This window comes from Scyliorhinus torazame, chromosome 6 (assembly GCF_047496885.1).
Source record: "Scyliorhinus torazame isolate Kashiwa2021f chromosome 6, sScyTor2.1, whole genome shotgun sequence".
NCBI lineage: Eukaryota > Metazoa > Chordata > Chondrichthyes > Carcharhiniformes > Scyliorhinidae > Scyliorhinus > Scyliorhinus torazame.
In genome coordinates this window covers 101,859,790-102,354,354 of record NC_092712.1, presented here as the reverse complement: position 1 = coordinate 102,354,354, position 494,565 = coordinate 101,859,790, and the positions used below count along the sequence as shown (strand labels likewise).

The 494,565-nt window shown below is 49.1% G+C and overlaps 3 protein-coding genes and 1 long non-coding RNA gene across 4 annotated transcripts; 2 read left to right on the top strand and 2 right to left on the bottom strand.

Moving 5' to 3' along the window:
* The first annotated feature begins 39,651 nt into the window (after positions 1-39,651).
* Positions 39,652-107,779, top strand: LOC140424922 (vimentin-like). The gene is made up of 9 exons (XM_072508586.1): positions 39,652-40,208; positions 59,059-59,119; positions 66,887-66,982; positions 81,943-82,104; positions 88,227-88,352; positions 100,928-101,148; positions 101,883-101,929; positions 104,523-104,611; positions 104,733-107,779. The coding sequence occupies exons 1-9, from the start codon at positions 39,733-39,735 to the stop codon at positions 104,802-104,804; spliced, it is 1,350 nt and encodes a 449-aa protein (XP_072364687.1). The 5' UTR covers positions 39,652-39,732; the 3' UTR covers positions 104,805-107,779.
* Positions 107,780-153,521: 45,742 nt separating this feature from the next.
* Positions 153,522-168,218, top strand: LOC140424921 (type III intermediate filament-like). The gene is made up of 9 exons (XM_072508585.1): positions 153,522-154,128; positions 155,147-155,207; positions 160,124-160,219; positions 160,363-160,524; positions 161,259-161,384; positions 164,345-164,565; positions 166,273-166,316; positions 167,618-167,703; positions 167,805-168,218. Exons 1-9 carry the CDS (start codon positions 153,608-153,610, stop codon positions 167,838-167,840), a joined length of 1,353 nt encoding a protein of 450 aa, XP_072364686.1. The 5' UTR covers positions 153,522-153,607; the 3' UTR covers positions 167,841-168,218.
* A 27,871-nt stretch (positions 168,219-196,089) lies between these two features.
* On the bottom strand, positions 196,090-261,481 carry LOC140425727 (uncharacterized). Its single transcript, XR_011947954.1, has 3 exons — positions 261,301-261,481; positions 243,027-243,190; positions 196,090-197,551 (listed from the first exon to the last, which is right to left on the bottom strand). It is a non-coding gene; the product is annotated as an uncharacterized lncRNA (long non-coding RNA).
* Positions 261,482-270,056: 8,575 nt separating this feature from the next.
* hacd1 (3-hydroxyacyl-CoA dehydratase 1) lies at positions 270,057-450,017 on the bottom strand. The gene is made up of 7 exons (XM_072508583.1): positions 449,817-450,017; positions 383,870-383,987; positions 383,739-383,757; positions 383,569-383,657; positions 369,503-369,624; positions 293,519-293,697; positions 270,057-276,243 (listed from the first exon to the last, which is right to left on the bottom strand). The coding sequence occupies exons 1-7, from the start codon at positions 449,927-449,929 to the stop codon at positions 276,161-276,163; spliced, it is 723 nt and encodes a 240-aa protein (XP_072364684.1). The 5' UTR covers positions 449,930-450,017; the 3' UTR covers positions 270,057-276,160.
* Positions 450,018-494,565: the final 44,548 nt, after the last annotated feature.

The window sequence follows — 494,565 nt, the reverse complement described above, 5'->3', positions numbered from 1 at the left end:
CACCTGTGTAGCCCCTTTCAGTGATCTGTGGACCTGTACTCCTAGATCTCTTTGACTTTCAATACTCTTGAGGGTTCTACCATTCACTGTATATTCCCTACCTGCATTAGCCCTTCCAAAATGCATTACCTCACATTTGTCCAGGTTAAACTCCATCTGCCATCTCTCCGCCCAAGTCTCCAGACAATCTAAATCCTGCTGTATCCTCAGACAGTCCTCATCGCTATCCGCAATTCCACCAACCTTTGTGTCGTCTGCAAACTTACTAATCAGACCAGTTACATTTTCCTCCAAATCATTTATATATACTACAAAGAGCAAAGGTCCCAGCACTGATCCCTGTGGAACACCACTGGTCACAGCCCTCCAATTAGAAAAGCATCCCTCCATTGCTACCCTCTGCCTTCTATGGCCTAGCCAGTTCTGTATCCACCTTGCCAGTTCACCCCTGATCCCGTGTGACTTCACCTTTTGTACTAGTCTACCATGAGGGACCTTGTCAAAGGCCTTACTGAAGTCCATATAGACAACATCTACTGCCCTACCTGCATCAATCATCTTAGTGACCTCCTCGAAAAACTCGATCAAGTTAGTGAGACACGACCTCCCCTTCACAAAACCGTGCTGCCTCTCACTAATACGTCCATTTGCTTCCAAATGGGAGTAGATCCTGTCTCGAAGAATTCTCTCCAGTAATTTCCCTACCACTGAAGTAAGGCTCACCGGCCTGTAGTTCCCGGGATTATCCCTGCCACCCTTCTTAAACAGAGGAACAACATTGGCTATTCTCCAGTCCTCCGGGACATCCCCTGAAGACAGCGAGGATCCAAAGATTTCTGTCAAGGCCTCAGCAATTTCCTCTCCAGCCTCCTTCAGTATTCTGGGGTAGATCCCATCAGGCCCTGGGGACTTATCTACCTTAATATTTTTTAAGACACCCAACACCTCGTCTTTTTGGATCACAATGTGACCCAGGCTATCTACACCCCCTTCTCCAGACTCAACATCTACCAATTCCTTCTCTTTGGTGAATACTGATGCAAAGTATTCATTTAGTACCTCGCCCATTTCCTCTGGCTCCACACATAGATTCCCTTGCCTATCCTTCAGTGGGCCAACCCTTTCCCTGGCTACCCTCTTGCTTTTTATGTAAGTGTAAAAAGCCTTGGGATTTTCCTTAACCCTATTTGCCAATGACTTTTCATGACCCCTTCTAGCCCTCCTGACTCCCTGCTTAAGTTCCTTCCTACTTTCCTTATATGCCACACAGGCTTCGTCTGTTCCCAGCCTTTTAGCCCTGACAAATGCCTCCTTTTTCTTTTTGACGAGGCCTACAATATCATTCGTCATCCAAGGTTCCCGAAAATTGCCGTATTTGTCTTTCTTCCTCACAGGAACATGCCTGTCCTGTATTCCTATCAACTGACACTTGAAAGCCTCCCACATGTCAGATGTTGATTTGCCCTCAAACATCCGCCCCCAATCTATGCTCTTCAGTTCCCGCCTAATATTGTTATAATTAGCCTTCCCCCAATTTAGCACATTCATCCTCGGACCACTCTTATCCTTGTCCACCAGTACTTTAAAACTTACTGAATTGTGGTCACTGTTACCGAAATGCTCCCCTACTGAAACATCTACCACCTGGCCGGGCTCATTCCCCAATACCAGGTCCAGTACCGCCTCTTCCCTAGTTGGACTGTTTACATATTGTTTTAAGAAGCCCTCCTGGATGCTCCTTACAAACTCTGCCCCGTCTAAGCCCCTGGCACTAAGTGAGTCCCAGTCAATATTGGGGAAGTTGAAGTCTCCCATCACCACAACCCTGTTGTTTTTACTCTTTTCCAAAATCTGTCTACCTATCTGCTCCTCTATCTCCCGCTGGCTGTTGGGAGGCCTGTAGTATACCCCCAACATTGTGACTGCACCCTTCTTAGTCGGATAGTCGGAGGCTTTTCCCCAGGGTAGAGGGGTCAATTACTAGGGGGCATAGGTTTAAGGGGCAAGGTTTAGAGTAGATGTACGAGGCAAGTTTTTTACGCAGAGGGTAGTGGGTGCCTGGAACTCGCTACCAGAGGAGGTGGTGGAAGCAGGGACGATAGTGACATTTAAGGGACATCTTGACAAATATATGAATAGGATGGGAATAGAGGGATACGGACCCAGGAAGTGTAGGAGATTGTAGTTTAGTCGGGCATCATGGTCGGCACGGGCTTGGAGGGCCGAAGGGCCTGTTCCTGTGCTGTACATTTCTTTGTTCTTTGTTCTTTGTAGTCGCTAGATCCACATCCACAGCGACAGGGGATCCTCATTCATGAGTGATGAGCTGCGTCAGTTCCTGCTCAGCAGGGGTATCGCCTCCAGCAGGATGACCAGCTATAACCCCCCAGGAAAACGGGCAGGCAGAGAGGGAGAACGGGACGGTCTGGAGGGCCGTCCAGCTGGCCCTACGGTCCAGAAATCTCCCGGCCTCCCACTGGCAGGAGGTCCTCCCCGATGCACTGCACTCCATTTGGTCGCTCCTATGCACTGCGACTAACGACACACCCCATGAACGTCTCTTCGCCTTTCCCAGGAACTCCACATCCGGGTTGTCGCTCCCGACTTGGCTCGCAGCTCCAGGACCCGTACTCCTCCGTAAGCACGTACAACTCCACAAGGCGGACCCATTGGTTGAAAGGGTGCAGTTACTCCACGCTAACCCCCAGTATGCCTACGTAGCGTACCCCGACGGCCGCCAGGATACTGTCTCCCTCAGGGACCTGGCACCAGCAGGTTCCCCTCACACCCACCCCTCTGGCCCGGGGCCATCCACCCCTCCCCCGGTGCACCCAGCAGCACCTCCCCTAGGACCATCAGTCCTCCCCCTGCCCACGCCCGAGGATGAGGAGGATTTCGGCACGCTCCCGGAGTCACCGAAGACCAGACCGGCACCGGAATCGCCGCCACCACTGCGTCGCTCCCAACGTCAGATCAAGGCCCCGGACCGGATAAACCTGTAATTGGTTCGGGACTGTTAAAGCACCATGTACGGGACTCCAAAAAATGTTTTGCCTCTGTATATTAAAACTTGTTCTGTATATAGTTCTCCGCCATCCCCGCCGGACTCAATTTTAACAGGGTGTGAATGTGGTAATCACCACTGTTGTATATATTAGGAGATGTGTGGTAAGGCCCTGTACTACAGGTACGGGGGTAGTCCCTGCCTGCTGGCTCTGCCCAGTAGGCAGAGTATAAATATGTGTGCTCCCAGTACAGCAGCCATTTCACCAGCTGCTGTAGGAGGCCACACATCTCAGTGTAATAAAGCCTCAGTTGTATTCAACTCTCATTGTGCAATTGATCATGCATCACCCTCCCCTCCACTGACCGCAACACGTACTTTCTGAACGTGGTCGATGAGTACTCCCGATTCCCTTTCGCCATCCCATGCCCCGATATGACTTCTGCTACGGTCATTAAAGCCCTCCACAGCATCTTCACACCGTTCGGTTTCCCCACCTACGTCCACAGCGATCAGGGATCCTCTTTTATGAGTGATGAGCTGCGTCAGTTCCTGCTCAGCAAGGGCATCGCCTCGAGCAGGATGACCAGCTACAACCCCCAGGGAAACGGACAGGTGGAGAAGGAGAACGGGACGGTCTGGAAGGCCATCCTGCTGGCCCTGTGGTCTAAAAATCTCCCGGTCTCCCGCTGGTAGGAGGTCCTCCCGACGTGCTCCACTCCATCCGATCGCTCCTCTACACCGTGACCAACGAGACCCCTCATGAACGTCTCCTTGCCTTCCCCAGGAAGTCCACCTCCGGAGTCTCGTTCCCAACATGGCTGACAGTTCCTGGACCCGTCCTCCTTCGCAAGCATGTGCAGACCCATAAGTCAGACCCTTTGGTCGAAAGGGTCCACCTCTTACACGCGAACCCGCAGTACGCCTACGTGGCACACCCTGACGGGCGCCAGGACACAGTCTCCCTCCGGGACCTGGCACCCGCTGGATCCCCACCCACGGCCCCTGACCTGACACCGCCTCCCCCGGTTGCCTCATTCACCCCTGCGCCACTCCCCCTCATCCCAGCACACGTCACCACAGCCCCCGCCCAGGAGGAAATGTTTTCAGTATTGAATGTAAACTCTGATGTGCTCCTGTTTGAGGGTTTGTTACGTCTTCTGGGTGTTAAAAGAACAGCGTACAGATTACTTAGTGTTGTATTCTTTGGGGGTTGTATTTGATTTGATGGTTGCTAAGATGTTCACTGTATGTTTTAAAAAGGTTAACTTGAGTTCACAGAATAAACATTGTTTTGCTTTAAAAAATACTTTTTATTTCTGCTGTACCACACCTGTAGAGTGGGTTGTGTGCTCCCCATACCACAATCTATTAAAAGTTGTGGGTCAGGTGAACTCCATAATACACTTTGGGATTCTCTAAACCCTGGCCCAGAACAATATTAACAGACAATGTTGGGAGAGAGTTGCTATGGGAATTCTCAACATTGATTCTGGACCCCATGAAGTTTCATGACACCAGGACAAACATAGCAAGGAAACCTGCTTCTAATTATCACGTACCATCCTCCCTCAGCTGATTAATCAATACTCCTCCATGATGAACAGCAATTGGAAGAATCATTGAAGGTGATATGGACACAGTATGTACTCTGAGAGTACACCAAATGTTGCTCAATATCGCTGCTACTGACTGTGCTGGTCTAGTTCTAAAGGACGTAGTTGCTAAACTGGGTGGTGAGGTAACCAACAAGAGGGAAAACCCTACTTAACATCATCCACACCAATCTACTGCAACTGTCCATTCCAGTATTGGTAAGAATGACCAACGCCAAGTTCTTCAGGAGGCAAGCCCTGTCTTCAAATTGAGGATACCCTCCATCGTGTTGTGTGACACGACCATCGTACTAAATGGGATAAATTTCAAACCGATCTTAAAATTTGGCATCCATTAGACATTGTGGCCATCAGCAGCAGCAGATTTATATATTATCACAATCTGTAATCTCATTCCCCCATTCTACCATTACCAGAAAACTGGGGGGATCAACCCTAGTTCAATGAAGAGTGCAGGAGGACAGGCCAAGAGCAACACCAGCCATATCTAAAAATTAGGTGTTAACCTGTTCAAGCTACAACACAAGATTACTTGCATGCCAAACAGTGAAAGCAACATGTGGTAGACATAGCCAAGCAATTCAGCAAACAAAGAACAAAGAAAGGTACCGCACAGGAACAGGCCCTTCGGCCCGCCAAGCCCGTGCCGACCATGCTGCCTGACTAAACTACAATCTTCTACACTTCCTGGGTCCGTATCCCTCTATTCCCATCCTATTCATGTATTTGTCAAGATGCCCCTTAAATGTCACTATCATCCCTGCTTCCTCCACCTCCTCCGCCAGCGAGTTCCAGGCACCCACTGCCCTCTGTGTAAAACACTTGCCTCATACATCTACTCTAAACCTTGCCCCTTGCACCTTAAACCTAAGCCCCCTAGTAATTGACCCCTCTACCCTGGGGAAAGGCCTCTGACTATCCACTCTGTCTATGCCCCTCATAATTTTGTAGACCTCCATCAGGTCGCCCCTCAACCTCCATCGTTCCAGTGAGAACAAACCGAGTTTATTTAACCGCTCCTCATAGCTAATGCCCTCCATACCAGGCAACATCCTGATAAATCTCTTCTGCACCCTCTCTAAAGCCTCCACATCCTTCTGGTAGTGTGGCGACCAGAATTGAACACTACTCCAAGTATGGCCTAACTAAGGTTCTATACAGCTGCAACATGACTTGCCAATTCTTATACTCAATGCCCTGGCCAATGAAGGCAAGCATGCCGTATGCCTTCTTGACTACCTTCTCCACCTGTGTTGCCCCTTTCAGTGACCTGTGGACCTGTACACCTAGATCTCTCTGACTTTCAATACTCTTGAGGGTTCTACCATTCACTGTATATTCCCTACCTGCATTAGGCCTTCCAAAATGCATTACCTCACATTTGTCCGGATTAAACTCCATCTGCCATCTCTCCGCCCAAGTCTCCAAACGATCTAGATCCTGCTGTATCCTCTGACAGCCCTCATCGCTATCCGCAATTCCACCAACCTTTGTGTCGTCTGCAAACTTACTAATCAGACCAGTTACATTTTCCTCCAAATCATTTATATATACTACGAACAGCAAAGGTCCCAGCACTGATCCCTGTGGAACACCACTGGTCACAGCCCTCCAATTAGAAATGCACCCTTCCATTGCTACTCTCTGCCTTCTATGACCTAGCCAGTTCTGTATCCACCTTGCCAGCTCACCCCTGATCCCGTGTGACTTCACCTTTTGTACCAGTCTACCATGAGGGACCTTGTCAAAGGCCTTACTGAAGTCCATATCGACAATATCCACTGCCCTACCTGCATCAATTATCTTTGTGACCTCTTCGAAAAACTCTATCAAGTTAGTGAGACATGACCTGCCCTTCACAAAACCATGCTGCCTCTCACTAATATGTCCATTTGCTTCCAAATGGGAGTAGATCCTGTCTCGAAGAAAAAAAAAATGAAAATCGCTTATTGTCACAAGTTGGCTTCAAATGAAGTTACTGTGAAAAGCCCCTAGTCGCCACATTCCGGCGCCTGTTCGAGGAGGTTGGTACAGGGATTTAACCCGCGCTGCTGGCCTGCCTTGGTCTGTTTTAACAGCCAGCTATTTAGCCCACTTTGCTAAACCAGCCCCTAAATTCCACAACAAACTGACCAGACTTAAGCTCTGCAGTCCTACCACATCCAGCCATCCAGCCATTAATGGTGGTGGACAATTAAACAACTTACTGGAGGAGGAGACTCCCCTCAGAAACCACCTTAAATGATGGGCGAGGTCAGCACATTAGTGCAAAATACAAGACTGAAGCATTTACAACAATCTTCAGCCAAAGGTGTTAAGTGGGTCGATCCAGCTCAGTTTCCTCCAGAGGTCCCCACTTCTGCCAGGCTTCAGGCAATTCATTTCATCCACGTGATATAAGGAAATGGCTGTTGACACTGGTTACTGCAAAGGCTATGGGCCCTGCCAACATTTTGGCAATGGTACTGAAAATATGTGCTCCAGATCTAGCTGCTTCCCTAGCCATGCTGTTCCAGTACAGTTAAAATACTGGCATCTACCTAGCAATGTGGAAACTGCCTAAGCATGTACTGTCCACGTCAACAGTGCTATGAAGTGGCACCTAGCCAGAAACAATCTGCTCCTTGAACCACAAGTTGAGTTCTGCCAAGGCCACTTAGCTCTGACCTCATTACAACCTTAGTCCAAACAGCAACAAAAGAACTGAATGCCAGAGGTGAGATGAGAGTGACTGCCCTTGACATCAAAGCAGCATGTGACCAAGTATGGCATCAAGGAGCTCTAGAAAAAAATCTAGAGTCAACAGGAATTGAGGGGAAACCTCGCTGGTTGGTCATACCTAGCACAAAGGAAGAGGGTTGTGGTTGTTGGAGGTTAATCATCTTGATACCAGGACATTATTGTAGGAGGCCCTCAGGGTATTGCCCTAAACCTAACCATCTTTAGCTGATTCATTAATGACCTTCCCTCCATAATAAGGTCAGAAGTGAGAATGTTCTCCGATGATCACACAATGGTCAGCACCATTTGCAACTCCTCAGATTCTGAAGCAGCCCACTTGATCGGCACCCATCCATCACTTCCAATACTGTGTATCTGTGGTGGAGGGAGTGGATATTGGAGGTGATGGATGGGGTGCCGATCAAGTTTCTCCTGCAGAATGTTTGAGGTGAGGGACGCTGTCAGTGTCCTTGCTGATTTCAGCTGTGGGAAGTGCACCCATCTCCAGCTCCTCAGAAACCGCGTTAGGGAACTGGAGCTGGAGTTGGATGAACTTTGGATCATTCGGGAGGCAGAGGTGGTCATAGATAGAAGCTTCAAGGACTCCGAAGAATAAAGTTAGATGGGTGACGGTGAGAGGGGCTGGGAGGAAGCAGTCAGTACAGGGATCCCCTGTGGTCATTCCCCTTGGTAACAAGTATACCACTTTGGATACTGTTGGGGGGGGTGGCGGGACTTACCAGGGGTAAGACTCTCTGGCACAGAGTCTGTCCCTGTTGCTCAGAAGGGAAGGGGGGAGAGGAGTAGAGCATTAGTCATTGGAGACTCCATAGTTAGGGGGATAGATAGGAGATTCTGTGGGAACGAGAGAGATTCGTGGTTGGTGTGTTGCCTCCCAGGTGCCAGGGTGCGTGATGTCTCGGATCGTGTTTTGGGGATTCTTAAGGGGGAGGGGGAGCAGCCCCAAGTCGTGGTCCACATAGGTACCAACGACATAGGTAGGAAAAGGGATAGGGATGTAAGGCAGGAATTCAGGGAGCTAGGGTGGAAACTTAGATCTAGGACAAACAGAGTTATTATCTCTGGGTTGTTACCCGTGCCACGTGATAGCGCGACGAGGAATAGGGAGAGAGGGGAGTTGAACACGTGGCTACAGGGATGGTGCTGGAGGGAGGGTTTCAGATTTCTGGATAATTGGGGCTCATTCTGGGGTCGGTGGGGCCTCTAAAAACGGGATGGTCTACACGTGGACCAGAGGGGTACCAATATCCTGGGGGGGGGGGAAATTTGCTAATGCTCTTCGGGAGGGTTTAAACTAGTTCAGCAGGGGCTTGGGAACCTGAATTGTAGCTCCAGTATACAGGAGGTTGAGAGTAATGAGGTCATGAGTAAGGTTTCAAAGTTGCAGGAGTGTACCGGCAGGCAGCAAGGTGGTTTAAAGTGTCTCTTCTTCAATGCCAGGAGCAGCCGGAATAAGGTGGGTGAACTTGCAGCATGGGTTGGTACCTGGGACTTCGATGTTGTGGCCATTTTGGAGGGCAGCACGGTAGCATAGTGGTTAGCACAATTGCTTCACAGCTCCAGGGTCCCAGGTTCGATTCCCGGCTGGGTCACTGTCTGTGCGGAGTCTGCACGTTCTCCCCGTGTCTGCGTGGGTTTCCTCCGGGTGCTCCGGTTTCCTCCCACAGTCCAAAGATGTGCGGGCTAGGTGGATTGGCCATGCTAAATTGTCCTTAGTGTCCAAAAAATGTTAAGTGGGGGTTATTGGGTTACGGGCATAGGGTAGATACGTGGACTTCAGTAGGGTGCTCTTTGTAAGGGCCGGTGCAGACTCGATGGGCCAAACGGCCTCCTTCTGCACTGTAAATTCTATGACTCTATGACATGGATAGAGCAGGGACAAGAATGGTTGTTGCAGGTGCGGGGTTTAGATATTTCAGTAAGCTCAGGGAAGGTGGAAAAAGAGGGGGAGGGGTGGCATTGTTAGTCAAAGACAGTATTACGGTGGCAGAAAGGACGTTTGATGAGGACTCGTCTACTGAGGTAGTATGGGCTGAGGTTAGAAACAGGAAAGGAGACGTCACCCTGTTAGGGGTTTTCGAAAGGTCTCCGAAAAGTTCCAGAGATGTAGAGGAAAGGATTGCAAAGATGATTCTGGATAGGAGCGAAAGCAACAGGGTAGTTGTCATGGGGGACTTTAACTTTCCAAATATTGACTGGAAACACTATAGTTCGAGTACTTTAGATGGGTTCGTTCTTGTCCAATGTGTGCAGGAGGTTTCCTGACACAGTATGTAGATAGGCACTAGCTTTTGGAGCGCTGCTCCTTCCTCAGGTGAATGAAGAGGTCTGTCCACAGACCTCTTCATTCACCTGAGGAAGGAGCAGCGCTCCGAAAGCTAGTGACATCGAAACAAACCTGTTGGACTTTAACCTGGTGTTGTAAGACTTCGTACTGTGCTCACCCCAGTCCAACGCCGGCATCTCCACATCATATTGAGTCCAAGGTTAAGGACCGCCCCAAAGAGCGCAAAATTCCAGGGGGATAAAAGAGAGCGCAGCCACGTGTTCTGTCTCTCTTGAGTCCGGCCTGTGCCAACCCAATTGCAGCAGGAACTGCCAGCTAAGTTTGATCGCTACCAGACGGATGAGCCCAGCAGAGACAGAGCCACTTTCTTCGAACCAGCCAAGTGAAATCCAGATAAAGGCCTTTATCCATTTGTACAGCGCCGGTCGCCCTGAAGTTAAGTATCGGTTATGTAGCTGATAGGTGTAGTTTAACTCGTAGTAGATATTGTGTTTGCATGTTGAGATAACTTTTGTGTATGTAAATAAACCATCTTTTGAACTAACGAACTGGTTGTGTGGTCATTTGATCGATATAAGGGAAGGCTTGTGGTTCACCAAGATAAATAAATAGAGCAACAAGAGTAACTTGGTTGTTGACATCTCAGTACCTAACTAAGCATTTGTGTTGTTACGACTACCTGTTTGATGCAAGTGTAAGTTGCTTCTTGTTCTGTGCCCCAATACCACAGAACACCCTTTGCTTTGAGTTTGCTTAGAAATTCACATTCAGATGACAATGTGGCTAGGTAGTTAACAAATCCTACAAATCACTGAACTGCCTTCATACCCATTAGTTGCTGTATCTCTGCTACAGCTTGTACCTTGTCAGGATCAGAGCAAAGTCCTTTCACTGTCAGCATATGACCTATGTACTTGAGTTCAGACATCTTCAGTTGCAATTCAGTTTCAGGTTTATTGAGTTAACTCTGTCTCGAAGTATCACCAGTTCCTGATCAAGGTCTGCAATGGCTTTTTCCATCGTGTTTCCACATCCATAAATTAGGATAAAGTCCACGATTCCTTCCACTCCTGGAAAGTCATTGACAATCTCATGTTGTCTGCATTGGTACTCTTACAGAACAGTAAAAATGGCAAACAGCATGTGAAGGCACCCAAATCGTGCCCCGAACATAGTCAAACATTCACATCAAGAGTAGTAAAGACCTTTGTCTAGTCAAATTGAGGCAGCATTTCTTCAATGGTTGGCACAGTGTAGTCAAATCTCTTCAAAGCTTTACTGAGGCCTTTGGACATATGCACACTCTTAGCTTCTCAAGTTTTTCATTGCTACCATGCTACTAACCCAGTCTAGAAATTATTACTTTCTTGATTATGCCCACTTTTTCAAACTTCTCTCTCTTGTCTTTCAGACTGGAACTGAGGGCAGCTGGAACTCTCTTCCAAAGATGTTGAGTTGGCTTCATACTCTCATCGACTTCAATATGATATTCATCAGGAAGACCTTTGAAAATGTCTTTGTAATTTGTTAGGATCTTGGTGTCATGTGAAAAGCTGCAAAACTCTTCCGGTTACTAGTCCAATCTTTTGACTGGTATCAGCTGAGATGATGGGTGTTTGCTATCTGAAACTGCATATCTTTTTTCTTTCTGTTGTATTAAACTCTCAACAGAGTTTGTCCTCTTGGGTGAGTATTTGAGCCTCAACTTCATCTTCCATGGCATCATTTTCACGTCAGCGCCTTGAGCAACTTCCTACAGGATTGTGGAGTCCATGATCATAGAATAATAGAATCCCTACAGTGCAGAAGGAGGCCATTCGGCCCATTGAATCTGCACCAATCCTCTGAAAGAACATTTCACCTGGGCCCATCCCCCACCCTATCCTGTAACCCCAGCTAGCCGCAATTTATCATGGCCAATCAACTTAACCTGCATATCTTTGGACTGTGGGAGGAAACCAGAGCACCTGGAGGAAACCCAAATAGACACAGGAATAATGTGCAAACTCCACACAGACAGTCACCCAAGGTCGGAATCAAACCAGGGTCCCTGGTGCTGTGAGGTAGCAGTGCTAACCACTGTGCCACCGTGCCACCCACCTCAGGAGATAAGTTCAATTAAGCACATCATTTTCAGACGTGGGGATGATGTTGTATGTAGCACCAATATGTATCTGATCCTTTACCTTAACGCGATTCTCTCCTTCTGCAGTTCTCCTGCCGGAGCCGAATTGCACCAGTTTTACGATCCCCTTGTGGTCGTAAAGCGGGATGCAATTCAGTGTTCCACGCCATGCAAATTTATTCATCACATGGAATATGAGAGATTCCCAGGGAATCCTACTACCGTGCTGCCATCTTGAGCTGGCGGCCCAATAGCCGCGGTCCCACAGCCAGCCACTCCACCCCCCCCCATGCCGCAAATCGTCCCTGACCCCCGCGCCGTAAATCGGCCCAACCCCCACATCACAGCAGCGGCCTAAGTGGTACATCCCCACTGTTTGTTAACATTAACCACCTCAAAGAGAGATAAGTGCAGTGAAATCACACACTTGAGTGATTGGAATTCACTTGGTGCTTGGAATACAATGTACCAGGTAGCCATGTACAAGAGCAACATGGACATTGCAGCGGCAGCCCAGAGCTTGGCCCAGTCACAACGGGTCATGGCTGCGGGCGTCAAGGGTATTAGCTTGGCACTGGCTGACCTGAGCCAGTCCCAGAGATATCTGGAATGGTCCATGAGAGATGTGGGCACAGTCCCAGATGGAGGTGGCACAGTCCCTGTGCTCCATAGCCGCGAGCATGGAGACCCTAATTGAGACAAGAGAGGGCCTCCAGGGCTAGCAGCGCCAGGTGGCGGGAGTACCCCGGAGTTCGCTCTGGCTGCACCCCCATCTGAAGGAGTAGCTCGGGGGCATCAGACACACCAAGGGAGAAGGCAGTGCTGGGGCCCGTTCCGGTGACCCCTGCAGGGGAGGTGCCGAACACCACAGCTCTGAATCTCCCCACCTGCCCAAGCACATCCTATGGGAAAAGGGCAAACAGGGGGCACCATGCCACCTGTGACACTCTGAAGACTGCTGAGCATACAGGGGCCTGGTCTTTCCAGAGAATGCCCACCAAAGGGGACCCAAGGTGAAGGGCGAGATACTCAGCAGGTCGCCTCCACTTCCAAAATACGGCGAGGCAGTGGTGTAGTAGCGTGATCGCTGGACTAGTAATCGGAGACCCAAAGTCCTGCTCTAGGGACCAGGGTTCAAATCCCATTATGACAGATGGTGAAATTGGAATTCAATTGAAAAAAGTCCGCAATTAAAAATCTAAAGATTTCCATGAAACCACTGGTGATTGTAGTAAAAATCCATGTGGTTCAGTGATGTCCTTTCGGGAAGGAAATCTGTTGTTCTTATCTGGTCTAGCCTCCATGTGACTCCAGAGACGCAGCAATGTGGTTGCCTCAGGGATGGGCAATAAATTCTGACCCAGCCAGAGACACCCACATCCCATGAACGGATAAAAAAAATAATTGCCCGTACCCAATCCTGCATCCTCCGCAACCCCCTCCATCCCGCCATCACCGCCCCCTGAACCCCACCACCAGTTCCTGTCCCCAACCAGGCCAGCTTCAGGGTTCGATGGGACCGTGAGATGGAAAAGCCAGCATGCATGCAGGGATTGCCCAGGCAGACAGTGGAATGTGCTACCGAGTAGCAGAGCTCATCGCAGAACGACGGGTCATCGTCAACTCCATCCCATGGACCAGACCCGCTGATACTGCCAAAGCATACTGTAGTGAAACAGGTGGAAACACAGAGGAGGGTACAGGTGCAGGGCAGTGTGCGGGGGTGGGGCGTGACATTTGAGCAGCCGGTGGACAGGCCCTCTAGTCGGTGAACCTGGAGGTGTTCAGATTGTCCCGTGAGCGCCAGCCCTGGAACAATGGTCTGTGGCTGCCCGGGCCCATGTCCAGCCCATTCTCCGTATCCTCCATGTCGGTCGAGGACAGGTGTTCCTTCTCCTCCAGCATGTCGTCCCTCTGCTGCTCGATGTCATGGCAGCAGGCCACCTCGGTGTGGAAGACCCTCAGAGGACTTATGCTGGAGGGCCCCTCCAGAGCTGTCCAGGCAGCTCAACCTCATCTTCAGAGGCCGATGCACCACTCGATCACGCTCCTGGGCATGGACATCGTTGTAGCAGTTCTCCTCATTGGTCTGTGGGCTCTGGATAGGAGTCACCAGCACGACTGCAGTGGATAACCCCTGTCGTCTAGAAGTCAACATCGCACCCGGAGGAGCACGTTGAATGTGTCGGGCACCGTCAAGTGTGCCAGGATGAAGATGGCATGCACACTGTACAGGTATCGGGCCCAGGCGTGCATGACGTGCAGCTGGTGGAATCCCTTTTGGTTCATGAAGCGTATGCCCTCATGCGGCGTTGCTATTAGGATATGCATCCCGTCGATCAGCCCTGGACCTGTGGCAGCCAGGCAGATGCCACCCACTCCTGGCTTGATACCAAACTCCATTCTGTGCAGGGGGTAAAGGGCAGACATGTTAGCATGGTGAGTATTTCCCTGCCCAACTAGGTCTAACGGGCTGCACGGTGGCCCTGGCTTGCACTGCAGCCGTCGACCCTGCATATCCCCACCCCTCCCCATTCCCAACCTCAGTTGTTTCCCCTGATAGTTTGCCCTCAGCACTGCACCTCTGGCCCCATCGGTGCCTGGCACGGGGGGGTAACCTCTGACCCCACCACCCATCCATGCTGGCAGAGTACCAATGCTTGGCACTACCCATGCCAGCGGTAATCTCTGCGGCCCCTTCCTGCACCCACCTGTGGATTCTACTGTGTGTGTACTCCTTGGGGGGGCTGCATGAAACCCGCCAACAGGGTGGCGCCAGGTTGTTGGGGGGGGGGGGGGGGGGGGGGGCGGGGTGGAAACAGTGCAACACTAATCGGCTGCATATTTGGTGGCATGCATGTGGGAAGGGCCCACAGACAGGGGCTGGGCACCTGTTGGGACCGTAGCTGCGGTGATGTGGGTCCTTTGAGCAGCGCACCAGTTATGTCTATTCATCTGGGGGAAGGATGGATGCGGGCAGGGCTGCGGTGGGCAGGCAGGGATTAGTGACAGCTGGTGGTCCTGCAGGGTAGGCTAGCTGAGGGTGTCACTTGCACCCTACGAGGGGCAGTGTGCCAGGTTGTGTACACGCGCCCCCTGGTTGAGGCATGTTCTGTGGCTCCCCTGTTGCTCTTGCTGTGGGGCAATGCCTCGGATGGGTGCACTGAGGTGTGCCAACACCTAGAGGACCAGGGGTGCGCTGAGATATACCCATCCCGTTGATGGGTCAGCTGGGGTCTGTGCTCTCCTAGAAGGGGTGGCCTGCAAGGGGGGGGGGAGCAGTGCCCATATGGCCGGTGGCACTCTGCACATCTATGGGACACCATGGTTTGTCAATGGGGTACGCAGCCAAATGGCTGCCTTGTAAACTGCGGCAATGGCAGTCCATGCCTGGACACCCTGGTCCCGGGTGTCAGCCCGACCCCATGTCCATCTCCTCATCACCCCCCGCCACCTCCCACAGCAGCTATGCTAGACGCCACCCCTCCGTCCAGTGGCACTTTTGGTAACTTGGTTTACCTCCTCTCTCTCCCTCATCGGCCAAGATTCCTGTTTCCTGATTTTAAATACCACAAGTGAACCACACAATCGTCACTTCTGCCTGGCAGAGGCGGAGTATCACGGGAGGCCGGAGAATACTGGGTCGGGCCCGTTAGTGATATGCTAATAGCTGTTACTGTACAATTAGCATGACCACGCTGGTGCGCAGCATGGAATGCATTCACGGCACATTCGAGGCACCGGAGCATGAAGTTCTCTTGGGCGCCCGGCCCCGACCTTGATTTTCAGCTGATGCGCAATTCTGCACCCAACCACTTGTGATCCCAGTATTGCTGGATGAGAATCCCGCCCATATTGTTCACAATACACATTAGTAGAGGGTTCAAAGTGGGTCTTCAAAATCGCCAGAATTTCACAAGTCTAGCATTTCTGTTCCTGAGTGAGATCCAGGGTACAATTCCCGTACCAGCCTCCCCGAACAGGCGCCGGAATGTGGTGACTAGGGGCTTTTCACAGTAACTTCATTTGAAGCCGACTTGTGACAATAAGCAATTTTCATTTTCATTTCATTTCAATAAGCTTGTAGCACAATTTCCTTTACACTGATAACGGAGTTGCTATTCTTACTTGTTCAGATTTCTTCAGTTATAACTCTATGGCAATCTCATCATCCAGCCATTGAAACTCAAAGAATATTGAATTCCCTCCCAAATGTTCTTTCATTACTATAGGAGCAAGTATTGGAATAGCCCAAACCATAATGACTCACCCAGCAGTCGATGTCCTGTACTGGGTTTCAGATTGAAGTTTTAATTATTTCCTGCTGTTTTCCACTGCTGTTAGTTATCTTACAGCTGTCAAAATCCACTCAACCCCAGCTGCACACTTCTGACACCATGGCCGGGGTTTTCCACTCCTGTTTGCGTCGGGCAGGTTTGGTAACGAGAGCAGAAAATATCGCAAGAAGGCCAAAGTCACATTTCACATATATTGGATTGGATTGGTTTATTGCCACCTGTACCGAGATACAGTGCAAAGTATTGTTCTGCGTGCAACTCAAACAGATAATTCCGTACATGAAAATAAAATACATAATAGGGCAATCATAAAGTACACAATGTAAATACATAGACACAGGCATCGAGTGAAGCATACAGGAGTGTAGTACTACTCAGTATTGAAGATGTGAGAATAGATCAGATCAGTCCATGATCGATCATTTAAGTGTCTGGTAACAGCGGGGAAGAAGCTGTTTTTGAATCTGTTAGTGCGTGTTCTCAGACTTTTGTATCTCCTGCCGATAGAAGTAGGTGGAAGAGTGAGTAAGCCGGGTGGGAGGGATCTTTGATTATGCTGCCCGCTTTCCCAAGGCAGCGGGAGGTGTAGACTGAGTCAATGGATGGGAGGTGGGTTTGTATGATCGACTGGGCGATGTTCACAACTCTCTGAAGTTTCTTCCGGTCTTGGGGTGAGCATTTGTCATACCAGACTGTGATGCAGCCAAATGAAAAATGAAAATGAAATAGGATGCTTTCTATGGTGCACCTGTAAAAGCTGGTAAGAGCAATGTGGACATGCTGAATTTCCTTAGTTTCCTGAGGGAGTATAGGCACTGTTGTGCTTTCTTGGTCGTGGCATCGACATAGGTGGACCAGGTCAGATTGTTGATGATGTGCACACTTAGGAATTTGAAGCTGTCAACCAGCTCCACCTCGGCACCATTGATGCAGACAGGGGTGTGTACAGTACTTTGTTTCCTGAAGTCAATGACCAGCTCTTTAGTTTTGCTGACATTGAGGAAGGGATTGTTGTCTTTACACCATTCCACTAGATTCTCTATCTCCCTCCTATATTCTGACTCATCGTTGTTCGAGATCTGGCCCACTATGGTCGTGTCGTCAGCAAACACGTAGATGGAATTGGAGCCAAATTTTGCCATGCAGTCTTGTGTGTATCAAGAGTATAGTAGGGGGCTAAGTACACAGCTTTGCGGGGCCCCGGTATTGAGGACTATTGTGGAGGACGTGTTGTTGTTTATCCTTACTGATTGTGGTCGGTGGGTCAGGAAGTCGAGGATACAGTTGCAGAGGAAGGAGCCAAGTCCTAGATTTTGGAGCTTTGGTATGAGCTTGCTGGGATTATGGTATTGAAGGCGGAGCTGTAATCACTAAATAGGAGTCCTTTTCATCGCGATACTCCAGGAATGATTGCAGAACCAGGGAGATGGCGTCTGCTGTGGACCAGTTGCGGCGGTAAGCGAATTGCAGTGGATCTAGGTATTCTGGGATGATGGAGTTGATGTGCCTCATAACCAACCTCTCAAAGAACTTCATTACAATCGATGTCAGGGCCACCGGACGATAGTCATTGAGGCACGTTGCCTGGTTCTTCTTTGGCACCAATATGATGGTGGTCTTCTTGAAGCAGGTGGGGACCTCAGAATGGAGAAGGGAGAGGTTAAAGATGTCCACCAACACATCTGCCAGCTGTGCCATGCAAGATCTGAGTGCACGACCAGGGACCCCATCTGGGCCCGTCGCCTTCCGAAGGTTCACTTTCAAGAAGGCCGATCTGACTTTGAAAGCTGTGATGGTGGGTATGGGTGTGTCCGGGGCTGCTGGGGGAGTCAACAGCGATTTGATGGGTTTTCTGCTTTAACCAAGCATAGAATGCATTGAGTTCATCAGGGAGGGGTTCGCTGCTGCTGGAGATTCTGATTGGCTTTGCTTTGTAGCCCGTTATGCTGTTTAAGCCTTGCCACAACCGACGAGTCTGTAACGCTAGTCTCTGACTCTAGCTTGGATTGATATTGTCTCTTGGAATCCCGGATGACTTTGCGGAGGTCATACCTGGATTTCTTGTGCAGGTCAGGGTCGCCTGACTTGAACGCCTCAGACCTGGTCTTTAGTCGGGCGTCAATCTCCCGATCAAACCATAGTTTCCGGTTGCGGAACATACGTACTACTTTCTTTGGCACACAGTCATCTACACATTTGCTAATAAAGTCTGTGACGGTGGTGGAATAACATTTAGGTTGGTCACTGAATTTTGAAATATGGACCAGTCCACTGATTCCATGCAATCACGTAGTAGCTGTTCCGTTGCCTCGGATCAGCACTGCACGATCGGATTCTCCCGCTTCAGTTTCTGCTTGTATACCAGGAGAAGGAGCACCGTCTTATGGTCCGATTTTATGAAGTACAGTCTGGGCATGGAACGATAGGCTCCTTGATTTTTCTGTAGCAGTGGTCGAGAGTGTTGTCACCCCTGGTGGGGCAAGAGATGTGTTTGTGGAATTTTGGCAGAACACTCTTGAGGTTGGCCTTGTTGAAGTCTCTGGCCACAATGAATAAGGCCTCAGAGTATTCTGTTTCATTGCGATTTATAACGGTGTACAATTCATCCAGCGCCTTCTTCACTTCTGCCTGGGGTGGGATGTTGACCGCTGTGATTACAGCTGAAGTGAACTCACGTGGAAGGTAGTACGGGCGCCATTTCAAGGTCAGGCATTCCAAGTCCGGGGAGCAGTAGGTCGCATAGTACAGAAGTAGGCCATTCGGCCCATTGAGTCTGCCCCGACCCTCTGAAAGAGCACCCTACCTAGGCCGACTCCCCTATCCTATTCCCCTAAGGGGGTTCACAGTCAAGTCTGAACAGCTGCGTTTTGAAGGATACCTTCTGCTGCCGTGCATTGGGAAGGCCTCACCGAGGGAAGGGAGGCCTGCAGCCTGTGCTTCTTGAGAGGGCCTCACAGATAGAAGGGAAGTCTATGGCCTGGGCTTCTTGAAAAGGCTGCACAGAGGGAAGGGAGGTCTGCGACCCAGCCTTCATGGAAAGGCTGTGCAGAGTGACATAAATTTAAGGTGAAAGGTGGAAGATATAGGAGGGATATCAGAGGTAGGTTCTTTACCCAGAGAGTAGTGGGGGCATGGAATGCACTGCCTGTGGAAGTAGTTGAGTCGGAAACATTAGGGACCTTCAAGCAGCTATTGGATAGGTATATGGATTACGGTAAAATGATATAGTGTAGATTTTTTTGTTCTTAAGGGCAGCACGGTAGCATTGTGGATAGCACAATTGCTTCACAGCTCCAGGGTCCCAGGTTCGATTCCGGCTTGGGTCACTGTCTGTGCGGAGTCTGCACATCCTCCCCGTGTCTGCGTGGGTTTCCTCCGGGTGCTCCAGTTTCCTCCCACAGTCCAAAGATGTGCAGGTTAGGTAGATTGGCCATGATAAATTGCCCTTAGTGTCCAAAATTGCCCTTGGTGTTGGGTGGAGGTGTTGAGTTTGGGTAGGGTGCTCTTTCCAAGAGCTGGTGCAGACTCAAAGGGCCGAATGGCCTCCTTCTGCACTGTAAATTCAATGATAATCTATGATTAATCTAGGACAAAGGTTCAGCACAACATCGTGGGCCAAAGGGCCTGTTCTGTGCTGTATTTTCTATGTTCTATGTTGAATCTCTGCTGTCGGATAAAAGGTTGATTCCTGAATTCACCCTATACACATGTGAGAAAAAGGAATACTCACTTCCTCCTGGATTCTTGAAGCAACACTGGTCCACCATTCTATCTTTTCCTGGCCCATCCAAGATGGCCCCTTTCTCCGCCCCTGACCATGTTTCTTCTCCAACCTCGCCTCATTGCATCACCCTCCCTTTCCCCCACCCTCCCCCTTCCCCCTCCCCCCATACGGCCACCTCTTTCGGCCTTCTCCCCCACCTCATTTCCGTTCACCAGCATTACCTGCCAGCGTGGCAACTCCTGCCCAAAGGCTCCTCCTACTGATCCCCCTCCCCTGCCCTCACCTTTCTGTTTTGTGAAGAAGGCTCCCCGCTGACCTCCCGCTCCCCCACCCAAACAAAGACTCATCTCGAACCACAGGTCACCTTCCCCAAGAACAAACAAAAAGAAAAAACACAGTTCCAGGCATCAGGAGGGGGGATGGGGACAGTCGTCCCCTCACAAACTTTTCACCCCTGCTACCCTTTGTCAACCCAACAGTAAAAAGAAGAAAAAACCCTCCACATAAGAAGAAAAGAAAAAAAAAACTCCCTCAACCCCCACTCTACCCGTGTTCTCAACTATTTCAATGTGTCAGCACCTCTGACTCCCAAAATTGTTCACTTCTCCCCCAGTTTATGCTCCTTGATAAAGTAATTGGCCGCTTCTGGGGTCTCAGAATAGTATTTCTGGCCTTCATAGGTCACCCATAGTTTTGCCAAACCTGATCCACTGTCGATATAACACCGTCTTGGCCCTGTTGAACCCCGCGCGCCATTTTGCCAGCTCAGCTCCAATGTCCTGGTATATTTGGATCTTTTCCCCCTCCCATTCACAGTTGCGCTTCTCCCTGACCCACCTCTGAATCTTCTCCTTCTCCACAAACTTGTGGAGCCTCACGTTCACCACCCGCGGTGACTCCCCTGCTCTCGGCTTCTGCCTCAGAGATCTGTGCGTTCTGTCCACCTCAAGGGTCTTATCCAGCACCCTCTCTGCCACCTGCCCCGCCAGCATCCTCGAAACGTACCCCTCGTGGCACTTGCACCTTCCACTCCTTCAGGCAGGCCCACTCCTTCAGGCAGGACACAGATCCTGCCTTCTCAATCTATTTCCCTGCTGCTCCACCTTTGCTTTCAACGTCTTGCAAAGGTCTCCTAAGAGCCCCACCTCCGTCTCCGATGAGACCACCCGATCACTGTGGTCCGACATTACCCTCTCAATCTCTCGGACCTGCAACAGCTGTGCCTCTAAGCATTTATCCACCCTCCCCATTGATCCCTTCAGGAGCGCTACACTCCCTTCAATGGCCTTCAAGGGACAATACTGCATCACCTTCCTCTGCTGGTGGAACTCTTCCTTGGTAAAGGCCATCAACTGTTCCATCTGGGGCTTTGCTACTTGCACTGACCCTTCTCCCTCTGCCATTCTTGCACTAGCTGCTGCGCCACAGGTCTCTTCCAACTCCTTGGCCAAGTCCTTCACCTACTTCTGCCGGGTTTGACAACCAGCAGACATACCACTCCCAGGGAGAACGTCTCCTCCGACCTTCAGTTACACTTTTCCGCGAAGTTGCACCTGATTTGGGGTAAAAAGAGCTCTTTTCTACGCCTTCAAGTAGGAGCTGCCCTGTGTGCAACTACTCACACCATGGTCGCCACCGGAAGTCCCGGTTTTGCAATTTATTTCGACATTGCTGGCTGGTCCGGATGGTGTTGACTATCTCTGCCACCTGCGGCCAAGCCTGGTGAATGACGGTGGCTGACAGCCTCATTCCCACCCCAGGGTACAGGTTCCACTTCGATGAATCTAGAGAACGCGCATCTTGCTGTCATAGAACTCCACTGATGCTGCCCTGGCGTCAATATTTAATCACAGGAACGGAGAATCCAGCTGCATTTTCTTCAATGTGAATATTGCCACATGACATGCCCCTCAGAAAGATCCAAGTGATGCACTTCAGAGTCAGCCTCCCCAAATTCCAAACCATTAAAATCTCCAGGATTTCCCAAATTTTGAAAACCAGTAACTGCATCAGATTATTTCAGATGACTGCGAGCCAAAGACTGAAGTGGTTAATTTAAGCACAGCAGAAGTGATAGCTATTCACAACATATTTCCTCCGGCACATGGGGCGCGATTCTCCGCTCCCGCGACTAAGTGCCCACGCTGTCGTGAACGCCGTAGAGTTTCACGACGGCGCAAAACGGCCCTGATCGCAATCGATTCAGGGCCCGAAAATGGGCTAGGAGCGGGTCCGCGAGGAACTCGGGGGGCGTGGTGCAAAAGCAGCGGCATAAGCGCGCAACACCCGAATGACGCAGCGCTGCGCCATAAATGGCGCGATCCGCGCACGGAAGGACCCAGGAGGAGGAAAAGGAGGAGAAATGGCTGAGCCCCGACGAGCCGCACCGAGGTTCCGGGACACCCTCCTCGATGAGGTTGAAAACCGAAGGGCCACCCTCTGCCCAAGACGTGGGCATCGCCAGCCGTCCAGCACGGTGAGACGCGGTTGGCGTGAAGTTGGCACCGCTGCGAGTGCTGTGGGCCACACCCCCCGGTCCTGGGAGCAGTGTCGGGCTGCCAGGGTAAGTGCCATGAGGGTGCCCCCGGGTCACAACCAACCCCCCCCCCCCCCCCGGCATGAGGGGGGGAAGTGGGGGGGGGGGGGGTTTCAGGGTGCACAACGTTGTACTCGACCCAGATGAGCACCGATACCCCCCCTGGAGAGATGCCATGGCGTGTCTCCAACTGTCTCCCCACCCAGCATTAATATAACCTATATCTGCACGCCCTGATGATACCCGCCTAATTGTGATGCTTTATCCAACCCCCCCCCCCACCCCACCCCCCAGGACAAGACAGCCCACAACCAACGTGAGCATATGAGAACCGGAGGGGGTTCTCCTGTGCTGCACCCCCTAAACGTTCACGAGCAGAGGGCCCTGGACCTCGCTGGGGGATCCGCCACCCGGGAGGTCGCGACATGCCAGGTCGGAGGCGCAGAAGCAAGTGAGACAACCCTGCAGGTCCTCACCCCCCTCCCAAACCCGCCATCGCCCCCCTCACACTCTGACCGCTGCACCCTCGATCCCCTCCCCCCTCATACTGGCCACTGCACCCTCGATCCCCTCCCCCCTCACACTCTGGCCACTGCACCCTCAATCCCCTCCCCCCTCACACTCATGCCACTGCGCCCTCGATCCCCTCCCCCCTCACACTCTGGCCACTGCACCCCCGATCCCCTTCCCCCTCACACACTGCCCCCACCACCACCATACACCCGGCCCAGCGCGAGTAACAAACCCCGGATCGTTGTGTTCCCCAGGGCCAGCCGCCGAACGTCCAGGGTCGTCTCGGCCAAGACACAGCCGACCATCTGCAACCTCAACCGCACCCAGGCACGCACGCCAGAGGGTGGCAGTCGGTCTTACAGGAGGGCCATCCTCTCAGTATGGGACGCTGGACGGGGACGCACATACGACGGACAGAGACAATACTGAGGGGCACAGGACGGACAGTGATGAGAGTGATGGCCGTACATTGCCCGAAGGTAGGGCCATGAGCCACGACAGTGACGGGGACAGTGGACGATGACGCACAGAGAACGGCCACACAGTCCACGGAGTCACCTGGAGGGCAACATGACATGGGCCGCATGCACCTTGCGCCGGGCCATGAGGGGGACCAGTACACACCAGACTTCCTAACGGACGATGACCTTGAGCTAGCGGCACTGCTGTCTCCCACACCATCCACCATCACAGAGACACTCACCTCGGTTGGGTAGATAAGTGATGAGGCTCCCTGGTCACGGTCTGGTGCGCACCACACAGTCGAGCCGGTACAGCAGGTGGAGTTTGGAGCAGCCGAGGGGCTGGACGGTCGGAGGGCAGCCCAGGCCCAGCAACCAGCTGCCGCCCAGATGGTTCCCGGGTTCCTGGATGTTCTTGACCCACCCGGACAACCGATGCATATGGATACCCAGGGACTGAATAACGGGATGAGGGCCATCTTCCAGGACCTGCACACGCAGTTGGAGGAGTCCATTCGCATCCAGGAGTAGGGAGTGGTGCCGCACATCGCAGCCACCCAGGCTGACACCACACGGGTGGCGTCCGCGGTGGAGGCACTGGGTGAAACGGTTTCAGCCATTGGTCAGGTTCTGCAAGGCGTTGGGCTTCGCGTGCACGCGTCATCCATGGCCCAGGAGAGGGCTGCCCTCTCACAGGCAGCCATGCGCCAGAGCCAACACAACATTGCCGCCGTGCTCCGGGCCCTGGCCGAGTCTCACCAGGCCATGGTCCGGTCCCAGCAGGCGATGGCACAGTCCCAGCAGTCAGTCGCGGAGAGCATAGACCGCCTGGCGCATGTGATGGATGGCGTAGCACACTCACAGGTTGAGATAGCACAGTCCCTGGCAGGAATGTCGCACTCCCTGGGCTCCGTCTCTGCGAACAGTGGTGCACCTCCATCCCACAGTGAGGCCCGGGGGCCACCGGGCTCCCCGAGGGAGGAGGAGGTTCTGGGGCCCATCCCGGTACCTCCAGCAAGGGACGTCCCGGGACACTCGGCCTCCCCCCGTTCCGTCCCTGGCGCATCTGGTGGGCAGCGGGCAGGACAGGGTGGCACCACGCCATCCAGCACGCCCGCCGAGCAGCCTGGCCCATCGAAGCCGGGCCGCCACAGGAAACGCGTGCCGACGGGGAGCCATGTCGCAGGGCGTGATTCTCAGCAGTCCGCCTCCACTCCTGCTATACCATCTGGGAATACACCTAGACGTAGTGGTAGGGCCAGTAAGGCAAAGAAGTTAGGCACATAATAAGTTGGCACGGGTGCAGGGCACAGTTTAGTTGCAGGGGCTAGGGCATCTGTATGTGAATGTCACAATTAAACTCACTGTTGCACGTAACTTGTAAGACTCTGTGCTATGTCCGATGTCAGGGGGCTCGTGAGGGTGACCGAGTGGCGCTGTGGTTAACGAGCGGTTCAACGCCGGTGCCGGATGTGCTGTCCCTTTCCCCCCCGCCTCCCAAAATCAGACACCGTAGTCCTCGGCACTCTGACGCCAGCTACCCCACACGGGCACGTGATGAAATGTCCCTTACGAAGGCTATGACTACCGGAGTGCATGGTTCAGCTATAGCCATGAGTCAGACCTTGGCTGGCGAATCTGAGCTCACAGCTCATCGCAGAGCGGGCTGTCATCATTCAACATGGCACTGATCACACCCGCTTACACAATCATCAATGCTGTGCAATCCCGTAGTGCCGCAGTGGTAAAGTGATGTGGAATTGGTGCCGTGAACGTGATGCGGGGGTGCGTGAACCGTGCGGCCACCAACGCGTTGCGTGCCCGCTGTCCACGGCGGTGCCGTCGGGCAGCCTCCTGGACATAACCAGCACCCGGGCAGTGTCTGTGTCCTGCGCCCTTCCCCCCACCGTGATGCACGCCATCCTCCTCCTCTCCTCCTCGTCCTCTTCCTCCTCCCCTTCATTTGCGTTAGCTCCGGTGCCGCCTGGTCCTCCCTCCGACTCCTCCACCAGGGCATCTCCCCTCTGCATGGCAATGTTGTGCAGCGCACAGCAGACCACAACTATGCGACCGACCCTGTCGGGCCGGTACTGCAGGACCCCTCCGGAACGGTCCAGGCATCTGAATCGCATCTTCAGCAGGCCGAAGCACCGCTCCACCGCACCCATGGTTGCTCCATGGGCCTCGTTGTATAGGCTCTCCACGTTGGTCTGAGGCCTCCGTATTGGCGTCATTAGCCATGACCTCAACGGATAGCCCCTGTCGCCCAGCAACCAGCCCCTCAGCCGGGGGTGGGGCATCCATCGAACATTGCGGCGATGAACGACTCTGCCAGAATGTAGGCGTCGTGCACACTCCCGGGGTACCTTGCGCACACGTGCATGATCCTCATGTGGGGATCGCAGACCACCTGAATGTTCATGGAGTATGCGCCCTTCCTGTTCATGAACACTTCCCTGTTGTCTGCAAGTGGGCGCATGGGGACGTGCACACCATTGATTACACCCTGGACCATCGGTGTCCCGGCCACCTTGGCGAATCCACGTGCCCGTGCTTTCTGCTGTGCTCGGTCCTCGGGGAATTTAATGTACCTGTCCACGATGGCGTACAAGGCTTCGGTCATTGCCCTGATGCACCTGTGGACCGATGCCGGTGAGATCCCGGATAGGTCCCCGCTCGGCGCCTGGAAGGAACCGGTAACGTAAATGTTTAGGGCCACCGTCACCTTGGTGGAGACCAGTATGGCGTGTTCTCCTCCCGTTCCGCGTGGTGCGAGGTGTGCCACGAGGTGGCATATACGTGCAACCGTCTCCCTGCTGAACTGTAGTCTCCTCCTGCATATAATGTCCGGTAGGGCCTCGAACGACATTCTGTCACGGTACACCCTCGGCCTTGCTGGACGCCTGTGGTGCCCTGGCACCACCATCAATGGCTCCTCCTCCTCCTCCTGCCCCCAAAGCACTTCGATATCAGTGCCCGCTTCCTGTGCATTCCTCACCGTCGGGGGGTCATGTTCCCCTCGGCATCCCCCTGGACATTCCGGGCCTGAGCGCCTGAGGCCTACGCGGCGACGACGGGCCACTCCGCGGCCATCCCCTCTGTTGCAGCAGCAGCCGCTGCATCTGCAGCCACTGTGGGCTGTCGCAGTCTACGCTGCCGGATGGCCACCTGCAGAGCTGCGGCTCTAACCAGGGCAGTGAACATCGCTGTCTGGTTGGCATACATGGTGACCTGCAGGAGGGTGAACATCGCTGTCTGGTTGGCATACATGGTGACCTGCAGGAGGGTGGTGGGGGACAGAGAAACGACATGTTACACGGAGGTTCTTCCACATCTCACCAGCCGGGTTGCATGGGATACCTGTGTGCCCCGGTGGCCTGGTCGCGCTGCAGATACGCAGCCAGCCTAACACCTGGTCACTGTCTGCGTCCAATGATCAGTTCACACCGTCCTCCTCACCAGTGTGCCACTCGCCTGTGCCCATCAGCCACACACCAACCTGCGGCCGTGTCCTCGTCACCGTCCTGCCATATCAGGGCGGCTGACATGTGACGACACCCTCCACACTCTCCCTCACCCCCTCCCACCTCCACTCCCTCCCTCACCCCCCCTCCCACCCTCACCCCCCTCCCACCTCCACTCCCTCACCCCCCCTCCCACCTCCACTCCCTCACCCCCCCCCCCACCTCCACTCCCTCACCCCCCCTCCCACCTCCACTCCCTCACCCCCCCTCCCACCTCCACTCCCTCCCTCACCCCCCCCTCCCACCTCCACTCCCTCCCTCACCCCCCTACCACCTCCACTCCCTCCCTCACCTGCCTCCCATCTCCACTCCCTCCCTCACCCCCCTCCCACCTCCACTCCCTCCCTCACCCCCCCTCCCACCTTCACTCCCTCCCTCACCCCCCCTACCACCTCCAATCCCTCCCTCACCCCCCCCACCTCCACTCCCTCCCTCACCCCCCTACCACCTCCACTCCCTCCCTCACCCCCTCCCACCTCCACACTCTCCCTCGCCCCCCTCCCACCTCCACACCCTCCCTCTCACCTCCACTCCCTCCCTCACCCCCCTCCCACCTCCACTCCCTCCCTCACCCCCCCTACCACCTCCACTCCCTCCCTCACCTGCCTCCCATCTCCACTCCCTCCCTCACCCCCCTCCCACCTCCACTCCCTCCCTCACCCCCCCTCCCACCTTCACTCCCTCCCTCACCCCCCTACCACCTCCAATCCCTCCCTCACCCCCCCACCTCCACTCCCTCCCTCACCCCCCCTACCACCTCCACTCCCTCCCTCACCCCCTCCCACCTCCACACTCTCCCTCGCCCCCCTCCCACCTCCACACCCTCCCTCTCACCTCCACTCCCTCCCTCACCCCCCTCCCACCTCCACTCCCTCCCTCCCTCCTCCCACCTCCACACCCTCCCTCCCCCTCCCACTTCCACATTCTACCCCCCCCCCCCCCCCCCGTTGGCCGCAGCATTCTCGGGGAAGCCGACCCGGTCTGCAGGAGCTCCGGGACAGTCCGCTCACCTCCCCACTGTTCAGCGTCAGCCAGTCATTTACCAGGTGTGAACGGCGACAGCGTGAACTGGGGTCACGCCGTCGGGACTTCGGCCCATCCGGGCTGGAGAATAGCGGGGGTAGCGGAGAATCGCCATTTTGGGTGTCTCGGGCGATTCTCCGGCCTGCGCCGTGCAGAACTCGACGGGGCCGATCTCGCCGCTTTGGTGAATCGCGGGAGGGCGTCGGACCGGCGTCGCGTGGAAAAATGGCGCGCCAGGCGATTCTCCCAACCGGCGTCGGAGCGGAGAATTGCGCCCATGATGTGGGACAATGACTAAAGCTGCTTCTATCACATGCAGTGTTCCACAAATTGTTTGAACCAGAACAGATACAACATGTTGACTGAATAGCTGGGCTCATGTGTACTTAAGTAGATCTTCGGGAGTGTAGACTCAGATTGTGATAATGATTCAGTTGGAGCAAGTTTTTAGATATTGGCCATTAATCATAGAATTTACAGTGCTGAAGGAGGCCATTCGGCCCATCGAGTCTGCACCGGCTCTTTGAAAGAGCACCCTACTCAAGGTCAACACCTCCACCCTATCCCCATAACCCAGTGACCCCACCCAACATTAAGGGCAATTGTGGTTACTAAGGGCAATTTATCATGGCCAATCCACCTAACCTGCACATCTTTGGACTGTGGGAGGAAACCGGAGCACCCGGAGGAAACCCACGCACACACGGGGAGGATGTGCAGACTCCGCACAGACAGTGACCCAAGCTGGAATCGAACCTGGGACCCTGGAGCTGTGAAGCAATTGTGCTACCCACAATGCTACCGTGCTGCCCGAACGGTTAAGGTTTGGAACAGACGATTTGTCATGCAACATAAAGAATTTGCAAAGTTATCGCAATCCTGCTGCTTTGACCCTGCAGATGTTTTCACAAACTTAAGTGAAGCGATCTTTGAGTATTCTCATTTAGCCTGTTGACAAGTAGAAATTGACCTAATAAAGAAAAAAACCTAATTGCACTGAACAAAATTATCACAGCTAATTTGCAAAAATACACTGGAAACTATATCAGAAAGGCAAGAGGGAAGTGTGTGCATACTGCAATATGGCGTAATGTGGTTATCAGGGTTGAATAGTTGTCAGTGTTTGTGAGCTGTCAGCAGTGGCTTCTAATATACAAGAGTGCAAAGTGTTTGTGATGAGGCAAAGTATATGAATTTTAGGATTGCGTACTGGGTGATAGAGATTGTTGGTGGATGGATGACGGGATGTCATGGATCAAGCACTGCACGAGGCTTGTGGTGCAGTTCGTAGGATTTGCCACGACACCGTTTGAAGATTAACACTTGACAACTCATATCAGACTGTTGAAATTCTTTGTGCACTGCACCCATGTTCTTTGAGAAATACCCCTTGACCTATAGTACTTATTGATGCGACCATCAATTCACGCGAGACAGAGAGTTGAAGTGAACAGTGGCTTTAATCGACTAGAACAGTGCCTGCCTGCAACTGCTCTGCTAGTGAGAGCAGCCTACAGGGCTGCTGCTCTTTATACCTCCCCTCAAGGGGCGGAGCCAGGGGCGGAGCCAACAAGGGCACCAACCTGATACATTCTATGTAATATCGTTCAATGGTCCATAGGTGGAGCCCACATGGCTACAGTGTGATACAGTGTAATACATGGTGAATGGTTAATACAATACGTTCACCACATTCACCCCCTGTTAAAAAATTGACTTCCGGCGGGGGTGAAGGGTTCACAGGTTCAGTCTGGCGCACTGATCGTGCGCTGTGATCGCCTGAGCTCTGGTATCGCAGCTGGCCCGGGTGTCCAACTCATTCGTGCAGGCATGGGTGGTGAAGTCGTGGCACAGACGTGGACTCCGGGAGCGTGTCTTCTGGAGCTTTGTTCCTGTGGGTCGGTGAAGGGGGAGGGAGGACAGAAGGGGGTGCGGGTGCTATGTAGGGGCGAGGGCGCTGGTCGATGTAGGTTGGGGGGGGGTAGGTTGGGGTGGCGGTGGTAGTGGAACCTGCGGGTGCCAGGACCTGGAGGGAAACTGTATCCTGTCGGCCGTCGGGGTGTTCTACGTATGCGTTCTGGGGGTTCGTGTGAAGGAGCTGGACCCTCTTGACCAGGGAGTCGGACTTATGGCTCCTGACGTGTTTGCAGAGTAGGACGGGCCCCGGTGTCTTCAGCCAGGACGGAAGCGAGACCCCGGAGGTGGATTTCCTGGGGAAAACAAATAGGCGGTCATGAGGGGTCTCGTTCGTGGCTGTGCAAAGGTGTGACCTAATGGAGTGGGGCGCGTCGGGGAGGACCTCCTGCCAGTGAGAAACAGGGAGATTCCTAGACTGTAGGGCCAGGAGGACGGCCTTCCATACCGTCGCGTTCTCCCTCTCCACCTGCCCGTTTCCCTGGGGGTTATAACTGGTAGTCCTGCTCGAGGCAATGCCCTTACCGAGCAGGTACTGACGCAGTTCGTCGCTCATAAATGAGGAGCCCCAGTCACTGTGGACGTACGTGGGGAAACCGAACAAGGTGAAGACACTATGTAGGGCCTTAATGACGGTGGCCGCGGTCATGTCGGGGCAGAGGATTGCAAAGGGGAAGCGGGACAACTCGTCGATGACGTTGAGGAACTATGTGTTGCGGTTGGTAGAGGGGAGGGGCCCTTTGAAGTCGACACTGAGGCGCTCAAAGGGCCAGGATGCCTTCACCAGGTGGGCCTTATCCGGTCGATAAAAGTGCGGCTTACACTCCGCACAGATTTGGCAGTCCCTGGTCATGGCCCTTATCTTCTCGGTGGAGTAGGGCAGGTTGCGGCCCTTGATGTAGTAGTGGAGAAGCCGGATGAACCCCGGGTGGCAGAGGTCATCGTGGATGGCCCGGAGTCGGTCGTCTTGCGCGCTGGCGAACATGCCGCGGGACTGGGCATCTAGGGGCTCGTTGAGCTTCCCAGGACGATACATTATATCGTAATTATAGGTGAAGAGTTCGATCCTCCACCTCAAGATCTTATCGTTCTTGATCTTGCCCCGCTGTATGTTATCAAACATGAAGGCTACCGATCGTTGGTCGGTGACGAGGGTAAACCTCCTACCAGCAGGGTAGTGCCTCCAGTGGCGCATAGCTTCCACGATGGCTAAGGCTTCTTTTTCGACTGAGGAGTGTTGAATTTCGTAGGCATTGGGGGTACGGGAAAGAAATGATACTGGCCTGCCCGCCTGGTTAAGGATGGCGGCGAGGGCGACTTCTGACGCGTCACTCTCCACCTGGAAGGGGACTGACTCGTCCACCGCGTGCATCGCGGCTTTGGCAATATCTGCCTTGATGCGGCTGAAGGCCTGGCGGGCCTCAGCCACCAGTGGGAAGATGGTGGCCTTGATTAGTGGGCGGGCTTTGTCCGCATAGTTGGGGACCCACTGGGCGTAGTAGGAAAAGAACCCGAGGCACCTTTTCAAGGCCTTGGGCAGTGGGGGAGGGGGAGGTGCAGGAGGGGGCACATATGGTCGGGGTCGGGTCCTAGAACTCCGTTTTCCACAACATAGCCGAGGATGGTTAGTCTGGTTGTGTGGAAAACGCATTTCTCCTTGTTATAAGTGAGGTTGAGGGCTTGGCCGGTTTGGAGAAATTTCTGGAGGTTGGCGTCTTGGTCCTGCTGATCATGGCTGCAGATGGTGACGTTGTCCAAGTACGGAAATGTGGCCCGCAGCCCATACTGGTCCACCATTCGGTCCATCGTTCTTTGGACACCGAAACCCCGTTTGTGACGCCAAAGGGGACCCGGAGGAAGTGGAAGAGGCGGCCGTCTGCCCCAAAGGCCGTGTAGTGGCGGTCCTCCGGGTGGATTGGGAGCTGGTGGTATGCAGACTTAAGATCAACCGTGGAGAACACCCGGTAGTGCGCGATCTGATTAACCATGTCTGCTATCCGGGGAAGGGGGTACGCATCGAGGTGAGTGTACCAGTTTATGGTTTGGCTGTAGTCTACAACCATCCGGTTCTTTTCCCCGGTTCTGACGACCACCACCTGGGCTCTCCGGGGGCTATTGCTGGCCTCGATGATCCCTTCACGCAAGAATCGCTGGACCTCAGACCTGATTAAAGTCCTGTCCTGGATGCTGTACAGCCTGCTTCTGGTGGCTACTGGCTTCCAGTCGGCGGTGAGATTTGCGAAGAGTGGGGGAGGGTCGACCTTCAGGGTCGCGAGGCTACAAACGGTGAGTGGGGGTAGGGGCCTTCAGGGTTAGGCTCCAGAGGTTGCACTGGAAGTCCAGTCCTAACAGGAGAGGAGCGCAGAAGTCGGGGAGTACATATAGTTTAGAATTGGCGTACTCAGCGCCCTGTATTGCAAGGTTTGCAGCGGTGTACCCCCGGATCTGCACTGAGTCCGATCCAGAAGCGAGGGAGATCGTTTGAAGTGGAGGGAAGATTTGGAGCGAGCAGCGCCTTACCGTGTCTGGGTGAATGAAGCTCTCTGAGCTGCCGGAGTCGAACAAGCGAGGCGTTTCGTGTCCATTGACCCGGACGGTCATCATGGAGCTCCGGAGGTGTTTTGGTCGTGACTGGTCGAGGGTGACCGCGCCGAGTTGCGGGTAGCCGGCTTGGTCGGAGGTGATGGGGTGGTCCCAAGATGGCTGCCCCCGTCGGTCGCACGTGTCGGGCGGCGAGGAAGATGGCATCCAAGATGGCGGCCCCCATGAGTGGCACGTGGCGGGTCGCGTGGGGGACGGTGGCCAAGATGGCGGCCCCCGTGAGTCGCACATGTTGTGCGGGCTTGATAATGACTGCCCCCATGGACAACACGAGGCAGATGACGCGTCCGGAGGGGGTGGAGCTGGCAGGCACGCAGCCACACTGCGGGGTCTGCGGGCCTGTGAGTCTGAGAGTCGGGCCTGCAACTTGGAGGATTTGGCCTGGCCAGGCAAACTATGGCGAAGTGTCCCTTTTTGCCGCAGTCGCTGCAGTTCGCGTTCCGAGCCGGGCAGCGCTGCCTGGGGTGCTGTTGCTGGCCGCAGAAATAGCAGGATAGCCCCCCCGGGTTGGGCGGGCAGCCACACCGCACAGGCCTGGGGTACTCTCTGGTCAGGGGCCCACGAGGGGTTTGCGTGATCAGATGGGAACGCGTTGAGGCTTTGGAACGCTACTTCTAGGGAGGTGGCTAGTTTCATTGTCTCTTCTAGGTCGAGGGCACCTTTCTCGAGCAGGCGCTGTCTCACATAGTTGGACCTGACTCCAGCCACGTAGGCGTCCCGGGCGGCGAGTTCCATGTGTTGAGAGGCCGTAACGGCCTGGTAGTTGCAACTTCGCGCGAGGACTTTGAGGTCGCGTAGGTACTCCTCCAGCGATTCCCCGGTGAGTTGGCGGCGAGTGGTGAGGAGATGCCGCTCGTACACCTCGTTCACCGGCCTTACGTATACGCGCTTCAGCATCGCGAGGGCGTCCGCGTATGTGGAGGCTTCCTCGAGTTGAACAGAGATTCAATGGCTCACCTGGACTTGGAGGAGGTTCAGCCTCCGATCGTCGGTGACGGAAGGCGAGGAGGAGGCGGCGAGGTAGGCCTCGAAACAGCGGAGCCAGTGCGAAAAAATCCCTTTGGCCTCCGCCGCCTGTGGGTCGAGTTCCAGTCGATCAGGTTTGAGGGCTGATTCCATTGTGGTGTTGTAGTCGATTAAATTCACGCGAGACAGAGAGTTGAAGTGAACAGTGGCTTTAATCGACTAGAACAGTGCCTGCCTGCAACTGCTCTGCTAGTGAGAGCCGCCTACAGGGCTGCTGCTCTTTATACCTTCCCTCAAGAGGCGGAGCCAGGGGCGGAGCCCACAAGGGCACCAACCTGATACATTCTATGTAACATCGTACAATGGTCCATAGGTGGAGCCCACATGGGCAACAGTGTGATACAGTGTAATACATGGTGAATGGTTAATACAATACGTTCACCACTCTTATTGCCACTGTTTCCTGCACATGTTTCAGCAGGGCCTCTTGCCTGACCACATCCTAACCCCCACCCCCCAACAGCATCTCTCCACCTTCCCCTGAGGATACAGGATAGCTCTCTTTCTTTCAATCTTTTGCACCAAGACTTTCAGTGCATTTCCTGAAAATCTTGCTGCACACTTCCTTGAATCCTGAAAATCTCAGAGACCAGTTCGACATCTGAAAAAACTCCATCAGTTTTTGCTGCCCCAATCCCCCTCCCTCTTAAGAGGTGCAGGTTGCCCAGGTTCAATTCCGGCCTCGGGTGATTGTCTGTGTGGAGTTTGCACTTTCTCCCCGTGACTGCGAGGGTTTCCTGCAGGTGATCCGGTTTCCTCCCACAGTCCAAAGATGTGCAGGTTAGGTGGATTGGCCATGCTAAATTGTCTTTAGTGTCCAAAAAGATTAGGTTGGGTTATGGGGATAAGGTGGAGGTGTGGGCTTAAGTTTAAGTAGGCTGCTTGAGGTACCCTCAATAACGAAGCTTAGAGATTAAACTTAAAGAAGGCTTTATTAGACTAAGAACTATGTTAGAGCTGAGACAAGTGCTGACTGCTACACAGCCCATGAGGCAGCCCTTTACAATATGGCTCACAGATGGGCGGAGCCAGAGGCGGAGTCCCCAGGGTTCCAAGCCCGGTCTTAAAGGAGACATCACCTTACACGATGATAAGGCAGTAACTGTTCATCACATTCACCCCCTGTTTAAAAAGAGTCCGGCGGGGGTGAAGTGCCATCATAGGTCCATCCGTCTCGGTGGCCGGATCGTCCTCAGCGACCTCCTCAATTTGGGCGGTGGTGCGGCGGGCACGGACGTCCCGGTTGAGGGCACATCCGGGAGCACAGCGGTCGGAGCTTCGGTCCGGGTCGGGGCAGGGGGACTAGGCAGGGCCGGGGGTAGCGGTGCCGACGGGGTGTGTAAAGGGGGGTGTGTGTGGTAGGTGCTCACCAACGGGGGGTTGGGCCAGAAGGGGGTGTGTTTTAAGGGGCGCCGGGTCCTGCAGGGGCGCGGTGCTGGAAGGGGCGTCTGTGGTGGGGGATCCCGGAGGGAAACCGTATCTTGCCTGCCGTCGGAGTACTCAATGTAGGCGTAACTGGAGTTGGCGTAGAGCAGCCGAACCCTTTCGACCAGGGGGTCCGTTTTATGGCTCCACGTGTGCTTCCGGAGAAAAACAGGTCCCGGAGCCATCAGCCAGGGTGGAAGCGAGACCCCGGAGGTAGACTTCCTGGGGAAGACAAACAATCGGTTGTGAGGGGTCTCATTTGTGGCCGTGCAGAGGAGTGACCTAATGGAGTGTGGGGCATCGGGTAGGACCTGCCAGCGGGTGGTTGGGAGACTTCTCGACTGCAGGGCCAGAAGGACAGCCTTCCACACTGTCACGTTCTCCCTCTCCACCTGCCCGTTTCCCCGCGGGTTTTAACTGGTCGTTCTGCTCGAGGAGATGCCTTTGCTGAGCAGATACTGACACAGTTCATCATCGTTCATGAACAATGTACCCCGGATATAAGCGGGGAAACCAAACAGGGTGAAGATGCCGTGCAGTGCCTTAATCACAGTGGCTGAGGTCATGTCGGGGCAGGGAATGGCGAATAGGAAACGGGAGAACTCATCGATCATGGTGAGGAAATAGGCATAACGATTTGTGGACGTGAGGGGCCCCTTGAAGTCCATGCTCAGTCGCTCAAAGGGACCCGAGGCCTTCACGAGTCGAACCTTGTCTGGCCAATAGAAGTGTGGTTTGCACTCCGCACAGACTTGGCAGGCCCTGACCATGGCCTTGACCTCCTTGGTTGAGTAAGGTAGGTTGCGGGACTTGATAAAATGGATGAGCCGGGTAACCCCCGGGTGACAGAGGTCATTGTGGATGGCTTGCAGCCGGTCCTCCTGCGCGTTGGCGCATGTGCCGCGGGACAGGGCATCTGGGGGCTCGTTGAGCTCCCCTGGACGATACTTGATATCGTACGAGTAGGTGGAGAGTTCGATCCTCCACCTCAAAATGTTATCGTTTTTTATTTTGTCCCGTTGCGTGTTATCGAACATATAGGCGACTGACCGTTGGTCGGTGACGAGGGTAAACCTCCTACCGGTGAGGTAGTGTCTCCAGCGCTGCACAGCCTCCACAATGGCTTGTGTCTCCTTTTCGACTGCAGAGTGTCGAACCTCGGAGGCGGTGTGGGTTCGGGAGAAGAACGCTACTGGTCTGCCTTCCTGATTGAGGGTAGCAGCCAGGGCGATGTCTGATGCATCGCTCTCTACCTGGAAAGGGATGGTTTCGTCCACCGCGTGCATAGCGGCCTTGATGATGTCGGCCTTGATGCGGTTGAAGGCCAATTGAGCCTCAGCCGAGAGGGGAAAAATGGTGGTCTTTAGAAGTGGGCGGGCTTTGTCCGCATACTTGGGGACCCACTGGGCGTAATAGGAGAAAAGCCCCAAGCACCGTTTGAGGGCCTTGAGGCTGCGGGGGAGAGGGAGTTCCTTAAGGGGGCGCATGCGGTCGGGGTCGGGACCTAGGACCCCGTCTTCCACGACATAGCCGAGGATGGCCAGCCGGGTGGTGTAGAAAACGCATTTGCCCTCGTTATAGGTCAGGTTAAGGGCTCGGGCGGTTAGAGAGACTTTTTGAAGTTAGCGTCATGGTCCTGCTGGTCATGGCAGCAGATGGTGACATTGTCCAAGTACGGGTATGTAGCCCGCAAACCGTACTGGTCCACCATTTGGTCCATCGCCCTTTGAAAGACGGAGACCCCATTTGTGACACCGACGGGGACCCTGAGGAAGTGGAATAGTCTGCCGGCTGCTTCAAAGGCAGTATAGGGGCAGTCTTTTGGTCGGATGGGGAGCTGGTGGTAGGCGGATTTGAGGTCGACCGTGGAAAAGACTCGGTATTGGGTGATCCGATTTACCATTTCCGCGATGCGAGGAAGGGGGTACGCATCAAGTTGCGTGAATCTGTTTATGGTCTGGCTATAATCCACGACCATCCGTATCTTCTCCCCGGACCGGACTACCACCACTTGCGCTCTCCAAGGGCTGTTGCTAGCCTCGATGAGCCCCTCTCCCAGTAAACGCTGGACCTCTGACTTGATAAAAGCCATATCTTGGGCACTGTAGCGCCGGCTCCTGGTGGCGATGGACTTACAGTCGGGAGTGAGGTACGCGAATAGCGAGGGGGGTGCGACTTTCAGTGTCGCAAGGCAGCATACCGTGAGGGGGGGCAAGGGTCCGCCGAACTTCAGTGTCAGGCTCCGGTGGCTGCACTGGAAATCCAGTCCGAGCAGTAGGGGGGCACAGAGGTGAGGGAGGATATAAAATTTGAAACGGGTGTATTTGGCGCCCTGGATCGAGAGATCCGCCATACAGTGCCCCTTGATTTGCACCGAGTGGGACCCAGATGCGAGGGCTATGGTTTAGGATGCGGGATGGGTGCGTAGGGAGCAGCGCCTTACCGTTTCAGGGTGGATAAAGCTCTACGTGCTCCCGGAGTCGAAGAGGCATGCAGTGTCTCGCCCGTTGACCTGGACCTGCATCATGGAGTTCTGCAGGTGTTTTGGCCGAGTTTGGTCGAGGGTGATCGCACCCACTCGCGGGTAGCCCGAGTCCTCAGCCGAGTCAGGCTCGTAAAATGGCCGCCGCCGTCGGTCGCACGTGTCGGGTCGAGAAGATGGCCGCCGACAAGATGGCCGCTCCCATGATTTGCACGAGGCTGATGACGCGTCAGAAGGGGGCGTGTCGGGTCGGTGCGCAGCAGCATTGCGAGGCCTGCGGGCCAGAGAGCCTGATTTTCGGGCCGGCTGTTCTTTGTTTTTCTGGCCCCTGGGTCTGGCCAGGCAGACCCTCGAAAAATGCCCTTTCATCCCGCAGTCGCTGCAGATCGCGGAACGGGCTGGGCAGCGTGGGCGTGGGTGCTGGCCCTGTCCGCAGAAGTAGCATGGTGTGCCCCCATAGTGAGCGGGGCGCCGAGTGGCGCAGGCCTGTAATACGGCTGAGTCGGAGGAAGTCTGGGGGGGGCTCGCAGAGTCCGCTCGGTACGTACCCAAGTTATGTCGGGCCACCTCCAGCGAGGAGGCGAGCGTTAGCGTGTCCTGGAGGTCATTTGCCCCGTTTCCGAGCAGCCGCTGCCGGATGTAAGCCGAGCGGATGCCGGACACGAAAGCGTCTCTGATGTGCAGGTTCATATGGACTTCCCCTGTCACATCCTGATGGTCACAGTCCCTGGCAAGCACGGTGAGTTTCTCAACAAACTCGACCAGCGATTCTCCCGAGCGCTGCCGGCAGGTAGAGAGCAGATGCTCCGCTTGCGGAGTAACTTGATTGCTTGATCATAAGTCGTCGCCTTTTCGAGCATGGCGGAGATTCTGTGACTCACCCAGGCGTGGAGTAGACGCAGCTTGCGTGGCCCCAGGATGGGAGTCTCTGCGGAGTCCAGGTAGGCCTCGAAGCACCGCAGCCAGTATTAAAAAATTTCCTTCGCCTCCGGAGTCCGTGCTTTCAGATTGAGCTTCTCTGGTTTTAGGCCTGCGTCCATCCTGAATCTAGTTTAGTCTAATAAATTGAGGTACCCTCAATAACGAAGCTTAGAGATTAAACTGTGAAGAAGGCTTTATTAGACTGAGAACTATGTTAGAGCTGAGACAAGTGCTGACTACTACACAGCCCATGAGGCTGCCCTTTATATATGGCTCACAGATGGGCGGAGCCAGAGGCGGAGTCCCCAGGGTTCCAAGCCCGGTCTTAAAGGGGACATCACCTTACATGATGATAAGGCAGTAACCGTTCATCACACTGCTGTTTCCAAGGGCCGGTGTAGACTCAATGGGTCGAATGGTCTCCTTCTGCACTGTATGGATCCTATGATTAAAGTAAGGCTCGCCACTCACAATATCAGGCCTCCCGCAGAAGTGTGCAGCCAATGAAAAGCATAGAAAAGAGCAAGCGGCACAAATTAAACATGGTGCCTGTAACACAAGAAAAGGGCATGAGTTAACCCCCCATCTTTTTTTGAGGGTAATCCCATTTCTCCCCCCTCCCACTGGTGTCAACGACTCAGAAAAGAGCTCAGTAAATTTATTGAGTAACTGTCAAAGAGGCTTCTAGCTGTTTCTACTCAACTACCTCAAATAAGCCTGAATGTAAAGGCACTGTGTTGACCACAGCCTCCATCACTGTCAGTCAAGAACTACTAACATAATGCAATCAGTACAGAAGTAGATTATTTAAACTGCACAAACTATAGACTTTTCTTTGAGGATATCAGTCTATTCTTTCCATCAAATAGCATCTAAAGGGCAATTCAATGTCCAGTAGTGACAACATGATCTGGGAACAGTTTGGCCCTGAAGTGCACCTGTAGATGAAATTGGTGTTAGGAGCAAAAATGACAATAAAATGTCCACTTTTGCTCCGAATTGCATTATCTTTTCAGGTACAATTTGGAGCAGGGCAGTGGAGATCAACAATACTGGTTCTAAGTAGTGACTAAAATTTATTTTTGTTGATGAGCAAATTATTTTGAACATAACTTTTTAACAGATTTGTTTTCTGTGTGTAAATAATTTGAATGGAAATGACTGACTTGTGAAATCTTGTACAGGAAGGCCGATAATAACTGAGGTGGAAGTTAGGCAACAAGTAACGAACTTTTGTTCCACCTCACAAAATTGAATATTCAACATACCAACGGGCATTCCAGCCCCAGCCACAACGATTGTCCAAATAAGCTCTGATTGATGGTTGCTCACAGCCAATTTCAATTTCTGATTGGTTAGTTCCACGTCAGTCACATATCAGCTGTCACCTCATACCGGAAACCATTTTTGGAGAAGTGTGTCACCTCACTGAAAAATATCAAGCAATTCTTGTGTCACTGAGTTGAAGCTTGTGTTCTGGAAGAACCGTTGCAAAGATTATATATATAAAATGGCTTCATACCGCAAATTGACTATACGGTCAAAATCAAGTTCACAATCTGCCCTTTTCTCACCAACTCATCGCTCCTTCACAAAATCAATGTCCAACTCGACACCATCAAGTTGGTTGAACAGGAGTGCTCCTGGAAAAATGTCTGCTGGTGATGACCCGTTAGACTTTTCCCTACTGGACGCTGTAAGCGACGAATTCAAAATCAGCCGCACAGATGAGAAAGAAAAACTGATTGACTTGAACAATCGCTTTGTCAACTACATCGAGAAGGTGAGGTCTGTGGAGCAACAAAACAAGATGCTTAATGCTGAACTGCAAGAATTGAAGGGTAAAGGCAACTCCAAAATTGGCTCCATCTATGAACAGGAGCTGAAGAAACTGCGCCAAGAGGTGGATCAGATCTCTAAGGATAAAGCCAAAATTGAAGTTGAACGAGACAATTTGTTGGATGATGTCCACACACTCAAAGCCAAGTATGATTTTTTTTCCTTTCCCTTTCTAATTTAAGTGTGTGCGCACGCGTCTGTGAGCATGTATGTCTGTGTGTGTATGGGGATGGAGTGATGGAGAGGATCGGGTGAGGTGGAAACTAGTTTCTCTCCATTTCAAACGGGTAGAAAAGAATGACATTTTATTAATGATTATAATTTCTTGTAATTTTCAAATATTTCATACACTTAACAATCTATTTATTCTTTCCTGCTGAAAAGACTCTCATACAGTTCGAAAACAAACAACAAACAGATTCTGAGGCTCATTTTGTTGCCCTCTCCCAACCAGACTAAATTTTAAAAGCCTGCAAAATAAATACATCACAGTTGTCCCATTAAGCTGACATTGTGATAACTTTAAAAGTCCACTGGAAGCAGAATGTTTTGACAGGTTCAAAATAATCTTGTTCAATATTCTATTAATGAACATGAATACAATTATAGTGGCTATTCCAGAGTTATTTCATTGTTATCTTTCTCCGGCATATAATATGAAAACAGCTTCTTGAATTAGATTTGTCTGGCAATCTACTTGCTGTAAGTTTTCTTCTTCTTAAATTCTCTGCCACAGCATCACGACCTCCACCACGGGTAGATCAAAGGGGCAAGCTCCCTATCCCAGCCAGCCAGAATGGGGATCAAATCCCATGCTGTTGAAACTAATCTAATGCGCCCCGGCCATCCAGCCAAGTAGGCAACTCAAGGTTGTGGCCTGGAGTCATGCATAGTGATGCTGAAGTTTTCAATTTTGATCCATCACACAGCTAACCTAGAGGAATCTTTCCCACTCTAACTGCCTACATTACGGTGTGTTAGAAGATTTAACACGTTGTACTCAACCAGTTTGGCCACGTTATCAATGCAGCTTCTTTGGCTATCATGACCTGGAATGGGACCTGAACCCAGAGCTTAGGTTCATAGGCAAGGGTGCCTGCCACAAGGTCTCCCTTAGTTTTAAACTTTAATCTACGGGCAGCAAAACATTTTCCTGAGAAAAGTAAAAATAAATCCAAAATAGTGACTATTCAGTCCCCTTGACCAATATATTGCTGGAATAAAAATCATAAATGTTGTATATCCAGTGACTGAATCACACCACCACATTAAAGCCATGACATTGGGTCTATAACACCTTGTGTGGTGGCCCAGCTGCAAAGGCCATTTTTAAATTCATATTTTGAAAAGTTTGGATTTCCTCCGGATGCTCCGGTTTCTCCCACGGTCCAAAGATTAGGTTAGGTGGATTGACCATGCTAAATTGCCCCATCATGTTCAAAAATGTGCAGGTCAGGTGGGGTTACAGGGAGTGGGGGGGGAGCGTCCTAGGTAGAGTACTCTTTCAGAGGGTTGGTGCAGCCCCGATGAGCCAAATGCCGTCCTTCTGCACTGTAGGAATTCTCTGGTTCTATTCTATTCTACTCTATGTCTGTGTGGGTTTTCCTCTGGATGCTCCGGTTTCCTCCCACTGTCCAAAGAATGATTCCTGGAATGAAAAGCTTGTCATATAAGGAACGGTCGAGGACTCTGCGTCTGTACTCGTTGGAGTTTAAAAGGATGAGGGGGGATCTTATTGAAGCTTACTGGATATTGCGTGGCCTGGATAGAGTGGGTGTGGAGAGGATGTTTCCACCTGTTGGAAAAACTAGAACCAGAGGGCACAACCTCAAACTGAAGGAACGATCCTTTAAAACAGCGATGAAGAGAAATTTCTTCAGCCAGAGGGTGGTGAATCTGTGGAACTCTTTGCCGCAGAAGGCTGTGGAGGCCAAATCACTGAGTGTCTTTAAGACGGAGATAGATAGGTTCATGAACAATAAGGGGATCAGGGGTTATTGGGAAAAGGCAGGAGAATGGGGATGAGAAAAACCTCAGTCATGATTGAATGGCGGAGCAGACTCGATGGGCCAAGTGGCCTAATTCTGCGCCTATGTCCTATGGTCTTTATGTGCAGGTTAGGCCATGCTGAATTGCTCCTAGGTGTCCAAAGGTTAGGTGAGGTTAGGGGATGGGGCAGGGGAATGGGCCTAGGTAGGATGCTCTTTCAGAGGGTCAGTGTAGATTCGATGGGCCAAACGGCCTCCAACTGCAGTGTAGGGATTCTATGATTCAATAAAGTTGCTTCCTTTTGTCGTCTCTTGCATTTCCAGAGCGCTGGAATAAGAATTACCAGAAATAAGTTGCCAGAGAACCCCCAGTTTCGGAAGATGTTATTGGCAGATGTGAGGCCAAAGGAGGAACTCATGTTTCCCATCCTTGCTAGAAGAGAGATTTAGGATGCTGTCGAGGCAACACTGCAACTCTCCAGTTGGGAAATCTATTATTTGGAAATGTCAGTTGTCCAGAAATTATTGATCAACTCATGGCAACATTTTAGCATAGCCTTTTGGGAGCAGAAACATGGAAGATGCAATACTTGGATAAATTAAATAATTTCTATTACTGCTTCGTAATGTTTTGTCATTGTTTTATGGTTCAGGAAAACATTTATATACCTAAGATGTTTTCCGGTTCCATTCTTATCGTTAGCCATTATAATGTCATTCAATAATCCAGAAAATTCTGAAACCCAGAAATAACTTGACTCAAACATTCTGGACTGAAGAGGTTACATTGGTAAAGAAGCATCACTCACCAGCCCCCCACACTCCCACGGTTTCAATACAGTGTAGAAAATCCTTCAATCGTGTTACTAGAATAGTAAGAGAGAGCATTTCATTTCATTTAGCTCACTCTGCAGAACACACGGCAGCAGTTCTACACTCCCGTTCTGAGCAAACTGAATACTATGTTCCCTCCATCAGTTACTTCACAAGTCAGCAAAAGGAGCAGAATAAATGTTTCCCTTAAATATATATTTCATATATCACTGTTTCCCCCTCCTCCTTACCAACCCGTTATAGGGTAAAACCAGTAAATGTGCTCTGAACAATAAGGTCATAACTTTCTGCAGCAAAGAAAACTGTTGCAGTATAAATTTCACAATGTTTTACCCAGAAAGATCTTTGCACAACATTGCTTTCGGAACTGAACTTTAAGAAGACAATGGTGATTGCACGATATCCACGGTGCAATCCAGGCCACGTGCAACTCACGAGGATGCATAGAATGAGGGAAGCCATTTATCTAATCCTTCCACAACTATGAGAATGAAGACAAAACTGTAATGATATGTACATTGACTAGGATGTAAAGAGTTAACAAGTTAATGATAATGCTTCTTACCACTAATGGGAATCACAGAACAGTCATATATATATCATGTGACTTCTGGGATTCTGGGAGAAGATGGTGAGGCATGAGAGAGCACAGTTGGGTATTTGAGAAGTTCTGTTTGTTAGAGATAGCATAGTTTAACATAGTAACCTTTTACTTTAGGAATGTGAACGAATCTTAGTTAGTAGTGTAATTAACTTTATAGTTTTGTTCATTAACAAAGCTTTGTGTTCTTTATTCAACACTACGTATCCAAGCCACCCAGGAAAAGCAAAATAAAGAACACAACAAAAACCTCACAGGTTATCCAGTAAAAGTATATGGGCGGGATTCTTTTGTAAAGGCCCCGAAGAATCCAGCACGAGTTTTAAGGATACAAAATAATAAAGTTTATTTACTATAACAATATATACATAGTAGTAGCAGTAACTTCCCTTGCTACCTTCTCCTTCCTCCTGGTTCCTGGACTGGCCAGCTTATTTATAGTAGGAGTTTCTCCGCCCCCCTCATTGGGGAAGTTCATACTCCCATAGGATTGTGGGATAATCATTAGTCCCCAGCCAATCGTCAGTAGGCAGGTTATAACATCCCTCCCCCCCAAAGTCCAAGGAATCCACCGTAGGCCCTGGCGAAGGAAGGCGTCGAACTCGTTTGGCCGCAGGCCGGACGCCATTTGCACGCGGCGCTGGATCAGGCGGCGTATAACGAGACGGAGACCGGCGCTTCCGTGATGAACGGTGTGGTTGTACATCCACGGCCTGTGGACCCGAGGATTCCCCCTCTGATTCATCCTGTGTCTCCATCTCGGAGTCAGAGTCTGCTGCCTCCGTCATGTCAGCGTCTCTGTCCCCATTCGGTCCCGTCATTACCTGCGCAGGCTTTGAGTGAGGCACCAGTGGAAGATTTGGAGGACTACCTTCCCTTGTTTCTGGTCTTTGCCGCTGTTGAACTGAGCTCCGGGGGCGGGGAATCTTTTGCGGGGATGATCTTCTGGACCGGACGTGGTCTACATGTTTTCGCTGGAGACGACCCTGGGCTTGCACTTGGTACAATATAGGGCCCGTTTGGCGAAAGATTACCCCAGGAACCCATTGGGCACCACCAGCAAAATTCCGCACGAATACTGGGTCACCGGGCGCAAACTGCCGAATCGGACGATGCTGAGACAATCCCGGTCCCTGCCGTTCTTGTGTGCGGCGTACTTTTGCGCCAATGTCCGGGAAGACCATACTAAGGCGGGTGCGAAGTCTCCGGCCCAATAGGAGTTCTGCGGGAGCTACCCCAGTCACTGTATGGGGGGTGGTCCTGTACGTAAACAAAAACCGAGCCAGTCTCGTGTCCATTGATCCGGAAGACTGCTTCTTTAGGCCTCTTTTGAATGTTTGCACTGCACGCTCTGCCAACCCATTTGAAGCCGGGTGGTAAGGGGCAGTGCGGATATGGCGGATGCCGTTCATCTTTGTAAACCTCGCAAACTCCTCACTCGTGAATGGAGTGCCATTATCCGTGACCAGCACCTCGGGGAGGCCATGCATGCTAAATGATAAACGCATTTTTTCAATTGTTGCGCAGGACGTTGTCCCCTGCATCTTATGCACCTCCAGCCATTTGGACTGGGCGTCAATTAGTAGGAGGAACATGGATCCCTGAAAAGGGCCTGCGAAATCTGCATGTAAGCGTGCCCAAGGCCGCCCTGGCCATTCCCAGTGATGTTGGGGTGCGGCCGGCGGAAGCTTCTGATGCTCCTGGCAAATGGAGCAGTTTTGGGCCACCTTCTCAATGTCGGTGTCGAGGCCTGGCCACCAGACATAACTCCGGGCCAACATTTTCATCTTGGTCACGCCCGGATGCCCATTGTGCAAGTCTGATAATATCAGCTACTGGCCTTTTTCCGGGACAACCACACGCGTCCCCCACAAGAGGATGCCGTCTTCCACGCTGAACTCTGACAGCTTGGAGGAAAATGCCCGTAACTCGCCTGGGAGCTGTCTATGCTGCCCACCATACAGGACTATGTGCCGAACCTTTGACAGGACTGGCTCCATCTGGGTCCACTCACGGATCTGTGATGCCGTGACAGGCAAGGTGTCGATAAAATTTAGGGTTGCGACCACCTCACCGGTCGTGGGGGTCGACATGGGGCCGGTCGATAAAGGCAATCGGCTCAGTGCGTCGGCATTTGCTATCTGCGTACCTGGTTTGTGCTCCAGAGAATACTCATATGCAGCAAGCAACAAAGCCCAGCGCTGGATCCGTGCAGAAGCAATGGGCGGTATCGGCTTATCCTCTCTGAAGAGTCCCAGCAGGGGCTTATGATCAGTCACGATAGTGAAATGGCGGCCGTACACATACTGGTGGAAGCGTTTGACCGCGAAAACCACTGCCAGGCCCTCCTTCTCGATCTGCGCGTACTTCTTCTCCGCTGCAGTCAATGTGCGGGAGGCGAAAGCTATCGGTCGCTCGGCCCCGTTCTCCATCTTGTGGGACAGGACAGCCCCAATACCATACGGGGATGCATCACATGTGACGAGCAAAGGCTTTCCCGGATCATAGTGGGTTAGTAACCCAGACGACGACAATTGTTGCTTTACCCGCCGGAAAGCGGTTTCTTGCGGCTGACCCCAAACCCAGGTGTGATTTTTATTTGGCAGCAGGTGTAAGGGGGCCAGCGTAGTTGCCAGATTGGGGAGGAACTTCCCGTAATAGTTTACGAGACCGAGAAAAGAACGAAGATGCGAAGTGTCAGTCGGGGTGGGTGCATGTTGAATTGCACGCACCTTCTCTGCGACGGGGTGCAGACCCTCGCGGTCCACCCGATAACCTAGGTAGACTACTTCTTTTGCCTGAAATACGCACTTTGTGTGACGTAAACGGACTCCAGCCTCCGAAAAGCATTTAAGGACAGCCTCCAGATTTTCCAAATGCTCTTGCTCCGACGTCCCTGTAATCAACACGTCATCTAGGTAGACAGCCACACGTGGTAAACCTCTCAAAATGCCCTCCATAACACGTTGAAAAATTGCGCAGGCAGAGGATACTCCAAAGGGCAACCATGTATATTCATACAGGCCCCGGCGTGTGTTAATTGTTACATATGGTCGGGAGGCAGGGTCCAGCTCCAACTGCAGGTAGGCGTGACTCATATCTAATTTTGTGAATGAGAGTCCGCCTGCAAGTTTCGCGTAGAGATCCTCTATGCGAGGCATTGGGTATCGGTCGAGTCGGGAAACTGTATTCACTGTAAGTTTATAGTCGCCACACAAGCGAACTGTGGCATCTGGCTTCATTACTGGCACAATTGGTGCTGCCCAGTCAGCAAAACGGACAGGCCTGATAATACCCAAACTCTCCAAACGAGTGAGCTCCCCTTCTACCTTCTCGAGCAAAGCGTAAGGCACTGGGCGCGCCCGGAAATAGCGCGATGTGGCTCCTGGTTCAACTTGGATACGGGCTACGGCCCCTTTGATTTTCCCCAGACCAGGCTGGAATACCTCTGGGTATCGTCCTAGCACCTCAGTCAACCCTCCAGAAACTGTTTGGAGGATGTGCTGCCATTGCAACCGCAAATGGCGCAACCAGTCCCGACCCAACAGGCTGGGCCCATGGCCACGCACTACGATAAGTGGGAAACGCCCCTCCTGGCGTCCATAGACAACAGGGGTCATTGTAGTTCCTGCAATGTCCAGTGGTTCCCCCGTGTAGGTGGCCAACCTGGCCTGTGAGTCAGTTAGTGTAAGGGTCTGTATACCCTGCTTGATGCGGTCGAATGTCCTCTGGGCGATCACGGAGACCGCTGCGCCAGTATCCAACTCCATCTCCAGCGGGTGGCCATTGATCCATACTGTCACCTTAATGGGGGCCACACGGGGAGCTGCCACACAATGCAGCTGCAGGCAGCCGTCCTCCATCTCCACGTCCTCAGGAGTGGTCGCCGCAGGTTCATCCACATGGAAGGTACGGCCTCTGGGCTGGTCCCAGTTACGGCCCCTGGGCTGGTCCCAGTTTCGGTCGGAACGACGGCGCCTCTGGCGTCCCCAGGACCGCCGTCCGCGACGGGGTCGGCGCCTACAAGTCTGACACGGACATGGCTCCTCATCCATTGGCTCTGGAGAAGGCTCCCTTCGGGGAGGAATGTCCGATGGTCACTGGCGTCGGTCTGGTCGTTGCCTCGCCCAAGGTACCGCAGGAGTGCGGGGGGACGTTTTTGGGCGGAAAGGGTTTCGCCCCAAGGCATGCACTTCCATTCCCTGTAGCTCCTGTACTCCTCGCTCTGCGCTCTCTCGGGACAAGACTATTTGTATTGCCTGTTGAAATGTCAATGTTGGCTCTGCTAACAACTTTCTCTGGGTGGCCGCATTGTTAATACCGCAAACCAAACGGTCGCGTAACATTTCTGACAAGGTCTCACCATAGTCACAGTATTCCGCAATCCCGCGTAGCCTGGATAAAAAATCGGCAAGGGATTCTCCAGGGGTCCTCTCAGCGGTATTAAACCGGTAACGCTGGACTATCGTGGACGGGGTTGGGTTAAAGTGTTGCCCCACTATATTCACAAGTTCGTCAAACGTTTTGGTGTCCGGCGCAGCTGGGTACGTAAGGCTCCTAATCACCCCAAACGTATGCGGCCCGCAGGCGGTGAGCAATATGATCACCTGGCTCTCGTTTTCAGTGATATTGTTTGCCCGGAAATAGTAACGCATCCGTTGCGTGTACTGGTTCCAGCTTTCCAGCGCAGCATCAAAAACATCCAAACGTCCGTACAGAGGCATGGTATAATAGAAAACAACTTCCAACCTGTATCCAACAAAAATCCAGGGAGGTAGCTTCAGCAGTGTAGACAGCTATTCACTTTTACCTTCGTCGCCAGTTTTGTAAAGGCCCCGGAGAATCCAGCACGAGTTTTAAGGATACAAAATAATAAAGTTTATTTACTATAACAATATATACATACTAGTAGCAGTAACTTCCCTTGCTACCTTCTCCTTCCTCCTGGTTCCTGGACTGGCCAGCTTATTTATAGTAGGAGTTTCTCCGCCCCCCTCATTGGGGAAGTTCATACTCCCATAGGATTGTGGGATAATCATTAGTCCCCAGCCAATCGTCAGTAGGCAGGTTATAACAGATTCTCTGACCCCCCGCTGGGTCGGAGATTCGTCGGAGGGCGGCGTGAATCCCGCTCCTGCCGGCTGCCGAATTCTCTGGCGCCGGGGATTTGGCGGGGGCAGGAATTGTGCTGCGCCGGTCAGCGGCCGCTGGAAGCGGCGCCCCCCGGCAATTCTCCGGCCCGCGATGGGCCGAGTGGCCGCCCGTTTCCGTCCGGTCCCGCAGGCGTACATTAGAGTAGGTATTTACCAGTGGGACCTGAGTCCGTTGGCCTCCGGGGTCCTCGTGGGGGCACGGGAGGATCTGGCCCTGAGGGGTGCCCCCACGGTGGCCTGGCCCGCGGTCGGGGCCCACCGATCCGCAGGCGGGCCTCTGCCGTGGGGGCACTCTATTCCCCCACGTCGGCTGCTGTGGTCCTCCGCGATGGCCGACGCGGAGATGGACCCCCCCCCTGCACATGCGCTGGGATGATGCCAGCACATGCTGGCACTCCCACGCATGCGCCAACTCGCACCAGTGGCAGAGGCCCTTGCGCGCCGGTTGGCCTGGCGCCAAGCCCCTTCCGCGCCGGCCGCACGGCGCAAACCACTCCGACCCCGGCCTAGTCCCTGAAGGTGCGGAGGATTCGTCACCTTCGGGGCAGCCCGACACCTGAGTGGCTCACGCCACTCCTTCGCGATGGAGTTGCCCACCCCGCTAATTCCCGCAGAATCCCACCCTACATCTCCAAACCAGAGTTTTAGTCTGTGTCAATTTTTAGAGATACACGTTTAATACCTTCCATTAAACACAATACATATACAAGTAACAGATTCCATTCTCTCTCCTCAAGTAGAAATCAGGGGCGTCATTCTCTGACCCCCCGCCGGGTTGGAGAATCGTCGGGGGCTGCCGTGAATCCCGCCCCCGACGGTTGCCGAAGTCTCCGGTACCGGAGATTGGGCGGGGGCGGGAATCGGGCCGCGCCGGTTGGCGGGCCCCCCCGCTGGGTTCTCCGGCCCGGATGGGCCGAAGTCCCGCCGATAAATTGCCTGTCCCGCCGGCGTGGATTAAACCACCTTTTGAACGGCGGGACAAGGCGGCGTGGGCGGGCTCCAGGGTCCTGGAGGGGGTGCGGGGCGATCTGGCCCCGGGGGGTGCCCCCACGGTGGCCTGGCCCGCGATCGGGGCCCACCGATCCGCGGGCGGGCCTGTGCCGTGGCGGCACTCTTTCCCTTCCGCCTCCGCCACGGTCTCCACCATGGTGGAGGTGGAAGCGACTCCCTCCACTGCGCATGCGTGGGAAACTGTCAGCGGCCGCTGATGCTCCCGCGCATGCGCCGCCCGGGGATGTCATTTCCGCGCCAGCTGGCGGGGCAACAAAGGCTGTTTCCGCCAGCTGGCGGGGCGGAAATTCCTCCGGCGTCGGCCTAGCCCCTCAATGTTGGGGCGCGGCCCCCAAAGATGCGGAGCATTCCGCACCTTTGGGGCGGCATGATGCCCGTCTGTTGGTGCCGTTTTGGGCGCCAGTCGGCGGACATCGCGCCGTTTCGGGAGAACTTCGCCCCAGAGTTGCAAATCCAACCAAAATTTCAAATCAAGTATTTCCATTTCTATATGAAGCATTCTGTTCTGACACATGCTCTCTTTTCGGGCACCTGCCAATTTATTTGTACTTGCATTTCTTTTTGTAAAACAACCAGAAAGTTGATAACTTGCATCCACCCATTTAATTTTAAAGTTTTCTTTTGTCTCCAGCATTTGTTTCAAGCCAGCAAGGTTAATAAATAATCTCTTCTCACTCACTCTTTTTGTAGAGTGCATATCATTCCACAATAAATGATTGTCTACATTACATTCAATGGGTACATAATCTTCAGTATGTCCATAAACAATATGTCACTTGAAAATTTTGAGAAATAAAATCCTTTATCCACAAGAGTCAGTCTTTCAGCAACCAAAAAGCTTTTAATAACCTTTTTTATTTTCTTAGCTTCCCAAGTTAAAGGACAACATTTTCACCCATCAGAACTATTATGAAACCAGCTGCACTAGAATAACCATTAGAAAGATTAGCATGTGAAGCATTGCTAAAAATGCCTAATTTAATGTTCTTTGGGTCACCTCAGAAAGGGAACTTAATAAGCATTTCGCCAATTTTCATTGTTTCAATTTTTATTTTCCCTTCAAAATCCCTCAGCCTTAAGGTGTTTCAACATAAGGGGCAGCACGGTAGCACAGTGGTTAGCTCAGTTGCTTCACAGCTGCAGGGTCCCAGTTTCGATTCCCGGTTTGAGTCACTGTCTGTGCGGAGTCTGCACATCCTCCCCGTGTGTGCGTGGGTTTCCTCCGGGTACTCTGGTTTCCTCCCACAGTCCAAAGATGTGCAGGGTAGGTGGATTGGCTATGCTAAAATTGCCCTTAGCGACCAAAGAAAAAAGGTTTGGTGGGGTTACGGGGACAGGTTGAAGGTGTGGGCTTAGGATGCTCTTTCCAAGGGCCGGTGCAGACTCGCTGGGCCAAATGGCCTCCTTCTGCACTGTGAATTCTATAATATTTAACTCCAACGCATCAAAGCCAGCATTTAATCTGGGGTGAGTGCCCTACCAATTCAATTGATCAATTCATTTCACATTTGCTCTGTCCATTCCTTAAATATAGCATCATCTTTCTGTTAGGACCTGGGATGGGAGTAACACTCGCTGAATAAAATTGTTATTTTAAAGCTCTGTCTAAAATCTAAACCAATTTATTTAAAAGCCTGACTCCCAATTTTAAATTCTATCCATTCTTATTAATAGTACATTCTCATATTCTCTGTCGCAATCCATAAGAAAGTATCCTCATACATCATGAAAATGCCTCCAGGTTTTCCTTTAAGGTGAAATATTACTTCCAGTTCTGGGTGTCGTACTTTACGAAGGATGTGATGGCACTGGAGAGATTGTAGAGGAGATACATGGGAATGGTACCACAGATCATAGAATCATAGAAATCTTTCAGTGCAGAAGGAGGCTGTTTGGCCCATCGAATCTGCAGCGACCCTCGGAATGAGCATCCTGTGTTGATATGCCTGTGCACAGTTTTGTAGATAGTTAATGATGCGACCTCCAACCAGCTGGAGGCGCCAGACATCCTTCATGTGACTTGAGATACCTGCCAGTTGGTAGTAGGACGTAAGAGAGGATAATCGCCGTTAGTGTAGTTCCAGTAGAATTCATAGAATTCACCCGGTGACCTTTGTCTGTATTATAGATTTTGTCTTATCTTTCCACATGTTCATCAATAACTAATCGTTCTAGATCACAGAACAACACACATCACACCTAGACCCACGCTCTCACCCTATCCCCTTAACCCCACCTAACCTTTTTGGACATTAAGAGGAAATATAGCATTGCCAATCCGCCTAACCTGCACATCTCTGCACTATGGGAGGAAACCGGAGCACCCGGAGGAAACCCACGCAGATGTGGGGAGAAAATACAAACTGTGCACAGACCCGCTGCAGGATTCACTGTCAGCAGGATCTTCCGCCCCACTGGCAGCACACCCACATTTCCTGATGGCGTCGGGTGGCCCACAATGGGAAACTGCATTGATCGGCTACAGGAACAGAGAATCCCGCTGCCAGCGGGGGGGGGGCAGCGCCCCGCCGGAAAACGGGGCTGGCGGGATGGAGAATCCCACCCCCAAGGTCTGAATTGAACCCAAGTCCCTGGCGCTGTGAGGCAGCAGTGCTAAGGAACTGAGGAACTTCAGTTATGAAGATAGTTTGGAGAAGTTAGGACTCTTTTCTGTGGAGAAAAGAAGATAAAGAGGCGACTTGATAGATCACGGGGCATCTGGACAGATTGATAAGGAGAAACTGTTCCCTCTCATGATAGGATAAGAATGATTGGCCACACATTCAAAATAATTGGCAAAAGAAGTAAAAGCAATATCAGAAAAACATTTTCACGCAGCAAGTGGTTAAGATTTGGAATGCGCTGCCAGAGAGTGTGATGGAGACAGGTTCAACCAAAGCATTCAAAAGGGGAATAAACTGTCATCTGAAAAATAAGATTGTGCAGAGTTACAGTAGAAGACAAGGGAATGGCACTCTGGGAATTGTTCATTCGGATTGGTGCCGACACGATGAAACGAATGGCTTCCTTCTGCGCTATAACAATCCTGTGATTCTGTGATACCAATAAAATATTGTGGAATCTGCCTTTAGTTGAATACAACCCATTTTCAGCAAAGCAGATCTTACCAAAAAATGTCACAGCCTGGAAGCATTGTTCAGATAATGGACACATGGTTTTGTTTCCATAGTTATCCTTCTGCATCTGCTACCTCCTGGGGTAATTTCATAAATACTTCCCTTTGAAAAATATTGCCCTGAGGAAATTCACCTTTGATTTTGAATGAGGTCAAATGATTTTTAAGTTTGTTTTTATAGCTGTGGGAGAATCACTCTGACACTTGTATCACTCAGTCGCACTTCAAAACCCTTAAAACGTGTCTTGCTTTAACCTTATAAGTCTCACCTGCAAGGCCATTATCATTACAAATCCAGCTATGTGACAAAGTAGGATACCCCTTGTGGTATTATCAGGTATTGCAGTACCCGAGAGGCTGAAGTTCCATTGGTTAAACCTGGGGGTTTACCATTGGCTGTATAGTATGTAGCTCCGCCCTGATAGGTGGGGTATAAGAACCGGTGCCGTCCCAGCAGCCCTCATTCTGTACCTGAGCTGCTGGGGAACAGTTCTCGTCTATTAAAGCCTTCAGTTGTGCCACAACCTCGTTTTAGTGGAATTGATCGTGCAATTTAATAGACCACAACTTAAGTAGAAAGGATGGATCTCCGAATCAAGCCGAAGTGTCTGCAACTCAGTCCCCACGCGGCGAACTCAGCGGCGATTTTCAAGCACTGGCTGGCGTGTTTCAAAAGCTACCTTGAGACAGCTGGAGGCACATCCTCGGGGAGCAGAAACTGCATCTCCTGCACTCAAGGGTAAGCCCTGGGATCTACACCCTCATCGAGGAGGTGGAAGACTTTGATGCAGCAATCGAACTTTTAAAAGGACATTATATCCGCCCAGTAAATCAGGTCTACGCACGTCACCTGCTTGCAACGCGACACAAAGACCCGGGGAATCGTTGGAGGAGTTCTACCACGCGCTACTGGTGCTGGGCAGAAGCTGTGGCTGCCCGCAAGTTTCGGGGAGCGAGCACACGGAACTCCTAGTCCGGGATGCCTCCGTAGCAGGTATGAGCTCTTCAGACATCCGCCAGCGTCTTTTAAAGAAAGACACCCTGAGACTTAGAGAGGCACGAGCCCTGGCAGGGTCCATGGACGTTGTCTCAAGGAATGCACAATCCTATGTGCCCGACCGTGCGGCGGCCCCCTGGGCAGCGTGGAATCCCGCAGCGGCAGCCCCACAGACCTTCCCCGTGTCCCCGCAGGCCTGCGCGGTAAGGCGGCCCGCCAACTCCGATGGGCCCCGCTGTTTCTTCTGCGGGCAGGCAAAGCACCAGCGCTGCCCGGCCCGCACATCCACCTGCAAAGGGTGCGGCAAGAAGGGCCATTTTGTGGGGGTCTGCCAGGCACGAGCGGTGGCCGCGGTCTCCAGCGATGACTCCAGACTGCCACAGCGAACTTCTCCTCGGGCCCCAGGCGGCCAGAAGTCACCGCCACCCCCGTATCCTGAGGCCACATGCGGCCCACGGGCGCCGCCATCTTGTTCCCCAGACACTGCGCTGGATGGATGGGCGCCGCCATTTTGTCCATCTCCGACCACCATGTGCGACCCATGAGAGACGCCATCTTGGATGGGGCCCCAGGACCCCAACCCGGCCGACAACACACTGCCTGACCAAAATTCACAACTACTGCGTCTGGCCTCGGTGACTCTGGACCAAACTCGACCTCGAACATTCTCAACGGCAACGACGACGGTCTTCATCAACGGCCACGAGATCGACTCTGAGAGCACGGAGAGCTTTATACGCCCCGACACGGTAAGGCGCTGTTCACTTTTTACCCACCCTGTAAATCAAAGAATCTCCCTGGCTTCCGGTTCCTACTCAGTGGAGATAAAAGGTTTCTGTCTAGCAAACCTCACAGTCCAAGGAAGGAAATTCAACAATTTCCGCCTTTATGTCCTTCCGCACCTCTGCGCGGCTACACTCCTGGGGTTGGACTTCCAATGTAACCTGCGAAGTCTGACCTTCCAATTTGGCGGCCCTATACCCCCCCTTACTGTCTGCGGCCTCGCGACCCTCACGGTCGACCCGCCTTCCCTGTTTGCGAACCTCACCCCGGATTGCAAACCCGTCGCCACCAGGAGCAGACGGTACAGTGCCCAGGACCGGACATTCATTAGGTCGGAGGTCCAAAGGCTACTGAGGTAAAGGGTCATTGAAGCTAGCAACAGTCCCTGGAGAGCCCAAGTAGTGGTGGTAAAGACCGGGGAGAAACATAGGATGGTCATTGACTACAGTCAGACCATCAACAGGTTTACGCAGCTGGACGCGTACCCTCTCCCCCGCATATCTGACCTGGAAAACAGGATCGCGCATTATAAGATCTTCTCCACGGTGGATCTCAAGTCCGCCTACCACCAGCTACCCCTCCGCACTAGTGACCGCAAATACACTGCCTTCGAGGCAGATGGGCGGCTCTATCACTTTTTAAGGGTTCCCTTCGGTGTCACGAACGGGGTCTCGATCTTCCAATGCGAGATGGACCGAATGGTTGACCGATATGGCTTACGCGCAACATATCTCGATAACGTCATCACCTGCGGCCATGACCAGCAGGACCACGACACCAACCTCCGAAAATTTCTCCAGACCGCTAAAATCCTTAACTTAACGTTCAATAAGGATAAATGCGTGTTTAGCACCAACCGTCTAGCCATTCTCGGCTACATAGTCCGAAATGGAGTTATAGGCTCCGACCCTGAACGCATGCTCCCCCTCATGGTGTTCCCCCTCCCTCACTGCCCCAAGACCCTGAAGCGCTGCCTCGGGTTTTTTAGCTACTATGCCCAGTGGGTCCCTAACTACGCAGACAAAGCCTGACCCCTAATCCAGTCCACAACTTTCCCCCTGTCGATAGAGGCCTGCCAGGCCTTCAGCCGCATCAAAGCAGACATTGCAAAGGCCACGATGCACACCATCGACGAGTCCCTCCCCTTCCAGGTCGAGAATGATGCGTCCGACATAGTTCTGGCGGCCACTCTCAACCAAGCGGGCAGACCCGTGGCCTTCTTCTCACGTACCCTCCATGCTTCCGAAATCCGCCACTCCTCAGTCGAAAAGGAGGCCCAAGCCATAGTAGAGGCTGTGCGACACTGGAGGCATTACCTGGCCGGCAGGAGATTCACTCTCCTCACTGACCAACAGTCGGTGGCATTCATGTTCGATAATGCACAGCGGGGCAAGATAAAAAACAACAAGATCTTGTGGTGGAGGATAGAACTCTCCACCTACATCTACGATGCTGGATGCCCTCCACTCCATCCGGTCACTGCTCTGTACGACCACCAATCAGACACCTCACGAACGTCTCCTTGTCTTCCCCAGGAAGTCCTCCGGGACCTTGCTCCCGACCTGGCTAGCAACACCCGGACCCATCCTGCTCCGAAAACATGTGCGGGCGCACAAGTCGGACCCGTTGGTCGAGAGGGTCCATCTGCTGCATGCTAGCCCCCAGTACGCCTACGTGGCGTTCCCTGACGGCTGACAAGATACGGTCTCCCTACGGGTCCTGGCGCCGCTGGAACCCCATGCGCACCCCAACCACCACCCCCACCCCCCCCTCCACAGCACCTCACAGGAGGGTCAGTCCTCCCACCGCCCCTGCTTGGGCCCTCCCGCCCACCGACACCCCCTACAGGCGCCCCCCTCCCAGGTCAACCGTTTTCCCCTCCAGCGCCGTATAGGGGTGACGAAGCTGCCATGGAGGCCGAAGCCACGCTCTCGGAGTCGCAGACGCCCGGACCCCCACCGGAATCACCACCGAGGCTCAGACGATCCCAGAGGACGACCAGGGCACCCGACCGACTGATTGCTTCATTTTAACCGATCTCTATCTGTAAATAATAAACACTGACTGTATATATCTGCCATGACTGTAAATATCCTCTAAACACTGTAAGGAGGTATCACGGTACCTCCATATCTAATCATACCATGTTGAATACAGTTGTAGCCGCTGGCCACCACCCCCGCCGGACTCCTTTTTAACAGGGGGTGAATGTGGTATTATCAGGTATTACAATACCCGAGAGGATGAAGTTCCATTGGTTAAACCTGGGGGTTTACCATTGGCTGTATAGTATGTAGCTCTGCCCTTATAGGTGGGGTATAAGAACCGGTGCCATCCCAGCAGCCCTCATTCTGTATCTGAGCTGCTGGGGAACAGTTCTAGTCTATTAAAGCCCTCAGTTGTGCCACAACCTCGTTTTAGTGGTTATTGATCGTGCATCACCCCTTATCTCATAACTCAGAATAAATTCAAAACTCTATCTGACTAACTGGTTCCCTTGTTTTTTCCAGTTTTATAAATTTGTCCTCAAGTTTATTGGCAGCCACCAAAACTTCATGATCATGAGGATTTAGGAGGCCCTGGGTGGTCCGGCTCTGGGCAAGATGGTACCCTGGAAACCTTGATGCCACCCAGGCACTGTGGTACCGCCAGCCTGGCACCCTGGCAGTGCCGCTGCACACCCTGGCACCCTGGATGCCACCCTGACACTGCCAGTCTGGCAGAGGCACTGCCACTGTGCATTTAGATCTGTTATGTGTCCGTTCTGCAGCCTCTATGCATTGTCTAATCTATTCAAGCCATAACCTGACTAGCATTTTTATATCATTCTGAGTAGCTTTTCCTGCACATCCCTCCATTCACTAGGTCCCTCTAGAATATATATCACCTGAGTACCCATTCTAGCTATTTCGCCTTTGGATGTCATAGCTTTGTCCTGTGTGTTATGATCACTTGCATCACCATTATCCTGCTCTCAATCTATGCATTTAGGGGTCGCCCATATAAGAAAGAGATGAGAAGGAATTTATTCTTTCAGAGGGTAGTAAATCTGTAGAATTCTTTACCACAGAGGTCTTTGGAGGCGGAATCATTAAGTATGTCATTAAGGGATGGCATGGTGGCACAGTGGTTAGAACTACTGCCTCACAGCCCCAGGGACCCGGGTTTAATTCCGGCCTCGGGTGACTATCTGTGTGGAGTTTGCACTTTCTCCATTGTCTGCGTGGGTTTTCTCTGGGTGCTCCGGTTTCCTCCCACAGTCCAAAGATGTGCAGATTAGGTGGATTGGTGTTGCTAAATTGCCCCTTAATGTCCAAAAGGTTAGGTCGGGTTACTGGGTTACGGGGATAGGATGGAGGCGTGGGCTTAAATAGGGTGCTCTTTCTGAGGGCTGGTGCAGACTCAAAGGGCCGAATGGCCTCCTTCTGCACTGTAAATTCTATGATTCTGTGTTCAAGGCTGAGTTTGACAGAATTTTAATCAGCAAGAGAATCAAGGGTTATGGGGATAAAGCGAGAAAGTGGAATTGTAGATCAACATATCAAATCAGTCATGATCTCTGAATGGTGGAGCTGACTCAATGGCCGAAATACCTACTTCTGCTCCTCCATCTTATGGTAGTATGGTCTCTCATATTCTGTTGTGGAAGCTGTCATGATACCCAGATCAGCATATCATGGTGCAATCACACACACACTGATGGACACACTGATGGACAGGCAGTTGGACCAACCAGCACACACATAACATCGCAGACAATCACCAGTGAGAGCACACTCACTATAAAACAGGGAACACCACAGTTCCCGCTCATTCTACCAGGAGATAGCTCAGAGCACAGAGCTCACAGCGCGTCACTCAGACATAGACCATGTGTTGAGTGCCTCACTAAGATAGTGTTAGGGCTGGGTCCACAGGTTAGCTGGTGAAACACGTACCCAAGCCAGCCGTTAGTTGTTACCATTGATTAGACAATAAAACAGAGTTGTACCATCTACAGCCGTGTTGGATCATTTGTGCATTAGAACACCCAACACGACAAAAGCCCTTCACCACAAAACATATGAGTAATTGTGAGACTGCTTACAATCAGAGATTATATTATTATTTCTGATTAATTGTGAGGAATGAATTTTAACAGTTTCATTGCCATGATTCATCATGATCTCTTACCTTATCATGGATTTCCCAAATCTATGACCCTCTCTAATATAATACACCAAATCTGCTGAATTAAATTCTGTCCCAGGTGGTTTTATGCGACAACTCGGAGAAATTTGCGGAAAAAATGTAAAACCTGAATATGCACAAAAAAAACCAACCAGGCACGCCATGAGGTGCCTGGCTCCAGGAAAATCTGGATTATTAATGCTCAATGAAACTCAACATTTAACAGCAGACACCCGGACTGATGGAACCTGCAGACAGTCTGGTCGTAGTTGTCATGACAATGTTCTGTGATTTTTAACTCATCATCTGAACTGTTCTTTCCAGGTTGAGGAGTGAATTACAACAACGGGAGGAAGCTGAAAGCAATTTGACAGATTTCAGAGAGGTAAAAATAATTAGGAATTGGAAAGACTTATAGTTGATAAAAAATAAATTGTCAAAATTATGAATTTTGTTGGATTTCCTTCTCGGATCTTTGTAAGTTAATATGTATAACACGTTTGCTATTTTAACAGTCATTAAACAGATTAATGACTGAAATAAAGCACAACAAATAAAATATACACGCAAACACATTAGAAAGTGTTGAAGACATACTTTGCAAAGGAAGTAAGCAGTGAAGTACATTTAAAATGTTGTAATATAGGAAACACAGCAGCCACTTTGTGCTCAGTAAACTTCCACAAACCAAACATCAATGTGATAATGACCAGATCATCTGTTTTTGGTACTTTGGATTGGGGTAAATATTAGCCAGGACATTGGGCACTCCTGCTTTCTTTCAAAATAGTGCAATTGGATTTTTAAAAAACTATTATTCATAGAATGTGGGTGTCGCTGGCAAGGCCAGTGGACGTAGGGAGTGTTAGAACCATTCAGCCTCCTTACTACAAGTCGTATCGTGCCCAGACGATATCCAGACCAGTGACAGAGACGACCGGGACGCCTTCCGTGTTGCGGTCATTGATGGGAACCGGATGTCTCCAGCCAGGACCCACCAGCCGTTGCAAGTGAACACTGTCAATCCGGGTGATGAATGGTGTGCAACCCTAACGGTCAACCGATCACCGATAACATTCCGTCTGGACACTGGCGCCTCCGCCAACCTCATAGCATGGTCAGCCTTCTACGCCATGAAGATCAGACCACCAATTCGGCCATCCCGTTGCAAGATGGTCGACTACAATGGGAACGTTATCCCGGCTATGGGAACCTGCCAGCTCCAGGTGACATACAACACACACACGGCCACACTCTCATTCGAGATAGTCGGATCATCAAAGGACTCCCTGCTAGGTGCACAGGTATGCAAGGTTCGCCACTTCGTGCAACGAGTCCACGCTCTGTGTCCAGAAGGCACATCTGACTTCCTGGATGCAGAATTCAGGGCACAGCTCCAATCGCTCCTCGCCCACAACCAGGAGGCATTCGAGGGCATGGGAACACTGCCCTACACCTACAGAATTTGGCTCAAACCGGACGCCACCCCGGTCATTCACGCACCTCGCAGGGTCCCAGCGCCACTCAAAGACCGCCTCAAGCAGCAGCTGCAGGATCTCCAGGACCAAGGGGTGCTATCCCGGGTCACGTAGCCCACGCCATGGGTCAGCTCCATGGTGTGTGTTAAGAAGCCCTCCGGCAAGCTCCGGATCTGCATTGATCCATAAGACCTCAGCAACAACATAATGAGGGAACACTACCCCATACCCAAACGGGAAGAGATCACGAGCGAAATGGCCCGGGCTAAAATCTTCACAGAACTGGGTGCCTCGAAGGGTTTTTGGCAGATCCAACTGGATCAGTCCAGCCGAAAGCTGTGCACCTTCAACATCCCTTTCGGCAGGTTCTGCTATCATAGAATGCCATTTGGCATCATCTCGGCATCCAAGGTCTTTCACAGGATCATGGAGCAAATGATGGAGGGCATCGAAGGGGTGCGCGTCTACGTGGACGATGTCATCATCTGGCCCACCACACCACAGGAGCACATCAATTGTCTCCAGCGCGTCTTTGCGCGCATACGGGAAAACGACCTGCGCCTCAACCGAGCCAGGTGTTCTTTCGGCCAAACCGAGCTGAAGTTCCTGGGGGACCACATTTCCTGGTCAGGGGTCCGTCCGGATGCAGACAAGGTGAGCGCCATCACCGCCATGCCGCAGCCGGCAGACAAGAAAGAAGTGCTACGCTTCCTAGGCATGGTCAACTTCCTGGGGAAGTTCATTCCCAACCTTGCCTCCCACACGACGGCTCTGTGCCAACTCGTCAAGAAGTCCACGGAGTTCCAGTGGCTGCCCACACACCAGTAGGAATGGGAGGAGCTCAAAATTAAGCTCACCACAGCCCCGGTATTGGCGTTTTTCGACACATCTCGTGACACTAAAATTTTGACTGATGCCAGCCAGTCCGGCACTGGGGCGGTGCTCCTGCAGCGGGATGACACTGCGTCATGGGCCCCGGTCGCCTATGCCTCGCAGGCCATGACCCCCACAGAACAGCGCTACGCGCAGATCGAAAAGGAGTGCCTGGGTTTGCTGACCAGAATAGGCAAGTTCCATGACTACGTGTATGGTCTCCCCCAGTTTACCGTTGAGACTGACCATCGACCCCTTGTCAGCATCATAAATAAGGACCTGAACGAGATGACCCCTCACCTCCAGCGCATCCTACTTAAACTCAGGATGTATGACTTCCAACTGGTCTACACCCCGGGTAAGGACCTTATCATTGTGGATGCCCTATCCAGAGCAGTGAGCACACCGCCCTATTCGGAGGGGTTCGTCTGTCAGGTCGAAGCACAGGTGGCCTTCACATCGGCAAATCTGCCAGCTGACGACTCCAGTCTGGCCCGTATTCACCGGGAAACTGCGGCTGACCCCCTTCTACAACGGGTGATGCGCCACATGACGGGTGGTTGGCTCAAAGGACAGTGACCGCAGTTCTGCAATGTCCGAGATGACTTGGCCGTCATTGATGGTGTCCTCCTAAAGCTGGACCGGATTGTGATTCCGCAGAGCAAGCACAAGCTAGTCCTCGACCAACTACACGAGGCCATCTGGGGGTCGAGAAGTGCAGACGGAGGGCCCGAGAGGCGGTATACTGACCGGGCATCAGTGATGACATTGCCAATATGGTGCTCAACTGCCCCACCTGCCAAAGGTTCCAACCGGCGCAGCCTCCTGACACGCTTCAGCCCCATGGGCGAAGGTGGGTGTGGACCTTTTTCACGCACGTGGCATGGACTATGTAATCATCATTAATTACTTTTCCAACTATCCAGAGGTCATACGCCTGCACGATTTAACACCATCCGCTGTCATAAGGGCATGCAAAGACACCTTCGCTCGCCACGGCATTCCGATGACTGTCATGTCGGACAATGGGCCCTGTTTTGCCAGCCAGGAATGGTCATCCTTTGCTGCTTCGTATGGCTTCACACACGTGACGTCCAGCCCTCTGCACCCCCAGTCCAATGGAAAGGCAGAGAAGGGCGTTCACATCGTCAAGCGGCTCCTCTGCAAGGCTGCTGTTGCCGGATCGGATTTCTGCCTCGCCCTGCTGGCCTTTCGCTCGGCCCCACTAGCCACTGGCCTCTCACCAGCCCAGCTGTTGATGGGTCGCGCCCTCAGGACCACTGTGCCATCCATTCTGGTACCCACAACCAACCATACTCCGGTACTACACAGAATGCAACAGCAGCGCGTTCGCCAGAAGATGGCATATGACACACGGGCAACTGATCTTCCCGCCCTGGCCCCTGGAGACGAAGTCCGCATCCACCTACCAGAAGGTGGCTGGTCAGCACCTGCCGAAGTTCTCCGACACGTTGCTCCCCGCTCATTCCTGGTTCGCATGCCTGAATGCTCCATTCGTAGGCGCAATCGCCGAGCTCTTCGCCTACTTCCATGCTCGCTACGGGAACTTACACCGACACCGCGCCCTCCTGTTGTTCCTAATATCGACTTCGTGGAGTTGCCTGCCACCATGCCCCTTCCATCGTCACCCGTGGCCAGGCCCATTCCTCAGCCGGTGGATCCAGACCCACCCTTGAGGCGGTCAACCCGAATTCGTCACCCACCTACTAGACTGGACTTATGAGCCTATTTGCACATTGAACTCATAATACCATTGTGTTAATATGTTTCTGTTCTTCCTTGTCGTTACAGGAGTTCATTTTTGTCGTTCAACATTTCCCCGTTCTTTGTTTATGGTACAACCTCGTTGCTATGTTGCACCCGACATCGCCCCTTGTATATAGTTTAGCCCCATGTACATGCTGTAGATATTGCACACACACACATTCAGTTGCGCTCAGTACACATCTCTATTTATAACCACATAGGCACATGTTCTTGTACAAAAGGGGGGATGTCATGATATTCAGGTAAACATCATAGCACTTACATACTGATGGACAGATCAACGGACCAATCAACACACACAACACCACAGCCAATCACAGGCAAGAGCATACACAGTACAAAACAGGGAACACGACACTTCCTGAGCATTCCAGCAGGAGACAGCTCAGGGCACAGAGCTCATAGCAAGCCACTCAGACATCCACCATGTGCTGAGTGCCACTACAAGATAGTATTAGGAATAGGTCCACAAATTCTAGGGTTATGATCGAACCTCAGTAACCAGTTTACCACTGTAAATAAATGTTGGCAATAAAACTGAGTTGTACCATTCGAAACCGTGTTGGTTCGTCTGTGTAGCAGAGTACCCAACACATCAACCAGGACACGTTTCCTCTAATCTCCCTTGTGCTGATGTAACCTGAATTCTCTCTGTTTGTTCGTGTGTGTATTTTGGAGCTGTACTGGACCCGAGCACATTACTTTTAGCTCTCTCTTCAGCTATTCTCTCCTGCCTCAAACCATCTTGTCACCCAGTCATTCCACCTTTCTTTTCTATGCTCTTGGATGCTTTGCCTCCTCAATACCTACCGTTCCATCACTACTCTCCTGTCTTCCTCACACTTGCTTCCTCTCCAGGTTTAAATCTCCCTGGGGTAAGACTACCATTACGTCTGTGCCTCTCTCCCTGTCTCTGAGGGGCTCTTTGAGATAAGCTGTCGCTATCTCCTGACATGCAGCATTCCAATTGCCCCATCCTCCTCTCTTGTACTTTCCACCCAGCATGCCTGCTGATGAGTTAAAAGGGCCCTGGCATCACGTGGGTGAGCTATGCCATTCTGATGTTGGCCCCCTCAACCTCATTGTTTAACACCTCTCCTCAGTTAAAATCAAAGTATAGAATTGATTGAAACTATCTGATGTGCTGCCTTTGCCACAACATTCACTATCCTAATCTTGAAGTAAATAGAAATGGAAATTCGGACAGTCGGGCTGCTGATCCATGATCACCAAATTTAATTGATTGGCACAAATATGACAAGACAGGGTGACAGGATGGGGGCAAGGGTAGAGGGAGTAACTGATGAGATAGAACTGATATGCTTGGGTCCAATATACTCAAAAATACACCAACAAATGAACATTTTAGTGATGTAGTATGTCTGCACAGCCTTCCTGTTTTTCTCCCGACATCCATTGGTGACATGTTTTATTAAATGGTTATAACTGAACAGAGACATTTCCTAACTAAATGTAAATGAATGTAGTGGTAATCTGTGCTGGCCCTCTATCGAGCTCCAATGCTCCACATCCCCTCACAACAGTATAAATCTGACCCTATTTCCAGTTCTTCCCAGCTTTGACAGAGTCATCCAGACTCGAAAGGTTAGCTCCCTTCTCTCTCCACAGGTGCTGTCAGACCTGCTGAAATTGTCCAGTATTTTATGTTTTTGTTTCAGATTCCAGCATCTGCAGTAATTTGCTTTTATAAATTAGTGTACTTGAGACAGGGAGGGGGAGGTGGGACTGTCACAAAGGATTTTCTTAAACTGCAAGATATTCAAGCTTCATTTGTTTCTCTTATGCTTATCAGAGAATCATAGAAACATAGAAACTAGGAGCAGGAGGAGGCCATTCGGCCCATCGAGCGTGCTCCACCATTTATTATGATCATGGCTGACCATCCAACTTAATAGCCTAATCCCACGTTCCCCCCATGTTCTATGATCCCCTTTGCCCCAAGTGCTATATCTAACTGCTTCTTGAAAACATACAATGTTTTGGCCTCAACTACTTCCTGTGCAAATGAATTCCACAGGCTCACCACTCTCTGGGTGAAGGAATTTCTCCTCAGCTCTGTCCTAAATGGTCTACCGCGTATCCTCAGACTGTGACCGCTGGTCTGGACACTCCCACCATTGGAAACATCCTTCTCATAAGACCATAAAGCCATAGGACGTAGAAGCAGAATTAGGCCACTCAGCCCATCGAGCCTGCTCCACCATTGAATCATGGCTGATTATTTTCTCATTCCCATTCTCCTGCCTTATCCCCATAATTCCTGATCCCCTTACTAACAAGAACCTATCGATCGCTGTCTTAAAGGGGCTGGTTTAGCACAGTGGTCTAAACAGCTGGCTTGTAATGCAGAATAAGGCAGCAGCACGGGTTCAATTCCCATATCGGCCTCCCCAAACAGGCGCCGGAATATGGCGACTAGGAGCTTTTCACAGTAACTTCATTGAAGCCTACTTGTGACAATAAACGGTTATTATTATTAAAGACACTCAGTTATTTGGCCTCCACAGCCTTCTGCGGCAAAGAGTTTCATAGATTCACCGCCCTCTGGCTAAAGAAATTCCTCCTCATCTCTGTTTTAAAGGATCGGCCCTTTAGTCTGACATTGTGTTCTCTGCTTCTAGTTTTTCCGACAAGTGGAAACATCCACTCCACGTCCACTGTATCCAGGCCTCGCAGTGTCCTGTAAGTTTCAATAAGAGTCCCTCATCCTTCTAAATTCCAATGAGTACAGACCCAGAGTCCTCAACCATTCCTCATACGACAAGCTCTTCATTCCAGGGATCATTCTTGTGAAACTCCTCTGGACCCTTTCCAAGGCCAGCACATCCTTCCTTAGATACAGGGCCCAAAATTGCTCACAATACTCCAAATGGGGTCTGACCAGAGCCTTATACAGCCTCAGAATTACATTCCTGCTCTTACATTCTAGCCCTCTCGACAAGAATGCTAACATTGCATTGGTCTTCCTAACTGCCGACTGAACCTACACATTAACCTTAAGAGAATCTTGAACAAGGACTCCCAAGTCCCTTCGTGCTTCTGATTTCCTAAGCATTTCCCCATTTAGGGGCTGGTTTAGCACAGTGGGCTTAACAGCTGGCTTGTAATGCAGAACAAGACCAGCAGCGCGGGTTCAATTCTGTACCGGCCTCTCCGAACAGGTGCTGGATTGTGGCGACTAGGGGCTTTTCACAGTAACTTCATTGAAGCCTACTTGTGACAATAAGCGATTATTTTTTTTTTAGATTTATTTTCTAAGGGGCCAATCCTCTATCCAAGCCAGGATGTTATCCCCAACACCATGAGCTCTTAACTTATTTATCAGCCTCCTATGCGGCACCTTGTCAAAGGCCTTCTGGAAATCTAAATAAATCATGTCCACTGGTTTTCCTTTGTCTAACTTACTTGTTACCTCCTCAAAGAACTCTAACAGACTTGTCAGACATGACCTCCCCTTGACGAAGCTGTGCTGACTCAGTCCTATTTTAACATGCACTTCCAAGTACTCCGCGATCTCATCTTTAATAATGGACTCTAAAATCTTACCAATTACTGAAGTCAGACTAACGGCCTATAATTTACCGTCATCTGCTTCCTTCCCTTCTTAAACAGCATCTTAAACTTGCATCTACCTTGGCTAGTCCTGTTAGAATTTTATAGGTTTCTATGAGATTCCCCTTCATTCTTCTGAATTCCAGCGAATACAATCCTAACCAAATCAATCTCTCCTCATAAGTCCACCCTGCCATCATGTTACTTTGTATTTTCCTGTTTCAAACTCTCTCCATAAAGGGTATGAACGGCCAGTGATACCACCAGGTATTTGAGGGATTTGAGATGGGACGATCTGAGGTAACTTTGCCCAACTTCAAGGAAGCTGTATAAGGTTTAAAGTTGTTCTGTGCACTTCTGCAATGGCTTTATGAATAAATTCATGAATATTTTACTCAACCTCTTTTGAAATTATTTTTTGTACAATTCTCTTTCTACAGGATGTGGATGAAGCGACGCTGGCATGTGCAGATCTGCAACGTAAAATTGACGCATTGCAGGATGAAATTATCTTCTTAAAGAAACTTCATGAAGAAGTAAGGATGCATCATTTCAAGTTCCAACAATTCATACACTTGTAATATCATTTAAATACTTTTTAACCGTCTTAGAAACTGGTCGTCAGAGTTGTGTAGGGGACTGAGAGGGTTTTCCACTGTATCTTGGATTTGAAGCCTTTATTTATACAACAGAACTAATTCTATTGGTCTTGTAATGTGGATTAGCTGTCAAATCTGAGCTGTTTACACACTGAGTGGACACAGCAAGAATGAAATCACCTCATACATAGGAGGTGGTATTTAATGGGATAAGAGTGGGAAACGACATGGGCTGGAAGTGGGCCCAAGAAGGGTGATGGCTGACCATGGGGGGGGGGCCTTACCCCCCAACTAGGCTGGTCACCTGGAATGTCCGGGGGCTAAATGGGCCGGTGAAGAGGGCTCGTGTGTTTGCACACCTGAGGAGACTGAAGGCGGAAGTGGTGATGCTGCAGGAGACACATCTTAAAGTGGTGGATCAGGTCAGGTTGAGGAAAGGCTGGGTTAGTCAGGTTTTTCACTCGGGGCTTGACTCAAAGACAAGGGGGGCTGCGATTTTGATCAACAAGCGTGTGGCGTTTGAGGCAGGGAGGATAGTCTCGGATGGGGGAGGTAGATTTATCATCGTTAGTGGCAGGCTGCAGGGGATGAAGGTAGTGCTGGTCAACGTATATGTGCCAAATTGGGACGATGGGGATTTTATAAAGAGGGTACTGGGGAAGATTCCGGACCTGGATTCGCACAGGCTGAGTATGGGTGGGGATTTCAACACGGTTATTGATCCAGGCCTGAACCGGTCCTGTCCGAGAACGGGCAAGGTGCCAGCAATGGCAAAGGAGCTGAAAGGGTTCATGGAGCAGATGGGGGGGGGGGGTGGATCCGTGGAGATTTAGGCAGCCGAGAGGCAAGGAATTTTCTTTCTTCTCCCACTTACACAAGGTGTATTCCCGGATAGATTTCTTTGTTGTGGGCAGGGCCCTGTTGGCGGGGGTGGTGGACACGGGCTATTCGGCGATTACGATCTCGGACCATGCTCCGCACTGGACCTGCAGGTCAGTATGAATAGCAAGCAGCACCCGCAATGGAGATTGAATGTGGGGCTGTTGGCGGACGAAACAGCCTTCGAGAGATTGAGGAAGTGCATGCTGATTTACCTGCAGGTAAACGACACGGGGGAGGTCTCAGCAGCGGTGGTCTGGTAATCGCTGAAGGCAGTGGTGAGAAGGGAGCTGATCTCAATCCGGGTTCACAGGGACAGGCCAAAAAGGGCAGAAACGGACCCTCTGGTAAGAGAGATCCTACGAGTGGATAGGAGATATGCAGAGGCTCCAGAGGCAGGGCTATTGAGGGAACGCCGGAGTCTGCAGGCGGACTTTGGTTTGTTAATGACAGGTAGGGCAGTGGAGCAGCTCAGGAAGGTGAAGGGAGCGATCTACGAGCACAGGGAAAAGGCCAGTAGGATGCTTGCACAGCAGCTCAGAAAGAGGGAGGCAGTTGGCAAAATAGGGAAAGTGGTTCACGGGGATGGGAACTTAGTTGGGGACTCGGAGGGGGTGAGCAAGACCTTTCAGGACTTTTATAGTAGGTTGTATAGATCGGAACCCCCTGGGGAGGCTGGAGGGGATGAGGCAGTTCTTCGATGGGCTGACTTTCCCGAATGTAGATGGAGAGCTGGTAGAAGGGCTGGGGGCCCCGGCCGTCTGGAGGAGATAGTGGAGGGCTTGAAGCTCATGCAATCGGGGAAGGCCCCGGGGCTGGACGGGTACCCAGTCGAGTTCTATAAAAGGTTCTCCAGAATATTGGGGCCGGCACTGCTGAAAGTCTTTAACGAGGCCAAGGAAAGAGGGGTTTTACTCCAGGCGATGTCACAGGCCATGATCTCGCTTATTTTGAAAAGGGACAAAGACCCGGAGCTGTGCGGTTCTTACAGGCCGATATCCTTGATAAACGTGGATGCCAAACTCCTGGGCAAGATTCTGGCTTCTATGATTGAGGAGTGTGTACCGGACGTTATAGGAGAGGACCAGACAGGGTTTGTTAAGGGTAGGCAGCTGGGGGCCAATGTAAGAAGGTTGCTAAATGTGATTATGATGCCCCCGGAAGGCAGGAAAGCTGACGTGGTGGTTACGATGGACGCGGAGAAAGCATTCGACTGGGTCGAGTGGGATTACTTATGGGCGGTGCTGGAGTAGTTCGCGTTTGGGAAGGGCTTTGTTGACTGGGTTAGGTTGCTGTACCGGGCTCCAGTAGCTAGGTACGGACAAATAGGACGCCGCCAGAATATTTCAGACTAGACTGGGGGACGAGACAGGGATGTCCCCTCTCCCCACTGCTGTTTGCGCTGGCGATAGAGCCGCTGGCAATTGCTCTGAGGGCCTCAAGGGAATGGAAGGGGCTGGTTCGGGGGAGTGGAGCACAGAGTCTCGTTGTATGCGGATGACTTACTGCTGTATGTCTCAGACCCAATGGAGGGGATGGGGGAAATTATGGGAATCCTAGGGGAATTCGGCCGGTTTTCGGGTTACGAGCTTAATATGGGGAAGAGCGAGTTGTTTGTGGTTCAGGCGAGAGGTCAGGAGAGGCGACTGGGGGAACTGCCGTTTAGAGTGGTAGGGGACAGTTTTAGGTACTTGGGTATTCAGGTGGCGAGGGATTGGGACAGGCTACACAAATTGAACCTGGCCCGGTTGGTGGACCAGATGAAGGAGGATTTCCGGAGATGGGATGCACTCCCGTTGTCTTTGGCGGGTAGGGTGCAGTCGGTAAAAATGACGGTCCTCCCGAGGTTTCTCTTCGTTTTCCAGTGCCTCCCCATCTTCATCCCGCGGTCCTTTTTTAAGCGGATCAATAAGATTATTGCGGGCTTTGTGTGGGGGGGGTAAGCCCCCGCGGGTGAAGAGGGCAATGCTCGAGCGGAATTGGGGAGACGGTGGACTGGCGCTGCCGAATTTTAGTAATTATTACTGGGCAGCTAACATAGCCATGGTGAGGAGGTGGCTGGTGGGGGAGGAGCCGGCATGGGTGCGCATGGAGGCGGCCTCGTGTAAGGGCACAAGTTTAGGGGCACTGGTGACGCCGCCCCTGCCGTTCCCGCCGGCGCGGTACTCCACCAGTCCAGTGGTGGTGGCAGCCCTGAGAGTCTGGGGGCAGTGGAGGAGGCATGTGGGAGCAGAGGGGACACGGTGTGGTCCCCAACCTGCGACAATCAAAGGTTTGCCCCGGGGAGGATGGATGGGGGGTTCCGTATTTTGCGGAGAGCGGGGATAGAGAGGATGGGGGACTTGTTCTTGGAAGGTAGCTTCCCGAGTATGAGGGTGCTGGAAGAGAAGTTTGCATTGGCTGGTGGGAATGATCTCCGATATTTACAGGTACGGGACTTTTTGTGGAGGCAGGTACCAACCTTCCCATTCCTGCCGTTAAGGGGAATTCAGGACAGGGTGGTCTCTAGAGGATGGATAGGGGAGGGGAGCATCTCGGACATATATAGAGAGTTTATGGGTTCGGAGGAGACGCAAACCGAGGAGCTGAAGCGTAAGTGGGTGGAGGAGCTGGGGGGAGAGATGGCGGAGGGTCTTTGGGCGGACGCACTCGGAAGGGTCAATGCTAACGCAACATGTGCTAGGCTCAGCCTGATCCAGTTTAAGGTTGTTCACCGGGCTCACATGACAGTGGCCCAGATGAGCAGATTCTTTGGGGTGGAGGACAGGTGTGCGAAGTGTGCGGGGGGGCCAGCGAACCATGTCCACATGTTCTGGGCATGTCCAAAACTGAGAGGATTTTGGAAGGGGTTTGCTGACGTCATGTCCAAGGTATTAAATACGAGGGTGGCAATGTGTCCGGAGGTGGCGCAGGACCCGCAGGAGGAGAAAGAAGCAGATGTTCTGGCCTTTGCTTCCCTGGTAGCCCGGAGGCGGATATTGCTGGCGTGGAGGGACTCAAAGCCCCTGAAATCGGAGCCCTGGCTTTCGGACATGGCTGGCTTCCTCTGCCTGGAGAAAATTAAGTTCGCCACGAGAGGGTCTCAGCTGGGGTTCGCCCAGAGGTGGCAACCATTTGTCGACTTCCTCGCAGAGAACTAATCGTCAGCAGAAAGGTGGGGGGGAAGGGGGGCTAGGCTAGTGTAGGATAGGGGGGTAAGTAATGGCAAGACCTGCGGGAGAGGGTGGTGGAATTTGCACTATGTATATATTTCTCTTGTTATTTATATTATTGATTTTGTTGCTGTTAAAATGTCAAAGAAAATACCTCAACAAAATGTTTATTAAAAAAAAAGAATGGGAAATGAGACAAGGTTGAGAAATAAATAAGATAGGAGACAAAATCTCAGTTTCCCGACATTGGGTTGAATGTGGGAAATTCATTCGGTGGTGTGTCACCAGCAAAGTTGCCATCACACTGCCAAACTGAATCTCCCAGACCCGCCGCGGTGGAGGTTTTAAATAACAGGGAAACCCATTGGCAGCAGTGGGACCAGAAATTCCGCTCACCGGCAAATGGCGAGCCACCTCTGCCGCAACACAACACGCTGCAGGTGGATGGGGTGGGGTGGGGGGGGGCCTAGTGGTGAGGAAAATCCTGCCTGCCCCATGATTCAACATGCCTACCTGCAGAGTCTCCTCCAGGCCATCAGGGTGCGTAAGAGGCGCTCTTTACTGGCTACAACAGCAGAGACCCTCCAGCCTGACCAAAGTCTGGATGGGTACCGCAGAGAGCTAAGCAACTGTGAGGTCCGTACAAGAATCTGAATGGAGTGGAGGCTACAGGGTATCAAACTCAGCAGCCTATCTCCATCAAACTCAGCAGCCTACCACAGTAGCACAGTGGTTAGCACAGTTGCGTCACAGCTCCAGGGTCCCAGATTCGATTCTCGGTTTGGGTCTCTGTCTGTGAGGAGTCTGCACGTTCTCCCCGTGCCTGGGTGGGTTTCTTCCGGGTGCTCTGGTTTCCTCCCACAGTCCAATGATGTGCCGGTTAGGTGGATTGACCATGCTAAATTGCCCTTAGTATCCAAAAATGATTAGGTGCGGTTACTGGGTTACGGGGATAGTTTGGTTTCCTTAGGGTCACACAACTTCTGATATCATTACAATGTTGGTCGAAACATGGACAAAAGAGCTGGGGCGAAATTCTCCGTAATCGGCGCGATGTCCGCCGACCGGCGCCAAAAACGGCGCAAATCAGTCCGGCATCGCGCCGCCCCAAAAGTGCGGAATCCTCCACATCTTGAGCGGCCGAGCCCTAACCTTGAGGGGCTAGGCCCGCGCCGTACTGATTTCCGCCGCGCCAGCTGGCGGGGCACCAAAGGCCTTTCCCGGGTGGTCCATGCGCGGGAGCGTCAGCGGCCGGCCGCTCACGGCATCCCCGCGCATGTGCAGTGGAGGGGGTCTCTTCCGCCTCCGCCATGGTGGAGACCATGGTGAAGGCGGAAGGAAAAGAGTGCCCCCATGGCACAGACCCGCCCGCGGATCGGTGGGCCCTGATCGCGGGCCAGGCCACCGTGGGGGCACCCCCCCGGGGCCAGATCGCCCCGCGCTCCCCCAGGACCCCGGAGCCCGCCCGCGCCGCCTTGTCCCGCCGGTAAGAGAGGTGGTTTAATCCACGCCGGCAGCACAGGCATTCCAGCAGTGGGACTTCGCCCCATCCGGACCGGAGAATCGCCGGGGGGCCAACCGGCGCGGCGCGATTCCCGCCCCCGCCGAATCTCCGGTGCTGGAGAATTCAGCAACCGGCGGGGGCGGGATTCACGCCAGCCCCCGGCGATTCTCCGACCCGGCGGGGGGGTCGCAGAATCCCGCCCTTGAACTCAAGAGGTGAAGTGAAAATGACTGCCCTTGACATGAAGGCAGCATCTGACCAAGTGTGGCATCAAGGAGCTTGAGCAAAATTGAAGTCAATAGGAATGAGAGGGAAAATTCTCCAGTGGCTGGAGTCACGCATAGCACAAAGGAAAATGGCTACAGTTGTTGTAGGATGATATTTTCAGTCCCGGGGCAACACTGCAGGAGTTGCTCAGGGCAGTGTCCTGGACCCAACCATGTTCAGTTACTTTGTCAATGACTTTCCTGTCATTATAACGTCAGATGTGGGGATATTCGTTGATGATTGCACAATGTTCAGCACCATTTGTGATTCCTCAGATAATGAAGCAGTCCATCTCCAAATGCAACAAGACCTCTACAATATCCAGGCTTGGGCTGATAAATGGCAAGTAACATTCATGCCTCACAAGTGCAAGCAATGACCATCTCCAACAAGAGAGAATCAAACTATCTCACCTTGACATTTAATGGCATTACTATCACTGAATCTCCCATTATCAACATCTTGAGGGTTACCATTGACCAGAAACTGAACTGAACTAGCCACATAAATACTGTGGCTACAAGAGGAGGTCAGAGGCTGGGAATTCTGCTGAGAGCAACTCATCTCCTGATTCTCCAAAGCCTTTCCACCATCTACAAGGCACAAGTCAGGAGTGTGATGAAATACTCTCATCTTGCCTGAATGAGTGCAGTTCCAACAACCCTAGAAACACAACACAAAGAAGGAATAAGCAGCCCTCTTGATTGGCACCTCATCCACGACCTTCAACATTCACTCTCTCCACCACCGATGCCTAGTGCCAACAATGTGTGCCACCTACAAGATGCACTGTAGCAATTCACCAAGGCTCCTGCAACAGCACCTTCCAAACCTGTGACCGTTATCACATAGAAGGACAAAGTCAGCAGATGCATGAGAAGTTCCCATCCAAGTCACAAACCATCCCGACTTGAAAATATATCGCCGTTTGTTAAGTAATGGGTTAAGAGACATTGCAATTAGTTGTCTCATTTATGCTAAGTATCCATTAATTGACACTGATATGTAAAGGGGCTTCAGGTGGCTTCTGTCAGGTGGTGTGTTGTTAAGAGTTTTGTGCAGAGGCTGTGGAAGTGAAATAAATGGTGTTTGGTGAAAAGGAACAAGAACTTTAGACTCTTCATTTCACAGCAACTAAAACGTCTAACAATGGTAGCAGAAGATGGTTGCTGTGCAAATGTGAAGGTTTGAAAGATACAACTTTTCCTGATCAAACCAAGAAGTGAGTGAGAAGGAAAAAAAAAAAAGATACATGGCTGAACCCAGGATAAAGATGGCTGGATATGACTATCCTCCCTTATTTTCTGAAAGGGAATTGTACGACCAATGGAGAAGTGCATGTAGTTATGTGGACTAAGGTAACTGCTTTGGGAAAGAGAAAACAAGGTATGGCATTGGCTCTTTCTCTACCATATGGCAGTAAAATCCGAAACAAAATGCTTTCTGAGCTGGAATTGGAAGAGTTAGACTCAGAAGAAGGTCTGGAGACTTTATTACATTATATGGATAAGATTTATAAGAAAGATGACTTGTTAAGTGCGTATGAAGCATGGTCGGATTTTGATAAGTTCCGGAAAATGGAGGATATCTCCATGGAAGACTATATAATGGAATTTGGCAGACTATATAAAAGGCTGCAGAAACACAATCTGGAATTTCCACAGTCTGTGTTGGCCTTTAAATTACTTGACTGTGCTAGAGTGAGTAACATGGATAGGCTCCTGGTTTTGACAGGAGTTCAGTTTACTGATAAGGATACCTTATTCGAAGAGATGACAAAATCTTGACAAAAGTTTCTGGGGAAACATTCGATTCCGATGGCTCTGATGACCCAAATAGGTCAGCCTGCAATAAGGCAGAATATGCAAACAGGATGGCGAAATCATATGGCTACGAACATGGCTCAAGACTATAGACGGAAACCGAGACAAGGAAATTATGAAGACAGAAACCCAGTTAGAACCTACAATAGGAAGATGAACCCCAGAAATGCACGGGGCATTATAAATCGATGTTTTCGATGTGACTCTCAATACCATTATGCTTTCAACTGTCCAACTCGTTATGATAGAGTGTTTGAAGCGACACATGACACGGAAGAGTCAGAAGAGGAAAAAGATAGTGACCAGAAAAAAGGCATTGTCCTATTAACAAGCAGTTTCACGCCGGTAATGAGGGTGTTGGTTGCAGAATCCTTCAACTGTGCTGTATTGGACTGTGGCTGCACATCTACTGTGTGTGGAATTGACTGGTTAAAATGTTACCTGGACTCTTTGAATGCTGAAAATCGTAACAAGGTTAAGGAATTTGAAAGTTCCACAAGTTTCAGGTTTGGGGATGATAATACTCTGAAGTCGCTGAAAAGAGTGGTGATCCCTTGCAATATTGCCGGAGTGAATCATTTCATTAGCACGGATGTTGTATCAAGTGAGATACCTTTGCTTCTGAGCAGACCATCGATGAAGAAAGCACACATGAAACTGGATATGGAACAGGATAAGGCAACAGTTTTGGAAAGACGGTGGACTTACAATTTACACAGTCGGGACACTATTGTATTCCATTACTGACAAATAATTTTTCAAGTAGAGTGGTTAAGGATGTGTTAATGGCAGTTGAAAATGGGACTTTAGCTGATAAAAAGCTTGTGGTATTAAAACTGCATAGGCAATTTCCACATCTGTCTCCTCGGAGGCTGAAAAATTTATTAAAGGATGCAGGGGTGAGGGATGACGATTATACTAAACTGATAGAACAGGTTAGTGACCGCTGTGAAGTTTGTAGGAAATACAGAAGGACACCAGCACGACCGATAGTAACCCAACCTTTGGCCAGGGATTTTAACGACATTGTGGCCATGGACCTGAAGATCTGGGATAAAGCAAATAATATATTTATTTTGCATTTTGTAGATTTAACAACCAAATTTAGTCAATCAACGATTGTACGAAGTAAAGACAAGAGAGTAATTCTGGATCAAATCGTGGAAAAATGGATAGGGGCAGGAATGGGTCCACCGGCAAAATTCCTTACGGACAATGGGGGAGAATTTGCTAAAGTTGAGTTTAGGGCTATGTGTGAAAACATGAATATCAGAGTTATGAATACGGCTGCAGAAAGCCCATTTAGTAATGGTATCTGTGAAAGAAATCATGCTGTCATCGATGACATGCTTTGGAAAATTTTGGCAGATCGACCAAATTGCAGGCTAAATTCAGCTTTAGCATGGGCAGTACATGCAAAGAATTCATTGCAGATGGTTGGGGGCTATAGTCCTTATCAATTAGTGTTTGGTAGAAATCCTAAAATTCCGTCCATTTTGGATGACCAGCCTCCAGCTTGGGAGGGGACTACAATTAGCTCTGGTTTTGCTGAACATTTAAATGCATTACATAGCAGTAGAAAAGCTGTTTTGGAAGCAGAAGTCTCTGAAAGAATTTGCAGAGCTTTAAGACATAACGTACGGCCATCAGATGCCGTTTTTCAGCAAGGAGACATGGTATACTGTAAGAGAGACAATTCTAATGAATGGAAAGGCCCAGGGAAGATCATAGGCATAGATGACAAAACAATTATTTTGCAACATGGTAATCAAACTATTAGGGTCCATTCATCAAGGATAATGGATACAGATTACAAATGTTCAAATTTAGACAGAGCAGACAGAAATGACGAGGAACCAGAGTCATCTGGTACGCATGTGTTACAGAACTATGAAGACCAATTAACTGATATAGATATAGGTTTCTGTGGAGGAACACAACACTTCTGGTGAATTAAAACAGGCCATTTTTCCGAAAGGGCAATTGCCAAAAGTTGGTACAAAAGTGACACTTGAAGGGTCTAGTCAATGGAAGGATGCAACTGTTATTAGTGGAGCAGGGAAGGCCACTGGAAAGTATAAACATTGGTTGAATGTACAGCATTCAGGAGAAGGAGTCAAGACAATGGATTGGGAAAACGAAGTTCAAAAATGGAGGGCACAGAAACGCAGTGCCAGTTCAGATAGTACATCGGATAGTGAACAGGTCCGCAGGAAAAGGTCGAGAACTATTGAAAGGACATCCCACAGCAGAAGGGAAGGATCAAGCAGTAGCAGTACAGAACGAGATACCAGGCGGGAGAGGAGACGTAGTTTGTCAAGATCTCGGAACATGAGTAAGACTACGAATATTAATAGGAGCAGAAGCCCACATGCACGTGAGATTTTGGTGGCTTCAAATAAATTAGATGAAAAAGTTATTAAAGAAGCTAAACAGCAAGAATTGCATAGTTGGAGTGAATTTGGCGTATACACGGAAGTACTGGATAGGGGACAAAGAGCTCTATCCTACAGATGGATTTGCACGGAAAAGGTTCTTCCGGATGGAACTTATAAGGCAAAGGCCAGGCTCATGGCAAGGGGATTTGAAGAAAACTTAGAAGATCAGGATTTAAGGGTAGATTCACCTACAGCAGGAAAGGTTATTTTAAGGATCTTCTTGGCTCTATTAGCTACAAAGGCATGGGAATGAAAATCTATAGATATAAAAGCTGCCTTTTTGCAGGGGCATCAGCTCCAGAGAGACATTTTTCTCCGTCCTCCTGTAGAAGCAGCTAACACAGAAGAACTCTGGAAGTTGAACAAATGTGTATATGGATTAAATGATGCATCTCGAGTCTGGTATTTTTCGGTAAGGTCAGTTTTGTTAAAGTTAGGCTGTTGCCAGTTGAAAGCAGATCCTGCAATGTTTTACTGGCACTGTAAAGGAAATCTTTCTGGCATTTTTATGATGCATGTCGATGATTTTGTGTGGGGTGGGACTAGTGATTTTGAAGCTATTGTAATCTCTGGTTTGAGGAAAGAATTCTGGGTTGGAAGTCAGGCTTCCGGTGCATTTAAATATATTGGACTGGAAATTGGACAGACTAAGTTAGGGGCAACTTTATGTCAGCAATCTTATTTGGAAAGCATCACCCCAATAGCAATTAGTCGTGGCCGAGTTTCACAAAAAGACGCAATGGTTTCAAAGATAGAAAAAGAGCAACTGCAAAGTTTAATTGGGCAACTGAACTGGTTAGGTAGACAGACTAGACCGGACGTGAGTTTTGATGTCTTAGAGTTGAGTACAAAAATGAATGATCCCAAAGTGGAAGACATAATAAGAGCAAATAAAGCGTTGGCCAAACTAAAAATGCACGAGTGTGTTTTGAAGTTCCCGGTTTTAGGTGACCTTAAGCACTTGAAACTCAGAGTTTATAGTGATGCGTCCTATGCAAATTTATGTGATGGGGTTTCAAGCGCAGGAGATTTTATAATTTTCCTTTTGGGGAACAATGGTAAATGTTGCCCACTTGTGTGGGAAACAAAGAAAATAAGGAGAGTGGTAAAAAGCACTTTGGCTGCTGAGACGTTAAGCCTTGTAGAGGCGGTGGATATGGCTTTTTATATAAGTATGATATTGACAGAAATTTTGGGATTAAGGGATTTGGGTAATATACCTATTGACTGCCACATTGACAATAGAACCCTGTGGGAAAATGTGCATTCTACAAAAAGTGTCAATGAAAAGAGGTTACGGATAGACATCGCAAGTTTGAAGCAGATGTTGGACAGAGGGGAAATAACAAAAATTTAATGGGTCGACAGGAGCTATCAACTGTCAGACTGTTTTACGAAAAGAGGGGCGAGGTCACAGAAACTTTTGGATATTGTTAATGAAGGGTGCTTGTTTCTGTGACTGTTTTTTTTCTTTCTCGTCCAAACAAAAAAAAGGGGGAACATCACATGTGTGTTTTTGAGTTTCTTGAAATTTTGTTTTCTCCTCATAATTTTTTTTCTCCAAGGAAGGGGAGACTGTTAAGTAATGGGTTAAGAGACATTGCAATTAGTTGTCTCATTTATGTTAAGTATCCATTAATTGACACTGATAAGTAAAGGGGCTTCAGGTGGCCTCTGTCAGGTGGTGTGTGTTTAAGAATTTTGTGCAGAGGCTGTGGAAGTGAAATAAATGGTGTTTGGTGAAAAGGAACAAGAACTTTAGACTCTTAATTTCACAGCAACTAAAACGTCTAACACCGTTCCTTCACTATCTCTGGGTTATAATCCTGAACTTCCTCCCTAACAACACTGTGGGTGCCCATTACCATGTGGACTACAGCAGTCCAAGAAGGCAACTCACCACTACCATATCAAGGGCAATTAGGGATGGGCAACAAATGCTGGCCTAGCCAGCAACACCCAGATCCCATGTGCGAATAAGAAAAAATATCAGGGCCATGGAGAAACATGCCAGATTGTCAGAAGCAACCTTATTTTCAGTCATTTTTTCCCAAGAATGAGGCACCTAAATGAGCATCAGTATTTCATCTGCAAACCTTTTCCAGCTCTAAATGTGTGCCCACCTCTGCCAGTCTCCATCTGAAGCTACTTCACTACCCACGCCCTCTAGCCACTAGAGGACCAAGGGGAGCAGACCTTGATCACACATAATGAACAGAGATGTCTGGCCTCGAGGGTACAGGCTTTGGTTCAGACTGGCACATATTGACTGAAGCTATTATAAGCCATCGTTTTGTTCTTTGCACAAAGTGACATAGCAATGAGTGCAGAAGTAGCATATCATTTCTTGTGCTCGTATGTAACCTTGGACAAACTCCTTGGCATGTCATTTATGGGAAAACCACCAGATGCAACACATTCCTTCATGTCGCATTGCCTTGAGAATACAAAGTTAGCATCCAAAGAACAAAGAACAGACTGGTACAGAAGGTGAAGTCACATGGGATCAGAGGTGAGCTGGCAACGTGGATACAGAACTGGCTCGGGCATAGAAGACAGAGGGTAGCAGTGGAAGGGTGCTTTTCTGAATGGAGGGCTGTGACTACTGGTGTTCCACAGGGATCAGTGCTGCGACCTTTGCTGTTTGTAGTGTATAAAAATTATTTGGAGGAGAATGTAACTGGTCTTATTAGTAAATTTGTGGTCGACACAAAGGTTGGTGGAATTGCAGATAGCGATGAGCACTGTCAGAGGATACAGCAGGATTTAGATTGTTTGGAGACTTGGGCGGATAAATGACAGATGGGGTTTAATCCAGATAAATGTGAGATAATGCATTTTGGAAGGTCTAATAAAGGTGGGATTTATTCAGTAAATGGCAGAACCCTTAAGTGTATTGACAGGCAGAGAAACTGAAGATGGCTTTTTCTAAACGTGACAAATAACCTACATTTGGTAATTATCTGCTGGATTTAGCTCACAGAGTTATGTAATATTGGATGTTGTTTGGGAACAAAGGAGTGTCTCAGAGTTCAGGAAACGTATGTAGTTGGGAACCAATGGGTAACTTCATGTAATACCGTGTGTGTATAGCCATCAGTGTAATTAAGTGTTGTAATGTATTCTTGTCTTGTTTTTTTCTTTTAAGTTAATAAATATTATTTATTAATTGATCGCACAACTGGACTATTCCTCCCTTGTTCAAATATTTTTTCTCACAGTATACCAAATTGAAAATAAACACCACTAAGAACCTGGATTCTGAGTTTCCCTTCTGGGTTTTAGGATACCCTTGCATTTAACTTCAGCAGGGATCTTATTATGTCTCAACACCCAGACCAGGATTATGCCCTCATAATGTCTTAATAATGTGTTTATGCTGCTGTACCATGGTGAAACCCCACTGTCAGCAGCTGATAAAGAGGCAGGATGTGAGTGAGGTGCCAGGCTGCACACAATCACCTTGGCAGATGTCCTCTGGTGGTATGAGGCCTTGAAGACTTCAACCAACTGAGGGTCTCCTGCATGGATTCAGGGCACCTTCCTCATCCTCACCTATTGGAGACTCTGTGGCCACAGACAGAGGGATTTGTAGAGACCGCTCACCATGGGAGTGCCCTGAGGAGACACTGTGGGGTGGCAACACCTTCCACTCCATTGCATTAGCACCTCCCTGCATCCCTGAAGAGAAGGAGGTCCAGGTATCTTGATCCCCTCTCGCCAAGCCACTGCTCTACTGAGCCCAAGAGCAGAACGATGGATTGCATGTCCTCACACATATGGCTCCTAAGATAGACCCAGCTCTTCTGGGCTGTTGCATGTGAGCGCATGGAGGAAGCCATGAGAGTACATGCTGGAACCATGGCAGAACTCAAGGCTTGCATGGACTCGTCCACCATCCACACAGGGCTCCACATAGTATCTGGCAGCTCCGCCAGATTTTCCATAGCCTGTCTCTGTATCTCCAGCAGGCTTCTTTTGCCTGAGACCACAGGCCAGCCATTAGTCGGGACCTGATTTCCAACAGCCGTCCCGCTGTTAGGGACCTCGGCTTCCACAGCCTCCCTTAACTGCTGGATGTGTTTATAAATTGACCATCAGCATGGACCCCCAATTCTATACAGGAACCCTCTCAAATATGTGTAAATGTAACTGTGCTAGTGGAGGATGAGAGAAAAGCAGATGAAGGTGCATCTTCTCATTGTTGTTGGTCTTCACCAGAGGTGGATATGTTGATTTCCACTCTGGGCATTGGCCTTCCTTGCCTCTGGCGGTAATCTGCAATGATGAACAGCTGGAAAGGGATTAAGGAGAAGTTCAGTGTATTAGGATACCGCAGTTTCACATGTATCTCTCTTTACAAGCTCGCAGGTGATGACAACCCTGTAAATTAAATGGGTTTTAAACTATTGGAAAGGGTATGTACTCTATTTTGAAATTACAAGGACTCTAAGTGCAGTACATTTGAGCAGGCAATTTATTTCCTAGTTGGAATCAATATATAACACAAAATTTCCCAGGTACAACTCCAACTACTATTAAATTGTCAATTTAATTCAACTAGATGGCTAGTTCGGGAAAAATAAAGATACTCCACTTTATCTTGGAGCTGGGCTTAAATTGCTTTATTGAGGCAGTATAAAGCAGTTTTATCCTCCATTTAACTCAAAATATATGTCACCTACTTGATGCCAAAAAGCAGTGGGAAAGTAAGCATTCTTTTCCATTCAGGATTTGTAGCACTTAACTCCTTGAACACAAAATTTCACAAGAAATAAACATTAAATGTCGGAGTTTGAATAAATGGTGACCTGAATTTATCTTATTTCTGCAGGAAATTCGCAACCTGGAGTCTCAAGAACAAAATCAACAGGCCAAGATTGAAATGGATGTGGCTAGGCCTGACCTTTCTTCAGCCCTGCAAGAGGCTCGTTCCCAGTTTGATAAGCTTGCCTCCAGGAACATTTCTGAAACTGAGACTTGGTACAAGTCCAAGGTATGTTTACTGATTTGTTCATTTGTTGCTTAGCACTTCTTCACTCAGTGCAGCTCCCCATGAAGAGGATGTGGTGGTCTGCACAATGTACTATCAGTGTCTTTCCCTTGCTCAGCATTTAGACAGCCAGCAACATAGTCTCTGCTTGGACCAACATTATAGTTATGTAAATGAGGATTCAGCTCCCAATTAAATTGTTACTTGCCTCAACCGGAACGGGCACTGGCAGGTCACAAATCATGATCTCTACGCCCAAAATTAGATTAAGATCAATTTTTATTTTTTGGCTTCAATACACCATTCTCTATTGGGAAACTGTTGGGTGTGCGGGCAGAACAATCACCATTGCGGTTCTGCAACCTGGCTGACTGAAGAATCCCCACTGAGACATGCAGAATTTTAAACCAGGAAGTATAAATTATATTTAAATCTTGTGTAGAAGCGAAATAAAGAGAGGCAAAGAAAAATGGGATTAAAAGACAGATAAAAGAGATGAATAGAATAATTAAATAAAACTTCTGTTTTTCTTAATATCGCTTTCACTGATTAAATTCTGATGGAATAAGGCTCCACACTTATAAATATAAATTTTAGTGCAGCCACGGTGTGAGTGGTAGCACATTTTGCAGCTCCCGCTGCAAAAAAGGTTTTTTCAGTCCTTTTCCCCGGTTGCTGGGTGGATGTTTTGGAGAAAAAAGGTGCAGAGGTGGTGGAGGAACGCTATACTCCACTAGTGAGGTCGGTGGATGGATCTGAGGGCCAGAAGTGGTCGAGATGAAAAGAGCTGCAAGAACAAAATACTCTTTGTGCGACATAGGGGAAGATGGCAGAGGGTAAAGGGTTGACCCTACCAGCTCAATGGTCGAAGGAACAGTTGATGGACTTCAAACAAAAAGTTCAGCCAACAGAGGAAGGAGGCTCACGAGGACCTGGAGGTGGTAGACCCACAGAAAGCGGGGATCGACCGTGTGGAGCTGAGGCTGGAGACCTAGAGCCAGGTGATCTAGACGGTGGAGGAGGCGGTGGGGGAGCACGAGGAGCAGCATACCTAATTGGCGGCCGAAATTGGGATGTTGAGGGAGACCCAGAAGCGGCTCAAGGAGAAAGTAGAGGATTTGGAGAACTGCTACCGGAAGCAGAATCTGAGAATAGTGGGGATGCCAGTGGGCATCGAGGAAGCAGATGCAGGTTCTTATGTGGCCAAGATGTTGAAGCAGCTAATGGGGGAGGGGGCTTTTGACCGGCCCCTGGAAGTCGACCGGGAGCATAGGGCGCTGATGAGGAAACCGCAGGTGAACGAGCCGTCGAGGGTGATGGTGGTGAGGCAACACCAGTTTTTGGATACAGAGAAGATCTTGTGGTGGGCCAGGCAGGTGAAGAGGTGTACCTGGGAAGGTAATGAGCTCCGGGGTATACCAGGAACTGGGTGCGGAACTGGGAAAGAGGAGAGCGGGTTTCAATCCAGTCAAGGCTGTCTTCTTTCAGAAGGGGGTGAGGTTCACGATGCTGTACCCGGCCTGCTTATGGATGACCCACAACGGCCAAGATCATTATTTTGGAACACCGGAGGAGGCGACGGAGTTTTTGAGAGATAATCAATTGGCAGGAGATGGAGGACACTGAGCTTTGGAGGAACTGTGAGTGGTGTTGGTTCTCTCTGCCCTTCTTTTTGTTGTATTGCTTTATGTTATTTTTTGGGTGATGGTCAGGGAAGAACCTCTCTTCTCTTAAGGGCCGTTTAGCTTTTTATGGGGTTCTTTGGTGGGAGGCCGGAGGACGGTGGAGGGTGAATACGCCTTTTTTCTTCTTTTCATTGTTATTGTTGTTTGCACTATGGCAGTGTGCAAGCGGGAAGGAGGGGAATCAGTGAGGAGTAGGATGCTTGGTGCCATGGGTGGGGGCTTCCAGGTTAGCTGGGCGAGCTAGTTCATGGGAGCGCAGTGGGGGAGGATCAGGTGGTTCGAGCTTTAGAGGGGGAAGGGATTGTTGTTTTGTTTGGGAGGGGACTGCTGACAGGGGTGGGCTGTTGATGTGCAATAGGGAGGGAGTTGGTGACGGTGGACATCCGAGGGCGGGCCTGGCAGGTTGCGGGACACGGACCAGGGCTGGACCAGGGAGGGTTATGGTTGATTAGCAGGGGAGGAGGGCGGCGTGCACCCCGACCAGCTGGTCACATGGAATGTGAGAGGGCCGAATGGGTCAAACAGTCGCGCATGTTTGCACACCTGAGGAGCTTAAAGGTGGACGTGGCATTTCAAGGCAACGCACTTGAAGATTGGGGGCCAGACTAGGCTGAGGAAAGGGTGGGTTAGACAGGTTTTTCACTCGGGGTGGGATATGAAGATGAGGGGAGTGGAGGTGCTAATAAATAAGTGGGCTGCATTTGAGGTGGGGAATATTGTGGCGGATCCAGGGGGAAGGTCCGTGATGGTGAGCGGGAAATTGGAGTGGATGCCAGCCAGTGGTCTGGTGAACTTGTATGCCCCAAATTGGAACGATGTCAAATTCATGAGGTGGGTGTTGGAGAATATCCCGGACCTGGACCCGGACCTGCCTCACGGCGCAGTGGAGCCAGGTTCAATCCCGGCCCCGGGTCACTGTCCGTGTGGAGTTTGCACATTTTCCCCTTGCCTGCGTGGGTCTCACCCCCACAACCCAAAAGATATGCAAGGTAGGTTGATTGGTCACGCTAAATTGCCTCTTAATTGGAAAAAAAAAGAATTGCGTACTCTAAATTTATTTTTAAAGACCGAGCCGAGATTGGATCGGTCGAGTCCGCAATCGGGGAGGGTGTCGGCGGTGGCGAAGGAGCTAAAGTGGTTCATGGAGCGCGGAGCGCATGGAGGGGGGGGTGAATCCGTGGAGTGTTTGGGAGGTCGAGGGCGAATTTCTTTTACATTTTTTACTTCTTCCATGTGCAGAGGGTGTACTTGCAGATCTACTACTTTGTGGCAGGGGGAGGGTCGACGTTGGGTATTCAGCGATTATGGTCTCTGACTACGCGCCAAACTGGGTGGACTTGCAAGTGGAATGGTGGGGAGCCCAGTGCCTGCATTGTAGATTCAACGTTAGCAGACAAGGAGGTGTGCGAGCGGGTGAGAGCTGCCATTCAGGGGTATGTGGAGCTGAATGACATGGGTGGGATTTCAGCCACCACGCTATGGGAGGTGCTTAAAGCAGTGATCAGGGGGGAGTTTATATTGGTCCGGGCGCATAGGGATAGGACGGAGCGAGCAGAGATGGCTAGGCTGGTGGAGGAGATCTGTGGGTTGATAGGTGGTACTCGGTTTGTTGAAGGAGCGGCAGAAGCTCCAGCTGGAGTTCAAGGTCGGCATCCACGGGAAGGCAGTGAGGCAGTTATGGAGGGCCAGGAGGGCAGCGTATGAATATGGGGAGAAGGCGAGCAGGATGCTGGACCACCAATTTATGAAGTAGGAGGTGGCAAGGGAGATTGGAAAGGTGAAGGATGGGAGGGGAAGGGCAGTCTTTGACCCGGTGGGGGTGAATGGGGTGTTTGAGGAATTTTATAAGAGGCTATATGAATTTGCTTCCCCGGAAGGGGGAGAGGATATGCGCCTATTCCGAGAGGGGTTCCCTAAGGTTCCCTAAGTTCCCTAAGGTGGAGGAGGATCTGGGATAAGTGCTGGGGCACCCATTGGACTGGTGGAGGTGATGGAGGGCATGGGGGCGATGCAGGCAGGGAAGGCCCAGGGCCCAGATGGGTTCTCGGTGGAATTTCGCCAGAGATCTGGAGCCCTTGCTGGTCAAGGCATACAATGAGGCGAGGGTGAAGGGGGAACTTCCCCCGATGTTATCGCAGGCTTCGATATCCTTAATTTTGAAGAAGGATAATCCCACCACCCGATGTCACTACTAAATGTGGATGCCAAGCTGTTGGCCTCACGGATTGAGGATTGTGTGCTGGGGGTGATAGAGGAGGACCAGATGGGGTTTGTAAAGGGGAGACATCTGTTGGCAAATGTTAGCCGCTTATTGAATGTGATTACGATGCCCCTGATGGGACAGGAGGCAGCTAGGATGCGGAGAAGGCCTTTGGTCAGGTCGGGTAGAATGGGAATATCAGTGGGAAGTACTGGGATGGTTTGGGTTCGGGCAGGAGTTTGTGGATTGGGTCTGATTGTTGTACAAGACGCCGGTAGCAAGTGTTAGGACGAATCGGGTGAGATCGGGGTATTTTGGATTGAATCGTGGGACAAGGCAGGATTACCTACTCTCCCCGTTGCTTTTGGCCTTGGCGATAGAGCCATTGGCAATGGCGCTTAGAGCGTCAAGGAGTTGGAAAGGGATAGTGCGGGGGGGGGGGGGGGGGTGAAGCATAGAGTTTCACTGTATGCAGATGACCTGTTGCTTTACATTTCGGACCCATTTGGAGGTATCGGGGGGGGATCATGAGCATTTGGAGGAATTCGGCCGGTTTCCGAGGTATAAGTGAAACATGGGGAAGACTGAGGCCTTCCAGTTCCAAGCAAGGGGACAGGAGGGGAGGTTGGGCGAGGTACCGTTTAAAGTGGTGTGGTGAACTTTAGATACTTAGGCATCCAGGTGGCGTGGGGGTGGGAAAAATTGCACAAATTGAATCTGGCACGGTTGATAGAGCAGATGAAGGGGGATTTTATGAGATGGGACGTGCTCCCGCTGTCACTGGTGGGGCGGATGCAGACCGTGAAAACGCCGATGCTTCCGAGGTTTCTATGTGTTTTTCCAAAACCTTCTGATTTTTATCCCAAAAGCCTTTTTTAGGAAAATTAATGCCCTGATTTTGGGGTTTGTGTGGGCGGGGAAATCCCCACGGGTAAAGAAAATGCTGCTGGAATGGGGACGTGAGGAGTGGGGGAGGTGGCTGGCCTTGCCAAATTTAATGAACTATTATTGGGCAGCGAATATAACAAATAAGTGTTAGTGGGAGAGAGGTCGGTGCATGAGCAGATGGAGACAGCCGCTTGTAAGGACACTAGTTTAGGGGCACTGTTGATGGCACCTCTGCCGTTCTCGCCGACCAGGTGCTCCACAAGCCCGGTGATGGAGGCGGCCCTGAGGGTGTGGGGACAGTGGTGGCAGCACCTGAGGTCGGAGGCTCCCTCAGTTTGGGTAGCAATTTGTGGGAATCATAGATTTCCACCAGGGTGGGGTTGGGGGCGGGGGAGGGGGTTCCGGGGATGGCGGCGGGCGGGGATCAAATGTTTTGGGGACCTATTTGTGAGGGCAGCTTCTCGAGCCGAGAAGAATTGGAAGAGGAGTATGAGCAGCCCAGCAAGAATGGGTTTTGGTACCCTCAGGTACGGGATTATGTTAGAAAGCAGCTAGTGTCTTTTCCCGGGGCTGTAGGACAAGGTGGTCGAAAGCAGGAGTTGGCGAGGGTAGGGTGATTTATGGGGAATTAATGGATTGGGAGGGAACCCCAATAGAAGAAGTTAAACAGAAGTGGAGAGGAGCTAGGGAGGGAATTGGAGGCTGGGTTATGGGAGGAGGTTCTGACGAGAGTGAATGCATCCTCTTCATCTACTGGGCTTAGCCTTGTTCAATTCAAAATGGTTCATCGGACGCATATGACGGTGGCCAGAATGAGCAGGTTTTTTGAGGGGGTGGGGGACAGGTCTGGGCGGTGCCCGAGTGGTCCCGCAAACCATGTCCTCATGTTTTGGGCTTGTCCAAAGCTGGTGGGATTCTGGCGAGGATTCGCTGACATTATGTCCGAGGTACTGAAGGTGAAGGTTGCCCCGAATCCAGAAGTGGCGATTTTCAGAGTGTCGGAAGACCCAGGAGTCCAGGGGGCGAGAGAGGCTGGAGTCTTGGCCTTTGCCTCCCTGGAGACGGACGTTGCTGCAGTGGAGGGACAGAGCGACATGGGGGGGGGGGGGGGGGGGGGGGGGCAGAAGCAAGTGGTGTGGGTGAGTGTACTCACGGAATTCCTTAAGTTGAAAACATCAAGTTCCCCTTGAGAGAGCCTGTAGGGTGGGGTTTGCCCAGAGATGGAAGCCGTTTATTGACTTCTTCAAGGATAATTAAGACGTCATGGAAAACTATCCAGTCAGGAAATTAAAGAAAGGGCGTTGTTTAGATATTGTGATAAGTTGCAATTGCTAACATTGTACATTGCACAGATTTCAGACCTTTCTCAAAATATTGCTCGCAACAATGAAGCCCTTCGCCTGGCAAAACAAGAAGCGAACGATAACCGCAGGGAGGCCCAGACACTCAAGTGTGAAGTTGAAGCACTTAAAGGCGCGGTAAGTTGTCTGAGTGTGAGTAATTTGTGCATCCAAATGTTGTTTTGCTTATTATGTGCGTTAGCAAAAAATAGACTCCCATATGCAGAGATACAGAGGGGGCAATTCTCCGAGCCCCGCGCCGGGCCGGAGAATCGCCGCAACTGCGCCACAGACACCCCGACGCCGGCGCGCGATTCTCCGAGGTGTGGAGAATCAGCGCCATTTGTGCCGGCGTGTTTGGCACGGTGCCGGCCGCGGGCCGCTGGAATCGGCGGAGCCACCGCTTCTCCGGCCGGGATGGGCCGAGTGGCCACACCGATACAACAGAGTCCCACCGGCGCCGTTCACCCCTGGTTGCTGCCGGCGGGAACTCTGCACGACCGGTCGGGGGACGGCCTGTGGGGGGGGGGCTCCTTCACTGAGGGGTGCCTCCGATGGGGTCTGGCCCGCGATCGGGGCCCACCGATCGGCGGATGCGCGGGTTGGTGCTGTTGCTCTCTTTGGTTGGCTCTTAATTTGGCTCTGTTTAATTACGTTTGCCCAAGAGTCGCCAGGTATCTTTTGACACCGCCACAAGATTCAGAACCGAATACTGATCAATGACTCGATACACCAGTTAGTTAGTTCAAAAGCAATGCTCATTTATTTACACACAGTCAAATCTACTCATGCATAAACTCTACAAACTAAACTACCACTATTACTAAAGCCTATACTTAGCTTCGGGTGCCCATTCAGTCAGAGGAACAATGGCCGTTGCTCGGTTCTGAGGCTGCTGGGTTGAGCTGTTTACAGGGTAGCAACTAGGAGCGTCTATCTCGTAGCGTGCGTTGGCTTGGAACTTACTTGGTCTGTTGTAGCTGCTAGGCTGGTCTCTCTCTTCGATGAGAGCCAAAGCCAAAGGAGGAAGATTCTCCCTTGGGGAATATCTTTTATACTAAAAAGGGCTTTGAATGCTTTTGGACAGGCCTTGAACTTGGCCTCAACTAATTGGGTCTTTCCCAATCAGTCGTATCGATCTTCCTCCAATAGGGGGTGGTTCCCTGATCGCTGGGCGTGTCCTGGTGACTGTTAGTCTGCTTTGTCTTAGCCTCTTCTGGCGCCAGGGCGTCTGCCTTAACATTGTGTATCGAAATGTTTGCCTTTTGTCCCCGGAGATGGCTCATTAGTATGTAGATTGCTTGACAGTTTCTGTCCTGTCTGAGAGTTTAAGGTTCTAATCAACAGACAGAGCTGGCACCTGCTTGTTTCTTAGCATTGTCCAATTTTCCCTGCATTCTTTGCAAGTGTCCATTTTGTAATCGGGACGTGGCCATTCCAGATGGCTACACTCCCTCCTTGTGATCCTCAATGCGAAGCGTGAAGGATCACACTACTATGTCGTCTTCATCCTCTGACCACCAGGCACCCATACTTAGGCTCTACGCTGTCCTATCCTATGCAACACAATTTTACCTAAACCATCTTAAATACATTCATTATCATGAAAACTCTACCAGGCGCAATGACATTAATACATGCATTACAGAAAAATAAAAAAAACTGGAACCTCTAACTATTCTCAATAAGCTATCCTCATTCAAACAATCCAAAAATACAAACAATCCAAAAATAATTTATACATCTTAAACTGTACAAAATAGCAGCACACAAATTTCTCTGGCCTGGAAATCAGTCACAGAGGTTTACATCTCTTTATTCCATAGAATACATAAAGAAAATGGATGCTCTTTAATCCGTCCCAATGGGTTCGGGGGTCTGGTGAAATCCAAAAAAATACCCCTGTATACCGGGGTGCGAGAGCGATATGCTCTGTTTCGCCATTTCCTAACTCTAAACATTTGCACGACACTGCAAAGTATCGCCAGCACTAGGAGTGCTTCGACTACATATGAGAGTGAGTACCAGGTGATAAACGTATCACACCAGGTCAGGGTATTGCTAGCTGTTGCAGGGCTAGTTATCTCGGGGTTCCGTGTATTGCAGGGGTGGGAATCATTTACGGTTTGTGTGGTAAGGGTCAGGGGGGTAGCGTCCGGGTGCAACTGAAGGGATCCCGCTAAGATCCATGTGAACACGAAGGCTGTCTTCATCTTTGTCGGACTTCTTTGTCTTCTTCTGGGGTTCCTGGGTTCCTGGAGTTCTGTGAACACAAGCATAATTTCTGTTATTATCTTGCTTAAGATCTCGTATGTCTGTCTGTCCTTTATTGCCAATTTCCCTTTATAATTGGTCACCATCTGTGACTCCCTCATTTAAAAAAAAATCAAATATTTGGAACAGACATCTAAGAAAAATACTGCCGTACTGCGAGCCATCTCGCAGCCTGTGTGATTTACCATCCCAGTGTTTGAGGATGTAAATAGCATAGGGAAGCAACCTGAGGGTTGCCAAAACCAAACAAAAGAATTTCAAACGTAATGAGCCAAAATGGGGTGCGTATGGGCCGCGACGGGTAAGAAATGGGTGGAATCCTCGGGTAGGACAGTGATCAATGCCGTATGTGCTCTACCCGAGCGTAGCTTACCAGAGGGGGGTCCTCAGGCAGGGCGGGGACCAATGCCGTTTCTACATTGCCTGAGCAACCGGCAAGAATGGGTAAGAATGTGGTCGTCGTGGGGGGCTGCCTCTCGAATTAGGAGAGCAACAATGAGTCGTGTTCTGTCGACAAACTAGTTCCTCTGAACTATTGTCTGGGGACAAACTTATACCTTTAACAAGTTTCTGGGGACAAACTAGTTCCTCTGAACTATTGTCTGAGAACAAACTTGTTCCATTAACAGCCGGGGGGCGTTAAAGGAGTGGTGACGTTGGGCCGTAAAAACTTTCGAGTTTACAAACAACACTTAACGTTAACACTAACGAACAAACAAACAACAAACATGGTGCAGGTTAAATCAGAAAGGACACCGTATCTCTCCATCGGTTCCTTTTTTCTCCATCATCTGGACACCTCACCGCTCAGTAGCGAACAGGGTCGCAAAGGGATTTGTTTGGTGGGAGTCAGACTCTAAGTCATCATCTTCTCCCGGCTGCCAAACTCTTGTCTGTAGTAACCGTGCTAAAGCTGCTTGGGGCGAATTGGGGTCCATCTCATCATTCCGGATGAGCCTGAACGAATTGTCTCGGTGCCAGAATCGTGCGTCGAGGTTGGAGCTACTATGCTGCAATCCGTAATCGTTGGGCGGTGGGTCTGGGTCAGGGGCTTTGATATAAGTGATCTCAAATGGGTCAGTAGAATCATGCTCAGATTCGCTGGGAGTGGGGCCTGGTGCAGGGGTATAGTCGTAACGTGGTGTGCTGTGGCTATCGTCATCGTGATCGATATCACTGTCGCTGTCGCTGCTGGTTGAAGGAAGGGAGAGGCGAAGTCATGCCCCTGGGGGCGGAGTTGAAGTTGTGTCGGAGGACGAGCTGGAGTAGTTGGGGGAGGGTAGGAATACATCATCTGTGGGCGGGGCGTGATCATCTGCTGCTGCGAGCAGGATGTGGTGTGTGTGGTTATTCTGCGAGCCATAAGCCTTGAGCTGGTTTATATGAAACCACGCAGACTAACCATTGGGATAGGTTATTTTGTATATTGAGGGGCTGACTTTGTCCGAAATGGAGTACGGTCCGGAAAATTTTGGGGAAAGGAATGAACTGGGGTTGTAAAGGGAAAGCATAACTTGTTGCCCGACTGTAAACTCAGTGGCGTGTACTGTTTTGTCGAAACAAGCCTTGCTCTGTTTCTTCCTGGTTCAAAGTCTCACTGCTGCTGTGAGTTGGGCTACCTTTATGTTCTGTACCAGTTGTTTAACCGCATTTTCATGTGTGAGGGCGGTGACTGCGGGGCTGGCCAAATCCAGTCCTAATAAATACTCAGTGTCTTTCATGGGGCGTCCGGTCATGAGAGTGTGGGGCATGTATCCTGTGGACGTAGATACCGTGTTTCTTAAAAACATTAAAGCAAATGGGAGTACTGAATCCCACATGCTGTTATTTTGCTGTACCATTTTCCTGAGGGTGGCTTTCAATGTCCTATTCATTCCTTCTACAATACCACTTGACTGGGGGTGGGATGCGATATGGAACTTTTGTCTAATGCCGAAAATTGTGAGGACGTTTTTCATTACACGTCCGGTGAAATGGGAGCCTTGATCGGACTCTATACTGCGTGGGAGGCCCCATCTTGTAACGATGTGGTGTGTTAATATTTTAGCCGTTGTCTTGGCCGTATTAGTTTGTGATGGAAATGCTTCCACCCATTTTGTGAAGGTATCTATGACCACCAACACATACTTGTAACCATTTCTGCATGGGGGTAGGGGTCCTATATAATCTATCTGGAGATTTGTCCAGGGTCTATTAACAGGGTGGGTATGACTAAGTTAAGCCTTTTTCGCATATCTGTCCGGATTGTTCTGGGCACAGATTAAGCAATTCTCAATGTATTGCGTCACATCGGTTTTTAAAACAGGCCACCAGCAAAGCGGTCTGAGGTGGGCTAGGGTGGGTTCAATTCCTTAGTGTCCATGATTGTCGTGGAACTGACAAATGATCTGGTTCCTGTCCTGGCTGGGAACTATATAAATGCCATCCTTTAAAATCACACCGTCGTGTATGGTGATTGCGTTTCTGTATTTATCATACGGGGCTGGGAAGGTTCCCTTTAAAACTTCCCTGAGTTTCTCGTCCTCTTTCTGGGCCTTCGCTAAATCCTGAATATTGGTCTGTGAGACCTGAACTGCGTGTCATGAGGTGCTTTCGGGGGGGTTCCAAAAATAACCATGCTTGGAGCCTGCCTTCGCTAGGGCGTCTGCTTTAACATTACCGGGGGGGGGAAGAACAGTGATGGCTGCGAACCTTAATTATCCCGTATTTCCTATACTTCGCTGTCTCTAAGAAATGGCGGAGTAATGGGGCTGAGGGTAGGGGTTTACCATCCGCGGAAACAAATCATCTTGTTTCCCAGAGTGGTAGGAACTCTTTCAAACAATTACTGACATACAAGCTGTCCGAATAGATGTCGGCTGGGGTCGGGAACGAGTCTGGGTGGTCTACAATATATGCAATCACTGACAGCTCTGCTGCCTGCGAGCCTAAGTGTCCTGGCAACTTTAAGGAAATTTCATCTAGGGCGCGTCCCTGCGCGTCCTCTACATATATACTGCAACCGGTAATTCTCTCTCCGTTTAATACTGTGGATGAGCCATCCACATAAATCCTCAGGGGTACGCTCGTGTCTGTGGGCTGGGATCTCTGGGGTGCACTACCTGTTTTCCTGGGGGGTGTTTTGGGAATAAATGGGCCTGTGTTCTGTTTCGTGGTGATGATCTCACACTCATGAGGGGTGCCTGCATACTGCAAATTATCGGCAAGGAAGGTGTGGGTCTTGGTTTGTTTTACTGTGATGTCCTGTCCCTGCAAAAGAAGGGTCCAGCGGGCTGCGCAGATTTGGCTGACTGTGCCATCTTTAAGTCGGCCGTCTAACAATAGCTGTGTCGGGGTGTGTTCTGTGAGGATGGTGATGGGTTTGAGTCCTGTAATGTATGCGAAGTATTGCACTGCCCAAAAAACTGCGAGCAGGTGCCTTTCACAGGCAGGAAATCCTTGCTCTATGGGGTCTAACATGCGTGAGGCATATGCTATGGGGCGTAATTGGTCATGGCGTTCCTGGAGGAGCACGGCCGAAAGGGTTCGGTCGGTGCTTGCTACTTTGATAGCATACGGGGAAAGTGGATCTGGGACCTGTAGTGCGGGGGCTGTGCTGAGTGATCTTTTTAAAGCATCTATGGCATCTGTATGCTGTGGAAGCCATTCCCAAGGTGCCTGCTTCTTGAGAAGTTCGGAAAGGGGCGCTGCTTTAGTGGCAAAACTGTCAATATGGTTTCGGCAGTAACCAACCAGTCCTAAAAATGACCGGAGGGCTGAGACATTGTGGGGAAGGGGCAATTTGACGATTGAGTCAATTCTCTTGTGCTCGATCTCGCGCTTAACATGAGTGATCACTGTTCCTAAGTAGATCATTTTTTCTTGCAAAATCTGGGCCTTCTTGGGGTTGACTTTACAACCAATTTATTTTAGGAGTTCTAGGAGTTCGGCGAGAAGCGAAATGTGCTCTCCCTCTGTGTCTGTCTGTAGTAACAAGTCGTTTACATACTGGACCAGACAATCGGGGCGGGAAAATGTTGCTAATCCATTTGCCAGCTGTCGGTGGAAAATGAAGGGGGAGTTGTGGAAGCCTTGTGAAAGGCACGTCCACGTGTACTGTTGCCTTTGGAATGTAAAGGCGAATTTGTACTGGCACACTTTAGCCAATGGAATAGACCAAAAACCATTACTAATGTCCAAAACTGAAAAAAGATTTGACTGGAGTCTCTGTTTGAGCATGGTCTCGGGACTCATGGCTATGGTGGGGGCTGCTGCTGGGGTTACTTTGTTCAATTCCCGGTAATCAATGGTCAGTCGCCATGATCCATCCGGTTTCCTGACGGGCCAAATCGGTGCTTGTCTGTGGAGGCGACTGATCTGAGTACGCCTTGATCCAACAAACTTTCTATTATTTTGGAGATTTCTCCCTCTGCTTCCTGGGGAAATCTGTACTGCTTCTGGGGTTTAGGGTCGGGACCTGTAATGTTCACAAAGCCAGCCAAATTGCCACAGTCATGCTTGAGCTGTGCAAATGCTGCTTTATGTTCCTTCAGGACTGCCCTAACCTATTTGTCTGCACTAATGGCGCGAGGGTCGAACCAGAAGTCTCCTACTGAGCTAATCCTATTTACGTATTCTCCTACTGTGAGCGTGGCGGGGGCTCGTGCTGCCTTTGCCATTTTCCAAACACACTTGTTCACTGGGTCAAAAGAAAGGTTATAGGAGCTCATGAAATCGATCCCAAGGATATGTTCTGCTGTCTGGGACAGATCAACTAAAACTACGGGGTGCTTTTTGTGATGTTCCCTATCTGTATTGCTATAGGGGCTGTGATGTGTCCCTGTTGTAAATGACCTGTAAAACCGCTGAGTGTGATGGTGTCTGGTGTGGGCCACGTGTCTCGCTGGAATATCGTGGAGGAATTGAGTGTGGTGCGGGACCCTCCTGTGTCCCAAATAAATTCTACGGGTTGTCCCCGGACTTTGCCTGCTACTACCGGTCTACCGGACTTGTCCCAAAGGGTGTCGCAGACCCAAGTTGGGGAGCCCGAACACCGTCAGTCGGTGCCATTCAAGTCTGCATTCTCTGAACAGGCGCTAATGCTATGGATCGGCTTTGTCCTATTCCTGTTTAGGGTGCCTGTCTGTTGGTTTCCCTGCTTCTTCTGGGGCGTGTTGCAGTCTCGTGCAAAGTGTCCTAGCTGTCCACAGTTGTAACATTCCTGAGCTTTGGGCTGGGGTGGGCTGTTCCTGCCCTCATTTACCCATGCGGGGTTCTGGTGTGCTTTAACTGGGTTCATTTCTGCCTGCTCTTCATCGGGTGTTGAAAATGCGGTTTTGCCTGCAATTGATTGCTCCCAAGTGTGGGACAATCTCTTCAAAACCCATTTTTCATTGTGGGCCTCGTCTGAGGGGTCATAATTTGCGCAACCTTTTCGTCCTGCTTCTGTGGCGTGGAAGACTAGAATTCAAGTCCATTTGGCCATATTATCTGGGGACAAATGGGCGCGGGCTAACTCTCCAAAAACTGCGGTAAAGTGAATCCACAAACATCCAGCAAACGCTGTGGGGTGCTCTGTCTTCTTTTGCCTGCACTTATTTAGGCCTTCTACGGGGTCTCCTCCGTTAAAGCCGATCGCATCAAGGATCGCTGTGTGCATCTCTTGGAGTGTGCCTCCTCCTACATTCTGTGGGTCGGGAAGGGCTGCTACGACTGAAGGGTCGAGGCTTAAAACTGTGAGCTTCACTTGCTCCTTTTCGTCCAGGCCGTACGTGGTAGCCTGGTGTTTGACTTTTGCGAAAAATTGATGGGGGTCTGAAGTGGGAAGGAACGGTGTAATTTTTCCACACGCATCCCGTAATTGGGTCACGGTTAACGGGGTTGTATATAGGAAATCTGCTTCCCCTTCTCCTGCGGCCCTGCGGTGTGTGGTTACAGGATTCATGGGGGTGTGTTCTGCCTGTTTGGTTGGGGTTGGGGTGCTTTCCTTTGCTGGGGTTTTTCCTGCGTACATGTCCCATGTACGTATCTATGGGCAGTCTCATTTAATTCCTGCCAGTCGGGGCCGTTTTCTTGATCTAACTGGGGTCCAAATGTACTTTGAAATCCATTTTGAACAGAAAGCAGAGATTGCAAATCTGCAATTTGCTTCCGGCATTTTGCGTGATCTACGGAGCTCTGCCTTTGTTCCGTTGTGGAAGTATGGAGTGTTCGTAGGGCTGCTTTTAAATCATTGAATTGCTTCTGCAATTTCTCCACTTGCTGTTCTGTCTCTTGTCTTACCAAGACCGCACGTTGCGTGTCCTGGTCGGCCTTATCATACTGCGTCTGGAAACTGTTCAAATGCGCGAGACAAGACTGATGTGCCCTCTTGGCATCATCCACCTCTCTGTCCCTTGCTGCTAACTGCTCTTTTAAATCTCGATTCTCCTTCTCTACCTCACTCACGTCTACCTCACTGGTTCTGTCTCTCTCCTCTATCTCTCCACGGAGCATCCTAACGACCTCCTCTGTGCCTCTCAATTGTGCCAAACAGGACATGATTGCCATCGGCTTGCGAGCTATCCCTAAGCTCTTCTTGTGGATCTCTGACAGGTTCTCCCACCAAGTATGTCCTATACTCCCAGGTCCTGTTTCCTCATTATTGCAGAATTCACTCCAAAGGGGCCATCCTTTCCCTTTGAGATATTTCCTGATCTCATCTTCCCAAACGGTACACTGTCCTACTCTACTGGTCACTGCGACCTCAAATTCCTGGGGGTTCATAAGGCGTTCCATTGCCTTCATAGCCATTTTCTCTATCTAGGTTCTCTACTGAATTTGGAACAGGGGGTGATAAAGTGGTGATGTAAACACGGGTACGGCTTACACTACTTTCCGGCCTACAAAACTCCCGACAGTTTTACGCAACAAAATCTCTCAGGTTTACCTTATATCCCTGTTAGTATGCATGCATTAACACACTTCCGAATCTGAGAGGCTTGATCAGTACTGTTTTGACGCTTGTGGTTTTTCTGTTTCCAAGTGGATTCTCAATTCAAATTTTGGGTTCTCTCGGAGTGGTTAGGCCACTTCTAAATTGAGTCCCTTCAGAGTCGCCAGGTTTCAAATGATCAACTATGTCTGCTTTCCTTGCTCCTATGGGTAAGTTTAACTGCAGCTTATCTGCAAACTCCATTTGCTGACTCTTGTTTACTTGTTGTAAACCAGTTAGGGTTACATCTTCCATTTTTAGAAAAATCTTAGCAAATTATAATGCCATTTCTGATTCTATTCCCTTCCAATATACCTCACAGGAGCTCCAATTCCTATGCCCAGTACATCGATACCTCCACGTACTCACATATTTTAAAGAATTCTCAGATCTCACCTTATAACGATAAATTGTAGACCGAGTTTTACTCTTCGCAATTCAGTAACTTGGTGTCCATGTTTCAAAGTATCCTGCCAAATTTTTGTTAATCAAAGTCCAGTAACTCATCCTCCACATTTCAAAATACCCCAGACAAGCCCCCACTTCTGTTATGATCCTAACTGATGTTACTACTGGGCAGTCAGGTCCCAGAGCAGAACCACGACTCGATAGATCATAACTTTTATTTTTTATTCAGAGATGTCGATGAACAGAGTCAAGGGGCTGGATTCTCCGAAAATTAGACTATGTCCCTATTGTGTTATGCTGCTTCGTGTAGCATAAGCTGCTTCCTTGATGTATGCTTTCACAAAGGAAGCTCCAGACTATGAAAAGAGTTCAATTTGTTCATTGAACTATTAACACAGTTCTTAAATGAGTTCAACTCTCTGCTAATCTAGCTGTAGTAACTCAGTCTATCTTTACCAGCTTGCTCTAAGCCACGTGCTGCGTGTAATGCTGTTGATCAACCCTGATGTGCTCTCTAGATGTCTGTCTCTGGAAAGAGGCAGAGCATGTGTGCCCTGTCCTTTTATATGGGTTGTGAAATGCCCCCTTGTGGTAATGCCACCTCTGGGTGTCCTGATTACCCATTGGTTGTGTCCTGTTGTAATGACCCATTGGTTGTATGTCTGCATGTCATGACATCTCTGGTGCTCCCTCGAGTGGTTACTTAGTTGTAGTGTATTTACATTAACCCCTTGTGTATATACAGTGATGCATATCACCAGTCTCCATGCCGGCGAAGAAACGTTGGAGTTTTACTCCTGAAATTCCTGGAAAAAATTTAAACAAATTCTTAGCCTTGCTGGGGGCTAGTAGGGACCCGTAGTGAACCTCACAGCTGTTACTGCAGATATGGGCCCCCGCACGTCCGGGTCAGATATCGCGCATCTGCACGGCGGTGACCTCCAGCGGCCGCGCCGTGCTCCATGGCGGATTCGGACTGCGGAGCCAGACCGAAGAAAGAGACTGCCGATCGGCCACGTGCCCGAGCCTCAACCCCCGCACATTTAATCCCCGGCCGCCTATAAGGCCCCCCAGTCTTCGATCTGCCCGCCCCCGACAAAGGCGACCGTTGACTGAGTCCACAGCCGCCATGCGAGCATCCCGACCAGCAGTAGGTGGTTAGTTCCACGCCGTCGGGAACTTGGCCAGTCGGAAGCAGAGGATGTCGTTGCGGGACTCTGGCAATGGGCCCCCAGCGGCACGGCGCACTCCACGGTGACGCCGATTTTCGGTGCCCGGAAAATCGCCGGACCGGCGCCGGGCCCGATTACGGTGTCAAACTGGATTCTCCACCCCGGCACCGGCCGTGATTACAGCGTCGGGCTGTGGAGAATCCAGCCCAGGACTGCCAATTAATATTTAACAAAATAATAAAACATTTATTAAACATGAAAAGATTGACCATAATACAATACTCCTTCACCTCACCTGTATCTTCACAGGCATACACAGATTTCCAAGGATAACACAAGTTACAAAATATGTCTTATACTATAATGTTCTCAGTAAGTACACAGTCCCTGTAAACCCTGCCTTTGAGTACCCTTCACTGCCTCACTTGCAGTCGCACTTTACTGTCCCTGACCTCTGACCAATTTAGGAAATCTTGTTCTAAGGAGTGTGACTGCCTCGTGGTATAAAAAGTTAACTTTCCCCCTCCCTGATGTGCCACAGTAGCACAGTGGTTAGCATTGTCGCTTCACAGCTCAAGGGTCCCAGGTTCGATTCCTGGCTTGGGTCACCGTCTGTGCAGAGTCTACACGTTCTCCTCGAGTCTGCGTGGGTTTCCTCCGGGAACTCTGGTTTCCTCCCACAGTCCAAAGGCATGCAGGTTAGGTGGATTGGCCATGTTAAATTGCCCTTAATGTCCAAAGGGGTTGGGTGGGGTTTCTGGGTTACAGGTATGGGGCGGAGTTGTGGGGTGCTCTTTCCAAGGGCCGGTGCAGGCTTGATGGGCCGAATGGCCTTCTTCTGCACTGTAAATTCTATGTTCAATGAGTCCACTTGCCAACCAATCAGCATTCTCTTTTTGTAGAGTATAAATATATTGCTTTCCCTGACATTGGTATTTTCTTGTGAATTGTCCTAATGAATGCAAAATAAGAATCTTTGACAAAGAAATGTCTCTCTTTTCAGAAATTCTCAAGTGCTGGACTACAAAATGACTAAGTTACATTTATTATGATGCTGCTATCGCAAAATTCTGATACAATGAGGTTTTATTCAGTCACAATTTGCCAGTAGCTCTTTTCACATTCTGAGGGTTGACTACACTTCATGTGCTCCCACAGCAATACAATATCCAGCTTAATTCTATTCACTAGATTATTAACTTCCAATTTAATCACAAGACATCTGGGGCGGGATTCTCCGACCCCCCCGTCAGGTCGGAGAATCGCCGGGGGCTGGCGTGAATCCCGCTCTGCCATGTCCCGAAGTCTCTGCCACCAGAGATTCGGCGGGGGCGACAATCGCGCCGCGCTAATCGGCGGGCCCACCCCCGCCGATTCTCCGGCCCGCGATGGGCCGAAGTCCCGCTGCTGGAATGCCTGTCCCGCCAGCGTGGATTAAACCACCTTTTGAACGGCGGGACAAGGCGGCGCGGGTGGGCTCCGGGGTCCTGGGGGGGGCCCAGCCGGGTAGGGGAGAATCCCGCCCCAGGTTTCTACTCTAGTTTTATTGATCGGTACGCATGCTGTAATTTGTACTAGAATTTTCAATTAATCTAATTGAATTGTGTTGTGGGTACAAGGGTGGCTTTGGGAGTGAGGTGGGGAATCAAATGCCGACCTGATTTGGAAGAAATTAACAGTGAACTGGCTACTGTACGAGTGCTCTGTGATAAAACAATAGGTACTGCAATTTATGCAGTGAAAAGTAATTGATGTAAACTCACTTTAATGCATGTACAAAATCTGCATGGAGTGATTTGGAATCAGAAAAAGGATGGTTCCCACCTACAGTGCACACACATGAATAAAATAAATGTGATCACAAGGAAAATGTAAGAAAATAAATGCCTACGTTATCCTTGAAACAGAAAGACTTTCTTGAGCGTCAGAAGGGTGAAATGGAGGATCGGTTTAACAAGGAAGCAGCCAAATTCCAGGAAACTGTCACTCAATGTGAGAATGACATCCAAAATCTGACTGAACAGATGAGCTACCGTTTGTCTGAATATCAGAATCTACTGAAAATTAAAATGGCTTTGGATGCTGAGATTGCAACATACAGGAAATTGCTGGAGAGTGAGGAAAACAGGTAAGATGTTTCTGTAAATGCCGTGTAATGTTATTGAAAGTATTTGGCAATATAGGGCTGATTTATCAGCTCAGCAACCAAGTAATTATTTCTGAGACAACCTATTGCATGACTTCTATGCATGAGAATTGTCATACGTAGACTACATTGTTCAGCACTGTAAGTGGAAATACCTTTCTATAAGTTAGGAGTGTAACACTGCCAACAATCTGTTCTGCTGTATTTTCATAATACCTAATGTCAGTCATGAGGGGATATTTTTCACGTTAATCTAATGCCAGTTTTGAAACCGTGCTCTGCTAATAATTGATTTGTAGACATTTTGTTAACTGTTTAGATTACTGGGCACTGTGTTGCATCTCACTTGAGCTCGAAGGAAGTTCAATAAGAAACCAGAATACTGGGAGTGAAAATGCACTTTGATGGTAGCACAAAGTATCGGGTAATGCGTTTAATGTGCCACCGATTCACTGTGCTTACCAACAGATTTCCCCCCATTGCCTATTTAAAATAGTGGCAAGGGCAAAACCACTGACTTTTTGTCACCATGGGGTTTAATTGTTGAATGTAGAAATGCACGGCTATATGTATCTTATGATATCAAGCTATCTAAAAAGGTTTCACACAATTAATTACAATGGAATGTAGTTACATATGTTGACATGAATAATTTAAAATTTAAGGTGAAAGGCGTAAACCAAACTGCTACATTAACCAAGTTCTTTTTTTTGTAGGTTTTCCACGCATTATTCTCCAACTTCTGCCCCTTTACACCTGCAAGGTAGGTTGTTTGTTGCTTTCGTAAAATTTGAATAAGAACATGTTACATTCCATTTTGTTGGCATAGGTAGAGCTAATATTGTATAAATTAAAATAGATAACATAAGAACATAAGAACTAGGAGCAGGAGTAGGCCACCTGGCCCCTCGAGCCTGCTCCGCCATTCAATGAGATCATAGCGGACCTTTGTGGACTCAGCTCCACTCTCCGGCCCGTACACCATATCCCCGAATCCCTTTATTCTTTAGAAAGGTATCTATCTTTTTCTTTAAAATGTTTAAAGAAGGAGCCTCAACTGCTTCACTCGGCAAGGAATTCCAGAGATTCACAACCCTTTGGGTGAAGAAGTTCCTCCGAAACTCGGTCCTAAATCTACTTCCCCTTATTTTGAGGCTATGCACCCTAGTTCTGCTTTTCCCGACCAGTGGAAACAATCTGCCCGCATCTATCTTATCTATTCCCTCATAATTTTATATGTTTCAATAAGATCCCCCCGCATCCTTCTAAACTCCAATGAGTACAGTCCCAGTCTATTCAACCTCTCGTCATAATCTAATCCCCTCAACTCTGGGATCAACCTAGTGAATCTCCTCTGCACTCCCTCCAGTGCCAATATGTCCTTTCTCAGGTAAGGAGACCAAAACTGAACACAATACTCCAGATGTGGCCTCACCAACACCTTATACAATTGCAGCATAACCTCCCTAGTCTTGAACTCCATCCCTCTAGCAATGAAAGACAAAACTCGATTAGCCTTCTTAATCACCTGTTGCACCTGCACACCAACTTTTTGCGACTCGTGCACCAGCACACCCAGGTCCCTCTGCACAGCAGCATGTTTTAACATCTTACCGTTTAAATAATAATCCATTCTGCTGGTATTCCTCCCAAAATGGATAGCCTCACACTTGGCAACATTGAATTCCATCTGCCAGACCCTAGCCCATTCACCTAACCTATCCAAATCCTTCTGCAGACTTCCGGTATCCTCTGCACTTTTTGCTTTACCACTCATCTTAGTGTCGTCTGCAAACTTTGCCACATTGCACGTGGTCCCCAACTCCAAATCATCAATGTAAATTGTGAACAACTGCAGGCCCAACACTGATCCTTGAGGGACCCCACTAGTTACAGGTTGCCAACCAGAGAAACACCCATTTATCCCCACTCTCTGCTTTCTGTTAGTTAACCAATCCTCTACCCATGCTACAACTTTATCCTCAATGCCATGCATCTTTAGTTTGTGCAGCAACCTTTTGTGTGGCACCTTGTCAAAAGCTTTCTGGAAATCCAGATATACCACATCCATTGGCTCCCCGTTATCTACTGCACTGGTAACATCCTCAAAAAATTCTACCAAATTAGTCAGACACGACCTACCCTTTGTGAACCCATGCTGCGTCTGCCCAATGGGACAATTTCCCTCCAGGTGCCCCGCTATTTCCTTCTTAATGATAGATTCCAGCATTTTCCCTACAACCGAAGTTAAACTTACCGGCCTATATTTACCCGCTTTCTGCCGACCTCCTTTTTTAAACAGTGGTGTCACGTTTGCTACTTTCCAATCCTCTGGGACCACCCCAGAGTCTAGTGAATTTTGATAAATTATCACTAGTGCGTTTACAATTTCCCTAGCCATCTCTTTTAACACTCTGGGATGCATCCCATCAGGGCCAGGAGACTTGTCTACCTTTAGCCCCATGAGCTTGCCCAATACTGCCTCCTTAGTGATTACAATCATCTCAAGGTCCTCACCTATCATATCTTTATTTCCATCAGTCACTGGCATGTTATTTGTGTCTTCCACTGTGAAGACTGACCCAAAAAACCTGTTCAGCTCCTCAGCCATTTCCCAGTCTCCTTTTATTAAATCTCCCTTCTCATCTTCCAAAGGACCAATATTTACCTTCGCCACTCTTTTTTGCCTTATATATTTGTCGAAGCTTTTACTATCTGCTTTTATGTTCTGAGCAAGTTTACTTTCATAGTCTACCTTACTCTTCTTTATAGCTTTTTTAGAAGCTTTCTGTTGTCCCCTAAAGACTTCCCAGTCCTCTAGTCTTTATAACTATGAGTCTGCAGCCGCCACGCGATGGTCCCGGGTGGTGTGAGCACACGTGGGCAGCGGATCATCGCGGAGTTGGCAGCAGGCAATGGCCTGAGGTGGTGGATAATCGGCGTGGCATACTCCTAGAGTATGCCGCATTTCATGGGATGGAGAATCCAAATAATGGCACCGCTCCCGATACGGGCATCAAAACGGATTCTCTGCCCCGGCGCAGAATGCGATTTCGGCAGCGGGGAGCGGAGAATCCAGCCCCCTATATTTCTATTCTCTGTTTTCTTTGTAGCATCCAATGTATGATATTTTCATTTGAAAATCATTTGTTCCACTACTGTCCAAAAAATCTTCCCCATTAAACATTTTTTAAAATGGCTACAGCATGCGAATCAATCCAATACACTGAGAGTTTATTTTGATAGAAATAGCTAATCTGTTCAGCAAAAAAGAATTTTTTAAGTCATTAAAAGTTCAATCCAGATCTGAACATTTCACATTAAGACCATATGTAATTTTCTTCCTTGACTTCCAGAAACAGAATTTGAATTTGACGATCAACCTGAAGTTCATTCCCCCAGAAGGACATTGCGCTTGAAAACGATTGAGATGAAAGATGGCGAGGTTAGTTGGCGCCTGATAATGATTCTCTATAATGGAACAATTTCAAATGAATATTCATCATGTGGGTTTAAATGAAATATTTTAAAAATGCATATATTTCTTCTTTCTTTTCCATTCACAGGTAGTCAGTGAAGCTTCACACCAGTATGAACTGCAGCCAGCCAGTGAACTGACTGAATTGACTGAAGATTAAACTTAGTTAAATATGTCAATAAGAAATGCAATTTTCTCTTTATGAAGAACAAGCAAAGAACAAAGAAAAGTACAGCACAGGAACAGGCCCTTCGGCCCTCCAAGCCTGTGCGACCATGCTGCCTGTCTAAACTAAAATCTTCTGCACTTCCGTAGTCCGTACCCCTCTATTCCCATACTATTCATGTATTTGTCAAGGTGCCCCTTAAACGTCACTATCGTCCCTGCTTCCACCACCTCCTCCGGCAGCGAGTTCCAGGCACCCACTACCCTCTGTGTAAAAAAAAGTGCCTTGTACATCTTCTCTAAACGTTGCCCCTCGTACCTTAAACCTATGTCCCCTAGTAATTGACCCCTCTACCCTGGGGAAAAGCCTCTGACTATCCACTCTGTCTATGCCCCTCATAATTTTGTAGACCTCTATCAGGTCGTCTCTCAACCTCCGTCATTCCAGTGAGAACAAACTGGGTTTATTCAACCTCTCCTCATAGCTAATGCCCTCCATACCAGGCAACATTCTGGTAAATATCTTCTGCACCCTCTCTAAAGCCTCCACATCCTTCTGGTAGTGTGGCGACCAGAATTGAACACTATACTCCAAGTATGGCCTAACTAAGGTTCTACACTGCTGCAACATGACTTGCCAATTTTTATACTCAATTCCCCGGCCAATGAAGGCAAGCATGCCGTATGCCTTCTTGACTACCTTCTCCACCTGTGTTGCCCCTTTCAGTGACCTGTGGACCTGTACACCTAGATCTCTCTGACTGTCAATACTCTTGAGGGTTCTACCATTCACTATATATTCCCTACCTGCATTAGACCTTCCAAAATGCATTCTCTCACATTTGTCCGGATTAAACTCCATCTGCCATTTCTCTGCCCAAGTCTCCAAACGATCTAAATCCTGCTGAATCCTCTGATAGTCCTCATTGCTATCCGCAATTCCACCAACCTTTGTGTCGTCTGCAAACTTACTAATCAGACCAGTTACATTTTCCTCCAAATCATTTCTATATATTACGAACAGCAAAGGTCCCGGCACTGATCTCTGCGGAACACCACTAGTCACAGCCCTCCAATCACAAAAGCACCCTTCCATTGCTACTCTCTGCCTTCTATGACCTAGCCAGTTCTGTATCCATCTTGCCAGCTCACCCATGATCCCGTGTGACTTCACCTTTTGTACCAGTCTGCCATGAAGGACCTTGTCAAAGGCCTTACTTAAGTCCATATAGACAGCATCCACTGCCCTACCTGCATCAATCATCTTTGTGGCCTCCTCGAAAAACTCTATCAAGTTAGTGAGACACGACCTCCCCTTCACAAAACCGTGCTGCCTCTCGCTAATACGTCCATTTGCTTCCAAATGGGAGTAGATCTTATCTCGAAGAATTCTCTCCAGTAATTTCCCTACCACTGACGTAAGGCTCACCAGCCTGTAGTTCCCTGGATTATCCTTGCTACCCTTTTTAAACAGAGGAACAACATTGGCTATTCTCCAGTCCTCCGGGCCATCACCTGAAGACAGTGAGGATCCAAAGATTTCTGTCAAGGCCTCAGCAATTTCCTCTCTAGTCTCCTTCAGTATTCTGGGGTAGATCCCATCAGGCCCTGGGGACGTATCTACCTGAATATTTTTCAAGACGCCCAACACCTCGTCTTTTTGGATCTCAATGTGACCCAGGCTATCTACGCACCCTTCTCCAGACTCAACATCCATCAATTCCTTCTCTTTGGTGAATAGTTATGGAAAGTATTCATTTGGTACCTCGCCCATTTCTTCTGGCTCCACACATAGATTCCCTCGCCTGTCCTTCAGTGGGCCCACCCTTTCCCTGGCTACCCTCTTGCTTTTTATGTACATGTAAAAAGCCTTGGGATTTTCCTTAACCCTATTTGCCAATGACTTTTCGTGACCCCTTCTAGCCCTCCTGACTCCTTGCTTAAGTTCCTTCCTACTTTCCTTATATTCCACACAGGCTTCGTCTGTTCCCAGCCTTCTAGTACTGACAAATGCCTCATTTTTCTTTTTGACGAGGCCTACAATATCTCTCATTATCCAAGGTCCCTTCTTCCGCACAGGAACATGCCGGTCCTGAATTCCTTTCAACTGACATTTGAAAGCCTCCGACATGTCAGATGTTGATTTACCCTCAAACATCCGCCCCCAATCTAGGTTCTTCAGTTCCTGCCTAATATTGTTATCATTAGCCTTCCCCCAATTTAGCACACTCACCCTAGGACCACTCTTATCCTTGTCCACCAGCACTTTAAAACTTACTGAATTGTGGTCACTATTCCCGAAATGCTCCCCTACTGAAACTTCTACCACCTGGCTGGGCTCATTCCCCAATACCAGGTCCAGTATAGCCCCTTCCCTGGTTGAACTATCTACATATTGTTTTAAGAAGCCCTCCTGGATGCTCCTTACAAACTCTGCCTTGTCCAAGCCCCTAGCACTAAGTGAGTCCCAGTCAATATTGGGGAAGTTAAAGTCTCCCATCACAACAACCCTGTTGCTTTTACTCCTTTCCAAAATCTGTCTACCTATCTGCTCCTCTATCACCCGCTGGCTGTTGGGTGGCCTGTAGTAAACCCCCAACATTGTATCTGCACCCTTCTTATTCCTGATCTCTACCCATATAGCCTCGCTGCCCTCTGAAGTGTCCTCCCGCAGTACAGCTGTGATTCCGCACCTTCGGGGCAGCCCGACGCTGGAGTGGTTCACGCCACTCCTCGGCGCTGGAGTGCCCAGCCCCGCCGGTTCGCGGAGAATCCCGCCCTATGGCTTTCTGGATTTATTTAAAGTGCTACATAGTGGGGAAGTATCAAATCATTTGAAAAAATTGTAATACTTTTTTTAAAGTACACAATTACAATATATTTAGTCAAACTTGAATTACAAGTGCTTCACCTTAACTATTAATTGTGAACTGCCGTCATTGCTTAAATAAAACTCACTGCTTAAGTAAAGCTAGGGGGAAAGAAATCAGTATTTGTCATCCTGAATACTTCAATAATATTTAAGTAAAATTTAAAGGGCCAGTATTGTTCACTTTTTATGGAATTTAGTTGTTTCCGGTAATAACACCATATTTCTGAAGTAAACAGCTGAAAAATATACAGAACCAAGAACTAAGCAGCAAATTTTTAAAGATATTTTGACATGACAAAGACATTCATGATCTTTTGTTGTAAGCCACTGCATCATTCTGAAGTTGTTGGTCAACTTTCACCAGTTTTCCAGGTTGGCAAATGTGTGGTAAGGACAATTGCATGCAGTTCCTGGCGCCCAATTATAGGATGCATATTTAAAGAAATACCTGTTTGCATTTCAAACATTGTAGAGGGTTTGGGAGATTAATGTTTGCAGTTCATAGAGATTTTTTGGCTTCTTCTGGGAATTGCAATCATTTTAGAGGACAAAAGAACCAAGCTTCAGATGCAGGGGGACCAGATAAAAAGAGGTATGCTTGTGGGAATCTTTACCCTTCCAAGAATGTACAGGCCCAGGAAACACTTACCTAAGGAGCAGTAAATAAAGAAGTTGGTCTTTTCTTGGAAGGTGATCACAGAGTTGTGCTGTTTGCTGCTACAAGAACTTCATCACAACTTGCACCTAATTGCCTGTTGCATTCAAGGTCACTGCAGCACTCCAACTACTGCCATCCTACAACTAGAGATGTTGGTGACAATAGGCAATCTGAAGCTCATAAAAACATAAGAAGACCATGAGAAAAGGAACAGGAGTAGGCCATTCAGCCCCTCTATACGGACTGATCCAATATTCCTCACGTCCGCTGCCCTTTCCCCGTAACCCTTGATTCCCTTACTGATCAAGAATCTATCTCAGCCTTAAATATGCAGAAGGACTCTGCCCCCACAGCTCTCTGCGGCAAGGAGTTCCAAAGATTCAGAACCTTCTGAGAGAAGAAATTCCTCCTCATCTCAGCCCTAAATTGACAGCCTTTATTCTGAGACTATGCCCTCTGGTCCTAGACTTGCCCATGAGGGGAAACATTCTCTCAGCATTTACCCTGTCAAAGCCCCTTAAGAATCATATATGTTTCAATGTAATCATCTCTCATTCTTCTAAATTCAAATGACTAGAGTCCCAACCTGTTTAACCTTTGCTTACAAGACAATCCCTCTGTGATGAACGGTTACTGCCTTGTCATCATGTAAGGTGATGTCCCCTTTAAGACCGGGCTTGGAACCCTGGGGACTCTGCCTCTGGCTCCGCCCATCTGTGAGCCATATATAAGGGGCTGCCTTGTGGGCTGTGCAGCAGTTAGCACATGTCTCAGCTCTAGCATAGTTCTTCGTCTATTTAAGCCTTCTTTACCGTTTACACTCTAAGCGTCATTATTGAGGGTACCTCAATTTAATAGACTAAACTAGATCAGGATGGACACAGGCCTAAATCCAGAGAAACTCAATCTGGAAGCACGGACACCGGAGGCAAAGGAAATTTTTTAATACTGGCTGCGGTGCTTCGAGGTCTACCTGGACTCCGCAGAGATTCCCATCCTGGGGCAACGCAAGCTGAGCCTACTCCACGCCCAGGTGAGTCACAGAATCTCCGCCACGCTCGAAAAGCGACGACTTATGAAGAGGCGGTCGAGTTACTCCGCAAGTAGTTTGTCAAACCCATCAATGAGGTACATGCCAGGCATCTGCTCTCTACCTGCCGGCAGCGCTCGGGGCAATCGCTAGACGAATTCGTCGAGAAACTCACCGCGCTTGCTCGGGACTGTGACCATCAGGATGTGACAGGGGAAGTCCATATGAACCTGCACATCAGAGACGCTTTCGTGTCCGGCATCCGCTCGACCTACATCCGGCAGCGGCTGCTCGAAAACGGGGCAAAAGACCTCCAGGACACGCTAACGATCGTCTTCTCGCTGGAGGTGGCCCGACATAACTTGGGGACGTACACCACGGACTCTGCGAGCCCCCCACGGACTTCCTCAGACTCAGCCGTATATCAGGCCTGCGCCACGCGGTGACCCGCTCATCATGGGGGCACACCATGCTACTTCTGCGGGCAGGGCCAGCACCCACGCCCACGCTGCCCAGCCCGCTCCGCGATCTGCAGTGACTGCGGGAAGAAGGGGCATTTTGCGAGGGTCTGCCTGGCCAGACCCAGGGGCCAGAAAAACAAAGAACAGCCGGCCCGAAAATCAGGCTCTCAGGCCCGCAGGCCTCGCAATGCGGCTGCGCACAGACCCGACACGCCCCCTTCTGACGCGTCATCAGCCTCGTGCGAATCATGGGAGCGGCCATCTTCTCGACCCGACACGTGCGACCGACGGCGGCGGCCATTTTACGAGTCCGACTCGGCTGAGGACTCGGACTACCCGCAAGTGGGTGCGATCACCCTCGACCAAACTCGGCCAAAACACCTGCAGAACTCTATGATGCAGGTCCGGGTCAACGGGCACGAAACTGCATGCCTCTTCGACGCCGGGAGCAGTGAGAGCTTTATCCATCCTGAAACGGTAAGGCGCTGCTCCCTGTGCACCCGTCCCACATCCCAAACCATAGCCCTCGCATCTGGGTCCCACTCGGTACAAATCAAGGGGTACTGTATTGCGGATCTCTCGATCCAGGGCGCCAAATACACCCGTTTCAAATTTTATATCCTCCCTCACCTCTGTGCACCCCTGCTGCTCGGACTGGATTTCCAGTGCAGCCACTGAAGCCTGACACTGAAGTTCGGCGGACCCTTGCCCCCCCCACGGTATGCAGCCTTGCGACACTGAAAGTTGCACCCCCCTTGCTATTCGCGAACCTCACTCCCGACTGTGAGCCAGTCGCCACCAGGAGCCGGCGCTACAGTGCCCAAGATATGACTTTTATCAAGTCAGATGTCCAGCGTTTACTGGGAGAGGGGGTCATCGAGGCTAGCAACAGCCCTTGGAGAGCACAAGTGGTGGTAGTCCGGTCCGGGGAGAAGAAACGGATGGTCGTGTATTATAGCCAGACCATAAACCGATTCACGCAGCTTGATGCGTACCCCCTTCCTCGCATCGCGGAAATGGTAAATCGGATCGCCCAAAACCGAGTCTTTTCCACGGTCGACCTCAAATCTGCCTACCACCAGCTCCCCATCCGACCAAAAGACCGCCCCTATACTGCCTTCGAAGCAGACGGCTGGCTCTTCCACTTCCTCAGGGTCCCCTTCGGTGTCACAAATGGGGTCTCTGTCTTTCAAAGGGCGATGGACCAAATGGTGGACCAGTACGGTTTGCGGGCTACATACCCGTAATTCGACAATGTCACCATCTGCGGCCATGACCAGCAGGACCATGGCGCTAACCTCGAAAAGTTCCTCCAGACCGCCCGAGACCTTAACCTGACCTATAACGAGGAAAAATGCGTTTTCCACACCACCCGGCTAGCCATCCTCAGCTATGTCGTGGAAGACGGGGTCCTAGGTCCCGACCCCGACACATGCGCCCCCTTAAGGAACTCCCTCTCCCCCGCAGCCTCAAGGCCCTCAAACGGTGCTTGGGGCTTTTCTCTTACTACGCCCAGTGGGTCCCCAAGTATGCGGACAAAGCCCACCCACTCATAAAGATCACCATTTTTCCCCTCTCGGCTGAGGCTCAATTGGTCTTCAACCGCATCAAGGCCGACATCATCAAGACCGCTATGCACGCGGTGGACGAAACCATTCCTTTCGAGGTAGAGAGCGATGCATCAGACATCGCCCTGGCTGCTACCCTCAATCAGGCAGGCAGACCAGTAGCGTTCTTCTCCCGAACCCACACCGCCTCCGAGGTTCGACACTCTGCAGTCGAAAAGGAGACACAAGCCATTGTGGAAGCTGTGCGGCGCAGGAGACACTACCTCGCCGGTAGGAGGTTTACCCTCGTCACCGACCAACGGTCAGTCGCCTATATGTTCGATAACACTCAACGGGGCAAAATAAAAAATGATAAAATTTTGAGGTGGAGGATTGAACTCTCCACCTACACGTACGATATCAAGTATCGTCCAGGGGTGCTCAACGGGAGCCCCCAGATGCCCTGTCCCACGGCACATATGCCAACGCGCAGGACGAATAGCCTGCATGCCATCCACAATGACCTCTGCCACCCGGGGGTTACCCGGCTCGTCCGTTTTATCAAGTCCCGCAACCTACCTTACTCAACCAAGGAGGTCAAGGCCATGGTCAGGGTCTGCCAGATCTGTGCGGAGTGCAAACCGCACTTCTACCGGCCAGACAAGGTTCGGCTCGTGAAGGCCTCGGGTCCCTTTGAGCGACTGAGCGTGGACTTCAAGTCCCTCTCGTCCACCAATCGTTATGCCTATTTCCTCACCGTTATCAATGAGTTCTCCCGTTTCCCATTCGCCATTCCCTGCCCCGACATGACCTCAGCCACCGTGATTAAGGCACTGCACAGCATCTTCATCCTGTTCGGTTTCCCCGCTTATATCCACAGCGACCGGGGTACATCGTTCATGAGCGATGAACTGCGCCAGTATCTGCACAGCAAAAGCATCGCCTCGAGCAGAACGACCAGTTATAACCCGCGGGGAAATGGGCAAGCGGAGAGGGAGAACGCAACAGTGTGGAAGGCTGTCCTTCTGGCCCTGCGGTCGAGAAGTCTCCCAACCACCCGCTGGCAGGAGGTCCTACCCGATGCCCTACACTCCATTAGGTCACTCCTCTGCACGGCCACGAATGAGACCCCTCACAACCGATTGTTTGTCTTCCCTAGGAAGTCTACCTCCGGGGTCTCGCTTCCAACTTGGCTGATGGCTCCGGGACCTGTTCTTCTCCGGAGGCACACGAGGAGTCATAAAACGGACCCCATGGTTGAAAAGGTCCGACTGCTCCATGCCAACCCCAGTTACGCCTACGTTGAGTACCCCGACGGCAGGCAAGATACGGTTTCACTCTGGGATCTGGCACCCGCCGGATCCCCCACTACAGACGCCCCTTCCTGCGCCGCTCCCCTGCAGGACCCGTCGCCCCCTACAACACACCCCCTTCCGGTTGGTGAGCACCTACCGTGCGCCCCTCCCCCCCTTTACACACCCAGCCGGTGCCGGCACCGCTACCCCCGGACCTGCCTAGGCTCCCTGCCCCGACCCGGACCGAAGCTCCGACGGCGGTGCTCCCGGATGTACCCTCAACCGGGACGTCCGTGCCTGCCGCACCATCGCCCGAACTGAGGAAGTCAATGAGGACGATCCGGCCACCGAGACGGATGGACCTATGATGGCACTTCACCCCCGCCGGACTCTTTTTTGAACGGGGGTGAATGTGATGAACGGTTACTGCCTTGTCATCTTGTAAGGTGATGTCCCCTTTAAGACCGGGCTTGGAACCCTGGGGACTCCGCCTCTGGCTCCGCCCATCTATGAGCCATATATAAGGGGCTGCCTTGTGGGCTGTGCAGCAGTTAGCACATGTCTCAGCTCCAGCATAGTTCTTAGTCTATTAAAGCCTTCTTTACCGTTTACACTCTAAGCGTCATTATTGAGGGTACCTCACCCTCCCTATCGGGGATCATCCCAGTGAACCTCCTCTGAACCGCTGCCAATTAAATAATATATTAGGAATGAAATTAAATCAATAGCACTAAACGACATAGGGTCAGATGATGTGGAGTCTGTGTGGGTAGAGTTGAGGAACCACAAAGGCAAAAAAAACATAATGGGAGTTATGTACAGGCCTCCTAACTGTGGTCAGGACCAGGGGCACAAAATGCACCACCAAATAGAAAGTGCATGTCAGAAAGGCAAGGTCACAGTGATCATGGGGGACTTTAGTATGCAGGTGGACTGGGTAAATAATACTGCCAGTGGACCCAAGGAAAGGGAATTCATTGAATGTTTACAGGAGGGCTTTTTGGAACAGCTTGTGATGGAGCCCACGAGGGAACAGGCCATTCTGGACTTAGTGTCATGTAATGAGCCATACTTGATTAAAGATCTTAAAGTAAGGGAGCACTTAGGAGGCAGTGATCATAATATGGTAGAATTCAATCTCCAATATGAGAGAAAGAAGGTAGAATCAGATGTAAAGGTGTTACAGTTAAATAAAGGTAACTACAGGGGCATGAGGGAGGAACTGACGAAAATCGACTGGGAGCAGAGCCTAGTGGGAAAGACAGTAGAACAGCAATGGCAGGAGTTTCTGGGAGTAATTGAGGACACAGTACAGAGGTTCATCCCAAAGAAAAGAAAGGTTATCAGAGGGGGGATTAGGCAGCCATGGCTGACAAAGGAAGTTAGGGAATGCATCAAAGCAAAAGAGAAAGCCTATAATGTGGCAAAGAGTAGTGGGAAGTCAGAAGATTGGGAAGGCTACAAAAACAAACAGAGGATAAGAAAGAGAGAGATAAGGAAAGAGAGGATGAAAAATGAAGGTAGGCTAGCCAGTAACATTAGGAATGATAGTAAAAGTTTCTTTAAATACATTAAAAACAAACGGGAGGCAAAAGTTGACATTGGGCCGCTCCAAAATGACGCTGGTAATTTTGTGATGGGAGACAAGGAAATAGCTGAGGAACTAAATAAGTACTTTGCGTCAGTCTTCACAGTAGAAGACATGAGTAATATCCCAACAATTCCGGAGAGTCAGGGGGCAGAGTTGAATATGGTAGCCATCACAAAGGAGAAAGTGCTAGAGAAACTAAGAGGTCTTAAAATTGATAAATCTCCGGGCCCAGATGGGCTACATCCTAGAGTTCTAAAGGAGATAGCTGAAGAAATAGTGGAGGCATTAGTTATGATCTTTCAAAAGTCACTGGAGTCAGGGAAAGTCCCAGAGGATTGGAAAATCGCTGTTGTAACCCCCCTGTTCAAGAAGGGAACAAGGAAAAAGATGGAAAATTATAGGCCAATTAGCCTAACCTCGGTTGTTGGCAAGATTCTAGAATCCATTGTTAAGGATGAGATTTCTAAATTCTTGGAAGTGCAGGGTCGGATTAGGACAAGTCAGCATGGATTTAGTAAGGGGAGGTCGTGCCTGACAAACCTGTTAGAGTTCTTTGAAGGGATAACAAATAGGTTAGACCAAGGAGAGCCAATGGATGTTATCTATCTTGACTTCCAAAAGGCCTTTGATAAGGTGCCTCACGGGAGACTGCTGAGTAAAATAAAGGCCCATGGTATTCGAGGCAAGGTACTAACATGGATTGACGATTGGCTGTCAGGCAGAAGGCAGAGAGTTGGGATAAAAGGTTCTTTTTCGGAATGGCATCTTGTGACGAGTGGTGTCCTGCAGGGTTCAGTGTTGGGGCCACAGCTGTTCTCTTTATCTATTAACGATCTAGATGACGGGACTGAGGGCATTCTGGCTAAATTTGCCGATGATACAAAGATAGGTGGAGGGGCAGGTAGTATGGAGGAGGTGGGGAGGCTGCAGAAAGATTTAGACAGTTTAGGAGAGTGGTCCAATAAATGGCTGATGAAATTCAACGTGGGCAAGTGCGAGGTCTTGCACTTTGGAAAAAAGAATAGAGGCGTGGACTATTTTCTAAACGGTGACAAAATTCATAATGCTGAAGCGCAAAGGGACTTGGGAGTCCTAGTCCAGGATTCTCTAAAGGTAAACTTGCAGGTTGAGTCCGTAATTAAGAAAGCAAATGCAATGTTGTCATTCATCTCAAGAGGCTTGGAATATAAAAGCAGGGATGTACTTCTGAAGCTTTATAAAGCATTAGTTAGGCCCCCTTTAGAATATTGTGAGCAATTTTGGGCCCCACACCTCAGGAAGGACATACTGGCACTGGAGCGGGTCCAGCAGAGATTCACACGGATGATCCCAGGAATGGTAGGTCTAACATACGATGAACGTCTGAGGATCCTGGGATTATATTCATTGGAGTTTAGGAGGTTGAGGGGAGATCTAATAGAAACTTACAAGATAATGAATGGCTTAGATAGGGTGGATGTAGGGAAGTTGTTTCCATTAGCAGGGGAGACTAGGTCCCGGGGGCACAGCCTTAGAATAAAAGGGAGTCACTTTAGAACAGAGATGAGGAGAAATGTCTTCAGCCAGAGAGTGGTGGGTCTGTGGAATTCATTGCCACAGAGGGCGGTGGAGGCCGGGACGTTGAGTGTCTTTAAGACAGAAGTTGATAAATTCTTGATTTCTCGAGGAATTAAGGGCTGTGGAGAGAGAGCGGGTAAATGGAGTTGAAATCAGCCATGATTGAATGGTGGAGTGGACTCGATAGGCCGAATGCCCTTACTTCCGCTCCTATGTCTTATGGTCTTATGGTCTATATTTCCTTAAATAAGGTGACCAAAACTGCTCACAGTACTCCAGATGTGGGGCGCGATTCTCCGACCCCCCACCGGGTCGGAGAATCGCCGGGGGCTGGCGTGAATCCCTCCCCCGCCATGTCCCGAATTCTCCGCCACCGGAGAATCGGCAGGGGCGGGAATCACGCCGGTCGGCGGAAATCGCGCTGGTCGGCGGGCCCACCCCCGGCGATTCTCCGGTCCGCGATGGGCCGCTGTCAACCCACGCCAGCCGGTGTGGATGGAACCACCTTTCGAACGGCGGGACAAGGTGGCGCGGGCGGACTCCGGGGTCCTGGGGGGGGGTGGGCGCGGGGCGATCTGGCCCCGGGGGGGGTGCCCCCACAGTGGCTTGGCCCGCGATCAGGGCCCACTGATCCGCGGGCGGGCCTGTGCCGTGGGGGCACTCTTTTCCTTCCACCTTCGCCATGGTCTTCACTATGGCGGAGGCGGAAGAGATCCCCTCCACTGCGCATGCGCGGGGATGCCGTGAGCGGCCGCTGACGCTCCCGCGCATGCATCACCCGGCGAAGTCATTTCCGTGCCAGCTGGCGGGCGCCAAAGGCCTTTCCCGCCAGCCGGCAGGGCGGAAATCAGTCCGGCTACGGGCCTAGCCCCTCAAGGTGAGGGCTCGGCCCCTCAAGATGCGGAGAATTCCGCACCTTTGGGGCGGCGCGATGCCGGACTGATTCACGCCGTTTTTGGCGCCGGTCGACGGACATCACGCCGATTGCGGAGAATTCCACCCCTTGTCTCACCAGTACCTTGTACAGTAGCTTGCTTTAAGTAAATGACTGATGTCACCTCCATCTCTTTTCCCCATGAACAGCCAGAAGCAGTACGACGGGTCTTTGGAGTTAGTGAAAATTGCAGGCTTCTTCCAAGAGCAGAATCTAATTTATGAATAACGATAGGGCTTCCATCCCATTAATGTGGCAACTCATGTGTGATCACCAGCAGAGCATCATTCAGGTCTGTTGCCAATATCTGACAGCTGTCATGACACATTTCTTTTGATGCAAGCCTCAATTCCTCAATATTTGACCTTGCAAAGAATGGCTGATATCTTGGGGTTAGGTGCTATCACCTGCATATTTGGCTCATGGTTATTGATGGTTAAACAGTGTTATACATAGATACACAGAAGATAGGAGCAGGAGGAGGCCTTTTGACCCTTCGAGCCTGCTCCGCCGTTCATCACGATCATGGCTGATCATCCAACTCAATAGCCTAATTTTGCTTTCTCCCTATAGCCTTTGACCCCATTCTCCCCAAGTGCTATATCCAGCCGCCTCTTGAATATATTCAAAGTTTTATCATCAACTACTTCCTGTGGTAATGAATTCCACAGGCTCACCACTCTTTGTGTGAAGAAATGTCTCCTTATATCTGTCCGAAACGGTTTACCCTGAATCCTCAGACTTTGACCCCTGGTTCTGGACACACCCATCATTGGTAACATCTTCCCTGCATCTACCCTGCCTAGTCCCATTAAAAGTTTATAACTCTCTATGAGATCCCCCCTCATTCTTCTGAACTCCAGTGAGAACAATCCCAACCTAGTCAATCTCCCCTCATATGACAGTCCCGCCATCCCTGGAATCAGTCTGGTAAACCTTCGCTGCACTCCCTCGAGAGCAAGAACATCCTTCCTCAGAGAAGGAGACCAAAACTGCACACAATGCTCCTGGTGTGGCTTCACCAAGGCCCTGTATAATTGCAGCAACACATCCCTGCTTCTATACTCGAAGCCTCTCGCAATGAAGGCCAACATACTATTAGCCTTCTTTACCGCCTGCTGCACCTGCATGCTTACCTTCAATGACTGGTGCATAAGGACACCCAGGTCCCGCTGCACACGCCCCTCTCCCAATTTACAACCATTCAGGTAGTAATCTGCCTTCCTGTTTTTGCTTCCAAAGTGAATAACCTCACACTAATCCAAATTATACTGCATCTGCTATTGCTTTGCCCACCTGCCCAGATCATGCTGTAGGATCCCTGCATCCTCGTCACAATTCACCCTCCCATCTAACTTAATAATAATAATCGCTAATTGTCACAAGTAGGTTTCAATGAAGTTACTGTGAAAAGCCCCTAGTCGCCACATTCCGGCCTGTTCGGGGAGGCCGGTACGGGAATTGACCGTGCTGCTGCCTTGTTCTGCATTACAAACCAGCTATTTAGCCCAGTGTGCTAAACCAGCCCCTTCTTGGTATCATCTGCAAACTTTGAGATGTTACATTTTGTTCCCTCATCCAAATCATTAATATATATTGTGAGAAGGGCAGCACGGTGGCACACTGGTTAGTGCTGCTGCCTCACGGCGCTGAGCTCCCAGGTTCGATCCTGGCTCTGGGTCACTGTCCGTGTGGAGTTTGCACATTCTCCCCGTGTTTGCATGGGTTTCGCCCCCACAACCCAAAAGATGTGCATGGTAGGTGAATTGAATTGGAAAAAATGAATTGGGTTCTCTAAATCTATAAAAAATATATATATATTGTGAGAGGTTCATTAGACAACTCGAGCCCTCATCGAGGAGACCAACTGAGCCCTCAAATAATGACATTGCTGCCTCGATAGCTAAACCTCCTCTGTAGCAACTCATTGAAGAGCTGTTCAACTGATATTATCAGTCATTTCTAATATCAGTTCCAGCCTTTCAATCCTCCAAGAACTGCATCTATTCAATGACCAACATCAATATTCATGTCACCTGATATTGCAGTGTCAAATACACAACAGGAGAAGTTTGCACATAAAGATTTCAAAAAGGTTTCAACATTTTATTGGGAGTTACAAATGTCTATACACATTGTCACACAAAAGTGTCTGTCTTATGTGATCTGTAGTGCTCCAAGAGATGATGCCACAGTGCCTTTAGTATGGAAGGTGTAAAGTTGCTGCAACTCAGATGAGGACTTTTGACATGCTGATGGCTGATAACACCCAGGGGCTGGGCCCTAGCACCGGGCTCATATCGGCAAACAGAGGGTGGGTGTGTGCACCAGGGAGGGAACCAGCACCCGGTCCAGGCAATGTTACGTGCAGATACCTGGGGCACATCATCTAGGTTCCGGTGAGCAGGGGCCCTTGCTGCAGCCGGGGATGCATGGGCAGGGCATGTCGGATGGGGGGGTAAAGGAGCCCAGGACGTCCATGTCTGGGAGATGGGACATGGGATTGGTGCTGTGCGAAAGGAAGTGCCAGAGGCGTCATATTGGTCGGTCAACAGATTTTAATGCTGTCATAAGTGTCCCCAACTGACCCACTCTCCCAATGGTGTCGCCCCATTCACACCACCCCTCCCAGACCCTACCCTCATCCTTTCCCCCACCCTCCCTTACCCTCATCCCACCCCCCCCTCCCTTACCCTCATCCCCCCCCCCCCCCCCCCGTGATCCTCACGTGATCATCAGTGATCCTCGATGTGCTTATCCTTCCGTGGTCTACCGCAGCATCTGGGTGTGGCCCCAGGATACACATCAGAGGTGGAGGCAGCCTGCTGCTTACTACATCCCGAAGCCTTTGATGCACCTGGCAAGTATCCTCTGGGGTTCTGTGGTCAGAGGGCCATGGCGCACTTGCCGGCGGCACATGCCCTGTTCTGGGCGCTGGCTATGAGACACACCGTTGTCAGGGGGGTGGAACTCGGGGGAGCTGGTGGCCACTTTTGCCACTCGGTAGGATAGCTCCAGGTTGACATTAAGCACCGTCTCCTACTGATAGTGCCCTGGGGTTCACGTCGGGACAGAGAGGCAGCTGGAACGAGCCCCGGCTGCCCCTGCATCATCTGCCAGACCGGTCCACCTCCCCTATGTCTGCAGCATTGAGTCAACACCCTTGGCGATGCTCCGATTGCTGTCTTACCTGGGCGTTCCTGCCTCCACCTGATCCACAGCAGCAACTGTGTGGTGCTCATCAGAATATGCTCCAGAGGCCTGACCACTAATGTTGCCCACCGAGGTATGTATCTCTGCGCTGGTGGAGGGTGAGGATGACAGCTGTGCCACAATAACGGTGGCATTCTCGGGGATTTCCTCCGAGGTGTTCTCTTGGGAGGCAGGAGGAGAAGGGAGCACCACAGATGGGCCGGCGCCATCGGTTGCAGGTCACGTGGGAGAACGGACATGTGGTTATTGGGAGGGATGGATCAGTCTGTATGGCATTGACAACTCACATTTGACAGGTCATCTGAGTGGGGGCCGGCGAATCATCTCTGCGCCTTGCGCCGACCTCTACTGCGGTCAGTGCTCTGTCCTCCGCCACCCCAGTCACCTCTAAGGCCTATTCTTCATGGGGGATGAGGACTGTGATGTCCGGCACCCCACCGCCCGTCCGGGTCTTCTCCAGTCAGCTGTGGGCCAACTTCTGATGCGGGGACACAGAGGGGGCATCATTAGCCACATGTGTGATTCAACGTGGGGGGCGGGGGGCCTCTGGGGAGGGGGCTTTGGGAGATGGGCCGTACGGGAGGGATGGGGAGTATGGGGGAAGGGGGGGGGCAGCGTTTTTGAGGGTTCGGTGCAAACTCATCCGAGTGGCCCGATCGAGGTCATCGACCTTGCAACACTGGGTGCCAGTCCTCCTGGTCACACTCCCCGAGCTGTCGGCCACTGCTGCCTCCTCCCTGGCAGCACTGGCTGCCCCTCGGGGAAACTGGCATCCCGTCTGGCCTCCAACGCTTCCAGTAGTTTACCCAGGTCAGCATCACCGAATCGTGGGGCTGATCATCTCGACAACATAGCTGCAAGCTGAGTGGGGTTGGCTGTTCTAGATGGGTTTAAATGCTGCTCTCCCTTGTTAGCGAGGGGCTGGCAAGCACAGTGCCGGTGAATCAACCAACGGGACTGTGATTTGCGGCGAGAAGCCTGTGGGGTTCGTTAAGTGGACCAATTAATGTTTTGTCATGGTGACGACCTCGCTGGGACGAGCGTCGGGAAGCTCGCAGCAGTTCCGCTCGCTACCACACTGAGAAACGTGTCCATTAAATCGCACCCAATATGTTATTTTCAGGAACTTGCTCTGTGCAGCTTGGCTGCTGCAATTCCCACCTTACAACAGCAAAGGGCATTGGGATGTCTCGGGTTGTGAAATGTGCTTTGTAACTGCACGCATCCCATTCTTCTCTTATTGGCCTGTCCAACTATCTCTCTTGCTGGACGATGTTACAGGGAAATCGAAAGAAGGAGGAGCTGCTTCCTTGCTGCAAGAGCGCATCAATCGGAGAATTGGCATCTTCTTACCTAGATTATCCTGCTTGTTGCCCCAGTTATGCATTAACAATTAACCACCCTTAAAAATGCCCCATTCTTTCATAACGGCAGCCTGTCTTTAAATGATGGCAGACCCACTTTCCAAAGGGCAAGCTTGCTACAAGCAGCATAACTGATGGCTACAGCAGGCCACATCAATGTGTTTAATCCTTGACCACCAAAATCAATCAATGCCCTGTTGTATCCTGGGCAACAACCAGGATAATCTAGGTAAGAAGCTGATGCCCTGCTCAGAACCGGCCTGGTTTCCACCACATATCAACAGTCAACCTGTCAGTTATCCACTCCAATGTAGCTATCCTGGTGCTCTCCCACTCTCCCAGTTCCAACTGACACTCTTCCCTTTACTCAGAGTTCAAGCGAGAGATGAAAGAGAAACAACAGCCCAAAATATATGCCTATATAAACATGCAAGAACGTTCCTACATAAGGAGCAGCCTTGCACTAAATTGTACACTTGATACCAGTCACGCAGGAAATGATATGAAAATTGTAAAGAGGTGTGTTACTGCAGTATTCGAGTTTTCGGGCAGGATGCTTCAACTTTAAATATTTGGTTTTCACATTCCACTATCTTGAGTTCTTATCTTATTAATGAATCAATGGTTCTTTAAATTAGGAACTGTGTTTGAACTCAGAGCCACAAAAGAGAAACTCTGATCCTTTGGAGCAGAGCATCAACTTTCAGTTCCTGTTGCAGATATTTGTTTTGCTATTTTGCCATTTTTTTCCTCCACCTCCTATCTGCCTTCTTCCTTTCCTGAAGGCATTGACACATGCAAGCAGCAGGGTGCAGTTACAGGACGACTAGGAGGCCTTCGGCCTGTTCCTTTGTGAACTCAAATGTGTGAGACCAGCTATCTGAGTAATGGGGAGGGCTGATATAGCTTGTTCCATTGTTATTCAATATTAACGCAGGGGTACTTTCCAGGCATCATTGCAAAGCAAAATCGTGGATTTTCGATTTCCTAGTCATGGGGATTTGAAGCCATTTGGAATGCTCTACTACTAATACATTACAAACACAGTCCAAAGATGTGAAGGCTAGGTGGATTGGCCATGCTACATTGTCCCTTAGTGTCTAAAAGGTTAGGTAGGGTGACTGGGTTACAGGGATAGGGAGGAGGCGTGGGCTTAAATAGGGTGCTCTTTCTAAGGTGCAGACTCGATGGGCCGAATAGCTTCCATCTGCACTGAAGGGGTCTCTGGATTCTTTGAAATGAGTTTGTATTTTTTTCCAATTGAGCTTCTCAGCATAAGTACATGAAACATTTGATGTTGTACCCAGGCCTCTCCAGACTTGCGTTTTAGATTGTGCTGTTCTCAACTAGGGCAGTGATGTGACATTGCAATTTGCCTCAATAACACTGAGCTGGAAGGGAGAAAAAAAATATAAATATTTATGCTCCGAATCATCATCCACTGACCCTGGATGGAATGTGTTTGAGTGGAATTGTCAAATCAGAATAAGGCTGGGAATTCATTTATTAACTCTGTAGACTGGAGTGATCAAGGATCAGAAGGCATAGAATCTCTGTGATTAGAGTTGAGGAATCTCAAAGGTAAAAAGACCCTGATGGGAGTTATGTACAGGCCCCCTAGCAGTAGTCAGGAGGTGGGGCAGAAAATAAATCAGGAGATAGAAAAGGCATGTAAAAAAGGCAATATTACAATAATCATGGGGGTCTTCAATATGCAGGTGGACTGGGAAAATCAGGTTGGTGGTGAATCCCAAGAAAAGGAATTTGAGAATGTCTAAGAGATGTGACAGAACCTACTAGGGAACAGCCAATTCTGGGTTTACTGATGTGTAATGAGGCAGTCTTGATTAGGGAATATGAAGGAACCCTTAAGGAGCAGTGACCACAATATGATAGAATTTACCCTGCAGTTTGAGAGGGAGAAGCTGCAATCAGATGTAATGGCATTACAATTAAATAAGTGTAACTACAAAGACATGAGGGAGAAGCTGGCCAGAGTTGATTGGAATAGGAGCCTTGCAGGGAAGACAGGGGTTTGGGGGGATTATTCGGGAGGCACAACAGAAATTCATCCCAAGGAGGAATAAACATGCTAAGGGGAGGACAAGGCATCCATGGCTGACGAGGGAAGTCAAGGACAACATAAAAGCTAAAGAAAGCGCATACAAAGTGGCGAGTATTAGTGGGAAGCCAGAGGATTGGGGAGCCTTTAAAAGTGAGCAGAGGAAACTAAAAAAGCAAAAGGGGGAGAAGATGAAGTATGAGTACAAGCTGGCTAGTAATATAAAGAAAGATAGGAAGAGTTTTCTTCAATATATAAAAGGTTAGAGAGAGGCAAAAATAGACATTGGACAACTGCAAAATGTGGCTGGAGAAGTAATAATAGGATACAAAGAAATGGCAGATGAACTGAATAGTTACTTTTCACCAGTTGTCACGGTGGAAGACACCAGTGGGATGCTAGACCTCCAGGAGAATCAGGGGCAGAGGTGACTGCAGTGACCATCACGAAGGAGAAGGTTCTGGGGAAACTGAAAGGTCTGAAGGTGGATAAATCACCTGGACCGGATGGACTACACCCCAGGGTTCTAAAAGAGATAGCTGAGGATATTGTAAAGACATTGGTGATGATCTTTCAGGAATCACTGGAGGCAGGAAGGGTCCCAAAGGACTGGAAAGTGGCTAATGTAACACCACTGTTTAACATAAGAACATAAGAACTAGGAACAGGAGTAGGCCATCTGGCCCCTCGAGCCTGCTCCGCCATTTAATGAGATCATGGCTGATCTTTGTGGACTCAGCTCCACTCTCCAGCCCTTACACCATATCCCCGAATCCCTTTATTCTTTAGAAAGGCATCTATCTTTTTCTTAAAAACGTTTAAAGAAGGAGCCTCAACTGCTTCACTGGGCAAGGAATTCCAGAGATTCACACCCCTTTGGGTGAAGAAGTTCCTCCTACACGCCATCCTAAATCTACCTCCCCTTATTTTGAGGCCAATGCCCCCTAGTTCTGCTTTCCCCGACCAGTGGAAACAACCTGCCCGCATCTATCCTATCTATTCCCTTCATAATTTTATATGTCTCAATAAGATCCCCCCCCCCCCACATCCTTCTAAACACCAATGAGTACAGTCCCAGTCTATTCAACCTCTCGTCATAATCTAATCCCCTCAACTCTGGGATCAACCTACTGAATCTCCTCTGCACTCCCTCCAGTGCCAATATATCCTTTCTCAGATAAGGAGACCAAAACTGAACACAATACTCCAGATGCGGCCTCACCAACACCCTATACAATTGCAGCATAACCTCACTAGTCTTGAACTCAATCCCTCTAGCAATGAAAGACAAAACTCGATTAGCCTTCTTAATCACCTGTTGCACCTGCATACCAACTTTTTGCGACTCGTGCACCAGCACACCCAGGTCCCTCTGCACAGCAGCACGACTTAACATCTTACCGTTTAAATAATAATCCATTCTGCTGTTATTCCTCCCAAAATGGATAGCCTCACACTTGGTAACATTGAATTCCATCTGCCAGACCCTGGCCCATTCACCTAACCTATCCAAATCCTTCTGCAGACTTCCGGTATCCTCTGCACGTTTTGCTTTACCACTCATCTTAGTGTCGTCTGCAAACTTTGACACATTGCACTTGGTCCCCAACTCCAAATCGTCTATGTAAATTGTGAACAACTGCGGGCCCAACACTGATCCTTGAGGAACCCCACTAGTTACAGGTTGCCAACCAGAGAAACACCCATTTATCCCCACTCTCTGCTTTCTGTTAGTTAACCAATCCTCTACCCATGCTACAACTTTACCCTCAATGCCATGCATCTTTAATTCATGCAGCAGCCTTTTGTGTGGCACCTTGTCAAAAGCTTTCTGGAAATCCAGACATACCACATCCATTGGCTCCCCGTTATCTACTGCACTGGTAACGTCCTCAAAAAATTCTACCAAATTAGTCAGACACGACCTACCCTTTGTGAACCCATGCTGCGTCTGCCCAATGGGACAATTTCCCTCCAGGTACCCCGCTATTTCCTCCTTCATGATAGATTCCAGCATTTTCCCTACAACCGAAGTTAAGCTTACCGGCCTATAATTACCCGCTTTCTGCCGACCTCCTTTTTTAAACAGTGGTGTCACGTTTGCTACTTTCCAATCCTCTGGGACCACCCCAGAGTCTAGTGAATTTTGATAAATTAGCACTAGTGCGTTTACAATTTCCCTAGCCATCTCTTTTAACACTCTGGGATGCATCCCATCAGGGCCAGGAGACTTGTCTACCTTTAGCCCCATTGGCTTGCCCAATACTGCCTCCTTAGTGATTACAATCATCTCAAGGTCCTCACCTATCATATCTTTATTTCCATCAGTCACTGGCATGTTATTTGTGTCCTCCACTGTGAAGACTGACCCAAAAAACCTGTTCAGCTCCTCAGCCATTTCCCCGTCTCCTATTATTAAATCTCCCTCCTCATCTTCCAAAGGACCAATATTTACCTTAGCCACTCTTTTTTGTCTTATATATTTGTAGAAGCTTTTACTATCTGCTTTTATGTTCTGAGCCAGTTTACTTTCATAGTCTACCTTACTCTTCTTTATGGCTTTTTTAGTAGCTTTCTGTTGTCCCCTAAAGACTTCCCAGTCCTCTAGTCTCCCACTAATTTTTGCCACTTTGTATGTTTTTTCCTTCAATTTGATACTCTCCCTCACCTCCTTAGATATCCACGGTCGATTTTTTCCCTTTCTACTGTCTTTCTTTTTTGTCGGTATGAACCTTTTCTGAACACTGTGAAAGATTGCTCGGAAGGTTCTCCACTGTTCCTCAACTGCTTCACCATGAAGTCTTTGCTTCCAGCCTACCTTAGCTAGTTCGTCTCTCATCCCATTGTAATCGCCTTTGTTTAAGCACAAAACACTAGTGTTTGATTTTACCTTGTCATCCTCCAACTGTATTTTAAATTCCACCATATTGTGGTCGCTCCTTCCAAGAGGATCCCGAACTATGAGATCATTAATCAATCCTGCCTCATTACACAGGACCAGATCTAGGACCGCTTGTTCCCTTGTAGGTTCCATTACATACTGTTCCAGCAAATTATCCCGGGCACATTCCATAAACTCCTCCTCAAGGCTGCCTTTACCAACCTGGTTAAACCAATCGATATGCAGATTAAAATCTCCCATGATAACCGCTGTACCATTTCTACATGCATCCGTTATTTCTTTGCTTATTGCCTGCCCTACCATCCTGTTACTATTTGGTGACCTATAGACTACTCCTATCAGTGACCTTTTCGCCTTACTATTCCTGATTTCCACCCAAATTGATTCAACCTTGTCCTCCATAGCACCAATATCATCCCTTGCTATTGCCCGGATGCCATCCTTAAACAACAAAGCTACACCACCGCCCTTACCGTCCATTCTATCCTTTCGTATAGTCTGATACCCTTGGATATTTAACTCCCAGTCGTGACCATCTTTTAACCATGTTTCAGTAATGGCCACTAAATCATAGTCATTCACGATGATTTGCGCCATCAACTCATTTACCTTATTTCGTATACTACGAGCATTCAGGTAAAGTACATTTATGCTGTTTTTTATGTCTCTGTTATGAATCCTAACACCTTGATCAGTAACTTTTCGCAATTTATTTTTCCTCTTACCCTTTCTCCTAATTTTCCTTGTCTTTGAACCCATATCTCTACATAATAACCTGTCACGTAACCTGCTGCCTTGATCTCTATTAACCATTATACTGTCCATAGCTTTACATTTCCCTTCCCCCCAACTTGCTAGTTTAAAGTCCTTGTGACCAACCTATTTATCCTATTCGCTAGAACACTGGTCCCAGAATGGTTCAGGTGAAGACCGTCCCAACGGTACAGGTCCCTCCTGCCCCAGTACTGATGCCAATGCCCCATGAAATGGAATCCCTCTTTCCCGCACCACTCCTTTAGCCACGTGTTAACTTCTCTAATTTTCTCAACCCTATGCCAATTGGCACGTGGCTCGGGTAGTAATCCAGAGATTATATAACCCTGGAGGACCTGTTCTTTAATTTAGTCCCTAGTGTTTGATAATCCCCAAACAGGTCCTCATTCCTAGAGTTAGCTATGTTGTTAGTCCCAACGTGGACCACAACAACTGGATCCTCCCCCTCCCTCTCCAAAATCCTTTCAAGCCGATCAGAGATGTCCCTCACCCTGGCACCGGGCAGGCAACATACCATGCGGGACTCTCGATCTGGCTTACAAAGGATGCCATCAATCCCCCTAATTATAGAATCCCCTACAACTACCACTTGTCTTTTTGCTCCCCTCTTGAATGGCTTCCTGTACCACGGTGCAGTGGTCAGTCAACGCATCCTCCCTACAGCCCTCTTCCTCATCCACACAGGAAGCAAGTACGTCATACCTGTTGGACAAGGTCAAGGGCTGAGGCTCCTCAACTCCTAAACTCAGGATCCCCCTACCTGCCTCCCTTGCAGTCACACCACTCTGTCCCTGACCACTGTCCGAATTAACAGTACTTATTCTACCGGGTGTGACTGCATCCTGAAACAAAGCGTCCAGGTAATTTTCCCCCTCCCTGATGTGCCGCAGTGTGTGCAGCTCGGTCTCCAGCTCATCAATTCTGAGCCGAAGTTCCTCGAGCAGCCAACACTTGCTGCAGATGTGGTCACTGACGGTCTCAATGGGATCCACCAGTTCCATTATCATACAGCAACAGCACATCACCTGTCCAGCCATATTCAACTAGTTAATTAATTTAAATATTTTTTTATTTTTAATTTTCTTTATAGAACCTCAAGGATAAACCCGAACACAGTCCTCTCTCGCCACTCACCCGAACTCCGTCACTCACCTAAACGCAGATGCGCTCTGTTCCAATCAGCACTCAGTCACTCACCTAAACTCAGATGCACTCTGTTCCAATCAGCATTCCGTGACTAAAGGCACTCCTGCCACACCTTTTGTGCACTCACCTCTCCCAGCACTGTCCCGGCTCTCTCCTCCCACGCTTTTTAAATCTCCCGGCTCTCTCCTCCGGTGCTGTTTTCGCTGTCCCGGCTCTCTCCTCCCGCGCTTTTTAAATCTCCCGGCCCTCTCCTCCGGCGCTGTTTTCGCTTTAAGAAGTGAGGGAGGCAGAAGACGGGAAATTATAGGCCGGTTAGCCTGACTTCGGTCATTGGTAAGATTTTAGAGTCCATTATTAAAGACGAGATCGCGGAGTACTTGGAAGTGCATGATAAAATAGGACAGAGTCAGCACGGCTTCGTCAAGGGGAGGTCACGTCTGACAAATCTGTTAGAGTTCTTTGAGGAAGTAACAAGGACGTTAGACAAAGGAGAACCAGTGGACATGATTTAGTTAGATTTCCAGAAGGCCTTTGACAAGGTGCCGCTTAGGAGACTGTTAAATAAGTTAAGAGCTCATGGTGTTCAGGGTAAGATCATGGCATGGATAGAGGATTGGCTGACGAGCAGAAGGCAGAGAGTGGGGATAAAGGGGTCTTTTTCAGGATGGCAGTCGGTGACTAGTGGTGTACCTTAGGGGTCGATGCTGGAACCACATCTTTTCACAATATACATTAATGATCTGGAGGAAGAAACTGAAGGCACTGTTGCTAAGTTTGCAGATGATACAAAGATCTGTCGAGGGGCAGGTAGCATTGAGGAAGCAGACGGGCTTCAGAAGGACTTCTGCTTCCACAATGGACAGGCTAGGGGAGTGGGCAAAGAAGTGGCAGATGGGATACAATGTGGAAAAGTGTGAGGTTATGCACTTTGAAAGGAGAAATGGAGGGATAGGCTATTTTCTAAATGGGAAGATGCCTAGGAAATCAGAAGCACAAAGGGACTTGGAAGTGCTTGTTCACAATTCTCTTAAGGTTAACGTGCAGGTCAGTCGGCAGTTAGGAAGACAAATGCAATGTTAGCATTCATGTCGAGAGGGCTAGAATACAAGACAAGGGATGTACTTCTGAGGCTAATTAAGGCTCCATTTGGAGTATTGTGAGCGGTTTTAGGCCCCGTATCTAAGGAAAGATGTGCTGGCTTGGAAAGGGTCCAGAGGAGGTTCACAAGAATGATCCCTGGAATGAAGAGCTTGTCGTATGAGGAACGGTTGATTACTCTGGGTCTGTACTCGTTGGAGTTTAGAAGGATGAGGGGGGATCTTATTGAAACTTACAGGATACTGTGTGGCCTGGATAGAGTGGATGTGGAGAGAATGTTCCCACTTGTTGGAAAAACAAGAAGCAAAGGACACAATCTCAGACTAAAGGGACAATCCTTTGAAACAGAGATGAGGCCGGTTTAGCACAGGGCTAAATCGCTGGCTTTGAAAGCAGACCAAGGCAGGCCAGCAGCACGGTTCAATTCCCGTACCAGCCTCCCCGAACAGGCGCCGGAATGGGGCGACTAGGGGCTTTTCACAGTAACTCCATTTGAAGCCTACTTGTGACAATAAGCGATTTTCATTTCATTTCAGGAGGAATTTCTTCAGCCAGAGGGTGGTGAATATGTGGAACTCTTTGCCGCAGAAGGCTGTGGAGGCCAAATCACTGAGTGTCTTTAAAACACAGATAGATAGGTTTTAGATCAATAAGGGGATCAGGGGTTATGAGGAGAAGGCAGGAGAATGGGGATGAGAAAAATATCAGCCATGATTGAATGGCGGAGCAGACTCGATGGGCCGAGTGGCCTAATTCTGCTCCTATGTCTTATGGTCTTATGGTCTAAGAAGAAATATGATATTATCTTAGCAAAATTAGACAGACACTATGAATCGCAAATAAATGAAACCTTTAAGCGTTATATTTTCCGAAAAAGTGTCAAAAAGGCAGGTGAAGCGATTGACTGTTTCATAACTGACCTCAGGCTCAAGGCTCAGACCTGTAATTTTTCTCTAATAACAGACTCCCAGCTGCGTGTTCAGATAGTATTCAGTATAAAAGATGACAAGCTGCGTGAGAAATTGCTCCGGCAACAAAAATTAACCCTAGAAGAAGCTATCAGTATGTGTCCTGCGAGTGAACTTGCTAAGAGTCGGAACTCCGAAATGTTAATTCGAGAAAGTGGCGCAAAAACAAACAACATAGCTAATGCCATTGAAGCTGTGGCTCCAGACGTCGGCCATTTTGTGAATGACGTGACCAGCATCGTGACATGCGACATGACGCCCACCCGGTGACAAAATTCCCAGTCTTCGGGAAAGTGTGTACAAAGTGTCGCAAGCAGAATCACTTTGCTGCGCAGTGTCGCACAGTTACGAAAACACCTCCGTTTACTAAAAAAGGTTTAGTGAATGAAAAGAAAACTGTTCAGAGTGTTCGTAAAGATAATAGTGCACAACAAGTGAGCAATTGTTCCAGACATGTTAAACCTGGATGTTTTCAAGAAGCATCTAGATAGAGCACGTGGGGGAAGTGATGATCAAAGGATATGGGGGAAAGGCAGGATTAGACACCTGAGTTGGATGATCAGCCATGTTCATAATGAATGGCAGAGCAAGTTTGAAGGGCCAAATGACTCCTCCTGCTCCTATTTTCTATGTCTGTATGAGAGGAGGCTTGAGGCTATCTGGATTCTGGGACGGCACAGGTTTTCGCAGAGGCGAGGTAGGATGGGCAGCGGATGATCAGCGTTGAAAATCGCACCGCCTTCTTCCTGATGATTTGTTGCACTCCTACCAGCAGGGCAGCGATTGAAGCACCTGAGACTTCTACATCGACTTGCTGCCCATTTACATGGCCCCCAACCATCAGTCCCCCCTCACCAAGCACCCCCCCCCCCCCCCCCCCCCACACACACACACACACACACTCTCTCTCCCTCTTCCAGTTCATCAAGACACTGTAGCCCTGCCCTCATCAGAAACTTGCACCCACCACTTGGCGTGAAAAATTTCTATCCTCACAATCCCTCCCTGTCCCGGACTCGGTGGCTGCAACAGGTATTAGCAATGGGCGATGTGGTCCTGGGCCACCCAGGGAGACTAATTGAGGTGCCTTCATGAGGTGAGCTTTATGCCTTCCTGCCAGAACAGTGGGAACTGCTTGTGTGGTGGAGATGTTCATACTGTGCAGGCTTGTGGTTTTATGTTAAGATACTTAAGTGAGGGCACATCCTAAAGATGAGAGTCTTTGAGAGATGTGTGCCTTTGCTGGGAGCTTTGCAGCAATGATATACTGAGTCAGGGTTTAATACAAAGGCTATGTCAGAAATCTGTTCAATGCTCCTGGGCAGGTCCAGGATTCATACACTCAAACTGTGTGGGATACACATGGGGCTAGGTTTTCCTGCGGAGCCACGGGAAACCGCCGCAGCCTTAGGAGTGGGTTAGCTGATAATCCCACCAGTGAAGCTTTTACTCTGGCAGGGGCTCTGTGCCAAAGAGTGTTTCAACAGCCACTGGTGCATGTGCTATTTGTTTAAACGTAACTCTGCTAATTCCCTGCTTTCTCTGCTGTGAAGCTGTGCATTTAAGGAGTCCAGTGAGGTGCCCCAGTACCTGGTGGTCCTGAGATTCAGCATGGCCATGCCTATCTCTTTGATCAGAGTTTCCAGATGTGCGGGGTGAATGAGCAGGAGCAGGAACAGGAGACGGAACAGGAGAGCTGGGGGCTTTCCAGTGAAAGTGACAGCACTCTACAGTTCAAATGGTCAAGAGCCTGAAAGCAACATGTGAGGAATGAGTTGCTGGTTTTCACAGCTACATTAGGAGCTTCAACCACTGAACCCCGATCCTGATTGCTCCCCTCCTACCCCCCCTTACCCTGCCCTCATATTGTCAGCACGGGTCATTGTCGAGGGCAGGGGGTGATGATAACCCGCAGAGAACTGAGCGCAGGGGGGGGGGCAAGGAGGGATCCAGGATGGGGCATGGGATTGTTGGTCGGCCCACATTGCAGAAGAAAGTGCCAGAGGTGTCCTACTGGTTGTGGTGAAGGTTTTTTAATGTCTCTCACATAATAGTGAGACATCTGAGACTGGGGCATGTCCACCACTGCCCCACTCTCCTGATGGTGCCGCCCCACTCTTCCCACCACCCCCTCACCCTCCCCCACCTCTCCCCTGACGCACATTCTCCCTTAGCACCCTACCTACTCCCTTTCCTCCCTCCCCCCCGTGCCCTCTCAGTGATCCTCAGCGTGCTTATCCTTCTGTGCTCTACTGCTGCGTCTAGGTGTCTCTCCAGGATGCACATCAGAGGTGAAGGCGGCCAGCTGCTTACCTCATCCCATGGCCTTCTATGCCCCTGGCAGGCATCCTCTGGGTCTCTGGGGCTGGAGGCCCCCGCCGCAGTTGCTGGCGGCACATGCACAGCCGTGCCACCCTGTCATGTGTGCTGGCTGTGGGACACATCATTGTCAGAGGGGTGGTATTCGGGGGAGCTGGTGACCACCCTCGCTACTCCATAGGATGGGTCTGGGGTCACACACAGCACCCCCTCCTTCCGGTCAGTGCCCATAAGGCCCCTGAGGTTCAGCTCGGGGCAGAGCAGCTGCTGGTTCGAGCCCTGGCTGCTCCGCGTCATCTGACTCTGCCAGCCCTCGTGGCTCCCCCATGTCTACAGCATGGTTTTAACGCATTTGCAATGCTCCTCAGTGACTGGGGCTCTCTGCAGAACCCCAGCAATGCCCACCTGCAACTGGGACAAGCTCCGCAGCTCCTCGGCTATGCCCATCTGAGACTGGGACATGTCCTGTAACGCCGCATCAAGGCCGCCTATCACGTCCCTCAGCGAGTCAGACATTCTGTCGAGGCCCTCAACCATGGCCGTCACTGACTGAGCCACGCCTTGGACACCTCCACTCATGCTGCTGACGTTGTGCTCCAGGGCTTTCCACTGCGTTCGCCATCTTGCAGTTTTGGCCTCGGTGCTACGAATTGCCGCCGCTGTCTCCTGCGTTGTTAGCCTCTGAGACTCTTACAATCAGCTATGGACCTGGTGGAGGGTCGCTGTCATCCCCCTTTGAATATCACTGCTGATGTGTTGGGTGTTCTAGATCATAAACAGGTCACCAACACTGGAAGTGGTGCAACTCTATTTTATTATAAGGTTAACTATATTAACATACTTGAACTGTGAGTAAATGCAATACCAGCTTTAACTGTTGACCCTTGCCTAGTCCTAACCAGTTGATGCACTCAGCACATGGTGAATGTCTGTGTTGCAGGCTGTGAGCTCTGTGCTCCGAGCTAGCTGCAACTAGAATGAGCGGGAACTCTCCTGTCCCCTGTCTTTATAGTGCGTGTGCTCTCACTGGTGATTGGCTGCGGTGTTGTGTATGCTGATTGGTCCCACTGCATGTCCATCAGTGTGTGTGTGTGTGTCTGCACCATGATACACCATGTGTGTGTGTGTCTGCACCATAATACAGAATAATATTATGTATTAATAACACATATTAAGTGTTCTTAATATACTGGTGTATATTAAGAACACCCCCCCTTTTATATAAAGGACATGTGCCTGCGTGACAATAAATATTGTGTAATGAATGTACCTGACTATGTGTGTGCGTGTTATTTACATGACTATGTACATGAGGCTAATCTATTTACACGGGAAGGTGCCTTGTGCAGAGAAACAGGGTGTCACACCAACAACGAAATGAACATTATATACAAACTACTGGAACGCTGAAACAGGATAACAGAACAGATCAAAGACTCCAACATCGTAAAACTCATAAGTCAAGTCTCTGAGTTGGGCGATGAATTCTGGTTGACCGCCTCAAGGGTGGGTCAGGAGCCACCGGCTGAGGAACGGGCTGGGCCACGGCAGAGTGAGGAGGATGCAGAGTATTCGGAATCTCCACATAGTCCAGGTTGGGGACAACAGGAGGGCGTGGCACCGGTGGAGGAACACGTAGCGAGGGTGGAACGAGACGAAGGGCACGCCGATTGCGGCAGCGAATGGAACCATCTGGCAGACGAACCAGGAGCGGGGAGACACCTGCCGAAGAACCACAGCAGTTGCAGACCAGCCACCCTCCGGAAGATGGATGCGGACATTGTCATCCGGCGCCAGAGCAGGGAGATCAGTCGCCCGAGCGTCATGCGAGCGCACGAGACTGTTGCATCCGCTGAAGGACTGGAACGTGGTTGAGGTCTGGGACATGAATGGACGGCACCGTGGTCCTGAGGGAGCGACCCATGAGCAGCTGGGCTGGCAACAGGCCCGTGGAGAGTGGGGCCGAACAATAGGCCAGCAAGGCGAGGTAGAAGTCGGATCCTGCATCGGCAGCCTTGCAGAGGAGCCGTTTGACTATGTGGACGCCCTTTTCCGCTTTGTCATTGAATTAGGGGTGCAGGGGACGTGATATCACATGCACAAAGTTGTACCTGCTGGCAAAGTTGGACCATTCCTGGCTCGCGAAGCAGGGGCCATTGTCCGACATCACAGTGAGTGGGATGCTGTGATTAGCAAACGTCTCCTTGCAGGCATGGATGACCACCGATGATGTGATGTTGTGCAGGCGTACGACCTCCGGGTAGTTCGAAAAATAGTCTACAATCAGAACATAGTCCCTGCCGAGCGCATGGAACAGGTCAACGCCTACCTTAGACCAAGGGGACGTGACCAACTCATGGGGCTGTAGGGTCTCACGTGGTTGGGCTGGCTGGAACCGCTGACAGGTGGGGCAGTTGAGCACTGTGTTGGCGATGTCCTCATTGATGCCGGGCCAGTGCACAGCCTTTCGGGCCCTCCGTCGGCACTTCTCCACGCCAAGATGGCCCTCGTGTAGCTGTTCCAAAACGAGCTGGCGCATGCTGTGCGGGATCACGATGCGGTCCCGCTTCAGGAGGACACCATCGACTACTGCCAGATCGTCTCTGATATTGTAGAACTGCGGGCATTGGCCCTTGAGCCACCCGTCCGTCATGTGGCGCATGATATGCTGTAGTAGGGGGTCAGCCGCAGTCTCGCGGCAAATGTGGATAAGGCGTTCATTGTGGCCGGCAGATTGGAGGCCGTGAAGGCCACATGGGCGTCAACCTGGCAGACGAACCCCTCTGGGTCACACGGGATGTTGACTGCCCTGGACAGAGCGTCGGCTATGATCATGTCCTTGCCCGGGGTGTATAGGAGCTGGAAATCATACCGCCGGAGTTTAAGCAGAATGCGCTGGAGGCGAGGGGTCATATCATTCAGGTCTTTTTGTATAATGTTGACCAGCAGGCGATGGTCGGTCTCAACAGTGAATTGGGGGAGGCCGTACACGTAATCATGAAATTTGTCACCCCCAGTCAACAGGCCCAGGCACTCCTTTTCGATCTGCGCGTAGCGCTGTTCCGTGGGGGTCATGGCGCGTGACGCATATGCAACGGAGGCCCATGATGAGGCCTCATCGCGTTGCAGGAGCACTGCCCCAATGCTGGATTGGCTGGCATCCGTTGAGATTTTTGTTTCCTTCGTGGGATCAAAAAATGCCAATACCGGGGCCGTGGTAAGCTTGGTCTTAAGCTCCGCCCATTCGCGCTCATGGGCGGGAAGCCTTTGGAAGTCTGTCGTCTTCCTTACCAGGTTCCGGAGAGCTGTGGTATGGGAGGCGAGGTGGGGATGAACTTCCCCAGGAAGATGACCATGCCCAAAAATCGGAGGACCGCCTTCTTATCCGCTGGCTTCTGCATGGCCGTGATGGCTGCCACCTTGTCCGCATCCGGCCGCACACCCAACCGGGAGATGTGGTCCCCTAGGAACTGGAGATGTGGTCCCCTAGGAACTTGAGATCCGTCTGGCCGAAGGAACATTTGGCTCTGTTGAGGCGAAGGCCTTGGTCCTGTATTCGTTTAAAAACGCGCTGGAGGCGACTGATATGCATCCTGATGATGTCGTCAACATAGACGCGCACACCCTCAATGCCCTCCATCATTTGCTCCATGATCCGGTGGAATACTTCTGATGCCGATATAATCCCAAACGGCATCCAGTATCTGCCAAACGGGGTATTAAAGGTACACAGCTTTCTGCTGGACCTGTCTAGTTGAATTTGCCAGAATCCTTTTGAGGCGTCAAGTTTGGTGAAGATGTTGGCCCGAGCCATCTCGCACGTGATCTCCTCGCGCTTGGGGATAGGGTAATGCTCCCTCATAATGTTGCGATTCAGATCCTTTGGGTCAATGCAGATCCGGAGCTCGCCGGAGGGCTTCTTTACGCACACCATGGAACTGACCCAGTCGGTTGGTTCCGTCACTCTGGAGAGCACTCCTTGGTCCTGGAGGTCCTGCAGCTGCTACTTGAGGCGATCCTTGAGGGGTGCTGGGACTCTGCGAGGTGCATGAACCACAGGCGTGGCACCTTGTTTGAGCAGGATTTTGTAAGTGTATGGAAGCGTGCCCATGCCTTCGAAAACGTCACGGTGCTGGTCGATGATGGCATTGAGTTGCGCCCTGAAGTCCGCATCCTGGAAGGCAGACATGTCCTCTGGAGAGAGAGAGTGTATTCGTTGAACGAGGTTTAGGAGTTTGCATGCCAGTGCGCCTAGCACAGAGTCCTTCGAGGAGACCACGATCTCGAAGGGAAGGATGGCTTTTCGCGAGTTGTGCGTCACTTCGAGTTGGCATGAACCGGTATCAGAAATGACGTTGCCATTGTAGTCCACTAGTTGGCAGGTCGACGGAAGAATGGTTGGTTTAACCCCAAGGGTCTGAAAGTCTGACCACGCTAGGAGATTAGCGGAAGCACCATTGTCCAGGCGGAATCGTACCTGGGATCGGTTGACCGTCAGGGTGGCACACCACTCGTCGTCTGGATCAATGCTGTGCACCAACAGCGGCTGGTGGTTTTGATTCGGGGACAGCCTGTTCTTTGTTACAACAGCAACTCAAAAAGGCTCCCTCGGGTCCTCGGTGTCACTGGTCTGCGGGAAGTCGGAAACGGACTTGGTTTGGGGGTAGGTAACTGCTTGTTGCAGGGTTCTTCAGAGGTTTATTTCATTTCCTAGTTCAATCTGAGGCATTGTGCTGTCATTCCAGGTGAAGGAAGGTTGTTTTACAGCTTTGAAAGATTTTTTCTTTGATTTGGGACGTTTCCCCTTTAAATGGGCGTGGTCCGGGACCTCTGATGTCATGACACGCGTGACAGATCATAGAATTTACAGTGCAGAAGGAGGCCATTCGGCCTATCGAGTCTGCACCGGCTCTTGGAAAGAGCACCCGACCCAAGGTCCATACCTCCACCCTATCCCCATAACCCAGTAACCCCACCCAACACTAAGGCCAATTTTGGACACTAAGGGCAATTTATCATGGCCAATCCACCTAACCTGCACATTTTTGGACTGTGGGAGGAAACCGGAGCACCCGGAGGAAACCCACGCACACACGGGGAGGATGTGAAGACTCCACACAGACAGTGACCCAAGCCGGAATAGAACCTGGGACCCTGGAGCTGTGAAGCAATTGTGCTATCCACAATGCTACCGTGCTGCCCATAGGAGCATAGGGCCCATAGGACGTGGCACATAGGAGGCGTTTGCACATGCGCAGATCGCGGTTCCTTTACTGATGGCCGTTTTCGTCATTGCGCATGCGCGGCGTTGCGCAACTGCGCGAGTGCAGTCCCTTTAGCAAGATGGCTGCCGACCAAAATCGTTCTCTGCTCCGGGATTTCGGCTTTAAGCTGAGTACTGGCACTTCTCTTCCCTTTTCTTGCTTGTTGGAGTGTGTTTTCCTCACAGTATTTGCCGAATTTGTCCAGGACTGCCTGGATGTCGCTCCTGTGTGCCCCTTGGAGAACTTGAATTTTTAAAAGATTTCTTCTGCTCTGGCACCGGCGATGGTGAGGAGAAGCTCTGTTTTTTCAGGATCGGCCACTTCTTCTAGTTCGGCTGCCAGCAGGAAGATTTCAAACTTTTGCCGGAATGCCCGTCAGTTTTCGCGGAGATCGCCGTGGCACTGGAGCTGCTGCGGAACCCGGATTTTGAACATCTTGCCTGGGTATCGTTGCTGGTTGTCACTGTACGCTGAGGTGCCGGCGATGCGGAGCTGTTCTCCATACTTCAGGATGCCGGAATGCTGATTAGTTGCAGGTGGGTCTCAGAAGTGCTAGTATGCAACTTCCGGTTGCGGCTATGCGGAGCTAAGCCGCACGATTCGGCAGCTCCCGCTACTACGGACTTTCGGGCTCATTGGAGGAGCCCCAACGGAATTTTTTTGACGACAACCCGTGGGGAAGTGAAGAAAGAGGTCCCCCTCCAACTTTTATGGACCGGACCAGAAGTGCAACGGCCAAAAAAGTGGCATTGGAGCAGCGGGAGAAGCGAGGGAAAAAAAATCAAAATGGCGGCGGCCGGGGACAAAGCGGAGTGCGGGCCGGAGCTGCAGGAATTCATCAAGCGCTGCTTCGAGGAGCTGCGCAAGGAGATGCTGGCGCCTATGCTGGCGGTAATTGAAGGACTAGGGATAACCCAGAAGGCCCACGAGGTGAAGATCCAGGAGAAAAGAGTTAGTGAGAATGAGGACGAGCTCTTGGGCCTGGCGGTGAGAGTGGAGCAGCACGTGGTGCTACACAAGAAGTGGGCGGGAAGACTCGAAGACCTGGAGAACAGGTCGAGGAGAAAGAATCTGCGGATCCTGGGTCTCCCAGAAGGAGTGGAGGGGGCCGATGCCGCGGCATACGCGGGCACGATGATCGGGGCGATGATGGGCGCGGAGGCCCCTTCGAGGTCGCTGGAGCTGGACGGGGAAAACCGGGTGCTGGAGAGGAAGACCAAGGCAAATGAGCTGCCAAGGGCGATGGTGGTGAGATTTCACCGGTTCACGGACAGAGAGTGGGTCCTGAAATGGGCCAAGAAGGAGCGGAGCAACAAGTGGGACAATGCAGAGATCCGAATATACCCGGACTGGAGCACGGAGGTTGCAAAGCGGAGAGCGGGTTTCAATCGGGGAAAGCGGTGCTGCATCGGAAAGGACTGAAATTTGGAATGCTGCAGCCAGCGCGACTGTGGGTTACATACAAGGACCAACACTATTACTTCGAAACGCCTGAAGAGGCGTGGACCTTTGTACAAGCTGAAAAGTTCGACTCTAACTGAGGTTTGTGAGGGAGGGGGGGATGTTTGAGGGTTGATGTGTGATGGTTGTTGTATATAGGGGGTCAATCACGCGCAGGAAATGTTATATGGGCTGGGGGAGAGAGACAAGGCCGCGACAGGAGCTGCGCCAGAGGGGGCGGGGCAGGCTTTGGAAAGCGCGGGGTTTTTCCCTCGCGCGGGAAGAAAGGCGGGAAGGGGAACGAAGGAACGTACATTGATTGGGAGACTCCCACACGGGGGGGGGGGGGGTCAAAGGGACGGCGGGGGAAGCCGGGGTCAGCTGACTTATGGGAGTGATATGGGGGGAGCAAAAAAGCTAGACAGGGGTCTAGCGGGGGGGGGGGGGGGGGGGGGGGGAGGGGGGGGAAGGGGGGGGGGGAGAAAAAGGGTTGCTGCTGCACTGGCCGAAAGGGAATGGGACACAGAAGAGGTGGTCGGGACGGAGGTCCCCCGACTGGGGGACTGGAGGGTGAGGGAGACGCGGACACGGGACTGGCCCAGAAAAGGAGATGGCTAGTCGGTTGCGGGGGGGGGGGGGGGGGGGTGAGAGCCCCTCCAATCCGGCTGATAACGTGGAACGTGAGGGGCCTAAATGGGCCGGTGAAGAGGGCTCGAGTGTTCGCGCACTTGGAGGAACTGAAAGCAGACGTGGCTATGCTCCAAGAGATACACCTGAAGGTGGCGGACCAGGTCAGGTTAAGAAGGGGATGGGTAGGAGAGGTATTTCACTCGGGACTGGACGCGAAGAATAGAGGGGTGGCAATATTGGTGGGAAAGCATGTGTCATTTGAGGCCAAGACTATGTTAGTGGATAATGGAGGGAGATATGTGATGGTGAGCAGTAGGTTGTAAGGGACGTGGGTGGTGTTGGTAAATGTATACGCCCCGAACTGGGATGATGCTGGATTCATGAAGCGCATGTTGGGGCGCATTCCGGACCTGGAGGTAGGAGGCCTGATAATGGGAGGGGACTATAATACAGTGCTGGACCCAGCACTGGGCCGCTCCAGATCAAGGACTGGAAAGAGGCCGGCGGCGGCCAAGGTGCTTAGGGGGTTTATGGATCAGATGGGGGGAGTGGACCCATGGAGGTTTGCAAGACCGCAGGCCAGGGAATTTTCTTTCTTCTCCCATGTGCACAAAGCCTACTCCCGGATAGATTTTTTTGTTCTGGGCAGGGCGCTCATCCCGAGGGTGGAGTATTCGGCCATAGCCGTTTCGGACCATGCCCCGCACTGGGTGGAAATGGGGCTGGGAGAGGAGAGGGACCAACGCCCGCTGTGGCGGCTGGATGTGGGACTGCTGGCAGATGAGGTGGTGTGTGGGAAGGTGAGGGGGCGTATCGAAAGGTACTTGGAGGCCAACGACAACGGGGAGGTGCGAGTGGGGGTGGTATGGGAGGCGTTGAAGGCGGTGATCAGGGGAGAGCTAATCTCCATCAGGGCTCATAGGGAGAAGACAGAGGGCATGGAAAGGGAGAGGTTAGTGGGGGAGATTTTGAGAGTGGACAGGAGATACGCAGAGGCCCAGGAGGAAAGATTACTTGGGGAAAGACGACGGCTCCAGATGGAGTTTGACCTGTTGACCACAGGGAAGGCGGAGGCACAGTGGAGAAAGGCGCAGGGGGCGACCTACGAGTATGGGGAAAAAGCTCGTCGGATGCTGGCACACCAGCTCCGTAAGAGGACGGCAGCGAGGGAAATAGGGGGAATCAAAGATGGAAGGGGAGCCACGGTTCGGAGTGTGACGAAAATAAACAAGGTATTCAAGGCCTTCTATGAAGAGCTGTACAGATCCCAGCCCCCAGCGGGGCAAGAGGGGATGAGACGATTCCTAGACCAACTGAGATTCCCGAGGGTGGAGGAGCAAGAGGTGGCTGGTTTGGGGGCAACAATTGGGTTGGAGGAGCTGAGCAAGGGTTTGGGGAGCATGCAGGCAGGGAAGGCCCCGGGACCGGATGGATTCCCGGTGGAGTTCTACAGGAAGTACGTAGACCTGTTGGCCCCGCTACTGGTGAGGACCTTTAATGAGGCAAGAGAGGAGGGGACCCTGCCCCCGACAATGTCGGAAGCAACAATTTCTTTGATCCTAAAGCGGGACAAGGACCCACTGCAATGTGGATCGTACAGGCCGATTTCGCTCCTCAATGTGGACGCTAAGTTGTTGGCAAAAGTGCTGGCCACGAGGATTGAGGACTGTGTCCCGGGAGTGATCCTTGAGGACCAGACGGGATTCGTAAAGTGCAGGCAATTAAACACTAATGTTTAATTAGTCTTACGTTTAATCACGTCTTAAACGTGATAATGATGCCATCGGAGGAGGGAGAGGCAGAGATAGAGGCAGCTATGGATGCGGAAAAGGCCTTTGACCGAGTAGAGTGGGAGTACCTCTTTGAGGTGCTGCGTAGGTTTGGGTTCGGGGGATGGTTTATCAGCTGGGTTAAGCTCCTTTACAGAGCCCCGGTGGCGAGTGTAGTGACGAACCGGCGGAGGTCGGAGTACTTTCGGCTGTACCGAGGAACGAGGCAGGGGTGCCCCCTGTCCCCCCTGTTGTTTGCATTGGCGATCGAACCCTTGGCCATGTCATTGAGGGAGTCTAATAAATGGAGGGGGGTGGTCTGAGGGGGAGAAGAGCATCGGGTGTCGCTATATGCGGATGACCTGTTGCTGTACGTGGCGGATCCAATGGAGGGGCTGGTGGAGGTCATGCAGACTCTAAGGGAGTTTGGGGAGTTTTCGGGCTATCAGCTCAATGTAGGGAAGAGTGAGCTCTTTGTATTACAGGCAGGGGACCAAGAAAGAGGGATAGGGGACCTACCGCTGAGGAGGGCAGCGGGGGTTTTTCGGTATCTGGGGATCCAGATAGCCAGGAGTTGGGGGGCCCTACATAAACTGAATCTGACGAGGTTGGTGGACCAAATGGAGGAGGACTTCAAAAGATGGGACATGTTACCGCTCTCGCTGGCAGGTAGAGTGCAGTCGGTCAAATGGTGGTCCTTCCAAGGTTTCTGTTTGTGTTTCAGTGCCTTCCCATCGTGATCACCAAGGGCTTATTTAAGAGAGTAGGTAGGAGTATTATGGGGTTTGTGTGGGCGAATAAGACCCCGAGGGTAAGGAGAGGGTTCCTGGAACGCAGTAGGGACCGAGGAGGGTTGGCGCTGCCAAACCTAGGGAGCTACTACTGGGCAGCAAATGTGGCGATGATCCGCAAGTGGGTTATGGAGGGAGAGGGGGCGGCATGGAAGAGGATGGAGATGGCGTCCTGTAAAGGGACGAGCCTGGGGGCGTTGGTGACGGCACCGCTGCCATTCTCGCCGTCAAAGTATACCATGAGCCCAGTGGTGGCGGCAACGTGAAGGATCTGGGGCCAGTGGAGACGGCACAGGGGTGCAGTGGGAGCCTCGGTGTGGTCCCCGATCAGGGGTAACCACCGGTTTGTCCCGGGGAAGATGGACGGGGGGTTCCAGGGCTGGCATCGGGCGGGGATTAGAAGAATGGGGGACCTGTTCATTGATGGGACATTTGCGAGCCTAGGGGCACTGGAGGAGAAGTTTGAGTTACCCCCGGGAAATGCTTTTAGATATGCAGGTGAGGGATTTTGTGAGGCGGCAGGTTAGGGAATTCCCGTTGCTCCCGGCACAAGAAATTCAAGACAGGGTGATCTCGGGTGTATGGGTCAGGGAGGGCAAGGTGTCGGCAATACACCAGGAGATGAAAGAAGAGGGGGAAGCGCTAGTAGAAGAGTTGAAGGGTAAATGGGAGGAGGAGCTGGGGGAGGAGATCGAGGAAGGTCTGTGGGCTGATGCCCTAGGTAGGGTTAATTCCTCCTCCTCATGTGCCAGGCTCAGCCTGATTCAATTTAAGGTGGTTCACAGAGCTCACTTGACGGGGGCGAGGTTGAGTAGGTTCTTTGGGGTAGAGGACAGATGTGGAAGGTGCTCAGGGAGCCCGGCGAACCATGTCCATATGTTTTGGTCATGCCCGGCACTGGAGGGGTTCTGGAGAGGAGTGGCGGGAGCAATATCTCAGGTGGTGAAAGTCCGGGTCAAGCCAAGCTGGGGGCTAACAATATTTGGAGTAGTGGACGAGCCAGTAGTGCAGGAGGCGAAAGAGGCTGGCATTCTGTCCTTTGTGTCCCTAGTAGCCCGGCGAAGCATCTTGCTAATGTGGAAGGAGGCGAAGGCCCCTAGTGTGGAGGCCTGGATAAATGACATGGCTGGGTTCATAAAGCTGGAGAGGATTAAGTTTGCCTTGAGAGGCTCTGCGCAGGGGTTCTACAGGCGGTGTCAACCGTTCCTAGACTATCTCGCGGAGCGTTAGAGGAAGGTCGGTCAGCAGCAGCAGCAACCCGGGGGGGGGGGCGTCTTGGGAGGGGGGCGAGAATGGGGGATTGCTTGGGGGGGGATGGATGAGCAAGAGATAACATGAAGGGTGGGGGAAACTGGCACGTGCGGGAGAGAGCCAGTGTATAAAACTATGTAAATATACCATTTTGCCATGTATATATCTTGCTCAGTGCGGTTTCTTGTCATTTTGTTACGGGGGGGGGGGGGGGGGGTTATTGTTTGTAAGGGGAAAACATTGTGTTGTTAAAAAACTTTAATAAATATATATATTTTTTTTAAAGAAGTGCTAGTATGCAACCACTCCTTGTACCATGATATGTTGGGTGTTCTGGATCACAAACAGGGTCACCAACACTGGAAGTGGTGCAACTCTATTTTATTATAAAGTTAACTATATTAACATACATGAACTGTGGGGAAATGCAATACCAGCTTTAACTGTTGACCCTTGCCTAGTCCTAACCAGTTGATGCACTCAGCACATGGTGAATGTCTGTGTTGCAGGCTGAGCTCTGTGCTCCAAGCTGGCTGCTACTAGAATGAGCGGGAACTCTCCTGTCCCCTGTCTTTATCGTGCGTGTGCTCTCGCTGGTGATTGGCTGCGGTGTTGTGTATGCTGATTGGTCCCACTGCATGTCCATCAGTGTGTGTGTGTGTGTGTGTGTGTGTCTGCACCATGATACACTGGTGTATATTATGACAACGGCCGCGTCCTATCGTCCGTATCAGCTCCGGGTAACCCTGTTCCAGGTGCTCAGCATCAGACTGGGACCCAGATCCTACAGACCTCCAATTGCTGTCTTTCCTGGGTGTTCCTGCTTTCACTGATGTACATCATCAACTATGTGGTTCTCACCAGATTGTGTCCTAGATGCCTGACCACTACTGTTGCCCACCGAGATGCGTGTCGCTGCACTGGTGGAGGGTGGGAATGACAGCTGTTACGCATCGACGGTGGCATCCTCGGAGCTCTCCTCGTGGTTCACCGTGGGGGAGCGGGCCTTGGGGTGGGGGGGATGGTTTGCATGGGGGCGACGGCGTGGGCAGCATGGGCACAGCACGGTGCTGGGTGGGCCATGCCAGGAGGGATGGTGGGTCCAGTGCCAACTCACCCGTGTGGCCCGGTATAGGTCGTTGACCTTCTTGTGGTACTGGGTGCCGGTCCTCCTGGTCACGCTGCCCAAGCTGACGGCTGCGGCCACTTCCTCCCAGGTGGCACTAGCTGCCCTATGGCTGACCCTCAGGGACCCTTGGGGGGACGGGACATCCCTTCTGGCCTCGACTGCCTGTAGGAGCCTCCCCAAGTCTGCATCCCCGAAGCGTGGGACTGGTCATTGGTTCCATGGCTGCGAGCTGAGTGTGGTTGGCTGTGCAGGAGCAGTTTAAGTGCTGCTCTACCTTGTTAGCAGGGGGTCCTGGAGTGTGGGGGTGTCCTGTGCAGGGCGTTTAAAATACTTACACTGAATTTAGAAGTAGTTTTATTTCTTCTAATTCTTTCCAAGAATCTATTGGTGTAAAACTGGCAGAATCCTCCGAAGTTAGTGATTTAAATCATTTTGATGGAAAGGTCCCAATGCGATACAGTTGTCCTGGGGGAGTTATCCCTCTGGACAATTGCTGAGCAAAACCCATATCCGGCAACCTCCAAGAGGGATTCCCCAGCGCATCTCTTTGTGGTACCCCCCCAAAATCTGGTGCTTGGGGCCAGGAAGCTAGGAGCCCATATGGGTGATCATTTCGGACAGTAATGAGGAGAAATTTATGGAGGAATTTCTGTTCATCCTGCACTGGATGGCAAGCAATCTGACCATAAGACCATAAGACATAGGAGCAGAATTAATCCACTTGGCCTATCGGGTCTGCTCTGCCATTCAACCATGGCTGATATTTTTCTCATCCCCATTCTCCTGCCTTCTCCCATAACCTCTGATTCCCTTATTACTCAAGAACCTATCTATCTGTCTTACACTCTGTGGTTTGGCCTCCACAGCCTTCTGCGGCAAAATTCCACAGATACACCACCTTCTGGCTATAGACACTCCTCCTCATTTCTGTTTTAAAGGATCATCCCTTTAGTCTGAGATTGTGTCCTCTGGTTCTAGTTTTTCCTACAAGTGGAAACATCCTCTCCACGTCCACTCTATCCAGGCCTGGCAGTATCCTGTAAGTTTCAATAAGATCCCCCCTCATCCTTCAAAATTCCAACGAGTACAGACCCAGAGTCCTCAACCGTTCCTCATACGACAAGCTCTTAATTCCAGGGATCATTCTTGTGAACCTCCTCTGGACCCTTTCCAAGGCCAGCACATCTTTCCTTAGATACAGGGCCCCAAACTGCTCACAATACTCCAAATGGGGTCTGACCAGAGTCTTATATAGCCTCAGAAGTACATCCCTGGTCTTGAATTCTAGCCCTCTTGACATGAATGCTAACATTGCATTTGCCTTCCGAACTGTCAACTGAACCGGCGCGTTAATCTTAAGAGAATCGTGAACAAGTCCCTTTGTGCTTCTGATTTCCTAAGCATTTCCCCATTTAGAAAATAATCTACGCCTCCATTTCTCTTTCTAACCTCACACTTTTCCACATTGTATTTCATCTGCCACTTCATTGCCCACTCTCCTAGCCTGTCCAAATCCTTCTGCAGCCCCCTTGCTTCCTCAATACTACCTGTCCCTCGACAGATCTTTGTATTTTGACAATTTAGAGGCAGCGCAGATTGAAAAACCTGACAATCTCAAGCTGCAATTGGCTTTCGGGGAAATAATGTGTGACATCCACTTGGTAATTCTTCCTTCGCAGACATCATGTCTGTCATAATATACACATCAGTATATGATGGTGCAGAGACACACACTGACTAACACACTGCAAGACCAATCAACACACACAACACAGCAGCCAATCACCAGTTAGGGCACGGTCACTATAAAGACAGAGGGCACTAGTTTTCCCGCTCATTCGGGATGCAGCCTCTGAGACAGACAGAGCCCACAGTCAGTCGCACAAACATCCACCATGTGCTAGCAGTATAGGCTGGTCAGGTTAGGCATAGGTCTTCAGTCAATCTAACATAGTGTCAACCCACAGTGAAAGTATGTTTAACAGCTTAGTTAATTAAAATAGAGTTGTACTATTACAAGTGTTGGTAGCCTGTCTATGTTACTGCTAAGGTAAATGCAGTCTCCACAGATCAAGAGTACCCAACACATCATGGTACCAGTATGTGATGTTAGAGTTTAATAGACCTACCTCCAAGTGATCTGCCTTCGACCAGCAATCAGCTATCTGGTAGTATGGACAGCGTCCGCCCTCCCCCGCCGCTCCACATCACCGGCAATCTCGGTGCATACTGAAAAGTCTTTAAACAACAATTCCAGCTATACCTCGAAGCTACAGACCTGGAAGCTGCTTCAGACGCCAGGAAGATTGCTCTCTTCCTTTCCAAGGCCGGGGACCATGCCATCCATATCTTCAACTCTCTCACTTTCGCTGAAGGTGAAGACAAGTCCAAGTTCAAGACAGTCCTGCTCAAATTCGGCCGTCACTGTGACATTGAGGTAAATGAAAGTTTTGAGCGCGATGTCTTTCAACAACGTCTGCAGGGTAAGGATGAACCTTTTCAATCTTTCCTCACCCACCTTTGCATCCTCGCGCAGTCCTGCAATTACGGCTCCACCTCCGACTCGATGATCCGTGACCAGATCGTTTTTGGTGTGCAATCGGACCCCCTACGCCAGCAGTTCCTCAAGGTTAAACAGCTCACCCTTGCGATAGCCATCGAGACCTGCATTCTGCATGAACACGCCACTAACCGATACTCGCACATTCAAGCGGCTGAAACGCGCGGCAAGGTCCCCACGAGGCAGAGCAGGTGCAAGCCATTAAACAACTCCAGGGCCTAAGCCTGGGTGAGGGTGGCCATTTTGTGCGCTTTTCGCGGGCTCCCGCGCATGTGCGCACTGACCGAGAGGACGCGAGGCCGAAGACCACACTGCGCAGGCACGCACTTCGTACGACCGCACTGCTCATGCGCGGTGGCGTACCGAACGTTCTGACATCACGACGTGCGCCAACTGTGGCTCCGCCCACTTAAAGCGGCAATGTCCTGCAAAATCCTGACGCTGTCTCCAATGTGGCAAGCTTGGCCACCATGCAGCCCTATGCAGGTCTGCTCAAACTACTACCTCTCGTCGCTCCAACCAGCCACACAGGGATGTCCGAACCATCCAGCCACCGGTCACCAATTCCGACTTGATTTCGGATCTTGACACCGAGGACCCAAAAGCACCATTTCGGGTGGGCACCATCACCAAACACAAGATGCTCCAGAAGACAAAAGCCAAGTCTCTCGCAATATTCAGTCTTGATCCAGATGACGAGTGGTGTGCACCCTCACGGTCAACCGATTCCACATCCGATTCCGCCTGGACACCGGCACTTCAGCCAACCTCATCGTCTGACCTCGAAAGCCTCCATGTCAAGTCTACCATTCTGCCATCCGCCTGCCAGCTTCTGGACTATAATGGTAATGCCATTGCTGCCAGTGGCTCTTGCCAGCTTGAGGTGTCGCACCGGTCATTAAAGGCTAACCTGCCATTCAAAATAGTGGGATCCACCAAAACCTCCCTGCTTGGTGCTCAGGCGTGCAAACTTCTAAACCTTGTCCAAAGGGTTCACTCCCTGTCACCCGCTGAAGCTTCCGCATCTCAGGACGCTGACTTTCAGACACAGCTGAACGCCATCATCACCCGATACCACGGTGTATTTGAGGGCATGGGCACACTCCCATAAACTTATAAAATCTTGTTCAAACCAAATGCCACGCCTGTGGTGCACGCACCTCACAGGGTACCAGCACCCCTCAAGGACCGCCTCAAGCAACAGCTGCAGGACCTCCAGGACCAGGGCGTAATTTCGAAAGTTACAGAACCGACTGACTGGGTCAGCTCTATGGTGTGCGTGAAAAAACCATGCGGCGAATTACGCATATGTATTGATCTCAAGGACCTCAATTGCAATATTATGAGAGAACACTATCCCATCCCAAAGCGCGAAGAACTCACCTGCGAGATGGCTCGCGCCAAATTTTTCACCAAGCTAGGCGCATCCAAGGGGTTCTGGCAGATCCAACTCGATGCACCCAGTCGGAAGCTTTGCACCTTTTAACACCCCATTTGGCCGATATTGCTACAACCGGATGTGGTTTGGCATCATCTCTGCATCGGAAGTGTTCCACAGAATAATGGAGCAGATGATGGAAGGTATCGAAGGGGTTTGCATATATGTGGACGACATCATCGTCTGGTCTACCACCCCGCAGGAGCACATTGATCGCCTCCAACTCATCTTCCGACGAATCCATGAGCATAGCCTCCGCCTCAACAGGGCTAAATGCTCCTTTGGTCAAACAGAAATTAAATTCCTCGGAGACCACATTTCATAGTTTGGCGTGAAGCCGAATGCTGACAAGGATCTGCCATTAAGACCATGAAGACACCGGAGGACAAGAAGGCGGTCCTCCACTTCCTGGGCATGGTCAATTTCCTGGGGAAATTCATCCCTAACCTCGCCTCCCACACCGCGGCTCTCAGGAACCTGGTTAAGAAGACAACCGAGTTCCAATGGCTCCCCGCCCACGAACAAGAATGGCGGGAACTCAGGGCGAAGCTGACTAAGGCCCCGGTGTTGGCATTTTTCGATCCGGCCAAAGAAACAAAGATCTCTATGGATGCCAGTCAGTCTGGCATTGTCAACGTGACGACGCCTCCTCATGGGCTCGTCGCATACGCGTCACGTGCAGTGACGCCCACCGAACAACGCTATGCGCAAATTGAAAAAGAGTGCCTGGGCCTTCTTACCGGAGTCGTCAAATTCCATGACAATGTCTATGGTCTCCCAAAGTTCACAGTCGAGACAGACCACTGGTCAATATCATTCAAAAAGACCTTAACGACATGACGCCACGCCTGCAGCGCATTCTCCTTAAACTCAGGCGTTCCGACTTCAAACTCGTCTACACCCCGGGTAAGGAGCTCATCATCACCGATGCACTCTCCCGATCTGTCACCACACCCTGAGACCCAGCGGGCTTCATGTGCCAAATTGATGCTCAGGTGGCATTCACCGCATCCAATCTGCCCGCCACGGACGAACGATTCATCCAGATTCGTCGTGAGACGGCCAACGATCCCCTGCTCCAACGTGTCATGTGCCACCTGACAGACGGGTGGCTCAAGGGCCAATGCCCTCAATTCTATAACATTCAAGATGACCTGGCGGTGGTAGATGGAATTCTACTAAAGCTGGACAGGATCGTCATTCCGCACATCATGCGGAACCGCATCCTTGAGCAGCTCCATGAGGGCCACCTGGGAGTGGAGAAATGCCGCCGACAGGCCCGTGAGGCAGTGTACTGGCCTGGAATCAATGACGACATTGCCAACGTCATTCTTAACTGCCCAACATGCCAGCGTTTCCAGTCTGCTCAGCCAAGGTAGACCTTGCAACCCCATGAGTTGGTCACGTCCCCCGGACCAAAGCGGGCATCGACCTGTTCCATGCACTTGGCCGGGACTACGTCCTCATAGTGGACTATTTCTCAAACTACCCGGAGGTAGTTAGGCTACACGACCTCACCTCAACTGCGGTCATCCGTGCGTGGAAGGAAACCTTCGCTCGCCATGGCATCCCGCTCACGGTCATGTCCGACAATGGCATGTGTTTTGCCAGTCAGGAGTTGTCTAATTTTGCCAAACGATACAACTTCACACATGTCACGTCCAGTCCCCATTACCCCAATCCAATGGCAAAGCTAAAAAGGGGGTGCACATTGCCAAACGACTCCTGTGCAAGGCGGCCGATGCAGGATCCGATTTTTACCTCGCCCTGCTTGCTTACAGATCTGCTCCATTGTCCACCGGCCTGTCACCGGCTCAACTGTTGATGAATCGCACGCTGCAGACGACGGTGCTGGCCATTCATGTCCCTGACTTTCCGGTCCTTCATCAAATGCAGTTGCCTCGGGCCCAACACAAATCGGCGTACGACGCCTGCGCCACGGATATCCCTGCTCTGGCTCCTGATGGCGAGGTCCGTGTCCAACTTCCTGATGGTGGTTGGTCCGCCACCGCTGTGGTGCTCAGACAAGTGGCCCCCATGTCATTTTTGGTTCGTCTACAAGACGGCACTCTTCTTCGCCGAAATAGGCGGGCACTACGACTCCTTCCTCGCTCGCCACCAGATCATCGTGTACTGCCTCGCTGTCACGACGAACCCGTCACAGACTTTGCAGATCTCCCTTTCGCTCTGCCACCCTCTGAGTCTGACACAGTCCCGCCCATTCCAGAACAGGCGGCCCCTGACCCACCCTTGAGGTGGTCAACCAGAATTCATCGCCCACCTCAGAGACTGAATTTATGAACTGCCTGAATTCATGGACTCTTTGAACTCATGAACTGATTGTTTTGTTACCCTGTTTGATTAACTCACTGGTTTGTACATACTGTTGTTCTAGTTATATTTTGTGTTACATACTGTCCATCTGCACTAGACATCTTCCTATGTAAATATCTTACAGTTTCTGTACATAATCCTGTAAATATGCTCGCATGTGCCACACATAGTTAGGAACATTCGCATACTACATTATTTATTGCCACAAGCACATTTTGTTTAGAAAAGGGGAGATGTCATAATATACACATCAGTATATGATGGTGCAGAGTCACACACTGACTGAGACACTGCAAGACCAATCAACACACACAACACAGCAGCCAATCACCAGTTAGGGCATGGTAGCATTGTGGATAGCACAATCGCTTCACAGCTCCAGGGTCCCAGGTTCGATTCCGGCTTGGGTCACTGTCTGTGCGGAGTCTGCACATCCTCCCCGTGTGTGCGTGGGTTTCCTCCGGGTGCTCCGGTTTCCTCCCACAGTCCAAAGATGTGCAGGTTAGGTGGATTGGCCATGATAAATTGCCCTTAATGTCCAAAATTGCCCTTAGTGTTGGGTGGGATTACTGGGTTATGGGGATAGGGTGGAGGTTAGTCAATCTAACATAGTGTCGACCCACAGTGCAAGTATGTTTAACAGCTCTTAGTTAAATAAAATAGAGTTGTACTATTTTACAAGTGTTGGTAGCCTGTCTATGTTACTGCTAAAGTTAACGCAGTCTCCACAGATCCAGAGTACCCAACACATCAATGTCCATGAAACAGTGTGTACTGGGAGGTGGATGTGTAACTAGTGAACACAGATTTAAGTTTATTGACAAAAAGGTGGGGGTGGGGGGTGAATTCTTGTTACCAAGCAAGCGGTTATGATCTGGAATGCAGTTGGGGGTGGGGGTGGATGCAGGGCTGTGAGGGAAAAGCGAAGGAGTAAAGCTAGTAGGATAACTATCAAAGTATCTTCATAGGCATGGTGGCCTCGCGGTCTGTAAGATTCATTGAGCTTGGCAAGATTTTTTTAAGCTCACGAGAGGGAATATTAAAGGAGTTCCGCCTATTTTAATAAGGGTCTTACGTGAATCATTCCTGTGGCCGCCGCTGTGTCAGAAACGCCCACCCTTCCCCGATTCAAGTATTTTCATACCCAGGATACAAAAGTCGTTTGGAATTAATTCGGACTCAAGCCAAGTGAAGCGGCTTTGAGAGCAAATGGCCCCAGCATTTACCGCCAGTTTCCAAGCGAATTCACTTCATTGGTTAAAGAAAGAAGCATTTCGGGCTCAGTCCACTGCAATGTTAGCCCTCAGACAAATAGTGAGGGCGTTTTCCAATGGGCTGGTGGGTCTTTTTTCCCCCAAACTGTGGAAACTTAACATTTGGAACGTAAAACGACATCTAAACGCATGGAAATGACCATTGACTGTACGTTGGAAGATTCCGGCCGAGCTTTTCATTTAAAAATTTGCTTTGAGGTTTTACGGTTCTCAAGATGCCGAAAAGTTACCCAGGGTGGAGGCCTGTCAGAAATACCCCCCCCCCCCCCCCCCGACAGCTTGGAATGGTTCTGCACTGTGAGACTAACTCCCCAACTTTTATAACATGCACCCTCAAACATTCTGACATTTCGTAGAAAGTTTGTAAAATGCATATGCAATGATGTAGCGCGGGTGTAACAACGGCAGCTCTGTTTCCCCCCCCCTGTGTGTAACTCTGGATGAAACGAGGATTTCTGGAACGATCAATCTGTGCTTTGCCTTGGTGATAAAGGGGAATACTGCTCTCCTGGCGCTGTTCCACTGACCTCTGGCGTAATTATCACAGTTCCTCGGAATTCGTTTGTTTTTTGTGTCGCTTGGCGAGCTACCCCTCCCCTCCCCCCTCCTGATCATTTATGAAAACGATTTAAGATGTCGTTCTGGTCACTGCTTCAATGGCAGCGTTCAACTTAACTGTAGGAATAGAAAGATTCGTGTTCGATTGATTGAATGTGTGCAGTGAAGCAGTCCTGTGTGAGGATTAACGGACCCCTGTGCCATTCTAACGGCAGATTCGCTCCATCTTTAGGGAGTGGTTGGGTGGAGTGGTGTGGGAGGGGGCGGGTTGCAAATGTCTCGTCTAAAGCCATATGCATCACTTCAACTACCCGCCTCCGAGATGCACTCATTGTGTAGAAGTTGTGAGCGATGGTCCCAGTGTGCTGTGACCAGATGCCGGTTGGTCCCAGGCACTGTCAATCTCAGCATTTGCCTCATGTACCCCCTCCCCTCCCCCCAGGGGAGCAGTCGGAAAGCTCCCTATAAATATCAGACATCTGTTGGTAATCCCTCCCTTGCAGCCGAGAAGTTGGTGCTGGTACTAGAAGGTTAAGGACGCAGAGTGTCTTCAACTCAAGGATTACAAAATGTCCGTTTCAACTAGTACCTACCGCAGGATGTTTGCAGAGACCCCATTCCAGCGAGCATCGAGCTCTCGCTCTTACGCGACCCGCCAACAACCCCGTGTTGTGAGTTCTGTCTCCAGGACCAGCTACTCGCAGCCGCCCATGATCAAGCGCCGGTCTGTGCGCTCCAACAGGAGCAGCGCTCCAGGGCTAGCCCTGGGCAACAGCCTCAACTTCTCCCTGGTGGATTCCATGAACTCGGAATTCAAGGTGAACCGCAGCAACGAGAAAGCCGAGATGATTGAGCTGAATGACCGTCTGGCCAACTTCCTGGATAAGGTGAGGGGGCTGGAGCAGCAGAACAAGGTGCTGCTGCTGGAGTTGGAGCAGCTGAAGGGGAAGCCCAGGTCGCGGATCGGGGATCTGTACGAACAGGAGCTGAGAGAGCTGCGTCTGCAGATCGACCAGAACAACAACGACAAATCCCGCATGGAGGTGGAAAGGGATAACCTGGCGGACGATCTCCAGAAGCTGAGAGAAAAGTGAGTGTGTCCGGTTTTACTGTCTGTCGCGGTAGCTTCCCTTGTTTTCAGAGGTGGGAATTATTTAGATTGGTTTCAAAAGTTGTCCTGTTTCACACATGGGGGGGGGGGGAATTAACCAGAGTTTCTAAAAGTTATCCCAAGTTACCCCAATAAACCCTGAAATGCAGAACTGTGTTCCTCTGGGCGGGGGGGGGGGCTTTGTAAAATGCTGCAAATTCTCATCCGGCTTGGCAGCATCAATAGAGAGAGAAGCCGCCTTCCCCCCATCAGATAATCCATCCGCACAACAGCATTTCGTTTTAATCGGAGCTTTAACTTTGCGAGAAAAAAAAGTCTTGAGAACGCGTAAAATAGTTAAATCCGCTCTTAATTCTTCAAACGCCGGGGGGAGGGGGGGTGGGCGGGATAAAGAACTATCTTGGTGTCGTTTTCGTGCATTAGCTCCTGAAGAAATCATCCCCACTCTGTCCCAGCCGCTTTTCAAATGATTTCCATTTCCCCATTTGGGTGGGAATACCTGAGCTGTCACACCTCAGATTGGATTCGTGAAATTCTACTTACTCCCAAGTGTAAATGCAGTTTGAATTCAAAGTCAAGAATTGCCCAGACAAGGGGCAACAAAGCGGAGCAGCATCCAGTGTGACTGCTTTGTATCAAATTGAGTTGGGGCGGTGACACCCAATCTGTGGACTCCACCACTCGTTCAAATACACTGTTAAGACCAGATAGTAACTCCGCCCTTAACATCTGCATCTGCTCAAGCAGTATCTAGAATTTTATCCCAGTATTTCAGTAAGGTTTTAAACATTTAACCAAAACCTTTGCAGAAGAATCGATTTCAGCAACTTCAATACATTCAGCTGGAAAGAAAAAGTGAGAATATAGGTCATTGTGGAGAGGGAGAAGAGCATGGTTAAAACTCCAATCTCTTAACAGTGAAAGTTCAGGCAGGATTGAAACGCCACCCTTTGAGCTGGTGTGGAAGTGACTGATATCTCAATACCGTTATTTGCAGATTGCAAGATGAAATTCTTCAGCGGGAGGAAGCCGAAAACAACCTGGCAGCTTTCAGACAGGTACAAAAAGGAAGACACTGATTTCTGTGATGGGGAGGACACGTGTCGGTAGCCAATACCCCTGAGACTAGAGAGCAACCATGGTATAGAGAGAGACACGCCCAATCTTGTAAATTATTGAGTAGGGAAAAGGTCTTCAAATGGTTCTCTTAGGACCGTCCCTTCGTTTGAACCAAACTTCCGTTATTCTAACTGTCCCAGTTTGGAGTGTGCGGGAAATGCATAAGTGGAGTATCTTTCTGCAAAACTTGTCAGATTTCTGAATTTATAGCAAAACCAAGACAGTGGTTTCTGGTGCATGATACCTTCTAGCAATACCCTATGAGGGTAAAATCAATAAAACATAAAAAGACATTACAAAATTTAAATGATATTTCAATGATTTACATTAATTGAATATTTCTTAGTTATATCAAGGATAACCGAAGATCCTTTCCCAGGTCTCTGCTTCTGATTGTCTGCTTTTCATCCTTCGCTCATTGTTCTGCAGTCAATCACTTGTAAAGATATCCCCCCCCCCTCCCCCCATACATGAAGTCCTACAAGGGCAATTTTAACCTAACCCGCCTTCGGGAGGGGAGTGGGGGCTGATTTTATTCTCCAGTGACGTGTTGGATGGGTCGGGTGCAAGCTGGCACTGCACTTTAGGTTAAAATGACCCCAGTTGTATGAGCAGTTTGTTTCGCAGGGGTAGTGAAGAGGGTGAGATACAGTGCTGGGCTCGGAATCTGTCCTTACTGGATGAACACATAGGTGCACTTTCCAAGGAATAGGTACCAAGAGTGGGAACCCTGGCTGATTTTTCACTTTTCCCAATTCATGAGATCCAGATGCCTGTAAAAATGTTCCCAGTGTCCCAGGCAGTATGAGTTAATTCCACAAAGAGCAAGAATCAAAGAGTTGATATAGCTGCATAATACATGGTGATTGCACTCCCTGAGTCAGCAGGGATTTTGCTGATGACATTCCAGAGCCACCCTCTGGAAAACACAAAGAACAACCAGGGGTGACGTGACCAGTAATTTTTTTCTCCGTTCCTGAGGAAGTGCCTGGCCTCTGCTCACTTTGAAGTTCAGTCTGGACAGAATTATTGAGCAGCCACTGCCAAATGTCAGCGCTGAACTATTTCATTTTTATCTTTTGGCTTTGTTAATTAAAGAACACATTATTTTCAAAGTAACTCACTGGTTTGATTCTTTCAGAGGCCCACAACCACACTTCTTCCATTCAGGGTGTGGCACTCTGGGGCAACCCCTTTCATTAAACATTTTTTTTTCCTCTGAGAAACATCTTATTGCCTTCATTAGCTCTCCCTGTAGTGGATAGAAGTGATGAAGTCAGTGCCTTCAGGCTCAGTCTAATTCATGACCATGTAAAAGGGACAGTGGTAATAATGGTGACACCAAGGGAGCAGCTGTTATTCCCCATTAATATAAAGTGAGCTCCAACAGGGATTTGTCTTGAAACGCTGTGGCAATGAACACAGCCCCTGCCAGTAAAATAACTAAATGAATAAAAACCTTTGTGCAGCTGGAATGCAGTGGATTTAGGGTAGTTGCGGTAGATTAAAATAGTTGCAGGAGCAATATTGATATCCTAGTGTCGAGGAACCAAGAAAGCAAAGATTTGATTATTTGTTGGCTAATAGAAAATAAATTCAAGTTATTGAATAAAGGACTAGACAATTTGTTGTCCAATGGTGCTATCAGCATAACAGAATTCTCAAATACAGTGAAAACTGCTTCATTGATCTATTTCCCTTTAATATTCCTATCCTGAAGGCAATAACTCATTGACTAATAATAACTAATATCTGTAACTAACATATTTCTCACATTTGTGCACTTAATTGTGAGCTCTTTCAGGATATAAACAATACAAATTAAATACAAAAGATAAGCTAATTTAATACGATTCTGTTTGTTACACACAAATTTATTGCAGTAATCTTGTCTTTCATTTTTCCTCTACCAAAGGCAACTACTAATGAGGTGCTAAGAATATTTTCAGTCTCCCTGCATTCTTAATATGGGCGGCATGGTGGCACAGTGGGTAGAACTGCTGCCTCACAGTGCCAGGGACCTGGCTTCAATTCCAGCCTTGGGTGACTGTGTGGAATTTGCATATCCCCCTCCTTGACTGCGTGGATTTCCTCTGGGTGCTCCGGTTTCCTCCCACAGTCCAAAGATGTGCAGGTTAGGTGGATTGGCCATGTTAAATTGCCCCTCGGTATCCAAAGATGTGCAGGTTAGGTGGATTGCCATTTTAAATTTCCCCTCAGTGTCCAAAGATGTGTAGGTAAGGTTAAGGGGTTATTGGGATAAGGCAGGGGAGTGGGCCTGGGTAGAGTGCTCTTTTAGAGGGTTGGTGCAGACTCAATGGGCCGAATGGCCTTCTGCACTGTAGGGATTTTATGATTGATCCTCTGCCGTTTTCTAGATTGAAATTCCTGTTGGAGCCAAGCATTTGAAAAGGCATTCTTTCAGTTTTCTGTTTACAAGTTATCAGGAACTTAATTTGGATGCATTTTTATAAAAGACACAGTTAAGTTGATAGTTAAATGAACACAAAATTCCTGGTACAGATGATTGAGTAATATTGCCCCCAAAGCACTTCACAGGAAATGGCAAAGAAAGCAAATGGCAAACAGCAGAGCTGCTGTTTCATAATTGACCCAGTGTTAATAAAATCCAGCATCCTGTAGCAGAAAAATCAAACTCACTCACTATTGAACAAGCATAGCTGCCGTGTTTAATTAGAGAACTTGGAAATTCTTTCCTTTATATTGCACTGCACTGAAGTTACCACATCAAAGCTCAGGTTGTAATTAATGTCATCAACTGTTTGATCACAAAACTTAATTGCTAGTTTAAATAACTGCATTCATCTTCAAGCCTAATCCCCTTCATCTTGAGGGCCACTGCATTTTCAGCATGAATTATTGTATAGCAGTCTGGAACGACAGAATGGAACATTTAACTTCCAGCATTTTTATTTTAAAAGATACTTATAAAGAGAAATAGCATTTCTTTGAAAGAAAATATTTTGAATCTCATTTCAAACTTTTTGGAGAATGAATTTTTGATCAGCAGACTATCAAAATCAATTAAGAAGACACAAAAAAAATTCGAATTTGAACAATGACATTTTGTTTGAATGGTGATCTCATAATCTCCAATGGTTAATGACAACCGTCATTCTAAAGCAGCAGAATTGTACAATCACATGAATGACTGCGACTGACCCAAAATAGCTCAGAAGTCTATATTTCTTTTCTTGCATGCTGACTGTGATTCTTTGTAACTTTCTTTAAACTATGCATGTAAAGCTGATTTACGTCGAATTCGGGTTTAATTACAATTTCCATGGGGAAGCAAATTCCAACATGAACTGGTTGGGCTGAATGGCATGTTTCTGTTTGTAATGTCTATGTATTTCTATTTAAGATTCACCAGAAGAGGGGTGGTGCAACATCAAATAGAGTTTGTGCCAAACTTACAAATGTCTGGACTTATTGAGAGTTGTGCCTGTCAAATTTTGGAATAATTAAAATGGTGGAAAAAATATGTTTGACAATTTTTTAGCAATTGTTTAAAATGCTTGTTTTCTCTAATTGATCCTTTACATTTTATGTACTTTATTTTGGAGATGTTCAATAATAATAAATTAATAATCTTTATTCTCACAAGTAGGCTTACATTAACACAGCAATGAAGTTATTGTGAAAAGCCCTAGTCGCCACATTCTGGCAGCTGTTCATGTACACAGAGGGAGAATTCAGAATGTCCAAATTACCTAACAGCACGTCTTTCGGGACTTGTGGAAGGAAACCGGAGCGCCTGGAGGAAACCCAAGCTGACACGGGGAGAATGTGGAGACTCCACACAAACAGTGACCCAAGCCAGGAATCGAACCTCGGACCCTGGAGCTGTGAAGCAAAAGTGCTACCGTGCTGCCCATATGTTTAAGCTATTCAAGAATCAGTTTCCATTGACGGTTGAGCAATGATACGAGTTTAAATTATTGAATCCAGGTTTTTGTATTGTTAGACACAATTCAATTTGAAGGGTTTCCTCCGGGTGCTCCATTTTCCTCCCACTGTCCAAAGATGTGCAGGTTAGGTGGACCAGCCATGCGTAATTGCCCCTTAGTGTCCAAAAGGTTACTGGGATAGGGTGGAGGCGTGGGGTTAAGTAGAGTATTCTTTCCAAGGGCTGGTGCAAATTTAATGGGGTGAATGGCCTTTTGCACTGTAAATCTATGATTCTATGAAAATAAGTGGCATAATGTTACTGGATCATAATTAAATAACCAGTTGTTTCAAAATCAATGTTTGCTCTAACTCCCTATCAGATACTTTTACACATGACTTAATGGTGCCTTATAATACTTTAACCTACAAAAGGTTTCTTCACTTCTTTTAGTGGCAACGGTAAATAGAAATGGATTAACATAGCAATTTATATAGTATCTGTGCAATCACGGCATGGTGGCACAGTGGTTAGCACTGTTGCTTCACAGCGCCAGGGTCCCAGGTTTGATTCCCGCTTGGGTCACTGTCTCTGTGGAGTCTGCACGTTCTCCCCGTATCTGTGTTGGTTTTCTCTGGGTGCTCCGGTTTCCTTCCACAAGCCCCAAAAGACGTGCTTGTTAGGTAAATTGGATTTTCTGAATTCATCCTCAGAGTACCCGAACAGGTGCCACAGTGTGGCGAATAGGGGATTTTCACAGTAACTTCATTGCAGTGTTAACGTAAGCCTACTTGTGACAATAATAAAGATTATTATTAAAAGTAACTAATAATTATGAATGCAATTCAGTATTGAGATACGGTTTTATAAGATATTGCAATAGCACAGAATAATTGCTTTAACTAACTTTGTTCTGGATTTTATTTTTCTGTTGGTTTCTAAAAGGATGTGGATGATGCCTGCCTGGCACGTTTAGATCTGGAACGTAAAGTTGAGTCACTGCAGGAAGAAATCATGTTCTTAAAGAAACTTCATGAAGAGGTGGGCTTGTACTGTTTTTTATAATTTAGAATACCTATTTCGGTAACATTAAAAAAAAAATGTTATGCTAGTTAAAGATATCTCGAATGTACTATTTTGGATAAACATTAACTTGTCTTTTTTCTTTTCCTTTCTTTCCTCAGGAAGTTCGTGAACTGCAGGCTCAAATCCAAGATTCACAGATCAAGGTTGAGATGGATGTGGCCAGACCTGACCTTACTTCAGCACTCCATGAAGTTCGTTCTCAGTTTGATAAGCTTGCTGCCAGGAACATTGCTGAAACTGAGGAATGGTACAAGTCCAAGGTACGTTTTCTGATCTGCATTTCTTAGCGGCCATGATAAAAAAAATGGAGGCCAAACCACCTATTAACCAACTTCTAAACCTGCAGCTTTATACAGAGCAGCATCCCTCTCCCAGCGCCCATTCGCACACCTTCACATTTTCTGTAAAAAATGAGTCTTTACCCATTTTCATACTTACTCCCACACAGGAATATATAATTATCACACTACTAGCCTTACAAACACCTAGTTCTATTCCTGTATCTCCCAGCTATGCTTATCCAATAATTACACTAATTCCCAACTTCAAATTGCAACTTCCAAATTATCATTCCAGTTCAATTAATTTCTATACTCCTAAACACTTTTATACTTTGGGACATCTCAAATTACTACTGTTATATACATTACAATTTAATCAACAGACTGACAACATCCTTATCCATACTGCTTACACCCAAACTATACCAGTTTATACTTCCCAACTTAATACCTAATATAACCAGTGGAATTACCTCACCCAACACTTTTCCCATTCATCACTCCAGTGGTCACTTCAACCATATTACTAACTCCACAGTCAGTCTCACTGTCACATCTGCATTTTCCTTCAGCGACTCCCACAGCAGTCAGGGCAATGTGCATTGATCCTTTTTATACAAAACAAAGATCTAAATAAATTTTGTTGAGTAAGGTCAGTCAGTACTCTAGTGTTATAGTAAGATTCACTCATAGAGGTTTTTGTATTGAAACAGTTGGCTGATGTGAGTGATTCTGTTTCTCGCAACAATGATTCTCTTCGCACGGCAAAACAAGAGAATGGTGAATACCGCAGGCAAATCCAGACACTGACCTGCGACATCGATGCACTTAAGGGAACAGTAAGTACTCTAAATATGAATGAAATGTAGCCTTCAACAAAATAAATTTGGCTATAGAACTGGACGATGTGTTTACCAACAATAACAGTGCACCTTTATCAATTCCTTTAATGTAAAAAAGAGCCAATCTGTTTAACAGCAGCATCACAAATAAAAGTTGCCACTGAGCCACATAAAGTGATACCAGGACAGGTGACCAAATTCTTGATCAAAGAGGCAGGTTTTAAGGAGAGTCTTAAAGGAGGAGAGAGCGATGAACTGGTTTAAGTTCAGAATTCCAGAAATTAGGGCCTGGTCAGCTGAAGATATGGCTGCCATTGATAGACCACTTAAAATTGGAGATGCACAAGAGCCCAGAATTGAGAGCACAAATCACAAGCGGGTAGTAGAATTAGAGGAGGTTACAGAATTATGACAGAGGTAAAAGTAGTGAGTCTTGATGACGGGTGGGCATGTGGTTGAAAGCACCGGTCAGGAGCAAATAGGGACTGGAAGTTACGAATAAACTGCTTCAGCTGAAGACAGTAGCCAGGGAAGGGGACGGAATTGGTGGCTAGGGAACAAATTTTGGGGTAGAGACTGAAGACAGTGGTTTCGATTTTTTGAGCATTTAATTGGCGGAAAAGTCTAGCAAGCTGCATAACTAATCAATTTCATTGGAAGAACCAAAAGTGGTAATGCTGAGGTAAGGTTGAATGTTGTCAAAGTACACGGATAACATTGAAAAAGCTAAGGAAGTAATTTTTAAAAAAGGGTCGACAGGTCTTCATAGATTTGCACTCCAACATTTTTAACAAATAAGTAGCAACATTCACCAATTTCAATAGAACTATTAATGTAAAACAAGTCATGATCAAATTGTATAGTGCTCTGTTCAGTTGACACCATGAGAATTGTGTCCTGTTCTAGTAATACTAAGACAAAGGGAAGAATTTCAAGCGCAGTGGAGCTACAAGAATTATTTCCTGTCTTAAAGGGCTGAATTATGGTGAAAGGTTGGAGAAATTTGGAAATTTCAGTCTTGAAAGGTTGTGGCTGAGTGCTGATTTTAATGTTTAAGTATAATTTTTAAAAATAAATTTAGAGTACCCAATTTTTTTTTCCCAATTAAGGGGCAATTTAGCATGGCCAATCCACCATTGCATGTCTTTTTGGGTTGTGGGGGTGAGACCCATGCATTCACGGGGAGAGTGTTTATGTATGATGTACTATAGCTCAGACAGTAAACGGTAAGGAAGTGGTCAATCTGAAAAAAATAAGTTAAATTGTAAGGGAAGGGAGGAGGTCACTAGTGAAAGAAAACATTGGCGCTGATTAACATATAGAAATGGCTCACAAATAGAGTAGTGAAGCATTTAAGAACCAATTTGACACAGCAGTTAGAAGGGTCCAGGGTTTGACCTTCCCTGGGTACCTACCATGGAAAGTTCAAAATACTGTCCTCTTTGCCCTGTTTCTAAGTCCTGTTTACTACTCAGGTCTGCTGTGGTAAGCATCCTAATACAAGGTTTAAGGGCAACTTTCCAAACAGCACCTCTTGGTCATTAATAATATTACATTTGTATGTCACCTTTTACAACCTCAGGATAGCTCAAAATGTCCCACAGCAATTAAATCCCTTTTAAAGTGCAGATATTATTGCAGTTTTAGTGCCTCAAACAATATTGAAATAAATGATCAGATCACCAGGGATGTTTTTTTGGTGTTGATTGAGGGATAAGTGTTGACCAGAATATCAGGAAAATATCCCAGTTGTTCTTTGAATAGACTGTGAAACATGGCCTGCAGGGCCAGGAATGTCCTTTCCCATCTCATTTGCATTAAGATGCTGGTTCCGAATTTATTACCAGCTGAGTACATCACGCGACAGTAGAAGGAGGTACATGAACCTATTGCTTCTTCACTCATTTTTAGTATTGCCTGGCTAATTATTTATCTCTGATGCTACAGAGAGGAATATCAAAGCAAGTACTTCATCAAACTCAAATACACCAATAGGCTTATTGGCCCAGAAGGCTTGGCAAATTGTATTTTCGTTGATATCAGCAGAAAGTTTTATCAAGTATTTTGGGGTTTGTCTTTTTCCTAATATTTGAGCCACCCCAGATACATTGATAGATGTGTTTTAATATACCATGCTATCTTTATCTGCTTTAGCTCTACTCATCAGTTTTCTTTTTAACCCTACATTATTTTAAATTTGCTTTATAATATCCATATTTAAATTTATTGTATGTTAAACTTTTGAAAACATTTGTGTCTTACTTAACTTTTGAAATTTCTGGCGGCACGGTGACACAGTGGTTAGCATTCTGCCTCACTGCGCCGAGGTCCTAGGTTCGATCCCGGCTCTGGGTCACTGTTCGTGTGGAGTTTGCACATTCTCCCTGTGTTTGTGTGGGTTTCGCCCCCGTAATCCAAAGATGTGCAGAGTAGGTGGATTGGCCATGCTAAATCGCCCCTTAATTGAAAAAAATGAATTGGGTACTCTAAATGTATAAAATAAAAAAGTAAAACCTTTTGAATCTTCATCTATATTAACACTTGCTGGATGGGAGCTGCAGATCATATGAAGCTACCAACAAATTCTCAAGACAATAACTAAAAAAGCCATCTTAATTCTTTAATGTAATTATTATTGTGAATGCCCCGAACATCCAAGGAAAGTTTTCAATTACAATGAATGACTGAAGCTGAAGCATTACAACTATCATTTTATGTCTTGACAAAAATCCCAACTTGCATTCCAAGTGCTCTCATCAATTCTGAAATTAAGCAGCATGTTAATAAAACTTACTCATGGTTCATGAATGCATATTGACCTGGAATGGTTTTGAAACCATTGAAACAGAGGCGATGTAATGACTCTTTCTCACATCAGCACAATTTGAGAAAAAAGGCATGAAGTAGGGGACTGAAGGAAGAAAATGAAAATAACCTAAATATTTCTGTTAAAACAGAATGAATCTCTTGAGCGTCAGATGCAAGAAATGGAGGAACGTTATATTTTGGAAGCAAATAATGCCCAAGATACCATTAGCCACCTTGAAGATAACATTGGTAACTTGAAGGATGAGATGGCTCATCACTTGCAAGAATACCAAGAGTTACTGACCGTAAAGATGGCTCTAGATATTGAGATTGCAACCTACAGGAAATTGCTGGAGGGTGAGGAAAGCAGGTAAGGCATTTGTGTAAGTTAGGAAAAAATATAGGGCGAGATTCTCCGACCCCCCGCCGGGTCGGAGAATCGCCGGGGGCTGGCGTGAATCCCGCCCCCGCCGGTTGCCGAAGTCTTCGGCACCGGATATTCGGCGGGGGCGGGAATCACGCCGGTTGGCGGGCCCCCTCGCTCGATTCTCTGGCCTGGATGGGCCAAAGTCCCGCCGCTAAAATGCCTGTCCCGCCGGCGTAAATTAAACCACCTACCTTACCGGCGGGACAGGCATTTTAGCGGCGGGACTTTGGCCCATCGGTGGGCCCCGATCGCGGGCCAGGCCACCGTGGGGGCACCCCCCCGGGGCCAGATCGCCCCGCACCCCCCCAGGACCCCGGAGCCCGCCCGCGCCGCCCTGTCCCGCCGGCGTAAATTAAACCACCTACCTTACCGGCGGGACAGGGCGGCGCGGGCGGGCTCCGGGGTCCTGGGGGGGTGCGGGGCGATCTGGCCCCGGGGGGTGCCCCCACGGTGGCCTGGCCCACGATCGGGGCCCACCGATCCGCGGGCGGGCCTGTGCCGTGGGGGCACTCTTTCTCTTCCGCCTTCGCCACGGTCTCCACCATGGCGGACGCAGAAGAGACTCCCTCCACTGTGCATGCGTGGGAAGCTGTCAGCGGCTGCTGACGCTCCCGCGCATGCGCCGCCCGGAGATGTCATTTCCGCGCCAGCTGGCGGGGAACCAAAGGCCTTTTCCGCCAGCTGGCGGGGCGGAAATTCATCCGGCGCCGACCTAGCCCCTCAATGTTGGGGCTTGGCCCCCAAAGATGCGGAGCATTCCGCACCTTTGGGGCGGCGCGATGCCCGTCTGATTTGCGCCATTTTGGGCGCCAGTCGGTGGACATCGCGCAGTTTCCGGAGAATTTCGCCTTTAGTTTTCAAATGAAAAATAGTTAATTATAAAATGCTCAGTTTGAAGATTGATACAAACACTTATTCAGTAGCTCCAAAAATTTAGGCTTTTTTGTGTGAATACACTAACATAAGCAACAGGAATTAAACAAGTGCCTTCACAAAACAAAATTGTTTCTTATTGTGCAGAAAATACATTTGAAGTTATTGTGCTTTGAACGTACATTATTCATATGTGTGCAGAAGACTGACAGACTGATTACCACTAAAGTAGGAAAAGCGATCCTTCTTTAAATTTCTACAATTAGACCTGAGTCTGACTTATAAAGCTACTCTGTGAATGTGTAATTTTAGGTTTTAACTTGTCCAGATACAGACTAGATTAGAAGATCCATCAACATCTTCTCAGGAGAACTGTAGATGATTGATACATGTTGCTTTGCAAACAGTGTCCATATCCTGGGAACAAATAAAGGAAAAAGGCCACCTTTTAAGGTGTCCCATGCAAATAGAGCAACAAGCCGCGTTGCCGCCTTCGGTGAAATAAATGGCCAAAACTGATGATAGTCATTGATCTTTAAATTATTGTGACTATGGAGATGTGTTGCTGATGGCAGTCATCAGATTTCCACAGCTGAATCTCATCTTTTGTCCCATCTGGAAGATCCTTTTGGGAGAATGGAATAAATTTACACAAAGTAGTGGAGGCAGAAGCTATTGAGTGATTCAACAGGAAGTGGCTGTGGTAATAATAGAATGACATGGAAGGATGATCCTGTTGTTTCATTTCTGTAATTATATATTTCTTTTCTTTGTCAGGATTTCTATGCCTGTGGCATCATTTGGTTCTCTAAGCCTTTCTGGTAAGTTATTTGTATTATTACCAGATGAAAATGGATGAGTAATGTTTGCACTTTAAAAAAAACAGTTTATAAAAAGCACCTGTTTTGAGACATTTCCCACTATAAAGGACCTTTTTCTTTACTTCATGCCATGCATTATTTGCAGGATGATATCGGTAAGTCTGCCGTTCTTCGGTTATATTGTTCCTCCACAGACAATTGAGCGAAGAAAATTCTTTACCGGCATAAGGCCGACTCAACATTATAACACAAAATACAAGCTCCTATGCTTATTCTTTTTAACCGTACAGTAACACCTGAGCTGGTTCTGGTGAAAAGTTTCAGGGATTCAATTTGTATTTTTGCATGCTGAGGCACTTTATTGTCCAAAACATTTGACTGAATATTTGGCTTATAAAGAAATCATTAAGAATTGATACTATTGTTTGAGATGCAGGTTTGGATTTCCTCCTTGTTCACAGGACAGTAGTGGATTGGGACTTCTGCCTGTGACTTTATCATTGCTACAATCCCAATTTATTTTTCTTGGTTGGCGTGCCAGCTCACACTGACATTCCTACCACCAAGAGAGGGAGACCATCACTGCTTTAAAGACACCAAAGCCAAGAACAAACCTCTCCCTACCCAGAAAATAAGATTCCAGCAGGGATCAAACAGGAGCAATTTTCCAATCTGAAGACAAGAAGGCGGCTAATTGTCACACCCTACCACTGTCCTGGCTAAGATCAGTGAACTCAGTGAAGGCCTACGGTCAATAAGCCAAGGATTTCACTGACTCGCATAGCTGAGCTGTTCATTGGACAGATTGCATGGAATGGCAACAAACTAAATAGGCACTGCAGGAATGTGGATGCTGTCGCTCAATATGTTCCAATCTGAGAGCAAACCTATAGATATATGTCTAGCATTTTATAATGGAACCAGCATGAGTTCCATAAAGGGACAGCATAATTAGTAGCAAATGCAATGACCCAATAGCGTCTTTATATTCCAACGTGATTCTGGCAATGGATTTGGATTTGTTTTATTGTCACGTGTGCCTATGTACAGTGAAAGGTATTGTTCTGCGTACAGTCCAGACAGATCATTCCGTACCTGTTTTATAAATGTCATAGAGCAGCATTATTGTTAAAATTGTGGAGAAGTCTAATTTCCTGCATATTCAAATGCAGATTCGTAACATTGGAGGTTTTAGTTATAAAGACAAGTAGAAAGAGAAAAGACATTTCTCAGTCTTTGCTTTGTTGATATTTTGACTGAAACCAAGCATTATTAATTAATTATTTTTATTTTCTTTACAGATGCCATGTATGAGCAGCAACCAACTGACATTCATTTGTCAAGGAAGAATGTTTTAATTAAAACAATTGAAAGCAGAGGCGGAGATGTTAGTGTTTAAGTTCACACGTAAAACTATTTAAAGAATACAGATACCTTGTTCAACTTACAAACACTAACATATGTGAAATACTTTCTTTTCATTTGCAGATAATCAGCGAAACTACCCAGAGAATTGAAGACTGAGCCTACTCTTCAGCCTGAGAATGCTCTTTCATACTCGTGGAAGCTGATGATCTTTAAGAAAAAATGCTTGACAAGAATGTTGCTCCTCCTTTTAATTACCACAAAGAAAGCTGTTGGCTTTGAAGTGCCTTTCTGTTTCTAATTGAAGAGTGTCAGGTTCAATAAAGTTGTAAGCTTTGTAGGAAAGCAAATGGTTTACAGAAGGATTATAATCACACTCTGTTTACAGAAAGAGTCACTAGTTTACAATGACACAGTAATAAATAGCAATACTTCATTCACCAGTTTTGAATCTTTATTCACAGGTTCAGAATCTCAATTGCTTTATTTCCCTCCAGCAAGTATGTGTAAGCAAGCTGTAATAAAACTTTGACCAAATCCTCTGTTTGTTGCCTGATTTCTTATTCAACAGTTTTGGTCAAAAGTTTCAGCATCACCCCAATAACCTGTTGCTAGGGGCTGGTTCGAATAATGTCCCACTAAGAAGCATATATAATGTCAAGAACTGTTTGAAATTAAGTTTTGTGATGTCCCTGGAGACTTTTCATTAGAGAGCTGTACAAGGCAAGGGCTCTGCTCAGTTTAGAGCATCCTTATATGGAAGGAGATAAAATATTTAATTCCAACAAATTCCAGGTCAATCCGAAGGGTGGTCAAGCATAGACATGCACATTCCTGAATGCAGCTAGCCTGCTTGTGGGTAGTGGCCAGCATTGCTGTGCAAGAAAAATAAGTAAATTAGACTTCAAACAGTACTATACAATTCATAGAATCTAAAGTGCAGAAGGAAGCCATTCGGCCCATCAAGTCTGCACCAACCCTTCGAAAGACCATCCTACCTAGGCCCAATCTTCCATGTCCTATTCCTGCAACCTCACTCTAAGGAGCAATTAAGTGAGGCCAATTCACCTAACCTGCACATTTTTGGACTGGGAGCATCCACAGACATGCAGACATAGTGAGAACGTACAAACTCCACACAATCATCCAAGGCCGGAATGGAACCGGGTCTCTGGCACTGTGAGGCAGCAGTGCTAACCACTGTGCTACCTTGTCAAAAGTGAAATACTGCTGTGCTGGAAATTTGAAGTAAAACCAGAAAATGATTGAAATATTTAGTAGGTCAGTGGAGAGAAATTCAACAGTGACTGAGGGTGAATCAATGAAACATGCGCAGCATGAGACTGAACTCCCTGCCATGTGTTCCTGGTGGGGAATGTTGCACCTGAAGCATGCAAGTCTAGAGTCATATTTGAAAGGTTCTGATCTCTGAATTAAATCTCTTTCATTGCTCCTGTTTACATATTTTGTCCAACTCCTTAGATACCGAACTGTTTCATCACATTCAACTGCCCTCATAGTTTGGCATCGTCTGTGAGTTTGACCAGTTTGTGATGAGTTGTTGAATATGGATATAAATATAAATTACAGAAGATGAGTAATTAAGGATAGTAATGAAATGGGTGAACCACAGATAAAAAAAATAGAAGACAATGGCATAGGAACAGATGTTCCATAGCAACGAAAGCAAGCAATATTTTCATTGATTAGATTGGCTCATTTCAACTTCCTATCCGCTGGTAGAATCATTGACTACAGTGCAGAAGGAGACCATCCAGCCAATCAAATCTGCACTGACCCTCTGAAACAACACACCCAGCCCGTCCTATCCCCATAACCTAATCTGCATACCCCTGGACACTAAGGGGCAATTTAGCATGGCCAATCCACATCTTTGGACTGTGGGAAGAAACCGGAGCATTGGAGGACACCCACGCAACAGACACGGGGAATACGTACAGACTCCACAGACATTCACCCAAGGCCAGAATTGAACCCGGGTTCCTGGTGCTGTGAGGCAGCAGTACTAACCACTGTAACAGTGTGGTTGCTAACTGAATATTTCTTAGTACGTGTCAGTATTCTGGAACTTGATGACTGGACAACATCTGTTAAGCATCTAATATTTTTGGTTATGCCCGTATAAGGATAAATAAGAAAATTATTCATAACTGAACACATGGCATAACCAGTGATTTTAAAAAATATTTTGGGGGCATATTTCTCCTTGATATCTCTGATTTTAAACCCGTACTTGCTTTTTTTGCTCATATTAGCAAGAAAAGAGCAATATATTAAGGGCGGAATCTTGCCAGAATTTGGCAGTCAGGCTCAGACAGAAAATTGCAATAGAACTCTCCAGCTGCACAGACTAGTTTTCTCACGGAATCTCCAGTCTCTTGGCAAAAAAACAAAGACTTGACCTGTCACTCTGGTGGAGCGGGACCTCATCGAGCCAGCAATCAGCTCCAGACAGATTGGGACATCATCTCTAAAGGGTGCCCCAGCCATTGCTGCAGCAGAATGGCCCCCGGCCCACATCACAGAGGTCTCAGGGGCTCTCAGCAAACACCTCCAACATTCATCGCTGGCAAACCCAACCCCCCCTGCCCAACATTCACCTCCGGCAAATCCCCTCCTCAATTTCCGCTCTTCCCCCTGCCCATGAGGCTCCCACTATGGCCCCCCATGTTGGCAGTACCAGATTAGCATTACCAACCTTTGCCAGGGGCAGTGTCAGGTCACTGATCAGGCATGAAATGTAATAAAATGAAGTTCATTCACTTTATAAGGTGTGAATTTCGTGGGTGAGGGGAGGGGAAAATTGGGAAACACGACCTCTCCAGCAAGTGCGGGCTCAAGATTCCACCTTAAGATTTGAAATAACATACAATTCTAAGTGAAATGAGTATTTTTCTATGATCTGCAATGTCTGTGCATAATGTAATTAGGCATTCAAGTTTCACATTTTAATAAACATGTTAATACTTTCAATTGCTATAGCCAGCTAACAATTGAGATGATCATTTTCTTGTTAAGTTCTGCAGAAAGAAAAGTGAACTTACCTCTTTTTTTTAACAATCTTTACACAAATGCATTCTGTTTTTGAAAATAGCTCTCAGTTACATCTGGTTTACAGATGGCATTTTAACTTCCAGACATACCAACTCCTAATTCAAGCCACATTTTAGACAAGAAAACAAGCTCACTAAATTCCATGAGATGATTAAGATACCTACGTGAGTTTAGAAGCACAGGGGATCTAATTTGAACAGTCCCAGAAAATGAGCATGGGTTTCACATTGTGCAAAAATGATCATGGGTTTCACATTGTGCTCTCATTCAGCATGAGTCAGGCAGCATGCATGCTTCTTGTTAATGATAATGTCACTGGACTAGTAATCCAGAGGCCCAGGCTAATGTGGGACATGGGGACAAAAACCATCCAAGCAGCTGGTGGAATTTAAATTCAATTTGTGATGAATGTAAGAAATTGTCATATTTTATATATTTTTTGCAGTAATGTTATTACAACCTGTGTTAAGATGCATACAGAATATGTGTGCTAAAGATGTGATTAAGGTATAAAAGTGAAGTAATCATTAATTTGCAAGTTAAGTGTTCTGCTAATAGATCTTGAGAACCATTTACTTGTTTACAGACAGCTAGCTTATGGAATATCGTTGATGTTTGAGAGACCCCTGAGGTGTAGATAATTTATCAGGCGCATTGTGTTTGGTCCTGGATAAACACGTCATGGGACATCTTGTAAGAAGAGAAAAAAGAATGCCTTATGCTTTGGGTACAGATGATGTAGTTAATCAGAGGAGCCAGGTCTGTTTGAAAAGACAGTTGGTCCCAGAACTCTCATCTGAACAGAGGTGATTCAGTTTGGTCCTGAAAGGTTCTCTCCAAAGATGCTGTACAGAGAAAAGCAAGTAGTAACCTAGTTGTTAACTTTATTCATGAGTGATATTTTAAATACATCGGTTCACTTCATTGGAATATACTGATAGTTTTAGGTCGCGATCTTCCGGCCTTGTTACACTCACGCTCAAACAGACTGAGGCTGGTAAATAGCGGGAGAGGCCAAAAACGGGAACCGTGCCAGGCGGCAAAAGGTTTGCGATGTAACTGGCCCGCTCCCATAGACGGAATCGGAATCTCGCCGGAGCGTGGTGAGAAACCTATTATCACCACTTAAGCCGCATTTCCATACAATTAATGAGATCCACCTGTCATCCAACGGCCTCCCATCATTCACTGGCCTCCCCAGCTAGTGGTCACGCTGGCGCCGATCAGTACTCCTTTTGAAAAAAGTGAACCTGGCGGAAGGGCTTCCGTGGGGAGCTGAGTAGGGGAGTAGCCATCTTTGTTCACAGGCAAAGAGCACGGGGGCACTGGATCTGTCACCCCAGTGCTCTGCAGGGTGTGGGGGGACCCTCTGTAGGGGTGGGCCGCCATGGGAGGGTGGGGTGGGGGGGCGCTGGGCGGAGCAACTGGGGGGCAAATTGCTCGTGGCACCACCATGCCAACCCCTGGATCCCAACCCCATTCCAGTGGCAACCCTTGTCCCTGCCCGTCTGCTACACCCATAACCCCCACCGACTGCTGAGGCCTCAGGCTGTGAGGCTGAAGGCTATCGCTAATAAGGAATTGGCAATCATGGTTAAGTGAGCAGTTGACACATGTCAAGTGGATTCCCATGGGCAGGCGGGCCATGTAGCAGGTGAGATATTACCTGGCATTTCGATCGCACCTTGATGCCTGGACACTGTGTGGGAGGCAACACCACACACGCAGCAGCCAATATCTGAACACCCAAGGGATAGGACATAGCTCCCCGGACATGACCATGGCCGGAGGATGGGTGGGGGCCACAAGGAGGGGGGGGATGCCTGGAGAGATAGGCAAAGGATCCGAGGATCAGCCAATATTGCGGAAGGATGTGACAGACATCATTTTGGTTGTGCAAAAAGATGTTAAATGTGCTGTAAAAACCCCATTCCCGATAGTGCCACCTTCCCACAACGTCCTACCTAACCCCTCCCTCCGACCCTGGTGCCCTCAGGGATGTGCAGCGTGCTTTGCCCACCTAGCTCTACCACTACGCCTAGGTAAGTCCCCAGGATGCACATCTGAGATGGAGGCAGCCAGCTGCTTACCTCTTCCCGTGGCCTTCAATGCCCCTGGTGGGCAGCCTCTGGGGGCTCTGGGGCTGGAGGGTCCCGGCTCACTTTTCGACGGCACATGCACAGCCATGACGCCCTGTCCCATGTGCTGGCTGCGAGATGGGCCCGGATTGGCACGCACCCCCTCTTCCCGGTCGGTGCCCATAGGGCGCAGGGGTTCACCTTGGGATAGAGCCCACCTGCCCCAGTGTCATCTGGCTCTGCCAGCCCTGGTGGCTAACTATAGTCCGCAGCATAGTGTTGACACCCTCGGCGCTGCTCCTCAGTGACTGGGACACATCCCCCAGTGACCGGGACATGCTCTGCAGTGCCTCAGCCATGCCCACCTTCGATTGGGACAAGCTCCGCAATGCCTCGGCCATTCCCATCTGAGAGCGGGACATGTCCCGCAGAACCTCATCAAGGTCGGCCTGGTACTGGGTGACATCTCCCAGTGAGGCAGACATTCTGCCGAGACCCTCAGCCATGGCCGTCATTGACTGCGTGACGCCTTGGTCACCTTCACTCATGGTGCTGATGTTATGCACCAGGCTCTCACTGCCACCCTAGCAGTGTTGGCCTCGGTGCCACTCATTGCCGGCACCATCTCCTGCACACGTAGCCTCTAGGACTCCTCCAATTGGCGATGGATCTGCTGGAGAGACGTTGACATCTCCCTCTGAACGTCTAAGTTGGTCCCTATCGTCCCATCAGCCCCGGGTAATTCTGTTCCACAGGCTCAACATCAGGCTGGGGCCCAGCTGGATCCTGGGATCCAGCAGACCTCCAACTGGGAGTTCCTGCTTCCATCAGATGTACATTGTGGTGGTATGTATTAGGGGTATTAAGGTATCCTGTGATGCCAAGAGGCTATTGGTGGATAGACACTGGGTCCCGATTGGATCAGCCGCCTGCTGGCTCCACCCAGTAAGGCGGAGTATAAGAGCCCGGGTTCTACCAGCAGCCGCATTCTGTAACTATGCTGCTGGGGAACAAGTCTGCGTAATAAAGCCATCGTTCGACTCCTTCTCATCTCGTCTCGTGAGTGATTGATGGTGCTACATACATCAGCTGCAGTTCGGTGCTCACCAGATTGTGCCCCAGAAGCCTGGCCACTACATGTCCCACCAAGGTGTGTGTATTTGCACTGGTGAAGGGTGCGGATGACAACTGTGCTGTGACTATAACAGTTGCATCCTCGGAGCTCTCCTCTGAGGTGTTCTCCTCGGAGTCAGGCCACCTGGGATGGACCGGCGCCATCAGCTGGAGGACCTGCGGGAGAATGGACATGTGGTCAGTGGACGGGACGGGTCAGTCAGTAAGGCAATCACTACTCACGTAGGGTGGAGCCTGGTGGTTCCTCAGCCTGTCCTCACCCATCCCGGTCACCTCCAGGCCCCATTCCTCGAAGGAGGTGAGGATTCTCAAGTTTGGCAGCCCACCGCCAGTCTGGGCCCTCTTCTGCCGATTATGGGAGGTTTTCCTGAGGGGACACAGAGAGGGCCTCTTTAGCCACATGTGTGGTTCACAGCTGTGGGTGGTGGGGTGTGAAGGGTGGTTTGGGGTGAAGAGAGGCTTGAAGCAGTGGGCGGAGGGAGTACTGAAGGGAGGGCGATGGAGGGATGGGGTCGCCTGGGGGGATATTCCCTTGGGGGGGGGGGGGTTAGGACATTGGTGTCTACTTACTCGTGCTGCCCGGTGTAGGCTATTGACCTTCTTCTGTCACTGGAGGCCAGTCCTACTGGTTACACTGCCCAAGCTGAATGCTGCCGCCACCTTGACCCAGGCAGCACTGGCTGCCTTGTGGCTCACCCTCCGGGACCCTCGGGGCAACAGGACATTTCCTCCTGGCTTCTAGGAGGCTTCCCAGCTCTGTATTCCCTAATCTTGGGGCCGGTCTCCTGGGAGCCATTGTTGCGAGCTGGTTGGGTTTGGCCGAGCAAGTGCAGCTTAAGTGCGGATCAACGTTGTTAACGGGGACTGGCGAGCACGGTCCCGGCGAATCAGCAGGAAGCCTGTGAGGCCTCGTTAAGTGGACCAATTGACGTTGAATTGCGTTGTTGGCCTCGCCGGGCCGAATGCCGGGAAGCTCACGGCAATTCCCGCTTGCTACAGCACTTGGAAGTTTTTCTGGAAGATCGTGCCCATGGTTTTCTCTTTCACTGAAGAACTGTTGTAACTGTTAATTGTAAAGCTATTTCTTTTGTGCTAATCTTGATAATTTTGTGTTTAAATTAAAGTTCGTTTTAACATAAAAGACACCTGTGGGTCAGCATTATCACTCCTGTAACAAAAAGGCGCAATTTAGCATGGCTAACGTAAAAGTTTTGATTTTAAGAACCCCAAGAACTGCAATCTGGCTGGGACAGGTGGAAGAGAAGCAAGACACTGACGATAAAGAAACATCATCACCAACATCACACTCGCAGTCACCTGCTTAGATTCTGCCACTGCACATCATTTAGAGGATAGATTCTAGGTGGGATTTGCATGCGGTGAGAGATTGGGCACAAGTGTCCTGTAACAAGGGCAGGGGTTGCACAGTTGCACAGGGGTTCCAGCTTGCTGCAGTGGGGGCAGGACAAGGTCACATACAAGTTGTGCCAGAGGACTTAGAAGAGGACTTCATGGTTCTATATGTCTTCATCTTTGCAGTATTCAACTGGGAAACACATTGAATTCCACTCAGGATTAAGATTGTCACCTCTTGTCAAATTTCAGGACTTAAAATGAGAGTTTAGAACAGGTTAGAACACTATGGGGTTATAGCCTGAGCTCTAATGTTGACATCGCAGCTGTTCCTGTCCCGACTGCTCTGAGTTAAAACCCCCTGCTGTCGTTTTCAACTTCTTCTATGGCCTTGGCTCAGTCTATCTTTGCAATCTTCTACATTTTGTATTCCCTCTTAAAGAATCATTGGATGCTGATATTATGTTCCCCTCCATCCCTTTGCCCACATGTACACCAGCAACCTGCCATTTCTGGCTGAAACCTCAGCTATATGGTGCAAACCAGAGAGAAAGGCTGATAGAATGAGTAGCTTGGGCATTAGCAGGTGTGCCAGAAAGTCTGCTTGTAACGTCAAGCATCATGAAGGAGTCCAGAATTATCTTTGCCAAGTGCTGACTTCCGGTGGCATCATGTGAGAGCAAGTCGCGCGAAAGGTGGCTCCCACCAGGCTCTTCGTTTTTTTATTACTTTCGCCTGTTTTTCAGGGGATTTTTGTGTTCAAACCCAGCTGGCCGAACTAGATAATGGTTATTCGATAGAATTATGTCGAAAGTCTCGATGAAAAAGCCCACTGGAAAGAAAATCCAGGCTGTTAGCCCGACGAGGGAATCTGAAGGAGAGAAGATGGCGGACGCGGCCACGCCCATGACGCTCGCTGTGGTGATGGTGCAGGAACTAGAAAGGTTTGGGAAGCGGATGGACAGGCAGTTTGAGCGGCAAAGGAAAGGAATGAAAGAGTTGTCCGCTTTCGAGGAGGCTTTGAGCCTGATCCGAGAACAGCTGGGTAAGACTTTAAAGGCTGTGAAAGAGAAGGCGAGATGTTGAAAGGCGTGGAAGAGGCCTTGTCACAGCATGCGGGGCGTTTGCCTCGTATTGGATTTGGTGCTTGGCAATGAACCAGGCCAGGTGTCAGATGGCTCGGTGGGAGAGCATTTCGGTGTCAGTGACCACAACCCCTTGACTTTTACCATAGTCATGGAGAGGAATAGGAACAGACAGTACGGGAAGGTATTTCATTGGGAGAGGGGAAATTATACTGCTATTAGACTGGAGCTGAGGAGCTTAAATTGATATGTTGTTCTCAGGGAAATGTACAACAGTAATGTGGGGGTCTTTTAAGGAGCACTTACTGCGAGTGCTGGATAGTTTTGTCCCACTGAGACGAAGGAATGGTAAGGTGAAGGAGCCTTGGATGACAAGAGAAGTGGAGCTTCTAGTCAAGAGGCAGAAGGAAGCTTACGTAAGGTTGAGGAAGCAAGGATCTGGCATGACTCTAGAGGGTTCTAGAGATTTTCATTTCATTTTCATTTCATTTCAATAAGCTTGTAGCACAATTTCCTTTACACTGATAACGGAGTTGCTATTCTTACTTGTTCAGATTTCTTCAGTTATAAGTCTGTGGCAATCTCATCATTCAGCCATTGAAACTCAAAGAATATTGAGTGCCCAATGGGGCTGTTTAGCACAGGGCTAAATCGCTGGCTTTGAAAGCAGACCAAGGCAGGCCAGCAACACGGTTCAATTCCCATAACAGCCTCCCCGAACAGGCGCCGGAATGTGGCGACTAGGGGCTTTTCACAGTAACTTCATTTGAAGCCTACTTGTGACAATAAGCGATTTTCATTTCATTTCAAGGTAGCCAGGAAGGAACTCAAAAATGTACTTAGGAGAGCTAGAAGGGGGCATGAAAAAGCCCTGGCGGGAAGGATGAGTGAAAACCCCAAGACGTTCTACACTTATGTGATAAATAAGAGGATGATCAGAGTGAGAGTAGGGCTGATCAGGGATAGTTGAGGGAACTTGTGCCTAGTGTCTGAGGAGGTAGGGGAGGCCCAAAATGAATATTTTGTTTCAGTCTTCACTAGAGAGAGAGACCTTGTTGCTCATGAGAACATAGTGAACCAGGTTAATAGACTCAAGCAGGTTGATATTAAGAAGGAGGAGGTGCTGGAAATTTTGAAAAGCATCAGGATAGATAAGTCCCCTGGGCCTGACGGGATATATCTAAGGTTGCTACGGGAAGAGAGAGAGGAGATTGTTGCACCATTGGCGATGATCTTTGCGCTCTCACTCTCCACTGGAGTAGCACCGGATGATTGGAGGGAGGCAAATGTTGTTCCCCTGTTCAAAAAAGGGAATAGGGAAATCCCTGGGAATCACAGAACAGTCAGTTTTACATCTGTGGTGAGCAAACTACTGGAAAGGATTCTGAGAGATAGGGGGCGGGATATATTTCCAAGTTAGGGTGGTGAGTGACTTGGAGGGGAACCTCCAGGTGGTGGCTCATCTGCTGCTATTGTCCTTCTACATGGTGGTTGTGGGTTTGGAAAGTGCTCTGTGAGGAACCTTGGTGAGTTACTGCAGTGCATCTTGTAAATAGCACACATAGCTGCCATTGTTCAACGGTGGTGGAGGGCTTCAATGTTTGTGGAAGGAGGAGCAGTCAAGCGGGCTGCTTTGTCCTGGATAGTGTTGAGCTTCTTGAGTGTTGTTGGAGCTGCACTTATCCAAACAAGTGGAGAGTATTCCATTACACTCCTGACTTGTGCCTTGTAGATGGTGGACAGGCTTTGGGGGGTCAGGAGGTGAGTTACTCACCATCGGATTCCTAGCCTTTGATTCCCTGGTAGCCACAGTATTAATATGGCTAGTCCAGTTCAACCTCTGATCAATGGTAACTCCCAGGATGTTCATCTTCCAAGATTCTGTCAAACAGCTCCAATAGGTTCAAGGGCAGCTAATGTAACCTTACTATTTAAAAAGGAGCATAGAAAGAAAACAGGGAATTAAGGACCATTCAGTCTGACTTCGGTGGATTTATGGCAGAGCACTTGTAAAACGGTGGCAGGAACAGGCAGAGTCAGCATGGATTTATGAAAGGGAAATCATGCTTAACAAATATACTGGAATTCTTTGAGGATGTAATGGGTAGAGTTGACAAGGGGAACAAGTGGTTTATCTGGACTTTCAGAAAGCTTTCGACAAGGTCCCGCATTAGAGATTAGCATGTAAAATTAAAGCACATGGGATTTGGGGTAATGTATTGAAATAGATAGAAAACTGATTGACAGGAAGGAAACAAAGGACTGGATTCTCTGTTTGGGAGACAGTCGGTGGGAATCTCTGTCCCATCGCACATGTTTTTTGGTGCGGTGAGGCCCCGCCAGCAGCGGGATCCTCCCTTTCCATAGGCAACCAATGGGGTTTCCCATTGTGGGCACCCCCACGCCTTCAGGAAATCCATGGGCATGGGTGCACTGCCTGCGAAAAGGTGGATCAGGCCAACGGAGAATCCAGCTAATGTTCTCGCGCTGGAACAGAATTGCACCAGTATTGAAAGCCCTTTGGGATTGAAAAGCAGAATGCAATTCAGTGTTCCGTGCCATGCGCATTTATGCATGGCGTGGAATATGAGGGATTCCCAGAAAACCTTGAGCAGATGGCCCAATAACGAGGTCCTGCAGTCCACACCCACCCCCGCCACAAATCAGCCCAAATTCCTCCCCCCCACCCACCGCCAAATGGCACAGCAGCCCCCACCCCTGGATTGCATGGGTGCATCCCTTACCTCCAAGTAAGGGGGTGGCCCAACAGGCCCCCTCCTCACGGATCCCTGTAATAGGGGAAATCACTCTGGGACCCCTCTAATAGGGGGACACCCTACATGGACCCCTGTAATAGGGGGACCCCCTCCAGGAACTCCTGAAAGACAGAGAACCCCACAGGGACCCCTGCAATAGGGGCACTCCCCACAGCGACCCCCTGCCTAAATTACCCCTCCCCCACATACAGACCCACCCACACTAAGACCCCCACCCCCCCATAAAAGGGACCCCTGTCTGGAAGCTAGAGAGCAGCCAGACATGGGCAGTGGGAAGCATTATAGCTGTAATACTTACCTTGCAGCTCCACATGTCCATTCCTTGAAGGAGAGCAGTTGTGGCTGTGTCTGACTCCCACAGATCCATTAACATAAAGCCATCCATAGCTTTCTGAGTAGTGGTCTGTAATTGACAGCTTCTACAAACCATCTGCAGTTTTGATCCATTCATAAATCTTCACAGTTCAGTGGCCTAAGTGGTGAAACCCCAATGTTTGTTAACATTGACCACATCAAAGAGAGCTAAGTGCAATGAAATCACACATTTGAGTAATTCAAATGCACTTAGTGCTTGGAATACACTTACCTCTCTTTGATATGGTCTCTACAAGCATGGCGTTGGTGTGGAGGACCTCACAGCGGGCCAGGGGGGCAAAACATTGCTGGTAAAGACCAGAGAATCCCGGGAGGCCGCAGCATAGTGTGGGCCCGCTAAATAGATGCAAATGGGTCATTAAAACTCATTTGCCTTTATTTCCATTCTTCTGCTGACATGCAGCATGGGCATCGTTCCCGCTGCCAGCGGGGTGTTGGAGCTTGGATTCGGGACGGCGCCCGCCGCTGATCTTGATTTTGCCCAATGCCCAATTCTCCACAGTCGTGACGTCATGGCGTGCGTTGCACCACTGCGCATGCGCAGTTCGGACTTGCGCGAGCGTGCCTGCGCATCACGTCCCTCAGTGTTGCCGTAGGTTTTGGTGTGCACAAGTGCGGGAGGCCTCAAAAAGCGCGCGAAACGGCCGTCCGTGCCGATTCGATCGCCTGAAATTGGGCATAGCGGCTAGTCGCGTTCTCATGCAGGACACAGGCTTCGATTGCAGAGGCTAAGGTTAGGCCTTTTATTTTTGAAAGCTGCTGGCGTAGGGTGCCCAAGTCGACCCCAAAAACGATCTGGTCCCGGATCATGGACTCTGAGGTGGTGTCGTAACCGCAGGACTGCGCGAGTATGCGGAGATGCGTCAGGAATGACTGAAAGAGCTCATCCTTACCTTGCAGGCGCTGCTGGAAGATATACCTCTCAAAGCTCTCGTTGACCTCGACGTTGAAGTGTTGGTCGAGCTTGAGGAATACCGTCTTGTATTTAGATTTGTCCTCGCCTTCCGCGAACACCAGGGAGTTGTAGACATGGATGGTGTGCTGACCTGCGGTGGTGAGGAGGATGGCGATCTTTCTTTTGTCCGAGGCGCTCTTTTTCTCGTTGGCTTCCAGAAAGAGTTTGAAACGCTGTTTGAACAACGTCCAATTTACGCCAAGGTTCCCAGCGACTTGCAACGGCTGCTGACGGTGTGTTGACGGTGTCCATGGCGCAGGATGGCAGATTTGTGGGTAGGTATTAATTCACTTCTGGTACCATGAAGTGTTGGGTACTCTGAGACACAGACGAACCAACACGGTTGTGAATGGTACAACGCAGTTTTATTTCATTTAACTATTGACATAGTAAACCCTGGTACTCAGCACATGGTGACAGTCAGAGTGGCTGGCAATGAGGTCTCTGCCCTGAGCCGTCTCCTGCTGGACTCCCCAGGAAATGTCGTGTTCCTTGTTTTGTACTGTGTATGCTCTTGTCTGTGATTGGCTGTCATGTTGTGTGTGCTAATTGGTCCGTTGATCTGTCCATCATTATGTATGTATGTATGTGCTGTGATGTTCACTTGAATATCATGACACCCATGATGCCTGCCCTGCCTCAAATCTATAGATTCTTTAATGTTTTTTTGAAAAAAAATGGAGAGAAAAGATGCAGAGCAAGGCAGAGGACTGGAAAACAGAATTAAACAGATGAACAATATGCAAGCATACAACATGGTTATATGATTTGTAATTGCTCATCCATTATCTTCCCTCCATTAAAGTGAATGGTTTGAGCGGGCATGGGGGAAGCACAATTGCAGACTTGTGGATATTTTTCTGTTCCCGACTCTCATACATATTCAGTGTTACCATGAGTTTGGAGTATATTGTGACTAGTTTAAGCATCAAACCTCACAGTGGTGGAGGATAAGGAAAGGGAAAATGGCATTCATGCACTGGGCTAACAGGGACATTTCTTTGTTATTTGAATTCTGAGGCTGGGATGGAGGAAAGATATTGCACCATAATTCTCTCGCAGAGACAAACACATTCTTGTGATTGGCTTACTGTTCGTGCCCAAATATTCTGCTAAAATGGTCAGAGCATACTTGCTGAATTCTTTGCCCTTGCTTGAGCGTCGCCAATGGAATTAGGATTTTCAGATTAAAGTTTTCTGCAGTGATTTATTTAATTTTTTCAACCATGGCACACTGGATGGAAAAGCTGGCATAATTTCTCAGTCGAACAACAGTCTTTCACTTTTATAGCTTTAGGGATGATTGCATGAGAGCCTCTTGTAATGTTGCCAGGTACAAACCTTCTGACAAACAACACCTCTACCACTGTGCAGGAATGTGGGCTGCAAAGAATTCATGACTATTTTACAGGATTGACCAAAATAGTAAAAGTGTTGCCATGATACCAGGGAAAAGCTTTAAACAGAAACCTGTAGATTCCTCATTGCTTCAGCTGTAGTCATAAAAATACCCTTATTTATTTTTGTTTCCCAAAGCGGGTACGATTGGCGCAGTATATTGCGGTGTCATTGGGTTTTCCTCAGCTTTTGTTTCCATGGGGTATTGAAGGTAATAGCCCCATTTTGTTTATTTTGCCTGTGAATCTTTTTCCAAGGTACCTTCTCCCAAGCCACAGCTAACCTCCACCGTAGTCGAATTCTAGGAGATGCCCCAGGGTGCTCGCGGATACCTATCTCTACAAACTTTCTCTTCCTGCCACTGAGATGTACCATAACACCTTTCGCTTCACCACAGGTTTGATGTGCAACTCCTGAGAGAGTGCCCCGAACCTTTGTGAACTTGCACCACCCTAATGTGCAAAAGGACTGGGGGATGGCGGGGGGGGGGGGGGGGGGGGTTCTCAAGAATAAGAGGGTCAATAAAGAGTCGCCAATACTTGAGAAATGGAAGAACCTGGTTCCAAAGGTTTTACCAAATTTTATGACAACAAAATATAAGAACTTAATAAAAAAAAGTAGCTGAAGTCAGCCATTTGGCTCACCAAGCCAGCCCCACCGTTCAACAAGATCCTGGCTAATTTTTTAGCGCAATTCCACCTTCCTGAAGTATCCTTATATCCCATAATTTACTTATCACTCAAAATTTTATTGACCTCTATCTTGAATCTGCACCCACAGATTTCTCGGGTAGAGATTTACAAAGATTCACACCCTCTGAGTGAACAAATATCTCCACATCTCAGTCCAAAATAGATGACTCTTTATTCTGAGACCGTGACGCCAAGTTCTAGATTCTCCAACCAGGGGGAAACATTTCTCAGCATCTACCCTGTCAAACCCTAAAGAAGTTTCTATGTTTCTATTAGATCACCTCTCACTTTTTGAACTCCAGAGAAAACTGGCCTAATCTGTGAATAATCATGCTTCAGACACGATGATGTAGGCTTCATAGCCTTGGGTATTTTCAAAGGAAGCCTTTATTAACAACTCATAACTATGTACATATATACAGTAGGGGGTATAGTCTCAACTTTGTGGATTACCTTAAAATTATCTGTGCGGTGCTGGAGTTTGGACTTGCACAATGTCCCTGTCTGATGCAGTGGAAGCATAAGGGAGTACATACAGGACATTGAGCTTTCCTGTTGTTATAACCTGCCTACTTACCATTGGCTGGGGACTAATGACGATCCCACAATCCTGTGGGAGTATGAGCTTCCCCAATGAGGGGGGCAGAGAAACCACTAGTAAACTCCTAGTATAAATAAAGCTGGCCAGTTCAGGAACCAGCAGGAAGGAGTATGTAGCAAGGGAAGTTACTGCTACTGTTATGTATACATGTTATAGTAAATAAATGTTATTACTTTGTATCCTTAAAACTCGTGCTGGATTCTTCGTGGCCCTTACAAAACTGGCGACGAAGGTTAAAGTGAATAGCTGTCTACACTGCTGAAGCCACCTCCCTGGATTTTTGTTGGATACAGGTTGAAAGTTGTTTTCTATTATACCATGCCTCTGTACGGACGTTTGGATGTTTTTGATGCTGCGCTGGAACCAGTACACACAACGGATGCGTTACTATTCCCGGGCAAACAATATCACCGAAAATGAGCGCCAGGTGGTCATATTGCTCACCGCCTGCGGCCCGCATACGTTTGGGGTGATTAGGAGCCTTACGTACCCAGCTGCGCCGGACACCAAAACGTTTGATGAACTTGTGAATATAGTGGGGCAACATTTTAACCCAACCCGGTCCACGATAGTCCAGCGTTACCGGTTTAATACCGTTGAGAGGACCCCTGGAGAATCCCTTGCCGATTTTCTATCCAGGCTACGCAGGATTGCGGAGTACTGTGACTATGGTGAGACCTTGTCAGAAATGTTACGCGACCGTTTGGTTTGCGGTATTAACATTGCGGCCACCCAGAGAAAGTTGTTAGTGGAGCCAACATTGACTTTTCAACAGGCCATTCAAATAGTATTGTCCCAAGAGAGCGCAGAGCGAGGAGTACAGGAGCTACAGGGAATGGAAGTGCATGCCTTGGGGCGCAACCCCTTCCGTCCGAAAACGTCCCCCCGCACTCCTGCGGTACCTTGGGCGAGGCAACGTCCGGACCGACGCCGGTGGCCGTCGGACATTCCTCCCCGAAGGGAGCCTTCTCCAGAGCCAATGGATGAGGAGCCATGTCCGTGTCAGACTTGTAGGCGCCGACCCCGTCGCGGACGGCGGTCCTGGGGGCGCCAGAGGCGCCGTTGTTCCGACCGAAACTGGGACCAGCCCAGGGGCCGTAACTGGGACCAGCCCAGAGGCCGTACCTTCCATGTGGATGAACCTGCGGCGACTACTCCTGAGGATGTGGAGACGGAGGACGACTGCCTGCAGCTGCATTGTTTGGCAGCTCCCCGTGTGGCCCCCATTAAGGTGACAGTACGGGTCAATGGCCACCCGCTTGAGATGGAGTTGGATACTGGCGCAGTGGTCTCCGTGATCGCCCAGAGGACATTCGACTGCATCAAGCAGGGTATACAGACCCTTACATTAACCGACTCACAGGCCAGGTTGGCCACCTACACGGGGGAACCACTGGACATTGCAGGAACTACAATGACCCCTGTTGTCTATGGACGCCAGGAGGGGCGTTTCCCACTTATCGTGGTGCGTGGCCATGGGCCCAGCCTGTTGGGTCGGGACTGGTTGCGCCATTTGCGGTTTCTGAAGGGTTGACTGAGGTGCTAGGACGATACCCAGATGTATTCCAGCCTGGTTTGGGGAAAATAAAAGGGGCTGTAGCCCATATCCAAGTTGAACCAGGAGCCACGCCGCACTATTTCCGGGCGCGCCCAGTGCCTTACGCCTTGCTCGAGAAGATAGAAGGGGAGCTCACTCGTTTGGAGAGTTTGGGTATTATCAGGCCCATCCGTTTTGCTGACTGGGCAGCACCAATTGTACCTGTAGTGAAGCCAGATGCCACAGTTCGCTTGTGTGGCGACTATAAACTTACAGTGAACACGGTTTCCCGACTAGACCGATATCCAATGCCTCGCATAGAGGATCTCTACGCGAAACTTGCAGGTGGACTCTCGTTCATAAAATTAGATATGAGTCACGCCTACCTGCAGTTGGAGCTGGACCCTGCCTCCCGACCATATGTAATGATTAATACACACTGGGGCCTGTATGAATATACACGGTTGCCCGTTGGAGTATCCTCTGCCTGCGCAATTTTTCAACGTGTTATGGAGGGCATTTTGAGAGGTTTACCACGTGTGGCTGTCTACCTAGATGACGTTTTGATTACAGGGACGTCGGAGCAGGAACATTTGGAAAATCTGGAGGCTGTCCTTAGACGCCTTTCGGAGGCTGGAGTCCGTTTACGTCGCACAAAGTGCGTATTTCAGGCAAAGTAAGTAGTCTACCTAGGTTATCGGGTGGACCGCGAAGGTCTGCACCCCGTCGCAGAGAAGGTGCATGCAATTCAACATGCCCCCGCCCCGACTGACACTTCGCATCTTCGTTCTTTTCTCGGTCTCGTAAACTATTACGGGAAGTTCCTCCCCAATCTGGCAACTACGCTGGCCCCTTTGCACCTTCTGCTAAAGAAAAATCACACTTGGGTTTGGGGTCAGCCGCAAGAAACCGCTTTCCAGCGGGTAAAGCAACAATTGTCGTCGTCTGGGTTACTAACCCACTATGATCCTGGAAAGCCTTTGCTCGTCACATGTGATGCATCCCCGTATGGTATTGGGGCCGTCCTGTCCCACAAGATGGAGAACGGGGCCGAGCGACCGATAGCTTTTGCCTCCCGCACATTGACTGCAGCGGAGAAAAAGTACGCGCAGATCGAGAAGGAGGGCCTGGCAGTGGTTTTTGCGGTGAAACGCTTCCACCAGTACGTGTACGGCCGCCATTTCACTATCGTGACTGATCATAAGCCCCTGCTGGGACTTTTCAGAGAGGATAAGCCAATACCGCCCATTGCTTCTGCACGGATCCAGCGCTGGGCTTTGTTGCTTGCTGCATACGAGTATTCTCTGGAGCACAAACCAGGTACGCAGATAGCAAATGCCGACGCACTGAGCCGATTGCCTTTATCGACCGGCCCCATGTCAACCCCCACGACCGATGAGGTGGTTGCAACCCTAAATTTTATGGACACCTTGCCTGTCACGGCATCACAGATCCGTGAGTGGACCCAGACGGAGCCAGTCCTGTCAAAGGTTCGGCACATAGTCCTGTATGGTGGGCAGCATAGACAGCTCCCAGGCGAGTTTCGGGCATTTTCCTCCAAGCTGTCAGAATTCAGCGTGGAAGACGGCATCCTCTTGTGGGGGACGCGTGTGATTGTCCCGGAAAAAGGCCAGGAGCTGATACTAACAGACTTGCACAATGGGCATCCAGGCGTGACCAAAATGAAAATGTTGGCCCGGAGTTATGTCTGGTGGCCAGGCCTCGACACCGACATTGAGAAGGTGGCCCAAAGCTGCTCCATTTGCCAGGAGCATCAGAAGCTTCCGCCGGCCGCACCCCTACATCACTGGGAATGGCCAGGGCGGCCTTGGGCACGCTTGCATGCAGATTTCGCAGGCCCTTTTCAAGGGTCCATGTTCCTTCTACTAATTGACGCCCAGTCCAAATGGCTAGAGGTGCATAAGATGCAGGGGACAACGTCCTGCGCAACAAATGAAAAGATGCGTTTATCGTTTAGTACGCATGGCCTCCCCGAGGTGCTGGTCACGGATAGCGGCACACCATTCACGAGTGAAGAGTTTGCGAGGTTCACTAAGATGAACGGCATCCGCCATATCTGCACTGCCCCATACCACCCGGCTTCAAATGGGTTGGCAGAGCGCGCAGTGCAGACATTCAAAAGAGGCCTAAAGAAGCAGTCTTCCGGATCAATGGACACGAGACTGGCTCGCTTTTTGTTTACGTACAGGACCACCCCCCATGCAGTGACTGGGGTAGCTCCCGCAGAACTCCTAATGGGCCGGAGACTTCGCACCCGCCTTAGTATGGTTTTCCCGGACATTGGCGCAAAAGTACGCCGCACACAAGAACGGCAGGGACAGGGACTTTCTCAGCATCGGCCGATTCGGCAGTTTGCGCCCGGTGACCCAGTGTTCGTTCGGAATTTTGCTGGTGGTGCCCAATGGGTTCCTGGTGTAATCTTTCGCCAAACGGGTCCTATATCTTACCAAGTGCAAGCCCAGGGTCGTCTCCAGCGAAAACATGTAGACCACGTTCGGTCCAGAAGACCATCCCCTCAAAAGATTCCCCGCCCCCGGAGCTCATTTCAACAGCCGCAGAGACCAGAGACAAGGGAAGGTAGTCCTCACAATCTTCCACTGGTGCCTCACTCGAAGCCTGCGCAGGTCGTTACGGGACCGAATGGAGATAGAGACGCTGACATGACGGAGGCAGCAGACTCTGACTCCGAGATGGAGACACAGGACGCATCAGAGGGGGAATCCTCGGGTCCACGGGCCGTGGATGTACAACCGTTGCGCCGTTCATCACGGAAGGGCCGGTCTCCGTCTCGTTACATGCCGCCTGATCCAGCGCCGCGTGCAAATGGTGTCCGGCATGCGGCCAAACAAGTCCGATGCCCTCCTTCGCCAGGGTCTTCGGTGGATTCCTTGGACTTTGGGGGGGAGGGATGTTATAACCTGCCTACTTACCATTGGCTGAGGACTAATGACGATCCCACAATCCTGTGGGAGTTTGACCTTCCCCAATGAGGGGGGCGGAGAAACCACTAGTAAACTCCTAGTATAAATAAAGCTGGCCAGTTCAGGAACCAGCAGGAAGGAGTATGTAGCAAGGGAAGTTACTGCTACTGTTAGGTATATATGTTATAGTAAATAAATGTTATTACTTTGTATCCTTAAAACCCGTGCTGGATTCTTCGTGGCCCTTACAAAACCTGTGAGGTTGTTTCTCACTGCAGCGCTGGCAAGGTCGCTCTGCTGGGCAGTTTCAGGTTTGCTGCTCTTAACTTGGATGGTCCCTGCATTTTTGTGACTTAATATGGTGGATTGAGGGTTGGTTTCTGCCCTGTGAAGGTATGTCCGCTCCCCCCTCCCACCTCAGGATGGTGTTGTATTGCTCACGAACCACAAACAGCCTAAGTAATAATCATAATAATCTTTATTAGTGTCACAAGTAGGCTTACATTAACACTGCAATGAAGATACTGTGAAAATCCCCTGGAACATAGAACATACAGTGCAGAAGGAGGCCATTCAGCCCATCGAGTCTGCACCGACCCACTTAAGCCCTCACTTCCACCCTATCTCTGTAACCCAATAACCCCTCCTAACCTTTTTGGACATTAAGGGCAATTTAGCATGGCCAATCCACCTAACCTGCACGTCTTTGGACTGTGGGAGGAAACTGGAGCACCCGAAGGAAACCCACGCAGACACGGGGAGAACGTGGAGACTCCGCACAGACATGGACCCAGCGGGGAATCGAACCTGGGACCCTGGCGCTGTGAAGCCACAGTGCTATCCACTTATGCTACCGTGCTGCCCTAGTTGCCACACTCCGGCGCCTGTTTGGGTACACAGAGGGAGAATTCAGAATGTCCAATTCACTTAACAAGCACGTCGTTCGGGACTTTGTGGGAGGAAACCGGAGCACGCAGAGGAAACCCACGCAGACAAGGGGAGAACGTGCAGACTCCACACAGACAGTGATCCAAGCCGGGAATCAAATCCGGGTCCCTGGCGCTGTGAAGCATCAGTGCTAACCACTGTGCTACCATGCCACCCTCTGGCCGGATTGTTTTGTCTAGGGTAAGACAGCCTCTAGATTGCAGGTCTGCAGAATTTTTTCTGAACAACGTTGTTTCTTAAATACCTTCTCCGAAGACTCCAATTCTGTGAGTAGTCGGGGCCATGGGAGCCATTTCGTCAGGCTTTTCAAAAAGGAAGCTGTACTGTTCTGCCTGAAGAAGAAGGGACCACATTGGCGGTGTCGGTTGTCCGGCTGCCGACTTCATTCATTCAGGGATATTATGTTACTAGTCAAGACTTTTTGAAAAGATCCAAGGGCTTGCTGTTTCCAAACTTGGATGGTTGCGATGTACCCAGATGGACTAAATGAATTATTAATCTTATTCTTTGCTGGGCTCATGAGCCACATGTTGAATCTCAGGATCTGAGATCAAGCTTAGTTACTGTCATGATATGCAGATACTGATATACAGACAGGCACAGACAGGCAGCTAATGAACACAGAGAACAGGACATGACCAATGAGCAGGCAGGACACTCAGGGGTGGTATCTCACTATAAAAGGCATGAGGCACTCACACTCCGCCTCTTCCCACTGATGAACATCTACAGAGTGAGTCAGGGTGTATGTACAGTATCACACCTCCAGCATGTGGCCAAGAGCTAGTTTGGTTCAGTCAGACAGAGTAACCATACTTAGGTTAGCGGAGAGTCAAACTCATAGAGAACTGTGCTAACTGTGCTCCTGGTTCAATAGATTAGATTGAACTAACTCTAAGGTCTGGAGTATCTTTTGATTAAAGCTGCATCCAGTTGCAGCCTGTGTTATCCCAGAGTACATAAGACATCATACCACCAGGAGACTGCTTAATCTAGGTGGTTTACCTCAGTCCGTTCTGTGATGACCAGTGAATGTATCCCGGCACCATGGAGAAGATTCAGGCTCCCCACTAACTCAGGACCTCCGGCAATCTCAGTGCCAACTGGCGGACAGTCAAGCAAAAGTTACTGCTGTACATCGAAGCTTCAGACCTCGTGGGTGCATCTGATGCAAGGAAGATCACGCTTCTCCTCTCAACAGCGGGTGATCAAGCCATCGAACTCTTCAACTCGTTTAACTTCACCGAAGGCCAGGGCAAGACAAAGTTTCAGACCATCCTGGACAAGTTTGACAGTCACTGTGAAGTGGACACCAATGAAATCTTCGAGCGCTACATATTCAAACAGCGTCTACAAGGTAAAGATGAATCTTTCAACTCCTTCTTAACTAACCTCCGCCTGCTAGCGCTGTCCTGCAACTTTGGTGATATTGCTGACTCCATGATCAGAGACCAAATCGTTTTTGGGGTTAATTAGATATCACGTATAGAGAGGTGATCACACCGCAGGCTCAGGCTCCGCAGGCAGGAAGGGAATGGGAGACCAACAGACAGAGCAAGAGATCGAGGCAGGTAGTGCAGGAATCTCCTGTGGTCATTCCCCTGCAGAACAGATATACCGCTTTGGATACTGTTGAGGGGAATGGCCTCTCAGGGGAAAACAGCAACAGCCAAACTTGTGGCACCACGGTTGGTTCTGCTGCAGAGGGGAGGGGTGATAAGTGTGACAGTGCAAGAGTTATAGGGGATTCAATTGTAAGGGGAATAGACAGGCATTTCTGTGGCTGCAAACGCGACTCCAGGATGGTATGTTGCCTCCCTGGTGCTAGGGTCAAGGATGTCTTGGAGCGGGTACAGGACATTCTGGAGGGGGAGGGTGAACAGCTAGTTGTCGTGGTTCACATTGGTACAAACGACATAGGTAAAAAAAGGGATGAGGTCCTAAAAGCAGAATACAGGGAGGTAGGAAGGAAGTTAAGAAATCGGACCTCGAAGGTAGTGATCTCAGGATTACTACCGGTGCCATGTGCTAGTCAGAGTAGAAATGACAGGATATATAGGATGAATACGTGGCTGAAGGAATGGTGTCAGGGGAGAGTTTCAGATTCCTGGGGCACTGGGACCGGTTCTGGGGAAGGTGGGACCTGTACAAACTGGACGGGTTACACCAGGGTAGGACTGGAACTGATGTCCTAGGGGGGAGCTATTTGCTCGAGCAGCTGGGGAGTGTTTGAACTAATGTGGCAGGGGGATGGGAAACGATGCAGGAAGTTGGAAGGCAGTAAAACAAGGGCAGAAACAAAAGGCAGTAAGGGGGAAAGTGTAAGGCAAAGAAGCCATGGACAAAAATCAAAAAGGGCGACAGTACAAGGTACAGTGACTGAGGGGAGCTCAGTGAATAGACCCAGTAATACTAAAAGGAATAAAACGGGAAGTAAAAACATAAATGGAAAGCAACGCGGCAGGTTGTTACATGAAGATATGGGTTCAACGACAAGGAAAATTAGGAGAAACGTTAAGAGGAAAAATAACTGAGGAGAGGTTACTGATCAAGGTGTTAAGATTCAAAACAGGGGTATAAAAGCCAACATAAGTGTATGTAACCTGAATGCTCGTAGTATTCGGAATAAGGTAAATAAGTTGATGGGGCAAATCATCGTGAATGACTGTGATTTAATGGCCATTACTGAAACATGGTTAAAGGATGGTCACGACTGGGAGTTAAATATCCAAGGGTATCAAACTAATTGGAAGAACAGAGTGGATGGTAAAGGAGGTGGTGTAGCTCTGTTATTTAAGGATGACATCCGGGCAATAGTAAGGGATGACATCAGTGCTATGGAGGATAAGGTTGAATCCATTTGGGTGGAAATCAGGAATAGTAAGGCGAAAAAGTCACTGATAGGAGTAGTCTATAGGCCACCAAATAGTAACATTATGGTGGGGCAGGCAATAAACAAAGAAATAACTGATGCATGTAGAAATGGTACTGCAGTTATCATGGGAGATGTTAATCTACATGTCGATTGGTTTAACCAGGTCAGTCAAGGCAGCCTTGAGGAGGAGTTTATAGAATGTATCCGCGATAGTTTCCTAGAACAGTATGTAATGGAACCTACAGGGAACAAACGGTCCAAGATCTGGTCCTGTGTAATGAGACAGGATTGATTAATGATCTCATAGTTAGGGATCCTCTCGGAAGGAGCGATCATAATATGGTGGAATTTAAAATAAAGATGGAGGGTGAGAAGGTAAAATCAAACACTAGTATTTTGTGCTTAAACAAAGGAGATTACAATGAGATGAGAGAAGAGCTAGCTAAGGTAGACTGGGAGCAAAGACTTTATGGTGAAACAGTTGAGGAACAGTGGAGAACCTTCCAAGTGAATTCTCACAGTGCTCAGCAAAGGTTTATACCGACAAAAAGGAAGGACGGTAGAAAGAGGGAAAATCTACCATGGATATCTAAGGAAATAAGGGAGAGTATAAAATTGAAGGAATACAAAGTGGCAAAGATTAGTGGGAGACTAGAGGACTGGGAAATCTTTAGGGGGCAACAGAAAGCTACTAAAAAAGCTATAAAGAAGAGTATGATAGATTATGAGAGTAAACTTGCTCAGCATATAAAAACAGACAGTAAAAGTTTCTACAAATATATAAAACAAAAAAGAGACGCTAAGGTAAATATTGGTCCTTTAGAGGATGAGAAGGGAGATTTAATAATGGGAGATGAGGAAATGGCTGAGGAACTGAACAGGTTTTTTGTGTCGGTCTTCACAGTGGAAGACACAAATAACATGCCAGTGACTGATGGAAATGAGGCTATGACAGCTGAGCACCTTGAGATGATTGTTATCACTAAGGAAGTAGTGATGGGCAAGCTAATGGGGCTAAAGGTAGACAAGTCTCCTGGCCCTGATGGAATGCATCCCAGAGTGCTAAAAGAGATGGCTAGGGAAATTGCAAATGCACGAGTGATAATTTACCAATATTCACTAGACTCTGGGGTGGTCCCGGCGGATTGGAAATTAGTAAATGTGACACCACTGTTTAAAATAGTAGGTAGGCAGAATGCGGGTAATTATAGGCCAGTTAGCTTAACTTCGGTAGTAGGGAAGATGCTGCAATTTATCATCAAGGAAGAAATAGCGAGGCATCTGGATGGAAATTGGCCCATTGGGCAGACGCAGCATGGGTTCATAAAGGGCAGGTCATGCCTAACTAATTTAGTGGAATTTTTTGAGGGCATTACCAGTGCTGTAGATAATGGGGAGCCAATGGATGTGGTATATCTGGATTTCCAGAAAGCTTTTGACAAGGTGCCACACAAAAGATTGCTGCATAAGATAAAGATGCATCGCGTTAAGGGTAAAGTAGTAGCATGGATAGAGGATAGGGTAATTAATAGAAAGCAAAGAGTGGGGATTAATGGGTGTTTCTCTGGTTGGCAATCAGTAGCTAGTGGTGTCCCTCAGGGTTCAGTGTTGGGCCCACAATTGTTCACAATTTACATAGATGATTTTGAGTTGGGGACCAAGTGCAATGTGTCCAAGTTTGCAGACGACACTAAGATGAGTGGTAAAGCAAAAAGTGCAGAGGATACCGGAAGTCTGCAGAGAGATTTGGATAGGTTAAGTGACTGGGCTAGGGTCTGGCAGATGGAATACAATGCTGCCAAATGTGAGGTTATCCATTTTTGTAGGAAAAGGGATTATTAATTAAATGATAAAATATTAAAACATGCCGCTGTGCAGAGACCTGGGTGTGCTAGTGCATGAGTCACAAACGTTAGTTTACAGGTGATTAATAAGGCAAATGGAATTTTGTCCGTCATTGCTAGAGGGATGGAGTTTAAGACTAGGGAGGTTATGCTGCAATTGTATAAGGTGTTAGTGAGGCCACACCTGGAGTAATGTGTTCAGTTTTGGTCTCCTTACCTGAGAAAGGACGTACTGGCGCTGGAGGGTGTGCAGAGGAGATTCACTAGGTTAATCCCAGAGCTGAAGGGGTTGGATTACGAGGAGAGGTTGAGTAGACTGGGACTGTACTCATTGGAATTTAGAAGGATGCGGGGGGGGGATCTTATAGAAACGTATAAAATTATGAAGGGAATAGATAGGATAGATGCGGGCAGGTTGTTTCCACTGGCGGGTGAAAGCAGAACTAGGGGGCATAGCCTCAAAATAAGGGGAAGTAGATTTAGGATTGAGTTTAGGAGGAACTTGTTCACCCAAAGGGTTGTGAATCTATGGAATTTCTTGCCAGTGAAGCAGTTGAGGCTCCTTCTTTAAATGTTTTTAAGATAAAGATAGATAGTTTTTTGAAGAATAAGGGGATTCAGGGTTATGGTGTTCGGGCCGGAAAGTGGAGCTGAGTCCAAAAAAGATTCTGATCCTGGCAGCACAACGGAAGCAGAGGAAGAATTCCTGGACTCCGCCTACCGAGTGGGCATCATTACCAAATGTGAATATGTCACATCCAACTCATCACAAAATCAATCCATCCTCGTTGTGGATTCTGCAGACGAATGGCGAGCGGTGATGCAGGTCAACCACTGCTCCATCAAGTTTAAGCTGGACACAGGTGCTTCTGCCAACCTCCTCTCACAGGCAGATTTCAAACGCATCAAGAAGCCCCCCAAGGTCCTTCCAGCAGCCTGCAGGCTCCTGGACTACAACGGAAATGCCATCGCGGCACTGGGATCCTGCCATCTACTCATCTCCAACTGGAGCACCCATGCACGGTTACGTTTTGAAACTGTCAAGCCAGACAGGGCATCCTTACTTGGTGCACATGCCTGCAAGCAGCTGAACCTCGTGCAACAGGTTTACACAACGTCATCCTCCAATGTAGATCTTCAGCCCGGCATTGACGACATCCTCGCTCAGTATCCGGAAGTGTTCGACGGGATGGGCACGCTGCCATATCGATACAAGATTCTGCTATGACCTGATGCCAAGCCAGTGGTCCACGCACCACGCCGTGTCCCGGCTCCGCTGAGGGAGCGCCTGAAGGCACAGCTCAAGGATCCTCAGCAACAGGGCATCATTTCCAAGGTAACCGAACCGACTGACTGGGTGACCTCGATGGTATGTGTTAGAAAGACTTCAGGAACTTGCGCATCTGCATTGATCCCAAGGATCTCAATAAGAATATAATGCGTGAACACTACCCCATCCTGAAGCGGGAGGAACTCACCAGTGAGATGGCACACGCAGGATTTTTCATCAAGTTAGATGCGTCACATGGATTTTGGCAAATCCAGCTGGATGAATCCAGCAGAAGGCTCTGCACCTTCAACACACCGTTTGGCAGATACTGCTATAATCGCATGCCGTTTGGCATTTTCTCGGCATCGGAGATCTTCCATCGTATCATGGAGCACCACCGAAACAAGGTATGCGCAAATAGAGAAGGAATGCCTGGGTCTTCTCACTGTCATTCTCAAATTTCACGACTATGTCTACGGCCTGCCGACATTCACTGTCGAGACGGATCATTGGCCTCTGGTCCACATTATCCACAAGGACCTGAACGACATGACGCCTCGGTTGCAGCGCATCCTCCTCAAACTCAGAAGGTACAACTTTGACTTAGTGTACTCACCTGGCAAGGAGCTCATCATCGCTGATGCATAGTCCCGCTCCATCACATTGCCTAGTGAACCGCTGGAAATCATCCTGTAGATTGAATCACAGGTGCAGCTGTGTGCTAGCACCCTCCCGGCATCTGATGAGAAGGTGGTTCGTATCCGCGAGGAGACAGCCAAAGACCCGCTCTTGCAGCGTGTCGTGCACCTCCTCGCCAATGGCTGGCAGAAAGGGCAGTGCCCTCAATTTTACAATGTAAAAGACGACCTGACGGTGATTGATGGTATCCTCCTCGAGCTGGACCGGATTGTCATTCCACTCAGTCTCCAGAACCTGGTGCTCCGCCAAATCCAAGAGGGACACCTGGGCGTCAAGTGCAGACGCAGAGCCAGGCAGGCTGTCTACTGGTTCGGTATTAGCCAGGTCATCTCGAACATGGTCCTCAACAATGCGATCTGTCAACGCTTCCAGCCGGCGCAGAGCAATGATACGCTCCAGCAGCATGAAATCGAGACCTCCCCGTGGTACAAGGTTGGCACCGACCTCTTTCGTGCGAATGGTCGTGACTACGTGTTGATTATTGACTATTTCACCAACTACCCTGAAGTCGTGAAGCTCTCAGACCTCACATCTCGGACCGTCATCAAGGCCTGTAAGGAGACGTTCTCCAGGCATGGTATCCCACTCACTGTCATGAGTGACAATGGCACGTGCTTCAACAGACATGAGTGGTCTATGTTTTGTTGCTAACTTTTGGTTGGTTCAATTGGCTGTTTTATAACCTTTGCTCTAGAGTCGCCAGGTATCTTTATGATACCGCCACAAGGTTCAAGTTCAAGTAATGATCAATAACTCAACACACCAATTAGTAAGATTCAAATCAAAGCACATTTATTATACACAGTAAATCACTACTCATGCATAAACTCTACTTTCTAGGCTATTTCTATCACTAACAGGCCTATACTTAGCTTCGGACTGGCCAACCAGGTCAGGGGAACAAATGGCCTTTCGTTCAGGTCCTGAGTCTGCGGGATTGAAAGCTGGTATGGACTGGTAGCTAGGAGTGCATATCTCGTAGCGAGCGTTGACTTGAGACTTACTTGCTTGGACAGTTCACTCTCAGGGGTTGTTTCGCGTTGCTGAGTGACCTTGTCAAGAAGGACGATTTGAACTTGGGGGCTTTACTTTATAGTCCCCAGGGGCTTCCTGCCCTTCGGGGCAGACCCCATACCTGGTTTCAAGTGATTGGACTTCGTTCCAATCACTTGGTTCAATTTCTCCAATACTGGAGCTGTTCCCTGATCGTTGGGCGGTCTTTAAGTGTCCGTTAACCTCTTTTGTGTTGGCTCCTGCTGGCGCCGAGGAATCTGGCTTGGCCTTGTTTACCTTAAAATGTTTCGATTGTTCCCGGGGATCGCTCATTACTATGTAGATGGCTGCTACATTACTATGCAGGTGGCTGCTTGTATCGATGCTGTTTGGGTTTCTGCAGAGTCTAATACACCGTAACTTTGCACCTGCTAGTTTTTGCCTGTGTTGGCTGAATTTCCCTTCAGCCTTTACGGTTCTCCATTTTAAGTCGGGAAGTGGCCAACTCAGGTGGCTACACTTCCTCCTTGTGATCCTAACGCGAAGCGTGAAGGATCACATAACTGCGTTGTCTTCATTCCCTGACCCGGCGAGCACTCTTCTATGGCCTCTACATTGACCATAACTATACAAGAAAATTTTTAACTAACATGCTAAGTGGCGCTATGTCAAAACAGGGACATGCATTACAAAATAAGAAAAATGGTACCTCTAACTGTCCTCAATAAAATACACTCACTCAAATATTCAATCATACTAACTTCCTTAATGATACAAACAAAATCATAGCAGCATTATTCACATTTTGCCTGGCTTGGCAGTCAAGCTCAGGATTGTAAAATCGCTCATGAAACACATTTTTTTATTTACAAAAAGAACGCAAACGAATGTCCTTTATTATAGATCGCGGGGGTCGGGGGTCTGGTCATAACCGAAAATAGGGGATCTTATCCTATATACTGGTGTGCGAGCACGGTAGGCTCTCCTTCGCCATTTCCTCAGGCGAAGTACCAGGTTATAAACCTGTCACACCAAGATGGTGTGGTGTCGCTTGTGACTGGGCTCTGGGTGCTTTGGGGAAGTGAATCATCAACAGCTGGGGGAGTTGGGGTCAGGGGGTTCGCGTTCGCGTGCAACCAAATGTTTATTAGGGTGATGAGCAACACGGAGGATGTCCTCATTGTTCTTCTTCTTTCTCTTCTCTTCTTTTCTCTTCTCTTTTCTGGAGCTTCTGGAGTTCTGTGGGATCAAGCATAGTGTCTGTTACTATCTTGGTTTAATATCTCGTCTGTTAGTATATCTGTCCTTCAGTGCCAATTCTCCCTTTACAATTTGTTACCATGTGTGACTCCCTCATTTAAAAAAGAAAAATGCTGAAACAGTGCGAGTCGTCTCGCAGACTGTGCGATTTACCATCCAAATGTTTGAGGATGTAAATAGCATAGGGTTGGCAACCTAAGGGTCACTTGAAACAAAACTTTTTGAACCAAAAGTTGCCGAAATGAGGTGCGTATGGGCCGCGACGGGTAAGATTTGGATGGAATCCCCGGGTAGGACGGCGACCAATGCCATGTGTGTTCTACCCGAGCGTAGCTGACCAGAGGGGGGGGTTCCCAGGCAGGGCGGGTCCCAATGCCGTTTCTCCACTGCCGGAGCAACCAAAAAATGTAGTCATCATGGGGGGTTGCCGTATTGGTTCTTCCTTCGAACCAGAAGGGCAGATATGAACGGGGGTCTGGCAAGCTCGCAGAGATTTCTGCTGATGAGCGTTCTGACAAGTTCTCAGAAGCTTCGGCCGAAAAATAAGGCGTGGGGCCGTGGAAAAAATTTCCGATCTTACAAACAACATTTAACAATACCACTACAAACAACATTAAACATGCTGCAGGTTCCATCAGAAAGGACGCCGTTTTCTCCCAAGCGGTTCCTTTTTAAAACATCATCTGGACACCTCAGTTATCGGTTGCGAACAGGGTCGCAAAGGGGTTCTCGCTTTGGGAGTCAGACTCAAAGTCGTCATCTTCTCCCGGATGCCAAACTCTCGCGTGTATAAGGGCGGATAGGGCTGCATGGTGCGATTTGGGGTCCATCTCGCCGTTCCGGATGAGTCTGTATGAGTTGTCGCGGTGCCAAAAGGTGGTGTCTAGTTCTGTTGGGACGGAATTGGGGTCGTAATCGTAGGTCGGTAGTCGGTGTTGGGGTTTGTTTAGGAAAGTGATCATGAAGGGATCACTCGAATCGTGGTCAGATTTGCTGGGTGTGGGTCCTGTTGCATGGGGATAGTAGGGAGGCGTGCTGTGGCTATTGTCAGTGTCACAGTCGCTGTCGCTACTGCTGCAGTCGGTGGGCGTTCCGGGGTGGAGTCTAGAGTTTGGGGGTGGAGGGGGGGTTGAGTCCCTGGCTGGGCTGGACGTGTTGGGGGAGGGTAGGGTTACGTTGGCTGTGGGCGGGGCGTGGTCTGCTGCGTCGAGCATGACGTGATGTGCGTGGTCCGACTGTGGTCCATATGCCTTAAGCTGGTTAATATGGAACCACGCAGTCTTTCTGTTGGGGAACTTTATTTTGTACACTGAGGGGCTTACTTTGTCCGCAATGGAGTACGGACCCGAATATTTAGGTGACAGGAATGTGCTGGGGTTGTATATGGAGAGCATGACTTGCTGTCCTACACTGAACTCAGTCGCATGTACTGTCTTATCGAAACAGGCCTTGCTCTGTTTCTTTCATGTGCTAATCGTACCACGGCTGCTAGCTGAGCCGTTTTAACATTCTCTACCAGTTGTTCTACTGCTTTCTCGTGTGTGAGGGCCGTCACTTCGAGGCTGGTCAAATCTAATCCCAATAAAAATTCTGTGCCTTTCATGGGGCGTCCGGTCATGAGGGTGTGTGGGGTGTAACCTGTAGATGTTGAAACCGTATTTCGCAAAAACATCAGCGCAAAAGGGAGGACTGAATCCAAAGTGTTGTTGTTTTGCTGTACCATTTTTTGGAGGGTAGCTTTTAGGGTCCGATTCATGCGCTCCACGATACCGCTTGACTGGGGGTGGTATGCGATGTGGAATTTTTGGGTAATGCCAAATGTCGTGAGGACGTTCTTCATGACACGTCCCGTAAAATGGGAACCTTGGTCGGATTCAATGCTGCGGGGGAGTCCCCATCTCGTAAAGGTGTGGTGAGTTAAGATCTTGGCTGTGGTCTTTGCCGTGTTCGTTCTGGATGGGAATGTCTCTACCCATTTTGTAAACGTATCACAGCGAGTACATACTTATAACCATTCCTGCAAGGGGGCAATGGTCTTATAAAATCAATCTAGAGGTTAGTCCAGGGGCCATTAATGGGGCGGGTGTGACTAAGTTGAGCTTTCTTGACGTATCTGTCTGGATTGTTCTGGGCACAGATAAGGCAATTCTCAACGTAGTGCGTTACGTCTTCTTTTAAACTGGGCCACCAAGAGAGCTGCCTGAGGTGGGCTAAAGTGGGATCAATTCCCTGATGTCCATGACCGTCATGGAACAAACAAATGAGCTGATTTCTGTCCTGTTCAGGAACCACATAAAGGGTGTCTTTTAACACCACACCGTCATGTGTGGTCAGAGCATTTTAAAATCTATCATAGGGTACTGGGAATCTTCCTTTTAAAATCTCCCTGAGATTGCTATCCTGCTTCTGGGCCTGCACTAAATCCCCGATATTAGTCTGCGAGACCTGAACTGCATTCACTGGTGCGCTCTCGGGGGGTGTCCAAAAATATCCGTGCCTGGAACCTGCTTTTGCCAGTGCGTCGGCTTTTACATTTCCAGTGGCGGAGGAACGATGGTGACTACGAACTTTAACGATTCCAAAAGTCCTGTCCTGTGCTTTTTCTAAAATGTGACGGAGCAATGGGGCTGAATGGAGGGGTTTTCCGTCTGCGGAAACAAATCCTCTCGTTTTCCACTGGGGTAGGAACTCTGTAAGGCTGTTGCAGACAAAAAGGCTGTCCGAGTATATGTCTGCTGGGCTGGGGAAGGAATCTGGGTGTTCTACAATATACGCCACGGCTGCTAGTTCTGCCGCCTGCATGCCTCAGTGTCCTGGAAGTTTTATTGCGATTTCTTCTATTGCGCGTCCTCGACATAAATGCCGCATCCTGTTATGCGCTTCCCTTCTAATATTGTGGAAGGTCCATCCACATATATTCTTGTGGGTTCGCACGTGTCTGTGTGCTTGGGGCTCTGGGTTGGACTACCTATCTTTCTGGGGGGTGTTTTCGCAATAAAGGGGCCTGTGTTGTGGTGCGGTGAGATGATTTCACATTCGTGGGAAGTGCCTGGGTATTGTAGGTTATCTGCTAAGAAAGTGTGGGTCTTGGTCCTTTTAACAGTGATGTCCCATCCCTGCAAAAGAAGGGTCCATCTGGCTGCTCTTATTTGACTGACTGTACCGTCCTTAAGTCGTCCATCCAGTAATAGTTGGGTGGGGGTGTGTTCCGTCAGGATTGTGATGGGGTTCAGTCCGGTTATGTATGAAAAATATTGTACTGCCCTAAAAGCTGCGAGCAGGTGCCTTTCACAGGCTGAAAATCCCTGCTCCACAGCATCTAAAACTCTGGAGGCGTAAGCCACGGGCCTTAACTGTTCATGCCGTTCCTGGAGGAACATGGCCGAAAGCGTGCGGTCTGTGCTTGCTACCTCTATCGCATAGGGGGAAAGTGGGTCTGGAACTTGTAGTGCGGGGGCTGCTATGAGTGCTCTTTTCAAAAAGTCCACAGCCTCCGTATGCTGTGGAAGCCATTCCCAGGGGGCTCCTTTCTTTAGGAGGTCTGAGAGGGGTGCTGCTTTGCTGGCGAAACCGTCAATGTGGTTTCAGCAGTAGCCAACCAGTCCTAAAAACGATCGGAGGGCTGAAATATTCTGGGGAAGGGGCAATTTGGCAATCGAGTCAATCCTTTGTTGCTCGATCTCGCGTTTACCATGTGTGATAATTGTATCCAAATATATCACCTTGTTTTCCAAAATCTGAGCCTTTTTGAGGTTTACTTTACAACCAATTTTCTGTAGGAGTTCCAGGAGTTCGGCCAGAAGCTCGATGTGCTCTTCCTTGGTGTCTGTCTGCAGTAATAGGTCGTTCACGTACTGGACCAGACTTTGGGGCGAGAAATTTTGACAAACCATTTGCCAACTGTCGGTGAAAAATGGAGGGGGAGTTGTGGAATCCTTCTGGAAAGCATGTCCACGTGTACTGCTGATTTTTAAAAGTGAAGGCAAATTTGTACAGGCACGCTTTTGCCAATGGAATGGACCAGAATCCATTACTGACGTCCAAAACCGTAAAGTATTGTGAGTTGAGTCCCTGTTTGAGCATGGTCTCGGGACTTGTGGCTACCGTGGGGGCTGCTGTGGGGATGACTTTGTTGAGTTCCCGGTAATCGATGATCAGTCGCCATGATCCATCGGGCTTTCTCACTGGCCAAATCGGGCATTATTAGTGGAGGCTACTGATCTGAGTACGCCCTGCTCTAATAAGCTGTTGATCACTTTTGCGATTTCTCCCTCTGCCTCTTGGGGAAATCCGCATTGCTTTTGGGGTCTAGGGTCAGGTCCTGTGATTTGAACGGAACCAGTCATCCGGCCACAGTCGTGTTTGTGGGTCGCGAATGCTGTCCTGTGCTTCTGTAAAACTGTCCTAACCTGCTTGTCCGTGCTAATCGTGGTGGGGTCAAAACAAAATTTGCCTATTGCGCTAATCTTGTTTGCATATTCTCCTATGGTGAGCGTTGCGGGGGCTCTTGCGGATTTTGCCATTTTCCAGGCACATTGGTTGACTGGATCGAAGGACAGATTGTGGGAATTCATAAAATCTATGCCTAAAATGTGTTCTGCTGTGTGGGGTAGATTGACTAAAACTATGGGGTGCCTGTTGGTGATGTGGCCGATTTGAATGGGTATAGGGGCTGTGATGTGTCCCTGCTATGAGTGGCCTGTAAAGCCGCTGAGGGTGATGGTGGCTGTAGTGGCCACGTGTCCTTTTGAAACATGGCGGAGGAATTGATTGTGGTGTGGGACCCTCCTGTGTCCCAGAGAAACTCGATCGGCTGTCCCCGTATTTTTGCTGCAACTATTGGTCGGCCGGACCTATCCCAAAGGGTGTCGCAGACCCAACTGGGGGAGCCCGAACACCATCAGTCCGTTCTGTTCAGGTCCGTCTGATCTGAACGGGTGCTAACGCTATGTATTGGCTTTATCATGTTCTTATTTAGAGTGCCTGTCTGCTGGGCTCTTTGTGGCTTTTGTGGGGCATTGCATTCTCTTGCCTAATTGTCCACAGTTGTAACACTCCTGTGGCTTTTGTGGGGGGCTGTTCCTGCCTTCATTTACCCATGCGGGGTTCTGGTGTGCCTTAACTGTGTGTATATCTGCTTCTGCCTGCTGTTCTTCGGGATTTTTATTCGTGGGTTTGTTTTGAACAGATTGCTCCCAGGTGCGGGACAATCTTTTTACAACCCATTTCTCATTATGAGCCTCCTCTGAGGGATCATAATTGGCACAAGCCTTTTGTCCTGTCTCTGTGGCATGGGAGATAAGGGTGCGGGTCCATTTGGCCATGTTGTCTGGGGACAAATGGGCGCGGTCTATGTCTCCGAAAACTGCTGCGAAATGGATCCACACGCGTCCAGCAAAAGCTGTGGGGTGCTTGGTTGTCTTTTGCCTGCACTTATTGAGGCCTTCAAGGGGTCACCCCTGTTATACCCGATCGTGTCTAGGATCGCGGTATGCATTTCTGCAAGGGTGCGTCCTCCTACATTCTGTGGGTCGGGAAGGGCTGCTACGACCGAAGGGTCTAAACTCAAAACTGTGAGCTTTACTTGCTCTCGCTCATCCAGGCCGTACATGGTAACCTGCTGTTTTACTCTGGCAAAGAAGTGGTGGGGGTCTGTGGTGGGGAGGAACGGTTTGATTTTATCGCACGCGTCCCGTAATTGGGTCACTGTTAAGGGGGTGGTGTACAGAAATTCCGTGTCGTCCGATGTGGCTGTGCGGTGGGTGGTGACTGGGTTCATTGGGGCCTGAACTATCTGCTCTGTGGGGGGTTGTGCCGCTTTTCTCTTCTGGGGCTTTCCCTGCGCACATGTTCCCTGAACATATCTCTGCGCTGTCTCACTCAATTCTTCCCAATCAGGGCCGTCTTCCTCATCTAACTGTGATCCAAAGGTTTCCTGGAATCCTTTTTGAACTGAAAGCAGAGATTGCAGTTCTGCAATCTGCTTCCGGCACCTCGCGTGGTCGAATGAGCTTTGTCATTGCTCCGTGGTGGCAGTATGGAGTGCTCTTAACACTGCCTTCAGGTCACTACACTGCCTCTGCAATGCCTCTACCTGCTTCTCGGTTTCCTCTTGTACCAGGACTGCACGTTGCGTGTCCTGATAGGCCTTTTCGTACTGGGATTGGAAGCTGCTTACGTGCGCCAGACAAGACTGGTGTGCCCACTTGGCATCATCCACCTCTCCGTCCTTTGCTGCTAACTTCCTCCTTAACTCTACGTTCTCTTTCTCTACGTCACTGACACGACCTTGTTCATTCGATGTATGCCTTCTATCTCTTTTCGGAGTGTCCTAGTGACCTCCTCTGTGCCTCGCAATTGTGCCAAACAGGACACGATTGCCATCGGCTTGCGAGCTTTTCCTAAGCTCTTGTTGTGAATCTCGCTCAGGTTCTCCCACCAAGTATGTCCTATACTTCCAGGACCTGTTTCCTCATTTTCACAGAATTCGCTCCAAATGGGCCATCCTTTCCCTTTGAGGTACTTTCTGATTTCTTCTTCCCAAACGGGACACTGTCCTACTCTACTGCTGCTGGTCGCTGTGACCACAAATTCTTCGGGGTTTATGAGGCGTTGCATTGCCTGCATTGTCATCTTTCCTCTCTAAATGCTTCTCTTAAAATTTGGAACAAGGGGTATTAAGGCGGTGCTGTAATTACAGGTACGGCTTTCGCTATTTTCCGAAATACAAACTCCCGACACTTTTGTCGCAACAAAAATCTATCAGTTTACCTTATCACCGTTAGTTACGCATGCATTATCACACTTTCGAATTATGAGGATTGATCAGAGCTGCTTGAACACTTGTGGTTTTTCTGTTCCCAATTGGATTTCTAATTCAAAATTTGGGTTCTCCCGGAGTGGTTAAGCCACTTCTAGATCGGGTCCCGGCGGAGTCGCCGGTAATATGTTGCTAACTTTTGGTTGGTTCAATTGGCTGTTTTATAACCTTTGCTCTAGAGTCGCCAGGTATCTTTATGATACCGCCACAAGGTTCAAGTTCAAGTAATGATCAATAACTCAACACACCAATTAGTAAGATTCAAATCAAAGCACATTTATTATACACAGTAAATCACTACTCATGCATAAACTCTACTTTCTAGGCTATTTCTATCACTAACAGGCCTATACTTAGCTTCAGACTGGCCCACCAGGTCAGGGGAACAAATGGCCTTTCGTTCAGGTCCTGAGTCTGCGGGATTCAAAGCTGGTATGGACTGGTAGCTAGGAGTGCATATCTCATTGCGAGCGTTGACTTGAGACTTACTTGCTTGGAGGCCACAGGACAGTTCACTCTCAGTGGTTGCTTCGCGTTGCTGAGTGACCCTGTCAAGAAGGACGATTTGAACTTGGGGGCTTTACTTTATAGACCCCAGGGGCTTCCCGCCCTTTGGGGCGGACCCCGTACCTGGTTTCAAGTGATTGGACTTTGTTCTCCAATATTGGAGCTGTTCCCTGATCGTTGGGCGGTCTTTAAGTGTCCGTTAACTTCTTTTGTGTTGGCTCCTGCTGGTGCCGAGGAGTCTGGCTTGGCCTTGTTTACCTTAAAATGTTTCGATTGTTCCCGGGGATTGCTCATTACTATGTAGATGGCTGCTACATTACTATGCAGATGGCTGCTTGTATCGATGCTGTTTGGGTTTCTGCAGAGTCTAATACACAGTAACTTTGCACCTGCTAGTTTTTGCCTGTGTTGGCTGAATTTCCCTTCAGCCTTTACGGTTCTCCATTTTAAGTCGGGAAGTGGCCAACTCAGGTGGCTACAGTTTGCCAAGTTATACCATTTCAAGCATGTAACTTCCAGCCCACACTATCCGCAGTCCAATGGGAAGGTTGAAAAAGGGGTGCACATTGTGAAACAGCTCATCAGCAGGCCGCGGATTCTGCTTCTGACATCTACCTCACGCTGCTTGCGTACAGGGCGACCCCACTGTCCACTGGCATTGTAGCCACCTAAATTGGCCAACTCCCAATTTAAAATGGCGAACGGCAAAGGCTGATGGGAAAGTCAGCCAACATAGACAGAAACCAGCAGCTGCAGGTTTGCTGTGTATTTACCTCTGCAAAGGCCAGACAACATCGATACCAGCGACCATCAGCATAACAAAGTAGCAGCCATCTGCATACTGATGAGCAATCCCCGGGAACAATAAGTAACATTTTGGACACACAAAGCAAAGCCAGACTCCCCGGCGCCAGCAGGAGCCAACACAAAGGAGGTGAATGAGCACCTCAAGACCGCCCATCGATCAGGGAACCGCTCCAATATTGGAGAAAATCGAACCAAGCAATTGGGACAAAGTCCAATCATTTGGGTCCAGGTACAGGGTCTGCCCCAAAAGGCAGGAAGTCCCTGAGGACTATAAGAGTTGAGCCCCAAGTTCAAATTGCTCTCTCTTCACTCTCTTCTTCCTGCCCGGGTCACTCAGCAACACGAACCAACATTGACCGTGACCGGTGCAGTGATCATCGACTGACGTAAGTCTTAATTCAACGCTCGCTATGAGATAGGCGCTCCTAGCTACCAATCCGTACCAACTTCGAATCCCGCAGACTCAGAACCCGAACGAAAGGCCATTTGTTCCCTTGACCTGGTGGGCCAGTCCGAAGTTAAGTATAGGCCTGTTAGTTGTAGAAGTAGGTTAGACGTAGGATTTGTACATGAGTAGCGATTACTGTGTATAATAAATGTGCTTTGATTTAAATCTTACTAATCGGTGTATTGGGTTATTGATCATTACTCGGACTTGAACCTCGTGGTGGTATCATAAAGATACCTGGCGACTCGAGAGCAAAGGTAATAAAACAGAGCAATTGAACCAAGGAGAAAACCAGCAACAGCATGTTGCCGGCTCAACTCCTGATGAACAGGGACCCGCGGGCGACACTTCCAGCCATACACTTGCCCAACCTGGATCACCTCCTGGTGCTGCAGAAGGTGCAGCAGCTCGGAAACCAGCAAAAGCAGGGCTATGATGCTCATGCCACCAATTTGCCCATGTTATCCCCGGCAGACACTGTCAGGATCAAGATACCGGTTTGTGGCTGGTCTGCTCCAGCTGTCGTTGTTCGACAGGCTGCGCCCCGCTCGTATGTTGTATGTATGGCTGATGGTTCTGTTGTGCGATGAAACAGACGGGCACTGCGCAATGTTGCCTGCCCGCAACCGCTTTCTTCTCCGTTTCCGTCTGTTGTTTTGCCAACTCTTGATACCTTGAACTACGAGGCCACCAGTCAGGCTTCCATCCCGTCTGTCAAGGCGCCTTCGTCCCCACCACCACCTCTCCAGCGGTCGACAAGGATCAGACGAAAGCCCCAGAGACTGGACTTATGAACATTTGTTTTATTTGCTATGTTCTGTTTTCTCACATTAGACAGCTGTCTTCACATGTAAATACATTCACATATGCTGCCGCTTGTAAATATGTCAATATATGCCACCACATGTAAGTACGTTCCCATTTGCCAACAAAACATTTTTAAAAAGGGGAGATGTCATGATATGCAGACATGCAGATAATGATATACAGACAGGCACAGACAGGCAGCTATTGAACACAGAGAACAGGACATGACCAATGAGCAGGCAGGACACTCAGGGGTGGTATCTCACTATAAAACGCACGAGGGACTCACACTCGGCCTCTTTCCACTGATGAACATCCACAGAGTGAGTCAGGTGTATGTACAGTATCACACCTCCAGCACGTGACTAAGAGCTTGTCTGGTTCAGTCAGACAAAGTAACCACACTTAGGTTAGCAAAGAGTCGAGCTCAGAGAGCTGTGCTAACTGTGCTACTGGTTCAATAAATCAGATTGAACTGACTTCAAGGTCTGGAGCATCTTTTGGTTAAAGCTGCATCCAGCTGCAGCCTGTGTTATCCCAGAATACATAACACATCAGTTACGGGCTGTTTTCAAGCAGCACTTCTGACTGAACAATTTAAAAGGGGTTTCTCAGGACCGGCTGACCTGGAATTTAAAAATATTATCTAACCCTTGCAAGCATGTAAGCTCTGTTTGTTGAAGTTGGACTGCCAAAGAGGATGCAGTGGAGTCCAGTATTTGAATAAAACTTCTACTTTCTGTAGAAGGATCACTTAGACTCAATGCTTTAAGACTCCACAGTTCTCTCCACAGATGCTGCCAGGTCTGCTGAGTTTATTCAACATTTTCTGTTTTTATTTCAGACTTCCAGCATCTGTCGTATTTTGCTTTTATTTACCTTTCTTGTTTGCTTCCAGGCTGTTCTCTGGAGCTTTTTACGTTTTTTCTCCTGGTGAATTTTCTCAGCATCTGTAGCTTTCGTTGGAAGTTAGGTCCAGTGCAGAATCCATTGAAGGTGTCCTTTTTCCTAGTTTTTTGGTTTTGTTGTGAGGATTAGGGTTTTGATCCTAATGTGGCCACTGTGAACAATCCTGCTTTGAATACCATGAAGTAGGCTTTGTAGTTTTGAATATATTAACAGCAACTTTATTAACAACACATAACTATATGCTGTCCAGGTATGGGGCTGGATTCTCCGTCTAGGTCTTTACCCAATTCTGCCCACCTCCAGATTAACTCTGGTTCTGGGTCATGTGCCTCCTAACATCACTGTGTGGGTGGTAGTGTACTTTTTGTCCCACATTAACCTGTTATGTAACCAGACCCTACTACTAAGTCTACACAATCTCTCCTCATAGATCAGTTCCCGCATCCCAGAAACTAGTCTAGTGAAGGTTCATAGCACTCCCTACAGTACTCCAGGTGTGGCCTCACCAATGCCCTGTATAATTGCAGTAAGGCTTTTTTACTTTTGTGTTCCTTTGTAAGAAAACTGTTTATTTGTGACACAACACAAGAGGGAGCACTTGCTGCACAGTGTGTCAGCTGGCTGCATTAAAATGAACACGATGGTTTGACACAGGCTAACAATAAAGTTCAAGTTGCTAAATTTTTGCTGTGAACAGTCCTTGCCCAATTGCAAGTCTGTGTATCTAGTCTCATCCTATCATTTAGAAACTGTTCTGCCTTTGAAACATGCTTCTGATGATTTAGTAAGTGATAAAAATAAAGTGAAATTGAAATGAGTCAAACTCAGATGACACAAAATTTCAGTTCTGTCGAAGATGTCAACCATTCCCGCCAGCAGAATTTCAAATCCCATATAATTATAACAGTCCAAAGATGCGCAGGTTAGATGGGGTTACAGGTTTATGGGGATAGGATCGGGGGAGTGGGCCTAGGTAAAGTGCTCTTTCAGAGGGTTCTTGCAGATTCGGGCCGAATGTCCTACTTCTGCATTGTTGGAAATGTCATGTGATAAAGCATAATTCTGCACTGGCAATTCCAGATTAGCCAAACTTGTCTAAACATGTAGTTTGATGGGCCGAATGGCCTCCTTTTGCACTGTAGGGATTTAATAGATTCTGGGAAAGACTTTATCAAAGTTTTACTGTTTTACTGTATTTTCATTTGGCATTTGAATCTGTTGTTTTTGATGTAGACCATGTTTGTAGGCATATTGGGTTACATAAGAGATACGTTCATATGTGAATGGAGCCTCCTCGGCATTACGTAGCTCTGTTTAACACAAATTCGTGAGCAGGACCCTGTGATCAATACATCTGGAGTTCACTGTATATTACGAGGAAATTTCAGGAAATTAAATTCCAACATCCAATGAATTCAGAGACTTAGATAATGGATCATAATAGTTTTTTTAAAAATAATCTTTATTGTCACAAGTAAGCTTACACTAACACTGCAATGAAGTTACTGTGAAAAGCCCCTCGTCGCCACATTCCGGCGCCTGTTCGGGTACACAGAGGGAGAATTCACCTAACAGTACATCTTTCGGGACTTGTGGGAGGAAAACCGGAGCACCCAGAGGAAACCCACAGAGTCACAGGGAGAACATGCAGACTACACACAGACAGTGACCCAACCCGGGAATCGGACCTGGGACCCTGGCACTGTGAAGCAACAGCGCTAACCACTGTGCTACTATACTGCCCAGTTTTTAGTAAAAATGAATTTTACTGATGATTTCCAGTAAAATATTTAAGAAAAAAACCGTTAGCTCATGTAGGATCTGGAATGTTGACCCTGGAAGTAAGAGTCCTCTTAAGTACAGCACAGAATAGGCCCTTCGGCCCTCGATGTTGTGCCGATTATCTACACACTGAGCCACCCAGGCTCTGTAGCAACACCTTACACAAAACCTTAACACATTGAGGGGACAAAAAGGCATTTAAACAATGAAAATTTACCCATTGGGTGCGATTCTCCGGAAAGATTTCTCAGTGTTGTAGCGAGCGGGAGTTGCTGCAAGTTTCCCAGCGCTCGGCCCAGTGAGGACGGCAACACTATTCAACGTTAATTGGTCCACTTAACGAGGCCTCACTGGCTTCTAGCCGCCAATGAGGGCTCGCCAGCTGATTCGCCGGGACCAAACCCGCCAGCTCCCCGCTCACAAGGTCAAGCAGCACTTAAATAGCACTTACTCAGCCAACTCACAACAACGGCGCCGAGGAGACCAGCCCCAAGATTCGAGGACGCTAGCCTGGGGAGGCTGCTAGACGTACTACAGGCCAGGATGGATGTCCTGTTCCCCCAAGGGTCCAGGAGGTTTAGCCATAAGGCAGCCAGTGCTGCCTGCGATGAGGTGGCGGCAGCAGTCAGCTCGGGGAGTGGGACCAGGAGGACTGACCTCCAGTGCAGGAAGAAGGTCAACGATCTACACCGGGCATCACGAATGAGTAGATACCAAGGCACCCGCGCCCCTCCCCCCGCCCCGCGCGAGACATTTCTGCCTCCACGGGAGGGTCTACCCCCTCCCCCTTCAACCCCATCAACCTTTCCTCCATCCCTCCCCCTTTATCACCCCCAACCCCTCCTCCTACCCCACTGGGAACAATGCATGTGGCTGATGATGCCCTCTCTGTGTCTCCTCATGAAAAGCTCTCCCTCAATCACCAGGAGAGGGCCCAGACTGCCGGGGGTGTGCCAGACATCAGAATCCTCGCCTCCTTTGAGGAGCGGCCCTGGAGGTGACTGGGGGGCCGAAGACAGAGCAGTCACCAGCATGGAGGCTGGCGGATGCCGCAGAGGTGAGGACCCACCAGGCCTCACTCCAAGGACTTGTCAAATGTGAGTTGTTATTGCCTTACTGACTGACCCATCCCTCCCACTGACCATATGTCCATTACCACGCAGGCCCACCAGCCGACGGCATGGGCCCATCCCAGATGGAACCTCCTCCAGCCTCCCAGGAGACCACCTCAGAGAACTCCGAGTTTGCCACAATAGTCGTGGCACAGCTGTTATCCCCTCCACCAGAGCACATACAAGCACCTCAGTGGGAAATGTGGTCAGGTTTCTGGGCACAATCTGGTGAGCACCACATTGCTGCTGATATACATCAAGTGAAGGCAGGAACCCCCAGGTGAGGCAGCAGTTGGAGGTCTGCTGGATCCCAGGACCCAGCTGGGTCCCAGCCTGATGCCAAGCCTCAGGCACAGAGTTATCCGGAGCTGATGGAGACGTTAGGGAGTACCTGGGACATTCAGAGAGAGATGTCAGCAACACTCCAGCAGATCCATAGCTGTTTGGATGAGTCCCAGAGGCCACAGGCGCAGGAAATGTCACCGGCAATGAGTGGCACCGAGGCCAACACTTCTAGGGTGGCGGCCGCAGTGGAGAGCCTGGTGCATGACGCTGGTAGCATGAGTAAAGGTATCCAAGGCGTCGCGCAGCTGCTGTAGGGCATGGCTGAGGATCTCACAGAATGTCCGTCTCACTGGGGGATGTCACCCAGTACCAGGCTGACCTTGATGAGGTTCTGCGGGATATGTCCCGCTCTCAGATGGGAATGGCCGAGGTGTTGCGGAGCTTGTCCCAGTCGCAGGTGGGCATTGCCGAGGCACTGCAGAGCATGTCCCAGTCACTAAGGAGCTTCACCGAGGGCATCAATACGATGGTCCGGACCATGAGGAACAGCCAGGATTGTCAGAGCCAGATGATACAGGGGCAGCAGTGGCTCAAACCAGCTACCCCTCAATCCCAAGGTGAACCCCAGGGCCCTATGGGTTCTGACTGGGAGGAGGGGGCGCTGAGTCGCAACCTGGACCCGTCCCATGGAGTGGGGATGGGGGCCATCAGCTACCCCGAGTTTCATCCCTCTGATGAGGCCATGTCTCGCAGCCAGCACACTTTACAGGGCGTGTGCCGCTAACAAGTGAGCCGGGGCCTTTCCAGAGGATGCCCGCCAGGGGCATCGAAGGCCACGGGATGAGGTGGGCAGCTGGCTGCCTCCATCTCAGATGTGCATCCTGGGGGCACACCCAGACTAGTGGTAGAGTTAGGATCATCGATGATCACTGAGGGCACCGGGGAAGGAGATACAGGGCGGGGGTAGGGGGGGGGGGTAGGTAGGGGTTGAGGCTGCTGGTGGGGGCAGCATCATCGGGAGGATGGAGAATTGTAAAACACAATAAACACCTTTGTGCACAACGAGTATGATGCCTATGTCACTTTCTTCCGCAATGCGGGCGGACCTCCGAACCATTGGCCCATCTCTCCAGGCATCTCCCCCTCCCCATGGCATCCACCCACTCTCCGGTCATGGAATTGTCCATGGAGCTGTGTCCCATCCCCTGGGTGTTTGGATATTGGCTGCTGCGTGGGTGGTGTTGCCTCCCGCATTGTAGCCGATCTGCCAGGTGCACGTTTTTCAAAAGGAGTACTAATCGGCGCCAGTGTGATCACTTGCTCCGGAGGCCATTGGATATGGGCTGGCTCTCATTAACTGTCTGGAAATGGGACTTAAGTGGTGATAATTGGTTTTTCGCTATGCTACGGTGGGATCCCGATTTTGCTTACGGGAGCGGCCTGGTTGCATCACAAACTGTTTGGCGCCTGGCGCGGTTCTTGATTTTGGCCTCTCCCGCTATTCACCAGTCTCGTTTCGCTTGAGTGACAGCGCAACGAGGCTGGAGAATCACGCCCATTATTTTGTTTATTTTTATGGTCTGATTTATGATGGATTGTGGGAAGTTAATAGGTGCTTTGCATGGAGGATGTAACCCTCTGGAGACGCAACCGATAGTTATTATTCCCGAGGTGCCTTTTTAGGCCCAGGGTGAAGTGACGGTGTGGTATGAAGTGTCACTTCACTTTCAGTTCCTGATTAAACTTTCTCTAATTCAGGGCAATCTCTCAGGGGTTGGGCAAAAATTCCATACTACCGCCAACGAGAGAGGGATCTGGAACGGTTGCGCACATGGTGACAGACACCGTTTGCGTTGAGTTCCTGAGGCCTTTCCAACTCATACCTCGAGTTACAATTCATATCACATTATTAAAAGACTCAGGGATGAGCCATTGTCCTCTGATGACTCAGAGTAAAATTTTGCTGAGTAATATTTATGATGGAAACTTCCGATATAAACATTTATCATGGAATCTGTCCAGTTGTTTCACATCATCTGGGCGGCACGATGGCACAGTGGTTAACCTTGCTGCCGCAGAGCACCAAGACCAGGGTTCAATTCCAACTGTCGGGGACTGTGTGAAGTTTGCACATTCTCTCCGTGTCTGCATGGGTTTCCTCCGGGTGCTCCGTTTCCTCCCACTGTCAAAAGATGTGTAGGTCAGGTGGATTGGCTATGCTAAAATTGCCCCTTAATGTCATAAGATGTGTAGGTTAAATGGGGTTACAAGGATAGGGCAGGGGAATAGTAGTGTGCTCTTTCAGAGGGTCGGTGCAGACTCAATGGGCCAAATGACCTCCTTCTGCACTGTAGGGATTCTATGTTCTAAATATTTTCAGGCTCAAGGCACTAGATGGCAACGTGGAGCAACCCTTCCATCTTCATCAGCTCAACGTGCTCTGCATGGATCATCACACAGCCATCTCTCACTTTTCGACTCATGCTTTATCTGCTGCAATTAAGTGTAAGCTGTCATTCCCGTGGCCTCGCTCTTTTTCACCAGTGCTGTTTTTCTTCTTTGCCAAGTTTCGGCTCCAGCTGTTGCTTTTTTCTAAATCTGTTGGCTCAGAAATGTTACTCAACAGTTTTACTAAATAGATCAGGTGGAGAATCAGGCACCCGGTCCAAACTGAGGAATGTGCCCGATGCCGAATTTGGTGCCATGTGTGGTAATACCAGGTATTGCGGTACCTGAGAGGTGGATGACCATTGGTTAGACCCAGGAGTCTACCATTGGCTGATGTACATAGCTCCGCCCTGAGAGGCGGAGTATAAGAACCAATGTTGTCCCAGCAGCCTTCACTTTCTGTATCGAAGCTGCTGGGGAAGAGTTCTAGCAGATTAAAGCCTATTAATTATGACTCACCTTGACTTGAGAGTAATTGATTGCGCATCAATTTAATCTGCTGCAACTTCAGTTGAAAGGATGGATCTCCGTATCAAACCGGAGTGCCTTCAGGTCAGCCCCCACACGGACAACTCTGCTGCTATTTTCAAACATTGGCTGGCGTGCTTTAAGGGCTACCTCGACATGGCCGCCGACGCCCCCACGGAAGGACAAAAGCTGCATCTCCTGCGCTCACGGGTCAGCCCTGGGATCTACCCTCTTATCAAGGAGGCGGCAAATTATGCTGCCGCGATCGAGCGGCTAGAAGGACATTATATCCGCCCTGTGAACCAGGTCTACGCTCGTCACCTGCTGGCGACTAGGAGGCAAAGCCCTGAGGAAACGTTGGAAGACTTCTACTGGGCGCTGCTGGTGCTGGGCCGAAACTGTGGCTGCCCGCCAGTTTTGGGGAACGAGCACACGGAACTTTTGATGAGGGATGCTTTCGTGGCAGGTATGACCTCCCCCGATATCCGCCGAAGGCTCCTAGAAATGGACACTCTGGGACTTGCAGAGGCACGGGTCCTGGCGGGGTCCATGGACGTTGCATATAAAAACGCGCTGTCCTTTGCTCCCGATCACGCGGCGGCCCCCTGGGCTGCGTGGCACTCCGTAGCGGCAGCCCCTCAGACCTATCCCCTGACCTCGCAAGCCTGCGCGGCGAGACATCCCGCTAACGCCGCCGGTCACCGCTGTTTCTTCTGCGGGCTGGTGAATCATCCCCGCCCGCGCTGCCCGGCCCGCACCGCCACCTGCAAAGGGTGCGGCAAGAAGAGCCACTATGTGGGGGTCTGCCAGGCCCGCGCCGTGGCCGCGGTCTCCAGCGACTATCGGCAACCCCCCTTTCAGGCCCCGACCGCCCAGCGCTCACCGCCACCCCCCTATCCTAAGACCACATGCGACCCGCGGGCGCGGCCATTTTTCCCCCGGCCACCACGCTGGACGGCTGGGCGCCGCCATTTTGTCCCTCGCCGCCGCCATCTTCTTCATCCCCGGACACCATGTGCGACCCATGGGTGACGCCATCTTGGATGGGGCCCCAGGCCCCCAGCACAGCCGACTACATGCTGCCCGACCAGAACTCTCCATTACTGCAGCTGGCCTCGGTGACTCTGGACCAGAGTCAGCCCCGGACGCTGGCGAAAGCTACAATGACGATCTCCATCAACGGCCACAAGACGTCGTGCCTGATCGACTCTGGGAGCACGGAAAGCTTTGTTCACCCTGGCACGGTAAGGCGCTGTTCTCTTGTCACCCATCCCGTAAATCAAAGGATCTCCCTGGCCTCCGGGTCACACGCGGTGGAGATAAAGGGGTTCTACCTAGCGAACCTCACTGTCCAAGTCAGGGAATTCCACAATTTCCGCCTGTACGTCCTGCTGCACCTCTGCGCAGCCACCTTCCTTGGATTTCCAGTGCCATCTGCAAAGCCTGACTTTTAAATTCGGCGGCCCTATACACCCCCTTATTGTCTGCGGCCTCGCAACCCTTAAGGTCGACCCGCCTTCCCTGTTTGCGAACCACACCCCGGATTTCAAACCCGTCGCCACCAGGAACAGACAGTACAGTGCCCAGGACCGGACCTTTATCAGCTCGGAGGTCCAGAGGCTGCTGAGCGAAGGGGTCATCGAAGCGAGCAACAGTCCCTGAAGAGCTCAAGTAATGGTGGTAAAGACCGGGGAGAAACATAGGATGGTCATTGACTACAGCCAGACCATCAACAGATTTACGCAGCTGGATGTGTACCCTCTCCCCCGTATAGCCGACCTGGTGAACAGGATCGCGCAATACAAGGTTTTCTCCACGGTGGATCTCAAGTCTGCCTACCACCAGCTACCCCTCCGTAATGGTGACCGCCAGTACACTGCCTTCGAAGCAGACGGGCGGCTCTATCACTTTTTAAGGGTTCCCTTCGGTGTCATGAACGGGGTCTCGGTCTTCCAACGAGAGATGGACCGAATGGTTGACCGGTACGGCTTACACGCAACGTTCCCGTATCTGGATAACGTCACCATCTGCAGCCATGACCAGCAGGACCACACCAACCTCCGCAAATTTCTCCAGACCGCGAAAATCCTTAATCTGACATACAATAAGGATAAATGCGTGTTTAGCACCGACCGTCTAGCCATTCTAGGCTACGTAGTGCAAAGTGGAGTCATCGGCCCCAACCTTGAGCGCATGCGCCCCCTCATGGAGTTCCCCCTCCCTCACTGCCCCAAGGCCCTAAAGCGCTGCCTCGGGTTCTTCAGCTATTATGCACAGTGGGTCCCCAATTACGCAGACAAAGCCCAACCCCTGATGCAGTCCACAAACTTCCCCCTGTCGACGGAGGCCCGCCAGGCCTTCAGCCGCATCAAAGCAGACATTGCAAAAGCCACGATGCGCGCCATCGACGAGTCCCTCCTCTTCCAGGTCGAGAGTGATGCGTCCGACGTAGCTCTGGCGGCCACCCTCAACCAAGCGGGCAGGCCTGTGGCTTTCTTCTCCCGTACTCTCCATGCTTCCGAAATTCGCCACTCCTCGCTCGAAAAGGCCATAGTAGAAGCTGTGCGACACTGGAGGCATTACCTGGCTGGCAGGAGATTCACTCTCCTCACGGACCAACGGTCGGTTGCCTTCATGTTCAATAATGCGCAGCGGGGCAAGATTAAGAACGACAAGATCTTGCGGTGGAGGATAGAACTCTCCACCTACAATTACGAGATCTTGTACTGCCCGGGGAAGCTGAATGAGCCTTCTGATGCCCTGCCCCGCGGCACTTGTGCCACAGCACAAGTGGACCGCCTCCGATCCCTCCATGAGGACCTCTGCCACCCGGGGGTCACTCGTTTCTTTCATTTTATCAAGACCCACAACCTGCCCTACTCCATCAAGGAGGTCAGGACCGTCGCCAGGGACTGCCAAATCTGCGCGGAGTGCAACCCGCACTTCTACCGGCCAGAGAAGGCGCACCTGATAAAGGCATCCTGTCCCTTTGAACGCCTCAGCAAGGATTTGAAAGGCCCCCTCCCCTCCACCGACCGCAACACGTACTTCCTTAACGTGATTGACAAGTACTCCCGGTTCCCATTCGCCATCCCTTGCCCAGACATGACCACAACCACCGTCATCAAGGCCCTCCAGGGTATCTTTACACTGTTCGGTTTCCCCGCATACAGTGATTGGGGGGTCGTCCTTTATGAGTGACGAACTGCATCAATTCCTGCTCAGCAGGGGCATCGCCTCGAGCAGCACAAGTTACAACCCCCGGGGAAACGGGCAGGTAGAGAGGGAGAACGGAACGGTCTGGAAGACCGTCCTGCTGGCCCTACGGTCCAGGAATCTCCCAGTCTCCCACTGGCAGGAAGTCCTCCTGGTGGCCCTCCACTTCATCCGGTCACTGCTCTGTACAACCACGAACCAGACACCTCACGAACATCTCCTTATTTTCCACAGGAAGTCCTCCTCCGGGACCTTGTTTCCAATCTGGCTAGCGACACCCGGACCCATCCTACTTCAGAAACATGTGAGGGCGCACAAGTCGGACCCGTTGGTCGAGAGGGTCCACCTGCACGCCAACCCCCAGTACGCCTACGTAGCATTCCCTGACGGCCGCCAAGATATGGTCTCGCTTCGGGACCTGGCGCCCGCCGGAGCCCCACACGCACCCGCACCATTGCCCCCACCCCCACCCTCCCCACAGCACCTAACTGGAGGGTCAGTACTTCCACCGCCCCTGCCTAGGCCCGAACACACACCGACGCCCCCTACAGATGCCTTCCCCCCCTGTCCAGGTGACGAAGCTGCCTGGGAGGACGACATCACATTCCCGGAGTCGCAACCGCCGGGACCCCCATCAGAATCACCGCCGAAGCCCAGACGTTCCAGAAGGACGACCAGGCCACCCGATCGACTGATTGCTGCACTATGAACACTTTGTTATTACCCTCGACATCACGGTACCTCCATACCTGGTCATACCATGCGAAAGGCGGCTATTAACGCTGGCCATCACGCCGCCGGGCTCCTTTTTAACAGGGGGTGAATGTGGTAATACCAGGTATTGCGGTACCTGAGAGGTGGATGACCATTGGTTAGACCCAGGAATCTACCATTGGCTGATGTACTTAGCTCCGCCCTGAGAGGCGGAGTATAAGAATGGATGCTGTCCCAGCAGCCTTCACTTTCTGTATCGAAGCTGCTGGGGAAGCATTCCAGCAGATTAAAGCCTATTAGTTATGACTCACCTTGTCTTGAGAGTAATTGATTGTGCATCAACATGCTCTGGTCCCCCGCTTGCAGTGACAACGAGGTTCGCTCCGCGCACGGCAGTGGCATTCAAAACCAGCATTTGCATTCATATAATAATCTTTATTGTTACAAGTAGGCATACATTACCACTGCAATGAAGTTACTGTGAAAATCCCGTAGTCGCCACATTCTGGCACCTGTTACGTTTGCACTGGGAGGATGGTTGTGCGGGGGTGGGGGAGCGGAATCAGCAGGGGGTAGGATGCTAGGTGCCATGGGCGGGGGCTACCAGGCTAGCTGGGTGGGCTAGCTCACGGAAGTGCAGTGGTGGTGAGAAGGTGGATAGTGGGTGGATGGGAGTTGGGGTTGTTATTTTGTGTTGCTGGAGGGGGGTGAACTGCTGACAGTGGAGAGGTTTCTAAAAGGTGGTATGGGGAGGGTCGATGATGATGGGCGCCTGAGGGTGGGTCTGAGGAGGTGCAGGACGCAAGCTGGAGGCAGGCCCTGGGGGAGTTATGGTTGATCGGTGGGGAGGGGTGAGTGGGGGGGTGGTGCTCCCAGACCAGGCTGATCACATGGAACGTGAGAGGGTTGAATGGCCCAGTCAAGAGTGCCCATGTGTTCATGCATTTGAAAACCTTGAAGGCGGACGGGGCGATGATACAGGAGATACACCTGAGGGTGGTAAATCAGACTAGGCCGAGGAAAGGGTTGGTAGAGCAGATATTCCATTTGGGGCTCAATTCTAAAACAAGGGGGGTGGCGATTCTGATTAAGAAGCGGATTGTGTTTGAAGTGGGAAGTATAGTGACTTTGGGGGAGGCATGTTATGGTGAGTGGGAAATTGGAGAGGATGCCGGTGGTGCTGGTGAACATTTATGCTTCGTACTGGGAAGGTGTAAAGTCCATGAGGCGGGTGTTGGGGAAGATCCCTGATCTGGACTCACATCGGCTGATTATGGGGGGCGGGGGGGATTTTAATACGGTTATAGGTCCAAGGCTGGATCGGTCGAGCTCGAGGTCAGGGAGGGTGTCGGCGGCAGCGAAGGAGCTAAAGGGGTTATGGAACACATGGAGGGGTGAGTCCGTGGAGGTTTGAGAGGCCGAGAGCGAAAGAATACTCATTCTTCTCCCATTTGCACAAGGTGTACTCCCGAATTGCCTTTGTTTTAGATAAGACATTGCTGGCTGGGCTGGTGTCGTTGAGTACTCGGTGATAGTGGCGTCTGATCACGCCCCACACTGGGTGGACTTGCGAGTGAGTAATGGGGGGGGGGGGGGGGGGGGGGGGGGGGCAGCGTCCGCAATGGACGTTCGATGTAGCGTTGTTGGCGGAGGAAGAGATGTGTGAGCGGTTGAGGGAGGGTATGTGGAGATAAATGACACAGGGGAGGTTTCGGCAGCCACGGTATGGGAGGCGTTGAAGGCAGTGGTGAGCGGGGAATTCATATCGATACGGGCATACAGGGAGAAAGCGGAGTGGGCAGAGATGGATAGGCCAGTGGAGGAGATCCTGCAGGTAGACAGAAGGTACTCAGATGCCCCAGAGACGGGGCACCTGAAGGAGCGGCAGAAGCTGCATTTGGAGTTTGGGTTGCTATCTACTGGGAAGGCAGTGCGGCAGCTGAGAAGGGCAAGAGGGGCGGTGTACGAATATAGGGAGAAGGCAAGCAGGATGCTAGCACACCAGTTGAGAAAGCAGGAGGTGGCGAGGGAGATGGGGAAAGTGAAGGACAAGGGGTGATTACGGTCCTGGACCCGGTGGGGGTGTTTGGGGTGTGTTTAGGGGTTTCTACAGCAGGTTATACGAGTCGTAGACCCCAACCGGGGTGGAGGGGATGAGACGGTTTCTGGAGGGATTGAACTCCTAAGGGTGGAAGAAGAGCTGGTGGAATTGGTGGAGGGACTGGAGACGTCACTGGCGGAGAGGGTGCAGACGGTGAAGATGACGGTTCTCCCAATGTTTTTGTTCATATTTCAGAGCCTTCCAATTTTTATCCCCAAGGCTTTCTTCAAGAGGGTGAATGAGGTGATTTCTGGGTTTGTGTGCGTCGTTAAAAGGTCAAGAAGGTGCTGCTGGTGCGAGGTCGAGGTGGGGGAGGAGCTGGCCCTTCCGAACTTTATAAATTTTTATTGGGCAGCGAGTATTGCGATGGTCAGGAAGTGGGTAGTGGGGGAGGGGTCGGTGTGGGAGCGGGTGAAGGCGGCCTCATGTAAGGGCACTAGTTTGGGGGCACATTTTTTTTAATAAACATTTTATTGAGGTATTTCTTTGGCGTTTCAACAACAAAATCAACAATAAACATAACAAGAAAAATATAAACATAGTGCAAATTCCACCTCCCACAGGTCTTGCCATTACTTACCCCCCTAACCTACGCTAACCTAACACCCTCCCCCCCTCCTTTCTGCTGACGATTAGTTCTCTGCGAGGCAGTCGACGAATGGTTGCCACCTCCGGGCGAACCCCAGCAGAGACCCTCTCATTGCAAACTTAATTTTCTCCAGGCAGAGGAAGCCAGCCATGTCCAAAAGCCAGGTCTCCGATTTCGGGGCCTTTGAGTCCCTCCATGTTAGTAATGTGCGCTTCCGAGCTACCAGGGAAGCAAAGGCCAGAACATCCGCCTCTCCCTCCTCCTGGATTCCCGGATTCTGCGACACCCCAAAAATCGCCACATGGCGTCGGCAAATCATTGCCAAAACCCCCTCCGTTTTGGACATGCCCAGAACATGTGGACATGGTTCGCTGGCCCCCCTGCGCACTTCACACATCTGTCCTCCACCCCAAAGAATCTGTTCATCCGGGCCACTATCATGTGAGTTCGGTGAACGACCTTAAATTGGATAAGGCTGAGCCTGGCACATGTTGCGGTAGTATTGACCCTTCCTAACGCGTCCGCCCAAAGGCCCTCCTCTATCTCCCCCCCCCCCCCCCCCCCCCCAGCTCCTCCTCCCAGTTTCGCTTCAGCTCCTCGGTTTACGTCTCCTCCGAACCCATAAGCTCTCAATATATGTTCGAGATGCTCCCCTCTCCTATCCATCCTCTAGAGACCACCCTATCCTGAATCCCCCTTAGCGGCAGGAGTGGGAAGGTTGGTACCTGCTTCCGCAAAAAGTCCCATACCTGTAAATATCGGAAGTCATTTCCCCCAGCCAATGCAAACTTCTCCTCCAGCGCCCTCATACTCGGGAAGCTACTTTCCAAGAACAAGTCCCCCATCCTCTCAATCCTCGCTCTCCGCCAAATTCGGAACCCCCGTTCATCCTCCCCAGGGCAAACCGATGGTTGTCGCAGATTGCGGACCACACTCTGCTCCCACATGCCTCCTCCACTGCCCCCAGACTCTCAGGGCCGCCAACACAACTGGACTGGTGGAGTACCGCGCCGGCGGGAACGGCAGGGCGGTCAGCAATGCCCCTAAACTTGTGCCCTTACACGAAGCCACCTCCATGCACACCCACGACGGCTCACCCCCCACCAGCCACCTCCGAACCATGGCCATGTTAGCCGCCCAGTAGTAATTACTGAAATTTGGCAGCGCCAGCCCACCATCCCCCAAATTCCGCTCGAGCATTGCCCTCTTCACCCGCAGGGACTTGCCCCCCCACACAAAGCCCTCAATAATCTTATTGATCCGCTTAAAAAAGGACCGTGGGATGAAGATGGGGAGGCACTGGAAAACAAAAAGGAACCTCGGGAGGACCGTCATTTTTACCGACTGCACCCTACCCGCCAGAGACAACGGGAGTGCATCACATCACCGGAAATCCTCCTTCATCTGGTCCACCAACCGGGCCAGGTTCAATTTGTGTAGCCTGTCCCAATCCCTCGCCACCTGAATACCCAAGTACCTAAAACTGTTCCCTACCACTCTAAATGGAAGTTCCCCCAGTCGCCTCTCCTGACTGCCCTGAGGGTGTGGGGACAGTGGCGGAAGCATTATGGGGGTGGATGGGGCGTTGGTGTGGGCACCAATTTGTGGCAACCACCAGTTTGCGCCGGGGGGGGCTGGAATCAAACGGTCTGGGGATTTATTTATAGATTGGGGCTTTCCCTTTTTGGAGGAATTGGAGGAGTTCGAGCTGCCTGATGGGAATGGGTTCCGCTACTTGCAGGCGAGGGGATTTGTGCGGAGGCAGGTTTCGACCTTTCCGCACCTTCAGCCCCAGGGGATACAGGACAAGGTAGAGTTGAAAACGGGAGTGGTGGGGGAGGGAAAGGTATCGGAAATCTATAAGGAGCTCATGGAGGGGGAGGGAGTCCCAACAGGGGAAGTGAAGCGAAAGTGGAAGAACTGGGTACGGAGTTGGAGGTTGGGTTATGGGAGGATGTCCTGGGGCGAGTCAATGCATCCTCGTTGTGTGCCAGGCTCAGCCTGATACAATTTAAGGTGGTCCTCAGGGCGCACATGACTAAAGAAAAAAGGGACAGCACAGTAGCACAGTGGTTATCACAGTTGTTTCCCAGCTCCAGGTTTCCAGATTTGTTTCTCGGCTTGGGTCACTGTCTGTGCGGAGTCTGCACGTTCTCCCCATGTCTGCGTGGGTTTCCTCGGTACTCTGGTTTCCTCCCACAATCCAAATATGTGCAGGTTAGGTGGATTGGCCATGCTAAATTGCCCTTCGTGTCCAAAAAGGTGGGGTGGGGTGGGGTTACTGGGTTACGGGGATAGGGTGGAAGTGTGGGCTTGGGTAGGTTGCCCTTTCCACGGGCGGGTGCAGAGTCGATGGGCCGAATGGCCTCCTTCTGCACTGTAAATTCTATGATTCTATGACTGGCCCGGATGAGCAGGTTCTTTGACGGGGTGGAGGATGGGTGTGGGCGGTGGGCCCGCGAACCATGTCCATATGTTTTGGGCATGTCCGAGGCTTAGGGGATTTTGGCAGGGCTTTGCCGACGTCATGTCGGCGGTATTGAAGGTATGGGTGGTTCAGAGTCCAGAGGTAGCGATTTTTGCTGTGTCGGAAGACCCGGGAGTCCGGGGGACGAGAGAGGTTGACGTTATTACCGTGGAGGGACTTGGAACCCCCCGAAATAAGGGGTTAGTGACTTGGCCGGGTTTCTCAGGCTTGAGAAGGTCAAGTTCGTCCTGAGAGGATCAATGTTAGGGTTTGTTTGGGGGTGGCAGCCGTTTAACGACTTCTTCGGGGAAAATTAAACTGTTAGCAGTGGGGCGGGGGGGGTGGAACTAGTCCCATTACAGCACTCTTTCCACATAGCTTGCACCTTTCTCCATTTCAAATATTGATTCCCTGCCTGAAAGCAGTCATCTCTGCATTAATCACTCCCTGACTTCCAACAAAAGATATTTGGGTAGGATTGTCTGACCCCTCCCACCAGCTGGATCCTCCAGTCCCACCAAAGTCAAAAGAGGTTTGAATGGCGGGCTCGCGGGGCACCACCGCGAGGGTACTAACCACAGTGCAACCTTAAATTCCCAACCTTTCTCTGAAACACATTCCTTACTCTGTGAACTCATATGCTGGTGACATTATCAGAGTAGTAAAGAGGCCCAAAGCTGATGATTTCAGGGTACAGGTTCAAATTCCACCACAGCTAGTGGAATTTAAATTAATTAATCTGGAAGTAAAAGCTCATTTCAGTAATAACCATGAAACTATCAGATTGTTGGGAAACCCCCATCTTCACTAATATCCTTTCAGTAAAGGATGGCTGCCATCCTTACCTGGTTTGGCCTACATGTGACAAAATCTGAATGCACTGAATACATCCAACACTATGGGTCCTGGTAACATCTTGCCAATATTCCCAAAGAATTGAGTTCCAGAACTAGCCGCATCTCTTGCAAAGCTGTTCCAATACAGCTACAGCACTTGTATCTACGTGACAATGTGGAAAGATTCCCCAATATAGAGTCGTCAAGTCATACAGCACAGAAAAGGCCCTTCCACCCATCGAGTCTGCACCAGTCAAAAACAACCACCTAACTATTCTAATCCCATTTCCCAGCACTTGGCCCATGGCCTGGTATGCCTTGTGATCGCAAGTGCACATCTAAATGCTTCTTAAATGTTATGAGGTTCTCTGCCTCCACCACCCTTTCAGGTAGTGAGCTCCAGACACCCACCACCCTCTGGATCAAAAGGTTTTTCCTCACATCCCCTCTAATCCTCCTGCCCCTTACCTTAAATCGATGCACCCTGGTCATTGATCCCTCCCACCATAGGGAACAGTTTCTTCCTGTCTACTCCATCTAAGCCCCTCATAATTTTATACATCTCAATCATGTCCCCCCTCAATCTCCTCTGCTCCAAGGAAAACAATCCAAGTCTATCCAATCTCTTTTCATAACTAAAACTCACCAGCCCAGGCAACATCCTGGTAAATCTCCTCTGCACCCTTTCCAGTGCTATCACATCACTCGTTTAATGAGGATTACAGAACTGCACAAAATATTCTAGCTGTGGCCTAACCAACGTTTTGTACAGTTCGAGCGTAACCTCCATCCTCTTAAACTCTATGCCTCGGTTAATAAAGGCAAATATACCATTTGCCTTCTTAACTACTATACCTACTGTTGCTAATTGTGTTTCTCTTTATTTGGCTCTGAATATGGTCGCCTTCTGTAATTCTAATTACGTTTTGCTCTAGTCGCCAGGTATCTTTCGATACCGCCACAAGGTTCAAACCGAATACTGATCAAAGACTCGATACAACAGTTAGTTAGTTCAAAGTCAAATGCTTATTTATTTACACAACAGTTAAATATAATCCTGCACAAATACTACAGACAAAACTATCACTACTGCTAAAGCCTATACTTAGCTTCGGGCGCCCACTCAGTCAGAGGAACAATGGCCGTTGTTCGGGTCTGAGGCTGCTGGGGTCGAAGTGGTGAAGGGGAATAGCTAAGATCATCTGTCTGGTACTGTGCATTGACCTTGGACTTACTTGTTCTGGTGCAGCTTTTGGGCAGGCCTCTCCTCGGTGAGAGCCGGAGCCAAGAGAACGATTCCCTCTTGGGGGATCCTTCTCATACCCAAAAGGGGCTTTGCGCGCTTTTGGGCGGGCCTTTAACTTGGCCCCAATTAATTGGGCCATTTCTCAATCGTTCCTCTTGATTTTCCTCCAATAAAGGGGTGGGTGCCCTGATGGCTGGGTGTGTCTTAGGTGGCCGTTGGCCTGCTTTGTTCTAGTCTCCTCTGGCGCCAGGGTGTCTGCCTTGGTATCGTTTACTTAAATGTTACTCTTTTGTCCCCGGAGATGGCTCATTAGTATGGTAATGGCTTTGCAGTTTTGGTCTTGTCTGGGAGCTGCGGCTCCAATCAACAGACAAACCCTGCACCTGCTTGCTTTCTCAGTATTGTCCATTTTCCCTGCATTCTTTGCAAAGTGTCCATTTTGTAATCGGGACGTGGCTATCCCAGATGGCTACACTCCCTCTTGTGATCCTCAACGCGAAGCGTGAAGGATCACATTACCGCGTTGTTTTCGTTCTCTGACCAAGCGGGGCACCCGTAAGCACTTCACGGGCTCTACACTGCCCTATCCTACGAAACGCAATTTTTAACGAAAATCATTTTACTTACATACATCAGTATAAAACTCTACGGGGCGCTATGATATTCAGGTATGCATTACAAAATAAAAAAACTGGAACCTCTAACTATCCTCAATAAACTATCCTCAATCAAACAATCAAAAATAATTCTACAACACTTTAAATGTACAAATAGCAGCAACACAAGATTCTCTGGTTTGGCAGTCACGCACAGAGGTTTACATTTCTTTATTGAACAAAATACACATAAAGAGAAGCGGATGCACTTTAATTCACTTGAGGGGTTGGGGGGTTTGGTGAAGTCCGAAAATAGGGGACCTAAGCGTGTATACCGGGGTGCGAGAGCGGTAGGCTCTCCTTCGCCATTTTCTGAGTCTAAGTGTCTGCACGACACTGCAGAGTATCGCCAGTACTAAGAGTGATTCTACTATGTACGATAGTGAATACCAGGTTATGAACTTGTCACACCAGGTCGGGGTGTCGGTAACTGTCTCGGGGTTAACTATCTCGGGGTATAGTGTATGGTAGGGATGGGAATCATTCACGGCCTGTGTGGTAGGGGTCAGGGGAGTAGCATCCGCGTGCAACTGAAGGGATCCAGCTAAGATCCAGGTAAACTTGAAGGTTGTCTTCATCTTTCCGTCTTTCTGTCTTCTTTTTCTTCCTCTGGGGTTCCTGAGGTTCCGGGGTTCTATGGACACAAGCATAATATCTGTTATTATCTTGCTTAAGATCTCGTATGTCTGTCTGTCTGTCCTTTGTTGCCAATTACCCATTATGATTGGTGACCATCTGTGATTCCCTCATTTTTTTTAATTTTTTTTTAAACCAAATATTTGGACAAGACATCCGAGAAAAATACTGACACAGTGCGAGCCGTCTCGCAGCCTGTGCGATCTACCATCCTAGTGTTTGAGGATGCAAATAGCATACGGAAGCAACCTAAGGGTTGCCAAAAACAAACAAAAAAGTTTTGTACTAAAAGTGCCAAAATGGGGTGCGTATGGGCCGCGGTGGGTAATAAATGGGTGGATTCCCCGGGTAGGACGGTGATCAGTGCCGTTTCTCCACTGCCTGAGCGACCGGCAAGAATGGGTAAGAATGTGGTCGTCGTGGGGGGCTGCCTCTCGTGATCGAATCAGGAGATTAGCAATGAGTGGTGTCTGCCGACAAACTAGTTCCTCTGAACGGTTGTCTGTGGACAAACTTGTTCCATTAACAGCCATTGGGCGTCAAAAGGGTGGTGGCGTGGGGCCGTGAAAAACTTTCAAATTCACAAACAACAAACATGTGCATTAAACGAACAAACATACAACAAACATGGTGCAGGTTCCATCAGAAAGGACACCGTATCTCTCCATCGGTTCCTTTTTTCCATCATGTGGACACCTCATTGATCAGTAGTGAACAGGGTCGTAAAGGGATTTGTTTGGTGGGATTCAGACTCTATGTCATCATCTTCTCCCGGCTGCCATACTATTGACTGGAGTAGTTTGGCTAAAGCTGCTTGGGGCAAATTGGGGTCCATCTCATCATTCCGGATGAACCTGAACGAATTGTCGCGGTGCCAGAATCGTGTGTCGAGGTTGGAGCTACTAGGTTTTAATCCATAATCGTCGGGTGGTGGGTCTGGGTCAGGGGCTTTGATGTATGTGATTTTGAAGGGGTCACTGGAATCATGCTCGGATTCGCTGGGAGTGTGGCCTGGTGCAGCGGTATAATCATAATGTGGTGTGCTGTGGCTGTCATCATTGCTGTCGCTATCACTGTCGCTGTCGCTGCTGGTTGAAGGGAGAGGCGGAGTCGTGCCTCTGGGGGTGGAGTTGAAGATGTGTCTGAGGACGGGCTGGGCTCGCTGGGGGAGGGTAGGAATATGTCATCTGTGGACGGGGTGTGCTCTGCTGCTGCGAGCAAGATGTGGTGTGCATGGTTGTTCTGCGAGCCATTAGCATTGAGCTTTTGTGAAACCACGCAGACTTGCCATTGGGATATGTGATCTTGTATACCGAGGGGCTTATTTTGTCTGAAATGGAGTACGGTCCGGAAAATTTGGGGGAAAGAAATGAACTGGGGTTGTACAGGGACAGCATCACTTGCTGCCCTACTACAAACTCGGTGGCGTGTACCTTTTTATCGAAACAAGCCTTGCTTTGTTACCTCCTGGTCCCATGTTTCACAGTTGCTGCGAGTTGGGCTGCCTTTATGTTCTCTATTAACTGCTGTACAGCATTTTCATGTGTGAGGGCGGTGACTGCAGGGCTGGCCAAATTCAGTCCTAATAAATACTCTGTCCATTTCATGGCACGTCCGGTCATGAGGGAGTGGGGGGTGTATCCTGTGGACAAGGATACCGCGTTTCTTAAGAACATTAAAGCAAATGGGAGAACTGAATCCCAGGTGCTGTTGGTCTGTTGTACCATTTTCCTGAGAGTGGCTTTTAAAGTCCTATTCATCCTCTCTACAATGCCGCTTGACTGGGGGTGGTAGGCTATGTGAAACTTTTGCCTGATTCTGAAAATTGCGAGGATGTTTTTCATTACTCGTCCTGTAAAATGGGAGCCTTGATCGGATTCTATACTGCGCGGGAGGCCCCATCTTGTAAAGATCTGCTGTGTTAGGATTTTAGCTGTTATCTTGGCCGTATTCGTTCTCGATGGAAAAGCTTCCACCCATTTTGTGAAGGTGTCGATGACCACCAACACATACTTATAACCATTTCTGCAGGGGGGTAGGGATCCCGTGTAATCTATCTGCAAATTCGTCCATGGGCCATTAACGGGGCGGGTGTGACTAAAGCTGAGCCTTTCTTGCATATCTGCCCGAATTGTTCTGGGCACAGATCAAGCAATTTTCAATGTAGTGAGAACGTTGGCTTTTAAATCAGGCCACCAGCAGAGAGGTCTGAGGTGGGTTAGGGTGGGTTCAATGCCTTGGTGTCCATGATTGTCATGGAACTGAAAAATAATCTGGTTCCTGTCCTGGCTGGGAACTACATAAATGCCTTCTTTCAAGATCACACCGTTGTGTGTGGTGATTGCATTTTTAAACTTGTCATATGGGGCTGGGAAGGTTCCTTTTAAAACTTCCCTGAGTTTTTCATCTTCCTTCTGGGCCTTTGCTAGATCCTGAATGTTGGTCCGTGAGACCTAAACCGCGTGTACTGGGGTGCTCTCGGGGGGGGGGGGGGGGGTTCCAAAAGTAACCATGCCTGGAATCTGCCTTCGCTAGGTCGTCTGCTTTAACGTTACCGGGGGGGGGGGGGAAGAACGGTGATGACTGCGAACCTTAATGATACCATATTTCCTATCTTTAGCTGTCTCTAGGATCTGCCGGAGTAATGGGGCTGAGGGTAGGGGCTTTCCGTCCATGGAAACAAATCCTCTAGTTTCCCACTGGGGTAGGAATTCCGTTAAACTATTACAGACATATAAACTGTCCGAATATATGTCTGCCGGGTCGGAAACGAGACAGGGTGGTCTACATTGTAAGCTATGGCTGCCAGTTCTGCTGCCTGCGAGCCTAGATGTCCTGGCAACTTTAATGAAATCTCATCTAGGGCGCGTCCCTGCGCGTCCTCTACATAAATGCCGCAACCGGGTGATTCTCTTTCTATTCAAAACTGTGGAGGAGCCATCCACATAAATTTTCAGGGGTGCGCACGTGTCTGTGGGCTGGGGTCTCTGGGGTGTATTTGCTGCTTTCCTGGGGGCTGACTTAGGTATAAATGGGCCTGTGTTATGTTTTGTGGTGATGATCTCACACTCATGTTGGGTACCTGCATATTGCAAATTATCGGCTGGGAAAGTGTGGGTCTTGGTTCTTTTAACTGTGATGTCCCATCCCTGTAAAAGAAGGGTCCAACGGGCTGCGCGGATTTGGCTGACTGTGCCATCTTTAAGTCGACCGTCTAATAATAGCTGTGTTGGGGGTGTGTTTAGTGAGAATGGTGATGGGGTTGAGTCCTGTAATGTAGGCGAAGTACTGGACTGCCCAAAAAACTGCGAGCAGGTGCCTTTCGCAGGCAGAAAATCCTTGCTCGACAGGGTCTAACACGCGTGAGGCGTATGCCACGGGGCGTAATTGGTCATGGCGTTCCTGGAGCAGCCCTGCCGAAAGGGTTCGGTCGGTGCTTACAACTTCAATTGCGTACGGGGAAAGTGGATCTGGGACCTGTAATGCGGGGGCTGTGCTGGGGGCTCTCTTTAAAGCACCCACAGCATCCGTGTGCTGTGGAAGCCATTCCCAAGGTGCCTGCTTCTTGAGAAGTTCGGATAGGGGCGCTGCTTTTGTGGCGAAACCGTCAATGTGGTTTCGGCAGTAGCCAACCAGTCCTAAAAATGACCGGAGGGCTGTTACGTTATGGGGAAGGGGCATTTTGACGATCGAGTCAATTCTCTTTTGCTCGATCTCACTTTTACCATGTGTGATTACTGTACCCTAGTAAATCACTTTTTCCTGTAAAATCTAGGCCTTCTTGGGGTTGACTTTACATCCAATTTCTTTTAGGAGTGCTAGGAGTTCGGCGAGAAGCGAAATGTGCTCTCCCTTTGTGTCTGTCTGTAGTAGTAAGTCATCTACATACTGGACCAGAGAATCGGGTCGGGAAAATTTTGCGAGTCCATTTGCCACCTGTCGGTGGAAAATGGAGTGGGAGTTGTGGAAGCCTTGTGGAAGGCACGTCCACGTGGATTGTTGTCCCTGGAATGTAAAGGCGAATTTATATTGGCACGCTTTATCCAATGGAATGGACCAAAAGCCATTGCTAATGTCCAAAACCGAAAAAAAAATCACTGGAGTACCTGTTTGAGCATGGTCTCGGGACCCGTGGCTACGGTGGGGGCTGCTACTGGGGTTACTTTGTTCAGTTCCCGGTAATAAATGGTTAGTTGCCATGATCCATCGGGTTTCCTGACGGGCCAAATTGGTGCGTTATTTGTAGAGGCTACTGATCAGAGTATGACTTGATCAAGCAGACTCTCTATTACTTTGGAGATTTCTCCCTCTGCTTCTTGGGGAAAACCATACTGCTTTTGGCGTCTGGGGTCGGGACCTGTAAAGCTCACCAAGCCAGCTATCTTGCCACAGTCATGCTTGTGCTGTGCAAATGCTGCTTTGTGTTGCTGCAGGACTTCCCTAATCTGTCTGTCCTGACTAATGGCTCGAGGTTCGAACCAGAAGTCTCCTATTGAGCTAATCCTGCTTTCATAGTCTCCAACTGTGAGCGTGGTGGGGGCTCGTGCTGCCTTTGCCATTTTCCATACACATTTATTAACTGGATCAAAAGAGAGGTTGTGGGAGCTCATAAAATCGATTCCTAGGATGTGTTCAGCTGTCTGGGGTAGATCGACCAAAACTACGGGGTGTTTAGTTGTAATGTTCCCTATTTGTATCGCTACAGGGGCTGTGATGTGTCCTTGTTGTAAATTACCTGTAAAGCCACTGAGTGTGATGGTGTCTGTTGTGGGCCATGTGTCTCGCTGGAACATCGTGGAGGAATTGAGTGTGGTGCGGGACCCTACTGTGTCCCAAAGAAATTCTACGGGGTGTCCCTGGACTTTGCCTGCTACGACCGGTCTACCGGACTTGTCCCAAAGGGTGTTGCAGACCCAAGTTGGGGAGCCCGAACACCGTCAGTCGGTGCCGTTCATATCTATGTTCTCTGAACAGGCGCTAACGCTATGGATTAGCTTTGCCCTATTCTTATTTAGGGTGCCTGTCTGTTGGTTTCTCTGCTGCTTTTGGGGCACTTGACACTCTCGTGCAAAGTGTCCTAATTGTCCACAGTTGTAACATTCCTGGGATTTTGGCTGTTGTGGTGGGCTGTTCCTGCCCGCATTTACCCATGCGGGATTCTGGTGCGCTTTAACTGGATTCATGTCTGCCTGCTCTTCCTCGAGTTTTGCAAATGCAGTTTTGCCTTGGACGGATTGTTCCCAAGTGCGGGACAATCTTTTCAAAACCCATTTCTCGTTGTGGGCCTCGTCTGAGGGGTTATAATTTGCGCAAGCTCTCTGTCCTGCCTCTGTCGCATGAGAGACTAGGATTCGAGTCCATTTGGCCATATTATCTGCGGACAAATGGGCGCGGGCCAATTCTCCGAATACCGCTGTAAAATGTATCCACAAGTGTCCAGCAAACGCTGTGGGGTGCTCGGTTTTCTTTTGCCTACACTTGTTTAGGCCTTCTACGGGGTCTCCTCTGTTATAGCCAATCGCATCTAGGATCGCTGTGTGCATCTCTTGGAGTGTGCCGCCTCCTACATTCTGTGGGTCGGGAAGGGCTGCCATGACTGAAGGGTCTAGGCTTAAAACTGTGAGCTTCACTTATTCCTTTTCGTCCAGGCCGTACATGGTAGCCTGCTGTTTAACTCTAGCGAAAAACTGGTGGGGGTCTGATGTGGAAAGGAACGGTGTAATCTTTCCACACGCATCCCGTAATTGAGTCACGGTTAACAGGGTTGTGTATAGGAAATCTGCGTTTCCTTCTGCTGCGGCCCTGCGGTGTGTGGTTACAGGGTTCATAGGGGTGTGTTCTGCCTGTTCAGTCGGGGTTGGGGTGCTTTTCTCTTTTGGGGGTTTTCCTGTGTACATGTTCCATGTACGTATCTGTGGGCAGTCTCATTTAACACCTGCCAATCGGGGCCGTTTTCCTGGTCTAACTGGGGTCCAAACGTACTTTGAAACCCGTTCTGGACAGAAAGCAGAGATTGCACATCTGCAATTTGCTTCCGGCACTTTGCGTGATCTACTTAGCTCTGCCTTTGTTCCGTCGTGGAAGTGTGGAGTGCTCGTAGGGCTGCTTTTAAATCATTGCACAGTTTCTGCAATTGCTCTACCTGTTGCTCGGTTTCTTGTCCTACCAAGACCGCACGTTGCGTGTCCTGGTAGGCCTTATCATATTGGGTCTGAAAACTACTCAAATGGGCGAGACAAGACTGGTGTGCCCTCTTGGTATCATCCACCTCTCTGTCCCTCGCTGCTAACTGTTCTCTCAATTCTATATTCTCCTTCTCAAACTCGCTCACATCTCCCTCACTATTTCTGTCTCTCTCCTCTATCTCTCTACGGAGGGTCCTAACGATCTCCTCTGTGCCTCGCAATTGTGACAAGCAGGACACGATTGCCATCGGCTTGCGAGCTTTCCCTCAGCTCTTCTTGTGGATCTCGCTCAGGTTCTCCCACCAAGTAGGTCCTATACTCCCGGGACCTGTTTCATCATTCGCGCAGAATTCGCTCCAAAGGGGCCACCTTTCTCTTTGAGGTACTTTCTGATTTCCTCTTCCCATACGGGCCACTCTACTGGTTGCTGCGACCTCGAATTCCTGGGGGTTCATAAGGCATTCCATTGCCTTCATTGCCATTTTCTCTATCTGGGTCCTCTACTGAATTTGGAACGGGGGGTGATAAAGTGGTGATGTAAACACGGGTACGGCTTACGCTAATTTTGAGCCTACAAAACTCCCGACAGTTTTACGCAACAAAATCTCTCAGGTTTACCTTATATCCCTGTTAGTATGCATGCATTAACACACTTCCTAATCTTGGAGGTTTGATCAGTATTGTTCTCACACTTGTGGTTTTTCTGTTTCCAATTGGGCTTCTAATTCAAATTTGGGTTCTCTCGGGGTGGTTCGGCCACTTCTAAGTCGAATCCCATTAGAGTCACCAGTAAATGTTGCTAATTGTGTTTCTCTTTATTTGGCTCTGAAGATGGCGGTCAATATGGTCACCTTCCTTAATTCTAATTACGTTTGCTCTAGAGTCGCCAGGTATCTCTCGATACCGCCACAAGGTTCAAAACGGAATACTGATCAAAGACTCAATACACCCAGTTAGTTAGTTCAAAGTCAAATGCTTATTTATTGACACACAGTTAAATATAATCCTGCACAAATACTACAGACTAAACAATCACTACTGCTAAAGCCTATACTTAGCTTTGGGCGCCCACTCAGTCAGAGGAACAATGGCCGTTGTTCGGTTCGGAGGCTGCTGGGGTCGAAGTGGTGAAGGGGAACAGCTAAGATCATCTGTCTGGTAGCGTGCGTTGACCTTGGACTTACTTGTTCTGGTGCAGCTTTTGTAGGCCTCTCCTTGGTGAGAGCCGGAGCCAAGAGAGCGATTCTCTCTTGGGGGATCCTTCTTATACCCAAAGGGGGCATTGTCCGCTTTTGGGCGGGCCTTGAACTTGGCCCTAATTAATTGGGCCGTTTCTCAATCGTTCCTATTGATTTTCCTGTAATAAAGGGGTGGGTGCCCTGATGGTTGGGCGTGTCCTAGGTGGCCATTGGTCTCCTCTGGCGCCGGGGTGCCTGCCTTGGTATCGTTTACTTAAATGTTATTCTTTTGTCCCCGGAGATAGCTCATTAGTATGGTAATGGATTTGCAGTTTTGGTCTTGTCTGGGAGCTGCGGCTCCAATCAACAGACAAACCCTGCACCTGCTTGCTTTCTCAGTATTGTCCATTTTCCCTGCATTCTTTGCAAAGGGTCCATTTTGTACTCGGGACATAGCCATCCCAGATGGCTACACCACCTGCTCTGTAACCTTAAGGGACCAGTGTACATGCACACCAAGGTCCCTCTGATCCTTGGTGCTTCCCGTTTACAATGTATTCCGTTGCCTTGTTTGTCCTGCCTAAGTGCATCACCTCACACTTATCCAGATTGAATTTCATTTGCCATTGATCAGCCCATCAGGTCAGCTCATCTATCATCTGCAAACGTATTGGTCAACCCTCCTACATTCATATTTAAATCATTTATATAAACCACAAACAACAAGGGCACAAACACTGATCCCTGCGGGAATGCATTGGACACAGGCTTCCAGTCAGAAAAACACCCCTCGACCATCACCCTCTGCTTCTTGCCACTCAGCCAATTCTGGATCCAATTTACCAAATTTCCTTGGATCCTGTGGCTCTTACCTTCGCTATCAGTCTCCCATGTGGGACCTTATCAAAAGCCTTGCTGAAGGACAAGTAGACAACATCAAATGCATTTCCTTCATCTAGACACCTGGTCACCTCTTCGAAAAATTCACATAAGTTGGTCAGATATGATCTCCCCTTAACAAAACCATGCTGACTGTTGTTGATTAACCCCTGCCTCTCCAAACACAGATTAACTCTGTTACTCAGAATTGTTTCCAATCGTTTCCCCACCACTGAGGTTAGACTGACCGGCCTGTAGTTTCAGAAAACACAGAACAAATCCAATTCGGCCAATTACTGTCCTGTTAGTCTACTCTCAATCAACAAAGTGATGGAAGGTGTCATAAACAGCACTACCAAGTGGTGCTTATATACCAATAACCTGCTCATCAATGTTCGATTTCAGCAGCGCCAGAGCTACTCAACTCCAGACTCATTGTAGCCTTGGTCTAAACTTGGCCAAAGAGATGAATTAAGAGGTGAGGTGAGAGTGGTCTCAAGCCAGCATTTGACTTGCCTGTGGGATCAAGGAGCCCCAATAAACTTGGAATCAGAAGGAATCATCCCACTGTTTGGAGTCATACCTAGCTCAAAGGAAGAATGAAATGAAATGAAAATCGCTAATTGTCACAAGTAGGCTTCAATGAAGTTACATTGAATTACATACTGTGAAAAGCCCCTAGTCGCCACATTCCGGCACCTGTTCGGGGAGGCTGTTACGGGAATTGAACCGTGCTGCTGGCCTTTCAAAGCCAGCGATTTAGCCCTGTGCTAAACAGATGTTAGAGGTCAGATATCTCAGCCCCATGATATCACTGCAAGTGTTTCTATGGGTAGTGTCCGAAGTCGAAGCACCTTCAGCTGCTTCAACAATGACCTTCCCTCCAGCATAAGATCAAATGCGGGGATCTTCGCTGATAGTTGCTGTGCTCAGTACCATCTGCAAATCCTGCGATACTGAATCAATACTTAACCACTTGCAACAAGACCCGGGCAACACTCAAGCTTGGGCTGATAAACAGCAAATAACATTTGATGCACACAAGTGTCAGGCACTGGCCATCTCCAACAAGAGATAATCTAACCATTTCCCCTTGAGATTTAATGGCATTACCTTCGCTGAATCCCCCACTATCATCATCCTGGGGACTAATATTGACCAGGAACTGAACTAGACCAGCCATATAAATACTGTGGCTACAAGAGCAGGTCAGAGGCTGAAAATTCTGCAGTGAACCTCCTGACTTCCCAAAGTTTGTCCAAAAGACACAAGTCAGGAGTGTTTTGGAATACTCTCCACTTGTTTGAATGAGTGTGGCTCCAACAACACTCAAGAAGCCTGCCTGATCAGCACCTCATCCAACACCACCAGGGGGGCACAGTAGCACCACAGTGGTTAGCACAGTTGCTTCACAGCTCCAGTGTCCCAGGTTCGATTCCCGGCTTGGGTCACTGTCTGTGCGGAGTCTGCACGTTCTCCCCGTGTCTGCGTGGGTTTCCTCCCAAAGTCCAAAGATGTGCAGGTTAGGTGGATTAGCCATTCTAAATTGCTCTTAGTGTCCAAAAAGGTTAGGTGGGGTTACTGGGTTACAGGGATAGGGTGGCGGTGTGGATTTAGGTAGGGTGCTCTTTCCAAGGGCCAGTGCAGACTCGATAGGCCGAATGGCCTCCTTCTGCACTGTAAATTCTATGATAAAGCATTTATTCCTTTCATCACTGACACACAGTGGCAGCAGTGTGTACCATCTACAGGACTCACCACAGCCACTTACCAAGGCTCCTTTGACTGCATCTTCCAAATTTGCGACCTGAACCACATATAAGTATAAGGGCAGAAGATACCTGGGAACACCACCACCTGCAAGTTCCCCACCATGCCACTCACCACCCTGACTTGGAAATATATCGCCCGTTCCTTCCTTGGGTCAAAATCCTGGAACTCCTCCCGATCAGCACTCTATATGTACCCATACCTCATGGACTGCAGTGGTTCAAAAAGGCAGCTCACCACCACCTTCTCAATGGAAACAAATGCTGGTCTCACCAGCGATGCCTGCATCCTATAAAATAATTTTTAAAAATCACAAGAATATATAGCACAAGCGGCCATTTGGACCAACATTTCTAATGTTGCCGTTTCTGCTCCACAGCAGCCTCTTCACATAAGAACATAAGAACTAGGAGCAGGAGTAGGCTATCTGGCCCCTCGGGCCTGCTCCGCCATTCAATGAGATCATGGCTGATCTTTGTGGACTCAGCTCCACTCTCCGGCCCGTACACCATATCCCCAAATCCCTTTATTCTTTAGAAAGGCATCTATCTTTTTCTTAAAAACGTTTAAAGAAGGAGCCTCAACTGCTTCAGTGGGCAAGGAATTCCAGAGATTCACAACCCTTTGGGTGAAGAAGTTCCTCCTACACTCCGTCCTTAATCTACCTCCCCTTATTTTGAGGCTATGCCCCCTAGTTCTGCTTTCACCGACCAGTGGAAACAATCTGCCCGCATCTATCCTATCTATTCCCTTCATAATTTTATATGTCTCAATAAGATCCCCCCGCATCCTTCTAAACTCCAATGAGTACAGTCCCAGTCTACTCAACCTCTCGTCATAATCCAACCCCTTCAGCTCTGGGATTAACCTAGTGAATCTCCTCTGCACTCCCTCCAGAGCCAGTACGTCCTTTCTCAAGTAAGGAGACCAAAACTGAACACAATACTCCAGGTGTGGCCTCACCAACACCCTAGACAATTGCAGCATAACCTCACTAGTCTTAAACTCCATCCCTCAAGCAATGAAAGACAAAACTGTCACTGTCTGTGCGGAGTTTGCACGTTCTCCCCGTGTCCGCGTGGGTTTCCTCCGGGTGCTCCGGTTTCCTCCCACAGTCCAAAGACGTGCAGGTTAGGTGGATTGGCCATGATAAATTACCCGTAGTGTCCATAAGAGTTGGGAGGGGTTATTGGGTTGCGGGGATAAGGTGGAAGTGAGGGATTAATGTGGGTCGGTGCAGACTCGATAGGCCGAATGGCCTCCTTCTGCACTGTATGTTCTATGTAATCTATGTAATCTATGTAAAACTCGATTAGCCTTCTTAATCACCTGTTGCACCTGCACACCAACCACCTCACCAGTCCACGTGCTGTAGGTGCAGCTACAATGCTGTTAGGGAGGGAGTGCCAGGATTCTGACCCAACAAACACAGTCCGTCAGCTCCCTTGCCCAAGAGATGCCAGAAGCTACTGTCGGTGCCTCACTGGAACAGTCAGTGGTTTAAAAATCCAGACAGGTCCCGGTCCTTCCAAACGGCGCCAGCAGGGGGAGAACGCGTGCACGAATCAGTTTGCCGGCTGAGGGCGCTTGCTCGCCAATCTCCGTCAAAAGCACGCGCACGGACACATTCCCTTGGTGAAAGTTCAGCAGCCGGCGATGAGAGCGCGCATGCGGGGAACCGCAACACTTCTTCCCCCCGCCCCCCCCCCAGCAGTGAGTGCGCATGCGTAAACCCTCGGCGCCCCTCAGCAGTGAGTGCGCGCATGCGGAAACCCTCAACGCCCCCAGCAGTGAGAGCGCGCATGCGGAAATCCTCAGACACGGAACGGCCGCCGGCAATCGGAGTGAGCATGCGGAAAGCTTCGTAGAAATGGACCGACCGGCGCCAGGGGGCGTGCGCCTCAACCGCCACCCGAGGTGAGCTGTACAAATCTGAATGAGATTTTAAAAATTTCGTGTTTTGCGAAAAAAGAGCACCCCACACACTCTGCCCAATGTACTCCGCATCCTCTATTCTAGATTTTCACCAATGAGCAGGAAGCTCTGGCCGAGTGGCCTGTGCCAGTCTCTGATCCACAGCAGGTTCCACTCTTCATCTCATCACATCAACCTCTATTGGTGTCTCTCATCAGTTCATCCAGCTCCCTCCCAAACAACTTTCCACAGTCTCTGGCTAAAGAGTGAATTCTTGGATTTATTGGTCACTATCTAATATGTATAGCCTCTCAAAATGGTTTCTCCTCAAAGTGCAAACACCTTCACTGCGTCCACTCTATCACACCATTCCATAATTTTAAAGGCCTCTATTCGGCCACCTAGCAGCTTCTCGGTTTAACAAAGAAATGTACAGCACAGGAACAGGCCCTTCGGCCCTCCAAGCCCGTGCCGACCATGCTGCCCGACTAAACTACAATCTTCTACACTTCCTGGGTCCGTATCCCTCTATTCCCATCCTATTCATATATTTGTCAAGATGCCCCTTAAATGTCACTATCATCCCTGCTTCCTCCACCTCCTCCGCCAGCGAGTTCCAGGCACCCACTGCCCTCTGTGTAAAACACTTGCCTCATACATCTACTCTAAACCTTGCCCCTTGCACCTTAAACCTAAGCCCCCTAGTAATTGACCCCTCTACCCTGGGGAAAGGCCTCTGACTATCCACTCTGTCTATGCCCCTCATAATTTTGTAGGCCGCTATCAGGTCGCCCCTCAACCTCCTTCGTTCCAGTGAGAACAAACCGAGTTTATTCAATCGCTCCTCATAGCTAATGCCCTCCATACCAGGCAACATTCTGGTAAATCTCTTCTGCACCCTCTCTAAAGCCTCCACATCCTTCTGGTAGTGTGGCGACCAGAATTGAACACTATACTCCAAGTGTGGCCTAACTAAGGTTCTATACAGCTGCAACATGACTTGCCAATTCTTATAATCAATGCCCCGGCCAATGAAGGCAAGCATGCCGTATGCCTTCTTGACTACCTTCTCCACCTGTGTTGCCCCTTTCAGTGACCTGTGGACCTGTACTCCTAGATCTCTCCGACTTTCAATACTCTTGAGGGTTCTACCATTCACTGTATATTCCCTACCTGCATTAGACCTTCCAAAATGCATTACCTCACATTTGTCCGGATTAAACTCCATCTGCCATCTCTCTGCCCAAGTCTCCAAACAATCTAAATCCTGCTGTATCCTCTGACAGTCCTCATCGCTATCCGCAATTCCACCAACCTTTGTGTCGTCTGCAAACTTACTAATCAGACCAGTTACATTTTCCTCCAAATCATTTATATATACTACAAAGAGCAAAGGTCCCAGCACTGATCCCTGTGGAACACCACTGGTCACAGCCCTCCAATTAGAAAAGCATCCTTCCATTGCTCCTCTCTGCCTTCTATGACCTAGCCAGTTCTGTATCCACCTTGCCAGCTCACCCCTGATCCCGTGTGACTTCACCTTTTGTACTAGTCTACCATGAGGGACCTTGTCAAAGGCCTTACTGAAGTCCATATAGACAACATCCACTGCCCTACCTGCATCAATCATCTTTGTGACCTCCTCGAAAAACTCTATCAAGTTAGTGAGACACGACCTCCCCTTCACAAAACCATCCTGCCTCTCACTAATACGTCCATTTGCTTCCAAATGGGAGTAGATCCTGTCTCGAAAAATTCTCTCCAGTAATTTCCCTACCACTGAAGTAAGGCTCACCGGCCTGCAGTTCCCTGGATTATCCTTGCTACCCTTCTTAAACAGAGGAACAACATTGGCTATTCTCCAGTCCTTCGGGACATCATCTGAAGACAGTGAGGATCCAAAGATTTCTGTCAAGGCCCCAGCAATTTCCTCTCCAGCCGCCTTCAGTATTCTGGGGTAGATCCCATCAGGCCCTGGGGACTTATCTACCTTAAATTTTTAAAGACGCCCAACACCTCGTCTTTTTGGATCTCAATGTGACCCAGGCTATCTACACCCCCTTCTCCAGACTCAACATCTACCAATTCCTTCTCTTTGGTGAATACTGATGCAAAGTATTCATTTAGTACCTCGCCCATTTCCTCTGGCTCCACACATAGATTCCCTTGCCTATCCTTCAGTGGGCCAACCCTTTCCCTGGCTACCCTCTTGCTTTTTATGTACGTGTAAAAAGCCTTGGGATTTTCCTTAACCCTATTTGCCAATGACTTTTCGTGACCCCTTCTAGCCCTCCTGACTCCTTGCTTAAGTTCCTTCCTACTTTCCTTATATTCCACACAGGCTTAGTCTGTTCCCAGCCTTTTAGCCCTGACAAATGCCTCCTTTTTCTTTTTAACGAGGCCCACAATATCTCTCGTTATCCAAGGTTCCCGAAAATTGCCGTATTTATCCTTCTTCCTCACAGGAACATGCCGGTCCTGAATTCCTTTCAACTGACACTTGAAAGCCTCCCACATGTCAGATGTTGATTTGCCCTCAAACATCCGCCCCCAATCTATGTTCTTCAGTTCCCGCCTAATATTGTTATAATTGGCCTTCCCCCAATTTAGCACATTCATCCTAGGACCACTCTTATCCTTGTCCACCAGCACTTTAAAACTTACTGAATTGTGGTCACTGTTCCCGAAATGCTCCCCTACTGAAACTTCTACCACCTGGCCGGGCTCATTCCCCAATACCAGGTCCAGTACCGCCCCTTCCCTAGTTGGACTGTCTACATATTGTTTTAAGAAGCCCTCCTGGATGCTCCTTACAAACTCCTCCCCGTCTAAGCCCCTGGCACTAAGTGAGTCCCAGTCAATATTGGGGAAGTTGAAGTCTCCCATCACCACAACCCTGTTGTTTTTACTCTTTTCCAAAATCTGTCTACCTATCTGCTCCTTTATCTCCCACTGGCTGTTGGGAGGCCTGTAGTAAACCCACAACATTGTGACTGCACCCTTCTTATTCCTGATCTCTACCCATATAGCCTCACTGCCCTCGGAGGTGTCCTCCCGCAGTACAGCGGTGATATTCTCCCTAACCAGTAGCGCAACTCCGCCACCCCTTTTACATCCCCCTCTATCCCGCTTGAAACATCTTAATCCTGGAACGTTTAGCTGCCAATCCTGCCCTTCCCTCAACCAGGTCTCTGTAATGGCAACAACATCATAGTTCCAAGTACTAATCCAAGCTCTAAGTTCATCTGCCTTACCCGTAATACTTCTTGCATTAAAACATATACACTTCAGGCCACCAGACCCGCTGTGTTCAGCAACTTCTCCCTGTCTGCTCTGCCTCAGAGCCCCACTGTCCCTATTCCCTAGTTCTCCCTCAATGCTCTCACCTTCTGAACTATTGCTCCCATGCCCACCCCCCTGCCATACTAGTTTAAACCCTCCCGTGTGACACTAGCAAACCTCGCGGCCAGGATATTTATGCCTCTCCAGTTTAGATTCAACCCGTCCTTATATAGGTCACACCTGCCCTGGAAGAGCACCCAGTGGTCCAGATAACGGAAACCCTCCCTCCTACACCAGCTGTTTAGCCACGTGTTTAGCTGCTCTATCTTCCTATTTCTAGCCTCACTGGCACGTGGCACAGGGAGTAATCCAGAGATTACAACCCTAGAGGTCCTGTCTTTTAACTTTCTGCCTAGCTCCCTGAACTCCTGCTGCAGGACCTCATGCCTCTTCCTGCCTATGTCGTTAGTACCAATATGTACAACGACCTCTGCCTGTTTGCCCTCCCCCTTCAGGATGCCCTCTACCCGTTCGGAGACATCCTGGACCCTGGCACCAGGGAGGCAACATACCATCCTGGAGTATTTCACGTCCACAGAAGCGCCTATCTGTGCCCCTGACTATATATAGAGTCCCCTATTACTATTGCTCTTTTGCGCTTTGACCCTCCCTTCTGAACATCAGAGCCAGCCGTGGTGCCACTGCTCTGGCTGCTGCTGTTTTCCCCTGATAGGCTATCCCCCCCGACAGCGTCCAAAGGGGTATACCTGTTCGAGAGGGGGACAACCACAGGGGATTCCTGCACTGACTGCCTGCCCTTTCTGGTGGTCACCCATTTCTCTGCCTGCACCTTGGGTGTGACCACATTTATATAACTGCGATCTATGACGCTTTCCGCCACCTGCATGCTCCTAAGTGCATCCAATTGCTGCTCCAACCGAACCATGCGGTCTGTGAGGAGCTCCAGTTGGGTGCACTTTCTGCAGATGAAGCCATCTGGGACACTGGAAGCCTCCTGGACCTGCCACATCTCACAGTCAGAGCACTGCACCCCTCTAACTGACATTGCGTCAATTAATTAGTAAATTAAAATTAAAAGTTTAACATTTTTTTTTAAAGTTACCGTTAACTATCTGTTTCCTAGCACAAGATTTCGAATATAAATGTGAAAGCTAAATATAGTACTCTCCGATCTCTGGCTTAGATACCCCTCTAAATTATAATTAAGTAATTATGTTTAATTAGTTACCAAGGCTTAATTTTTTTAATTTAGTGTAGATTCCCAACCAGCCACTCAGGTCACAGCTTTTCTGTGATGTCACTTCAGTTTCTCCCCCCCACACACAGAATTTGAAAAAGGTATAAAAGTAAAAATGAGTAAAAATGACTTACCTTCCTACCTTCTGAGGGTCTTCGATGTTCTCAGGTTCTCTCCCTGACAGAGACTGCTCCTCCTCCCCCGAACGGCTCCCGAAACTAGGCCGCGATCTTTTTAAATCTCAGGGAATCTTTCTGCCAATACAGAAAGCCACGTCTCAGATGAAGTGTTGGGTACTCTGCAACACAGACGAACCAACACGGTTGCGAATGGTACAACTCAGTTTTATTTCAAACATCTATTTACAGTTGTATACTGTTTACTGAGGTTCGATCATAACACTTGAATCTGTGGACCAACTCCTAATTCTATCTTGTAGTGGCACTCAGCACATGGTGGATGTCTAAGTGGCTTGCTATGAGCTCTGTGCCCTGAGCTGTCTCGTCCTCGAGTGCCCAGGAAGTGTCGTATTCCCTGTTTTGTACTGTGTATGCTCTTGCCTGTGATTGGCTGTCGTGTTGTGTGTGTGTTGATTGGTCCGTTGATCTGTCCATCAGTATGTATGTATGTGCTATGATGTTCACCTGGATATCATGACATCCCTCCTTTTTTACAAGAACATGTGCCTATGTGGTCATAAATAGAGATGTGTACTGAGTGTAGCTAAATGTGTGAGTGTGCAATATCTACAGCATGTACATGGGGCTAAACTATATACAAGGGGCGATGTCGGGTGCGACATAACAACGAGGTTGTACCATGAACAAAGAACAGGGAAATGTAGAACAACAGAACAAATTCCTGTAACGATAAGAACAGAAACATATTAACACAGCGGTAGTATGAGTTCAATGTACAAACAGCTCATAAGTCCAGCCTAGTAGGTGGGTGACAAATTCGGGTTGACCGCCTCAAGGGTGGGTCTGGAATCACCAGCTGAGGAATGGGCCTGGCCACGGGCGACGATGGAAGGGGCATGGTGGCAGGCAGCTCCACAAAGTCGATGTCAGGAACAACAGGAGGGTGCGGTGTCGGTGTAAGTTCCCCTAGCGAGCGTGGAAGTAGGCGAAGAGCCCGGCGATTGCACCTACGAATGGATCCATCAGGCATGCGAACCAGGAACGAGCGGGGAGCCACGCGTCGGAGAACTTCGGCACGTGCTGACCAGCCACCTTCTGGTAGGTGGATGCGGACTTCGTCTCCAGGGGCCAGGGCAGGAAGATCAGTTGCCAGTGTGTCATATGCCCTCTTCTGGCGAACGCGGTGCTGTTGCATTCTGTGTAGTGTCGGAGCATGGTTGGTTGTGGGTACCAGAATGGAAGGCACAGTGGTCCTGAGGGCGCGACCCATTAACAGCTGGGCTGGTGAGAGGCCAGTGGCTAGTGGGGCCGAGCGATAGGCCAGCAGGGCTAGGCAGAAATCCGATCCGGCAGCAACAGCCTTGCAGAGGAGCCGCTTGACGATGTGAACGCCCTTCTCCGCCTTTCCATTGGACTGGGGATGCAGAGGGCTGGACGTCACGTGTGTGAAGCCATACGAGGCAGCAAAGGATGACCATTCCTGGCTGCCGAAACAGGGCCCATTGTCCTACATGACAGTCATCGGAATGCCGTGGCGAGCTAGGTGTCTTTGCAGGCCCTTATGACAGCGGACGATGTCAAATCGTGCAGACGTATGACCTCTGGATAGTTGGAAAAGTAGTTAACGACGACTACATAGTCCCTGCCGAGCGCGTGAAAGAGGTCCACACCCACCTTCGCCCAGGGGGACGTCACCAGCTCATGGGGCAGAAGCGTTTCAGGAGGTTGCGCCGGTTGAAACCTTTGGCAGGTGGGGCAGTTGAGCACCATATTGGCAATGTCATCACTGATGCCCGGCCAGTATACCGCCTCTCAGGCCCTCAGTCTGCACTTCTCGACCCCCAGATGGCCTTCGTGTAGTTGGTCGAGGACCAGCTTGTGCATGCTGTGCGGAATCACAATCCGGTCCAGTTTTAGAAGGACACCATCAATGATGGCCAAGTCGTCTCGGACATTGTAGAACTGCGGTCACTACCCTTTGAGCCACCCTCCCGTCATGTGGCGCATCCCCCGTTGTAGAAGGGGGTCAACCGCAGTCTTTCGGCAAATACGGGCCAGACTGGAGTCGTCAGCTGGCAGATTTGCCGATGTGAAAGCCACCTGCGCCTCGACCTGACAGACGAACCCCTCCGAATCTGGCGGTGTGCTCACTGCTCTAGATAGGGCATCCGCAATGATAAGGTCCTTACCCGGGGTGTAGACCAGTTGGAAGTCATACCTCCCAAGTTTAAGTAGGATGCGCTGGGGGCGAGGGGTCATCTCGTTCAGGTCCTTATTAATGATTCTTACCAGGGGGCGATGGTCAGTCTCAACGGTAAACCAGGGGAGACCATACACGTAATCATGGAACTTGTCTATCCCGGTTAGCAAGCCCAGGCACTCCTTTTCGATCTGCGCGTAGCGCTGTTCTGTGGGGGTCATGGCCCGCGAGGCATAGACGACCGGGGCCCATGATGCAGTGTCATCCCGCTGTAGGAGCACCGCCCCAATGCCGCACTGGCTGGCCTCAGTCGAAATGTTGGTGTCACGCGATGTGTCGAAAAACGCCAATACCGGTGCTGTGGTGAGCTTAAGTTTGAGCTCCTCCCATTCCTGCTGGTGTGTGGGCAGCCACTGGAACTCCGTGGACTTCTTGACGAGGTGGCGCAGAGCCGTCATATGGGAGGCAAGGTTGGGAATGAACTTCGCCAGGAGGTTTACCATGCCTAGGAAGCGTAGCACTGCTTTCTTGTCTGCTGGCTGCGGCATGGCTGTAATGGCGCTCACCTTGTCTGCATCCGGACGGACCCCTGACCGGGAAATGTGGTTCCCCAGGCTCAGTTTGGCCGAAAGAACACTTGGCTCGGTTGAGGCACAGGCCGTTTTCGCGTATGCGCGCAAAGACGCGCTGGAGACGACTGATGTGCTCCTGTGGCGTGGTGGACCAGATGATGACGTCGTCCACGTAGACGCGCACCCCTTCGATGCCTTCCATCATCTGCTCCATGATCCTGTGATAGACCTCGGATGCTGAGATGATGCCAAATGGCATTCTGGTGTAGCAGAACCTGCCGAAAGGGGTGTTGAAGGTGCACAGCGTTCGGCTGGACGGATCCAATTGGATCTACCAAAAACCCTTCGAGGCATCCAGTTTTGTGAAGATTTTAGCCCGAGCCATTTCGCTCGTCATCTCTTCCCGTTTGGGTATGGGGTAGTGTTCCCTCATTATGTTGTTGTTGAGGTCTTTTGGATCAATGCAGATCCGGAGCTCGCCGGAGAGCTTCTTAACACACACCATGGAGCTGACCCATGGCGTGGGCTCCGTGACCCGGGATAGGACCCCTTGGTCCTGGAGATCCTGCAGCTGCTGCTTGAGGCGGTCTTTGAGTGGCGCTGGGACCCTGCGAGGTGCGTGAATGACCGGGTTGGTGTCCGGTTTGAGCCGAATTCTGCAGGTGTAGGGCAGCGTTCCCATGCCCTCGAATGCCTCCTGGTTGTGGGCGAGGAGCGATTGGAGCTGTGCACTGAACTCTGCATCCGGGAAGTCGGATGTGCCTTCTGGAGACACAGTGTGGACTCGTTGCACGAGGTGGAGAGCCTTGCATGCCTGTGCACCTAACAGGGAGTCCTTCGATGATCCGCCTGTCTCGAATGAGAGTGTGGCCGTATGTGTGTTGTGTGTCACCTGGAGCTGGCAGGATCCCTAGCCGGGATAACGTTCCCGTTGTAGTCGACCATCTTGCAACGGGACGGCTGAATCAGTGGTCTGACCTTCATGGCGTAGAAGGCTGACCATGCTGTGAGGTTGGCGGAGGCGCCAGTGTCCAGACGGAACGTTATTGGTGATCGGTTGATCATTAGGGTGGCACACCATTCATCACTCGGATTGACAATGTTGACTTGCATCGGCTGGTGGGTCCTTGCTGGAGACATTCGGTTCCCATCAATGACCGCAACACTGAAGGCGTCCCGGTCGTCTGTGTCATTGGTCTGGATATCGTCTGGGCACAACTCGTAGTAAGGAGGCTGAATGGTCTGCACGTCCCTGCGAGGTTGTCGGAATTGTGGAATATTGGCAGGTTGAGCTGCTTGACAGCAGGCAGCGTAGTGGCCCACCTTGCCACATCGGAAGCATTGTCGGGTTCTTGCGGGACATTGCCGCTTTAAATGTGTGGCTCCACAGTTGCCGCACGTCGTGCCGTCATGGCGTTCGTTGCGCCACCGTGTATGCGCAGTTCGGTCTTGCGTCAAGCGCGCCTGCGCATCACGCTCCTCAGTGTTGCCCTCGTTTTTGGCGCGCACAAGCATAGGAGGCCTCGAAAAGCGCGCGAAATGGCCGCCCTCGTCCGGGCCGTGGGCCAGGAGGAACTCGATCGCCTGGACCCGTTCGGCCTCGTAGGACGCCTGCCTCGCCGATCCGGCCACGTAGGATCCCTGCCGCGCCGATTCGGCAGCCTGAAACTGGGTATAGCAGCTAGTCGCATTTTCGTGCAGGACACAGGCTTCGATTGCGGAGGTTAAGGTGAGGCCTTTTGTTTTTAAGAGCTGCTGACGTAGGGTGCCCGAGGTGACCCCAAAAACGATCTGGTCCCGAATCATGGAATCGGAGGTGGTGTCGTAACCGCAGGACTGCGCGAGGATACGGAGATGCGTAAGGAATGACTGAAAGGGCTCATCCTTACCTTGCAGGCGTGCTGGAAGAGATACCTCTCGAAGCTCTCGTTGACCTCGACGTCGAAGTGTTGGTCGAGATTGAGAAGGACCGTCTTGTATTTGGTCTTGTCTTCACCTTCCGCAAACACCAGGGAGTTGTAGACATGGATGGCGTGTTGACCTGCCGTGGTGAGGAGGATGGCGATCTTTCTGGTGTCCGAGGCGCTCTCCTTTTCATTGGCTTCCAGAAAGAGCTGGAAGCGCTGTTTGAAGAGCTTCCAATTAACGCCGAGCTTTCCAGCAACTTGCAGCGGCTGCGGTGTGTTACGGTGTCCATGGCGCAGGATGGCAGATTCCGGAGGATTTGTAGGCAGGTACCACAGTTACTCCTGGTACTATGAAGGGTTGGGTACTCTGCTACACAGACGAACCAACACGGTTGCGAATGGTACAACTCCGTTTTATTTCAAACATCTATTTACAGAGGTTCGATCATAACACTTGAATCTGTGGACCCACTCCTAATTCTATCTTGTAGTGGCACTCAGTACATGGTGGATGTCTGAGTGGCTTGCTATGAGCTCTGTGCCCTGAGCTGTCTCATCCTCGAGTGCCCAGAAGTGTCGTGTTCCCTGTTTTGTACTGTGTATGCTCTTGCCTGTCGTGTTGTGTGTGTGTTGATTGGTCCGTTGATCTGTCCATCAGTATGTATGTATGTATGTGCTATGATGTTCACCTGGATATCATGACATCAGACAGACGGGCTACATTCCAAAACCTTGCTTCCAACTCATTGCACATCATAACCATGTCATCCAGTCTGACATTTCACTCAATGCAGAGGGAGAACCACCATAAACGCAATGAATCTGGTCATACTCTAGGTCACAGAATTTACAGTGCAGAAGGAGATCATTTGGCCCATCGAGTCTGCACCAGCCCCTGGACAGGGCAGCCTACCTAAGCCCACACCTCCACGCTATCCCCCCACTTCCACCCTATCCCGACCTTACCTTTTTTGGACACTAAAGGCAATTTAGCATGGCCAATCCACCTAACCAGCACATGGTTGGACTGTAGGAGGAAACCGGAGCACCCGGAGGAAACCCACGCAGACACGGGGAGAACGTGCAAACTCCACAGAGACAGTGCCCCAAGCCGGGAATCGAACCTGGGACCGTGGTGCTGTGAAGCCATTATACTAATCACTATGCTACCGTGCTGCCCAGCTAATAGTATGTCTAAGGCATACAGCTAGTTCCTTTGATTACGCTTGAATGCAATGAATGAGTGAAGTGACAGAATTTTAGTGAAGTGAGACATCAAGCCTTTATGTGCAACGTAAAGGACCCCTCCCACCCGGCTTACTCACTCTTCCAACTTTTTCCATTGGGCAGGAGATACAGAAGTCTGAGAACACGCACAGACACAAAAACAGCTTCTTCCCCGCTGTTACCAGACTCCTAAACGACCCTCTGATGGACTGACCTCATTAACACTACATCCCTGTATGCTTCATCCGATGCCAGTGCTTGTGTTGACCGATTATGTATTTTCTTTTATTTCCTTTTCATGTACTTAATGATCTGTTGAGCTGCTCGCAGAAAAATACTTTTCACTGTACCTCGGTACACGTGACAATAAACAAATCCAATCCAACAGTAAAGCAAGTGTTCTTATGTGAGGTATTCATGTTTCAGATCATTCAACCATTCATACAGAAGCAGGAAATTTGCGTTAGAAGTGGAGGCCATCCAGTCCATCATGCCTGGGTCATCTTAAAAAGAGCTATCCAGCCTAATCCCACTTTCCAGCTCTTGGGCTGTAGGTTACAGCAGTGCAAAATGTTACAGACAGGAGTGGGATTAATTTAAATGGCACTGATTTCTCCTCTCAGCACCCATCCATAAACAGAAAGGTGTTTTTCATTTTTGATTGCCCCTTTTAAAAGTGGTGGCATATTTTTCCCAACCCTTAAGTTTTGGAGTAATCCAATCCCCTATTAATAACCCCACAGCAAACACGAGAAGGGTTGGTTCATTGTGCATACAGACAAAACATGGGAAAGGGTTTTGCAATGTTTTTCCCTTTTTGCATTCATAGAATTTACAGTGCAGAAGGAGGCCATTTGGCCCATCGGGTCTGCACCAGCCCTTGAAAGAGCACCCTACTTAAGCCCATGCCTCCACCCCATCTCCGTAACCCAGCAACACCTAACCTTTTGGACACTCAGGGGCTTTTTTGCATGGCCAATCCACCTAACCTGCACAATATAGGAGGGATACGGGAAAGAAAGGGGCTCAAGGCAAAGATCATGATAAAAATAAGAATTATGCATTCACACAAGTCCAAATCCATGTGAAGTCAATGTCCAATTAAGGTTCTTTCAGATAGCTTTGTTTGATACAATTCTTGGTCCTAGAAACTCGGTTGCAGGTTGTGTCCATTGAAGATGGAGCAACGTATTCTTGGATCCTGGAAATTAGCTCACTCTGTATGCAAAATATAGAGGGCGGGATTTTCCGTTGGCTGATGCCGGAATCGTGAAAAGCGATTGGACGGTGTATCGGTTCCAATGGCTGGTTTAGCACACTGGGCTAAATAGCTGGTTTTTAAAGCAGATCAAGGCAGGCCAGCAGCACGGTTCAATTCCCGAACCAGCCTCCCCGAACAGGTGCCGGAATGTGGCGACTAGGGGCTTTTCACAGTAACTTCATTTGACGCCTACTTGTCACAATAAGCGATTTTCATTTCATTTCCAAATCGCAATTCTCCGTCGCTTTGCAGCGGCATCAATGCGTTCTGCATGTACAGTAAACACCTTTGGCCTATCATTAGCGACTCTGACCCAGAATTCCCCAGGGCATCCGCGATTCGCCATCTCCAATGGGCGAATTCCTGATGGCGAGGTTCACTTGTGCTTTTAAAAATCATGAAACCAGTGTTGTGGCTGATGAGGGAGAGAGGGGGTAGGATTCAGAGAGACTCGATCGTGGACTTCCGGGCCAGACCCAGGTAGGGTACTCTTTCAGAGGGTCGGTTCATACTTGATGGACTGAATGTCCTCCTTCTGCACTGTAGGAATTCTATGGTTCTACTCCATGGTTCTAGGAAACCTATGCAGACACAAGGAGAATGTACACACACCACACAGTCACCCAAGGTCCAAATTGAACATGGGTCTCTGGAGGCAGCAGTGCTAACTCAATTTTTAAAATTCATTTTAATGGGATGTGGGCATCGCTGGTTAGGCATTTATTGCCCATCCCCCATTTCCCTTCAGAAGGTGGTGGTGTTTCCTTCTTGAACCGCTGCAGTCCTTGAGGTGTAGGTACACCCACTGTTGTTAGGGAAGGAGTTCCAGAATGTTGCCCCAGCGACCGTGAAGGAACGGCAAAATATTTCCAACTCAGTGTGGTGAATGACTTGGAGGAGAATCTTCACGTGGTGGGGTTCCCAGGTATTTGCGGCTCTTGACCTTCTAGATAGTAGTGGTCATGGATTTGGAAGGTGCTGTCTAAGGAACCTTGAGGAGTTAGAACATAGAACATTACAGCGCAGTACAGGCCCTTCGGCCCTCGATGTTGCGCCGACCTGTGAAACCACTCTAAAGCCCATCTACACTATTCCCTTATCGTCCATATGTCTATCCAATGACCATTTGAATGCCCTTAATGTTGGCGAGTCCACTACTGTTGCAGGCAGGGCATTCCACACCCTTACTACTCTGAGTAAAGAACCTACCTCTGACATCTGTCCTATATCTATCTCCCCTCAATTTAAAGCTATGTCCCCTCGTGCTAGACATCACCATCCGAGGAAAAAGGCTCTCACTGTCCACCCTATCTAATCCTCTGATCATCTTGTATGCCTCAATTAAGTCACCTCTTAACCTTCTTCTCTCTAACGAAAACAGCCTCAAGTCCCTCAGCCTTTCCTCATAAGATCTTCCCTCCATACCAGGCAACATTCTGGTAAATCTCCTCTGCACCCTTTCCAATGCTTCCACATCCTTCCTATCATGCGGCGTCCAGAATTGCACGCAATATTCCAAATGCGGCCGCACCAGAGTTTTGTACAGCTGCAACATGACCTCATGGCTCCAAAACTCAATCCCTCTACCAATAAAAGCTAACACACCGTACGCCTTCTTAACAACCCTCTCAACCTGGGTGGCAACTTTCAGGGATCTATGTACATGGACACCAAGATCTCTCTGCTCATCCACACTGCCAAGAATCTTACCATTAGCCCAGTACTCGGTTTCCTGTTATTCCTTCCAAAATGAATCACCTCACACTTTTCAGCATTAAACTCCATTTGCCACCTCTCAGCCCAGCGCTGCAGCTTATCTATGTCCCTCTGTAACTTGTAACATCCTTCCGCACTGTCCACAACTCCACCGACTTTAGTGTCACCTGCAAATTTACTCACCCATCCTTCTACGCCCTCCTCCAGGTCATTTATAAAAATGACAAACAGCAGGGGCCCGAAAACAGATCCTTGTGGTACACCACTAGTAACTGGACTCCAGTCTGAACACTTCCCATTAATCCCCACCCTTTGTCTTCTTCCAGGTAGCCAATTTGCTAAATCACCCTGAATCCCATGCCTCCGTATTTTCTGCAATAGCCTACCGTGAGGAACCTTATCAAACGCTTTACTGAAATCCATATACACCACATCAACTGCTTTACCCTCATCCACCTGTTTGGTCACCTCTCAAAGAACTCAATAAGGTTTGTGAGGCACGACCTACCCTTCACAAAACCGTGTTGACTATCTCTAATCAAATTATTCCTTTCCAGATGATTATACATCCTATCTCTTATAAACCTTTCCAAGATTTTTCCCACAACAGAAGTAAGGCTCACTGGTCTATAGTTACCAGGGTTGTCTCTACTCCCCTTCTTGAACAAGGGGACAACAATTGCTATCCTCCAGCCTTCTAGCACTATTCCTGTAGACAAAGATGACTTAAAGATCAAAGCCAAAGGCTCAGCAATCTCTTCCCTAGCTTCCCAGAGAATCCTAGAATAAATCCCATCCGGCGCAGGGGACTTATCTATTTTCACACTTTCCAGAATTGCTAACACCTCCTCCTTATGAACCTCACGCCCCTCTAGTCTAGTAGCCTGTATCTCAGTATTCTCCTCGACAACATTGTCCTTTACCTGTGTGAATACGGACGAAAAATATTCATTTAACACCTCTCCTATTTCCTCGGACTCCATGCACAACTTCCCTTGACTGGCCCTACTCTTACCCTCGTCATTCTTTTATTCCTGACATATCTATAGAAAGCTTTAGGGTTATCCTTGATCCTACCTGCCAAAGACTTCTCATGTCCCCTCCTGGCTCCTCTTAGCTCACTCTTTAGGTCCTTCCTAGCTAACTTGTAACTCTCGAGCGCCCTAACTGAACCTTCATGTCTCATCTTTACATAAGCCTCCTTCTTCCTCTTAACAAGTGTTTCGACTGCTTTAGTAAACCATGGTTCCCTCGCTCGACCACATCCTCCCTGCCTGACAGGTACATACTTATCAAGGACACGCAGTAGCTGTTCCTTGAACAAGCTCCATATTTCCATTGTGCCCATCCCCTGCAGTTTTCCTCTCCATCCAATGCATCCCAAGTCTTGCCTCATCGCATCATAATTGCCTTTCCCCCAGATATAACTCTTGCCTTGCGGTATATACCTATCCCTTTCCATCACTAAAGTAAACATAATCAAATTGTGGTCACTATCACCAAAGTGCTCACCTACCTCCAAATCTAACACCTGTCCTGGTTCATTACCCAGTACCAAATCCAATATGGCCTCGCCTCTCGTTGGCCTATCTACATACTGCGTCAGGAAACCCTCCTGCACACATTGGACAAAATCGGACCCATCTAAAGTACTCGAACTATAGAGTTTCTAGTCAATATTTGCAAAGTTAAAGTCCCCGATAACAACTACCTGTTACTTTCGCTCCTATCCAGAATCATCTTTGCAATCCTTTCCTCTACATCCCTGGAATTTTTCGGAGGCCTATAGAAAACCCCTAACAGGGTGACCTCACCTTTCCTGTTTCTAACTTCAGCCCATACTACCTCAGTAGACGAGTCCTCATCAAACGTTCTTTCTGCCACCATAATACTGTCCTTGACTAACAATGCCACCCCTCCCCCTCTTTTACCACTTTCCCTGAGTTTACTGAAATATCTAAACCCCGGTACCTGCAACAACCATTCCTGTCCCTGCTCTATCCATGTCTCCGAGATGGCCACAACATCGAAGACCCAGGTACCAACCCATGCCGCAAGTTCACCCACCTTATTCCGGATGCTCCTGCAGTGTATCTTGTAAATGGCACACACAGCTGCCACTGTTCATCGGTGGTGGAGGGTTTGAATATTTGTGATGGGGGAGCAATCAAGCTGCTTTGTCCTGGATGGTGTTGAGCTTCTTGAGTGTTGTTTGAGCTGAACTCATATAGGCAAGTGGAGAGTATTCCATTACACTCCTGACTTGTGCCTTGTAGATGGTGGACAGGTTTTTTTTTTTGGGGGGGGGGGGGGGGGGGGGGGGCGGGTGTCAGGAGGTGAGTTACTCGCTGCCGGATTCCTAACCTTTGACCTGCCCTGGTAGCCGTATTAATGTGGCTAGTCCAGTTCAGTTTCTGATCGATGGGATCCCCCAGGATGTTGATTGTGGGGGATTCAGCAATGGTAATACCACCAAATGCCACGGGGCGGTGGTTAGATCCTCTCTTGTAGGAGATGGTCATTGCCTGGCACTTGTGTGGCCAAATGTAACTTGCCACACATCATTCCAATCCTGGATATTGTGCAGATCTTAAATGCATCATCTGAGGAGTCACAAATGGTACTCAACATTGTGCAGTTATCTGCAAACATCCCCACTCCTGACCTTATAATGGAAGAGGTCATTGATGAAGCAGCTGAAGATGGTTGGGATCAGGGGTGAGCTGGCAAGGTGGATACAGAACTGGCTAGGCCATAGAAGGCAGAGAGTAGCAATGGAAGGATGCTTTTCTCATTGGAGGGCTGTGACCAGTGGTGTTCCACAGGGATCAGTGCTGGGACCTTTGCTCTTTGTAGTATATATAAATGATTTGGAGGAAAATGTAACTGGTCTGATTAGTAAGTTTGCAGACGACACAAAGGTTGGTGGAATTGCGGATAGCGATGAGGACTGTCAGAGGATACAGCAGGATTTAGATTGTTTGGAGACTTGGGCAGAGAGATGGCAGATGGAGTTTAATCCGGACAAATGTGAGGTAATGTATTTTGGAAGGTCTAATGCAGGTAGGGAATATACAGTGAATGGTAGAACCCTCAAGAGTATTGAAAGTCAAAGAGATCTAGGTGTACAGGTCCACAGGTCATTGAAAGGGGCAACACAGGTGGAGAAGGTAGTCAAGAAGGCATACGGCATGCTTGCCTTCACTGGCCGGGGCATTGAGTATAAGAATTGGCAAGTCATGTTGCAGCTGTATAGAACCTTAGTTAGGCCACACTTGGAGTATAGTGTTCAATTCTGGTCGCCACACTACCAGAAGGATGTGGAGGCTTTAGAGAGGGTGCAGAAGAGATTTACCAGAATGTTGCCTGGTATGGAGGGCATTAGCTATGAGGAGCGGTTGAATAAACTCGGTTTGTTCTCACTGGAACGAAGGAGGTTGAGGGGAGACCTGATAGAGGTATACAAAATTATGAGGGGCATAGACAGAGTGGATAGTCAGAGGCCTTTCCCCAGGGTAGAGGGGTCAATTACTAGGGGGCTTAGGTTTAAGGTGCAAGGGGCAAGGTTTAGAGTAGATGTATGAGGCAAGTGTTTTACACAGAGGGCAGTGGGTGCCTGGAACTCGCTGGCGGAGGAGGTGGAGGAAGCAGGGATGATAGTGACATTTAAGGGGCATCTTGACAAATACATGAATAGGATGGGAATAGAGGGATACGGACCCAGGAAGTGTAGAAGATTGTAGTTTAGTCGGGCAGCATGGTCGGCACGGGCTTGGAGGGCCGAAGGGCCTGTTCCTGTGCTGTACATTTCTTTGTTCTTTGTTCTTTGACACTACCGTGAGGAACTCCTGCAGTGATGTCCTGGAGCTGAAATAATTGACCGCCAACCACCACAACCATCTTCATTTGTGCCAGGTATGACTCCAAGCAGTGGAGAGTTTCCCCCCCCCCCAATTCCTATTGACTCCAGTTTAGCAGGGGTTCCTTGATGCCATACTCGGTTAATGTCAAGGGCACTCACTCTCACCTCATCTCTGGCGTTCATGTTTGAACCATTGAATGTCAAGGTATGCCATATTCATTTATCGGTCTGCCTGATATTAGGAGGTGATTTTAAATTGAATTGCATCTTGGACCCTAGGATAGATGGACCCAGCTGCAAGTCAATGGGTAGATCGGGGATGGCAAAGCAGCTGGGGATATTTATGTATCAGTTGCAGGGGGAGGGGGTGGGACACGTGGGATTTTGACATCCAGGAAAGAGTAGGTATTCCTTCTTCACCCATGTACATCAGGTATACTCTATTGATTTCTTTGTGGTGGGGAAGTCAGTGCTCTTGGGGGGCCGTGGGATTGTAAGACGCAGGGATAGTAATTTCGGACCATGCACCTCATTATGTGGATGTAAGGTTTGAAAGGGGTTGGGCGCAGAGACCAGGGTGGAGGTTTTATTCAGCGCTCCTGGCAGATAAAAAGTTCTACGAGGACTTGTTGTGGCAGCCATAGTGAGTGGTCTCACATTTGGTGGGTCCTGTTCGAGATTGTGTTTGGTTCTTTTCACCTGATACAGGAGGTGTTTGCTGGTGCAAAGTGCATGAACAGGGAGGTAGAAATTCTCCTCTGGTAGGGCCTATTTATGGCTTATTGAACGAGGAGTGTAACGACCAAGGGGTAGCAATCTGGCCGGGAGTACATTCAAAGTACGACAGAGGGAAAGATGGCAGATAGCTCTGGGCGTCGTTGCCTGTCCAGTGGCCTACCGAGCAGTTGGTGGATTTTCTGAATGTCAAGTTCCGACAGCAGAGTACCTGGCTAAGGTGGCGGAACATTTTATCAGGGCCGCTATTGAGAGAGTGCAACAAAGGCTGGAGGCGTAGAGTTCAGCGCTCCAGAGGGCAGAGGAGTCGGTGGTGGATCTTGAGGACTGGTTGGCCTCGTTGGGGGCAGCGATGGTGCTTGTGGCAGAGGGCCAGAAGCAGCTGAGGGAGAAGGTGGAGGACCTGGAGAATCGTTCCAGGAGGCAGAATCTCTGGATTGTGGGGCTGCCTAAAGGAATTGAGAGGGAATGCAGGCCACAAAGTATGCAGTGAATATGAATAAGACATTGGCGGGGGAGGGTTTATTTGACCGTCTCCAGAGATGGATTGAGGAGGAGGTCGAAGGCTGGGGAGCAGCAGAGGGCGATGGTAGTGTGGTTGCATCATTTTCTGCACAAAGAGCAGATTCTGCAGTGGGCGGAGAGGAGTGTACCTGGGAAGGAAACATGGTATTATCCACCAAGACACGGGTGTGGAGTTGGCCAAGTGGCAGGCAGGGTTCAATCGAGTCAAAGTAACCCTTTACAAGAAAGGAGGGAAGTTCGGGGTGTTATATCCTTCTCATCTGTTGGTCACACACCAGAATCAGGAATTCTATTTTGATACAGCGGAGGAAGCGAGTAAATTTGTGAGACCATGGACTAAGGGACTTGAGAGGACATTGAACTTTGGAGATGTCAGTTTGGGGAATGTGGGTGTGTTTGCTGGGCGGATTGTTGTATTTACTGTGATTGGGTGTGGATTGGGTAAGTGTGTTTAACTTTTCTTGGGGAACAGCGGGTGAGGGATGGTAGAGGGGGGAAGGGGGGTATGCAGCTACCTCGTGTGGGGGCCACTATGCTAGTAGGTAGGCAAGTTAACGGGAGTAAAGGAGGGCCGATCTGTGAAGGGAGGGGGGGAGATGCTGACCTGGGTAGAGTTGGTGTGGCCCAGTTGGTTAAGGAGAGATGGCAGCAGACATCTTGGGGAGGCCCCAAGGTTGAGCAAGATGTGGACCTGGAGGAGCTGGTTAAAGAGTTGATCAATAAGAGGGTGGCCTTTTAGGTGGGGAGTATAAGACACCCCTGGTAGATTTTTCGAAAAAAAAGCATTTTATTCTAAATTTTCAACATTTTAACAATTTATAACAGTAACAAAACCCACCACCCACCCAAACCTCCAGTCCCTCCCTGCTCCCTCAACAGGGAACAGTAACCAACTCTCCAAAATGCAAAATGAACAAACTGCAACTTTTGTGGAACTCACCCCCCCCCCCCCCAAAATCAAATTTCATCTTCCCCAGGGCTAAAAGCCCCAGCCGGTTCCACCCCCATGCCGAGGCACAGGGTGGAGAAGCTGACCTCCATCTCTACAAGATTCACCTACGAGCAATCAGAGGCAAAGTCTAAGAAATCTGCCCCCGTCTGCAGTTCCAGCCGGTCCGATACCCCAAATATGGCTTCCAGGGGACCGGTCTCCACATCAACATGCAAACTCCGAGATGGTGCTGGAAACCATCCTTCAAAACCTTTCCAGTTTTGGGCAGGACCAAAACAGATGTACATGGTTCACAGGATCCCTCTCAACTCTCAGAGACATCCTCCAGCCCTTCAAACAGCTAGCTGGCTCACCCTTGAGTTTGTCAAGTGTGCCCTGTACACCACCTTCAGCTGGATCAACCCCAGCCTCGCTCACAAAGTCAATACATTCATCTTCCATCACACCTCACACCACAATCCCTCCTCGAGCGCCACCCCCAGCTCATCCTCCCATTTAGCCTTAATCCCCTCCATGGACATTTTATCCACAAAGTCCTCCCATAAATCGGCAAGATAGTCCCCCTCTCCAACCGCCCCTTCCCCCTCCACCGCTGACAGCACTCCCTCCAGCAACATAGAGGTAGGCACTATCGGGAAGATTCGAAAGACTATCCTTGCAAAGTTCTGCACCTGCTCGTACGGGAAACTCCCCACGCGCCAACCCAAACTTCTCATTCAGCTCTTCCAGAAAACCGCCCTCCCAGAAACAGATCCTTCATCTTCTTAATGCCCTTCTCCTCTTATCCCTGGAACCTTACATCCATCCTCCCCGGCGCAAACCCATGATTTCCCCTGATCAGCATGTGCCCCAACCCAGTCCCCAACCTAAAATGCTGCCAAAACTGCCTCCACATCTTCAGCGTGGCCACCACCAGTGAACTCACCGAATGCTTCCCTGGAGCCATCGGGAGTGGTGGCATTGCCAGCGCCCGCAACCTGACCTCCTGCATGAACCCACAAAGCCCCCACCTCCCTATTCCATCCCTTCTCTGTATTTGCCACCCAATAATAGTACATCATTTTTGGGAGGCCCAACACACCCAACTGCCATCCCGTTACCCTGGCCACCTTTCCCGCCCAGACAAATGAAGAGGTCAGCCTATCCACCCCCTTGAAAAATCCCTTCGGCAAAAAGACTGGCAGGGACTGAAACAAAAAGAAGAATCACGGTAAAATATTCATTTTCACTGCCTGTACCCGGCCCGCCAACTACTGCGAAGATTATCTCACCTCAACAAATCAGCCTTCACCCTCCCCACCAAGCTCAAGAAATTCCTGACCAATCCTGGGCCACCAGCATCTCCGATACCTAAAGTGAGATGCTGCCTGACAGAATGGCAGCCTCATCCCCCCCATTCCAGCTCCCGCCTCAGGAGAGGAAACCACAAAGTACTCAATTTTCCCTAAATTCAGCTTTTACCCAGAGAACGTCCCAAATCTTTGAAGCAAGCTCATTACGACCCCCACCAAGGAGCCCAGCTCCACATATTCCTCAATTACCTTCCCTACCTTATCACAGAAAATCAGGTCTGCCAACAAACCTACATCCATCCTCCACCCCAGCTTCTGGGCCGCCGATTTCTCCAGTACCACATCCATCCAATGCAGAGCATGATGCAAGATCACAATTCCTGAATACTGTACCCTCTTAACGCCAGCATACGGCGCCTTCCCCACCACGGAAAAGTCAATCCTAGAGAACACCTTGTGCACCGGGGGAAAAAAACGACTACTCCCGGTCCCTCGGGTATAAACATATCCATGGTCAACCCCTCCATCTCCTCATGAGACTGACCAATGCCTTTACTCCCCCCGACGGGGTCAGCAAATGAGGCTGGGATTTGTCCACCCTCGGCTCCAGCATTTGTGTTCCAATTCCCCACCAAAATCAGCTCATGGGTGTTCAAATTCGGAATAGCAACCAACGTTCTCTTCACAAAACCCATATTATCCCAATTGGCGGTATATACGCTTACCAGCATCACCAGCCTCCTCTCCAATGCATATGTCACTATCACATACCTGCCCCCCTGATGCACCATCTTCTCTATCTGGAACCTCCATTTTGCCCACGAAGATCGCCATCCCCCAAGCCCTATTATCAAATCCTGAATGAAACACCTGGCTCAGCCGACCCTTCACAAACCTCATCTGGTCCTTCACCCTCAGATGGGTATCTTGCAACTGACCACATCGGATTTTAAATATTTCAAATGCACAAAAATTCAAGCTCTCTTCATCTGTCCCCCTAACCCCATCAAATTCCGCGTCACCATTCTGACCGGGGGTTTCTCACACCACCCGCTCCTCCTATCCTCAGGCCCCACCCATCCATCCAGAACTGCCCCATCCTTTTGTTACCGTCGACCCCTCTCCCAGAATAACCCAGCCACTTCCTCTTGCAAACACTTCACCCAGTATCGATCCCCTCCCCCCACCATTCACACCTCCCAGGCTCCAGCGGCCACAGCCCTCCCCACCACACTCCCGTTCACTAGCCAATCTTTGTTTGCTAGCGCGGTGACCCCGCCAGAGTCCCCCCTCCTCCTCCCCGCCCCATCCTCAATAACCCGGCTCCTCATGCCCAAAACCCACATTCCCTGAACAAAGAAAAAAACGCATCCATAAAAAGAAACACGAACACATGTAAACTACCCCCCATTAAGAGGGAAAAAAAAATCCAAGGAAAAAACTCAAAAAGAAAGCATTCCCAGTACACACTAACGAAATCCAGATCCCATCTCTCATCTCAGTTCCATTCCTCAGCCTTAATGATAGCATCCGCCGCCGCAAGTCCTTTGAATTGTGGATCACTCTCAGCTTCGCAGGGTAGGCCACTCTGAACCTCACTGCGCTGCTGTTCAATGCAGCCTTCACCCATCCAAAGACTGCCTCGACCTGTTCTCCAGGTCTTCCACCTTGGCTCTGAGCCCTTTATCGACCGCCGCCGCTCTCCATAGCGCCTCGCCCATCGAGGGGAACTGGTCGCTATTTTGCGACAATGCCTCCTCCACCTCATCTTCTCCCCTTACTCCCGCACCTCAGCCGACGCCTTTGTCAATGCAACCTTTATTGGGGCAAGTGCCTCCTCCACCCACTCTAAGCTAAGCCGTCATTTCCCTCCAAAGCACCTCTTAAGTGTTTGTCAAATAGCCTTTCAAACTTCACTGACACCACCTCGGTCAAAATTTCAACCGTGATGGGATCAGCTCCACTCAACGAACCAACCCCAGCCATCTTTCCTCCTTCTGGACTCAAAGCAATGCTCACCAGCAGACATTTGCTCGCCTCCTTCTTTCCAAGACCGTTCTTCTGGGACTTCGACATTCCACCAACTCCTTATGACTTCCAACACCAGCTCATCCAAAAAGTACCCCCGAGATCTTGCATAACAACCTCCCAAAAAAACCAAAGATTCTAGCAGGAGCACCAAATGTGCGACCTCCACGTACATGTCATCACCGGAAGTCCCACTGGGGGTAGATTTGTTGGGGGGTGTGCAAGGATGTTTTGACTGTGGATGTATATATTTGAAAATGCCTCCAATGTTTTTTTTTTAAAAAAAGTTCTGTGAGAAGGTGGCATTAGCGATAACAAACTATGTGGAGCTTAATCAGAACGGGGAGGTTTCCTCCTCCAGATTCTGGGAGGCATTGAAGGCTGTGGCAGGGGGTGTCATTTCTTATAAGGCCCACAGGGATAAAGTTGGAGAGGCAGAGGTTAGTGGATGCTATTGTAGAGGTGGATCAGCAGGATCTGGTGGGCCCCGACTAGGGAGCTCTTGGATGAAAGGAAGAAACTGCAGGAACAGTTTGACCTATTGACAACACGGAAGGCAGTGGGTCAGATTAGTGGCTCAATGGGGGTTTAGTACGAGTATGGGGAGAAGGCTAGTCTGCTGCGAGCCCATCATTTGAGGCGGCAGGCGGCTGCACAGGAAATTGCGCAGGTGAGGGAGAGTCAGGAGGCGGGTTGGTGACAATGCCAGAAAGAATCAATGAGCCATTTGAGGCCTTCTAGTGGGGACTGTAAAAATCTAAGCCCAGGCGGGGTGGGTAGGATGTGGATATGGGGCATTTTTGGGATGGGTTGGTGTTTCCAGAGATGGAGAATGGGAAGATACATGGTTTGGAGCTGCCAGTGGGATTGCAGGACATAATGGAGTGTGTGGGGTTGATGCAATCGGGAAAGGCATCAGGTCTGGATTGCTTTCCAGTACAATTTTATAAACAGTTTTTGACAGAAACATAGAAAATAGGTGCAGGAGTAGGCCATTTGGCCCTTCGCGTCTGCACCACCATTCAATATGATCATGGGTGATCATGCAAATTCAGTATCCCACTCTCGCTTTCTCTCCATACCACTTGGTCCCTTTATCTGCAAGGGCCACCACGTCCAGCTCCCTCTTTAATATATAGAACATAGAACAATACAGCGCAGTACAGGCCCTTCGGCCCACGACGTTGCACCGAAACAAAAGCCATCTAACCTACACTATGCCATTATCATCCATATGTTTATCCAATAAACTTTTAAATGCCCTCAATGTTGGCGCGTTCACTACTGTAGCAGGTAGGGCATTCCACGGCCTCACTACTCTTTGCGTAAAGAACCTACCTCTGACCTCTGTCCTATATCTATTACCCCTCAGTTTAAAGTTATGTCCCCTCGTGCCAGCCATATCCATCCGCGGGAGAAGGCTCTCACTGTCCACCCTATCCAACCCCCTGATCATTTTGTATGCCTCTATTAAGTCTCCTCTTAACCTTCTTCTCTCCAACGAAAACAACCTCAAGTCCATCAGCCTTTCCTCATAAGATTTTCCCTCCATACCAGGCAACATCCTGGTAAATCTCCTCTGCACCCGCTCCAAAGCCTCCACGTCCTTCCTATAATGCGGTGACCAGAACTGTACGCAATACTCCAAATGCGGCCGTACCAGAGTTCTGTACAGCTGCAACATGACCTCCCGACTCCGGAACTCAATCCCTCTACCAATAAAGGCCAACACTCCATAGGCCTTCTTCACAACCCTATCAACCTGGGTGGCAACTTTCAGGGATCTATGTACATGGACACCTAGATCTCTCTGCTCATCCACACTTTCAAGAACTTTACCATTAGCCAAATATTCCGCATTCCTGTTATTCCTTCCAAAGTGAATCACCTCACACTTCTCTACATTAAACTCCATTTGCCACCTCTCAGCCCAGCTCTGCAGCTTATCTATATCCCTCTGTAACCTGCTACATCCTTCCACACTATCGACAACACCACCGACTTTAGTATCGTCTGCAAATTTACTCACCCACCCTTCTGCGCCTTCCTCTAGGTCATTGATAAAAATGACAAACAGCAACGGCCCCAGAACAGATCCTTGTGGTACTCCACTTGTGACTGTACTCCATTCTGAACATTTCCCATCAACCACCACCCTCTGTCTTCTTTCAGCTAGCCAATTTCTGATCCACATCTCTAAATCACCCTCAATCCCCAGCCTCCGTATTTTTTGCAATAGCCTACCGTGGGGAACCTTATCAAACGCTTTGCTGAAATCCATATACACCACATCAACTGCTCTACCCTCAGCTACCTGTTCAGTCACCTTCTCAAAGAACTCAATAAGGTTTGTGAGGCATGACCTACCCTTCACAAAGCCATGCTGACTATCCCTGATCATATTATTCCTATCTAGATGATTATAAATCTTGTCTCTTATAATCCCCTCCAAGACTTTACCCACTACAGACGTGAGGCTCACCGGTCTATAGTTGCCGGGGTTGTCTCTGCTCCCCTTTTTGAACAAAGGGACCACATTTGCTGTCCTCCAGTCCTCTGGCACTATTCCTGTAGCCAATGATGACATAAAAATCAAAGCCAAAGGTCCAGCAATCTCTTCCCTGGCCTCCCAGAGAATCCTAGGATAAATCCCATCAGGTCCCGGGGACTTATCTATTTTCAGCCTGTCCAGAATTGCCAACACCTCTTCCCTACGTACCTCAATGCCATCTATTCTATTAGCCTGGGGCTCAGCATTCTCCTCCACAACATTATCTTTTTCCTGAGTGAATACTGACGAAAAATATTCATTTAGTATCTCGCCTATCTCTTCAGACTCCACACACAATTTCCCATCCCTGTCCTTGACTGGTCCTACTCTTTCCCTAGTCATTCGCTTATTCCTGACATACCTATAGAAAGCTTTTGGGTTTTCCTTGATCCTTCCTGCCAAATACTTCTCATGTCCCCTCCTTGCTCGTCTTAGCTCTCTCTTTAGATCCTTCCTCGCTACCTTGTAACTATCCATCGCCCCAACCGAAACTTCACACTTCATCTTCACATAGGCCTCCTTCTTCCTCTTAACAAGAGATTCCACTTCCCTGGTAAACCACGGTTCCCTCGCTCGACGCCTTCCTCCCTGTCTGACCGGTACATACTTATCAAGAACACGCAGTAGCTGATCCTTGAACAAGCCCCACTTATCCAGTGTGCCCAACACTTGCAGCCTACTTCTCCACCTTATCCCCCCCCAAGTCACGTCTAATGGCATCATAATTGCCCTTCCCCCAGCTATAACAATTGCCCTGCGGTGTATACTTATCCCTTTCCATCATTAACGTAAACGTCACCGAATTGTGGTCACTGTCCCCAAAGTGCTCTCCTACCTCCAAATCCAACACCTGGCCTGGTTCATTACCCAAAACCAAATCCAACGTGGCCTCGCCTCTTGTTGGCCTGTCAACATATTGTTTCAGGAAACCCACCTGCACATCCTGTACAAAAAACGACCCATCTATTGTACTCGAACTATATCTTTTCCAGTCAATATTTGGAAAGTTAAAGTCTCCCATAATAACTACCCTGTTACTTTCGCTCTTATCCAGAATCATCTTCGCCATCCTTTCCTCTACATCCCTAGAACTATTAGGAGCCCTATAAAAAACTCCCAACAGGGTGACCTCTCCTTTCCTGTTTCTAACTTCAGCCCATACTACCTCGGAAGAAGAGTCCCCATCCAGCATCCTCTCCGCCACCGTAATACTGCTCTTGACTAGCAGCGCCACACCTCCCCCTCTTTTGCCTCCTTCTCGGAGCTTACTAAAACACCTAAACCCCGGAACCTGCAACATCCATTCTTGTCCCTGCTCTATCCATGTCTCCGAAATGGCCACAACATCGAAGTCCCAGGTACCAACCCATGCTGCCAGTTCCCCTACCTTGTTTCGTATACTCCTGGCATTGAAGTAGACACACTTCAAACCACCTACCTGAACACTGGCCCCCTCCTGCGACGTCAAATCTGTGCTCCTGACCTCTATACTCTCATTCTCCCTTACCCTAAAACTACAATCCAGGTTCCCATGCCCCTGCTGCATTAGTTTAAACCCCCCCAAAGAGCACTAACAAATCTCCCCCCCAGGATATTTGTGCCCCTCAGGTTCAGATGTAGACCATCCTGTCTGTAGAGGTCCCACCTTCCCCAGAAAGAGCCCCAGTTATCCAAAAATCTGAATCCCTCCCGCCTGCACCATCCCTGTAGCCACGTGTTTAAATGCTCTCTCTCCCTATTCCTCATCTCACTATCACGTGGCACGGGCAACAACCCAGAGATAACAACTCTGTTTGTTCTAGTTCTGAGCTTCCATCCTAGCTCCCTGAAAGCCTGCCTGACATCCTTGTCCCCTTTCCTACCTATGTCGTTAGTGCCAATGTGGACCACGACTTGGGGCTGCTCCCCCTCCCCCCTAAGGACCCGGAAAACACGATCCGAGACATCAGGTACCCTTGCACCTGGGAGGCAACATACCAAACGTGAGTCTCTCACGCTCCCACAAAATCTCCTATCTGTGCCCCTGACTATAGAGTCCCCAATTACTAATGCTCTGCTCCTCTCCCCCCTTCCCTTCTGAGCAACAGGGACAGACTCCATGCCAGAGGCCCGTACCCCATGGCTTACCCCTGGTAAGTCGTCCCCCCCACAAGTATCCAAAGCAGTATACTTGTTTCTCAGGGGAACGACCGCAGGGGATCCCTGCACTGACTGCTTTTTCCCAGTCCCTCTTACAGTTACCCACCTATCTCCAATCTTTGGTGTAACTAATTCCCTGAAGCTGCTATCTATGACCCCTTCTGCCTCCCGAATGATCCGAAGTTCTTCCAACTCCAGCTCCAGTTCCCTAACTCGGTCTTGGAGGAGCTGGAGATGGCAGCACTTCCTGCAGGTAAAATCAGCAGGGACACTAACTGCATCCCTCACCTCAAACATCCTGCAGGAGGAACATTGCACTCCCTTCCCTGCCATTCCTCTAACTTTCTACCAAGATCTGGCTTTTAATAAAATTAAATTTTTATAAAAAATAATAATATAATAAAATATGGTACTTACCTCAGACCAATGGGTTTTATTATTAGGTTAGAGGAGGAGGGTGGGTGGGAGACACTACACGTGTAGTGTCTCGGGTTTCCTCTCCACCAGAATTTATTGGTGAGGGTCTTCCCAGACGTCCGCGGGTCGACTTCCTGTTCCTGCCTAAAAAACTAATTTAAAAAAAAAGAAAAATTCTCAGCTCCTGCTGAAATTGACTAACCAGCCAGCTCCACTCCCGCCGAAATCGACTGGCCTGCCCCTGCAAAGACAAGTGCTTTTAAAGGTTGACTTACCTCCCAGCAACCTCCTTCCGCAATGCTCCCGCTGAAACTGACTCACCAGCTGTTCTCACGCCGAAATCGACTGGCCTGCCCCTGCAAAGACAAGTGCTTTTAAAGGTTGACTTACCTCCCAGCAACCTCCTTCCGCAATGCTCCCGCTGAAACTGACTCACCAGCTGTTCTCACGCCGAAATCCAACGAACTGGCCCCAACAGCTTTCTGTGGTGGAGAATTCGACAAGTTCACAACTGTCTGAGAAGAAGTGGTTGATTCTCATCTCAGTCCTGAATGGCTTATCCCTTATTCTTAGGCTGTGACCTCTAGTTCTGGACATCCCTAACATCAGGAACATTCTTCCCGCATCTAGCATGTCCAGTCCCATCAGGATTTTAAATATTTCTATGAGATCCCCTTCATTCTTCTAAACTCCAGTGAGTACATGTCCAATCGATCCAGTCTTTCTTCATACCTCAGTCCTGCCATTCTAGAAATTAGTCTGGTGAACCTTCACTGGACACCCTCAATAGCAGGAATTTCCTTCCTCAAATCAGGATACCAAAGCTGCACACAATACTCAAGGTGTGGCCTCATCGAGGCCCTGTAAAACTGCAGCAAGACATCCCTACTCCTATTCTCAAATCCTCTTACTATGAAGACCAGCATGCCATTAGCTTTCCTCACCGCCTACTGTAGCTGCATGCCAACCTTCAGTGACTATTCCACCATGACACCCAGGTCTCGTTGCACTTCCCCTTTTCCCAAACTGCCCTTTTTCCTAAACTGCCACCATTTCGGATAGTAATCGGTCTTCCTGTTTTTGCCACCAAAGTGAATAACCTCACATTTACCTATATTATATTGCATTTGCCAAGTATTTGCCCACTTAGCCAGCCTGTCCAAGTCACCCTGCAGCCTCTTTGCATCTTCCTCACAGCACACACTACAACCCAGCTTAGTGTTGTCTATAGATTTGGAGATATTGCATGCAATTCCTTCATCTAAATCATTAATATGTATTGTGAACAGCTGGGGTCCTAGCACTGAACCCAGTTACCCACTGCCTGCCACTCTGAAAAGAACCCGTTTATTCCCACTCTCCAGTGTTGGCACCCATTTCCTGGATATGTGGGCGCGGGGGAGTTGCCATCCACACTTGCGCAAGCTTCTACTTCTTTGATCTTGGAGACGGATGAGGACCCAACAGAGTGTGGGTCTTACAGGCCCATCTCCCTGCTGAATACAGATGTAAAGGTATTGGCTGAGGTGTTGGAGAGGCGGTTGGAAGTGTGTGTGGTCTCGGAGGCCCAGATGGGATCTGTTAAGGGATGGCAGTTGTCAAGTAACTTCAAGAGGCTGTTGAATGTGGTAATGACCCCATCAAGGGGTAGAGCGGCAGAGGTAATCATATCAATGGATGGTAAGAAGGCCTTTGACCGGGTTGAATGGAGGTACCTGTTCGAGATCTTAAGCAGGCTGGTGTTTGGACCGACATTTGTTTCACAAATGCGGTTGCTGCATGCATCCCTCATGACGAGTATGAGGATGAACGTGATGAATTTGGGGTAGTTTAGGTTATGTAGGGGAAGGCAGGGATGCCCACTGTCCCCATTGTTGTTTGCATCAGCTATTGAGCCCCTGAAGATTGCGCTGTGGGCTTCAAGATAGTGGAAGGGCATTGTGAGGGGAGGTAAGGAGCATAGGGTGTCTCTGTATGCGGATGATTTATTGTTATACGTTTCTAACCTGCTGGAGTGCATGGAGACAACTGGGGAAGTTCGGTGCAGGGTATAAACTATGTGGTGAAAAGTGAGGTATTACTGGTGAATGCCTAGGGGAGTGTAAATCTGGGACCCAAGCTGGTCAGAATAAGGTTTCGGTAATCTGGGTATTCAATGCATGAATCTGGCCAGTTTGGTAGAGGGGGTCAAAGAGGATTTGAGGTGGGATGCCCTGCCTACCGGAGCATGCAGTCCATGAAGATTAATATTTTGCCGAGGTTTTTATTTGTTTTTCAGTCCCTTCTAATATTCGTTCCCAAGGTGTTTTTCCCAGAGGGTGGATGAATTAATTTCAGAATTTGTTTGGGCAGGCAAGGCACCTAGCATTTAGAAAACCTTTTTGCAGAGTGGGCAGCATTTATGGTTGGTTTGTGGAGACAGAAGGCACCAGTGGAAGGGAGAAGGCGGAAATAGAAGGAACTGGGGATTGCACTTGGGTGGGAGCCTGGAGTGAAATTATGCACCGGATAAATTCAACCCCGTCATGTGGTTGGGTGAGCCTTACACAGTTCAAGGTGGTGCATAGAGTTCATATGACTCGGGCCTGTATGAGTGGATTTTTCGGGCCTGTACGAGTGGATTTTTCCCGGAAGTGGAGGATGTATTCGAGAGATGTAGAAGGGGGCCACTGAACCACAAAGTTGGGGGGTTTCTGGGCAGTGATTTTCAAGACACTGTCAGAAATAGTGGAAGTAAAATGAAAATCGCTTGTCACAAGTAGGCTTCAAATTAAGTTACTGTGAAAAGCCCCTAGTCGCCACATTCCGGCACCTGTTTGGGGAGGCTGGTACGGGAATTGAACCCGCGCTGCTGGCCTTGTTCTGCTTTACAAACCAGCTGTTTAGCCCATTGTGCTAAACCAGCCCCCGAGGATGTTGCTGTACCCTCTGGTGGCGATTTTTGATGTTTTAAATCTGCTGGAGCTGCTGGAAGGGAGGGGGGTCCGATATCGTGGCCTTCACCTCACTGATTGCCAGGCGGCGAAACATACGGATTTGGTGGGCGGCAGCGTCACTGGGTGTCTATAATAACTGGGGGTCTATAATAATATTTAATAGTGTCACAAGTAGGCTTACATTAACACTGCAATGAAAGTGCTGTCTCGGCATGGCTCGGGGATTTGTACCATTTTTTTTTTTAATTGTAGAAGATCAAGTTCACTCTCAGTGGGTTGGAAGAGGGGTTCTATGTAAGATCGGGGGTAGCTTGGGGAGGAAAAGGGGAAAATTGACAAACTCTTTGAATCATGTTTATTTTTGGTTGTGTGTGTACGCTACTGATAGCATTGGAATAAAATATGTATGAATTTATGTTCATGTTTTGTATTTTTATTGTTCCTCTATTTTCCAATCCTGCCCTCTGTAACTAAATCACTTCCATAGAAATTAAGTGTATTACTTTTTCTAAGTTACAAAGCCAGGGCTCAGAGTGTGGTCAGGGGCGAACCCCTAATCCAGTTCCTTGCCTGCTCCAAAAACCAATTCAAATTCAAATTGAATCCCACAATGGTCCCCACAAGGGAGACATACCAGATCTGAGCCAAAAGGCTACTACACTTGATCTTAGCCAGAAATAAAGAAACAAGTAGGAAATTAAACATTTGCTTCAAAACAGGTGCATATTTATATCTTCCATTAATATGGATTAGACAGCCCCAACAGTACCATTAATTTTAACCAAACAATTGTACAACAATTGTTTCATTGATAATATATTTTACTATTGAAATCCTTTACATCATTACCAAATTAATTTAACTATGTATTTTTCACTTGTCACAACTACCAACCAGCAGGCACTATATTTAATCTCTAAATTCATATTTAGGTCTGATTATAACCTAACAAAAATGAACATAATTCCAAGGGTCACATTAATACACAGCACTTTCACATGATTGTAAGAGTCACATTTTCCTAGATTCATACAACTGTACTTAATTACAGGGTTGAGAACTATTCAATTTACTTTCAAATTACTGTAATTGCATTGGTTGAAACCAAGTTAAATACACAACATACAACCTCTTAATTATATATTTTTAAACACTTTTTGCTACTATTGTTAATAAATATACATGCACTTAAAAGGGAACAAAAAAGTGTCACGCTACTTCAGTTACAATAACATTTCTGGATTGTATTGCTTTATACAAGATTATATTGAATACTATATGTCAGACCTCACTTAGAGCAATATTCATTTCTTGAAAATTAATGAACATTTCAGGCATGACTTTCTTTTTTGAAATGTGTGTCCTTTCGTGATCAGTTAAGAACATGTATGCTTTTAAATGTTAAGCAATCTGGTGAATTAAAGCATCCACCTTGAAATGTTACTCTTTAACTCAGTCCAAACTGTTCACTTGTCCTTTGTAATTTAGGTCTTCAGATCTCTGTTGTAGCTATTTTAAGCGCTTAGAGTGGACAAGTATCAACTCTATTCAGTTTATATTGCACATTTTACAAAAGGTGATAACCTCAGTTTAGCTGCATAAGTTAGAAATATAGAATTTTATCAAAATCATTTACTTAATTAGCACCCATATGCAAATGATAAAATAACCTCCTAGAAACACAATTATAAAGTAAACCCTACTAAAATAAAAATTGTAAAAACCTTTCAGGCCCTATTTTGTTTACACCAATAACGATTTAAAAACATCTTTTCAAAGGGACCTTTCAAGATATGCACCAACAGTGATGAGGGAAAAAAAACCATTTCAAATCAATCTCAGAAATTGCAAACAAGTGCCATCATAGAATATAAAGAAAAAGGTAAAACACAATAAATTGAGCATGTTAGAATTTGTTAAATTGTTATGTATATATTGAACAATAGTGATTCATCTCGAGTTGAAACTATATAAGAGTCAATTTTAACCTCATTCATCAGGATTGGTGGGCACTTAAACAAGAACAGGTTACTTACCTGCTCAGATGCCTATTATTTGTGGCGTTTTGTGCTGCGAACTTGCAGAATTCTGCAGGTATATGAAGTACCACCTAAGGTGGATGCCACAAATTTTTACAAGTTGAGATCCTATAGCAGGAGTATGCGGAGTCTTTAGTAATTCTAGTAAAGCTAGAACTTTCCTTTCTGCAGCCAGGAGGTGTTCCCCAGGCCCAACATAGAAAATTACAACATCCCTCACTGCCACTTACCTGGCCAAGTCTTAAGACTTCTCGATCTTCACAGCCAGCAGCTGCTCTAGATTTGTGAGAAACGGATTAGCCCATTTAATAAGCCCGAGCAGTTAAAGTCATTGGTACCTCCTGCTGCCTCTGACTGGCAGGAAGCAACTCGCCATAGCAGTTTCCTACTAAAAATTCACTTCAAATTAAAATTTGCCCCAATGTCTAATAAGCTATATCAACCTTCCTGGGAGCGATTTTCCAACTGTCAATCATTGATTTCTCAGTTATGGTAGTAGAGACCCGGCTTATGCAAATTTTTAGCCTGTCTCAAAGGGAACAAATAGAGGCCGTGCCTGCAATGCCATGATCCTCAGTGTTTTTTTAAAAAAACGTATGCCTATCTATTATTAATGGCAGGCTGCTTAACTGTGCAAAGAGGGATCCTTTTTACAATTTTCAGGTACAAATGGGCACAACCAGTGTCACGCACACTTAGCCCATTTGGAACAGACTTAAAACCGTAGAATTCCAGGGCGGCATGTGGCACAGTGGTTAGCACTGGGAATGCGGCACTGAGGACCCGAGTTCGAATCCCGGCCCTGGGTCACTGTCTGTGTGGAGTTTGCACATTCTCCCCATGTCTGCGTGGGTTTCACCCCCACAACCCAAAGATGTGCAGGTTAGGTGGATTGGCCATGCAAAATTGCCCCTTAACAGGAAAAAAAAAAATAATTGGGTACTCTAAATTTTTTTTTTTTTTTTTTTTAAACGTTGAATTCCTACAAGAGGTCATTCAGTCCATCGAATCTACACCGACCCTCTGTAAAAGCACTCTACCTAGGCCCACTCCCCCGCCCTAAACCTCCGTAACCCCATCTAACCTGCACATCTTTGGACGCTAAGGGGCAATTTAGCATGGCTAATCCACCTAACCTACACATCTTTGGACTGTGGGAGGATACCAGAGCATCCGCAGGAACCCACGCAGACATGGGGAGATAGTGCAAACTCCACACAGACAAAGACCCAAGGTGGGAATTGAACATGCGTACCTGATGCTTTGAGGCAGCAGTACTAACCACTGCGTCACCGTGCTGTCCACTTTGAGTGGCTTAGCCAATGGTCCTTAAATGGATCACTGATAACCGCTTGAGAAAGGACCCTGACAAACAACTTGGTAGAAAGTCTTTGTGAGGCAGAGAAGAGCAAGAGTGCTCCTTCCAGCTTCAATAAATGCTCTAGGGCATTCCAGCATTTGCTTTGGGATTGGCTCATTCCCCAGGGGTTTTGGCCAAGGCTGGTATCATGACTGATACAGGCTTGGACAGCCAAAGGGCCTGTTCCTGTGCTGTATTGTTCTTTGTCTCCCACAACCTGCAACAAGCTGCAGCAGGGCACCCAGTTGGCCTGTCGGTTCACTGGCAGCATTTAAGCTTCTGGCAATGGCATGGCCACTTCACCAATTATGCATCGGTTTCAGGCAAAAGTTGAAAATCTCCGTCAATAAAATTAAATTCTATTTCATAAGATGCTGATATTTTTCCTGATGATTTGTGAATCCTACAATTCCATCTGCTTTTCTGTGACCATTGTAAATTGGTGACTTTGTTTAGCTCTCTTTTATGATTAACTTGCAGCATTGGACAGAGTGTAAAGAGGGTTACAAGAATGGTTCCAGGGTGAGAAACTGGAAGTTAGATTGCAGAGATTGGGACTATTCACCCTGGAGAGAAGACGAAGAGGAGATTTGATCGACATGTTCAAATTCATGCGGGAGTTGGACAGAGTAGATCAGTAGAAACCGTTCCTGGGATCAGGATCAAGAATAAGATGGCCCAGATTTAACATATGCAAAAGAAGCAAATGTGATGTGAAAAATAATTTTTCACAAAATGTGGTTCAGGTCTGAAATGCACTGCCTGGTAGTGTGGTGGAGGCAGGTTCAATCAAGGCATTCAAGATAGCATTAGATGATTATTTGAATAGAAACTCTGTGCTAGAGAATGAGGAAAAGGCAGGGGAACAACACTAAGTCGAGATGCTGGTTTGGAGAACCGGTGGACACACAATGGGACGAATGTCCTCCTTCTCACCCGTACAAATTCTGTGATTACATTGTGCTTGGGACATTGTGATTTGGGGTGTTTGTGAAAGGTAAACACAAGTCCTTTTTTCTTTCAATATGTAATCTTTGGCTGAGTTGAGGATAGGGCAGCAAACTATGCTGCAAGCTTACTGTATAAAATTAGGCAGTTAAAAAAAAATGCACTCCTTATTAGTAAATAAAGTTGCCATTGTCCTAGGTGACCATAGGCTGCTTTCCCCCTTGGAAGAGCTGACTGATGGTGATTTAACCGGAGGATCACCATACCTCAGGTGAGGGGCAAGGTCGAGAACCTTCATGAATAACCTCAGCTGGTACGGGAATTGAACCCGCCCTGTTGACCTTGCTCTGCATCACAAACCAGCCAACTGACCCCCACTTACTCCTTTTAATGCAATCATGACAATTATTTTATATGATTATATTTCACTAACTTAAGTTTAGGGTTTGTTTCTTACTTGCACAGTAATAAGTCTTACAACACCAGGTTAAAGTCCAACAGGTTTGGACTTTAATCTGGTGTTGTAAGACTTCTTACTGTGCTCACCCCAGTCCAACGCCGGCATCTCCACATTATTTCTTACTTGCCACATACTATTTTAACTTGCCACTTTTGAGGAAATTGATTGGACATCTTGGAAAAAACAGGATTGCATGAAATTGCCACATAAAATATGGTCAGATAAAAAGGCAGAAGGTAGATGAAAATAGTTAATGTGATTCTTTATATGTTGAAAGGATGACCTAGGTGGCCTGAACAAATTTTATTTGTAACTATTTTATGATGCTAGATTCAAATTTAGAAGCATTGCCAAAAAATAAAATATCTTTAAAATAGTTCAGTGCTTTAAAACGGAAGACACATAAATGTTTAATCATTGTTACCACAGCATTCGCTTCAGGATTTCAAAATAGTGACAATATTTTGAACTTTCATAGCTGGTCTTATTTAGAAAATAAACTATGAGAAGTACAGACAATCCAAGGCAGTGTCGATGTAATGTATCTAATTTGAATTGTTTGAGAAAATTAACCAATTTATACTGACATTTCAAAATTTAATCTATATGAAATTTAGAACATTTTCAATTGAAACACTAGTTCAAACTCTGCTGCAAAACCTGGATAAATCTCAACTCAAGTGGAATAAAATCCATCATGCATCGGAAAATTCACTTTGCCATCATTGACTATTCCAAAGTTAGTGGCAAATGAGTAATGTGAACATGGCACACTTACAATGGCAGTGCCACCTCTAACTGCAACACAAGTTCAAAGAGGTAGCCATGTTTTGGGCCCTTTGTGGACTGAGTGTTCCTATATCCACACCATATAAACCAGCAAAGCCATCTCATATTGCTGGCCTTTACAAAGCTTATCACCATCTAATTGGTAAGTTGATTAAATGTTGCAAACATGCATAAGTATTTTAAAATGGATGTAGCTCCTGTAGAAAATGCCTCAAGATATAAAAGAGCCATTTCAGTAGCTCCAGAACTACAGCTGCTATACCAGAATTGTCTCAGAAAGCATTCTGCAACATAAATTTTGTAATTGGATGCCTGTTAAATGACAAAACTGTTTGTCTGTGTTTAGTGATTACTTACAGGCAGCTGTCCATTACCGGTCACATACATGCATAAAGCATCATCAGCCTTGCTCCACACTGTGATCGTAATGAAAAGGATGCAGCCCTCATCTTCACACTAGGATGCCAGCCAAAGTTATAGTATCAGGGTCATTCAATCTGAATACTACTGTGAAAGGGATAAAACGGTTACTCTTGTACTACAAGAACCACAGAATTGATGAATTAGTCTGCAGTCAGCTTCAAGTCTTAGTAACTAATTAAAACTGTAAATACAAAATTACGGGATAGGTTGAGTTTCACTAAATAATCCATACATAACTTCATTATTTTTATGCATAGCTGTTTATTTTGGTTCCATGATTCTTGAAACTCAGAATCATTGAAAGGTCAAACGGAGGTTTTGGTTGTTCAGTCTTCATTCCCTTTTACACAGAAATTCAGATTCCATTTGGATTACATTGATCGGAAATGAATTTCAAAATTTAGCATTTACGTTAGGTAGGTAATTTGCGTAAATGTGTCAAGGGCAATAATTAACCCCAAAGCATGCAAAGCAGGAACAAGTCATAGATGTGTCACGATGACATAAAAATGATCAATTCATCACATTGGACAATAATTCAAATCCATTCCAGGCTGTTTAATTTAGACACACATTTGAAGCAAGCTTTGAATCAATCTGGAATGGCGATGCAGATCATTCATTTTAGTTCCAAATTGACTGAAGTTCAAGAAATTCATAACATTTGCACAATGTTATTGATTCAGATCAATTAACAATTCAGATTGAATCTTAATTTACAGCATTGGTGTAAATGGGGTTTAAACGGTGTGTTGATCCTGAGAGAAGCACCATTGTTTCATGACTGGTCTAATCCTCTTTTTCCTTGATCACCTCTCCATGAAGCACCTTTCTCCTTTGACGAAGCATGTGGAAATACAGTTGTGGAAAAACTGGATTGCAAATACATTGAGGAAAGAGAGAAATAAGCATTAGAGTCACAGAGTACAAAATAATTTTATATGTGTGTATGTTTATATATACACATACATAAACACACACACACCTCCTGCATTCCCAAATTTACAAGATAACTTTCATCTTCATTTTGACATTTTGCAATTTAAATTTTTACCAGTGTGCGAGACCCATTACACACTTTCACAATATTGTACAAACTTTTGGCGGTTAGTGAACTTGGTTGAACCTTAATTAAGTAGAGTAACAGACTTCCAAATGGAGGTAGAAGAATAAGTTAGTATAAGAAAATTCTACAAATATTTAGAAAAAAACCTGTTCGAAGACAGTGGGAGTAGGTTGCTGCAGCTATTTTTCCTGTCCACCAGCCTGCACTGTCAGATGGTGTGGTAAACCACTGCATTGTATTGTACTATTACATGCCTGGGCTTGTCTCTGCTGGGTCAGAACCACTGTAGTATATAATCTGTATATTGTGGTAAACTGCCACTGTATTATATGTAATGTGGTAAACTACTGCCTGCTGGCTCCGCCTCCCCCGGGCTTGGTATAAAGGTGGCTAGGCTCCGCCACTGCCCCAGTTCGGGATCCGAGGCCAGGAGGCTTTCGGTTTAGTTTACTGAAGCCTCAGTTACATTCACCACTCGTCGTGTGTTCATTGATGGCATATCAATTTAATAAACTAAACATCTAAGATTAATTCGTCACTCAAGCCTAATCGCCTGGAGCTGGAGCCACAGGCAGCCAACGCCTCTGCAACATTCGAGCACTGGCTAAGCTGCTTCGAAGCATACCTCGGATCCTTCACCGAACACTTCACCGACCTCCAAAAGAAGCAGATCCTCCACGCATGGGTGAGCCCGCAAGTCTTTCTTCTCATCAGGGACGTCCCCTCGTATACGGAGGCGATAATGCTGCTGAAGGGACACTATGTAAAGTCTGTTACCGAAGTGTAAGCTAGGCACCTTCTTGCCACGAGACGACAACGCCCTGGGGAATCACCAGCAGAATTCCTGCGTGCCTTGCGGGTACTCTGCCAGAACGGTGACTGCCAGGCGGTATCGGCTACCCAATACGCGGAGCTGTTGGTCAGGGACGCTTATGTCGCAGGCATGAAATCAAACTATATCCGCCAGCGATTGCTAGAAGGGGGTACACTCGGCCTCCCAGAGACAGTGCAGTTCTAAACTCACTGGAGGCGGCCTTCCAGAACATGGAGGCCTACACCTCCGACCGTGCGGCGCCCTCGTTGGCCTCTTGGGCGCCGCCATCACCCGAATCGAATGCGGCGCAAGCCTGTGATGCGCAGCAGCCCGCTAACGCCGGAAGCCCGAAGTGCCACTTTTGCAGCCAGGGTAAGCATCCCAGACACGCTGCCCGGCACGGAACGCGACTTGCAACGGGTGTGGGAAGAAGGGCCACTTTGCGAAAGCCTACCAGGCCCGACCTCTCCCGAAAACCCCTAGGCCCACAGTTGACTTGAAGTCCGCATACCACCAGCTCCCTATCCACCCAGAGGGCCGCCAGTACACTGCCTTTGAGACAGATGGCCGCCTCTACCACTTCCTCAGGGTTCCCTTTGGCATCAGCAGTGGGATCTCGGTCTTCCAACGAGAAATACCGAATGGTTGACCAGTACAGGCTGAGGGCCACATTCCTGTACTTAGCTAATGTCACCATCAGCGGCCATGACCAGCAGGACCATGACGAAAACCTCTGGCACTTCCTCCACACCGCTAAACTCCTGAACCTCACCTATAAGAAGGAAAAATGCATTTTCTGCACAACCCGCCTAGCCATCCTTGGCTACGTTGTAGAAAACTGAGTCCTAGGACCCGACCACATGCGCCCCCTCCTGGAACTCCCCCTCCCCCACTGCCCCAAGGCCCTGAAGAGATGCCTGGGGTTCTTCTCTTACTATGCCCAGTGGATCCCCAATCATGCGGACAAGGCCCGTCCACTTATTAAATCCACCGTTTTTCCCCTGGCGGCTGAGGCCCGCCTGGCCTTCCACCGCATCAAGGCAGATATTGCCAAAGCCGCGATGCACGCTGTGGACGAGTCCATTCCGTTCCAGGTGTAAAGCGAAGTGTCGGACTTTGCTCTGGCCGCTACCCTCAATCAGGCGGGTAGGCCCGTGGCTTTCTTCTCCTGTACCCTCCATGCCTCAGAAATTCGACACTCCTCCGTCGAAAAGGAAGCCCAAGCCACTGTAGAAGCTGTGCGACATTGGAGGCATTACCTGGCCGGCAGGCGATTCACTCTCCTCACTGACCAACAGTCGGTTGCGTCATGTTTAACAATGCACAGTGGGGCAAAATCAAGAACGACAAGATTCTGAGGTGGTGAATCGAGCTCTCCACCTACAACTACGATATCTTGTATCGACCTGGGAAGCTCAATGAGCCCCAGATGCCCTATCCCGCAGTACATGTGCCAGCACACAAGTAGACCAATTCCGGGCCCTCCACACTGACCTGTCACTCGGGATCACCTGTATTTTTCACTTAATCAAGGCTCGCAACCTGCCTTACTCCATCGAGGAGGTCAGGACTGCTAGGTCTGCGCGGAGTGCAAACCGCACTTCTATCGGCCAGACAGAGCGCACTTGATAAAGGCCTCTCGCCCCTTTGAGCACCTCAGCATCGATTTCAAAGGGCCCCTCCCCTCCACTAACCGTAACGTGTACTTCCTCAACATGGTTGACGACTACTCAAGATTCCCCTTTGCCATCCTATGCCCTGACATGACCTCTGCCAAGTGATCAAGGCCCTGCACAGTCTTTTCACCTTGTTCAGGTTCCCCACCTACATCCATAGCGATCGGGGTTCCTCCTTCATGAGCGACGAGTTGCGTCAGTTCCTGCTCAGCAAGGGCATTGCCTCCAGCAGGACGACCAGCTACAACCCCCGGGGCAACGGACAGGTGGAGGGGGAGAACATGACGGTCAGGAAGGCAGTCCTCCTGGCACTACGGTCTTGATGTCTCCCAGTCTCCCGCTGGCAGGAGGTCCTCTCCGATGCGCTCCACTCCATCTGGTCGCTCCTGTGCACTGCCACCAACGAGACCAGTCACGAGCGTATGTTTGCCTTACCCAGGAAGTCCACCTCTGGGATCTCGCTCCTGTCCTGGCTGACAGTCCCAGGGCCCGTCCTCCGGAAGCATGCGAGGAGCCATAAAGCAGATCCCCTCGTGAAGAAGGTCATGCTCCTCCATGCTAATCCACAATATGCCTACGTGGCACATCATGACGGGCGATAGGACACAGTCTCCCTCCAGGATTTGGCACCTGCAGGTTCCCCAGCGACCATCACCACCACCCCCGACCCTACACCGCCGCCCCCCCCCCCCCCCCCACCGACTCAACTAATGGGTGAAGAAGAGGACGACACGCTCCCGGACGCGCAGGTCTCGACACCGGTGCTCACACCACAGCTGGGACTGAGGCGATCACGGCGGAAGGTCAAGGCCCCTGACAAACTTGATCTTTAAGTCCACTTCACCTCCGCTGGACTCTTTTTTTAAACAGGGTGTGAATGTGGTAAACCACTGTATTGTATTGTACTGTTACATGCCTGGGCTTGTCCCTGCTGGGTCCGAACCACTGTAGGATATAATCTGTGTATTGTGGTAAACAGCCACTGTATTGTATGCAATGTGGTAAACTACTGCCTGCTCGCTCCGCCTCCCCTGGGCTCGGTATAAAGGTGGCTAGGCTCCGCCACTGCCCCAGTTCGGGGTCAGAGGTCAGGAGGCTTTCGGTTTAGTTTATTAAAGCCTCAGTTATGTTCACCACTCGTCGTGTGTTCGTTGATAGCATATCAGATGGGTAGGGTTATAATTGCCCCTTTTTAAAATCTGTTTTAACCAAGTCAGGTTACCTAGCAGATAGGGCCATAGCTCAAATTGGCTGCTTGCAGTGCACAAGACAATTGGAGTTGTTTTTAAAAAGAATAGATAACTGATACATCTTACAGGAATTTCTAAAATGAATTGAAATATTTTAATCCAACATGGATCTCGACACCAAATTTCAGATTTGTATTCAATTGTGTGTCATGTAATTCACACGTTATCCATGTTTCTTCCCATTAGCTATACAAGAAATAAAGGTCAGTGTCAACTATGTTGGGCCTAAACTCAAAAGATTAAGTTAATCAGGGCAGGTACCATTAACCAAGAGCATCTCTTTAGCTAATACTTAAATATAAAATTGACACCTGTATTCGTATTCCCAGAGGAATTAACTCTCAATTAAAAGGCAGAATTTTCTGATAATCAGAGTGTCGGTCTCAGCAAGAAAACGGGGGAGAATCCCACCGTGACTGATGGCAGGAAAACCCGCCATATATTCAGCCTCTTTAACAATGTTTTTTTTCTACCTGTTTCACACTGTGCTCATGGCAGCTTGCCTCGGATTCACTTGCCCTGCGAAAACGTATCTTTGTAATCAGTGGGGCCCTCCTTTTAGATGCCTCCCCAACACTCTCTGGCACATATTACAAGTCCAGTCCAATAGATGTCTACCAGGAAGGCAGTACCACATTTAATGGAGGGAGCCCTCACCAAACCTCTGGATGTTGTTAAGCAGAGGCATGGCATCCTCTCCTCGCGATCACGCAGATGTCCAGCAAGCAAGGTCACCACCATGCCTGGGAGTCTGTGGCCATGATAGGGAGTGTCAGATGATGAATTACCTTTGTGTAACCAGGGCAAGTTTTCCTCCTCCTGTCTCCCATTGCACCCCTTAACACCCCCCCCCCCATCACGCCTCCACGGTGACCTCTCTTCCAGTCACCTCACAGGGACCCAACATTTGTCATGCAACCCCCCCCCCATTTCCTCTCCCCCCCCCCCCCCCCCCCCCTCCCCCCCAAATCTTTCTCCTCCTTGCAGGTATGGTCATTCCAGAACTGCTGGATCTACAAATGCAGAGTTGTGAATATCAGGAATGGGGTGACAGCATCCCTCTTCAGACTGCAAGACCGACTGGAGGAGTTCCATTGCCTATTGTCTGAGGAGATGGTGCCGTCATTCCTGCGCAAAACTGCTAGTGTGGCAACTGCAGAAGAGACCTTAGTGCAGGATGTGCACTCCATGGCAGGGGATATCTGCTCCATGGTTCAGCTCATGACCTCCATGGAGAAGGGCTTCAACTGCATGGTGTAGGCCACAGTGGGAATCCACGAATGTCAATGCCAGATAACGCAGGGTTCTGGATCTAACTTCAGCTGACCCTCTATCCCATGAAGGAGCCCCCGGGCACTCAAAGGGACGATGATTGACAGGAGTACAGCCCAGGGCCTTCCGCGCAGGAAACGCTGGAGATGTTCAGTCCATCTGATAACCCCTACCTTCAGCCTCGGACACAGAGTAGGGCAGCACTGCAACACCTGTGCAGCCCGAACGTAGGCCCAGCCCCTCACCGCCCAGGATCCCAGGGGACACCCGCCAAGGTAATCTCAGGCTACAGGGCATGGAAGTCATCAGACCACCTTATCCTCAACTGTGGATCCTGGGGATACACCCAGACCTAGAGGGAACAAAGAACAAAGAAATGTACAGCACAGGAAAAGGCCCTTCGGCCCTCCAAGCCCGTGCCGACCATGCTGCCCGACTAAACTACAATCTTCTACACTTCCTGGGTCCGTATCCCTCTGTTCCCATCCTATTCATGTATTTGTCAAGATGCCCCTTAAATGTCACTATCGTCCCTGCTTCCACCACCTCCTCCGGTAGCGAATTCCAGGCACCCACTACCCTCTGCGTAAAAAAACTTGCCTCGTACATCTACTCTAAACCTTGCCCCTCTCACCTTAAACCTATGCCCCCTAGTAATTGACCCCTCTACCCTGGGGAAAAGCCTCTGACTATCCACTCTGTCTATGCCCCTCATAATTTTGTAGACCTCTATCAGGTCGCCCCTCAACCTCCGTCGTTCCAGTGAGAACAAACCGAGTTTATTCAACCGCTCCTCATAGCTAATGCCCTCCATACCAGGCAACATTCTGGTAAATCTCTTCTGCACCCTCTCTAAAGCCTCCACATCCTTCTGGTAGTGTGGCGACCATAATTGAACACTATATTCCAAGTGTGGCCTAACTAAGGTTCTATACAGCTGCAACATGACTTGCCAATTCTTATATTCAATTCCCCGGCCAATGAAGGCAAACATGCCGTATGCCTTCTTGACTACCTTCTCCACCTGTGTTGCCCCTTTCAGTGACCTGTGGACATGTACACCTAGATCTCTCTGACTTTCAATACTCTTGAGGGTTCTACCATTCACTGTATATTCCCTACCTGCATTAGACCTTCCAAAATGCATTACCTCACATTTGTCCGGATTAAACTCCATCTGCCATATCTCCGCCCAAGTCTCCAAACAATCTAAATCCTGCTGTATCCTCTGACAGTCCTCATCGCTATCTGCAATTCCACCAAACATTGTGTCGTCTGCAAACTTACTAATCAGACCAGTTACATTTTCCTCCAAATCATTTATATATACTACAAAGAGCAAAGGTCCCAGCACTGATCCCTGTGGAACACCACTGGTCACAGCCCTCCAATTAGAAAAGCATCCTTCCATTGCTCCTCTCTACCTTCTATGACCTAGCCAGTTCTGTATCCACCTTGCCAGCTCACCCCTGATCCCGTGTGACTTCACCTTTTGTACTAGTCTACCATGAGGGACCTTGTCAAAGGCCTTACTGAAGTCCATATAGACAACATCCACTGCCCTACCTGCAGCAATCATCTTTGTGACCCCCTCGAAAAACTCCATCAAGTTAGTGAGACACGACCTCCCCTTCACAAAACCATGCTGCCTCTCACTAATAGGTCCATTTGCTTCCAAATGGGAGTAGATCCTGTCTCGAAGAATTCTGTCCAGTAATTTCCCTACCACTGATGTAAGGCTCACCGGCCTGTAGTTCCCTGGATTATCCTTGCTACCCTTCTTAAACAGAGGAACAACATTGGCTATTCTCCAGTCCTCCGGGACATCACCTGAAGACAGTGAGGATCCAAAGATTTCTGTCAAGGCCTCAGCAATTTCCTCTCCAGACTCCTTCAGTATTCTGGGGTAGATCCCATCAGGCCCTGGGGACTTATCTACCTTAAATTTTTAAAGACGCCCAACACCTCGTCGTTTTGGATCTCAATGTGACCCAGGCTATCTACACACCCTTCTCCAGACTCAACATCTACCAATTCCTTCTCTTTGGTGAATACTGATGCAAAGTATTCATTTAGTACCTTGTCCATTTCCTCTGACTCCACACATAGATTTCCTTGCCTATCCTTCAGTGGGCCAACCCTTTCCCTGGCTACCCTCTTGCTTTTTATGTACGTGTAAAAAGCCTTGGGATTTTCCTTAACCCTATTTGCCAATGACTTTTCATGATCCCTTCTAGCCCTCCTGACTCCTTGCTTAAGTTCCTTCCTACTTTCCTTATATTCCACACAGGCTTTGTCTGTTCCCAGCCTTTTCGCCCTGACAAATGCCTCCTTTTTCTTTTTGACGAGGCCTACAATATCTCTCGTTATCCAAGGTTCCCGAAAATTGCCGTATTTATCCTTCTTCCTCACAGGAACATGCCGGTCCTGAATTCCTTTCAACTGACACTTGAAAGCCTCCCACATGTCAGATGTTGATTTGCCCTCAAACATCCGCCCCCAATCTATGTTCTTCAGTTCCCGCCTAATATTGTTATAATTAGCCTTCCCCCAATTTAGCACATTCAACCTAGGATCACTCTTTTCCTTGACCACCAGCACTTTAAAACTTACTGAATTGTGGTCACTGTTCCTGAAATGCTCCCCTACTGAAACTTCTACCACCTGGCCGGGCTCATTCCCCAATACCAGGTCCAGTACCGCCCCTTCCCTAGTTGGACTGTCTACATATTGTTTTCAGAAGCCCTCCTGGATGCTCCTTACAAACTCTGCCCCGTCTAAGCCCCTGGCACTAAGTGAGTCCCAGTCAATATTGGGGAAGTTGAAGTCTCCTAAGGTGAAGAGTAAGAAATGAGAGGCACCCGGTGGGCATGGATGAACCGAGGCACTAATAGAGTTAAGTCACCAGAGTAATAGCGCACTTGTCATGTCATGGTGCCATGCTCCACAAACCCCTGCGCAAACCCGACGCTTCCTCCCTGTGCAGTGCGAGAATGGCAGCATCGTGTTTCTCCCACCTCCCACAGTGACGACGTAGTAAAGCCGGGCCGCTCTTGCACAGCCCCCCCACGACCCCTATTCATGGAACATTCACCTCCCCCATCAATGCTTAGACCTCTCATTTCTGCCAGCACTCTAAAGTTATGAGGATGCCAAGAGTTAAAAACATCTCAAGAATCTATCCACCTCATCAGGTGGAGAAAAAGACTGGGACCCCGACCTTCGAGGAGGCAGTAGCAGCTGATATGTGTCATTCAGCCTCTCCGGTCCCCCAGATCAGCCCGTTCAGTGGCAGGTCGCATTCAGCTCTCGGTCAGGCAGGAATCAGACATTTTGCAGAGAATAAGAGGAGCATCGCTCTGTCCTCACTCCGTCATCATCATTCTTCTGTAGTGTATGCTTTAGTACCTTACCCATTAATATAGCCACCATCACGATGACCACCACCAGGCACCATGTAGTGAGAGGATGTGAAACCCCCTGGTTGGAGGGGACTTCACACCCTGCTTCTGATCATCCTCAATCCGAGAGGCAATGAGGGCATCCCTAACCCTTAACCCTGCGCTATACTGCTAGCCCTGGCCATTGCCTGACATCCTTCATTGTGGGTTGCCCCTCACTGCCCTCCTCCTCATCCGAGGAGATGGGCGCTCCTCCATTTCCTCCTGGGCCAGCTGATCACTGCTGCAGTGCCAGGTTGTGCAGAACGCAGCACAGCACAATGATGCGGGACACTCTCAGGGGGATGTATTAGACGGGTCCCCCGACTGGTCAAGGCACTGAGTGTATCAGTCCCCCGACTGGTCAAGGCACTGGAACCGCAGTTTGAGCAGTCCAATCACCTGTTCCACAAGTGCATACGTTGACCTATGAGCCTCGTTGTAGCGATGGGTGTTTGTCTCTCCATACTGGAGTCATCAGCCACCTTCTGCGTGGTTACCCTTTGTCCCCGAAGAGCCATCACTCCAGCTGCTGCTCTCCCTCAAAAATAGCTGGGATCTGCAAGTAAACCAATATGTAACTGTCATGGACGCTTTCCAGGAAATGGGAATGCTACTTAATGCACATCGCCTGGTCAGTCAATCTGGACATTGAGGGAATGGTATCTCTTGTGGTTCACAAACGGTGCCCCATCCTACCATGGGGAACACAGAGCCACATGGGTATAGTCGATGACATCCTGCAAATGGGGCATGTCTGCTATGTGGGCGAAGCTCATGGCCCTCCCGGTCCCAAAGAGTGTATCTGTGACCTCCCTTATGCACTTGTGTCCAGCAGACTGGGAGATGCCACACAGGTCACCTGTGCAGTCCTGAAACAAGCTGCTGACATAGAGATTCAGAGCAGCAGTGACTTTTAGGGCCACAGGCAATAGGTGGCCTCCCAGTCTATGTGGTGCCTCTTGTATCAGTCTTCTGTGGCACTAGACCAAACATTTGGAGGTATGAGGTGTTGTACTGGGTTTGATAGCAGCCGTATAAATTTTGGACCTGGGTTCAAGCCAATCCCAAACTAATGGGATAAACGTTTGTAGACTGTAAGGATTCAATGTGTCTCCTCCGATGCTCCGCCATCTGTGGCCCTGCTCCCGGCAGAACAGCGGGCCATGCCTTTCTCTCTTCTGTAGGGTGCTAGTCCTGAGCGCACGCAGTGCCATATCAATGTTGCTGCTGCCCGATAGCAGTCAAAAGATTTGCCGGCTCGATTGGATCCATAATTCTCCCAAATCAAAAACGGAAAGCAAGAGAACATTTAAAGTGAGCAATGAGAAGTCCTGACCATGCCCTGGCCACAGCCCTCTCAGGATCCGGGACATTCACCCTTGTGCATCCCCGATGTGAGCACCTTTCCAATGAACCTCATTCTCCATGTCAGACAATATCCACTTCCCTACAGTTGCCCCTCTCAAACCCATCTGAATAAAGCGCTTCGTCCTTTTGAGAGCCTCAAAAAGGTGCATGACTCCCCCAAGGGTGAGTAGTGAGGGAAGTTGAGTGTATTCAATGGACCTATATTCTAACCTCACGGAGGAACAAATGAGGCACTGCCACGGTCATCTCAACGGCATGACTGAAGCCTTCACATAAACGCTTTGCATTGGGGGCCACTTCTGTATTACCTCTCTGTTATGAAGACATGAGTATTAGCCTTGGAGTTCAATGCTTGGGGGCTAGGCTTCCAGAAGGTTTCATTATTAGGTGCCAACCAGTGACATTGCAAAGCTGACCAAATTGGCATAAGTGTTTCATCAAGGAAGGGTGAGAGAGCTGATGAGGAAACTGGCTTCCACTTGAGACATGCGAAACACAACTGATGCATGTGTAGACTGCAATTTGCAGTCAACTTCATCCTTAGAGGGCACCCTTATTCCCCCAGCCCTCATGGCCTGCAGATTAAACAAGCCTCCAACTTGAACAGCAAGCCACCCATAAACAATCCCTCAGCCTGGCCTCAGTGACCAGTAGCCTTGATCTTTCAGACAGCTCATGCCCTCAGACTTCAAAGTTCAGTCTGAGTGTGGGGGTTCATTCTGACTCGACTCATCCTCCCCCAGATGAGGATCTTCAGCCCTTATGAGTGTCATAATATACACCAGTATATCATGGTGCAGACACACACTGATGGACACACAGTGGAACCAATCAACACACACAACACCACAGCCAATCACCAGTTCGAGCACACGCACTATGAAGACAGGGGGCATCAGAGTTCCTGCGCATTCGAGCTGCAGCTAGCTAGGAGGACAGAGCTCACAGCCTGCAGCACACACATTCACCATGTGCTGAGTGCATCAACTGGGTAGGACAAGGCAAAGGTCTTTAGTTCAAGCTAGTATCGTGTTAACCCACAGTCAGAGTATGTTAAACAGTTAATGATTCAATAAAATTGTGTTGCACTATTTCAAGTGTTGGTGACCTGAATGTGTTCTACGGATCCAGAACACCCAACACATCATGATACCAGGAGTTGAGGGATATTAGCACTTCTTAGACCAACCTGCAAGTGATCTGCCTTCCGCCAGCATTCCGTCATCCTGCAACATAGATCATAGAATTTACAGTGCAGAAGGAGGCCATTCGGCCCATCGAGTCTGCACCGGCTCTTGGAAAGAGCACCTCACCTCAGCCCATACCTCCAGCCTTTCCCCGTAACCCACTAACTCCACCTAGCCTAAGGGCAATTTAGCATGGACAATATCAGCCCGCCGCCGCCGCTCCGCATCGCCGGCAACCTAGGGGCCAACTGGAAGATATTCAAACAGCGCTTCCAGCTCTTCCTTGAGGACACAGACTGGGAGGACGCCTCGGATACCAGGAAGATTGCTCTCCTCCTCTCCACGGCCGGAGACCATGCCATCCACATTTTCAATTCTCTCACCTTTGCGGATGATGAAGATAAAACAAAGTTCAAGACGGTCCTCCTCAAGTTTGACACTCACTGCAGCGTGGAGGTGAATGAAAGTTGTTTTGAGCGCTACGTGTTCCAACGGCGTTTGCAGGGTAAGTATGAACCTTTCCAATCCTTTGTCACGCACCTCCGCATCCTTGCGCAGTTTTGCAGCTACGGGCCCACCTCCGACTCCATGACACGCGACCGGATCGTTTTCGGTGTTCAGTCGGACCCCCTACGACAGCAGCTCCTCAAAGTAAAGCAGCTCACCCTAGCGACAGCCATTGAGACCTGTGTCTTACACAAAAACGCCATGAGTTGGTATCCCCACATCTAAGCGGCTGGAAATGCTCGGCAAGGTCCCCACGAGGCAGAACAGGTCCAAGTGATTGAGCAACTCCAGGGCCTCAGCCTGGATGAGGGCGGCCATTCCGCACGCTTTTCGCGGACTCCCACGCTTGTGCGCACCAAACGAGGGGACGGCGACGTCAGAGAACGTAATGCGCAGGCGCGCACCACGCACGACCGCACATGCGCGGTGGCGCAGCGAACGTGCTGATGCTACGACGTGCGGCAACTGTGTCTCCGCCCATTTAAAACAGCAATGCCCTGCCAAATCTCGACAATGCCTACGATGTGGCAGACTTGGCCACTATGCTGCCTTCTGCCGAGCAGCTCAGCTTGCCAATTCATATCGCTTCAGCCAGCCTCGCAGGAATGTCCGGGCAATTCAACCCATGGTCACCGAGTCCGATGCGGACCTCCCACACAGCTGAGACATCGAGGACCCGAAGGCGCCTTTTCGAGTCGGTGTCGTGACAAAAAACAGGCTGTCCCCGAAGCAAAGACACCAGCTGCGGTCGGTATATAGCATTGATCCAGACGATGAGTGGTATGCCACACCTCACGGTCAACCGGTCCCAAATTCGATTCTGCCTGGACACTGGTGCCTCCGCCAATCTTATCGCGAGGTCTGACTTCCAAAGCCTTCATAGCAAACCAGCCATCCTTCCATCCGCCTGCCAGCTATTGGATTATAATGGCAATGTCATTGCTGCTAGCGGCTCGTGCCAAGTTGAAGTGACGCACAGGTCACGCAAAGTCATCCTTCCTTTTGAAATTGTGGGCTCCTCGAAAGCCTCCCTGCTTGGCGCGCAGGCATGCAAGCTGTTGAACCTAGTTCAGAGAGTTCACTCTCTCTCTCCTGATGACATGTCTGCCTTTCAGGGCACTGACTTCAGGGCGCAACTCGATGCCATCACCGACCAGCACGACGACGTCTTTGAAGGCATGGGCACGCTCCCATATACCTACAAGATCTTATTGAAACAGAATGCCACGACTGTGGTGCACGCACCTCGCAGGATCCCAGCACCCCTTAAGGACCGCCTCAAGCAGCAGCTTCAGGACCTCCAGGACCAAGGAGTGATCTTCAGAGTCACGGAACCAACCGACTGGGTCAGTTCCATGGTATGTGTAAAAAAGCCTTCCGGCGAATTGAGAATTTGCATTGATCCCAAGGATCTGAATCGCAATATCATGAGGGAGCATTATCCAATTCCCAAGCGCGAAGAGATCACATGCGAGATGGCTCGCGCCAAGCTCTTCACCAAACTCAATGCCTCAAAAGGATTCTGGCAAATCCAGCAGGAAACTGTGTACATTCAATACCCCCTTTGGCAGATATTGTTACAACATGATGCCGTTTGGGATCATATCTGCTTCAGAAGTGTTCCATAGGATCATGGAACAAATGATGGAAGGCATTGAAGTTGTTCGCGTCTATGTCGACGACAGAATAATTTGGTCCACCAACCCGCAGGAGCATGCCAGTCTCCTCCAGCGCGTGTTCAAACGCATACGTGAGCAGGGCCTACGCCTCAACAGGGCCAAATGCTCTTTTGGTCAGAAGGAACTAAGTTCCTCGGGGGCCACATCTCCCAGTTGGGTGTGCGGCCGGAAGCGGACAAGGTGGCTGCTATCACAGCCATGAAATCGCCAGAGGACAAGAAGGCGGTCCTCCGATTTCTGGGCATGGTCAACTTTTTAGGGAAGTTCATCCCCAACCTCGCATCTCATACCACGGCTCTCAGGAACCTGGTCAGGAAGACTATAGACTTCCAATGGCTCCCTGACCACGAGCGCGAATGGAGAGAACTCAAAACCAAACTCACCATGGCCTCAGTCTTAGGTTTCTTTGATCCAGCAAAAGAGACCAAAATTTCGACCGATGCCAGTCAATCCGGCATTGGGGCAGTGCTCCTGCAACACGATGAGGCCACATCCTGGGCCCCCGTTGCATATGCGTCATGCGCCATGACCCCCCCAGAACAGCGCTACACACAGATAGAAAAGGAGTGCCTGGGCCTTCTGACCGGTGTGGTTAAGTTTCACGATTATGTGTACGGACTTCCTCAATTCACCGTTGAGACCGACCATCGCCCACTGGTCAATATAATACAGAAAGACTTGAACAACATGACGCCTCGCCTCCAGCGTATTCTTCTCAAGCTCCGGCGATATGCCTTCCAGCTGGTATACACCCCAGGCAAAGACCTCATCATTGCTGATGCTCTCTCCAGGGCAGTCAACACTCCATGTGACCCAGCGGGATTTGTCTGCCAGGTTGAGCCCATGTGGCATTCGCGGCCTCCAATCTACCTGCCATGGATGAACGCCTCGTCCAAATTCGCCGCGAGTCGGCGGCTGACCCCTTGCTACAGCGTGTCATGCGCCACCTAGCGGACGGGTGGCTCAAGGGCTAATGCCCTCAGTTCTATAACGTCAGAGATGATCTGGCGGTAGTAGACGGGGTTTTTCTGAAACTGGACCGCATTGTCATCCCGCATAGCATGCGCCAGCTCGTCCTGGAACAGCTACACAAGGGCCATCTTGGCGTGGAAAAATGCCGTCGACGGGCCAGAGAGGCAGTGTACTGGCCCGGCATTAATGACGACATAGCCAATACAGTGCTCAACTGCCCCACTTGTCAGCAATTCCAGCCGGCCCAACCATGTGAGACCCTGCAGCCCCAGGAGTTGTTCACGTCACCTTGGACCAAGGTGGGCATCGACCTGTTCCACATGCTGGGTAGAGACTATGTCCTGATTGTGGACTACTTTTCAAATTACCCGGAGGTGATATGGTTGCACGACATCACAGCGTCTGCAGTCGTCCGTGCCTGTAAGGACACCTTTGCTCGACACGGCATCCCACTCACGGTGATGTCGGACAATGGCCCCTGCTTCGCAAGCCAGGAATGGTCCAACTTTGCCAGGCGGTACAATTTTGCACGTGACATCCAGTCCCCTATACCCCCAATCCAACGGCAAAGCGGAGAAGGGCGTCCACATAGTCAAAACGGCTCCTCTGCAAGGCTGCCGATGCTGGGTCCGATTTCTACCTCGCCTTGCTGGCCTATCGCTCTGCCCCACTATCCACTGGCCTGTCGCCAGCCCAGCTGCTCATGGGTCGCACCCGGAGGACGACGGTGCCGTCCATTCATGTCCCAGACCTCGACCACGTTCCGGTCCTTCGACGCATTCAGCTGTCTCGTGCACAGCATAAGGCGGCTCATGACTCCCGTGCAGCTGATCTCCCTGCTCTGGCTCCAGATGACAACGTCCGCATTCATCTTCCAGATGGTGGCTGGTCTGCAACCGCTGTGGTCCTTCGGCAGGTGGCCCCCCGCTCGTTCCTGGTTCGCCTACCGAATGGCTCCATTCTGCGCCGCAATCAACGTGCCCTTTGTCTCATTCTGCGCTCGCTACGTGATCCTCCACTGTCGCCTTGCCTTCCTGCTGAACCTGCCATGGACTATGCAGAGATCCTGGTCACTCTGCATCCTCCTCACTCTGACGCAGTCCAGCCCGCTCCTCAGCCGGCAGCTCCCGACCCACCCTTGAGGCGGTCAACCAGAATTCGTCGTCCACCTGTGAACTTTGTGGACTTATGGACTTTCTGATTTGTTCTGTTCTTCCGTTTAATCGTTTACGTGGTTTGTATATACTGTTCATCTCGTCATTCTTGTGACAATGTTTTTCTGCACCAGGCACCTTCCCATGTAAATAGCTTAGTTCTCATGTACATAGTCCTGTAAATATTTCGCACACACGTAGTAAGGGACATTCTCACCATACACTATTTATTGCCACACAGGTACATTTTTTATAAAAGTGGGGGGGGGGGGTGGGGGGATGTCATAATATACACCAGTATATCATGGTGCAGACACACACTGATGGGCACAGTGGGACCAATCATCAACTCACACAACACCGCAGCCAATCACCAGTTAGAGCACACACACTATAAAGCCAGGGGGCATCAGAGTTCCTGCTCATTCGAGCTACAGCTAGCTAGGAGGACAGAGCTCACAGCCTGCAGCACAGACATTCACCATGTGCTGAGTGCATCGACTGGTTAGGACAAGGCAAAGGTCTTTAGTTAAAGCTAGTATCATGTTGACCCACAGTCAGAGTATGTTAAACAGTTAATGATTCAATAGAATAGTGTTGCACTATTTCAAGTGTTGGTGACCTTTATGTGTTCCACGGATCCAGAACACCCAACACATCAATGAGGATGGAACCACCCCAAGACAAGCCCCCCACTCTGCCCATGCAACCTGGAATCTCATGGGACCCCACCCAGCAATCTCATAATCGTTCCCTTTGCTGATCCTGTGGACTTATCCGTTCGCACGTTCTTTCCAACTGCCATTCTAGAAGAGAAATTCCTCAGCAGTGATATTGTCACATGCCCAGCAAGGAGGAAACAGGAAGTGATGCCTGCATACCAGCCGCCAAACCCCTTTAAACTTAAGAGTCTCACAGCCAAGAAGGGCCACTAAGGCCCACGAACGAGTCAGCCCCAGCGCCCCCCCACCCTTGAGATGCAGAGATTGAACCCCCCCCCCCCGGTTGCATTTTTCTAGGTCCCCCGTGTCCTCTCCGATGGCCCGTCTACAATTGGCACTCTGTCTACAATTGGCGGGGGGGGGGGATGATGGTGACCTGAGCACTAACCTTCGAAATTCCCTACAAGAGGTGAGGTCGCCAGGTTCTAGTTTTTGAACAGCTTTTGTAAATCGCACCGGTGTGATGTCGCTCCAGCAACCAATGAGTATTCTTTGAAGGGAGGGGGTGGGGGTGATAAATGAGGTTCCCACCTTCCGTGGCAGGAATCTCATTATGTCACCAGTGAGGGACCTGGGAAATCAGGAAACGTGATCTCACTGGCGAGAATAATGTTTCCCGATTCTTGCCGAAATTGTGCTCACGTCACCATTCTCGCTGACATCTAACATGGGCTGAAAAATCGGCCCCAAAACGTTCGTGTTTAGCTGCAAACATTTGCCACTGTAAATAACTTAGAATTTCACACAATATCAATTGCATTAAAACAAGGATTTAAAGTATTTTTCATGTGTTCTTGCCTGTGGTTTTTTGCAGGTTCTACCTGGGTTTTAACCATCTCTATATACGTTAGAATGAATGCACTTATCTACATTACCTTCACATAAGATCTAAAAATGTGCCAGCCAAGTAAAGATAAACTGATTGAGTACACACATGCACAAACAGATAAGGTGTGAGCATTTACATATAATATTTCTACAAGCATGGTGCTGAATTTATTTCATTTAAAATTAACAAGTCTTTAAAAGGTACTTACGTGGTATATATGCTATCATTACAATGATAAGACAAGTGTAGTAGTCAAATGAGACATTGTACTTGTTCGGAAGTCTCAGAGAATACATGCCAGACTTCTTTACAAAAGGCAGTGCACCATAAATTGTAAGGAGTTCACCAACAACACCAATTGGGTACAAGATGATAAAGAAGTTGTATCTGCAAACAGGAATAAAAATGTATTACAAATTATCAATAATGTTAAATACACTAGACAAAGATTACTGTCAGGGATGAAAAAACCCTCAAACATTCCATGTCTCCATATTCTTCAAATAAGAACTATTACAAAGCTTAACCAGAAATACTTTCAGCAATTTTCCTTGTCAGGTTGAGAGATACATATACTTGGAATAGGCATGTTCAGCCTAATTATAGATTATTGAATTACATAATAATTTAAGTTAGAAACGGAGGTCCAGGTATACATCATTAAAAGTTAGCTTGCAAGAACTGGGTCTTGTGTACTGGGTTCGATAGCAGCCTTATAAATTGGGATCTGGGTTCAAACCAATCCCAAACAAATGGGCTAAAAGTTTGTATGCTGTAAGGATCCAATGTGAATGAGTTTCAATCGTCACAGTCTACATCCCAGCAGGTATGCACTTATGGCACAAAAGAAAAATGAGCACTAATTAACAATGTTGATAAGGCTGGCCTAGGAATGGTCAGGGCAGAATATAGAAAATAAATGCCAGGACATTCTAAGGTTCGAACTCACCACATTATTGGAACAATGTAGGAGCAACTTTACCATGTATGTAGCCATGTAATGATTGACTCAAGTGTGATTGATGCTACATTGAGTGCCTGAAATAAAATTGTTCTATTCCAAAGCACTCGTGTCCCTCACCTTGGAAACCACAAAAATAGCTGCCTGCAGGTGGAGAATGTCCAAAAAAACAGGAGTTGGACTTTAAGGTGCTAAGAATATATAAGGCAGGAATTATTACTGGAGAATACTGTCTATCCTCATAACTGACTAGTAAAGCTGAGGCTGTTCTCCCCAGATAAGGTTGAAAGGAAGTTTGATAAGAGGTGTTAATTGTCATGATGGGTCTGGAAAAAGTACAGAGAGTAACTGTTCTGGTTGGCAGGAGGGTTGAGAACCAGAGAACATTGATTTAAGGTGATCGGAAAAAGGAATCAGAGGAATGAGGAAAAACCTTTTTTGATAGTGAGTGGTGAAGAATACATTGCCTGAAACACACTGTATTGGAGGCAGATTCACAGGTGGCATTCAAAAGGGAATTGAACTGTTATCTACAGAAAAGAAAATGTGCAAGACTGAAGGGAAAAGACAGGGAAATGGGACTAGCTGATGAGCTTGATAATCAGCATGGACATGGTGGGCTGAAATGACCCCTTTTTTGTTCTAACCATTTCATGATTTTAGTCAATCCTCACTTGGTATGTCCAGTATACACGAAACAGGACAAATACCGTCCCATCAGTCTACTCCCGACCCTCTGTAAAGTATTCAGAGGGGCCATCAATAGAGCTATCAAGTGGTACTTACTCAGCAATAACCTGCTCACTGAGGTTTGTGTTCCGTCAGGGTCACTCAGCTCCTGATCTCATTACAGCCTCGGTTCAATAATGAATAAAAGAGCTGAACGCCAGATTAGCGGGGAGAATGATTGTCCTTGACATTAAAGGCAGCATTTGATAGAGTATGCCATCAAGGAACTATAGCAAAACTGGGAGTCAATGGAAATCAGGGAGAAACTCCTATGCTGGTTGTAGTCACACTGGGCACATAGGAGAAAGATGGTTGTGGTGGTTGGAGGTCAATCATCTCAGTTCCAAGCAATCACTGCAGGAGTTCCTCAAGATAGCACCCTAAGCCCAACCTTCTTTCATGATAAGGTCAGAATTGGGATGTTCGCTGATGACTGCACAATGTTCAGCATCATTTGCAACTCCTCAGATACTACACAGCAACCCATGTTCAAATATAGCAAGACCTGGACAATATTCAGGTAATGACCACCTCCAACAAGAGAGGATATAATCATCGCCTTTTGACATTCAATGGCATTACCATCGCAGAATCCCCCACAGCGTGGTAGTTACAATTGACCAGGAACTGAACTGGACTAGCCATATAAATACTGTGGCTACAAGAGCAGGTTAGAGGCTAGGAATCCTGTGGCGAGCAACACACCTCCCAACTCCCTAAAGCCTGTCCACCATCTAGAAGGTGCAATGTAGAAGCATGAAGGAATACTCTCTACTTGCCTGAATGAGTGCAGCTCCATCAACACTCAAAAAGCTTGACACCATCCAGGACAAAGGAGCCTGCTTGATTGGTACCGCATCCACAAACATTCATCTTTCCATACTTAAGCAACACCTTCCAAACCAATAGCTATGATCATCTACTGGGGGGAGCAAATGTATGAGGGGCCGAGGACCTGGACTTGAGAGTCGGGGCAGGTGCGAGTGTCTGCTTGTCACCCAGTCTCAGGTTTCTCACCCACTCCTTCCATCATACCCCAACATGCACCAAATCATACCCACCCGCCCATATACACTGACCATCTGGCATGGTGGTTATTTGTATTACTTACTCTTTTTTAAAAAACTTAACAGAATATTGCCATGAGATTGCTCAACAATTGTTTCCTTCATCTTTCCGAAATTTGACAATCGGCCCTTGATGAGACAAATATGCAAATTTACACCCCCTCCCCGCCCCAGGTATAAAGGTTGGACAAGCCTGCTCTAAAAGGAACAATTCACCGAGTCCTACTCCCCACCTCTTCACTGTACAGTCTTCCTTTTCAGATAATAATCCAATTCACTCCAGGATGCCTCAATCGTAACCCATCTTCAATATATTCTTAGGCAGTGTATTCCAGATCTTAGTTACTTGTATGAAAGGATTTGCTTCCTTTGAAAATTGCCTCAAATCTGTGCCCACTTGTTCTTGATCCTTCCACCAATGAAACATTTTTTCCTTACGTACTCTGTCCAGACCTCTCATGATTCGGAACAGATCGATCAAATCTTCTCCCAATCTTCTTTTTAAAAAGAAATATATTTATTCAAATTTTTCAACAAACCCCCCCCGCCCCAACAAAAAGAAAGAAACAAGAACACAACAACCAAAAATTATACAAAAATTATACATTGGATTTCCCCCATATACGATAACCCCCCATATGACATTTAAAAGCACCAATAGGGAAGCCCCCCCCAAAAGACCACTCCTCCCCCCCCCACACCCAAACGCCCCCCCCCCCTCCCTCCACCCCCTCTCTCTCTTCCCCCTTCCCCCCCCCCCCGCCCCCGCCCCTGGGCTGCTGCTGCTGCTGACCTCCTCCTAACGCTCCGCGAGATAGTCTAGGAACAGTTGCCACCGCCTGAGGAACCCCTGCACAGACCCTCGCAAGGCAAACTTTATCCTCTCCAGCTTGATGAACCCTGCCATGTCATTGATCCAAGCTTCCACACTAGGGGGCTTCGCATCTTTCCATAATAACAAAATCCTCTGCCGGGCTACCAGGGACGCAAAGGCCAGAATACCGGCCTCTTTCGCCTCCTGCACTCCCGGCTCGTCCGTTACCCCAAATAGTGCCAATCCCCAGCTCGGCTTGACCCGGGCTTTCACCACCTTGGACATAGTCCTCGCAAAACCCCTCCAAAACCCATCCAGTGTCGGGCACGACCAGAACATATGGACGTGATTTGCCGGGCTTCCCGAGCACCTCCCACATCTGTCCTCCACCCCAAAGAACCTACTCAGCCTCGCCCCTGTCATATGTGCTCTGTGAGTAACTTTGAACTGTATTAGGCTAAGCCTGGCGCAAGAGGAGGAAGAATTAACCCTACTCAGAGCATCGGCCCACAGACCCTCATCTATCTCCTCCCCCAGCTCCTCCTCCCACTTGCCCTTTAACTCCTCCACCGAGGCCTCCTCCTCTTCCTTTAGCTCTTGGTAAATCGCCGAAACTTTGCCTTCTCCAACCCATACACCCGAAATCACCCTGTCCTGAATCCCGTGTGCCGGGAGCAGTGGGAATTCTCTCACCTGCCGCCTCACAAACGCCCTCACTTGCATGTACCTGAAAGCGTTTCCCGGGGGTAACCCAAACTTCTCCAGCGCCCCTAGGCTCGCAAACGTCCCATCGATGAACAGGTCCCCCATTCTTCTAATCCCTGCCCGATGCCAGCTCCGAAACCCCCCATCCATCCTTCCCGGGACGAACCGATGATTCTCCCGAATCGGGGTCCAAACCGAGACTCCCACCTCGCTCCCGTGTCGCCTCCACTGCCCCCAGATCTTCAGCATCGCCGCCACCACCGGACTCGTGGTGTACCTTGTCGGCGAGAGCAGCAGCGGTGCCGTCGCCAGCGCCCTCAGGCTCGTGCCCACACAGGACGCCATCTCTAACCTCTTCCATGCCACCCCGTCTCCCTCCATTACCCACTTACGGATCATCGCCACATTGGCTGCCCAATAATAGCCGCACATATTCGGCAGCGCCAGCCCCCCCTGTCCCTGCTACGCTCCAGAAACACTCTCTTCACCCTCGGGGTCTTATTCGCCCACACAAAACCCATGATGCTCCTACTTACCCGTTTGAAAAAGGCCTTGGGGATCATAATGGGAAGGCACTGGAACACAAAGAGAAACTTCGGGAGGACCGTCATTTTGACTGACTGCACCCTACCCGCTAGTGAGAGTGGCAGCATGTCCCATCTTTTAAAATCCTCCTCCATCTGCTCCACCAACCGCGTCAAATTGAGCTCGTGCAGAGCCCCCCCAACTCCTAGCTACTTGGTACCGAAAGCTCCTTTCCGCCCTCTTCAGCGGCAGCTCATCTATCCCCCTTCCCTGGTCCCCTGAATGCACCACAAAGAGCTCACTCTTCCCTACGTTGTGTTTCATAGAATTTACAGTGCAGAAGGAGGCCATTCGGCCCATCGAGTCTGCACTGGCTCTTGGAAAGAGCACCCCACCCAAGGTCCACACCTCCACCTTATCCCCATAACCCAGTAACCTCACCCAACACGAAGGGCAATTTTAGACACTATGGGCAATTGAGCACGGCCAATCCACCTAACCCGCACATCTTTGGACTGTGGGAGGAAACCGGAGCATCCGGAGGAAACCCACGCACACACGGGGAGGATGTGCAGACTCCGCACAGACAGTGACCCAAACCGGGAATCGAACCTGGGACCCTGGAGCTGTGAAGCAATTGTACTATCTAAAATGCTACCGTGCTGCCCACGAAGGAGGTGGTGGCTGGTTTGGGGGCACCGATTGGACTTATACCTTATACCCTGAAAAGTCCCCAAACTCTCTTCGGATCCGCATGACCTCTGCCATCCCCTCCACTGGATCCGCCACATACAGCAACAGGTCGTCAGCATACAGCACCCGGTGTTCCTCTCCCCCCCGGACCAGTACCCTCCATTTCCTGGACTCCCTTAGTGCCATGGCCAGAGGCTCAATTGCCAGTGCAAACAACAAGGGGGACAGGGGGCACCCCTGCCTCGTCCCCCGGTACAGCCGAAAGTACTCCGACCTCCGCTGATTCGTAGCCACACTTGCCACTGGGGCTCTATATAGCAGCCTGACCCAGCTGATGAACCCCTCCCCGAACCCAAATCTCCGCAACACTTCCCAAAGATACTCCCACTCCACCCGGTAAAAGGCCTTCTCCGCCTCCATAGCTGCCACTACCTCCGCTTACCCCTCCACCGAGGGCATCATAATCACATTGAGGAACCTCCGCACATTTGTATTTAATTGCCTATCCTTCACAAATCCCGTCTGGTCCTCATGAATCACCCCCGGGACACAGTCCTCAATTCTCGTAGCCAACACCTTTGCCAGCAACTTAGCATCAATATTGAGGAGCGAGATCGGTCTAAACGACCCACATTGCAGTGGATCCTTGTCCCGCTTCAGGATCAAAGAAATCAGCGCCCTCGACATTGTCGGGGGCAAGGTCCCCCCCTTTCTCGCCTTATTGAAAGTCCTCACTAGCAACGGGCCCAGCAGGTCCACGTATTTCCTGTAGAATTCAACCAGGAACCCATCCGGCCCCAGGGCCTTCCCCGCTGCATGCTCCCCAATCCTTTAACCAGCTCCTCCAGCCCAATCGGTGCCCCCAAACCAGCCACCTCCTCCTCCTCCACCCTCGGGAACCTCAGCTGATCTAAAAATAGTCGCATCCCCTCCTCCCCCGCTGGGGGCTCAGACCTGTACAGATCCCCATAGAAGTCCCTAATTACCTGGTTTGTTCTCACCGCACTCCGCACCGTATTCCCCCCTCTATCCTTAACTCCACGAATCTCCCTCGCTGCCTCCCTCTTACGAAGCTGGTGTGCCAGCATCCGACTCACCTTCTCCCCATACTCATACGTCACCCCCTGCGCTTTCCTCCACTGTGCCTCTGCTTTCCCTGTGGTCTACAGGTCGAACTCCGTCTGGAGGTTCCATCGCTCCGAGTAGCCCCTCCTCGGGGGCTTCTGCATACCTCCTGTCCACTCTTAAAATCTCCCCCACCAACCTCTCCCTCCCCTCTCTTCTCCCTGTGGGCCCTAATGGAGATTAGCTCACCCCTGACCACCGCCTTCAGCGCCTCCCAGACTACCCCCACCTGCACCTCCCCATTGTCGTTGGCCTCCAAATATCTTTCGATGCACCCCCGCACCCGCCCGCACACCTCCTCATCTGCCAATAGTCCCACATCAAGGCGCCACAGCGGGCGCTGGTCCCTCTCCTCTCCTAACTCCAGCTCCACCCAGTGCGGGGCGTGGTCTGAAATGGCAACGGCCGAATACTCCGTTTCCTCCACTTTCGGGATTAGCGCCCTACTCAAAATGAAAAAAATCTATCCGGGAGTAGGCTCTATGGACGTGGGAAAAGAAAGAAAATTCCCTGGCCAGCGGCCTGACAACCTCCATGGATCCACTCCCCCCATCTGGTCCATAAACCCCGAGCACCTTGGCCGCAGCCGGCCTCTTACCCGTCCTGGACCTAGACCGGTCCAGTGCTGGTCCAGCACCGTGTTGAAGTCCCCCCACATTATCAAAGTTCCTACCTCCAGATCCGGAATCCAACCCAGCATGCGTTTCATAAATCCGGCATCATCCAAATTCGGGGCATATACGTTCACCAGTACCACCCGCACCGTCTGCAACCTACCGCTCACCATCACATATCGACCTCCATTATCCACTACAATATTCATTGCCTCAAACGACACCCGCTTCCCCACCAGTATTGCAACCCCTCTGTTCTTCGCATCCAGCCCTGAATGAAAGACCTGCCCTGCCCTACCCATCCATTTCTCAGCCTATCCTGATCTGCCACCTTCAGATGTGTCTCCTGGAGCATAACCACGTCTGCCTTCAGTCCCTTCAAGTGCGCGAACACCCGGGCCCTCCTGACCAGCCCGTTCAGGCCCCTCACATTCCAGGTTATCAGCCGGATTGGGGGGCTACTCGCCCCCGCCCCCCTGCCGACTAGCCATCTCCTTTTCTAGGTGAGCCACGTGCCCACGCCTTCCGCACCCTCCAGTCCCCCAGGCGGCGGCCCCCCGCCCCGACTACCTCTCCTACTTCCAGCTCCCATTTGGCCAATGCAGCAGCAACCCTGTTCTCCCTACCCCCCCCCCCCCCCCCCGCTAGATCCACATCTAGCCATTGTGCTCCTCCCATGACACTCCCGGAAGTCAGCTGACTCCTGCTGACCCCGGCCTCTCCCGCCATTCAATCGAACCCCCAGTGTGAGAATCCCCCCCATCCCTTGGCAGTCAGTGTGCGCTCCTCTCCAGCACCGCCCTTTCCCTCCCTCCTCCCCCCCCCCCCCGGCCCCACCCCCATCCTTCCCTACCGCGGGAAAAAGCCCGCGCTTTCCTGAGCCGGCCCCGCCCCTCTGGCGCAGCTCCTTTTTGCGGCCTTACCCCAACTCCCCATCCCCGTGCCTCCACTCCTCCTCTTCCTCTGTGGGGCCCTGCCCCTCCAACACCGACACCCACACTCTCCCACAGCCCCCACATCAAATCCATTCACCCATCCCCACCCAGCACTCAAACTCAGAGAACATTCCCCAAATGCAATAAACAGTAAACATCCCACCACAACCAACCCTCAATTTGAGTCCAACTTTTCAGTTTGTATAAAGTTCCATGCCTCATCGGGCGTTTCAAAATAGTGGTGCCGATCTTGGAACGTGACCCACAATCGCGCTGGCTGCAGCATCCCGAACTTCACCCCCTTAGCCCGGTTAAAACCAGCCCTCTTCTTAGCCACCTCCGCACTCCAGTCCTGGCAAATTCAGATCTCCGTGTTCTCCCACCTGCTGCTCCGCTCTTTTTTGGCCCATCTCAGGACACACTCTCTGTCCATAAAGCGGTGGAACCTCACCACTACAGCCCTTGGCAGCTCATTGGCTTTGGGTCTCCTTGCCAGGACCCGATGAGGCCCATCTAGCTCCAGGGGCCTCGGGAAAGCTCCCGCGCCCATCAGCGAATTGAGCATCGTGCTCATATATGCCCCGGCATCGGGCCCCTCCACTCCTTCAGGGAGACCCAGAATCCGAAGATTCTTCCTCCTCGACCTATTCTCCAGGTCCTCGAATTTTTCCACCCACCTCTTGTGCAGCGCCTCGTGCACCTCCACCTTCACCGCCAGGCCCAAGATCTCATCCTCGTTCTCCGAGGCTTTTTGCCGCACCTCCCGGATCGCCGCCCCTTGGGCCTTCTGGGTCTCCACAAGCTTCTCAATCACCGCCTTCATTGGCGCCAGCATTTCTGTCTTCAGCTCTTCAAAGCAGCGTTTAAGAAACTCCTGCTGCTCCTGCGACCACTGCGCCCATGCTGCTTGGTCTCCACCCGCCGCCATCTTGCTTTTCCTCCCTCGCACTTTTCGCTGCCCCAAGATCACTTTTTTAACTGCTCCACTCCTGGTCCAATCCATATAATGTCAGGGGGACCTTCCCACACTGGAAGCCATCGAACAATTGCCGTTGGGGCCCCTCTAGAGAGCCCAAAAGTCCGTTCCCGGCAGGAGCTGCTGAACGTGCGACCTACCTCGTCATAGCCGCACCCGGAAGTCTCTCCCAATCTTCTACCCTCTTAAAAACAACAATCCCAACTTCTCCAGTTTTTGTGAGGGAGGACCCTCACACCTGGAACTATTCTTGTGAATCTTTTCTGCACTCTCTCCAAAGCCTTCACAACCTTCCTAGTGTGAGACACCCAAAGGACAGATAAGTGCCAGATGAGTTGTAATGCTTTAGTGATTAATTTTGGTGGGAAAAATACTCCAGTTGAGGCCAACGCAGTGTTTTATACAGGTTTAACACAACGTCCTTGCTTTTGTACTTTTATGTCCCTATTAATGAAGCTTAGGATGCTGTATGTTTTATCAACTGCACGCTCAACCTTTCCTGCCACTGTCAATGATTTATACACAGATACAACCAGGTTCCTCTGCTCCTGCTTCCCCTTTAGAATTGGACCCTTTAGATGGCAGCACATGGGACAGTGGTTAGCACTGGACTACAGTGCTGAGGACACGGGTGCGAATCCCAGCCCTGGGTCTCTGTCCATGTGGAGTTTGTACATTCTCCCTGTGTCTGCGTGGGTTTCACCCCACAACCCAAAGATGTGTACGTTAGGTGGATTGGCCACGCTAAATTGCCCCATAATTGGGAAAAAAAATAATTGGATACTCTAAATTTATTTAAAAAAAGAATTGTACTCTTTATTATATGTCTCGCCACATTTGTCGCTCCAAAATTAATCACTAAAGCATTAAAATTCATCTGGCACTTGTCTGTCCTTTCCACCGACCTCCCGAGGTCCTTTTGATCTTCTGCACTTACTTTCTCGCCAGTCACAATATTTCCGTTTTGTGTCATCCACTAATCTTGAAACAGCTCATCATACAACAATTTCAAATGAATACAGAACCACAGAGAATGGATTAGTTATTTTACTTCTTGAACTTTTAAGTTTTCAATTGTGCAAATTTAGAATAGCATTATTTATAGATATATCCAACAAACATTAATGATGAAATTTCATTTAAAAACAGGACCATAAGACATAGGAGCAGAATTAGGCCATTGGGCCCATCAAGTCTGCTCCGCCATTCAATCATGGCTAATATTTTTCTCATGCCCATTGTCCTGCCTTCTCCCCATATTAATCAAGAACCTATCTATCTCTGCCGTAAAGATACTCAGTGAGTTAGCCTCCACAGCCTTTTGCAGCAATGAGTTCCACAGATTCACCACCCTCTGGCTGAAGAAATTCCTCTTCATCACTGTTTTACAGGATTGTCCTTTAGTCTGAGATTGTGTCCTCTGCTTCTAGTTTTTCCTACCAGTGGAAACATCCTCACCACGTCCTCTTATTTAGGTCTCAGTATCCTGTAAGTTTCAATAAGATCCCCCCTCATTTTTCTAAATTCCAATGAGTACAGACCCAGAGTCCTCAACCATTCCTCATATGACAAGCTCTTCATTCCAGAGATCATTCTTGTGAACCTCCTCTGCACCCTTTCCAAGGCCAGCACATCTTTCCTTCGATATGGGGCCCAAAACTGCTCACAACACTCCAAAAGGAATCCGATCAGAGCCTTATACAGTCTCAGAAGTACATCCCTGCTCTTGTATTCTCGCCCTCTCGACAAGAATGCCAACATTGCAATTGCCTTCATAACTGCCGACTGAACCTGCACGTTAACTTGAAGTCCCTATGTGCTTCTGATTTCCTAAGCCTTTTCCCATTTTAGAAAACAGTCTATGCCTCCATTCTTTCTACCAAAGTTCATAGTCTCACACTTTTTCACACTGCATTTCATCTGGCACTTCTTTGCCCATTCTCTGAGCCTGTCCAAGTCCTTCTACAGTCTCCCCCCCCCCCCCCCCCCCCCTCAATACTACCTGTCCCTCTGCATATCTTGGTATCATCTCCAAACTTCGCAACAGTGCCCTCAAGTTCCTTTTTCCAGATCGCTAATGTATATTGTGAAACGTTGTGGTCCCAGCACCGACCCATGAGGCATACCACTAGTCATCGGCTGCCATGCTGAAAAAGACACCTTTATCCCACTCTCTGCCTCCTGCCAGTCAGCCAATCCTCTATCCATGCCAGTATCTTACCCTTAACACCATGGGCTGTTAACTATTCAGCAGTCTCCTATACGGCACCCTGTCAAAGGCTTTCTGGAAATCTAAATAGATCACGTCCACTGGTTCTCCTTTGTCTAACTTTCTTGTTCCCTCTTCAAAGAATTGTAACAGATTTGTCAGACATGACCTACCCTTGACAAAGCCGTGTTGACTGACGTCAGTCCTATTTTATCATGCACTTCCAAGTACTCTGCAATCTCATCTTTAATAATATACTCTAAAATCTTACCAATGACCGAAGTTAGGCTAACTGGCCTATACTTTCCTTTCTTGTACCTCTTTCCTATCTTAAATAGGGGTGTTACATTATCTGTTTTCCAGTCCTTTGGGACGCTCTCTGCCTCCAGTAATTCCTGAAAGATCACCACCAATGCCTCCACAATCTTTTCAGCTATCTCCTTTAGAATCCTGGAGTAGAGTCCATCTGGTCCAAGTGATTTATCCACCTTCAGACTTTTCAGTTTCTCCCGAACCTTCTCCTTCGCGATGGCCATTACACTCATCTGTGCCCCCTGATTCTCCTGAAGTTCTGGTAAGCCACTGGTGTCTTCCACCATGAAGGCTGATGCAAAGTAACTATTCAGTTCCTCTGCCATTTCTTTGTTTCCTATTACTACTTCTCCAGCCTAATTTTCCAGTGGTCCAATGTCTATTCTTGTCTTTCTCTTATCTTTTATATATTGAAAAATAGTCTTGCTATCTTCTTTTATATTACTAGCTAGCATATCATCTTCTCCCCCTTATTGGTTTTTTAGCTATGTTCTGCTTTTCAAGGCTTTCCAATCCTTTGGTTTCCCACTAATCCTCACTACCTTGTATGCTTTTTCTTTTATCCTGTCTTTGACTTCCCTCGTCAGCCACGGATGCCTCGTCCTCCCCTTAGCAGGTTTCCTCCTCCTTGGGATGAATTTCTGTTGTGCCTCCCAAATAACCCCCAAAACTCCTGTCATCGCTGTTCCACTGTCTTCCCTGCTGGGCTCCCCTTCCAATCAACTTTGGCCAGCTCCTCCCTCATGTCTTAGTAGTTACCGTTATTCAATTGTAATACCGTTACACCCGATTCCAGCTTCTTCTATCATATGATGGTCACTGCCCCCAAGGGTTCCTTCACCTTAAGTTTCCTAATCAAGTCTGCCTCATTAAACATCACCAAATCCAGAATTGCCTGTTCACTAGTGGGCTCTGTCACAAGCTTCTCCAAAAATACATGTCTTAAGACATTCCACAAATTCCTTTTCTTGGGATCCACTATCAACCTGATTTTCCCAGTCCACCTGCATATTGAAGACCCTGTGATTAATGTAATATTGCCTTTCTTATATACCTTTTCGATCTCCTGATTTATTTTCTGCCCTACATCCTGACGACTGTTAGGGGCCTGTACATCACTCCCAACAGGATCTTTTTTCCTTTGCGATTCCTCAACTCTACTGACACAGATTATATGCCTTCTGATCCTGTATCGCTTCTTGCTATTAATTCATTCCATACTAACAATGCAACCCTCCCCACTCTGTCTATCTGTCTTTCCTTTCGATTGGACACATACCCTTGGATATTTCTATCCCTGTCCTGATCCCCTTGCAGCCACGTCTCTGTGACATCGTACCGGCCAACTTCAATGTGAACAACAAGCTCATTTACCTCGTTTCGTATACTGCGTGCATTTAGGTACAACAGCTGCAATCCTCCTCATATTTGTCCCTGTTTTTGTTCTGCCTGTAATTAGTTCCTGCCACCTTCTATACTCTGTTCTATTGAGTGTTCTGGAAGCTTTACTAAACTCTCCTGAGCTCTCGGCCCCTTTAACTTGGTTAAAGTCCTTGTCATTAACCGGCACTTTTCCTTTAACTTTAATTTTCTAATTCTCCGTACAACTGAATCCTACCACCTCCACCTCTCTCTCTCTTCCCCCCCACCCCCCCCCCCCCCCCCACCCCCCCCCACCCACCCGCCACTACTTAGTTTAAAGCCCCATCTACAGCCCTAGTTACGCGATTAGGCAGCAAGATTCAGATGAAGACCATCCCATCGGAACAGGTCCCCATTCCCCAGTACTGGTGTCAATGTCCCATGAATTCAAACCCATTTCTCCCACACCATCTTTGAGCCACACATTACCTCTTTAATCTTATTGACCCTGTGGCAATTGGCTTGTGGCTCAGGTAGCAATCCAGAGATTACTACCTTTTTGGTTCTACTTTTTAAATTTAGCTCCTAGCTGTTCATACTCCCATAGCAGAACCTCTGTCCTTGTTCTGCCTATGTCACTGGTACCTACATGGACCACAGCAACTGGACCTTTACCCTCCTACTCCAAGTTCCTCTGCAGCCCAGAGGAGATATAACGAACCCGAGCACCAGGCAGGCAACATAACCTTGGGGATTCTTGATCCTGGTCACAGAGAACAGTGTCAATGTTCCTAACTATATTGTCCCCAAAATCCCTCAGTGGGGTTAACTCTACAGAAGGTAAAATCTTGAAAAGAAAAATGATTCCACTGAATATTTCATTTCCCGACTGATGTTAAGCCATTTTACAACTACCAACCTATCTCAGAATAATCAACGAAAGTGCCTTGAATATTAGGCACTTTATTAAAAGTTAATAAATACTGCATTTCGTTTCCAGTGGCATTTGCAAGCGGGTCAGCCGCATGGAGAAGATCTCCCGCCGGCGGCCACCGTCTATGGCGCATTTTATTGCTCCCCCCCCACCCCCCCCAACCGATTTTCGTCGGCCTTTGGGGCCATCCCGGGCGTCAAGCCAGGGCGGTTTGAGAACCGGCGAGGAACCTCACGCGAATGTCGGGCGGCTGAAGCAGAGGCGTCGGGCCCAGGGCGCGTGGCGTTTGGAGCGGAGCCGAACTAAGGACGAGGCGGCAGGCCCGAAGCCAGGGCGTGACGTAGTGGAGATGTTCCACATCGGGTGGCTCCTGCCTAGAATGTCTTTTTGTTTTTAAGAAGTCTGAAGTCCGGTCCCAGGGGAATTTTTGAGGAATACCAAAAAGGAAAAGAAAACATTTTTTTAGAAATCAAAAAAAAAAAAAATTTTTTTTTGAGAAATTTATTTAAAAAAAAGAAAATAAGTCGTTAAAGGATGCGGAAAGCAGCGGCAAAGAGAGGAAACGCGGGCTCGCCGCCGAATGAGAAGATCAGCAAAAGCGCTGACAAGATGGTGGGTGCCGGACCACATGGTGGAGCCGCACTGCTTACGGTGGAAAAGATGACCGAGGTGATGGCTGTGGAGCTGGAAAAGCAGTTTGAGAGGCACATGGAAGCATTGAGGAAGGAGATGGCGGTCACATTTAAGTCATGGAGGAGGCAATCGCCCCGGTGAGGATAGCTGTGGCAAAGATATTGGCCGAGGTGAGAGAGCAGGGCGAGAAGATGAAGGAAGTGGAGGAGGCCGTGTCGCAGCACAGCAGCCAGCTCACCTCGATGGGGGATGAGCTGTGAAGGCTGGTGGAAGTCAACAGAGGACTCCGAGCAAAGCTCGAGGACTTGGGAGAACCGCTCGAGGTGGCACAATCTGAGAATTGTGGGCTTGCCCGAAGTGACAGAGGGCTCAAGGCCAACAGACTACTTTGTTAAGATGCTGTAGGAATGGGGAGCCAGAGGTGAGTGATAGGCCACAGAATTCCCAGAATCTGACCTGTTTTTTATAACCACAGTATTTAAAAAAATTAATTGAGGGAATGTGGGCTTTGCTGGCTAGACCAGCATTTATTGCCCATCCCTAGTTGACCTGGAGATGGTGGTGACAAGCCACCTTCTTGAACTGCTGCAGTCCATCTGGCATTGGTACACTCAGTGCTGTGAGAGGAGTGGGGGTGGGGGGGGGGGGGGGTTCCTAGATTTTGACAGAGCGAAACTGAAGGAAAGGTGATATATTTCCAAATCAGGATGGTGAATCCAGGTGGTGGCGTTCCCATGTGTCTGCTGCCCTTGTCCTTCTAGGTGGAGAGAGCTTGTGACCCCAAATTCATGTTGCATGACCAGGGACCATATCCATCTTCCTTTTTGCTGGAATGGATTCCAACCAATGGAGAGTTTCTCTCCCTATTCACATTAACTTGGGCACCATGATGTCACTAGGTCAAATGTTGTCTCAATGCCAAGGTCAGTCACTCTCCCTCATGAGATCAGCTCTTGTATCCAGATTTCGGCCAAGGAACCAGTGACCTTTACAGATCCTGAATCGAGTATAGGCGAGCAGTTTGTTGCTGAGTAAGTACCACTTGATAGCACTGTTGAAACCACCTTCCATTACTTTGCTGATGACCGATAGTGGATTGGTAGGGTGTTAAGTTTGATTGATTTATCCTGCGTTTTTGTAGACAGGACATACCTGGGCATTTTTCCAAATTACTGGATAGATGCCTATGCTGTAATGGTACTGAAACAGCTTGGCTAAAAACAGTTAGTACTGGAGCAAAATTATTCAGTACAACAGTTAAATATTGTTGGAGCCTATAGTCTTTGCTGTGTCCAGTGAGCTCAGCAATGACTTGATTTAAAAATTCTCATCCTTGTTCTCAAATCCCTCCATGGACTTCTCCCTCCCTATCGGTGCCATCTCCTCCAGCGCCACAATCCTCCGAGAAAACCCCTTTCTACAATTTATGGCCTCTTGGATCATCCCCAATTTTCATTACTCTACCATGGGTGGCCATGCCTTTAGTTACATAGGGAATACCCTCCCTCTATTTCACTTTTCCCTTTGAGACACTCAACTGAAAAAGGTACAATGTGTACACATTATTTGTGTGTGCAAAGAACAGGACCCTGTTGCTCGAAAGCTAGCAGTTTCAAGCTGCTACTATGCAGTCGCAACACAAGTGGCATTCACCATTAGGATTCTGCCATCAAGCTAAAAAGACGTTCTGCCTATCACCCAAATGAATAATGTGGAATATGAATTTCAGTACCAGTGTGATGCCAGGTATGTAGGCCATATGTCCCAAAGACTGGAGGATTGTATCAAACAGCATGTCCCTTCTGCTGTTCATAACGGGTAAGGTACAGACCATAACCAACCACCCTGTGCTTGCAAAATTCAAAACACAGCACACAAAATTGGATGTGATTCTGCAATTGAACAACATTGACTAAATAACCTTCAAGTGTGCTAAAAAGTACACTGACAACCAATTTAAGTTACATATATGAATACACAAGACCCTGTTCTGAGCAGACAGAAAGTGCCCGTTTCAGCTAAACAAAATAAGTGAAAGCCATTTGCTGGTTCATTCCTCAGGGAAATGCCTTGACAAATCAGAGTCAAGCTTCCTGGTTTAAATTTTCAAACAATGCTTGGCAATTAGCTGTCAGTCACCATTAACTGGTGCATTCTCCATGGTAACACCTCGACCCAAGTCTACTTGCCAAACAGTACCCTCTCCTCATACAGCATAAAGCTTTTGGTATTCTGGATTGTCCTGATGAGTGCAAGATGAAAAGCTTTGATTTTTTTCTCAACAATATTTACGACACTTTAATCTACCTCTTTGACCAAACGTTTGGTTATCTGACTCAATATCTCCTTTTGTGGTTTGGTATTGTATTTAGTGCCATAATGTTCCTTTGAAGCACCTTGGAACTTTTCAGTATTTTAAAAGGGATTGTACAAGTTGGTGTTTTTGTTAATTGGGGTTATACATACAGCAGCATAACAAGCAGATATTGTACCTCACTTTTCTAGACAGTTATTTAATTGGCACTCAAGCTGTTTGTGTCAGTTTTTTGGGAAAATAATAGATGTGCGGCTGGATTCTCCGCCGGCGGGATGCTCCGTTTTGCCAGCAGCCCGGGGGTTTCCCGATGGCGTGGGCTGCCCCACAATGGGAACCCCCATTGACCGGCCAGCGTAACGGAGCATCCCGCTGGTGGGGTGAAACTGAAATGTGGCGCAGCGGGATGGAGAATCCAGCCCAAGGTTTTTTAAAAAAGAAACCTAACCATAGGAGTATAAATAGACCACTTGGAAAAGAGAGGCTTTTATTAGGTAGATGGGGAGCAAATCAGCTGAGGCATTAGTGGAGTACAGAAAGTGCATGGTGGAGCTTGAGAAAACAATTAGGATAGCAAAGAGGAGATATGGAAAATCCCAAGATATTCTCTAAGTATATTAATGAAGAGGATATCAGGGAAAGAGTAGGGCCCATTTAAGACCAAGGGGATAATCTGTGGGTGAAGCCAGAGGACATTGAACGAATGCTTCACTCAGTCTTCACCCGAGAGAATGAGTATGTAGGCATGGAACTCAGGCAGAGACAATGTGGTTTTTTTGTGCAATTGACACAAGGAGCGACAAGTTATTGGAGGTGTTGGTAGGCTTAATAAGTGGACAAATTTCCAGGTCCAGATGAATTGGTAGTTAGCACTGTTGCTTCACACCACCAGGCTCTCAGATTTGATTCCCAGTTTGGGTCACTGTCTGAGCAGAGGCTGCACGCCCTCCCTGTATCTGCGTGGGTTTTCTCCGGGTGCTCCAGTTTCCTCCCACTTGTCCTGAAAGACGTGCATGTTAGGTGAATTGGACACTCTGAATTCTCCCTCAGTGTACCCAAACAGACACTGTGTGGCGACTCGGGGCTTTTCACATTAACCTCATTGCAGTGTTAATGTAAGCCTACTTGTGACACTAATAAAGATTATACAGATTATTAATCGTGTCCCAGGTTCCTGTGGGAGGTGAGGGATGAGATTGCAGGGACTCGGACCTAAACTCTGACCTCTCTGGGCATGGGGGAGGTGCCAAAAGAGAACAGCTACTATGGCTCCACTATTTAAGAAGGATTGTAGAAATAAGCCAGGGAACTACAGACCAGTGAGTCTCATGTCAGTGATAGGAAAACTATTGTAAAAAATTCTGAAGGAGAGAATTTCATCTCCACTTGGACGCAAGGTTTGATCAGGGATAGTCAGCATGGCTTTATCATAGAAAGGTCAGGCTTTATCATAGGGAGATCATGCTTAACAAATTTGATTGAATTTTTTGAGGAGGTGACCAGGTGTGTAGATGAGGGTAGTGTAGTTATTGTAGTTTATGTGGATTTCAGCAAAGTCTTTGACAAGATCCCACATGGTAGACTGAAAGACTCCCTACAGTGCAGAAGGAGACCATTCAACCCACCAGGTCTGCACTGACCCTTGGAAAGAGCACCCTACTTTAGCCCACGCTTCCACCCTATCCTAGTAACCCTACCTAACCTATTGGACACTGAGGTGCAATTTATCATGGCCAATCCACCTAACCTGCACATCTTTTTTTATAAATGTTTTTTATTGGGTTTTTGAACAATGTATATTTGCTGTTATATACACAGGATATGAGAGAGAGAGAGAGAGAGAGAGAGAGAAGGGCACACACACACAACTCACAAAGGGAGAAAAAAAAAGTAACAACACGAGCGAAATACAAAATCAAATAAACTGGTAGGTTTTATGCACCCGCTCAACAGCACAACTCTGTACACTTGGCAACATTATTTACACACATAAGTAGGCATCTGTTTGTGCGGGGGGGGGGGTGGAGATATACATTTGGGTGCCGGAGACAATTACGGAGGGCAATACTCGAATGGGTCTGGTGCTGGTATTGTCCCTTGCTTCTCCCAGACTGATTTTGTGCCGTTGTCGTCTTGTCCTCACTTGCGCTTCAGCCGGCCCTCCCGTCTTCCGCCTGTATTCTCCTTTTTCTCTGTTCCTGTGGATGCCAAGTCTGTTAACGTTTCCCTGCCTGCCCCCCCCCCCCCACCCCCCCCCACTCCCCCACCACCACCTCTCCGCTACGACGACTGTAAAGATCAACAGGCACGAGACGAGCTGCCTCTTTGACTCCGGGAGCACAGAGTTTCATCCACCTTGCTACGGTAAGACGCTGCTCCCTCCCGGTCTCTTCCCTCTCTTCCCCCCCCCCCCCCCCCCCCCCCGTGATTCGCCTTTCCTTCCTCTTAGATTTAGCTGTTTCCCGGTGTGGTAAACACCACTGGTAACACACTACGCGTATTACGGTACTGCCACTGTACTACAGGTAACACGGTAAATCGCAGCCTGCTGGCTCCTCCCACCAGGCGATGTATAAAGGTGTATGCTCTCCTGCGCTGCTCCCATTCTGGTTCCAGCTGCAGGAGGCTCAACATCTGGTGCAATAAAGCCTCTATCGTTACCATTTTTGTCTCGTGGTCATTGATGGTACATCAATATATTGCACAAGATGTTTAGAGATGAACGTCGTAATCAAGCCTGATCGCCTGGAGCTGAACCCTCACGCAGCCGACGCCACGTCCACCTTCGAGCACTGGCTAGCGTGCTTTGAAGGATACCTCGGAGCAGCCACTTAAGCACTCTCAGACCCGCAGAAGCTCCAGATCCTCTACTCATGGGTGAGCCCACAAGTTTTTCCCCTCATCCAGGACGCGCCCACCTACACAGAAGCAATGACGCTACTAAAAGGACAGTACATCAAGGCTGTGAATCAGGTGTACGCCAGGCACCTCCTGGCCACGAGACGGCAGCTCCCGGAGTAGTCTCAGGACGATTTATTGCGGGCTTTACGGATACTCGGTAGGAACTGTAATTGCTAGGCAGTGTCGGCAGTCCAACACACCAAACTACTAATCAGAGACGCTTATGTCACGGGCATTAAGTCTAATTACGTTCGCCAGCGGTTATTGGAAGGGGGTATGCTCGACCTTCGAGACTGTGCAGCTTGCCAACTCCCTAGAAGTGGCCTCCCGCAATCTGGAGGCCTACACGTCCGACCGCGCGGCACCCTCGTGGGCATTGTGGGCCCCATCTGCTGACTCGGGTACACCTCCAAAGCATTCCTCTGAAATTCGTCAGTCCCCTGCCCCCCCTCACCGTCTGTTGCCTCACGACCCCTAAGGTCGATCCGCCCTCACTTTTTGCAAACCTCACCCCGGACTGTAAGCCCGTCGCCACGAGGAGCAGACGGTACAGCGCACAGGACAGGACCTTCATCAGGTCGGAATTCCAACGGCTTCTGCGAGAGGGGGGTCATTGAGGTCAGTAACAGCCTCTGGAGAGCTCAAGTGATGGTAGTTAAGACTGGGGAGAAACACAGGATGGTCATCGACTACAATCAGACCATCAACCGGCACACGCAGCTCGACGCGTACCCCCTCCCATGCATATCTGACATGGTCAATCAGATTGCGCAGTATCGAGTCTTCTCCACAGTTGACTTGAAGTCCGCCTACCACCAGCTCTCCATCCGCCCGGAGGACCGCCAATACACTGCCTTCGAAGCAGATGGCCAACTCTACCACTTCCTTAAGAGTTCCCTTTGGCATCACCAATGGGTTCTCGGTCTTCCAGCCAGAGATGGACCGAATGGTTGACCAGTACGGCTGCGGGCCACGTTCCCGTACCTAGAAAATGTCACCATCTGCTGGCACGACCAGCAGGACCACGACACAAACCTCCAAAAATTCCTCCATACCGCCGAACTCCTTAACCTCACCTACAATAAGGAGAAATGCGTTTTTCGCCCCAACCGCTGAGCCATCCTTGGCTACGTTGTGGAAAATGGAGTCCTAGGCCCCTCTTGGAACTCCCCCACTGCCGCATCTCCCCAGATGGGGTCATTATCACGTTTAGCAGGCGCCTAATGCTCGAAGTAAGCTGTATACCTTTGACAAAGCCCATCTGGTCCTCTGCGACCACCTCTGGTACACAGTCTTCTCGTCTTTTGGCTAGAATCTTGGCCAGTATTTTGGCATCTGCGTTCAGCAGTGAAATGGGTATGACCCACATTCCGTTGGGTCTTTATCTTTCTTGGGTTATCAGCGAGATTGAGGCCTGTGCTAGCGTAGGTTGCAATGTGCCCCTAGCCAGTGAGTCTGTGAACATCTCCCGCAGGTGCGGGGCCAGTGCTGTCGCAAATTTTTTGTAGAAGTCCGCCGGGAACCTGTCTGGTCCTGGCGCCTTCCTCGCCTGCATGGAGCTAATGCTGTCCATGATCTCTCCCAGTGCCAGTGGTGCTTCCAGGCCCCGTTTTCTGCCCTCCTCCATGACTGGCATGTCCAGTCCATCAAGGAAACGTTTCATCCTGGACTCTCCCTTGGACGCTCTGAGGTGTACAGCCCTTGGTAAAAGGCCCTGAAGGCTTTGTTGATCTTTTCTGGTTCTGTTTCTAATGTGCCTCTAGTATCCCTGATTTGTGCAATTTCTCTGGTGGCTGCCTGCTTTCTCTGCTGGTGTGCCAGCAGGTGGCTGGCTTTGTCTCCGTATAGGGTCCCACGTGCCTGGCGGAGTTGGTGCATTGCTTTCCTGGTGAAGAGCAGATCAAAGTTCCTTTGTAACTCTTTCCTCTCCGCCAGGAGCTCTACGGTCGGGGCCTCCGAGTATTTACGGTCTACCTCCAGTATGGAGTCGACCAGCTGCTGCCTAGCCGCCCTTTTCTCCCTATCTCTTCGCGCTTTGAAAGCGATGATTTCCCCTCTCAGTATGGCCTTTAGCGCTTCCCAGAACGTGGATGATGAGACCTCCCAGTTCTCGTTGTTCTCCGTGTACTCTGCTACGGCCCGCGATATCTTTTCGTTGAAGGTCTTGTCAGCTAGTAGGCCAATGACCAACTTCCATGTGGGACATTGGGCCATGCCCGTTTCCAGCCTCACGTCCATGTAGTGTGGAGCGTGGTCTGATAGCACAATTGCGGGGTATTCCACTTTGTCTATCCCCGGAAGCACCGTTTTCCCCACCGCAAAGAAGTCAATTCTGGTGTATACGTTGTGTACTGGGGAGAAGAAGGAAAACTCCTTCTCCCCTAGGTGGGTGAACCTCCAGGGGTCCATCACCCCCATCTGTTCCATAAAGTGACCGAGTTCCTTTGCCATGCTTTAGGTGTTCCCCGTTTTGGGGTTTGATCAGTCAGTCGTTGGGTCCTGTACACAGTTGAAGTCCCCACCCCCCCCATTAGCCGGTGCGTCGTGATGTCAGGGATTTCTGCCATGGTCGTTTGTGATGAAGCTCGTGTACGCGCCCAACTGGGACGACATGTTAACTAGTCCTTCCGGTGCCCCATCCAGGGCCCCACTGACCATGACGTACCGCCTCCCTGGGTCCGTAACCGTCTTTGTCGCCCTAAACATCGTCCATTTGCTGATCAGTATTGCCACCCCCATGGCCCTCGTCCCGTAACAGGAATGGTAGGTCAGTCCCACCCAGCCTTTCTTACCCACAGTCGGTCCTGCTCTCTCAGGTGCGTCTCTTGGAGGAAGATTATGTCTGCCTTCATATTTCTTAGGTGGGTGAGGACTTTGGATCTTTTCACTGGGCTGTTGAGTCCCCTTACATTCCAGGTGACTATCCTGGTGGAGGGCTTCTGTCCCTTCGCTCCTGTGGGATTAACCTCGCTGGCTTTGAAAGCAGACCAAGGCAGGCCAACAGCACGGTTCAATTCCCGTAACAGCCTCCCCGAACAGGTGCCGGAATGTGGCGACTAGGGGCTTTTCACAGTAACTTCATTTGAAGCCTACTTGTGACAATGTGATTTTCCATATTTACCTGGTGGACGTGCCCCTGCCCTCCGGGGTTCCCCTTTGTTAGGGGGCCGTCCAGGATGGCCGCTGTCACTGCTCTCTCCATGCGGTCGGGCCACTGCGCTCCGGGGTTTCCCTTCGTCCAGACACTGTACTGGGTGGATGCTTGCAGCGATTCCTTGTTCCAAGCCCTTGGTTGTGGCACTTTGTAGCCCTATTGCTGTTCCTTTCTGATGCGACCATCAATTCACTCGAGACGGGAGTAGAAGTAAACTGTGGCTTTAATCAACTTCGAACAGTGCCTGCCTGCGACTGTTCCAATACTGAGAACCACCTACAGGTCGACTGCTCTTTATACCTCCCTACAAGGGGAGGAGCCATGGGCAGAGCCCATACAGGCCCCAACATATTCCTCTATGGATAATGCCATACAATGGCCCACAGGAGGAGTCCACAAGGGCAACAGCACAGCACAAGTACAATGGTTGATTATTGGCGTAATACATTCACCACACTTTTCTAGCCTGGTTTGTCCATCCGTCCCGGTGTTCTCTCCCCCCCCCCCCTCCCCCGTATATCCCTTTGTCCCTCTTTCCCCTGTTCCTATCCCAGTTTGCTCTCCCGCCTCTGTTGAGTGGTCCCCCCTCCCTCTGCCTGGCACTTCCCCCCCCTGTTGGGGGCGTTCTGTGTCCCTGTTTCCTTGCATGTCCCCGGTGCTAGCTTTCTTGCTAGTGCGGTGACCCCCCTCTCGGGAGTTACTGTCTCGCTTCTCCCTTGCCCAGCCTCTGCGTTTTTCTGCCCGCTCTTCCCCCATCCTACCTGTGCTCCCCTCGCTTGCTCGCACTTCTCCACTACTCTCGTTCCCTCCTGCTGGGGCCTGGTCTCCCACCTGTGGCGGTCCCTCGGGTAATGGTTTGTTTTTTGTTCAGGGTGCGCTCGCCATGGTGGGGGTGGAGGGGCCTGGCGTTGCCTCACCCCTCCCCCCCCCCCCCCCAGTGTGTTGTTGCCCCTTGCCAGGGGCCCCGTATTTCTACCCTCGCTGTTGGTTTTCCAGCCCACGTCCCTCGATAAAACTGGTTTGCTTCAGCGAGGGCTGTGAAGAAATACTCTCTTTCTTGGTATGTGACCCAGAGTTTTGATGGGTACAGCATACCAAAATGCACATTGTTCTTGTGAAGAGCTGCTTTCGCTCTACTGAATTCGGCCCATCTCCTGGTGAGGTCTGCCCCACTGTCCTCGTAAACTCTAATGAAGTGTCCTTCCCATTTGCAAGTTTTGTTTTGCCTGGCCCAGCGCAGGATTCTTTCCCTGTCTTGGTACCGGTGCAGTTTAGCTATAATTGCCCTCGGGTGGTCCCCTGCCGTGGGCTTTGGGCACAGCGACCGGTGCGCTCTGTCCATTTCTGGTGGGTTGGGGAAAGTTTCCCTCCCCACTAAGTTGCCCAGCATCTCGGCCGTGGGGTTTCTACCCTCGATTCCCTCTTGAAGGCCCACTCTCCTGACATTTTGTCTTCTTGAGCGGTTTTCCTGATCGTCCAGCCTGCCTTTCAGGCTCTCCTGCATTGTGCTTAGTCTCGCCACCTCTTTCTCCAGGGCCGTGATCCGGTCGCTCATGCCTCTTGGATTTCCAGTTTCTCCTCTAGAGCTTCCAGTTTCTTCTCTGCTCTGCCCAGGGCGAGCTGCACCTCCTCCAGGGCCTTGGCCATTGCTGTCTGTCTTGCGGCCTCTATGTCTGCTCTGGTCCCTGCCTTGTTTTCCTGCTGATATTCCCTCTGCGCCTCGGCAAAGGCTGCCTTCCAGTTCAAGTTCCCCTCTGGCCCGGGGGGGGGGGAATTACTCCTGTCTGCTCAGTTCTTTTTGTTGCGGCGAGGCTTCCGTTCCCCCGCTTCGGGCGCCGATTAGCTCGTCTGAACGGGCTCGCATATTGCCCCGTTTGCTTTTGGTGCCCTTTCTCCCTCTGCTTTTGCTCCCTTCTGGCACTTTTTTTTCCTCTTTTCTTTTCCCCCCTCCCTCTTTTTTCCCTCCTTTCCCTTTTTTTTCCCCCCTCCTTTTTTTTTCTTCCCCACTTCTCTCCTTTAACACTTCTTTCCCCCCCCCTTTTAAAAAGACTCTTTTCAGGTAAGATTGGTTTTTTAAAGTGGAAATAAAGAAGAAATTTTCTCTCCCTTTAAAAGTTTTCTTTTCAAAGTTTTTTTTTGAAAAAGGGGAAGTTCTTCTTTTTCTCCTCCTCACTCACCCAGGGTCGAGAAAGAGAGGCTTCTGGTTGGGCCGGGCGTCCCTCTTTGTTCCGCCGCCTACCTCGTGGTGGTTGCGCCGGTTTGGGGGGGGGGGGGGGGGGGGGCGGTCCTTGCTGCTAGCTCGGTCCCCGCTTTGGGTCGGGCCGCCGCTCGGCCTGCCCCGCATTTTGCTGCCCCGCATTCTGTTGCCACGCGCCCTGCTGCCGTGCGTGGGGGTGGGGGCTGTTCGCAGGTGTTTCCTTCTGGCTCGGTCCCCGCTTCGGTGCCACTTCTCCTCGGCCATCCACGTTCTGCTGTGAAGGGGGGGGGCTCGTTCGGGCCGGCTCACAGGCCTGCGCTCCGAGGCGCTAGCTCGGTTCGGCAGGGTACGACTCTCCCCGGCTGCTTCCAAGTCTCCGGCTCCTCTCACACACCGTTCCTCCCATGGACCACAGCTTACCGGTTCTGTCCCTTGCGACCTCTTCTCTTTTCCCCTGCTCGTACCTCCGAGTGAGCGCTGCGTGGGTCCTTTTTTTTGTTTTCTCCTCTCTGTTTTTTTTGTGCGCGCAAAAATTAAAACCCACAAGGATTAAGAAGGAACCCCCCCCCCCCCCCCCGGACAAAACAAGCAAAAAACAAGAAAGAAAACCCCTGAGAAACTAGTTCTGCAGCTGGAGCTGCCCAGTGCACATCTTCCCCCTACAGAGCCCTCAATCTGCACATCTTCGTACTGAGAGAGGAAACCAGAGCACCCAGAGGAAACCCACACAGATACGGGGAGAAAGTGCAAACTCCACACAGTCACCCAAGAGCGGAATTGAACCCTGGTCCCTGGAGTTCTGAGGCAGCAGTGTTAACCACTGTGCATTTATCAACCAGGGCCTAGACTACAAAATCAGGGAGGTCATGTTCGAATTGTATTGAACTTTGCTGAGGCCACACCTGTACTGTGTGCATTTCTGGTTGCCCCATGATAGGAAGGATGCAATTGCACTAGAGGGGGTGCAGGGGAGGCTCATCAGGATGTTGCCTGGAATGGAACATTTAAGTTGTGAAGGGAGGTTGAATAGGGTGGGTTGTTTTCGTTGGAGCAGAGAAGACGGGGGGGGGGGGGTGACCTGATCGAGGTTTACAAGATTATGGAGGGGCATGGACTGGGTGGATAGAGAGCAGCTGTTCCCCTTAGTTGAAGGGTCAATCACAAGGGAACAGGTTCAAGGTGAGGGGCAGGAGGTTTATGGGGGATTTGAGGGAAAACTTTCTAACCCAGAGGTGGTGACAGTATGGAACCCACTGCGTGGGAGTATGGAAGAGGTGTGTTGCCTCCTTTAAGAAGTAGATGGATGAGCACTCGGCATATCACAATATTCAAGGCTATGGACAAAGTCCTGGTAAATAGGTAGGTAGGTCAGGTATTTTTCACGTGTTGGTGCAGACTCGATGGGCCAAAGGCCCTGCACTGTGTGATTCTGAGAGATATCTGAAAAGTGCAACATAATTGCAAGTCTTTCTTTTCATCTTGGAAGTACAGTAACTTTACGATATTTAATGCATGTCGATGGTATGGCTTACAGCAAACTAATGTTTCCCAAAGTCAGTGCAATTGGAGCAGCAACTTTTGAATTTTGGCATAGAAATACTATCCTATTTGTCTGCAGTTGCTGTACCATTTATACATAATGGTAAACCCCATTAGCATCAGTTATTTTGACTCAATAAAACTTAGTCAAAATACCATATTTCTCGGTCTCATAATGGAATTCTTACAAATTGTTTATATATTTTTTAATGTTATTTTCCACTTTGTTAAGTAAACTTAATGAAATTAATTCCAAATTGCATGTTTATTAAAAAAAATAACTAACATCTATATTTGAACTTCAGTGATTCAATAAAAACATTAACTCACTTTTCTATTCCTAGTATAAAATACACTGAACAACTGAACAATCTTGAAATATAAAGGCTTTATTGTAGTTTGTCGCTTATTCCATTCTGATATGCTTTTACCAAAAAAACAATTTATCATTTGCACACAATTCAATCCAGACTACTGTCATCTCCGTATTTTTCCCTTACTTGGCCATCGTTTTTGCACATTTACACTAGTGAAATACTTGACCACTCTTTGAAATCCTCCTTCTCAATCCATGCTTTTTAAATCTTCCCTTTCCTGTTCCCCTTCATCCTATGGACATTTACAGACTCTTCCATCTGCCAATCCATAAATCCTTCTACTTTTCCATCCCTGTCCTTGACCACTCTTGTTCTCTCATTCAAAGTGGGACAAAAAGATGGTGGTGACCCATCTATTCATGTACCTAGCATTAATGCAGTTTATCCCCTTCATTTGCTGCCACTGCAAAGCCAAGAGAGAGTAGCAAAAATGGGCAGAGGGAATGAGGCTGGATCCGAGAGGCATAAATCGGGAGAAGTGGGGAGGAAATCACAAGACCCAGGTGTTGCTACACAATGATGTAATGTCATACCCGACAAGTAGAATTTTACCAGTGATATTTCTTCATGAAGTGTTCCAAAACTAAAATTCCATAATGCAAACTACTTTTTTAAAATATTAACATGCAATCAGAATACATTTTCTATTGAATTATAATGTTATATATTAATTAAAACTCGAAAGCATGCTAAACAATTATGTTAAACAATATTTTAAAGGTTTCATCCAAGATAAAACATGCAGATATAATCATTTACACAGAATGACTGTGAAAGGCTGGTGCAACAGTAATACTTCAGACTACCTCAGAGAATCTGAAGAAATGTATGAAGTGCATTCCATGACCAAAACAGATGGTCTTTAAAACGGCAGCAGCTGAACATGAAGCTGTTTCAAGAGCAAGAGCTGCTGTTTCAACAGCCAATTACCAGAACCCAACATGCTGCAAGCTTACTCAGCTCCACGTTACTTTCATTCTTTGCACGTGCAAATTCATTACAAATAAAATTACTGTACCAGAATTACACATTAAATCTTTAGATATGGGAAATTACTGTGTTACTTCATAATTTTGTTGGTTCTGCTTAGCTTCGCTAAATATGTCCCAACCATTCTGCACACATGGCACACAAATGTCTTTGGTGAGGAATGTAACAGTCACTGCCAGAAATTATATACAGTGAAACGTTTATCTGAGGGTGGCATACAATCATTTAACTGAATTACAATTCAGGAATCACTTAAAATAGCAATCTTAAAACAGCTGGCTGAAAAAATAATATGCCAAACCTATCTTAATTGGAAAAAGATTTAATTATTCTAAAATACATGCGAGTTTAACACAGTTCATCTCTAATGTATGCATTTACACCAATCTATCTCCATCTAAACTTTTAGCCATCTCTATAAAATTCCAAAAGGACTATTAAAATTCTTGTAGATCAGGGGCTAGATAATCCTCCCCGCCACTTCTGCCCCGACCCGCCGGTGGGATTCTCCGTTATGCAGGCCGGTCAATGGGGTTTCCCCATTGTGGGGCAGTCCCACGCCATCGGGAAACTCTCGGGCGCCGGCAAAACGGTGAATCCCGCCCCAGATAGGAAATGTTATATGTTACAAGGACTGCTACTTGGCCACAGCCGAGTTTTGACCTCTGCCTTCCTTTTGTATCTCCCACTTGAACTTAATGCCTTTATTGAACACCACACCAAGCCATCATATTATCAATGAACACATCAGTTCTGCATACCATCTAAAATTTTGTTCGTTCAGTATTAGTGCTTTTTTCCACCTTCTCTTAATCAGGTCAATTGCTTCTGTTCCATAAACTTTTCCCCTTTTATCCCAACTTCATTCTCTTTGTCCTGTACCTATCTAAATGTCTCATTATGCTCTACATCGCTTTGATGATTTTAAGCTCTCTAAATTCTAATTATATCCTCTTTCTCGCTCTACCTCCCTCTTGAGAGTGCTCTTGAGATTCTCTACTTTCTTCCAGAGTGTCATTCTGCTCTAATTGTCCAGTCCCCTTCTTCCACCAACCTCAGCTTGGCTTAACTTATTTTCCTACTTAATAAGTATTCATTTAACTTTGCACACTATTTCCTGATTAAAAGCATTCATGGGATCCCATGCTTCAGACATGCATGCTTTTGTGAACCATTGTTTGTTCCAGTCCTGCTTTGGCCTTTGATTTCTACTTGTTACATTGGTGATAGTGTCTTGTTACTTCAATCTGGAGTTCATTGATGCTTTCTTCTAGTAAACTATAGTCCTTTCAGTCCTTTTCTCCATATTTCTAGTATAGACCCTGATAACTCAACATTGACATCTGACCATCTGTGATAGAATTTTTCTAATTAGGATTTTCCTCAAGTGTTTAAAAAGTCGTGATAGAATTCATCCAAGATCCTGTTACATCTCTTACATCTTCCCTCTCCTTCATAAAAAAAACCAGTAAAACAATGACAGTATCAGAACAGTCCAACCAGGGTCAAAGCTGAGGCATACACTTGAAAGGGGTGGGGGTAGTAAATGAAAAATTATTTATCAACACAATACCATAGTGTGTTTGGTCAATTTATGGAATATACGCGAAGGATATAATGAAAGCAGTTCGTATTAACTCATCCAAAAATGAATTAGAAATATCTCTTTCAGAAAATAAAATGTTGGGATACGTAGAAGTGTAATTTGAGACATGACAGGTGGTAAGTATAGCATGCAAAGGAAATAAAAAAGACTGTGGACCTATGGTGCAAGAAATTGGGTTGTTTACCACCTGTTTTATAGGCACGGGATGTGGGGCGGGATTCTCCACTCCCGCGCCGAAGTGCCCACGCCGTCGGAACGCCGTTGAGGTTCACGACGGCGCGAAACGGCCACTATGCCGACCGATTCAGGGCCCGATAATGGGCTAGGAGCTGGGCCGCGTCATTTACACGTGCCAGGCCTTGGCGACACCGCATAACTGGCGTCACCCATGCATGCGCGGGTTGGCCGGCACCAACCCGCGCATGCGTGGTTGCCGTCCACCCCGCAAGAAGATGTCAGATGGATCTTGCGGGGCTGCGGAAGAAAGGAGGTCCTCCTTCAGAAAGGCCGGCCCGGTGACCGGTCGGCACCGATCGCGGGCCAGACCCCATTTGAGGCCCCCCCCCCCCCCCCCCCCCCCCCGGGCAGGCCACCCCCCCAGCGTTCCTGCGCTGTTCCCGCCGGCAGGGACCAGGTGTGGACGGCGCCGGGGGGAACCCGCCGTTTTGGCCTGGCCGCTTGGCCCATACGGGACTGAGAATAGCAGGGGTGCCGGAGAATCGCCATTTTGGGTGTCTCGGGCGATTCTCCGGCCTGCGCCGCGTGGCCGTTCTCGCCGCTTGTTAGAATCGCGGGAGGGCGTCGGACCGGCGTTGCAGGAAAATTCGGCGACCCAGGCGATTCTCCCAACCGGCGCGGGAGTGGAGAATCCTCCCCGTGATTTTAAAGCTCCAAAATGAAGTCCACAACATACTGATATGCTGGATGGGTGAATCTCGGCAGCAACATATGTCAGAGATATGTAAAGCAGGTAGCACATCAATTAAGAAAGTAGAATACTGATTTTATGTCAACTGTGCCATTTGAGCTAAACACTTTAGCTAATGCCCTTTCTTAACCTTACACAGCTGAACATGCATTCAGTGGCAGGAAGGGTTGGATTGGATTTGTTTGTCACATGTACCGAGGTACAGTGAAAAGTATTTTTCTGCGTGCGGCTCAAACAGATCATTTAGTACATGAAAAGAAAATACGTGATAGGGCAACACGAGGATAACAAATTTAAATACATTGACACAGGCACCAGGTGAAGCATAGTGTGTAGTATTAATCAGATCAGTCCACAAGAAGGTTGCTTAGGAGTAGAAAGGGTCCATCAACTACTTACAGGTTAATTGCTAGCTAATTTCTTCTGGCTGCAACTATTATTCGATAAGTGTTTGATGCTACTTGTAGTTATTTCAAGTTGCAAAAATCTGGGAGGTGATCATAGATTTTACAGTGTATAAGGAGGCCATTCAGCCCAACGAGTCAGCAACAGTCTTGCGAAAGAGCACCCGACGCAAGCCCACATTTCCACCCTATTCCCGTAACCCAGGAACCCAACCTAACCTTTAGGACACTAAGGGAAAATTTAGCATGGCCAATCCAGTATCCTACCGTGCGCCCCCCCCCCCCCGCAACTCCTCCCCATACGTTGGCACTGAGGGGAGGGCACCCTGTTCCTCCAACACAAAAGTAGGTTTTATACTTTTTGGCCGCGTATATATTTTTTACTGTTTTAATAAAAAGATATGGCCAATCCACCGAACCTGTACATTTTTGGACTGTGGGAGGAAACCGGAGCACCCGGAGGAAACCCATGCAGACACGGAGAAAGTCACACAGTTACCCAAGGCCAGAATTGAATCCAGCTCCCTGGAGCTGTGAGACAGCAGTGCTGCCCCAGGTGCTGATGAATTTTTTGCTAACTTCAAGACTTCTGCACAAAGCAATTACACTCAGATATGGATGCAGTCATGGACATTTCCCTTTGAACATGGTGCTGGTTTAGCTCACTGGGCTAAATCACTGGCTTTTAAAGCAGACCAAGGCAGGCCAGCAGCACGGTTCAATTCCCGTACCAGCCTCCCCGAACAGGCGCCGGAATGTGGTGACTAGGGGCTTTTCACTAACTTCATTTGAAGCCTACTTGTGACAATAAGCGATTTTCATTCATTTAATTTCATGTGTGACTTGCAGAATGACGAGACCATGCACAGTTGGGCAAGCTGCAGGAAGAAGAGAGGAGGAGGATAATGACAGGGAAGAGAAGCAGTCTCAGCAAGAGGCCATATTTTCCCATGATGTTCTGGCAGCAATTCTCCTATTTGAACCTCAGGAACATCTATGCTTCAGTTAAGATTTATCATTTGAAAGCTACCACCAGCTGCGGCCACACCTGCAACCACAGAACAGGGCAAGGACTACACTGTTACTGACAGGGAAGGTGACCGCGGTGATGAGGTTTTATGCATCTGGCTTCTTTCACACAGGAACTGGAGATACTTACAATATTTTGCAGTTTGCCATCCACTACTGCATAGGTTTGTTTGGGGTGGGGAGGGGACAAATCACAGGCACTTTGATTTTTTTACTGATTCTTTAATGTGATTCTTTTGTCAGACAAGCAGGAAAGCTAGTACATAAGTTTGCTAGGAGTGTAGTTTGCAGACATCCATGCGGTGCAGGATGCCACACATGCATTGCTTTGCAGGTGCTGGATATCATCTCTTATCCTATATTGAAAGTGAGGGGGAGTCAATTCCCTCAAATCCAGCTAATGGGTGATGATAGGAGCACACCAAGGAGACCAATGTCTGCTGTGCTGACAGCAGCCTTGGCATTACCACAGCAAACCAAAGGAAGGACTTCTGGGTTACAAGGATATCCACTGACGACATGATTGACAGATCCTATATATAAGTATGTTTATACAACATGCTCAGCACGTATACAATGAAAGTCATCATTCCACTCAAAATTTGACAGACCATTGATATGCTGAAAGAATACCTCCGCTACCTAGCAGCCATGTAGTGCTCAGCAGAGTAGTTGCCAAATGTTTATGGAGGTCGACTGCATGCTGCACAACCATGTCATAATACCAGGACAAACCTTGCCATCAGCTAAACAGTGATGACCTGAGGAGGACAAGGAGATGGCGGAATATTTTCTTGTTGGGCTGTTCATGAATAATTCAGCGTGATACCAGTAACCCCAACTTAATTTTCCATTCACCAACAGTTCAACACCTCATCTTCCTTCTTATCACTGACCAGAGTTTTCACCAGGCCAGAATTTTTTTAAAAAGTCACCTCAAAATAAATATTAAACCAAATTTATAAACTGCAACATGGCTGGTGAAGAGGTGACTGCCGATTGCCTTGGAGGAGGACTTCGAAGCCCCAGAAGGCCAGTGCTCAGATTGCACCATCTCGGCTTGGGAACAACAGTCTCAGCAGGCTGGATCGCCGACGAGCAAAAGCAAGGGCACTGACTGAATGGCAGGAGCGGGAGGCTGAATGGTGTCTTTGTGATAGCGGACTAGAGATTCTTGCACCATGGAGCCACTATCATTTCCCAGTGGTAGGTGTCTCAGCAGTTGCAGTAACCTGTTGGGAGGTCAAATTGCTGGATTGCTATGACATCCGGTGAGCCCCATACAATTCAGTTATTATGACGGCTGTCTGAACTTGCATGTTAGAAAGCCAACCTTGCAGGACAGCAGTCTCGAATTTGCACTGCAGCACAGAAACTGATGGCTGCTGTTTGTACTGTAATGCAAGCTACAACATCAATCATCAGACAACACATCATAGTTAGGTTGATTATGTATGTGAATGGAGATATGGCAGAGAGCTTTGCTTAGAGCTTGTGACCCATCCGGCAGTGCAGGATGCCACACGTGTTGCTTTGCGGGTGGTGGATATCAACTCTATCCTATATTGGAAGTAAGGGGGACCCAATTCCGTCAAGTCCAGCTAGTGGGGGACGATTGGAGCACACCAAGGAGACCAATGTCTGCTGTGCTGACAGCAGCCTTGGCATTACCACAGCAAACCAAAGGAAGGACTTCTGGGTTACAAGGATATCTACTGACAACATGATTGACATATCCTATCTCTGGTCACAAGCTCTAAGCTAAGCCCTCTGCCAAGTTGGTGCTGGAGTGCTCATGCTTCTTGGCATTGAACACAGGCTTTCCGGCAGAATTCCCAATGTACCAAGCGTGCATAGCGCTTCTCTAAGCTGCCCCGTCAAATTCCTCCTCCTGTGTCCTCAGTATTGGAACGCACGTGTAAAATCGTTGCCTGGGGAAACTTTCTCTACCTCCAAGGATAACAGGTTAGTAGGTGCATGGCAACACCACCACCTTAAGAGTTCCCCTTCAAGGCCACCTTTACCCTCTGCTTTGGCTGCTGGACACTCAGGCAGTGTCTCACCATGTGCAGATCCCACCAGTATGCTACCCATCATGATATGCAGACATGCAGATAATGATATATAGACAGGCAGCTAATGAACACAGAGAACAGGACATGACCAATGAGCAGGCAGGACACTCAGGGTGGTATCTCACTATAAAAGGCACGAGGCACTCACACTCCACCTCTTTCCACTGATGAACATCCACAGAGTGAGTCAGGGTGTATGTACAGTATCACACCTCCAGCACGTGGCTAAGAGCAAGTCCGGTTCAGTCAGAGCAACCACACTTGGGTTAGCAGAGAGTCGAACTCAGAGAACTGTGCTACTGGTTCAATAAATCAGACTGAACTAACTTCAAGGTCTGGAGTATCTTTTTGTTAAAGCTGCATCCAGTTGAGCCTGTGTTATCCCAGAGTACATAACACGACATGCTACCGGAAGACTGCTTAATCTAGATGGTTTACCTCAGTCCGTTCCGTGACGACCAGCAAATGTATCTCGGCACCATGGAGAAAATTCAGGCTCCTCACCAGCTCAGGACCTCCAGCAATCTCAGTGCCAACTGGCGGACATTCAAGCAAAAGTTTCTGCTGCACATCGAAGCTTCAGACCTCGTGGGTGCATCTGATGCAAGGAAGATCGCGCTTCTCCCCTCAACAGCGGGTGATCAAGCCATCGAACTCTTCAACTCTTTTCACTTCACCAAAGGCCAGGACAAGACAAAGTTTCAGACCATCCTGGACAAGTTTGACAGTAACTGTGAAGTGGACATCAATGAAATCTTTGAGCGCTACATATTCAAACAGCGTCTACAAGGTAAAGATGAATGTTTCAACTCATTCTTAACTAACCTCCGCCTGCTAGCGCTGTCCTGCAACTTTGATGATATTGCTGACTCCATGATCAGAGACCAAATTGTTTTTGGAGTTCACGCTGATCCTCAGAGAGCAGCTACTGAAAATCAAGCATATTACCCTGTCAGTCGCGATTGAAGCATGCAGTGCATGAGCACGCCAAAAATTGCTATGCCCAGTACAAATCGACTGAAAATTAGGAACTTGCCTCCCACGAGGCAGTGTGTGTGCAGACCATCTCCCGGATGCAGCGCCTCAGCATTGATGAAAGCGGCCATTTCGCGCACTTTCCCCGGGGCCCCACTCAGGCGCGATGCGAACGGGATAACGAAGCGGCCAACACACGCACTGCGCATGTGCAACAACGTGCGGAGCGTCAGGACGCTGACGTCATGACGTGCTCGAACTGCGGCAAGGCCCACTTAAAGAAACACTGCCCTGCAAGAGGCAGGCGATGTTTGAACTGCGGGAAGCCTGGACACTATGCAGCCTTGTGCAGGTCTGCACCACCAGTCAGGGGCCAGCGCTCCCAATTCCCACGACGGCGCGTTCAGAGTGTGCAACAACAATTACAGGATTCTGATCCGGGCAGCACAATGGACCCGGAGGAAGAATGCCTGGACTCCGCCTACTGTGTGGGCATCATTACCAAATGTGAATGTGCCACATCCAACTCATCACAAAGTCAATCCATCCTCGCTGTGGATTCTGCGGACGAATGGCGTGCGGTGATGCAAGTCAATCACTGCTCCATCAAGTTTAAGCTGGACACAGGTGCTTCTGCCAACCTCCTCTGACAGGCAGATTTAAAACGCATCAAGAAGCCCCCCCCAAAGGTCCTTCCAGCAGCCTGCAGGGTCCTGGACTACAACGGAAATGCCATCACGGACTGGGGTCCTGCCGTCTCCAACCGGAGCACCCATGCTCGGTTAAGTTTTGAAATTGTCAAGCCAGACAGGGCCACAACTACATCCTCCAATGTAGATCTTCAGTCCGGCATTGACGACATCCTCGCTCAGTATCCGGATGTGTTTGACGGGTTGGGCACGCTGCCATATCGATACAAGATTCTGCTACGACCTGATGCCAAGCCAGTGGTCCACGCATCACGCCAGGTCCCGGCTCCGCTGAGGGAGCGCCTGAAGGCACGGCTCAAGGATCTCCAGCAACAGGGCATCATTTCCAAGTTAACCAAACCGACTGACTGGGTCAGCTCGATGGTATGCGTTAAAAAGCCTTCAGGAGACCTGGGCCTCTGCATTGATCCCAAGGATCGCAATAAGAATATAATGCGTGAACACTACCCCATCCCGAAGCGGGAAGAACTCACAGTGAGATGGCACACGCACGTTTTTTCACCAAGTTAGATGCGTCACATGGATTTTGGCAAATCCAGCTGGATGAGTCCAGCAGAAGGCTCTGCACCTTCAACACACCGTTTGGCAGATACTGCTATAATCGCATGCCATTTGGCATTTTCTCAGCATCGGAGATCTTCCATCGCACCATAGAGCAGATGATGGAGGGCATTGAATGGTTGTGTGTACGTGGACGACATCATCATATGGTCCATGACCCCTGAAGAGCATGTTTCCCGTCTCCAGCAGGTATTCCGCCGTGTCCATGCCAATGGCCTGAAGCTGAACAGGTCCAAATGTTGCTTTGGCATGTCGACACACAAGTTACTAGGTGACAAGATCTCTCAGCAGGGCGTGTGCCCGGACACAGACAAGGTCAAAGCCATGAAGGTCCCTGAAGACAAGGCGGAGGTGTTGCGCTCCCTGGGCATGGTCAATTTTCTGAGCAAGTTCATCCCACACCACGGCCCTACGAAACCTGGTGAAAAAGTCCACTGCCTTGGAGTGGAAGGCAGCACATCAGGCAGAGTGGTTGGAGCTGAAAGCCAAGCTCACCACTGCACCAGTCTTCGCATTTTGCGATCCAGACAGGGAGACAAAGATCTCGACAGATGCAAGCCAGGATGGCATCAGTGCAGTGCTGCTTCAACGCGATGACACCGGTAGCCTACGCATCGAGGGCCATGACGCCCACCGAAACAAGGTATGCGCAAATAGAGAAGGAATGCCTGGGTCTTCTCACTGGTATTCTCAGGTTTCATGACTATGTCTACGGCCTGCCGACATTCACTGTCGAGACGGATCATAGGCCTCTGGTCCACATTATCCAAATGGACCTGAACGACATGACGCCTCGTTTGCAGCACATCCTCCTCAAACTCAGAAGATACGACTTTGACTTGGTGTACTCGCCTGTCAAGGAGCACATCATCGCTGATGCATTGTCCCGCTCCATCACATTGTCTAGTGAACCGCTGGAAATCATCCTGTAGATTGAATCACAGGTGCAGCTGTGTGCTAGCACCCTCCCGGCGTCTGATGAGAAGGTGGTTCGTATCCGCGAGGAGACAGCCAAAGACCCCCTCTTGCAGCGTGTCATGCACCACCTCGCCAATGGCTGGCAGAAAGGGCAGTGCCCTCAATTTTACAATGTAAAGGACGACCTGACGGTGATTGATGGTATCCTCCTCAAGCTGGACCGGATTGTCATTCCACTCAGTCTCCAGAGCTTGGTGCTCCGCGAAACCCATGAGGGACACCTGGGCGTCGAGAAGTGCAGACGTAGAGCCAGGCAGGCGGTCTACTATTAGCCAGCACTTCTCGAACATGGTCCTCAACTGTGTGACCTGTCAACGCTTCCAGCCAGCAGAGCAAGGAAACGCTCCAGCAGCATGAAATTGAGATCTCCCCGTGGTCCAAGGTTGGCATCGACCTCTTTTGTGCGAATGGTCGTGACTACGTGTTGATTATTGACTATTTCTCCAATTACCCTGAAGTTGTGAAGCTCTCAGACCTCACATCTCGGACCGTCATCAAGGCCTGTAAGGAGACATTCTCCAGGCATGGTATCCCACTCACTGTCATGAGTGACAATGGCCCGTGCTTCAACAGCCACGAGTGATCTATGTTTGCCAAGTCTTACCATTTCAAACATGTCACTTCCAGCCCACACTATCCGCAGTCCAATGGGAAGGTTGAATCCGCAGTCCAATGGGAAAGTTGAAAAAGGGGTGCATATTGTGCAACAGCTCATCGGCAAGGCCGCAGATTCTGCTTCTGACATCTACCTCGCGCTGCTTGCGTACAGGGCGACCCCACTGACCGCTGGCATGTCGTCAGCTCAACTACTGATGAACAGGGACCTGCGGACGACACTTCCAGCCATACACTTGCCCAACCTGGATCACCTCCCGGTGCTGCAGAAGATGCAGCAGCTCCGAAACCAGCAAAAGCAGGGCTAGAATGCTCATGCCACCGATTTGCCTGTGTTATCCCCGGCAGACACGGTCAGGATCAAGATACCGGACGGTGGCTGGTCTGCTCCAGCTGTCATTGTTCGACAGGCTGCGCCCCACTCGTATGTTGTACGTATGGCTGATGGTTCTGTTGTGTGACGAAACAGACGGGCACTGCGCAAAGTTGCCTGCCCGCAACTGCTTTTCTCTCCGTTTCCGTCCGTTGTTTTGCCACCTCCTGGTACCTCGCACCACGAGGCCGCCAGTCAGGCTTCCATCCCGCCTGTCAAGGCGCCGTCGTCCCCACCACCATCTCTCCGGCGGTCGACAAGGATCAGACGCAAGCCCCAGAGACTGGACTTATGAACATTTGTTTTGTTTGCTATGTTCGGTTTTCTCACATTAGAAAGCTGTCTTCACATGTAAATACGTTCACATATGCCACCGCTTGTAAATATGTTAATATATGCCACCACATCGAAGTACGTTCCCATATGCCAACAAAAACATTTTTTAAAAAAGGGGGAGATGTCATGACATGCAGATAATGATATACAGACAGCCAGCTAATGAACACAGAGAACAGGATATGACCAATGAGCAGGCAGGACATCCGCATCAGCTCAATTCATCTCACTCCATTACTTACTACCAACAATCTTCACCAGTTATAGCCAGCATTCCTGTGCTTCAGTTCATGCTCACATAGCACTCCTAAAGCCTCACCCACATTTCTCACAAACTTGTAACCGTGACAGTCGCATCAGCCAAACATATTGCACGACACTCGCTGCATTTTCCTCTCTTGGAGAAGGTGATGTTAAACTGGAGGCAGCAGGGGCTATCCAACTCCCCACGAGGCACTCGCACTCCGTCTCTTTCCACTGATGAACATCTACAGAGTGAGTCAGGATGTATTTACAGTATCACACCTCCAGCACGTGGCTAAGAGCAAGTCTGGTTCAGTCAGAGCAACCACACTTGGGTTAGCAGAGAGTCGAACTCAGAGAACCGTGCTACTGGTTCAATAAATTAGATTGAACTAACTTCAAGGTCTGGAGTATCTTTTTGTTAAAGCTGCATCCAGTTGCAGCCTCTGTTATCCCAGAGTACATAACACGACACTACCTTCCAAATTACATGCAATGTCAGTATCTGAGCTAATGTCTGAATGTTGAAAATGCATGGCCGTGTGTCTTCAGCATCAATGGCTACTTCGAGTTCCTCCATTGACTGGTGGGGCAACAAAAAGGCATAAAGCTATGGTTCTGGCAAGGGGAGGTACGAGGTCAGGAAAGTGCACGCTTGCAACATTTGCAGCTTATAAGTAAGGAGAGATTGAGGGATGAGGAGGAGGAAAATTAGATATGAAAACACCATCACCAATAGTATCAACACTGCCCCTATTAATGGGTGTTCCAATAATGGCAAGAACAGTCTCCTACATGGGGAGTTGGATAGCCCCTGCTGCCTCCAGTTTAACATCACCTTCTCCAAGAGAGGAAAATGCAGCGAGTGTCGTGCAATATGTTTGGCTGATGCGACTGTCACGGTGTTGAAAGTTGAATTCAATAGAAAATCTGGAATTAAAAGTCTAATAATGACCATGAAACCATTATTGATTGTTGGAAAAACCCATCTGGTTCACTAAAGCCCTTTAGTGAAGGAACTCTGTCGTCCTTACCTGGAATGACCTATATGTGACTCCTAAATGCCCTCAGGGATGGGCATTAAGTGCTGGCCCAGCCAGCAACGCCATGAATAAATATGGCATTGGAAAATGCATTCATGAACCTTTACTCCTCGCGTGAGCTCATTGAACTTTTGTGACACTACATCCAGGTTGTTGGGACTGGATACCCAAACATTCATCCCCGCTTACCCGTTTGCTATTCCCACTGTTTTTTAACCATCTGTCTGGGTCCAGGGTATTTCTCCTTCTTTCCACCTTCTCCACCATGGCCTTCAATGCAGCTTTGGAAAATCATGAAGCTTGCTCTCTCATGTTATGACATTTTTCACAATTTCTCAGGTCAGGTTCACTTCCTGAATGAGTGTTAGCACTAGCTCCAGCAACAGTGCACTACCCTTTAAGAGGTGGAGGCCAATTTTAAACAATGCAGGTTAGCATTGGAAAGGTGCTAGCAAGCAGGGCCTGGGAGAGAATGGCCATGTTTCTCTTGTTCCGGGGTTCTCTCCACCTGACCCCCATACCTTTAACTCTTTCCCTCAATCATATATGTTGATTATTATTTCTTTTCCAGTTTCAAGATCCACCAATTAATTTTCTTACTTTCAATTCTTTGCCTCTTGTTCAGCTTCATGTTCTCCTTCAGTGGCGTAAGTGGCTTATCACTTACAAATTCATCATTTCACTCAACTAATAAACTTTTTTTTGGGGGGGAGGGGAACTAGGTTTAGGGATCGGGGAGTTGGGGGATGGAACTTAATAAAAAGAGAATTTAATAAAATATTCTCAAAGGACTGAAACTCTGCAACAGGTGTCATGGGAGTGTACCTTTAAGAAATGTTTTTGTCTTATCACGTGGCTTCAGTGATATCATTGTGTGATTAGAACTCGGCTGTGGCTCTGAGTTTTTACTTTCGCTTTGAGCTTGGACTGGTTTTGAATTGTGCTGGTTGAAAGAAGTGTCTCTATCTTCATTTTAAAAGCTGTTTCCAGACTGCTTGGTAACTTAAACAAGATAATTGTTTTCTGGAAGGAATTCAAACCTGCTGTTTGAAAAGGGGAACAGAGTCTTATACCAGTGAGAATGCCGTGTGCTGGGCCACACCTTTGAAAAGGGGTTTCTGGTTTTACTTGGATTTTGGTATTGAATTGGAACAGTTAAGGGGGAAATTCATTCAGGGTTATACATAGATTACTGTAACTGTGTGGGGTATTTATGTTTGTAGTTGATAAAACGTCTTGCTGTGTGTGTTCATACAAATGTTAACTAAGTTCTTAGAATGAAGCTTATTTTTCTTGATTAAAAGTGCCGAAGAAGTCTGTTGAATAACACCCGAAAGGCAGGCTCGTGCTCATTGTAGCCAAAATCAATAAACAGTTATAGGTCAGGCGAACTCCATGATATACTAAACCCTAGCCCATAACAAAACTGTGGGCCCGTGGGATAAACATCTATCTTTTGTGATTGTGTTGGCTTAGTGAATTTAAAGACACTGAGGGGTAAGCATATTTGTGTTTTCTTTTCAGGTGTTGTATTCAAGTTTAAATAGGGAGTGTGTTGTGAACAATGCTCTTTCAGAGGCTCAGACGTTTTTCGGAGTGGAGAAGGTCAAGCGCAAAACCTTACAAATAGAGACTACAAAAGGCTTTTAGATTTGGCAAAAACATTGCAGTCAACATTGCCTGACAAAACACGAAAAACGGTAATTGTGCCGGTAGCTGAGCATTTAAAATTGCCTGAGACACAGTCAGAATCATTGGAAATGGCAAGAATTCAATTACAAATCAAGCAGCTTGAACATGAAAAAGAATTAAAGCAGCTTGAATTCGAAAAGATGGAAAAAGAAAGGAAAGGGAGGTACAGATCAGGGAAAAGGAAAAGGAGAGAGAAGCAAGGGAAAAAGAATGAATAGTCCGAGCAGAACAAAAAACAAGAGAAAGGGAGGTACAGATCAGAGAAAAATAAAAAGAGAGGGGGAAAAAAAAGAGACTTTGAACTTCAAAAACAGGCCCTGAAACGTGAAAGTCAGTTAAAATTGGCGGAGGTAAAAAGAAACATACAGTCTGAGGATACGGAGCAAGAACGTCATAGTCGAAGGTTTGGTGGGTATCTATTTAAATATATTCAAGCATTGCCAAGGATTGATGAGAAGAATGTAAAAGCCTTTTTCATTTCATTTGAGAAGGTAGCTAAACAAATGAAATGGCCTCAGTACATGATTCCAAAAGTTGGTAGGTAGAGCCAGTGATGTGTTTCCATCACTTTCAGTGGAGGTATCTGGGATGTATGAGATGAAAAAATCCATCTTGGGTGCATGTCAACTAGTGCCTGAAGCCTACAGACAAAGGTTTAGAAATTTAAGGAAAGAATTTGATCAAACATACATGGAGTTTGAAAGGATCAAACAGGGTAATTTTGATAGGTGGAGAAGGGCTTTGAAAATAGACCAAATATATGAAGCTCTCAGAGAAATGATAATTTTGGAGGAGTTTAAAAATTCAATTCCTGATGTAGTGCGAACTCATGTGGATGAGCAGAGGGTTAAAACGGTGAGATTAGCAGCAGAAATGGCAGATGATTAAAGTTTGGTTTCCAACATCAGTTTCAGCCGGTGAGGGATAGAAACTGGGAAAAGGAGAAATGCTCAGCTGGTAAAGGTAAAGAGAATCTGATGGGAGATAATAAGGATAGAGTACCTCAGATTGAAAAAGAAATCCATGAAGGTGGAAGAGAAATGAAAGTTTCAGATGCTTTTACTGTAATACATAAATACATAGAAGATAGGAGCAGGAGAAGGCCTTTTGGTCCTTCGAGCCTGCTCCGCCATTCATCATGATCATGGCTGATCAAACTCAATAGCCTAATCCAGCTTTCTCCCCATAGCCTTTGATCCCATTGACCCAAAGTGCTACATCCAGCCGCCTCTTGAATATATTCAAAGTTTTCGCATCAACTACTTCCTGTGGTAATGAATTCCACAGGCTCACCACTCTTTGGATGAAGAAATGTCTCCTCATCTCCGTCTGAAATGGTTTACCCTGAATCCTCAGGCTGTGACCCCTGGTTCTGTAATTGGTAACATCTCCCCTGCACCTACCCTGTCTAGTCCCGTTAAAAGTTTATAACTCTCTATGAGATCCCCCCTCATTCTTCTGAACTCCAGCAAGAACAATCCCAACCTAGTCAATCTCTCCTCATATGACATTCACGCCATCCCTGGAATCTGTCTGGTAAACCTTCGCTGCACTCCTTCGAGAGCAAGGACATCCTTCCTCAGAGAAGGAGACCAAAACTACATAACAATACTCGGCCTCACCAAGGCACTGTCCAATTGCAGCAACACAGCCCTGCTTCTATACTCGAAACCTCTTGCAATGAAGGCCAACGTACCATTAGCCTTCTTTACCGCCTGCTGCACCTGCATGCTTACCTTCAGCGATGGTGCACAAGGACACCCAGGTCCCGCTGCACACTCCCCTTTCCCAATTTACAACCATTCAGGTAGTAATCTGCCTTCCTGTTTTTGCTTCCAAAATGAATAATCTCCCGCTTATCCAAATTATACTGCATCTGCCATTGGTTTGCCCACTCGCCCAGCCTATCCAGATCTTGCTGTAGGATCCCTGCATCCTCGTCACAATTTACCCTCCCACCTAATCTGCAAACTTTGAGATGTTACATTTTGTTCCCTCATCCAAATCATTAATATATATTGTGAATAGCTGGGGTCCCAGCACCGATCCCTGTGGTACCCCACTGGATACTGCCTGCCAATTTGAAAAGGACCCATTAATCCCTACTCTGTGTTTCCTCTCTGCCAACCAGTTTTCTATCCACCTCAATACATTTCCCCAATCCCATGCGCTTTAATTTTGCACAATAATCTCTTACGCGGGACTTTGTCAAATGCCTTCTGAAAGTCCAAATATACCACATCGACTGGCTCCCCCTTGTCGACTGTACTGGTTGCCTCTTCAAAGAATTCCAACAGATTTGTCAAGCATGATTTTCCCTTCATAAATCCATGCTGACTCGGACTGATCTTGCCACTGCTTTCTAAAGGGGCTAAAGAGGGGCTGTTTAGCACAGGGCTAAATCGCTGGCTTTGAAAGCAGACCAAGGCAGGCCAGCAGCACGGTTTAATTCCCGTAACAGCCTCCCCGAATAGGCGCCGGAATGTGGCGACTAGGGGCTTTTCACAGTAACTTTATTTGAAGTCAACTTGTGACAATAAGCGATTTTCATTTTTCAGAAATGTTCCGCTATAAAGTCCTCGATAATGGATTCAAGCATTTTCCCCACTACCGATGTTAGGCTTACTGGTCTATAATTCCTTACTTTCTCTCTACCTCCTTTTTTGAATATCGGAGTGACGTGAGCTACCTTCCAATCTGCAGGGACTGTTCCAGAGTCTATAGAATCCCGGACGATGACCACCAATGCATCCACTATATCCAGAGCCACCTCCTTAAGCACTCTGGGATGCAGATTGTCATGCCCTGGGGATTTATCCGCCTTCAATTCCATCAGTTTTCCCAGCACCTTTTCTCTACTAATGTTGATCTCCCTCAGTTCTTCCCTCTCACTAAACCTTTCATTCTCCAACATTTCTGGGATCTGATTGGTGTCCTCATTTATGAAGACAGAACCAAAGTATGTATTTAATTGCTCAGCAATTTCTTTGTCCCTTATTATGCATTCCCCTGTTTCTGTCTGCAGTGGGCCTACATTTCTCTTTACCAATCTCTTTCTCTTCACATATCTGTAGAAACTCTTTAGTGTCAGTCTTTATGTTCCCTGCAAGCTTCCTTTCGTACTGTACTTTCCCCATCTTAATCAATCCCTTCGTCCTTCTTTGCTGAATTCTAAATTACTCCCAATCCTCAGACCTATTATTTTTCTTGTCCAATCTATACGTTTCTTCCATGGATCGGATACTATTTCTAATTTCCTTTGTATGCCATGGATTGGCCTCTTACCCCCTTTGCTTTTGTGACAGACAGGAATGAACAGTTGCTGTAGTTCCTCCATGTGTTCCTTGAATGTTTGCCAATAAACTGGGCCATGTAAAGTCACAGTGTTGGGAGTTGAAGAAAAGCACTGGGCAGGCTGATGTGGTAAAACAGGATAAGCAAGTGAGTTTGTTAAAGTGGTAAAAAGCCCAACTGAAGCGAAGGAGGTGCAAAAGAATGTACAGCCAGATCAAGAGGTGATTGATAAGGTGTCAGATCTCGTTAAAGAATTTACTTGTGTGGGTAAAGTTTACTCATGTGTACCAGGAGGAGTAGGTAAAGAAGTCACAATTTTAAGAGATACAGGGGCTAGTCAATCTTTGATGGCAAGAGATGAGGAGTTATGTATTTGGGAGGAATATTGTCAGAAAAGGTGGCATATGGAATTCATGGTGAGAAGGGTAGTGCTTCATTATATAAGTTGAGGTTGGAAAGTCCAGTGAAGAGTGGTGAAGTGGTAGTACGAGTAATACAGAAACTATCTTGTCCAGGAATACAGTTTATTTTTAGTAATGATATAGCTGGATAGTAGGTGGGAGTGATGCGTAATGTGGTTGATAAGCCAGTGGAAAATAAAACTGAATTATTGAAGGATGAATATCCTGGGATTTTTCCTGATTGTCTAGTAGCAAAGTCACAGGTTAAGACAAGAGGAGAAATCAAACAGTTAAGATAAAGTTGAATTTGAATTATCAGAAACAATTTTTGATCAGATGGTTGGAAAAGAACAAGAACATGTGGAGGATGTGGCGGATATATTTTGTTCAGGCAAGTTGGCGGAGTTACAACAGAAAGATATAGCAATAAAACGGATGTATCAGAAAGCATACACGGAAGAGGAATCTGAGTGTATACCAGAATGTTATTATCTTAAAAGTGATGTCTTAATAAGAAAATGGAGGCCTTCACATATGCAGGCGGATGAAAAGTGGGTCGAAGTTCATCAAGTGGTATTGCCTGTAGGGTATAGAAAGGAGGTGTTGCGAATAGCACACGAGGTACCAGTAGGAGGTCATTTGGGAGTAAGGAAAACTCAAGCTAAAATACAAAAACATTTTTATTGGCCTGGAGTACATAAAAGATGCAGTTAAATTTTGACGATTATGTCACACATGTTAAGTAACAGGGAATTCTCAAGCAGTGATAAAACCAGCATCCCATTCCAGCATTTGAGGAACCTTTTACAATGTACTTAATTGATTGCGTAGGACCACTTCCCAAAACAAAAAAAGTGGGAATCAATATCTTTTGACTCCAATGGATGTGTCTACCAGGTTTCCAGAGGACATTCCAGTATGCAATATTACAGCTAAAAGGATTGTGGAGGAGTAGTCGCTGGCTTTTAAAGCAGACCAAGGCAGGCCAGCAGCACGGTTCAATTCCCGTACCAGCCTCCCCGAACAGGCGCCGGAATGTGGCGACTAGGGGTTTTTCACAGTAACTTCATTGAAGCCTACTCGTGACAATAAGCGATTTTCATTTCATTTTCATTTAAATCAACTGCATACCATCCAGAAGCGCAGGGAACATTAGAACGGTGGCATCAGACATTAAAGACAATAGTGAGGACTTATTGTCAAGATTATCCAGAGGATTGAGATAAAGGAATTCCATTTGTACTGTTTGCAATTAGGGATGCACCTAATGAGTCAACCAAATTCAGTCCTTTTGAAATAATTTTTGGTCATGAGGTAAGAGGACCAATTAAATTGATTAAGGAGAAATTGGTGAGTGAGCAGTCTAAAATTACATTATTGGATTAGGGGTCAAATGTTAGGGAACGATTAAATAGAGGTGAATTGGCTAGACAACATTTAAAGTCGCACAGCAAGTGATGAAACAGGTTGCGGACAAAAAAGCAAAAGTTTATAGTTCTGCTAGTAGCAGGTGAACCTTTAAAAGCAAGGTTTTGTGGATCTTATCAGATTGGAAGGAAATTGAGTGAGGTGAATTATTTGGTAAGAACACCAGATAGAAGGAAAACTCATCGAGTGTGTCATGTGAATATACTTAAAAGCTATTTTGAAAGGGAAGGAGAGCAAAAGGAGGAGGTTTTAGCAATTCTAACTCAAGTGAAGAACCAAATCCAGATGACTCTGACATTCCTCAAATTAAATTGGATAACGAGGGTGTTCTTAAAAATTGGGATAAATTGAGTTACTTTACAGAGGAAAAACGAACTGACCTGAAAGAGTTATTAATATCACATGTGCAAATTTGTGGGAATAGCTTGGGAAGTCTTAAAATGGTTATACATGACGTAGATGTGGGAAATGCTGTTCCAATTAAACAACATCCATTTGGATTTAACCGTTTAAAATTGGCACAGGTACAAAAAGAAATTGAAAGTATGCTTACAAATGGCATAATTGCAGCCAATGAAGCTCACCCATAGTAATGGTACCAAAACCAGACGGTACCCAACGATTGGGTGTAGACTATAGAAAGGTGAATGCAGTTACAAGAACAGGCTCTTATCCTATCCCACAGTTGGGGGACTGCATTGAGAAGGTGGGACTTTTATCTCCAAACTGGATTTACTTAAAGGTCATATTCAGGTACCTTTATCCGAAAGGGCGAAGGAGATTTCAGCTTTTGTGACTCCAAATGGTGGGTTTTGATAGTTGGCATGAAAAACGTCCCCATTTGAACGGTTAACTAACAAAGTCATTTCAGGATTACCCAATTGTGCAGTGTACATAGACGATCTGGTGATTATAAGTCAGACATGGAAAGAACATTTGAAGCAGCTGATCGAGTTATTCGATCAGCTTAAGGAGGCAGGGTTGGTGGTAAACCTAGCCAAAAGTTTGGAAAAGCCCAGTCTCGTTTCTTGGCCATACAATTGGACATGGACAAATGGTCCCACAGGTTGTGAAAGCAAACGTTATTGGGGAGTTTCCAATACTCTCGACACGAAGGGAAATAATGTGATTTCTTGGCATGAGTCGTTTTTACCGTAAATTTGTGCCGAACTTTAGCAGTGTAGTTGCTCCACTGACGGATTTGTTGAAGAAGCGTAGCAAATTTCAGTGGATGGCAGAGGGTCAACAGGCATTTGACGGCCTGAAGGCTGCGTTAACCGCTGTTCCTGTGTTGGCCACCCCAGATTACACAAAAACATTCAAGGTAGCTGTCAATGCGAGTGATGTGGGCGTAGGTGCTGTGCTCTTGCAACAAGATGACGAAGGAATAGAGCGGCCTATTGGATATTTTTCCAAGGAATTAAATGATCGCCAGAGGAAGTATTCAACAATTGTACGGGGACTTAAAAGTCTTCCGATTTTTTCAGGCAAAAGGAACATTTTTAGTTTGCCTTGTGAATATGGAGGTCTCTTGCTTCATACGTCAAAAACAAAAACAAAAAGGGAGGATGGTTAGTTGAAGTAGCCGGTATCTGGATTGGCAGGAAAAATTGTCACCATGGATGCATTTGGTGAAGACTGTAAGACTTGTAACTCGTATGAAGAGAGAATTCAACTTTATCTCACAACTTCCGGTTGCGGTGGGGATGAGCTAGCCGCACGTTTCGGCGGCTCCAGCTCCGACGGAACTTCGGGCTCTTTTAAGAGCCCCAACGGGGACTTTGCCGGCCGAAAAACCCGGTGCGAGGTGCGTGGGAAGGGAGTCCCCCCCGAACGACGGAGGGAAAAACCGGCGGCGGCGGCTGCAGCCCGAAGAATCTTCAACCACAAGGTCAGAGGGAGTGGAGAACAAAATGGCGGCGGAGAAATCGCAGGCGACATGGGGGCCTGAGCAGGACGAGGTTGTGAGACGGTGCGTGGATCTGTTGAAGGAGGTGGTAATGACCCCGATGTTACAGGCAATTGAGGGGCTTAAGGAGACTTTAAAGACCCAGGAGACTGAGCTTCGCGTGGTGGAGCAGAAGGTGTCAGGTATTGAGGACGAGGTCCTGGGCCTGGCGGTTAAGACTCAGACGCACGAGGCACTTCATAAAAAGTGTGCTGACAGGATTGAGGCCCTTGAAAATGGAGCGTGAAGGAAGAACCTCAGGGTACTAGGTCTCCCGGACGGTGTGGAAGGAGCAGACTGTGGAGCGTACGCAAGTAAGATGCTGAGCTCACTGATGGGTGCGGAGGCCCCTGCGGGTCCCATGGAGGTGGAGTGGGCAAATCGGATCCCGGCGAGAAGACCAAAAGCGGGAGAACCACCGAGGGCGATAATCGTGCGATTCTACCGCCTGAAGGACAGAGAAGAGGTCCTGAGATGGGCTAAAAAGGTGCGGAGTAGCAGATGGGAGAATGCTGTGGTAAGGATCTACCAGGATTGGAGTGCGGAGGTGGCGAGAAGGAGGGCGAGCTTCAACCGAGCCAAAGAGGTTTTGCACAAAAGGAAGGTGAAGTTTGGGATGCTGCAGCCGGCAAGACTATGGGTCACGCATCAGGAGAGACACTATTATTTCGAGACGGCGGAGGAAGCATGGTCCTTCATCAATGAAGAGAAACTGGACCGGAACTGAGGGACTGATGCTGCAGGGAACTGTTATTGTTGTTATTGTTATTGTTTTTGTTAATGTGATGGTGAAAGTTAATCGAGAAGTAAACAGGGAAGGGGAGGGGACACTGGGGAAATGTGGGCGCCGGTGAGGGGGGGAAAGGCGGGACATAGTCGGAGAATGGGGAAGGAGAGGGGGAGGGGAAAGGGAGCTGTGCCATAAGAGGCGGGTCAGGTAAAGGGATGTTCCCGCGCCAGAAAGAATAAGGCGGGAAAACAGGCGCAAGGGAGTTCCCTCACACCGGGGGGGTCGAGGAGCGAGCAGGAGTAGCTGGGGTCAGTTGAAGTCAGCTGACTTACGGAAGTGATATGGGGGGAGCAATCAAGCTAGATAGGGATCTAGCGGGGGGGGGGGGGGGGGGGGACACAACTGGGTTGCTGCTGCGGAAATCCAAAAGGAAATGGCTAAAGAGTGGGTGGTCGGGGGCGGAATGCGATGCTGGGGGAGCGAGCGGGAGCGCCTTTTTAGCCCATCTCAGGACCTCTTCTCTGTCCTTCAGGCGGTAGAATCGCACGATTATCGCCCTCGGTGGTTCTCCCGCTTTTGGTCTTCTCGCCAGGATCCGATTTGCCCACTCCACCTCCATGGGACTCCACAGGTAGCCCCCCAGTGAGGCTGATCACGTGGAACGTGAGAGGCCTGAATGGACCGATAAAAAGGGCCCGAGCGCTCGCGCATTTGAAAGGACTAAGGGCAGACGTGGTTATGCTCCAAGAGACGCACCTAAAGGTGGCGGACCAAGTTAGGCTAAGGAAAGGATGGGTGGGACAGGTGTTCCACTCAGGACTGGACGCAAAGAACAAAGGGGTGGCCATTTTGGTGGGGAAACGGGTAGCATTTGAAGCAAAGAACATCGAAGCAGATAGTGGAGGTAGATATGTAATGGTGAGTGGTAGGCTGGAGGGAATGGAGGTCGTGTTGGTTAATGTGAGTGCCCCAAATTGGGACGATGCGGGGTTCGTGGGACGGATGCTGGGGCGTGTTCCGGACCTGGAGGCAGGAAATTTGATTTTAGGAGGGGACTTCAATATGGTGCTGGACCTGGGGCTAGATAGATCCAGCTCAAGGACTGGAAGAAGGCCGCCAGCGGTCAAGGTGCTTGGGGGGTTTGTGGACCAAATGGGGGGAGTGGATCCATGGCGATTTCTTAGATCCAGGGCTGGGGAGTGTTCCTTCTTCTCCCACGTCCATGGGGTGTACTCCCGGATAGATTTTTTTGTTTTGGGAGGGTCGTTGGTCTCTAGGGTGGAAGAAGCTGAATACTCAGCCATGGCGGTTTTGGACCATGCCCCACATTGGGTGGACCTGGCAGTAGGAGAGGACAGGGAGCAGAGAACACTCTGGCGATTGGATGTGGGGCTGGTGGCGGATGGGGGAGTGTGTGCAAGAGTGAGGGGGTGTATTGAGAGATACCTGGAGGTCAATGACGACGGCGAGGTCCCTGTGGGAGTGGTCTGGGAAGCACTAAAAGCGGTGGTCAGAGGAGAGCTGATTTCTATTGGGGCCCACAAAAGGAAGACAGAGGCCAGGGAGAGGGATGGATTACTGGGGGAGATTTTAAGGGTGGACAGGGAGTTTGCGGGGGCCCCGGAGGAGGAGCTGTGCAGGGAGAGGAGACGACTCCAGACCGAGTTTGACCTTCTGACCACCAGAAAGGCGGGGGTGCTGTGGAGGAAGGCACAGGGGAGGAGGTATGAATATGGGGAAAAAGGCTAGTCGTCTGTTGGCGCACCAGCTGCGAGGGGGGGCAGCAGCGAGGGAGATAGGGGGGTTGGGGATGGGGGGGGGGGCACTGTGCGAAGGGCAGGAGAGATGAATGAGGTGTTTAAGACCTTTTATGAGGAGCTGTGTGGGTCTCGGCCCCCGGGGGGAGAGGGGGGGAGATGCAGCAGTTCCTGGACCAATTGAGGTTCCCGAAAGTCGAGGAGCGGGCGGTGGCAGGCCTGAGGGTGCCGATTGAGGTGGACGAGGTTATTAAGGGACTGGGAAGCATGCAAGCAGGGAAGGCCCCGGGGCCGGACGGGTTCCCGGTGGGATTCTACAGAAAATATGTGGACTTGTTGGCCCCGTTGTTGTCGAGGACGTTCGGTGAGGCCAGGGAGGGTGGGACTCTACCCCCGACGATGTCGGAGGCGACGATATCGCTGATTTTGAGGAGGGACGGGGATCCGTTGCAGTGTGGGTCCTATAGACCTGTTTCGCTATTGAACGTGGGCGCCAAATTGCTAGCAGGGGTGCTGGCGTCGAGGGTGGAGGGCTGTGTCCCGGGGGTGGTGCACGGGGGCCGGACGGGGTTCGTAGAAGGGAGACAATTGAATGTTAACGTGCGACGACTATTGGGGGGTGATGGTGATGCCCTCAGTGGAGGGGGAAGCAGAGGTGGTGGCGGCGGTGGACGCGGAGAGGGCATTTGATGAGGTGGAGTGGGAGTATTTATGGGAAGTGTTAAGGAGGTTTGGGAACGGGTTTATTCGCTGGGTTAGACTACTTTATGGGGCACCAACGGCAAGCGTAGTTACAGGTCGACATAGATCGGAGTATTTCCGATTATGTCGGGGAACAGGACAGGGATGCCCGCTGTCTCCATTGTTGTTTGCATTGGCAATTGAACCTCTGGCCATGGCGTTGAGAGACTCCAGGAGGTGGAGGGGGGTGACTGGAGGGGGAGAAGAGCACCGAGTCTCGTTGTGCGCGGATGACCTGTTGTGCGTGTCGGACCCAGCGGGGGGGGATGATGGAGGTTGTGCGAGTTTTGGGGAGGTTCGGGGAATTTTCGGGGTGTGGGTTGAACATGGGAGGAGTGAATTGTGTGTGGTGCATCCGGGGGACCAGAGTGGAGAGATGGAGGGCTTGCCGCTGGGGAGGGTGGAGGGAGGCTTCCGATACTTGGGGATTCAGATCGCTGGGAGCTGGGAGACTTAATCTGACGCGGCTGGTAGAACAAGTGGAGGAGGACTTTGGGAGGTGGGACATGCAGCCTTTGTCGCTGGCGGGCAGGGTGCAGGCAATTGGGATGGTGGTCCTCCCGAGGTTCTTGTTTGTGTTTCAATGTCTCCCTATTTTGGTCACCAGGACCTTTTTTGATAAAATAGATGGCAGCATTACGAGCTTTGTGTGGGCAGGGAAAGTTCCGGGAGTAAGGAGGGGGTTCCTTCAGCGCAGTAGGGACGGGGGAGGACTGGCACTACCGAACTTGGGAGATTATTATTGGGCTGCCAATGTGGCAATGATATGTAGATGGATGATGGAGGGTGAGGGAGCGGCGTGGAAAAGGCTGGAGAGAAGGTCCTGTAAAGGGACGAGTCTAGAGGCGCTGATGACGGCGCCGCTACCGCTCTCACCAAAAAAGTACACCACGAACCCGGTGGTGGCGGCAACACTGAACATATGGGGACAGTGGAGGCGACAGAGAGGGGTGCGGGGAGCCCTGGTGGGGTCCCCTATCAGGAACAACCATAGGTTCGCCCCAGGAAGAATGGATGGAGGATTTCAGAGCTGGTACCAGTTGGGAATTAGGAAGGTGGGAGATTTATTCATAGATGGGACTTTTGCGAGCTTGGGAGCACTGGAGGAAAAGTATAAGTTACCCCGGGGGAATTTCTTGAGATATATGCAGGCGAGGGCGTTTACTAGACAACAGGTGAGGGAATTTCTGCGGCTCCCGACACAGGAGATACAGGACAGGGTGCTTTCAGGGGTGTGGGTCGGAGAGGGCAAGGTGTCAGAGATTTACGGAGAGATGAGGGAAGAGGGGGAGGAGTCGATGGGCGAACTAAAAGGAAAGTGGGAAGAAGAACTAGGGGAGGAGATAGAGGAGGGTGTGTGGGCTGATGCCCTAAGCAGTGTAAACTCCTCTTCCTCATGCGCCAGGCTTAGCCTGATTCAATTTAAGGTGCTACATAGAGCACACATAACGGGGGCAAGATTGAGCAGGTTCTTGGGAGTGGAGAACAGATGTGGGAGGTGTGGCGGGAGCCCGGCAAACCACGCACATATGTTTTGGGCGTGCCCGGCACTGGTAGGATATTGGAAGGGAGTGACCTCGCAGGTGGTGAATGCCCGGGTCAAACCAAGCTGGGGGTTAGCTCTATTTGGAGTTGCGGAAGAGCCGGGAGTGCAGGAGGCGAAAGAGGCCGATGTCATGGCCTTTGCGTCCCTCATAGCCCGGCGCAGGATCCTACTCATGTGGAAGGAGGCGAAACCCCCCGGACTGGAGGCCTGGTAAATGATATGGCGGGGTTTATTAAACTGGAGCAGATAAAGTTTGCCCTGAGAGGATCGGCTCAAGGGTTCACCAGGCGGTGGCAGCCATTTCTCGACTACCTCGGGGAACGTTCGAGGGAAGACAGATGACCAGCAGCAGCAACCCAGGGGGGAGGGGGGGGGGGGGGGGAGGAGGTTTAGTTGAGTATAGGTCAATAGAGTATGAGGTTTTGTTACTTGTGTATTATTATTATTATTATTGTTAAAAAGTTTAAAATTTCTGTTTTGTTATTGTTATCGTTTCGTTTGTTTTGTAAGCGGGAAAAATGTTGCTCAGGGAAAAACATTTTCAATAAAATATTTTTTTTTTAAAAAAACTTTATCTCACAGCAAATCAAACATCGGAGGACTTAAACGTTGGAACGTTTTCAATTTGGAAGGGAAAATTTAGTTAATCCAGCAAAGCCGGGCGATAAGACCTATAACAAATGAATTAAACATTTAGAAGGGCATTTCTCATCAAGACCGCTGTTAATTGAAGAAAGGTTTAATTTCCACCAATGTAGTCAGAAAGAAAGTGAAAGCATTTTACAATTGTAGTGACTTTAAAAAGGGTAGCAAAATACCACAGGTTTCGTGCAACTCTAGATGACACCTATTGTGATAGGCTGGCAGGTATGTTTTGTGGACTCGCAATGAAGCGATTCAGAGGAAACTGCTTACCATAAGTGACTGAAATCTGCTGTAGGCATTGCCATGCCTATGAAGCTAGCAACAAGAGTCTTCACATATGGGGGCGAGAGCGAAGGTCAACAAGATGGAGAACACCAGAAAAAAGGCTGCAAAGGCACAACCATGTAATCGATGGACACAGGTTGGACACTCAACGGGGAAATGCTGGAGTAGAGAAATAAGTGCAAGATCTGTGGCAAAAGGGCCATATTGCCAAAGCATGCTGGGCACGGTAAACTGCACCAATACCCAAAGAAAAAAAACCCACATCTATGCAGGCAAAATGAATCATGATGAGAGTTAACAGACAAAGTTCAAGAACTCTCAGGAGATGACATGCCTGAATAATTTCAAGAGCTCAGACTAGGTGTCTTGTCCGTGCAGGGCGATCGACAACATTTCTGGGTATTCCCAAAACTTGATGGTAAGCAAATCAAAATGGAAGGGGGTACAGGCGCAGCTGAAGTTACAGCACCTGCCTTTAAAACCATCAAATGTCATCCAAGGTGTACAGAGAAGAGATCGTACCATTATAAGGATAGATCTTGGTAAAAGTAGAAGGAAATACACAATCAGCGGAGTTGCCTCTCCACATTGCCCGTGGAAATTTTCTTGCTTTATTTGGGAAAATCAAATTCAATGGGGAAGCAGTGAATCAACTAGTGGATTTGAAGAATGCCCTACACCTACTTCTGGAAAAGTATAAAAAAGGTATTTGAAGACTCACTCAGCTCAATGACAGGAGTTCAAGTTCAACTCAAAATCAAGCCAAACAGTATGCTAAAATATCTCAAAGTTAGGATCGTACCATGTGCCATCAGGCCAAAAGTCGAAAAAGAACTTGAAAACTTGTTCAAACAGGAATCATTGAACCAGCTGCTACAAGTAATTGGGCAACTCCAATAGTTTCTGTATTGAAGCGTGATGGCTCAGCAAGGACACTGCAGCACAGTGGTTAGCACTGTTGCTTCACAGTGCCAGGAACCTGGGTTCGATTCCCGACTTGGGTCACTGTCTGTGCGGAGTCTGCATGTTCTTCCAAGTGTGCTCCGGTTTCCTCCCACAGTCCAAAGATGTGCAGGTTAGCTGGATTGGACATGCTAAATTGCCCCAGTGTCCAAAAGGTTAGGTGGGGTTACTGGGTTTATGGGGATAGGGTGGCAGTGTGGGCTTAAGTAGTGTGCTCTTTCCAAGGGCCAGTGGAGACCCGATGGGTCAAATGGCTTCCTTCTGCACTGTAAATTCTATGATCCTATGACATGTGGAGATTTTAAAACAATTATTCATCCAGTGGTGTGTTAAGATCACTATCCACTGCCTCTGATGGAAGACTTGTTTGCTGGACTTCCTGGAGGGCAGAAATTCAGTAAAATAGATCTCTCACAGTTGTATTTACAAATGAATGTGGCTGCAAAATCACAGCCACTACTCACTATCATGACGCACAAAGTTCTGTTCTGTTACAGGAGACTTCCATTTGAAATAACATATGCTCTTCTTCAGAGATCCATGGATCAAATTCTGAGTGGGCTCAATGAAGTGCAATGTTATCCAGACGACATCCTCATTTCAGGTTCGAGTGAACGAGAACACTTGAAGAACTTGGAAGCTACAATGAAACTTATACAAATCCAGAATCTCTGAATTAAAAATTGAAAAGTGCAACTTTTTCCAAGACATCCATAAACTAACAGAATCACATCATTTATAAAGATGACTTATATAAGGAGCCGGAAAATATATTAGAAGCACCACGTCCTCAAAATGTGACACAACGAAGATCATTTCTGGGATTAATCAATTATTATGGCAAATTTGTTCCGAATTTAGCAACTCAATGGAAGTGTTTACACACCGTGTCACGTGCCATACAGGTATGGCACTGCTCAGAAGAACGCCAAAGTACATATAAAAAGAGGTAAAAGTCAGAGCTATTGGCTCACTACAAACCCACGTTACAACTTACTTGCGATATGACACCCCATGGGGTTGGTACAGTTGTCTCGCACCTAATGCTTTAAGGAGGGGAAGGATAGATAGCATTTACTAGCACAGAAACAAATTACGCTCAGCTAGAAAAAGAAGCATTGAGCATCATATTCGGAGAAAGGATGATTCACCACTACCTTTATGGACATCATTTTACTCTCGGAGATCACTGCCCCTTGACCCAATCTTAGGGTCGTATAAAGATATTCCTTCTATAGAGTTAGTATGTTAGAGAGCGGGTCTTTGATTTTATCTGCACACATGTACGATATTTAATATCATAAATTGGAGCAACATGAAAATGCTGACCCTTTGTCAAGATTGCAGTCACAAATGAAGCAAAAACCTGAAGAAAATTCTGTCAACCTCCTATATTTCTCACTCGTGGATAATTTACCTGTGACTTTATCATTTCAGTGATACACAGGAACTGATCATGTGATGGGGAAGGTGATGGATATGGTCCACAAAGGAACTATGACAGATGTATGTGGTGATATGCATACACGCATATCTGTATATAACTGGTTTAGCACACTCGGCTAAATCGCTGGCTTTTAACGCAGACCAAGGCAGACCAGCAGCACGGTTCGATTCTTGTACCAGCCTCCCCGAACAGGCGCCGGAATGTGGCGACTCGGGGCTTTTCACAGTAACTTCATTGAAGCCTACTCGTGACAATAAGCGATTTTCATTTCATTTTAATTTCAAATGTATAAAGCTGTTCATCAGTGCATGTATTCACAGTTATAACCTCCTGCCAGTGGGTGGAGCCAGACATGCATCATGTGACTGACGAGACTAGGCAGTTGGTAACAGGATGGTTAGTATGTTGGTCGCGCATACAGTAGTTCTCAGGCAACTTAAATATCCATGTTTGTACATAGGTCTGTTGGGTACCTGCCCACACGTTTAATAATAAATAATTGTTCTGGTTGAACATACATGTTCTGTGCGTGTCCTCATGATCAGGGGAGCCATAGAACACAACAATGTACATCGTAAAAATCCAGAACGCAAGCCCAACATCACAAGACTGGAGTTGACCGTCCAGAATGGAGTTTTATTATGGGGAATCGGAGTGATTATTCATCCGTGCTTGTGTAATAAAATCCTTGCTCAACTGCATGAGGGATATCCTGGTGTAGTGTGGATGAAGGAACTGTAACGCAGTTATTTTTGGTGGCCAGGATTAGATGCCAAATCAAAGAGAAAGTGGGGCAGTATCAGTCCTGTGCAAAACTCAAACACTCCACCACTGCAACCCTTACATCAGTGTGAATGGCCGACATAGCCATGGCAGATTACACAGACTACGCTGGTACAGTGGAGGACACTTGTTCCTAGTGATTGTGGATACTCACTCTAAACGGCCAGAAAGAGTGATTATGAAATCCAAGACAACAGAACAAACTATTGAGAAGTTGGATGAAATACTTGCATGATTTGGTAGACGGAGCAGCAACATTGATTTGTACAATCAGTTAAACATTCCATCAAAGAATCAAAGGACCAAGGTACATTGTCAAAAAGAGTGAACAAAGTTTTGATGTCATACCAGAACACCACACACGCAAGACACACGGTTCACCAGCAATGCTGCTGTTCAAAACGAAACTAAGAACATAGTTTCATACTTCAAAGATTGTCAAACGACAACAAGCACAGATTGTTAGGAGAGAACAAAACTCTAAAAAGCGAGTATTCGCTCAAGGAGAGCAAGTGCTGGCAAGAAGCTACCCTACCAATGAGAACAGGTAGTCCCTGTTATCCTAGTAAAAACAGGTCCAATATCATACACCGTACAAATGGCTAAGTGTTTGGTGACATCATACTGGCCAACTACAAGCTTCACAAATTGAAATTGTTAAAAATTCTCAGAAGTGTTCCCATTGGAAAATCTAAACAGTGATACTTCTGAATAGAGTCCAAACAGAAGAGATAAATTCAGATTCTGTTCCTGAGGACTTCTCAGTACCTATAGAGATGGACATGGAAGTAACTTCACATGAAGTACCACCTACTGAAGAAACAGGGCACACGTCCAAGGTCTTGAGTAGCCAGGTTCCAGAACGTCGAGTACAACAAAAGGAATAGATGTCCACCTGAGAGACTGTCTTATTAAGTTGTATATATGGATATAGATAATGCTTAAGTGGGTCAGTTGTAAAAATGTTGAAGAAAGTTGTCGTACTAAGGAAGTAAAGGGGGTGGGTGTTATGTATCGAAGAATACATCCCTGCTCGTGAAGCATCATGCGATCTGTAGCGATGTCAGCAGAATGTTTTTTCACGAGCTTCAGTCTCCATCTTCGATTGACTAGGGCGGCATGGTGGCTACCATTGTTGCCTCAGTGCCAGGGACCTGGGTTTAATTCTGGCCTTGGGTGACTGTGTGTGGTGTTTGCACTTTCCCCCAGTGTCTGCGTGGGTTTCCTCTGGGTGCCCCGATTTCCTCCCACAATCCAAAAATGTGGAGGTTAGGTTGATTGGCCATGCTAAATTGATCGAAAAAGTTTAGTTGGAGCTACGGGGTGTGGGCCTAGGTAGGGTCAGTGCAGACTCTAATGAGCTAAATGACCTCCTTCTGCACTGTTGGGATTCTATGAGTACCATCTCCCAATAAGCCTTTCATCATGTTTGTAGGAAATAAGAGTGTGTGGCACTGCCACATCTTTTCTCTTTGCAGCACATAGTGAATATAACAGCAGTCTTTAAAGAATTATTACATAGTTCATGGCAATGATATATTTTTCAGGCACCAAAACCCAAAAAGAAAAGTCAGTCAACTGTCGCTAACAGAAGAAGTTAAGGAGTGTATAAGATTGAAAGAAAAAGACTTAAAGTTGTCAGAAATAGTAGTAATCCTGAGGATTAGGAGGATTTTAGAAAATAGTGAAGGACCAAAAAACTGAAAGGGAGAATTTTCAATGAGTATGAACCAGCAAAAGGCATAAAAGGGTCGTGAAACGTTGATAGTTCCGTAAAAAAGAAACATTTGGCTAAGACAAATAAGGGTCATTACAGGCAATGTCAGGAGAATTTAAAATGGGGAAGAGAGGAAATGCGAGAAGCTAAATGATTACTTTAGGCAGAATTTTCCACTCCTGTTTGTTGGGAGTATGTCAGGCAGCACGAGTAGAAAATATGGCAAGCTGTGATGCAGCCGGATAGGATGCTCTCTTTCGCACATCTGAAAGAAGGTTGAGAGAGTCAATGCAGACATGCCAAATTTCTTTAGCTTCCGTAGGAAGTAGAGACGTTGTTGGGCTTTCTTGACTGTTGCATCAATGTGAGTGGACCAGGACAGACTGTTGGTGTTGGTGACACCCAGGAACTTAAAGGTATCGCCCATCTCCACTTGAAATTATTGATGTAGACTGAGTTGTGTGTCGTGCTAAGTTTCCTGAAGTCGATGATAAGTTCCTTGGTCTTGCCAACATTTAGAGAGAGGTTGCTTCCATTCCATATGGTGCAACTCAGGAAATATTCCACCCTATGGGTCTGGCTTCACTGAGGGAAAGACATCGAAACGTAGAAGATAGGAGCAGGAGGAGGCCATTCGGCCCTTCAAGCCTGCTCTGCCATTCATCACGATCATGGCTTGATCGTCCACCGGGGGTGACAGCTTGGTTGGGTGATCTGTACGACTTCCTGCGATTAGAGAAGATAAAGTATGAGTTAAGGGGCTCTTCATCGTGGGGGAAGGAGGGTGAAAAAGGGGGACAATCTGTACAGACTGTATAGTTGATTTTTGGGAAGTATGTTTCCTAGGGTGTTTATTCACTGTAACCTGTTTTGATACATGTTTGTAATAAAATATATTTTTTTTTTAGAAAATGGCTGATCGTTCAACTCTATAATCTAATCCTGCTTTCTCCCCATAACCCTTGGTCCCATTCGCCTCAAGTGCCATATCTAGCTGCCTCTTGAATGTATTCAATGTCTTAGCCTCGACTACTTCCTGTGGTAATGAATTCCAGTCGCACCACTCTGGGTGCAGAAATGTCTCCTTATCTCGGTCCTAAATGGTCTACGCCTAGCCTCAGACTGTGATCCCTGATTCTGGACACACCCACCATTGGGAACATCCTCCTTGCAATCAACCCTATCTAGTCCTGTTAGAATTTTAAAAGTCTGAACTCCAGTGAAAACAATCCTAACCTAATCAACTCGCTCCTCATAAGTCAGTCCCACCATCCCCAGAATCACCCTGGTAAGCCTTTGCTGCACACCCTCAAGAGCAAGAACATCCTTCCTCACAAAAGGAAACCAAAATTGCACACAATATCCTAGGTGTGGCCTCACCAAGGCCCAAGGCCCTGTATAATTGCAACAACACATCCCTATTCCTTTACTCGAAACTTCTCGCAATGAAAGCCAACATACCATTTGCCTTCATTACCGCCTGCTGCAGCTGCATGCTTACCTTCAGCGGTTGGTGCACAAGGACATCCAGGTCCCATTGCACACTCCCCTCTCCCAATTTACAGCCATTCAGGTAGTAATCTGCCTTCTTGTTTTTGCTTCCAAAGTGAATAACCTCATTTATCCAAATTATACTGCATCTGCCATTCATTTGCCCACTCACCCAACCTGTCCAATCATGCTGAAGCATCCTTGTCACAATTCACCCTCCCACCCAACTTTGTATCATCTCAAACTTTGAGATGTTACATTTTGTTCCCTTGTCCAAATCACTAATATATATTGTGAATAGCTGGGGTCCCAGCACCGATCCCTGTGGCACTCCACTACTGCCTGCCAATTTGAAAAGGACACATTAATTCCTACTGTTTCCTTTCTGCCAACCAGTTCTATATCTATCTCAATATACTCCTCCCAATCTTGCGCAATAATCTCTTATGCGAGACTTTGTCAAACGCTTTCTGAAAGTCCAAATATACCACATCAACTGGCTCCCCCTTGTCGACTCTACAAGTTACATCTTCAAAGAATTCCAATAGATTTGTCAAGCATGATTTTCCCCTTCATAAATCCATGCTGACTCGGTCTGATCCTGCCACTGTTTTCTAAATGCTCTGCTAGAAAGTCCTTGATAGTGGATTTTAGAATATTCTCCACTACCGACATTAGGTTTACTGGTCTATAATTCCCCGTTTTCTCTCTGCCTCCCTTTTGAATATTGGAGTGACATTAGCTACCCTCCAATCTGCAGGGACTGCTCCAGAGTCCATAGAAGCCTGGAAGATGACCACCAATGCATCCACTATTTCTAGAGCCACTTCCTTAAATATTCTGGGATGCATATTATCAGGCCCTGGGGATTCATCAGCCTTCAATCCATCAATTTCCACAGCACCATTTCTCTACTAATATTGATCTCCCTCAATTCTTCCCTCTCACTAAATCTTGCATTCTCCAACATTTCTGGTATCTGATTTGTGCCCTCTTTTGTGAAGTATATATTCAGTTGCTCAGCCATTTCTTTGTCCCCTATTATACATTCCCCCGTTTCTGTCTGTGGGGGACCTACATTCGTCTTCAGCAATCTCTTTCTCTTCATGTACTTATAGAAACGGTTACTGTCAGTCTTTATGTTCCCTGCAAGCTTACTTTCATACTGTACTTTCCCCTTCTTAATCAATCCCTTCGTCCTTCTTTGCTGAATTCTAAATTACTCCCAATCCTCAGACCTATTATTTTTCTTGGCCAATCTGTATGCTTCTTGGATCTGAAATAATCACTGATTTCCTTTGTAAGCCATGGATTGGCCCTTTTACCCATTTTGCTTTTGTGCCTGACAGGAATAAACAGAGGAAATTGTATTTGAGAAATTGATGGGACTGAAGGTTTATAAGTCCCTGGGATTTGATGATCTACATCCCAGAGAGAGTTGAAAGAGATGGCTATGGCGATAGGGATGGCTTTGGCGATAACGGAAGCATTGGTGATCGAGAGATTCTGGAATGGTTTCTGCAAATTAAAAAGGTAGCAAATGTCACTCCACTATTTAAGGGAGGGAGAGAGGAAACAGGAAACAACAGACCTGTTAGCCTTATACCAGTAGTTGGAAAAATGCTAGAATATATTCTAAAGGATGTGATAAAGGGGCACTTGGATAAATATCTGATTTGGCACAGTCAACATGGATTTACGAATGGGAAATAATGTTTGGCAAATATTTTGGAGTTTTCTTTGACGATGTTACCAACAGAATAGATAAATGGAAGTCAGTGGACACAGTATACTTTGATTTTCAGAAGGCATTTTTATAAAGTCTTTATATAAAGTTTCATAAACGTCCACAGAAGGTTGGTTGGCAAAATTAAAGCAAATGGGATAGGAGGTAATATACAAGCATGGATTAAGAATTGGTTAACAAGCGGGAAAACAGTCAGAATAAATGGGTTATTCTCACATTGGCAGACTGTGACTAGCAGATTACCACTGGACCCTGGCTGTTCACAACATACATCAATTATTTGGATGTGGGGACCACATTCTGTACTGTAAATTCAATGATTCTATGAAATGCAATATTTCCAAGTTTGCAGATGACACAAGCTAGGTGGCAATGTGTGTTGTGGGGAGGATATAAAGCAGCTTCAAGAGGATTTGTACAGACAGGAGTGAGAGAGCAAGAACATAGCAGATGGAACACAATGTGAAAAAATGAATATCGGAGTGACGTGAACTACCCTCCAATCTTTAGGGACAGTTCCAGAGTCTATAGAATCCCAAGGGTGACCACCAATGCATATCCCTCACATTACCATTACCACCAAGCCAAGGGAACAACCCTGGTTTAGAGGAGTCCAAGCGGGCATACCTAAAACGGAGGTGTCAACACGGTGAAGCTACAAAACAGGACTACTTGCATGCCAAGCAACATAACCAGCAAATAACAGAGCCAAGCGATCCCACAACCAACAGATCAGATCCAAGGTCTGCAGTTCTGCCACATGCAGCCGCGAATATTGGCAGAGTAAATAACTCACTGGAGGAGAAGGCTCCACAAATACCCCCATCCAAAATGATGGAGGAACCCAGCACATCTATGTAGAAGACAAGGCTGAAGTCTTTGCAACAATCTTCAGCCAGAAGCGCCAAATGGATGATCAATCTTGGTCTCCTCCGGAGGTCCCCAGCATCACAGATGTCAGTCTTCAGCCAATTCAATTCACTCCATGTGATATTAAGAAACGGCTAAAGGCATTGCTGCAAAGTCTACAGCCCTGACAACATTCCGGCAATAATACTGAAGACTCATGCTCCAGAACATGCCACACCCCTAGCCAAGCTGTTCCAGTACAACTACAACACTGGCATCTACCCAGCAATGTGGAAAATTGCCCAGGTATGGCCTGCACACAGAAAGCAGGACAAATCCAACTCAGCCATTTGCCACTCCATCAGTCTACTCTCAATCATCAGTAAAAAGTGATGGAAGGGGTCATCAACAGTGCTATCAATGGCAAAAGTCTGACAACACGCACAAGTCTGATAACACGCACAGATTCAAAAACAGCTTCAACCCTGCTGTTGCCAGACTCCTCACGATCCTCTTATGGACTGACTTGGGGAGACAGATAATGCGCAGTGTGAGACACTCGGGTGGGGGCAGCTCAGGGGATTTGCAGCTGGTGGCCTGTGCATGCTGGGCACCCAGCCATGGCCGGCAGTACGGGTGTTGGCATGTGCTGCAGGGTAGGATACGGGGGCTGCCGGGCAGGTCACCTTCTGGGGTTGAGGAGTGTGGGTGGGGGCTGTGGGACGGGGGGTTGTTCTGGGAGCACGGAGGTGGTGACCCACCATGTCTGACCTGGGGGTTTACCCATCCAAACGCAGCACTGTTACCAGTCTGCCTGGTGTGGGCCGGGGTGGTGCCAGGTGCGTGGAGATGGTGACCCACCATGTCTGGCCTTGGGTGGAGGAGGGAGGTTGTTGCCCATCCAAACCCTGCATTGCTTACCGGTAAACTTGGGGCCACATGGGGTTGGGGTGAGGTGTGTGGGAAGGGAATGATGCCAGGGGCACTGAGGTGGTGACTCACCATGCCCGGTTCTTGCAGTGGGGCACCTGGCGCTCACTGTCTCTGCCACCTGAGCCTAGACCTGGTTGACTTCAGTGGGATGCAGCTGTCTCCCCCTCCCGGGGAGCATGGAGTCATAGATTATCATAGAATTTACAGTGCAGAAGGAGGTCATTCAGCCCATCGAGTCTGCACCGGCTCTTGGAAAGAGCACCCTACCCAAGGTCAACACCGCCACCCTATTCCCATAACCCAGTAACCCCACCCAACACTAAGGGCAATTTTGGACACGAAGGGCAATTTATCATGGCCAATCCACCTAACCTGCACATCTTTGGACTGTGGGAGGAAATCGGAGCACCCCGGAGGAAACCCACGCACACACGGGGAGGATGTGCAGACTCCGCACAGACAGTGACCCAAGCCGGAATCGAACCTGGGACCCTGGAGCTGTGAAGCAATTGTGCTATCCACAATGCTACCATGCTGCCCCGAACCTTGGTGTCCCGCCGCTCCTCCGTGGAATCCAGCAGTACCTCCAGCTTTGCATCTGCGAATCTCGGGGCCGCTCCCCGGGTGGCCTACCTTGGCAGGAACGATGGTTGAGGGGAGTGGAGAGATCAGGCTCCCGAGATCCAACCCCGACCACAGCAAATCCAGTTGGAATTGCACTAGTGACGAGAGTACTGGCTCATTGGCATGTCCTGAATTGCTCCGGGACCGTGGAACACCTGCCATCCCGGCGTCAGCACTTATCTTTCAAACAGAGAATGCAGCCCAGAGTTCTTGAGCCCAATGTAACAGAACACAGACCTGCTGAGTTTTTCCAACTCTTTTTTTTTCTACAATGCAAGAAGTATTGTGTCGCCATGCAGAACAACAGCAAGGGTCAAGTAAATCTGTTTATTTATCTCTCCTTCTCTCCGTGGAGGCTGTAGCTTCTTGTTGGCTGCTGTTTGTGACCTATGTTTGCAGTTTGAATAGAGGGTCTCCATTGCTGCTCCAGATAGTGGAACAGCCTTGCCTGCAAACTTTATTCTCTTGCTTGCTCCCATTTTCCAGTCTGAGCGGTTTTGATAAATAAACCAGGAGAAACCACATTTCATTTTTTTCTCCAATTAAGAGGTAATTTAGCGTGGCCAATCCACCTGCCCTGCACCTCTATGGATTGTGCCCTCCCCCCGTTTATTCGATGTATCAGAAGGAACGTTACCGGAGGACACAGATTTGAGGTGATTGGCAAAAGAACCATTTTTTCCGCACAGTGAGCTGTTGTGATCTGGAATTCGCTACCTGAAAGGGTAGCTGAAGCACATTCAATATATCCCGGCTTGGGTCACTGTCTGTGCGGAGTCTGCACATTCTCCCCATGTGTGCGTGGGTTTCTTCCGGGTGCTCCAGTTTCCTCCCACGGTCCAAAGATGTGCGGGTTAGATGGATTGGACATACTAAATTGCCCTTAATGTTGGGTGGGGTTCCTGGGTTATGGGGATAGGGTGTAGGTGTGGACCTTAGATGGGCTGCTCTAAGAGCCGGTGCAGACTCGATGGGCCGAATGGCCTCCTTCTGCACTGTAAATACTATGAAATCTATGAAAACACTACACTCCTGTATGCTTCACCTGATGCCGGTGTCCTTGTGTTGCCCTATTATGTGTTTTCTTTTCTTTTCATGTACTAAATGATCTGTTTGAGCTGCTTGCAGAAAAATACTTTTCACTGTATCTCGGTACACGTGACAATAAACAAATCAAATCACTTATTCAACAATAGCCTGCCCATGGATGCTCAGTTTGGGATCCACCAGAGTCACTCCGCTCCTGACCTCAGTACAGCCTTGGTTCAAACATGGACAAAAAGCTGAATGCCAGAGGCAAGGGAGAATGATTGCCCTTGGTACCAAGACAGCATTTGTGGGTTTTCGCTGATGGCTGCACAATGTTCAATATCATTTGCGATGCCTTGGATCCTGAAGCAGTCCAAATGCAGTAAGACATGGACAATATCCAGGCTTGAGGTGACAAATGGCAAATAACTTCACGCCACACAAGAGCCAGGCAATGACCATTTTCTAAATGAAAGAATCTTACCACCACCCATTGACATTAGCATAACTGAAGTCCCCCCACCCCCCTTCCCTCCACTATCAACATCCTGGGGGATTACCATTGACCAGAAACTCAACTGGACTAACCATATAAATACATTTGTTACCAAAGCAGGTCAACGGCATGGAATCCTGCAACAAGAAACTCACCTCATCACTCCCTAAAGCCTATCCACCATCAACAAGGAACAAGTATTACAGAATACTCGCCACTTGCCTGGATGAGTGTATATCCAACAACTAAAGAAGCTCGACACTGTCCAGGACAAAGCAGCCCGCTCGATTGGTACCTCTTCCACAAGCATTCAATCCCTCCACCACCAAAGGTGGCAGCCACGTGTACCATCTACAAGATGCACTGCAGGAACTCACCAAGGTTCCTGAGGCAACATCTTTCATATTCACGACCACTACCATCTAGGACAAGAGCTGCAGATACCTGGGAACATCGCCACCTGGAAGCTACAAGCTACTCACCATCCTGACTTGGAAGTATATCACCGCTTATTCACTGTGGCTGAGACCTCAGGGACTGCAGCGGTTTTGATTTGATTTGTCACATGTACCCAAGTACAGTGAAAAGTATTTTCCTGTGGCCGAGGGAACGTACACAGTACGTACATAGTAGACAAAAAGAATAAACAACAGTACATCGTGATTGGTTACAGTGCAGAACAAGGGGCCAAACAAAGCAAATACATGAGCAAGAGCAGCATAGGGCATCTTGAATAATGTTCTTACAGGGAACAGATCAGTCAGAGGGAGAGTCATTGAGGAGTCTTGTAGCTGTGGGGAAGAAGCTGTTCCTATGTCTGGATGTGTGGATCTTCAGACTTATGTACCTTCTGCCTGATGGAAGGGTCTGAAAGAAGGCAATGCCTGGGTGGGAGGGGTCTCTGATAATGCTGTCTGCTCAATGTTCAATATCATTTGCGATGCAGAATCAATGTGGGGGTGGCGAGCTTGTGTGATGTACTGGGCTGAGTTCACTACACTCTGTAGTTTCTTGCGATCTTGGGCTGAGCAGTTGCCATACCAGGCTGTGATGCAGCTGGATAGGATGCTCTCTATCGCACATCTGTAGAAGTTTGAGAGAGTCGATGCAGACATGCCAAATTTCTTTAGCTTCCGTAGGAAGTAGAGACGGTGTTGGGCTTTCTTGATTGTTGCATCAACGTGAGTAGACCAGGACAGACCGTTGGTGGTGGTGACCCCCACGAACTTGTATTGACCATCACGGTTCAAGAAGGCAGCTCACCACCACCTTCAAGGGCAACTAGGGATGGGCAATACATGCTCAGCAAAACCCATATTCTGTAAATTAACTTGTAAAATTCTGTTCCTGGCTGGGGAGGATCCAGTTGCCATGGTCTATGTAGGTACCAATGTCATAGAATGACATTCTGCATAAAGAGTTTGAGGAGCTAAACACCAAATTGTACAACAGAATCTTCAAAGTGTTAATTTTTGGATTATTCCTGAGCTACTTGAAAATTGGCATAGGGTAATTGAAATTAGAGCGATGAATACGTGGTTCAAAGACTGGTGTGGGAGAAGTGAGCTTCAGTTTGTGGACACTGGCATCAATATTGGGTGGGGGCCAACACTGGCATCAATATTGATGGGAGCTGTACAATCTGTATGGCCTACATCTGAACTGTGCTGGGACCAGTGTTCCGGCAAATCGCACAACTAGGAAAGTACAGAGGACTTTAAACTAAATAGAGGGGCAATGGTTCTGGGGAGCGGATACGTATGCTTACAAAGCAAAGAATGTGCAAGTCAGATATTTAGGTAATGATACCCACAGTGTGACAGGAAGGGACAGTGTGCAAACATTTTTTTTAAAAAGCAGTGAAAAGGGTCAACGGGAGAAAAATGATTAAAGCAAATTCAATGATTCTTTACTTAAATGTCCATAGTATTCGGCACAAAATAAAAAAATTAACGGCACAAATTGAGGTTAATGGGGAAGATCTTATAGCCATTACAGAGACGTGGTTGCAAGGAGATGAAGGTTGGGAACCAAATATTCAGGGGTACGTGACTGTTCCTAAGGACAGGCAGGAAGAAAATGGTGGGTAGGGGGGACTGAGCTTTTTAAGTACAAGATGGAATAAGTATAACAGCAAGAAATGATCTTGGATTGGAAGATGTAGAATCCATATGGGTGGAAGTAAGAAATAACAAGGGGGAAAAGACCCTAGTTGGAGAAGTCTATCGCCAACCCCCCCCCCCCCCCCCCCCTCCTAATAGTAGTTATACTGTAGGATAGAGAATAAATCAGGAGATAATGAGGGCATGTAAAAAGGCAGTACATTAATGAGTGCCTTTAATCTTCATATGGATTGGGGAAAATCAATTTGGCAGAAGTAGCCATGAGGCAAAATGCATAAAGTGCATTCAGGACAGTTTCCTGGAACACTACGTTGTGGGTCCAAACAGTGATCAGGCTATCTTGGACTTGATAAGTGTATTGAAGCAGGTAAAAGATTCCCTAAGAAACAGTAACCATAACATGGGAGCATTTAGCATTCAATTTGAGAGACATGGGTCAGAAACAGCTGTGCTAAACTTATACAGATAATTACAAAGGAATGAGGGCAGAGTTAGCTGGAGTGAACCGGGAAATGAGTTTCGCAGAAAAGATAGTTGATCAACAATGGCAGACATTTATGAAAATAGTTCATGACTCACAAGAAACATATATCCCAGTGAGGAAGAAGGATTCTAGGATGGGGATAAATCAACCCCTTCATTAATCAAGGAAGTTAAGGGTAGTATTAAACTGAAAGAAAAAATATAACGTGATTAGTAGTAATGTAGAAGATTGAGAAAGTTTTCAAAACCAATAAAAGAGGATGAAAGAGGGTGAAGATAAACTAGGAGGGTAAAGAAGCAAGTAATATAAAAACAACAGTTTCCTTAAATATATAACAATGGAAGAGAGGCTAAAATGGACATGGGTCTCTCAGAGAATAAGACTAGGGAAATAATAATGGAGAAACAGGAAATAGCAAACAAATTAAATACTTTGTATCGGTCTTCACAGTGGAATACTCTAATAACTTTCCAAAAATACTAAATCAAGGGGCAAAACAGAGATGGGAGATACGCTAGCTCAGTGGTCAGCACGGTTGCCTCACAGCACCAGGGACCCAGGTTCGATTCTGGCCTTGAATGACCGACTATCTGTGTGGAGTTCGCAGACTTTCCCCATGTCTGCGTGCATTTCCTCCCACACCAATGATGTGCAGATTAAGTGGGGTTACAGTGACAGGGCAGGGGACTGAGGTAAAGAGCTCTTTCGGTGGTTCCTGGCAGATTTGATGGGCCAAATGGCCTCTTTCTGCACTGTAGGGATTCTTTGGAAACAAATACAATAAATACCATTGCAGAAAACGTACTTGAGAGACTCGTGGGGCTAACGGTTGATAGGTGTCCTGGAACTGATGGGTTGCATCCTAGGATGTTAAAGGAAGTAGCTACAGAGATAGTGGTTGCACTGGTAGTTAAATACCAAAAATGCTTAAATTCTGGAAATGTGCCGGAGGATTGGAAAACTGCCAATGTAACACCCTTATTCAAAAAGGGAGGGGGACAAAATACAAGTAACTAGAGACCAATTAGCTTAAATCTGTCATTTAGAAAAAAAAAAGAGTCCATTATAAAGGATGACATGGAGATGCCGGTGTTGGGCTGGGGTGGACACAGTAACAAGTCTTACAACACCAGGTTAAAATCCAACCGGTTTGTTTCGAATCACTAGCTTTCGGAGCACTGCTCCTTCCTCGGGTAAAAGAGGTAGGTTCCAAATATATATATATATATATATATATATGTCAAAGTCAAAGTTGCAAGACGATACCTTGGTTGAGAGTCTTTGCAGGTAATTAAGTCTTTAAAGGTCCAAACGGAGCAACTGGAGAGAAGGATAATCACAGTTTAAAGAGGTATGAATTGTCTCAAGCCAGGACAGTTGAAATGAATGAATGAAAATCACTTGTCACAAGTCGGCTTCAAATAAAGTTACTGTAAAAAGCCCCTAGTCGCCACATTCCGGCGCCTGTTCGGGGAGGCTGGTACGGGAATTGAACCCGCGCTGCTGGCCTTGTACTGCTTTACAAGTCAGCTGTGCTAAACTAAGCTGGTAGGATTTCACAAGCCCAGGCCAGATGGTATGGGGTGAATGGGGGCTTGGGAAATCCTACCAACTGTCCTGGCTTGAGACAATTCACACCTCTTTAACCTGTGATGAACCTACCTCTTCATTCACCTGAGAAAGGAGTAGTGCTCTGAAAGCTAGCGATTCAAAACAAACCGGTGGGACTTTAATCTGGTGTTGTAAGACTTCTTATTATAAAAGGATGTAATAGCAGAGCAATTAGAAATACATAATGTAAACAAGCAGAGTCAATATGGCTTCATGACAGGGAATCATGCCCGACTAATTTATTAGAATTCTTTGTGATAACGAGGATAGATAAAGGCGATCCAGCTAGATGTAATATACTTGGACTTCCAAAAGGCGTTCGATTAACTCACAAAAGGCAGGCTATTTAATAGAGTTAGTGCCCAAGGTGTTAGGGAGTCGTATATTAGCATGGATAGAGAATTGGCTACCTAACAGAAGACAGAGTTGGAATACGAGGGGCATTTTAGGATGGCAACGTGTAATTAGTGCGAGTGCCACAAGGATCAGTGCTGGTGCCACATTTATTTACAATACAAATTAATGATTTGGACGAGGGAAGTGAGTGTACTATTTGCAAATTGTGCGGATGATACAAAAATAGGTGGGAATGCAAGTGGTGAGGATGACACAAAGTGTCTACAGAGGGAAATAGACAGGTTAAGTATGTGGGCAGAAAGTTCACATTTTCCTGCGTTATATTCCATCTGTCAAGTTATGCACTTTGGTAGAAGAGTAAAAGTGAAGTTATCAGAGTTCCAAATGACCATACGCTGCTTTCCCCTTTTTGAGGCGGAGAGCTGATAGGTGGTGGTTTAATCCGGAGATCACCACACCTCAGGCGAGGGGCAAGGTTGAGTAAGCGGGCCTTCATGAATAACCTGAGCCTGTATGGTCAAAGAATAAAGAAGCTGAATATTATTTAAATGGAACGAACATTTCAAAGAGCTAACTTTTCAAAGCTGTCAAAGCTAACAGACAAAGAAAGTGGGAAATATTTATACTGTGGAGTGAGAATGAAAGATGAGTCATAGCCACAGAGACTCAGGGAAACCGGGTGCTAACGGCCACAGAATCCAAGGGGAAAGAGTGCTAATGGCAGTCCCAAGAAAGAACAAAACTTCAAATGTTCCAGTGAAGCTCAACGCAAACTGGAGGAACAACATCTCATCTTCCGGTTAGGCACGCTACAGCCTTCCAGCCTGAAGATCGAATTCAACAACTTCAGATGATCAGCTCTATCCCACCCCGACCCGTTTGTTTTCATCCCATTTCATTTTAACTGTCTTTTACCATTTCTTTCTTTCTTAATATATATTTAATTCCACCCCCCCCCCTCCAAATCTTATCCACCTCTCCTCAACCTTTCTCCTCGTTGCTTCCCCCACATCTACAGTTCATCCTCTGATGTTAGTTTCTCTGCTGTTTGACCTTTCACATCTTTCATTCTCTCTGGGGACTGCCATTAGCACTCTTTCCCCTCGGTTTCTGTGGCCATTGGCACCCGGTTTCCCCGGGTTTCTGTGGCTATGACTCATCTTTCATTCTCACTCCACAGTATAAATATTTTCCACTTTCTTTGTCAGTTAGCTTTGACAGCTTTAAAACGTTAGCTCTTTTCTCTCCTTACAGATGCTGCCAGACCTGCTGAGATTTTCCAGCATTTTCTCTTTCGTTTCAGATTACAGCATCCGCAGTAATTTGCTTTTATCTATTATTTAAATGGAGAAGGACTGCAGAAAGCTGCAGTAGAGGAATTTGAGAGTGCTCGTGCATAAATCACAAAAAGCTAGCATGCAAGTTCAGTGGATAATAGGGAAGGCGAATGGAATGTTGGCCTTTATTTCAAAGGGAATGAGAGTATAAAAATAGTGAGGTCTTGCCAAAATTAGACCACACCTGGAATACTGTGAACAGTTTTGGTCCCCTTATCTAAGGAAAGATACACTGGCATTGGAGGCAGCCCAGATTAGATTAATTAGGTTGAACCTCGGTCTGGAGGGATTTTCTTATGAGGAAAGTTTGAGTAGGTTGGGCTGTACTCATTAGAATTGAGAAGAGAGGTGGACTTATTGAGACATATAGGCTTCTCTGGAATAATGCCAAGAGGTTGTTTCCGCTTGTGCGAGAGTCTAGAACCAGAGGACATCATTTCAGAGTACGTCCCATTTAAGGACAGAGACAAAGAGGAATTTACCTTCTCTCAGAGGGTAAACAATTTGTGGAATTCTTTACTGCAGAAGGCTGTAGGGGCTGGGTCATTTCCCATGCAACTGTGCCAGATGTAAAAATCAAACAATTTTCTTCTTCCCACAACATTGTTTTTCCAAGCAAGGCACTAATGTACATACATTTCCCCCAGGATACTGCTACTCAGGGTGCAATCTTTGTTATACAAGGATTACTAATTGCAGGCCAATTGCCTTTCTGAACTTCTTTATTTTGTCCCTCCTATTCTCATTCCAATATTTGCATCTCTGGTATCCTAATTCCGCTGAACATTAGCTTTCAGAAATAATGTTGCAAATTCTTCTGCATTCTGCCCAGATACCACTATTTTCTTTGGGGAATCGATGGCGTAGTAATATTATCACTGGAAGAGTAAACCAGAAACCCAGGGTAATGCTCTGGGGACCCGGGTTCAAATCCCACCACTGCAGATGTTGAAATTTGAATTAAATAAAAATCGCAATTAAAAGGCTAACAATGACCATATAACCATAGACGATTGATGCAAAAAGCCACCTGGTTCACTAATGTCCTTTAGGGAGGGAAATCTGCCATCCTTACCTGGTCTGGGACTACATGTGACTCCAGACCCACAGCAATGTGGTTGACTCTTAACTGTCCCCTCAAGGGCAATTACAGATGGGCAATAAATGCTGGCCCAGCCATCGATGCCCATGAACAAATTTTTAAAAAGCGAGGCAACAAGGGTCCAGACTTATGACGTTGGTGTCCCACAAGAGGAAATGACATGCTAATGAGGTGGATGCAACTGTGCCATGTCTCCGTTTTGTTTTCCTGGGTTTCTACTTTGTGGAAAAGATGGCAGATCACGCGTTGCAAATGGCCTTTTGGAGTTGCACCAGCTCATCAAATTGAAGGACCAGAGTGTAATTTGTCAGTAATACGGGTAGCACGGTAGCACAGTGTTGGACAGCACCATGGTCCCAGGTTTGATTCCCACTTGGGTCACTGGGCAGTCTGTACGTTCTCCGTGTCTGCATGGGTTTCCTCTGGGTTCTCTGGTTTCCTCCCACATGTCCCGAAAGACGTGCCGTTAGATAATTTGGACATTCTGAATTTTCCCTCAGTGTACACGAACAGGCGCCAGAGTGTGGCGACTAGGGGATTTTCACAGTACATTCATTGCAGTATTTATGTAAGCCTACTTGTGAACTAATAAAGATTATTATCTCAGGATAATCTTGGTTTTTTCTCTAGAGATTGTAAAAACTATTCATCGCTCTGGAAAGCATTTGATTTTGGACAGCATTCAGTAGGCTCTATAGGTCAAGGCCATCAGCACTGCTATTTATTTTTCTCCCCTTTTGAATCTAAAGGCATTTCGCCAAAACCTGGAAATGTGGATGGATTGAGGTCCCTTAAAATTGAGGAGTTTTTGGGTCCACCATCACTCTGTTTATGCCAGGTGGAGGGAGGAGGAAATAAAAATCTGTCCAAGAATCCAATCTTCCTTTGGGGCCTGAAGGCTCAATTTGTATCAAAATGAAGATTTTCATAATTCACAATAGCACAATTAAGCTTACCACTGCAGTTCATTATCTGCATCTGAAAATTATTTTTGGAGACCCATTACTAAAAGCGTATATAATGCATCTTCCTTTTAACATTTTAGATCTTTCAAGCCAATACTTTTCCTGTGATATAGAGCCCATTACCTTCTTCCAGCCGAATGCACTTAGCCATGCCCAGTCAAGCACCATAATGAGTAAAGATGAGATATTGTTTTTACCCTATTATATTTACTTAATTTAATTGTGGTCCATGAATGTATGATCCATGTAGTTTGGGTTGGTTTTGCTTTCATTTTTCCTTGCACTTCAAAACAGTGGTTTACTTGGGCACAATCACAAATGCATAATTCACATACTATTATTATTTTCTCTTTCATCTGTTACTGTGGAAAATTGTTGAAGCTTGGTGAGTAGAATGTAGATGAAAAGAAACAATGAATTAATGTATAGAGAAAGAAACAAAGATAGGGTAACGGGGCATGAGGAGAATAGCTGAAGAGAGGAGTGGAAGAGGACACAAAAAGGTGACCAACAAACACATTGTGATGAAAGAGGAATAAAAGAGGCACTAGGCTTGTTTGATCTGTTTCGGTATGACCTCAGATATATTCTATATTTATGAATCTTAAAAAGAGTTTATATAGGATGTTATTCGGTTATATTTCCCCAAACGTTGTATTTGTCCAAAGATGTGCAGGTTCGGTGGATTGCCCAGACTAAATTGCCATTAGTGTCCAAAATTGCCCTTAGTGTTGGGTGGGGTTGCTGGGTTACAGGGAAAGGGTGGAGGTGTGGGTTTGCATAGGGTGCTCTTTCCAAGAACCGGCGCCGAATGGCCTCCTTCTGCACTGTAAATTCTATGATTCTATGATGTGCACTGTATTCTGTGCGTGCAGATTTTGCAGGTTTGTTTGAACTATATTACGGTCTTCATTCAAGAGAAAGCAGAAGAATAATTCTACAGTTTCTCTGGCCAACCAGACTGCTTTACAATAACCTATACATCACTCTTTACATTGTGATATTGTAGCAAAAAACTGAGTACATTTGTTGAAACAGCCAACTTCAAATTTAGATTCAAACCAACCAAAACCCCTATTGTTATTTGTTCTAATGTTTATGTTTCAATTCCAATTAATTCCCATCTGTAACTATTCAGGAACTTGGCAAAAATTGCATGGATTACAGACAAAAACTCTTCATCATCATCTTCAGGTATAAAGCAGCATAGCTGTCGAGAAGAAAATGCATAATCCATCTTCAGCTGACTGTAAAGATACTTACACAGTTGTAATAATCACAATGTCTATAACTATGAGCTGCAGACTTCATAGTCATAAATGAGCTCATTTCATAAATTTTAGATACATCTTCGCATAGATCCGAACTCTCCTATCACTTCAAATAAAGTGATGAACCTCCTCAATGATGAAATAATTTAAGAGTCTCAAAACTACATGAGAATATCAGGACTGTGTTGATATTTGGGCATCTCTGTTTACTCAATCATCATTAAGCAGCTTCACCAAATGACAATTTCAAGAAAAATATTCCTTGATGAACTTGGAAACAATCTGATACTTAACATGGAAGCAAATGGGTGCAGATTATTCAATTTTCTCACTTCATGTAATTTTGTAATGGCTAAACTCCATTAGTAACTACAGCATCCAGTGTTAGCTCAGCATGCAAAACTTCATCACAACGCAGATCACAAAGCAGCTGCATACCATCACATTCGCCCACCTGGCCCATTTAATGAAGTAAGGCAAATGGTTGAGCAGATTGAATGTGTAAAAGGAATAACGGGTAATCTCTGTCACTGTCCATGTGACCAAGAAAAGAACGACGCTTTCCTCATTCTGTATCTGCAGATTATTCCATGAGAAAAAGGCAAGTTCAGAAATAAAACTCAATATCATTTATAGGATTTAAGACCCAAATTTAGAAGTGCATTTGATCCCCCCCTTCCTAGAGTGCAGACTATGCTTAGAGAAACACGAGTGCAAATTAGACCATCACAAATACTTTGCAATAACATATTACAATGACATTTAACTCAGCAGTATTGTGTAAATGATTGTTCCACATAAATGCAATGAAATAATGTCACATAGAAGTAATATCAGTGTTGCTGAAACAGTTCTAGGTTAAAAACAAATTTCTATTGCAGAATTCAGATGTTTTGTAAGCTACGAATAAAAAAGCCAACTGGTAAAACCAAATGGGCAATTATACAAGTAGTTGCACTTTTTAAAAATTCATTTACAGGATGGGAGCATGTCTGGCTCGGCCAGTATTCATTGCCCATTCCCATTTATGTCAATCTCAGCCGCTGGAACAAGGCCATATAATATGTCCTTCATATTATACATTCATTGTGGATATGCATGGATTCCAACTACACTGTACATGCAGATCTTATATCTATGCTTTTCAACTGAACATGTGTAACATGCAGGTAATGCCTATAGTTTAATTATAGAGTTTCATTGCAGATTCTAAAAAGGTTACACGATCCTGCTGTGATTCATCAGTTCAGCCATTTGTCCAATGTGCTGGTCGGACCTTGAAATAAAGTGACAATTATTCTATTCTATGAAATGAAATAATGCTCTGTTACTGGAAATTAGAATGTACCCTCGCTAAATTCTTAATTTCTGAATGCAAATTTACAAGCTGCAGAAATATTTTAATAGATATTTTGTAACATTACTAATTTATTGTTTCCTAACATTAGTAACTCAGTGCACCTTCTTCTCTATTCTGGCAAACAACCTATTTACAAATTTTCATCTACTTAAGAATACAGCAGGCAGATTCTCCCTCCAAGTACCCAATGTTGAAATTTGTACACAACGGAGCTCAAAAACTCAAAACATTGAAATACACAGAGCTTGGGACCTACCATTTCACTGAATAGTGTATTATGCCAACACACTGCACATTTATTTACAATTATTTAATTGAAACAAATTATCACAATATGTCAGGATTTAGATCAACTGTTTGCTCTCATTTTTCTTTTTCAGTAAGAGCTTTCTTTTCAAACTTCAAGAAACAGTCAAATTGATATTGCAGTAACATACAAATAGTAAAGATAAATAACATTAAAGCTTAATCAGCACACTTTAAATAAATCAGGTCACTTCTACATTACTAGCATGCACTAATCTCCTACAGTATAAAAATCTTTGTTTCACTAGTAAAACTATCATAATTGAATAAAGGCCGACATGTCAGTGCAGTAATAAAGAACTGCTCCAGTCAGCACGGTGGCGCCGTGGTTAGCCCCCACAACCCAAAGATGTGCAATGTAGGTGGATTGGCCAAATCTCTTTTTATTAAAACAGTAAAAAATATACACAAGGCCAAACGGTACAAACACTAATTTAGTGTTGGAGAAACAGGGTATCCTCCCCATGTTAAATTGCCCCGGAATTGTAAAAAATGAATTGGCTACTCTTAATTTGTTTATTATTTTAAATTTAAATCAGCTCCGTCGTTAGAGGTGCTCTCTTTCAACCATGCTTATGTGGGCAGATATAAATAATTCCATGGAATTATTCAAAGAGGAGCAAGGAAAATCTGTGTCCTAGCCAAACATCCTCGCTGAACTAACACTACTAAAAAATCATTGATTTGAAAAGATTTTTCAAGAACAAGAGGGCACAGATTTAAAATGATTGACAAAAGAAACAAAGGCGACATGAGTGCTTAAGGGTTGGAATGCACTGCCTGAGTGTGGTGGAGGTAGGTTCAATCGAAGCACTTGTCGATTATCCAAAAAGATTATGCAGGATTTGGGGGAGAAGGCAGGAGAGTGGCACTAGGTGAATTGCTCATTTGCAAAGTCAGTGCAGACATGATGGGCTGAATGGTCTCCTTATGCACTTAAGAATTCGTGATTCCATGATTCTAATTGATCTTTGTGGACTTGTATGAACATTGTTTGCTACATTTTGCCTCAAGCAACAGCAAGTTCACTTCAAAAATAATTCATTAGCTGTAAAGCATTTAGGATGCCTTGTGGATGCTGTCATGTGAGAGTACCTTTAAGACATGGATGTTTAAGCAATGTACCTTTAAGAAAACAGTGATGTCAGAGAGTGGGTGGAGCTGAGGTCAGGTCAGCCATTTTGCAGTTTAGTTTTGCAGTTTGGAGGAAAAGAGTTGGGTGTGTGTCTGTGTTTTGCAGTGAGCTGTATCTCTGCCATGAAAGACTATCTCTGGATTATTTGGGTGATTTAAACTTATAATAGTGACGCCTTTAACCTGATGTGATTTTGTTTAAAGGTGTTAAGTCTCTTGGAAGTTTGAAGGAACATTTTAAGGAATTATTTACTGTTGCAATATTTTCTGAGTTACCTTTGAAGTAAGGGGTTTTAAGAGATCCAATGTTTATTGAAGATGTTAAGTTGAGTTCATGGAATAAACAGTGTTTTGTGTTTAAAAACCCACGTGTCCATAATTGTAATCCCACACCTAGGGAAAAGCCGTGTGCTAGGAAAAGCAACAAATCCATGAAAGGGAGAGGTTGGTTGAACTCCATGATACATTTTGGGGTTCTGAAAACGCCTCGCCCATAACAATTGGGGGTCTCGTCCGGGATAAAAGTCTATCTATTGGATTGGCTTTTGTGAACTTAAAGACACTGAAGGATTGTTGCTTTTCCGGTGTGGTATTTTAGTTTAAGTGGGGAGAGTGTTGTGAACAATGGCTCTTTCAGAGGCCCAGAAGTTTTTGGGGGTGGAGAATGTTACACGTAGTACCTTACGGACAGAAACGAAAAGCAGACTGTTAGATTTGGCAAGAACATTGCAGTTAACATTACCTGACAAAATGCGAAAATATGAGGTAATTATGGCGGTGGTTAAGCATTTAAAGTTGCCCGAGATAGAGTTTGACTCATTGGAAATGGCAAAAATTCAGTTGCAAATTAAACAAATGGAACAGGAGAAAGAATTAAAGCGGCTGGCATACTAGAGTGTGAGAGAGGAAAGAGAGAGAGAGAGAGAGAGAGAGAGTGAGAGTGAGAGTGAGAGTGAGAGTGAGAGTGAGAGTGAGAGAGAGAGAGAGAGAGAGAGAGAGAGAGAGAGGAAAAAGAAAGAATGAGAGAGAGGAAAAAGAGAAAGAGAGAGAGAGAGAGAGAGAGAGAGAGAGAGGAAAAAGAAAGAGAAAGAGAAAGAGAGAGAGGAAAAAGAAAGAGAGAGCGGAAACAGAAAGCGAAAGAGAGAGGGGAAAAAGAAAAGGAGAGAAGAAAGGAGAAAAGAAAGAATAGCCCTAGCAGAACAAAAAGAAAAAGAAAGGGAGATACAGATCAGGGAAAAAGATAAAGAGAGGGAATTTGAACTTCAGAAAATGGCCATGAAACATGACAATCAGTTAAAATTGGCAGTCGTAAAGGGAAATGTACAGTTGGATGATAGTGATGAGGACAGTGAGAAAGAGCGTCATAGTCGAAGGCTTGGTGGGCATCTATTTAAACATGTCCAAGCATTGCCAAGGTTTGACGAGAAGGAAGTGGAAGCCTTTTTCATTTCATTTGAGAAGGTAGCTAAACAAATGAAATGGCCACAGGACATGTGGGTGTTACTGATTCAAACAAAGCTGGTAGGTAGAGCTAGTGAAGTGTTTGCATCACTACTGGAGGAGGTATCTGGAATGTATGAGGAGGTGAAGAAATGGACTTCCGGTTGCGGCGATGCCTAGGTAGGTCACACGTTCGGCAGCTCCCGCTGGGAACGGACTTTTGGGCTCTCTAGAGGGGCCCCAATGGCAATTGTTCGATGACTTCCAGTGTGGGAAGGTGACAGCAAGGTCCCCCCGACATTATATGGATTGGACCAGGAGTGGAGCGGTGAAAAAACTGATCTTGGAGCAGCGAAAAGTGAGGGGGAGAAAAAACAAGATGGCGGCGGGTGGAGACCAAGCAGCATGGGCGCTGTGGTCGCATAAGCAGCAGGGGTTTCTTAGACGCTGCTTTGAAGAGCTGAAGACAGAAATGCTGGCGCCAATGAAGGCGGTGATTGAGAAGCTTGTGGAGACCCAGAAGGCCCAAGGGGCGGCGATCCGGGAGGTGCGGCAAAAAGCCTCGGAGAACGAGGATGAGATTTTGGGCCTGGCGGTGAAGTGGAGGCACACAAGGCAGTGCACAAGACGTGGGCGGAAAGATTTGAGGACCTGGAGAATAGGTCGAGGAGGAAGAATCTTCGGATTCTGGGTCTCCCTGAAGGAGTTGAGGGACCCAAGGCCAACGAGCCGCCAAGGGCTGTCATGGTGAGGTTTCACCACTTTATGGACAGAGAGTGTGTCTTGAGATGGGCCAAGAAAGAGCGGAGCAGCAGGTGGGAGAACACGGAGATCCAAATCTACCAGGACTGGAGTGCAGAGGTGGCCAAGAAGAGATCTGGCTTTAACCTGGCCAAGGCGGTGCTACATCGGAAGGGGGTGAAGTTCGGTATGCTGCAGCCAGCGCAACTGTGGGTCACATTCCAAGTTCAGCACCACTATTTCGAAACGCCCGAGGAGGCTTGGAGTTTTATACAGACTGTGTGTGTAAAAAAAAAAGTTGGACTTAAATTGAGGGTCTGTGGTTGTGGGGGGGGGGGATGTCTGCTGTATATACGGTTTTAACTACGTGTAGGGAATGTTCGCTTGGTTGGGTGCTGGATGGGGAGGCTGTGGGAGTGTGTGGGCGCCGGTGGTGGAGGGAGGGGAGGCCCGGGGATGGGGGAATTGAGATAAGGCCGCAAAAGGAGCTGTGCCAGAGGGGACGGGGCCGGCTCAGGAAAGCGCGGGCTTTTTCCCGCGCTAGTGAAGGACGGCGGTGGGGGTCGGAGGAGCGCACACTGACTGAGGGGGAGAGGGGATTCGCACACTGGGGGTGGGGGGGTCGATGGGAAGAGGCCGGGGTCAGCAGGAGTCAGCTGACTTACGGGAGTGTTATGGGGGGAGCAAAAGAGCTAGATATGGATCGAGCGGGCGGGGGGGGGGGGGGGGGGTTATAGGGTTGCTGCTGCCTTGGCCAATGGGGAACTGGAAATAGGAGATGTGGTCGGGGCGGGGGTCCGCTGTCTGGGGGACTGGAGGGTGCGGGAGGGGCGGGCACGTGACTGGCCTAGAAAAGGAGATGGCTAGTCGGCAGGGGGTGGGGGGGTGAGAAGCTCCCCAATCCGGCTGATAACTTGGAATGTGAGGGGTCTGAACGGGACGATCGAGGGGGCCCGGGTGTTCGCACACTTAAATGGACTGAAGGTAGACGTGGTCATGCTTCAGGAGACACATTTGAAGGTGGCAGACCAGGTCAGGTTAAGAAAGGGATGGGTAGGACAGGTATTCCATTCGGGGCTGGATGCGAAGAACAGAGGGGTTGCAATACTGGTGGGGAAGCGGGTGTCGTTTGAGGCAATGAATATTGTAGTGGATAATGGAGGTCGATACATGATGGTGAGCGATAGGTTGCAGGGGGTGTGGGTGGTACTGGTAAACGTATATGCCCCGAACTGGGATGATGCCGGATTTATGAAGCGCATGCTGGGTCGGATTCCGGACCTGGAGGCAGGAAGCTTGATAATGGGTGGAGATTTCAACACGGTGCTGGATCCAGCATTAGATCGCTCCAGATCCAAGGCGGGGAAGAGGCCGGCTGCGGCCAAGGTGCTCAAGGGGTTTATGGACCAGATGGAGAGAGTGGATCCATGGAGGTTTGCTAGGCCCCTGGCCAGGGAATTTTCATTCTTTTCCCATGTACATAGAGCCTACTCCCGGATAGATTTTTTTGTTTTGAGTAGGGCGCTAATCCCGAAAGTGGAAGGAACGGAGTATTCGGCCATAGCCATCTCAGACCACGCCCCGCACTGGGTGGAGCTGGAGTTAGGAAAGGAGAGGGACCAGCGCCCGCTATGGCGTCTCGATGTGGGATTACTGGCGGATGAGGTGGTGTGCAGAAGGGTGCGGGGGTGCATTGACAGATACTTGGAGGCCAATGACAACGGAGAGGTGCAGGTGGGGGTAGTCTGGGCGGCGTTGAAGGCGGTGGTCAAGGGAGAGTTAATCTCCATTAGGGCCCACAGAGAGAAGAGAGAGGGCAGGGAGAGGGAGAGGTTGGTGGGGGAGATCTTAAGAGTGGACAGGAGATATGCAGAGGCCCCCCGAGGAGGGGCTACCTAGGGAGCGGCGAAGCCTCCAGATGGAGTTTGACCTGTTGACCACAGGGAAAGCAGAGGCACAGTGGAGGAAAGCACAGGGGGCGACGTACGAGTATGGAGAGAAGGCGAGCCGGATGCTGGCACACCAGCTCCGTAAGAGGGTGGCAGCGAGGGAGATAGGTGGAGTTAAGGATAGCAGGGGGAATACGGTGCGGAGTGCGTTGAGAGTAAATGAGGTATTTAAGGACTTCTATGAGGAGCTGTACAGATCTGAGCCCCCAGCGGGGGAAGAGGGGATGTGACGATTTTTGGATCAACTGAGGTTCCAGAGGGTGGAGGAGCAGGAGGTGGCTGGTTTAGGGGCGCCAATTGGGTTGGAGGAGCTGGTTAAAGGATTGGGGAACATGCAGGCGGGGAAGGCCCCGGGGCCAGATGGGTTCCCGGTCGAGTTTTATAGGAAATATGTGGACCTGCTAGGCCCGTTGTTAGTAAGGACTTTCAATGAGGCAAGGGAGGGGGGGACCCTGCCCCCAACAAGGTCCGGGGCGCTGATCCTGAAGCGGGAGAAGGACCCACTGCAATGTGGGTCGTATAGACCGATCTCGCACCTCAACGTGGATGCTAAGTTGCTGGCAAAAGTGCTGGCTACGAGGATTGAGGACTGTGTCCCGGGGGTGATTCATGAGGACCAGACGGGATTTGTAAAGGGCAGGCAGCTAAACACCAATGTGCGGAGGCTCCTAAACGTGATTATGATGCCATCGGCAGAGGGAGAGGCGGAGATAGTGGCAGCTATGGACACGGAGAAGGCCTTCAACCGGGTGGAGTGGGAGTATCTCTGGGAAGTGTTGCGGAGGTTTGGGTTCGGGGAGGGGTTAATTAGGTGGGTCAGGCTCCTATATAGAGCCCTGGTGGCGAGTGTGGCTACGAATCGACGGAGGTCGGAGTACTTTTGGCTGTACCGAGGGACGAGGCAGGGGTCCCCCCTTGTTGTTTGCATTGGCAATCGAGCCTTTGGCCATGGCACTAAGGGAGTCCAGGAAATGGAGGGGGTTAGTCCGAGAGGGCGAGGAACATCGGGTATCGCTGTATGCGGACGACCTGTTGCTGTACGTGGCAGATCCAGTGGAGGGGATGGTGGAGGTCACGGAGATCCTAAGGGAGTTTGGGGACTTCTCGGGCTATAAGCTTAACGTAGGGAAAAGTGAGCTCTTTTGCGGTGCATCCAGGGGACCAGGGAAGGGGGATAGACGACCTACCATTGAAGAGGGCGGAAAGGAACTTTTGGTACTTGGGGATCCAGGTGGCTGGGAGCTGGGGGGCCCTGCGCAAGCTCAATTTGACGTGGTTGGTGGAACAGATGGAGGAGGATTTCAAAAGATGGGATGTGCTGCCACTCTTGCTAGCGGGCAGGGTACAGTCGGTTAAAATGATGGTCCTCCCGAGGTTTCTTTTTGTGTTCCAATGCCTTCCCAAGGCCTTTTTTAAACGGGTAGGTAGGAGCATCATGGGTTTCGTGTGGGCAAATAAGACCCCGATGGTAAAGAGGGTGTTTCTGGAGCGTGGCAGGGACAGGGAGGGCTGGCGCTGCCGAATCTGTGCGGCTACTATTGGGCAGCCAACATGGCGATGATCCGTAAGTGGGTAATAGAGGGAGAGGGGGAGGCGTGGAAGAGGTTGGAGATGGCGTCCTGTAGGGGCACGAGCCTGAGGGCGCTGGTGACGGCACCGCTGCCGCTCTCGCCGACTAGGTACACCACGGGTCCGGTGGTGGCGGCAACACTGAAGATCTGGGGGCAGTGGTGACGGCATAGGGGCGAGATGGGAGCATTGGTTTGGTCCCCAATTCGGGAGAACCATCGGTTCGTCCCGGGAAGGATGGATGGGACGTTTCGGAGCTGACATCGGGCAGGGATCAGAAGAATGGGGGACCGGTTTATAGATGGGACGTTTGCAAGCCTAGGGAAGCGAAGTTCTCCTGGAGGAGAAGTTTGGGTTACCCCCGGGAAATGCGTTCAGGTATATGCAAGTGAGGGCGTTTGTGAGGCGGCAGGTGAGGGAATTCCCGTTGCTCCCGGCACAGAGGATTCAGCACATGGTGATTTTGGGTGTATGGGTTGGCGAGGGCAGGGTCGCGGTGATTTACCAGGAGCGGAAAGAAGAGGAGGCCGCGGTAGAGGAGCTAAAGGGCAAGTGGGAGGAGGAGCTTGGGGAGGAGATAGATGAGGGTCTGTGGGCTGATGCCCTAAGTAGGGTTAATTCTTCCTCCTCCTGCACCAGGCTCAGCCTAATACAATTCAAGGTTGTTCACAGAGCACATATGACAGGGGCGAGGATGAGTAGGTTCTTTGGGGTGGAGGACAGGTGTGGGAGGTGCTCGGGGAGTCCGGCAAATCAAGTCCACATGTTTCGGTCGTGCTCGGCACTGGAGGGGTTTTGGAGGGGTCTTGCGAGGACTATGTCCAAGGTGGTGAAAGTCCAGGTCAAGCAGAGTTGGTGGTTGGCATTATTTGGGGGTAACGGACGAGCCGGGAGTGCAGGAGGCGAAAGAGGCCGGTACCCTGGCCTTTGCGTCCCTGGTAGCCCGGCGGAGGATCTTGTTATTATGGAAGGATGCAAAGCCCCCCAGTGTGGAAGCCTAGATAAATGACGTGGCAGAGTTCATTAAGCTGGAGAGGATAAAGTTTGCCTTACGAGGGTCTGTGCAGGGGTTCTTCAGGCGGTGGCAACCGTTCCTAGACTATCTCGTGGAGCGCTAGGAGGAGGTCAGCAGCAGCAGCAACCCGGGGGGGGGGGGGGGGGGGGGGGGCTGTCTCTTTCGGGGGGGGGTATTTGGGTGGGGTGGGGGAGGTTCCCCAAGGGTACTGTTGAATGTTATATGGGGGGGGGGGGGTTAATATATGTGGGAGAAACCCAATGTATAAGTACTTTATTATTTTTGAATGTGGGGTTTGTGTTCTTTCTTCTTTTTGTTATGGGGGGGGGGGGGTTTGTTATAAAAATTGTTGGAAAAATTTGAATAAACATTTTTTTTTTTTAAAAAGGTGAAGAAATCCATCTTAAGTGCATATGAGCTAGTGCCTGAAGCTTACAGACAAAGGTTCAGAAATTTAAGGAAAGAATTTTATCAAACATACATGGAGTTTGAAAGGCTCAGAGTAATTTTGATAGGTGGATAAGGGCTTTGTAAATAGACCAAATATATGAAGCTCTCAGAGAAATTATAATTTGAGGAGTTTAAAAATTCAATTCCTGATGTAGTGAGAATTCATGTGGAAGAACAGAGGGTTAAAACTGAGATTAGCAGCGGAAATGGCAGATGATTATGAATTAGTTCATAAATCAAAGATTTGTTTCCGACATCAGTTTCAGCCTGTGAGGGATAGAAACTGGGGACATGAGAAATACTCAAGTGGTAAAGGTAAAGGTGATCTGATGGGAGACAATAAAGAGAGTGTACCTCAGATTAAAAAAGAAATCCAGGAGGGTGGAAAATAAATGAAAAGTTTCAGATGTTTTCACTGTAATAAACTAGGCCATGTAAAGTCACAGTGTTGGTGGTTGAAGCACTGGGAAGGCTAATGTGGTAAAACAGGATAAGACAGTGGGGTTTGTTAGAGTGGTAAAGGAAAGCCCAAGGGAAGCGAAGGGGGTGCAAACGATTGTACAGCCTGTTCAAGAAGTAATTGTTAAGAAGGTGCCAGATGTCTTTATGTACTTGTGTGGGTAAAGTTTACTCATGTGTATCAGGAGGAGCAGGTAAAGAAGTCACAATTGTAAGAGATACAGGGGCTAGTCAATCTTTAATGGTAAGAGATGAGGAATTATGTAGTTTGGGAAGAATGTTGCCAGAAAAGGTGGTGATATGTGGAATTCAGGGTGAGAGGAGTAGCGTTCCATTATATAAGGTAAGGTTGGAAAGTCAAGTGAAGAGTGGTGAAGTGGTAGTAGGAGTAATAGATAAACTATCTTGTCCAGGAATACAGTTTATCTTGGGCAATGATATAGCTGGATCGCAGGTGGGAGTGATGCCTACTGTGGTTGATAAACCAGTGGAAAATCAGTCAACTGAAGGGTTGAGGGACGAATATCCTGGGATTTTTCCCGGATTGTGTAGTAACAAGGTCGCAAAGTCACAGGTTAAGACAAGAGGAAAAATCAAGGAGTGAAGATGAAGTTGAAGTGCAATTATCAGAAATGATTTTTGATCAGATGGTTGAAAAAGAACAAGAACAGGTGGAGGAGGAGGCGGATATTTTTAGTTCAGGAAAATTGGCGGAGTTACAACAGAAAGATGTAGTTAAACTTTGTCAAGCATGTCGCACATGTCAAGTGATAGGGAAACCTCAAGCAGTGATAAAACCAGCACCCTTAATACCCATTCCAGCATTTGAGGAGCCTTTTACAAGGGTCCCAATCGATTGTGTAGGACCGCTTCCTAATACAAAAAGTGGGAATCAATATCTTTGGTAATGGATGTGTCTACTAGGTTTCCAGAGGCCATTCCAGTGCGCAATATTACAGCTAAAAGGATTGTGGAGGAGTTACTTAAATTCCTTCCTAGATTATGGACTACCCACAGAAATACAATCGGATCAAGGAACAAATTTTACTTCAAAGTTGTTCAAAGAAGTTATGGATAGCTTTGGAATAAAACAATTTAAATCAACTGCGTACCATCCAGAATCGCAGGGAGCGTTAGAAAGGTGGCATCAGACATCAAAGACAATGTTGTGGGCGTATTGTCAAGATTATCCAGAGGATTGGGATAAAGGAATCCCATTCGTATTGTTTGCAATTAGGGATGCACCTAATGAGTTGACCAAATTCAGTCCTTTTGAACTAATTTTTGGTCATGAGGTAAGAGGACCACTTAAATTGATTAAGGAAAAATTGGTGGGTGAGAAATCGGAAATTACGCGATTGGATTATGTGTCAAATTTTAGGGAATGATTAAATAGAGCAGGTGAATTGGCTAGACAACATTTGAAAGTTGCACAAAATGTGATGAAACGGGTAGCGGACAAGAAATCCAAAGTTCGTAGTTTTGCCAGTGGGGGTAAAGTTTTAGTGTTGTTACCAGTGGTAGGGGAGCCTTTAAAAGCTAGGTTTTGTGGACCGTATCAGATTGAAAGGAAATTAAGTGAGGTGAATTATGTGGTAAAAAAACCAGATAGAAGGAAGACTCACCGAGAGTGACATGTGAATATGCTTAAAAGGTACTTTGAAAGGGAAGGAGAGAAAAAGGAGGTTTTAATGATTCTATCTCAAAGTGACGAACCAAATCCAGTTGACTGTGAATTTGACATACCTCAAATTAAATTGGAAAATGAGGATGTTCTTAAAAGTTGGAAAGAATTGTTCAGTTACCTTCCAGAGGAAAAACGAACTGACCTGAAAGAGTTATTGATATCACGTGGGCAAGTTTGTAGAGATAAATTGGGAAGTACTAAAATGGCTATACATGATGTAGATGTGGGAAATGCTGTTCCAATCAAACAACATCCATATAGACTTAATCCTTTAAAATTGGCACAAGATAACAGAGAGATTGAGAGTATGCTGAAAAATGGCATAATTGAAGTGTGTTGCAGCCAATGGAACTCACCCATAATGATGGTACCTCGACCAGATGGTACCCAACGGTTGTGTGTGGACTATAGAAAGGTGAAAGCAGTTACAAGAACGGACTCTTATCCTATCCCACCATTGAAGGATTGCTTGGAGAAAGTGGGACAATCTGCTTTTATTTACAACTTCCAGATATGGAAAGAACATTTAAAGCATCGTATGGAGTTCTTCGATTGACTTCAGGAGGCGGGTTTGGTGATGAACCTAGCCGAAAGTGAACTTGGAGAAGCCCAAATCACTTTCCTTGCGGAGTTTCCGTTATCCTCAAGACAAAGGGAAATAATGCGATTTCTTAGCATGAATGGATTTAATCGAACCTTTGTGCAAAGGTTTTGTGGCATGATTACTCCACTGAGGGACTTGCTAAAGAAACCTAAAAAATTTCAATGGACAGCGGACTTTCAACAGGCATTTGACTGCCTGAAAGCTGTGATCAAGGGTCTCTGTGGTCAGATTGAACTAAGGTGTCTGATTCTAAAGAGAAATGCCAAGCAGTAGAGGAATGGATAGATCGTGCAGAGACTTTGTTCAAAGAGACTCAATTGAGAAGGTTTTCGGTTGGAGGAAGAACAACGAAGAAAAATGGACTATATTATTATACCTGTTGGAGTGTGTTGTTTTCTTTAAATGAAAATGCATATTTACTGTGTGCATTTCTTAGTGGATAGTGCAAAAGTTAAAAATGAAATCATCTTGAAGTTGATGGTTTATTTTTTTTCTTGCCGGGGGGGGTCGGGGGAGGGAGGTGTCATGTGCGAGTACCTTTAAGACATGGATGTTTAAGCAATGTACCTTGGAAACAGTGATGTCAGAGAGTGGGTGGAGCGGAGGTCAGGTCAGCCATTTTGCAGTTTGGAGGAAAAGAGCTGGGTGTGTGTTGGTGTTTTGCAGTGAGCTGGATCTCTGCCATGAAAGACTATCTCTGGATAATTTGAGTGATTTACACTTCTAATAGTGAAGCCTTTAAACCTGATGTGATTTTGTTTAAAGGTGTTAAGTCTCTTGGAAGTTTGAAGGAACATTTTAAGGAATTATTTACTGTTGCAATATTTTCTGAGTTACCTTTGAAGTAAGGGGTGTTAAGAGATCCAATTTTTATTGAAGATGTTAAGTTGAGTTCATGGAATAAACAGTGTTTCGTGTTTAAAAACCCACGTGTCCATAATTGTAATCCCACACCTAGGGAAAAGCCGTGTGCTAGGAAAAGCAACAAATCCATTAAAGGGAGAGGTTGGTTGAACTCCATGATACATTTTGGGGTTCTGAAAACGCCTCGCCCATAACAATGCAATAAACGGGCAAGTTACTTATTTTACAACTGGCTACATTGTCTTATTAACGGTGGGTGGGATTTTCCAGTCATGCACTCCCCGAGACCTTTAAATGGTCCATCAATTGTTGCCCTGCCCCCGACAATTCCTGCAGTGGGTAGGACCGGAAAATTTACCCCAGTGTTTCTGATGCTATTGGCAAACTCATCTAAAATGATCCTGTTTGGCATCTCACAATTCCAATTTGAAGAAAATAAGTCATGCATAAAATGGCTGAAACCTGCATTATTTGTTAGGCTTGTTGTGACCATGCATTATAGGATTTGAAAGACTTAAAACGTACAACTTCCATTTAGTAAACAACAGGACAGCATTGCAAGTTGTGCCATACACTTCCAATCACTTAATTTAAAAAAAAGAAACAGTAAGGTTTCTTAACCATCACTTTTTAAGGTTAAACAGCAGGTAATGGAGAAAATTGTACAGAATGTGGCAATCAACAAGAGTGCTCACACCCCAGATAATGCAGATTTACCTGGTAGCTATAGAACAGCATTTTGTGGCCAAGGTTAGGATCTGAACACAGTCATCAGAAGGAGGGTTATACCACCAGGGATTGGGGTAGGGAGGGCAGGCCAAAACAAAATTTGCACTACTAACTTCACAGTTATTGTTCCTCCATACAATAGCAATACGACCAGCAACTTAGGGATGACGAGTAGGGGCTTCAGAATTCATAAAAATATTGAATTAAACTTACCGGTCTTATACTGTGGATAACAAACCACACCATGAAAATTCTGGACATGACTTGGACCCCAGTAACGAGCACCGAAGTTCGTACTATTCCTTTAAAAAAAAAAAATTTACTCTGCAATTAATAACAAAAATTCCACATTTAATACGTCCTCAAATCCGCCAATTACTCACCAACAGCACAGTGGATAATCTGTGGAGCAAAGAAAAAAGAGTTATTGTCAACATTGTTAAAATTTACATTGCTCATTATATCATCAGCAATTTGCTACAAATACAATAATAACAGCAATCATTCTTTTTACCTCTAGCAATGCAAAGGTCTGGAAAAATTTGAGTGTCTTTTGTATGCTTCTGTATAGTCCCTTGTGTGTTCTTTTCTGGTAAGAAAATCTAATCATAGCCACAGCTAGTACCAGCCACCTTGAGACAGAAAGAAGCTAATGTAAATATAAACCACAGAGGCAAGGTGATACAAATGCAGGAGTTTTATCAACAGTCAATTCAGGTGATTCAACTCTCAAAACAGTAATACCACATTACAATATGAAGATACAGAAGGTTTATGTGCATAACCTCCATTGAGGGCCAATGTCAGAAAGCACTGCTTCACTAAAGGGTAGTGGAAATCTGGAACTCCATGCCCGCCCCCCCCCCCCCCCCCCCCCCACCCCGCCCCCCCGACCTGCAATTCCAATCATAGGCGGCATCATAATAATAATGATCTTTATTAGTGTCACAAGTAGGCTTACACTAACACTGCAATTAAGTCAGTGTGAAAAGCCCCTAGTCACCACATTCCGGCACCTGTTCAGGTACACAGAGGGAGAATTTAGAATGTCCAATTCACCTAATAGCACGTCTTTGGACTGTGGGTGGAAGCCAGAGCACCCGGAGGAAACCCACGCAGACATGGGGAGAACGTGCAGACTCCTCACAGACAGTGATCCAAGCCGGGAATTGAACCTGGGACCCTGGAGCTGTGAATCAACAGTACTAAGCACTGTGCTACCGCGCCGCCCCACATGGGGATATATTTCAGATATAGGTCTGGTTTTACCTCTTGAGCCAAAAGCTACAAAAGACCCAAAGATGCTTAGTCAATCATTAACCAGTCTTGCCTGCTGGCTACACCCTAACTGAATTCATAAAGATAAACTGAAAACTAAGAATTTCACCAAACTCTGCCTATTTCCATGGTGTGTGATATACATGACTAGCTCCCAGGTAAAAATGTTAATGGACTACAACACAGAAGTAGGTCACAGCACAGAAGGAGACTATTCAGCTCATTGAGACCATGCTGGCTGTGCAAAAACAATTTAGCTAGTCCCACTTACCTGATGGCCCTGTCAATGTTTGCCTTCAGGTGTGTATCCTATTAACTTTTGAAAGCCACAAGTCTGTCTCCAACATCCTTTCAATCACTTGCACAATCCAAATCAAGTTAGAGGATATGTTCATCAAACTCAATCTCTGCAGAAAGAAGTTGACCTCATGTCACCTTTGGTTAATTTGCTCTCTAACAACTCCATCGAGATGCCTTGAACACCTAAAGAATTTCTTCCCCGTCCTCTCTAGTGAGAACAACCCCACCTTTCCCTATCTAGCCACACAACTGAAGTCCCTCATCCCTGTAACCATTCTTATAAATCTTTCCTGAAACCTCTCTAAATCTTCATATCATTTCTAAAGTGTGGTGCACAGAATTAGATGCAATACACCAGGTGAAGCCAAGCCAATCCTTTATAAAGGCTCCTCATATTATCCTCCTGCACAGATGTGTCACATCTTGGATTGGGCAACGAGCAAAGTCGGGATTATACAAGCACCTTTCTACTCCACAATCTAAATAGTAGAAGGCTGTGATGAGTATTTAGTAAACTTTCTTAAAATCCCTCTGTATCTATTTGCTGCAACAGGAGCTGCTGTTCAGCCGCATTCAATCGGGAGTGTGAATGATTGGGCCCTGGAAATCAATTCCACAGGCATTTGTCCATTTGTAGCAAGATAATTTGTTCTCAGAAAATAAGTGGAGGGAGATCTAAACCCGTCTCCCACCATACCTTTGGGTAGAATGGGTTAAAAATACAACATATGAATGTGAAACTCAATCAATATACCCATGTTCGTTTTAAACACAGCACATTTGACCACCTCTGAATATCAATGCTGGCGAAGTTGGTCCACAATTATAATAAATGTTAATAATGAGGTCATATTCTGATTTTGCAGCCATTTGACAAATTTTCCAAAGGACCAGACAACTTTGCATGTTGAGAGATCGGAGCAGCCAGATCCAGCAGGCAAATGCTTTTTATAGAATGTCTTTTGGCTGAGAAAAAGCATGAATTCTTTTCCCTATTCGAGTCTCTCATGCAAATCTTCTGTGATCTACGAGCATGACCCCGTCTCCCTCCAAACCCACAACATGCCAAAATGTTTTCCAATGGCCAAGAACGTTTCCCAGCAGATCTCACCTGCAGGCTTTCCCCACGTGGCAGCCAGCTGCAGTAACCTAGCAAGGCCTAGATTTAGGCCCGATTAAAATTGGGTAATTTAAATTAAAGAATTCACCCGATTAAATTGGAAGTCCTAAATTAAAGAATTGTGCATTTTAAAATTATACTGCAGTCAAACCTCAGGCAGGCTGTTGGAATTCAGTCCAATACACAACCAACAGACAAGCTGCCAGACCATGTCTGGGCCGGTTTCATTAATCACCCATCATAGATCATCACACTCTACTGAGACCCAGCAGGAAATCATCGCACCCCATTGAAATGCACCAGCCTATTGTTAGAAGCCCAGATCTGGCCAGACTTTCTGTCACCTAGAGTTCTTGCCGTTAACTTATATGGCAACAGGTTACATGTAAGCAACACCATGGAGATGGACACCTGGCGGCGGGCCCCAGTGTCCTGTCAGGCAGACATCAAGAAACGCATTGGGTATTGGGACCCCTTCCCGAGACCTCATTGGCCAGAAGCCAGAGAAGTTTCTGGAAAGGCGGGGAGAGAAGGGATAAAGCTACACATCTCAAGACACACCAGCAGCAAAGATGCGATGTGCGAGGTGACCTTGACCAGACCAGAAGGAAGGAAGCAAGGAGGAGACTGCCTGCGAGAACCACCTTTGTGAAGATGGGCCAGAGGAATTCCAGCGATCAGATCCACAGCCTACCCCGCCATCTTTGTGGAGTATACTTGAATCTGGGATATCCTCTTGTTTTATGTGGGTATTTTAAAGGTTAATAGTATTATTAATAAACTTATTGAACCTTTACTTGTGTTTTGTCCATCTTGCACCTGGGTAAAACTTGATTGATATACTGGTCGAAGTATCTGAGATTTAGCAGATACAACACAGCCAAGAAGCAAAATAAAGCGTCATGAAATTCAATTGGGCATCACAGCGTTCCTGGGTTGCCCTCCACAAATTCACATCCCTGCTTCCTCCACACCTGCCAAAAATATCAGAGCCATTCTGCCAAAATATCCTGCCCCATTTTCGGTCATTGTAGAAGTAATGGATCTTGTTCCATAAATGTATATGTGAAGTGAATATACAAGTATGATATGGAAAGTCTGATTTATCAAACATGATTAACTGCTTATTTTGCAATATGATTATTATAATAATTATAATAATAGCTTATTGTCACACGTAGGCTTCAATGAAGTTACTGTGAAAAGCCCCTAGTCGCCACATTCCGGCGCCTGTTCGGGGAGGCCGGTACGGAAATTTAACCCGCGCCGGCTGTTTAGCCCACTGTGCTAAACCCATTCCTAAGGGCACACCTATAAAGACTGTCATAATATACACCAGTATATCATGGTGCAGACACACACAGATGGACCAATCAACACACACAACACCCGCAGCCAATCACCAGTGAGAGTACACGCACTATAAAGACAGGGGGCATCAGAGTTCCCGCTCATTCGACCTGCAGCTAGCTAGGAGGACAGAGCTCACAGCCTGCAGCACAGACATTCACCATGTGCTGAGTGCATCGACTGGTTAGGACAAGGCAAAGGTCTTCATTTAAAGCCAGTATCGGGTTAACCCACAGTCAGAGTACGTTACAACAGTTAATGATTCAATAAAATAGTGTTGCACTATTTCAAGTGTTGGTGACCTGTATGTGTTCCACGGATCCAGAGCACCCAACACAAAGACTATATTTGGATAGAAAAGAAAAACATGCATCCTTCTCTACACCTGGTTACAATTATGATCCCAGCTGATGCGACTGCTGGATAATCAGGTCCCAAAATGAGATTCTGGCTCAACAGACTGCCGGTTATTTTTTGTTTCGGTTTGTGGATGAACAGAGTCACAGGACTGACAATTATTCAACTTGAAAAGACCACAAGACAATACTCCATCACCCCACCCATCCCTTTGTATATGCGCATATGTACACAGATTGTTAAGGATATCACAAGTTACAAAATATATCTTTTACTGTAATGTTCTTGGCAAGTACAGTCCATGTAAACCAACAGACCAACTATGATCAGCCACACCACACTTTGAAACCAAGTGGCAGATGCCACCCAATACAACCTCGATGGATTTCTCATCAAATTCTCCCCCCCACCGACCCGATGCTCATCACACTGAGCCAACTGGTCTCACTGGAACCAGACTTCCACACAAGTGTTTCCAAACTCTACTATCGAGAGAAAGAACCATCTTAGAATCTTCTCCCAAACAGCGCCACTTGCATGCCTTCACCAACGTTCCACTTCCAGGTTTCAATCTCTCCTTTCAGTATTCCTCGGCCTTTAGATTGCCACGTGCATTCAACCTTCTGTGGTAAACCACCGTGTTCTTGCCGCCACCCTTAACCAGGCAGGCAGGCCCGTGGCATTCTTTTCCCGCACCCTCCATGCCTCCAAAATGCGGCACTTATCCGTTGAAAAGGAAGCCCAGGCTATCGTTGAGGCTGTGCGACATTGGAGGCATTACCTGGTCGGCAGGAGATTCACTCTCCTCACTGACCAACTGTCGGTAGCCTTCATGTTCAACAACACTCAAAAATGATAAAATCTTGCGGTGGAGAATCGAGCTCTCCACCTTTAATTACGAGATTAAGTATCGCCCTGGCAAACTCAACGAGCCCCCAGACGCCCTATCCAAAGGTACAAGTGCCAGCGCACAAGTAGACCGACTCCGGACCCTGCACGACAGCCTTTGTCACCCAGGGGTCACTTGGTTGGACCACTTCATTAAGGCACAAAATTTGCCCTACTCCATCGAGGAAGTAAGGACAATCACCAGGGACTGCCAGGTCTGTGCGGAGTGCAAGCCACGCTTCTACCGGCCGGACCACGCGCACCTGGTGAAGGCCTCCTGCCCCTTTGAACGCCTCAGCGTGGATTTCAAAGGCCCCCTCCCCTCCTCAAACCGACACACGTATTTCCTCACTGTGATCGATGAATACTCCCAGTTCCCCTTCGCCATCCCATGCCCCGACATGACGTCTGCCACCGTCATTAAAGCCCTCAATTCTATCTTCACTCTGTTCGGCTTCTCCGCCTACATCCACAGTGACGGGGGATCCTCATTCACGAGTGATGAGCTACGTCAGTTCCTGCTCAGCAGGGGTATCGCCTCCAGCAGAACGACGAGATACAACCCCAGGGGAAACGGACAGGTAGAAAGGGAGAATGGGATGGTATGCAGGGCCGTCCAGTTGGCCCTGCGGTCCAGAAATCTCCCGGCCTCCCGCTGGCAAGAGGTCCTCCCTGATGCACTACATTCCATTCGCTCATTACACTGCACTGCTACCAACAGTACACCACATGAATGTCCTTTTGCCTTCTCCAGGAAGTCCACATCCAGGGTATTGCTCCCAACTTGGCTGACAGCTCCGGGAACAGTGCTTCTCCGTAAACATGTGCGGCTCCACAAGGCGGATCCGTTGGTGGAAAGGGTGCACCTGCCCCACGCAAACCCACAGTACACCTATGTGGCGTTCCCCAATGGCCGCCAGGATACCGTCTCCCTCAGGGACCTGGCACCAGCAGGTTCCACCCTCACACCGCCAGCGCCACCCTACCCTCCCCCGCCGCCCCCATCACCCCCCCTAGGACTGTCCGTCCTCCCCCTGCCCACCCCCCGTTGATGAAAAGGATTTTGTCACGCTCCCGGAGTCAACTTCAACCACGACAGTACCAACATCGCCGTCACGACTTCGTCGATCTCAAAGAACCATCAAGGTACCGGACCAGCTGAACCTCTGACCAGCCCGCCGGATGCCAAGAGACATTTTTTTTACTGCTCTGTAAATATTAAAAATTGCTAATTGTATATAGTTATCCACCACCCCCACCGGACTCAATTTTAACAGGGGGTGAATGTGGTAAACCACTGTGTTCTGATATTAGGGGTTGTACAGTAGAACCTGCACTACAGGTTCACTTGTGGCCCCTGCATGCTAGCTCCGCCCAGGAGGCAGGTTATAAATATGCGTGGCATCCAGCTCGCAGCCATTTCGCCAGCTGCTGTGGCAGGCCACACATCTGATACCAATAAAGTCTCAGTTTGGATTCAACTTTGTCTCCAGTCAAATTGATCGTGCCTCACCTTCCACACAATCTCTCAGGCTCCCAGCCATGCCAACAGAACACGACTGCCACACAGGCTGCATTAAGAGGTCACCAAACTTTTGGTTTACCTCCAATGTCAGGCATTTCACTTTATGTCTGATTTCTGCAGTTGTCTCTTTAACCCAGAGCCCTTCCTCTGCTTTATACTTTAACTTCACCCAACAGGACCTTGTTCAAGTTCTTTGTTCCTTTCATTTAACTGTCTCCCTAAGAATACACCCTGATTTTTGGACTTTGTATTGCTTCTTTGAAAGTCTGCTCCCTGCAGCTCCCTCGTCTATCCAGCAGACTCGAAAGTTGCTCCTGGGATGCCCTAGTTGCTAAGCAACAGCTGAGTTTTTCTTTAAGTCCTGCTTTCTTTTTCGTTTAACGTGAAGCTAACTAAAGTTTAACCCTTTCTTATACTGAAACATGAAAATTAAATTTACTTAAAGCTCTACCTTATTTCGAATACCCACATATATAAATTACTTAAAACTAATGGAATGGAGGAACATTGGGAAAAGCTGAAGACAGCCATCATCTGAAGACACTATCGGCTACAAGACCAGGAAACACCAAGACTGGTTTGACTAGAAGCAATCACACCGTCTAACACATCAAACGACAAGAGGAGGAAAACGCTCAGTGCCTGAGAAAACAGCATCATCAGCCAGGCAAAGAGAAGAGCTCTTCAATCGGCCAAGGTAGTTGTACGAAGAACAACTAGGCAACAGCACGGTAGCATTGTGGATAGCACAATTGCTTCACAGCTCCAGGGTCCCAGGTTCGATTCCGGCTTGGGTCACTGTCTGTGCGGAGTCTGCACATCCTCCCAGTGTGTGCGTGGGTTTCCTCCGGGTGCTCCGGTTTCCTCCCACAGTCCAAAGATGTGCAGGTGAGGTGGATTGGCCATGATAAATTGCCCTTCGTGTCCAAAATTGCCCTTAGTGTTGGGTGGGGTTACTGGGTTATGGGGATAGGGTGGAGGTGTTGTCCTTGGGTAGGGTGCTCTTTCCAAGAGCCAGTGCAGACTCGATGGGCCGAATGGCCTCCTTCTGCACTGTAAATTCTATGATAATCTATGATAACTCAAACAATGGTGGACTGGGAAAGCCAAGGAGCTGCAACTCCTTGCTAACAAGCATGACACCCGGGACTTAGTGCCACCAACGCAATATATGGACACAATCTCCTCGGCCACAAACCAGTGCGCAGTAAAAGACAGAAAAAACATCAGCCTTCAATGGAGAGAACACTTCAAAGAACTCCTAAACTGTGATACAATCATAGATAAGGACCTGTTTGAGGAATTCCCCCAACTCCTCATCTAAAATTACCTTTGACTCCCACCAAACATGGATGAAATTAAAGCCATCATTAAACAAATTAAGAACGGAAAGGCCGCAAGAGTGGACGGGATTCCAGCAGGGATTGACAAACTTGGGGTGGAAAGATCACCCATCATGTCCATCAAATGTTCCTGAAAAGCTGGGACAGAGAATACATTTTTGTAAATTTAATAGAGAATAACAATAACCTTTATTATTGTCACAAGTAGGCTTACATTAACACTGCAATGAGGTTACTGTGAAAGTTACCATCCAAATTACCGAACAAGCATGTCTTTCGGGACTTGTGGGAAGAAACTGGAGCACCCAGAGAAATCCATGCAGACACGGGGAGAACATGCAGACTCTGCACTAACAGTGACCCAAGCCGGAATCGAACCTGGGACCTTGTGAAGCAACAGTGCATTTCTGCCGACCTCAGGGATTCCGTCATCGCCACTATCTTCAAGAAAGGAGACAAAGTGGACTGTGAGAACGAGCAAGGAATTTCCCTACCCTCCATCGGTGGGAAGATCATCGCCCAAATCCTCACTAACCACTTTCTAACAGTTAAATCCTTCTGGAAAGCTAGTAAGTTTTCCGGCCAAACCATGAAAGAACAGACATGATTTTCACTGCTCAAGGAGAGGTATATTGGGTGAATTGGGGGGGTCCCGAGGCTGCAATGGGAAGATCGGGGCTGCCTTTAAAAATGTCGACTGCCTAGTCTACAGTGGGGAACTTCAGGTCCTAAAGGATTCCATTTTACATCATCGGTACCAGAGGCTCCCCATTTAAGTGCTGAAAAAAAATTCACAAATAGGACGCTGCAGCAACAACTGCTCGACCGAAGATCGCAGGAAACTGCAGTGTGTGGTGGCCTCAGCCCAACGCATCACACAAGCTTGCCACCCTCCCATTGAACTGTCTACACCTCCCGCTGCCTCAGGAAGGCAGACAGCATTGTGAGAGACCCCTTGCACCCAAGCCTTAGCCTCTTCCAGACCCTTCCATCAGGCAGAAGATACAGAAGTCTTAAGACCTGCACACCCAGACAGAAGAACAAATTCTTCCCCACAGCTACGAGACTCCTCAACTACTCTCCCTTGGGGACTTCCGGTTGCGGCTATGTGGAGCTAAGCCGCACGATTCGGCAGCTCCCGCTACCACGGACTTTCGGGCTCGTTAGAGGAGCCCCAACGGAATTTATTTTGACGCAACCCGTGGGGAAAGGAAGAGAGTGGTCCCCCTCCAACTTCTACGAAACGGACCAGAAGTGTAACGGCCAAAGAAGCGACACTGGAGCAACGGAAGAAACGAGGGAAAGAAAACAAAATGGCGGCGGCCAGAGACAAAGGGGAGCTGCAGGAGTTTATCAAGCGCTGCTTCGAGGAGCAGCGCGAGGAGATGCGCAAGGAGATGTTGGCGCCTATGCTTTCGGCAATTGAAGGACTCGGGATCACCCAGAAGGCCCAAGAAGTTAAGATCCAGGAGGTACAGAAAAGAGTCAGTCAGAACGAGGACGAGCCCGTGGGCCTGGCAGTGAGAGTGGAGCAGAATGAGGCGCTACACAAGAGGTGGGCGGGAAGACTCGAAGACCTGGAGAACAGGTCGAGGAGAAAGAATCTGCGAATCCTGCGTCTCCCTGAGGGAGTGGAGGGGGCTGATGCCGGGGCATACGCGAGCACGATGCTCGAGGCGATGATGGGCACGAAGGCCCCTTCGAGGCCGCTGGAGTTGGACGGGGCACATCGGGTGCTGGCGAAGGAGCCCCAGGCAAATGAGCCGCCAAGGGCGATGGTGGTGAGGTTCCACCGGTTCACGGACAGAGAGTGGGTCCTGAGATGGGCCAAGAAGGAGCGGAGCAGTAAGTGGGGCAATGCAGAGATCCGAATATACCCGGACTGGAGCACAGAGGTTGCAAAGCGGAGAGCGGGTTTCAACCAGGCCAAAGCGGCGTTGTACCGGAAAGAAGTGAAATTCGGAATGCTGCAGCCAGCGCGACTGTGGGTCACATACAAGGACCAACACTATTACTTTGAAACGCCTGAAGAGGCGTGGACCTTTGTACAAGCCGAAAGGTTGGACTCTAACTGAGGGTTTGTGAGGGTGGGGGGGGGGGGGGGGGGGGGATGTTTGAGGTTTGATGTGTGATGGTTGTTGTATATAGGGGGTCAATCACGCGCAGGAAATGTTACATGGGCTGGGGGAGAGAGACAAGGCCACGACAGGAGCTGCGCCAGAGGGGGCGGAGCGGACTTTGGAAAGCGCGGGGCTTTTTCCCGCGTGCGGGAAGAAAGGCGGGAAGGGGAACGAAGGAATGCATATTGATTGGGAGACTCCCACACGGGGAGGTCAATGGGACGGTGGGGGAAGCCGGGGTCAGCAGGCGTCAGCTGACTTACGGGAGTGACATGGGGGGAGCAAAAAAGCTAGACAGGGGTCTAGCGGGGGGGGCGGGGGGAAAAAGGGTTGCTACTGCACTGGCCGAAAGGGAATGGGACACAGACGAGGTGGTCGGGACGGGGCTCCCCCATCTGGGGGACTGGAGGGTGAGGGAGGCGTGGACACGGGACTGGCCCAGAAAAGGAGATGGCTAGTCGGCGGGGGGGGGGGGGGGGGGGGGGGGGGGGGGGGGGGGAGAGGGGGGGGTGAGAGCCCCTCCAATCCGGCTGATAACGTGGAATGTGAGGGGCCTGAATGGCCCGGTGAAGAGAGCTCGACTGTTCGCGCACTTAAAGAGACTCAAGGCGGACGTGGTCATGCTCCAAGAGACACACCTGAAGGTGGCGGACCAGGTCAGGTTAAGAAAGGGATGGGTAGGACAGGTATTCCATTCGGGACTGGACGCGAAGAATAGAGGGGTGGCAATATTGGTGGGAAAGTGGGTGGCATTTGAGGCCAAGACTATTGTAGTGGACAATGGAGGGCGATATGTAATGGTGAGCGATAGGCTGCAAGGGACATGGGTGGTGTTGGTAAACGTATACGCCCCGAACTGGGATGATGCAGGATTCATGAAGCGCATGTTGGGGCGCATTCCGGACCTGGAGATAGGAGGCCTGATAATGGGAGGGGACTTCAATACAGTGTTGGATCCAGCACTGGACCGCTCCAAATCAAGGACTGGAAAGAGGCCGGCGGCGGCCAAGGTACTTAGGGGGTTTATGGATCAGATGGGGGGAGTGGACCCATGGCGGTTTGCAAGGGCGCAGGCCAGGGAATTTTCTTTCTTCTCCCATGTACACAAAGCCTACTCCCGGATAGATTTCTTTGTTCTGGGTAGGGTGCTCATCCCGAGGGTGGAGGGGACGGAGTATTCGGCCATAGCCTTTCGGACCATGTCCCGCACTGAGTGGAACTGGAGCTGGGAGAGGAGAGGGACCAACGCCCGTTGTGGCGGCTGGATGTGGGACTGTTGGCAGACAAGGTGGTGTGTGGGAAGGTGAGGGGGTGTATCGAAAGGTACTTGGAGGCCAACGACAACGGGGAGGTGCGGGTGGGGGTGCTATGGGAGGCGTTGATCAGGGGAGAGCTAATTTCCATTAGGGCTCATAGGGAGAAGACAGAGGGCATGGAAAGGGAGAGGTTAGTGGGGGAGATTGAGAGTGGACAGGAGATACGCAGAGGCCCCGGTGGAAAGATTACTTGGGGAAAGACGACGGCTCCAGACGGAGTTTGACCTGTTGACCACAGGGAAGGCGGAGGCACAGTGGAGGAAAGCGCAGGAGGCGACCTACGAGTATGGGGAAAAGGCTAGTCGGATGCTGGCACACCAGCTCCGTAAGAGGATGGCAGCGAGGGAAATAGGGGGAGTCAAAGATGGAAGGGGAGCCACGGTTCGGAGTGCGATGAAAATAAACGAGGCATTCAAGGCCTTTTATGAAGAGCTGTACAGATCCCAGCCCCCAGCGGGGGAAGAGGGTATGAGACGATTCCTAGACCAACTGAGATTCCAGAGGGTGGAGGAGCAAGAGGTGGCTGGTTTGGGGGCACCAATTGGGTTGGAGGAGCTGAGCAAGGGTTTGGGGAGCATGCAGGCGGGGAAGGCCCCGGGACCGGATGGATTCCCGGTGGAGTTCTACAGGAAGTACGTAGACCTGTTGGCCCCGCTACTGGTGAGGACCTTTAATGAGGCAAGAGAGGAGGGGACCCTGCCCCCGACAATGTCGGAAGCAACAATTTCTTTGATCCTAAAGCGGGACAAGGACCCACTGCAATGTGGATCGTACAGGTCGATCTCACTCCTCAACGTGGATGCAAAGTTGCTGGCAAAAGTGCTGGACACGAGGATCGAGGACTGTGTCCCGGGGGTAATCCACGAGGACCAGACGGGATTTGTAAAGGGCAGGCAACTAAACACCAATGTGCGGCGGCTCTTAAATGTGATAATGATGCCATCGGAGGAGGGAGAGGCGGAGTTAGTGGCAGCTATGGACGCGGAGAAGGCCTTTGACCGAGTAGAGTGGGAGTATCTCTGGGAGGTGCTGCATAGGTTTGGGTTCGGGGGAGGGTTTATCAGTTGGGTTAAGCTCCTTTACAGAGCCCCGATGGCGAGTGTAGTGACGAACCAACGGAGGTTGGAGTACTTTCGACTGTACCGAGGGACGAGGCAGGGGTGCCCCCTGTCCCCCTGTTTTTCGCATTGGCGATCGAACCATTGGCCATGTCATTGAGGGAGTCTAATAAATGGAGGGCGGTGGTCCGAGGGGGAGAAGAGCATCGGGTGTCGCTATATGCGGATGACCTGTTGCTGTACGTGGCGGATCCAATGGAGGGGATGGTGGAGGTCATGCAGACTCTAAGGGAGTTTGGGGAGTTTTCGGGCTATAAGCTCAATGTAGGGAAGAGTGAGCTCTTTGTATTACAGACGGGGGACCAAGAAAGAGGGATAGGGGACCTACCGCTGAGGAGGACGGAGGGGAGCTTTCGGTATCTGGGGATCCAGATAGCCAGGAGTTGGGGGACCCTACATAAACTGAATCTTACGAGGTTGGTGGAGCAAATGGAGGAGGATTTCAAAAGATGGGACATGCTACCGCTCTCGCTGGCGGGTAGAGTGCAGTCAAAATGGTGGTCCTTCCGAGGTTTCTGTTTGTGTTTCAGTGCCTTCCCATCGTGATCACCAAGGCCTTTTTTAAGAGAGTAGGCAGGAGTATTATGGGGTTTGTGTGGGCGTATAAGACCCCGAGAGTAAGGAGACGGTTCCTGGAACGCAGTAGGGACCGAGGAGGGTTGGCGCTGCCAAACCTGGGGAGCTACTACTGGGCAGCAAATGCGGCGATGATCCACAAGTGGGTTATGGAGGGTGAGAGGGCGGCATGGAAGGGGATGGAGATGGCGTCCTGTAAAGGAACGAGCCTGGGGGCGTTGGTGACGGCACCGCTGCCGCTCTCGCCGACAAAGTATACCACGAGCCTGGTGGTGGCGGCAACGCTAAGGATCTGGGGCCAGTGGAAACGGCACCGGGGTGCAATGGGAGCATCGGTGTGGTCCCCGATTAGGGGTAACCACCAGATTGTCCCGGGGAAGATGGACGGGGGGGTTCCAGAGCTGGCATCGGGCGGGGACTGGAAGAATGGGGGACCTGTTCATCGATGGGACGTTTGCGAGCCTAGGGGCACTGGAGGAGAAGTTCGAATTACCCCCGGGAAATGCCTAGATATATGCAGGTGAGGGCTTTTGAGAGGCGACAGGTCAGGGAATTCCCGTTGCTCCCGGCACAAGAAGTTCAAGATAGGGTGATCTTGGGTGTATGGGTCGGGGAGGGCAAGGTGTCGGAAATACACCAGGAGTTGAAAGAAGAGGGGGAAGTGCTGGTAGAAGAGTTGAAGGGTAAATGGGAGGAGGAGCTGGGGGAGGAGATCGAGGAAGGTCTGTGGGCTGATGCCCTAGGTAGGGTTAATTCCTCGTGTGCCAGGCTCAGCCTGATACAATTTAAGGTGGTCCACAGAGCGCACTTGACGGGGGCTAGGTGGAGTAGGTTCTTTGGAGTGGAGGACAGATGTGGAAGGTGCTCAGGGAGCCCGGCGAACCATGTCCATATGTTTTGGTCATGCCCGGCACTGGAGGGGTTCTGGAGAGGAGTGGCGGGAGCAATATCTCAGGTGGTGAAAGTCCGGGTCAAGCCAGGCTGGGGTGAGCAATATTGGAGTAGTGGACGAACCGGGAGTGCAGGAGGCGAAAGAGGCCGACATTCTGGCCTTTGCGTCCCTAGTAGCCTGGCGAAGGATCTTGCTAATGTGGAAGGAGGCGAAGCCCCCAATCCTGGAGGCCTGGATAAATTATATGGCTGGGTTCATAAAGTTGGAGAGGATTAAGTTCGCCTCGAGAGGGTCTGCACAGGGGTTCTACAGGCGGTGGCAACCGTTCCTAGACTATCTCGCGGAGCGTTAGAGGAAGGTCAGTCAGCAGCAGCAACCTTGGGGGGGACTGCCGGGGAGGGTGGGTGAGCAAGAGATAACATGAAGGGTTGGGGAAACTGGCACGTACGAGTGACGGCCAGTGTACAAAGCTGTGTAAATATATCATTTTGCCATGTATATATCTTGCTCTGCGCGATTTCTTGCTTTTTTTTGTCACGAGGGGGGGGTTATTGTTTGTAAGGGAGAAAAATTGTGTTGAAAAACTTTAATAAATATATATTTTTTAAAAAACGACTCTCCCTTGGGACTGATCTGTTCCCTGTATGAACACTATCTACGACATCCTATGCTGTTCTCCAATCACTATTTGTTGATGTACCATTTGTCAACGCATGGTCAATTATTTTTTTTAAATTTGTCTACAATGTACATACTGTGTAAGTTCCCTTGGCCGCAGAAAAATACTTTTCACTGTACTTCAGTACACGTGACAATAGAATATCAATCAATATTGAAATAGTTGATACTTAATAACTTTTACTATCGTCACAAGTAGGCTTACGTTAACACTACAATGAAGTTATGGTGAAAATCCCATAGCGTCACAATTCAGTGCCTGTTCGGGTACACGGAGGGAGTATTCAGAATGTCTAAATCACCTACCCCTGTAGGTGGTGCTGTGAAATACTTTAACATTAAAGTGCAATGCTGCATGCGACACAATAGCAACCTCAGTGACAGTATCTCACTTTGCAATCTTGTCAACAGGCTAGGGGCATGATTCAGCGGCCTCGTCATGTCCAACTTGGTTTTGGAACAAGGCCGTTGAATCTAGAGGTGCCTCTCATGGGATTCACGACACTCAAAACATCTCGCGAGATTCAACATAATCTCACGAAGCGCCGCGATCTGGATCTCCTTCTCGCTGGGCGAGATCCAGGAGTGCATAGGCTCATTTAAATATACATTCACCAGATTTACCTGTGGCCCGGGATTCACGGGCCATGCCTGAAAGACTTCACCAGGGCGTCGTTGTGTGGACCAGTCATAATGGCACCTTTGTGGGGGGGGGGGGGGGGGGTCCGACAGGACAGGATCACACCCTGGGACTCCCAAGGTGCCAGGTTGGCGGTGGCAGTCTGGCAGTGCCATGGGTCAGGCCGGGGGGGCTTGCCCATAAGGGGTGGGATGAGGGGGAAGGGGGTGCTCAAGGACCCCAGGAGAGGGATGTTGGGTGAATTGGGGGGTCCCGAGGCTGCAATGGGAAGGTCGGGGCTACCTTTAAAAATGCCATTCTAATTCCTGCACTGGCGAAGTACCGTTGAATAGCGGGGTCTTTTCGGCGCTGCAGCTGAGAAACATCCTGCTAAATGCGCTGCTCAGCGGACTTTAACTCGAGTCCCCTGAATCACACCCTAGATTAACACAAATTGCTCATAATTCTGACAGTTTTCTTCTACTAATTCTCCAACTGAAATTTCGAATGCATAAAATACAAGTTACATGTCCCGCCAAATTGTCTCGTTGCATCTTTTAATACAGGCTTCTAAGCTTCAACTTCAGATGTCGGGCTCTCACTTTTTCCAAATTTGTGACTAGGGGCACAATTGTGCAATTTCAGCATGCAACAGAAACCATCATCTGAATTTAATTTGAAATATTCTTTAACTTCTAGTAATTACCATTACCTTCTTCAATTAGATTTTACATTTGTTTCTACTTTTGCTCATATTACTACTGTTAACTCATGTTTCTTTCATTTTGTCTCTCTTATTTCTCGCTCTCGTCAGTATCAGTGAAAAATATTGGTTGTTTGGTAAAAATGCCTCCTTGCTGTAGTATCTTCCGTTTCCTCTCCCAACAATAATGCAAGTTGGAACTTGGTTCTATTGGTTGTGCGCAGTAACTATCCTGGAATCCGCTTCCTAACGGTACTGTGGTTCTACTTACACCACAGGAACTGCTGCAGTTCAAGGTGGGAACTCACCACCATCTTCAAGGGAAATTAGGGATGAACAACAAATTCTGGATTTGCCAGTGATGCTTGCATCCTATGAACAATTTTTTAAAAATGATTAGCATTGTTGGAAGAGGTATTGATGACAGGGGGAATGAAGAAAGGGGTGGTGTCGGCATTTTATGGGGTGATTCTGGGGGAGGACAAGGTATCGCTGGAACGGATTAAGGCAAAGTGGGAGGAAGAGTTGGGGGAGGGTATGGAAGGTGGGTTCTGGTGTGAGGTGAACCGGAGGGTGAATACCTCAACTTTGTGCACGAGATTAGGGCTGATACAGTTGAAGGTGGTGTATAGGGCGCATCTCACAAGGACGAGGATGAGCCGACTCTTTAAGGAGGATGGAGGACGTTTGAGAACGCTGTGGGAGGAGCCCCGCAAATCACATTCATGTGTTTTGGTCCTGTCCAAAACTGGAGGGGTATTGGAGGGAGGTCTTTAGGGTAATCCCGAAGGTGGTGCACGTGAGGCTCGAACCAGGTCCCCTAGGAGCCATATTCAGAGTCTCGGATCAGCCGGGGTTGGAGGCGCGTGCGGAGGCAGATGTCTTAGCCTTCGCCTCGCTGATCGCCCGTAGGCGGGTCTTGTTGGTGTGGAGGTCAGCTTCTCCGCTTTGTGCCTCGGCATGGCGGGGGGACCTGCTGGAGTTCTTAGCGCTCGGGAAAGTGAAGTTTGAGTTGAGGGGAAGGATGGAAGTGTTCTACAACTCAAGGGCTTTGTTTACGCATTTTCAAGAATTGGATGACATCTAACATTTGGGGGGGGGGGGGGGGGGCGGGGGTTGGGAATGTATTGGTTATTGGTGATTATATATGAGATGATGGTGGACTCCATTCTTTTTCTTTTGTGTTTTGTATTTAAAATATTGGGGCTGTTGACCAGGAGTTTGACATTGTATTTGTTATTGTTGATTCGTTATTGGTGGGTGTAAAATTGCAGAGCCGTTGGCAATGATCTTTTCGTCCTCACTGTCAACAGGGGTGGTACCAGGGGATTGGAGAGTGGCGAATGTCGTGCCCCTGTTCAAAAAAGGGACTAGGGATAACCCTGGGAATTACAGGCCAGTTAGTCTTACTTCGGTGGTAGGCAAAGTAATGGAAAGGGTACTGAAGGATAGGATTTCTGAGCATCTGGAAAGACACTGCTTGATTAGGGATAGTCAGCACGGATTTGTGAGGGGTAGGTCTTGCCTTACAAATCTTATTGAATTCTTTGAGGAGGTGACCAAGCATGTGGATGAAGGTAAAGCAGTGGATGTAGTGTACATGGATTTTAGTAAGGCATTTGATAAGGTTCCCCATGGTAGGCTTCTGCAGAAAGTAAGGAGGCATGGGATAGTGGGAAATTTGGCCAGTTGGATAACGAACTGGCTAACCGATAGAAGTCAGAGAGTGGTGGTGGATGGCAAATATTCAGCCTGGATCCCAGTTACCAGTGGCGTACCGCAGGGATCAGTTCTGGGTCCTCTGCTGTTTGTGATTTTCATTAATGACTTGGATGAGGGAGTTGAAGGGTGGGTCAGTAAATTTGCAGACGATACGAAGATTGGTGGAGTTGTGGATAGTAAGGAGGGCTGTTGTCGGCTGCAAAGAGACATAGATAGGATGCAGAGCTGGGCTGAGAAGTGGCAGATGGAGTTTAACCCTGAAAAGTGTGAGGTTGTCCATTTTGGAGGGACAAATATGAATGCGGAATACACGGTTAACGGTAGCGTTCTTGGCAATGTGGAGGAGCAGAGAGATCTTGGGGTCTATGTTCATTCATCTTTGAAAGTTGCCACTCAAGTGGATAGAGCTGTGAAGAAGGCCTATGGTGTGCTCGCGTTCATTAACAGAGGGATTGAATTTAAGAGCCGTGAGGTGATGATGCAGCTGTACAAAACTTTGGTAAGGCCACATTTGGAGTACTGTGTACAGTTCTGGTCGCCTCATTTTAGGAAGGATGTGGAAGCTTTGGAAAAGGTGCAAAGGAAATTTACCAGGATGTTGCCTGGAATGGAGAGTAGGTCTTATGAGGAAAGGTTGAGGGTGCTAGGCCTTTTCTCATTAGAACGGAGAAGGATGAGGGGCGACTTGATAGAGGTTTACAAGATGATCAGGGGAATAGATAGAGTAGACAGTCAGAGACTTTTTCCCCGGGTGGAACAAACCATTACGAGGGGACATAAATTTAAGGTGAAAGGTGGAAGATATAGGAGGGATATCAGAGGTAGGTTCTTTACCCAGAGAGTAGTGGGGGCATGGAATGCACTGCCTGTGGAAGTAGTTGAGTCAGAAACATTAGGGACCTTCAAGCAGCTATTGGATAGGTACATGGATTACGGTAAAATTATATAGTGTAGATTTATTTGTTCTTAAGGGCAGCACGGTAGCATTGTGGATAGCACAATTGCTTCACAGCTCCAGGGTCCCAGGTTCGATTCCGGCTTGGGTCACTGTCTGTGCGGAGTCTGCACATCCTCCCTGTGTGTGCGTGGGTTTCTTCCGGGTGCTCCGGTTTCCTCCCACAGTCCAAAGATGTGCAGGTTAGGTGGATTGGCCATGATAAATTGCCCTTAGTGTCCAAAATTGCCCTTGGCGTTGGGTGGAGGCGTTGAGTTTGGGTAGGGTGCTCGTTCCAAGAGCCGGTGCAGACTCAAAGGGCCGAATGGCCTCCTTCTGCACTGTAAATTCAATGATAATCTTTGATTAATCTAGGACGAAGGTTCGGCACAACATGGTGGGCCGAAGGGCCTGTTCTGTGCTGTATTTTCTATGTTCTATGATGAAAATGTGAAGGAGAAGAATTTTTTTTTATTTTTTTTTTAATAAAAATAAAATTCTTTGATTATTTTGATATATTTAAATGGCACAGACATATTGGCCCAGGTCTTTTAGTCGCCGTTCATGATATGTGCATTGACGCTGTCGGTTCCATGACCTGACCCGTTTGCAATTTTCTAAATGGGATTTTCGATTCTGGCTGATGTAGCAATGGGTTAGTGTAGAAATCCACAGAAAATACTTTTGAGCATAAAAAGATGGAAAATGGCAGGACACACTCCCTTTTCTTGACAGTCGCTACCACATTTAGGCAAGCTTTTTTAAAGAGGTCTCAAATCTTTCAGTGAGCGAGAGGGGTAGTAAATAGATGTGGTAATTGGTTCAGTTACATTGGCTAAATTGCTGAGCTGAACAGGTATTAACCAGCGTAACATTTCTAAGTAAAGTTGCAGCTAAGTCCGTGGCCCAAGTCTCTGACACCAAGCTCAGTGTCAGAGACATTTGTGGAGGGTCTCAAGACAGCAGAATTAACCCATCGGAAGTTTAAGATTCCTAAGAAATTTCAGCTCAGGAAGGGTTCTGATGTGCTTTCCCTGATTCATGTCCAAACTTTTTCAGGGAAGGGGAAACAGGAGGCAAAGGGGGAAATTGGCTAGATTAGGGCACGGCATGGAGGCTGGTATCAGCTCAGGAGGTGAATGAGCAATTTAGGGCCTTCTACGAAAAGTTACACAGGTCCAAACCACCTCCGGATGGGAAGGATATGGTGGAGTTCCTAGGGAGTTGGAGTTTCCCAAGGTGGGGAGGAGTTATGGGAAGATGTAGAAGCTCCATTGGAGTTGGAAGAGATCAAGGAGGCACTGAAATTGATGCAGTCAGGGGAGACAGTGGGGCCCGATGGGTTCCCAGTCGAATTCTTTGAAAAAGGTTTGTGGACCAGCTGGTCCCTTTAATTGTTGGGGATGTTCAGGGACTCCTTGGAGAAAGGTGCTCCTCCACAGACGCTGGGACAGATGTTGATTTCCCTGCTCCTGAAGAAAGACAAAACCCTGAAGACCACAGGTGATATCATCCGATCTCCCTGTTAAATGTGGATGCAAAGCTTTTAGCTAATGTGTTGCCATTGAGACTGGAGCCTTGTCTCCTGGAGTGGTCGGGAAAGACCAAATGGGGTTTTTAAAAGGGATGGAGGTTGATGGCAAACGTGAGGCAGTTGTTGAGCATGGTACTTATCTGGGTGGAGGGCCAGGTTCCAAAGATTATGATTTTGCTTGATGCGGAGAAAGCGTTCGACAAGGTAGAGTGGGACTATCTGTTTGCGATACGAGAGAAATTTGGGTTTGGACCGGGCTTCGTAGCGTGGATGCGGCTGTTGTATGCGGCCCCATTTGCCAGAATTTGCATGAACAAAGTGACTTCTGAGCCCTTTTGTCTATACAGGGGCACCAGGCAGGGATGTCCAATGTCCCTTTGTTGTTTGTGTTTGCAATAGAGCCACTAGCCATACGCTGATAACTTTGAAAGCTTCGGAGGGGTGGAGCATAGTATCGCGCTATACGACGACGAGTTGCTGTTTTTTTGTAAGGCACTCAGAGGCGTCAATGGGAAACATTATGGGTATCTTGCAGCTCTTTGAGGCCTTTTCTGGCTATAAGCTAAATACAGGGAAGAATGAATACTTGGTGGTTGGGGCACCAGGACGGAGAGCAAGGCTTGGTGCGTTGCCGTTCCTGCTAGCAGTCATTTTTACTACTTGGGGGTCCAGATATCAAAGGTCTGGGGGAAACTCCGGAAGTTGAACTACATAAATCTGTTTGGGAAGGTTAAGGCAGACTTGCAAAAGTGGGACAGTCTCCACTATCCCTGGCGGGCCAGTGCAATCGGTTAAGATATCTTCCCCAAGATTTTTATTTATATTTCAGTCACTCCTGGTGTTCCTGCCTAAAGGAGCTCTTCAGAGAGATCCACCGTCTTGCGACTTGGTTTATTTGGGTGGGAGAGACAAGCAGGGGGCTTGGCCTTGCCAAACTTTCAATATTACTATTGGGCGGCCAATGCTAAAAAAGTGCTAGAATGGAGCAGGGATTTGGAGGAGCTGTGGGTTTGGGTGGAAGCAGAGTCTTGGGGGGGGGGGGGGGGGGGGGGGGGGCCTGGGGGCGCTGGTAACGGCAGCGTTCCCTGTGGTGCCGAGGAAACATTTGACTAACCCAGTGGTAGCAGCAACGCTAAACGTTTGGAGGCAATTCTGTCAACATTTCAAATTAAAGGCTACCTTGAGGCTAGCTCCCATCTAATAATAATAATCGCTTGTCACAAGTAGGCTTCAATGAAGTTACTGTGAAAAGCCCCTAGCCGCCACATTCTGGCACCTATTCGGGGAGGCCGGTAAGGGAATTGAACCCGCGCTGCTGGCCTTGTACTGCATTACAAGCCACCTGTTTAGCTTACTGTGTTAAACCAGCCCCTCTGTGCAAATCAGGTATTAGAGCCTTCGAGGTTGGATATGAAGTTTCTTTCTTTTTTTTTAAAAATATGTTTATTAAGAATTTTTCTAACAAAATTTTCAACCATACAAACAAACCCCCCCCCCCGTAACAAAAAAAGAAAAGAAAACTCGCAAAGCAAGACATAAACATGGCAAATCAATATGATACAGAACTTTGTACATTGGATTCCTCCCGTACATATCAGTTTTCCGGATCATTTATGTATTTTCTTGCTCAGATGCCCCCCAGAGAAACCCCCCTTCCCCGTCCCTCCCTCCAAAAGTGATGTCCCCCCCTCCTCTTCCTGGGTTGCTGCTGCTGTCGACCGAACTTCATCTAACGCTCCGCGAGATAGACTAGGAACGGTTGCCACCGCCTGGAGAACCCCTGCACAGACCCTCTCAGGGCAAACTTTATCCTCTCCAACTTGATAAACCCTGCCATGTCATTTATCCAGGCTTCCACACTGGGAGGTTTGCATCTTTCCACACTGACAAGATCTTCCACCGGGCTACCAGGGACGCAAAGGCCAGAATGCCGGCCTCTTTCGCCTCCTGCACTCCCGGCTCGTCCACTACTCCAAATAATGCTAGCCCCAAACTTGGCTTGACCTGGACTTTCACCACCTTAGATATAGTTCGCGCAACTCCCCTCCAGAACCCATCCAGTGCCGGGCACGACCAAAACAGATGGGCATGGTTCGGCGTGCTTCCTGAGCACCTCCCACATCTGTCCTCCACCCCAAAGAACCTACTCAGCCTCGCCCCCGTCATATGTGCTCTGTGAACCACCTTAAATTGTATCAGGCTAAGCCTGGCACACAAGGAAGAGAAATTAACCCTACTTAGGGCATCAGCCCACAGACCCTCCTCAATCTCCTCCCCCAGCTCCTCTTCCCATTTACCCTTCAGCTCCTCTACCAAAGCCTCCCCCTCTTCTTTCATCTCCTGGTATAATCGCCGACACCTTGCCCTCTCCGACCCATACGCCCGAAATCACCCTGTCTTGAATCCCCTGTGTCGGGAGGAGCGGAAATTCCCTCACCTGCCGCCTCACTTGCATGTACCTGAAAGCGTTTCCCGGGGGTAGTCCAAACTCCCTAAGCTCGCAAACGTCCCATCGATGAACAGGTCCCCCATTCTTCTAATCCCTGCCCGATGCCAGCTCTGAAACCTCCCACGCCCATCCTTCCTGGGACAAACCGATGGCTATCTCTGATCGGCGACCACACCGAGGCTCCCATCGCACCCCTGTGCCGTCTCCACTGCCCCCAGATCTTTAGCGCTGCCGCCACCACCGGACTCGTGGTGTACCTCGTCGGCGAGAGCGGCAGTGGTGCAGTCACCAGCGCCCCCAGGCTCGTTCCTTTGAAGGACGCCATCTCCAACCTCTTCCATGCCACCCCCTCTCCCTCCATCACCCACTTACGGATCAGTGCCACGTTGGCTGCCCAGTAGTAGCCACCCAGATTCGGCAACGCCAGCCCCCCTCTACCTCTACTACGCTCCAGGAACCCCTTCCTTACCCTCGGGGTCTTACTCGCCCACACAAAACCCATAATGCTCCTGCCTACCCTCTTAATAAAGGCCTTGGTGATCACAATTGGAAGGCATTGGAACACGAAAAGAAACCTCGGGAGGACGTCATTTTAATTGACTGTGCCCTGCCCGCTAGCGAGAGTGGCAACACATCCCATTGTTTGAAGTCCTCCTCCATCTGCTCCACCAGCCGCGTCAAATTAAGTTTGTGCAGGGCCCCCCAGCTCCTAGCTACCTGGATCCCCAAGTATCGAAAGCTCCTTTCCACCCTCCTCAACAGTAGGTCGTCTATCTCTCTTCCCTGATCCCCCAGATGCACCACAAAGAGCTCACTCTTCCCTACATTGAGCTTGTAGCCCGAGAGGTCCCCAAACTCCCTTAGGATCTGCATTACCTCCACCATCCCCTCCACTGGGTCCGCCACATACAGCAACAGGTCGTCTGCATTCAGCGGCACTCGATGCTCCTCTCCCCCTCGAACCACCCCCCTCCATTTCCTGGACTCCCTTAATGCCATGGCCAAAGGTTCAATTGCTAATGCAAAGAACAGGGGGGACAGGGGGCACCCCTGCCTCGTCCCTCGATACAGCCGGAAATACTTCGACCTCCGCCGATTCGTAACCACACTCGCCACCGGGGCTCTATATAGCTTAACCCAGCTAATAAACCCTCCCCCGAACCCAAACCTACGCAGCACTTCCCAGAGGTACTCCCACTCTACTCGGTCAAAGGCCTTCTCCGCATCCATAGCTGCCACTATCTCCGCCTCTCCCTCCACCGATGGCATCATTATCACATTTAGGAGCCTTCGCACATGGTATTTAGCTGCCTGCCCTTTACAAATCCCGTCTGGTCCTCGTGAATCACGCCCGGGACACAGTCCTCAATCCTCGTAGCCAACACTTTTGCCAGCAACTTAGCATCTACGTAGAGTAGCGAGATCAGCCTACACGACCCGCATTGCAGTGGGTCCTTATCCCGCTTCAGGATCAAAGAGATCGTCGCCTCCGACATTGGGCAGGCTACACTACATGACGGGGGCAGGGTCCCCCCCACCCTTGCCTCATTGAAAGTCCTTACCAGCAACGGGGCTAACAGGTCTACATACTTCCTATAGAACTCCACTGGGAACCCATCCGGTCCCGGGGCCTTCCCTGCCTGCATGCTCCCCAGTCTTTTAACCAGCTCCTCCAACCCAATTGGCACCCCCAAACCAGCCACCTCCTGCTCCTCCACCCTCGGGAACCTCAGTTGGTCCAAGAATCGTCGCATCACCTCTTTTCCCCCTGGGGGCTGGGACCTATACATCTCCTCGTAGAAGGCCTTGAATGCCTCATTCACTTTCACCGCACTCCGCAACGTAGTTCCCCTTCCATCCTTGACTCCACCTATTTCCCTCGCTGCCATCCTCTTACGGAGCTGATGTGCCAGCATTCATCTCGCCTTCTCCCCATACTCATACATTGCCCCCTGTGCCTTCCTCCACTGTGCCTCTGCCTTCCCTGTGGTCAACAGGTCGAACTCAGTCTGGAGACTTCGCCTCTCCCTGAATAGTCCCTCATCAGGGGCCTCTGCATATCTCCTGTCCACTCTTAAAATCTCCCCCACTAACCTCTCCCTTTCCCTGCCCTCTTTCTTCCCCCGATGAGCCCTGATGGAGATCAACTCTCCCCTACCCACCGCCTTCAGCGCCTCCCATACTACTCCCACCTGCACCTCCCCGTTGTCGTTGGCCTCCAGATACCTTTCGATGCACCCCCGCACCCTCCCGCACATTTCCTCGTCTGCCAACAGTCCCACATCCAACCGCCACAGTGGGCGTTGGTCCCTCTCCTCTCCCAGCTCCAGTTCCACCCAGTGCGGGGCGTGGTCTGAAATGGCTATGGCCGAATACTCCGTTCCCTCCACTTTCGGGATCAATGCCCTGCCCAGAACAAAAAAATCTATCCGGGAGTAGGCCTTGTGTACATGGGAGAAGAAAGAAAATTCCCTGGCCTGCGGCCTTGCAAACCGCCATGGGTCCACTCCCCCCATCTGATCCATAAACCCCCTAAGTACTTTGGCCGCAGCCGGCCTCTTTCCGGTCCTAAATCTGGAGCGATCCAGTGCTGGGTCCAACACAGTGTTGAAATCCCCACCCATTATCAAGCTTCCTACCTCCAAGTCCGGAATACGCCCCAACATCCATTTCATGAATCCAGCATCGTCCCAATTCGGGGCGTATACATTTACCAATACCACCCCCATCCCATGCAACCTACCGCTCACCATCACGTATCGGTCTCCATTGTCCGCTACTATGCTCTTGGCCTCAAACGACACCCGCTTCCCCACCAGTATTGCCACCCCTCTATTCTTCGCATCCAGCCCCGAATAGAACACCTGTCCTACCCATCCCTTCCTTAACCTGACCTGATCTGCCACCTTCAGATGTGTCTCCTGAAGCATGACCACGTCTGCCTTCAGTCCCTTTAAGTGCGCGAACACTCGGGCCCTCTTAACCGGCCCATTTAGGCCTCTCACATTCCACGTGATCAGCCGGATTGGGGGGCTACCCCCCCGCCCCCATCTCCTATTTTAGGCCAGTCCCGTGCCCGCGTCTCCCGCACCCTCCAGTCCCCCAGACAGAGAACCCCCGCCCCGACCACCTCTTCCATTTTCAGTTCCCCCTCGACCAATGCAGCAGCAACCCTATTGTCCCCCCCTCTCCCCTCCCCGCTAGATCCATATCTAGCTCTTTTGCTCCCCCCATAATACTTCCGTAAGTCAGCTGACTCCTGCTGACCCCGGCTTCCCCCGCCTTCCCGTTGACCCCCCCGTGTGGAAATCCCTCCTCCTCCTTGCGCTTCTCCATACCCCCCCCCTCCCTAACACGGGAAAAAGCCCACGTTTTCTTGAGCCAGCCCCGCCCCGTGGCGCAGCTCCTGTTGCGGCCTTATCCTCCCTCCAGCACCGACGCCCACATTCCTCACTGTCCCCCTATCAAAAACTCTTCCCCTATCCATCGTCCCACCCGTGAAACATTCTTTACCCATATTTACAACCCTGTATACAGTCAACACCGCCCCCACAACCACAGTCCCTCAGTTCGAGTCCAATTTTTCCGTTTGGATAAAGGGCCAAGCCTCTTCTGGCGTTTTGAAATAGTGGTGTCGGTCCTGATACGTGACCCACAGTCGCGCTGGCTGCAGCATTTCGTATCTCACCCTTTTTTTATGCAGCACCGCCTTGGTCCGGTTGAAGCCAACTCTCCTCTTTGCCACCTCCGCGCTCCAGTCCTGGTAGACTCGGATCACCGCATTCTCCCATCTACTGCTCCGCTCCTTCTTGGCCCATCTCAGGACACTCTCTCTGTCCGCAAAACGATGGAACCTCGCCACTATCGCCCTTGGCGGCTCACCAGACTTGGGTCTCCTCGCCAGGACCCGGTGAGCCCCTTCTAGCTCCAGGGGGCTCGGAGAGGCCTCCGCACCCATCAGCGAATGGAGCATCGTGCTCACATACGCCCCGGCATCAGCCCCCTCCACTCCTTCGGGGAGACCCAGAATCCGGAGATTCTTCCTCCTCGTCCTGTTCTCCAGGACCTCGAATCTCTCGGCCCACCTCTTGTGCAGCGCCTCGTGCGCCTCCATCTTCACCGCCAGGCCCAAGATCTCGTCCTCATTCTCGTTAGTTTTGTCCTTCACCTCTTGGAGCTCGGCCTTCTGGGTCTCCTTCAGCCCCTCGATCGCCAACAGTATTGGCGCCAGCACCTCCTTTTTAAGCTCCTCCACGCAGCGCCTGAGAAACTCCTGCTGCTCCGGACCCCATGCTGTTCGATCGCCGCCCTCCGCCATCTTGTTTTTTCCCCCTCGTTTCTGCCGCTGCTCCAAAGCCTCTTTTTCCGCTGCTCCACTTCTAGTCCCCTCCATACACGACGGAAGGGGAACCTTGCTTCACCTTCCCACACGGGACTTGGTCAAAAAATTTCCGTTGGGGCTCCTCCAGAGAGCCCAAAAGTCCGTTCTAGCGGGAGCTGCCGAAATGTGCGGCTTAGTTCTGCATCGCCGCAACCGGAAGTCTGGATATGAAGTTTCAAGGTGTGGAAGGAAAAGGTGGGAGATTTATTTTTGGAGGGTCGGTTCGCTGTCCTCGGGGAACTGGAGGAGAAATATGGGCTTACAGGTAGATATCTCCATGCATATAGCCGGGTCAAAAGGCACTTTGCAGCCTCCTTGGTGAAGCAGCCTATCTTGCTCGAGCGGATTTTATCCTGCTCAGCATAGGAGGTGGCCAGTGCGCAAGGCATATACCAGTGAATAGTGGGGGAGGAGATGTGATCGGTTGAGGGCGTGAAGACAAAAAGTGGGCAGAGGAGCTGGGGCCGAGGTTTGGAGTGAAGCAGTGAGGAGAGACCAGGAGGCGGATACTCTTGGCGGTGTAGTTGACCTCCAGCTCAAGTGCCTCGGCATGACTGGGTGACTTGCTAGAGTTTTTGCACCTCGGCAAGGTCAGGTTTACCATGACAGAGGCAGTGGAAGGGTTTTACTGTGATGGCGCCCGTTTATTTTTTTATTTATTTAAATTTTAGAGAACCCAATTCATTTTTTCCAATTAAGGGGCAGTTTAGCGTGGTCAATCCACCTAACCCTGCATATCTTTGGTTTTTGTGGGGGCAAAACCCACGCAAACACAGGGAGATTGTGAAAACGCCACATGGTGAGTGACCCAGAGCCTGGGCGCCTTGAGGCAGCAGTGCTAACCACTGCACCACCATGCTGCCCTATGGTGCCCATTTATAATGTACTTTAAAGAGTTGGTCACTGTTAGTTGTTGACGGGGGGGGGGGGGCGTTTTGTTGTTTGTTACTGTACATGTTGTATAAAAATTGTTTAAAATATAATAAAAACCATTTCCCCCAAAAAATTAAATATGGCAAACAAGAGACAGTGGAGTGATCAGAAAAGATGGTGGTCGGGTAGAGCGGTGTTGTCATGTTTTTGGATGCTGTTGTTGAGGGGCAGCCTATTGATGAAAAACAAAAGAGGAGGGCGGGGTGGGAGTGCAGGGATAGATCCTTGGGGGAACTCCAGGATGTGTTGGTGCAAGAATGGGAAAAGAACCAATTCCAGGTGTGTCTCTGGCTACGACCGGATAGATAGGAATGGAATCATTTGTGGCCAGACTTCTCAGCGGAACAACAAAAGGTGAAGCATTGGAGGAGGATGGTGTGGTCAACTGTCCCAAAGGCTACAACAGGATGAGGCAGCCTAGTGTTCAGTTATTGTGTTCTTTGTCACATATACACACACCACTAATAAAATCTCTCAGGTTTGTGGCTGCAAATTTTACAGAATTTTAGAGAATAATCCAACCCAAAGTTGAAATCTAGCTATGTTTAGTTTGTATAATGTTAGTAATTTTCCCGATCGTTCTGCCAAATTTAGAATAGACTGTAGACCGCAACTTCTAATGGATTCGGTCTCTCTTTTGAGAAAAGACAGACTGATAATGAGTTCATTGCACTGTCCATCTTGCTTCCATCTATTCCAAGAATATTTTTATATTAATAAAACTAAGCTCTAGTCCAGATATCCAAAATTCGGAAACACTGATTGTCCGTAAAACTTTGAACAGACCCACACATCTCTCAGATTTTTCCTTCAATACACTGCAACTAATCATGAAACAGTGAATGCTATGGCCGTGACAGCTATTCTATTGCTCCCATTTCTACTGAAGCTATAAATAACAAGTCTTTGGCTGTTTCAGTGGGAAAACTGCAGGAGTGGTAAGATGGATGACAAAGATCGAAAAGTCAGCTAATTTGGTAGGAATTAAAATTAAAAATCAAACCTTCACACACTGGTTGTAAGCTGGCAATATTTGTGAGGAAGAAAATTATTTTTTGTTATATTGAATGTTCGGTAACTAATCATTACCCTACACGTCCCACCATGGGCATAAGAACATACAAAATAGGAGCAGGCTTTATGACTCTGGCCCCTTGAGCCTGCTCTGCATTCAATAAAATCATGGCTGGTCTGATCGCTCAATTCCACATTCATACGTCTGATAACCTTTCACCCCCTTGCATACCAAGAATCTATCGAACTCTGCATTAAAAATATTCAAAGATTCTGCTTCCACTGCCTTTGAGGAAGAGTTTCAAAGGCTCAAGACTCAGAACAGAAATTCTACCAATTTCAGTCGTTAATGAGTAATCCCTTGTGCTAGATTCTCCCACAAGTGGAAACATCCCCTTCATTATCACCTGTCAGGATTCCTCAGGATCGTATCTGTTTCAATCAATTCGCCTCTTACTCTTCGAAATGCCAGCGGATACAAGCTTAACCTGTCTAATCTTATCCTGTCCAATCTTTCATCATAAGACAACCAGCCCATTCCAGGTAATAATCTAGTAAACCTTCTCTGAACTACTTCCAATGCATTTACATCCTTCCTTAAATAAGAAACCAAAATAGTACAGAATAATCCAATGTGGTCTCATCAATGTCCTGTACATTTGGAGCATAACCTGCATTCAATTCCCCTTGCAATAAACAATTCTATTACCTTTCCTAATTATTTGCTGTACTTGCATTGTAACCATGTTGGCAGTGCCAATTCTGGGTCACCTGCAATCACCTTTTCGTACATCAGCATCATTTTAATACAATACAGTCCTTTGGAAACATGGATGATGAGTATTTTGAAAAATAAAACAAATTTCATAAGTGCTTTAAAATGTTTTGTCACTGTTTTAATGTCTCAGGCACATTATCCAAAATCCCCAAATGCTTTTGTGCCAAGCATTCCAGAGCGGAGAGTGAGTGGATAAAATCATTTTCAAGTCAGATAACTCATTCACTCCATTATTCAAATTAAACATAGATGTTTCAAGAGACTGAATTTCATATCTTCTCAAGAATAGCCATTTAAAAAGAAATCTGCAATAATTAAATAGTGTCAGCACAACAGTTCTAAAATTGAACTTAGCAAATGCTGATTTTCCAATCTCAAAATAAATACAGAGGAGGAAAATAATCAACAGAACTTTGCCTATCCAATAGGAGGTGAGGAGAGAGTGACTGCCTTTGACATCAAAGCAGCAGTTAACGGAGTATGGCATCAAGGAGCCCGAGCAAAACTGACGTCAATGTGAATCGGGGGAAAACCATGGTTAGAGTCATACCTAACACAAAAGTAAAATGGTTATTGTGGTTGGAGGTCAATCATGTGAGGAACAATATACAACCCAGTTAGGAAGCAGACCCATTATTGTGCAAACGATTAATAAACAATATTTATTAATGTAACAGAAAAGGAAAAAAAACACACAAGTATTTCAAGAACTAAGCACAACACTTGATCTGAAGTTACTTCTCGTTTCCAAAATAATACCAAGTTCCCTGAACTCACTGAAACACCCCTTTTCCCAAGCAACATCCAACTTTCATAACTCTATATAGGTCAAATCCAGCTAATAGTTACCACACAAAACCGCTTAAGTGACTAAGTCTGGTAAAACATCTCTCACCAATTTAGCAAAGGCACGAAACTGCGTCTTTTAGAGAAGTGTATCTGCAATCTGGCGTGGGTCTAAATGTTAAATGTAACAGATCTCCATGGCTCGGATCATAGATGGAATTGGCGACTGTTGGATGGAGAACTAGCCTCCTTCCCTAATGAGGGTGCTAGCAGTTATGCTGTTCAGTCTCTTCAATATCCCATCCTGTGGATTGGCTGTCTACACTTCTCAAAGTCCTTGCCTTCAGAAGTTATCATTTGCATAGCCCCACTGATCTCTGGTAAACAGCTATCTGCACCTCAATGTCTCTAGACACCAGCTAATTTGTTCCTCGTCTGTTATTTTGTTTTCATCTCAAGTTCATAGAAACATAGAATTACTACAGTGCAGAATGAAGCCATTTGGCCCATCAGGTCTGCACCAACTCTCTGAAAGAGGCCCCTCAGAGTAACCCCGGCTAACCTGGACACTAAGAGACAATGGGGACCAAGGGCAATGTGTCCAAGTTTGCAGACGACACTAAGATAAGTAGTAAAGCAAAAAATGCAGAGGATACTGGAAGTCTGCAGAGGGATTTGGATAGGCTAAGTGAATGGGCTAGGGTCTGGCAGATGGAATACAATGTTGACAAATGTGAGGTTATCCATTTTGGTAGGAATAACAGCAAAAGGGATTATTATTTAAATGATAAAATATTAAAACATGCTGCTGTGCACAGAGACCTGGGTGTGCTAGTGCATGAGTCGCAAAAGTTGGTTTACAGGTGCAACAGGTGATTAAGAAGGCAAATGGAATTTTGTCCTTCGTTGCTAGAGGGATGGAGTTTAAGACGAGGGAGGTTCTGCTGCAATTGTATAAGGTGTTAGTGAGGCCACACCTGGAGTATTGTGTTCAGTTTTGGTCTCCTTACTTGAGAAAGGACGTACTGGCACTGGAGGGTGTGCAGAGAAGATTCACTAGGCTAATCCCAGAGCTGGAGGGGTTGGATTACGAGGAGAGGTTGAGTAGACTGGGACTGTACTCGTTCGAATTTAGAAGGATGAGGGGGGGGATCTTATAGAAACATATAAGATTATGAAGGGAATAGACAGGATAGATGCAGGCAGGTTGTTTCCACTGGCGGGTGAAAGCAGAACTAGGGAGCATAGCCTCAAAATAAGGGGAAGTAGATTTAGGACTGAGTTTAGGAGGAACTTCTTCACCCAAAGGGTTGTGAATTTCTGGAATTCCTTGCCCAATGAAGCAGTAGAGGCTCCTTCATTAAATGTTTTTAAGATAAAGATAGTTTTTTGAAGAATAAAGGGATTAAGGGTTATGGTGTTCGGGCCGGAAAGTGGAGCTGAGTCCACAAAAGATCAGCCACAATCTCATTGAATGGCGGAGCAGGCTCGAGGGGCCAGATGGCCTACTCCTGCTCCTAGTTCTTATGTTCTTATGTTCTAATTTAGCATGGGCAATCCATCTAGCGTGCACATCTTTGGACTGTGGGTGGAAACACAAGCAACCGGAGGAAACCCACACAGAACATGCCAACTCCACACAATCACCCAAGGCCGGAACTAAACCCGGCTGTAAGGCAGCAGTGTTCACCATTGTGCTGTATGTTAATCTCACTGTTAACCTCGTTAATTTCCAAAATTCATAACACTAACAATCACCACTTGACATTCAATCGTATTACCATCGCTGAATCCCCCATCAACTACCTGGGGATTATGATTAACCAGAAACTCAACTGGACCGGCTATCTTCAACTGGAAGGCAGACAGCATTATCAGAAACCCCTCCCATTCAGGTATTGCCTTCTTCCAGACCCTTCCATCAGGCAGAAGATACAGAAGTCTGAAGACCCGCATGTTCAGACATAGGAACAGCTTCTTCCCCACAGCTAGAAGACTCCTCAATGACTCACCCTCAGACTGATCTGTTCCTTGTAAGGACCCAATTCACGACACCCTTTGCTGCTCTTGCTCCTGTATTTGCTTTGTTTGGCCCTTTGTTCCGCACTGTAACCAATCACTGTTTGTCGATGTACCATTTGTCAATGTTCTCTGTTGATTATTCTCTTTGTCTACTATGTACGTACTGTGTACGTTCCCTCGGCCACAGAAAAATACTTTTCACTGTACGTTGGTATATGTGACAATAAATCAAATCAAATCCAAATCAAATCAAATCCTGCGGCTCCAAGAGCAGGTCAAAGGCTAGGAATCCTGCGGCGAGTAACCCACTTCCTGATTCTCCAAAGCTCTATGTTCCATGTTCCATCTACAAGGTACAAGTCAGGAATGTGATGGACTTGCCTGGATGAGTGCAGCTCCAACAACACAAGTAGCTCAACACCATCCAGGACAAAGCAACCTACTTGATTGGTACCCCTTTCACAAGCATTCACTCCCTCCATTACCAAACAACGGGAGCAGTGTGTACTATCTACAGGATGTACTGCAGGAACTCACAAGGCTCCATAGGAAGTGCCTTCCAAACCCACGCCTGCTACCACCTAGGACAACAGCAGATACCTGGGAACACCACCACCTGGAAGTTCCCCTTGGAAATATATCGTCATTCATTAACTGTTGCCGGGTCAAAATCCTGGAATTCCTTCCTTACAAGCGGCATGGGTGAACCGACACATCAGGGACTGCAGCGGTTCAAGAAGCCAGTTCACCACCACCCACTCGAGGGCAACTAGGGATACTCAATTAATGCTGGCCCAGCTAACGACACCACATCCCATAAATGAATACCACAATTTATTTCTGCCTAGCCACAACTAGGCAGAAATAAACACCAAATCCCAAGTGATTTCTGGTATTTTTAAGAAGTCACTATATAATTTTTCAATGTAACATACAGTAGGATATATTGTCATATTTAGGATTATTGGATGATTGTGCATCCAATTTAAGGATTTTAAGATAAATTGTTAATTTTAAGAATGCTGAATAAAAAGTGCCACTGCTCTTTGTGGCTTCTCAGAATGATTTAATTTGGTTAATTTTGGCCCGTTGCTATGCATCAAACTTTAAGATTTGCCTGAAACAATACAACACTCAGGATGTATTACAACGACTTTGCAGGGCAAGAATGTCTACTAATTGGTCAAGAAAACATCTACGAAAATGATCTTGTAAACATGCCCCCGCCCCAAAAAAGTGATCCCAGCGTGACAAATGGAAATGAAAACTGCCCAGAACATAGCTGGTACACACTAAAACAAAAACAGCTGCAATAATATGCTGTTGCCATGTTAAAGTTTCTACAACAATGGACGCAATTTAATCAAAATAATCAAAGTCTGTTCTGGGTGGGATTAGCAGGGTCGATCCCGGCGCTATCGAACGCCACTTTTGGTCCCTGGCGTTGCCACCCTGCCATTGCCACCCTGAGTGCTGAATGGCACCCAGCTGGGGTCTCCTCGGTGAGGCCAGTAGACGCCCAGTGCCCATTCAATCAGGCTTAGACATAGCTAAGTGGGCTTTTAAGCTCACTTAACTATGCAAGTCTGGATCCTTCCCATCGTAGGCAGGTTCCAGATCTCGACATCTTGCGAGATCTGGTTAGATCTCGCGAGGCATAACGACCAACAGGGACCTTGGGACAGGCCTCTCCAGGGTCTATTGGCCGCATCCCCTCCCGTAAGTTCGGCTTTTATATGTTGATTGCATACATTTTGACTTTTGGGACAAAACACTGGCACATCATTCTGTCATTGTAAGCAGCCACAAGTAAATAAGGCAGTTATCGCTTTTTTTCTTTTAAACACCAAACTGTTAATTCGGTTTACATGCATGACAATATTTATACAGTACCTGAATTATTGGGTATAGTTAAGAAAAGAGTTAATTTAACTGATGTAGTCATCCTAAAAGTGCCATTCAACAGAACCATCACCATCACCATCGTCTTACAATTCGTAATTCGTAGCACATATGCCAGTTTTGCTGGTCCTGCAACTGCACGCATGCTCAAAATTTTGTGACTGTTCAAAGTTTTTAAACTTTTCGCACCAACCTTTCTGGGCTGCTTATAAATAACAGCATTGGGGACTTCCGGTTGCGGCGATGCACTGCTATGCCGCACGTTTCGGCAGCTCCCGTTCTAACGGACTTTTGGGCTCTTTTCAGGAGCCCCAATGGAAATTTTTTCAGACCAAACCCAGTGTGGGATGACGAAGGAAGGTGTCCCCCCGGGTGTGTATGGAAAGGACCAGTGGCAGTGGCCAGATTGCGAAGGATCCTTTGGAGCAGAGGCAGAGAAGATAAGGAAGAAGCAAAATGGCGGCGGATGGAGCCCAGACGACATGGGGCCCGGACCAGCAAGAATTCCTCCGACGGTGTGTGGAGGAACTAAAGAAGGAGGTGCTGGCGCTGATGTTATTGGCAATCGATGGGCTGAAGGAAACACAAAAGGTCCAGGCGATAGAGCTCCGTGGAGTGAAGGCAAAGGCAGCCGAAAATGAGGATGAGATACAGGGCCTGGTGGTAGAAACGGAGACGCATGAGGCGCTACATAAGAGGTGTATCGAAAGGCTGGAAGCCCTGGAGAACAGCTTGAGGAGGAAGAACCTACGGATTCTAGGTCTCCCCGAAGGAACAGAGGGAGCTGATGTTGGGGCTTATGTGAGCACGATGCTCCATTCGCTAATGGGAGCTGAGGCCCCAACGGGCCCCCCTGGAGGTGGAAGGAGCGCACCGGGTCCTTGTGAGAAGACCAAAGGCGGGAGAAATACCAAGGGCGATAGTGGTGCGATTTCACCGCTTCACGGACAGAGAGGCTGTTCTGAGCTGGGCCAAGAAGGTACGGAGTAGCAGGTGGGAGAATGCGGTGATACGAGTGTATCAGAACTGGAGCGCGGAGGTGGCGAGAAGGAGGGCGAGCTTTAATCTGGCCAAGGCGGTGCTTCACAGGAAGAAAATAAAATTTGGGATGCTGCAGCCGGCGTGATTGAGGGTCACGCACCAAGGCAAGTGCTACTACTTCGAAACGGCGGATGAGGCATGGACATTTATCCAAGAAGAGAAACTGGACTAGAACTGAGAGACTGATGTTGTGGGGGAAAAAACGAGGTTGTGGTACAGAAATGTAAATTGGGGAATGGGAGGTTTATAATATTGTGTAACAATAGATGGAGAATCTCTCTCCTCTGGATGGGGGGACACGGAAAAATGTGGGCGCCGGTGGAAAAATGGGACTGAGAGGGGGGATGGGGAATGAGGGAGCTGCGCCATAGGGGGCGGGGCCGATAGGAAAGCACGGCTTTTTTCCCATGCTATGGAGATGATGGCGGGAAGATAAGCGCAGGAAGGAAGAGAGCTCCACCCGCAGGGGGGTCAAAGAGAGAACGGGGGAAGCCGGGGTCAGTTAGAGTTAGCTGACTTTCGGAAGCATCATGCGGGGAGTAACCATGCTAGATGGGGATCTAGCAGGGGGGGGGGGGGGGAAACTAACTGGGTTGCTGCTGCTGAGTGCAAGGGGGAGCTGGCAAAAGAGGTGGCCGGGACGGGAAGGCGCCGCCTGGGGGATAGGTGAGTGCGCGGGACCCGGGGGGGGGGGGGGGGCTGGCCCAGAATAGGGGATGGCTAGTTGGCGCGGGGGGGGGGGGGGGGGGTGGCCCCCCAATCTGTCTGATCACGTGGAATGTGAGGCGCCTAAATGGGCCGATTAAGAGGGCCCGGGTGTTTGCGCACTTAAAAAGACTGAAGGCGGACGTAGTCATGCTTCAGGAGACGCATCTGAAGGTGGCGGATCAGGTTAGGTTAAGAAAAGGATGGGTGGGGCAGGTGTTCCACTCAGGGTTGGACGTGAAAAATAGGGGGGTGGCGATACTGGTGGGGAAATGGGTGTCGTTCGAGGCTAAGAATATAGTGGTGGACAACGGGGGCAGATACGTGATGGTGAGTGGTAGATTGCAGGGAAAGGAGGTCGTGCTGGTAAATGTATATGTCCCGAACTGGGATGATGCGGGATTTATGAAGCGGATGCTGGGACGTATCCCGGACCTGGAGGTGGGAAGCCTGGTGGGGGGGGGGGGGGGGGGGACTTTAATACTGTGCTGGATCCAGGGCTAGACCGGTCTAGATCCAGGACCGGAAGAAGGCCGGCAGCGGCCAAGGTGCTTAGGGGGTTTATGGAACAAATGGGGGAAGTGGGTACGTGGAGATTTGCTATGCCGTTGGCCAAAGAAATCTCCTTTTTCTCCCATGTCCACATGGTATATTCCCGAATAGATTTTTTTGTTCTGAGTAGGGCACTGATCCCGAAGGTGGCAGGAACGGAGTACTCGGCCATAGCCATTTCAGACCATGCCCCGCATTGGGTGGATCTGGAATTAGGAGAGGAGAGGGAGCAGCGCCCACTCTGGCGACTGGATGTGGGACTATTGGCGGATGAGGGGGTCTGTGGAAGGGTGCGGGGGTGTATTGAGAGATACCTGGAGCTCAATGACAATGGCGAGGTCAAGGTGGGGGTAGCATGGGAAGCACTGAAGGTGGTGTTTAGGGCAGAGTTGATCTCCATTAGAGCCCACAAGGAGAAAAAAAGAGGGCAAAGAAAGGGAGAGATTAGTGGGGGAGATTTTGAGGGTGGATTAAAGATATGCGGAGGCCCCGGATGAAGGACTATATAGAGAAAGGCGAAGACTTCAGACGGAGTTTGACCTGCTGACCACAGGAAAGGCAAAGGTACAGTGGAGGAAGGCACCAGGGATGAGATAGGATTATGGGGAAAAGGCGAGCCGGCTGCTGGCCCACCAACTTCGCAAGAGGATAGCGGCGAGAGAGATTGGGGGAGTTAGGGATGAAACAGGAACTACGGAGCAGAGAGCAGGAAAGGTTAATGAGGTGTTTAAGACCTTCTATGAGAGGCTATATAGGTCCCAACCCCGAGAGGGAAAAGAGGGAATGCTACATTTTCTGGACCAACTAAGGTTCCCGAGGGTGGAGGAGCAGGAGGTGGCAGGTCTGGGGGCGCCAATTGAGGTGGACGAGGTGACTAAAGGACTGGGGAACATGCAAGCAGAGAAGGCCCCGGGACCAGACGGGTTCCCAGTGGAATTCTACAGGAAATATGTGGACCTGTTGGCCCCGCTGCTGGCGAGAACCTTTAACGAGGCCAGAGAAGGGGGGATACTACCCCCAACAATGTCGGAGGCAACGATATCACTAATCCTGAAGCGGGATTTCGGCGGCAGCGGTGCGCAGGGGCCTTCTTGGAGGTGAGTAGTGAGTTTAAAAACCTTACCTTTACAGGAGCAGCCCTTTGGATTTCGGCGGCAGCGGTGCGCAGGGGCCTTCTGGGAGGTGAGTAGTGTGTTTAAAAACCTTACCTTTACAGGAGCAGCCCTTTGGATTTCGGCGGCAGCGGTGCGCAGGGGCCTTCTGGGAGGTGAGTAGTGTGTTTAAAAACCTTACCTTTACAGGAGCAGCCCTTTGGATTTCGGCGGCAACGGTGCGCAGGGGCCTTCTGGGAGGTGAGTAGTGTGTTTAAAAACCTTACCTTTACAGGAGCAGCCCTTTGGATTTCGGCGGCAGCGGTGCGCAGGGGCCTTCTGGGAGGTGAGTAGCGACTTTAAAACCACTTACCTTTACAGGAGCAGCCCTTTGGATTTCGGCGGCAGCGGTGCGCAGGGGCCTTCTGGGAGGTGAGTAGCGTGTTTAAAAACCTTACCTTTACAGGAGCAGCCCTTTGGATTTCGGCGGCAGCGGTGCGCAGGGGCCTTCTGGGAGGTGAGTAGTGTGTTTAAAAACCTTACCTTTACAGGAGCAGCCCTTTGGATTTCGGCGGCAACGGTGCGCAGGGGCCTTCTGGGAGGTGAGTAGTGTGTTTAAAAACCTTACCTTTACAGGAGCAGCCCTTTGGATTTCGGCGGCAACGGTGCGCAGGGGCCTTCTGGGAGGTGAGTAGTGTGTTTAAAAACCTTACCTTTACAGGAGCAGCCCTTTGGATTTCGGCGGCAGCGGTGCGCAGGGGCCTTCTGGGAGGTGAGTAGTGTGTTTAAAAACCTTACCTTTACAGGAGCAGCCCTTTGGATTTCGGCGGCAGCGGTGCGCAGGGGCCTTCTTGGAGGTCAGTAGTGAGTTTAAAACCACTTACCTTTACAGGAGCAGCCCTTTGGATTTCGGCGGGAACCGGAAGTTCGACCTCTGGCAAGTTCCCCCCCCCCCCCCCCCCCCCCCAACCAATAAATTCTGGTGGAGAGGAAACCCGAGACACTACACGTGTAGTGTCTCCCACCCACCCTCCTCCTCTAACCTAATAATAAGACCCATTGGTGTAAGGTAAGTGCCATATTATATTATTATATTATTAGCATTGTGCAGGTCAAGGATTGGAGGTGGAGGAGCAGTCTCTGTCAGCGAGAGAACCTGAGAACATCTCAGAAGGTAAGCAAGTGATTTTTACTTTTATACCTTTTTTTTCAAATTGTGTGTGTCGGGGGGAAACTGAAGTGACATCACAGAAAAGCTGTGACCTGAGTGGCTGGTTGGGATTCTAACCTAAATTTTTTTGAGTATTTGGGAACTAATTAAACATAATAACTTAATTATAATTTAGAGGATATCTAAGCCAGAGATCGGAGAATATTATAGTTAGCTATCGCATTTCTATTAGAAATCTAGTGCTAGGAAACAGATAGTTGACAGTAACTTTGTAATTTAAAAAAAAAAGTATTTAAAAAAAAAAAAGACAAATTTTAATTTTAATTAATTGACGCAATGTCAGTTAGAGGGGTGCTGTGCTCTGACTGTGAGATGTGGCAGGTCCGGGAGGCTTCCAGCGTCCCGGATGGCTTCATCTGCAGAAAGTGCACCCAACTGCAGCTCCTCACAGACCGCATGGTTCGGTTGGAGCAGCAATTGGATGCACTTAGGAGCATGCAGGTGGCGGAAAGCGTCATAGATCGCAGTTATGTAAGTGTGGTCACACCCAAGGTGCAGGCAGAGAAATGGGTGACCACCAGAAAGGGCAGGCAGTCAGTGCAGGAATCCCCTGTGGTTGTCCCCCTCTCGAACAGGTATACCCCTTTGGATACTGTCGGGGGGGATAGCCTATCAGGGGAAAACAGCAGCAGCCAGAGCAGTGGCACCACGGCTGGCTCTGATGTTCAGAAGGGAGGGTCAAAGCGCAGAAGAGTAATAGTTATAGGGGACTCTATAGTCAGGGGCACAGATAGGCGCTTCTGTGGACGTGAAAGAGACTCCAGGATGGTATGTTGCCTCCCTGGTGCCAGGGTCCAGGATGTCTCCGAACGGGTAGAGGGAATCCTGAAGGGGGAGGGCAAACAGGCAGAGGTCGTTGTACATATTGGTACTAACAACATAGGCAGGAAGGGGCATGAGGTCCTGCAGCAGGAGTTCAGGGAGCTAGGCAGAAAGTTAAAAGACAGGACCTCGAGGGTTGTAATCTCGGGATTACTCCCTGTGCCACGTGCCAGTGAGGCTAGAAATAGGAAGATAGAGCAGACAAACACGTGGCTAAACAGCTGGTGTAGGAGGGAGGGTTTCTGTTATCTGGACCACTGGGAGCTCTTCCGGGGCAGGTGTGACCTGTATAAGATGGACGGGTTGCATCTAAACCGGAGAGGCATAAATATCCTGGCCGCGAGATTTGCTAGTGTCACACGGGAGGGTTTAAACTAGTATGGCAGGGGGGTGGGCACGGGAGCAATAGGTCAGAAGGTGAGAGCATTGAGGGAGAACTAGGGAATAGGGACAGTGTGGCTCTGAGGCAGAGCAGACGGGGAGAAGTTGCTGAACACAGCGGGTCTGGTGGCCTGAAGTGCATATGTTTTAATGCAAGGAGCATTACGGGTAAGGCAGATGAACTTAGAGCTTGGATTACTACTTGGAACTATGATGTTGTTGCCATTACAGAGACCTGGTTGAGGGAAGGGCAGGATTGGCAGCTAAACGTTCCAGGATTTAGATGTTTCAGGCGGGATAGAGGGGGATGTAAAAGGGGAGGCGGAGTTGCGCTACTTGTTCAGGAGAGTATCACAGCTATACAGCGAGAGGACACCTCAGAGGGCAGTGAGGCTATATGGGTAGAGATCAGGAATAAGAAGGGTGCAGTCACAATGTTGGGGGTATACTACAGGCCTCCCAACAGCCAGCGGGAGATAGAGGAGCAGATAGGTAGACAGATTTTGGAAAAGAGTAAAAACAACAGGGTTGTGGTGATGGGAGACTTCAACTTCCCCAATATTGACTGGGACTCACTTAGTGCCAGGGGCTTAGACGGGGCAGAGTTTGTAAGGAGCATCCAGGAGGGCTTCTTAAAACAATATGTAAACAGTCCAACTAGGGAAGGGGCGGTACTGGACCTGGTATTGGGGAATGAGCCCAGCCAGGTGGTAGATGTTTCAGTAGGGGAGCATTTCGGTAACAGTGACCACAATTCAGTAAGTTTTAAAGTACTGGTGGACAAGGATAAGAGTGGTCCGAGGATGAATGTGCTAAATTGGGGGAAGGCTAATTATAACAATATTAGGCGGGAACTGAAGAACATAGATTGGTGGCGGATGTTTGAGGGCAAATCAACATCTGACATGTGGGAGGCTTTCAAGTGTCAGTTGAAAGGAATTCAGGACAGGCATGTTCCTGTGAGGAAGAAAGATAAATACGGCAATTGTCGGGAACCTTGGATGACGAGTGATATTGTAGGCCTCGTCAAAAAGAAAAAGGAGGCATTTGTCAGGGCTAAAAGGCTGGGAACAGACGAAGCCTGTGTGGCATATAAGGAAAGTAGGAAGGAACTTAAGCAAGGAGTCAGGAGGGCTAGAAGGGGTCATGAAAAGTCATTGGCAAATAGGGTTAAGGAAAATCCCAAGGCTTTTTACACTTACATAAAAAGCAAGAGGGTAGCCAGGGAAAGGGTTGGCCCACTGAAGGATAGGCAAGGGAATCTATGTGTGGAGCCAGAGGAAATGGGCGAGGTACTAAATGAATACTTTGCATCAGTATTCACCAAAGAGAAGGAATTGGTAGATGTTGAGTCTGGAGAAGGGGGTGTAGATAGCCTGGGTCACATTGTGATCCAAAAAGACGAGGTGTTGGGTGTCTTAAAAAATATTAAGGTAGATAAGTCCCCAGGGCCGGATGGGATCTACCCCAGAATACTGAAGGAGGCTGGAGAGGAAATTGCTGAGGCCTTGACAGAAATCTTTGGATCCTCGCTGTCTTCAGGGGATGTCCCGGAGGACTGGAGAATAGCCAATGTTGTTCCTCTGTTTAAGAAGGGTGGCAGGGATGATCCCGGGAACTACAGGCCGGTGAGCCTTACTTCAGTGGTAGGGAAATTACTGGAGAGAATTCTTCGAGACAGGATCTACTCCCATTTGGAAGCAAATGGACGTATTGGTGAGAGGCAGCACGGTTTTGTGAAGGGGAGGTCGTGTCTCACTAACTTGATAGAGTTTTTCGAGGAGGTCACAAAGATGATTGATGCAGGTAGGGCAGTAGATGTTGTCTATATGGACTTCAGTAAGGCCTTTGACAAGGTCCCTCATGGTAGACTAGTACAAAAGGTGAAGTCACACGGGATCAGGGGTGAACTGGCAAGGTGGATACAGAACTGGCTAGGCCATAGAAGGCAGAGGGTAGCAATGGAGGGATGCTTTTCTAATTGGAGGGCTGTGACCAGTGGTGTTCCACAGGGATCAGTGCTGGGACCTTTGCTCTTTGTAGTATATATAAATGATTTGGAGGAAAATGTAACTGGTCTGATTAGTAAGTTTGCAGACGACACAAAGGTTGGTGGAATTGCGGATAGCGATGAGGACTGTCTGAGGATACAGCAGGATTTAGATTGTCTGGAGACTTGGGCGGAGAGATGGCAGATGGAGTTTAACCTGGACAAATGTGAGGTAATGCATTTTGGAAGGGCTAATGCAGGTAGGGAATATACAGTGAATGGTAGAACCCTCAAGAGTATTGAAAGTCAAAGAGATCTAGGAGTACAGGTCCACAGATCACTGAAAGGGGCTACACAGGTGGAGAAGGTAGTCAAGAAGGCATACGGCATGCTTGCCTTCATTGGCCGGGGCATTGAGTATAAGAATTGGCAAGTCATGTTGCAGCTGTATAGAACCTTAGTTAGGCCACACTTGGAGTATAGTGTTCAATTCTGGTCGCCACACTACCAGAAGGATGTGGAGGCTTTAGAGAGGGTGCAGAAGAGATTTACCAGAATGTTGCCTGGTATGGAGGGCATAAGCTATGAGGAGCGATTGAATAAACTCGGTTTGTTCTCACTGGAACGAAGGAGGTTGAGGGGCGACCTGATAGAGGTATACAAAATTATGAGGGGCATAGACAGAGTGGATAGTCAGAGGCTTTTCCCCAGGGTAGAGGGGTCAATTACTAGGGGGCATAGGTTTAAGGTGAGAGGGGCAAAGTTTAGAGTAGATGTACGAGGCAAGTTTTTTTACGCAGAGGGTAGTGGGTGCCTGGAACTCACTACCGGAGGAGGTAGTGGAGGCAGGGACGATAGGGACATTTAAGGGGCATCTTGACAAATATATGAATAGGATGGGAATAGAAGGATACGGACCCAGGAAGTGTAGAAGATTGTAGTTTAGTCGGGCAGTATGGTCGGCACGGGCTTGGAGGGCCGAAGGGCCTGTTCCTGTGCTGTACATTTCTTTGTTCTTTGGGATATAGATCCGCTGCAATGCGTGTCATATAGGCCTATCTCACTCCTAAATGTAGACGCCAAACTGCTGGCAAAGGTGCTGGCGACGAGGATAGAGAATTTCGTCCCGGGGGTGGTGCATGAAGACCAGACAGGGTTTGTAAAGGGGAGACAACTGAATGTCAACGTTCGACGGCTGCTGGGGGTGATAATGACGCCCCCAGCGGAGGGGGAGGCAGAGATAGTGGTGGCGATGGATGCGGAGAAGGCATTTGATAGGGTAGAGTGGGAGTATTTATGGGAGGTGTTGAGGAGGTTTGGGTTCGGGGAGGGATTTGTCAGATGGGTCAGACTCCTATATGGGGCCCCAGTGGCAAGTGTAGTCACAAACCGGCAAAGATCGGAGTATTTTCGGCTACACAGGGGAACAAGGCAGGGGTGCCCCCTGTCCCTACTACTGTTCGCGTTGACAATTGAACCACTGGCCATAGCGTTGAGAGACTCTAAGAAATGGAGGGGGGTGGTTAGAGGGGGAGAGGTGCAGTGAGTGTCACTCTACGCAGATGACTTACTGCTATATGTTGCGGACCCTGTAGAGGGGATGACAGAGGTTATGCAGATATTGAGGGAGTTTGCAGATTTTTCGGGATACTGGCTAAATATGGGGAAGAGCGAGCTTTTTGTAATACACCCCGGGGACCAGAGAAGAGGAATAGACGCCCTGCCGTTAAGGAGAGTGGAAAGGAGCTTCTGATACTTGGGGATCCAGATAGCTAGGAGCTGGGGAACTCTTACACAGACTTAATCTGACGCGGCTGGTGGAGCAGATGGAGGAGGATTTCAAGAGGTGGGATATGCTGCCGCTCTCATTGGCAGGCAGAGTGCAGGCAGTAAAAATGATGGTTCTCCCGAGGTTTCTTTTTGTGTTTCAATGTCTCCCCATTCAGATCACAAAGGCCTTTTTCAAGAAAATAGACAGGAGCATTATGAGCTTTGTGTGGGCAGGGAAGACCCCGAGGGTAAGGAGGGGGTTCCTGCAGCGCAGCAGGGACAGAGGGGGACTGGCGTTGCCAAGTCTGGACGACTACTACTGGGCCGCCAATGTGGCGATGGTTTGTAAGTGGATGAGGGAGGGAGAGGGGGCGGCGTGGAAGAGGCTGGAGATGGCGTCTGCAAAGGAACGAGCCTAAAGGCGCTGATGACGGCGCCGCTGCCGCTCTCCCCGAAAAGGTATACCACAAACCCAGTGGTGGTGGCAACCTTAAGTATCTGGGGGCAGTGGAGGCGACACAGGGGGGTGGCGGGTGCCTCGGTGTGGTCCCCGATCAGGAATAACCACAGGTTTGTCCCAGGAAGGATGGACGGGGGGTTCCAGAGCTGGCAACGAACAGGAATTAAGAAACTGAGGGATCTGTTTATAGACGGGACGTTTGCGAGCCTGGGAGCGCTGGAGGAAAAGTATGAGTTGCCCCCGGGGAATATCTTTAGATATATGCAAGTGAGGGTGTTTACGAGGCAACAGGTGAAGGAATTTCCGCTGCTCCCGACACAGGGGATCCAGGATAGAGTGATTTCGGGGGTATGGGTCGGGGAGGGCAAAGTGTCCAGAATATATCAGTAGATGAGAGACGAGGGGGAGGCGCTGGTAGAGGAGCTGAAGGGAAAATGGGAAGAAGAGCTGGGGGAGGAGATTGAAGAGGGGCTGTGGGCTGATGCCCTAAGTCGGGTAAATTCCTCGTCCTCCTGTGCCAGGCTTAGCCTGATACAGTTCAAGGTTCTACACAGAGCACATATGACGGGAGCAAGAATGAACAGGTTCTGCGGAGTGGAGGACAGGTGCGGGAGGTGCTTGGGAAGCCCGGCGAACCACACACACATGTTCTGGTCATGTCCGGCACTGGATGAGTACTGGAGGGGAGTGACAAAGGTGATCTCAAAGGTGGTGAAGGTCCGGGTCAAGCCAGGCTGGGGGTTAGCTATATTTGGGGTCGCGGAAGAGCCGGGAGTGCAGGAGGCGAAAGAGGCCGATATTCTGGCCTTTGCGTCCCTGATAGCCCGGCGAAGGATCCTACTTATGTGAAAGGAAGCGAAACCCCCCGGCGTGGAGGCCTGGATAAACGATATGGCAGGGTTCATAAAGCTGGAATGAATGAAATTTGCGCTGAGAGGATCGGCTCAGGGGTTATCCAAACGGTGGCAACCGTTCCTTGACTATCTCGCGGAACGTTAAGGGAAAATTGATCGACAGCAGTAGCAGCTCGGGGGGGGGGGGGGGGCGGGGGGGGGAGAGCACTATTTTTTGTCACTTTGTTAGTTCACTATATTATTTAAATAATGTTATTTATCAGTTATTGTACTATTTTTATGTTGATTTGTAAAACAGAAAAATTTTATTTGAAAACTTGAATAAAATATATATTTTTTTAAATAAATAACAACGTTAGAAAAAAGGCCCAAGTTTTGAGCATTTGCTTTGTAGATGCAGGACTGGATTTGTATAGGAGAAAATACATATTAAAAATCAGGCAGGGGAATCCTACTACCAGATCTTGCACTGAATTTCTATTTCCTTCCTGCTGCAGGGAAATATATTGACCAATTTCCAAATACTCTGTTGCATGCAAATGACAGCAGGAATGGAAAACCCAGATAGCTAGTCAATTTCCTGCTTCACCACTGCTGCTCGCACCCTTCAAGGAACCATCTAGACAGCAATAGTGGTGGATGTTTCCCAGATGGCCCAGTGACATTGTCTTCTCCCATTTTGCAAGACTACCATACCGGTCATCAGCTAATGGAGAACTATTATCAGAATTCTGAAAATAAATCTTTGGGATCAACAGCCGGACTTGTAAATTTAAATATATTACTTTTTGAAAGCAGAACTCGGAGGAGTATTTCCAGAATTTTCTGTTGTGCACTTGGTGCTTCAGGGTAAACATGAAGAGTTTCCTCCAACGCCTGCTTGAAATATATTTGATCTGGTGCATTTGAGAAAGTTTTTTTTTAATATGAACTTCAGAGTACCCAATTCATTTTTCCAATTAGGGGGCAATTTAGTGTGGCCAATCCACCTACCCTGCACATCTTTGGGTTGTGGGGGTGAAACCCACGCAAACACAGGGAGAATATGGAAACTCCACACGGACAGTGACCCAGAGCCAGGATCGAACGTGGCACCTCTGCGCCGTGAGGCAGCAGTGATTTGAGAAAGTTTTAGCTCTTGCCAATAATAGGTGCTGCTGAGCTGGCATCAGAACTCACCCAGTTTTCTGACGGTGGGTTTCTAATACCGCAATCCTTCGTCCCAAGTCTTTCGGACTTTGCAATGTTTTGTACTTGGCACAAAGACAAATGATATGGCTCACAAGAACTGTCATTCCATATCTTTGGAGCCTCCTCTTGATAACAAAATGCATCCCCACTACAGCGTGCCATGTCAGCCTTCAGCCAACTGAGGAAAAGTTAATTTGAGGACAAGCATCTCAAACCCACATCTCCAGACATCCATATGCTTCAGAGAATTGGACAGCTTACTGTAGGCATCTCAAAATACTGAAGTACCACCAATGGTGCCTTCGCACGATCCTCCAAACTCTGTGGCAAGAAAGTTGTTCACAGTGGTGTTCTCTCCGAAGCCAACATGCACAGTATCAAGGCACAAATTACTCAAAACCAGCTCTGGCTAAAACACCAGACTCCTGAAGCAACTGCTCTACTTGGAATACACTCATGGCGAGAATCCCAGGACAACAAATACACATTAGAGATGTCCTCACAGTATCCCTGAAGAGCTTAAACATCCCAGACAACTTATGGGAATCCCTGGCTTATGACTGACCAAAATGGAAACAGTTCATTCAGGAAGGCAGCAAAGACATCGAGGGACTTTGTCAGGAACACAGAAGCAAAGTTGAGGAGTTGGAGAAAGCACATAAACCTCCCAACAGCTCATCTGCAGATTGCGAATTGAACTTATCAGCCATCTCAGAACCCTTAGAACTGGAGGGGAAGCAAGTCATCCTCAACCCCAATGGACTCAAGGAGGAAAAAGGGCCGTCTGTCAGGTGGTGCTCGATTTTCCCTTTTCAGATTTTGGTAAAGATATGCCCACTAGAAAAACATGAAACCTGGGGCACCAAGGATTGTGGTTTTTAGATGTCAGTTTTAGAGTGGAACAGTAGGTTGAGAGCAAGTTGGAGACTGATAACATAAGAACATAAGAACTAGGAGCAGGAGTAGGCCACCTGGCCCCTCGAGCCTGCTCCACCATTCAATGAGATCATGGCTGATCTTTTGTGGACTCAGCGCCACTTTCCGGCCCGAACACCATAACCCTTAATCCCTTTATTCTTCAAAAAACTATCTTTATCTTAAAAACATCTAATGAAGGAGCCTCTACTGCTTCACTGGGCAAGGAAGTACATAGATTCATAACCCTTTGAGTGAAGAAGTTCCTCCTAAACTCAGTCCTAAATCTACTTCCCCTTATTTTGAGGCTATGCCCCCTAGTTCTGCTTTCACCCGCCAGTGGAAACAACCTCCCCGCATCTATCCTGTCTATTCCCTTCATAATCTTATATGTTTCTATAAGATCCCCTCCTCATCCTTCGAAATTCCAACGAGTACAGTCCCAGTCTACTCAACCTCTCCTCGTAATCCAACCCCTTCAGCTCTGGGATTAACCTAGTGAATCTCCTCTGCACACCCTCTAGTGCCAGTACGTCCTTTCTCAAGTAAGGAGACCAAAACTGAACACAATACTCCAGGTGTGGCCTCACTAACACCTTATACAATTGCAGCAGAACCTCCCTCGTCTTAAACTCCATCCCTCTAGCAATGAAGGACAACATTCCATTTGCCTTCTTAATCACCTGTTGCACCTGTAAACCAACTTTTTGCGACTCATGCACTAGCACACCCAGGTCTCTCTGCACAGCAGCATGTTTTAATATTTTATTTAAATAATAATCCCTTTTGCTGTTATTCCTACCAAAATGGATAACCTCACATTTGTCAACATTGTATTCCATCTGCCAGACCCTAGCCCATTCACTTAGCCTATCCAAATCCCTCTGCAGACTTCCAGTATCCTCTGCACTTTTTGCTTTACCACTTATCTTAGTGTCGTCTGCAAACTTGGACACATTGCCCTTGGTCCCCAACTCCAAATCATCTATGTAAATTGTGAACAATTATGGGCCCAACACTGATCCCTGAGGGACACCACTAGCTACTGATTGCCAACCAGAGAAACACCCATTAATCCCCACTCTTTGCTTTCTATTAATTAACCAATCCTCTATCCATGCTACTACTTTCCCCTTAATGCCATGCATCTTTATCTTCTGCAGCAACATTTTGTGTGGCACCTTGTCAAAGGCTTTCTGGAAATCCAGATATACTACATCCATTGGCTCCCCGTTATCTACCACACTGGTAATGTCCTCAAAACATTCCACTAAATTAGTTAGGCACGACCTGCCCTTTATGAACCCATGCTGCGTCTGCCCAATGGGACAATTTCCATCCAGATGCCTCGCTATTTCTTCCCTACTACCGAAGTTAAGCTCACTGGCCTATAATTACCCGCTTTCTGCCTACCTCCTTTTTTAAACAGTGGTGTCACGTTTGCTAATTTCCAATCCGCCGGGACCACCCCAGAGTCTAGTGAATTCTGGTAAATTATCACTAGTGCATTTGCAATTTTCCTAGCCATCTCTTTTAGCACTCTGGGATGCATTCCATCAGGTCCAGGAGACTTGTCTACCTTTAGCCCCATTAGCTTGCCCCTGGCTATGGACCCCATTTAGCAAGGGAGTCAATTTTGGATAATTATTTGATACGAGTTTGAAGAGAAGGCGAACTGGGTGATGTGGTGATTTAGACATTTGGGTTTAAAACCAGTTCAAACTGTCGAATGTTTCCTCAGTCTGTTAGTTATGAAGACTGTATGGGAATCACGTTTGAGAAGACTTTGCTTGCGGGTATACATCAAAAGCACCAAACTGTCCCCACTTTGGCAATAATTAAAGTAATCTCACTCAGAAACCACAGGATAATTGAGTCTGGAATGACATTTCACAGGTTTCTATAGGGTGCTTTCCAAAGATTCAGCCTGAGAAGTGTTGTGAAAAGTCAGTTTCATTCTGCAAATGGTTGTACAATAGTTCACCTCAAGAGTGCATGATGCTGATAGTGAGTGCCTGAAATAAAAATAGTTCCAGTTCCTAGCACCAACATCTTGAGTAAGTACATCTAAAGAGGAGAGATAATGTGATCCTTTGTTTTTTCCGTACTGTACATCTGCCAGGCCAAAGTTATGTAAACATTTGATTGTTCTGTTTATGCTGTGTATAGGTGAAGAAGCAAAAGTCAAAGATACAGCCACACCCTTGGAGAAATTCCAACATCCACAGCCACACCCTTGGAGAAATTCCAACATCCACAGCCACACCCTTGGAGAAATTCCAGAGGTGACATCAGGTAAAGGCAGAGACATCATTGCTGAAGATGTGCAGAGGATTTGGATAGCTAGGAATGAGAGGCTAGTCTCAAAGCTGGCTATTGTGGGGAAGACATTGGAGGAGGATGGCATAAATCAACCATACTGAATGTTGAAAATAGGTCTAGTAGAATTAGATGAATGACTAGTTGTAGTCATGAAGGATGTGTTTCAGGGTACAGGCAAGGGCCAATTCAAAGCTGCAAGAAAAGCTAAATCCAGATTAGAGATTTTGAACAAGAAATTCCAGAATAGGCAGGATGAGCCAGATAGTGGCACTGAATTAATCCACTTTGGGATTTTAGATGAGGTAGCATGGCGAGGACAGGTGGCTCAAGATTGAGTTCTTGTGGATTTGGGTATGGAGTTTTTGAAAGCGTAAAAGACAAAGATGAAAGAACTAAAAAAAATGCGAGAGATTTAGAAATGAAGTACAAATTTCTCAGACGTTTATTGTTCACGATCATTGATGATAAATTTTCTAACTAGAATACTTAAGTAATTGAGTCTGATTGACCAAGCAAAATACAATCTATTTACACCAACTGAAAAAGTTTGAAGTACCATAGATCGTGGCATACAAGTCAATCTGGCGTGCAAGGTGATACCATTTTTGTAGTGTCAAACGTTTATGCATATAGACCAACCTCCCTCTTCAGCCATGACATGCTATACTCTCATTAGAAGTCAGTCTCAATTTACACTTCACAAATGCATGTTTTGCTTACCTGAACCTACAATTGGGCGCAAGGGATCACATAGGTGATGTGAGTTGTAATGGGAGGGTGATTGGAGTTTTAAAATGAGCCCACATATAGCAGACATACTGCATGGTGAACAGCAAAGAGAAATGAGTCTTTCAACAAAACAAATAAAGTATGAAGCCAGTTTCAAAGCTAAAATTTGTAATATTTGTTAATCCATCAAATATCTATGTGGCAGCAAGGGAAGTTGATATTCATGCAAAACTAGTGCGAGAATAGAAGAAGGAATTCAGCCTGAGCAGTTGCCCAAGACCAAATGTGGCATGAGAACAGGGACCAGCCACTGGCATGTTCAAGAGAGCCACATTGTAGAGACGCCAGCGTTGGACTGGGGTGAGCACAGTAAGAAGTCTTACAACACCAGGTTAAAGTCCAACAGGTTTGTTTCGAATCACTAGCTTTCGGAATTGTCTCAAGCCAGGACAGTTGGTAGGCTTTTGCAAGCCCAGGCCAGATGGTGGGGGTGGGGGGGGGGGGGGGGGGGGGTGGCGTGTGAATGTAATGTAACATGAATTCAAGGTCCCGGTTGAGGCCGTACTCATGTAAGTGGAACTTGGCTATAAGTTTCTGCTCGGCGATTCTGCATTGTCACGTGTCCTGAAGGCTGCCTTGGAGAATGCTTACCCGAAGATCAGAGGCTGAATGCCCTTGACTGCTGAAGTGTGGAAGCTGGAGAAGTGGAGCATCGTGAGGTTATCCGTGGGCTTGCGGTAAAGCAAAGTGCGGAGGTGACCAATGCAACCGATTCTGAAGAGTAGTCCATGGTAAGTCGGATGGTGGGGTGGAACTTATTGATGTCATCGTGTAGTCGTTTCAGTGAGTCTTCTCAGTGGGTCCAAAGGAAAAAAATGTCATTGATGTATCTGGTGTATAGCACGGTTGAAGGTCCTGTGGGGTGAGGAGATCTTGTTCAAACTTGTGCATGAAGATGTTGGCATATTGAGGTGCGAATTTGGTCCCCATGGCTGTTCCGTGCGTCTGGATGAAGAACTTGTTGTCGAAGGTGAAGACGTTGTGATCCAGAATGAAGCGGATGAGTTTCAGAATTGCGTCTGGAGATTGGCAGTTGTTGGTATGGAGTACGGAGGCTGTTGCAGCAATGCCGTCGTCATGGGGGTGGGGGGGCGGCTGCTGGTGTAGAGTGCCGAGACGTCCATTGTGATGAGGAATGTTCCTGGTTCAACTGGTCCATGGGTACTAAGTTTCTGTAAGAAGTCCGTCGCAGATTTCCGGTGGTGGCCATGGAGGGGTAAGTCACACATTTGATAGCTCCCGCCTGTAACGGACTTTTGGACCTTCTTCCCCTGGTTTTTTTCAGATTTTATGGGATAAAGCAATGAAGAGTGAGACAGTAAGGAGAAATCCCCCTCTGTTGTATGGAGAATTGGACCCGAAGTGGCCGTGTGAGACGACAAAGTCCTAAAAGGGGGACGCAAGCAGAGCTGGTAACACAGGACAGCATGGCAGAGGGCAAGGGCCACGGGGAGACGGCACAGTTGTCAAAGGAGCATCTGGTGAAGTTTTTTGAGGATTGATTCGCCAAGCTGAAGAAGGACACGCTGGACCAGAGTAAGGCTTTGATTGATCAAGTGACTCAGAATCAGGAAACCCACGGGAGAGCGATCCAGGAGGTCAAACAAAAGTTGTCCGAGCACGAGGAGTATATAACCGTCCTGGAAAGCAAGGTGGGGATGATGAATGACCGCCAGAAAAGAATGCAGGGGAAGCTGGGAATAGGTCCAGGGAGGCAGAATCTCAGAATTGTTGGCCTCCCTGAAGGCAGTGAGGGATCGGATGCAAGGGCCTATGTGATAGACATTTTGGAGAAGTTGATGGGGGCTAGGGCGTTCCAACAAAGAACAAAGAACAAAGAAATGTACAGCACAGGAACAGGCCCTTCGGCCCTCCAAGCCCGTGCCGACCATACTGCCCGACTAAGCTACAATCTTCTACACTTCCTGGGTCCGTATCCTTCTATTCCCATCCTATTCATATATTTGTCAAGATGCCCCTTAAATGTCCCTATCGTCCCTGCCTCCACTACCTCCTCCGGTAGTGAGTTCCAGGCACCCACTACCCTCTGCGTAAAAAACTTGCCTCGTACATCTACTCTAAACTTTGCCCCTCTCACCTTAAACCTATGCCCCTTAAACCTATGTTCCCTCGGCCCCTGGAATTGGACAGAGCGCACAAAGCCCTCACGAGGAAGCCCAGAGTGAGCACACCGCCGAGGGCCATGGTGGTAACGTTTCACCGTTTCATGGGCAGGGAACACGTTTTGCAGTGGGCCACGAAAGAACGGAGCAGCAAGTGGGAGAACGGAGTTGCGCATTTATCAGGACCTGGGCGTGGATTTGGCCAAGAGGCGAGGTGGGTTCAATCGGGCAAAAACAACCCTCTTAGGAAGGGAGTGAAGTTCGGGATGCTGTACCCAGCCTGCCTGTGGGTCACACACGAGGAACAGGACTTCTACTTTGAAACGCCAGACGAAGTATGGATCCTTATTAAAGAAATTAAGCTGGAGGCGAATTAAAAGACACTGAAGCCTTGGAAAAGTACTGTGGAAGCGAATTGTGGAGCTGGATTGTAAAAATTTAAGTAGCTCTACGTGAAATAATGGGCTGTGTGGATGGTTAAGATTGATCTGATTAGAGTGGGGGGCGGGGGGCTTTGAATGTAGTTCTGCTTTTTGGGTGACTATTTTTCTAATGTGATTGTTTCTTCACTTTTTTTCTGTTGTTTATTTACTGGGGAATGTGATGCTTTTAACATGTTTATTCATGTGGGGGGGGGGGGGGGAAAGAGAGGAGAGTACAATAGGGAGACAGGTTGCTTGGTGCCAGCGGCGGGAGCTATCGAGTCAGCATTGGTCAGTCGACTCTCGGAAGCGCAGTGGGGGGTGGATAGCTGTTAAGCTGGAGCTTGACGTGAGGGATTGTGTTTTTAGTGTTGTTGCTGGGGGGGGGGGGGGGGGAGAGGGACTGCTTTGCTGACATTGGAGGAACTGTTACTCGGGGACAAATGGGAGGTCGGGCATGGCAACAGCGGAGGGCGCGAGCTCGAGGCTGGCCTAAAAAGGGTGATGGCTAGTCAGCGCCTGGGGGGGGGGGGGGGGGGGGGGGGGGGGGTTGGAAGCCCCCCGTCCAGGCTGATCACATGGAACGTGAGAGGACTGAATGGGCCGGTCAAGAGGGCTCGCGTGTTCGTGCATTTGAGGGAACTGATGCTACAAGAGACACACCTAAAGGTTACAGACCAGACGAGATTGAGGAAGGGGTGGGTAAGCCAAGTGTTCCACTCAGGACTGGGCTCAAATACCAGGGGAGTAGTGATCTTGATCAGCAAATGAGTGCCATTCGAGGCAGGGAGAATCCTGTCAGACAAGGGGGTAAGTACATAATGGCGAGTGGGAAGCTGGAGGGCGTGCGAGTGGTACTTGTGAACATATATGCTCCAAATTGGGACGACGTGGAATTTATGAGGCGGGTGTTAGCTAAGATCCCAGACTTGAGTCACATAACCTGATCATGGGGGGGGACTTCAACACAGTCATTGATCGGAATTGAACCGGTCAAAATCCAGGACACGGAGGAGGCCGGCTTTGGCAAAGGAATTGAAGGGTTTTATGGAACAGATGGGGGGACTAGACCCATGGAGGTTAGCACGGCCGAGGACGAAGGAGTTTTCCTTTTTTTTTTTACATGTCCACAAGGTATACTTTCGCATCGACTTTTTTGTTCTGAGCAGGGCGCTAATACCGATGGTGGTGGATACGGAGTTCTCGGCAATTGCAGTGTCTGATCGTGCCCCGCACTGGGTGGATCTACGGGTTAGTGTGGAGAGAGGGCAACGCCCACTGTGGAGACTGGATGTGGGGTTGCAAGCGGACGAGGCGGTCTGTGGGCGGGTTAACAAGCCCATCCAGAACTACCTAGAAACAAATGATACGGGGGAGGTCTCTGTAGCGACGGTCTGGGAAGCTTTGAAGGCAGTAGTCAGAGGGGAATTAATCTCGATATGGGCCCACAGAGAAAAGGTGGAATGGGCTGAGAGGGATAGATTAGTGGAGGAGATACTCCAGGTGGACAGGAGATACTCGGAGATCCCGGACGTGGGGCTACTGAGGTAGCGGCGGAGGTTTACAGGTGGAGTTTGGGCTGTTGACCACAGGGAAAGCAGTGGAAGGCAGGGGGGGGGGGTCTATGAGTTCGGAGAAAAGGCAAGCAGAATGTTGGTGCCCCAGCTCAGGAAAAGAGAGGCGGCCAGGGAGATAGGTAAAGTAAAGAGTAGAGAAGGTAATACTGTCCTGGACCCAGCGGGGGTGAGCAACGTGTTTAAGGACTTTTATTGTAAATTATAGGAGTTGGAACCCCCGGCTGGGGTGGAGGGGATGAGGCAATTTCTGGATCAGATGAGGTTCCCGAGGGTGGAGGAGGAACAGGTGGAGGGGCTGGGAGCCCCAATTGAGATTGAGGAAATAATTAAGGGGCTGGAGGGCATGCAGTCGGGCAAGGCCCCGGGGCCTGACGGCTACCGGGTGGAATTCTCTGAGACGTTTTCAGAGATATTGTGCCCACTGCTGGTGAGGACATATAACGAAGCAAGAGAGAAGGGAGTCCTCCCCCCAACATTGTCGCAGGCCTCGATTTCATTGATCCTGAAACGGAAGAAGGATCCGGAGCAATGTGGGTCATACAGGCCGATTTCTCTACTGAATATGGATGCCAAACTGCTGGCTAAGATACTGGCCACAAGGATAGAGGATTGTGTCCCGGGGATGATAGGGGAAGACCAAACGGGATTTGTTAAGGGCAGGCAACTCAAGGCCAATGTTTGAAGGCTTCTAAATGTTATTATGATGCCCTCAGAAGGAGAGGAGGCAGAGGTGGTGGTAGTGATGGATGCGGAGAAGGCTTTTGATCGGGTGGAATGGAATTACCTGTGGGAGGCGCGGGAAGGTTTGGGTTTCGTGAGGGCTTTATTGACTGGGTGCGGTTGCTCTATCAGGCACCAGTAGCGAGTGTGCGTACAAACCGGCTGACGTTGGGGTATTTTGAACTACACCTTGGGACAAGGCAAGGGTGCCTCCTCTCCCCGTTATGGTTTGCTCTGGCCATAGAGCCATTAGCCATGTCAATAAGAACCCCGACCTGCTGTTGTACATTTCGGACCCGTTGGAAGGGATGGGGGAAGTAATGCGAATCTTGGGGGAATTTGGCAATTTTACGGGGTATAAATTGAACATAGGAAAAAGCGAGATGTTTGTGATCCAGGCAAGAGGGCAGGAGAAGAGACTGGGAGAGCTGCCACTTAGAATGGTAGGGAAGAGCTTTCGACATCTGGGAATCTAGGTGGCCCAGAAATGGGAGTTACTACAGAAGTTAAATCTATCCCGGTTGATAGAACAAATGGAAGAGGACTTTAAGAGATGGGACATGCACCCGCTATCACTGGCGGGGAAGGTACAGACCGTGAAAATGACGGTCCTCCCCAGATTTCTGTTTGCCTTTCAGTGCCTCCCCATCTTCATCCCCAAGGCTTTTTTCAAGCGGGTAAATAAGGTTATTTTGGGCTTTGTGTGGGCGAGTAAAACCCTGCGAGTGAAGAAAGTGTTGCTGGAGCGCAGTCGTGGGGAGGGTGGGTTGGCACAACCGAACATCTGCAATTACTACAGGGCGGCTAATATAGCCATGATCAGGTAGTGATAGTGGGGGAGGGGTCGGCATGGGAGCGGATGGAGGCGGCGTCATGAGACACCAGTCTGGGAGTATCGGTAACGGCAGCTCTGCCGTTCTCGCCGGCCTGATACTCCACAAGTCCGGTGGTAGTGGCGGCTCTGAGGATCTGGGGGCAGTGGAGGAGGAGATACAAGGGTGGAGGGAGCATCGATTTGGACCCAGATTTATAACAACCACAGGTTTGTACCGGGTAGGCTAGATGGCGGATTCCGGACTTGGCAGAAGGCAGGAATTAGAAGGATGGGGGAATCTATTTACAGATGGGAGTTTTCCCAGCTTGAAAGCTTTGGAGGATAAATTTAAATTGCCAGCAGGGAATGGTTTTAGTTATTTGCAGGTGCGCGACATCCTGAGAAAGCAGGTGCCGGCCTTTCCGCTGCTGCCGCCCAGGTGCATACAGGATAGAGTAGTTTCCTGTACCTGGGTGGGAGAGGGGAAGGTATCAGATATTTACCAGGAGCTTTCGGAGGCAGAGGAAACTCCGGTGGCGGAGCTTAAATGCAAGTGGGAGGACGAGCTAAGAGGGGAGATGGAGGCGGGTCTATGGGAGGATGCCCTAAGCAGGGTTAATACCTCTTCATCGTGCGCCAGGCTTAGCCTGATACAATTTAAGGTAGTTCACGGGGCACATATGACAATGGCTAGGATGAGCACGTTTTTCGGGGTAGAAGATAGGTGTGCGAGATGCGCGGGAAGCCCAGCAAATCATGTCCACATATTTTGAGCATGCCCGAAGCTTAGAGGGTTTTGGCAGGGTTTTGCTAAGGCAATGCCCACGATGCTAAAAACACGGGTGGTGTCGAGTCCAGAGGTAGCGATCTTTGGAGTGTCGGAAGATTCGGGAGTTCAGGGGGCGAAAGAGGCCGACGTCCTAGTCTTGCCTCCCTGGTAGCCCGGAGATGGATCTTATTATTGTGGAGGGACTCGAAGCCCCCGAGTGTAGAGACCTGGGTTAGTGACATGGCTGGGTTTCTCAGTCTTGAGAAAATAAAGTTCGCCTTAAGAGGGTCAATGTTAGGGTTCTCCTGGAGGTGGCAGCCTTTTGTCGACTTTCTCGGGGAAGATTAAAAATGTAAGCAGATGCAGTATTCCGGGGGGGGGGGGGGGGATTGTTGTTGTATGGTTGAGGTGTGTGAAGTTTGGGCTGGGGGGGGGGGGGGGGGGGGGTGGAATGGAATGTTTATTTTACCATGTTGATGTCGTTGTTTTTGTTACTGTTATAAAGATTCTCAAATACCTCAATAAAATTTTTTTTTTTTTTTTTTTTTTTTAAGTCCGTTGTATCATGACAGAAGCTGGGAGTTCCTTGTACGATGGGTTTCAAGATGCCCTCGATGTAGCCAGAGAGGTTCTCACACAGGGCCCCATTGCCTGATCCAATAGGACGGCCTGGTGTGTTGGTCTTGTGTATTTTCGGGAGGCAGTAGCGATATTCAACGCGGGGAGTACGTGGGATGAGAGCACATGGGGTGTTCTGAAGGTCTGGATCCAAGGTCTTGATCAGTCTGTTGAGTTGGCGGGTGTGTTCCTTGGTCAGATCTGCGGGTAACTGTCTGTAGTGTTCCTGGTTGTTGAGTTGTTGGTACACGTTTTTGCAGTAGTCTGTTCTGTTAAGTATGACGGTGGCCCTTCCTTTGTCTGCCGGTTTGATAACGATGTTGCAGTTGGTCTCGAGAGTGGGGAATGGCATTGCGTTGTGCTTGGCTGACGGTCGAGGCTGTCTTGTGAATGTGACTGATGAATCTGGCATTGACGTGACATCGCGCGACAATCGCCAGGCAGGACTGTTCCCTTCCAGTCGGCGAACATTTCAGCAGTCAAGGGCATTCAGCCTCAGGTCTTCGGGTAAGCGTTCTCCAAGGCGGCCTTCAGGACACGTGACAATGCAGAATCGCCGAGCAGAAACTTATAGCCAAGATCCGCACACATGCGTACGGCCTCAACTGGGATCTTGGATTCATGTCGCATTACATTCAACCCCACAATCTGGCCTGAGCTTGCACAATATTACCAACTGTCCTGGCTTGAGACAATGAAATGAAAAATGAAAAGAAAATCACTTATTGTCATAAGTAGGCTTCAAATGGAGTTACTGTGAAAAGCCCCAAGTCGCCACATTCCGGCGCCTGTTCGGGAGGCTGGTACGAGAATTGAACCCGCGCTGCTGGCCTGCCTTGGTCTGCTTTAAAAGCCAGCTATTTAGCCCTGGATACCTCTGTAACCGGTGTTTATCCCTCTCTCCAGTTGCTCCTGGAACCTACCTTTTCATTTACCCAAGGAAGGAGCAGTGCTCCGAAAGCTAGTGACTTTAATCTGGTGTTGCAAGACTTCTTACTCTGATCATGAGAAGCATGCATTGGAATGAAGCTTCCAAAGCCCGAGTAGTTACATCTTCCCCAGAAATACAATGCGCACCATCACCACACACACCAATGGGCCAAATCAAATCTTGACCCTTGGCAAATGTTTCAGACCAATAGTTAGTTTGTGTAACCACTTTATGGAACATAAATGCCAAGTGTTGTGGCAGTAGACCAAGATCACCCAGAGGCTACTACAAGACTTCAATGCTAAAATTACTGTTTTCAGCGATTCATCATGACTTGTGAAGGGATGGTTATGAAACTGAAAGTGTCATATCTGATCCAGACCGGTATCCTTACAGTGATGCATGTCTAAAGTGACTCAGGATGGCACTACAGGGGTTTTGGATGGGGGTGACAAAGGTGCTTTCAAAAGTAGTGGGGGTCCGGGTCGAACCAAACTGGGGGTTGGCTATATTTGGGGTTGCACAAGAGCCGGGAGTGCAGGAGGCGAGAGAGGCCGATGTTTTGGCCTTTGCGTCCCTAGTAGCCCGGCGCAGGATATTGTTAATGTGGAAAGAAGCCAAGCCCCCGGGGGTGGAGACCTGGATAAATGACATGGCAGGGTTTATAAAGCTAGAGCGGATTAAGTTCGTTCGAAGGGGGTCGGCTCAAGGGTTCACCAGGCGGTGGCAACCGTTTGTCGAATACCTCGCAGAAAGATAGATGGAATGGAAAAAAGAAGGCAGCAGCAGCAGCCCAGGATCCGGAGGCCGGGGGGGGGGGGGGGGGGGGGAGGAACCAGAAGGACTCTCAGGGTTGTTAATATATACTGTATAATATGTATAGGTCGTTGCGACAGATAATTATATATTGGATTGTTAAATTATATTTTTGGAGAGTGTTACTTGTGATAAGGCAGTTGCCAATTAGGGTTAGTTTTCATTTTTGTTATTTATTATTTATTCATTTTTTGTTTATAAAATAAGTCATTGTTATTTGTGTTGTTATAATATTGTGTAAAGGATGCACAATGTACTGTGTTGGTTGACCAAAAATTTTCAATAAAATATTTATTTAAAAAAAAATAAAGTGACTCAGGATGAATGTGATGAACTCTTTTGACTGGATGCTTAAGACAATGAATATGACAGGTTTTAAAATGTTTTGTAATTGAAGGTATCGTAATAAAATTAATTCATTCAATAAAAGTGTGCCCATATAATATGAAGTCCCGGTGATATTTAAAAAATAAATAAATCACATTTTAAAATGGCAACCGCCCACATGGCATTTCATACTCAGCGTGGAATTTGACCCCATCTTTGGAAGTATTTTTGGAGACTTCCAACATTGATTTATGTATATTTTCTGCACTAATTATAAAATGGCATATTTTTTGGCATCTTAAAGTGTAATACTGTAGTTACAACAATTTGGAAATGTTTGCACTCTTGATAATTATCTTTTTGCAAAGGAATTGCAGCCACAACAAAATTAGGCAGGATTCCCAAGTTAAATAACAAAGTCCACCAATGGCTCAATATGTAAATTTACCAAAATATGCACCTGCACTGCTTAGACCAGGTCGGGTTTCCAAGATAATTCAATTTCTGTGTTGTGAGCTAATCTCAACCAAACGTCATTGGGAAAATATCAATTTGTTTACACAGCATGCCTATGGACTAAAGAGACAACGTGCCAAAGTTCAGGCGCAGCAATTTTTGATCCAACTGAACATCACTTCTCTGATCCAGATAACTTAATATTCATGTCTAGTTACAAAAATAATGATCTCACACTGTTTACAGATAATGTTCCCATTTTTAATGTTAGTATTCAAATTAACACAATAGGATTTATTGTAGAACAATGTGCACCAATGTGTGGTGAATTCATCCTCCACAAAAGGTATTGACCACTTGATGGAATTGTTACAATCACAGTAGTTATTTTTTTTTAAAACTGTCTCCTTTAACTCAAGTTAAAATTCAGTAGTTTGGAGATGGGGATGGGACCCCATATGGATCTTCCCAGAGACAACCCATGTGGCCTTTACTAATTATGCCTGGAGACAACCCCAAGTGACTTGCTTATTATAGAGACAGAAATTCAAGTTGAAACTTGGTCAAAGTCAGATACAAATTTAACACCGGAATGCAGCTTTGCTGCTGCCCAGACTTACAGGCTCTCAGGGTCAGCCCGACAGAGTTTTGGGGAAGACCACCCACAACATCTGCTATGGCAGGCAGAGCAAAAGGATGGGTTTTGGGGTAATCACCAGCAGAGGGCTGGTAATGTCAGAATCCCCCAGCTCAAGGAAACAAGGCTTGTGGAGAATTAAAGATCATGGAATCAACACGGTCTTTGTTATTTAACTGGGGGCAGCACGGTAGCCTTGTGGGGGCAGCACGGTAGCCTTGTGGGGGCAGCACGGTAGCCTTGTGGGGGCAGCACGGTAGCCTTGTGGGGGCAGCACGGTAGCCTTGTGGGGGCAGCACGGTAGCCTTGTGGGGGCAGCACGGTAGCCTTGTGGGGGCAGCACGGTAGCCTTGTGGGGGCAGCACGGTAGCCTTGTGGGGGCAGCACGGTAGCCTTGTGGGGGCAGCACGGTAGCCTTGTGGGGGCAGCACGGTAGCCTTGTGGGGGCAGCACGGTAGCCTTGTGGGGGCAGCACGGTAGCCTTGTGGGGGCAGCACGGTAGCCTTGTGGGGGCAGCACGGTAGCCTTGTGGGGGCAGCACGGTAGCCTTGTGGGGGCAGCACGGTAGCCTTGTGGGGGCAGCACGGTAGCCTTGTGGGGGCAGCACGGTAGCCTTGTGGGGGCAGCACGGTAGCCTTGTGGGGGCAGCACGGTAGCCTTGTGGGGGCAGCACGGTAGCCTTGTGGGGGCAGCACGGTAGCCTTGTGGGGGCAGCACGGTAGCCTTGTGGGGGCAGCACGGTAGCCTTGTGGGGGCAGCACGGTAGCCTTGTGGGGGCAGCACGGTAGCCTTGTGGGGGCAGCACGGTAGCCTTGTGGGGGCAGCACGGTAGCCTTGTGGGGGCAGCACGGTAGCCTTGTGGGGGCAGCACGGTAGCCTTGTGGGGGCAGCACGGTAGCCTTGTGGGGGCAGCACGGTAGCCTTGTGGGGGCAGCACGGTAGCCTTGTGGGGGCAGCACGGTAGCCTTGTGGGGGCAGCACGGTAGCCTTGTGGGGGCAGCACGGTAGCCTTGTGGGGGCAGCACGGTAGCCTTGTGGGGGCAGCACGGTAGCCTTGTGGGGGCAGCACGGTAGCCTTGTGGGGGCAGCACGGTAGCCTTGTGGGGGCAGCACGGTAGCCTTGTGGGGGCAGCACGGTAGCCTTGTGGGGGCAGCACGGTAGCCTTGTGGGGGCAGCACGGTAGCCTTGTGGGGGCAGCACGGTAGCCTTGTGGGGGCAGCACGGTAGCCTTGTGGGGGCAGCACGGTAGCCTTGTGGGGGCAGCACGGTAGCCTTGTGGGGGCAGCACGGTAGCCTTGTGGGGGCAGCACGGTAGCCTTGTGGGGGCAGCACGGTAGCCTTGTGGGGGCAGCACGGTAGCCTTGTGGGGGCAGCACGGTAGCCTTGTGGGGGCAGCACGGTAGCCTTGTGGGGGCAGCACGGTAGCCTTGTGGGGGCAGCACGGTAGCCTTGTGGGGGCAGCACGGTAGCCTTGTGGGGGCAGCACGGTAGCCTTGTGGGGGCAGCACGGTAGCCTTGTGGGGGCAGCACGGTAGCCTTGTGGGGGCAGCACGGTAGCCTTGTGGGGGCAGCACGGTAGCCTTGTGGGGGCAGCACGGTAGCCTTGTGGGGGCAGCACGGTAGCCTTGTGGGGGCAGCACGGTAGCCTTGTGGGGGCAGCACGGTAGCCTTGTGGGGGCAGCACGGTAGCCTTGTGGGGGCAGCACGGTAGCCTTGTGGGGGCAGCACGGTAGCCTTGTGGGGGCAGCACGGTAGCCTTGTGGGGGCAGCACGGTAGCCTTGTGGGGGCAGCACGGTAGCCTTGTGGGGGCAGCACGGTAGCCTTGTGGGGGCAGCACGGTAGCCTTGTGGGGGCAGCACGGTAGCCTTGTGGGGGCAGCACGGTAGCCTTGTGGGGGCAGCACGGTAGCCTTGTGGGGGCAGCACGGTAGCCTTGTGGGGGCAGCACGGTAGCCTTGTGGGGGCAGCACGGTAGCCTTGTGGGGGCAGCACGGTAGCCTTGTGGGGGCAGCACGGTAGCCTTGTGGGGGCAGCACGGTAGCCTTGTGGGGGCAGCACGGTAGCCTTGTGGGGGCAGCACGGTAGCCTTGTGGGGGCAGCACGGTAGCCTTGTGGGGGCAGCACGGTAGCCTTGTGGGGGCAGCACGGTAGCCTTGTGGGGGCAGCACGGTAGCCTTGTGGGGGCAGCACGGTAGCCTTGTGGGGGCAGCACGGTAGCCTTGTGGGGGCAGCACGGTAGCCTTGTGGGGGCAGCACGGTAGCCTTGTGGGGGCAGCACGGTAGCCTTGTGGGGGCAGCACGGTAGCCTTGTGGGGGCAGCACGGTAGCCTTGTGGGGGCAGCACGGTAGCCTTGTGGGGGCAGCACGGTAGCCTTGTGGGGGCAGCACGGTAGCCTTGTGGGGGCAGCACGGTAGCCTTGTGGGGGCAGCACGGTAGCCTTGTGGGGGCAGCACGGTAGCCTTGTGGGGGCAGCACGGTAGCCTTGTGGGGGCAGCACGGTAGCCTTGTGGGGGCAGCACGGTAGCCTTGTGGGGGCAGCACGGTAGCCTTGTGGGGGCAGCACGGTAGCCTTGTGGGGGCAGCACGGTAGCCTTGTGGATAGCACAATTGCTTCACAGCTCCAAGGTCCCAGGTTCGATTCCGGCTTGGGTAACTGTCTGTGCGGAATCTGCACATCCTCCCAGTGTGTGCGTGGGTTTCCTCCGGGTGCTCCGGTTTCCTCCAACAGTCCAAAGATGTGCAGGTTAGGTGGATTGGCCATGATAAATTGCCCTTAGTGTCCAAAATTGCCCTTAGTGTTGGGTGGGGTTACTTGGTTATGGGGTGGCAGTGTAGATCTTGGAAATCTTGACTTTCCAAGAGCCGGTGCAGACTCGATGGGCCGAATGGCCTCCTTCTGCACTGTGAATTCTATGAACAGAAGATACCTGCAATAGAAATTCTATTCCAATATGCCTCTTGAAGAGGACTTTATTTAAAAAGACACTGGAAGATTCACCTGGTGAAGCAGGGAGAAGAGGCCATGTTACAGCTAGGATTTTAAATTAAAGAGTACACAGTTAATAGGAATTATATTTTATATAGTTTAGTGTTGACTACTAAGCTTTAGTTTAGTGTTGACTACTATAGCTTAGTGTTGACTACCAAGTAGCATTTAGTCTCTTGTTAATTTTAGTGTTTGCTACAGTTAAGTCTTAAAATATGAAATCTTCTCTTATGAAGTTCCTAGCGACTGGCTTAAAGGTTCACATCTCTTTTTAAAAGTTACTGGTTTCTGCAAGGATCATAAAAGGATACAGTTCGATCACACTGCGCCCTGTCATCACCCAATATTGACTCAAGAATTTGTGACAAATTATATACTTTCAAACACAAAAGTACTACCATCAACTTGCTTGAGATTATCTTGTTCAATGCTGGAATCATGCACAGAAATAATCTATTTTCTTGAGCTCTTCTTTGGATAAGTTCATCAAAACAGGGAGACGGTGGTGGAACAGTAACATCACTGGACTAGTAATCCAGTTGGCCAGGCTATTGCTCTGGAACATGGGTTCAAATCCCATCATGCAGCATGTGGAATTCAGTTTTTAAATCTGGAATATCAAGCTCGTCTCAGTCATGGTAAATCATCTTTGATTGTCGAAAAAAACATATTGTTCACTAATGCTCGAAAGGGAGGAAAATGTGCCATTCTTACCTGGTCTGGTCTACGTTTGACTCCAGACCTACACAATGTGACCGACTCTTAACTGCCCTTTTGAGTAGCTGAGCATGGACAATTAGGGATGGGTGACAAATACTGGCCTCACTCACAATGCCACATCCCATTGAAGAAAAAAAACGCCAGGAGAATTGGAATTTCATATTCCCTCAATTATTCTGCATCATAATATAGAATAACTACACCGAGCTTCTTACACATCTGTGGATTAAGAACGAATCGGAGTGTAATGCCATCCATACTGACGTCAATCTGCTGCTGCTGCCTATAGTCTCACACATCCTACCACCCCTGTCTGTACTCCGACCAGTACCCCACTGCCTAAAATTTAAAAACTTTTCACCTTTCACATAGCCAAATATAATTTGCAATGTTGCCTGGGTTCATTAAATCAGTCCACTAGTTAAATGATTTTTAGTTCACCAGCACATGTAGTAAAGCTTTCAAAATGTGGCCGGGGACAGAATTCCTACATGCAGAAGGAGGCCATTCGGCCCATCGTGTCTGCACCAACCCTCTGAAAAATCACCCTACCGAGGCCCACCCCCTACCCTATCCCCATCTGATTGCACATGTTTTGACACTGGGGCAATTTAGCACTAAGCGGCAATTTAGCATGGTCAATCCACCTCACCTACACATGTTTGGACTGGGAGAAAACCGGAGCACCCGAGTGAAACCCACGCAGAAAGGGGGAAAAGTGCAAACTCCACACAGTCACGCCCCCAAGGCCGAACTCAACCAGAATCCCTGGCACTCTGAAGGATCCACCATACTTTAGACACAAAGTATATTACATCTAGATAGCCATTAAACACATCTACTGATTCTACCAGATCAAAAAATTCAAAACCTGTGTGAAAAGCTTTGAACACGATCCGTTGATCTTATCAATGTTATGCTATCACAGACATTGCTAACACATGTTGTAACCTCTTGAGGTAAAAACACAAGTTGTGCAAACCTCAGAATACACTGGTCAAGTGAAGTTATTCTCTATGAAACGAAGCAATGCCGTTTCAAACATTTACAGTTCATAAAAGACCGCGTTACACCTTTCAAAACAAAAATCTTAAATTGAATTGTAATTTCAGGATAAACAATTGGCATCCGAATTTATAATTGAAGGGTTCGATTCACTTTTAGAACATTTGTTCGCAAGTAAATATGCCAAAGTTGTTTTTCGTTAAGAAAATGATAACGGTTTAGCTTGGTTGCTTATTTCTCAGTCATATCCCCGTGATCTGTAATAGCTACTGAAGCCATTAGACGAACAATAAATAGATTCACATTCAGTGCCCCTTTTTAGATCTGGGTGTACAAATTAATGTCCTGCTCTCCAGAGAACTATATTCTAAACTACTCGGAGAAATCTGCCGAGGAAAGCAGAACGACCTCCCTTACAGCATTCCTCTCCAGATCGTGTCAATCTATACTTAACAACAGTTGCGAAGAAAGATGACGCAGCTTCTGTAATCAACCTAATAAGGAAATACAAGACTAACCAGGCACTCCTCCATTCAAGACACACGGACAGTGTCATAGGAATTATTTTTGCTAAAACTAAGCTAACTAAAATAATCACTGGAATAAAGCATACTAATCACGTCCCCGGGTGCAAGTTTGCACGTATTTTTACATCCAAATAAACGCGTTAAGGTGAATTAATGCAACGAGAAGGTTGCTCCAGAATAGCAGAGCCCAGCTTTGCAATAGGGGGGGGGGAAGGATTTGACGATGTTACCCCGCGCAGCAGTGAACAGACTGTCCTACCCGGCCGTCATGGTAATGTTGTAGAATGTGAGCCAAGCAGTAGCGAAGGGACTTAAGGGTTTTTTCTTGTTTTCTTTCTCTTCCAGCGAGCCATCCTCTTCACTGGGCGCCATAGTACCGGGTGACTAAATTAAGAAAGTCCGGTGCAGGCTGGAGCAGCGAACAGCTGAAGCCGACCGCGTCCGCGCGCTTCGCTCTCCGCGGTCGCGCCCAAGAGATCCCCGGACGCGCGCATCATGCCCCTAAACCACTCCAAACTTAATAAGTGCTGAAAATCCATTTGTATTCGTCAAAGACCAGCTATTGTGGAGATTTATATATTTAGTGGCAAATGCGTTATATAATGTAAATAGGGATGTTATGCAGGAATATAAATAAACATATATTTGATGATAGTCCACTAATTTAATTAATAACAATTGAGCAGGGCACAAAGGAGAGCTCACACCTCTGCCATGCTGTGTTAATTCAATGTTATTACAATTATGCAGCTCTTCCTTGGGACTTTTCCCAGCCTGGTTGATGCTCTATAAACATTTTAAAAAAATTCATTAAGAGGTTCCATCAAATTGAAAAAGCTTGAGCCAAGCCACATACAGCAACCTGCAGTGAAAATTCTGCTTACGTTTTGACAGCTGTGACAGGTTCCATTACAGTAGCTGAGTTAATCAACAGCATTCTAAATAAAACACCCCATATCATACCAAAGAAAACCCACAGCATTCTTAAAATACAGTAAATGCACCATATCTCCCAATGTTATTGGATCCTTTAATAATTTCAAGGATCTGGATCCGGATCCGCATATTTGTGAACAACTAAACAATTCTTCCTTCGACCAACCTTTGGTATCAGAGATAATTATCTTAGCCAAAACAAAACCACGGATAGTCAACGAAAACAAGTTCCAGCCAAGGCATCAGTTATGTTTAGCCCAGAAAGTGCACTGTGCCCATATTGGGAAAGCAAGACATTTAAAAGGGATGCAGACAAATTGTAATCTTCATGCTACCTTCAAAAGTTGCTTTGTGTGGACTTCCGGTTGCGGCTATGCGGAGCTAAGCCGCACATTCGGCAACTCCCACTAAAACGGACTTTTGGGCTCTCTTGAGGAGCCCCAACGACAATTTTTTTGACAACCTCTAGTGTGGGAAGGTGAGCAAGGTCCCCCCTCCATAGTATATGGATTGGACCAGGAGTGGAGCGGTCAAAGAAGCGTTTTTGGAGCAGCAGAAAGTGCAAGGGAGAAAAAACAAGATGGCGACGGGCGTAGATCAAGCGGCATGGGTGCAGGAGCAGCAGGAGTTTCTCAAGCGCTGCTTCGAGGAGCTGAAGAAAGAGGTGCTGACGCCAATGCTGACGGCGATCGAGGGGTTAGTGGAGACCCAGAAGGCCCAAGGGGCGGCGATCCAGGCAGTGCGGGAGAAAACCGCGGAGAATGAGGATGAGATCTTGGGCCTGGCGGTGAAGGTGGAGACACACGAGGCGCTGCACAGGAGGTGGGCGGAAAGATTCGAGGACCTGGAGAACAGGTCGAGGAGAAAGAAACTTCGGATTCTGGGTCTCCCTGAAGGAGTGGAGGGGGCCGATGCCGGAGCATATGTGAGCACGATGCTCAATTCGCTGATGGGAGCGGGGGCCTTTCCGCATCCCCTGGAGCTGGATGGGGCTCATCAGGTCCTGGCGAGGTGACCCAAGACCAATGAGCCGCCACGGGTGGTGGTGGTGAGGTTTCACCGTCTCGTGGATAGAGAGTGTGTTTTGAGATGGGCCAAGAAGGAGCGGAGCAGTAGGTGGAAGAATACGGAGATCCGAATCTACCAGAACTGGAGCGCGGAGGTGGCAAAGAAGAGAGCTGGTTTTAATCGGGCCAAGGCGGTGCTCCATCGGAAGGGGGTGAGGTTCGGAATGCTGCAGCCAGCGCGATTGTGGGTCACGTTTCAGGATCGACACCACTACTTTGAAACGCCTTAGGAGGCTTGGACCTTTATACAAACTGAAAAGTTGGACTCAAACTGAGGGTCTGTGGTTGTGGGGGGGATGTCGGATGTATACAGGGTTTTAACTATGCGTCGGGAATGTTCCACGGGTTGGGTGATGGATGGGGATGGGGGAAGAGATCTGATGGGGAGATTGTGAGCGAATGTGGGCGTCGGTGCTGGAGGGAGGGGAAGCCCGGGGATGGGGGAATTGAGATAAGGCCGCAAAAGGAGCTGCGCCAGAGGGGCCGGCTTCGGAAAGCGCGGGCTTTTTCCCGCGTTCGGGAAAGACAGAAGGGGGGGGGGTGGAGGAGCGCTCACTGACTGCTGGGGAGGAGGGGGAGGGGGGATTCCCACACGGGGGGGGGGGATCAATGGGATGGCGGGGGAGGCCAGGGTCAGCAGGAGTCAGCTGACTTACGGGAGTGTTATGGGGGGAGCAAAAGAGCTAGACATGGGTCTAGCGGGGGGAGGGGGGATATTGGGTTGCTGCTGCATTGGCCGATGGGGAACTGGAAACAGAAGGGGTGGTCGGGACGGGGGTCCCCAGCCTGGGGGACGGGAGGGTGTGGGAGGCGCGGACACGGGACTGGCCCAGAAAAGGAGATGGCTAGCCGGCAGGGGGGCGGGGGCGGTGGGAAGCCCCCCAATCCGGCTGATAACCTGGAATGTGAGGGGCCTGAACGGGCCGGTTAAGAGGGCCCGAGTGTTCGCACACTTAAAGGGACTGAAGGCAAACGTGGTCATGCTTCAGGAGACACATTTGAAGGTGGCAGACCAGGTCAGGTTACGAAAGGGATGGGTAGGACAGGTATTCCATTCGGGGCTGTATGCAAAGAACAGAGGGGTGGCAATACTGGTGGGGAAGCGGGTGTCGTTTGAGGCCAAGAATATTGTAGTGGATAATGGAGGTCGATACGTGATGGTGAGCGGTAGGCTACAGGGGGTGTGGGTGGTATTGGTGAATGTTTACGCCCCGAACTGGGATGATGCTGGATTTATGAAGCGCATGTTGGGGCGGATTCCGGATCTGGAGGCAGGAAGCTTGATAATGGGGGGGGATTTCAACACAGTGCTGGACCCAGCATTAGATCGCTCCAGATCTAGGATGGGGAAGAGGCCGGCTGCGGCCAAGGTGCTTAGGGGGTTTATGGACCAGATGGGGGGAGTAGATCCGTGGAGATTTGCTCGGCCCTTGGCCAGGGAATTTTCTTTTTTTTCTCACGTGCACAGAGCCTACTCCCGGATAGATTTTTTTGTTTTGAGCAGGGCGCTGATTCCGAAAGTGGAGGGAACGGAATACTCGGCCATAGCTATCTCAGACCATGCCCCGCACTGGGTGGAGCTGGGGTTGGGAGAGGAGATGGACCAATGCCCACTGTGGTGTGTGGATGTGGGATTACTGGCGGATGAGGAGGTGTGCGGGAGGATGCAGGGGTGCATTGAAAGGTATTTGGAGACCAACGACAATGGGGAGGTGCAGGTGGGGGTAGTGTGGGAGGCGCTGAAGTTGGTCGTCAGGGGAGAGTTAATCTCCATCAGGGCTCACAGGGAGAAGAGAGAGGGCAGGGAAAGGGAGAGGTTCGTGGGAGAGATCCTAAGAGTGGACAGGAGATATGCAGAGGCCCCCGAGGAGGGACTACTTAGGGAGTGGCAAAGTCTCCAGATGGAATTCGACCTGTTGACCACGGGGAAGGCAGAGGCACAGTGGAGGAAGGCACAAGGGGCGACGTACGAGTATGGGGAGAAGGCGAGCCGGATGCTGGCACATCAGCTCCGTAAGAGGATGGCAGCGAGGGAGATAGGTGGAGTCAAGGATAGCAGGGGAACTACTGTGCGGAGTGCGGTGAAAGTAAATGAGGCATTTAAGGACTTCTATGAGGAGCTGTACAGATCTCAGCCCCCAGCGGTGGAAGAGGGGATGCAAAGGTTTCTTGATCAACTGAGGTTCCCGAGGGTGGAGGAGCAGGAGGTGGCTGGTTTGGGGGCGCCAATTGGGTTGGAGGAGCTGGTTAAAGGACTGGGGAGCATGCAGGCGGGGAAGGCCCCGGGGCCAGATGGGTTCCCGGTTGAGTTTTACAGGAAGTATGCGGACCTGTTAACCCCGTTGCTGATGAGGACTTTCAATGAGGCAAGAGAGGGGAGGACCCTGCCCCCGACAATGTCCGAGGCGCTGATTTCTCTGATCCTGAAGCGGGACAAGGACCCACTGCAATGTGGGTCGTTTAGACCGATCTCGCTCCTCAATGTGGACGCTAAGCTGCTGGCAAAAGTGCTGGCTACGAGAATTGAGGACTGTGTCCCGGGGGTGATTCATGAGGACCAGACGGGATTTGTAAAGGGCAGGCAGCTAAACACCAATGTGCGGAGGCTCCTAAACGTGATTATGATGCCATCGGCGGAGGGAGAGGCGGAGATAGTGGCAGCTATGGACGCGGAGAAGGCCTTTGACCGGGTGGAGTGGGAGTATCTCTGGGAAGTGTTGCGGAGGTTTGGGTTTGGGGAGGAGATTATTAGTTGGGTTAAGCTTCTATATAGAGCACCGGTGGCGAGTGTGGCTACGAATCGGCGGAGGTCGGAGTATTTTCGGCTGTATCGAGGGACGAGGCAGGGGTGCCCCCTGTCCCCCCTGTTGTTTGCATTAGCAATTGAGCCTTTGGCCATGGCATTAAGGGAGTCCAGGAACTTGAGGGGGGTGGTCCGAGGGGGAGAGGAGCATCGAGTGTCGCTGTATGCAGATGACCTGTTGCTGTATGTGGCGGATCCAGTGGAGGGGAAGGTGGAGGTCATGCGGATCCTAAGAGAGTTTGGGGACTTCTCGGGCTACAAGCTCAATGTAGGGAAGAGTGAGCTCCTTGTGGTGCATCCGGGGACCAGGGAAGAGGGATAGACGACCTACCGTTGAGGAGGGCGGAAAGGAGCTTTCGGTACTTGGGGATCCAGGTAGCTAGGAGCTGGGGGGCCCTGCACAAACCTAATTTGACGCGGCTGGTGGAGCAGATGGAGGAGGACTTCAAACAATGGGATGTGTTGCCACTCTCGCTAGCGGGCAGGGTACAGTCAATTAAAATGACGTCCTCCCGAGGTTTCTTTTCGTGTTCCAGTGCCTTCCTATTAAGATTACCAAGGCCTTTTTTAAGCGGGTAGGTAGGAGCATCATGGGCTTTGTGTGGGCAAACAAGACCCCGAGGGTAAGGAGGGGGTTTCTGGAGCGTAGTAGGGACAGGGAGGGCTGGCTTTGCCGAATCTGGAGGGCTATTATTGGGCAGCCAACGTAGCGATGATCCGTAAGTGGGTGATAGAGGGAGAGGGGGCGGCATGGTAGAGGTTGGAGATGGCGTCCTGCAAAGGAACGAGCCTGAGGGCGCTGGTGACGGCACCGCTGCCGCTCTCGCCGACAAGGTACACCACGAGTTCGGTAGTGGCGGAAACGCTAAAGATCTGGGGGCAGTGGAGACGACATAGGGGTGAGATGGGAGCCTCGGTGTGGTCCCCGATCCGGGAGAACCACCGGTTCATCCCAGGGAGGATGGATGGGGGGTTTCGGAGCTGGCATCAGGCAGGGATCAGAAGGATGGGGGACCTGTTTATAGGCGGGATGTTTGCGAGCCTCGGGGCGCTGGAGAAGTTCAGGTTACCCCCGGGAAATGCGTTCAGGTATATGCAAGTGAGGGCGTTTGTGAGGCGGCAGGTGAGGGAATTCCCGTCGCTCCCGGCACAGCGGATCCAGGACAGGGTGATTTCGGGTGTATGGGTCGGAGAGGGCAAGGATTTGGCGATATATCAGGAGATGAAAGAAGAGGAGGAGGCTTTGGTAGAGGAGCTGAAGGGCAAGTGGGAGGAGGAGTTGGGGGAGGAGATTGAAGAGGGTCTATGGGCGGATGCCCTGAGCAGGGTTAATTCCTCTTCCTCATGTGCCAGGCTCATCCTGATACAAGTTTAAGGTTGTTCACAGAGCACATATGGCAGGGGCAAGGCTGAGTAGGTTCCTTGGGGCGGAGAACAGATGTGGGAGGTGCTCGGGAAGCCCGGCGAATCACGTCCACATGTTTTGGTTGTGCCCGGCACTGGAAGGGTTCTGGAGGGGTTTCGCGAGTACTATGTCCAAGGTGGTGAAAGTCCAGGTCAAACCAAGTTGGGGGCTGGCATTATTTGGGGTGGCGGACGAGCCGGGAGTGCAGGAGGCGAAAGAGGCCGGCATTCTGGCCTTTGCGTCCTTGGTAGCCCGGCGGAGGATCTTGCTATTATGGAAGGATGCGAAGGCCCCCAGTGTGGAAGCCTGGATAAATGACATGGCAGGGCTCATTAAGCTAGAGAGGATAAAGTTTGCCCTGAGAGGGTCTGCGCAGGGGTTCTTCAGGCGGTGGCAACCGTTCCTTGACTATCTCGCGGAGCGCTAGAAGGAGCTCAGTCAGCAGCAGCAGCAAACCAGGGGGGGGGTGGGGGGTGGGAGGGGAGGGGAGGGGGGTATTTCTTCCGGGGGGGGGGGGATATTTGGGTGGGTGGGGGAGGGTTTTTTTCCCAGGTAGTATTTGTACAAACATATGGGAGGGTTAATATGTGCGGGAGAAACCCAGTGTATAAGTTCTGTACTATGTGTGGTAGTATGTATTGGGGGTCATGTGGGACTGGAAGCCCTAATGTCATTGGCTGACAGATCCCGGGTCCTGGTTGGCCGTTGATCTCAAGCTCCGCCCTGAAGGCGGAGTATAAGAAGCCGGAGTCTTCCCCCACAGGCCAGTTTACTATCGAGCTGCGGGGCAACAGACACGCTTAATAAAGCCTCATCGACGTCACTCTATTCGGCTCATGGAGTCTTTGTGCGCTACACTATGTTTGCTTGATATGTTTATGTTTTGTTTTGTTCTTTTGTCTTTTTCTTTTCTGTTACTGGAGGGGGGGGGTTTAACTGGTTGAAAATGTTTGTTGGAAAAACTTTGAATAAACATTTTTTTTTTCAGTTGCTTTGTGTAACTGGTGCTTCCTGTGCATTCCATCGGCTGTGGGCTGGCGCTTCCTAAAGGCAACCTGCATCCCTGTGCATGCTGGCTCCTGAGAACTTGGCATAATAGCTCAAGAGGTATTGAGGGTGTCTCTTTACATTTTCCAATGCTACCTTGAAAAAGTTGATTATTATGGTGGAGAATTGACATCCTAATATCACTCAGGGAATAGAATCATAAAATCATAGGATTGTTACAGTACCACAGGAGGCGATTCAGCTTGTCATGTGCATGTGGCTCTTTACGAGAGAATTTCAACTTGGTCTGTTGCCCTGCCTTTTCCTCATAGCCCTGTAAATATTTTCTCTTCAGAAATTCAGAAAATGAAAGCCTTCCAGGCACACACCTGCTGGCCATGGAAGCAGTTAACCAAGGCGGTAAATGTGAGAAGCCTGGCGCCATCAGCTTGGTTACAAACACCTGCCTTTATTAATTGCAACAATCCAATATATAGCACTTCGGCCTCCTCAGCAGGTGAGTGACCTCAGCCGGCACCTAACAGCTGACTTAGAACTGGTACAGACCAGGGAAATCAACAAACCTCACGATAATTGAGGAAGATGGACATCGAGAATCATAGAATTAACAGTGCAGAAGGAGGTAATTTGGCCTATCGAGTCTGCACCGGCCCTTGGAAAGAGCACTGTAGCTAAGCCCACGCCTCCATCCTATCCCTATAACCCAGTAACCCCACCTAATCTTTTGGACACTAAGGGCAATTTAGCATGGCCAGTCTACCTAACCTGCACATCTTTGGACTGTGGGAGGAAACAGGGGCACCAGGAGGAAACCCACGCAGACACGGGGAGAACCTGCAGACTCCGCACAGACAGTGACCCGAGGCCGGAATTGAACCCGGGTTCCAACAGCTGTGAGACAGCAGTGCTACCACTGTTCCACCGTGCCACATTGCTCAGTCTGACCCACTCAGACACTGGAACTACATGGACTCGAGGTAAATAGCGAAAGAAAGAACAGATGCTGGCATGAAGAAAATGTTTTTACACAGCGAGTGGTTAGGGCCTGAAGTGCACTGCCTGAGAGTTTGATGGACGTAGATATAATCATGGCTTTCAAAAGCGAACTGGATGGTTACATCAAGAGAAGGAAAGACTTGGAAGTGGGATTAGCTGAGTTGTGTTAGCAGAGAGCTTGTACATTGGGCCAAATGGCCCTCTATGCTGAGACTGGGCTACAAGTATAAGGAATTTCGCTGCAATTATACAGGGCTTTGACTTGACCAAAACTGTGATCCTCTGTACATTTTTGGTCTCCTATGCCGAAGGAAGGATATACTTGCCTTCAGGGCGTTATGGCAGAGACTTATACCTGTTTGGAAACAAATGGACTCACCAGCGATAGACAGGGTTTTGTGAAGGGGAGGTCATGCCTCACTAACTTGATCGAGTTTTTGAGGAGGTGACAAAGATGATTGATGAGGGGAGGGTGGTGGATGTTGTTTGCATGGACTTCAGTAAAGCCTTTGACAAGATGCCTCATGGCAGACTGGTACAAAAGGTGAAGTCACATGGGATCAGAGGTGAGATGGTAAGGTGGATACAGAACTGGCTCGGTCACAGAAGGCAAAGGGGAGCAGTAGAAGAGTGTTTTTCTGAATGAAAGGTTGTGACTAGTGGTGTTCCACAGGGATCGGTGCTGGGGCCTCTGTTCTTTGTAGTGTACACAAATGTTTTGGAGGAAAATGTAGCAGGTCTGATTAGTAAATTTACGGATGACACCAAGGTTGGTGGAGTGGCAGATAGTGTTGAGGATTGTCAGAAGATACAGCAGGACTGCTGAGATAGAGAGCAACCTCTCCACTTTGTGCCCTGGCATGGCGGGGGGACCTGTGGGAATTCTTGACTCTTGAGAAGGTTAAATTTGAACTGAGGGGAAGGATGGGGCGGTTCCACAATTCATGGGCTTTATTCATTATGCACTTTCAAGAATTGGATAACACCGAACATTAGTGTGGAGGTGGGGGGGGGGGGGGGGGGGGGGGGGTTGGGATGGTTGGGGGAAGGGAGACTATATGTGTTAATGGTGACTATGGGTGATTCCTGATTCCTTTTTGTTATTTGTTTATGTTAACAGTTATTTGGGGGTTGATGGGAGGATGGGATTGGTTTTTTAAAGATATTTTTATTCTCCTTTTTCACATTTTCTCCCGTGTTTACACCCATCAACAATAAACAATAATCAGCAAGATATGTCAATCCCCATAATAACAACGATCCCATCCGCCCACCAACCCCCAAACATCAGCCCACATGTTTACATAAACAAATGACAGAAAGGAATCAGGGATTACCCAGTCACCTTAATCTACACAGCCCCCCACCCCCCAACTAATGTTCGATGTTATCCAGTTCTTGAAAGTGCATAAATAAATAGTGCCCATGACTTGTAGAACCCCTCCGAGCTTCCCCTCAGTTCGAACTTAACCTTCTCAAGGGTCAAGTATTCCAACAGGTCCCCCTGCCATGCCAGGGCACTGGGTGGAGAGGCTGCTCTCTATCCCAGCAGGATCCGCCTTCGGGCTATGATATCTGCCTCCGCTCCCGTTTCCAACCCTGGCTGGTCCGCCACCACGAATATGGCCTCCTGGGGACCCGGGTCCAGTTTCACACGCACCACATTGGAAATAACCCTAAACACCTCCTTTCAGTATTCCCTTAGCTTTGGACAGGACCAAAACATATGAACGTGATTAGCCCTGATCAGATCTGTGGTTCCCCCGAATCGGCATTTCCCTTGACCCTAAAGGGAGGATGGGATTGTTGTTGTTGATATGGGGATTGACATTATATTTGTTACTGCTTATTGTTCGTGGGAGCAAATTTGGGAGAAAATGTGAAAAAGGAGGAGAATAAAAATATTTTTTTTAAAAAGAAGATATAACAGGACATAGATAGGTTGGAGACTTGGACAGGGAAATGGCAAAGGGAGTTTAATCCGGACAAATGTGAAGTATTGCATTTTGGTAGGTCTAACAGAGGGGAAATATACCGTAAATGGCAAAACTCTTAGGAATATAGAAAGTCAGAGAGATCTAGGCATGCATGTCCACAGATCTTTGAAGGTGGCAACACAAGTGGACAATGTAGTCAAGAAAGCATACGGAATGCTTGACTTCATTGGATTGGGTATCGAGTATAAAAACTGGCAAGTCATGCTCCAGTTGTATAGAATCTTGGTAAGGCTGCACTTGGAATATTGCGCACAATTCTGGTCGCCACACTACCAGAAGGATGTGGAGGCTTTGGAGAAGGTGCAGAGGAGGTTTACCAGGATGTTGCCTGGTCTGAGGGTGTTAGCTATGTGGAGAGGCTGAATAGACTCAGACTGTTTCCATTAGAAAGACGGAGGTTGGGGTCTACAAGATTATGAGAGGCATGGATAGAGTGAATGGGCAGGCACTCTTTCCCAGGGTGGAGGGGTCAGTCACCAGGGGGCATAGGTTTAATGTCCGTGAGGCAAAGTTTAGACGAGATGTGCGAGGCAGGTTTATTACGCAGAAGGTGGTGAATGTCTGGACTGCATTGCCAGGGGAGGTTGTGGGAGCAGATACATTAACGGCATTCAAAAGGCATCTTGACAAACACATGGATAGGATGGGTATAGAGGGATACGGCACTAGGAAGTGCTGAGGGTTTTGGCAAAGGTTGGTATTATGACCGGTACAGGCGTGGAGGACCAAAGGGCCTGTTCCTGTGCTGTAGTGTTCTTTGTTCTTTGTACACCCTGCCAACTAGTAGAATGAGATACAATTTCATTGAAACATGCAAGATTCTGAAAGGGCTTGACATTTACTGAAGGCTGTTTTCCCTGGCTAGATAATATAGAATTTGCATCCTCACTCTCCACTGGAGTAGTACTGGATGATTGAAGGGAGGAGAATGTTGTTCCCTTGTTCAAGAAAGGGAATAGGGAAATCCCTGGGAATTGCAGACCAGTCAGTCTTACGTCTGTGGTGAGTAAAATACTGGAAAGGATTCTGAGCGATAGGATTTATGATTATTTAGAAAAACATAGTTTGATTAAAGATAGTCAGCATGGCTTTGTAAGGGGCAGGTCATGCCTCACAAGCTTCGTTGAATTCTTTGAGGATGTGACGAGACACATTGATGAAGGTCGGGCAGTGGATGTGGTGTATATGTATTTCAGTAAGGCATTTAATAAGGTTCCCCATTGGAAGCTCATTCAGAAAGTCAGGGGGCAGGAGATACAAGGAAATTTGGCTGTCTGGATACAGAATTGGTTGGCCGAAAGAAGACAGCGAGTGGTTGTGGATGGAAAGTATTCCGCCTGGAGGTTGGTGACCAGTGGTGTCCCGCAGGAATCTGTTCTGGCACTCTGCTCTTTGTGGTTTTTATAAATGACTTGGATGAGGAAGTGGAACGATGGGTTAGTAAGTTTGCCGATGACACGAAGGTTGGTGGAGTTGTAGATCGTGTCGAGGGCTGTTGCAGGTTACAACAGGACATTGACAGGATGCAGAGCTGGGCTGAGAAGCGGCAGATGGAGTTCAACCTAGATAAATGTGAAGTGATTTATTTGGGAAGGTCAAATTTGAATGCTGAATACAGGGTAAAAGGCATGATTCTTGGAAGTGTGGAGGAACAGAGGGATCTTAGGGTCCACATACATAGAACCCTCAAAGTTGCCACCCAGGCTGATAGGATTATTAAGAAGGCGTATGGTGTATTGGCTTTGATTAACAGGGGGATTGAGTTTAAGAGCCGTGAGGTTTTGCTGCAGCTTCATAAAACCCTGGTTAGACCACACTTGGAATATTGTGTCCAGTTCTGGTCGTCTCATTATAGGAAGGCTGTGGATGCTTTGAAGAGGGTGCAGAGGAGATTTATCAGGATGCTGCCTGGACTGGAGGGCATATCTTATGAAGAAAGGTTGAGGGAGCTAGGGCTTTTCTCACTGGAGAGAAGAAGGAAGAGAGGTGACTTGATAGAGGTGTACAAGGTGATGACGGGCATGGATAGAGTGAATAGCCAGAGACCCAGGGCGGAAATGGCTGTCATGAGCGGACATAGTTTTAAGGTGATTGGAGGAAGGTATAGGGGAGATGTCAGAGGTTGGTTCTTTATACAGAGTGGTGGGTGTGTGGAAAGCACTGCCAGCGGAGGTGGTGGAGTCAGAGTCATTAGGGACATTTAAGCAACTCTTGGACAGACACATGGACAGCAGTAAATTAAAGGGGTGTAGGTTAGGTTGATCTGAGATTAGGATAAGTGGTCGGCACAACATCGTGGGCCAAAGGGCCTGTACTGTGCTGTACTGTTCTATGTTCTAAGAGTTCAGAATAAGGAGTTAACCATTTATCATTATAAAGGAGAAATTTCTTCACTCAGAGGGTTGTGAATCTTTGGAGTTATTTCCCAGAGATGACTGTGGGTGCTTAGTTGTTGAATATATTTAAGACTGAGAATAAATGTTTGTCTCTGAGAAAATCACACGATTTGGGGATAATGTGGGAGAATAGAGTTTAAGTTGAAGTTCAGCCATGATATTACTGAATGGCACAGCAGGCCTGAGGTTGATTTGGTCTACTCCTGCATCTCTTTCAATGTGGTTGACTCTTAACTTCCCTTTAACATAGTTTAGCAAGCCACTCAGTTGTATCAAATTGCTACAAAGTTAAAAGGGAATGAAACCAGACAGATCAACCACATCAGCCTCGGCACCAGAAGCAACAACAGCACATCTAGTTCTGTCAATCCTCCCTGCTAAAATGCTTGTGTCAAAATTGGGAGAACTATCCCACAGACTAGTCAAGGGATAGTCTGTCATAGTCATACTCATGGAACCATACCTTACAGATGCCCTATCACCATCCTTTAGTAGGTCCTGTTCCACCAGCATGTCAGGCCCACCAGATGTAGCGACTGAGTGGCATACAGTTGGCAGGGAGTTGCCCATGGAGTCCTCAACATTGACTCCAGATGCCATGAAGTATCATGGCAGCAGGTAAAACATGGACAAGGAAACCTCCTGCTGATTACCACTGACCACCCTACTTCAGCTGATGGATCAATACTTCTCTGAGTTGAGTGCCAATTGGAAGAAGCATTGAAGGTTACAAAGGTACAGAATGCATTCTGGGTGGGAGACTTCAATGTGCATCACCAAGAGTGGCATTGTATACTCTACTGACCTAGCTGGCTGAGTCCTAATGGACATAGCTGCTAGAATGTGTCTGTGTCAAGTGATGAGGGAACCAATAAAAGTGAAAAACCTACTGAACCTCATCCTCACCGATTTACCTGTTGCAGATGCATCTATTCTTGACAGTATCACCAAAACACAGTCGTTATGGAGACAAAGTCCCACCTTCACATCAAGAACACCCTCCATCTGTAGTGTGGCACTACCACCAAGGCAAATGAAATGATTTTGAACAGATATAGCAACTGAAGAATAGATATTTATAAGGCGCTGTGGGCCACCATCAGTAGCAGAATTGTATTCATCTGCAATCTGTAACCTCATGGCCGGGAATACCACCCATTCTACCATTACCATTAATCCGGAGGATCAATGCTGGTTCAATGACGAGCCCGGCAGCACCACCAGGTATACCCAAAATGAGAGGTCAAACTGGTGAACTACAATACAGAACTAGTTACATGCAAAACTGGGAAAGCAGCAATGAACAGACAGAGGAAAGAGATCCCATAATCAATGGATGTTCACTGATGATTGCACAAAGTTCAGTACCATTTACAACTCCTCAGATACTGAAACAGTTCATGTTCATAAACCGGAAGGCCTGGACAACATTCAGTCTTTGGCTGATAAGTAGCATCCACAGCATGCAAGTCCCAGGCAATGACCATCTTCTACAAGAGAGAATTTGACCATCGTCCCTTGAAATGTCATGGCAATACCATCACTGAATCTCCAACTATCGACATCTTGACAGGTTAGCATTAACCAGAAACTGAACTGGACCAACCAAGTAAATAACCTGGCTAAAAGAGCAGGTCACAGGCTGAGAATTCTGCAGTGAGTAACTCACTCTGGACTCACTAAAACCTTTTCACCACCTACAATGCATAAGTCAGGTGTGTGATGGAATATTCTCTACTTGCTTGGATAGTGGAACTCCAAGAACACTCAAGAAGCTTGACTCCACCCAGAGCAAAGCAGTCTGCTTGATTGGCACCTAATCCATCAAGTTGAACGTTCACTCCCTCCACCATTCACGCACAGTGGCAGCAGTGTGTACTATGTGTAAGAGGCACTGCAGCATTCATCAAGACTCCTTTAACAGCACCTTCCAAACTCTTAACCTCGACCAGCTAGAAGGCAAGGGCAGCAGACGCATGGAAACACCACCACCTGCAAGCACCCCTCCAAGCCAGACACCATCCTGACCTGGAACTGTATTGTAATCCTTCAATGTAGTTGGGTCAAAATTGTGGAATTCTCTCCATAACAGCACTGTGGATGCACCACGCCACATGGTAGGATAAACAGAAATGCAGAGTATTTCTTAAATAATGCGAGATTGGAAAGCGTTGATGGCCGAAGGAACCTGAATTTCCTTGTTCATAAACCACTGAAAGCTAAAATGCAGGTGCTACAGACAATTACAAAGTCAAATGGAGTTTTGGCCTTTTATGCAAAGGTTTTGAGTACAGGAGTGAAGAAGTGTTGCTGCAGTTGTATTTCGAAAGAGCCTTTGTGTCACAGCACATGCTATGCATTTTGTTTCCTGGACCAGATGTGGTGCAACAAAGTTTCACCAGACTGATTCCTGGGATAGCGGAATCATCAATGAGGAGAGAATGAGGATACAATGAGGGCGATTTTCAGCCATGAGAGTAAACAGCGGTGCAGGCCGTAAATCTGACAGAATCGGGAAACACAATTCTCTCCGGAGAGATCACGTGTCCCTGCTTTTCCCCACCCCACACCAGAGACATCACGAAGTTCACAGGGTCAATGGGCAGCGACCTCATTTAAATGCATTATAATAAATTTTAATATTATTAATATTCCCCCAACCCCCCCCCCCCACACTAAATATTGGTTTACAACAGCTTTTTAAAATCATGGTTCAGTCGAGGGATCTCTCTGAGGATGCAAAGGTAAGTATATCTCCCGGACGAGAGAGACATTCCTGGGCAGTGCTCCTGGCACTGTGCCAGGGCAGGCCCTTGGGGGGGGGGGAGGCGGGGGGGGGGGGGGGGGGGGGGGGGGGGGGGGGAGGTTCTCCATTAATGTGTGGTGGAAGGAAGAGCAGACTGTGAGGGGGGGGACTTGCAGGCAATAAGGGGGGTGAGGCACTGCCCATACTTCCGGGATGATTGACCGGGGAGCCCCCATTGACTGTCCAGGATGGAGGTGGGAGATACCTCTTTGTTGGGGAGATGGTGCCCCGATCTCTGTGGAGCTGGGTGCTGGCTCTGTCAGGCCGGGCCCCACCAGAATGATGGCATAAACCACTCCACTCTTTTTTCTTAGAGGCTGAAGATCTGGAGTGAAAATTGGTATGTGCAACTGGAGAGCTACATGCCAATTTTCAATCTGATCCTGACTCTTTGAAAAAATACGGTAAGATTACACCCTGTGTCTGTATTCCCTACAGTTTAGAAGAATGAGAGGTGACTTCATCAAGACATTTAAAAATTCTTAAAGGGTTTGGTAAGGTAGATGTAGGAAGGATGTTTTCCCTGATGCGGAAGTCTGGATTCAGGCGACACAGTCTCAAATTAATAGGTAGACCATTAAGAACTGGGATGAGGAGGAATTTCTTCACTCAGATGGTGGTGAATCTTTGGAATTCTTTCCCAGCGACAGCTGTGGGAGCTCAGTCATTGAGTATGTTCAAGACAGTAATCGATACCCTAGACCGGAGCTCCTGGCAAGCAGGAAGAAACTGCAGTCGCAGTTCATTCTGTTGTCTACGGGAAAGGCGTTACGCCAGCTGCGGCATTGGATTTACAAATATGGAGAGAAAGACAGCCATCTTCTAGCTCACCAGTGAAGACGGCAGGCGGCCTCTCGGGAGATTTTCCGGATTAGGGACTCGAGTGGCGGGCTGGTGTCTGCCCCGGAGAAAGTTAATGGAGTATTTGACATTTTCTACACAAAGCTTTACAGGTTGCAGCCACTGAGGGGAGTCATATATGTCGGAGCTCTTGGCGGGCTTAGAATTTCCCGTGGAGGACGAGGAGAGGTGCAAAGAGTTGGAGGCGCCATGGTTCCTGAGGAAGTCTTGGTAGCAATAGGGTAGATGGAAATGGGTTAGGCCCCTGGGCCGGATGGGTTCCAGGTGGAGTTTTATGAGATGTTTCCTGGGCAGTTGGTTCCGTTACTGGTAGAGATGTTTAGGAATTCTTTGGCCTGAGGTTCCCTTCCCGCAACGCTTAGGCAGGCATCGATTTCCCTTCTACTAAAAAAGGATAATGATCCCTTGGATTGTGGGTCATACCATCCTGTCCCATTGCTAAATGTGGATGCTAAGTTATTAGCTAAGATTTTAGCGCTGAGGTTGTCTTCCTGGGGTGATAGATGAATATCAGACAGGATTTGTTAAGGATCGGAAAATGTCTTCTAATGTGCGACGATTGTTAAATGTAATTCTTATTCCCCCTGCTGGGCCTGATCCAGAGGTGATCGTATCCTTAGGTGCCGAAAATGCATTCCACAGAGTAGAATTGAGGTACCTCTTTACAGTTTTGGAGAGGTTCAGGTTGATGCCAAGGTGTGTGTCGTGGGGAGTTATGTGATGGTGAGCGGGGTGTTGGAGAAGACGCCATTGGTGATGGTGAATGTAGACACACCAAATTGGGATGATGTAGGGTTCATGAGGGGTTTGCTGACAGCGAAACCGGACTTGGCCACACACCAGTTGCTCATGGGAGGAGACTTTAATTGTGTTCTAGAGCCGCGGGTGGACAGGTCGAGCCCCAGGTCACTGGGAAGGATACGGATGGCAAAGGAGCTGGAAGGTTCATGGAAAGGATGAGCATGGTGGACCCGTGGCGTTTAAGAACCCAGGGGGAGGGAGTACTCCTTTTTCTCATATGTTTTCAGGGTATACTCTAGAATAAACTTTTTTGTGGTGAACCATGAGGTGTTCGTAGGGGTGGAGGGGGCAGAGAATGCGGGGATAGTAATTTCGGACCATGTGATTCAGCTTAGATCGGGACGGGAGCAGAGGCCGGGATAGAAGCTTGATTCAGGGTTGTTGGCAGACAGAGGGTTCTGTGATAAGGTGAGGTCGGTGATTAAAGTTTATGTAGAGTTGAACCAGAATGGGGATGTGTCGGTGGCCACAGATTGAGAGGCACTGAAGGCAGTGGTCTGAGGGGAGATTATCTTGTTTAAGGCACATGAACCTTGGGGAGGAGTACGAGCATTTACTGAACAAGACAGTCGAAGTAGTTAGGGATTAATCAAGAGCTCCCACCACGGATGGATTGGTGAGAAGGAGCAATTCGATAGGTTGACGACAGGGAGGGAGGTGGGGCAGCTGCGTAGGGCAAGGGGGTGCAGAATGAGTATGGGGAGAAGGCAAGTCAAATGTCGGCACACCAACTGTAGAGGCATTCCGCGTCCAGAGAAATATTGAGGATATGGACAGAGACAAGGAAGGTGCTGTTGGAGCCGACAAGATAAATGAGACGTTTAGGGAATACTATAAGGAATTGTACAGGGCGGACCCGGGGGATGAAGAAGGGGACATGGAGACATTTTTGGATGGGCCAGAGTTCCCGCAGCTGGAGGCATAGAAGAGGCAGGCGCTAGAGGAGATTTTGGGGTTGACGGAGGCATTGGACAGTATAAGGGGTGTGAAGTGCAGGCCAGATGGATACCCAGCGGAATTCTATTAGGAGTTTGCAACGGAATTGGTACCGCATTTGCTGGGGGCCTTTAGCAAGGTGCTGGAGAAGGGAGAGCTGCCAGAGATGATGACACAGGCGATGATCACATTGTTACCAAAGAAGGGGAAGCACGGTAGCATAGTAGTTAACATAGTTGCTTCACAACTCCAGGGTCCCAGGTTCGATTCCCGGCTTGAGTCATTGTCCGTGTGGAGTTTGCCCTTTCTCCCCGTGTCTGCGTGGGTTTCCTCCGGGTGCTCCGGTTTCCTCCCACAGTCCAAAAATGTGCAGGTTAGGTGGATTGGCCATGCTAAATTGCCCTAAGTGTCCAAAAAAGGTTAGGTTACTGGGTTACAGAGATAGCGTGGAGGTGTGGGGTTAAATAGGGTGCTCTTTCCAAGGGCCGGTGCAGACCCGATGGGCTGAATGTCCTCCTTCTGCACTGTAAATTCTATGATTCTATGATCCATTAGAATGTGGGTCATAAAAGCCCATATTGCTGCTAAATACAGATGTAAAAGTGTTGGCTAAGTTGGGGGCGGGGAGGATGGAAAGTTGTGTCCTGGGGGTGGTTGCGGAGGACCAGACAGGTTTCGTAAAGGGCAGGCAGCTCTCCAGTAATATAAGGCGGCTGTTAAATATGACATATAACCCCGACGAGAGGACGGGTACCAGAGGTAGTAGTGCCCATGGATGCAGAGAAGGCATTTGACTGGATAGAGTGGCAGTACCTGTTCGAGGTCCTGGGAAGGTTTGGGTTTGGGCCAACGTTTGTGGCGTGGTGCACCTTTTATATGTGGCACTGATGGCGCGTGTACGGACCAACGATAGGAGCTCACAAAGCTTTGGGTTACACAGGGGAATAAGACAGGGGTGCCCATTGCTGCCTCTGCTGTTTACACTAGCAATAGAGCCTCTGGCAGTGGCCCTCAGGCGGTCAGCAGAGTGGCAAGCCATTACGAGAGGGAGTTGGGAGTATCGGCTGTCGCTTTATGTGGACGACCTATTACTGTCGGACCTGCTGGAGAGCATGGGAGAATTATGGGCCTATTAGGGAGGTTACAAGTTGAAAGCAGGGAAAAGTGAAGTATTCCCGGCAAACAAATTGGGTCGGAGAGCCAACCTAGGAGGGGGCTATCATTCAAAGTAGCCAGAGATCCAAGTAACGGGTGAGTGGGCGACGTTGCATAAATTGAATCTAACAAAGCTGGTGGAGGAGGTTAGGGAGGATCGGAAGAGTTGGGACACGCTGCATCTGACTCTGGCAGGGACGGTCCAAGTGGTGAAGTTGAATGTCCTGCCAAGGTTCCTATTATATTCCGGACCCTTCCGATTTTTGTCCCAAAGGCATTTTTCCGGAAGCTGGATATGATTATTTCAGAGTTTGTTTGGGCGGGGAAGATGCCAATGGTAAAGAGGGCCCTGTTACAGAGCACAGACAGAAGGGGGGAGGGACATTGCCGAACTTACTGCATTATTATTGGGTAGCAAATGTGGAGAAGATGAGGCAGTGGTGGGAAGGAGAAAGGGCAGAATGTGTTAGGATGGAGGAAGAATCTTGCAATTGTTAAATAAGTTAAGAGCCCATGGTGTTAAGGGTAAGATCCTGGCATGGATAGAGGATTGGCTGACTGGCAGCAGGCAGGGGGTGGGGATAAAGGAGTCTTTTTCAGGATGACAGTCGGTGACTAGTGGTGTACCTCAGGAGTCGGCGCTGGAACCTCAACTTTTCACAATGTACATTAATGATCTAGAGGAAGGAACTGAAGGCACTATTGCTAAGTTTGCAGATGATACAAAGATCTGTAGAGGGCAGGTAGTATTGAGGAAGCAGGCAGGCTGCAGAAGGTCTTGGGTAGGCTAGGAGAGTGGGCAAAGAAGTGGCAGATGGAATATAGTGTGGAAAAGTGTGAGGTTATGCACTTTGGAAGGAAGAATTTAGGCACAGACTATTTTCTAAATGGGAAGATGCTTAGGAAATCAGAAGCACAAAGGGACTTGGGAGTCCTTGTTCACGATTCTCTTAAGGTTAACGTACAAGTTCAGTCAGCAGTTAGGAAGACAAATGCAATGTTAGCATTCATGTCGAGAGGACTAGAATACAAAACCAGGGATGTACTTCTGAGGCTATATAAGGCTCTGGTCAGACCCCATTTGGAGTATTGTGAGCAGTTTTGTGCCCCGCATCTAAGGAAGGATGTGCTGGCCTTGGAAAGGGTCCAGAGGAGATTCACAAGAATGATCCCTGGAATGAAGAGCTTAGCCCTCAGGACAATCCCCATTCTCCTGTCTTTTCCCCATAACCCCTGACCCCCTTATTAATCAAGAACCTATCTATCTCTGTCATAAAGACACTCAGTGATTTGGCCTCCACAGCCTTCTGTGGCAAAGAGCTCCACAGGTTCACCACCCTCTGGCTGAAGAAATTCCTCCTCATCTCAGTTTTAAAGGATCGTCCGTTTAGTCTGAGATTGTGTCCCCTGGTTCTAGTTTTTCCTACTAGTGGAAACATCCTCTCCACGTCCACTCTATCTAGGCCTCGCAGTATCCTGTAAGTTACAATAAGATCTCCCCTCATCCTTCTAAACTCCAACGAGTACAGACACAGAGTACTCAACTATTCCTCATATGACAATTACAGAAACTCCATTAGGTCCCCCGTCCATACTGAGGCACTGGGTGGAGAGCCCAAAAAGACCTGCCTGCAAGCAATCAGTCAGACAAAGCCAGAACGTCTGCCCCCACTCATGTCTGCAGCCTTGGCAAGTCTGACGCCCCAAATTTGGCCTCCAGGGGTCTAGGCTCCAAATCCAAGTTCAAAATCGCAAACATGGTTCTGAAAAACGACGCTCAAAATTTCTCCAACTTCGGGGAGGACCAGAACGTATGTACATAGTTGGCCAGACCTCTCCCACACTGCTCGCAAGTGTCCTTTAATCCCCTCAAACAACCGGCTCACCCTCGACCTCATCAGGTGCCCCCTGTGTTCCACCTTTATAATAATAATAATCACTTATTGTCACAAGTAGGCTTCAATGAAGTTACTGTGAAAAGCCCCTAGTCGCCACATTCCAGCGCCTGTTCGGGGAGGCCGACACGGGAATTGAACCCGCGCTGCTGGCATTGTTCTGCATTACAAGCCAGATATTTAGCCCACTGTGCTAAACCAGCCCTTAACTGTATTAACCCCAGTCTCGTACAAGAATTTGAGGCATTCACCCACCGCACCATCTCATACCACAACCCCTCCTCCAATGCCACCCCCAGCTGCTCCTCCCATAAATTGCAGAGATAACGCCCCCCCCCCCCCCCCGCAACAATGAGGAGACAGGTGTTATCGGGAAAATCTTTCTTGCAAAGTCTCACACCTGTATATACCTAAAAACCTCCCCCCACATAATCCCAAACATCAAATCCTCCAAACTCGCAAACCGCTCTTCCAAAAATAAGTCTTTAATTTCCATCACCCTCCACCCCCCCCCGCCGCCCCCCCCCCCCCCCCCCCACTCCTCCCATTCCCGAAACCTAGCTTCCAGTCTCACTGTCTCAAACACATGGGCCTGGATTCTCCGAAATCCCGGCCAAGTGTTGACGCCGGCGTAAACACCGGAGTGGTGTACGCCGGCGTCAACGGGCTTCCTGGCCCAGTGAAGCGGTCCACAGGGACCAGCACCGCGCCGGAGTGCTGCGTGCTGCTCTGGCACCAAAAGGCGGCCCTGCACGGCCGGCGCAGGTCCGCGCATGCGCGCAACGACCGTCTCCGCGCCGGCCCCACGCAACATGGTGGAGACTTACAGCGGGCCCGCGCGGAAGGAGGTAGGCCCCCTCCAGATTGCGGGCACCTGCCGATCAGAAGCCCCCGATCTCGGGCCTGGACCCCATGGAGGCCCCCCCAGAGTCAGATCCCCCACCCCCCTTCCCCCACCAGGAGGTCCATTGCGGCCGCGGGTCCAAGCTCCCGCCAGGTGGTATCGGCGGGAGTTTGGCCGGTCGAACGCTTGTGCGATTGTTGCTGCCGATTCTCCGGTCGTCAGAGAGTCGCACGGCGGCCGGAGCAGCGTGACGGGAATTTCCCGCGTCCCCGGCAATTCTCCGACCCGGCGCGGGCTCAGAGATTCCCGCCCATGATTCTCTCAAACCAGCATCAGCTGCACCCAGACCCCCTACAATAGCCTGCCTCCATCCTCACCCACATTTCCTCTGGCTCCCTACCCTAGCTCCGCACCTTCTCAGCATTCACGCCCAATAGTAATACATCAGATTGGGAGCCAAACCCCACCCCCCCCAACTGTCGCCCTCTCTGAAGCACCGTCTTCCAAATCCTCAACACCTTACCTGCCCATACAAACGATTCCCATAAAAAAACGTTTTGGCAAAAAGACCGGTAAGCACTGGAATTAAAATAATAACTGCGGCAGCAGGGTAGCATTGTGGATAGCATAATTGCTTCCCAGCTCCAGGGTCCCAGGTTCGATTCCCGGCTTGGGTCACTGTCTGTGCGGAGTCTGCACATTCTCCCCGTGTGCGCGTGGGTTTCCTCCGGGTGCTCCGGTTTCCTCCCACAGTCCAAAGATGTGCGGGTTAGGTGGATTGGCCATGCTAAATTGCCCTTAGTGACCAAAATGGTTAGGAGGGATTCTTGGGTTACGGGACTAGGGTGGAAGTGAGGGCTTAAGTGGGTCGGTGCAGACTCGATGGGCCGAATGGCCTCCTTCTGCACTGTATGTTCTACGTACTATGTGACCGCTCCTCCCATATCGTTAATAAACGCTGCCACACCCTTGCCCCACCCGCCCCCCGAAGGGGTCAAAGAGCATGGCTTAGATCGATCCATCTTCCGATACAACACTGTATTTCAATCCTTACCTAAAATTAACTGATACGTGTCCAGACTTAGTATGGCCGCCAACATCCATTTCATAAACCCTACATTATCCCAATTCGGGGCATGCATGCTTATCAACACAACCAACCTCCCCTCCAAAACGCCCATTACTATAACATATCAGCCCCACTGATATGCCACAGCCTTCTCCATGGGATGGCACGGTAGCACAGTGGTTAGCACTGTTGCTTCACAGTGTCAGGGACCTAGGGTTCGATTTCTGGCTTTGGTCACTGTCTGTGCAGAGTCTGCACGTTCTCCCCGTGTCTGCGTGGATTTCCTCCAGGTGCTCCGGTTTCCTCCCACTAAGTCCCGAAAAGGCGTGCTGTTAGGTGAATTGGACATTCTGAATTCTCCCTCAATGTACCCGAACAGGCATTAGGGGATTTTCACAGTAACTTCATTGCAGTGTTAATGTAAGCCTACTTGTGACATTGATAAACATTATTATTATTATCTAAAACCTCACTCTTACCCACTAAACCACTACCCGCCGGGCCATGCTATCAAAGCCCAAGTGGAACACCTGACTTGCCCAACTCTTCTGAAGCCTAAACTGGTCCTCCACCCTCACAAGAGATTGATGCAACTGCACCACATCGGCTCTCAAGCTCTTCAAATACGAGAAGACTCTCGACCGCTTCACTGGTCCACCCAAACCCCGCACGCTCTGCATTACCATTCGGAATGGGGGTTTCTCATGCCCTCTCCCCTTCCTATCGGCCATGACCATGGCCCCGTCCCACAAGTGGGACCAAGCCCTACCCCTCATCACCGTCAGCTAGATATCCCTCCCCCCTTTCCCAGAAACCCCCCCTTCCTCTCAAAACAGTTCCTCTCTGCACACCCCCCATTTACACCTCCCAGGCCCATTGAAACATGTCCACACAGGTTCGGCCGGCCGCAGCCCCTCCCCCCCCCACCTTGCTCCTGTTCACCAGCCAACTTAAGTTTGCTAGCGAGGTGGCCCCCGCCAGAGTCCCCTCCCACCACATAAGCAGTGCAAAAACCAATGGAACTGCCCCCCCCCACAACCAGCCCTTCTAAACCAGCCCAAATAAAAGGGGAAAGAAACCCCACCCCAACATATTATTCCACTGTCCCCAAACCAACCCCTCCCAACCACAACGTAAGAAAACAAAGTTCAAACTCAGTTAATTTTGAATCCTTCAGCTCTCACGAACACCTCCGCTTCCTCCACCGTTTCAAAATAATAGTCCCTGAAGTCACGTGTGACTTTCAACTTTACCGGGTAGACCACCCTGAACCACACATGACTCATAAAGTGCTGCCTTTGCACTGTTAAAGGCTTCCATCACCTTGCCAGCTCCACCGTGATGTCCTGGTATAAATGAATACCACTGCCTTCCCACTTCACCTCCCGATTCTGCTTGGCCTATCTCAAGACCTTCTCCTTCATCTGATAGCTGTTCAAACAGACTATCACAGCACCTGGTGGATCATTCGCCTTTGGCTTCAGCTAGAGCGACCAATGTGCCCTATCCAGCTCAAAGAGGGAGGACGTTTTCCTCCTCCCCCAACAACTTGGTGAATATCTCCGAAAAGAATTCCATCAGCCTCCAGCCCTCCAACCCCTCAGGCAGCCCCACTATCCGAAGATTCTGCCCCGTGACCTGTTCTCTAGGTTTTCACTTTGGCTCTCAGCCGTTTATTACTTCCTTCTTCTGCAGCTCTTCTCCCATCCAGGCGAGCTGGTCGCTGTGTCGCTCCAACCCCTCCAACACCTCTCCCCGCTCCCGCAGTGCCAACGACATCCTTCCCCGAGCCACCTTTTTCAGGGCCAATGTATCGTCCACCAACTGTTTGAGCGTTCCCATGATCTCCTTCCCATGCCGCTCAAAATGCTTGACAAACAGCTGCTCAAACTCCACTGCCATCACCTCGGCGAGCGTGACCACCGTAATGGGCACAGCCCCACCCGGCAAGCTTGTCCCTGCCATCGTTCCTCTGACGGCACTCTGCACCGAACATCGTGGGCCGAAGGGCCTGTACTGCGCTGTATTGTTCTATGTTCTATGAACTCAAGCTCTCAGGTGGACTATTGCTAGTTCCTTTTCGTGCCGTATTCTTCCATTGGGTTTTTGCCATCCTCTGATTACCACAACTTTACTGAAGACCGTTCATATAAAGTTTCCCCCCAAAACTGGGTGAGAAGGGCCAGGAAACAAAAGCAGGAGCACTCAGCGTGCGAGCTCCACCTACATGTCGCCAACAGAGGTCCGTGTTGGTGTTACTTTTACTGTCTTTTTTTTGTAAATTGTGTTTGGTTTGTACATATTTATCTATTTTGTAAATTATAAAATTAAAAACTAATAAAAACATTTGTTTAAAAAAAGACAGTAAATGATAGATTTCCAGATGAGATATGGGGATATTATTGAGGTAGAAGAATAGTGGCAGAGACTCGAGGGGCCAAATGGCCTTATCCTGCTCCTATTTCTTATGTTTCCTGTGAACTACGGTGGTTCAAGAGGCAGCTGCGACCACCTTCTCAAAGGCAATTTGTGAAAGGCGATAAATGCTGGCCTCAGCAGCAACACCCATATCCTGTGAAAAGAATGCATTCAAAAAATCATTGTGTTCTTTTGGTAAATATGCATAGCACCACAGGCACCATTTTAGACCTCTAAGTTTGCTTGTATGAAATGCATAAAAGGGGGCTTACAGTATTTACTGGAAATGAAAATCAGTTTCAAGAATGGGGTCGCTGTTTTTACCCCCAACAGTTAGTTGAAAGTATAGCCTCACCTTACATATGGGTAATTTCTCATCGAAGTGAGTGGCATATTTGTTCGGTGAGCTCAGCCCTTGTGTTGTCTATGACCTCATACTGGTGTCCCTGAATGATCTCCAAATTACTGAAGCATCAGCACTTGGACAAGCCAAGTCACTTGTTAATTCCCTAGCTTCTCATGTTTTGCACACAGATTCAGATAAGGCAGTGCATAATTGCAAACCTCTTAATAAGCTTTCCATTAGTCTTTGGTTTTGATGTCATATTTTCTATCCATGGTAATGTGTTGTTTGCAGTAGTTTAATGGATTGACTTCATAGAAGTACATAGGATTTAGGGCATGGAACAAGCTATTCAGACCAACTGGTCAATGCTAGTGTTTATGCTCCACAAAAGCCTTCCCCCACAGCAGATCTCCTATCTGTAGTCCTGTATCACTGACATCATCCTATTGATTCTACACAGTATGAACTCTCTGGTTTTAATGTGCTTTCTATAATGGGCCTTTCTAATCAGTGCATAGTGTTTTAACTGTGGTTTCAACAATGTTTTGTACAGATTATGGGCGAGATTCTCCGACCCCCCGCCCCCACCGGTTACCGAAGTCTCCGGCAACAGAGATTCGGCGGGGGCGGGAATCGCGCCGCGCCAGTTGGCGGGCCCACCCCCACTCGATTCTCCGGCCCGGATGGGCCGAAGTCCCGCCGCTAAAATGCCTGTCCCGCCGGCGTAAATTAAACCACCTACCTTACCGGCGGGACAAGGCGGCGCGGGCGGGCTCCGGGGTCCTGGGGGGGCGCGTGGCGATCTGGCCCTGGGGGGTGCCCCCACGGTGGCCTGGCCCGCGATCGGGGCCCACCGATCCGCGGGCGGGCCTGTGCCGTGGGGGCACTCTTTCCCTTCCGCCTCTGCCACAGACTCCACCATGGCGGAGGCAGAAGAGACTCCTCCACTGCGCATGCGCAGGAAGCTGTCAGCGGCCGCTGACGCTCCTGCGCATGCGCCGCCCGGAGATGTCATTTCCGCGCCAGCTGGCAGGGCACAAAAGGCCTTTTCTGCCAGCTGGCGGGACGGAAATTCGTCCGGCGCCGACCTAGCCCCTCAAGGTTGGGGCTCGGCTCCCAAAGATGTGGAGCATTCTGCACCTTTGGGGCGGCGCGATGCCCGTCTGATTTGCGCCGTTTTGGGCGCCAGTCGGCGGACATCGCGCCATTTCCGGAGAATTTCGCCCTATATCTCTACTCTTTGCCAGTATCAATACAACCAAAAATGCAGTTCATTTGCCTGGAATTTCTAGCAATTACATATTTGAATGTCTAGGCCATTCTACTCAAACCCATCCTTCATTGGCCTTTCAGTAAGTGAAGATTTCCACCTATTGTTTTTGTCCCAAAACCTAATGACAACAAGCAGCATAACCAAAGAGGTGTAAGACCCCAAGTTCAATGCCTGGGCATTAAGCTATTGTGGAAAGAGGAAGCACATGCATTCCCCAATTTTTTTTAACAAACAATTTTATTGAGGTATCTTAGGCATCTAGAAAAAGTGACATTGTACAGTACAAAAAAAAAAGAAGTTAAGACACAAATTACAAATTAAACATAGTGCAAACCACAGCTCCGTTCACGCATGGACCTGCCTCAATATCCCCGCCCCCCCCCCCCAGCTGACGCTTACTCCTCTGCGAAGAAGTCCATAAACGGCTGCCACCTTCAGGCGAATCCTAGTAGCGAACCTCTCAATGCGAACTTGACTTTCTCTAGGCCAAGAAAGCTCGCCATGTCCGATAACCATACCTCAGCCCTCGGGGGCTTTAAGTCCCTCCATGCTAACTGTATTCGTCGCCGGGCTACCAGGGAGCAGAGGCCAGAACGTCGGCCTCACTCTCTCCCTGGACTCCCGGGTCCTCCGAAACCCCAAAGATTGCCACCTCCGGGCTCATTACCACCCCAGTTTTCAACACCTGGGACATGACATCTGCGAATCCCTGCCAATACCCCCTGAGTTTAGGGCACGACCAGAACATGTGTACATGGTCAGCCGACCCTCCGGCGCATCTCGCACACTTGTCCTCCAGCCCGAAGAATCTGCTCATCCGGGCCACCGTCATGTGTGCCCGGTGCACGACCTTAAACTGGATCAGGCTTAGCCTGGCGCATGTTGCGGTCGTGTTTACTCTGCTCAGGCCTTCTGCCCAAATACCGTCCTCCAGCTCCCCCCCCCCGGGCTCCTCCTCCCACTTAAGTTCAGGTCCTCGGTCTGCGTATCCTCAGCTCCCATTAGTTCCTTGTAGACGTCTGAAACTCTACCCTCTCCCACCTCGCCCCTAGAAACTACCCTGTCCTGCCTCCCCTTCGGCGGGAGACATGGGAAGGACGGCACCAGTCTGCGTACAAAATCTCTCACCTGCAAGTATCTAAAGTCGTTCCCTCTCGCCAGCCCAAACTTCTCCTCCAGCGCTCTCATGCTCGGAAAGCTCCCTTCCATGAACAGATCCCCCATCCTCACAATCCCCGCCCTCCTCCACAGTCGATACCCTCCGTCCATGTTCCCCGGGGCAAATCGGTGGTTGCCACAGATTGGGGTCCACACTGATGCTCTTACCTCCCCTACATTCCTCCTCCACTGGCCCCACATCCGAAGAGCCGCTACCACTATTGGGCTGGTGGAGTACCGTGCCGGCGGAAGCGGCAGAGGCGCCGTGACCAGGGTTGCTAAGCTAATGCCCCTGCACGAAGCAGCCTCCATCCGCTTCCAAACCGACCCCGCACCCACCATCCATTTCCTTATCATTGCTATGTTGGCCGCCCAGTAATAGTTGCTGAAGTTCGGCAACGCCAGCCCCCCTTCTCCTCTGTTCCTTTCAAGCATCACCCTCTTCACCCGCGGGGACTTCCCTGCCCATACAAATCCCAGAATAATTTTATTCAGCTTCTTAAAGAAGGACCGCGGGATAAAGATGGGGAGACACTGAAAAACAAACAAGAACCGCGGGAAAATCATCATCTTAACAGTCTGCACCCTCCCCACCAATGACAGCGGGAGCGTATCCCACCTCCGGACCTCCTCCCTCACTCTTTCCACCAGTCTGGACAGGTTGAGCTTATGCAACCTGCCCCAGTCCCGTGCCACCTAAATCCCCAAATATCGGAAACTCTCCCCCACGAGCCTGAACGGCAACCCCTTCAGCCTACTCTCCTGCCCCCTCGCCTGAATTACAAACAACTCGCTCTTAGCCATGTTCAGTTTGTATCCGGAGAACCAGCCAAATTCCCTCAGGGTTGCCATAATACCGTCTATCCCCACCATTGGCTCCGATACATATAACAGCAGATCATCCGCGTATAACGAGACTCTACGTTCCACTGCCCCGCGGACCAGCCCTTTCCAGCCCCTAGAAGCTCTCAGTGCAATTGCCAGCGGCTCTATGGCCAGCGCAAATAGTAGTGGGGAGAGAGGGCAGCCCTGTCTTGTCCCACGGTGCAGTCTAAAGTAGTCTGATGTCGTCCTGTTCGTCCTTACACTCGCCTCCGGGGCCTGATACAATAGCCTAACCCAGTCGATGAACCCCGCCCCGAACCCGAACCGTCCTAGTACCTCCCACAGATAATCCCACTCGACCCGGTCAAAAGCCTTTTCAGCATCCATGGCTACCACCTCCCTACTCTCCGGGGGCATCATCATCACGTTGTGCAGCCTTCTTATGTTGGCCACCAGCTGCCTCCCCTTTACAAACCCGGTTTGGTCCTCCACAATTACATCCGGGACACAGTCCTCAATTCTAGTCGCCAAAATCTTGGCCAGTAACTTGGCGTCTAGAGATCGGCCTGTAATGACCCACAGGCCTCCGGGTCCTTATCCCGTTTCAGAATGAGCGAGATGGTGGCCTGCGACATCGTCGGGGGTAAACTCCCTCTGTCTCTTGCCTCGTTAAAGACCCTGACCAGCACCGGCTCCACTATCCCGGCAAATTTTTTGTAAAACTCAACCGGATACCTGTCCGGCCCTGGGGCTTTACCCGACTGCATGACCTCCAGGCCCCCCAATACCTCTTCGATCCTGCCCAGGGTAGGGCCCCCAGTCCGTCCACCAAACCCCTCCCCACTCTTGGGAAGGTTAGTCCGTCCAGGAATCGCCTTATCCCCCCCGGTCCCCTGGGTGGTTCCGAAGTGTACAGCTTCCTATAAAAGTCCCTAAAGACCTTGTTCAGCCCTGCTGGATCACCCACTAGATTACCTTCCACATCCACTACCCTCCCTATTTCCCTGGCCGCTTCCCTCTTCCTCAGTTGCTGTGCAATCATTCTACTGGCCTTCTTCTCATGCTCATAAATCGTGCCTTTTACCTTACTAAGCTGCTCTGCAGCCTTGCCTGTAGTCAGCACCCCAAATTCGGCCTGCAGCCTCTATCGTTACCTGAGTAACTCTGGCCTCGGGGATTCCGCGTAACTCCTGTCCGTCCGTAGAATTTCCTTAATCAGTCGGTCCGTCTCTGCCCTATCTGTTCTGTCCCTGTACGCCCGGGTTGAAAACAGCTCCCCTCTCACCACTGCCTTCAGTGCCTCCCAGAGCACTGCTGCCGAGACTTCTCCAGTATCGTTCACCTGCAGGTAATTCTGCATGCACTTCCTCAGCCACTCACACACCGCCTCATCTGGGAGTAGTCCAACTTCCAGCCTCCATGATGGGCGCTGAAAGCTGTCCTTACAAAATTGCAGGTCTACCCAGTGCGGAGCATGGTCTGATATGGCAATTGCCGAATCTTCTGCCCCCACTGTCGTGTTGGGTGTTCTGCTATACAGACGAACCAACACGGTTGCAGATGGTACAACTCTGTTTTATTACTATCAATAACAATATCTGTAAACATCTGACTGTGGTTCGTTCTTTACCCTTTAACTTGTGGACCCAGCCCGAACACTATCTTAGAGAGGCACTCAGCACAAGGTTTAACCCTCTAACATTCCAAGTGATCAGCCTGGTTGGGGGGCACTTCGCACCTCTCCCCACCCCCCCCGCCTTTGCCGATCAGCCATCCCCTTTCCTTGGCCAGCCCCCCAGCCATGTGTTGCGCTTCCTCTGGCCCGTCTCCTGGCCGGCTCCACCCATGACTTCTCCACTGTTGCCATGCCCAGTTTCCATCCCCGTCAGCAGAACAACTCCCCCCCCCCCTCCCCCTAGCAACACCATCCTATCACCTAACGCCTGCTCTAATCTAGCTATATGGACACCCCCCACCTTGGCTCCCGTTGACTAGCCCCACTCAGCTAGCCTGGGGCTCCCACCCATTGTTCCCAGTCACCTCTCCCCCCGACCCTTCCACACCACTTCCCCAGATCAGCCCTACTTAAGCAAACACTCTATACAAGTCATAAACTTGGGGCAGCACGGTAGCCTTGTGGATAGCACAATTGCTTCACAGCTCCAGGGTCCCAGGTTCGATTCCAGCTTGGGTCACTGTCTGTGCGGAGTCTGCACATCCTCCCCGTGTGTGCGTGGGTTTCCTCTGGGTGCTCCGGTTTCCTCCCACAGTCCAAAGATGTGCAGGTTAGGTGGATTGGCCATGATAAATTGCCCTTAGTGTCCAAAATTGCCCTTAGTGTTGGTTGGGGTTACTGGGTTATGGGGATAGGGTGGCGGTGTTGGCCTTGGGTAGGGTGCTCTTTCCAAGAGCCGGTGCAGACTCGATGGGCCGAATGGCCTCCTTCTGCACTGTAAAAAAAAAATTTTTAAATCTATGATTCTAAACAACCCCCACAATAGCACAATTCAAGTTAAACAAGAAGAAAAAAAGAGATAAGAAATAACAGGCACTCTTCAGTCCTTCCCATACAGACACAGAAAAAGATAGCACAAAGTTCCCCGAAACATCCATTTTAACCCAACATTTTAACTGTTTTCTTTATTAATTTCCCCCAGCCAAACTCCAACTAAGCAAAGAGCCCAAACAGGAAACATTCAGGTAAACAATGCAAAAAGCACGCAAAATCAATCAAAAAAAAAAGATACATCCCAAAACGGAAGAGACACCACATATACTTAAAAGCTCTAACATGGGGCGAACTTCTCCCGAAACGGCGCGATGTCCGCTGACTGGCGCCCAAAACGGTGCCAATCAGATGGGCATCGCGCCGCCCCAAAGGTGCAGAATGCTCCGCATCTTTGGGGGCTGAGCCCCAGCATTGAGGGGCTAGGCCGACGGCGGAGGAATTTCCGCCCCGCCAGCTGGCGGAAACGGCCTTTGGTGCCCCACCAGCTGGCGCTGAAATGACATCTCGGGGCGGCGCATGCGCGGGAGCGTCAGCAGCCGCTGACAGTTTCCCGCGCATGCGCAGTGGAGGGAGTCTCTTCTACCTCCGCCGTGGTGGAGACCGTGGCGGAGGCGGAAGGGAAAGAGTGCCATAACGGCACAGGCCCGCCCGCGGATCGGTGGGCCCCGATCGCGGGCCAGGCCACCGTGGGGGCACCCCCCGGGGCCAGATCGCCCCGCGCCCCCCACAGGACCCCGGAGCCCGCCCATGCCGCCTTGTCCCGCCACTCAAAAGGTGGTTTAATCCACGCCGGCGGGACAGGCAATTTATCGGCAGGACTTAGGCCAATCCGGGCCGGAGAATCCAGCGGGGGGGCCCGCCAACCGGCGCTGCCCGATTCCCGCCCCCGCCGAATATCCGGTGCCGGAGACTTCGGCAACTGGCGGGGGCGGGATTCACGCCAGCCCCCGGCGATTCTCCGACCCGGCGGGGGGGTCGGAGAATGACGCCCATGAGCCCAAACGTCCTCAGCTCAGGTCCAGCCCTTGCTTCTTAACGAAGTCCATCGCCTCTTCGGGTTCCTCAAAATAGTGGTGCTGACCTTTATACGTAGCCCACAGACGCGCCGGAAAAAGCAGCCTGAATTTCACCTTGTTTTTATACAGTATCTCCTTCACCTGCTTGTAGCCTCCCCTCCTCCTGGCCACCTCCGCACTCAAATCTTGGTACATACGCAGGGTGGTATTGTCCCAAATACAACTTTGTGTGCTCTTTGCCCATTGCAGCACCCATTCCTTGTCCAGGTACCTGTGAAAGCGTACCACCATCGCTCGTTGGGGACCCCCTTGTCGCGGCTGCCTCACCTGCACTCTGTGCCCTGTCCCCCACCGGCGGGCGCGGGAACACCTCGTTCCCCAGCAAAATCTGAAACATACCCTCCACATATGAGGCAGCGTTTAGCCCCTCTGTCCCCTCCGGCAGGCCCACAATTCTCACGTTCTGCTGGCGAGATCTGTTGTCCAGGTCCTCCAGCCTTTCCAGAAGCACTTTTTGCTGGTCTCTCAGCCTCCGAATCTCCACATCCATCACCGTTTGAAAGTCAGCCTGCTCCTCCACTGACTTCTCCAACTGCTGGAGCTTCTCAGCCTGATCATCCAACCTATTTCCCATCTGATCAATCGACTTCTGAAGCGACTCCAAGTTGTCATGCTTCAGAGCCAAAAAGCCCTCCTGCATTGTCTGCAGCAGCTGCTCCATTGTGGGCTGGGCTGTCGGCTCCTTGCTCTAAACACCAGCCATGCTGTTCTCTCTCATAGCCTCCACTGTGCCCTTACTTGACCACTTCTTCTGCCGTTTACAGTCCCTCCGGCTTCTTAGGTCCATGCAATTCTGTATGGGTCCTGTGCCTGAGTACAATTGATTTCCAGTTCCGCGCTCAAAAGCGTAAAATAGTCAGGGCAAAAGGTCCAAAAGTCCGACCAAAACTGGAGCCACCAAATGTGCGACCTAATCCTTCATAGCCGCCACCGGAAGTCATTCCCCAATTTTTTAATCCAGCAGTTGAGTTAGGGTACCTGATAAAATGTCAACTAGGCAGCACGGTAGCATTGTGGATAGCACAATTGCTTCACAGCTCCAGGGTCCCAAGTTCAATTCCGGGTTGGGTCACTGTCTGTGCGGAGTCTGCACATCCTCCCCGTGTGGGTGTGGGTTTCTTCTGGGTGCGCTGGTTTCCTCCCACAGTCCAAAGATGTGCAGGTTAGGTGGATTGGCCATGATAAATTGCCCTTAGTGTTGGGTGGGGTTACTGGGTTATGGGGATCGGGTGGAGGTGTTGACCTTGGGTAGAGTGCTCTTTCCAAGAGCCGGTGCAGTCTCGATGGGCTGAATGGCCTCCTTCTGCACTGTAAATTCTATGTTAATTAGTGCTCAGGTGAATCATTATACAAGTGTTATGGGCCAGGATTTAGAGAACCCCAAAGTGTATCATGGAGATCACGTCACCCACAACTTTTAATAGATTGTGGTATGGGGAGCACACGGCCCACTCTACAGGTGTGGTACAGCAGAAATCGAAAAGTATTTTTGAAAGCAAAATAATGTTTATTCTATGAACTCAAGTTAACCTTTTTAAAACATACAGTGAACATCTTAGCAACCATCAATTCAAATACAACCCCCAAAGAATACAACACTAAGTAATCCTTAATAACTTCCCAAACAACATCCAGAAGACAAAAGAAACACCTTTTAACAGAAGCACAGGTTTACATTCACTACTGAAAACATTTACAATTTCGAATTCACCAAATGATCAAGAGATAATCTTTTCATGGCAGAGAGATCAACAGTACACCTGCATTGTCTGGCTTCAGTTCCAACACTGAAAACAAAACTAAAACAAACCCTGCAGCAAACAGCCTAAAACGAAAGTAAAAAGCTGACAGACAGCCCAGCTCCACCCACACTCTGACATCATTGATAAACACCCATTTCTTAAAGGTACATTTCTTAAACACCCATTTCTTAAAGGTACTCTCTTTAATGACACAAGATACTGATGTAACCACTTAAAACTCCTATTCATGCTTTGCAGCAGCATTCCCAGGATTCAAACTGCAAAATGTCCAGAATCAAAGTGTCCACCCCCTCTTGCCCCCAACACTCCCCACCCAAACCTCAAACCTCTGCCCCCCCCCCGCCCCCCACCCCCACCCCCCCCGCAGCCCCCCCCTCCAGTTCACCTAGTCAGCAGGACTGCCCAGGATTTTCCTCCTCAACAGTACAAGAGGTTGTGCTGAATGAGCCAATCTCAGCCTTTCTCAGTTTTGGGGCTGATGTAGTTTGGCTCTAGAGCCCCTCGGTTTGTGCAGTGTAGGCACTTGTCAGGAATTGCTTCCGCTTGGCTCAGCTATCCAAGCTCAAATAGCCAATGAACACTCACTGGGTCATTTGAGTGAGATACTGCTGCTGTCTCCCAGGAATAACTGGGACTTTTCGATGCCATTTTATTGCTTAAAGCTTTTGGCTAAACAGATTCTTTCAAATTAGTTGCTTTGAACCATACTTTCCTGGCACTGCCCAGTATGTACCCTGGATGATCTCCCAATCAATAAGTCATCAGCACATCATCACATCTCCCCACCTACACCCCAACCAAATCCCCCAGGTAGTGACTTGCAGCGACTGGGTGCAACCTTGCAGTCTGGCACCCCATATAAAACTGGTGTTTCGCACATCATCAAACCGAGCTTCTCATGTTTTGCACTCATATTCAGATAAGGCAGGACATATTTGCATCCTCTTAACAAGCTGTCAGTTGGCTTTTCTGATGTCATGTTTTCTATTCCTGGTAATGTTTTATTTGTATAAGCTTAATGGATTAATCACACACAGAGATAGGCCTTTGTGTGTATACTGTGTAGCCCACAGCCTGAGCAGCAAGTGAGTGCTTAAGGCAAAGAGGGACTGTTTGTATTAGCCTTTTCTTTCCAGCATTCAGTTGAATACTAACTCCATTGCAAGTTAATTTAAGGTGATTCTTAGGACATTCTTACTACACTGTTGATATCAATTGTGGAAATAGTCAAACATAAGATTGCTGCCCTTTGCCTGATAACCGATGTGTGCAAATTTATTTCTTTGGGGGTGTCAACAGGTAATCTGTTCTGGCTGGTGCTTAGTGTCTGGAGTTGATTAGTAGAAACCAGGGCCGGGATTCTTCCTTCTGGAGACTAAGTCCCACGCCGGCAGGAGAACCGGGCAACTACTCCAGCGTCAACAGCCCCCGAAAGTGCGGAATTCTCCGCTCTTTCGGGAGCTAGGTAGACGCCGGAGGGGTTGGCGCCACTCCGGCCAGCGGCGAAGGGACGTCGCGCATTCGCGCATTCGCCGAAGGGCCAGCGTGATCTCGTGCATGTGCGGAACCGCTAGCGTAGACTGGCCGGCGTATTTTGGCGCATGCGCGGGGGTTCTCTTCTGTAGGGCTCCCCACGGAACAAGCCCGCCCACAGATCGGGGGCCCCGATCGCGGGCCAGACCACCGCGGTGGCCCCTCCGGGGTTGGATCCCCCCCCCCCCCCCCTCCGAGGACCACCCCCAGACTTACCTGCCAGGTCCCGCCGGGATGTGAGTTGAGTGATTCACGCCGGCGGGACATGGCAGGTAAGTCAGTGGGGGGGGCGATCCTCGGGGGGGGGCTGGTAACGGCCCCTGACCTGCGTGGCATGAATCCCGCCCCCACACGAAAATCCGGCGGGGGGGTCGGTGAATCCCGCCCCCAGAATTCAAGAAAACAGTGAGAATCAAAGCAGGTCAGAAGTCATAGTGGGAGAATGGTTGACTGTTCCTTGTGGAAAACAAGAATATTATTGTTTTAATAACAGTAAGAATATAATTGCACAATTACAACCAGCTTTTCATTACTTAGCAGAAATTATTTTTCTATTAGAATTATAGAACCCCTACAGTGCAGAAGGAGGCCATTCAGCCCATCGAGACTCCAAAAGAGTGCCCTGCCTCGATCCACTCCTCTGCCCTATTCCCGTAATCCCACCTAACCTGCACATCTTTGGACAATAACATGCATTTTTTTAGTATGGCCAATCAGCCGAACCTGCACATCTTTGGATTGTGTAAGGAAACCGGAGCACCCGGAGGAAACTCACACAGACACGGGGAGAACGTGCAGACTCCACACAATCACCCAAATCTGAAATTGAACGCAGGTCCCTGGTGCTGTGGGGCAGCAGTGCTAAGCACTGTGCTACTTCATGGGATGTGAGCATCATTGGCTGAGCCAGCTTTTATTACTCATGCCTAATTGCCCTTGAACAGGTTTGGTTTGCTAACCATTTCAGAGGGCATTTTTAAGAGTCAACCACATTGCTGTGGGTCTGGAGTTACATGTAGGCCAGACCAAATAAGAATGGCAGATTTCCTTCCCTAAAGGACAATAGTGAACCAGATGGATTTTTACAGCAATTGACAATAGTTTCATGGTCATCATTAGACTTTTACAAAAAATGTATTTTGTTACAAACGTGTATCAAGAAAGTTCCAGCACATAAACATCCCGGAAAACATGTTGTCCAACAGTCAGCTGTAATACAGGTTGTACAACTTTTCCCCCCTTTTTCACCTCCCCGCTCTCTTCCCCCTCCCCAGCCCCCGCAATAAACAACTTCTCAAACACGGTCACGACTATCCCCCACCTTGTCCCAAACTCCTCTGCTGAGCCCCTTAGCTCATATTTTATCTTTTCCAGCTGCAGGAAGCCATACAGGTCGCCCAAGCAGGCCACTTCCCTCGGTGGCGATGCCGACTTCTACTCCAGTAAGATTTGTCGCCGGGCAATCAGAGAGGCGAAGGCCGCAACATCAGCCTTTCTCCTCTCCATGAGCTCCGGTTTCCAAACCCCCAAATATTGGCACCAAAGGATCTGGCTCCACCTCCTCCCCCACTATCCTTGCTAATACTCTCGCCCAGAATCTCTCCAACTTTTCACAGCCCCAGAACATATGCGCGTGATTTGCTGGTCCCTGCCTGCATCTCTCACACTCATCTGCCACCCCCTGGAAGAACCCACTCATTCTTGGCCATGTCATATGTTATCCTGTTTACGACCTTGAGCTGTATCAGGCTCACCCTTGCGCACGAGGACATTGCATTTACTCTACTCAGCGCCTCACCCCATATTCCCCGATTGATCTCCCCTCCCAACTCCCCTTCCCATTTTTCCTTGATCTTCACCACCCTGCTCTCCCAACCACTTGTATATATCTCCAATTCTACCCTCCCCTTCCACATCCGGAAGCAACAGTCGCTCCAGCAGGGTGTATCTTGGCAACCTAGGGAACTCCTTCCAAACCTTTCACGCAAGGAAGGTATCATGATATACACTCATCTACATAATGAGTTACAGACAGGCAGTGACAGACACCCAGTACAGCCAATCAACACACAGGACAGAACACAACCAATCACCAGGCAGAACACTAGAGGGTGGTCTCCCACTATAAAAGACACGAGGCATCAGCACTCTGCCTCTTTCCACTGGTGACAACTGTAGTGACAGTCAGGGTGTATATATCAGTTAGCACCTTCTACACGTGGCTCAGAGCTAGTCTGGTCTAGTTAGTTATAACAAGCACGCTTAGATTAGTAGAGTGTCAAACCCACAGCGAACTGTGTGCACTGCTTAACAAGTTCAATAAAGCGTATTGAACCAACATCGCAGTTTGGAGTCTACTTTCAAGTACAACTGCATCCAGTTGCAGTCCGTGTTAACCCAGGGTGAATAACACGACATGGTACCAGTAGTCTACTTTCTCTAAGTGGCATAACTCGAGTGATTCAGTGACGACCAGCAAGTACCTTCAGCGGCATGGAGAAGATTCAGGCCCCTCCACAGCTATGGATCTCCGGCAACTGGCGGGTCTTCAAGCAAAGGTTCCTTCTCTACATTGAGGCCTCAGGCCTCGAGGATGCGTCTGATGCCAGACAAATCGCGCTGCTCCTATCAACTGCGGGGGACCAAGCCATCCAGATTTTCAACTCGCTTAATTTTACCGACGGCCAGGAGAAGACCAAATTCAAGACCGTTTTAGAGAAGTTCGACAGTCACTGTGAAGTCGAAACAAACAAGAGTTTTGAGCGCTATATCTTCCAGCAACCGCCTTCAGGGTAAGGATGAACCTTTCCAATCCATTCTAACCCATCTCCGTATATTAGCGCAGTCCTGCAATTATGGTGACACCGCTGATTCCATCATTAGGGATCAGATTGTGTTTGGGGTGCACTCCGATTCCTTGCGGGAGCAACTCCTCAAAATTAAGCACATGACCCTGCCAGTTGCAATCGAGACGTGTATAGTGCATGAGCATGCGAGAAATCGGTACTTGCGTCTCAAATCGGCAGAATACGAAAAACTTGCCTCTCACAAGGCAGAGAGTGTCCAGGCCATCGCCCCGATGCAGCGCCTCAGAATCGATGATAACGGCCATTTTGCGCGCTTTTTCCGGGGCACCACGCATGCGCAACACGAACGGGAGAACAAAGTGACCGAAAACCAAACTGCGCAGGTGCGAACGTCGGCTGACCGCACTGTGCATGTGCGACGACGCACGGAGCGTAACGACATCAACGTCATGACGTGCCTGAACTGCGGCACCACCCACTTAAAGCGGCAATGCCCTGCAAAATGCAGGCGATGTTTAAATTATGGGAAGCCTGAACATTATGCAGCCTTGTGCAGGTCTGCACCACCAGTCAAGGGCCAGCGATCCCAATTTCAACGCAATCGCGTTCGATGTGTCCAGCAAGGTTTACTGGATTCTAATCCTGGTAGCACTACAGATCCAGAGGACGACTGCCTGGGGTCCCTCTATCGTGTGGGCATCATCACTACATGTGAGTATGCCTCCTCAAATTCAGCAAGACGCCTATCTATCCTCAATGTGGATTCTGCGGACGAATGGCGTGCTGTCATACACGTAAATCAATGCAGCATCCAGTTCAAGCTGGACACTGGTGCTTCTGCCAATCTCATCTCTCAAGCTGATTTTGACCGCATTAAAAAGCAACCCAAAATTCTTCCGCCAGCCTGCCAGCTCCTTGATTATAATGGCAATGCCATAACTCAACTAGGATCTTGTCATCTATTCATCTCCCACAAGACCATCAATGCCACACTGCGATTTGAAATCGTCAAGCCTGACAAGGCATCCCTGCTTGGTGCCCATGCATGCCAGCTACTCAACCTCGTACAGCGAGTGCGTGCCATGTCTTCTTCCAATGTGGATCTTCAGGCTGACATTGATGACATCCTGGCGCAATACTCGGATGTGTTTAGTGGGATGGGTACGCTGCCATACTGCTACAAGATCCTACTCAGGGCTGATGCCACGCCTGTAATCCATGCACCACGCCGGGTGCCGGCTCCTCTGAAGGAACGTTTAAAGGCACAGCTACAGGAGCTCCAAGACCAGAGCATCATCTCCAAAGTGACGGAACCGACTCACTGGGTCAGCTCGATGGTCTGTGTGAAGAGCCTCAGGAGAGTTGCGGATATGCATAGATCCCAAAGATCTTAACCAGAACATAATGCGGGAACACTACCCGATCCCGAAATGGGAGGAACTGACCAGTGAGATGGCACACGCCAAATTCTTCACGAAGCTAGATGCATCGCGTGGTTTCTGGCAGATACAACTGGACGAGTCCAGCAGGAAGCTCTGCACGTTCAACACACCATTTGGCAGGTACTGTTATAACCGTATGCCGCTTGGCATTGTCTCAGCCTCTGAAATCTTCCACAGGGTCATGGAGCAGATGATGGAGGGCATTGAGGGTGTGCGTGTCTACGTAGATGATGTAATCATATGGTCCACGACCCCCGAGGAACACATATCTCGTCTCAAACAAGTCTTAGGACATGTCCATGCAAACGGCCTCAAGCTGAACGAGGCCAAGTGCTCCTATGGCATGTCATCCATCAAGTTCTTGGGCGACCAGATATCCCAGCAGGGTGTGCGACCAGATTCAGAGAAGGTCAAGGCCATTAACGCCATGAAGACCCCGGAAGACAAGAAGGCGGTACTACGCTTCCTCGGAATGGTGAACTTCTTGGGAAAATTCGTTCCCAATGTGGCCTCACACACCACGGCTCTCAGGCATCTGGTGAAGAAGTCCACTGCATTCCAGTGGCTACCCACACATCAAGCAGAGTGGCTCGAGCTCAAAGCAAAGCTCATCACTGCTCCGGTACTAGCGTCTTTTGACCCGGACAGGGAAACAAAAATCTCCACGGACGCAAGCCAGGACGGCAATGGTGCAGTGCTCCTCCAGAGGGTTGACTCCTCATCCTGGGCTCCAGTGGCTTATGCGTCAAGGGCCATGACTCCTACTGAACAGAGGTATGTCCAGATAGAAAAAGAGTGCCTGGGCCTCCTAACCGGCATTGTAAAGTTCCATTACTACGTCTACGGTCTACCAATCTTCACAGTGGAGACTGACCACAGACCTTTGGTCCATATCATTCATAAGTACTTGAATGACATGACGTCCAGGCTTCAGCGCATTCACCTTCGACTCCGAAGGTACGATTTTGAGTCGGTATACACACCAGGCAAGGAGCTAATACTTGCGGATGCCCCGTCCCACTCCATCACCTCGCCCTGTGAACAGGTTGACTTCATCCGCCAGATTGAGGCACAGGTGCAGCTGTGTGCCAGCAACCTCCCGGCCTCAGATGAAAGAGTGATCAGCATTCGTGAAGAGACTGCCAAGGACCTTCTTCTGCAGCGTGTAATGCACCACCTCCCAAATGGCTGGCAAAAAGGGCATTGCCCACAGTTCTTTAATGTGAAGGACGACCTGACAGTCGCCGAAGGGATCCTCCTCAAGCTAGATCGTATTGTTATTCCTCACAATCTGCAGAGCTTAGTGCTCAAACAAATCCACGAGGGACACCTAGGTGTCAAGAAGTGTAGGCGCAGGGCCTGGCAGGCTGTCTATTGGCCTGGAATCAGCCAGGACATATCCAACATGGTCCTCAATTGTGCGACCTGCCAGCGTTTCCAGCCTGCTCAACCAAAAGTAACACTCCAGCAACACGAGATTGTGACCTCTCCGTGGTCCAAGGTGGGAATCATCCTTTTTCATGCCAATGGGTGTGACTATGTGCCCATCATAGATTACTTCTCAAATTACCCGGAAGTTGGGAAGCTGTCAGACCTCACATCAAGGACAGTCAACAAGGCCTGCAAGGAGACATTTGCCAGGCATGGTATTCCACTCACTGTCATGAGTGACAATGGTCTCTGCTTTCACAGCCAAGAGTGGTCCAATTTCGCCAAATCGTACCAATTCAACCACATTACCTCAAGCCCACACTACCCGCATTCCAACGGGAAGGTTGAGAAAGGGGTCTGTAAAGTGAAGCAACTGCTCTGCAAGGCTGCGGACTCTGCTTCTGACATCAACCTTGCGCTGTTGACGTACAAGAGAACCCCTCTGTCCACCGGTATGTCTCCGGCACAACTCCTCATGAATAGAGACCTGCGAACGACTGTTCCGGCCATTCATTTACCTGACCTGAATCACCTCCCAGTGCTGCAAAAGATGCAGCAACTCAGGAACAGGCAAAAGCTGACGTACGATGTTCATGCTACCGATTTGCCTGTGCTATCTCCGGAAGATGTTGTTCGGACCAAGCTACCTGATGGAGGCTGGTCAGCTCCAGCTGTTGTTGTTCGAAAGGCTGCTCCCAGATCGTTTGTAGTTCATATGGCTGATGGCTCCATTGTCAGGCGCAACAGAAGGGCACTACGTAAACTTGCCTGCCCACCACCAGATCTTACTTTTCCAGATGTTGTTATGCTTCCTCCGGACACCTCGCACCACGAGGCCACCAATTTGGCAGCAATCCCAAGGTGCCGTCGTCCCCACCTCCACATCTCCGACGGTCGACAAGGATCAGATGCAAGCCCCAAAGATTGGACATATAGACATTTATCTTGTAAATGTTGTTCTGTATCTGCACGCTAGACACCTCTCATGTGTATATTCATCCACTCGCCATTTAATGTAAATAGTCATACATGTAAATACAGTCGCATATGCTCCAAGCAACCAACATTTTTTTTTAAAAAGGGGGATGTCATGATATGCACTCATGCACAGAATGAGATACAGACAGGCAGTGACAGACACCCAGTACAGCCAATCAACACACAGGACAGAACACAACCAATCACCAGGCAGAACACTAGAGGGGGGTCTCCCACTATAAAACACACGAGGCATTAGCCCTCTGCCTCTTTACACTGGTGACAACTGTAGTGACAGTCAGGGTGTATATATCAGTTAGCACCTTCTACACGTGACTCAGAGCTAATCTGGTCTAATTAGTTGTAACAAACACGCTTAGATTAGTAGAGTGTCAAACCCACAGCGAACTGTGTGCACTGCTTAACAAGTTCAGTAAAGCGTATTGAACCAACATCACAGCTTGGAGTCTACTTTCAAGTACAACTGCATCCAGTTGCAGTTCGTGTTACCCCAGGGTGAATAACACGATAGAATGTACCTGCAGGTACCTGAACTCACTCCCTCTTGAGAGCTCTACTCGCTCCCTCAGCTCCTCCAGACTGGCAAACCCTTCCTCCAGGTACAAGTCCCTCACCTTGACCAGCACCACTTCCCTCCACCTCCTGTACATGCTATCCATCCCCCCCTCCGTGCAAACCCGTGATTCTCACACAACGGCGTTAACACCGACATCCCCTCCATCCTAAGATGCCTCCTCAACTGGTTCCAAATCTTCACCATTGACTGCACCACTGGGCTCCCTGAATATCTACTTGGCGCCATTGGCAATGCTGCCGTCACCATAGCCCTCAAGATGTACCCCCTACAAGATTCCCCCTCTATCCTAACCCATTCCACCTTCTCTCAATCCCACCATCACCGCATCTTTTCCACATTCTCCGCCCAATAATAAAAAAGTAGGTTCAGCAACGCCAACCCCCCTGCTGCCTCTGCCTCTGCAGCAAGGTCCTCCTAACCATTGGCACTTTCCCCGCCAATACAAGTCCAAAGTAATCGTGTCCAGCTTCCGAAACAAAAGCCTTTGGTATAAAGATCGGGACTGTCAGAAAACTAAACAGGAACCTGTCATGATATCCACATCAGCATATCATGGTGCAATCACACACACACTGATGGACAGGCAGTTGGACCAACCAGCACACACATAACATCGCAGCCAATCACCAGTGAGAGCACATGCACTATAAAACAGGGAACACCACAGTTCCCGCTCATTCTACCAGGAGATAGCTCAGAGCACAGAGCTCACAGCGTGCCACTCAGACATAGACCATGTGCTGAGTGCCTCACTAAGATAGTGATAGGGCTGGGTCCCCAGGTTAGCTGGTGAAGCACGTACCCAAGCCAGCAGTTAGTTGTTACCATTGTTTAGACAATAAAACAGAGTTGTACCATCTACAGCCGTGTTGGATCATTTGTGCATCAGAGCACCCAACACGACAGAACCTCGGCAGAATATTCAGTTTTACCACTTGAACTCTCCCCATCAAAGTCAATTGCAATGTATCCCACCTCTTAAGATCCTTGCTGGCCTTCTCCACCAGCTTTGTTAAGTTCCACTGATGGAGCATCGTCCATTCCCTCGCTACCTGAATCCCCAAATATCTGAACCTATCCCTAGCCACCTTAAATGGTATCCCCCCTAAATTGGTTCACCATTCCAACTCATTCACCGGAACACTTTGCTTCTCCCTACATTCAAGGTAGACACCCAGAACTTCCCAAACCTCCCGAACAGGCCCATGATCCTTCCCAAACTCCCCAGCGGGTCCGAAACATTCAACAGTTGGTCGTTGGCATAGAGCGACACCTGATGCTCCTCTGTCTCCTCATAATCCGCCGACCGCCCAAGAGCCATCGCCAAAGGCAAACCCAAACCTCTCCACAACCTCGAACAAGGAACGTCACTCCACCCGGTTGAATGCCTTCTCCGCGTCTATGGACACCACCACCTCCAGAGTACCTGGGCACCTGACGGATTCATGACTACATTTAACAACCTCCTTATATTGCTCGAGAGCTACCTGCCCTTTACGAGGCCTGTTTGGTCGTCTGCAACCACAACCAGGCCACAACCCTCCATCCTTCTTGTCAACAATGTAGCCAGCACTTTCACATCTGTATTCAAAAATGATATGGGCCTATATGACCCGCGTTCCACTGGGTCCTTCCCCATTTTCGGGATTAATGTAATCACTGCCTGCGTCATCATCTCCGCAGCTCGCCCTTCTCCAGTGCCTCATTGAACGCCCCCAAACGATGTGGTGCCAGGTTCGTCGCAAACTCCTTGTAAAATTCCATCGGATATCCATCCGGCCCTGGCACCTTCCCCAGCTTCATACCCCTGATATTATCCAGCTCCTCCCTCAGCCCCAGGGGCTTCTTCAGCACCTGCCTCTTTACTTCCTCCAGC

Coding starts and splice junctions, on each gene's coding strand:
- hacd1 (XM_072508583.1), bottom strand. CDS start 449,929: ATGGCGCCCAGTGAAGAGGATGGCTCGCTGGAAGAGAAAGAAAACAAG. Junction 383,988..449,816: donor AACATTACCATGACGGCCGG/GTAGGACAGTCT, acceptor TTCTGTCTCAAG/GTGGCTGGTACTAGCTGTGG. Junction 276,244..293,518: donor AATGATAGCATATATACCAC/GTAAGTACCTTT, acceptor TTTGCAATCCAG/TTTTTCCACAACTGTATTTC.
- LOC140424922 (XM_072508586.1), top strand. CDS start 39,733: ATGGCTTCATACCGCAAATTGACTATACGGTCAAAATCAAGTTCACAA. Junction 82,105..88,226: donor AGACTTGGTACAAGTCCAAG/GTATGTTTACTG, acceptor TACATTGCACAG/ATTTCAGACCTTTCTCAAAA. Junction 101,149..101,882: donor CTGGAGAGTGAGGAAAACAG/GTAAGATGTTTC, acceptor TTTTTTTTGTAG/GTTTTCCACGCATTATTCTC.
- LOC140424921 (XM_072508585.1), top strand. CDS start 153,608: ATGTCCGTTTCAACTAGTACCTACCGCAGGATGTTTGCAGAGACCCCA. Junction 154,129..155,146: donor CTCCAGAAGCTGAGAGAAAA/GTGAGTGTGTCC, acceptor CGTTATTTGCAG/ATTGCAAGATGAAATTCTTC. Junction 166,317..167,617: donor TGGTTCTCTAAGCCTTTCTG/GTAAGTTATTTG, acceptor TTTTCTTTACAG/ATGCCATGTATGAGCAGCAA.